This window comes from Haliotis rubra, unplaced genomic scaffold (assembly GCF_003918875.1).
Source record: "Haliotis rubra isolate DU_JTF1 unplaced genomic scaffold, ASM391887v1 Scf179, whole genome shotgun sequence".
Classification (NCBI taxonomy): domain Eukaryota; kingdom Metazoa; phylum Mollusca; class Gastropoda; order Lepetellida; family Haliotidae; genus Haliotis; species Haliotis rubra.
This window is the reverse complement of record NW_025765769.1, coordinates 908,548-1,378,747: the sequence shown is the minus strand read 5'-3', so window position 1 is coordinate 1,378,747 and position 470,200 is coordinate 908,548. Positions and strand designations below refer to the sequence as shown.

At 40.0% G+C, this 470,200-nt stretch overlaps 6 protein-coding genes and 1 long non-coding RNA gene across 20 annotated transcripts; 2 read left to right on the top strand and 5 right to left on the bottom strand.

The window, feature by feature from the left end:
* Positions 1 to 10,323: 10,323 nt before the first annotated feature.
* LOC124273276 (thioredoxin reductase-like selenoprotein T1b) lies at positions 10,324 to 18,123 on the bottom strand. The gene is made up of 5 exons (XM_046708508.1): positions 17,935 to 18,123; positions 16,908 to 17,145; positions 13,885 to 13,972; positions 13,419 to 13,564; positions 10,324 to 12,923 (listed from the first exon to the last, which is right to left on the bottom strand). The coding sequence occupies exons 1-4, from the start codon at positions 18,099 to 18,101 to the stop codon at positions 13,455 to 13,457; spliced, it is 603 nt and encodes a 200-aa protein (XP_046564464.1). The 5' UTR covers positions 18,102 to 18,123; the 3' UTR covers positions 10,324 to 12,923; positions 13,419 to 13,454.
* Positions 18,124 to 24,636: 6,513 nt separating this feature from the next.
* On the bottom strand, positions 24,637 to 27,859 carry LOC124273275 (transmembrane protein 126A-like). The gene is made up of 3 exons (XM_046708507.1): positions 27,758 to 27,859; positions 25,973 to 26,148; positions 24,637 to 25,205 (listed from the first exon to the last, which is right to left on the bottom strand). Exons 2-3 carry the CDS (start codon positions 26,134 to 26,136, stop codon positions 24,680 to 24,682), a joined length of 690 nt encoding a protein of 229 aa, XP_046564463.1. The 5' UTR covers positions 26,137 to 26,148; positions 27,758 to 27,859; the 3' UTR covers positions 24,637 to 24,679.
* Positions 27,860 to 28,271: 412 nt separating this feature from the next.
* LOC124273272 (disks large homolog 2-like) lies at positions 28,272 to 371,583 on the top strand. 13 transcript variants are annotated; one of them, XM_046708494.1, is made up of 29 exons: positions 28,272 to 28,531; positions 56,727 to 56,858; positions 128,303 to 128,448; positions 135,626 to 135,802; positions 219,879 to 219,911; positions 227,190 to 227,237; positions 236,660 to 236,784; positions 259,685 to 259,787; positions 261,731 to 261,797; positions 271,390 to 271,526; positions 273,470 to 273,605; positions 289,661 to 289,799; positions 292,337 to 292,354; positions 353,389 to 353,560; positions 356,458 to 356,560; positions 357,873 to 357,975; positions 358,740 to 358,916; positions 359,212 to 359,290; positions 359,544 to 359,655; positions 360,070 to 360,072; positions 360,593 to 360,613; positions 361,438 to 361,440; positions 363,598 to 363,630; positions 365,866 to 365,913; positions 366,597 to 366,698; positions 367,115 to 367,287; positions 367,976 to 368,085; positions 368,813 to 368,904; positions 370,058 to 371,583. In XM_046708494.1, exons 1-29 carry the CDS (start codon positions 28,513 to 28,515, stop codon positions 370,162 to 370,164), a joined length of 2,718 nt encoding a protein of 905 aa, XP_046564450.1. In that variant the 5' UTR covers positions 28,272 to 28,512; the 3' UTR covers positions 370,165 to 371,583. The 13 variants fall into 13 exon arrangements, with proteins under 13 accessions (XP_046564450.1, XP_046564449.1, XP_046564455.1 ...); XM_046708493.1 differs by having other exon boundaries at positions 367,973 to 368,085; XM_046708498.1 differs by lacking the exon at positions 28,272 to 28,531 and adding an exon at positions 55,721 to 55,744 and having other exon boundaries at positions 367,973 to 368,085.
* LOC124273274 lies at positions 273,764 to 290,871 on the bottom strand. Its single transcript, XR_006897601.1, has 3 exons — positions 290,861 to 290,871; positions 287,586 to 287,590; positions 273,764 to 274,253 (listed from the first exon to the last, which is right to left on the bottom strand). It is a non-coding gene; the product is annotated as an uncharacterized LOC124273274 (long non-coding RNA).
* A 45,142-nt stretch (positions 371,584 to 416,725) lies between the features above and the next one.
* LOC124273271 (kidney mitochondrial carrier protein 1-like) lies at positions 416,726 to 456,536 on the top strand. Of its 2 annotated transcripts, XM_046708492.1 has the most exons (11): positions 416,726 to 416,927; positions 426,317 to 426,453; positions 439,207 to 439,354; positions 442,042 to 442,131; positions 443,944 to 444,034; positions 444,192 to 444,284; positions 444,857 to 444,981; positions 445,670 to 445,730; positions 450,396 to 450,491; positions 451,868 to 451,948; positions 453,431 to 456,536. In XM_046708492.1, the coding sequence occupies exons 2-11, from the start codon at positions 426,396 to 426,398 to the stop codon at positions 453,467 to 453,469; spliced, it is 882 nt and encodes a 293-aa protein (XP_046564448.1). In that variant the 5' UTR covers positions 416,726 to 416,927; positions 426,317 to 426,395; the 3' UTR covers positions 453,470 to 456,536. The 2 variants fall into 2 exon arrangements, with proteins under 2 accessions (XP_046564448.1, XP_046564447.1); XM_046708491.1 differs by lacking the exon at positions 416,726 to 416,927 and having other exon boundaries at positions 442,042 to 442,137; positions 443,949 to 444,034.
* Positions 456,537 to 459,543: 3,007 nt separating this feature from the next.
* On the bottom strand, positions 459,544 to 464,235 carry LOC124273253 (ER membrane protein complex subunit 5-like). The gene is made up of 4 exons (XM_046708467.1): positions 464,108 to 464,235; positions 462,475 to 462,527; positions 462,190 to 462,293; positions 459,544 to 460,110 (listed from the first exon to the last, which is right to left on the bottom strand). Exons 1-4 carry the CDS (start codon positions 464,181 to 464,183, stop codon positions 460,029 to 460,031), a joined length of 315 nt encoding a protein of 104 aa, XP_046564423.1. The 5' UTR covers positions 464,184 to 464,235; the 3' UTR covers positions 459,544 to 460,028.
* Positions 464,236 to 466,919: 2,684 nt separating this feature from the next.
* On the bottom strand, positions 466,920 to 468,504 carry LOC124273269 (39S ribosomal protein L37, mitochondrial-like). Its single transcript, XM_046708490.1, has one exon. It carries the CDS (start codon positions 468,409 to 468,411, stop codon positions 467,116 to 467,118), a length of 1,296 nt encoding a protein of 431 aa, XP_046564446.1. The 5' UTR covers positions 468,412 to 468,504; the 3' UTR covers positions 466,920 to 467,115.
* Positions 468,505 to 470,200: the final 1,696 nt, after the last annotated feature.

Genomic DNA, 470,200 nt, shown 5'->3' with positions numbered 1-470,200 from the left:
ACATAACATTTTATGGCCACATAGATTATTGACTTTTGCTGAAAGAGCTATTTTGTCATTGCTTAAATATGTCATGAAATATTTGTTAGAATATATTTATCAGTTCAATTTTAGTAACTTCCCTATGAAAATACATTTTTTTTAAAGTTTGAAATACGCTTTTTCACGAAAATATAGCAGGAAATGCTGCCTAGAGTGATCATGCAAATTATTTTTGCAAATTATTGTGTGGGGCGGATGACCCCAAACCCCTAGCAGTGACACGTTCAGTTGTGCCTACATTTGATTTCTCTCCTGGGTACGCCCCTAACAGCATTCCGCTGTTACCCATCTGGCATATTTCTCGTGCTTCTGTATCATATCATGCATTCTTGGCTCTACAAGTGAAATTTGCAAATACTGCTTGAATATAGTTTTGGCATTCTACAAGTGAATCATTTTGATGTTCCTAAAATACTGCTTGAATATTGTTTTCACGATAATGCGATTGATAAACTGAATGTGTACAATGTTACTTTGCAACAGTTGTTTCTTTTTAATAATTGGAAAATGTTAACTTAAAGATCAACCTTTTTCGGTGTTCCTAAACACTTTGTCGAAAATCGGACAATTTAATCTTCTGAAAAAGAGGCAGTTCACCTAAATATGAATGCGTTTGAGAATTTGGTTCGTGATTTGCATAAAGCTGTGTTGTTAAGTTTCCTTGTAAACTAATACCTTCTAACATAATTTTGTATTCAAGCAATTCATAGATGGTAGGAGGGTAACGTTTCTTTTGGCGTCTAGCGTAGGAACAGTCATTTACCGGTTACGGTAATCCATTAATTAATTAATCTATTGGAAATGTGGCTTTACCGGCTACAGCCATGTAATGGAAATGTGGCCTTCCCGGCAATAGTCATTTTTGAAATGTGGCTTTCCCGGCCTGACACCGGTCGCTGGGACCTTACACATACCAGTAGTCTCATACTCCAGACTTTCGCCCCCAACCCTTCTGTAGTGCAATAGTCCAAAATGAAGCCAGTCTAGACCCCCTACTGGTTCTGAATCTCCGAGCTCACTGGGGCTAATTAACTATATACGGAGTTATATATTGCTATGAAAATTTCCTATTTTCAGAATTTTTTAAAATTGATAAAGTTGCAAATAGGTTAAGGCTAAATCGTTTCCGTGGACCTTCTTCAACTTCATATCTGTGCATGAAAAAATCAATGTACAGGAAGGTGTTGCTGCAAGAGGTTGAACCTGTTGTGTATTTCAGCATGTTGATTTGGACTTGAAACATATTCCCGTGATCTTGACAATGTTGACATTAACTAACATGTCAACTGGGAATACACTATGACTATTAAGAACAATAAATACGAATTGATATGAAGACAATGTTTTCATTAGGATGACATGACAGATGTCATATTATTATCCATCAGTTTTAAGGGTTTCACGGCATGTCAGTGCAATACTGACACTTATCAAAACATATCTCCTTCTGACATCAGCTGAATGGTTGTTTCTGCCAGAATGTCAATAAACGCAAATTTGTATGACAGTTCAACAGTATCTTCGACATATTTAGTATTGTTGATACTTTTGGAGCTGAAATTATCTTATATTTTGCTGATCTAAATACAAAGTACTTACCTTTGTTTCCTTGTAATGGTTTTTCATGGATACAATGCCAACCAACGGTATATATGATCTTTAAATGATATAGCTGAATCAGAAAAACATCATTTAGGAAAAATTACCTTTAATTTGTAAAGTTCAACTCATATTTTCTCATCAAATGCCCTTTCTATAAAAAATGAGCATATATGTAATATTATTGTCCACAATTTTAAATCATGGTCTGAGCATTCCAAAACTACTATTTTTATGAAAATATTTTAACCAAACCAGAGTTATTAAATTAAACCATCCAGTTATCGGTTAAAATATTGCCATAACTGACATGACATGTTGCACCTTAAAAGGGCCCCTGCACGGTAGTCCTGCACGGTAGCTGATGACAACCGGCTTCAAATCAAAGCTAAATCATTCCTGATTGTGAAAAATCACATCCCGTTTGGTCGCCAGAACTGCACCACATTTTCACCATTTTGGGGGTCTGGCTTCTAGACCATAAGGCTCCTTCACACTTATTTCGAATTGACAGGAATCAAGGAGAATCAGCCAGAAAAAGAAATGATTTCTAAAATTTGAACCGCATTCGGGAGAGAATGTCAAAATAAACAATTTTTTGAAGCTTTGTAAGAATGCTGTTGGAATACTCGGAACGCACTTCGAACCCGCCTCGAATGATTCTTACTCATTCCAAATGTACTAGATCACGAATGCTGCTCGAATGAATGAAAATACAGTAGGAATAATTAGAATGCCATTAGAATACACTAAGAATACTGCCTTACGAGTCCGGTTCAATTGCTGCACTAGAATTTCAGTTGGAAAGTACCTCGAATCCTGTACTTATTTACATAGAATGCATTCAGAACCCTCTTGGAATGACCCCAGAATATGGATCGAATGTTAAAGAATTAAAACAGAATGCAGCTCGAATATTTCAAATGTCCTTCAAGTGTACCTAGAATGTAACACGAATGTCCGAAATGCACCAAGAATGCTTCTGGAATGTTCCACGATGGGGTATAAAGACCTGTTGGATCTGGACTATTGACCATGTTGTTTAGCTCCAGATTGCTGTCCTCCAGCAAGACCTGATTGAAAGAGATGTGGAGGAGACCAGAAGAGGAAACAGGAGAAGAGCCAGGAGATTCCAGACCAGACCATGGCTGACAGAGGAAAGGAGGATGGTGTATGGACATTACACAAGACTGACAGAGGAAAGGAGGATGGTGTATGGACATTACACAAGACTGACAGAGGAAAGTTGAGGACAACTACCTTAGGATGGAGCCTTCCATGTATGACATTACACAAGAGCCTGCCATGTTTGATGACAGAGGAGTTGAGGATACCTTTGGATGGAGCCTGCCATGTTTACACAAGAGTTGAGGACAACTACAGAGGCCATGTTTGAAAGGAGTTGAGGACAACTGGTGGATGGACATTACACAAGACTGACGGAGTTCAAAGTTGAGGACAACTACCTTAGGATGGAGCCTTCCATGTTTGATGAGTTGGTACAGAGAGTGGGACCAAGAATACAGAAGCAGGATACATATATGAGAACAGGTGGAATGATCCTCATGCCGTAGGTGCTTTAGCTCGGGTAACACTGCTACAAAGAGTCGTACATCAGACCATATTACCCTTGAGAGAAGCATACAACTTGTATAGTTTCAGTATTAAAGTTAGTATTTTTTACGTCAGCTATCGTTTATACTGAAGCTAAGTCTAGTTTCAAAATAGGCATTTATAAAGTGTCCTTTGAAATACAATATCATCACACACTAATCTGCATAAATCCATGGTCTGTTCTAAAATGTAATTTTTAGAGTAAAATTGATATTTTATACTTATCCTGACTCATGCTCTTTTGCTTGTCTTCTTCTTCTTGCAAACATAGTGGAACACTTGTATCTCCTTATTTGAAGCTCCCTTCAAAATAAAATCACTAATTGGTACTCACCACGAGTTGCTCCCCTTTGTCTCCCCTGGCGGGAAAAGGTGTCGCCACCCTCTGGCCATGTGCTCCACTCTCTCCTGATTTAGCGAGCCCAACACTTGAATTTACAGGAAATCCAAAGTGTTATGTGGGGAGGATGGGAGGGCTAACCTCATGAGTCAGGATAAGTATAAAATATCAATTTTACTCTAAAAATTACATATTTTTCCTTATCCTGACTCATGCTCTTTGCTTTGTAGCATCCTACGGAACGGAGGTGGGTAACAGAATACTTTGGATTTATAATTAGTGATTTTGTATAGATATACTGTAATATCCCCTACGGGAACTTCATGAAGCCTTAGATTTAGGATGTTTCCTGTATAAAGAAAACCATAGGTTATATAAAGCCATTAAAGGGGAATTACATTATGAATATATTGAACAATACATATAAATTATATATATATATATATAGGTGACTCTGATAGAGGCACTGAAATTGACTATATCCAAGTATATGCTTAAGGTTGAATACTTAAGCTGAACATATATACATAGCCCTAAAACTCCTTAGAGTTATAAGCTAGATGAGTGTGTATAAAATACATATTAATCTTGTGAGGCTAATATTTTAACGCCTACGAGGGACTGTCAGTTGCTGAGCGAGGACCAGTGGTCCGAAATGGTGAATGCCAGAGACATCTTCTGTAGTGATGTCTCTTAGGTAGTGATTAGCAAATACCATGTTAGATTTCCAATAGCATCCTTCCATAATCGTGTTCAAGGAACAGTTACCGTGTAGGGCGAGGGTAGAGGCCAGTGCCCTGATCTCATGTGGATTTGATGCTGTTGGTGGGTCCAAGCCTGCTGCCTTGTAGGCACGGAGAATGACAGTCCTTATCCAAATAGATATTGTGGTCCGTGACACTTCTGTTTGATTCGTAGGCGATAATGGGATGAATAAACGTTTGAGAAATCTTCTCCTTGTTTGGATCGTCGTAAATAAACTTTGAGCTCTTACCGGACACAGTGATAGGTCTTGTGTATCTTGTGATCGAGAATAGAGGATAAGCGCCGAATGTGGAATGGAATAATCTGTCTGGTTGACCTGGCAGTTGATTTTTACAATGAAATCCCATCTTAATCCGAGGAGTGCTGTGTTATGATTGTCATCAAACTGTATCCTCTCAGTAATCCAGAGCGTGAATTTCAGACATTCTTGCTGCTGTGGCTAGCGATAGCAGAAACAATGTTTTCTGTGAGAGAAATTCAAAGTTTGTCGATTCCAAAGGTTCATAGACCTCACTCGTGAGGTGTTGTAACACTACATTCAGATCCCAAGCTGGGGCGTGGAACTTCCGCTTTTGGTCCTCCAATCGGAACGCTTTCATTAGTAAAAGTAGGCCAGTAACTCTGGAGATCTTGTCAATTTGACACCCGTTCTCATGGTGATTACAGAGCTAAAGCGGCAAAGATATGTTGATATCGTTGAACCTTTTAAATGTTTGTTTTAGGCGTAGGTAACACAAATAGTCTGCCACTTGAGGTTGTGAAGCCTCTCTTGCTGTAAACCCTTTCTTTGTTGCATAATTTTCGAAACTGTGCCACTTGTCGTCGTACAAGTTACGAGTTGAGTAACGTAAGGCAAGCGTGACTGCTTTTGCCGCCCTGGCAGAATATCCTCTCTTGTTTAAACACATTTGTATACAGTCCATACGTGTAGTTGGAACATTGCTGGGTTTCCGTGCACTTGTTTGGTGTGAGGATGAATTAACAGGTTTGGCGCGCTTAGGTAGCTCCAGTGTTGGTTGACCGATTTCTTGAATTAGTATGGGAAACCACGTTCTGGCCCGGCCAGTAGAGTAGCGACCAAAGTGAGTTGTAGGCTCTGTGTTTGTCTGATTTTCTGTAATACTTGAGGTATTATTGCTGGCGGCGGAAACGCGTACGCATTGAGGAGGCCTTCCCATGATAGACTTAGAGAAGCGTCCGTTGCCCAAGCTTGGGGGTCTGGGACTGGTGACACGAATGTCGGTAGCTGATTGTTGAATCGCGTGGCGAATAGGTCTATTAGCGGCGCTCCTAATTGCTTGATTATCTGTGCAAAATTTCCCTGTTGATCATCCACTCTGTCGGTGATGGTAGATGAGGCCCGAGAGAGCGTCTGCTAGTATATTTCTGGCTCGGGAATGTGCACTGCTCTGACATGTAGATTTAGATCTTGTATTAAATCCGAACAGTTGAAAGCTTAGGTTCAAAAGGTTCATCGATCGTTGAGCCTTGCTTGTTTATGTAGAACGCCACTGTCGAATTGTCTGTATGGATCATTAGGCGCATTTTGTAGAAATGTGCTCCAATGTAGAATGGCGTTGATTACAGCTTTCATTTCTAGACTGTTTATATGGAGTTTGCATTCTTGCTGATTCCATAACCCTGATATCGTGTGGTTGGTGAGATGAGCTCCCCAACCTTGGGTAACTGGCGATCTACATACAGATGGGTTTTGTATTCCTGCTCTGCTAAACAAATCCCTTCGCAGACATTCGATTTCTTGGTCCACCATAGTAGATGTGGTCTGAGATGTTTCTCGTAGACTGAATGGTTGTACATCGTTGAGATGTGCGTTGATGAGGACCTGTAGGGGACGTAACTGTAATCTGCCTGTGACAGTCATGTCTTGGGCTGATGTGAGAAGACCTAGTAGGCTCTGCCATTGACGCAGTGGTAACGGAGAGAGTAGAGCTGGTGGAATGGTCTGTTGTATCTTGAATAGCGGTCTTCTGGTACCATAATACGGTTCGCGATTTGTGATGAATCGAATACCTAGGAACTGTAGGTCTTGCGATGGTACTAGGTCCGACTTTGCGAAGTTTACTAACCAACCTAGTTGTGTTAGTAGCTTTATGATGTAATTTAACTGTAGTTTGAGACGCAGTGGATCTTGATCTACTTGTATCCCGTCGTCGGTAAAAGCGCTGCGTGGCCCTTGGCCGATGTAGAAATTTGATAATCGGTTTTCGTTATCTCGGTGAATAGCCAGGGGCTGATGATATTCGAATGGGAGTACTTTCCACTGGTAATGTAGCCCTTCTAGAGTAAATCGTAGGTATTTCCTGGAATGGGATGAATGGGGATGTGCAAGTAGGCATCCTGTAGATCTATGCTGCCCATATGTAGTCCATAGGACGAATCATCTGGCGTAACTGAGGTTAAATGTATCATCTTGAGAAACTTCCGGTGGTTTCTGCGTAGATAGTTCTTGTTGAAAAAGCTCATGTTGTAGATGAGTCTGTATTTCTCCGTGGAGTTTTCTTGGGAACTAGGAAAACTGGGGAGTAGAAACCTGGTTCGACGTTTGCTTGATCTATTACTTCTATGGCCTGCTTGGATAGGAGTGATGAAACAGCCTCTTTATCTTTGGTAGTTGTTGCGCTTTGTAAATGTCGAACTTGGGGGTTTGATTGTCAGCGGAGGCTTGGCCTGTAGAGGGATCTGAAATCCGTGTTGAATAATGTTGGAGGCGTAAGGATCTTGCAGTATTCCCCAGTTTTCCCAGTGTAGTTGGAGGCGTCCACCCACTTGAGCTGGTTGTACTGGAACGGCTGGGGTGGAAGACTCCAGTCGTTCGAACCTGTGTTCAGCGTCTATAATGCGAGAACCTCTGGGTGTCCTGCCTCTTCCTGATCCTCCTCTATGGTTGCCATATGGGCGACGAAAAGAATCTTTACCTCTAGAGCTGGCTATCTTCCTGTCTCTTGCTCTTTGTAGGCCCGTGAACTTAGATCTGCCTGAGTATCTTTGTGAAGTCTGACCGAATGGCGCTGGCTAGTGTGTCCATCGATCTAATCATAAGGACTTCCCTGGAATCTTAGAGACTTCCTTTGGCGACCTTGTCGATTTCTCCGTCAAAGATGGATGTTGTCGACCACGGGGCTGTATAAAGTGGGGCTGTAAAGTTCTCCCCAATTACAGAGGCGAGGAGGCCTTGACGACGAGCTAAGGTCAGTGCTGCTGAAACAGATGTAAGATGATCCGTTAAAACTGCTGATCTTTCTTTTGCATAAGTAAGGCAGAATAAATCATTCTATCATCTTCCGTCGTGGAATCCCGAATCTAGTAATAAGAGTCTCATTGATCGCCCTAGATCTATTTAACCTTAAAGAACATACGTCTGCGTCATGGTTTCTATATGAGCCAACTTGCGATCATCCATCTTGTAAATCTTGTTCTTTACATCGCTGATGATCTTATAGTTCTCATCCGATGTCCTGGGCCTTGTAGAAGGAGTCCATGTTATCGTGGAGAACTTCTTGGCTTGAAAGTTGGGCAGATGTGGTATCTGAACTTTCGTAGCTTTCTGGAAAGCTGCATCTAGATTCTGTGGCACTGCCGCTCAATCGGGTCGATCGGGGGTAGAGTGATTGCATCTGGATCATCTTCCTTCATCAAATACGTCTGAGCTGTATTGCCACTTTTAGATGGTGATGTGAGATCTAGGTTATTGACCATCCAATACCGTATCTGCATCAGAAAATATGATTCCTCCATCATCCTCAAAACCATCATCATTAATAAATTGTAGATGCTCTTTTCGGGACTGCGTGTAGCTGTCTGTATATCTGATGAGGTTTGTGGCGATCTAGTTGACTTGTAGCGCTCTATGTGGAGATCTGATGGGTGATCGACCTGGTGATGAAGCGGAGTGGAATCGTCTATGGGATGATCTTCTGGAGACTTGTGAGGTGAATGTTGATAGCCATGAAGCTCTTCGGCAGTCCTCGATGTTCTTCTAGATGATGAAGATCTGGAATCATATGTCCTTAGCGAATGCCTCGCCGAAAGCTTCATTTGGCGTCCGGTCGGAGGGATCGATGATATGACCTTCGCGAAGGCTTCCGTGATGTCTGATGGTCTGAGTCCATATCTAGAGATGAAATCGAAGATGGTGATGATCTCTCCGCCTTCGGCGAAGGCGCGAAAAGCTGTACATCTAGGTCCTTCGTCAAGGTGGTGCGGACTTCCTTCGCGAAAGGTGACATCGTCTTGGCTGCTCGTTGACGGGGTGCCTCTGGGGTGCTGTCTACGTTGGAGCCTTCATGCGCGCGCCGGACCCTGCTTGGCGCAGGTTGTGAGTGGTCCTCCATGATGTTCATAATCTGCCGCATCATGTCTTCTGGGATGATCTGTGGCGAAGTCGGCGGCGTCTTTTCTGCGATGGGGTTCACATCAATGGCGTCTGAGCGTCCGGTGTAGAGGCATCAGGCTGCATGGAGATCTCTGCAGAAGTCACAGTCGCTGACACCGGTCGCTTCTTCTGCCGTAAAGTGGGGATGATTATCGGCTGATCATCGTAGAGGCCCAACTCTGCTGCTGGAGCGATCTCGGCTGAAAGTTCTTTGCTGTCTTCGTAGATTTCCCTTTGGAAGTCTGGCGCTGCCCTGGAAGTGTCCTCAATCTCGCGTTGAGGCGGCGATGAGGCTCTCTTAGACTTAGTCTGCAATGGCCGGGATGTCTGGGAGGCGGTCGTTTCTTGAGTAACGGACTGCGTCCCACGTTCCTGCCGCAGGGGTCTCTAGCAGAACACCAGGCGGGGAGAGGGTCGATCGCTAAGCAGCTGACTGGAAGGAATATCTGGACTCTCTGCCATGTTTTGCCCTTGTTTTGCGTGATCTATCTGCATGCGTCTTAAAGGCATAAAGATGATATTTATTAAATGCAGAATGAGATAAATTAATGCCGTAACTGCGTGAATTAAACGCGACAGTAGAACAACTAGGGCATATTACATGTGGATCGGGGCAGAAAAGCGTAATCTACAAATCGTACCAGATTTTCATGAGCGTAAAAGCTAGCTGAACAATCACGAATACCGTGAATAAACAGTAGAAAATCGATAATTAATCAATACAAATAATAAAGGGATACTAGCTATACCTCTATAGTAACCTATGAGAGGTAAAAACTAAGAGATTATCAAAGGATATGTGTGTAAGGAGACACAAGGCGCTCTCACATCCTGCTCACTGGGCGAAGAAGGAGAGAGTGGAGCACATGGCCAGAGGGTGGCGACACCTTTTCCCGCCAGGGGAGACAAAGGGGAGCAACTCGTGGTGAGTACCAATTAGTGATTTTATTTTGAAGGGAGCTTCAAATAAAGAGATACAAGTGTTCCACTATGTTCGCAAGAAGAAGAAGACAAGCAAAAGAGCATGAGTCAGGATAAGGAAAAATTAAGTCACTTTGGACTTTGAAAAACGCATTACTCATTTCTGCACTAATCTCTCCTCAGTTGTCCTTTTTTTACGTTTCCTATCTCCCTACCACTGAGACTGTAGTTAGACCGAACTTAGTTAAACAGATATTTCACACTTTCACATATTAACTTCATAAATTGTAGATATAAATGTGAAAAAAACCCCATTTTTTTCTATTTCCGACAGTCTTTTAGTATTCAAGTCTCACATGGGATGCATGCTTAGTAGTGGTGATCTGATTAATTGAAATAATCGAAGATTGGTCGCAGTGACTAAACGACCAAGCAGTCGATCATGTTTTCTCATAATTGAACACAAACAATTCTGGAACACTTGTCTTCATCAACAATATTTTTCACTTTTGAGTGAATCAATTTTGAGATTTTAACCAATTCCCAACACTAATGCTTAGTTGGGCATAGTCCAAGGCACAGACTACACAGGGCAGGACAACCACAGTATATAAAACAGGTCATATTAAAACAGACAAGTTGATAACGCTGTAGTCACATGATTTTATTTACACATATTTCACGAAGAGGGGATAAATGAAATAGTACATCAGGATATCCAGGTTATACAACCCCAACAACAAAAGCATGGAATGATGATTTACAAATAAACAATGAATGTCCAGAGTCCTCAGACTTGGATAGAAAACACTCTCTACCCGAGAGGCTCTACTACCAGAGGCTTGTTGTTTAGTTGTGGTACTACTGAACATTCTGGTTCACTTTGCTGCAGTCTAACATCCATGACCTACTGCTGCATCCATGATCATCCAGGGTTTATATCCTCATTCTATTACAAAAATACATCAATAAACTCACCATCCTACAGTGTTAAGCATGGTTTGAATGTAATAACACTAAAAATGTCCCATTTAGTTTCACTGTTCTTTCAAGACTAAAAATGGAAATATGTCTGGAAATCAAATATATCTGGGAAAGCCTAACTTCACTGGGAGAATTATTATACTGAGGAATTACACCAATTCCTGCCACAGTCCGCAAATAGGTCAAAATTAAGATTATACCCTGGATTACCAATGTTGCTCCAACAATGAGGTCAATAGGTCAACCAATTGCCAATGAGATAAGCAAGAAATTAATTCAAGTACGTAAAGCACTTTTTTTCAGCGAGTGCATATTTCCTAATTACACACCTTTTAGCAACATTCCAGCTATGTCAAGACAGGGACATTGACTCCACACATTGCACCATGTGAGGAATCGAACCCAGACCTTCAGTATCGAGCAAGAGCTTTAACCTCCAGGCCTCACCACCAACCTCAAAGAGGTTTGAGCAAATGTTCATGAAGTAACGCCTGGCAATACTGCAGCTGTATCACAACTGTCCAACTGCAGCTGTATCACATCTGTGCTCGATAAACCAGAGAAGCAAGGGAGGCCAGGTGTGAGGTTAGTTTTACGTCACTGTTAGCAATATACCACAGTGGGAGACACCAGAAATGGGCTTTGCACACTGTACTCGCCAGCCGGAAATCAAACCTGGGTGTTTGGCGTGGTACGCTAACACTTTAACCACCAGGCTACCCCAACTCCTCAGGAGACCAGGAATCACCACAGCTGTGCATCTTCATGTCTGAACATATTGTCTAGCAATTTATGCACCTAATAGACAGACATCAGAATTAACAGTAATCTCACTGAAATTACCCATGAGTCCTAAGGCCATGATGAAAGCAGACAATGACAATAGTAAGTTTGTTCATAAAACAGGGATGGAATCAAGAACATTGAACCTGTGATAGACAGTTGTAAATCAACCTAGTATTCAACATCACAAACACATAACATGCATAAAAATGTATTTCTGTATATTGTACCAATATCTCTATAAATGTCAGTCCTCTTACAAACAGATCTACACAAAAATACAAACTTTGATTTCTTTGCACATCAGATGGAAAGAGCAGTTAAAGAATCTCAAGGTGACCATTTGGAAAGAAGAAATAGAAATAGACACCCAATATCAGTGTGTTCTGTCTTATAAACTATCCAGGTAATACACTTGTGTAATATAGGCAAAATCTGAATAGTATGTATACAACAATTACCCCACGCCAGCATGCTTTGTACTAAAACATTCAAATATGATCGTGAACTGAATACAATTTCTCAGCTTTTATCCTTCAAACATTTTTTAGGATTCTTAAATTAAGGTTGACATAATATGGACATATTCATAAAAACATTCCGTAATAGGATCAATTTAACTTAATTATTCATGTAAGCAAAAAGAGTTCTTTGAATACATTATTGCCCCAAATAGGTAAACTGACAGTGACTGTAAGTGACATGAAGGTGAATGAGTGAGTTTGATGACGTACTTCTCCTAACTCTGTCATATGACGAAATTGAAACAGGTCATTCATCACACTGTAGAAACCAAGCAAGGACAATGGCTAAAGTGATGGTAAACAAACAACCGTTGAAAGGATAAATGATGAATTTAACTCACGATCAGCAAATCGGCTCATCTGACACCATAATATTTATTGTCAAATTACTAGTATTTTTCAAAGAAAAAGATTAACAGATTAAAAATCAGCATGGAGTTAATCCTTCAACCTACCACTCACTCTGTTGTCTTGTACGTAAAATGATGCATGATTCGGTCAATTTACCACAGAAATAGAAGTACATTACAGCCGTACCAAACATGATAGCTATTAGTACAGTAACAGTGTTGACGAGATAGTGGTCTGCCATTTATACAAGCTAGCACTCAACAAACACGTCCATTACATCATAATAAGTTCTTTTTGTACAACAAGAATACTTGTATCATTGCATAATTCACTATAAATTATTACAGAAAACATTTACGTCTTTAACAAATTTTCTACTCTTGATTTCTAACCATGAGTGGATTTCTATCGAACTAATTGACTGGAACAAGCCTTGTAACAACAGGTGCGATTCTTGTCAGTTGAGAGACAGTAACTGCAGGAAATTGGATGGCTGCTGTATTCTGATAGGGGATCCAGTCCAAGCCAGCAGTGGTTGCTTAAACTTGAACCTTCATAAGCTCAGGACAGCAGCGCCCCAACTTGCCAACAGTCAAAGTGGGCTCACCTGAAACACAGACAAGGAGTGACTGCAGCTGTAATTCTCCTACAAATCCACCTTTGAATTCATACAACATATCACCATATTCCATCACTGGCTGAGAACAAGACAGTCATTAACTGCAGCCATAATCCAAGGGTATAAAAGCATGTCTACTACATCTTTATTCAGCTAATAAAATACCTAATGATACACCAAAATATACTAAATATCAATCCAAGGGTTTTTGTACCCCTGAAGATCCAGTTAGAATTTATCTTCAGCACCAATGCTTATTGTAAGAGGCGACTGATGGAATCGGATTGTCAGACTACATGTCATCATATACCAGTTGCATAGATCAATGCTCATGCTGTTGATCACTGTATTGTCTGGACCAGGCTCAATTATTTACCAATTGCCACCATATAGCAGGAACATTGCTCACTGTGACGTTAAACACCAAACACACAGACAGACAAAGGTTTTCTGAAGCAGACAATGGAGAAACTCTGCACTTACCTGGCAAATACCGGACGTGTGAGACAAGGCACAGGCTTACTGTACTTGTTGCTTATTGCTCAACCTCATGTGATTATCAATCATTTGAAACATCTCGGATGGGGAGGGTATACGTCCTGTCTCCAGTTTCGACCAGACAGGCACATCTGCACCAACAACGGAAAAAACATTATCAAGGTGTTACATTGAACAATGTGAGCGAGTGAGTGATTTTGTATTTATTAATTTTTTTTCCCACGACTGACCGACCGACCCACATTCAGAATTTGGTGGCTACATGAAACACATAAAAAAATTGATGCCCTTAAGACTAGTATATCACCATTAAAGTATACAGGTATACCATACATAATAAGGCATTATAATGATAAGCCATATATCTATCACAAACAGATAACATCTATACCAGCAGATAACATCCATTAGTATTGCAAGGGATTGAAATAAACATTAAATATGAACTCACCATTGAAAGAAACTTCAAAAGCCCCTGTAGAAATGAGTTGTCCTTCTAGAGCATTGCTGATGAAAAACACCATGAGGCAGGCATATATCTGCAACCGAACAGGAGCAACATTTACAGGTGCGGCAATACCCCCACCCCCAGGCACCCCAATCAAACTTGTCAAGGATGCACATTTACCATGTTGACTAGTCTGAACAGTGATAAAACATGTGGATAGGGCTTGCTAAAAACATAAGATAATCAGAAATACAGTCGATGGGAACAAATTAATGATTACCCATATGAAAATTGAGTCAGCAATAATACCATACATACACAATTGTGATGAAATATTTATTAAACATCAACTGATATTTAGTTTGCAATGAACAATCTCTATGATCTATAGCAATAGATCTACATGTGGACATCCCCAAAATGGCATGAAATTCTGCTGGCTGTTGGGATACTCTTAACACAGATTAAACTGACCTGGATTATTTGTAACAATAACAATGAACATATTTACAATAATGTAAATATTGAAGAAAAAAAATATTCATAGAATCATTGATTGATGAAAATAATCATTTCTACATTTCCATATTTCTATCAAGTCACACAAACACTAGATTGAAATGTGTGTGAACAATAAACCAGTGCTGTGTATTATAATACTCTGTTACAACTGTTTGCTAAGCAAACTGACAGAAAGTCAGACTAAGGCTGAATCACCATAGCAACTGACATAGCATGACCAGCAGCCATGTAAGTCTGTACAGAGAAATGAGCATGATACCATGTGGTCATGATCCATGTGTAAGTAGGACATTACCAGCTGATTACACATGAATGTAATACACTGAAGGCATAGCTTGCTGCCATGTACCAAAGTTCTAACCTACATCAGGGTTTTACGGGTCGCTTGATTCCGGCGTACTGGATGCAGACATTTGATGAAGTACCCCCAAACTAAAATCCTGTGTATCCTTATGGACGCAATATAATTCTTTCTGAATCAAAATGAAAATGGACTCCCAGAAAATTATGCCCTGAGTCCCCAGGACTCCCAGTTTTGAAGAGCTGTGTTAAACCCTGCTACATTATATATTTTCCATGTCCTTACTTATATATTCATGACTATGTCAAGACTGCCACAGCCTCGTGAATGATATGTTTTGTCACTGCAAACCATATTGGTATTGCCCAAAGTCAAACGATATTGAATATTCTCAAAAAAATAACCTGAGACTGAAACCTAGAACTTAAAATAATGAGGCTGAACACTAAACAAGAATAATGAGTAGCTGTAAGCATTTAGTATGACAAAAATTTAACAAGGAGTATGAAGGAAAACAGTTTCTATATTATTCATATGCAATGTTTCAGGTATACTGTTTGCCAACATGATCAGAAGAATGGATGGATTAATAAGTGGGGAGAAGTAAACCTGAAATGATGGGTACTGACAATAATTTTTAATCTGAATTTTCACAATTTACAGATTTTCTACTGGTCGGGTTGGGTCACTTAACTGTGAGACTGATGTTCAAAAGTGTATGAATGACATAATTTGATGTCCACACTTTTCCCAAGAGACTGTATTCCTGGAATGGCATACACACTAACGGACTACTTCCTCCTTCCTGGGGAAACCCTGGAATTGCCTAGCTTAACAAAGTACAGAACTTCAGTTTCTGATCATATGGCCACTTTTTTCTGTAACTTAGTGAGTTGCCCTACATTTAGACAAACGCTTAGTTGCTGAATATATATAATTTTGATAGTAACAAATAAACCCATTTAATTGAAAAGGAGCCCCGGTGAGGTGGGAGATTCCGGAAACTGAGGAAATCTAAACTTGCTTCATTTAGTGCGTTAGCATTGTAGGGAGGACTTTAGCATTGTAGGGAGGACTTTAGCATTGTAGGGAGGGGACTTTAGAACTGTAGGGAGCACTGTATTGTAGGAGGACTGTAGGGAGGACTTTAGCATTGTAGGGAGGACTTGTAGGGAGGTCTTTAGCATTGTAGGGAGGTCTTTAGCATTGTAGCACTGTAGGGAGGGCTTTTAGCACTGTAGGGAGGACTTTAGCATTGTAGGGAGGACTTTAGCACTGTAGGGAGGACTTTAGCATTGTAGGGAGGACTTTAGCATTGTAGGGAGGACTTTAGCACTGTAGGGAGGACTTTAGCATTGTAGGGAGGACTTTAGCATTGTAGGGAGGTCTTTAGCACTGTAGGGAGGACTTTAGCTTTGTAGGGAGGACTTTAGCATTGTAGGGAGGTCTTTAGGGGAGGTCTTTAGCATTGTAGGGAGGACTTTAGCATTGTAGGGAGGTCTTTAGCATTGTAGGGAGGACTTTAGCACTGTAGGGAGGTCTAAGCAGTAGTGACACTAACGTGGTTCAGGGACTGTGAAAGTGTGAGACAGACTACCCTACATTAGGACAAGTCAGATAGTTTGATAACATGCTCATTCAAGAACATCCTTGCTTCAATCCATCATACTGAATGAGATGAAGAAATGCACATTCAAACTATGGACATGATCAGTGTTTAGACTGGCAAGAAGTGATGATTTGGAGATTTTATGTGCGCTTTCCGACGTAAGGCATATTTGCAGGACTGGAAAATGACAGTCTGCAGCAATCTATTCCTAAGCATCTATTTGAAACATCATCATGACCATTATTTAATCATGACCTGTCAGCTAAATGATCAATCATGACTGATGAGTAATACTTGTTACCACCACAGGTTTCTGTCAATGAATTTGTAAAACATGACACCAACGTGTATATTGTTTCATACTTCAGGTAAGTGAGTGAGTTGGGTTTTATGCTGCTTTTAACAATATTCCAGCATGATCCCAAAATGGGCTTCACACAATGTCCCCTGTGGGGAACTGAACCCTGGCTTTTGGTGTGACAATCAAACGCTACCCCACAGCCCTCAAACAAGGTGAATGTTTAATCCTCAGATAAACATATTGTCAACCACAATCCCTCTTGCCATGACAGGATTTATTACCTACAATCTCACCTTATTTTCTGTTGCCCATCTGAAGGCGGCAGGAGTTTCAATGTTGAGGAGAGGGAAGGGATTGTACCCAGAGACAACAAGACCAATGAGAACAAGTTTAAAGACAGATAAGAACTGAGCAAGCATAGCCTTGACAGGTGGCGGAGGGTAATTGTCGCCAACAACCGTCAGGCTAGGGAAGCGGTCATGAAGTGCTTGAGCATACTGATCAAACACTTTCCGGTACCCTCAGGAATAACTGAAAAACAAAGTTTATACATTAATAACAAAGGAATATGTAGTATTAACATAAGCTATCAACTAATGAGAATATCATGGAAAGACTTCCGCCTATATCCCCCCCCACTAAATTTCATTTTTGCAAGGCCTAATCCTAAACTCTAAAGCTTATTTTATGGCTTCTAGTAAAATGTCGTACCAATATCATATACTGCAACAGTAAGAAAATATAAGAATGTATGGTTTGTAGACGTCTTTGTTGTTTCTTGAATATGACCGAACATGGACGACTTGATTATACATTTGCAAAAATTGACAAAAACATATTACTTCAATAAATCTTGAATAAGCACAAAAGGGGCATCCCCATACATTCTTGTATTTTATTTTTAGCAGTCTCGTGAAATCAGAATGTTTTCGCCTCTGTGCTCAACGATCCTGGGGACAAAGGATCGTGTTGAGACAACTTAGTTGACCAACCTAACTCTAACGACAATAAGTTATAAGAATACACGGAAACAACAAAATATGCATATTGCGTACGTAATTTTGATACAGATATAGGCCAAACTGTACGTTTTCTTAAACGACACAATGGTAACAAATCCTATAAACGCATCTTTCTTGAGACTTTCGTAGTTACGTTGGACATAACAAATGATATTTTGGGCATATCTACCATATTTAGGGTAAATTTATAAAATGATCAAAATCGTCTAAATAGTAATCTACTAATGCGCAAAACGTTATTCTTATCACGAAGTGAAGCCATATGACTTGCACGTTATTGTCTACAAAATGAACATACCAGAACATAAATTTTATGGTGGGACCCGCAAACTGTGCAAGTTTGGGGGCCTTGATGTCCTTGTGAGCATTTATGTTAACTTCTTGCGACTGCGTCAAATCTTTATACGTAAATAGCAGAAAACAAGCAGCTAACGCAGCAAACGACCACCCTGTGGTGATCGCCATTTTGTTCTGTTGCTGACTTCCGGTACAACTCGGGAAAATCCGTACAATCCCGTTGATGACGATATGGTTGCTCACGTCACGTGATCATGTCATCCCCGCGACAGTAAGCGGCAATTACAATTATTTAGGAGCAAATGTTTATTGTTTTACTGTACCTTCCATATTCACAAAACACACTGAAAACATATGGATTTCTTTTAGATCATGGATACCATTCCCATAATAGGAGTAAATACGTATCGACTTCAACTGTGTACAGGTTTCACTAGATTGTTTCAATTCTCAGTGAATACACACGTTATTCCTTCGGTCTGGAAAACATCAGAAATTGTACCAGTTCCTAAAAAGACACAACCTAAAGAACTCAACGACTACAGGCCAGTTGCTCTCACATCTATAGCAATGAAGTCGCTGGAACGCGCATCTTGTTGAGACATCTCCGTCAGGAAGTTGCCGACATACTGGACCCGCTTCAGTTCGCCTACAGGTCAAGGAGAGTTGTTGATGCCATACTGTCACTCCTTAATAATGTCTATAAATATCTAGAGACACCTAAGTCATACATCAGGATCCTCTTCGTTGACTTTTCATCTGCGTTCAACACTATCCAGCCACATATCAGCATACAGAAACTGTTAGACATGGGCGTTAACTCATACCTCATCAAGTGGATCGAAAATTGTGGACAGACAGCAGTACGTGAAAGTTGACGGGGCCGTATCGAGTAAACGGACCACCAACACTGGTGCAGCACAAGGCTCTGAGGCTGTGTAATATCTCCTGTTCTTTTCACCCTCTACACTAATGATTGTGCAAGCTCGAATTCAACCTGTTCAACTGTAAAGTTCGCAGATGATGCAGCAATTGTCGGCAAACTGATTCTGAAGAACTGTATAAAGAGGACATTAATCATTTTGCGACTTGGTGTGCAGAAAACCACTTACTCGTTATTGTCACAAAAACAAAGGAACTGATAATTGACTTTCGGAGTAAACCCACAGAAATGCTTCCAGTGATAATCAACGGTGAATGTGTTGAGACAGTGTCAGAGTATAAGTATCTGGGAACCTTCATTGACTCTAAGCTGAACTGGAACTCTAACACTAATTTCAACAACGTCTTCATCTCATGCGTAAACTGAGATCTTTGATGTTAACCCATCTGTGATGTCATCTTTTTATGTAGCATTTATTCAGAGGACACCATTGTTGGTACGGGTCTCTTCAGTTCACCTCAAATCTAAAATAGACAAAATGTTAAGACAAGTAAAATCGCTGGAGTCAGATTGGAATGTTTATCATCAATATATGAGCGGCAAATCGTGAATCAAGCTGTCAACATCACTCACTTAAATTCGGAATACAACCTCCTCCCTTCAGACCGCCGCTACAAAGTTCCAATTGTGAAAACTAAGAGAGCCCGTACATCCTTTATTCCAAGTACCATATCTCTCTTAAAAAATGTGAAGATACCTAAATCAAAGAATTTATGTAAATATGTTTGGTATCTCTCTAATGTGTCAGTAGCTCTGCTGATGTAACACAAATTCCTGAAAAGGCATTAAAGTATTATTCTATTCTATTCTTATAGATATGCATCGTATCATTTTAGCGATTCTCAAAACTGATTGGTCAGTTTTAGTGATATGACGTCATGCTTCAAGACAATACTATACAATAATAGTTTCTAGGACGAAGTCCGAGGTCAATATTGCTTTTCGCGGGTCCATAAAAACAGGTATTGACCGAATTCGCCAGCCCATAATTGTTTTATTATGTAATTACCGATAAATAGCTTCTAAAATCAAAAACATGTCCGTTTAGTCAAGAAAAGTGATTTTATTTTCACCACAAACCAATAACGTTATGTCAACAATACTGTGACATGTAAACAATAAAATGACGTCATAGCTTGACGTCATAGTAACTCAGGTCAATATGACTTTTGGTCGGACCTGGGTTGGAGTCACTCTCGTACCCAGAGCTCCATGCGGCCAGCCAGCATAGTACCTCACTCTCCTACCCAGAGTTCAATGCGGCAAGCCAGCATAGTACCTCTGCCACAGGCCAGAAAAATGTGACGATTCGTCACATCTTGCAATGTCCATCCAGTATAATGTACATATTTCTTAACTCTTTTATTTTTGACGAGTCTACACATCTAATTAAACATCTTTGATAGAAAGGTTTAGTTTCATTGGGAAAATACCCTAAAGCATGTAACACTATTTCTATTTGCGTAGCGATCCTTTGTTTACATAGGTTGTACGGCTTCACGTGCTGTCATCGAAGCCGACGGAGAGCAAACGATGCAGCCAGTTGGATATCTAAATATGTATTGTCATAAACCTTACTGTCGCAGTTGTGGAAGAATATATATGTAACAATGTAAAACATTATTAAGAGCGGGCCGAAAAGCTTGCGTAAGGCCAGTCTCTTCTTATTATGAATATGCGCGTTTGTTTACAAACAAGAGAAAAAGTGCGGGCAGGTGATATGCAAATTAGCCTGTGGCAGTGATGTTATGGTAAGTCATCGCTGCGCCGGAGTGAGGGTTGGATTCAACATGCTTTTCTGTCGACGGTCACGTGACCACCTCTAGACCAATCAGGTAGCCGGAAAAATATGCTTGCATAATAATATATCATACCATCCATTGTTAATGATGACACATCATGCCATTTACCTCTGTGGCTCACAGATGATCTAGTAATCTGTCTCACAGTCCCTGAACCATATTATTTTCCCTTCAGCCTAGACCTCCCTGCAATACTAAAGCCAAATATGAAGCAAGTCTAGATTTCTCCAGGTTCAGGAACTCTGAATCTCTGGGGTGGTATTCATAAAGCTTCTAAGAATTTTCTTAAGTGTTAAGAATTCTTAAATCCACTAAGAATTCTTAGTTTCCATAACAACGTTCTTAACTTGTAAGAAAAAAACTTAGACAAGTCATTTTGTTCTTACTTTACTTCTTAACTTTAAGAAACCTCATGAGGACACCTTAGTAGTTAAGAAAATTCTTAGTTATCCGATATGGCGGCTCATGGAAACGAAAGTATAGAAGCTTTATGAATACCGCCGCTGGTCTCCCTGGGGCTCCTTTTCAATTTAAATGGGTTTATTTGTTACAATCAAACTTTCAATCATTATCAAATCAGGATATGAACAAGTCTTCCCATTGGTGCAGACATCTCTAGATTCTGGCTTCTTCCTGTCTCAGAAATGTATTACCAAGAGAGAGTACCTTTCAAATGTGTTTATTCGGCTGTAATGTGAAGAGTCAGCATGAAAAATTGTTTATTCCAGTCGGCCGCCATTCCAGGTTGACCATGTTGACAGGTGACAATTGACCTTACCTTACAGGGAGAAATGTGAGACTTGACTTTAAGCCAAATACAGGTAAAACAGGTAACACTTCCTCTACAACTCCTTATCCCTAGGACCCGTGAAGATCCGGGGTAGAATAGGTCTTCAGCAACCCATGTGCTTGCCATAAAAAGGCGACTATCTTGTCGTAAGAGGCGACTAACGGGATTGGGTGGTCAGTTTCGCTGACTTGGTTGACACATGTCATCGGTTCCCAATTGCGCAGATCGATGCTCATGCTGTTGATCACTGGATTGTCTGGTCCAGACTCGATTATTTACAGACCGCCGCCATATAGCTGGAATATTGCTGAGTGCGGCGTAAAACTAAACTCACTCACTCACTCACCTTATCCCTAGTCAGTGAAGATACAACCTTACCATGGATTAAGAAGAAATAATAGTGTCTGCAACATGCAATTCTTTTTATAAAAATATCCCTATTAAACCATAAAGATACCCAAAGTGAAGTGGACACACACCAGGACTGAGGGCCAAAACCTAAATATATTTAAACATATATAAGTATTTCACTTATCAATTTTAAATCTGAACAAAATCATAATCATAATGTCTATATGAAAAAGAATAAAATGTGAAATATCAGGCTCCCTTTTATGACAGAAAAGACAGAAGACAATTTATGAAATTGTTTGCTCTCCTGTTTGCTGCCTGAAATCTCCCAAACAGTTTGCCTAAGTCTGCAGGATTCTTGGTTATCCAGTGTATTACATCCTTGTTTCGGCCTGTCTCAAACTTGTCTTTCATATCCAAAATCATTGAGAAAGCAGTCTACTCCTGTCTCAACAGAACATCATCATCATCTCCTTGATTCATTCCAGTTGCTCAAACTACAGTTAGAGAAGCACTGCTTAATAAACTCAAAAACTTCAAACCAAGATGACGAGGGTAAGATTTCAGCTTGGTTTTGTCAATTTTATGCAGGTAAGACGTGGGTACCACCCTAAAATACCCTGACTAGATTACAGCATCATTATGGATGATGACCTTGTCCTCAGTGGGTTTCCTCTACCTGACAGGTCGGTCATCGATACCATAGGAAGGACGCTTCCAACTGCGTATGTCTCCGTGGATGTAGGATGTTCTTGGTCCCTGTTTGTGTTCCACAGGGCATGTTGGATACATTGTCCTGATCATGATAAACACCATGTTTATGCAGTGACAGCTTCTGGAATCGTTTCACCCATCAGAGTTGAATGAGTGACTTGACGCATCGTCGTACACTTGGACATAAAGTCATGGATGACTACAAACAAGCTCAAGCTTGTGGGCACAAGACAACAACTAAGCCAGGTGGATGCTGTCACCCTGAAAAGTTGCAGATGGATATCCCATCCATCAGATGTTGTGAGGAATCCTGATCACATTGATTCTTCTTTGGCGCTCAATGCCCATGTTAACCAAGTGAGCAAAACATGTTGTCTTCCATCTCAGGTCGATCAGCAACATTCGCCAGCCAGTCTGCAGCAACTCAGCCCTTGTTCCCTCCTTCTAGTAACATCCAGGTTTAATATTGGAACAGTGTTCTTTCTGGCATATTTGATTGATAAACTGCAGAAAGCTGCCCGCATTATCAGTAGAACTTCTAAAGGACTCCTGTCCTTAAAGAACTCCACAGGCTTCCAGTCAAGGCAAGAATCGATTTCAAAATTCTCTCCTGACGCATACAAATGCCTCCATGGATTGGCCCCTTCCTACTGACCTGCTTCAATCCATATGTACCTGCCTGAGTCTAAACGCTCCAAACTCTCAGAATCTTCTTGTGATAACTCCAACTGAAAATTCCTCACCGCAGAGTCTCTGCACAGCAACTGCTTGATATTAAACAAGAGAAAGCTCTCAAAGACTCTGACAGTTTTATAAAGCAAAACTGAAAACCCACCTTTTCTCAGTATACTTCATAACTTCACCCATCTTCATCTTTGTAGCGCTTTGAGCATACCCAAGGGCGTGGAAAAGGCGCATTATAAATGTGCATTATTATTATTATTATTATTATCCTTGTCATCCCGAAACTGTTTTGAAGTGATGTTGTCATCTACCTTGCCAACAAGCCATCACTCAAACCTCTCTTGCTCAAAGCCTTAAAAGTACTAATAAACTCAAAAACATCCAACCAAGATGACTTTGTAAAACCTGTTTATTTTGTCAATTTTATGCAGGTAAGACGTGGGTAATGAATAAAATACCACATTCTCATTACATATACGAATTATATGCCCTTGCTATGGTATCTCTTTCTCTCGGTCAGATACCATAGGAAGGACACTTGTTTGGTATAATTTGTATGTATTGAGACCTTGTGTAGTATTCTCTATTTCCTACCACAAAACAGTAAGTATCAGTGACTATTCACAGATAAGCTTGACTGAATTGTCTCCCTTGGACAAGTAAACCCAGTGTTTGCCCTTAACCCTGAAAAGCTGCACACCCTATGAACCATAAAAAGTTGTGGGTCCTGATCAGAATGTGTAGGCCCATATTTTAATATGGAAATAATACTCTTATTTATTGGAGATGAAAAAGTTGTCGGCCATGAGGACCTGCAGAAAACAAAAGCTGTGGGCCTGGGTGGTTTTCGGTCGGCTTCGGGCCTAAGGACTGACATTAATTTTGAACGCTGACTAAACCATTCAAAGGCTAATCCTAAAACACCAACAAAATTCCTCTATGCAAGAGTCAACTGCAGTCAACTGCTACATTAAAGGCTGACTGACTGACTGAGTTTAGTTTTACGCTGCTTTTAGCAATATTCCAGCAATATCACGGCGGGGGACACCAGAAATGGGCTTAACACATTGTGCCCATGTGGGGAATCGAACCCAGGTCTTCGGCATGACGAGCCAACCCTTTAACCACTAGGCTACCCCACCGTCCCCTACATTAAAGGAGAAAGCTCTTTTATAAACTATATCATCAGTCGTTTTAATACCTGCAACTCCTAGCGCTGAGTTGTGTCCCTCAATCACACCAGGATCCAGTGATTGCGTTTTGGATTCTCAGATTTGACCACATCATACTCCTGAAAAGTCAGCAGATAGGGCAAAGTGGTGTTTTTGAAGTGATGTTGCCACCTACCTTTCCAACAACCCTTTATTCAAACTTATCTTACACCCAGCCTTAAAAGTATTAGTAAACATACAACCAAGATGACTTTGTAAAACCTGTTTATTGCAATCACTCTCACACTCATCTAATCATACTTATCCTCATCATCACGTAAATTACCCGACGTCTTCACGAGAACATTTTGAAACTTTGTTATTTCTCTCTCCGCTAAAAGCATCCCAAATGCAAACTGTCCAGCCACAAGTAGAAACAGCCCGCCCACCATTGGTGACGTCCTCCTCACCAGGTTCAGTATCAAAGTGGGCTCCGTGATCTTCGGGACGGGGACCGTGTAGTATTTCCTCGCCAGGATGATACAGGAAACAGGGGCGAGAAGCAAGGGATAAAGTCCGCCTAACATAGAGTTAACTGCCCCTGATCTTGTCTCCATGCAAACAGTGCAGTCGTAATTGCCGACAAGAATATTGTTTTGAATATAAAACTGATGGAAAAACGCTGTCATCATGGCTGGAAGGCAGACGGCAGGGATATAACTGGCCATTCTACCGAAGTTCCGCAACTGGAACTTCTGTCTGTAGTGGGCGTTGATGATCCATCCTCCTGCTGCTGCGGTGGCGCTGGCTAAAGCGGTGCCGTGTCGCAGTGGCCATCTGGAATCACAACAAGTATGTCCAACACTAAACAAAGAATAACGGCGATGGAAATACACACTATCTGCAAGTCAATTTGTTTTATGTATCCTATATGATAATAAAATTTCAGGATTTATTGGCAGAGGGGCACAGAATGTCCTTGTACTTCATTATTTAGGATAGTCAACATTATCTCAGGTTAATTCTAACCTTACACAAGAAAGTTTGCTAAAACATTGCCTCTGTTCTGCCAGCAGTGAATGGATACCTGATGGGATATGTCATATGACTGTTAATCTCCTAGCACCTTACTGGCAGCTTGGGCTAACCAGGGTAATAATGTGTTTGCGCCTTGAGCATGCATGAGTGCATGGATGCAGGCACTCTATAAATAGCTATTATTAGTAGTAGTGACTACTGCTTAGATTGATATCAAACAGTAATTTTAAGTAATGCATAACCCAAAATGAAGTTAACATAATTATCTCAATATCGTTTTACCGTTAACTCTTCATGCAACATGTTTATCATCAATCAACCATCTATTCAACCTGTACCATGTCTTTCACCATACAGTTTTTTTGCCAATACATATGGCTATTGCTTGGGATAATTTCTATCCAGGAATATCACTAGAACACATTTCACATTTTACTTCTAGAATTATGAACAAAACCAAATGATATCATACAGGCAAACACATTAACCAAGCCACACCAACATAAGAGACATTGCAATGTATTCAGACGTATCTAACGTCTATACCAAAGGGAAATAACTCTTACACTTCTAGTGGCTTGTCCCATTTTCTGATGATCTTCATGTGATGCATGAGGACTTCATCTTTGGTCATCCGGACCGCCCCTTCAGGAACGTCATCGATATGCTTCAGTCTGTAGATGCTTCTTTCTTTGGGTTTCCCCTCCTCTGTCAGAGGTAATGGCTCCATAATGTCTTATGTCTGAAAAACATTTGATTTTTTGTTTAAGTTTTATAAACCTCACATGACAACTACAGGTGTGTGTTCATGTTTCACCATAGAATATTGTTCACAATTAGTTTGTTCAAACTCGTCATCCATTCATTGTAATCAAGAAACATGTGGGTTTTTTTAACTTTCTGAATATGAAACAACAAATAACACTGTCTTTATTTCTTTTACTCTAATAATTTGAAACCTCTCTGTTTCAAGAACTGACAAACCCTCCATACTGGTAAACCCTGAGCGAATGTTGATGGCACAGTGAAAAATAGGTGTGTTCATCAAATTAAAAGTCAGATACAGCCAGGGCTAGAGATAAGGGCCGTACATGCGTAATGTACGCCTCAAAATCAATTAAGTACGATAAATAATATAAGATTTCAAGCGTATCGTGTACGCACATAAATACCTTTGTACATCTAACATTTAATTTCCGTGCGTATCGTGCAAATGGAAATCTATTTCGGCTAAAAATACTTGTCAAGTTTCTTTTGCGAAACATGATTTGACACATGAGGAAACCCCGACAGTAGGAATCCCTTGCGTTGCCATGCAACGATATGCGTCACTATTTTTCGATTGGCTAAGAACTACACTGTTCCTATTTATATCAAGTCAGACCTGACATTTCGCGCATCCCACGGTCGCTCAGTTATTTCTCACGCGTCTTCAAATAAAAACACATGGTTGGAAATAGCAGGGAGACTATATGTTGTAGAGTATCCCTGGAAATAGTGATCGATGAATCGTCCAGACAAACCACATCACCAACTCGCTCACACAAAAACATATGTCAGTACTCCATCAAAATTCTCAGTACACCTCCACTTGCAATATGATGTGTAAGTACACTCGCACCCCCAAAAGTTATCTGGAGCCCTGTACAGCTGACTGCCAGAACGGGTGGTCTTTGAAACTGTTTTACTTGCATATTTGTAGATGTAGGGTTACACAAACAAAACCATAGCTAAAATAATTCTTACAATAACTATATCTCCAGTCTTTAATGATGGATACATTGGACCATAGTGAGTGAGTTACATTTTTAAGTCACTTCGACAGTATTTCAGCCTTATTATGACTAAAGAGGTGAGTGAGTTATGATTGTATGTTCCCCAACCCTCAACCGAACTCTAAACCTACCCTAACTTAACCATAAATTTTGGGCTTTTAGTCATTTTGTGAGTTCTCTAGTAATTGTTGTGTTAAGTTTTGTTAATAATTTTAGTATATTTATAAATATTATTTGGGATGGGGGAACGGGAGGAACTCTTACCGGACCGAATTCTTTTCGGCATTAGGTAAGAGATCCTTACGTACCCCAAACGTAATTTTTAACTATCAACTATAGACTAAACAATAGTGTTTGGTCATCACAAAAATAGGCGGGGGTATGTGGGGTGTGTGTGTACGTAAGGAGCTCTTTCCCAGAAATGTACCCTACGGTCCCTAGCCCAGTGCTGGTAAAGATATTTTGCATGCTGATAAAGACCGAATCGAACCGACCATTAGACCCAACGTTATAAATAACTAAAATGAGCTCATGATCATATCCTCAAGAATCTCGGTTATATCAAATGTGTTTTACCACAGTTCTTTCATTTCAAGGTTGTTGAAGACTTGACATTGAATTTTCCCATCTTCACGTGTTGTTAGCGGAAGGAAGTATCGGTTCTCATGAACATAAACACATGCGCATTGACAACTAGGTCATAGTGACCCAGAATTAATTTGCAGTAATTATTTTCTGTGCTGCCAACAGAATTTATTTCAACCACACGGCTTTATCATAATTAGCTTCATCTTCAAATAAAAAGAAAGAGCTTTGACACCAAACAAACACAAACGAAAAATATTGAAGATGTAAACATGAAATTGCGGGAAAACGTTGTATGCTTGCAATCTCAGTATGATGTTTGGAAACAACACTAATTGAAACACATTTCCAAATGTATACTGTTCTTCTAAGACTTTTTACCCCACACAATATCAGAAAGACTGGTGTTGTACCATAATTCCTTTCTATATGCGAGATATGTTTCTGGAAATGATTTACAAATGTTGATAAATATACGAAAATAATCACTCCCTGATATTTTAGTCACGTGATAACTCGTTTGCAGCAGCCGCCATATTACGGCCTATTTCCTAGTTTGGACCTTGTCATTGTAATTTACAAGTTGACAGTACTTTGAAACACCGTTTATTCGTACAGGGAGGTTCATGTGCATTGAGCAAGCCTGTTAATCATACGGATCAATTAAGCTTAGTGTCTGCAAGACCCAGCTAACGGTCAGAGACAGTGTGAAAACACTGCCTGTCACAGGTCACGCCGAACGAAACATGCCGGTGCGAAAACAAGGTAGGTAATTTGTTTTGATAACAATATGATGTAATTGTTTTCCTTGTAAAGGAGAAAATTGAACACGCAAACAGACCCATGCGCACGTGAAAGGTTTTGATTGTAAACAGTGCTATTTTCCGATGGTTTGATAATTTTCTTTTGGTTCGAAATTAGCTGGACTTCTGACAACCACCTGCACGACATCAGTGGCATACTTCACGCCTTCGTCGTTGACCGACACGCAACTGGCTATAAAGACAATGTTTTGAGTGCATTGTTTGGACAACATAAACTAATAGACAACTAGGTCAATACAAATGATTGAACTGTAAATACACCATGTAAACACTGAATATTTCCTTTGATGTTGCATTGTTTTTTATCTTGCTCTGAAGAATTGGTCAATGATTTTTCCTTTTCCTGATTATTATAGTGGAGTGTTTGCATTAAATGTATGCAGTGGGTGATATATGTATTCTTACATTTTGGTTTTAAATACTGACCAAGTCAGGGAGCAGGAAAACCATGAGCGATGTCATTAGGGTATCAAAGGAAACAATGGGTGAAGAAAGAAAATTTGATGATGATTATTTTGTGAGCACTTTCTGACATGATGGCTATTTTGGGCACAAGTTTACCTTATTGGTAGTCAGGTCTTGCAACTAGTTTTAGGGTAATTGTGAGTAAATCATTACCAAAAGTGCCTTAAGTCACCCAGCTGTTGACTTCTGACACTGACACAAAAATGTGTGTTCTGTACGCCCAAAGGTACAAAATGAATGTGAAAATAAACCTATATTGTGTCTAAGAGATGCACTATTGGGCCTATTATTCTTGGTAAGATTGGAAATTCAAGGATGATCACCATGAAGATCAATGACTCAGTCATTGTTGGTTTGTGTCATTGTTGGTTTGTTATTATTGTTTCCAAAGGTGGGGATGGATGCATTACCAGTGACAGAGTGAATCAATCATTTTGAAGAATCATAGTATTGGAGATGATTTCTACACTCACACACTTGTTTTAGGGAATAATGGGACTGATTAGCCGTGTTCCTAATAAGCTATGGTTGTGTTTGATTACACCACAGCGGTAACACTATTGTTCTCGATTACATCAGAATGTTAGCTCTATAGTACTTGACCACATCACTTGTGAACACTTCACAGAATGGACATATGAAGTACATACAAATAGTCCAATCTCTCCGGCAGTCTGTACTCTTAAACCTTTGACCCAACCTGACATTTGGGAATTAATTAAGTAATCACTAGGTGGGACTTAATTTTATTAGTCCAAAATGATTCATTAATTAGGGACTTGTGTACAGATATGAGGTACATTTCACCTTGAACTGTGGGATGCATTTATTTGATGCAAGTGACAAATAATAACAAAGTACTTGTTAAAACACATGCTGCAAATATTTATGGTAAAATGGTTTCTGAACCATTGCATTGATCAGTGACATGTTTTCTGGCATAAACATGTATTTGATTGCAATAATTTACAACTATATAATTTCAGCCATTGCACCTAATGACAAATGTTGCCAAGAATATATTTTGCCTATATTAGTTTCACTGTTTGACTATGGATAGTATTCATACACGACATGCCAGAAAAAAAAACTAGACTGACCAGGCTTCCACAAATGTAGTTTCATTCATCCAACAGGCTGTTGTACTTTCATGATATTGTTGATGACACAGACTTATATTCCATGCACCCTGCCATGACTATACTTGTTAATGCCATTGCAAAGGCATGTATGATAGTTTTATAATCTCAGAAATATTCATGGATTTTCAGCAACATTTAACCAAACAACAGAAGTTCTGGTGTATGGGTCCATTTTTAATTGGAATTGGTTGAAATCTCACAGTTGATGATTGGTTCATTACCATTAGCAATCATCGAAAAAAACTTGGTTAGCATCATTTTTCAGATTTTACTATTCAGGTTGTTAATGCAGATAAGTACAACATGGTTGTCTGTTGTTTTTTGTTTTATTTAGAAAATGTGCCAATCGCATTTGCAAATTTCACATTGAATGTAAAATGATGCACCTTGCTACATCTGATATATCATGAATGTAAACTTCCTGGAGTCTTCAAGAAATATTGAGTTATGACTTTTCAGTAAGAGAAGTGAATTTTCTTAGAATTAAACATGTTTTCAGGCCCTGACAACTTCTAAGATATGTTCCATCATCAAGTGTTTCAAACACTAAAACAGTAGTTCCAAAATTGTTTGTGTTTGATTATGAGAAAATGTGATTGATTGCTTGGTTGTTTGGTCACTGCGACCAATCTTCGATTATTTAAATTAATTGGAACACCACTATTGATGACCAAGTTGTTTATTTGACATCATGCCTCAGTGATTGGTACATTGCTCATAATATCGACCATTAGTCTACCTGATCCAGACTTGAGTAGATCCAACTAGAATGCTGCTGAGTCAGCATAAAACAACAAATTAACCTAAGAATATGAAACAGTGAAGTTTCTATTGTTGTTACCATGGTGACTGACAGTATATGTTACAGTTGAGATCAGGATTATGAAAGGAGGGTCATTTGGGGATTATCATGTGGCAGACATGAATGGCAGTGAGGAGAATGATGTGGACTCTGATTCTGTCATAAATATTATTTCATGGCAACAGGTTGACTGAAATTGTTGTGAATGTTTCACTGATACTGATTATGTCATTGATACTTAGATACAGTCATCCCTCACCATAACGCGGGTCTTGGGGTCCATGGATGACCCCCCAAGTTATTAGACACTTGCCTTATAGTAACTATTACATAACGCAGAACAAAGGCAAAGTAAAATCGTATTTTCCATGGACATAACAAAACTGCTATTTCGTGTATTGTGCCCAGTCAAAACTATATCGTATTGTTGGAGGTGAAAAAAAACAACCTTGGCAAATGAAAATAGATGTATGTACAGGAAACTTGCAATCAAACATCCCAATACATGATAGTTCAATTGTTGTTCCTGTTATGCTACCTGTTATTCAACTAAGCTGGAAATAGCAATCAGCAGTGCACAGATGTTTTGGTCCAATGTACCGGTGATTCAGTTAAAAACGATCCGAAAATATAACATCAAAGAATTTCTATTCCATTATCAGAATAATTTATATCTCAAACAGTTATTTTAACAGACATATTATATATTGCTATCGTATAAGTGTAATGCATGTTTTCTACGAACATATTTAACATAATTATTAACATAGGCTAATCACTTTGGGTTACCTGGCTGGATACATTTTACGTAGGAGACAGTTTGACAAGTCACCGCTGACTTCCCGCGGTATGTGCCACTTTGATTGTAAAAACAAAATGTTGGCAATTAATTGTCAAATATGACTTCAATGAGTCAATAACGCAGGTCTTGGGGTCAATGGATGATGAGGCTGTAATCTGTTCGTGATTGCTGAGAAAAATGTGAAATTGGTGCTATCGCAGTAGGCGCGAAAAACGGACCCTCACGAATGTGGTAAGCGGATGTTGTATGGAATGAGGTAATGCCATTTCACTCACAGTTTCTCTGTTGTTACTGTAAACAGTTTTAATGAATGAAAATGGGATTGAATTTAATCAAATAAAATGTGTTTTCTGACATCATACGTTCTCGGATGGCACTGTTTACCCGCGCAATAACGCGTTGTGTTGCATCACAGCAAACATTGTAAGTACTCGGCTGATGGCATGTCTTTATGATGAAGTTGTCTTTTATATAAGTTATTACAATGTTTCGCTGTTCGTCTGATTATTATTGAGAAAACCCTGCATGTTTTAAGCATCTGAAAAACATGGATATGTACGATAAACACTGTTAATTGCAATCCTCACTGAATTTCACTAGTTTACAACGTGATTAACCAGAGATCAACAGCGGATTTGTTGATGTGCTATTTTTGATGACCTAAAGATGTGTGATCGCTGGGCAACTTTCTTTATGGGAGACACGGATTACCCCGCGTTTATCCGAATCCGCGGTATCGCGAAGAGCATTATTGCGAGGGATGACTGTACTTGGACTGTCGGTTTGTCAGACTGTTATGCTTTTAATATAACAGGAACTGACAGAGTTACCTCCCATAACTGTGGGAGTAGCATAGCCCTGGCTGTAAGCTTGCCAGAACAGTAGGGTGGTAGTGGACGTGGCACAGGAATATGTGTCCAGTTTGAACAAATGTTGTGTTTGAAAAGTCCTCAAAAAGACATTTTTACTTTTAATGTCGTATTTCAGTGATTTAAATTCATTTCTTACGTTAATACTAAAATAATAGTTGTGTATTGTGATACCAAGGGTATTACCAGTTTTTATAGTACTAATAGTACATTTTGTATCACAAGATCTTAAATACTTGTTTACAATTACTTATCTTTTGAAATATATGTTCCATTGCACAATGTTATGAATATTTTGCTGTGATAATGTACTTGTACTCACAGGATGGTACAAAAGCTAGGTTTTACTACCTGATGATAACATACTGATATCATATTTAGTTGTCAGCTTGTCACTTATTCATTATTTATGCTTCAGTATCTCTGCCCTGTATTACCTGTTGTTGCATGTGACATATTTATAAATGAGTGCCAAACTTGTGTTTTGATTCAGAGATGAAAAATAACATATATCATTTGATGGCTCCCTGAAAACATTTTTTGGGTATGCGTATCTGTCTGCAAGGTTATGTTGACACAAACTGGACAGAAGTGGCACCAAGAATTGTGTTGAGCTTCCATATAGTTCAAATGACCTCATTTAGTAGTATTCCAATCTATAGTGCCCCTTGGATTCACACTGAGAGATTGACCTTCAGGAGGTGCTGTGGCCTTGCTGAATTTCAATCTGATCTGAGAAATTTCAATCAAACCTGTTAATAGACTTGGTGCTGATGAAATTGCCAGATCTATTGGCCATTCAGATTAACACACAGGAATAATTGTACCACTGTCAGCATCAGATGGCAGTCACAGTCATTAGATTCACTCTCCATACAATGGAGGTAATAAGATGGTAGGACACTGTGAGGGGAACAAGTGATGTAGTTACAGAGATATATCTAGGATTCCATACACAGTTCCCATTTCAGACAAATTGGGCTTTTTCAAAAGGTGTGATTTTATGATTTCTATTTTGTGAAATTCCCGAGATATTTTAAATGTGTTCTACATGGTATTTTGACATTGTATTCACCACTATAATTTAAAGCTGTGCATCAGAACTGTTATAAACATGAAACAGTAGTTCATTTTGTGTGTGTGTGTGTGTGTGTGTGTGTGCGTGCGTGCGTGCGCGCACCGCGCCTGATCAGGTCCACATAAATGCCTGAGCAGGGATGCATCTAAACCTAAAGTGAGTGAGTTTATGCATGTCACTGTGTCCCATTTACATAGATGAATGCTCATGATATCAATCACTGCATTGTCTGGTCCAGATCCGATTATTTACAGACCGCAGCCATATACCTGGAATATTGTTGAGTGCGCTGTGAAACTAAACTCACTCACTCACTGTATCCCAATTGTGTAGATAGATGCTCATGATGTCATTGTCAATCACTGGATTGTCAAATCCAGATTTGATTACTTAAATGCCACCATCATATATCTGGGATGTGGCTGAGCCAGGAGTTAAACAACAAAGATAGGTTTAATACAAAGAGGCATGAAGCCTGTACTGTATGTGCATTTTCCACTTTGAGCTTTCCCAACAACTTAAAGCCCTAATACTTAACATTTAGAGAGGCATTCACCAAGCCCAATTGGAACATGTTTGCCACTTCCTCTGTGTACAGCTGAACTAGTCTCTCCTAAGTATCTAATCCTCTTCCAGCTCTAAATTCATGTCCAACTTTTGTATTACCCAAGTGGACATGGAATTACCCATTAACTTGCTAATTGCCTCATTTGGCCAGATGATATCTTTGTTGCTCAACTTCAGTTCCCTTGTGTTGAGTGGATTGTAATAGTCTGCAGTTCTGTGAATCCTTTTCTCATTGACATTCGTCAAGAATCATCTGCACATGTGGTGTAGTAGAGTTCGATCCTGAGCTGTCTAGTGTGGTAGATAGGGCATCAGTTAAAACAAAGACCAGTTGTCACTGTGAGGTGTTAGATTGTGCTGTGCAGAGAGTTCAGCATTATGGGGTTGAACAAGAACTTGTTGGCACCATAAGATCTGGTGAGTGAGTGAGTTGGGTTTTACGCCGCTTTTCGCAATATTCCAGCAATATCACGGCAGGGAACACCAGAAATGGGCTTCACACATTGTACCCATGTGGGGAATCAAACCTGGGTCTTCGGTGTGACGAGCAGACACATTATCCACTAGGCTACCCTTCTGCCCCTATAACAGCCTGTGTAAAGTGTTGAATATTATAAACAGGGCTGTTTGACACCATAAGAGCTGGATTGTACTGTGTAAAGTGTTGAATATTAAGGGTTAAACAAGGGGGGTTAAACAAGGGCTGTTTGACACCATAAGAGCTGTGCTGGATTGCTGTTTGACACCATAAGAGCTGGATTGTGCTGTGTAAAGTGTTGAATATTAAGGGGTTAAACAAGGGCTGTTTGACACCATAAGAGCTGGATTGTACTGTGTAAAGTGTTGAATATTAAGGGTTAAAACAAGGGCTGTTTGACACCATAATAGCTGGATTGTGCTGTGTAAAGTGTTAAATATTAAGGGGTTAAACAAGGGCTGTTTGACACCATAAGAGCTGGATTGTGCTGTGTAAAGTGTTAAATATTAAGGGGTTAAACAAGGGCTGTTTGACACCATAAGAGCTGGATTGTACTGTGTAAAGTGTTAAATATTAAGGGGTTAAACAAGGGCTGTTTGACACCATAAGAGCTGGATTGTACTGTGTAAAGTGTTAAATATTAAGGGGTTAAACAAGGGCTGTTTGACACCATAAGAGCTGGATTGTACTGTGTAAAGTGTTGAATATTAAGAGGTTAAACAAGGGCTGTTTGACACCATAAGAGCTGGATTGTACTGTGTAAAGTGTTGAATATTAAGGGGTTAAAACAAGGGCTGTTTGACACCATAAGTGCTGGATTGTGCTGTATAGAGAGTTGAGCATTAGGGGGTTAAGATAGGGACTGGTTGGCTCTGTAAGGCACTGGATTGTGCTGTGCAGTGCTGCACCAGAATCACATCATCATGGGTTCAAATCCTGGTGTGCCCTGATTCTGACAATCTTTGGTTGCACCAATGTGATAAACATCAAACAAGGCTTTATTGCTTCATCACATGGTAGTCAGACTTTCAGGAACATTGCTGCTGGTGCCACTGTAAGGGACCATGAAGAGATTGTACAAGCTGCTTCTTGGAATCTTAACCAGGAGCTATATATGCTAATTTGGAACAAGGGTGTTGTGTTTGGAATCAGTAATGATATTCATCAGTCATAATTGGTTTGTTCAACCAATCAATCATCAATCACAACTGGTGGCTTACACTTTTTGTTTTGCGTGCCGAATTATCTTTTGTCATGATTTGATATATGAAGAATCTCAGAATACTTCCTGTTTTTTGTAAAATACTTGATTGGTTTTCCATTGACGATGAGTGTGATTGGTGTAAATATGTATTTATCTTGTCTGTGGCTGGACATTTAAAAATATATTTGACATGCAATTTCTCCACCATTATTGAATCTTAAAATCTACCACTGAAGCATCACTTGCTTCCACCCTCAGTTCCATCCTATGTATCTGGGAGATAAGCATCACTTGTTGCCACCCTCAGTTCCTTCCTATGTATCTGTAAGATAAGCATCACTTGTTGCCACCCTCAGTTCCTTCCTATGTATCTGTGAGATAAGCATCACTTGTTGCCACCCTCAGTTCCTTCCTATGTATCTGTGAGATAAGCATCGCTTGTTGCCACCCTCAGTTCCATCCTATGTATCTGGGAGATAAGCATCACTTGTTGCCACTCTCAGTTCCATCCTATGTATCTGGGAGATAAGCATCACGCTTGTTGCCTGGGAGATAAGCTCAGTTCCATCCTATGTATCTGTAAGGAGATAAGCATCACTTGATTGCATCACTTGTTGCCACCCTCAGTTCCATCCTATGTATCTGTGAGATAAGCATCACTTGCTGCCACCCTCAGTTCCATCCTATGTATCTGTGAGATAAGCATCACTTGTTGCCACCCTCAGTTCCATCCTATGTATCTGGGAGATAAGCATCACTTGTTGCCACCCTCAGTTCCATCCTATGTATCTGAGAGATAAGCATCACTTGTTGCCACCCTCAGTTCCATCCTATGTATCTGGGAGATAAGCATCACTTGTTGCCACCCTCAGTTCCATCCTATGTATCTGGGAGATAAGCATCACTTGTTGCCACTCTCAGTTCCATCCTATGTATCTGGGAGATAAGCATCACTTGTTGCCACCCTCAGTTCCATCCTATGTATCTGGGAGATAAGCATCACTTGTTGCCACCCTCAGTTCCATCCTATGTATCTGTGAGATAAGCATCACTTGTTGCCACAGTTCCTCAGTTCCATCCTATGTATCTGTGAGATAAGCATCACTTGTTGCCACTCTCAGTTCCATCCTATGTATCTGGAGATAAGCATCACTTGTTGCCACCCTCAGTTCCATCCTATGTATCTGTGAGATAAGCATCACTTGTTGCCACCCTCAGTTCCATCCTATGTATCTGTGAGATAAGCATCACTTGTTGCCACCCTCAGTTCCATCCTATATGTATCTGGGAGATAAGCATCACTTGTTGCCACCCTCAGTTCCATCCTATGTATCTGGGAGATAAGCATCACTTGTTGCCACCCTCAGTTCCATCCTATGTATCTGGGAGATAAGCATCACTTGTTGCCACCCTCAGTTCCATCCTATGTATCTGTGAGATAAGCATCACTTGTTGCCACCCTCAGTTCCATCCTATGTATCTGTGAGATAAGCATCACTTGTTGCCACCCTCAGTTCCTTCCTATCCTATGTATCTGTGAGATAAGCATCACTTGTTGCCACCCTCAGTTCCATCCTATGTATCTGTGAGATAAGCATCACTTGTTGCCACCCTAAGTTCCATCCTATGTATCTGTGAGATAAGCATCACTTGTTGACACCCTAAGTTCCATCCTATGTATCTGTGAGATAAGCATCACTTGTTTGACACCCTAAGTTCCATCCTATGTATCCTACTTGTTGCCACCCTCAGTTCCATCCTATGTATCTGTGAGATAAGCATCACTTGTTGCCACCCTAAGTTCCATCCTATGTATCTGGGAGATAAGCATCACTTGTTGCCACCCTCAGTTCCATCCTATGTATCTGGGAGATAAGCATCACTTGTTGCCACTCTCAGTTCCATCCTATGTATCTGGGAGATAAGCATCACTTGTTGCACCCTCAAGTTCCATCCTATGTATATGCCACCCTCTGGGAGATAAGCATCACTTGTTGCCACCCTCAGTTCCCCTATGTATCTGGGAGATAAGCATCAGTTCCATCCTATGTATCTGGGAGATAAGCATCACTTGTTGCCACCCTCAGTTCCATCCTATGTATCTGGGAGATAAGCATCACTTGTTGCCACCCTCAGTTCCATCCTATGTATCTGGGAGATAAGCATCACTTGTTGCCACCCTAAGTTCCATCCTATGTATCTGGGAGATAAGCATCACTTGTTGACACCCTCAGTTCCTTCCTATGTATCTGGGAGATAAGCATCACTTGTTGCCACCCTAAGTTCCATCCTATGTATCTGTGAGATAAGCATCACTTGTTGCCACCCTCAGTTCCATCCTATGTATCTGGGAGATAAGCATCACTTGTTGCCACCCTAAGTTCCATCCTATGTATCTGTGAGATAAGCATCACTTGTTGCCACCCTCAGTTCCATCCTATGTATCTGTGAGATAAGCATCACTTGTCGCCACCCTCAGTTCCATCCTATGTATCTGGTAGAAAAGCATCACTTGTTGTCACCCCCAGTTCCATCCTATGTATCAGGGAAATAAGCATCACTTGTTGTCACCACAGTTCCATCCTTTTTATTAGTGTTGGGAATTGGTTTAAATCGCACAATTGATGATTGGTTCATTACAACGGATCAATCATCGAAAATAATTGGTTACCGTCATTTATCAAATGCTCATGGTTATGTTTGTTTATGCTCTTAAAATATAGAAAAAACATGCAGTGCAAATTGCACAAAACCTTGTGGAAAGGTCGCGTCAGGTAACCTTTCCAATTGACCAATCAGAACACAGCTTACCAAATCGCGAAAGTGGACATTCGCACATACCTTTTGAACTTTTACCTCGAAAAAGTTTGTACCCGAACGATTCCAAATGCTATTTCAAATGCTATCGGTTCCTAGTGATGCAAGCCACAGCAGTGAGTAAACATTCGCTGAAAATAGCGTTTTGTCAGTATTAAAGCATCTCAACTTGCGGAAATATTAGCTAATTATAACCATGTCAACAGGAACCCCAATGCAAATACTGCAGGTCAAATATCTGTGTTTTATGCGGATTTTCATTTGTTGGGAGATCAGTGTTGGCGACCGGGGACAAGAAAATCCATTTTAAAAGTCCCGCCGAACCCTAAATAGTAGCCGCTGGCTGATTGGTTAAATCCATTCGGCCGTCTCGCCTTTGATTGGACGGTCATAGGTCGCTCAAAGGTTACCTGACACGACCTTCCACAAGGTTTTGTTAGACTCAGTATAGCAGTGTAACGAATAATACTGAGTCTAAGTTTACTTGGACAGTCATTTGGACCAGTGGATGTTATTGAAATGCAAATTTTAGAAGAAGAAACTTATATAAAGATTCCCTGGGTAGAACTAACCTACCAATCCAACTTTTGGAAAGATTGAAATAGGAAACAGCTTTTTGAAGTCCTAAGGAGCTTGTTGTCACACAGAGCCTTTGACTTTGCTTTTACTGCTTTGCTTGACTGCCTAATGCAGTGTATCTGCAAGCTGTCACTGCAGGATCTCTTACATACACTGAAAGCAGGTAAATAATAAATTCATAAAATTAAAGAATGACAACTTTGTTAACTTATTTGAAACCATTGTCTTGATGCTTGTGCCTTTTTTTTCAGCCATGTTGACAAGTAGACCAACTATGGAATTTAGCTAGTGTATTGATTGGAATTATGAATCAGTTTAAACTTGTCAGCTATACAAAAACTGCATGTACAAACCTCTATATGTAGCAGTGTTGGGGATCCTTGTTACAAGTTAAAGATTTCAGGATGTCTTGATTCAGATACTAAAGACAAGTGGTGTAATACAGCGATTCAAGCCACATGATACATTCCAAGGTATATTGATGTAAAACATGTTGAAAAAGAAAATGCTCAAGAACCAGTTTTTGCAGATTGTCTAGAATTTCCTGGTTCATACTGCTCCTGAACCTGCATTTGTCTCCCTTATAACCCTGTATGTTTCTCACCTACCTTGAACGGTTCAAATGTTTTTATTCCTAACCTTGTCTTGGGGAGCAGTTCAAAAGCTGGATTGCCAAGTTCTTGTTTGAGAGCAACTCCAATGCTGGATTGCCAAGTTCTTGTTTGAGAGCAACTCCAATGCTGGATTGCCAAGTTCTTGTTTGAGAGCAACTATACAGTTCGAATGCCAAGTTCTTGTTCGAGAGCAGTTCAAAAGTTGGAATGGCAAGTTCTTGTTCAAGAGCAACTCAAAAGCCGGATTGCTAAGTTCTTGTTGGAGAGCAACTCCAAAGTTGGATTGCTAAGTTCTTGTTTGAGAGCAACTCAACAGTTAGAATGCCAAGTTGTTGTTGAGAGCAACTCAAAAGCTGCCAAAGAGCAACTCAAAAGCTGTTATTGGAGAGCAACTCAAAAGTTGGAATGCCAAGTTCTTGTTCGAGAGCAACTCAAAAGTTGGAATGCCAAGTTCTTGTTCGAGTGCAGTCCAAAAGTCATCATCAGTGTAACTAGGACACATCTTGATTGTTAGTATTAAAAGAAGTTTGCATGAAAAATGAAAGTGGGAAAAAAATGTCATGCTCAATAATCTCTGAATCTCCACCAAGTGTATGATTTTTTTAAAGTAGAACATGCTCTTTAAAGACATCAGCATTTATGCTATTAAAGGATTTCTGGCATGTTGGAGGATAGGCCCAAAACTCAAAAAAGTAATTTTCTTATTGAACTGCTCCCTTGATGTTTCATCATGATAATTCTAATCTAACTGAAGCTTTGTTAGGATAGTGAGCCATTCACTCATTAACTCACACCTATAATAATCATTGCAAATAATCAGCTTGTCTCTGAGGGAGCACCTGTGACTGTCCCAAGTTAGGTCCGACAAATCCAGTATTTGTCAATCACAATCGGCTTAGCGCCAAAACAGCCACCTATCAGACAGTCATATCCTGGCAAGCAAGCAATCATGCCAGGGCTGTTTTAAGAGACGTGCTGTGAATCGTAAGATCTGCAGGACTGTGAGGAACAGTTCACGAACAAACACAAATTAAGCACAGACATGAAGAGCTTTGTTGCAAGACGTCGAACAACATCACACTTCAGCCATCATCGATAGTTAATGTGTCGAAGGCCAATTGATGGTTTGTGGACATTTGTTCTCAAGGGAGTATATAAACGTAAGTAGCAGGTTTGTAAGTGACTTAGAATGGTGGAGTGAAGACTATTCCACTCTGGGGATTATGTACTCAGTCAACTTCCATGTTGGTTCTAGCGTTCTGGTACCCAGAGCTCCTTACAATGTTCCTTTGGAGAAAAATCTGACATTTTGTCGCAGTATTGCAGCAGTTTGTAAATAATCTAATCTGGGCCAGACAATCCAGTGATTGACATCATGAGCATCGATCTACACAACTGGGATACAATGACATGCATCGACCAAGTCATTGAGCCCAACCACCTGATCCCATTAATCACATGTTACGACAACCATGGGTTGCTGAAGACCAATTCCGTCCTGGATCTTTACAGATCGTCAAGTATTTATATGTCTCCTTGCCATCAATGTCATGGACCACTGACATTGTCAATGCGTCCTCAGTAGTAGGTCGCTACAAACTACAAGTTACAACATGTGGTATAAATGATGAACAGCATATTTCCGGACTGGCAAATTGATGCTCAGTCCTTCTGGCACAAACATCACACAATGAAAAAACATAAAGAAATCAACAATGTTCAGTCAATCAATCAAATCAGTCAATTGTGGATAGGCCATACATAATTGATTAAACTATCAGTTACTCAAAACCTGTTCCTACAGGTTTCACCAACTCAATGATTGATTAATTTCAAACTGATCTCTACAAGTTGTCACTGAACACCAAAGTTAGTTGTGCCTGAATGCATCAGTGAGGCGTGATCGAAGAGCGACAATAGACATGATAGGCACATGAAATATACATCTGAAAGTAACAAATACAGAAGGCTAACCTGTGATTGGGCTGTGCTATGTGAGTCAGTGAAGTGAAATGTGTGCCGACAGCTGCTGTGGGAGGTGTTATCAGATGTATCTCACTGGCATGTAGACATGGTATACAGCTATTTATCACATGGCATCAGTGTGATTGTGATGGTAACACAGAATAAATCTTTGAAACAAGCGAATGTGACGAAGGATGAAAACAGCTGGAGTGTTTTGGCAAAATTACGAATTATAAGTGTCTTGTTAAAATAAATGCAAATAAATTGCCTCTAAGGCTCTTGAAGTCCTTGTAAAAACAATGAAATATTTTTCTTAAAGGTAAAAATGGTTAAAATAATTTCTTTGAGATGGAACACATTTCAACCAGCCACTGGTTCTTTGGGTGGAACTTGAGACAAGACCACTTTGAATACTCCATGTTAGAATTGCTCTCCAGCTACTTGTGTAGTTGTAAGAACAACAATGTTATTCAGATAGTCAGACTTGGTGATCACTTGATTGTCTGGATCATCTCACCGGGAGGGCATGGATTGTTTCTCACAATATCAATCACTGGATTGTCTGGTCATGATTCCGTAGTTTACAGGCTGGAATATTGCTGAGTGAGGCATTAAACAACAAACATACAATATAAAATATAACTATACTTCAACAAACTTAAGATGCTTGTAACTGTACATCATTAGTTTTTATCCCCCGCAACGCGTTTTGCGGGGGGTATTAAAATGGACTCCGTCCGTCCGTCCGTCCGTCCGTGCACATTTGTCTTTTCCGGAGCAGAACTCTAAAACCGTTCAATATTTCTTCACCAAACTTGGCACATACATGGATCTGGTGGTGTACTGGTGCCTTTTGGTAGTTTTGGAATTCTGAATTAAATGTTTTTGGCGTTTCCATGGCAACAAGTTTGACTTTGACTGAAATTAGTGGTAGTGCTCTTTTCCGGAGCAGAACTCTGAAACCGTTCAATATTTCTTCACCAAACTTGGTACATGGATAGATCTGGTGGTGTACTGGTGCCTTTTGGTAGTTTTGGAATTCTGAATAAAATATTTTTGGCGTTTCCGTGGCAACAAGTTCGACTTAGACTGAAATTGGTGGTAGTGCTCTTTTCTGGAGCAGAACTCTAAAACCTTTCAATATTTCTTCACCAAACTTGGCACATAGATAGATCTGGTGGTGTACTGGTGCCTTTTGGTAGTTTTGGAATTCTGAATAAAATATTTTTGGCATTTCCATGGCAACAAGTTTGACTGAAATTAGTGATAGTGCTGCTTTCTGGAGCAGAACTTTGAAAACCTTTCAATACTCTCCTTCCACTTTTCTATATACACACCTAAATATTTCTATATACACACCTAAATATTTGACATAATCCTAACTCGTAGACATAATCATGAAGAGTATTTTGCCATTGAGGGGGATATTGATGACTTTGTCTTCTTGTTTGTGCCTAGTTGGTTGGTTGGTTTGTTGTTTAACACACACTCAGCAAAATTCCAGCTATATGGCGGCGGACCAGACAATCAAGTGATCAACAGCATGAGCATTGATCTATACAACTGGAATACAATCACATGAGTCAACCAAGTCGGCAAGCCGACTTGACCACCCGATCCCAGTAGCTGCCTCTTCCAACAAGCATGGGTTACTGAAGACCAATTCTAACCCTGATCTTCACAGGTGTTAATGTACCTAGAATGAAAATTGTTGTGAAAGGTTGTCCTATCGAAAAAGAAGATCCTTCATATTTCTTATTTCTAGCTGATCTGCTAGCATTTGAAAGCCCAGAAACTCCACAGACTCCTTGTCTGATTATGAAGACGTGTATGATACACTTACCTCATAATAGGGAACAGAATGACATACATCAGTAACATGATTTCTCTTGAAAATGTGTATTTTTTATAGAAACATGCAACATCATTTAAATCAATCTTTGTGACATCGAAAACCGAAGAAAAAATTAGCTTTTTTGCTAGCTGAATGGAAAAATATACGGTTCAAGGACAGTGAGACAGGCTATTGAGTATCGTATTCTACAAATTGTGGTACTTAATTTGTGCCTTTTTGGAGCAAAATTCTCGAAAACCCATAAGTCACTGTTGACAGGCAATTAACCAGTTTTCTTCAAATCCAACCGAGCATCATGTTTTGTGATAGTCAGGCAGAGCTGGCCCAAGTAGCTACCATGCGTTAATTAACTTTCAAAATGTAGAAATATTACCCTTTGAATAGTCAATAGAAGCACGAGCCAAACTGTGGGCCTATCCAGTACCGGATGTAAGATGCCATACATCAGTGATTTGTAACCAGCCTGCATCTTTGCCCTGAAAATTTGAACCAACATGAAACAAAATTAGTCTGGCATGCCCAGTACTGTGTGAGACATTTGTAGTGATGATACCACTCTGCTGTAGTCGGTGGTCATGGACAGGATTAATCAATAGTCGCCTGGAACAACTGGCATCTAGAATGTTAAAGTAAATACAGTGTTCCTCTTTCAACTGCTGCCTCACACTTGGCAACACAGCCTGATTAGTAAATGGGTGGCCCAGTGGAATGTGTGTCAGCTTGTAACAGAATCAGGTTTAAATCCAACATGGATGCAGCATATATGAAGTCTGCTTGCTTCAACTGTTGCCTCACACTTTGCTAAACAGCCAGATTAGTAAATGACATTATGATGGCCCTCACAGGGCTTGATTTAGTGCTTTGTTACTTACACTGGTGCAACCCAACATTACAAAGTGCAACCTAGTTATGATTCTAACTTGCACCAGGCGCAAGTCAATTTTTGAGTGGGTAAACTTCTGAATAAAGCATCTAAATAATTCAATAGCATATTTCTGATTTTACATATTGCAATAAAAACAGTGCAACTGGAATTTGACTGGTGCAACTAGGTTTTTATCTTAGGTTGCACCTGGTGCAAGTAGGTTAACATCTCTTAAATCGAACCCTGCCTCATAGAAAGTGTGTAAGCTTGCCACTCACTCCATTTTTATCCCTCATGGATGCAACTTATATGCCTGCATCAACTGTTGCCTCCCGCAGAACCAGTTTGATTCCCACATGGGAATGTATGTACCATAAGTCAGACTTCTACCATTCCTGCCCTACAATGGACTTCATGGCCTGATGATTAAATGGGCTTAAAGCTTTCTGCCTTGTGTCAGCTCTATATCCAAGGTTATCATCAAGTCATGCAGTTGATATGCAGTGATGCACTGGCATTCAAACCAGTAATCAGCAGATCCAGTTATGTCAAGGGGCAGAACTCTGCAGAACGAAAAGTACCTCACTCAGTGAGTGAGAGAGTTTAGTTTTACGCCGGACTCAGCAATATTCCAGCTATATGTTGGCGGTCTGTAAACAATTGAGTCTGGACCAGACAATCCATTGATCAACCATATGAGCACTGATTTACGCAGTTGGGATATGATGACACGTGTCAACCAAGTCAGATAGCTTAAACACCTGATCCCGTTAGTCGCCTCTTACGACAGGCATTGGTTACTGAAGATCTAACCTGGAGGGGAATTGGGGTAGCCTAGTGGTTAAAGCATTGGCTCGTCACGCAGAAGACCGGGGTTCGAATCCCCACATGGGTACAATGTGTGAAGCCCATTTCTGGTGTCCCCCGCCTTGATGTTGCTAGGATATTGCTAAAAGCGGCGTAAAACCAAACTCAGTCAGTATGCCTAACCTGGATCTTCATGGGTATCCTCACCTTAGAGTACTGTGCTCCCAGGATACTTCCATTCAAACATCAACTGCACTCGATCTGACACTCATCATCCCATTAGCTCATCAACCAACAACCTCAACCTTAATCTCCAACAAACTAACTGATCACACATCGCAAATAAATCCATTCAGGAAACAACATGCTCGTAAACTCATATATTCAAACATCAAAGACCTTGCTTCCCTACGATGAGTAACAATAATTACATTAAGCCATGTCCTGGCTGCAGAAGTAGGCTTGACTAACAATACCACACACAGTTCCATACAATCCTATCCATTGAACTACAAACCCAGCCACTGTGATGAGCAGCCAATCAATATCCGCCTGTTGGTAAGTGTTGGTGAATTACCTGTTTCCATACAACACTCGGGCTCGGCGGACAGCAGAAGATGTGTATGTGCATGCACTAATGTGATACTTATCAGTTACTCATTTGCTTCTTCAATGAGTGAGTGAGTTGGGTTCTATGCCGCTTTTAGCAATTTTCCATTGAAATCACAGTGGGGACATCAGAACACATTGTAACTATACAAAGACCAGCGGACTACCCGGCATCCTTTGAATGTGGAAAAACCTGGATCGTGTAGATGTTTTATGTTGGTTTTACAGACCTCAAGGACAGAAAGGTATTGTTTCCTTAAAGGATCTAAGGTCTGCATCTTGTCAGAATTCCTCCTGACGAATCATGATATAACTAGGGTTGTGCTTGTAGTGGCATTGAATCCTCACTCACTCACTCACTCACTCACTTACTCACTCACTCAATTATGGTGAATTATATTGGTATTTGTAGGGTATTTGATATCCTGTGTGACACATCCTGGGTGTTTAAAGGCTGTTAACATGGAAGTCAAAGCCATTGGAATATATCAAATATCTTAATATTTTGTTTACTTTTGAACTGGTCCCTTTCATATCCCCAGTCTTTTTATACAACTGAAAAAAAAAACATTTGAAATTACAGAATTTATCTGAATCATTAATTTGTCAATACAAGTACTTTTGTCTTTTCTATAAGAAGTCTAAAGGACAAGTGATGAAATAAATTTCCAGCATGTGACATTAAATTACGTTGAAACTTTTGAACCAGTCCCGTTTACATCACTTTATTTGTAATACTTTTGCTTTTCATGTCATGTACACTTGAGTTGTTTATCTATGGGTGTGAGGCCTAGGTCTACAATATAGAGAGGTATGTAAGTGGTAAGAAAATAGAAGAGATTAAACAGGTCAAGAGACTTATGAGATGGTTCAGGCACAGAATTTAGTATCTTCCTCGTGGGTAGGCCAGGGCACTTGCTTCATGTCACTATGGCTTACTACCTCAACTGTCCCCTGAAATCTTGTCCACAATTTTTGCATTTTGTCATAGGTAAGCTGACTCCTTCATCCATGTTTTAGATTGATGGTGCAGAGTGATATGACTCACGGGCTCTGCTACAGTTGGGAGTATTTCCAGTCATTGTGAACATGTTGCTTTATGGTCTTACCAGATGATCTGTTGTCGTCATTGTTGACAGAATACTCCATGATGACATGACATCATATCTATGTGTAAACCTTTCTGTATTGCACTTTGTTAGCATTAAAAGTATTTGCCTGGTAGTTTCGCTGCCCAAACAGTACAGATATCACAAGTAACTTATTTTCTTCGAACATTATATCGATTTTTATTTACATTTTCAGAGAGTTCTATTTCCTAAATATAGACACACCATTGCTTATGACCCTTGTAATATGATGTTACTGGTGCCAATTGATAATCAAATGGTGTCATTAAACCTTATCAGACCCATTGATGTGGGATTGTAGGTATCGATGTGTGGTTCTTGTGTCGTGATGTGCAGCCAACTTGTCAACCTGCATGGTGTCTGGCTGTCAGGTGACTCATGTACGGCTCAGTGACACACTCTGACAACTTCATGTTTTAAAAACGTACACATTGTGCAAAAACTCTCAAACGTTTTTATTTCTTCATATAGTGTAACCGAATTGTTTGACATTAAATTTGAATCGATTGCCTTTCCAAACATATCTTCTTTTTGCAAATCCAAAACGTATATGCACTAAAGCTGTTTACCTTGCCATTGATGAACGTGCAGTTTTTCTCAGTTTACTCCTTTTCTATATAGATCATACAAACCTCACATCCACCCTCACTTTGATGTCGTAAACTAACCAAATACAGAAAACTAACTGAAACCTACTGGCATTTGAAAACTTGCCATTTTTGACACATTGCTTAATGACCATTCACAGCATTATTTAGTGTGTGCTTTAAAATCTAAATATTGAATATTTACTTGGAGAATTGAATTAAAAATATCCACATCAGTGATCACTGTATTTTGTTTTTAATGCTGGTGTCTCGGTGAAATCACGCTAAATACATCAGGTGTGAAAACAGCATTTTTTGAAATTTTAAGAAAGCAAAGTTCACATTTTATGCTGTTTATTATTTTTTCATATTGTGTGAGCCTACTTGTTGCATACACTTGGTTGTTAGTTTTTGGACCTGCATGTGAAGAGTATTGTAGCAAGACTAAGGGAAATAAAACGAGATGTAGATAGATAGATAGATAGAGATCTATCAGTGATTTGGTACATTCGACACAATTTATTATAGCATCTGTCAAGTGTGATGGCATCGCTGACTTCAAACTTCCGCACAACATTAACGGTACTTTTCCTCATTTCTGACTATTTCCCTTGATTACAATGAAAACTAAAAAAAGTAACTCCACGCAGATTGTCAGAATTGTTCTGACAATTTACATGTCACATTTATGCAAATATGATAATTAAATCAACGAAAGTCTCCTTGATATTATCCAACATACTTATGTCGGTGAACACAACACTTGTGAAATTCGTTTACTGATAGTGATGTCATACATGTAATATATATTCCATTTAGGTGAGGTTTATGAATGAAAATACACATGATCAGTTGTTCCTGCTTTTTCAGTTTCAATTATAATTCATCTTTCGTAATTTTACATATTTTTCACCCGATGGGTTTCAGAAGGGATACTGTTTGCTTTGGGACTAGACCAGTCTAAATCAACTGGCACCAGTGATGTCATAATCTAAGGGGGTTAACTCTGACCTGTTTAGCTCGGAAAACAAAGGTCTCATGATGATATAACATTTTAACAGTTATATTGTGTGTTCTGCTTTCAATGTGAGAAAAATGAGTGTGTTTATCCAAAAATCTATATTAACAAATTCTAAAATTCTTTCCATTTCACATGTGAAAAATGTGAATTCTTCACGTACACTTCTCCTTTAGGAGACGTGATTCTATATTTAGCTGGCCAAAGTTTGCATTTATGTCTTCAGGATGAACTATGACAAGTTTCTCAAAATATTTCAAAATTTCCCGGAAGTAAATGATTGATGAGACGAAAAACTTGGAAAACAAGTATTGATTTCTGTGAAAAAACTTCCTTGTGAAATTGAGGATGGACAAAAACAGATCTTGTTAGTTCTGCAAATATTTTATTTCTTGTGTAGAAGTGATTGAATTACAAGGATCATTTCTGAAATCATAGATGCATCAGGTGATCTGAAGAAAATATGCTTCATGCAATAATGATTTAAGAGAAACAGGTTGAATATATTTTGCGTGACAACTGTTGGATAGCATGGGTCTTCACTGAACTGTACTGTTGTGCGCTTGGCTCAAACAAGTGACAAGAAGAATTGAACTTTTTTGGAACCATTTGTGATCATTGCTAAGAAATTGTTTCTTGGCAAGAGAAAGTTTTAAGTAAAAAAAACATGGCAAGAAATCAATAGTGCTTACTCTCAATGTCTGGTAAGTTAACGTTGCCGTCGACAGGTCACGTTTTTATGTGGATTCTGTTTGTAGAGAATAACTGTCTGAGCCTTCACTCAACAACCGTGATACTATGGAATCAATTTCTTTGTTAGATTTGCATATAAAAAATATATCACAGTTTGGACCAAAGTTACGTTAATTGAATAACATTTTTCAAAACAGTTGCATCTTTGGAGAAATGTTTTTCGATGTTAGGAAGACAAGCTTTGTAGTGGGAGACATGGCTGTGGTTAATGTTATTTTGAGGCACATCTGTGGGGTTTTGAGTGAATTTCTGCAGAAAACCAGAGATCTGTCAGCAATCGTTTTCACATTTGAAACACCTGAAAGAAATGATTGTGCTAGAATTGTGCTTGAAGCCTTGGTTTGAAGTCTTGGCCGCATCAGTTTCAAAGGGTGTGTCATGGGCAGAAAGACAATTTACGAGATGTGACACAAGCTTGAAATATGGAACGCCCAGACTCAACTAAGTTGACCAGGTCTATGGATATGGATGGGCATGGTGGGCATGGTGGGCGAGCTGTCTAAGGCGTCAGTCTAGCGATCCAGTGAACTTGAGGTGCCGGGATCGAGCCCACCTGTGACCGGGTGAAAAAACCTTGGAGTCAACATTGAGTGCAGACTCTTTCAGTGTTGTCACAACCCCTAGTGTACAGTACACAACCCTGTGCACTTAAAAGATGAGATGGAGGCCACATGAATATGTGCAAACACCTAGTTGCGGGTACAGCAATGTGCAGTAAACTTGGACAAAGTACTGTGACTATGTGTCCCAATTCACCAAGCTGTGAATGGGTACCTTGTAAGGATGGGAAAGCCACATTAAATTGGTGCGCCTAATGGCTGCAAGAGTTGTATGATCCCCAGGGAGTTGAGATTGATAATACAATGTGCCGTTTGAGATTGACATGATCAAGGGGAAAACAAAAAGCACCTCTGAGCAGCTGAGCTGGATATTGGAGCTATACAAATATTAGCATAATAATATTACAATTTCTTTGTTGTACTGTAATTTTTATCCCCCACCACCAAGGGATACAGTATTAAGCTCCATCCATCCATCCGTCCGTACGAATTGGAATATCTTAAGAACCGTTGCCAAGATTCTTTTCATATTTGGTACCTAGCTTCATCACAATATGAGAAAGATCCCAGTCAGGTTTGGTGACCTTGACCTTTATTTCAAGGTCACAAGGGGACTTTAACAATTTACCCTTGTCAGCGAGATATCTCAAGAACCAATGACTGGATTTTCTTCATATACGACACCAAGCTTCATCTAGGGGAGGCACAGATCCCAGTCGATTTTGGTGACCATCACATAACTTTCAAGGCCACGGCGACACTTTGAAGATTTCAGCATGTTAACCTGCATGTGAAGATTAACAAGAACGGTTCACTGGATTTTCTTCATACACTTTCATGACTTCTCTTGAATGTTTTTTGATAAGCAATTTCTTTATTACTATTTTTGCATATTTCATACACCATGACATTCATGTTTTTGTTGACATTTAACTTCATCTCAAACTACGAACTTCACTTTCATTAGTTTTTAAGTTTGATAATTTGTGGTGGGGATCATGCCACCTTAGTGACAATGCTTGTCAGGTACTCATACCATTATCAAGCAAGACTGAATACCTAATGTATAAGGCACAGGGCTGTTGGGTAGCCTAGTGGTTCAAGTGTTGCATCATAGACCTTAGATTGCAATCCTCGGATGGTTCTTCGGGATACCATTAAAGCAACTTATGTTGAACATGAAAGTTGAACATGAACTTCTATTTCTAAAAGGGGCTATGGTTAAAGCTTTCGCCTGTCACGCCGAAGACCCGTTCAATTCCCCCTATGGAAACAATGTGAAGCCCGTTTTTGGTGTCGCTCACCATATTGCTGGAATATCGCTAAAAGCGACATAAAACCATAGTCAGTCAGTACATGGAACAAAATTGTGTAGTTTAGGTAGAATATATACAGTGTTCACTTGTGATGCTGAAGACTTGTTGTGTTTGATTTCCCACATGGGTACAGTGTGGGATCCCCACCTCAGGTTTCCCCTGCTGTCATATTACTGGAATGTTGCTGAAAGTGTTTTCAACCATTCTCATTCACTCACTCACTCACTCACAGATGACAGTAGAAGGATAATACTGCAGCAACAGCCTTGTAATGCAGGAGGAAGAATCCAGTTGAACAGACTATATTGGTCAGGTGGAATGACTGGAAAAACTTGATGAGTTCAAAGTAGGCAGATAAGAAGAAAATGAATTTTGATGATATGAATGTCAGAGGGGTATACAAAGTGTTGTCACAAGTAGGACATTAATCATCAGTGAGACCCCATGGTTTGGTCCAGGGCAAGGGTCAGGCCAGTGCCTGTCAGTGGGGTGAACTTTGATAACTTCGAACCCAGATATCTCTATCTCAGCCCCCATGGGTACAAAAAGACTATCATCTAGTCTCTGAAATGAACATATTTTACAGAATAAAAAACAGTTCCTAAATTATGATCATAAAATATTATGAAAAAGGAGCACAGAGACTTTCTTCATTTTCAGAAACTGAAACTGGAAATCTAGAATTGCCACATATTCTAGACTTGCCACATATTCTAGACTTGCATGGGATTTCTTGGATAGATTTGTTTCAGGGTCTGTATGACAGACAAGGGTACGATGTGTGACGCCCATTACTGGTGTCCCATGCCATGATATTGCTGGAATTCCTTGAATGCTGGAATATCAATATTGCTAAAAATGGCATAAACCAAACTCACTCACTCACTCTACCTCAGATTGGTCAATTCATACCATCGGAGGATATAGTGTTTAGGGTCAAGGTATGTGACTTAGTGTCTGAAATTGTATAACTTTGATTAAAGCAAAATATGAAAAATACATTTAAACTGAAAAGGAGTAATATTTCACAAGTACTTGAAAAAGGCAGTTTTAGTTGTCTCATTTGTTTTATGGCCTCCTGATCTTACCAGAACATTTTACTTGAATAAGGCTTCAACAAAAGCTTAATCCTGCAGATTACTGTAAAAAAAAAATTAAAAATATTGTTTGTTTCCTGAAAATTGAAATTGAAGTTTATTATGGCTTTTGCTTGGTGACCTGAATGTATCTGAAAATTCTCCCCTCTTGACAGAAGACTTGAGGTAAAAGTTAAAGCATGCTAATTGATGGGAAGTGCAGAACTGCTGAGTGGGCAGTTTAGTACTGAGCCATTGAAGGCATGAAGTTCTGTTCCAGCTTTGATGGAGGATGTGGGGTCAGGGTGAAGTAGAGTGACAGTGAAGCGCTGTGTGAAGTAGCTGCAACTCAGACACTAGTTAGACATGTTTTTATCAGTTTGGTAAGGATACGGATTATGTCACTGATGTTGTCTAAGCCAAAGGCTTTGGTGTTTCTATGGTGACAAGCTTTCCAGCTCATCTCAGAGGGATGTGACACAAAATATTCCTGGTTCTACTAAAGAAGATTCACATTCCTCCCAGAACTCCTTGTGTCCACGGGTTTGATTCCCCACATGGGTACAATGGGTCAAGCTCATTTCTGGTGTCCCCCTGCCGTGATATTGTTGGAATATTGCTAAAAGCAGCACAAAACTAAACTCATTCACCCTTGTGTCCAACTAGTTTACCTGTCACTGTCAAGAGAATATTCCGTTTGGCAGAGCATGTTTCCCTTTCAATGGAATCATCTATCGGCCTTCTGTATCATCCATGGTCCAATGCAATGCATGGTTGGAAAGGTATAGATATTGTCCTTTAAGGAGCTATCTTCATAAACCCTTGGTTGTCTCAGGGCAACTAACAGATCAGACAGTCAGATGTACTGACTTATGTCATGTATGTCTTCATATACCGGATGCATAGACCTATGCTAATAATGAGTGAGTGAGTGAGTTTAGTTTTATGCTGCACTCAGCAATATTACAGCTGTAATGTGGTGGTCTGTAAATAATTGAGTATGGACCAGACAATCCAGTGATCAACATCATGAGCATTGATCTAAGCATTTGGGATACGATGACATGTGTCAAACAGGTCAGTGAGCCCCCGATCCCGATTAGTCGCTTCTTACGACAAGCATTGGGTTACTGAAGATCAATTCTAACCCGGATCTTCACAGGTGGTAATAATGACAATCATTGGATTGTCTGGTGCATATTAACATGATTAATAACAGACTTCGCTGACATGGCATGAATATTGCCGAGTGTGTGTCAATATTTTTCAAAGCAATGAAAGGGCATTCAGTACATGCATTGAATACAACAGCAAGTGGAAAATGTGTGAAATGGTCTGTAAAGTTCCTGCCTGGCACCAGGTGGCAGTTTCATGTGTCATGTGTATGGAACTAGTTCCTGATTACTGACCAATCACCTGTTAGATCGACCATGTTGCAGCAGCATCTGTGTCCAGCTGCGTTCACATATGAATGAACACCAGTGATTAAACCAGGTGTTCGTGAAATGGGAAGCATGCCCTGCCCCACTAGTGGGGTAATTTCGGTACAACACCAGATTATGACCTGTGTGCTTGATAAAACCTTGTTAAATAGGGGCAAGTAGAAACTGACTGTGTCTATATTCTGCCTGTTATCTCCAAAGTTCTGATAACTTCTAATGAAATATATATACAGCTGAAGAGACTTCAACACAACATGATGTGAGATAAAAGTCAGAGATTCAGTGTTCAACAAGTGTAGACTTGTGGAAGGCTCTTGAGAAAATTATTATTAAAGGAAAAATAGTGCTATTTTTTTAAAGAAAATTGACTAGCATATTTTTAAGTTATGAGTTTGTGATGTTCTTATTCTTGAGTCGATCTAGACTTGCTAATTCCCAAATAACACAAACTGGATTGCTGCGGCAGAACTCGAGAATGGCTGCAACTGTGTAGAAAATTTGAAAAAGGAAACTACCATTGCACCATTAATTTTTTAATTACAAATACACAATTTTTTAATTTACAAATAGTCTTGAAATTGTTTTAAAACATAATAGCATAATGACACTAGTACATAGAAATAGTGTACAACATTTAAGTAAAGGAAGTCTAGGGGTATGTTGGGTTTTATGTTGTCCATTTTTTATATGTGGGGACCACTAAATCTTTAAAAATTTACATTAGGGCAAATATTGATAAGGACACCTTACTTTCATAAATATTTCAAAAATTACTGCATACATTTAAGATGTTTTATATACTGAAGGAATGAGGGCTCATATACCTGATCTCTAATCTACTGCTGTTACAAGAGAAAGGATGTACAACATCCCCCTAGTACAGCTTACACATGAAGCCATCTTGTAAGTTGTTGTTGCACATGAGCAGAGCTCAGTTAGAAGTGCTGAAACAGCAATTTATGCATTTGTTTATAATGCATGTTTACTGATTTTGTAACAAGAACAAGTGAGTAAAATATATAAAAAACCTGATGAAAAATACAAAGACCCAGTTTGAATGATGCTTCGTGATAAAAAACTGACTGGTTCACTGCGTGGGTGTTATAGTATGTGAACATGGGTTTTGCCTTTAGTACAGCCTTGGTCATGGGTGTTATATGTTGTGAACATGGATTTTGCCTTTAGTATAGCCTGGAACATGGGTGTTATATGTTGTGAACATGGATTTTGCCTTTAGTATAGCCTGGAACATGGGTGTTATATTTTGTGAACATGGATTTTGCCTTTAGTATAGCCTGGAACATGGGTGTTATATTTTGTGAAAATGGGTTTTGCCTTTAGTACAGCCTGGAGCAAGGCTATACTGACAAGTGGAAGAGAACATATTTCCTCAGTGGCTGTAGCGACTGAGTCGTTGTTGAGGAAGGTTATGAGTGCCAGGAGGTGCCATGCTTCAAGAACCACACTCTTTTATCAGTAAGCAGATAAGAGAGTTCTTCCTTCTTTGATGCTGTGGCCTGACCTTGATACCACAAATCCAGCTTCCTGTTCATATACCATAATATGCTCCACAAGTGTTTTCACCATCGAGCTTATCGATATTCACTTAGTGTTGGAGGTTATGCTGATGCCTATACAGAAACAATCCATATTCCTTGGAGTTACTTGGACTGCCTCAGCTCGTGCCCTTCTGTTCTGTTGCTTGTAGTTAAGGATACCTGGGTGACTCGATGCCTGCACTGGGCCCATGATTGGTAAATTAGATCCTTAATGCCATGAAAGTTTAATTTTGGAATTTTATTGCATTTGACCTGACTTGGAAATTAAGACCGATTCATGTTTCGTTTGTGGATCGATAGCCAATAGTGGCTAGAGCTTGTCTGTGGAGGAAAAGTAGCTTGAACTTGTCTGTGGATGGATAGTGGATGAATAGTGGTTATTACTGATCCCATAATAGTTGGACCATCTGTTTTAAAAGTGGCTAGAACTACTCGTGGATAGTGGCAAGAATTAGGGTAAGATTGATAGTGTTTAGAATTAGTTCCTGGATAGATAGTGTTTAAATCAGTCAGTTTTTTAGATAGTGGCTAGAGCTCATCCATGGTGGCTAGAACTAGTCCATGGATAGTGGCTAGCATGAGGGTTAAGTAGATGGCGGCTAGAACCGGTCTGTGGATGGATGATTGTTAGAACCATCAGGGTTTTTTCATAATAACTAGAACAATCACATGGATAGTGGCTAGGACTAGTCTAAGAACAGATAGTGGCAAGTGCTTGTCAACTGGATTGGTTGTCCATGGATGAATGTAAGACTGAATGCAGTGTCTTGTAGTTGCGATTTATGAAATTGTCTCATGTTTTTCTGATGTACAAGATTTGATAATGTTTTCAATGTAGGATCATTATTGATAAAACTATGGATGATTATCATTGGCACTTGGTTTTACAAAACGTACCTGGATGACGTCAGTGATTCTTGACTGGAGAACAGATGCACCATTGAGATCGAAACATCAAAAAATGAAATTGGCAGACACCAGAAGTAATTTTGTGAAAAAGGAGCTTGTTGGCAGCAATTGTAGGGATGAAGCTAGACCCTGGAGGACTTCCCTAATGTTGTAATGGTGGACTGTTGCTGATGCCGCCTTAGATGTGACAATGAAATTGTTTGCCAATTTGGTGGATGTGTCTGGTGATGTTGCTAGGATGAGCTGATCACTGTGAATGTTGTTTCAGATGCCCACAGGGCGCTGGAGTTGCTGGAGGACTACCACAGTCGGCTGAACAAACCGCAGGATAAGCAGTTAAAAAATGCCATCGAGCGTGTGATACAGATCTTCAAGAGCAGGTTATTCCATGCCTTGCTAGGTAAGTCTATTACTATCCCCCGACGATGGCTGCCTGCCTTTGTTGTTACAGCCAACTAATGGCTTGACTTGTTACCCCAGCTTGGTAATATTTTATTGTTGCTCTTCTACGGGACATCAACGAGTATGTATATGTCCTTACTGTAGCCTGTAATATGTGATTTTGATGCATGATCATGATATTCTGATTTTAATGGTACCATGTGACAGAATCCATCCCCTGTTGATGCTGGTCTGGCTGGATGAAGACTACTAGTGAGACAGTGTTCCCTGATTGTAATGTGTTACTGGTGAACATCTATCAGTCCTTGCTTTCTGTACATACAAGGGGCAGTGAGTAGCCTAGTGGTTAAAGCGTTTGCTTGTCATGCTGAAGACCCGGGTTTCGATTTCCCACATTGGTACAATGTTTGAAGCCCATTTATGGTGTCCCCCGCCGTGATATTGCTGGAATATTGCTAAAAGCGGCGTAAAACTATACTCACTCACTCACTCACTTTTACTATTGTCAAGCGAGTGTAATGACAGAATAAAAACTAGTTGAAGCCCAGTAGAATATAGAAGTTGTCACGCAATCAGTATCTTTCCTTTATTGTTACTTACCAGCTTTTAAATTGGCAATCAAACAGATTCATTCGTGGTTTTCTTTAGAATTATGTGGATGAAGATGTGGATTGTTTTTTCGATGGTCCGTTGTTTCCTTTACAGCTGAGAATTTTATGACTGGAATGCTGCAACCTTAGAAACATTGTTTTGTTTTGTGAAGGAATTTATGTTGTTTCTGCATTTTTAATTTGTCTTGGGTCATATTTTACTTACAGTTATGTGATGAAGTAGTAGAAATCTTCATGTTGGATATAGAAAATATGGGCAATAAGTAGGTATTAACCTATTTGACATCACTCTTAGTTGATATAGGATCGTATTGTCCCATCAATTTTGGTAGAAACAAGTAACTTTATTTCACAGCCTATTGGGGCGGTGGGGTGGTCTAGTGGTTTAAGCGTTGGCTCGTCAAACCGAAGACCCGGGTTCGAATCCCCAAATGGGTACAATGAGTGAAACCCATTTCTGGTGTCCCCAGCCGTGATATTGCTGGAATATTGCTAAAAGCGGCGTAAAACCAAACTCAGTCAGTCAGTCAGTCACAACCTATTGGGATTCAGTGTTGAATTTGTTCAGGGTTTTCTGGATGTAAGAGACTTGATGGAATGGGTTGTCAGGCTTGGTAAGTACGTCAGTAGTCTGTGTATTAACTTACCTCATCATGTTTACTTCTCAAATTATCAGTCACTGGAGCTCCAGATATTTTCACACTGTCTTTAGAAAGCTGGAATATTGCTTAGTTTTCAACAATACTAGTGGTGGTCCGATTAATTGAAATAATCGAAGATTGGTCGCAGTGACTAAACGACCAAGCAATCAATCATGTTTTCTCATAATCGAACACAAACAATTCTGGAACACTTGTTTTCATTAACAATATTTTTCACAAGGTTGGTTTTGTCTGTTACATTTCATGACCACTACAAGCTCATTCCAAGTCATGATTGAATTTATCTTCAAGACTCCTAGAAATTAATGTTCCTAACCTACTAGTCATCCTTTAAAGATGTGAAATTTGCCAATGCCTTTAGTGAATTGGCAAAAACACCAAAGAACTACAGGTTTTTTTCTTTATTTTTTTGTCCATTAACAAAAATAATCAGGAAAATTTCACAAATGACGCTAACCAATTATTTCGATGATTGATCGGTTGTAATGAACCAATCATCAATTATGAGATTTTGACCAATTCCAAGCACTAAACAATACAAGCACCAAACTATGTTCTTAGCAGGATTTTCAGGAGATTGTTAGCATGTTGACAAATATCGACTGATCTAACTATTCTGTTATCAATGTGTCTTGACTCCATTTCTGATGACTGCTCTGGAGTATCAAGATGGGCTTATACAAATACACAAATTAAATCACCATTACTGAATGGATTGGAGTTGCTTGTGTAGAAATAGGCATAATCAAGGTACAAAAAAACCCAATAGTGTAACAACACTCTTGTGTAAGTACTTTTCAGTTTATAGCCACACTTGATGTGCCTAGTGGCTGCAAGAGTTGTATGATCCCCAGGGAGTTGAGATACAATGTGCCGTTTGAGATTGACATCCAATGATTGAGGGAAAAATCAAGTTTTGAATCGCCACACACTGCTGCAGTGAATGATGCTATACCCAGATTTTTGTTTATTACTTGACTTCGGATGGCACAGGTACAAGTTAGAAGACATATCATTTGACAACATTTCAATAAGAATTAAGTCTAGTCTGCTCATTGGTGTATATATACAAAGTAGACCGGATGTAAGTTAACTAACCAAAGAATACTATCAATATTCACTGTGAATGATAACACCAAGTACTGGTGTATATATACCCAGTAGACCGGATGTAAGTTAACTAACCAAAGAATACTATCAATACCCACTGTGAATGAAAACCCCAAGTACTGGTGTATATATACCCAGTAGGCTGGATGTAAATTAACTAACCAAAGAATACTATCAATACCCACTGTGAATGAAAACACCAAGTACTGGTGTATATATACCCAGTAGGCTGGATGTAAGTTAACTAACCAAAGAATACTATCAATACCCACTGTGAATGAAAACACCAAGTACTGGTGTATATATACCCAGTAGGCTGGATGTAAATTAACTAACCAAAGAATACTATCAATACCCACTGTGAATGAAAACACCAAGTACTGTGTATATATACCAAGTAGACCGGATGTAAGTTAACTAACCAAAGAATATTATCAATACCCACTGTGAATGAAATCACCAAGTAAACAGTCTATATGTCAGAGAATCATCTAGTGCCCTACAGCTGTATATAAGTATGATGTTGACACCGCAACACGGGGTAATGGTGTCAACAGCCTCTGTGATGGTGAACCAGCTCAGCTAGACTGTGTGCAGGTCTGGAGGAGATCCGTGCTGAGACTCTCAGATACGGTATTGACTATATATGAAGTCATTACACTGTCTTCCAGCTTCTGCCAGCTACTTCCAGTCCACAAGTCAAGCCCCTCACATCCCCCCACGGCCTGGTGCAGCAGTCACCTAGGCACAGATTGATCAATACAGTGTTATATGTCTCCCAATCACAGAATAGTGCCTCCACTTTATCCATTCTTTCGTTTGGTTGGGTTATGCTCTGTTCCAATACCACTCCTGAACCCATTTCCACTCTGAATTGTTAACTCCTGGACTCCATGGTGCTGAGTGTTTGCTTCACAACTCACATTTTCTTGGTAGATCTGAAGCTGATATTCTTCCATCAATCCTGTAGAGTTTGTGTCAGAAGGGTCCCTCACTTAGTGTTCCACTAACATACAAGGTTGGAATCCTTCACTCCATCCTGCATCCTTCCTCATCCTTCATCCCCTTCTCAAATGTTTTCCATCATTCATGCCATTCTCAAATGTTTTCCCCATCCTGTATCCCCTTCTCAAATGTTTTCCCCATCATTCATGCCATTCTCAAATGTTTTCCTCATCCTTCATCCCCTTCTCAAATGTTTTCCCCATCATTCATGCCATTCTCAAATGTTTTCCCCATCCTTTATCCCCTTCTCAAATGTTTTCCCCATCCTTTATCCCCTTTTTGAAATGTTTTCCCCATCCTTCATCACCATCAAAAACTTTTCCCCTTTCTTTCGTCCCCTTCTGAAACATTTTTCTTACACACCCGTGGGTGAGAAACCCATGTGAGAAAACTGGTATCACACATATGTGTGAGATCGATTTCTAATCCTGTGATTGGCTACACCATGGTGATGACCTAGGGTCAGGTTATGACGGACTACTTTCCTGATTAAAATTCATTGATAAGTTACTCGTGCTTCAATCGAACAGAAACCTGTTACTCTTGCCAAAAATACCCCTTTACACCTACCTGTTATTTTTGTGATTGCAACATAAATAGGTATCTATACAATGAGTCACAAGTAGAATAAATATAACACGAATCTATTTATTTTCTAATTCTTTTTATTAACTTTTGATTTCTAGTCATGAATTCAAAATGGCTCGAACAATCAGTGATACCTGTGTAAACAATTATGTGAAAATCACCGTTAGAGATAAAGCCCAGGATTCCCTTCGAATATTCAAAATGTACAACATTGGTACTTTTACTGGAGAGATGCGACAAGTGTCATGTGTCGTCTTGCAAAAATACCTGACACGATAACGCCAGTGCCCGTCCATTGTGAGATCGATTTGCCTCTTGTTTCTTTGATGCATTGATGAAGATGACATTTTTCATTGATAAACATGATGAAGACCCACTTCCAGCTCCGAGCTACTATGTGATTTCAATGTTATCAAATTCACTCATGACAATCAGAACCAAAACACACTCGTTGAAACAATGTACAACATGGAACGTTTTGCAAGGCTTCATGAGTGCAAATGGCGGCACACGTCTTTTCTATTCAATCGAACATGTACAGGAACGGTTGATCTACACAAAAGTCATTGCTCAAGACATTCCTCCGACGCATGATAATGAAAAGTTTATGTCTTGATAACATACAGGATGTAATCAACTCACATTTCATACTGAAAACTCTGTAAATTCCATTACATTCCAAGTGACAGTTTCTGGCTCGGGAAAGCGAGAAGGCTGTGGCGAAGAAGAGTAGTCCCCCATTGATAGTGAACGTAACCTCAGCAATGTCACAGTCAAGCACACTGGGTGCACCTAATTGCACACACTCAAACGTTTTGGCTCCAGTCGATGGAAGAACAATGAACGTAAACTGGTACACAAGTACAGGTCTCCAATGTGCAGAGATATCCAAAACAATCTTCCGATGACGACAACCACCAAGCGATAACGATGGCGCCACGGCTCAAATATTTACGCTTGCAAGAATTAAAATCATCCACATTTGCATGGTAACATCATCGCGTTTTAGAGGGTTTAATTAATTTCTGTGATCTTATCTAGTTATCATTATCACTATTGCCTTGATGTTGTAAGAGGTGGCAGAAACTTTTTTGTGGAGGGTCACCATGGGGATGAGTAGTGTTTAGGAAACCAAGTGACGTCACTCATTCATAAACGTTGTGTTGTGTATTATTGCGCACCTACGATGAGAAAAATGAAATTTGAATCTATTCGACCATAAAATGGTGCGATTTTTATGTGTGTAAGAAACAGATTACTGTATTTCGTGTCTGTCAAATACCATTTATCTCAACTCGTTGTTTCAAAGCGTATTTTTAACTTTTATTTCGTTAAATACGTTTTGAAACAACTCGTAAGATAAATGGTATCTGACAGACACTCGTTTAGTAATCTCTATTCCCCTTCTTCTGTGAAGTCTATTTGTGGTGTTGATATTGCTGAATTATTGCAGATAAACCCACAGCTAACCTCTTCAGAAACCAAAACATACGACAGATTACTGGCAACTGATTATTTTGCCAATCCTTTTCATTTTGAAAATATTTCATTCAAATTTGCAGCTGTTATTGTTACAGTACAGTTTGGCGTCTGCCATCTCCTGTTCAAAGCCTATTGTGCAGCAGCATGGAAATGCCATAATGTTCTTGTGCCCCTTTGTTTTGAACACAACAAAAATGGCTCTCAGAAAACAACCAAGCATTTCAAAATTATAGAAAGTTGCGCAGACCTTTCCTATAGGAGTTTATGTAATATAGATGAATCGTTTTTATACCTTCTAAACTTAGCTGTGTTTTTCTTTGTTCTGCATTGGAAGTGTCTATGAAATATTTATCCTGTCATTGTGATGTTTGCTGGCTTGGATATCAATGCCATCGCAAGCCTTTGTCAGTGCCACAAATGTCAACTGACACGACACAGATTCCTGCTGGAGTTATCAGTCAGCCCAAGGAGATGCCATGAAGCTAACCAGATGCCCTCTTTTCCCAAATAATCAATGGTGGATGTCAATGATACATTGCGGTTGGAATATGCTGTGTTTGGTTGTATTGACTTGTCCATCATGTGCAGTCATGCCGTATTCATGATGTAACAGGGTATGAATGACACGGTCATCTGACATTCTGCAGTTTGCTGTGCAGAGTTGTATTACTTTAATAAATGATATTTTTTTCTGTGAAGTTTGCTAGTAACGACCTGAAACAACCTAATATCGCCTGTCAAGAAGGCTCCTTCCACCTTTCTTCCATTGTCAGTGGAGACATTTTGTTTGATTTTTTGGAGTTTGACCGTTAAATGCATCCGGGGAGAAGCGTGCCTTGGTGCACTTATATGGTCATCACTGGGCTATGGTGTAGTGGTGAGAGCATCCGCCCAGGGAGCGGAAGGTCGCAGGTTCGATCCCCGGCTGCGTCATACCAAAAGATACTTGTTCCCTGTCTGGCGCTTGGCATCCATGGGTAAAACAAGGACTGGTCGGCTCGGAGTCAGTCTAATGTGTCTGAGTGGGGTATTCATGCTTAACTGCGGCATGGTATTTCAGTGAGCTGGCATTTTAAACCAGTTTAAGCCTGGGCTAGTACAAGCAGACACACATACACACACGTCATCAAATGAGCAAAATATTCTTTAGTACGACGTTAAAGCCCATTTCACCTCACCTATAGTCATCACTGTGTTAGGGTATGGGCGGTACCATCACCTAAGCACTAAGATCGCTTTGTACAACAGCACCGTGGAAACCCCATGAATGACATTGTTTACACATGCGATCAATGTGTTATCAAATTTGAAAACTGCCATCTTGATGTAATATTTCACAGATGGACTTTTACCGTAATTTGCTTTTGTATTTGTTTTCATGAATTTAGGGTTTTCTCAAGAGCATAAAAACACTGATAACTATGACAACAGACAAAATATTTCTTTTTCCCGTATCGCTCATGAACCACCAGCCTGCAGTTTCAGAGAGGTTGAACTGTGCTGAAATCAAAAGAGTGGGAAGAATTATCCAATCGTGATATTAATGGTCATAATTCAGTCATCTCCCACTGTTCCACTAAATCACTGAAATAGCAAGTAGTCAACATGGCCGAGTTGACGTCTGCTGCTATCGTATGATGATATGTCATAGTGTGCTCCCAATACACAATGGTGACTGAGATATATATCTCATTCAGACCAAGGTGATCCATTATGCAATTAACAAATCGTGGATCTAAGTCAACTGGCGTGTATCCTGGACACAGGCGGATCTGTGTATGGCACAATATTGATGGTCACTCGAGAGTGATTTATGTGTGAGGTAGATGTCAATGGTCACTTAGGAACGATTACTTGATGTTAGGGGATAAGTTGTATCGATTGTCTTTTGTATAACAATTTGTTATGAAAGTACTGGAACAAAACAACCATATCTCAAATTTTACCCATGTAAAAAAGTTGTTTTTGGATAAAGTGTAATGTACAGAAAGATTGTCCAGCTTGTAAAAGCAGGGATGGAAATAACCCATTGCCCGACGCCCGAGTCCAGTGTTTTTTTCTGTTGGACAAGCAAATTTGTATATCACACTGTACCGGTGTCCAGTTGTCTTTCCAATATTAATTATGTTGTTTATTTAAGAACTCAACAAGAAAACGGACGGTATAGTGGAAAAATTATCAGGGCAAGTGATTTTACATGTGCCACTGTACCGGAGTACACTAGCAATTTTAAAGTTATTACCACCCCTGAAGCGAGAAAATTTGACCAAATGGATGAGAATTCCGACTTTGTGATTTGGTTGATTGCACGTCATTGTTCCCCGACAGTTGTTTACTGTTCGATCATATGAATGTCTGGCCAATGCTTGATTTTATGTACAGGGCTTGGTCATAGGGCCAGAATATTGCTGAGTGTGGCATTACGCCAAACACCAAAATCTATATGAGTGGTCATTCTTGTAGGCATGTTGTGTGAGCCTAATATCAATGGTCACTTGGAAGCCAGTGTCATGTCGTCTCTGCGGAGATGCTGGGTTTCGAACTCTTCGAAGCTTCTGTCAGCAGGAACCCTCCAGAGATCAAGGAGTTCCATTTCTGCCCCGGGCTGTTCCAGGATGGAGGCTGTTATAATCACAGAGGTTCCTAGAGTTGGACTTCTGTCTGCTCTGTGTTAGATTAATCACGCTCAATACAAGCCGACAGGGGCCTTGGGGGTGGAGGTTATTTTGAGGAGGGCAAGGTTTTGTGCAGGCAGAGAACTCCTCAGAAAACAGGTGATATGGATATTTAATTCATATTTTATTTGTTTCCTAGAGTCCATCCTCAGCATGATGGGAGACAGTGTGGAAGAAGTCCGACTTGATCAAACGTTTCAAAAAATTGAGCTAATTGAAACTGGGTTAATATATGACACCAAAAGGTCAAAGGTCAAGGAGTACTTGGAGTGATGTGATTTTTCGGTTTATGTTGGTGTTAGTGGTGTTTTTTGTATGTTCAATAATCTGGAAAGTTGTGAGTTTATGGTAGAGGTTGAATTCAACAAGGAAGTGTCACTCATCGCTGAGTTTCAGATGTTTTTAAAGGTGGACTTTATTGTGAAAATTACAACAATTATATAATTGAGTAGTTTATTGGGGTATGTATAGTTGCTCAAAGTGTGATAATTGACAGAAATATTTTCATGTTTGCCAAATTACAAATGTCCCTTAAAAATACCCCATTACAGAATAAATTAGAGGTGAGTTAAATGGGTTTTAATGTTCGCTTTTGTGACGACGTGAGCACTGTGTATGTTTGTTTGTTTTATGATGCTAACCCACAGAGATAAACATTAGCAGAAGCCCGCTAGCCCACTAGTTTTGTTCATCTTGAGAGCATCCTGAGTGCTGGTTCATTTTTCAAGGTTCAAATCATGTTTGGATGGTGTTGCCCTATGTTGTCACTATTGAGACTGGTAGACATTCTTGGTTTACCATGCTGCAGTTTAACCTTGACACCCATCTCATAGTCACAACACTGGTTCCACCCTCATCGATCCTTGTTTCATCCCATAAGTATGGATACCCCTGACGGTCCGGGTTAGAATATTGATCTTCAGTAACCCATGCTTGTCGTAAGAGGCGACTAACGGGATCGGGTGGTCAGGCTCACTGAATTGGTTGACACATGTCATCTGCTTCCAATTGCACAGATCGATGCTCATGCTGTTGATCACTGGATTGTGTGGTCCAGACTTGATTATTTACAGACCGCCGCCATATAGCTGGGATATTGCTGAGTGCGGCGTAGAACTACGCGCACTCACTCACCATAAATGTGGAATGGAAGGGAACAACAAGTACCCTGAGAATCAAACTTTAACCATCTGCTTTCTGGGCCAACACTCTGTCTACTAGACCAACCATTGAGTATCACCTTTGCATTCTGAACTGTCTTTCGCCTTCTTTGTGCACAAGAAACATTGTTTATTTTACTGTCATAGACCCGTCTTATAACCTGTGTCCCCATATCAGAACTTGAACCATGAGTCTGTGATAGAATTTGTCTTCAGAAACCTCACCTAGTTACCAGAGCCGACCTGATGGATCAAGTGGTCAGCATGCTGACTTGGTCAGTTGCACCCAAATAGCATGGCATATTGTTCATAATATGTATCACTGGATTATCTGGTCCAGACTGGACTGTTTATAGGATATCATCTTTTGCGTGGAAAATGTCAACAACTATCTAAAAAGACATGATAGTTTAACATTAAGCATGAAAGGAATGGTTTACAGTGATAAATGTTTAAAACCTACATGAAACTTTATATTGTATATATTTTAATTTTATTAATAGGATCCGAAGTTTCAAATACCATCAAGGATTTCAAGAACCTCGTGATTTCAGATGCTGAAATATATAAATGCATTTGTATGTCCAAATTGTAAATTAACATTTTCTCCTGAGTTTTTTCTCAGGAGAAAATGTTAATTTACAATTTGGACATACAAATGTTTCTGCTGGCATCTAACACATCTAACTTTGCTTGGAATATCATGAAGAGAATTTTTTCCATATTTTTGATAAATCTTCACAAGGATAAAAGTTATTACATGTGATAGGAACAAGAGCATCAGTCATCTTCTTACAACTGCTGCCTGTAATCACAACAGTAATTCAAGATAGGATTGCTTTTCTCGTGCTGTAATTTTAAACTTATAACATTCTTTGTTTTCATAATGCTGAGCTACAGAAAAAGCATTGCGAATGGCACAGTTTTGACATTTGTCAGATACTGTAATTTGGGATGGCGTGGCTCTGCCTTGCTCCCAGTCCTGGCACTGGACGGAGGGCTCACGATGGAGGGCTCTGTGTTAGGGACTGGTAATGTCAGGTCATGTTGCTGTCATGTCATGGTGCTGCCAGGTCATGTTGCCGCTATGTCATGTTGCTGCCAGGTCATGGTGCTGCCAGGTCATGTGGCTGTCATGTCATGTTGCTGCCAGGTCATGTTGCTGAGGCCATGATAGATAAATGATTAGGTTTGTATTGTGACCACCTCCGTACTAAACGCACAGCATCCTGTTGTCTATGTTCCTAAGTGCCTTCAGAGGATGAGAATAGCTCGTGCATTTCCTTTTTCCTTTGTTTGTTTACATCTCATTTCAAGAACTATTAAACATTCATGTTACGTGTGAATCACGTCAGTCAACCAACCATTCATGTGCTTACACTGCTTGAATAGTTTCTTCAAAAAAAAATAATGTCACAAATTTAAGAATATCTAGCCTCATATACTAAGGATAACGCTTTTTGCTGCCAATTTTTTTTCTTTTGCCTATTGTTTAATGAAGCAGTTTGAGGAATGCCAGCTGTATTACAGCGGCCCTGTGAGTCTGGACCAGGCAAACCAGTGGTTGATGTCATGAGCATAGATCCACTCAATAAAGATACAGTGAAATACAGTCATGACATATAACTTATGTTATCGCATGGAAATATTTGTCAATGTACTATATTATTATACCCCGAAACTTTGTCCGGAGCATATCTCTTGAAGTTTACATGCTAGGTTCACCAAACTTCACACACATGTTAATCATTACCCATTGATGTGACTTTTGCTATTTTAAAGTTTTTTCAGAATTGAGTTTCTTTGCTGTTTCCATGGAAACACGACTTAGTGCCAAATGTGTTTGATGGTTACCTGGCCACAGCATATCATCGAAACTATACATGCTAGGTTCACCAACCTTAATACACAAGTTAATCATGACCCACAGATATGCCATGTGCTAAAAAATAACAATCTTAATCTACGTCCGCTTCATGGTGTGCAACATGAGACAGTCAAGTTCAATTGTATGTCAGGTTTCCACGGAAAACACAAAAAATAATGTTTCCATAAATTATTACTGTAATCAGTACATCGCAAAACTATTATCTAACATGTATATAAAGTTTAGTAGAGTCAAGGAGAAAGTCTTGTGAGCTGCTGATCCTTGTCACATTATATATTATCAATATCAGTCATTTCCATGTCCCAAAGTGGGAAGCGGGGGTATGTGAGCTGTGCTCACTTCTACACTTGTTGAACAATCAAAACAGATATTGAACTTTGTTGACAGTACAACATTAGCCCTACATTTAATATGGGAGACAATGTACTACATCACTACATTGCTGACTTAATCCCTTGTTGCACCATAGATTTGTTGATTACATTGTAGTAATGAGGGTCCATTGTGATGGTGATTACGAACTGTTATATCATGATGGCTGGGATGTATTCATCAGCGGTCAGCCATGTAACAGTCACTGTTGGTTCCAAGTCTGCCTCATCCTTGATGTCCTGTAGTCATCCACCATGGCAGCAGCAGCAGCAGCAGGTGCCCTTTCACCGTGTTAGATCACCTGTTTGCAGGTAAATCAAACTCGCCTGTAATCATGGCAGATCTGGCTGGTACATGTTGATAAAATGTAGGGCTTTCTGTTCAGTATGCATGTGAGATGGTGTATGACTGCTGTTTGTTTTGTATAATCTATGATTTGGGATACTGAACTGTGTACACAGTGGTAGTTGATTGAAGGTTGTGATTTCATAGGGTCAATTGTGAATTGAGATTAAGCAACAAACAGACAAAATTGTGTCGTTGTATAAGTGCATGGCCTCACAGAACTGGTATCATGGTATAAATTACTGTGATGAATCGTTAACTCTCTACATCCTCACTTTCCCTTTGGGATTTGTAGCTAAAACTTGGTGCTGTTGTACAAAGCGGTTTTAGTGCTAAGATGATCGTAACTCCTATACCTTAACATAGACTTACGACAGTCGTGGTGCTAAGGTTATCGTAACTCCCATACCTTGACATGGACTTACGACAGTCGTGGTGCTAAGGTTATCGTAACTCCTATGCCTTAACATAGACTTACGACAGTCGTGGTGCTAAGGTTATCGTAACTCCCATACCTTGACATGGACTTACGACAGTCGTGGTGCTAAGGTTATCGTAACTCCCATCCCTTGACATGGACTTACGACAGTCGTGGTGCTAAGGTTATCGTAACTCCCATACCTTGACATGGACTTACGACAGTCGTGGTGCTAAGGTTATCGTAACTCCCGTACCTCGACATGGACTTACCCCAGTCATAGTGCAATGGTTGCTTTGTACTACTGGTCCCCAGTAGCGTATGCTGGTTATTACAAGACCAAATGTTTTGTGTGGTCATTCTGAGTATTGGACTGTGTTGTTGAACCCTGACCCCAACGATTGATGCTCACTTATCACTGGATTGTCTGGTCTACCATTAACAGACTGCTGTGATAACTTGAGCATTGAGTGTGTTGTGAAACAACTAACCTGCACTACGTTCACGCCAGTTCATTTTGGGTGAGCGGGTAAGATGGGTTTTACGCTGCTAGTATCAATATTCCAGCAATGTCACTAGGCTACCCCACCCTCCCCTTTTGGGGTGAAAAAATGTTCCTGCGTGTGTAACTGTGAGTAGCGACAGGATCAATATTGTTAAATAAAACTCTTGCGAATGTTTTTAAAAACTTGTGGCTGAAAGGCACATTGATCCATTGCAACTAAGCACAGCGATTTTGTCGGCCATCATTAAGCCGCAAAGTATTGAGCTGAAGTAAGTTCATTTGAGATATTCAAGTTTCTGCCTCAAGGCATTATACTCTCTGTGATCTGATTTAAACCGGACATGATTTACATGCTTAACTAGTTATGACACTGAATGAGGAAAGCTTGTGATATCTATAATGATTACTGTCCATCACAGCTCCTGGGAGGGGGAGGGGAGTAGGATCCTGTTCTTCTGTTACTGGAGCAGGCTGCAAGTCAGTTGGCCTACAGATACTAATGGCTTCACTGCGGGAAGCAGACGGCGATGGTGACTGGACAAACTGTTGTGGTCACAACGGAGGGATTTGTGGGACTAGCTGGTCCTGGTGGATTTGATGTAATATGAAAATTTGGTATTAATGACTATGTTCACATTTCAGTTGCAGAAAGATATCCCAGAATATTATGTCCGGTATGCATAAGGCTTGAGAATGGATGCAATTGTTTTGCACTGGCAATGTTTGTTTGATACCAGAATCTGCTACTTGTCCAATTGTCCAAATAATGTAGAAAAGGTATCTTTTGGAATAGTCAGTCAGAAAGTAGGTTAAGTTTTTTAATCATCTGTAAAATATGCTACAGAAAAATATTCTGAGTGACTTTTCAGCCTTAAGATTCTAACATATGAATTCATTTGAGGTTTGGTTGCAGACTTGCAAAGGCGCCACAGCTTGCAGTGTAGAGTTGCATGACTTAGCTGTGCCAGGATCTGCTGATTGGATTTAACCACTTAATTATGATCCTTGGTCAGTAAGTGTGATCACAGACTTCATTAGATTGTAGGCAAACACAAACAGTATTCCACCCAAATCACTCACTTACCTCAAATATAGTTAAGGACCCTCAATTTCACAAATTTATAATTTGTAAAAGTTAAAATATCTGTCATGTTTTAAGGCTTTTTTCTCCCCAAAACATGTAGTTTTCAAAACACAATGATTTGTGGAAGCAAAAAATACATGTTCATGGACATCTGACTTGATTATAGTGTGATGCTTATTCCCCCTAAACATTTTGTTTTCAACCAAACTGTAATTTACAAATGATTGTTATCACATGGAAGATAATGACAGTGTTCAAAATCCTGTTTGTCAATTGGCAGTTTCGTGTTTGCTAATGCATAGGATAAGATATTTCCAGCCTTTATTGGTTTCAGTTTCCAATGCAACACTGTCTGGGCTGTGTGTCTCCGTTCTAGGCCAGCAGGTGCTTGTTTGGTGAAGCTATTATAGAATTAGGAAGGTTTGTGGAATCAGGAAGCAAATTAATATTGATCGATGCTCATGATGTTGTGATTATATTGCAGCAAACGGAATTGTTGTGGATGATGTTTTTCATGAGTTGGCCTTCTTGGCCACACAAGCTGTGGACAGAGGCTGAAGATGATTGACAGGTTGTTGTTGTCATTTCAGTGACAGACCATGTGATATTTGGCCAGGGGAGGAGACAGTAGGTTTGGTTGGACTTCATAGGGTGGGTTTGGTCCGGGGAAACATATTTTTAAGATGTTGCTGTTTTCATGTGTGACTGACCTTATCCTATTTGGAAGGGAGTGTACGACATTTGAAGGGGTTACATCTTCAAGATGTTACCATTCTCATGTAAGTGACTAGGCTCCATTCCACACAGCAATCTTCGCTAAGATGAACATAACTTCCATACTTTAAATAGGCTTATGACAGTGTATGAAATAAGGCCCGTCCGACAGCCCGAGATGGGCTAGATTTCTGCCGGACAGTCTAATTTTACAGCTAGCCAGCTCCATGGACGGGTGAAACAAATATTCAAATAACGTGTCCACTGGCACTGTCTATTTATTATTTAAGAAGGACTGGTTAAATCTCTTCTGGGCTGGTAAGTTTTTGAAGTTACCAGCCCAGATGTCTGGCTGGGCTTTTGGCTTATTTCATACACTGCTTATGATAGCCACAGCGCTAAGAAGTAGGTTTAACAAGTTGTAGCTGTTACCTTGCTTGCTGTGTTCAAGTTGAACTGTGATTTGGCCTGCGCTCACTCACTCACTCACTCACTCACTCACTCACTGACCAAACAACTTGAAATGATGGAACTTGTTGTTGCCCTGCCTGGTGCTCTATGAGGATGAAACAAGAACTGGATCAGCGAATCAGCGTGGTATCCATGTTAAACTCCAGCATGGTATCTCAGTGGACTATCACTGTACAACCAGACTGGTACATGCAACAACACGCACATATGCATGCAAGTTGCAATATAACTGCAGTAATCATTGACGGGATGTTAAACACCGTATAGCCTCGCCTCACTCATGATTCTTCAGGTTGGAAAGCTCTGAGACTGATGACTGAATCATGCCGGATTGCTGTGCCTGTCCTAGAACTCATATTACTGTTTTCACACAATAATATTGACATCAAACAACAAGTCAATGAATAATACATGGACTGCATGTCAATACTCATGCATTTGCTTTTGAAAGGTTAATGGCAACATGCTCAGTTCCTTCTTTGATTATTTCCCTTGAGAGTTGAGCTTCTGTCGTGATGGTGTTACAGGTGTAGGGATCTGTCTACATGAATACATGGTCCCACCAAGTACATGGCTGTCACAGACTAGGGGATGTTGGCATGGCTTGTTCTGGAGATGTGTCCATCCCTGTTACAGGTGTAGGGATCTGTCTACATGAATACATGGCCCCAACAAGTACATGGCTGTCACAGACTAGGGGATGTTGGCATAGCTTGTTCTGGAGATGTGTCCATCCCTGTTACAGGTCTAGGGATCTGTCTACATGAATACATGGCCCCACCAAGTACATGGCTGTCACAGACTAGGGGATGTTGGCATGGCTTGTTCTGGAGATGTGTCCATCCCTGTTACAGGTGTAGGGATCTGTCTACATGAATACATGGCCCCACCAAGTACATGGCTGTCACAGACTAGGGGAAGTTGGCATAGCTTGTTCTGGAGATGTGTCCATCCCTGTTACAGGTCTAGGGATCTGTCTACATGAATACATGACCCCACCAAGTACATGGCTGTCACAGACTAGGGGATGTTGGCATAGCTTGTTCTGGAGATGTGTCCATCCCTGTTACAGGTTTAGGGATCTGTCTACATGAATACATGGTCCCACCAAGTACATGGCTGTCACAGACTAGGGGATGTTGGCATAGCTTGTTCTGGAGATGTGTCCATCCCTGTTACAGGTCTAGGGATCTGTCTACATGAATACATGGTCCCACCAAAGTACATGGCTGTCACAGACTAGGGGATGTTGGCATAGCTTGTTCTGGAGATGTGTCCATCCCTGTTACAGGTCTAGGGATCTGTCTACATGAATACATGGTCCCACCAAGTACATGGCTGTCACAGACTAGGGGATGTTGGCATAGCTTGTTCTGGAGATGTGTCCATCCCTGTTACAGGTCTAGGGATCTGTCTACATGAATACATGGTCCCACCAAGTACATGGCTGTCACAGACTAGGGGATGTTGGCATAGCTTGTTCTGGAGATGTGTCCATCCCTGTTACAGGTCTAGGGATCTGTCTACATGAATACATGGTCCGCACCAAGTACATGGCTGTCTGCAGACTAGGGGATGTTGGCATAGCTTGTTCTGGAGATGTGTCCATCCCTGTTACAGGTCTAGGGATCTGTCTACATGAATACATGGTCCCACCAAGTACATGGCTGTCACAGACTAGGGATGTTGGCATAGCTTGTTCTGGAGATGTGTCCATCCCTGTTACAGGTCTAGGGATCTGTCTACATGAATACATGGCCCCACAAGTACATGGCTGTCACAGACTAGGGATGTTGGCATAGGTTGTTCTGGAGATGTGTCCATCCCTGTTACAGGTGTAGGGATCTGTCTACATGAATACATGGTCCCAACAAGTACATGGCTGTCACAGACTAGGGGATGTTGGCATAGCTTGTTCTGGAGATGTGTCCATCCCTGTTACAGGTTTAGGGATCTGTCTACATGAATACATGGTCCCACCAAGTACATGGCTGTCAGCAGACTAGGGGATCTGTCTACATGAAGGATACATGATGTTGGCATGGCTTGTTCTGGAGATGTGTCCATCCCTGTTACAGGTCTAGGGATCTGTCTACATGAATACATGGTCCCACCAAGTACATGGCTGTCACAGACTAGGGGATGTTGGCATAGCTTGTTCTGGAGATGTGTCCATCCCTGTTACAGGTCTAGGGATCTGTCTACATGAATACATGGTCCCACCAAGTACATGGCTGTCACAGACTAGGGGATGTTGGCATAGCTTGTTCTGGAGATGTGTCCATCCCTGTTACAGGTCTAGGGATCTGTCTACATGAATACATGGTCCCACCAAGTACATGGCTGTCACAGACTAGGGGATGTTGGCATGGCTTGTTCTGGAGATGTGTCCATCCCTGTTACAGGTCTAGGGATCTGTCTACATGAATACATGGCCCCACCAAGTACATGGCTGTCACAGACTAGGGGATGTTGGCATAGGTTGTTCTGGAGATGTGTCCATCCCTGTTACAGGTCTAGGGATCTGTCTACATGAATACATGGTCCCAACAAGTACATGGCTGTCACAGACTAGGGGATGTTGGCATGGCTTGTTCTGGAGATGTGTCCATCCCTGTTACAGGTCTAGGGATCTGTCTACATGAATACATGGTCCCACCAAGTACATGGCTGTCACAGACTAGGGGATGTTGGCATAGCTTGTTCTGGAGATGTGTCCATCCCTGTTACAGGTCTAGGGATCTGTCTACATGAATACATGGTCCCACCAAGTACATGGCTGTCAGCAGACTAGGGGATGTTGGCATAGCTTGTTCTGAGATGTGTCCATCCCTGTTACAGGTCTAGGGATCTGTCTACATGAATACATGGTCCCACCAAGTACATGGCTGTCACAGACTAGGGATGTTGGCATAGCTTGTTCTGGAGATGTGTCCATCCCTGTTACAGGTCTAGGGATCTGTCTACATGAATACATGGTCCCAACAAGTAATGGCTGTCACAGACTAGGGATGTTGGCATAGCTTGTTCTGGAGATGTGTCCATCCCTGTTACAGGTCTAGGGATCTGTCTACATGAATACATGGTCCCACCAAGTACATGGCTGTCACAGACTAGGGGATGTTGGCATAGCTTGTCTGGAGATGTGTCCATCCCTGTTACAGGTGTAGGGATCTGTCTACATGAATACATGGCCCCAACAAGTACATGGCTGTCACAGACTAGGGGATGTTGGCATAGTTTGTTCTGGAGATGTGTCCATCCCTGTTACAGGTCTAGGGATCTGTCTACATGAATACATGGCCCCACCAAGTACATGGCTGTCACAGACTAGGGAAAGTTGGCATGGCTTGTTCTGGAGATGATCCTTCCCTGTTACAGGTGTAGGGATCTGTCTACATGAATACATGGCCCCACCAAGTACATGGCTGTCACAGACTAGGGGAAGTTGGCATAGCTTGTTCTGGAGATGTGTCCATCCCTGTTACAGGTCTAGGGATCTGTCTACATGAATACATGACCCCACCAAGTACATGGCTGTCACAGACTAGGGGATGTTGGCATAGCTTGTTCTGGAGATGTGTCCATCCCTGTTACAGGTTTAGGGATCTGTCTACATGGGAATACATGGTCCCACCAAGTACATGGCTGTCACAGACTAGGGATGTTGGCATAGCTTGTTGTGGAGATATGTCCATCCCTGTTACGGGTCTAGGGATCTGTCTACATGAATACATGGTCCCACCAAGTACATGGCTGTCACAGACTAGGGGGATGTTGGCATGGCTTGTTCTGGAGATGTGTCCATCCCTGTTACAGGTCTAGGGATCTGTCTACATGAATACATGGTCCCACCAAGTACATGGCTGTCACAGACTAGGGATGTTGGCATGGCTTGTTCTGAGATGTGTCCATCCCTGTTACAGGTCTAGGGATCTGCCTACATGAATACATGGTCCCACCAAGTACATGGCTGTCACAGACTAGGGGATGTTGGCATAGCTTGTTCTGGAGATGTGTCCATCCCTGTTATTACAGGTCTAGGGATCTGTCTACATGAATACATGGCCGCACCAAGTACATGGCTGTCACAGACTGGGGATGTTGGCATAGCTTGTTCTGAGATGTGTCCATCCCTGTTACAGGTCTAGGGATCTGTCTACATGAATACATGGTCCCGACCAAGTACATGGCTGTCAGCAGACTAGGGATGTTGGCATAGCTTGTTCTGGAGATGTGTCCATCCCTGTTACAGGTCTAGGGATCTGTCTACATGAATACATGGCCCCACCAAGTACATGGCTGTCACAGACTAGGGATGTTGGCATAGGTTGTTCTGGAGATGTCCATCCCTGTTACAGGTCTAGGGATCTGTCTACATGAATACATGGTCCCAACAAGTACATGGCTGTCACAGACTAGGGATGTTGGCATAGCTTGTTCTGGAGATGTGTCCATCCCTGTTACAGGTGTAGGGATCTGTCTACATGAATACATGGTCCCAACAAGTACATGGCTGTCACAGACTAGGGATGTTGGCATGGCTTGTTCTGAGATGTGTCCATCCCTGTTACAGGTTTAGGGATCTGTCTACATGAATACATGGTCCCAACAAGTACATGGCTGTCACAGACTAGGGATGTTGGCATGGCTTGTTCTGGAGATGTGTCCATCCCTGTTACAGGTCTAGGGATCTGTCTACATGAATACATGGTCCCACCAAGTACATGGCTGTCACAGACTAGGGGATGTTGGCATAGCTTGTTCTGGAGAGATGTGTCCATCCCTGTTACAGGTCTAGGGATCTGTCTACATGAATACATGGTCCCACCAAGTACATGGCTGTCACAGACTAGGGGATGTTGGCATAGCTTGTTCTGAGATGTGTCCATCCCTGTTACAGGGGTCTAGGGATCTGTCTACATGAATACATGGTCCCACCAAGTACATGGCTGTCTGAACAGACTAGGATGTTGGCATGGCTTGTTCTGGAAGATGTGTCCATCCCTGTTACAGGTCTAGGGATCTGTCTACATGAATACATGGCCCCACCATAAGTACATGGCTGTCACAGACTAGGGGATGTTGGCATAGGTTGTTCTGGAGATGTGTCCATCCCTGTTACAGGTCTAGGGATCTGTCTACATGAATACATGGTCCCAACAAGTACATGGCTGTCACAGACTAGGGATGTTGGCATGGCTTGTTCTGGAGATGTGTCCATCCCTGTTACAGGTCTAGGGATCTGTCTACATGAATACATGGTCCCACCAAGTACATGGCTGTCACAGACTAGGGATGTTGGCATAGCTTGTTCTGAGATGTGTCCATCCCTGTTACAGGTCTAGGGATCTGTCTACATGAATACATGGTCCCACCAAGTACATGGCTGTCACAGACTAGGATGTTGGCATAGCTTGTTCTGGAGATGTGTCCATCCCTGTTTACAGGTCTAGGGATCTGTCTACATGAATACATGGTCCCACCAAGTACATGGCTGTCACAGACTAGGGATGTTGGCATAGCTTGTTCTGGAGATGTGTCCATCCCTGTTACAGGTCTAGGGATCTGTCTACATGAATACATGGTCCCAACAAGTGCACGTGGCTGTCACAGACTAAGGGGATGTTGGCATAGCTTGTTCTGGAGATGTGTCCATCCCTGTTACAGGTCTAGGGATCTGTCTACATGAATACATGGTCCCACCAAGTACATGGCTGTCACAGACTAGGGGATGTTGGCATAGCTTGTCTGGAGATGTGTCCATCCCTGTTACAGGTCTAGGGATCTGTCTACATGAATACATGGTCCCACCAAGTACATGGCTGTCACAGACTAGGGGATGTTGGCATAGCTTGTTCTGGAGATGTGTCCATCCCTGTTACAGGTCTAGGGATCTGTCTACATGAATACATGGTCCCACCAAGTACATGGCTGTCACAGACTAGGGATGTTGGCATAGCTTGTTCTGGAGATGTGTCCATCCCTGTTACAGGAAGTGTCAATGCTCGGCATTTAAGGTATCAGATCACTGCAGTTGAGGGTGTTTACATCCTGATATTGAAAATATTTAACCCTCACATTTGGAGTATTAGACCCAGAAATTTCATTATATAAAAACTGTGACTTTTGTGAGTGTCAAACCCTGTCATAGGCAAGTATTAGAGTAAAGCCCTTGTCAATTTGGGGGGTATCAAATCCTGATATTAGTGAGTATCAAACCTTGACATTAGGGTGTATCAAACCCAGACATTAAGGAATATCAAACCCTGACATTAAACCCTGACATTAGAGGTGTATCAAACCTGGACATTAGGGAGTATCAAACCCTTGACATTAGGGGGTATCAAACCTTGACGTAAGGGAGTATCAAACCTTGACATAAGGGAGTATCAAACCCTGTGAGGAGCATCAAACCCTGACGAAGGGGAGCATCAAAGGGAGTATCAAACCTTGACATAAGGGAGTATCAAACCTTGACGTAAGGGAGTATCAAACCTTGACATAAGGGAGTATCAAACACTGACATAAGGGAGCATCAAACCTTGACATAAGGAGTATCAAACCTTTGACGTAGGGAGCATCAAACCCTGACGAAGGGAGTATCAAACCTTGACATAGGAGTATCAAACCCTGACGAAGGGAGTATCAAACCTTGGCGTAAGGGAGTATCAAACACTGACGTAGGGGAGCATCAAACCCTGACGTAAGGGAGTATCAAACCCTGACGTAAGGGAGCATCAAAACCCTGACGTAAGGAGGTATCAAACCTTGACATAGGGAGTATCAAACCCTGACGTAAGGGAGCATCAAACCCTGACGTAAGAATTATCAGAAACCTTTGACATAAAGGGAGTATCAAACCCTGACGTAAGGGGAGTATCAAACCCTGACATAAGGGAGTATCAACCTTGACGTAAGGGAGTATCAAATACTGGTAAAGGGAATTATAAACTTTGACATAAGGGAGTATCAAACCTTGACGTAAGGGAGTATCAGGACGGCGTAAGGGAGTATCAAACCTTGACATAAGGGAGCATCAAACACTGACGTAAGGGTATCAAACCCTGACATAAGGGTATCAAACCCTGACGAAGGGAGCATCAAACCTGACATAAGGGAGTATCAAACCTTGACATAAGGAGTATCACTTGACACTGAAGGGAAGGGCATCAAACCCTGACGTAAGGGAGTATCAAACCTTGACATAAGAGGAGCATCAAACCCTGACGTAAGGGAGTATCAAACCTTGACATAAGGGAGTATCAAACCCTGACATAAGGAGTATCAAACACTGACGTAAAGGGAGTATCAAACTCTGACATAAGGGAGTATCAAACCTTGACATATGGGAGTATCAAACACTGGACGTAGGGAGTATCAAACCTGACGTAAGGGAGTATCAAACCCTGACGTAAGGGAGTATCAAACCTTGACGTAAGGGGTATCAAACCTTGACGTGAAAGGAGTATCAAACCCTGACGTAAGGGAGTATCAAACCTGGACATAAGGGAGTATCAAACACCCGACATAAGGGGAGTATCAAACCCTGACGTAAGGGTATCAAACCTTGACATAAGGGAGTATCAAACCCTGACGTAAGGGAGTATCAAACCTTGACATAAGGGAGTATCAAACCTTGACATAAAGGAGTATCAAACCCTGACGTAGAGGAGTATCAAACCCTGACGTAAGGGAGTATCAAACCTGACGAAGGGAGTATCAAACCCCTGACGTAAGGGAGTATCAAACCCTGGCGTGAGGTATCAAACGACATAAGGGAGTATCAAACCCTGACGTAAGGGAGTATCAAACCTTGACATAAGGGAGTATCAAACCCTCAAACCTGACGTAAGGAGCATCAAACCTTGACATAAGGGAGTATCAAACCTGACATAAGGGAGTATCAAACCCTGACATAAGGAGCATCAAACCTGACATAAGGGAGTATCAAACCTTGACTGGAGCATCAAACCTGGCGTGACGGGAGCATCAAACCTTGACATATGGGAGTATCAAACCTTGATCGAAGGGAGCATCAAACCTTGACATAAGGGAGTATCAAACCTTGACATAAGGGAGCATCAAATACTGGCGTAAGGGAGTATCAAACCTTGACATAAAGGGTATCAAAGTATAAGGGAGTATCAAACCTTGACGTGGGAGTATCAAACTGACATAAGGGAGCATCAAACACTGGCGTAAGGGAGTATCAAACCACTGGCGGAGTATCAAACCTTGACATAAGGGAGTATCAAACCTTGACATATAGGGGGTGTCAAACCCTGACGTAAGGGAGTATCAAACCTTGACATAAGGGAGCATCAAACCTTGACATAAGGGAGCATCAAACCCTGACGTAAGGGAGTATCAAACCTGACATAAGGAGTATCAAACCTTGACATAAGGGAGTATCAAACCCTGGCGAAGGGAGTATCAAACCCTGGCGTGGGGAGTATCAAACCCTGGCAGTGGAGTATCAAACCTTGGGAAGTATCAAACCCTGGCGTGGGGGTATCAAACCTTGACATAAGGGAGTATCAAACCCTGACGTAAGGGAGTATCAAACCTTGACATAAGGGAGTATCAAACCTGACATAAGGGAGTATCAAAGCCCGACGTGAAGGAGCATCAAACCTTGACATAAGGGTATCAAACCTTGACGTAAGTGGGAGTATCAAACCCTGACATAAGGGAGCATCAAACCTTGACATAAGGGGGTATCAAACCTTGACGTGGGGGCATCAAACCCTGACGTAAGGGAGCATCAAAACCTTGACATAAGGGAGTATCAAACCTTGACGTGAAGGGGCATCAAACCTTTGACAAGGGAGTATCAAACCTTGATCGACGAGGGAGCATCAAATACTGGCGGGAGTATCAAACCTTGACATAAGGGAGTATCAAACCCTGACATAAGGGAGTATCAAACCCTGGACGAAGGGAGTATCAAACCTTGACATAAGGGAGCATCAAACACTGGCGTAAGGGGATTATCAAACCCATAAGGGAGTATCAAACCTTTGACATAAGGGAGTATCAAACCTGACATAAGGGAGTATCAAACACTGACATTAGGGAGTATCAATCCTTGATGTGAGGAAGACACCATGCCCCTGAGTGTGTCATATCTCTACATGTTCAGATGTGGACAGGAATCATTTATATATCAGGTCACTTTAAGATGACAGTTTTAAAACAAGTCTTCGAAGTTGCTGCAATCAGGGACTCCTTTGCTTTGAGGAAGCTTGTGTGCTGAGTTAAAGAGGAACACTGAATGACGGATATTGAGTTGAACCTGTCAATTTGTCCATTTTCATTTATCAAAACAAACATTTTTAAAATCTAAATGGACTACTAACTCATGTGTCACTGCTACAAGAAACCACGAGCAGTTTGTCACTGACATCTAGATTAATGTGCAAGAACACTTTTGAAATATTTTAAAAAGAGAAAGAAAACAGTTTGATAAACACTTGTGCCATTTGCTCCTGTGTTGGAAAGTTGAATGGGATGTAACCGCGGGGAATTGTAGTCCAACCTGACATATCCTGCCCATATTGTGCTAAGGCAAGAGTCTGAGGGCTTAGTGTTTTACAAAGCAGGTCACTCTAGCGACAGCCTGCAGATATAATTCCTCTGTCTCATCCCATGGCCCACCAAGTACATGGCTGTCACAGACTAGGGAAGTTGGCATAGCTTGTTCTGGAGATGTGTCCATCCCTGTTACAGGTCTAGGGATCTGTCTACATGAATACATGACCCACCAAGTACATGGCTGTCACAGACTAGGGATGTTGGCATAGCTTGTTCTGGAGATGTGTCCATCCCTGTTACAGGTTTAGGGATCTGTCTACATGAATACATGGTCCCCACCAAGTACATGGCTGTCACAGACTAGGGGGATGTTGGCATAGCTTGTTGTGGAGATGTGTCCATCCCTGTTACTGGTCTAGGGATCTGTCTACATGAATACATGGTCCATGCTGGCATGGCTTGTTCAAGTACATAGGATCTGCTGTCAACAGACTAGGGGATGTTGGCATGGCTTGTTCTGGAGATGTGTCCATCCCTGTTACAGGTCTAGGGATCTGTCTACATGAATACATGGTCCCACCAAGTACATGGCTGTCACAGACTAGGGATGTTGGCATGGCTTGTTCTGGAGATGTGTCCATCCCTGTACAGGTCTAGGGATCTGCCTACATGAATACATGGTCCCACCAAGTACATGGCTGTCACAGACCCCAGGGGGATGTTAGCATAGCTTGTTCTGGAGATGTGTCCATCCCTGTTACAGGTCTAGGGATCTGTCTACATGAATACATGGGCACTGTCACCAGTACATGGCTGTCACAGACTAGGGATGTTGGCATAGCTTGTTCTGGAGATGTGTCCATCCCTGTTACAGGTCTAGGGATCTGTCTACATGAATACATGGTCCCACCAAGTACATGGCTGTCACAGACTAGGGATGTTGGCATAGCTTGTTCTGGAGATGTGTCCATCCCTGTTACAGGTCTAGGGATCTGTCTACATGAATACATGGCCCCACCAAGTACATGGCTGTCACAGACTAGGGGATGTTGGCATAGGTTGTTCTGGAGATGTGTCCATCCCTGTTACAGGTCTAGGGATCTGTCTACATGAATACATGGTCCCAACAAGTACATGGCTGTCACAGACTAGGGGATGTTGGCATAGCTTGTTCTGGAGATGTGTCCATCCCTGTTACAGGTGTAGGGATCTGTCTACATGAATACATGGTCCCAACAAGTACATGGCTGTCACAGACTAGGGGATGTTGGCATGGCTTGTTCTGGAGATGTGTCCATCCCTGTTACAGGTTTAGGGATCTGTCTACATGAATACATGGTCCCACCAAGTACATGGCTGTCACAGACTAGGGGATGTTGGCATGGCTTGTTCTGGAGATGTGTCCATCCCTGTTACAGGTCTAGGGATCTGTCTACATGAATACATGGTCCCACCAAGTACATGGCTGTCACAGACTAGGGGATGTTGGCATAGCTTGTTCTGGAGATGTGTCCATCCCTGTTACAGGTCTAGGGATCTGTCTACATGAATACATGGTCCCACCAAGTACATGGCTGTCACAGACTAGGGATGTTGGCATAGCTTGTTCTGAGATGTGTCCATCCCTGTTACAGGTCTAGGGATCTGTCTACATGAATACATGGTCCCACCAAGTACATGGCTGTCACAGACTAGGGATGTTGGCATGGCTTGTTCTGGAGATGTGTCCATCCCTGTTACAGGTCTAGGGATCTGTCTACATGAATACATGGCCCCACCAAGTACATGGCTGTCACAGACTAGGGGATGTTGGCATAGGTTGTTCTGAGATGTGTCCATCCCTGTTACAGGTCTAGGGATCTGTCTACATGAATACATGGTCCCAACAAGTACATGGCTGTCACAGACTAGGGGATGTTGGCATGGCTTGTTCTGGAGATGTGTCCATCCCTGTTACAGGTCTAGGGATCTGTCTACATGAATACATGGTCCCCACCAAGTACATGGCTGTCACAGACTAGGGATGTTGGCATAGCTTGTTCTGGAGATGTGTCCATCCCTGTTACAGGTCTAGGGATCTGTCTACATGAATACATGGTCCCACCAAGTACATGGCTGTCACAGACTAGGGATGTTGGCATAGCTTGTTCTGGAGATGTGTCCATCCCTGTTACAGGTCTAGGGATCTGTCTACATGAATACATGGTCCCACCAAGTACATGGCTGTCACAGACTAGGGATGTTGGCATAGCTTGTTCTGGAGATGTGTCCATCCCTGTTACAGGTCTAGGGATCTGTCTACATGAATACATGGTCCCAACAAGTACGTGGCTGTCACAGACTAGGGGATGTTGGCATAGCTTGTTCTGGAGATGTGTCCATCCCTGTTACAGGTCTAGGGATCTGTCTACATGAATACATGGTCCGACCAAGTACATGGCTGTCACAGACTAGGGGATGTTGGCATAGCTTGTCTGGAGATGTGTCCATCCCTGTTACAGGTCTAGGGATCTGTCTACATGAATACATGGTCCCACAAGTACATGGCTGTCACAGACTAGGGATGTTGGCATAGCTTGTTCTGGAGATGTGTCCATCCCTGTTACAGGTCTAGGGATCTGTCTACATGAATACATGGTCCCACCAAGTACATGTCTGTCACAGACTAGGGGATGTTGGCATAGCTTGTTCTGGAGATGTGTCCATCCCTGTTACAGGAAGTGTCAATGCTCGGCATTTAAGGTATCAGATCACTGCAGTTGAGGGTGTTTACATCCTGATATTGAAAATATTTAACCCTCACATTTGGAGTATTAGACCCAGAAATTTCATTATATAAAAACTGTGACTTTTGTGAGTGTCAAACCCTGTCATAGGCAAGTATTAGAGTAAAGCCCTTGTCAATTTGGGGGTATCAAATCCTGATATTAGTGAGTATCAAACCTTGACATTAGGGTGTATCAAACCCAGACATTAAGGAATATCAAACCCTGACATTAAACCCTGACATTCGAGTGTATCAAACCTGGACATAAGGGAGTATCAAACCTGGACATAAGGGAGTATCAAACCTTGACGTAAGGGAGTATCAAACCTTGACGTAAGGGAGTATCAAACCCTGACGTAAGGGAGCATCAAACCCTGACGTAAGGGAGTATCAAACCTGGACATAAGGGAGTATCAAACCTTGACATAAGGGAGTATCAAACCTTGACGTAAGGGAGTATCAAACCTTGACATAAGGGAGTATCAAACACTGACGTAAGGGAGCATCAAACCTTGACATAAGGGAGTATCAAACCTTGACGTAAGGGAGCATCAAACCCTGACGTAAGGGAGTATCAAACCCTGACATAAGGGAGTATCAAACCCTGACGAAGGGAGTATCAAACCTTGACGAAGGGAGTATCAAACACTGACGAAGGGAGCATCAAACCCTGACGTAAGGGGTATCAAACCCTGGACGAAGGGAGCATCAAACCCTGACGTAAGGGAGTATCAAACCTTGACATAAGGGAGTATCAAACCCTGACGTAAGGGAGCATCAAACCCTGACGTAAGGGAGTATCAAACCTTGACATAAGGGAGTATCAAACCCTGACGTCAGGGAGTATCAAACCCTGACATAAGGGAGTATCAAACCTTGACGTAAGGGAGTATCAAATACTGGCGTAAGGGAGTATCAAACCTTGACATAAGGGAGTATCAAACCTTGACATAAGGGAGTATCAAACCCTGACGTAAGGGAGTATCAAACCTTGACATAAGGGAGCATCAAACACTGACGTAAGGGAGTATCAAACCTTGACATAAGGGAGTATCAAACCCTGACGTAAGGGAGCATCAAACCTTGACGTAAGGGAGTATCAAACCTTGACATAAGGGAGTATCAAACACTGACGTAAGGGAGTATCAAACCCTGACGTAAGGGAGCATCAAACCTTGACATAATAAGGGAGCATCAAACCCTGACGAAGGGAGCATCAAACCTTGACATAAGGGAGTATCAAACCTTGACATAAGGGAGTATCAAACACTGACGTAAGGGAGTATCAAACTCTGACGTAAGGGAGTATCAAACCTTGACATAAGGGAGTATCAAACACTGACGTAAGGGAGTATCAAACCCTGACGAAGGGAGTATCAAACCCTGACGTAAGGGAGTATCAAACCTGACATTAAGGGAGTATCAAACCTGACATAAGGGAGTATCAAACCCTGACGTAAGGGAGTATCAAACCTGGACATAAGGGAGTATCAAACACTGACGTAAGGGAGTATCAAACCCTGACGTAAGGGAGTATCAAACCTTGACATAAGGGAGCATCAAACCCTGACGTAAGGGAGTATCAAACCTTGACATAAGGGAGTATCAAACCTTGACATAAGGGAGTATCAAACCTTGACGTAAGGGAGTATCAAACCCTGACGTAAGGGAGTATCAAACCCTGACGTAAGGGAGTATCAAACCTTGACGTAAGTGTGTATCAAACCCTGACGTAAGGGAGTATCAAACCTTGACATAAGGGAGTATCAAACCTTGACGTAAGGGAGTATCAAACCTTGACATAAGGGAGTATCAAACCTTGACATAAGGGAGTATCAAACCCTGACGTAAGGGAGCATCAAACCTTGACATAAGGGAGTATCAAACCTTGACATAAGGGAGTATCAAACCCTGACATAAGGGAGCATCAAACCTTGACATAAGGGAGTATCAAACCTTGACGTAAGGGAGCATCAAACCCTGACGTAAGGGAGCATCAAACCTTGACATAAGGGAGTATCAAACCTTGACGTAAGGGAGCATCAAACCTTGACATAAGGGAGTATCAAACCTTGACGTAAGGGAGCATCAAATACTGGCGTAAGGGAGTATCAAACCTTGACATAAGGGAGTATCAAACCTTGACATAAGGGAGTATCAAACCCTGACGTAAGGGAGTATCAAACCTTGACATAAGGGAGCATCAAACACTGACGTAAGGGAGTATCAAACCCTGACGTAAGGGAGTATCAAACCTTGACATAAGGGAGTATCAAACCTTGACATAAGGGAGTATCAAACCCTGACGTAAGGGAGTATCAAACCTTGACATAAGGGAGCATCAAACCTTGACATAAGGGAGCATCAAACCCTGACGTAAGGGAGTATCAAACCTTGACATAAGGGAGTATCAAACCTTGACATAAGGGAGTATCAAACCTTGACGTAAGGGAGTATCAAACCCTGACGTAAGGGAGTATCAAACCCTGACGTAAGGGAGTATCAAACCCTGACGTAAGTGTGTATCAAACCCTGACGTAAGGGAGTATCAAACCTTGACATAAGGGAGTATCAAACCCTGACGTAAGGGAGTATCAAACCTTGACATAAGGGAGTATCAAACCTTGACATAAGGGAGTATCAAACCCTGACGTAAGGGAGCATCAAACCTTGACATAAGGGAGTATCAAACCTTGACATAAGGGAGTATCAAACCCTGACATAAGGGAGCATCAAACCTTGACATAAGGGGTATCAAACCTTGACGTAAGGGAGCATCAAACCCTGACGTAAGGGAGCATCAAACCTTGACATAAGGGGAGTATCAAACCTTGACGTGGGGAGCATCAAACCTTGACATAAGGGAGTATCAAACCTTGACGTAAGGGAGCATCAAATACTGGCGTAAGGGAGTATCAAACCTTGACATAAGGGAGTATCAAACCTTGACATAAGGGAGTATCAAACCCTGACGTAAGGGAGTATCAAACCTTGACATAAGGGAGCATCAAACACTGACGTAAGGGAGTATCAAACCCTGACGTAAGGGAGTATCAAACCTTGACGTAAGGGAGTATCAAACCTTGACATAAGGGAGTATCAAACACTGACATTAGGGAGTATCAATCCTTGATGTGAGGAAGACACCATGCCCCTGAGTGTGTCATATTCTACACATGTTCAGATGTGGACAGGAATCATTTATATATCAGGTCACTTTAAGATGACAGTTTTAAAAACAAGTCTTCGGAAGTTGCTGCAATCAGGGACTCCTTTGCTTTGAGGAAGCTTGTGTGCTGAGTTAAAGAGGAACTGAATGACGGATATTGAGTTGAACCTGTCAATTTGTCCATTTTCATTTATCAAAACAAACATTTTAAAAATCTAAATGGACTACTAACTCATGTGTCACTGCTACAAGAAACCACGAGCAGTTTGTCACTGACATCTAGATTAATGTGCAAGAACACTTCCTTTGAAATATTTTAAAGAGAAAGGAAAACAGTTTGATAAACACTTGTGCCATTTGCTCCTGTGTTGGAAAGTTGAATGATGTAACCGTGGGGAATTGTGTCCAACCTGACATATCCTGCTCATATTGTGCTAAGGCAAGAGTCTGAGGGCTTAGTGTTTACAAAGCAGGTCACTTAGCGACAGCCTGCAGATATAATTCCTCTCTGTCTCATCCAGTCAGGACTATCTGTTAACCCTTGGTCCGGCAACTGGAGATTCATTGATGCTCCTTAACCCTTGGTGGTGTGACAGATGTCACAAAGTGGTGCTCCTTAACCCTTGGTGGTGTGACAGATGTCACAAAGTGGTGCTCCTTAACCCTTGGTGGTGTGACAGATGTCACAAAGTGGTGCCCCTTTACCCTTGGTGGTGTGACAGATGTCACAAAGTGGTGCTCCTTAACCCTTGGTGGTGTGACAGATGTCACAAAGTGGTGCTCCTTAACCCTTGGTGGTGTGACAGATGTCACAAAGTGGTGCTCCTTTACCCTTGGTGGTGTGACAGATGTCACAAAGTGGTGCTCCTTAACCCTTGGTGGTGTGACAGATGTCACAAAGTGGATCTGTTCCTTCTGGACAGAGGTCTTTGGTATTGAAGTGGATGACCACTGATTGCGAGATTATAGAACACACAGAGAAACACACAGGGAGCGAGTGAGTTTAGGTTTACGCAGCACTCAGCAATATTCCAGCTATATGGCGGTGGTCTGTAAATAATGGAGTCTGGACCAGACAATCCAGTTATACGATTGGGATACGATGACACGTGTCAACCAACCCAATTCTGTTATTCGCTTATTACCTGGCTTTTCACGTGTCTCAGTCCATGAACACACAGGTGATAAGACATGCACACAGAAACACAATGACAGACTGAAGGCACAGACTGATAGATACATGGACACACAGACATACAAAGACATACGCGGATCCAGAGGGGGGCAACTCATGCATGCACGCATGCACGCACGCACGCACGCACGCACGCACGCACGCACGCACGCACGCACGCACACACACACACACACACCTTGTCCTGAAAGGTTATTATATTACTATTTAAACTCTCATTAAAACAGGTGGAAATGAACTGAACACCGCCCCTTTCTCGAAAAGCTCTATCCGCTCCTGAAAGACAGACGTTTAAACTGATGGACACCGACAGATATGGACAGACATGTAGATGTGAAAACACTGACACACAGACAGATACAAAGAGAGACAGACATATGGATGCCTGTCTGTACAGTATGGGTCAAGGCCAACATGTAATGGTAGATACAGTACAACCAGAAATTATTGAGAATTTAGGATTGTAATTTTTTATATTTTTTTCACTCATTACTCACGTATTAAATGTGAATATTAGCAGAACATAACTCCAGATTCAAAGACAGGTGAATAGTTAGTATTTTGTCAAGTCACCATGGGCAGCAATGCAGGCTTCAATGCGGCGGGGCATACTACTGATCAAAGAAGTTAGAAAGTCGTGGGTCAATATCGGACCACCTCTTCTTTCATTTCAGCAATATTTGTCAGATTTTTCTTATTGACACTTTCCTTCATAAGTCCCCAAACATTTTCTATTGGATTTAGGTCATGGCTATAGCTTGGCCAATCTAATAACGTCTTGTTTTGGGTCCGAAACCAGGCCTGTGAATGCTTTGAACGATGTTTTGGGTCGTTGTCCTACTGGAAAATCCAAAAATTTCCATAGAACACGAGAGCAGATGGAAGTAAATGTCCCTCAAGAATATCTGTGTACCACTCACTGTTCATATTCCCTTCAAATACACAGAGGGGCGTTGCCCCTAACACAGATATGCCACCCCACACGTTAAATTTCGGACTGTACTTTGGGCGCTGATACAAAGGTTTTTCAGTTTGGTCCAGAATTTCAGTGTATTAGGAAACAGCCACACAGGACTTTCATCTGAGAAAATCACATTGTCCCAGTTAAAATTTCTATGCCATAAGCACCAGTTCAACCTTCACTCCTTTTGTTCAGGTTTCATGATCGGAGATGGAATTCCTCAACTTTTCTGCCAACCCATTGCATGCAGCTCAATTCTAATTGTCTCCTTGCAGACAGCCACAGTTCCTCTATCAATCATATCCAGCCTTAAGTTTTCTAAACTCCTTCGTTAGTTTTTCGAAACAAGAATACCAAGCTGCCTCCTGTCACCAACAGTCAATTTTCTGGGCCTACCTGCGCCTCCCTGGTGCTCAATGCCATATCCATTTGCAATATTTTTCAAACAAGATAAACAGTGGACAAAGGGATGCCTGTTCTACTTGAAATCACTTTAGCTGATCTGATGTCCTTGTTATAATACTCTAACATCAACTTCCTCTTCTCTAAATCATCCATACTGAGGATCACTGAAAATGTCATCTGCTAGCAAGTAAACAAAGGGGGATAACTCTTCACAAACTAATGAAAAAGGATTAACAGAGTTGTCTCTCTTGAATGAAACCAAGCACTTGATAGCCGGTCAAGGTTGTTTATACTAGAAATCCAATTAAACATATTCCTAAAATTCTCAATAATTTCTGGTCATACTATACGAGCAGTGCTGCACAGTGAGCCAAACCACAAATCATGACCTCGATACCATCACAAGAGGTCAACTGTACCCTGGACGTAATTGGGCTTTAGGTCTGTCAGATTGTCATGTTGAGTTTCCCAGTAGTACAGACATTATGGACCACAAAGGGTTCCGAAACTCCATCCTTGACATGTTTTGAAGTACATGTCAACAAACTTTGTGTCTACTTATCAGATTAGATCTTGACATAGCTTGTCTTTGATGGTATTAGTGTCATTTTGTACCATTATCACATATTCTACCTGAATGTATCATTGGGGTTTAAGATTGTGTTCAGTTATTGCATAGGCATATGGGGATGCAAGGTTTCTGGTTTTCTGCTAGCCATTGCAACACTATGCAACAGTTTACCATTGATACCGCAGCCTCTTGTCTGTATCCCTGAGTGTGAATTAAGAAAGGACTAATAACTCCGGTCTAGAATGTTTGGCAAGACTGCCCCGCCTCTACATTTAAGCATGATTCTGGACACCATTTGGATCTTATTCAGGGGTGGAAATAACTTTAAAATTGCTAGTGTACTCCGGTAAAATCACTTGCCCTGATAATTTTTCCACTATACCGACTGTTTTCTTGTTGATTTTTTAAAATAAACAACATAATTAACATTGGAATATCAACTGGACACCGGTACAGTGTGATATACAAATTTGCTTGCCCGACAGAAAAAAAACACTGGACTCGGGCATCGGGCAATGGGTTATTTCCACCGCTGTTATTGTATGTTATGTAGGGATATGTATAACTGTAATTCTGGGGCTTGTTAGTCTACCCACCAACAACTGAGGCACTGTATGCTGACTCCAAGCTTATCATTCCTTGTTTCCTCCTCGTAATGCAGAACACTAGCCAGGGTAACAACAAGTACCATCCACTGACTGAATTGGGAAGAAAATATTAAAGTTTGTAACATCACGTATAATGCACAGCCTTCTACACAGCTGTGTTAGGGTGGGGGTGGGGTGTTTGAGAGTGAGTGAGTGAGTGTTTGGTTTTATACTGCTTTTAGCATTATTCCAGCATGATCACAGCGGTGGACACCAGAAATGGGGATGTGGGGAATCGAACCCGGGTCTTCGGCGTGACAAGCGAATGTTTTAACCACGGGGCTACCCCACTGCCCAAGGAGGGGGGAGAGTTTGCGCCATACTCCAGATAATACTACACTAGCCCAGGATGAGTTTGGTCCCCTGCAGTTACTAGCGCTGATCACTAACAAGCTGCACAAGCATGATGGCCAGATCAATGCTATTGGCAACTCGAGCTGAAGCAGGTCGTAATTCTCTATCAACCGAGTCTCCCTCAAGCACTGCAGCCCAAACAGCATCGCAATACGTATGGCGGAGATAATTGCATGTACACTTCAACAACAACAACACACAAGTAATCCAAGTGTTGTCCCTCTAATCACCTTCTTCCGATAATTTATATGTCGAAATAATACAGCTATTTACCATTGACGCAGTTAACATCTAAATCAACCGATAATCAATTCTCTGTAAAATGCCAGTAATGTTCCATGGCTGATTGTCTGCCGATATTGGGAATAAATATTGCTTGTTTTGAAGATGGCGAGAGTGTACATTTCCTTCAATGTTGCCATCATGCATTAGGCTGTAAATAATGGGGTGTAATGTACACAGTGTTCAGATGTGACTGTTTCAATATTGGATCCCTCCAACAGCTGTCCAGGGAGACTGGGCTGCTGGATGCATGAATATTGGTTGGGACAAGCTTTGAAGAAATGTGTAATGAGAAGTAGGGTGAGAATGTACTTACAGTCCATCAGTCCTTCAGGATAATACTCCCCATGGGATTCAGAGGGCAGAATAGTGCATTTGTGAGGGTTTCAAGGGCACATGGTCCCGTGCTAGTAGTAAGAGCTGACTGATAGCAGAATAGTGCATTTGTGAGGGTTTCAAGGGCACATGGTCCCGTGCTAGTAGTAAGAGCTGACTGATAGCAGAATGGTGCATTTGTGAGGGTTTCAAGGGCACATGGTCCCGTGCTTGTTGTAAGAGCTGACTGATAGCAGAATAGTGCATTTGTGAGGGTTTCAAGGGCACATGGTCCCGTGCTTGTAGTAAGAGCTGACTGATAGCAGAATAGTGCATTTGTGAGGGTTTCAAGGGCACATGGTCCCGTGCTAGTAGTAAGAGCTGACTGAAGTAGAATGGTGCATTTGTGAGGGTTTCAAGGGCACATGGTCCCGTGCTAGTAGTAAGAGCTGACTGAAGTAGAATGGTGCATTTGTGAGGGTTTCAAGGGCACATGGTCCCGTGCTTGTTGTAAGAGCTGACTGATAGCAGAATAGTGCATTTGTGAGGGTTTCAAGGGCACAGCATCCCATACTTGTTGTAAGAGCTGTCTGTTAGTAGAATGGTGTATTTGTGAAGGCTTCAAGGGCAAAGCACCTCATGCTTGTTGTAAGAGCTGACTGACAGTAGAATGGTGTATTTGTGACGGTTCAAAGGCAACATGGTCCCATGCTTGTTGTAAGAGCTGACTGAAGTAGAATGGTGTATATGTGACGGTTTCAAGGGAACATGGTCCCGTGCTAGTAGTAAGAGCTGACTGATTGCAGAATGGTGCATTTGTGAGGGTTTCAAGGGCACATGGTCCTGTGCTTGTTGTAAGAGCTGAATGATAGCAGAATGGTGCATTTGTGAGGGTTTCAAGGGCACAGCATCCCATACTTGTTGTAAGAGCTGTCTGTTAGTAGAATAGTGTATTTGTGAAGGCTTCAAGGGCAAAGCACCTCATGCTTGTTGTAAGAGCTATCTGACAGTAGAATGATGTATTTGTGAAGGCTTCAAGGCACATGCACCCCATGCTTGTTGTAAGAGCTGACTGATAGTAGAATGGTGTATTGTGAGGGATTCAAACCTTTGGCCTGTTGTAGAGCTGAGATGACTGAAGTGAGAGATGTGTGTGTACACTGTCTGTTCATCATGCTCTGATGCTGTTGCTGGTTGCTCATAGTGTTGACCTCTGGCTTTAGCTGGCCAAGGATGCTGGGACGTAGCTAAATATTGATGACATCAGCATAAAACAGACTCATTTCATTAGAGACAAACATGAGGAATGTCAGCAGTGTTGTGGTTCTACGCCAAGTTAAGAATGTAATAATGATATACAGTGAAGCCTCATTAGAGACAAACATAATAATGTCAGACGGTTGCGTTTCTCAGTCTTAATAATGTAAATGAAGCCTACCGTTAATCCGATTGCGTTTCTCAATAGTCCGGACTACTGAATCAAGACCCAAGTTGCTTCCCTTAGAATTACAAAACGACACGAATCTGGATAAAACAAATAAGCATTTAATGTAAAGCCTAATTCATCACATCAATAATTTTACCGGTGACATCCAGCATGCTGATCCGACGCGTGTCTGATCACGTCCTTCCTCAGTACAGGTGAGGTAATGTCTAACAAAGCGATCTATTGTAGTATGCCTTGAATGTCCGAATTATTCCTGCATCCATCGGCTGAATATGAGGCGTGGTATTTGGTCACATTTCATAAAGTTAGCGAAGGACACTTGTGACTTGCAGCATTGTCGTAAAGCAAAATCACTTTTAGTCCACGTGATCGGATCTGTCTGTCAAAGTACATTAACCAATCAGAAAACAGCTAACTTGTCATCCACGCGTAAATGTACAGTATCTTCAGTCGGGAGCTTTACATGTCTAATTAAAACAACAACCCAGTTGGCCAGTTAATTAAGTAAATATCGCCGGGAGGTGTTGTTACGGTTCGTGAACACGACTTACAGCGTCCGGACTGTGAAGCAATTTACTGTTTATTTTACTGATTTGTGACAGCTACTTACCGTCCGGTTCCAAAAACCGAATTTCCGGATTATCGAGGCAAATTATATAGGCATAGATTGGTAACAAGCTGAAATCGCCCGGGAGGCGAGACATCCGGATCATCGGAGTCCGGACTAACGGGGCTTCACTGTATCAATATTTGATAGGGATAAATCAGACATGTCATATCAATTTCAAGACACAGAATGATGCCATATATGAATTCTACAAGATCAAGCATCTTATAAAAACCAATGGAATACAAACATTTTTTTATTGCAAATTTTGGCGCTTTTGACAAATGGAATATATTTGTATCCCCCTGTTCTCTTAAAATTCAGGGAGACAAAAAATATTTATATTTGTTTATCTTTCTCCAAACAACCTTTTGTCTCCTCGTTCCACAATGAGGTAAAATGTAGGGTTTTATTTGCAGTTTATAAAAACAGGTGGTTATTGTATAATATCATCTTGTGGTGATTAATGCTTACAATAACCTATATTCTGACAAGATAATTCCTGTCAAGTACCTATGTTCACTATGTTGCCATGTTAAAAATTATTATTCATTCAGTACTAGTCTAGAAGTTCTGTTTTTTCCCTTTTTAGTGTTACTTTTGTCAACTAACTAATAAGAGCCCTAAAAGGCTTTATCTTCATTCGGGAGAAGACATTATATAATTACTGACTACAAGAGGGTACATACCTACTAGGACTGAGCGTTATATAAGTATTACTGGTATAGAAGCGCTAATAAGCTTTTCAAAAGATGACTGATGCCACTTTAGCAATATTGCAATAGTAGGACAACGCAGAAATTTTTCTAAGAACCGGTATATTGGGTAAATAACTTTTTGTGATTATCTTCATGGTTTAAATTATAATTTTCACATACTTTCATTCACAACAAATGGGCAAAACGGCATACTGTAATACTATTATAAATCTTATAAACAATAAAATCAAATCCATGACTTTGCTACCTAATTTTGAGATTGCTGTTATCAGAACCATAACATATGTGTTTAGTGACTTATGATGTAGAAAATAGGATTGATGTACACAATTAGTGTCACTCACTGTCAAACACTAAAGTTCCTAATATATTGCAATGCGTATCGCAATAAGGTATCTGAATCGCAATATATTGCAATACAATTTATTTGCCAATGCACAGCCCTACTGGCAACGACCACCAACGTGGTATAGCAGCGACATATAGGCTGACTGGCTTACACAAGACCCGTGAAGATCCGGGGTAGAATAGGTCTTCAGCAACCCTAATACCTACCTATGATGGGTGAAAAAGGAAGCATTGGGGTGCCAAGGTCGGAGAGGGTGCTGCTGTAGTGACACAGTGCGGGGCACATGAGTCAGATGCAGACATTGTATGATACACTCTACCTGACAACTGGCTTCTACTAACCTACAGGCAAATGCCAAAGATGAATTTACACCAATAATGTTAATGTCGCAGTCCCCGGGCTGTAAGAATTGTGAAATGTCAGTACACCTAACTTGCCATAACAGACTAAAGGACAGAAAATGGCAGCTACTTATAAAGTTTGAACTGATTGGTTGACTGATGTGACCAAGGCACCACGATTGGCTGAGTTTGAATCCCCTGTTCACTCTTATTGTACCTTAAGAGTCCTTGGGCAGTGGAGTAGTCTAGTGGTTAAAGCAGTTGCCCATCATGCCTAAGCTCAAGGTTTGATTCTCCACATAGGTACAATTTGTGAAGCCCATCTCTAGTGTTCCCTGCTGCAATATTGCTTGAATATTGCCAAAAGCGATATGTGAAACAATACTCTCACTCACTCACCTTTAGCACTCTTGGGTTTCTATGAAGTAGCATAAGATCCCTAAAAGGCTTTATCTACATTAGGAAGAAGACATTATATAATTACTGACTACAAGAGGGAAAGAAGAGACGTTATATAATTACTTACTACAAGAGGGAAAGAAGAGACGTTATATAATTACTTACAAGAGGGAAAGAAGAGACGTTATATAATTACTTACTACAAGAGGGAAAGACTGGCTGACTGAGTTTGGTTTTACGCCACTTTTAGCAATATTCCAGCAATATCACGGCGGGGGACACCAGAAATGGGTTTCAAACATTGTACCCATGTGGGGATTCGAACCTGGGTCTTCGGCGTGACGAGCCAACGCTTTAACCACTAGACTACCCCATCGCCCCACAAGAGGGAAAGAAGAGACATTATATAATTACTGACTACAAGAGGGAAGGAGGAGCACCACACACAAAACATACCCAACATACCTACTAGGACTGCATGGTATTACTGGTATATTGCAATAAGCTTTTCAAAAGATACGTATTGCTATATTTTTTCTGAGAACCGGTATATTGGGTCCATAACCTTTTTGTGATTATCTTTATGGTTTAAATTACAATTTACACATACTTTCATTCACAGCAAATTTTTTCCTTCGTTATTCAATGACAAAACGGCATACTGTAATACTATAAATCGTATAAAAAATAAAATAAAATCCATGACTATGCAACCTAATTTTGAGATTGCTGTTATCAGAACCATAACATGTATGTTTACGGACTTATAATGTAGAAAATAGAATCGACATGTACAATTAGTGTCACTCACTGTCAAACACTAAAGTTCCTAATATATTGCAATGCATATTGCAATAAGGTATCTGAATCGCAATATATTGCAATACAATTTATTTGCCAATGCACAGCCCTACTGGCAACGACCACCAACGTGGTATAGCAGCGACATATAGGCTGACTGGCTTACACAAGACCCGTGAAGATCCGGGGTAGAATAGGTCTTCAGCAACCCTAATACCTACCTATGATGGGTGAAAAAGGAAGCATTGGGGTGCCAAGGTCGGAGAGGGTGCTGCTGTAGTGACACAGTGCGGGGGACATGAGTCAGATGCAGACATTGTATGATACACTCTACCTGACAACTGGCTTTTACTAACCTACAGGCAAATGCCAAAGATGAATTTACACCAACAATGTTAATGTCGCAGTCCCCGGGCTGTAAGAATTGTGAAATGTCAGTACACCTAACTTGCCATAACAGACTAAAGGACAGAAAATGGCAGCTACTTATAAAGTTTGAACTGATTGGTTGGCTGATGTGACCAAGGCACCACGATTGGCTGAGTTTGAATCCCCTGTTCACTCTTATTGTATCTTAAGAGTCCTTGGGCAGTGGAGTAGTCCAGTGGTTAAAGCAGTTGCCCATCATGCCTAAGCTCAAGGTTTGATTCTCCACATAGGTACAATTTGTGAAGCCCATCTCTAGTGTTCCCTGCTGCAATATTGCTTGAATATTGCCAAAAGCGATGTGAAACAATACTCACTCACTCACCTTTAGCACTCTTGGGTTTCTATGAAGTAGCAAACACTGCTTTCCTTCAGGACGTAACGTGTATATAACAGAAATAAGGTAAGACCCAACTCACCAACAACTTTCTATTTCTTTACAGATCCAGTTGTCAAAGTTTGCCTCCAAGTAAACAGCTTTCTTTTTCTTTATGGTGCAACCAATACTTGTTGTATGAGACGAATAATGGGATTGAGTGGTCAGGCTTGGTGACTTGGTTGACACATATCATCGTATCGCAATTTTGTAGATTGATGCTCATATAAATCACTGGATTGTCTGATCCAGACTTGTGTTTTTACATGGGTACCTCGTAAGGATGCGAAAGCCACATTAACCCTTTCAACACCGCAGGCCGCTTAAGCGGCCACAACGTTATGAGTCCCCAGACACCGGAGGCCGCTTAAGCGGCCAGGCAGTAGTCACGTCAAAATGAGACATAATTTTAGGAACTTACCTGACTTATGATTCATATATTAAATCCATCACATTTCACAATGTCTGTAAACACTTATTGAATTTCAATTGATCATATATTATCGGCAGAATTAAAATTATAAACTATTTTTCGAAAATGTAATTGAAAACAACGATTCTCGGACACATGCTTCCACAATAACATTGTCAAAGAGCAAAGTAACGATGGTTCGAGGAAATGATTAAATAAATAGAATAAACTAATGAATAAAATCAACAACAGCATTCATAAAAGTTGTCAAACGTACATATAAAATTACTTTTCCATCTTTTGTGCGATCATGTAATGCAAGTCAAGTCACTGACAAGTGACATCTCGGCTCTCGCCGCCTCAATCTTCATACTTTTCGGACACGATGTTTAATCGCGAAAATATATGCATGAAGCATTTTTGTCACAGAGTCATAACCTAGCACGATCGTCCAATAAGTCCCATAATTTACGTATATGTAGCATTTTCTTGCTTAATATGTTCAGAATAGCATTATTTTACCCAAAACTTTCGTTTAAATCTAAAAGTTTAGTTTCACGAGGGGCGGTATCCATTGCCGTAATATGATTGGCTGCCTTAGGTCCGTGTCTGATTTTGACCAATCCACGACCCTTATAGCAGACTGTAGCGAAAAGCGTCATTAGAAACCAATTTTATCCAATAAAATGCGCTTCTTACAACTGTGAAAATACTCGGCAAGGGTTCAGTGATGTTGTTGATGTTAAGAGCTTTCGAGCGATACCCGGCATCAAGCGATTAAGCCTCCATGTTATTCATCTGAAGCGAAGCGGAGGTATTTTCGTTGTTATGTCATGTTACCGGCGAAAAGCCACAGATATCGGGAAATAGGCGACCATACATATTATTTAAGAAATCTTTTTATAATAATTTTCTGGATTTACGTAAAAGTGAAAATATAAAAGAAAAGGCACGGGCATGTTATGACATGTCACAAATGGAAAAATCGCCTTAGTTTTTGCTTCTTTAAAGTGGGTTTATCTGGGCGTTTAAAATGTAAGCTTGCATTTTCATTCAAAATAATTTTATTTAAGTTGTAGTTGTATTATTTGAACAATATTATAAAAATAAACTTCATATTTATCAACAGTAGGATTAGATCTTTTAAATGGTGTATGGGATGTAGTAGCAATAACGTTTTGCAAGCTTATAATTTCCTTCATAAACATAGGCTTCATCTATGACCTCAGAGTCTCTGGGAACTCGGTGTCATGGCAGTAAATGCCTCTGGTTGACTGGTGTTGAAAGAGTTAACTCAGTCCGCCTAGTGGCTGCAAGAGATGTATGCTCCCCAGGGAGTTGAGATTGATAATACATTGTGCCGTTTGAGACTGACATCCAATGATTGAGGGAAAAACAAAGCGCCTTTGCGCAGGTAATCTGGATATTGGCACTATATAAATATGTATAAATAAATGAATAAAAAAATATAGCTAAATTTAACTGAGAGCAGTGTTAAACAAGAAAACAAACATGTATAAGCGAAGTTGTCTCAACTGCCACTGTTTGTTGTGCATCAATATCAGCAGACGTGAAATCTGTCATTATGGGTTTGATTCCCAGTTTGTCTGGATTGTTTCTAGATTTATTACTTATTTTGTCAAGACTTATATCTTTTGAATTTTGTGGAGTCTGATCATATTTTTGTCAGTTTGCATTCTACTCTTGAAGTATTTTGTGACACTTGTTTCTGTGTGATGTGTCCAGTCAGCAAGGACGTTTGTGCCTGGACTTGGTACATTTAGATGCCTTCACATGGAGTTTGCTGGATGAGTTACACTGAGCCTAACTTCTGATTAGTGACAAAACTTACAGACTATGTTTTGTTTGTGGGATGAATGAAGGACTGACCATCTGAGGGAGACGAATGCAAGGCACCACCGTGTGTGTGAAGTTACATTGATGGAGACGGAAATGGGACAGGAATACAACACGAATTTCTTCCTGTCGGGGAGAGTTCCTTTCACAGCTGCCTGTTCGCACCAGTGTCACTCTGTGATCAAAATCAATATTGGTGGTTCCAGAGTTTCGGAGGATTCTCACTTAGTGAACCGTAGTAAAATCTTCACTTTACCTGTAATTGCCACAAGAGAGTTACCTCCCTTGGACCACACTTGTAGCAGCATGGCGATGTGTGAGGTGGCATTTGGGTAGATATATTCAGCATCTCCAGGTCCAGCATAACTTCAAAATTTCAAACAGAGCGGACTTCTTTGCTAATTTGGTCCACCCAAACTAGTCTAAAGTTCACTTTGAAAAAAATAGTTTCTGTAAAATGGTTACATTTTAGAAGAAAGTAAACATGTCAGCTGGTCACAGACTAAAGTACTTGAAGCCATGTTAACACTGGGAAACACTCCAAGCATGGGTTTCTGGTTGGTTACATTTTTTAATAGGTAAACAGACATTTCTGTGTTGTTGTTTTATGTTTGTTTGTTTTTTAAATTATAAACCACTGCCATTATATTCTTTGAAATCTTTAGTCGTTAACTACCAAACCTGGAAAGAGCGTCCATTGATGTTTATTCAGTATACTATGATATTTTTCAGCATATGAATCGATGCTAATCAGTGTTCCATGGATGCCCGGTTCCCAATTGCGCAGATCGATGCTCCTGCTGTTGGTCACTGGATTGTCTGGTCCAGACTCGATTATTTACAGACCGCCGCCATATAGCTGGGATATTGCTGAGTGCGGCGTAAAACTAAACTCACTCACTCACTCCATGGATGCCACACATATAAATACTGCTAGTGGCATTAAGACACAGATAAGCAAATCGGTTACCTTGTACAAGGTACATCTGACACTCAGCTAGGGCTGGCTAAAATGATCAGTAATCAGAAATATCATCAATAGGAAATTTATCAATGATTAACGATATGAAAATTGGGCTTATTAATATCGTACATAAACTTTTGTGATAGAATGTAGTTTTAATTTATTCACACAATACACAAGGTTAGAACTTTATTCATTGACTACTTGTAAGATATGTTCAGGGCGCTCATTTGTTAGGGTGTCCTCCCAGTTGTGAGACACATTAATTAATGGTTCAGTGCACACAGGTGGTGCTTCCCCATCCCTACGATGAAAGTGGGAACAGCCCTGTTGCTGAAGAGTACCCGCAGGAGGCATAGTTCATTAATGAGTTAATTAACACAGAAGACATTGTTCGTTGAAGAGCATTTATTGTTTTCAATAGATACTGAAATTACTGAAAATGATTATTGTGAACTGGTGATATATTCTACTTGTTGAAGGCCTGCCATAATGGTGATCGGAAAGAGCAGTCAAAGGTTAATAAATACATTTGGATTAATTATAGTTACAACAGTTATTGCTAGATATTTCAAACACGTAAATCTGAGTAGGTAAATTAATTTCTCTTTCAAATGATCACGAAGTTACCTACACAAAATGTTTATCTTTTAAAGCCATTTATGTGAGTAGGTTCATTACTTTATCTTAATCCATGACTAAACATGTCACCTCTCACCAGTGAATTGGAATATATTCACTTTCAGATTTAACAATTGTCGATCTCTATTATCCATGACGATAGCCAGCCCTACACTCAGACTACTGTTTCACGGCTGAAAGGTGATGGGATTTGCATTTTAAGATAAATGTGTGTACGGATGTTAGACTGCATAAACAGGATTCATTTAGTCAAACTTTTTGTTAATTCAATTCAGGTACAGCTTATGTTTCCATAGCAACATGGATCATAAGAATTTAAAAGAGACAGGAATAACTTTGTTCAGCCTGGCTGCGAGTTTCCTCTTCAAGGAGCCTCAAGTCTGTTGTGTTCCGACTCTGATTCTACCCAATCAAGGCCACACAAACTAAACAAGAGACCCCAAGTCTCAAAATATTCCAGACTCATTTAATGTTATCGCTGATTAACTGCCATGATATTGTCTTCATAGGAATGAACTTTGATTGAATTCAGATTGAATTCTGTTGTATAATCTGTCTTAAGCCAGACAGTTAAGGTTCTATTTTCCTGTCATTCTTCGAGGATTGCTACAGGGTTTTCACACGACTGATGAATATAATGTTGTTTTGGCGTGTGTTGAGGTCCTAATTGTCTGGTTTGCTATTCTCATCAAAATAAGGTCTTAATATGAAGATGTTTGAAGGAAGTTTCAAGAGTGATGATGAATTATTCAGTTTGAATGTATAAGATCATGGTTGACGGCTCAGTTTAACAGTTGAGAATGAGATTTGATTTTTGGTTTACTTTGAATGTTCCAACTGAAAATGATGCCAGAAGGACATGGTTTCTTTCAGACCACGTGTAAGGGATTCTCCAGCAGATTGTCACCCTATGTTAGTTGGTTGGTTGTTTAACGCCACACTCAGCAATATTCCAGCTATATTGGGGCAGTCTGTAAATAATCGAGTCTGAACCAGACAGTCCAGTGATTAACAGCATGAGCATCAATCTATGCAATTGGGATGTGTCACATGATGAAACGTGTCAATCAAGTCAGCAGACCTGACCATCCAATCCCATTAGTCGCTTCTTACGACAAGCATAGGTTGCTGAACACCAATTCTAACCCGGATTACTTCAGGGGTTTCCCTCCACGTTGTTTGAATACCATGCTTAGGATTGTGCTGTTAGTCCCAGTGGATCATGCCATATTATTTCGTGTTGCTCATTTAATTCTGCGCTGAGCAATATTTTAGCTATGTGACAGCAACCTGGAAGTATCTGAGTTTGGTCCAGACAAACCAGTGATTAATATAATGAGTAATGATAACAAGCAATCAAGCAAAGTTTCCTTGTCTGACTACCCTATTTGATAAACTGCTGCACCATATCGAGGGTGGGGAAACAAGTTCTTTGTAATTACGAATACTTCACCATCCCAGATGGGTTAAGATTTCTCCCTCCCTTCATGTATAACCTCCATATCTCTACCTCTCTAATCATTGAGAAATTCAAACTCATCATCTTGATTTACGAGACGTATTTAAGGAGACGTCTTTTGCAGCTGCTATTCATGTTGCACACACACAATACAGGGATGGAGACAAGACATCCTTCATCGGAACTTGATCAAATGGAAATGTTATGAATGTAGATTGGGTGATATTCATTGATTTCGCACCTCGATTTGCATGTCTGATTAGTTCAGTAATGCCATCATTATATTGTCGTTAGGAAGCCATGTCGTTATGCAAGAAAATGAAATGCTGTTTAGAACAGTGTAGTTTCGTCTTCAAGTGCTGGGTGTAAGGTTTGTGAGCAGTGATTTGGCCACCGCCGCTTTCACTACCTAGGTAGCTATAGAGCCCATCTGTAGGTATGTGTGGGAAAGACGCACAAAATACAACAACAAATCTTGAACCTCCGTCTCTTGTTCACTCAGCAATAACGCTCTGGCAGCAATTTGTTAAAAATCAAACTTTGACAATCTAGTGATTGATATCATGAGCATAGTTAAACAGAATTTTGATATCCTACATCTGTGAAGTCACCTCTGAAGATCCGGGGAAGATATTGTCAATAGTCAATATCTTGTCAGCAACTGTTTACCTCACAACTAATGACTACACATCCCTGAGACGTTTCACATATTCCTCCAGTGTCGAGTAGTGAATATATTGCTTCACCACAATAATTATTGAATCTACCGAATCTACCATCACACATGCTTGTGATGATTTCAACATTTATCAGTTTCAAGGAAAATATGCTTTGATATTACATCCAAATTCTAAGATATTATTACATAATGCAGTATATTATGCTAACAGTTACATACACGTACCTCGACTAAAACCTGTGAAGGTCCGGGTAAGAATACTAATCTTCAGTAACCCATGCTTATCGTAAGAGGCGACTAACGGGATCGGGTGGTCAGGCTCGCTGGCTTGGTTGAAACATGTCATCGGTTCCTAATTGTGCAGATCGATGCTCATGCTGTTGATCACTGGATTGTGTGGTCCAGACTCGATTATTTACAGACCGCCACCATATAGCTGGAATATTACTGAGTGCGGCGTAAAACTAAACTCACTCTGTGAAGTCAATGAGGCTTCCCACCCTTGTTTTTGTCTCTATTAAGGTTGTTAATGGTTGCTGAAGACCAACTCCAGCTTGGAACTCCAAGGTGTCTTCAATATTAAGCTGACCGCCTCCGTGGTGTAGTGGTTAGAGCATCGGCCCGGAGAGTGGAAGCTCGCGGGTTCGATCCCCGACCGCAACATACCAAAAGACGTTAAAATATGGTACTTGTTGGTCCCTGTCTGGCGCTCGGCATTAATGGGTACGACAAGGACTGGTCGGCTCGGAGTCAGTATAACGTGTCTGAGTGGGGTATTCATGCTTCACTGCGGCATGGTATCTTAGTGGGCTAGCACTATAAAACCAGCTTCAGTCTGGCCTAGTACAAGCAGCTGCACATACACATATGCACGTCGTCATGTGAGTGAAATATTCTCAAGCACGACGTTAAACCCAATTTCACCTCACCTCAATATTAAGCTGAAATACTGTTCAAAGTGGAATAAAACTCGAACTGCTAACTCTCATTTTATTGGTTTACCATGTACACAGTAAGCTGTGAGTGGAGAGGTCTCTACAACGTTTTGCTGTTTAATTCTTCAGCCTACAGGCAGCTATATTTAAACTGAATCCAGTCAGGTAGAATTCAGTCTCACATCTGCGTGCACCAACTTAATGAACTATACTACACAAAAAAGTTCAGGATCACTCAATTCTTTCATGTTGGTGTAGTCCTTAACTTATTTTGAGTAGCATGGATGATTTTGCCCTAGTATCACCATCATATTTCTCATTCAGTAGGATGTCGTCTGTTAATTCCATGCACAGTTTAAGGTGATAACTATCAGCTAAGGCTACGGACAGAATACACTGATTACTCTCCACACTCAAACCTCTTATCCCCATTGATTGGAATCGATACGGCGTGGTTCGTATTCATTCAAAGAAATTATTCCGGTCATCATGACACAGTCAGAGTTAAGTACATAAGTGGATAAGAAATAATTTTATCTGCTATCTGCTCAGCTCAAGCAGTAGGTGCATTTCCGGGACGAACAATTGTCGTGTATTGTTAGCAAGAGCCAATAAGCAAGCACCGTTGTTGGGTAACAAATTCCAGCCTTTACCCATTTGGAGGTTTGGGAATTGACTGTCCTTGGAAATGCAGTTTTTCTTGTGTGGTTGTAGATGTGCAGGTAGATGAAGTGACAAGTGGTTGTGTTGAGTCACCTGTATTGAGTTCGAAGAAGTGCCATTTTCTTGGTCGTCTGATTTCTGGGCAGGTGCGTTTTCCAGTTTTCCAGTATTTCGTGTACAGTGGGGCAATGTTTGTCTGTGGTACCTGATGGAAAATACCTGATACATTTTCTAAAAGGTAAGTACGTTAAAAATGTATTTATTCCTGAAATTTGTAATCCATGAAAGTAAGATTTCTGTAAACAATGCGAATGCATTTTTTATTTATTCTAACAATTTTTGCTTAGCTTGGAGTGTTTTTTTGAGTAAAGAGGTCCAAATAATATTTCTTCGTCATGTTTTAATTCTGAATTGCCCCCAAAGTCCTCATTCTGAATTAAGTCAGATAAAGAGTGGCCTGTTTCCTAGGCCCCAGTGAGTCTTGTGTGTTACAGTTGCCTTGGAATAACTGGAATTGTTCCAATAATGGTTACCTTTTCCTATCCCTGGTGTAAATCAGCATGGCGTCAACCGTTCTGTGTGTTATGTGAATTCCTTTACCTCAGTTCATAGACACAAGATATTTTTGTGTCTGTGATATGAATAAGGCTCACTAGAAATATGTGTTCGGTATTTGTGAAATCTATTGTCATACTGTTTACATACTGCAGGACTCCCAGATAATTTTTCAACATCAGGAGTACGTACTCCATATTTTTTCACTACAGGAGTACATTTAGAGTACTGAGTGGAATTTAATGGAGTATCAATATCTTGTGTTTCGTTTCATATATGCACCACAACATTGATAGTCTTGTGTAAACAGGTCAATAAACAATAAACCAATATTTTTTTCAGATGAATACGTCTGTAAATGATTCTAAGACCATACACCATTGCTGTGGTGCATACCTGCTACGTTTTCTAAATTATTTGCTACCATATCGTGCATATTTTGTATCCGTACATACGCCGATACGGCCCTTATCTGGAGCCCTGCATACTGTGTACCTTGAAAAACCAGATCATTTGGGAATGAAATTGAAAATGAAATTTTCTCTGACCCAGATGGGAATACATGTGAATGAGAAAAGTGTATACATTTTTTTTAAGCTTCAGAAATACTTGATTTGTTACAAATCAAGGTTGCTTGAAGAAAATTCACTGGAACCATTTCATATATTTGGAAGTTGAAGAGCTGTTATTCAATCATAAAGTTATTGAGTTGAATTATGTGTTGGGCATAAGGCCATAGTGTGTGTAGGCTCAGGGAATTGGTTTAGTGGTGAATTGTCAAACCTCGGTCCAGTGATATTGTCCTTAAGGGACAGCCATTTTCTTTATAAGAGTTATGTCCCTTGGATGCCAGGCTGGTTGGATCAGATCTAATCATGATGTTTGCTTTGTCATTATTTATTTATTTTTTTTAGTTGCACCAAAGTGGTGAACATATGACTTGGGCACTTTGGGCTTCTAGGAAGCTGGGGTTCTGTGGTTTTAAATCCAACTCACACATTCAGTCAAGCTTGTAAACCTTGATGCTGAATGTGACATTTTTGGATCTGTGTTTAGAAAACCATGTGTGGATTCAAGACAGGGTACTGAGTAGGTACTCAGTGACCTCTGTCTATGTAACAGATCTTGGGTTCAAAGTGGTGAGCGTATGACTTAGGCACTTTGGGTTTCTAGCAAGCTGGGGCCGTGGTGTTAGGTACAACTACACATTCAGTCAAGCTTGTAAGCCTTGATGCTGAATATGACACTTTGGGATCTGAGTTTAGAAAACCATGTGGAGATTTAGTACAGGGTACAGAGTAGGTCTCAACATCCTCAGCATGTCTGAAGATGCAAGGGATCTTGGGGCCGGGTCAACTTACTTGATTGTTTCACCATGCACTAATGGTGATTGTTGTTCCTAATATCAATCACCAGGTTTGGAGGTCTAGGCTGCTGCCATCTGATCCTCAAATATTACTGAGTACTGCATTAAACCACAAACAAAACAACTTTAACATCAGGGCAATACTATTGGTGTGCAGTACATGGTTCAGATAGCTTTAGCTGGGTGCAGGATGTGGGAGTCTGAATGTTAAGTCTTATGCTTGGAAAAGAACTGAAAGTCTTTTACAGGATGATGAATGTTAAGTCTTATGCTTGGAAAAGAAACAAAGATTTGATTAAAATTCCATGATGCAAGTTTGGGCCAGTGGACACGTAGTTTACTGCACTGTCTGATATCAGCTGAGACTAGTGGCTAAAGTTTCATTTAATGATGGGTATTCCAGTGATTAAAGTGTTTGCACATCATTCTGATTGGTCAGGTACAATTTCCTCACATGGATACAAGGCATAAAGTGAATTTTTAATGTTCCCCATGATGAGATGATGCTGGAATAATACTCACTCACTCACTCACTCACTCACTCACTCACTCACTCACTCACTCACTCACTCACTCACTCACTCACTCACTCACTCACTCTCACTCACTCACTCACTCACTCACTTCACTCACTCACTCACTCAGCTCTGTAAGAGCGTCGACTCCATCGACCACCTGTTCTCAACTGCCGTGGGGACTCTATCAGTATGATCAGCCTGAGGGTATTATGTAATCAGTCTCATCAGAAAAACTTCAGTATCGTCAGTTGCCGAACAGATGATCTTGTCTGATTGGTATTGATTCCTGAATTAAGTCATTTTTTCCCTTTCTTTTTCTAAGCCTCCTTTAGCTCCAAGGCTTAGTCAAATGGGAAGCTGTTCAAGGCAGAAAGTATCTGTGGACTCACATTGCTTGTTATCTCACATCCAACACAGTTGGTGGGGAATACAGAAATGGGATCTGTCCGTCTGTCCGTCATGTTTTGTTTATGGAGCAAATCTTGAAAATATGATTCCTTGTCCATATTGGGATGATATAGATGGGAGATATAGATGTAGATGGGAGATTTAGATGTCTTGTTATATTCTGTGTTTAATTAAGACGCTGCGTTCAGTAATTTCATGTTTTCATCTGTTTCTTTTTCTATATTTGATGTTGGGGTCGAGGATGACCAAGGCATTTGAACATCTATAAATTACGGTGCTGTTTGCTTCACATTTGCCTGTTCACTGCTCTTACTACCAATCACTAGTTTACCTGGCTTTTTCCTGTTATTCCCAGGCAGAGGTGATACAGAGGTCATTACTGTTATATTGCACACACATCGTTATTGTTTCATTGTATTATCAACTGCTGACTTGTCACTGTATTTGTTACCCAATATTTGTGATATGTGTCATATTTTCATCAAAGCAGATTTGTTGCAGCCCTATTGCTGGCACACATTCTTCATGTGCAAAACAAGCAGAGGTGATGCTCAGAGTAGCTTGCCTGGTCCCAAGTGTGCTGGACTCAAACTAGACACCAGAACTGTCCCATGTGGATTCTGTAACCATTTCCCTTTGAAAGGGTTGGCACACATCTTAAACCAACACAATCACCATTATCACAATCACCATCATCATCTAGAAACAACACAACGATCATTATCCAACTATCATCGTTATTCAACCACCACCACCACCATCATCATCATCTAAAAACAGCCATCATAATCACAATCATCATCATCATCATTTAAAAAACCCATCATCATCATCATCTTGGTGCCATTGTACAAAGCGATCTTAGCGTTAAGCTGACCGTAACTCCCATACCTTAACATAGACTTAAGGTAGTCTTAACGCTAAGGTTGTTTTGTACCCAGGGTTTGCTTGCTCCAGAGTTATTGACTGCAGCGTGACGTAACGTCCTCACTCCATGCCATACAGATGCTGTTTTCAGTTTCTTCTGAAGTATTTGCACGGAAACCTTGAGTCTTGATTTTATATCTTCGATCCAAGTATCAAGAATATTGCCTCCCTGCTGCCTCGAAGCCCTGTAAACAAGCTTTTTGGTCTCTAGACCTTTGCACAGTGTCATAAAGTTTCACCATATTAGTTCCTGAAGAAAACGTTTTCTGTTTTCAAGAACATGCAATTGAACGAGAGAACATTGATTTCCCGTAGTCAACATCATCTCATGCCGTTTTTCTTTAATTTGGTGCGGACTTCAAACTGACACACAGCAAGGCACATATGTGAAGGGATCTTCGGAATTACTCTTTATAATATTGATTGAGAGAGTCCTGAAATGAAGACAGAGAGTTTGAGATGCAGCAGAACAGAGGTAGTTGCTGATTTGCATGTTGATGTTGAGCCCCACATGGGTACAATGTGTGAAGCCCATTTCTGGTGTCCTCCGCCATGATATTGCTGGAATCTTGCTAAAAGCGGCATAAACTTAAACTCATTCACTCACTCACTTAATGTTGAGGGGTTCTTTACAAAGGTTTATCTGTACCAGACTGATACAGGAATCGATCCTTCTTCAGGTTCTGTCCGGCAGTCCTGTATCATGTAAGCCACCTCAGTCAATGATTGCAGACACAGGTGCGCTTAATGGTGAAATTATTGGTGCAATTAGTGCCCGGCATGCCAGTCTCAACCAAAGCAGTTTTCACGGGGAAATTTCTTGTATTCTTTAGGACCTTTGACGAAGCCTGGTGGTCCTAGTGTTCAATTGGTTGCTGAAGACTTCGTTTTTTTATTTGCCATATTGGAAAATGTGCGTATCGTCAGTGACATAGTCTCAGCAGCTTGAGATTTTTGCTGCTGTTAGTACCCATGAAGATCTGGTTTAGAATTGGTCTTAAGCAATCCATGCTTGTCGTAAAAGGTGACTAACGGGATCGGGTGGTCAAGCTCGCTGACTTGGTTGACACATGTCATCGTATCTCAATTGCGTAGATCGATGCTCATGTTATTGATCACTGGATTTTCTGGTTCAGGTCGCCTCCATATAGCTGGAATATTACTGAGTGGGGCGTAAAAATAGAATCACTCACTCGTGTGTGATACTTTGCATAGCAATAGATCTTACCTACTGTCGTCAGTGGTACTTATGGCATCTGCTGTTTTCCTCATCTTTGACACAGTAAATCCTCCACAGGAAGGATTAGTGAGTGAGCATGGCTTCATGCTACTTTACAATTTCCACCAATATCGGGGCAGCGGGCAGCAGAAACTGGTTTTACTCATTGTACCCATATTGGGAATCGAACCCTGATCTTCAGCGTGACAAACGCTTTAGCCACTAGGCTACACCACACCCCTAGCGATGACAAGGGGTAGCCGGTGGTTCCAGTACACCCTGTTCAAACCCATGACCATATTCAGAGTTAGCAAAGGCTGTCACTGTGCTGCTTATAACAGGTGACTGAATGGATCAGGTGGTGAAACTCCCTGATTTGGTTGATTGTGAGTGAGTATGATTTTATACCGCTTACAGCAAGATCACAGTGGGGGACATCAGAAATGGGTTGATTGTGTCTTATCATACCCGGCAAATATGGGCTGTTGTTCATAATATCAATCACGGGATTGTCTGGTCCAGATTCGATATTTACAGACCGCCACCATATAGCTGGAATATTGCTGAGTGCGGTGTTAAACTAAGCTCACTCACTCACTCACTCATACCTGGCAAATATGGGCTGTTGTTCATAATATCAATCACTGGATTGTCTGGTCCAGACTCAATATTTACAGACCACCACCATATAGCTGGAATATTGCTGAATGGGGTGTTAAACTAAGCTCACTCACTCACTCACTCATACCTGGCAAATATGGACTGTTGTTCATAATATCAATCACTGAATTGTCTGGTCCAGTTCCGACTGTGTATAGGCTGTCATCACCGTACAGTTAAATAACAAACAACCCCCAAAGTGATTGCTCACTGCCTCCTCGGTCATAGTGTTGGTGAGATATTACTCATATCGCCTAAGAACCCAGTCACTACCTGCAGAGACAGATCATATATTGTGTATCACACCACCCGGCCAAAGTCAGAAATACAACACCAATACTTCTCCATGTTTGTAGATTTCCAGTGTGGCATTTCCTCACTATTAAACATTAACAATGATAGATTGTGGGAAGCAGTGTTAATTTTCCCGTGCTACATTTATTCTCTGTTGATGATAAAATAAGTAGGGGCATAGACAAAGCTTTGACAGTTTCTTCTAGGCAGATATTGATTGAAATTTGATCTCATCGCTGGAGTTGTCTTGCTTGCAACACTCTTGTGTCTCTTTACCCGCAACTGGGTTAATATGGCTGACAAAGAAATTCACAAAAAATGGTTGCATGGATATCTGGCTTCAGAATTATAGATACTATTCTTGATTTTATGAAAAAACGTCCTTTTTTCCATCATGGCTGGAAAGTAAGTCTATTTCTCAAAATCAAATCTGATCTTCTTGTGATAGAATTGCAACTTTGAATATGGATTAGTAACAGTGTTAACATTAAGGTTGGAGAATATTGGTAGAATAGATCATTTGATAGATGTTGCCTAGAAACTGAAAGTTAAAATACACAATCATTTCAGAGATGGGAAGTAAGCAGGTATGAAGTATGCTGAAAAGTGAAGAATTTCCTGAAAAAATATCAGTGATTAGATGATGGTAATTTGCGTGAATATCCTTCGATGAATCATTAAGCATCATCCGTGGAAAATTTCCCCAGCCATCCATCATGCAGAAACTGTAAAGCCCGGGACAAAGATGAAGACCGTTCCCTGCAGGTAACGAGGTTCTATTGTTCCGTAAGGCCATCGTGTAGTCAACATCTGCCATAGTTGCTCCAGTGCTAAACTGTCGTCCGCGTTCTCTGCAGTGGGGTTTGGATCAAAGCTATAGTTTTGCAGTCATGAGCTTCCATGTGTTTCTGACAACGTGAATTACAGTCCTCCCAGCTGATTGATTACGCTGAGGTAGCAAAACTGGTTGTCGTTTTTGGAAATCGGACTGTCGCCATGAGAAATGTATGAAGATAGTTGGGAGATGATCGTGGAGATAAACCAAAGCAAAAATCAATACATACTAACAACAGTACCGAGGATGGAGCCCACATGGTGGGGTGCTGAGGCTGGCAACAACGTCCACTCCATGTGACAAGGGGCACTCCGACGACAGGGACCCTCGGCCACTTGGCTGCTGGCAGCTCTCCGATGTTTCATATCGACGCTCTTAGTGCAGGTATAAGTTTAACCGGAAGGTAATCTGATTAGTGGAGTCATGTGGGACTCACTTCTCCTGAAGGTAAAATATATTCCAGACTGTGTCACAAGCATTGGTATTGTCAACAGGGTTGGATACAGTACCTGGTCGTCACAACCATAGGTATTGTCATTGAGGTCAGATAATTACTACCTGGCTGTTACAAGCATAGGTATTGTCCTTGAGGTCAGATTATTTCTACCTGGCTGTTACAAGCATAGGTATTGTCATTGAGGTCAGATATACTACCTGGACTGTCTCAAGCATAGGTATTGTCCTTGAGGTCAGATAATTACTACCTGGCTGTTACAAGCATAGGTTTTGTCCTCGAGGTCAGATTATTTCTACCTGGCTGTTACAAGCATAGGTTTTGTCCTCGAGGTCAGATATACTACCTGGCTGTTTGAAGCATAGGTATTGTTATTGAGGTCGGATATACTACCTGACTGTCTCAAGCATAGGTATTGTTAATGAGGTCAGATATACTACCTGGCTGTAAGAAGCATAGGTATTGTTAATTAGGTCGGATATACTACCTGGCTGTAAGAAGCATAGGTATTGTTATTGAGGTTGGATATTACTACCTGGGCTGTAAGAAGCATAGGTATTGTTATTGCAATTGGGGTGAAATGTATATACTACCTCTTGGCTGGGTATAAAGACCATAGGTAATTTGGGTTATTCAGAGGTCACATATCCAGTGATCACAAGATATACATCATGAAGCATAGGTATTGTTATTGAGGTTGGATATACTACCTGGCTGTAAGAAGCATAGGTATTGTTATTGAGTCGGATGTAAGAAGCATCAGGTATTGTTATTGAGTTATTGCAGGTATGAAGCATAGGATATGGGATATACCTGGCTGTGTATGAAGCATAGGTATTGTTATTGAGGTCGGATATACTACCTGGCTGTATGAAGCATAGGTATTGTTATTGAAAGATATACTACCTGGCTGTAAGAAGCATAGGTATTGTTATTGAGGTCAGATATACTACCTGGCTGTATGAAGCATAGGTATTGTTATTGAGGTCGGATATACTACCTGGCTGTATGAAGCATAGGTATTGTTATTGAGGTTGGATATACTACCTGGCTGTAAGAAGCATAGGTATTGTTATTGAGGTCGAATATACTACCTGGCTGTATGAAGCATAGGTATTGTTATTGAGGTCGGATATACTACCTGGCTGTAAGAAGCATAGGTATTGTTATTGAGGTCGGATATACTACCTGGCTGTATGAAGCATAGGTATTGTTATTGAGGTCGGATATACTACCTGGCTGTATGAAGCATAGGTATTGTTATTGAGGTCGGATATACTACCTGGCTGTATGAAGCATAGGTTATTGTTATTGAGGTCGGATATACTACCTGGCTGTATGAAGCATAGGTATTGTTATTGAGGTCAGATATACTACCTGGCTGTATGAAGCATAGGTATTGTTATTGAGGTCGGATATACTACCTGGCTGTATGAAGCATAGGTATTGTTATTGAGGTCGGATATACTACCTGGCTGTATGAAGCATAGGTATTGTTATTGAGGTCGGATATACTACCTGGCTGTATGAAGCATAGGTATTGTTATTGAGGTCGGATATACTACCTGGCTGTATGAAGCATAGGTATTGTTATTGAGGTCGGATATACTACCTGGCTGTAAGAAGCATAGGTATTGTTATTGAGGTCGGATATACTACCTGGCTGTAAGAAGCATAGGTATTGTTATTGAGGTCGGATATACTACCTGGCTGTAAGAAGCATAGGTATTGTTATTGAGGTCAGATATACTACCCTGTATGAAGCTGTATTGAAGCATATAGGTATTGTTATTGAGGGACAGATATACTACCTGGCTGTATGAAGCATAGGTATTGTTATTGAGGTCGGATATACTACCTGGCTGTATGAAGCATAGGTATTGTTATTGATGTCGGATATACTACCTGACTGTAAGAAGCATAGGTATTGTTATTGAGGACAGATATACTACCTGGCTGTATGAAGCATAGGTATTGTTATTGAGGTCGGATATACTACCTGGCTGTAAGAAGCATAGGTATTGTTATTGAGGTCGGATATACTACCTGGCTGTATGAAGCATAGGTATTGTTATTGAGGTCGGATATACTACCAACTGTACATGAAGCATAGGCTGTTATTGATGGAAGATATAGTTTGATTATTGTACTCAAAGGAAAATTAAGAAGCATTGATTGAAGGCATATTGAGGTCGGATATACTACCTGGCTGTATCAAGCATAGGTATTGTTATTGAGGTCGGATATACTACCTGGCTGTAAGAAGCATAGGTATTGTCATTGAGGTCAGATATACTACCTGGCTGTATGAAGCATAGGTATTGTTATTGAGGTCAGATATACTACCTGGCTGTAAGAAGCATAGGTATTGTTATTGAGGTCTGATATGTGGCATGGGTGTCACACATAGGTATTGTCATGTCTTGTTCTGTTAATAACTTTTTATTATTTAATAAACAATTGTGGGATTTATGTACTCATTTCATCAGGTTTAGGAACATATAATTCTCTTTTCATTGTAAATATGATATATTCTATTTTGATACACACATCATTTTAAAACAGGATTTGCAGAATATTAAAGATATCTATAATGAATTGAAAGTTATTGATAACTGCATATTTTTCACCTTATTTTGTCAGCTGAAACTTTTGCTGTGCTAGCAGGAAATCCATTTGAACTGTTGCAGATTTCACTGTAATCGATATCGTTCACGGGGGAATTGGCAATTGAAATGCATCAGTCGTTGGATCAGCTTCAACACCCGAGACCTTCAATTTAGGTGTGCTTAATTGATGGGACATTGCATAATCTCGTATTAATTACAGTTTCTAAGGCTAAACGTTCTTATAATGATGTGTGATGTTGCTGAAACTGTCAGTGATAATGGGAGTTGGATGGCTTTGGCATGAAGTGAAGTGAGACTAACAGAGATTTCAACACAGCAACAAAGTTGGTTACAAAGGGAATTGGATGGCTGTGGCTTAAGGTTTCAAATGTATTGCTAAAAGGTATATATCTTATCTAATGTGAGACTACCTGAAATTTCAACACAATAACAAAACTAGCTTCAAACAAAATTTCCGCCGAGAGACCGGAAGGTCGCGGGTTCGATCCCCGACCACGTCATACCAAAAGACGTTAAAATATGGTATTTGTTGGTCCCTGCCTGGCGCTCTGCATTAATGGATACAAGGACTGGTTGGCTCGGAGTCAGTATAATGTGTCAGAGTGGGGTATTCATGCTTCACTGCGGCATGGTATCTCAGTGGGCTAGCACTCTAAAACCAGCTTAAGTCTGGACTAGTACAAGCAGCCGCACATACCCATACACACGCATGCACGTCGTCATATGAGCGAAATATTCTCAAGCACGACGTTAAACCCAATTTCACCTCACCTCACCTCACCTCAAACAAAATCTGTTTCAAAGGGAATTGGATGGCTGTGGCTTAAGGTTTCAAATGTGTTGCTAAAAGGTAAAAATCTAATCTAAAGTGAGACTACCTGAAATTTCAACACAATAACCAAATTTGCTTCAAAGGGAATTGGATTGGTGTGGCTTAAAGTTTAAAACGTATTGCTAAAAGGTAAAAATCTTATCTAATGTTAGACTACCAACACAATAATACAGGTGGTTAAAATGGGGGTTCGATGGTTGTGGCTTGAGGTTTGAAATGTATTGCTAAGAGGTATATATCTAACCTAAAGTGAGACTACCTGAAATTTCAACTCAATAACAAAATTTGTTTCAAAGGGAATTTGATGGGTGTGGCTTGAGGTTTCAAATATATTGCTAAGAGGAATGTATCTGATCTAGAATGAGAACTACCTGAAATTTCAACACAATAGCAAAATTGGTTACAAAGGGAATTTGATGGGTGTGGTTTTAGGATTCTAATGTATTACTAAGAGGTATATGACTTATCTAAAGTGCTACTACCTGAAATTCCAACACAATAACAAATTGGTTACAATGGGAACTGAATTCCTATGGCTTGAGGTTTCAAATAGCATCTTGAAAGTACAACAAACTGCAGGTAACCTCTCCTCTCACACGCCACTTTCATCAAGATTTTAATTTGAAGTATGAGTGAGTGAGTGGAGGGAGGCAGGGGAACAGACAAATGTCAGTCAAATGTCATATCATAATATTTCATCAGCATGATGTCCAAAACATTTAATTAACATGGTATCAAAAACATTTGAATAGCGTGGTATCCATCATAATTAATTAACATGGTATCCACAGCATTTACATAACATGGTATCCTTAATATTTTATTAACGTGGTATCCTTAATATTTAATAAACATGGTATCCAAAACATTTAATTAATGTGGTATCCATAATATTAATTAACATGGTATCCATAATATTTAATCAAAATGGTGTGCCCATGTGCCATATTTTTCAAAGTTGCAATTAAGAAAAAATAAAATACTTATCAGGCAATGTTTTCTAATGCTGTGAACATTTCCCTTTGAAGAATGTTTTTCAACCAGTGAAAGTGCAGCAAGCAGTAATGTTATGATGTTGCAGGAAAACTGCAGGTGGTAGGCCGAGACAGCAATGGGATCATCTGGCCGGAGAGAACAAAATGTCGAGGGCTGCTGTGCACTAAATATGTTTATAGGCTTGTTTTACTTATCCTTAGGGTTAAATGGCTGTTAGATCACAGTCTTACGATGTTTGTAAGTGAAAGGACAATGTAATGCTCCGTTTCATTGTAGTCTCATGCTTCAACTGGTGGTAGACGTGTTTAGTAGGTCATAGTCTGGGTTTGAGCTGCTTGCCTGGAGTCCTGGTTGGTAGGATTATTTCCATCTTGTAAGTTCCACTTAATAGGCCATTTTCCAGTGGGCAGTTAACCGACAGTGATGCCATTGGATAAATCTTGGTGAGAAGACTCAGGACTCCAGATAATACCTGGCACCATTGTGTTTCCATTTTGTTATCACATGTCATTTTGGAATTGGTAAAGCATGGCAAAAGGGTGTCTGGTAATAATGCACCAAGTTCCATTGACAAAGTGAATGTTCATACTGTTACAATATGGCTACCCCTCAGTTCATGTGCACTCCTATTTCATTCTCAGCCTCCTGGGGAGTATATCAATTACTATTGATTGTTGTGTTCATATGTGTACTTTTATGAGGTAATCTTACAAGACAAAGTGGACGAAACCCGAGCTTCAGATTACTGGCCTAAATTGCCCGCTGCTAAAACCGATTGAAAGTGTTATTAGGAAGTGTTCAAGTTTGGGTTAGCAAACTAAAAGGTTTCTGGCACAGATAGGGTAATTTTTCAGTTAATATTGCTGTGTTTGTCTCCTTATAGAGCTTTGATGGACAGTTATGTTGATACAGGTCTTATCACCATGGTGAACCATCTTCTCTATGTAGGGTTCAGCAGCTAGGGGACACCACTCTGCATGTGGATTGATCACCGTGAACTCAGTTGTGGTTCTCTCCACAGCAAGGGTTGTGCAAGTGAGGTCTGGGTGTCTTTCTAGTGGTTCTCTACACAGCAAGGGTTGTGCAAGTGAGGTCTGGGTGTCTTTCTAGTGGTTCTCTCCACAGCAAGGGTTGTGCATGTGAGGTCTGAGTGTCTTTCTAGTGGTCCTCTCCACAGCAAGGGTTGTGCAAGTGAGGTCTGAGTGTCTTTCTAGTGGTTCTCTCCACAGCAAGGGTTGTGCAAGTGAGGTCTGGGTGTCTGTCTAGTGGTTCTCTCCACAGCAAGGGTTGTGCAAGTGAGGTCTGGGTGTCTTTCTAGTGGTTCTCTCCACAGCAAGGGTTGTGCAAGTGGGGCTGAGTGTCTTTCTAGTGGTCCTCTCCACAGCAAGGGTTGTGCAAGTGAGGTCTGGGTGTCTTTCTAGTGGTCCTCTCCACAGCAAGGGTTGTGCAAGTGAGGTCTGAGTGTCTTTCTAGTGGTCCTCTCCACAGCAAGGGTTGTGCAAGTGAGGTCTGGGTGTCTGTCTAGTGGTCCTCTCCACAGCAAGGGTTGTGCAAGTGAGGTCTGGAGTGTCTGTCTAGTGGTTCTCTCCACAGCAAGGGTTGTGCAAGTGAGGTCTGAGTGTCTTTCTAGTGGTTCTCTCCACAGCAAGGGTTGTGCAAGTGAGGTCTGGGTGTCTTTCTAGTGGTTCTCTCCACAGCAGGGGTTGTGCAAGTGAGGTCTGGGTGTCTTTCTAGTGGTCCTCTCCACAGCAAGGGTTGTGCAAGTGAGGTCTGAGTGTCTTTCTAGTGGTCCTCTCCACAGCAAGGGTTGTGCAAGTGAGGTCTGAGTGTCTTTCTAGTGGTCCTCTCCACAGCAAGGGTTGTGCAAGTGAGGTCTGGGTGTCTGTCTAGTGGTTCTCTCCACAGCAAGGGTTGTGCAAGTGAGGTCTGGGCGTCTTTCTAGTGGTTCTCTCCACAGCAAGGGTTGTACAAGTGGGGCTGAGTGTCTTTCTAGTGGTTCTCTCCACAGCAAGGGTTGTGCAAGCAAGGTCTGGGTGTCTTTCTAGTGGTTCTCTCCTCAGCAAGGGTTGTGCAAGTGGGGCTGAGTGTCTGTCTAGTGGTCCTCTCCACAGCAAGGGTTGTGCAAGTGGGGCTGAGTGTCTTTCTAATGGTTCTCTCCACAGCAAGGGTTGTGCAAGTGAGGTCTGAGTGTCTTTCTAGTGGTCCTCTCCACAGCAAGGGTTGTGCAAGTGAGGTCTGGGTGTCTGTCTAGTGGTCCTCTCCACAGCAAGGGTTGTGCAAGTGAGGTCTGGGTGTCTTTCTAGTGGTTCTCTCCACAGCAAGGGTTGTGCAAGTGAGGTCTGGGTGTCTGTCTAGTGGTCCTCTCCACAGCAAGGGTTGTGCAAGTGAGGTCTGGGTGTCTTTCTAGTGGTCCTCTCCACAGCAAGGGTTGTGCAGGTGAGGTCTGGGTGTCTGTCTAGTGGTTCTCTCCACAGCAAGGGTTGTGCAAGTGAGAAGTGAGGTCTGAGTGTCTTTCTAGTGGTCCTCTCCACAGCAAGGGTTGTGCAGGTGAGGTCTGAGTGTCTTTCTAGTGGTCCTCTCCACAGCAAGGGTTGTGCAAGTGAGGTCTGAGTGTCTTTCTAGTGGTTCTCTCCACAGCAAGGGTTGTGCAAGTGAGGTCTGGGTGTCTTTCTAGTGGTTCTCTCCACAGCAAGGGTTGTGCAAGTGAGGTCTGGGTGTCTGTCTAGTGGTCCTCTCCACAGCAAGGGTTGTGCAAGTGAGGTCTGGGTGTCTTTCTAGTGGTTCTCTTCACAGCAAGGGTTGTGCAAGTGAGGTCTGAGTGTCTTTCTAGTGGTCCTCTCCACAGCAAGGGTTGTGCAAGTGAGGTCTGAGTGTCTTTCTAGTGGTTCTCTCCACAGCAAGGGTTGTGCAAGTGAGGTCTGGGTGTCTGTCTAGTGGTCCTCTCCACAGCAAGGGTTGTGCAAGTGAGGTCTGGGTGTCTTTCTAGTGGTTCTCTTCACAGCAAGGGTTGTGCAAGTGAGGTCTGAGTGTCTTTCTAGTGGTCCTCTCCACAGCAAGGGTTGTGCAAGTGAGGTCTGGGTGTCTTTCTAGTGGTCCTCTCCACAGCAAGGGTTGTGCAAGTGAGGTCTGGGTGTCTTTCTAGTGGTTCTCTCCACAGCAAGGGTTGTGCAGGTGAGGTCTGAGTGTCCTTCTAGTTGTCCTCAAGGGATGTAGGTCTGAATTTAAGGTGCTCATTCTTCAGATCCATGGGTTCAATTCCTTATGTTGTAACAGTTTTGTATAGTGGAAACTTTCTGCTGTCAAGCCTAATTTTAATTCTGAAGGTAATTTTTTTGCTGGATTACACAAACTCTTCACGGAATTGAAACAGAAAAACAATTTATGTTTTTGTAAATGAATTTCTTTAAGCTTTCTGTTTTGAACTTGCTGTACTGAAACTGGGCTGTGTTGACATTGAGATAAGACCTGCATCGCATGAAGTGGCAGTTTATATGTCTGGTGCAAGATGGAGCACCAGGTACAGATTCAATCTTTACAATGTGAAGTTCAGTGTTTGTCCCATGGAGTCTCCATTGATTCCTTTCCTGTTGAAACTCTCCACAGTACAGCAACTTCTTCATACACTGGTATGTGACTGAGTTTGCAGAATGTCCCATGCTTGTCTCACAGTGTGGATTGAGCAGAACAAACAAATACATATTATCCCATGCTTGTCTGCAGGCGGTGGGGTACCCCAGTGGTTAAAGCATCCGCTCGTCATGCTGAAGACCCGGGTTCGATTCCCCACATGGGTACAATGTGTGAAGCCCATTTCTGGTGTCCCCTGTCGTAATATTGCTGGAATATTGCTAAAAGTGGCGTATAACTAAATTCACTCACTCACCCATGCTTGTCTGCCAGTGTGGATTCCGAGACAGAACAGATTCCTCATATCTTATGGTGTCTATGGTAGCCAAGTGGTAAAAGTGGTCCCAGTTTACTGAAGGTCTAGGTATTAATTATCTCGCTCACTCACTCGCTCTCTGATACTGACATGCTCTCTCTTTGACCCTTGTTAGCTGACTCTTTAACCCTTGCTCCTTGGCACTCACTCACTCTTTGACCCTTGTTAGCTGACTCTTTAACCCTTGCTCCTTGGCACTCACTCACTCTTTGACCCTTGTTAGCTGACTCTTTAACCCTTGCTCCTTGGCACTCACTGACTCTTTGACCATTGTTAGCTGACTCTTTAACCCTTGCTCCTTGGCACTCACTCACTCTTTGACCCTTGTTAGCTGACTCTTTAACCCTTGCTCCTTGGCACTCACTCACTCTTTGACCCTTGTTAGCTGACTCTTTAACCCTTGCTCCTTGGCACTCACTCACTCTTTGACCCTTGTTAGCTGACTCTTTAACCCTTGCTCCTTGGCACTCACTCACTCTTTGACCCTTGTTAGCTGACTCTTTAACCCTTGCTCCTTGGCACTCACTCACTCTTTGACCATTGTTAGCTGACTCTTTAACCCTTGCTCTTTGGTACTCACTCACTCTTTGACCCTTGTTAGCTGACTCTTTAACCCTTGCTCCTTGGCACTCACTCACTCTTTGACCCTTGTTAGCTGACTCTATAACCCTTGCTCCTTGGCACTCACTCACTCTTTGACCATTGTTAGCTGACTCTTTAACGCTTGCTCCTTGGCACTCACTCACTCTTTGACCCTTGTTAGCTGACTCTTTAACCCTTGCTCCTTGGCACTTGCTCTGGCACTCACTCACTCTTTGACCATTGTTAGCTGACTCTTTAACCCTTGCTCTGTGGCACTTGCTCAGTCACTCACTCACTCTTTGACCATTGTTAGCTGACTCTTTAACCCTTGCTCTGTGGCACTTGCTCAGTCACTCACTCACTCTTTGACCATTGTTAGCTGACTCTTTAACCCTTGCTCCTTGGCACTCACTCACTCTTTGACCCTTGTTAGCTGACTCTTTAACCCTTGCTCTGTGACACTTGCTCAGTCACTCACTCACTCTTTGACGCACATTAGCTGACTCTTGAAACCTTTGCTCTTTGACATTTGCTCACTCACTCACTCACTCACTCACTCACTCTTTGACTCTCAGTCTTTACAATTTTATTTATGTGTTGCCCATATTTAGAGGGCTGGTGGGATAAATGAGATATTTCCCTGGTGTGTTCCATATCAGATTAGGATGATGTATTGATAGTCCAGTTCTATCTATTCATATTTCCTGAGGGACAAACTAAAGCATAGCCGGACCTCCACAAGCTGTATCAGCAATTACTAAATAATACAACGATTAGGAATTCCTCAAAGGAACTCCCAGAGGATTTAATGTCTTTGTTCACACTTCGACCAGCAGTAGCTGATACTGCCTAAAAGAATGGCATCCAATAGTCTCCCTTCAAAACCCTCCACACTGCACTGAAACAGCCAAACTGTGCAAACAACATTCTGCTTCGGGGAAATCCAGTGATGCCGATGAGTTCAGGGAAATGGACGTCTGGGTGTTTCTCGCAGGACACTGACAGTTGAGGAACAGTTTGATTGGATACATTATCATACATACACATCTGTAGTTAGTCCATTTTCTGTAACTGTTTCTTGAAACAACTGCTACACAGGAAACCACAGACACTGGAAGGAAACAGTGGCAAATCTTGTTTTGTCGAGTTTTTGTTTGTGTTCCAATTTACTGTATTCATATATTTATTCCTGGCATTGACTTTCGTTTGTGTTTGGGATAAGATTATGATGAAGGCCAGAAATCCATTGCTTGAGTTATTCCCCTATACCAGGCCTAAATAAATGTGAGCTTCTCAGGTAGTTGTTTGTTTGTGTTTGTGACTAACTGAAATTGATAAGGTACTGGGAAATATTGTCAGGCATTTGTGGTTTTTATAATTTGATTCATCAGACTCCAATGGTTATGTAGTACAGACACCATTGTTTATGTTATATAGACACCATTGTTTATGTCATACACACCATTGTTTATGTGGGGCGGCGGGGTAGCCTAGTGGTTCAAGCGTTGGCTCTTCACGCCAAAGACCCGGGTTCGATTCCCCACATGGGCACAATGTGTGAAGCCCATTTCTGGTGTCCCCCGCCGTGATATTGCTGGAATGTTGCTAAAAGCGGCGTAAAACTAAACTCAGTCAGTCGGCATTGTTTATGTCATACGGACACCATTGTTTATGTCATGCAGACACTATTGTTTATGTCATACAGACACCATTGTGTGTCATACAGACACCATTGTTTGTGTCATACAGACACCATTGTGTGTCATACAGACACCATTGTTTGTGTCATACAGACATTGTTTGTGTCATACAGACACCATTGTTTATGTAGGACATCCTTGCTAATGTCAGTATTATATAGTCACCTTCACATGATCTAGAAACAGACACCATTCACATATTTCCCTATAATTGTAATCTATAACAAAGTTGCACTGATGACGTGACAGCAGGATACAGGGATATGAGACTACTATGAGCAGCATATAGGTTCAAAGAACGTTGTGGCACTTCACCCATTAGACTTGATTGTAATCAATATGACATATCATTTAATTAGAATTAATTCCCTTTTTGTTTTAAATATGATAGAATATCTTTGAACATTTGCCTTAATTTTGGATTTAAAGCTTTAGCTCTTATCTGTAGCTTGATTAACAGTTTGTGTCAGAACACTCCCATATGCGATGGTGCAAATTGCATCGTCATTATGATATCCTACCAGCAGAAATCCGACCTGTGGAGTGAGTGAGTGAGTGAGTTGGGTTTTACGTCGCTTTTAGCAATATTCCAGCAATATCACGACGGGGGACACCAGAAATGGGCTTCACAGATTGTGCCCATGTGGGGAATCGAACCCGGGTCTTCCGTGTGACGAGCCACTGCTTTAACCATTGGGCTACCCCACCGCCCCTCCTACCTGTTGAGACATTAGAGCAGGTGAAGTGATGGGCGTTGTCCCTGTTGTTATGGATACTGCAGGTTTACTGCCACTTTCAAAATTATCCCTGTTGTTGATTGGCAAATCTCTGAGCCAATTGGCTTCCAAGTGCCCTTCCACAACAGTACCAAACATGCCTTGACCTCAGGTTTGAATCCATGCTGTTCATCGCATAAACGCTGTGCACATGTGCAAATTTCATTTTATGGCAGTTAGCTAATGGGTTTTGGTATTTTACTTGCGTCTAAATGGTCACTTGTTTTCTGCCAAGACATAGCTGTACAGCTGTCTTGTGTGTTGTTATAGTTGATGGTGGTGAAGTAGCCTGGTGGTTAAGGCATTCACTCATCACTTGGAAGGATCATGTTATACACAACTGGGTACCTGCATTCAAAACACAGCATGGAAGTCATGGGATCACTGTTCTAAGCCAAGTATTAAGAGGTAAAGATTTGGGGAGCCGCCAGATTCAAATACTATCTGAGCAAACCACTTAGTCAGAACCCCCGGTAATTTTAAACACAGGTGAAAAGCTCATGATTGTTGTCCTAACGTGATATGTCTGGATCAGTTGTAAAGATGGCAGAAAAACATATCCTGATGTTTGCTCCTGGATGCAATGGAATTGGTCACTGCAGTGATGTTTGCTCCTGGGAAGAAGGTCACTGCAGTGAAGGAAGGGGCGAGTGAATGAGTGAGTGAGTGGTACCTGGTTTGTTGGCCGCACTGAGCAGTATTACAGCTATATGGCATCCATCTGTAAATAATCGTATTTAGACCAGGCAATCCAGTGATCAACAGCATGAGAAGATTCTTGTATCAGTATCTGGACTTGACTCTGCATGAGCTCCATACTACTTTCATGATCTATTGCATTACAAGTCTTACAAGGGACGGTGGGGTAGCCTAGTGGTTAAAGCGTCCACTCGACACGCTGAAGACCCGGGTTCGATTCCCCACATGGGTGCAATGTGAAACAAGGAAACAAGCTATCATAAGACTTTTGAAAGTACCGTATTTACACAATTCAGCAGTGTTCCAATAGGCATTCCTTGAGCAACTTCTGTACCAGTTACAATATTCTTTGAAACACCTAATATAAAAGAAACACACGATTTACTTCAGGAGGTCACTCAGTAGTTAGCACTGTCTGTAAGGTCCACTATGACCTACATAATGGGTAGTGGGGTAGCCTAATGGTTAAGCGTCTGCTCGTCACACTGAAGACCTGGGTTCGATTCCCCACATGAGTACAATGCGTGAAGCCCATTTCTGGTGTCCCCTGCTGTGATATTGCTGGAATATTGCTAAAAGCGGCATAAAACCATACTCACTCACTCACAAGTCTTACACATAAGATACACAAAAGATAATTTACAGAGAAATTGACATCAGTTCTCTCCCCTGTCACAATATAGTGCACAGCAGTGAAGACAAACTAAACTAAAAACACTGGTCTGAGGTATGAATAATTGTATTAACTGCACAGGATCTGCTAGTAAAATAGGTTCAATAGTTTCTCTGATTTCAATTGGTCTGTCACATTATTGGAATTCCAGGTTAGAATAGATACCCTGCAAACTCTGCTGGTGGCAAACTAGGTATTCAGAAAACTCTACAATCTATCATGGCTGGAAGTGTGTCCATTACTGGGTTATAAAATCTAGATTATCTTGCCTCACACATAAATGTCGTTTTCTGATTGGCTGAGCGCTCTTCTGTTATTTTCAATGTACCCCACTTACAAGTGAGTAACATTTTCTATGTACCCCGCTGGGAATGCCGAACTCATTTGGTACTTCGTAGTAGTAATTCATTATCTCGAATAACATTGAATCACGTATGATATACGGAAATTACCGATGTTTTGCGAATGCAAATCGATGGAAGGGAGGTTACTCTAAATTTGTTTTTCTTGTCTTGTCGTCTGGTACTCCATACTATGATCCGATACCCGTGCTTCAAACAGTTCAAAATTACCATTGAGGTGTTCGGTAAGATAAATACGTTGTTCACTGGTCCCTCGGGGGCCCATGGGATGATGTTTGTTTGTGTACCCTCGATGTTTGTTTACCCATGTCCCCCCTAGAGACCAGTGAACAACTTATAATATACACAAACATGCACACCTAAGCCACATATTTTTGTGTTGTGATTAGACTGACCAGTTGTGAATCTTATTGTATGTTTCAATAAAAGCAACCTGTTCCCTGCTATCATGTTCATCTGTCAGTTATTTAGAATTACAAGATTTATGTATAAACACCCGTTAATTTGTTGCCAGTTTGTTGTATATTATTTATGAACAGTTGGACTGGAAGTGTGGTTTCTATGGATACTCGTTAATTCCATGACGGCTTCTGTAAATAGTACATTGATAGTGTTAGAGAATTGATTGGTTTGATTTGATTAGCAACAGAAGGTTTAATACCAGTTGTGTCGAATTCTGCTTGTGTGATTTGTTAAATTTGTGTTTACAAAAATTGCTTGTACATTAGGAGATGAAAAAATATGTTTTGCACATTGTGTTGGAACAAAAGAAAGTGTACAGTGGAAGGGTGAGATATGTGTTGGGGTAGGAAACAAGCTATCATAAGTCTTTTGAAAGTACCGTATTTACTCAATTCAGCACAGTGTTCCAATAGGCATTCCTTGACCAACTTCAGTACCAGTTACAATATTCTTTGAAACACGTCCTAATATAAAAGAAACACACGATTTACTTCAGGAGGTCACTCAGTAGTTAGCACTGTCGACAGCGGAAGGTCACGGGTTCGATCCCCGACGCGTCATACCAAAAGGCGTTAAAATATGGTACTTGTTGGTCCCTGCCTGGCGCTTGGCATTATTGGGTACAACAAGGACTGGTCGGCTCGGAATCAGTATAATGTGTCGGAGTGGGGTATTCATGCTTCACTGCGGCATGGTATCTCAGTGGGCTAGCACTATAAAACCAGCTTCAGTCTGGGCTAGTACAAGCAGCTGCACATACACATACACATGCATGCACGTCGTCATAAGAGCGAAATATTCTCAGCACGACGTTAAACCCAATTTCACCTCACCCCACCCCACCTCACCTCACCTCACCTCACCTCACCTCACCTCACCCCACCCACCTCACCTCACCTCACCCAGTTAGCGCTGTCTGTAAGGTCCACTATAGCCTACAGACACCATTTTAATGCTGGATGAATATATTTCTTATTAGAAATGGGTAGTGGGGTAGCCTAATGGTTAAGCGTCCGCTCGTCATGCTGAAGACCTGGGTTCGATTCCCCACATGAGTACAATGCGTGAAGCCCATTTCTGGTGTCCCCTGCTGTGATGTTGCTCAACTATTACTAGTAGCGACTGAAACCAAACTCACTTACTCACTCTCATTTGAAGGCAAGCCTGCTAGTGGAGGTAACTTCGGTTACTGAAAAAACATTGCCATCGCCAGTTTTGATGGACACGAAGATATCCTTTCCTTGAAAGATAGTTGAAGATTTTTTCTTGCTTGTCATTTCCAGTTCTGAATTTCAATGTTCAATCATAATCCATGGGACTCCCTGTGATGTTGTTGATATTGACAACCAACATTCAAGCTTGTTTGTAACTCAGTTAGGTTTGATATGTTAGACCAAGAGGGTAGCTAATCGCATTGGCAGATGGAAATTGAGGGCGAGGAATATGAATTTTGCGAGAACCAAGTGAATGGATCCGGGCCTTGGTGAATTTTCATCCGCATGCCAGCCCTGGCGATACAGAGGAGTGGGGTTCACTTCATGTTTCTGAAATCCAGGAGTTTTATGACTACACTCTGCTTGATGACTCATTTGTTTTGGCATTGATGGTATGAAACAGAATTATGGCTGAATCGGTTGTTGACCTTTCAGAAATCAAGGTGCTCTATGAGTTTTTTATATCTACAAGGCCACCCATGTGTGCCACCAGCAATTGTGGAACACAGAGTTATTGTTCAACCCACTGATTTCAGTTGTTATTTCCAGGAATCCAGGAGTTATATGAGTTTTTGATGTCCATCCATGTGTTCTCAGTTATGTTGTAAGAAAGAGAGAATGACGTCGGTTTTTGTTTTCAGAAATCCAGGAGTTCTACGAGTACACACTTCTTGATAATGCCAAGCCACCCATGTGTTCACCAGTTATGTTGTAAGACAGATAATGACGTCTGTTGTTGTTTTCAGAAACCCAGGAGTTCTTGAGTAAATCCAGGAGTTTTATGAGATATTGACGTTTTGATGTCCATCCATGTGTTCTCAGTTATGTTGTAAGAAAGAGAGAATGACGTCGGTTTTTGTTTTCAGAAATCCAGTTCTACGAGTACACCCTTCTTGATAACGCCAAGCCACCCATGTGTTCACCAGTTATGTTGTAAGACAGATAATGACGTCTGTTGTTGTTTTCAGAAATCCAGGAGTTCTATGAGTACACCCTTCTTGATGACTCCAAGTCCACCCATGAGAAGACCCTGGAGACGCTTCAACTGGCCAGCAAGTGGGAGCGTGAGCCACCAGCAGCCAACAACCAGACCAGCAGGATGGAAGTTAGCCACGTAAGATGGGTTTAATATATACTGGACTGTGGTTTAAATGTCCCTGGTCACCTGGCCTAAAAAAAATGTTGCGGCTCCGATTACCCGACCAACTCCTGAATTCTAGTGCCTACCCAATTTTTTAAGCAGTTTGAATAAAATTAGCTTTCAGATACCATTGTTTTTGCAGGCACCGACGGACATCGGTCATTCTGATAGAGAAGGTAGACATGATGGCCTCAAGCTCGATTGAATAAACAATTACACATTGATAATGTGTTATTAGTTTGTACTTTATTTCTAAACAAAATGTTAAAAAAAAAAATCCTACCTACCAACCCTAAATTTTAAAGAGGTGTAATCGGAACCACAACATGTTTTATAATTGGCCACAATGGCTGTCACTGATGCCACCCCAGGCTATTGATTGTATTGACTGGCATGATATGATTTTTAAAAAGCCATTGGTCAGATGCTTTGGCCATTGTTCACAGTATCTTAAAATACACATGTAGTATCTAATTAATTATTTCCCCATGTTGTTGAATGGTGTCATGAAAAACTCTGTCATCATGTAATATTGCATTGCTGTAGTTGGGTTTTTCATTACCACAATATCATTGCAGCATTATGAATGCCTTTGATAGCTATCTGTTCCACGGTTGCATGACTGCCAAGTGGTTCAATAGCTATGTAGAGTTACATCCCTTAACCCTGCCAAGATCTGTGCCTTGTGGGTTCGGATCAGATATATATAAGATCATTTAGATGACTATATGTATGGCATTGGGGAACGCCAGTGAGTGAGTTAAGTTTTATGCCACACTCAGCAATATTCCAGCTATGTGGTGGCAGTCTGTAAATATTCGAGTCTGGGCCAGACAATCCACTGATCAACAGCATGACCATCGATCTACACAATTGGGTTATGATGACATGCATGTGTCAACCAAGTCAGCGAGCCTGACCACCCGATCCCGTTAGTCGCCTCTTACGACAAGCATGGGTTACTGAAGATCAATTCTAACCCTGATCTTCTAACCCTGTGGGGCAACAGCCAGTGATCCACTGTGACACATTTATTTGATTAGAGTTGTGTCCCTTAGCAGTGACAGGATCAGCATCAGCCCACATGGTTGAGCCATGGTTGGCACTGAGGGGAGGCGTGTGTGGCCTGTTGAATTCACTGCAGTTGTCTGTACAGAGTGGTTTACCCTATTTTTACTAAATTTATGTGATGATTTTTTAAAAAGAAATTCCCTTCTTGAATTTCACTGATCTTATTTCTGAAGTTATTAGCCAAGAAAATCAATAGGAACAGACACTACAAAAAATTCAAATTTATATCTAAGTCTTCCTAAAAGTACCCTTGCTTTCTTTAATTCAATTATTTGGCTTCTGGAATATTTTTCTTCACTTGTGTGAATATTCCTTTGTATTGGTTTTCTAAAGCTATATTTCTGTTTTGGTTTTCTTTGAAACTAAATATATTCTGAAATGCTTTGACAGCTTGATTTGAGATGTGCTGCTTGAATTTCTTGAGACCTCACTTGTACAGATAACTTCACTTCAGACCTTTTCTTTTCACTCTGATTCGCTTCACATTACCAAGACTTGGCTGGAAAAAAAATGGTGTTCTTTAAAGAAACTCTGCTCTTTCACAAAGTCAGCATTACAAAAAATATCCTTTTTTCTTAAAGACATGTTTCTGAAGGAGACACGTTCATTGTGATGGTTCCATTGCCGATGTGTTGGGCTTGGCAGTTCTCAGTGAGGTGCCCATGACCTAGAGCAAGCAAAGAGTTGTCTCCCTTGAACTAAAAGGTTCCATATCTGTGAACTGTAGACCCCTTGGTTGGCTTGTTTAAACTCGCGGCATGGATTGGCAGCTGTAGATGTTAGTTCTGCTCTTGTGGTAGTGGGTAATACCTCACATATTGCTGGATGATTAATTGGCTTTGCAATGCAAATATGAAAAGAGACAATTAGTGGGTATTTTTCTGACTCTCTAATCTGTTACAAGGGTTCTTGTATGTTTCCACGTCACTTTTAGCAATATTCCACAGCAGGGGCTCATGAAAGGGGTGTCACATTGTACACTTGCAGACCTGGGACCCCGGTGGATACCACAGTCTATTGTGTGAGAGAAATTGGGGAAGAGGTTATTATTTTATCTTATTACCTACGAGGGCGAGGATACCGTGGTTCCTATTTTTCATATGATGCCCTAGGGCAAAATATCATTTTGTCATGGTGACGTGACATCATGAACAATGCTATGATGTCGCGTTTCTTCTGTGACGTTGCGTTCTACATGCGGCGATCCATCGTAGCCAGCCTATGTTTGAAAGTAGATTTTGGTTTATTTTCCTCAATTTGACGACTTCGGTAATAAACAGAATATTATATTCGTGCCCACATCATACTATGTTTACGACACTTGTATCTAAATATCGGTATATCCCTCACTCTCAGTCGGGAAATACCAACAAGTAGGCACTCGTGTCGTAAACAGATTATGACATCGGCACGAATATAATATCCTGTATGTACATATTGTTGAGAATTTAAAGATTGTAATTTTTATAAAAGATTTCACTCATTACTCACGTATTAATGTGAATATTAGCAGAACATAACTCCAGATTCAATGACAGGTGAACAGTTAGTATTTTGTCAAGTCACCATGGGCACCAATGCAGGCTTCAATGCGGCAGGGCATACTACTGATCAAAGAAGTTAGAAAGTCAAGGTCCATGCTGTCCCAATATCGGACCACCTCTTCTTTCATTTCAGCAATATTTGTCAGATTTTTTTTATTGACACTGCCCCTAACACAGATATGCCACCTCTCACGTTAAATTACGGACTGTACTTTGGGCGCTGATACAAAGGTTTTTCAGTTTGTTTGGTCCAGAATTTCAATGTATTAGGAAACAACCTCACAGGACTTTCATCTGAGAAAATCACATTGTCCCAGTTAAAATTTCTATGCTGTAAGCACCAATTCAACCTTCGCTCCTTTTGTTCAGGTTTCATGATCGGAGATGGAATTCCTCAACTTTTCTGCCAACCCATTGCATGCAGCTCAGTTCTAATTGTCTCCTTACAGACAACCACAGTTCCTCTATCAATCATATCCAGCCTTAAGTTTTCTAAACTCCTTCGTTAGTTTTTCGAAACAAGAATACCAAGCCGCCTCCTGTCACCAACAGTCAATTTTCTGGGCCTACCTGCACCTCCCTGGTGCTCAATGCCATAAACAGTGGACAAAGGGATGCCTGTTCTACTTGAAATCAATTTAGCTGATCTGATGTCCTCATTATAATACTCTAAAATCAACTTCCTCTTCTCTAAATCATCCATACTGAAGATCACTGAAAATGTCGTCTGCTAGCAAGTAAACAAAGGGGGATAACTCATCACAAACTAGTGAAAAAGGATTAACAGAGTTGTCTCTCTTGAATGAAACCAAGCACTTGAAAGCTGGTCAAGGTTGTTTATACTAGAAATCCAATTAAACATATTCCTAAAATTCTCAATAATTTCTGGTCATGCTATATATCGTAGTAAAGGTATATGTGTGTTTATTGACTGAACACATACATTTTTTTCACCCTAGTTGCATTGCTACATTTGTCAGCAACATATCCATGTTCATGGGTTTGAAGGGTGGCCTAATGGTTAAGAGTTTGCTCGTCACGCCAAAGGCCCGGGTTTGATTCCCCACATGGGTACAATGTGTGAAGCCCATTTCTGGTGTCCCCAGCTGTGACATTACTGGAATATTGGTAAAAGCCGCGTACAACCAAATATGATAAACTTCACTTTGGTTTTCCTCCCATATAAGACTGTGATTTGATTGGAACACTGTTCCAAGCTCAAAAACCCAAGTAACTATAATTTTGTACATAATTGCCACAATCAGCTTGAAGTCAACACACAGTCTTCTTTGACACTTCTAATGATGACATACATTAATACTTAATGTCAGTTGAATCTATAATCAGATTCATAAGGTTCGTTAGACAAGATATTAATATCTTGAAAACTACTCATATTTCACCTGGAGGCTTCTGCTGGATGCTTCATTAATGATCAGTCCCAGTGTTTCTCTGCAGACAGGACCTGGTGCCTTGGTTAACAGCCCCTGCCTGTATGTGGGGATGAGTGAGTGAGTGAGGGTGGAGGTGACTGGGGATTGTACAAGCTGGTCGAGGGACCCTTCCTGTTAAGAGGGGGGTGGAGGTGACTGGGGGTTGCACAAGCTGGGCTGGTTGAGGAACCCTACCTGTAAAGGGGGGGGGGGGTGGAGGTGACTGGGGGTTGTATAAGCTGGTCTAGGGACCCTTCCTGTATGTGGAGTGAGGGTAGAGGTGACTTGGGGTTGTACAAGCTGGTCAAAGGACCATTTCTGCAGGGGCGGATGAGGGTGGAGGTGAATGAGGGTTGTACAAACTGGTCGAGGGACCCTTCCTGTATGTGGAGGTGAGGGTGGAGGTGACTGGGGGTTGTATGAGCTGGTGAGGGTACCCTTCCTGTATGTGGAGGTGAGGGTGGAGGTGACTGGGGGTTGTATGAGCTGGTCGAGGTACCCTTCCTGTATATGGGGATGAGGGTGGAGGTTACTGGGAGTTGTACAAGCTGGTCAAGGGATACTTCCTGTATGTGGGGGATGAGGGTGGAGGTTACTGGGAGTTGTACAAGCTGGTCAAGGGATACTTCCTGTATGTGGGGGATGAGGGTGGAAGTGACTGAGGGTTGTACAAGCTGGTCAAGGGAACCTTCCTGTAGGTGGGGGTCAGGGTGGAGGTGACTGAGGGTTGTATTAGCTGGTCGAGGGACGCTTCCTGTAGGGGGGATGAGGGTGGTGGAGGTTACTGGGAGTTGACTGGGGGTACAAGCTGGTCAAGGGATACTTCCTGTATGTGGGGATGAGGGTGGAGGTTACTGGGAGTTGTACAAGCTGGTGAAGGGATACTTCCTGTATGTGGGGGATGAGGGTGGAAGTGACTGGGGGTTGTACAAGCTGGTCAAGGGAACCTTCCTGTATGTGGGGGTGAGGGTGGAGGTGACTGAGGGGGTTGTATTAGCTGGTCGGGGCCTTCCTTCCTGTAGGGGGATGAGGGTGGAGGTTACTGGGAGTTGTACAAGCTGGTCAAGGGAACCTTCCTGTATGTGGGGGATGAGGGTGGAGGTTACTGGGGGTTGTACAAGCTGGTGAAGGGAATACTTCCTGTATGTGGGGATGAGAGGGTGGAGGTGACTGGGGGTTGTACAAGCTGGTCAAGGGAACCTTCCTGTATGTGAGGGGATGAGGGTGGAGGTGACTGAGGGGTTGTACAAGCTGGTGAGGGAGGAACCTTCCTGTATGGGGATGAGGGTGGAGGTTACTGGGGGTTGTACAAGCTGGTCGAGAGGGGGGATGAGAGGTGGAGAGTGACTGGGGGTTGTACAAGCTGGTGAAGGATACTTCTGTATGTGGGGGATGAGGGTGGAAGTGACTGGGGGTTGTACAAGCTGGTCAAGGGAACCTTCCTGTATGTGGGGATGAGGGTGGAGGTGACTGAGGGTTGTATTAGCTGGTCGAGGGGGACGCTTCCTGTAGGGGGGGGGGGATGAGGGTGGAGGTTACTGGGAGTTGTACAAGCTGGTCGAGGGAACCTTCCTGTATGTGGGGGATGAGGGTGGAGGTGACTGGGGTTGTACAAGCTGGTCAAAGGGAACCTTCCTGTATATGGGGATGAGGGTGGAAGTGACTGGGGTTGTACAAGCTGGTCAAGGGAACCTTCCTGTATGTGGGGGATGAGGGTGGAGGTGACTGGGGGTTGTATTAGCTGGTCGAGGGAACCCTTCCTGTATGTGTGGGGATGAGGGTGGAGGTGACTGGGGGTTGTACAAGCTGGTCGAGGGAACCTTCCTGTATGTGGGGATGAGGGTGGAGGTGACTGGGGGTTGTACAAGCTGGTCGAGGGAACCTTCCTGTATGTGGGGGATGAGGGTGGAGGTGACTGGGGGTTGTACAAGCTGGTCGAGGGACCCTTCCTGTGTGGGGGATGAGGGTGGAGGTGACTGGGGGTTGTACAAGCTGGTCGAGGGAACCTTCCTGTTTGTGGAGGGGTGAGGTGGAGGTGACTGGGGGTTGTACAAGCTGGTCGAGGGACCCTTCTTGTATGAGGGGATGAAGGTGGAGGTTACTGGGAGTTGTACAAGCTGGTCGAGGGATACTTCCTGTATGTGGGTATAATTAGTACACGCAATGTCCAGGGACTACAAGGGGATGAAACTATGAAGTAAAGGTTGGATTTGTCTGAGTTGCCATTTCTCTTCCCATGTTGTTCACTTGATGAATGCTGTCAGAATCTGAGTCCAGTGATCTCCAAGGAGCAGGCTGTGGGGACAGGTATTGACAGATCTGTTGCTGGAGATCACTTTGTGGGGACAGGTATTGACAGATCTGTTGCTGGAGATCACTTTGAGTATTCTTTGAAGTTTAATTTTGGGCTGCCTGTTGGTGTGTGGCGAAAAACTCTCCACGGTGCTAAGTAGTTCATCAAGACGATGTCAGCGAATGCCACCATTAGGGATCCTTAGAATCTGTCTGACTTTAATGCTTTTGAGGCACCATAACAAAAGTGATGTACGCATTATTATTTTTTGCATAAAAAAATGAAGGGAAAAAAAATAATTTAAAAACCAGATTTACCCTGATACACAAAAGGGAGACAACTCACTTGGTCAACATTGATTGGATCATATGCAAGAATGGGGTTTCGTGAACTTAAATGAAAAACTGACTGACTGAAAATTGTCCTGACAGACGTAGTTAAAAACGGATAAACTTGGAGGGCAGCTTGTCAGTATGCAGTGAATATTTTCTTTAGGTATAATACTCCCAGAGAAATAAGTTCAGAGATGTAATTGGCTCCAAACACTGCAGACTGAAACGTGCAGACTCATTATTAGCTCCCTGTGGTAGCCTTTATTCCTGTGGTTCCACAGATACATACAGAAACAAAAAATTAAACACTAAGTTATAGCTATTCCTAGTGGTGTGCCTAACTGATTACTGAATTATCTCCCCTGACATGTAATTGTTACTTTTCAGCTCCTGGACATTTTTTCACATGCACAACAGAAAATGAATTATGAACATGTTTTGACAAAAAATCTGTAATTTGATGCTTTTCTTTCGCAGAAGATGAATTCCCCAGTAGAAGAAGACTTGCCTCCACCACCACCGCCCCTTGAAATGTCGAACACCCGAGCTACATCGGAATCTGTCCCACCTCCTGTAGAGAAACCTGCCCCTATCCACAGCAAAGCTACTACACACACCACCGTCACGTACGATGAGCGTGACCTCCCGCCACCGGTAAGACAGGGCCGACTCTTGTGGCCAGTCTTTTTCCCTCTCGCTTCAGATTTGAACCTACTGTTTTCAGAATGGATTCAAGGGGTAGCACAGTTTGCCTGCGTCTCAAAGTGAACAAAGTCATGCGACTATAGCCAGGCTGGCGTGTTAGATTTCTGAAACAAAAGCAATTTATGTATCCCCAGACATTTCTCAGCCATAGAAATTTTGGTTTTGTGAAACACTTGTCAGGAGGAGAAACCATATTTTCACTACTCCGGTCCTCACAGTTTGTAGCTGGTCCTGCTGGTATGGAAGAAACACATTAGCATGTGTATGTTTTCTGTCCCTTTATTGGGTTCCAGTTTGTAGCGAAATTAATACACCAAGAATTGTTTCTGATTGGTGAACATCCTCAAATGCTACTGCTTTTGTTTGATTTTCACTTGTCCTCAGCACAATTTGGAGTCTCAGACCAGCAGACCAACATGAATTTCTAAGGCTGATTTTATTATCCCATGATTATCATGCATTCTGGGCTCAGTATCACAAAGCATTTTGTGGTTGTTTGAAAAGGTGTTACAACAATTATATGATCACTTTGTGAAATCAGGCCCTTTGTGCTGGTGCATGGGGACCCATGTATGTGAGGGTTATTTGAGTTAGGGTGATATTAATATGTAATGCTTCAGTTTGTTGTTTCATTCATACACAGTGCACATTAACTTTATGGCATAACACTTACATGGGAACACCACAAGCACTGGTTGAAAAATACCATTGCCCGACGCCCGGGTCAAGTGGAATTCTCTGGTCGGTCAAATAAATATCCACATTTGACCTTATTGTGGAACGGTACTGCCAAACTACGGAATGTTTTTGAAATATATATTTTGATGATGAAATAAAAGTGCAATTGTCTGTTATTTATAATTCATAAAGATTTTTTTGAAAAATAAATCAAATTGTTAATTGTGGTCAAGTGAAATTAATATTTTGTCAAGTGGATTTGGAAAGTTTACTGGATCTGTGTCCAGTGAAGTTTTGAAAAAAAATTTCAACCCCTACCACAAGACACATTCATTTATAGAATTTCTCAAGGTACTTTCACCAAACGATGATTTTCAGATAGGTCCAGGCTCTTGCATGAGAGTGAACTATATGACACAAGACTTTCATGGGAATACCCCGAGATACATACGTTTATAGGACTTCTCAGGGAGGTTTTCACCAATGATGATTTTCAGAAAGGACCAGGCTCTAATGAGTCAACTGTATGACACTACACTTACATGGGAACACCACGAGACACATTTGGGTATGGGAGTTCTCAAGGAGGTTTTCATCAAACGATGATTTTCAAATAGGAGTGAACAATATGACAAAGAATTTCAATTTAATCGCTCTGTCACTGACTGACACGTCGAATGATATTAAGACACCAATCTTCTCAAAAAGGTTTTTGCCCAAAAGAGGATTTTCAGATTAAACCAGTTCTGAGCATGAATTTCAACTTGATCACGCACTCACAATAAAATAAAATGATAAGCGATTGGCTTGGGTCACTAAAAAAATGAAATAATTACGCTTGGTGGAGCTGTAGGTGATGAACAGCGTGGCCTTGATTTCTGTTGAATACGATCTGTAATATTCTCTTACTTCATACATCCTACACATTGAAATGTCAACGCATCAGAAATGTATTCTGGAAGGTCTGAAGAAACCTGCAGGTAATGTTGGAGAGCTCAAGGGAGACTTGTCATCAGGACTGCAGACTTCCCTGAATTAACCAAAGATGGCCAGTAACCTGTCTCGTGGGATACCTGGTTGGATTGAAACACTGCTGACAGAACCGACAACCATGCTCACTCACAGGCATCTGTCTACAGACAAATGTCCTTTGGATGTTAAAAGATTCTAGCAAATTTAATATGACATTGTTCTATGTCAATTCTTCTTTGAAACTGAAAGTACATTGATGACCTTAAGGATGACGATCAGACTGACTTGCATGCACGTCCATGCTTGTTGTTGTAGTTCACGTCAATTAATCAGGGTTAGAATTGGTCTTCAGTAACCTGTGCTTGTCGTAAGGGGCAACTAACGGGATCGGGTAGTCAGACTCGCTGGCTTGGTTCACACATGTCATCGGTTCCTAATTACGCAGATCGATGCTCATGCTGTTGATCACTGGATTGTGTGGTCCAGACTTGATTATTTACAGACCGCCACCATATAGCTGGAATATTACTGAGTGCGGTGTAAAAGTACACTCACTCACTCACCATAATTGTGGAATGGAAGGGAACAACAAGTACCAGATCTGGGCTGAGAATCAAACTTTAACCATCTGCTTTCTGGGCCACCACTCTGCCACCATATAGCTTTGGATTAAACAACAAACAAACCAACCAGCATGCTGTGTGACTCAGTGCAGCATGTGATTCTGTGAATCATATACATTGACACTGGCAACATGTGAGCCAACATTTTTCACTTTGTTGGTAATATGACACCAGGCCTCGATTTCTCGAAACAAACTTAAGTTTTTACTCAAATTTCAAACTGAGTTGGACAATTTGAAACAGCTGAATTTTTAACTCAACTGCATTTTTTAAATAAAAAAGCCCAAACAACTTAAGTAATCTATCCACCAAACTCAAATGTCTACTATGTTTGAGTTTAATATCGATTTTAGTTCATTATCGGAAATGCATTTTTTCAAATTTGAGTAAAAACTCTAACTTAAGTCGAAACTCAGACTTAAGTTTGTTTCGAGAAATCAGGGCCTGAAGATTGTTGGTATTTGAGTTTTTAGTTTAAATAGATTCAGGTATTTACACTGAAATGCTTTGACATCATGTTGACTTTGTTCCTGTTTAATGCCCCAGATGTCATGGTTGTAATTATGTTTCTTCTTAATATATTCCTTATTCTTAATATATTCCTTATTCTTAATATATTCCTTATTCTTAATATATTCCTTATTCTTTAATGATAAACATGTGAGATCTGCATCATATCCATATCCAGATGACTCGTTTCATCCCAAGTGACTATGATTTTAATTCTGTCCGCATTGAGCATTTACTGTGAATGGAAATAGTGTGGTACAAATGGACTATGATAATAATAATAATGTGAGGCTTTCCACCAACATGAACCTGTCAAGCAGTGATATAAATGGTTTCTTTTGATAGTGTTGAGGTGTATATACTCATATCTTCTGAATTTAAAACTGCCATATTGTCCTATGGATATACTGACAGTTTAGAATTTCTGACTCGGACTAGTGAAAGGTAATAGTACTAATTGATGTGTATTGCAACATTTAAATTTGTTGCGTTTATTGCCGTCTTTCTGTTCTATCCCGCGCCATTTATTTGACGTTGCTAGAGCCTCGTGTGTCAGGCTGGTTGTTGGGACGGTTTATCTACAAGATCTACACGATCGAGGTGGCAGTCCACCAGATATTGATAGACAACGAACAAGGAGGTTTCACATAAATCCCGATCCCCAATATCTGCTGTAATCCAGTGTCTGCTCCTCTCATCCCTGCTTCTGCTGCTATAGACTTCATGCGATTGTAGGAGTCTCCTCCACAGGACATGGCCCAAAGTCTGACTCTCAATCAATGCTGTAAATAATGGATGACCATGCCACCTTGCCTAGTGCTGCAGGGATTAAGTGAGATCTAGACTGGGTGTTCAGATTCCGGCACTGCTGGCGCGCCGGCCACGGGCACCCCAGGGATTGATTACTTCCCCTACATCGACATCTAGATCCAGAAGGCAGATGACAACGCCTTACAGATCTCGGGAGGCAGTGCCAGCGTCATATCGGGTTTAGGGACAGAGATCTCAGCATAGGGGACTGTCGTAGCAATCTGTAGCTGTGGTACTGATGAGGCATGAAGCACTATTCACCGTAAGAAACAAAGATGATGATATGAGTGTGAAATTGTTCAGATTAGAATGAAATATGAGTGTAAAAACAAGTCATATACTCTAAGATTATACAGTTTGTGATATAGATCAGAGGAAAGAGGGGTAGTCTAGTGGTTAAAGTGTTTGCTCGACACACCGAAGACCTGGGTTCGATTCCCCACATGGGTACAATGTGTGAAGCCCATTTCTGGTGTCCCCTGTCGTGATATTGCTGGGATATTGCTAAAAGCGGCGTAAAACTAAACACTCCCTCACTCAGAGGAAAGACTTGGTTGTAATATTGATTGTTCACCCTATCACTTCACTCACACATCGTATGAATCCAATGTGTGGCCATATTGAATCTGAACTTTGTTGAGGACAGGGTGGCTCGGTCATCTGTCATTATTCTCAAAACACAAAGTTGCACCTCTTGGGCACACCAGAAACCTCTGATTAGGTCCTCGAATCCCGGTTCACCTCTGTGTTTCTCCAGTTTGTCAGGACGATACCCATACTCACTGGTTTGTGTAGACATCTGAGACGTGCATCAGTAGGGGCTTTTTCCCCATACACACCATAGCTTAAATGGAATATCATTCAAAACATTGTTAAATCAAACTCACTGTGGCTGTAGGTGCTTGTTTCAACTGAATAGGGAGATACACCTCTCAAACATAGTTTCGTCCGAGCAGACCAATCCTTGTTTCAGTCCTTATTGGGGGCGGTGGGGTAGCCTTGTGGTTAAAGTGTTTGCTCGTCACACCGAAGACTCGGGTTTGGTTTCCCACATGGGTACAATGTAGGGACAAGAACCCTGGTATTAGGCACGATGAGCGAACACTTAACCACTAGGCCACCCTTCTTTTGGTATGATTCTACAGGGAATCAAACCACAGTCCTTCCCCTCTGACAGACGCACTATCCACTAGAACAATCTGCCTCAGATTGAGGTATAACACAGGTCCTTGTCAGGGGAATGAACGTGTCAAGATTTTATTCAATAGCACTGGCCTCCAGCCTACATGTAAAAATGATACAATAAAATTGAGTTGCAAATTTAAGATAATATATTTGAACTGCATTTTCATATTAGCTTACTTTGTTTTTTTCCTACAGTAGTATCAAGGAAACTTGTCGGCATCTACTCCCAAATGGGCCTCGATGCAACCTGAGTGTTGGTAGAATCTATGTCAGGCCCATCTGTGTGCTGTAACATGCTGTATGCGGTGTAACAAATCTAGAGATTGCAAAATAAAAACGCCTGGAGTAAAACCATTACTGATCATAAATCTCATGTTTCAAGCTCATTAAACCAATCTCATGTGCTGTCAGTGCTTCGTTGGTATGGCAACAGAAATCTGAGCAAAGTAATTGTTTTTGAAGTTTAAAGGATATTCATAGCCTTGTATACTTGAGCAAGGTATGTCTTTTATGATTTAATAGCATGAAAGGTGAAACACAATCAGAGACTTTGATCTGTTTATATGTCGGGTGATGCGGTTACATCTAGGCCTTAGAGGCTTCTGATGATGGGTTCAAATCCCAGAGTTTGTTGGCAAAATACCAAACTTGATGGATCGCCAGCTCATTGTACATGTGTCTTGTGAAACATCCCTAGATTCAACCACTATAGAGCAACTCTCATGTACACACGATGGGAGGTGGGGCAGCCTAGAGGTTGAAGCGTTCACTTGTCACAAGGAACACCCAGGTTTGATTCACCAAATATACGGTTCCCCCAGGATGCAAAAAGGGCAGGACGACAAAAATTCAAAAGAGGCACGACTAGCCATAGTGCACGGAGTTTAAAGATCCTCATCGATTATCATAGGGATAAACAGAGATGATTTATATCAGTCATAGTGTTTATTCTCCTTGTTGTTCTATTCCTGAAAATGATTTAAAACATTGTGACAAGCAACAGTGTGGGGGCATTTCTGATAATGGCTTCTGTAGTTAAAACCAAATCAGTTTTTAGACATCCTTATCTTTTTCTCAGAATGCTGTTCGCCTTATTAACTGTGATGTATTTCAGCCTTTTACATCCTTGCTCTGTGGCTGTAAATTTAAACACAATGCAATGAAATATTACTGCCTGTTGTGTAAACAGCAAATCACTCATTCACTTTCACCTCCCACGATGAACTAACAGTTATGAGAATCAGTTTATGATTGGATCGTTCTACTTCACTTGCTGGCTGCCTTGATTGCAGAATCGGCTCAAACCTGTTGTATGTTGTGGGTATTGAGAAGCTTCAAATCAGCTCTTAATCGTTGTCTACAATCTTATTCCTTGATGGACCTCACTGACTCACCGGGTAGAATATTGATCTTCAATAACCCATGCTTGTCGTAAGAGGTGACTAATGGGATCGGGTGGTCAGGCTCGCTGCCTTGGTTGACACATGTCATCGGTTCCCAATTGTGTAGATCAATTGCGCTGTTGAGTACTTGATTGTCTATCCAGACTCAATTTTTTAAAGACCGCTGCCATATATCTGGAATATTGCTGAGTAAGGTGTTAAACTCACCTCATTCACTCACTCACTCACTCACTCAACTGCTCACTCGCTCAAACATTCACTCAACCAACTACCCACTCACCCACAGACTTGCAGCACACACACACACACACACACATGCACACACACACACACACACACACACACACACACACAATCTTGTTTTATTGCTGAATATTGTCACTGACTTTGGACATGTGTCTCTCAGTGAAAGTGGCAGCATATAGAGAATCTCATCCGAGTGTCTTTTGATATCAAATATATCATCAGAAGTTGATAAAGTCACAAATATCGAGGCTTGCTGAGGATATTTTTACTTTTATCAGCGAGTGGTTGATATATTTGATATCAGAAGACATGAGGGCAAGATTCTATTTGTCATCAAAAATCACTCTTCATTAGTTTTCATTGAACAAAGTACATCTCTGACCACCGTTCTGCCCTTAGACTTGCAGTGCAGCGATGTCATAACATTGTGACATCATCATGCTTATGACGCCATAGCATTGTCAGGGTATTGTACAAAATCTACTGTCAAAACGATATATCCTAGGAGATATCGTTTGATCTCACACAAGCGAGATCTCCTGTGGAACACAGTTTTGGATGATAAAATTCTGTTGGTCTTTGATTTTGTGATATATCATATCATTTTATGATTATGATATAACCTAAATACTTTAGTTCTAGTTAGACCCATATCAACTCTAGTTAGATGTTAGAGTAAATTTGAGGCTTGTAAGTGAAGGAGTGAGTTAATTGAGATCATTACTGTCATGAACAGACTTAAATTTTCAACTTCTGTTACACCAAAAGCACAGACATTGCACTGATTAGTCAAGGATCTTAATCTTGAATACATTTGATCAAGGGATCCTGGTGTGACAAAGGGAAGCAATCATGTGAAAATTAAGGGCCTCAGACTATGAAAACAGTGGCAACCATGTGTTCAGCATAGACCTGGTTTCAGCTTCCAAGTACGAACAGATATAGCTCCTTGTATTAATAACAGCTAGACATGAATCTTACATTTATGGGCCTCAGGTGTATTGCTTGCACGATGTATAGTTAACATTTGAAATAGTGGCAGAAGCAGTTGTATAAATATAAGTTTAGCATCAGGATTCAGTTTCTGGATGCAATCATTTCTTTCATTTTCTTCCCATGAAATTGGTTTTGTTTTGAAAGCAAATTGAGGTATAAAATTAGTTTTGTAAAATGTTTTATGTCATTCATCAGACAGCCTGTGAAACAAGATACACTTGCAACCAGAACACTCCAGTTGGGCTGCAAAAGATAACTGTTATTGGATTTTCCTAATTATGTTTAAGTTTAATGTTTTCAACTAAGTTTCACTTGTTATTGCCATAGTGCAGCCACAAGAAATGCATTTGGTTGAATCGACCAATATCTGGTTTTTCGTAGTGAGGTTTGTTAGTCACAGGGAAAAGTGTATCAAGGGAGGTAACTCTAACATTCTTACTGCTCTACTTCAAGCACATTCAAGTCATGTCTTTTTCAATTCTCGCTTCTTATTTGGCTGATATTTCCTTGTCTATTGTTCCATTTTAACTTGTTGACATGCATGTCGAAATATATTACTTCATGTAGACAGGAATACTGTTCTTATATGATGGACTATGCATGAGAAATAGAGACCAGGGCTTCAGTATTGCTAAGATAGTCATTGCTGATGTCAGATCAGAAGTCTGTCAGAGATGAAATCTTTCAATACCACTTTATTTTGATTCTCCAAAGCAAAACATACCATGTCAAAAACGCTTTGTGTATGAATGTCTGCCTGGCACTGGAATTCATCTTTAACCATGCAATTATTATTTATACTGTATAATTCATTGTAAGCATGGAGTACTGGCACTTTGTTGCAGGGTGGGTTGTTATTGATAATATCCTATCACTGAACTTTGTGGTCTTGAGTGAGTTTAGTTTTACACCGCTTTTAGCAATATCTCAGCAATATCACGGTTGGGGACACCAGAAATGGGCTTCACACATTGTACCCATGTGGGAAATAAACCCGGGTCTTCGGTGTGATGAGCAGACACTTTAACCACTGGGCTACCCCACCACCCCTTTGTGATCTGGACGAATAATATATGCAGCGTGTCGAGGTATGTTGGCAACAAAAGATGTTACATTTGCTATAGAATAATGCTTAGTCTCAATATATATAGTTATGATTGTAACAAATAAACCCATTTAAATTAAAAGGGAGCCACAGTGACATTGGAGATTCTTGAACCTGAGGAAATCTATACTTGCTTCATTTAGACTACAATTGTTACCATGGGGACTCCCAGTATGAATATTGTCATAAGGAACATATGCTTGCCAAATGAGGCGACTAAAAGGGTCAGGTGGTCGGACTCATAGACTTACCATATCCCAGCTGTGTACATCAATGCTCATGCTATCAATCTCTGGATTTGGGGGTCCTGACTCGATTATTTACAAGTGGGTGTCACAGAATGTTGCTTGTGCAGCATTAAACAATGGCTGATCAGACTGGACTGTTCCTTGCATGATGGCGTCATTACCACAGAGGGAATAATGGTTCATATCAACCCAGTGTAATGTCTACTTCATAGCAATGCCACAGGCTGGAAATTGAGAACAGAGAATGTGTTCCTCGGCAACTATTTAATAAAGGAAGTCGTTATTATAACAGCTGTAACTAATATTCTTCGAGATGACAATAATTGCACAATATCAGATATTTGTTTTTTTATGTCAAAGATAGATTTGAATGCTTATTATTACTGTGTAGCTCTGTTATGACTCATCCTTGGTATGGATTTGAAGTACTCAAGTTTAACTTACCATTACATAGTCATCTTCTTTATAGTCTGTTTGTTACGAGGGAGGAGTGCAGAGAAAGGGACAGCCAGGTGTTCGAGAACGGATGGAAACGGCACAGCACAGGTTAATGAATAAATAACTTTGTCTGTGAACGTGCTTCTCGAAGACCTGGCTGTCCCTTTCTCTGCACTCCTCCCTCGTAACAAACAGTGAACTGTGTCAATATTTTAATGATAGATTGTTAAACAACTTTTCTTTTTAGGACAAAAATTCTGCAAAAACCTTAGAGTGGGTATGATGTTTTGATTATGATCAGCGTTTCATTGAGTATGTTATGTTTATTAGTTTTCGAGTTAGATTGCAATTCATCGGTCCGCTTTGGAGCCAAACGGACTGTACCTGGTAGGGATGCTGTTCAAAAATGATTCCTTGAGTTTGGGGACAAAATCTTCCACCCTCTTTTTATTGTGCAAATGTTCACATCCTCAAAGAGGTTCATCTCCTTGGTCCGCAGGGATTGAACTGATTCAGGTTAGAATGTGGTCTTCAGCAACTCATGCCTGTCGTGAGAAGCAACTCATTGATTGTCTACAGACCTATGTCATAAGGCATGAAACAACAAACTTACTTATGAAATGAGTCTTATGTTAAATTGTTATAAAGAAATACTTTTTTGCAATAGGTTGTGAATTGTTGAAGTTGTTGTGGATCAGATGTTAAAGTATGGCAAGTGAACTTCTTTTCAACTACAAATATGTGAAGCTTGGTGCTGTTATTTATTGACTTTAACTGAACATTTCTCAAATTTATTACATCAGACGAAATATATTCATGGTGTGTACCCGTTGCCCCCCAACTTGAAAATATGTTCCTGGTGAGAATAGTTCTCAACCACTTACTTTTTGTACAACACTAACAGAACGGGGATTGGGTGGTCAGGCTCAGTTTGGGCTGATTGTCTGCCCATACTCTGACTCTTTGGTTTGCCTCACTCACTCTTCCTGTGTATACAATCCTGTGTATTGTAGGGTTTTAATTTGATGTGTTGTATTATGGGAAAGCCTTTCCTCCTTCTCCTCCCTCCCTCCCTCCCTCACTCATTCAACACCTGTGTCAACAAACCCGATCACTGGATTGTCTGGTCCAGATTATTTACAGACCACCACCATATAGCTGGAATATTGCTGAGTGCAGCGTAAAATTAAACTCACTCACTCAACAAACCCACAAGCCAATCCACACACTCACTCTTGAGCTGGTATACAAAGCTTACAGTTTCACAATATTGCCACTCAACCCCCACCCCACCTTGTTATCAACCTTACCCCCTGACTCTCGACTCCATTAACATCCCCACCCACTATCCTGCACATACATACCTCCACCCTCCCTCAGTTACACACACACACACAGATATTATCACTGGAAGTTTACTCACTAGCAAGCTGTTCGTTTCAAGGAAGTTATTTCAGTATCAATCTGTCGTCATGAATTAGTAATGAGCACACAAATAGTAGGTCGATTACTTGGTAGTGTATCACAGAGTGTTCTGATCCCTTCTCACCTAGCAAACACTCACAGCAGCCAGCAGGGGCCCATTGATCGCAGGCAGCATCACAAGCAATCACAAGTCCTAATTTGTTCAGGATTTCTCATTCTGTGAACATGGGAATAGTATATTCTATAGTTTTGTAGTAATGAGTTAGTGATTTTCTGCCACTTTAATCAGTGTTTCAGTTAAATGTGTGAGAATATTTTAAGTGGACATAAATTTAACTGTTGGTTTAGAAGTAGATAGACATCTGGGGTGTAACGATACGATACATATCCCGCTACTATCTGTGTGATAAAGTCCGTATCCTGTCACAGTATTTATATTTCGTAAATTGATGTTTTTTTCTGTTTACAGGTAAGTCACCAGCATGTATCATTTGTTTTTAAGTGTATGAAAATAAATATGAGGTGTTATTATGCACTTGGAGGGATGCTATTTATTGCCATGCAAGAAATACTAGGCAATCTGCAGAAGCTGGTGGTTGAACAGTTTCTGTCAGTATTCACTATATTTTTACACTTATAGTATAGTGAATCACTCACTCACTCCTCAAGGGGCAGTGGGATAGCCTAGTGGTTAAAGCTTTTGTTCGTCACGCTGAAGACCCAGGTTCGATTCCCAACAGGGGTATAACGTGTGAAGCCCATTTTCTAGTGTCCCCCGCCGTGATATTGCTGGAATATTGCTAAAAATGGCGTAAAACTAAACTCACTCACTCACTTACTCATAGCTCACTCACTCAGTGTGTTACATTTTTTAGATGTACTGGCAACATTCTGAAGGCAGTGAACAATGTTTGCATCTCATTTTTATATAAACAACTTCCAATGCTGTCTGTGGGAAAGCTTGAAATTAACCTTTATAACCTTTAATGTCACAGAATAATACATCAGCATAAAGCTCAAATGTAAAAATTTAATTAGCATTGATAATATGTCCCTTCTAAGCTTTATTTAAACAAACATCCAACAAACATAGTTTTAAGTTAAATTATTCGATAACGAAGTTTTTCTGCCAATTCTTTGCTCATATTTTAGGAAAAATAAATTACTTGTTGCTGTAGTGTGAGATGATGCATTGTGGGTATGTGTTGATCTTCACCCTCCTTGGCACAGACGTTGGAAATACATAACCCCTATTTCGAAGGTATCAACTTTCCACATTGAACAACTTACTAGACATTCAAATATGGCAATTAATCAGACGGAAAAAAATGTAGATTTCTGTGCATTACAGCGATTGTGTAAATTGTTGAACTTGCGATATGGATGAATTACTTGATATATAAATCTGTCGGGTAATCAGAATGAAAAAACATAAATTTTGATGCAATCCGGCGATAACCGTTAGTGGGACCAGTGTGAATGATGGAGTTTCGTGCTTCGTTTGGGAGCGCTGGGATACTGGAGACAAATTTGATCAATCCTGTCACTTTCTGTCTGGTGGTTGCCGAATCTGAGTCTGCGTCTGCTTGATTTCCCTCCATCGCGACATCAGGATGCAGTTGTCTTCGGGAGTGTGGAATTACATGAATTATCAACATCGCATAATCAGGTCCTATTTTTAACTTTCTTCACAAAACATTTTTTGGGAAATGGTGGATCATGGCCAAAAAATGAAGATTACTTTTGACATTTGATTCCAGGGATATTAATCATGATCAACCAGAATAAAGTTACTTTGATGAACTTCATGGACGCCCAGTATTGTGAAATTTGGGATGGCGCCAATGGGGATATGTGGGCGGAAACAATCCCTGGCGACTCAGAAGAAGACCTTGAATGGTGGTCAGTTGGTCACAATGGTATTTGATTATGGCTTCTTGTTGGTCATTCCATGCAGCGCTCAGTACAGCATAGGATGGCGGTCTATAAATAATCTGATCTGGACCAGGCAATCCAGAGATTGTCATCGATACAATCGGGATGCAATGATATACACCAGCTAAGTCATCACCTGATCCATTTAGTCAACTATCACGAAAAGCAAAGTTTGCTATATTCTTACCTGTAATCACCACAGGTGACTGATTAAGGATAGCACTTTTGTTTGGTGAAGACACAAAGTGTATTCGGCCAATATTTAACCCAAAATAGGATAATCTCTAAATATTTGTTGTTTATGCATATTTTTCTTCCTGTTATATGACAGTGACTTTGAAATAATCGTACCTGTCGGGAATATTTGAAAAAATGTAGTAGCTGAAGCATACTGTTTGAGTTCTGAGTGAATGATGTATAAATTATTGCAGCAAAGCCACAGTGTAAATAATCAAGTCTGGATCAGACAAACCCGTGACTGACATCTTGAGCAACAATCCTCTGCTTCGGGTACCATAGCACACACATAATCATTCTGACTGTTATCATGAATAGCTAAAATTATTACGATCCCAGGTGTTTGCAGATTTTTATCTGTAAGTGAAACACTGGATAAAATGTTTAGCTTGTGAGTTTCTGCGTGTGTGCATGAGCTGGGATGTTCTGAAAATATTGTGTCATGTGTCCCAGCCAAGCATTGCAGGTCTTGATTGAAATGATCACTGCAAAAATATTTAATATCATACACAAACAGCCTCCAAACCCCTAAACCGTCACCCTGTCCATACTCACTAAATAAAATTCACTCACTTACTCACTGTCTCTTACTCACTCACTCACTCACTCACTCACTCACTCACTCACTCACTCACTCACTCACTCACTCACTCACTCACTCACTCACTCACTCACTCACTCACTCAGGCTTTCCTCCCTAACATGCCACAGTACAAATGAAGTACTGGTCAGATTGGTGTTAACCTAGCTTAATCACACTCTCCGATTTCTTGGAGCCTGACTGCTGTTGGTAACACATCTTTCAGTATATACGTCAATGACATCACTGATGTCAGAAGGGTCTCTATTTGACAGATGGGTGATCTCTGATATCCCTGCTTTGCAGAGTGTCCCTCATCAATTTAGTCAGGAGAGATACAGAATTTATTCCACACATTGACTTGAGACCTGGTCTCGCTGGCTTAGTATGGTATAAGATATTTACACCATGGGAATTTCGGCTTTTGTTAATCATCTACATATATGGGCATATTTATGACAGTTTCAAAGAAATATCATTCTCTTCCCACAGAGGTTACTTGTCATATCTTTATGACATCTGTTCATATGCCATATCTCGTAGAAATCCCTATGCAAAAGATATTGCTAAGACGAATTATCTCCTTCTTTCTATCCAATCGATTACATCGACTTAGATTCAATTGACTAACACAAGCAAATGTGAGGCCACAAATATCCCCATACACTGATCTTACACACAAGCTGAATAGCTTGTCCGTTGTCAACGAAAACATGGAGTCTGCAAAAGAAAACTTCAATTTCAGATAACCAATTTTGAAACAATTAACCCTTGGTATGTTGCTCAAGCAGTCTCACAGATGTGTGCTGTTAGAACAGAGGTTCTAGGACAGGAGTAAGTTGTGGGAAGAGAGAAGAAAAATATCAAAAGAATAAATTATTTAGAACTGTATTATACACTGGTGGCTGAATATTCCATTCTGCAAACTCAGATAACCAATTTTGAAAGAGAACTGAATTGATTTCTTCAAGCAGTTGATGATCAAAAGGATTCTATTTCCATGATTAGATGAAATTTCTTCATGTGAAAAATGATTAGATAAAGCTCTGAAACATCTGAAACATCTTTCTTATTTTTGTTGTTGTAATAAGTACTTGAACATATATAAGATAAATGCAAAATTGTAAGTAAAAAAAGTTCTTGAAACATGTAATAAGTACTTGGAAGTATGTTTTATTAATCCTTTGAACTGTAGGTCCTATGTACTGAGGTCTAACAGTTTCGACAATTGATATACAGAATTTTATTGCTAAAATGTTTAGTGAGCATTAAACGTGTAAGCTCAAATATGAGGGTTTAGTTTGGAGGGTCTTTGGTTCAGTAATTTATGCCATGGCCACAGAATATAATGAGGAGAGTCTGTGGTCTTGCAGTCTGACCTGGTTCTTATTCAGTTATCAACAACCACAGTAATATTGTTGGAATACTGTTTGTTGCAACGTTTAACAGCATTCACTTGTATTGTAATGAAATGAAGTGTTCCTTCAGATATAGAGATATACAATAGCATGAGTCATCCTGATCTAGAGGGATTTGTTTCTGTCTCAAATCTAATTATTTTATAAAACCTCCAGCCTGCAAATAAGGGGAGTAAGTTATGAATAAATAGATTACTAGCAAGGAAATCGATGAATAAGTAGGTGAAAACACACAGTGTAGATTTACCAGTCTTAATATGGAGACTGTGATCTGTTGCTTAAATTATTCATATTCAATTATGAACCAGTTGATACACTTGTGGATATATACTAGTTATACATGTGTTAATGAATAAATAGATTTGTGATGTTCTATGAATTGAAGATAACATTTTATATAAACAATAAGTGAAAAAATATTTAAATTTAATTATTGTCTTGAAATGGGAATGCTCTTTTTCTTCTGTATAATGTCATGCAGAGATATACAAAGTTTTGCCATGTGATACAATGTTATATGTATTATAGAACTTGGTGATGGTGGATACAGTCTAGCTTGTACTGAGTAATACAACATTGTATTGCCATATCATGGTGTTGATATATCACCCCATGTTTTCAGAAAGTAGATTCACTAGTAAATGTGAATATTTATTGAATTATTGAGTCCAATGATTGTCATTCTTTCTATATCAACATGCAGTTTTTTCAAACAAAGCAATATAACTGCTGTCATTTTCAAATTCATTAAACGAGCATAATCAATTGGCACCTATATGCATAGTCTCACAGGCATTCATGTTACAGTATTTTCCCACAACTGACTTTGTATTGCAGTTGGGAATAAGAATACCCATTAGTTCCGCTTCAGATTTCTGTGTTGTCCTCACTGCGATGTGGACTCGAAGTCTCTTGTGGGGTCCTGGTACTGATGCTGTTCCCGGGTCAATCCTCCAGGGACCTGTATTAAACACAATATTTCATTTGTATGGTAATGTCTTGAAAATAGACATTGATGCATTAGAATGGATTTTGGAAGGGATTCCTTGACTTTCATTGCCGATTTTCATGAATATTATTCAGTGGTGTGATGGGTGGGAATGAATTTTGATGGTTTAATGTTTGGATTAAGCAGCTGGAAACATGACTTAATTTCATATCATTGGGTGTTGTGACCAAGATGGCAGATATCGTCAGTTGTTTGTAAAGTCATTTACATTGACTGTGCCACAGTCAGCTGGAACTATAGTACTGTCGGAAATAGAAAAAAACTGTTTTTAGGCTGTTACTCTGTATCCCTAAAATTTACACAATTGCAAATAGCATATGTCAAAATAACCCACATCGGCCTAACTGGGCGTTCAGTGGGATGCGTAAAAGGATATCCAGAAAAGCATGTTTACTCATAAAATCGGGCAAAACTTAGAAAAAATACGAACAGCTGCTGAAAACAATAGATAGACTATAGATGGCAATTAGGTCGCTGAGCCAGGTATGACAACGGACCGTCAACTCATTTGGCATGAAATGCACGTGCTGCCCACAGACACAAGGGGTCATCTCAAATATCTTTTATGCTTTTTCATGTGTATTGAATATGTCTCTACTGATTATCTAATCTTAGCTAATATCTCTATCCCCAAGCCCGACCCCAACTACCGTCAGAAACACCCGTCTTGGTTTTGCTTTTGAGACAATCCCTCTTACCTGTTTCTTTTTATAGTGATACTGAGACTGCACGGCAGCGACATCCTTCATAGTTTCAGTATTAAAGTTATTATTGTTTATGTCAGCTATCGTTTATAATGAAGCTAAGTTTAATTTCAAAATGGACATTAAAAAATTGTCCTTTGTAATATAATATCATCGCACACTAATTTGCGTAAAGCCATTGCCTGTTCCAAATAAGTCGCTTTGGACTTAGAAAAAACGCATTTCTCATTTCTGCACTAATCCCTCCTCAGTAAAGTCCTTTTACTGTTTCCTATCTCCCTACCACTGAGACTGTAGTTAGACTGAACTTAGTTAAACAGATATTTCACACTTACACATATTAACTACATAAATCATAGATATCAATGCGAAAAAAGGTGTTTTTTTATTTCCGACAGTACTTTAGTAACCTGACCTTAGGCCGGACAAGCAGCCACATGTGCATTCATGGCTATCACGATTTTTGTGACACACACACACTCATGGGTGTTGGTATATAGATGCAGTATTTCATTTCACAGCCAAGTTGTTAGTCTAATGAAAGCCCATCGTGATCTATGTACAGTCATCCCTCACAAATATCATGTCCAAAGTTATTTTGTTCACCTCCATAGATATGATATAGTTTTGACAGGGCACAGTACGTGAAATAGGAGTTGTGCTGTGTCCATGGAAAATACTATTTTACTTGGCCTTCATTCCATGTTATGTATAAGTTACTATAACACAGGAGGTCATCCATGGACCCCAAGACCCGCGTTATGGCGAGGAATGACTGTAATATGTTTGAACATTTGACCTCTGTTTACCTCACTTTGGAATGTCCTATATGTGAGAGTGAAAGAAAGTATTGATTTTTTAGTTTTGTTTAAAAAATTCATTTTAAAATTTAAATTTATTGATGTACATGGTATTCTTATCGTCAAAAATGGAAAGCGTTTGTGTAATAAATTCAAATTGGAATTGTTCTGTGGTCGGGCACAGTAGATGTTTTACACGTCTGAGATCAGCAGCTTGGCTTGCATGCATCTATCTTGTTTCCAGAGATAGTTTTTTGATAATTTAAATATATCAATCCTGACGTGTGGCCATAACCTGCGGCGTGAGGTTCTGTTGTAAAATTAGGTGGAAATAAGTTTTCTGGAAAACACAACAGTGGGAGCAATAAAGTTGACTCGATTACAGTTTAATGGTAGCGTTACAGCTCCTATTACACAGATCGAACTCCATGTGAGTTTTATGGCGAGTGTCATCGTCTTGTCTGTTTAAAGCAATTTCTATTCTGTCCTGGGAAAACTATCTATTGGCATCTCAAGTATTGCAGACAATCTTCGTATGAGATGTGAATGGAAGAAACTTGCGATCTGCCTGTTCTCCACTTCAGGAAGACATCGCAATTTCTTTCGTTATGTAATTATACGACCCAGTGACCATTATCGTCTATTTTCTCAAGTAAAGATGCAATCCTATTCTAAGATTTGCAGTAACATTCCCCTTTCAAAGCTAATTACGGACTGAATGGGGGTATTAGGAGTCGAGTTGAGATCATAATGGGTGAAGACTGTTAGAGAAGATAGGTGATACAACAGTGTCATCTGCTGGCTGACAACTTGCGTCTGCTCAACTGTGCCACAGTGAAGCTTGATAGAGTTGCAGGATTGTTTCTGTTGATTGTAGCCCTGGATAGTTGAACTCTGTTGGGAACCCACTTAGTATCAGTGAAATAGAGTTTCGGTGACAATTGACCTGCCGTTGACTTTTGCCATTCAATGAAAGACAGAAGAATCAGCCATACGGGGAAAATACTTTGTTATGGAAGTGTAACCTTGTGTGAGCAGCTACTGTAATGATGTCTACTCTGAAGCTAGGCAAGGCACCAACAATAGATCCGCTAGATCTTAACAAGTACATTGATGCAATCGCTGAACGGAATGTGTGGAGAGAGGTTGTGAGGTTTTATGCATGGTGATTGGGTTTTTGTCGACCAAGATTGGTGTGATATTCAAGATCATTTGTAAGGTTTTTGTGAGGCTAGCTTCTCACGTGGAGGGTTACGACGAAGTGTGGAGGGCTACACAGAAAGAGCAGTGATCTGTCTGACAGTGATTAGTCTTGGAGGGGAAATAATGGGAGCTGGCGGAAAGTGCAGTCTGTCCATGGCAGAGGTCTCCATTGCATGTGGCAGATTATCCTAGTCAGTTTGGTTTAGCCAACACATAGCTCACGCTGTCACACCTTATCAAACACACAGTATTGATTGGAGCTGGATGGCCATTTTGGATGTTTGGTCCGTGATCACCCTTGTCGCCACTCGTGACAGACGACCAACTCTCCAGGATAAAATATTTCCGGGAACGAAAGAACAAGGGACGTTGGGCAATTTTCAGAACATGGATGTTCGTATGGCAGTTGTGTGTTTCCATGGCAACAACCAGTAACACCATCACCGCACTCGAGAGAAATTTAATTTAGAGGAAAAGCGAGATAATGCCTTCTGTCTCATTCGCAGTAGTTTGATGTAATTCGCTAATTCGGCATTCAACTTCTCTCACTTGAATGGACATTGCCAATAGAATGGATATTTACAACCATTAGACTGGGATCTTAACGAAACGCCACCTTTCCAGACAGGACTGCCTCCTGTATCTGCAACGCAGTGTGTATTCCTGTCCAATGAACATCTTATTTTGAGGATAGATAGATATATATATATATATTGATGCTAGAGTCCCCAAGACCCATGTGATATTAAACCAACACGTAAAGAATACATGGACTGATCAGTCTGACTTCAGAAGCATATCTTCTTATTTCCTTGATGATTCACTACTGATATAATCCTGCACCTCATACAAGTCCAACACATAGGAAAATGATATAAGAAATAAGGCTATTTTCCCACCATCAGATATCACTGTGAAGAAGTTAGGTGTTTCGGCCTACAGACTGGATTCTTGGATTATTTTAGTCATTTGATTGATTCAACATGGCCTTCTGTGGCTCATAGTGAAAAGGTATGGCTTTCACACCGAAATTTTTAATCTTCTCTAGATGCGCGAAATAGACTTGTGTGGGTTGTATTACAGTGACTGGAGAATGTTGTTGGCGTATGGTTGATAATAACTTAAAGTAACCAGGAAATGAGCATGCATGCTGGTTAAAGTTGACTGTCTTTGTTGAGTGATTCTAGTTAATCTTGCTTCGTCGGCCAGCTCAGATTGGGAAGGAAATATGGTGTGTGGATGTTCAAGATTTTATCGGTAGTTTCAATGATCCATAACCCGGGAGACAAAAGGCAACTTTGATCTCTGAGTGAACACTCTTGGGGTAGTGGAACTCGATAGTGAAGAGATTTTTTTATTGTATTCCAATTTTTTTTTAAAGTGGCAATTTATTTTATCGAAAATGCTCGTCGATTCCCATTCTTTTCAAGCTGATTGAATATTTCCTAAATTGACCACACCTAATCTGTGAGGAGTGTTTAGTGTTAATGGATAGAGCTCGACATGTTTATGATTTTAAACTTTAACATGTGGAACTTCCTTCTTCACCGCTTCATGTAACAGCCAAGTCCCTAAAACTACTTCAGTTGATGGTTTGGGAGGTAAAATTGGATGACATTGTGTCGATTTAAGGCTGTATGTGGTATGACAAGTGGAACTGAGTACATGCAGATTCATCAACCTCGTCTGTGCTTGAATACCTCGATAACCTTCAGGGGACCAGTCTTCCCTTCAGATGATGCACGGTCTGAAAGCTGATCCTTGACTGGGAGATTCTGAAAGTGCTGATGTCCCTACTAATGACTTGTTTTGGGCTAAAAAAATCTATTGGTTTCTATGAAGCCCTGTTGACATTGAATTAAGCGTGTGATCATCAACAGACATTTGGAGTGCTGATGTGTTTTCTGTCAAAATACTTTGAGCTTGACATTCAAATAAAATCTATCATCCCGTAAGCTTTTGAAGAAGGTGGGTGACAGGGTTTGAGAAACTTCCAGCAGGGGAACTATCTTAGGGTGTCATTGGAAGTGGCACTGAAAACACTTACATGCCTGATGTTGAAGTCTAAAGTGCTTTTGCTGTCCATTGCGATGGATAATGACCAACATTGCCCTCTCCAATAAATTCTCATTCAGTTGATCTCACCCATCAATAACAGTTGACTTTTAATGGAGAAAGTTGTAATTAAAGCCTGTGCTTTGTGCACATACTACTGGCCACATTAATGAGGCTATTAGATTCAGAAATAGTACCAGACTCTATTTGTAATCTGAGATAGAGTGATGGCATGGAAATCTCAGTCTCCTGAGTCTGTATAACAGCCGTGCCTCTCCCAGTGTCAGTCTTGATCCTGACGAGGCCATTTAACATTGTGTCATTCATCGCTATTACTTAATTGAGCACTACAGGCTGTACAGTATCCAGTCACACCACCGGAGTCCGTTCCGGAGGAATCTTGTGGTAGCTCCAATAAGGAGATCGCGGGGAAACTTTCTCTCCTCACTCAGATCTGGTTGTTACAAGCACAGGCCGACCATCACTCCCATAGAGGAGGCCTCATCTTGATTGAAAAGCAGGGTGGTACAAACGCACCTGGATCTCGTCATGTGGCAAGCATTTCACTGCAGGGATTAATCCACACAATAGCTGTGTTCTCATCTGATAATACAAGGATGTTGTGTTTGTTGACATCGTGCACTGGAGAGAATTATTGTCACGTATTCCATCTTTCCTGTAACTGAGGGCATATAAGTTCTAAAACCCCAACAAAATCATCCCTGCTTGTGATCTACCAAACGATATTGACATTCAGGGACTGAGGGCAGGAAGTGATTCTTGCTGTGGTGTTACGATGATGAATTAAGCAGATATACAGGCAAGCAGCAGCCTGTGGAATCAAGTAGTGCATCGACAAACATATCGCTGCAGAGACCCAGTATCAGTCCGGAGTTAGGATTCCAATCTGCCTCTCGCGCCAATTTTGTAACCTTGTTTAATTATCCGGAAGCGGATCTCCATCGTATAGTGACTACAGGACCAGGGAGACACTGAGCGGTGATTGGAACATTGGGTTTCAGTGGGCTGTGGGTTCAGAGATGATCACCTGTCATGTGTAGTGGCTGGCAGTGACCTTGCCGTTTTGTTTATTCTATTTGGTGTCCGTGTTCTGGAAGACGTTCTAGTGGTGTTACATCACTACACAGCAATCAACACCACCTGCCGAACACGGTAGACTGAGGCACCAGCAGCAGGAAGAAAAATACTCTCAGAAAAACCCAGTATTTTGGTAATTGGATCCTAACTGTTGATTCTTGTAAAGGAGTTTCTTATCTGTGCAATCCCCACCCAAGCAATAAATTGGATAACAAAAATATAGCCCAAGCGTTGGGTCAGAATATTGGGTTATTTTTAGAAGAATTGTAATTCCCACAGAGGTCTCACCTTTCGGTTGCCTCTGCCGGATGTGAACAAAGACTGTGATATCCAGCCTGGGTGATGGAGTCACTGTGACATTTCTTGATGGCCTCTTCCACGAGACAAAGAGTCTGTGTTTTGAGATTAGTATTGACTCGAGGTGAGAGGAGCATCATCAGCTAACAGCATACAGAGCTTCGTGGGTTTCATGCATGTTTGTTTGCCTGTTATCATATGAAGGATTAATTCAACAAAGAGCGACAGTCACAGGTTTTGTTCGGATGAGCTGAAAATACTTTGACTTGGATTAATATGGCCTTTGGTGCTACCTTGCTAATTGAATCGGTGATCACCTACCTGAACAATACAGAGCTGCTCGTTGTCCACGGCGAGTGCAGTTGGACAGTTTAGCGCTCTCAAGGCTTATGGGGAAAAATCAATCATTTGAGGGATTCACATTTCGTGTGCTACTGTTGATTGGTCACTGGTGATGTGATTTGACTCGTCAAGGATTTGTTTTTGCATGGAGGGATGACAGCTTTAAAATAGTATTTGATTAATAATTACAAGAACTGTAATTTTGTCAGTTGAAGTGAGGATTTTAAATATTTCTGCTGCAGAGTTGATAGTTGTCCCTCATCATGTGAAATAACGTGGTGGAAGGTTGAATAATGTAAATCATAGAAATAATCTTCTTATGGATAATCCCCATATGGTTGAGTTGGAGGTGGTTCATTGACTGAGCTGTTAGGAGTTTTCATTTCATGGCCGTGAGACAGGAAATATTGCTGTTGTGTCACTCAGGTGATGAACGGCGACTTCCGTGGCCGTGATATTGCTTCGTGTCTTGAAACTCTGTAGAGCATAAACATTAGGTAGCGGAAGGCTGATGCACTTGGACTTACTTCATTACGACACTGTTCGTGTCCAGAGGTTGAAACCGCTTCTGAGTAATTGCTTGCTGTTCTTCTAGTTCATATAGTCATAAATATGCCACTGTAGAATAGCCTTGGATATCTTTGCTGCCACAATTTTGTGTTTGGAAGCAGTTGAATCGCCTTTTGGTATTGTTGTTGCATTGGAGTGTCACAGTCTGGAGCCTTCGGTGTGTTCTGTGTACTGACCGGGACGTGAACGTTGATCATGGTGATTGTAAATGTCAACCTACAAATTCGTAAGGCTGGGATATTTTCATAAGTGAACTGTGGATTATTATATATTATTCAATGTGTCAAGTTTCAGAATATGATCAACAAATGAAATGTGACAAGAATTCAGAAAAGGTTGTGTTTGGAGAATATTATTGTGGTTTGATACCCTGAAGGAGAGATCGCAAGCTGCAAGCTTTCTGAACTTATGATGATGCTTATTAGATGCTTACAATGAGCTTAAAGTATTACTCAGAGGTACCGAGTGAGAAATAACCATTACCGCGAGTCAGTCAATAGACTTTGTGTCTACCAGAAGCCCTCAGGCCATCACAGTTATGATCACCATAAAAACCAGATTTATTTTCCAAGGTGTCTGTGCTAATTTGAAGTGTCCTTGAGCAGTGTTCTTCATTCTGAAGGCTACAAGGGCATTTTCCAGGAAGGGTATTATCTGGAATATTGCTTCAGACACTGTATAACCAGAGTGTGAAACAGAGGTGCAAATGTTGAAGGGTCTGAGCATTTAATTACTTGTCATTGTGAATGTACGTTTGAGGTGATCATTTTGGAAAAAAACCCACAAACTTTGAAACAATCCGGGCAAATAACAGAAGTGAAATCCACAGATCCAGTATTGATGACATCACATCAGATTGGCCACTCAAGGCAAACTGTGGTTAGAGCAGCAACAACACACTAGAAGCAGTGTAGTTTTTGTCCAGACACTTTAATTAGGCAATAAAAGCTGATCCCAGTCATCAAAGTTAGAGACTATCAATTGTTGAGAAGAAAAGGCAGTTGGTTTGTGCTTGTGAAGAGCAGACGTCAAGATCTTTCATCTCAAGGTCAAGGTCGTCAAGTACAGATGTATTCCACATGGACTCTCTGGACTGATTTTGCCATCAGATATTTTTCTGAGGAATAAAATGAATTCGTTCTCTTGAAGGATTGGAACGTCAATTTTTCTGTGAACATTTGTTGGTGAGACAGTGGACTGGATAGGTTCACAAAGTATTGATTGAAAAAGCACTGAAGAACATTTGTGGATGTGCAACAAAAAAACACAAGAATTATGTGCAGATGCCTACAATCTGAGCCATATTGGAAATATCAGTCCGAGGTATCTTGTAGATGAGTGTTTATAAAAGATAACATTGGTTTTTGAGAGAGTAGACAATCTCTTTTAACCTGATCAAAGTTGAGTTACTGTTCGCACGAACCAGTCTAAATTTACAGAAAATTTCCTTTGATGAGGAAAAAAGATTAGAAAAGAAACATCACGGAAGTGAACTTTTTGCTTGAATGTTTTGATTCCTGTGGGGCAATTATCGAAGTTGATATGACTCCAGTGTAAAAACACAGGATTGTTGACTTCCAGAGCCAAGCTATTTTGTAAGAGATTACATGAGGTTTGCCGAGATCTTCCTCACGGCTGATGCAGAGAGGTGCCAATGTGAATTTGGAATTACAAGGGACTCCAATTTTCTGTAATTTGCAATTTCAAGAACAGCATTTCGAGGGCAGTCAAGAATTATCAGCAATGTCAAGTTGTAGGATGAATTCTTGTTCCTGAAAAGAAAATTGTTGTCTATAAAATACATTAGACATTTTATTCTGTTTTTGGTGTATTTATTTAGAAACATCTGTCATATCACGCTGAGAACAGCCATTTTTTTAAAATCTTGAAACCTTCAAAAAGACTTTCACTTCAAACTAATGCAGTTAAAACTGCTCAAACCATTCTGAAACAAAACTGATTTTGAGTTTAAACAAGCCTGAGTTTAAACCAACCTTGTCTGGCTTTTTTTCAAAGGTGAACTGTCTGGAAAAGAAAGATAACAAATCCAGCTCAAAATCGTGTATATATATTATGTGTCTTTGGACACAGCATTTGCAAATATGAAGTGAGTATATACCACTGGATTTTGTTGTCCACATTCTTACCCTGATGATGGCAATAATATGATAATATCGTGAACGAGAAGTTGTGAGTCACAGCATTGTGAACGAACGAGAATCTGTGAGAGTTGCACCATCGTGAACGAGAATCTGTGAGAGTCACACCATCGTGAACCCAAATCTGTGAGAGTCACACCATCGGGAACCAGAGTCGGTGAGATTCGCACCATCGTGAAAGAGACCATGTTGTTCATCATATTCTGTGAAACAACTAAAGAACCTCAGTTCTTTCAGTAATGAATATCAAATCCACACACAGCTTTCACATTCTTTGAAGTGTTTTTAGGAAAATAGTTCCATGATAAAGTCGGGGGGCTTGCAGAAAGATAACAGTGGAACAGCAACTTTGGCAAGAGAAATCCACGTTTCTTTATACTGCACAAGTTTCAAGGAGTGGAAAGTGGGAGTTTCTTCTGCGATTTCCTGTAACAGGAAGTGCCTGAATGGCAGTCCTCTCCTCAGTGGATGCATAAACGATCAACAGCGATATTCATGAAATATCGGAATTCTGTATTTTGAATTTGCTCCCCGAGCTTTCTCAACTCATCAACTTAATGTGCAGCAGAAAAGGATTATTGGTGAAATTTTCATTGTCACGAAGGTTGAAAAGGTTTAGTTCTGGATAAGTCCTCTCTGCATTTATTACACTGTCAGGCATACGAGATAGACTGTCATTATTCCTGCCGGAATTCTTTGAGTGTGAATGCCGCGTTTTAGAGTATCACCATTGTTACATTGGATCTACATGTGTTACATCATGTCAGCCTATTGGAGGGGCTGAGTTGAGCTTTATATCACAGGAAGTGTTAAACTCGCCAGCAATTCTTGCTCATGCTATTTTCCTTCCAGCTAGTGAACAAATGATTCAAAGAAGTGATAAGACAGAACATTTCTTGTGTTGTTGAAGATGGATATGTGTCTGTAAACAAGGAGAACATGATCCCTGACAAATGGCTGGTTTTTGACGACAGCTGATACAGGTGAACTGGCTCTCACTGTGTGAGCTCCTGCGTGTGAAATAGCCGATTTCAGGAAGTGGCAGGCAGGCGTAATCTGCCACCATTGTGCCTACAGTATTGAACAAAATACTTCAAATTACTTCGGAATTCTTCTGTTTGTGATGTGGTTACTCTGATCTGTGGAACAAGATACTTCCAAATACATCAAAAGAAGTTGAAGTACTGAAAATAGTTCAAGATACTTCAAAATATTTCTGAATCTGGAATAGGGACAAACGTTGTTGGTATTTTGAAGTGGTTTCTTGATGTGTGAAACTAGAGAACTGATGAACCAGCTTTGACATCCCTAAACTTGGCCATGAGCAAGTTAACTTAGTTGAGCTTCAAGCTGCTTCTTTGTCGGCATGAATTTTGTATGTTGTGTAAATGATTTTTGTTTAACTCGCTACATAAAAAGTTTGCCAATTACTAAAAGTTAAGCTCTATTTGTGGAGACTGGTGTTGGTTCTTGACAGTAAAACTTCACTACTGATACATCAATATTGAATAACCATCACAAAAACCAATTTACACAATTACAAATTGTAACTGTGGAGTTTTTTAATACACCTCCAACATAAATACCATTGGCGACAAGTCCATAGTTATTTCCCTGACCGTTGACAAGGAATTCAAGGATACATGCGGATTTGATAACGAAGGAAAACTTGTAATCATATTTTCCTGTGACTACTAAACGAGTCTGTGTCAAGCAAGGTCGGAGGTCAAGGACGTCAATGATATGGTGTTAAAACAGTCGGAGGGCTCCAGTTTTCTACGGACCATGCTATCATGGTGGCAGTTTCGACATCGACATCGTGGAAGATCTGTCAGCTTCAAGAAATATGTTGACCTGATTACCTACGATGAGGAGTGCCTTGTAGCCATGCTCGTAAGTGTTGCTTTCAGTGCAGAAATAACTGTCATTAATATTTGATTTTGTAATATTACCAGTAAGAGTAGAATGATTATGTGTAATAACTTTCTCATTTTTCACATCAATTTCAGCGATTCTCAATGCTGATTGGTCAGTTGAAGCTGTGATACATCACAGTGTTAGAAAAAAAGAATGGTTTGGCATCTCCCATTTTTCATTACTTCACAAATTGATAACATAACGTCATTGGAACAAAAGGCTGCCTTCATTGAAGTTGATTTGTAGTGTTGAATTTTCATGTGATTGTCTTCAATTCCTTGGAATGTCAACAAGTGATATGTGATGTAATAACCTGTCTGAAACTGAGAGATACGAGTTATATCTCCCAAAGACTGGAGAATATTATGCCTTTCATTCACTTAGAGCATCACAGCATGTTTGGTATTTTCCAATTGATACCAGGGTCTGTTACACCTGTATAAATGATATGTGGAAATTTGTGAAAATACAGTCTAAAAATAGTTGTGTCCAATTTGAGATGTTAAGAAATGTTTGTCAACATCATTCTCCCCCACCCCAAAATTCATATTGTACAACAAATGTAAACAATGGTTATAATATTCAAAGGAACCATTTCTTTTAGTTTGTTATATATAACATAGTTTGTGACATAAAGTGGCAAGAAGATTTATTTTCCAAGGTGTCTGTGCTCACAAAACATAACCAAGTTCATCACATCATCCTATTTGAAACTGTGAGCTTTGTATCTTCATCTTAATGAACCCTTGACCTTAATGATTAATTTCAAATACTTATTATCATACAGATACATATAGTCTCAACATTTATATGGGGGGGACACAGGTGGCCTAGATGGTTGGTGTACAGGGTTGCCTCCCTTGGGCACAACAGAAACATATGATCATGGGTGTGAATAAATGTTCATTGTGTTTCTAGGTTGTAGACACCGTACCCATGTTCACGGATCACAGAAACCCAAAATGTCTAAGACCTGCTTGAATTTACGCTTTCCTCCATCTTCTAGTTCACATGCTGAGCTGTAGGTGGAAAACCGCTTAAACGGGATTTAAACCCACTCACTATTAATGGCTTGTTTCTTACACAGTACAGATGGATGGATTGTTTATTCTTAAATGTAGTTATTTTACATAACTTGCCAAGATGCCTTCGGATTAGTTCAAGTGAGTGAGTGTATTTTTAAGGAGGGACATACAATATATTTTTATGCCACTTTTAACAATATTCCAGCCATATCATGGCGGAGGTCACCAGAAATGGGCTTCACATATTGGACTCATGTAGGGAATTGAACCCGGTCTTTCAGCATGATGAGCGAACACTCTAACCACAGAGCTACCCCCGCCCCCGGATTAGTTCGATATGCCCAATGGTGTCTGCCCCTGTTATTTCTAACCTTCAGCATCTATTTCTGTTCAAGTGGTATGCATGGCTGTGCACTCACAGTTTACAGCGGACAACTGTTCAAGTGGTGGCAGGCTTTCAGTCCTTAGTCGTGGGGGCTGACAGATATGGTGCTATGATTGCTGGCGATGATGTTTGAGCTGATGTCAGTAACGACTCGTATCCAGTCATGCTTGCGTCGTCCCAGACGTTTCTACCGTTATGGGTGCTGGTTAAGTGCAGGCTGCCATAGGTACCGGCAGATTATCGGTACAGACATGCCAAGTGCTTGACTAAGCTGCTTATCAGGGTAATGTGTCGGAAGTGCTACATTACCAGCGTCTAGGTCCAAGATGGACGTCCACAAACTCCACTTGGTCATTCAGTCGTATTAGTGGTTAAATATTTTATTCCTTAATGGAATCTTTGTTTTGTTTATTAAGGGTTTCATTTTTCTCTTGTTCAAACTGTTCCAACCAGACCAAGATGGCCGACACCAAGATTTGGTACCTAGTTTTCATATAGTACTCTAAGTAGAATATTCATAATCCATACTTTACATGGAGATACGGTATTGTTAAAGCTTTCTCTAGTCTTGCAGTAGGTCTGGGTTTGAATCCCAAATCAGTGCAATGGCTAAAGCCCCTTCATGGTATCATCAGCAGTGATCTTTTTCGATTATTGCAAAAAGCATTGTAAAATAATGCTCATCAGCCTCATTATCACAATGGCATTATGCCGTCAGACCAAATTTTGTAGGCTGTCTGTGTTGAACTCCACATGTCAGTGCTATCTTCACTCATGAATTGTCATTGAGTTCCATTGTGCTAGTTATAGTTGTTTTAATCCAAATACAATTTGTGAAATGGTGCAAAGGAATCATATAAAGGGGAGATAATCCATTATTTCTTGTGTCAAGTTGCTTTTAATCCAAGACGAAACTTGAATTTATTGTAAATAAGGCTGTTTCCGGATCATTTAAGAATGAAAAATAATAAAATATGTGCAAGAAATGGTTGTTGTATGTATGTCGTCTCTAATAAACCAATAAAAACATCAAATACCATAGGAACCAATCATATGCGAGCAAAAATGATAATACCTCAGTTATGAGGGTTTCGTCATGAAGATTAAACAATGCATGTACCAGTTGCCCGGTGTTTCATCGGTTTCATTACATCGTGAGTAACATGCTCCAGACACCCAATTTCAGGATCCAATATTCTTGTATAATAATCAATAAACAGAAGACGCAATATCCAGACTTCCGAAATAGATTTAGATAGCCTCATTCTTGAATGTAATCAATACAAATGAAGATTTTAACAACAGAAGGGAGCGTATTAAGATTGATTACATTTATCACGCTGTTCGTATCCATCATGAATTTAGAGCATGTCTCAACTGAAATGTCTATGCATTGATGTAGGGTCCAATTCATATATATCTTTAATCTTTCATTTCAGCTGTCACTGTCCAATAAGGGATGGTTTTCATATCGTGTACATCGTTTCTCACACACTGTGATAAAAGTAGGAGATTTGACCATGTGTACCATGTTTACTGTAATTTTGAGCAGTTTAATTCCATAAAGCAATCACTTCTTACAGCCATGAGTTCGGCCAGGAAATACTGAGGAACTGTTAGTGCCCCCAAGGGAGCTGAGAATGTGATTTGTATGCACTGTGATATGTTGACCTGAGTAATTATCCGACACTTGCCTCTTTATGGTCTGGTCAGGTAAAAATCCCATTAAGCCACAATATATTAAGCTGTCGATTTAAATGAAAATAATATTTTATATTTCATTTCAATTAATCAAACTTTGCGAGAGATGTATGTGCATTAATTGTCAACTGATGTGATTCTAATGAAGCATGGATATTTGATCTATATACAGTGACAGAAAGGTATGTATAGAAATATATATATTCTGAAGTTTCAGGGGTTTCAATTGATTTGATTGGTTTCTTTGCTGATCACATGACCTGTCTATTTTTTCTTCAAACTTGAAATGTGATGTTTGCAAAGTATGATCTTTGGATTTTCACAAGCTTCATCATTTACACGATTTTAATTTGCACAGTTGCAAGCGTTCATACTCCAGTAATCGAGCACAATGTGAAATTCAGTTTTTTAATATATTATCATCGCTGTTATTACATGGAGCAATAGAATATTGGTGATGAAAGGGATGGATCCATGATAAATTAATATTTGATCGATTATTTTGTTTATTATGAGGTTACATTGGGGTTTTTTAACCCATGTCAGGAAATTGCATTATTTGAACTACTGAAACCGGCTCAAGAATAATAAGAATAATCAGAGGGACACATGATTTCACCACAGTTATATGAATATTCTTGAATACCATTTTGAATAAAATTAATAAAACTACATTTCAAACATAAGTCCAGATATGCAAAGAACATTTTTAATTACAAGATAGTGTCACAACACTATTAACTTGCACAATCCAATACAGATATGTTGACACTCTATTTCCGTTGACTGATCACCACGAGAATATGAACGATGGTTGGTGGTTCAGCTTATGTATGGAAAATACCATTTTTTGACTGATTTTAACGTCAAGATAGGACCTCAGCTTAACTATGAGATCAGCTTATCTATGGTAAGGTAAGATTTTTGTCCTCAGAAAACCTAAATGCAGGTGTGAAAAAATAAATAAAATCACCAATCAAAGTAATATTCCTTCTAAATACTAAAAGTATTTTACTTTTGGCAGTTTATGAAGTGTACATGGGGCAAAAAAAATAGTCTAACAAAACTTCTTGTAAGTTTACATTTTTTGCCAATATAAACATAACCATTTATATTTTGAGTGGGGAAAATTATTTTTTAATTTTTTTCTTGAAAAAAATATGGCAGGTGGATCCGTAAAACAAGAAATAAAATTGGTCTGGCCTAATATACGGTTAGATTTGAGCAGCCAAGCATTTCGCTGTGGACTCGCAATGTAAATTATTTCTATTAGACAGTCTACATTTACTTGAGAGGCCAGAGCACAGAGGTGTCACACACAGTTTTCACTGTCATTTACAGATTTGGTTCTATAAAACAATGTTCCGTGAATAACTTGCATCTGGTTACAATTTGTATGCACTCAGCACACAAAGATTTGTGTCCAGTGTCCATAATTTCGGATTAGATTAAGTTGGGTGATAGAGAAAAAGCCAACCATTGAAATTAATCAGTGATCAAGAAAAGTACCATAGTCAACACAAATAATGCCCAGCAGGTATTTATTCAAGTCTGATGCTAAAAGGGTCAATTATTGGGAGCTTGTCTAGGCAGTGCACAATCCATTCAGTATCCAGTTTATTCTAATTATCGTTAATCAAATGGTTATGCTTACCTCCACAATTACATCATATCAACTAAAATTACATCAAACAAACTTGAAAAACTACAAATGCCTTACTTGTTTTCTTTATGTTGAGGGGTGGTGGGGTAGCCTAGTGGTTAAAGCGTTTGCTCGTCACGCCGAAGACCTGGGTTCGATTGCTCACATGGGTACAATGTGTGAAGCCCATTTCTGGTGTCCCCTGCCATGATATTGCTGGAATAATGCTAAAAGCGGTGTATAACTAAAGACACTCACTCACTCACTCACTCACTCACTCACTCACTCACTCACTCACTCACTCACTCACTCACACTCACTCACTACTCACTCACTCACTCACTCACTCACTCACTCACTCTAAGTGTTGATTTTTTGTGTGTTGTGATACTCTTGTGTAACTGGTTTGTATTCCAGGGATATATGTATACCAGCTCAGACGCTTATTTCCAGCCCTGAATCTGTAGCAGACATCGGCTAAAATTTCCAAATAGAGGTGTACAAATTTCCGCTTTCATATTAATTTAGTTATCCCAAATGTGAGAGTTCGGTCGTAGTGACTTGCATTTCTCAGTTAACAAGGCCATTAAAGAGGCTTTCATGCTGAGATAGTGTGGTCTGGTGCCAATCAAAGATCAATAACGTGCAGTGGCGAGGTATGGCACAGAGACACCTCATCTGCCCAGCTCTGTTTATGGTGCCTTACTTTTAGCATGTCTGCTCTAATGGGAGATGTAATGGATGAGGTAGGAGACCCAGCAGGATGTTGTCCTCATGAAGTCTTCTTTTGGAATATAGAATGTAATTACGATTTGTTACGTCTTCTTTTTTTAAAAGAAAGAAATGTTTTCAGTGACAATATTTTTAGAAGAGTTCTTATTGGTGAAATTAAATGTGAAATTAGCAAGTTTCCATTGCTCCAATACTGCTGTTTGGAAGTGTTTGCAGTGGAATTACTTGATTACTTTTAGCGGGCTTATCTCAGCTGAAAGACATTTAAAGAGAATCAAACCTCAGACGGGATGCAGAGGTCACAGACCTCAACAGCCCATCTTCTGAAAGTAGCTGCCTTCCAGTAATTCCAGGTCAAAATAAGTCCCTGTAGTGCTGGGCCCCATTCCACAAAACGTTCGTAATGCTATGACATTCCTAAGCCTATGATATACTATAGAGTTACGATGTTATTATAGAGTAACGTTATGAACTCTTTGTGAATCGGGACCCTGGTCTCCCCATGGTGATTGATCACAGGTAGAATTGGTCCACAACAACCTGTGCTGGTCTCCCCATGGCGATCACAGGTAGAATTGGTCCACAACAACCTGTGCTGGTCTTCCCATGGCGATCACAGGTAGAATTGGTCCACAACAACCTGTGCTGGTCTCCCCATGGCGATCACAGGTAGAATTGGTCCACAACAACCTGTGCTGGTCTCCCCATGGAGATCACAGGTAGAATTGGTCCACAACAACCTGTGCTGGTCTCCCCATGGCGATCACAGGTATGGAATTGGTCCACAACAATCTGCTGGTCTCCCCATGGGTAGGTAGAATTGGTCCACAACAACCTGTGCTGGTCTCCCATGGTGATCACAGGTAGAATTGGTCCACAAGATCACAGGTAGAATTGGTCCACAACAACCTGTGCTGGTCTCCCCATGGAGATCACAGGTAGAATTGGATCCACAACAACCTGTGCTGGTCTCCCAGATCACAGGTAGAATTGTCCACAACAACCTGTGCTGGTCTCCCCATGGCGATCACAGGTAGAATTGGTCCACAACAACCTGTGCTGGTCTCCCCATGGCGATCACAGGTAGAATTGGTCCACAACAACCTGTGCTGGTCTCCCCATGGAGATCACAGGTAGAATTGGTCCACAACAACCTGTGCTGGTCTCCCCATGGAGATCACAGGTAGAATTGGTCCACAACAACCTGTGCTGGTCTCCCCATGGAGATCACAGGTAGAATTGGTCCACAACAACCTGTGCTGGTCTCCCCATGGAGATCACAGTTAGAATTGGTCCACAACAACCTGTGCTGGTCTCCCCATGGAGATCCAGTTAGAATTGGTCCACAACAACCTGTGCTGGTCTCCCAAGGGGATTCAGGTTAGATATGATCACTCACTCTCTTACTTTTATAACATGTCAATCACTATGTGGCCATAACTAGTTGTGTTGTCTAGACAGTTGACCCTTAGCATAAATCTAGAACAAGCGCCTTACTGCAAAGTACTCCTGTGGGCATTCCTAGGTACAAGAGTATGCCAAAATGGTTTTACAAGCTGACTTAAATGAAATTGGTTTGCCAGAGTGTGATCTAGCTAATTTGTTGCTTCCTGGGAGAACAGGTCTTCCTGGACCAGACGTGATTGTTTATAGTACCTAATTTTGGCTGGAATCACTCTCACTCACTCACTCACTCACTCACTCACTCACTCACTCACTCACTCACTCACTCACCCATCCGTGAAGATCCAGGTTAGAATTGATCTTCAGCAACCCATGCTTGTCATAAGAGGCAACTAACGGGATCGGGTGGTCAGGCTCACTGACTTGGTTGACACATGTCATTGTATCCCAATTGCATAGATCGATGGTCATGCTGTTGATCACTGGATTAATTATTTACATATAGCTGGAATATTGCTGAATGTGGCGTAAAACTAAACTCACTCACTCACTCACTTTGTAAGTAACAAGGAATTTTAGTAAGAACATTTCCTTTTAACTGTCAACAGTATACCTATGTAAGTTGTATTTTCAACCTGGCTGCGCGGTTCTGTGGAATCTCTGAAGCAATTAATGCAAAAAGTGTCACAGAAACTGTTAATATTACTTCCATTGCCATCACGCGCTTGACACCTGTGATAACCAAACAAGTGATAGGAGCAGGATGCTGCAGATCCTTGTCCATGATAATCCCTACAGTCAATCATGTCTCCCGTCTCCATTTCTGAACCTGTGATTGAAATCTCGCCTGTCTTTGTGACGGCTGGTATCATGTTTGTTCATATTGTTGCGTGACTTTTATTGAGGTTCTTGATGGAGAATTCATCAGTTTCCACATTTGTGTGGAGTTCATCTGGTTTTTCTAGCAAGCTGGAGGGTTGGTTTCAACATGGATGGGAACTAAACGTGTGTTATTTACTTTCTTTGTTTGAGGGCATGCTGCAAATTAATTAAAAAATGATTATCTGGACGTTATATCATAGGATGTTCAATACTGAAGTAACGACAGTCCTCACCCCAGTCAATAATCAGATACTGTCATTAGTGAGTGTTACAGTATAAGACCTAGTGTGTCTCACAGTCCCTGAACCACATTATTTTCCCTACTGCAAAGCCCTATCTGCAGTGCTAAAGTCCTAAATAAAGCAAGTCTAGATTTCCTCAGGTTCTGAATCTCTGGTCTCCTTGGGGCTCCTTTTCAATGTAAATGTACTTGGTTGTTACTATCAAAATTATGTATATTCAGAGACTAAGCATTAGTTTATATAGGACCTATAGGCAGCCTTAGTGCTTAGATTGTTTTGTCCAACGAGGATCATCATAGGATGTTGTCATAACTTAAATTTGGAAATATAACATCCTTTCTAGCGGAAACTATGGTACTCTGCTGTGATACTGTTGACATGATATATAACTCACTCACTCACTCAGCTCACTTGCTCTTTCACTCACTCAGCTCACTTGCTCTTTCACTCACTCACTCAGCTCACTTGCTCTTTCACTCACTCAGCTCACTTGCTCTTTCACTCACTCAGCTCACTTGCTCTTTCACTCACTCACTCAGCTCAATTGCTCTTTCACTCACTCAGCTCACTTGCTCTTTCACTCACTCACTCTGCTCGCTTGCTCTTTCACTCTCACTCTGCTCGCTTGCTCTTTCACTCACTCACTCAGCTCACTTGCTTTCACTCACTCATTCACTTGCTCTTTCACTCACTCAGCTCACTTGTTCTTTCACTCACTCACTCAGCTCACTTGATCTTTCACTCTCACTCAGCTCACTTGTTCTTTCACTCACTCAGCTCACTTGCTCTTTCACTCACTCAGCTCACTTGCTCTTTCACTCTTTCAGCTCACTCAGCTCACTTGCTCTTTCACTCACTCACTCACTCACTCACTCTCATTCACTCAGCTCAGCTCAGCTGACACACTCCAGATCAGGTAAAACCTTCAGTCACCCATGCTTGTCATAACAGGTGGCTAATGGGATCAGTTGGTCAGGGTTGGTGACCTGATTGATGCATGCCACTTGCTTATGATGTTAATCACTGGATTGTGTTGTCCAGACATGATTCTTTCGAGGCATATAACTGGAAAGTTGCTGAGTGCAGGATTAAACAACAAACACCACTGACTAGTCCAGGCTCTCATTACAGGCTATTGGACAACATTCGCTCTATAAATGTAACGGAGACCAAGGATGTCACTGTTTCACTGAAAACCTTCACACGTCATTTCCAGCAATAAAGAATGGTCCCTCGTGTTGCCCTATTTGAGACAAAGCCATAAACATTTCTGGTGTAGAATATGAGCAGATAGGTTTCTCTGGGGGTATCGCGTTCAGCCTTGGCAGTTCCAGCAGATCACCCTCACGGGAGGCCTGGATATTTTGATTGTTAATTGTTTCTGGAGAGCCTTGGTTGTGATCTTATCATTCAAATATGTCTTGGTAAAGATTCAGGCCTGTGTTATTCTGTGTTTCCATTAAATCGAGAGGATACGGCTCCTCAATCTCGCTGTCAGTGTAACAATGAAATGAGATGGATTAACAGCTCTGTAGGCCTGAAATGCCCAAAATTGATGAGTATGTTGTGGGCGCATCTTCAGATTGTATTAGGCTTGTCTGAGTGCTGACAAAGATCTCAGCTTTTATATTGATTACATATACATATTTGTGTTTCTTTCAAGAGTCAAATCTTTAAAACTTGTACTTTGTAATTTTTTTGGGTCTGGAAACATGTTTGTGGTTTCATCTGATGCAACCAATGGGTTTATGGCTGAAATATTTTATGTTTCGTTTTTTGGGAATGGAGTTACAATGTTAAGATTGTATGTGTTATGATTACCGTAATTGCTCTTTTAAGTGCCGAGGTGCACCAAGCATACACTGACAAACGTCTCAGTGAACCTGTAAGTTGTCTCTGAAAGAGACACATTTGATAAAAATTACCCAAAATGAAATAACGGTTTGTATTTTCTAGTGTTTATTTCAGATCTGTGAACAGAAATCAGTGGAAAAATGTCAATAGTAGCTTTAGTATAAGTAGTAGTATTATTAGTAGTGTTAGTGGTAGTAGTAGAGTGGTAGTAGTAGTATTATTAGTAGTGGTAGTGGTAGTATTAGTTTTTCACTGCGCCTTCCATCACTGAAAACTGATTGACTGACTGAGTTTGGTTTTACGCCGCTTTTAGCAATATTCCAGCAACATCACGGCGGGGGACACCAGAAATGGGCTTCACACATTGTACCCATGTGGGGATTCGAACCCAGGTCTTCGGCGTGACGAGCCAACACTTTAACCACTAGGCTACCCCCCGCCCCGAAAACTGATTGAGCATCTGTATGGTTCTGATCCGTGTTTTGGGTGGCGGTGGTTAAAGCATTTGCTCTTCCTACCAAACACCCATTTTCAATTTTCCACACGTGTACAATGGGTAAGGCCCATTTTTGGTGTCCCCCTTTGTGATGGAATATTGCTAAAAGTGGTGTAAAACTAAACTCGCTCATTCACTTGATAAGTGTCCATGTTTGTCAAGGTCTACAGAGTCGGTTTGGATGAAAGCTTAGGATGAATACGGTAGATGGTTATCGTTGAAATAAGAAGTACGTGTAAATCATAGGCTTTCATACTGAGTGAACAAACTTCTTGAAACTATTTCATCGTTTATTTGTGACATGATTAAATATATGCAGCATGCCCAAACAGCCATACAGGTATTTGTCAATGGCTGCCCATATTCGGCCCTCAGTCTATGGGGTTACTGTTGATCTCGTGGGAAGACAAATTTGATGGGATGTGTACAATGAAACCTTGTTTATCTGGACCACTCTGCAAGAGGATAGAATGTCTGTACAGAGAGTGGAATGTCTGACACGTTACAGAAATGTAATTTTGTTATTTGATATATTTTTATCTACTGGATTTGCATTAACCTGTGAAAGTTTGGTTTGGTTGGTTGTTTTACGCCAGACTCAGCAATATTCCAACAATATGGCGGCGGTCTGTAAATAATCGAGTCTGGACCAGACAGTCCAGTGATCAACAGCATGAGCATCAATCTGTGCAATTGTGATACGATGACATGTCAACCAAGTCAGCGAGTCTGACCACCGATCCCGTTAGTCACCTCTTACAAGAATGGGTTGCTGAAAACCAATTCTAACCCAGATCTTCCCTGGTCTGACCTGTGAAGAAAAATATGTGTTACAAAAAACCTTGATACTAAAAGTAGCTGGATGGAGATGATCCAGCTGTTCTAACTTCCGTCTTCTCCGGACGTATATTGATCTTTTTCAACTGGGCCACCTGGCTTAACAGTTTAACCCAGGCAGGGATCAATTAAACTACTTTTATATGAGATGAATAAGGAATTGATATTAACTGTGTATCCCAAATTTTGTTGTTAAAATTGTCTTTGGACAAAATTACAAAGTTTCACCATCAAATGTCGATACCAGGTTGTCTTGCCAACAACAACTGACAGCAGTAGTGGAGCCTGAAACATGTAACCTGTTTGGTGTAACCTTTGTAGGTGTCACCCGAAGAAAGTATGTCCTTGTTATTGATTCTTCACTTGATCTTTGCAAGTCAACTCTGAAAACACTTTGGGAGATAAAAGATTCTACAAGAAACAGCTCTTGGATAGTAAAAAGATAACATGTGGTGGATCTCTGTACAGTGTAGAACAAGTGATGAACGTTTCCATATTGATCCCACCTTTCTAACTCAAGTCCACTGTTTGGCAATTTTCTTCCCATGAGAATATATTGTATTGTATGTTGAAGCCTGCTGCAGTAAACTGGGTCATGGGCCTTGGTGTTGATCCTGCTGGACATGCAGTCCAGATCCAGAATGTTATCACCCGTGAAGATCCTGTTAAGATCCTGCTGGACATGCAGTCCAGATCCAGAATGTTATCACCCGTGAGGATCCTGTTAAGATCCTGCTGGACATGCAGTCCAGATCCAGAATGTTATCACCCGTGAAGATCCTGTTAAGATCCTGCTGGACATGCAGTGCAGATCCAGAATGTTATCACCCGTGAGGATCCTGTTAAGATCCTGCTGGACATACAGTCCAGATCCAGAATGTTATCACCCGTGAAGATCCTGTTAAGATCCTGCTGGACCGCAGTCCAGATCCAGAATGTTATCACCCGTGAGGATCCTGTTAAGATCCTGCTGGACATGCAGTCCAGATCCAGATCCTGTTATCACCGCGCAGTCCAGATCCAGAATGTTATCACCCGTGAAGATCCTGTTAAGATCCTGCTGGACAGCAGTCCAGATCCAGAATGTTATCACCCGTGAAGATCCTGTTAAGATCCTGCTGGACATGCAGTCCAGATCCAGAATGTTATCACCCGTGAAGATCCTGTTAAGATCCTGCTGGACATGCAGTCCAGATCCAGAATGTTATCACCCGTGAGGATCCTGTTAAGATCCTGCTGGACATGCAGTCCAGATCCAGAATGTTATCACCCGTGAGGATCCTGTTAAGATCCTGCTGGACATGCAGTCCAGATCCAGAATGTTATCACCCGTGAAGATCCTGTTAAGATCCTGCTGGACATGCAGTCCAGATCCAGAATGTTATCACCCGTGAAGATCCTGTTAAGATCCTGCTGGACATGCAGTCCAGATCCAGAATGTTATCACCCGTGAAGATCCTGTTAAGATCCTGCTGGACATGCAGTCCAGATCCAGAATGTTATCACCCGTGAAGATCCTGTTAAGATCCTGCTGGACATGCAGTCCAGATCCAGAATGTTATCACACCGTGAAGATCCTGTTAAGATCCTGCTGGACATGCAGTCCAGATCCAGAATGTTATCACCCGTGAAGATCCTGTTAAGATCCTGCTGGACATGCAGTCCAGATCCAGAATGTTATCACCCGTGAAGGATCCTGTTAAGATCCTGCTGGACACGCAGTCCAGATCCAGAATGTTATCACCCGTGAAGGATCCTGTTAAGATCCTGCTGGACATGCAGTCCAGATCCAGAATGTTATCACCCGTGAAGATCCTGTTAAGATCCTGCTGGACATGCAGTCCAGATCCAGAATGTTATCACCCGTGAGGATCCTGTTAAGATCCTGCTGGACATGCAGTCCAGATCAGAATGTTATCACCCGTGAGGATCCTGTTAAGATCCTGCTGGACATGCAGTCCAGATCCAGAATGTTATCACCCGTGAAGATCCTGTTAAGATCCTGCTGGACATGCAGTCCAGATCCAGAATGTTATCACCCGTGAGGATCCTGTTAAGATCCTGCTGGACATGCAGTCCAGATCCAGAATGTTATCACCCGTGAGAAGATCCTGTTAAGATCCTGCTGGACATGCAGTCCAGATCCAGAATGTTATCACCCGTGAGGATCCTGTTAAGATCCTGCTGGACACGCAGTCCAGATCCAGAATGTTATCACCCGTGAGGATCCTGTTAAGATCCTGCTGGACATGCAGTGCAGATCCAGAATGTTATCACCCGTAGAGATCCTGTTAAGATCCTGCCGCATTCCAGCTAAATGGCTGTGGTCTGTAATTAATCAAGTCTGGATCAGACAATCCAGTGATCAACCGCATGAGCATCAAAGTACACAGTTGGGATACAATGACATGTGTCAAGTAAGTCGTCGAGGCAGACCACCTGACCCCATTAGTTGCCTCTTATGACAAGCATGGGTTACTGAAGACCAATTCTTTCCCAGATTTCATGTTAATTTTAGCCTGAGATGTAATTTACTGAGAACATGTATTGACACTCTCTAATCAAGTTACAAAAAAGTGTCAATAAAACTGAAAAGGATCCACATACACACATTGTTTGTTCAGCCAAGAGAAGGCATATAATTTCAATTTGCTTTGTATTTGCCTCCAATTTGATATAAATATGTCGTTGTAGACTCGGCTGTTAAATCTATTTTATGACTGAACAACGGTGAGATGTTGTCAGTCCATTCTGCCAACCTCGAGGGAGTCTGGTCGTTAATGAGAAAATTACACAATCATATATCTGATAGCAGCTCCTGAGCACACCGTCACTTTGTCATTGTCGGTCAGATGAGAAGAATCACCATTGGGTTCACTAGTCTCAAATGATTAGGCTCAGGGGGTTTTACTGTTTAATTTTTCTGAGATGTTTTCAGAGTTTTATGACAGAAGTAACTGCCAGTTTCTTTGTCAGTGAAAATTGAAATACGGCTCTCTGATGTAGAACTATCGTTAGCCTTGGTTTATTGTGTCGTTGAACCCTTGAAATGGAGTGCTCCAGGGACCTGACAGTTCCCCTTCCAGAGAAAAGTGAATCAAGATGCTTCCCATGGTGTTTGATGTTTGACTGGGCAAGATATGCTGCAAGTGTAGGGTATCAATGAATATGGAAGTGGCTTCAGGTTCCACATTCTTTCCATGCAAACTGGGAGTGGTGGGGTAGCCTAGTGGTTGTCACGCTGAAGACCTGGGTTCGATCCCTCACATGGGTACAGTGTGTTAAGCCCATTACTGGTGTCCCCCCTGATATTGCCGGTATGATGGTAAAAAAAGCGGCTTAAAACTAAAATCACTCACTCACTCACTCACTCACTCACTTTGAGATACAGCTTCAGGAGCCCATCTTCTTTATTGGTACAAGTTCTTGTATGAGAAAGACTTCCAAATTGTATTTTCTATAAGTCCTGCTGGTTTCTGAAAGCCATTTATAAAAAAATTCGTGTCTAAGGGACTAATTTATCATGTTGACAGAAAATCACAATTCACCCTTCTTTCAAGACTTTCCATGTCTTCTTCAATTTTGTTGCTATTATATTCAGCAAGAGATCAGGCGGTGAGGCTCACTGACTTTGTTAACGAAGCCATTGTATTCAGTTTGCACAGACTGATGACCAGAATGTCAGTCATTGGTTTGTCAAGTCCATACTCCTTTATATACAGACTGCCATTGTATAGATTGAGTGTGGTGTTAAGCAAGACGCAAACAAACCGGGTTAACAATGAACTAATGCCAAAGTCTTCTGAAAGTAATTTCAAGAAGCAAGTTGTTGAAAGAAGGACTCGCAAATATGTTTGACAAGTACCCCACAAAGCTGAGAAGATTTTGGTGTTAAGTTTTATTACTGCAGTGAAAAGACTACATGGCCATGAGACCAGATGTAGATCAGTGCAAGGATCCGCCGTGGTGAGGCCTGCATACAGAAGACATTACAACAAACACCGTGAAGGAGATGTGTGGTCTTCCTGAAGATGGATCTGAGAGCTGATGGTTGTGGCAGCCAGCAGACGTGTTATTCTGGTGAGACACCTGCCCTGATGTTTATGTGACACTTCACCACCAGGTGGCGTTGTCTAGCGATGGTATGGATGACAGGACCTCACCAGGTCGTGTTGGTCCGGCTATTGTCAGATAAACTACGGGACCATTGGAGCCTGATCTGTATTCTACAATCTGTCCAGTTTCAGAGCTCTGCAGATCATTACATCGATGACACAAAAGGTCAAGGCAATTGTTCAGCAATAAATGGTTGAACCTATTGTTTTTCTAATACGTTTTTCAGATTGCATTGTGTGGAAATTTATGGATAAGGTGAATAGACGGAAGTGTTTTTGTTATGATTGGTGGTCTGACTCCAGTGAAGCCTTAAATTCAGCCCAGGTCATGTACAGTCAATAATTTTGTCTTTTTGCTTGAGTTCCTTTTTTCGCAATAAGGGCCATTTATCACAACTGGCTTTCTTTTTTTTAATGCAGCCTGCAAGATTTCTTGTCCGCAATATCACTATCAGTGAAGAAAGGTTTTAATAGATCAATGTCACTTGCATATTGATATCCAGAATGAGGACGTTGTAATGCAAGTTCTTCAAGTTTTGACATGGAAAGTTGGGCTGGGTTAGTTGTGGATGCAGGCTCTCATTACCCACATCGGTTACAAAGTTTGAACCTGGTTTGGCGTCTGTAGAACCACACAATTGACCAAATGTTAAACCAGTTTTGTATTGAGAGCACTACTTCTCTAATTTAAAAAAACCACGTGCACACAAACAGACAAATGATTTCAACTTTGATGAACTTCTGTGTCAGAAAAATCAATGAAAGTTAGCCCTTTAATTCCAGTATGAAATCAAAACTTCTTGAATGTTAATTAAACTAATAATTCAAAGTTATGATCGCATGCCACAAGTGCATGTTCGGTTCAGAGAGGGTTACTACAGACACACAGATGATGGCAGCATCACGATTCACAGATGGGATTGAATCATTACAAACAGGATCAGAAGTTAATCAGTTTCTGCAGCAAATAGGTTTTACTTAATTCCAGTTGGATATGGGCATGCACTGGAACAGACATTTGATCTGGAGGGTTACATGGTTAACATAAGCTGTGTTTGTGAGGAACGTACTATTCAAGTGGTGTTAATGTTCAGACCAGATGTTGTGTATGTGAGTGCTGTGTATAAATGAAGGGGTCTTAAGGTCCTTCAAGGTCTTGAGGTATGTTGCTTTGGCATTTTGTGAGCAATGGTGGAGCCTAGTGGATACTTGCTGTGCCTAGGGTTGTATGAAGCCCATTTTTGTGACCGCCTCCGTGGTGTAGTGGTTAGAGCGTCCGCCCGGAGAGCGGAAGGTCGCGGGTTCGATCCCCGACCGTGTCATACCAAAAGACGTTAAAATATGGTACTTGTTGGTCCCTGCCTGGCGCTCGGCATTAATGGGTACAACAAGGACTGGTCGGCTCGGAGTCAGTATAATGTGTCTGAGTGGGGTATTCATGCTTCACTGCGGCATGGTATCTCAGTGGGCTAGCACTACAAAACCAGCTTCAGTCTGGGCTAGTACAAGCAGCCGCACATACACATACACACACATGCACGTCATCATATGAGCGAAATATTCTCAAGCACAACATTAAACCCAATTTCACCTCACCTCACCTCACCTCACCTCACCTCACCCATTTTGTTGTCCCCTACTGTGGTATTGCTGGTGTAATCCTAAAACAGCCCTATAACTAACATGGTCACCCAGCTGTCTTGGGAGGATTCAGACTGACACAGGCAAACCATGGTTGACTACCTGGGAGATTATGGCTTAGGACTGGTCCCCAGCAAACTATTCTGGAAAGGGTGTTCAGGTTTGGTGACTTGTGTGTCCTCGTACCCGAACTGCTTGGATCATTTCACACTATATGATCACTTGAATAGTGATGGATTTGGTGTTGAACAAGCAACAAACAAAATAAACCTTTTTGGTAGACACACAGAGTTGTTTCGTGAAGGTTCAGATTGAAACAGGCACACCATCTTTTAACTGAGATCTTTTAATGTTAACCCATCTGTGATGTCATATTTTTATGCAGCATTTATTCAGAGTATTTTAACATTTTCCTTCCATTGTTGGTACGGGTGTCTCTCAGTTCATCTCAAATCTAAAATAGACAAAATAGTAAAATCGCTGGAGTCAGATTGGAATGTTTATCGTCAATACATGAGCGGCAAATCGTGAATCAAGCTGTCAAAATCATATCTGACTGTACTCACTACTTAAATTCGGAATACAACCTCCTCCCTTCAGGCCGCCGCTACGAAGTTCCAATTGTGAAAACTAAGGGAGCCCGTACATCCTTTATTCCAAGTACCATATCTCTCTTAAACAAATGTGAAGATACCTAAATCAAAGAGTTTATGTAAATATGTTTGGTATCTCTCTAATGTGTCAGTAGCTCTGCTGATGTAACACAAATTCCTGAAAAGGCATTAAAGTATTATTCTATTCTATTCTATTGCTGAAAGACCCACAAGTGTATCGTGTACCTGGTGCTGATGCTATTGTGTACTGGTCATGAAAATAAACCTAAGTACCTTGTCTCTGGATCTTGCCTCAACACTGAATTGGATGTTAGTTTGGTATTCCAGTCAGGAAACCAAGGCAACCAGTTTACAGTCATTTGGCTGTGTTCTAAGTTTGACATTACTTAATGTGCCCCGATTGCCTTCGTTGATGTTAGGTCAATTTGAAAACATCCTGCACTAGTTTGTGGTTGCACTCGGCACTTTTACAACCCTTCAACAAGGTCGAGGAAAAAATGAAATTAAGAATGTGAAAAAGTGTTTGTCAGTATTGATGTGTGAGACCAAATGACTGAAAGCTTTAGTAGGATCAGACCTGCAGTGTTGGAGTTGCTTTAACCATGGAGAGGAAGCTGATGAGGTAGTGTTGGCTGATGGCAGAGTGGGCTGTATCCAATGGCTAGATAGCATCCAATGACTTGGTTGTTCCTGAGTTTAGTATGTCGCACTCAGCAATATTCCAGCTATATGGCAGTGATCAGTAAATAATCAAGTCCAGACAATCCAATCATCAACAGCATGAGCATCCACAATTGGGAACCAATGACATATGTCATCGAGTCAGTGAGCATAGCCTGACCACTCGATCCTGTTACGACAAGCATGGGTTACTGAAGCTAGGGTTTCAGTCCTGCCCCACACTGTGATGCTCTATAGGCAGTGACTGTTATCCCAAATACATTTTCCTAGCAGTAGATGGGTACCTGGTAGGATGTGATGAACCTTCACAGTGCAGTGTATACTCCCCCCAGAGAGATAAGAATGACCAAGCACCTGCTCATGGATCCGTTGACCATTGGTTCCTACACAGCACTTGGAGCAAGAAGAAAAGTCCAGAACATATGGACTACCATCATTATTATCCTTTTGGCATGTCTGCGTTAAAAGGTAAAGAAAAACAAGTCGTAACGACCTGCGTGGTGTGCTGGTGATGGAGGGACATTGTGGACACACCAGTGGTGGAAAAGCCAGTGACCGTCAGCCTTAAAATATAAAGGTTGTAAAAAATAAAAGGTTAAAAGTCTTGTGAGATGTGTCAGGTGAAACTCTGTCCTCCAGTCAGTGTTTATCCCTGAAGTAATAGCAGTTCTAGGACCCAAAGAAATCTCACTGGAGATACAAGATCTTGCTGCTTACATGTAAAGGGTAAGAGTCAAGAGCATGTGTCTTGGCCAGCCCATCAGTTTTATTTATCAAGTATCAGTCATCTTCAGTACAGGAGGACAGAGGAAATATTATCAAGAGGTTTCATCCCAGAATTATTAAAAAATAGGTTAAAATGTCAATGATAAGTCTCAACGTGTTTGAGTTTTTGCTGGTGATTATTTATTTGTTTGTAGTTGAAGGTTTTGCCAATTATCACAAACTGAAATATAGTCATATACAGTGGAAGCCTCCTAAGTAAAGACCACTTAACTAAACAGACCGGATAAGTAAACACTTTTCTTTGGTCCCTGCAAATTTCTTCATTAATTATCACTATTAGAGTCCGGTTAACTAAACTCGGATAAGTAAACAATACTGCTTAACTAAACGTCTTCTCGTGGTCCCTGGAAGTAAATTACTTAAAGATCACATATACCCTAGGGGGTACAAATACATAAATCACTAACTGGCATCGTTATAAATGAAACCCCATCATTAAAACTACTCATTTCGACCTTTAATTGACTTAAATCGACCTTTTTGACAACAGTGCACAATTCTCACCCGCGAACGAAATTTCAACCAATCAGAGCGGCGCGTCTCTGTGACGTCATATGAGGAATAGATATGAGGGCCGATGCAGAATTCATCTACATTTTAGGGGGTAAATTATCTTGTTTACAGGCTTGTATAAACCTGAAATCGTGACAATTGTTGTGGAAAATGAAAGCTATATGTTCTCACAATCTACTTGCATTTAATTTTGTCTCCTGCTTTGCCTAGTTTCCGAGTTACAACTTGTTTTCATAGACGATTCTGTCAAAATCGATTGGTGTCGTTAGGCCCTATTGGTATAATGACTGATCCAAATTTATCCCATTTCTGTGTTTTTTTACCTCGATATTTAATCATGTCATGTAAAAATCTGTTTGTATTCTCAAAACAGTGTCTGCCCATAAGTTTTCACATGCAATACAGCAATTAATACTCCCTTGTTGTAACCCGTGTTAGGTGGTATAAACCTACACATGTTATTTGTCATCATTCACTTGATGGTATGTTAAGAATTTTATAACAGGTATAATTAGTGGTAACACACTTAGATTACCCAACAAAGGTTCCCTTTTGGCATTTCTTGTGTCTGGAGTAAATATTCAACATTATAAACATCGATCAAAGGATTAACCGATAACACGCTGATTGATTAATTACTTTTATCTTACACAGCGGAATTGTCAAAAGGTAGTGTTTATGTATGTAGATTTACTAATCTATACTGAATACACTCTGTCGTGGTGGGTGTCTGCGTAAAACAACGTCCTTCTTTCAAAGGATTAACCGGCAATACATTGATTGATTGCCCATTATTGGCTAACTAAATTACTGTTTTTAAAGAAAGGCGGACATTATGCAATTAGTTGCCAGGTGGGCTATCTTCGGTGACCAATGAGACTATACACCAATACCTGAAAAGATTTATCACTTTTTCTTATATTAAACTGTTAAAAGACACATCATTTGGAACAGTTTTGTGGATATTGATGGATACATTCCTCGAACAAGGTAATGGCCTGATATTGTTCCTATAACTTTAATCTGTTTTAATTTTAATATTTGCATTTTGTAACCAAAATTGGTAGATATGTCAAACATAACCTATGTATGAAACAGAACCTTAAGTGGTGCCTTTTGCTATTTGCCGATTTTGTGCATTTTTATTTTCTTGGTTTCCATGGAAACATTTTGGACTTAGTCTCAAAAAGTAAGGATTGCTTCGTTTCGAGACACAACTCAAAAACCGTATAATATTTTTCAACAAAACTTGGTAGATATATCAAACAGATCCTAAAGTTGTGCCTTTGCTATTTGCAGATTTTTGGCATTTTTATTTTCCCGGTTTCCATGGAAGCGATTAGGACTTAATCCCAAAGTGAGGGTGGACTTAGTTTCGGGCACAACTCAAAACCTCTCTATATCTTTCAACAAAACTTGGCAGATATGTGAGGCAGATATTGAAGTGATGCCTTTGCTATTTGCAGATATTTGTGATTTATAATTTTCGGTTTCCATGGAAATGATTAGAACTTAGTCTCAAAAAGGAAGGGATGGGTTTGTTTCGAACTAGCGTGAAAACTTCTTAATATCTTTCAGCAAAACTTTTATTCATTTGTCGTAGCATTCAACAGAATCATTGTTTTAGCCCGTGAAGTGTAATGAGACAGACAACATACACTAGGGTGTGTAATGCGAATTATGATTCACATTGGCAAACTATAAAATGTCTAGATATTACAGTTCTGTTATAAATTCACTATAAGTAACAGCAGATCGTCTGCTTTTATTTAGTTTCAAAATGCATACAAGTATGATAATAAACTAATTAGGATTATAACACCAAATATACAGGCGCACATTGACTAGTATCTACATACTGGTGAGTGGACATTAACCATGTGAATGTAGCAAGAAATTTATCGCGCAGTATTGTGACTTGACCCCCACCTGGCTTCCGTGGAAGAAATCAATTACGTTATAAGTTGTGTCATGCAAAATCCGTTTGGTTATGATTCCAATACATATTTAACTACTGAGTAGAAAGTAGTTTTGATTTTCTAACTTGATGAAAACAAACTATAATCTCATTAATTCTAACAGACTTTACGATTTTCAAAATGGTACTGTCGGGAACATCCGCCAGTGTGAGGATAAATGCTATTTAGGTTTGTTTTCATCGAGTTACAAAATTAAAACTACTTTCTACTGGTAGTAAAATATGTATTTTATTGATAACCAATAGGATTTTGCATGACATAGCTTATAACATAACAATTTCTCTCCTGGCAGCGAGATGGGTGTCAATATAATACTACTTACAATATTATTGTTACCGACCACAACCTCACTTCGAGGAAGAAATCGTTATGTTACAAGTTGTGTCATGGAAAATCTTTATGGTCATCAATCATATACATATTTTACTACAACTAGTAAGTAGTTTTGATTCTTTAACTTCCGTGAAGCAATCTGAACACAAGTAAGATATCGTTTCAGGCTTCCACAACGCCTAAGCAGGACTCACAAACATAACCCATTTAGTACGAACTGCGGGGTCCTGTGGAAATCTGTGCATGGTGACACCATCGCCCGACCCTAGGAGCAATTGGCGACAAAGCAGCGATCGGCATAATGTCGCCGTTGATGTCGAGAAATCATCAAAATGATGAGCGTGCTACACACTTTCTATACAACTAACTGAAAATCGTTCCTCATATGACGTCACTGCAGTGCTCTGGCGACAGAGTTACGTAACCTGTCTGTGGTTTCGTTGGCGGGCGAGAGGGAAGCAGGCGACTTTTTGGCCACTTTTAATAGCTCAGTATTAATTAACCACAAGTTTTTAAAGAATAAATTTGGTGTTCCGCATAAGACTAACCACAAATCTTTCATATGTAATGGTTAAAAGAGTAACAAGAAACAAAGTTTATTGGTTCTTTAACAAAAGAGACCGGATAACTAAATTAGCGATCACCACATAATCTGATATGAGGGGCACGTGTCAGTCTCCAGCTAAACAAACATCCTACTTACAGCTCGATGGCATCATGCAGTTGACAATACACTGACAACTGTACTCACAAATGTTGTCTGTTATTCTGCTGTATACATATACATTCATATGGTTGTCGTTTGCAGGTTCGGATAAGTAAAATACCTGATAAGTAAACAATTTTGGCGAGTCCCTTGAAATTTTACTTATCAGGTTTCCACTGTATGTTCAAGTGATCCTAGTTCTTCTACATCTCTCTAAAATCTGTGTTAAGGTATGTAGTTACAAGCATATTAGTGCTCAGATCACTCCGTTGAACAGCTTACTGGTTCTGCAACAGCAGCAAGTTTTTGTTGATGTGATTTGTTACAATCATCTTAGCTCTTTGATCACTTCAACTGCCATAAGCCTTTGTGATGGAGGGGGCAGTGGGGTAGCCTAATGGTTAAAGCATCCTCTCATCACGAGCGACGACCCAGGTTCTATTCCCAACATGAGCACAACGTGTGAAGCCCATTTCTGGTGCCCCCTGCCAAGATATTGCTGGAATATTGCTAAAAGCGGCATAAAATCTTACTCACTCTCTCACTCACTTTGTGATGGAATGGAGACTTCTTTGCCAAGAATATTACTATAGTCTATCGGTACATCGGTCTGGACCAGGAAGTCCAGTGATTGACATGATGAGCATCGACCTACGCAGTTTTGACACAAGAACATGTATCAACCAAGTCAACCAGCCTCACCACCAATCCGTTTGTGGCCTCTTAGGAGAGGCATGAGTCCCAAGTATCCAGATCACCTCATGGTGTTGTTTTCAAGAATACTGTAATATACCCATATGCAATGATTTAAGGTCTGTTTTAGTGATGATGTCAGGTTTCAACAGATTTTATCTTAATATAGTGATATATGCCCGGCAAAATTCAGTGTTCTCAATGTTTCAAATTTAAATGAAGAAAAACGTCATGACCTCAAGCGTCCTTTGAAATCAAAACCTGTGGATCCTGATCTTATAATAGATGCTTCTATTGATGCGTCCATTGAAATAATTACAAAAATTGACCTTCCAATCCAACACTTGAAACCACATTCAGTTTGCTTGAAAGTAACTTTCTTGATTGTCTGTCACAAGGGATTAATATGATTGGTCCAATTTAGAGCCAACGGCACGTGAAACATTGTTAGAGATCACCGCATTCATGTGAAGTTGTTTCCAGGCAATCAGTTTTATTGTTCTTTAGAATTGATACAAATTCTTTTTTTATTTTTTTTAAAATTTGAATCAATTCCAGAACACAAAACAACTGTTCTGCAACACTATGAGATTATGAGCAGTTGTTAAAAGTGTTGGTGTCGGACTTGGCCACTGAGAGCAAACCACACCAGAGTTGAATGAAATGGACCTTGGTCACAATCCCCCTGACTATAAGAGAAATCAATAAATCATCTGAATATTTCCTGATGGTGAAGATATGCTGACAATATTTTCATGATGGTGTTACATGGATTTGGAAGATGGTCAGGCTGTCAGACCAGTGATAGATGTTTGTTGGGGCACGTATTTGCTGTAATTAGATTCAGGATGGGGAACATTTGCTGAACGTTTCAGAATGTTGGATTGCCCACGACAAATACTCTTTACATAATTGCCCAATACTGTGGACAGAGCATGTCTAGTTAAGGAGTATAGAATGGGCTTTGAATATTATTTGGCTCAAGGGCTTGCAATGGTAGATGAAAGACTGAATTCTGCATGTACATTGTAGAAGGCTGAGACTTCAGTAAATTGATTTTCTTTGGTAGACTACATGACAGAATACACCCCAAGCTACATGCTAGAATGAGCTGATATGTGTGGATTGGGTGTTAGACAAGTCTTCACAGTGTCAGTAGCCAAGATAGGTGACATGACTGACTGTTGTTATATAGATACTCAACCTAATGGTCATCTGCTGATGTGGTAGGGTCGCCTGGGTAGCCTTGCGGTTAAAGCATTCACTTGTCATGCCAAAGACACAGGTTCGATTCCCCACATGAGTACATTGTGGAAAGCCCATTTCTGGTGTACTCCCACCGTGATATTGCTGGAATATTGGATTGCACAATGGATGGAGGATTACTGTAAATTTTGCTAAAGGTGACATATTCACTCGCTCACAACTTATTTGGTGATTTGGATGGTGATAATGTCTAGACGGTGTCAATACCCTGGATGGGTGATATGTCTGATTGTCGTCGTATCGACTCTTGGAACTTGTGGCTTTGTGTTTATCAGTTGTATTTGGTTATCTTCATATCTTCAGTAACAAGATAGGTGACCTAAATGACTCCTGATTGCCTAACTGTAGCAATCAGCGTGTTTCCTGGTCACTCCTGATTGCCCAACTGTAGCAATCAGTGTGTCTTTCCTGGTCACTCCTGATTGCCCAACTGTAGCAATCAGTGTGTCTTTCCTGGTCACTCCTGATTGCCTAACTGTAGCAATCAGTGTATTTCCTGGTCACTCCTGATTGCCTAACTGTAGCAATCAGTGTGTTTCCTGGTCACTCCTGATTGCCTAACTGTAGCAATCAGTGTGTTTCCTGGTCACTCCTAATTGCCTAACTGTAGCAATCAGTGTGTTTCCTGGTCACTCTTGAATGCCTAACTGTAGCAATCAGTGTGCTTCCTGGTCACTCCTGATTGCCTAACTGTAGCAATCAGTGTGTTTCCTGGTCACTCCTAATTGCCTAACTGTAGCAATCAGTGTGTTTCCTGGTCACTCCTAATTGCCTAACTGTAGCAATCAGTGTGCTTCCTGGTCACTCCTGATTGCCTAACTGTAGCAATCAGTGTGTTTCCTGGTCACTCCTAATTGCCTAACTGTAGCAATCAGTGTGTTTCCTGGTCACTCCTAATTGCCTAACTGTAGCAATCAGTGTGCTTCCTGGTCACTCCTGATTGCCTAACTGTAGCAATCAGTGTGTTTCCTGGTCACTCCTAAATACCTAACTGTAGCAATCAGTGTGTTTCCTGGTCACTCTTGAATGCCTAACTGTAGCAATCAGTGTGCTTCCTGGTCACTCCTGATTGCCTAACTGTAGCAATCAGTGTATTTCCTGGTCCTAACTGAATGTTTCCTAACTGTAGCAATCGGTGTGTTTCCTGGTCACTCCTAATTGCCTAACCAGAAAGCAATCGGTGTGTTTCCTGGTCACCCTAATTGCCTAACTTGTAGCAATCAGTGTGTTTCCAGGTCACCTTTGAATGCCTAACTGGCCTAACTTGCACCCAATCAGTGTGTTTCCCGGTCACTCTTGAATGCCTAACGGTCCCAAAATTTGTGTTTCCTGGTCACTCCTGATTGCCTAACTGTAGCAATCAGTGTGTTTCCTGATCACCCTGACTGCCTAACTGTAGCAATCAGGCTTCATCACCCACGTCAACGTCAGTGTTTCCTGGTCACTCCTGATTGCCTAACTGCTTAGGAATCAGTGTGTTTCCTTGTCGCTCTAATTGCTAGCTTTCAGCGGCAATCGGGTGTGATGACCAAAGTGCTCTGATTTTACTAACAGCTAACCAATCAATTGTGTTTTCCTGGTCACTCTGATTGCTAACTGTAATCGGTGAACTTATAGTCCTCCACAAAATACCTAACTGTGGCAATCGGTGTTTTTCCTGGTCACTCTTAGTTGCCTAACTGTAGCCAATCGGTGTGCTTCCTGGTCACTCCTGATTGCTGGCATAACAATCAATTAACATTTCCTGGTCACACTCCTGATTGCCCTAACTGTAGCAATCAGTGTGCTTCCTGGTCACTCCTGATTGCCTAACTGTGCAGCAATCAGTGTGTTTCCTTGGTCACTCCCTGATTGCTCAACTCGTAGCAATCAGTGTGTTTCCTGGTCACTCCTGATTGCTAACTGTAGCAATCAGTGTGTTTCCTGGTCACTCCTAATTGCCTAACTGTAGCAATCAGTGTGTTTCCTGGTCACTCCTGATTGCCTAACTGTAGCAATCAGTGTGTTTCCTGGTCACCCTAATTGCCTAACTGTAGTAATCAATCTTGAATGCCTAACTGTAGCAATCAGTGTGCTTCCTGGTCACTGCCCTAACAATCATTGCCTAATTGCCTAACTGTAGCAAATCAGTGCAATCAGTGTTTCCTGGTCACTCCTAAAGTGTGTTTCTGGTCACTCCTACTAATTGCCTAACTGTAGCAATCAGTGTGTTTCCTGGTCACTCCTGATTGCCTAACTGTAGCAATCAGTGTGTTTCCTGGTCACTCCTGATTGCCCTGTAGCAATAGTGTGTTTCCTGGTCACTCCTGATTGCCTAACTGTAGCAATCAGTGTGTTTCCTGGTCACTCCTGATTGTCAATCAGTGTGTTTCCTGGTCACTCCTGATTGCCTAACCTAACCCTGATTGCCTAACTGTAGCAATCAGTGTGTTTCCTGGTCACTCCTAATTGCCTAACTGTAGCAATCAGTGTGTTTCCTGGTCACTCTTGAATGCCTAACTGTAGCAATCAGTGTGTTTCCTGGTCACTCCTGATTGCCTAACTGTAGCAATCAGTGTGTTTCCTGGTCACTCCTAATTGCCTAACTGTAGCAATCAGTGTGTTTCCTGGTCACTCTTGAATGCCTAACTGTAGCAATCAGTGTGTTTCCTGGTCACTCCTGATTGCCTAACTGTAGCAATCAGTGTGTTTCCTGGTCACCCTGATTGCCTAACTGTAGCAATCAGTGTGTTTCCTGGTCACTCCTGATTGCCTAACTGTAGCAATCAGTGTGTTTCCTGGTCACTCCTGATTGCCTAACTGTAGCAATCAGTGTGTTTCCTGGTCACTCCTGATTGCCTAACTGTAGCAATCAGTGTGTTTCCTGGTCACTCCTGATTGCCTAACTGTAGCAATCAGTGGGTTTCCTGGTCACTCCTGATTGCCTAACTGTAGCAATCAGTGTGTTTCCTGGTCACTCCTGATTGCCTAACTGTAGCAATCAGTGTGCTTCCTGGTCACTCCTGATTGCCTAACTGTAGCAATCAGTGTGTTTCCTGGTCACTCCTGATTGCCTAACTGTAGCAATCAGTGTGTTTCCTGGTCACTCCTGATTGCCTAACTGTAGGAATCAGTGTGTTTTCTGTCATAATTGCTTAACTGTAGCAATGTGTTTCATGGTCTCTCATAATTGCCTAACCGTAGCCATCACTATGTTTCCTCGGCCCAGTTACACCCAACAGTGAAACAAATCAATTTTGCCAACTGTGAATGTCTAAAACATTCACTCACAAATGCATGCCTACTACAAGAACACAAGTTGTCTGGCATGGTAACATAAGTGGCTGAGGAATTCATTCAAGTACAGGATGATAATTCCATGCTTTGATTGCATCAGTTATGGCTGGTATATGATTTTAATGATGATCTTCTCAACACGCTCGACAATGTCTTGTTCGTTGAACTGCCTCAGCCTCCAAAGAGGGTGATGCTGGAATTAGCTGATGCTGCACAAATAGATAACTGCTGGTGTTCCAGACAGGCTTGTGGTCTATTTCGGTCTATAGTACTGCCTGACTGTGTGATAACATACGTAACACCTGCATTGTTTGTCTTGTATTCCCTTCCTTGAAGCAATAGTACCTAAAGATTAAAACAGAAGATATCCTTGGCTGTTTGCCTGTCAGTACTGATGAAAGGATACCCAGTGTTGCCCAGAAATGTCCTAATTAATCTATTTCATCGTTGCTTTGTTGCTTTCAGTTTCAAATCAAGGATGGATCTTGAAATGTGTGATTGATTACTTCCTCGCATATCAGTTCAGTTTAAGGGAGATTTGGACCTCTTGCAGATAACTTAAAAGGTCATAAGATCTATATCTGTTGTGGGAGTATTGTTAGCCAAGTTGCTCAGGCACTGTAGTCCATGTGCAGAAGTTCATCCATTAGGGATGCCTTTAACCTCTTATTGTGTTTAAATCCCATTTGACACTGATTACTATGTTTGGTTTGGTTACCTCATAGCTGTGATTGCTGCTTCTTAAACTTGCATGACTTCAGGTTTATCCCCAACACATGGTGTTGTAAATAAATAAAGGATCGTAAACTGCTCTCATTCACTCACTCATTCCACTTGTCACAGTAACCGCTGTGAATAGATCTAAAATTGATGATGCTGCATTAAGCAAAACTCACTCACTCTCCTCAATAAGTAACAAATAGTTGAATCAGACACTTGTTCAACCTATACCGCGGTAACGCAAAGGCGTTATTGCAAGGGATGCCTGTAGTTGTATCAGTAACTTGTTCAACCAATACCACGGTATCGCAAAGGCGTTATTGCAAGGGATGCCTGCAGTTGTATCAGTAACTTGTTCAACCAATACCGCAGTATCGCAAAGGCGTTATTGCAAGGGATGCCTGTAGTTGTATCAGTAACTTGTTCGACCAATACCACGGTATCGCAAAGGTGTTATTGCAGGGATGCCTGTAGTTGTATCAGTAACTTGTTCAACCAATGCAAACGCAAAGGATGCCTGCAGTTGTATCAGTAACTTGTTGTACCAATACTTGTTCAACCATCGCCGCAAATCGTGTTATTGCAAGGGATGCCTGTAGTTGTATCAGTAACTTGTTCAACCAATACCACGGTATCGCAAAGGCATTATTGCAAGGGATGCCTGTAGTTGTATCAGTAACTTGTTCAACCAATACCACGGTATCGCAAGGGCGTTATTGCAAGGGATGCCTGTAGTTGTATCAGTAACTTGTTCAACCAATACCATGGTATCGCAAGGGCGTTATTGCAAGGGATGCCTGTAGTTGTTTCAGACACTTGTTCAACCAATAATGCATATTGCAGAGGGCGTTATTGTGAGGTGTAGGTGTTTCAGAAGCTTGTCTTTCATCTGTCCATAATAAAGCCAGCTAATGTTACATATTTGTAGAAATGTTACAAAAGTAAATAGAAAGTTCTTCAGATTGTTATTTTATTTCATGATTGATACTGAAGTAAAAGGCTGTTGATGTTGATCTTTGTTCTCAATCATGACCAATGAGTAATCATTGAAATACATCAATCTTCATCAACTTTCGTACATAAGAAGCCACTGTTTTGAATGCAATTCTATATTAATATTGTTGAGAGAAAATATATTGTTTTAAATAACAACCGTGATTTCCACGTGCTAAATATTTGTTCAGCACGAACAAACCCTTTTAGCACGTACGAACACTTGCAGCACGCACATGAGAAGTCTGACAAGGGTGTTCCTAGAATCAGCCAAGTATTGATAAGAACATATTTAATCTTGTCTTTACATTCCAATCTAAGAGGTTTTATATCTGAAAGTGAAGTGCTATCTGCTCAGCAATTTTCAAACATGGTCAGAAATGGATTAATATTTTCTTATCAAACACCAACCCTCAGGTCCAATTTAGCCAATCGTTTGTGGAATGAGCAGAAAGAGTTATGTCCCTTGGTCAGAAGCTGTGTACAATCTACTTCAGACAGCCATCGATTCTTGCACCAATTATGCTTGATTCCTAATTGTAGGAGAGTATGGCATTTAGAGAGTATGTGCACTTTGGTAACAGGCGCTACCAGAAGGTCATGTAGGCTTAGAAAGCTGAGGTGCAGACATGCTATTTTCACAGAAACATATTTTCAGCTAAATATAATGAACTGTAAAACAAAGTTTGAAGTAGACATGGAACTTCTACACTGTGTTGTTTTGGGAAGGTTTAGATACACTCAAAGTTATTATGGGGGGTCATGCTGATGATGAGAGATAACACTTCACATTGGCAACTTTCAAAGACTGCAGTTCAGCTGCAGCTGGAATGAACCATTTATTCCCATATTAACTGCTGCCTGTCAGGGTTTGTAGGGGCAGCTCTTCCAGCACCTGCTTTACATGGTTGCCCATATTTCCAGTTTCAAATTAGCATCCAATCAAGCACAAAACAACATGCTCTTGAAATGGTGATGGCACCCTGCTTGTATAGTATGAGAAGCCTTGACCAGATGCTGTCTGCTACACTGTGCAGGTAACACTTGTTGGCATGTGTTCATGTTTGACACCCCGTATACTAGTGTCGGGAATTGGTTAAAATCTCATAATTGATGATTGCTTCATTACAACCGATCAATCATCGAAAATAATTGGTTAGTAATGCACACAAAAAATAAGGAACAAACATGTAGTTATTTGGGGTTTTTTTGGCAAAATTTCACATCTTTAAAGGATGCCAAGTATGTTACGAACATAAATTTCTTGGAGTCTTTAAGATAAATTCAATCATGACTTGGAACGAGCTTGTAGTGCTTAATAAATGTAACAGACAAAACCAGCCTTGTGAAATATTTTGTTAATGAAAACAAGTGTTCCAGAATTGTTTGTGTTCGATTATGAGAAAACATGATCGATTGCTTGGTAGTTTAGTCACTGCGACCAATCTTCGATTATTTCAATTAATCGGACCACCACTACTGTATACCCAGCTGATCCTTCAGTCATGACACACAGTAGATATTTAGGAGTTTGGGTGATCAGGCATAACACAAAAAGCAACTTAAACTATGTACTCAGACATGCTATCAGCGATTTATATTTTTTTAAGGTTATTAATATTTTATGAATTATTCTCAAACCAATTCTCCAGATATACCTAATTGCCTTAATGTCAATTCGTGTCATTTGTTAAGTTGAATTGATAAAATATTGGAGCAGCAACCACATTAGTGTGGTCAACATGTTTTTCGTTTTGTCTGCGGCTTTGGATGGCGTTGTTGGTCAGCTGGAAGGAATCAGTTTGAAGTTTTAGCCATGCTTAGTAGATGGTGATAACAAGGCGACATGAGTAGACAACTGTCTTTCTTCTCTTTGGGGTTGCAAACAAAAACAGTTTTCAGAAGAAATAGGTATAACTCATTTAATGTAATAGGTATCACAGATTGTAAAAGAAGAAAAACATTGTCATTGACAAGACATTGGCATCCACTGTCAAAGATTACAGCTTCTTGGACCTGAACAGAGACATTTATTTGTGAAGAAAACCTGTTGATAATGCCTATATTCCAATTAAGGTATATTGCTTAGAGATCACAATTCATTAATCTAGACATTTTTTAGCCGATTCAATTTACCTTGAAACATTGGTGTGTGGATAAATGAGGTGTTACAGTGTTCCATATGTTTTCACAGACGTCAATCTGAACCTCAGCCATCTTGGTTCTCCTTTTGTTCAGTTTTTAGAATTCCTTTTTTTTCCAAATTGTTAATGATTATTGGATCAGTGTATTTAATGTACTACAGTTGAAATATTTTATTATCTTGTTCTGCTTGCCTTTTTGATACTTAATCACTTTTGGTCTTCAAATAAACATATTGTTTCATTTTCTTTGACAACTGAAATGAGGAATCCTTCGGAATCAGATATCTAGAAAAACTTTATTTATTATGAAGTCTTTTTTCAGACATGATCTTTAACTTGATGGTTCACATTTACAGTAAATCATTGAAATGTTTTATAGCCATTGCCTGGGTAATATTTTTCTCCCGATAATTTAATTGTTCAAATTGACACTTTGTGACATTGAATAACCTCCCAAGTGGACATGGTTCCAATCAATATTTTATACAAGTGGAAGCAGTTATAAAATTCAAGTCATTCCAGAAATGATTTATTTGTTTGAGAATTTACACACTGGAAGCCTTTAGCCTTTTTTCATTGATGTTCATTTTGAATAAACTGTCTTTTTCAATATGGCCTGTGTTCAATCAGACCAGCATTCAGTCGTTGAAACCATTTGGTTCATGGGTCTTTTTCAGAAATTAAGCCATTTTTACAAAAAGCAATATTGTTTATTGACGAGAATCCATTTTAATAATACCTCCAATATAATTCTGCCGTTGCTAGGCAACCCTATTTTTGCCTTCAAGAAATGATGGTAATTTTGGTGTAGAATAAACTCTTCATGCATTTTCTAAGGCTGAAAATGCGCTGTCTTGTACTCAACAGTATTTTAATCAATTAGCAGATACTTGTTTGAACAGAAGAGTTTAAGAAGCCTTAGCAGTTGTCTTTGTGAGAATTGATTAAATGAAGACATTTAACTGCTTAGTTGTCTTGTTGTCTGCTGAAGAAATGCTACAGTTTGAACCAGTGGTTGTGTCCATGTGAAACCTTAATGCAAAAAGTAGCAGCGGGGCGTCTTCAATGGCCAGCTGCCGAGAAAATGCCCCCTTGTATGGAAAAAATCTTTTAGTGTCAAGACAGTTTTGACAAGTGTGCATGCCATGAGAACAACTAATTGGGTCTTCTGGGTGTTGGGACGCAGATGAAGATGGATGACTATCCTACATGTCTGACATCTACACGGCTAGAGATCTCTTGGTTTGGCATTGTTCATTTTGGGACGTTATTTGGTATATGAACAGTTTCCTCTTGGGAGTGATCGCTTTTGTGAGGTTGCATGTGGCTTGTTTATGTTCTTTTAGGGGAATTTCTGAGTGGCATGTTTACTTTGTCTTCCATTGTCCAAACAAACACACTGGAAGTCGGTGCTGGATTATTTAGTTGAAACACAATCAGGTTGATTGTTTTTCTTGTGGCATTGATCTTATCAATGATAATTTTGTTGTTAATGTTTTTAATATTTTCTCTGGCCCCATTCCTCACAGAGATCTTGGCACAAAGTTGACATTGTCATACATCATTTACTTGTAGTTAGAATAGTGTTTACAGTAAGACATTATTGCTAGTCCACAGTAGTAACTGCTAAACTTTTACTGACACTTGGAATGATCATACATCTTGCTAAAATCATCATAACTGCCATAACTTACTACTTACTACGTTCATAAGCTGTAGGCCATTTCTGTAAACTTGGCGCAGTCCTGAAATGCTTTCCTGTCATTATATTTCTTGGTTTGCCTTGCCAGCTCCATACCCTTGTTCTGGATTTTGACCAAACTTGTAAACGTCTACGACCTGCACCATGTCTGGCTGTCTTCCCGTATCATGCTTACACACTGGGATGTAACTGGTAGTATCATGATGACACACTGGGATGTAACTGGTAGTATCATGACACACTGGTAGTAATGGTGCTGACACACTGGGATATAACTGGTAGTATCATGCTGACACACTGGGATGTAACTGGTAGTATCATGCTGACACACTGGGATGTAACTGGTAGTATCATGCTGACACACTGGGATGTAACTGGTAGTATCATGCTGACACACTGGGATGTAACTGGTAGTATCATGCTGACACACTGGGATGTAACTGGTAGTATCATGCTGACACACTGGGATGTAACTGGTAGTATCATGCTGACACACTGGGATGTAACTGGTAGTATCATGCTGACACACTGGGATGTAACTGGTAGTATCATGCTGACACACTGGGATGTAACTGGTAGTATCATGCTGACACACTGGGATGTAACTGGTAGTATCATGCTGACACACTGGGATGTAACTGGTAGTATCATGCTGACACACTGGGATGTAACTGGTAGTATCATGCTGACACACTGGGATGTAACTGGTAGTATCATGCTGACACACTGGGATGTAACTGGTAGTATCATGCTGACACACTGGGATGTAACTGGTAGTATCATGCTGACACACTGGGATGTAACTGGTAGTATCATGCTGACACACTGGGATGTAACTGGTAGTATCATCATGCTGACACACTGGGATGTAACTGGTAGTATCATGCTGACACACTGGGATGTAACTGGTAGTATCATGCTGACACACTGGGATGTAACTGGTAGTATCATGCTGACACACTGGGATGTAACTGGTAGTATCATGCTGACACACTGGGATGTAACTGGTAGTATCATGCTGACACACTGGGATGTAACTGGTAGACAGTTCAACAGTGTTAAACTGAACTTGTTTGTGCTCGAAAATTCCTTTTGCCCATGCAAGTCTCGGGTGAAGAGCTCCAGAAATACTTCATGTCATGGAGTTTCATTTGATGTTTCTAAAGAAAAATCAATTATCCACTAGTTTCAGGTTTTTGACAACCAAATCTGACAAGCAAGTGATACGTTCAGTTATGGTCTTAGAAAGGGTGACATTCTTTCAATCGATATTTAAAATTATTGAAACTTTAGGCCAGACCAGTTCATTTTTTGTTTTACAGATGAAAAATATGCATATGCAGCTATTGCTTTATTTGAAATCTTTTATTAAGATTAAGTTGAGATGAGCTTTTGACAAAAATAGAAGATGGGGAAGATTATGACCAAGATTATTCCTGTGAAGTTCTTCGTGGTTGGAGCTTGTTTTGTCTCTGCTCAAGCGGCCATTGTCAAGGTTATCGTACTGTGAACATGGTATGATCAGCTCTCCACAAGCGTATGGTAAGCATTATGTACTGTGAACACAGGATGAGGCGGCATCTGGTCAAGCGGCCATGGTCAAGTATGTTGAACTATGACCATAGTATGATCGGCTCTCCACTAACATGTGGCAGACAGCATTTGGTTAAGCGGCCATAGTAAGCTTATCGTTCTGTGAACACAGGATGATCAGCTCTCCACAAGTGTGTGGCAGACGGCATCTGGTCAAGCGGCCATGATCAAGTTAATTGAACTATGAACATGGTATGATCGGTTCTCCACAAACATGTGGCAGACTGCATCAGGTCAAGCGGCCATTGTCCACCCTATCGTACTATGAACTCAGAATGATTGCCTCTCCACAAAGTATAGCAGACAGCATCTGGTCAAGACGCCATAGTGAGGCTTCTCATACCATACAAGCAGGGTGATCGGCTCTCCACAGACGTGTGGCACACAGCACTGGTCAAGCGGCCATGTTCAGCCAGCATGATTAGTGCTGGTGGAACATGACGTGACTATAACTAGCCTGCCGTATGTTGTTTATCCAGGCATACTTGATGGGTCTGACTTAGCATGAATTACCCTACTCCACGTTGTTGACAAAAGTATTCATGTGTGGTAATGTTGTCCGTCAGAGTTCTCCTACATGACAATTAACAGATGTAGACCCACCAGATGTTCAGTGGGGACCAACTCAAAACCATAATGGGTTTTAATGGCTTTTTGATGGTCGAATTTCAGTGTTTCCTTGTGTAAATGTAGCTTTTATTTCATGTGTAATGTGATTGAACATGTTGAAATCACATTGAATGTTGTAATAACAGCTTCTCATTGGTCAGATTTTGCTGTGTCTTTATCCAAATTTCAACACATTTCATGCATGGGAAGGCCCATGGAGCCAGACTACAGTAAATGAATCTCACGCTCTGAACAAACAATATCTTCTTCATCCCAGGAGGATTCACCTCTTCTGAAGCTGCCACTTTACAGTAATGGCCGTTTGAACTGGTGTGTGGAATCGGATTATTTTTGTGATCTTCTCTGTCAGATCGAGGTCACAATCATGGGTTAAGTGTATGTTGCTTGCAATTCATTAACTAGCTTTACAATACAGAGTTTCATAGCTTGTGAAGATGTATGACCACTGGAAGAATACAAGGGCTATGCAGGTGGAACCATATGATAGGACAAGTTACCTCCCTTGCTGGGTAGCAGTTGTTTCCCTTTAGTCAAGGAGGCATATTTGCAATATACAATATAGTTATAGGAAACAGAATTTAGCATGAATAATGCAGGTATCAGAACTTTACGTGGTGATTATGACATAGTATTTGTTTCCAAGGTTAATGGTTGGTAATTTTACCAAAATGAAAATAACTTTGAGGCAGATTTCTGGCATTGGAGGTTAAAGTTTATTTTTATTCAAATTATTTTAAAAGTGCATGTTATTAACTGTATGAATCACATTTTATTGTTGGCCATGTTTTGCGTAAATATAGGCATTTGTTGTGCAAAATCACAATAATATCAGAAGTTAAACCACTATTTCATGACTGTTTAATACAAATGGCATATTTCATAAGATTCGAAGCTAAATCTTTGACATGTAAAATAAAATGGCCGATTTGACTAGATGTTTATGACAAGGCATCCTTATCACTGTCATGAATAATTCATTCTTATTACATAATTGGGCTTGAAATGGCGATGCAACTAATGTCAAAAAGCCATTTCATCACAGTTTCAGTAAATGATGTACTTAAATATCCCAATATTCACAGTCATGAGATGAATCTGTCGTTTGTTTGAGTCCAGTACTCTTAAGGTTGATCTGTGTATTAAGGGCTATTGATGTTTTGAATTGTCCCCTAACACACGTAAGTTAGCTTCTGGGGTAAGAAGTAAAGCGATATATACCACAGCCGACCGGCGCCGCAGAATAGATTAAACTAAGGGTATTAGGCTTTGTCACGCTACTAACATGATGGAATAACAATGTTAGGAAGCAGATACTAGCAGGAAGACATCCAGCTACAGGATGTGACAGAGCAGATACTGGTGGTAAGACAACTTGCTACAGGATGTGTCAGAGGATGGTGGTCGATTGTGTTATGTTGTCTGCTTCCAAGTATATGTAATGGAGAACTGTCCAGGAAATTGCTGGGTTTAGGGGATTTTTTTATCAGTGAATAAACTTGGCAGAATTTCTGCAAATGAAAGACTCATCAGCATTCAGGACAATATGACCATGGACTGAAACCTTTAATGGGCAAACAAATTAATTGAATAAATATGGACAGGAAAACATCTTTATTAGATTTCATACAAATTATCTTTAACAAGGGTTTGAGATAATATCAAGGTATTTTTAAAATTGAGCATTTTTTAACAGGCTGAACAAAATTTGACCATACTTCAGGCTTTCGGGAACAGCTGGCATCATTGGTATTGGTAGGGATTCATAAGCACATGCATGTTTAGTAAAAGTCAAACAGTCAGCTCTGCTTTTTGTACAGATTTTGTTTGATGATGGAAATGTTGTTTGTCATTAATAAATATTTCCAGATGGCTAGATTCTTGTGATTGTTATGAGGTTATTAATTCAATATGATCTTCCTGATCTCGAAAAGAAATTATTTTCCATTACACTTAATTGGCTCACTGTTTCAATCAGTGATCATGTGATCATGCATGGTAGACATGCCTGTAGACGTCATTTGAATGTAAACTGATTGTGTGAGCAAGTCACAGTATATTATTGGACTTAAGACTTGACGATGAGCAAATAGGCTGCAGAATCAAGATATATACTTCTTATACAAATGTTTCCATGTTGGAATCAATGAATAAAAGTTATGTTTTTTGGTTTTAATTGAAAATATTCATGAAAATGAGCATTCTAAAATGTCTCTGTCACTGACAACCCAAAAATGTTTGTACCAGAATAATAAAAAGGTTAATGGAATCGTTTCTGTGAGAATTGATGAAACAGTGCTGTGTTGCTAGTGACTGTAGCTCCTGCCACAGCTGGTTTTGCCTAATCATATCAGATTTTGTAAATTTTATTATTTTATAAATTACTCCCCTACCAAAATGAATCAATTTGGGAAAAATCCATAAACCATTCAAACACATATTGTCTTTCACCATGAATTTCACATTTACAAATTCTGGTCCACCATCTAGTCTTGGCTTTTGGGATCCTGTCAGAACATGGCTGTCTCATGGTGTCCCTAGAATAGATTCACATTGCTATGAGTGAGTTTAGTTTTATGCCGCACTCAGCAATATTCCAGCTATATGGCGGCGGTCTGTAAATAATCGAGTCTGGACCAGACAATCCAGTGATCAACAGCCTGAGCATCACATTGATATGATAATACATTCACAATGCTATAATGATAAATTCATAAATTCACATTGCTGTAATGATAAATTCACAACTGTCTGCAAAACTAGTTTTATGTGTGTTTGTAATTTTCTAATCTTTACATTCTGCTATATTTCGGAAATTGAGTCTGTGTTAAAGTGCTTGTTAACTGGTTAGCCTGTAGATATTACATGGTAATTCACTCCGACATTTCACTGTTGTTTCAGTACTACAATATTTCAACACTTCCATCCCACCATATGCACAGTCATGTTCATTGAAATGCACGATCTCGTTATAGTTGCAAATATTAAACGCTGTGAAATGTAGGAGGAATACTGGCCAATTATCGTCGCGCTAATTCCACTGAAAAAGTCAAATCCCCATTCTGATATCCTTTGATTTAAATATCCAGTGACAAAAAAGCTTGAAAGGACCTATTGATCCAGCTTCCTGAATCAAATTAAAGTCTTTTGTTAGTACCAGAAGTTCAAACCCGATCTTCAGAACCTAGCACAGACTTTCCCTCAAAATTTCAGCTTTGATACAGTGAGTTCATAATCATCTGAAAGATCATTTGAAGCAGTGTGTTCATCAAAGATGGCCCATACAGTTCCAGATACAAGTTGGTCGCGCACATCAAATTCATAATTTTCTCGTCACGCAAGCAGCCATAGTAGTGAGGAAATCAAGTTAACAGGGGCTAGGTCTGAAGTTTGATTACACCCTCATCCTTGTTTCTGTGCAGTGAGACTAATGTCCGTACTACATAATGCTATTACAGTCGCTGGCTGGTTATTAACTGTGGGTTTTGAGGGACTTTCGCGTTGATCAGTTGAGAAATCATCATCTCAGGCCAAAGGTTATTTCCAATAGTGTGAGTAATATTTGCATAGTGATGACATTGTTCAGATTGGATGACTCTGTGACCTTGATTTTTGTGTTTTTAATAGTTGGTGTTTATTTTATTACATGGTGATTTGTAAGGGAGGTTCAGCATCAGCTTTCAGTGTATCATCCTTGACGGTTTTGGTGGTCATGTACTGTTCATAACAGTCACCGGGACGGTGGAGTAGCCTAGTGGTTAAAGCGTTCGCTTCTCACGCCGATGATCCGGGTTCGCTTCCCCACATGGTTACAATGTGTGAGGCCCATTTCTGGGGTCCCATGCTGTGATATTGCTGGAATATTGCTAAAAGCAGGGTAAAACCAAACTCAGTCACTCAAAACAGCCACCATGTCAAGTTATGGTTTATGTGGTCTGTGTTAGAACTGGACAAACAACCCATGTTCCTCAAGAGAGGTGAGAAACAGGATCTGATGGTCAGACTCTCTGATTTGGTTGATGGTTGAGTCCAATGCTGCACTGATCAATGATCATAATGTCAATCAATGGGTTGTCTGGTTCAGACTTGATGTGTTTACAGACTGCCCTCATAGCTGGAACATTGCAGACCTCTCTGCAACATTGTACAACACTTTACAACATACAACAGCCGTAGAACAACGCTATCATGTAAATACTATTAAAATACAATACATTGCTCAACAGTATAGTCTGTTCAAACAGTGAGGCATGTACAACATTGTTACAGCACTGTACAACACTGTATGTTACTGTACAACACCATACAATACTGTGTGGGAACTGGCTGCAGGAATCTTTACAGCACTGTACAACACTGTATGTCACTGTACAACACCATACAATACTGTGTGGGAACTGGCTGCAGGAATCTTTACAGCACTGTACAACACTGTATGTCACTGTACAACACCATACAATACTGTGTGGGAACTGGCTGCAGGAATTTTTACAGCACTGTACAACCCTGTATGTCACTGTACAACACCATACAATACTGTGGGAACTGGCTACAGGAATCTTTACAGCACTGTACAACACTGTATGTCACTGTACAATACTATGTCACTGTATGTCACTGTACAACACCATACAACACTGTGGGGAACTGGCTACAGGAATCTTTACAGCACTGTACAACACCTGTATGTGGGAACTGGCTGCAGGAATCTTTACAGCACTGTACAACACTGTATGTCACTGCCACTGTACAACACTGTCACGCTGTACAAAGGAACTGGCCTACAGGAATCTTTACAGCACTGTACAACACTGTATGTGGGAACTGGCTGAACTGGCTACAGGAATCTTTACAGCACTGCGCACTGTACACTACACTGCGGGAAGTGGCTGCATCTTTACATGTCACGTTACACTGTACAACACTGTACTGTACAGGAACTGCTACAACACCCTTTACAGCACTGTACAACTGTATGTCACTGTACAACACACTGTACAACACTGTTATGTGTGGGAACTGCTGCACTGTACACTGTACAACCGCATGCAACAACAGTGTGTGGGAAACAGGAATCTACAGTACTCCTTACAGTGGAACTGGCATCTCCTTACTCATACTCATCTCCTGTACACCTGCCTCTGTATGTATTGATTGTGCTTCCACTGACCATCGTCATGTTGGAAGAACTATTCTCACCACAGTAAGTGGCTCACATGGTGGTGTACTATACTCCACCTTTAAATGTCACATCTCTCCTCTCCATCTTTGACCTGCCAGTATAGTATTTCCCTACAAAACACAGATATAGGTTGTGAAATCAACCCATAGTCTAAGTGCAGAAATGTCTATAATAATTAATGTATTTTTATCTCAACACAATCTGTTGTGTATGGCTGTTGATAAGCCGAATTAGAGGACCAGAAATAGCATTCTGTTGAAAGAGATCAGCTCATGTAAAGGTTACACTTTCATCAAACTTCTTTTCTGACATTATATCGTTATGTGAATGAATCATAGAAAAGGGCTTTGTCTGTAAAAGTGAAATTTTCTATTAATAGGTATAGTCCATTTGGCTCAAAAGCGGACCGATGAATTGCAATCTAACTCGAAAACTAATAAACATAAAATACTCAATGAAACGCTGATCATAATCGAAACATCACACCAACTCTGTGATTTATTTGCAGAATTTTTGTCCCCAAAATAAAAAAGTTGTTTAACAAACTATCATTAAAATATTGACACAGTTCACTGTTTGTTACGAGGGAGGAGTGCAGAGAAAGCGACAGCCAGGTGTTCACAGACAAAGTTTTTTATTCATTAACCTGTGCTGCGCCGTCTCCATCCGTTCTCGAACACCTGGCTGTCCCTTTCTCTGCACTCTTCCCTCGTAACAAATAGTGAACTGTGTCAATATTTTAATGATAGTTTGTTAAACAACTTTTTTATTTTGGGGACAAAAATTCTGCAAAAACCTCACAGAGTTGGTATGATGTTTTGATTATGATCCGCGTTTATTAAGTATTTTATGTTTATTAGTTTTCGAGTTAGATTACAATTCATCGGTCCGATTTTGAGCCAAACGGACTATAAGTGGATCGAGAGTCTGGCCGAGACAGTAAGGTTGGTGGTGTGTTGAGTTAGGTATCCATGCATCTCAGCACTAAAAACAGAGTCCGAACTTGTACATGCAACATGCATGTTGCATTGTAAGTGCAATAATTTTGTACATTAAACCCCACCAATATATATGCAGTAATCTTGAAATCAACATTAAACCGCACTTTAGATCACCAATGTATGTGTAGCAATCTTGAACACCAAGTTAAACCCCACTTCCCATTTCACCTCACCTCACCTGAGACTGAAATACCTGGGTGGTGGGGTAGCCTAGTGGTTCAAGCATTTGCTCATCATGCTGGAGACCTGGGTTCGATTCCCCACATGGGTACAATGTGTCAAGCCCATTTCTGGTGTCCCCGGCTGTAATACTGCTGGAATATTGCTAAAAGTGGCACAAAACCATACTCACTCACTCACTCTCTCACTTACTGAAATACCGAGCTGGCATTTAAACCCATTAATGTCCTTTAATGAAGGTTGATACAGTTTTTCTGAAAGAAGATAAATATGTCTGGCATCTTAAGTGTCCTCTCTGGGACTGTCACCTGTCTGTTGCTGCAGACATTCACTGGCATGGAATCTTCAACCAAACCGTGCGTTTTCGTCTTGCTTGACAAGCGTGTGGGTAACTTGAAGTAAGTTCTTGGTGTTTATTGATCTTCACTGTTTTGTTTTGGAGGTTTCAACAACCAATGAAATCTTCATATGATAAAGTCTGGTAGTCTCATTTTGGTTTGGACACCTACTTTGTTTTATACTTCTGTGTCTGGGATTTTGTGTTATTCAGTCTGGGAATCAGCTAACATAGAATTCTTTGTTACACTTCCAAAAACAATTTTATAGCTTTAATGTTCTTTTTTTCTTTTTTTTTATGTAGAGACATGTATATGATTTGGTCTTCAGCAACCCATGTTTGTTATAAGAGGTGATTAAGGGGAAACAAGTGGTCAAGCTCGCTGATTTGGTTGACACGTCATCATATCCCAACTGTGTAGATCGATGCTCATGATGCCAGTCACTAGATTGTCTGGTCTATCTACATGCTGCCATCATAGAGCTGGAATATAGCTGAAAACAGAATGAGTGAGTGAGTTAAGTTTCATGCCACTTTTAGCAGTATTCCAGAAAGGGACTTTACACATTGTAACCCACATGGGGAATTTAATCCAGTTCCTCGGCATGAGGAGCGAAAGTTTTAACCACTAGGCTTCCCCACCCCCCTAAAACAGAATGAAACAACTGACAAACAGACTTTGCTGCTGTTTAAATGTTATCTATACTTTGTTCAAAGTTACACTTTTGTGAGTCTGCCAATTCTAAACATTTCAGGTACAGTGGTATGAATTGTACTACATCTTTGTCCTACATGTTCAATGGAATCACTTTGTCATATTTCTTGAGATAAAAGAAGACATACACAAACTCATAAATATTGTTTACTCTCAGTACTTTGAAGACCACTCAGATGCCATGATTCTTGACGCTATAAAGTAACCAAAAAACCCTGAATTCCTCAAGAGAAACATCTCTTTGTCATATTGGTCATCAACTCATATGTTCAAGGGAATAAGATGTTATTCTCATGTTATGACCCAAATAAATTGAACATCCCACTCTCTTGCTTTCATGAATATATTTGACCTTTGAACAAAGGAAAATGAATTTCTGCAATCCTTTGATCCTTGGACTATTCTAGCTCCATTACTGAATATCATATTCCGGTTCCAAATGCATCACATCAGCAGCATCCACAACCTAATAAACTAATGCCCCCATTGTTTCCAGGATGGGCATCGATGGACGTCATTACTTGATACAGTACCCATCAGGGAGGGTTTTTTATCCGTTGGACATTTTGGTGTCGTAATGAGCTCCAGTGATAGGCCATTTCTGCCATGCAATAAAACTCGATTATCATGCGCCACAAGTGTTAAAATCTCTAGGAGCTTCTCTCATCACTTTCTACAGCCCCGGGGAATTTGGAAAGTTTTTGGCCGAAATGTTGAATAACCTGCTTCGTCATTTAAGCATGATGCATTAAATTGTTGTTGTTGTTGCATGCGATGCAATTTGTGTCGCTTTCTTTTTAGCTTAAAATTGTGCCGGATGTAATGAATTTGAACCATTCTTCTTATTAAATTGTATTCTGTCGATATCTTGTGTGTGGAAAGTCATAATGTTTGTTTGATGTAACACCCCACTGATCAATATTCCAGCTGTGTGTTTGTGGTATGTAAATTTTCAAATCTGGACCAGACAGTCCAGTGATTGACGTTACAAGTACTGACACCATGCACTTGTGATACAATGATATACAGGGAACAAATTCAGCGGCCCTGACAGATCCTCAAACGACAAGTATGGGTTGGTGAAGACCAACTGAATCAAATGTTCCCAAATCCTTAACAAACTAACTCTAAGGGCCTGTTGTAATATGCTAATAGTGGGATACATGATAAACTGTTTCATGGCCATGAATTCGGGGAGGGAATCTTGAACATTTCTTGACTTATGTGCCAGAAAGTCATCTTCAACCATGCTGCACAAAATGTAGAGCATCAACAGAATATGACTTTACTTACTTTGTTATTTGAGCAAGACATATTTAACAGATCCAGTATCAATACACCATGAAATGGAACATCGACACATTTTTCTATAGGATCTGGAAGTCCTACAGGAAGTAACGATACATATCTGAATATCCCTACACAGTGTTGAGTGATATATGTGAAAAGTCAGAAGGACAGAAGTACTACAAGCGAGACTTGCCCGCAGGCAGTGTGTATCTCCCGATCAGCACCGTCATGGCTGTAGCAAGTGTTGCAGCCTGGGTTGAGACCGAGCAAGAGCCAGGTGGATCTTACAGCTCAGTTCAGCGCTGCTCAGGGGGTTGTTCTCCAATTTAGAAACGTGATGGTGCTTTAATGTAAAAAACAGCAGTCGAGAATTAGATTATTTATGGTCAGTTTGCCAATTGATCTATTTAAGGGAGGCATTTCTTGGTCTATTGTGATATATTTAACCCATGTTGCACTGGTTTGATAGCAGGGTGAGAAATGGATTTTTGAAATTGTAGTTTTGTGTTCGTGTTAAGTTCAACGTTGTTGAACCTTGGCGTACTTATACGTTTTCTGCGCGGGTTTATTGTATTTTCTGTCGCGTAGTATGTGTTTATCTCACCTCTGTTTCTATTTGTTGGATTTATTTCACTTTCTGTATGTGGTTTTTGTAACAATTTACCAGAAGGATCAATAACCCGTGACAGTTATTCTTCTTCATATGGACTTTCATGTGAGAGAAATAAGAGTCGAAGTTCTGCCCATGCTTTGATGTTTTAGCTACATTGAACAGAACGTGCACATTATCGGTTGTCTATGTGAGGCAGATGCACATTATCGGTTGTCTATGTGAGGCAGATGCACATTATCGGTTGTCTATGTATGTCTTGACTGTGATAGCCCCAAAGTTGAAGGTTCGATTCCTGACACTGGCATAATGTGTGAGCCTATCATTTGGTGACCTTGGTCATATATATAATTTTGCTCCAGGGACCTTAAAATCGTACTCACTTTTGACATTTTCCATTGTTCTGAAACCTGTGATTATGGTTCAGATTCCCTTTTGCTTGAATCACTTGTTTGGTTTTCAAGCACCACACCCTCCTTATTGAAAAACCTTCATCACTTTAGACTTTCCTGACATGTATGGCTGACAGTGGAGATACGGCTCACATGGATGGGGAACCAAACTCTCTCACTCTTGTCATGTCATGGTGACTGTGTTAAGGCATGTCAATGTCAAGAAGAGCACAGGTGCAGAGTTGTCACGATCAGCTGATTTTCAGCACTGTACCCAGGTTAATGCAAATGTCTACCGCCTGGATCACTTAGCTTACCTTCCACTCCAGGTTGTTTGGTAGCCCGGTGGTTAAAGAGTTTGCCTTTTATGCTAAAGACCTTGGTTTGATTCCCCACATAGTTACTCCAGATTTCTACCACCTGAATCACTTAGCTTACCTTCCACTCCAGTATGGTGGGGTAGCCCAGTGGTTAAGAGTTTGCCTTTTATGCCAAAGACCCTGGTTCGATTCCCCACAAACTACCACCTGAGTCACTTGGTTCACCTTCCACTCTGGGGTGGTGGAGTAGCTCAGTGGTTAAAGTGTTTGCTTGTCATGCAAGACCTGGGTTCAGTTCCCTACATGGGTATATTGTATAAAGCCAGAATCTGTGCCCACCTGCTATGATATTACTGACAGTGGTGACAAACCACATTCAGTATTTCATCTCTTGAATGATATGATTGAAATACTGTGAAGAGCTAAAAGTTTGGTCTGAATTAGTCAAGATATCGAGGGGTCATCTGGCCAAAACTCCCTTGAATAACTGCCGCAACTGTAACGCTTTCACTTGTCAGTTGAAGATGATGATGAATTCCACAAATATAACATTTTAGAACCGTGATAAATCACTTCTTCGGTTAAAATTTCATTTTTCATTTGTTCAGATTGTCTTGAATCTCAAGTTTCTGTGAGAGCAAGCTGATCATTGTGCTGAAATCTATAAAACTGACATTGAGCCCTGTGAAATTTCCAAAAACTTTGTAAAAAAATGTAATGATTCATTTAATAAGGGGTAATAATTCTTAAAATACCTCCCATTTCAAGAGATGGCTTTGATAAGTGAGATAATACAAAATGTATTGATCTTTCAACAATCCACGTTCCTCGCAAAGCAAATTTGCTAAAGTCTCAAATCATTCCTTGAGAACCTAAGCTTTCTAGAGGCCAGATTTTTGGCACAGTGTTTTATCATGAGCTGAAAAATACCCCCTGAATTTGATTAATTAGCATTGGGAAGACTCAGAAGGAAGTGTCTTACAGAAGACATCAAAGCTAGGCAGTGTGACTCAAAGGACGGAAAGGGTGACACGTTTCCTTCATCAACTATATTGAAAGACGAGAAAGTTGTCTATAGTGCCCTTGAGTAGAGAGTGGAGACATCTGAGCTGTTGTTCCGACGGCCATCTTTTTGAGCCCTCTTCCAAAGTAAACACAGTGATAGGGTCAGAGAAGGTCAAGGTCATAGGTTTCAAGATGGCCCCCAGCATGAATTGCTTTCATATCCCATTAGATTTGGTAAAAAAACATTGACAGAATTTTTTGTGTAGATATGCTGGAGCTTTGATGTTTTGAGATTTTATGTTTAAGAGGAATTTTTTATGTATCTGATTTTGGTTTAATGATCTGAATGGGAAAGAAGGCAAGTGTGACTGAAGTATGTGGTTTTTGATAAGCTGGTTAGTTTTCTAGACAGCAATCAGTCAGATGCAGTGGCCATACTTGTTTCAGTGGCTAGAGGTCAGACAGTGACCTCCAGTGGATCTGTGCCTCTACACTACAGTCAGTAGCTCACATGATAGACCCTCATTTGAGCTCCAGTGATAGGCCATTTCTGCCACATTTCAGGTCAAAACAGGCATAAACAATTACAGTGGACTCGATCAATTTGAGCTATAGGGTTCGTGGGGAAGAGAATTATATGGATGTCAAATTCTTTATTGTGAGGAACACTACATTTCGTAGTATGTCTTAACTCCTCCTGCTGATGAAGGACTAAGTACATACTTGGAAACATTGTGTTCCTCGCAGTAAAGGTATGAAATACGACATTGAAACCAGTTTATTTGTCACAAAGTAGCAAACACACAAACTTTCTGAGTCCCAATTTCTTACTCCATAAGTTTTGTTTTGAACAATCAATGTATTGTCTCTGTGTCACCCGACCCGTGAAGATCCGGAGGTAGAATAGGTCTTCAGCAACCCAGTCAGAACAGGCATTTAGTCAACTGTAGCTTGACATCTGGTACTGACCAGTCAACTACAGAAATGAATAGTTCTAGCCTTAGTGGGTCTGACCCCGTTAAGATCCAGGGTAGAATAGGTCTTCAGCAACCCATGCTTGCCACAAAAGGCGACTATGCTTGTCGTAAGAGGCGACTAACAGGATCGGGTGGTCAGGCTCGCTGACTTGGTTGACACATGTCATCGGTTCCCAATTGAGCAGATCGATGTTCATGCTGTTGATGACTGGATTGTCTGGTCCAGACTCGATTATTTACAGGCCGTCGCCATGAAGCTGGAATATTGCTGAGTGTAGCGTAAAACTAAACTCAGACGCCGCCACGCACGCTGGAATATTGCTGAGTGTGGCGTAACACTACACTCACTCACTCACTCACTCACTCACTCACTCACTCACTCACTCACTCACTCACTCACTCACTCACTCACTCACTCACTCACTCACTCACTCACTCACTCACTCACTCACTCACTCACTCACTCACTCACTCACTCACTCACTCACTCACTTTGTCACCCAAAGATGCAAAACAACTGAAAACAAAGATCTGCACCCAACTGCTGGTTTTCATGTAATGTGAGATGACAGGCATGTTCTTGCCCCATTATATTTCCACCGTAAAACCTTCCAGCATGTTCCATACTTACATGAATGAATCGATGCTGTTCTATAACATTCCAGATTACTTTGGACTCATATAGCATCTGAATGCAGTAATGTCCACACCACTACTTGTGTTAGATAATACTTTGCTGACTATTGTTCATTTCTGTATTGCTGAAAAAATGTTAGTAACCTCATCTGAAGCTTTACAGAAACGATGTAAAATAATCAGAACATTATTTAGCAACAAATAACACTGCCATATAACAATAGCTTGTCTCAAAACGTGTTCATTTCATGTTCAAATACTAAACATGTCTTGGAATCTTTTAAAATCAGCCATTTTAACACATTTGAACCGAAATCTGGAATGTTATTCTAAGTTGCTTCAGGATTTGTTTAGAATTGTGCAGATCATGTAGTCAAATATTGTCTCATATGACACAGGGCCAACATTTTGGTGCATCCAAATGATTCCCCATTGAAAGTGTGTCAGATATTTTTAACCTCCTTTATTTCCAAGCATGGCCTACTTGACAACAAGCCTGATCAGGTTCTATTCACAGGTTCATGAATTATCGGAACTGAGAAATAGACTTCTTGAAAATAACCATTCTGCTTTCCTAATTATTGAATTGTTCCTTTTGAAAAAAAACTCCCATTTTCCTGTTTTGAGATGGAAGGTGAGGGTGTCTGTTCACGGAAACTGCCGTGAAGAGGGAAGGTAGCTGTCACCACCAGCGGGACAAGTACTCTTCGCAAAATTCCCCGTCGTTTAATTTGCTTGTACATTGCCGCAACGCAGATGGGGCCGGTTGATGCAGTCGCACTTGTTTAGAAAGGCTGTGCTGGGGTACTTTTATCTAGTCATTATCGCAAACCAGTTAAAGCACTTGAAAGACTGTCCTTGAAACTGATAGCAAAGCATATCGAACAATTCTACTAATATTCTGTGTGATTTTATGTTTGTACACTCCTGAAGAGTGAGATTTTCTTTTTCACTTGGGTTTCCATCGTCTGATTTGGAAGGGACTATTCTTAGATCAGCTACAATAAATAAGTGAACTGCAGACGAAGACAAAACAGTAATACTAGGGAATGTGCACAGTAGCATGTCACTGTGAGTACTATCCTACAGCTTTCCACACAACTGTCTTTGATGATGGTGAAAATATGAACACCTGTCTTTGCTGAAAAAAACGTTGCATTATTTTCAGTACAGTTTAAAGTTATCATATGGAGAATTGTAAGCAGGCTTTTTTGTAAGTGGCTATAAGAAATATTTGGGTAATGTGTTAACCCCTAGTAAGGACCCCAGAATTAAGGCCACTACTTATTCTCAGAATATCCGCAATAGATCTGCCCTCATGATCTTTTATTTCTTGATAGGTTAACCCACAGGAATGAACCCTCAGAATTGAGGTCTCTACTAATTTCTCAGAATGTTCACAGTGTATTTGCACCTAAGATCTGAATTTCTGTATATCATAAATAATTGAAAGTATTTGTAGTTTAGGATTTCCTGTGGGAAATAGTGTACAGTAATGATCTGTGAGGAACTCTGATATGTTGATAGGCCATAGGAAATAGGTTCAGGGTACTGAAGACGAGACACCATTTCTTGGAATGAAGATGTAAAGAGTGATGCACTGCTCCGAAGATGACCAAGAACACCTAATTCTTTCATATATCCCGGGGGCGGTGGGGTAGCCTAGTGGTTAAAGTGTTGGCTCGTCACGCCGAAGACCCGGGTTCGATTCCCCACATGGGCACAATGTGTTAAGCCCATTTCTGGTGTCCCCCGCCATTATATTGCTGGAATATTGCTAAAAGCGGCATAAAACTAAACTCAGTCAGTCAGTCATATATCCAGTCAATCTATAATGGTGTTATTGTTTTTTTTGCATTAAATTTTATACTTATATTTATGTAAAATGATCATTCTAAGCCTGAGTACAATATGAAAGAATCTGCTGTTCTTGAACTTGTTTTAAAAGGTATGTCCTCGTATTTGATAGATTAATGTAGATTCAGTTTTATTCAACATTCTAATAAATTTACATGTATATTTTTATGCCAAAATGAAGCATTTATTTAAATAAGATTTTCTATTATAAAGAATGCTGGTCTATATTTGTGGTGTAACATATGGTTTGGTAGCAGCTGTCCCATAAGTGTAGTACATGTCAGAGGGGGTGGTGGGGTAGCCTAGTGGTTAAAGCGTTTGCTCATTACACTGAAGGCCCGGGTTCGATTCCCCACATGGGTACAATGTGTGAAGCCCATGTCTGGTGTCCCTTGCCGTGATATTGCTGGAATATTGCTAAAAGCAGCGTAAAACTAAACTGTCTCACTTACTGTAATTGTCCCAGAGAAAAGGAACCATCCTTGGAAGTGTGCTGTGTGAGATATTTGTGGAGGCTTATGACCATGATGTCAAGCTGAAGACTTGGGTTCGATTCCCCACATGGGTACAATGTGTGAAACCCATTTCTGGTGTCCCCTGCTGTGATATTGCTAGAATGTTGCTAAAGGCATCATAAACTCAACTCACTCACTCTTATTCAGCTAGGATCCACAAAACCCTGAGTCCCGATGGATGGGAAGGCTGCAGCATCATGGTGGCATTGCTTTGTGGGGCCCTCCCTGCGTCTTGCTGGAGGGCATTTTGAATCAATAACTTTTCAGGGTTCTCTCAAGTTGTCTTATGTTTGAAGTAGTAGGATATGAATGTTTTCACTCCATTGATTATATGAGTAATACTTAACCATGATTGAATTGTTACATATGGTCGAGGTTTGCCTGTAACCATTTTGGTTAAATGATCACAAATAATGGCATTCAACAAGTACATGTTTATTTTGCCTCATGTTCTGGAATGATGCTCATTTGACATGACCACCATGCAAGAGATTTGGTGCACAGGCCTTGAATCAAGATTATTTAATTGTGTATATATAGAATATAAAAAGTTGTAGACTATTGTGAAAGAGTGATTGTCCTTATGCAGTCAAGAACATACAAGCCATTTCTTGCCCACATTTAGAAAATTGAGTGAGTTTGGGAAAAGCAAGCAATTGGGTAATAGATTAAGGAATGAACCGGGACTTAGAGGTGTTTCTGATATCAACGTGTGTGTATGTGTGTGTATGTCTCTCTCCTCTCTCCTTTCTCTCTCCTCTCTCTCTACCTCTCTCGTCCGTGAGAAACCCTCTCCTACAATGTGTGAACCTCTCTCTCTAAAAGCGGTGTAAAACCTCTCTCTCCTCAACCTCTACCTCTAACATCTACCTGAGCCTCTCCTGGCCTCACATCTCAACATGATGAGCCCTCCTGGCCTCACATCTCAACATCATACAGGCAATAATACTCACAACATTTAAAACACTTGATTAAGTTTTGAGACGCAGTAGCCTAATGCCTTCTGGTTTTCAAAGGACCTGTGAAACACCTATTGGTCTAGTTGTCAACTGCACCGTTTAACATGTATTATACCCACACCTGAAAGTCGAGTCTCGTAAAGTCTGGGTACATGTGCGAGGATCTGACTTGAAAGCGTCGGTGATGACGCTGAGTGGCATATCATGGAAAGGTCTATTATCGGCCTTCAGAGGCAAATCATATTCTTCAAAGCAAAACCTTTGTGTTATCAGTTCTGTTGTTTGAAATAAATAATTTGATGGATGAGATATGTTACAGCTTCATCATTCTATTTTAGGGAGTTTTACATTGCTGTATCTCTGGAGATTTTCTGCGACTTGGTTAAAGTCTTTGTTTGAATGGTGATGCAACTTCTTTGTACAGCATTCACTGCCACGATTGCAACTACCCTGATCTCTCGAAAAGTTGATAGCAGATGTAATTAAAATAGACATATAGGACTAAATATATCTGGCCTTGTGTCTCCGAGGACTGTACAACCCCACCATGTGTAGTGGACTAAATTAACAGTGACCTCAAGGTCATCCAGAACTGAACAGAGGTCGCCAGCTCAATGAAAGTGTAAACGCAGCAGGTCACTAGCAATTGGATTGGACTTCATGGGAATACCAGCATCTTTGATTATTTGACATAATAATCACTCAATGTTTAACGTAGTGTGATTTAAAAGGTGCATATCTAAGGTTAACCTTAAGAAAGCAAATCAAATGGAATGGTTGGAGGCAAGATTTTGAAAGCTGTATGACAAACTCTTTTTTTTCTTTTTTGGAAGGTAGGTTTACCTCAAAATGAATCAATTTTGTGTTTACATCATGAGTAACACATAAATTATTAATCAACACAAAAACATCAACTGCATTACCTCAGCAGTTGCACAAGCGTTTGGGAAAACATTATAAAAATGGAATAAGTGGTTAGGAAAACATGATGTTTGTAATGGAATAAGTGGTTACTGGGAAAACATGATGTTTGTAATGGAATAAGCAAACTTGAAAATTGGGTTCACTACATTACTACAGTGGTTGAACAAATGTTCAGGAAAACATGGAAGTGGAATAAGTGGTTATGAAAACATAGTCTTTGCAATGGAATAAGTGGTTTGGAAAATATGATGGCAGAGACTATGATGCAACACATGAATGATAAATGATTCTCTCCCACTGATCCGTCCTGGTGTGTACATGTCTGTGTGTCCCTCGTGAAAGTTTGATGATCTGGAACGGGTCCAATTCTGTCTAGAGAGAATCAGGCGACAATAATGTCTCAAATGTATATACCCAGTCTTTCAACATCACGAAACCGAGAAAATTGTCTCTTTATCGGAAGATCTACAGGAGCCCTCTCGTCACAGGCTCATCAACACTTCTGCATCGCCACCTATGTCACAAACAAGTGTCGCAGTCAATCGTAATCATTTGATCACCCAAACTGAGATCCCAATGTTGCGCCGATGCTTTATAATTTAATATAAAGCACATCTAGACCTGTTGTCATTTTAAATAATACATCAACCTAGTCTCCCGAGAAGATGGAACACTTGTCGTCAGTAACCTAATATATTACTTGTATCACAACCAGCTCGATGTTAAAGCATTACTGTTTCCCCAAAACACAAACATTACACGCTTCAGACTCCAAAATGCTTTCACTGATCGAAACCTTCACACCTGTATCTCTGCCAGGGAGCGGTGCCGGAGACCGGTGCCAGAGATGACCTGTTAAAACTTTTGGATTCAACAATACTGAGAAACTTTCCTTGCAGCTGTATATTTTGATTAGATAATTGTTCTCCTTGAATGAGGTTTTGCATTAGTCAGCATTTAGAAAATGTCGGATGTTAGAAGCATTGACAAACGTGGTATTCTGTCGCTGACGTTGATGTGCTTTCACGGAGAATGGGAATCGGGAGTGGAACACTTGGTCTCGGATATAGTAAGGTTCATCCGCTCTTGCTCGATCCTGTACGTGCCAGCACTTCCTTTTCCTCGTTTAATCTCCATGCACCTTAAAATTATGTTATCACTATTTATCCTAGATTCTGATTGCACTCAAACGCTATCTTCATTTCAACATTTAAGTTTTTAAAAATTTGTCATTGAACTTTTTGTCTCCAAAACTGTAAATATATGTTATCAAAATATTTGAAGGCAACAGCACAGAATATGAGCCTTTTAAAAACTATTTTTTCACTAAATCCTCCGGTGTATTGCTTTTTTAAATTTAGAGTATTTGATTAATGTCATTGGGTTATCTTTCAAAGCTAAGAAGCTGATGTCATCTCCTAGCGTTTTAATGTCATCATTCTTATCTTACATTAGACATTGATTACGATTAATTGCTCTCAGTGCCATATTTGCAAAAGGAACTGTCTCTGTTTGACTTGTGTTTCCATTTGGACAAAAAGGAAATTAATTTTTGTAGCTGAACAAGTCTTTTCCCTATGATTGGATATTGATCATATAATAGGTATTTAATTTACTGTCTCATCCAGGCCAGTGTTTGACTGAAGTAAATCATATTTCAAATAAGTTAATTTTCTCTGCTGGGAATAGTCATTGCTGAAAAGTGCGAGATCTGTCTGGGGAAAAATGGCTGTCTTTGATGTCCAAAATAGCTCAGCCGTTTCAATTATAGGAATTTGCAGCTTTTATATTCAGCTATCATTTGATGCTTGGTAGATGGTCTAAGTCTAGCACAGGAGACAGACTGGCTGTATCCACCTTCCAGGCATTCAGTGGTAATATAAGTGTGGACCCTGTAACTTGTCGCCTGCCAGATAGTATGTGGTATATCTCCAAGATGTTTTTTCAATGAAATTGCATCACAATGGTTTGTGATGTCATCGGTTACCATGTCATCACAATGAAATGACATCAGAAGTCTGTCTGAAATGGTTAGCTGTCTTTTTGCAATAAGACATTGGCTATGATATTTCACAATTAGAGCAGTTTGGAATAAAGAGGGCTATACCAATATATCATATCAAATATCAACTCATCATTAAAAGTTGAAAAATCTTCAGCAGTCTTCAAATTTTTAAACTTTTACTGATTTTACTTGTTATTCTAGATATCAAAAGACATTCAGGTAAGAATCATTGGTCAAGTCCTGTGGGTTGGAATCTCTGTTAAATCCGAGAATGTGTTTTGGTTGGTCAGCAGAAACCCATGAAGGTTTTACCAAATAGGTACAGATTATGAGACCTGCGTCATTTCATACTTTTAAAACAATTCAGCATAATATGCCATGATAAAATGGGAATAATGTTCAAAGCATAATTAAACCCAACTCACTCTGCGGGGTTGTTGTTTTTTCAAGGAACATTTATTCATTGATCTTAGTTGACACAGGAGCGGTGAGGTAGCCTAATGTTAAAGCGTTTTTCGGTTCGAATCCCCACAAGCCCATTTCTGGTGTCACCTACCTTGATGTTGCTGGAGTATTGCTAAAAGCGGCGAAACCAAACTAGTCAGTCAGTCAGTTGACACACATGTGTTTTTCACTCAGATAACTCTTTTCAATCGGCACCTACAAAAGTGTAGTGTTTTCTGTTCCTAGACAGATGATTTAATAGAACAAGTTATAGCGAGTACTTATGGTTGTCATAACAACTGAGTACATGCATCCCTTAAGCATGCACTAGTTCCTGGATATGTGCGCTATATAAATATCCAATAATAATAATAACTGGCTGAAGCAAGTACAGGGGATGACTGTGTCAGATTGGACTCATTGTTCATTCTATCAACCATTAGGAGGTCTGAATAGATTCTACAGGTAAAAAAGTCGGAATACTTGCATGAGGCACACGCCATGGTTACTCAAGGATATACTTAATTCTGGATGTACAATACAATACGATGAACTTAGTGTCCTGATTCAGGAAACATGCAAATGAAGTCACATGACCATGTTTGCATTAACTGCTTTCAGTATCTTCTAGACATCGATGTGATTACTTCTTGCTGCCAAACCTAGTTCACAGAAATTCTTGAGAATACTTTAACTAAATCACATCAGTGTTGTATTCCTGCAAATTGCATTGTCATCATAATGTTATAAAGTTCACCTCAAATTCCCTTTACCTGTGACTATAGATAATAAGTTTTGGTAAGAAGAGTATTTGCTTCCCTTGCCTTGAGTGTGTGAACTCTGTTTCCCGATGTGCGACTGTGTATGTGAAAAAACATGGATGCCAAATATTTGGCACTATATCCTGTATGTGATTGTTCAGTCCTGTTTTGTATTCATACACAGTTTCTCAAGTTGAATTAAATTTGCATATGTATTATGCTAAAGGTTAGTAATCTCTATTCATTCCCTGAAGGGGGCACATTTTAGCCTAGCACCTGAAGTGCTGATGTCACATTACAGAATTATGTCCCTTTGGTATGCTAGGATCTGCCATCTTTTGTTCCCATCCTAGTATCACAAGTGTGATCCTTGGTTATGTAGCACCATACCAGTCATGGATCTTGACATTGGTGGTTTCCAAACCTGTAGTTGTCCTCACAAACATACAAACACACATTGAAAAGAATATACTACTCATCATTTGATGAGCTGTTTCATACTGTTACAAACTTAAAACTGCAGTTTGAGGGAATGTTATGTTAATGACTTACGCTAGTTAGTTCGATATGATGTATTAATGTGCAACTGCAGTCATGAGGAAATGACATTAAGACAAAATATGTTGATTTGGTGCGATTTTAGGGTATATGCAAAACATAACTGCTATCGTGTATGTCATATGCTATTTACATTACAACTTAAGATATATATAGTATGTGACAGACACATGTGTCGTAATCTCCATGTAATGCTGGTGAAAATGAGTCTGTTTCAAGGTAATATTGAATGCTATTTGTATAACAACTTCTCCCAGCCATCAGTCATGGTTAGTCCCTGTCTGGACAGTAAGGATATCCTTATCAAAACTTGGGCAGTATACTATTCAAAGACCCATGAAGGTCCAGGTTGATTGGTCTTGCATGTCATAAAAGGAGGCTTGCTGATTTAGTTGAAGTATGTCATCGTATCCCAGTTGTGTAGATCGATGCCCATGATGTCAGTCACTGGATTGTCTGGCCCAGATATGATTAGTTACAGGTCGCTGTCATACAGCTGGATTATTGCGGAGTGTTTTGTTAAACAACAAACAAACGATTCATGGAGGCAGTAAATCTCAACTCGCTTATACACACAAACACCCACACAAAACACCCACTCAACATAACTGATCACATTTGTTCGTGGTAGCCTTATTCCTGGTCAGGATGGTTTCAGCGAGGTATTATTTTATCACAAAATAGATGACAACTCATTGAAAGCATTACATCAGTTTCAAAGATGCAGCCTTATTTTCAGTTGTTTGATTTGAAATGTGTGTGTTCAACTTCAGTGTTTGCAATCTATTTATATCTGTTCATTATTGTTTCAGCCTGAGGGATCGGAAGCAGCAGATTCGGAATTTGTAAGTACAAATATATTTTTCCATAAATTTTGTCTTTTAATGTTCAGAATACGCAAGAGTGTAGATATGTCTTCAGTTCCTCAGGTTGTGAAGTGAGGACTGGTTTCTCAGTGATCGTGAAGGGAATGATCTACGTAGAAGCAGTTTCCTGTGCTGGGAATTCGGGAAAGGATGAATAATCTGGTTAGAACCGGCCACATCTGCCTATGGTGAGAGGAAAGTGGATCAGGTGTTCAGGCTTGATGACCTCGTTGATTCTCTATCACATACCTGGACATCATGTGTTAGGATATTCAGAATATCAATCATCAGATTGTCTGGTTCAGATTTGATTATTTACAGATTGCCAAAGTACATCTGAAATGTTGAGGGGTTTTCAGGAACTCGTCTTTGGTACTTGTTGGTCCCTTTTGGTGCAACAAGGACTGGTTGGCTTGGAGTCTGTATAATATGTCTGAGTTGGGTATTCATGCTTAACTGTGGCATGGTATTTCAGTGGGCTAGCACTATTAAACCAGCTTAAGTCTGGGCTAGTGCAAGCAGTCACACATTCTTAAGTGCGACATTAAACCCCATTTCACCTCACCTCGCTATCTCACTCTTCCACTCAACCACTCACTCACTCACTGATGAAACTATTGTAAGTCTTTGTCTGTTATAATGTACGCCCTTATACATTGTTCATTTACAAATATAGGTAATTTGCCATCATATAGTTTTACTCAACTGGAATAATTCCATCACTGTTATCTCTTGTTTTCACCTGTGGAACTTTTGTTCTTGAAGTACATGTGAATACGTGTTTTTCACAACATACCAGTTGACCTCTGATCAAAATATGGAATAAAAATTACAAAATACAATAGATGCACTTAAAGTACATTAATTGTTTAACATTTCTTACAACATTAATCAAGAAGACTCCCTATTGCCAGAACCATCACTGGAAACAAAAAAAACAACCAATTCCAACTGGTTTCTTTATGGGAACAGCTCCTCCAGCGTTTTGCCCTTTTGGGAGAAAATTGCTGAAATCACATGACCACCGTTTGAAAGAAGAAAAAATTGACAAAAAGCGATATGCCCAATGTGTTCTTTCAAAACAAGATCAATCATCTTGGAGGTTTAAGTTGTTTTTTCTGCAGGATCCCCGAGTTGGCAGCGCTGGGCAGGTAGTGGTTGGTGGCTATTCTCAGCCCTTGTTCATTACTGCCCCCTACTGGTCTGTGACCTTGCTGCCAATTGTGCCGGAAACTCACAGTTGGGGGGAAAATGTGAAATTTTAATAGAAGTGATCTGTTTGGGTACGAAGTTTTTGACATGTTTAATGCCTTGAACAAAATATAAATGGAGCATGAAAATATTGATGTTTTCATAAAGATTGCGGTGGCTCTTAAATAAAAAGGTACATGAAATGTCAATGATCTTGTCTTGTTGGAACCTAGCTTGAGGTGTCGTTTGAAATAATGAAATTGCTGCTTTTCAGAAAATTGTTTGAATTTTGAATCATTAGTACCTATGGAGACACCAGGTGAAGGAAGTCCTCAGCAACCCACGCTTGTAAGAGAATCCAACGGGATCTGGTTGTCAACTTCGTAACTTCATTCGTGTCGTCATATCTCTGTTAGGTTGATCGATGAGTGATCAACCCAGTATTGCAGAGAATGACTTTAAGCAACATATACACATACACTAGTTGACATTGTAGATGATAAAGAATAAGGACTATTTTTATGTTTGGACATAGATTCTAATGTCATTGTCAAGCAAGTGTCACTACTTGCTTGACAGCGGCATTAGAATCTGTTGAAACGTTGCCTATACAGAATAAAGAAGTTGTATATCCATAAAAATTGCCTTCATTCTTCATCTCCTAAATTTAACTCTGCCTTCTTGTTCTCAAGTAATTCTCAGATTGTTTCACATTTTCTAGGTCTGTGTGCCCTGATGTCTGGAATCATCAAAAATGAAAGTTCATTTATAAAAAGTTGAATTTCATTGATAGGGGTGACGGAAAAAACACATCAAGTTAATATTCTGAGAGTTCAAGTCATTTGACAAATAATGCTGTTTGATAATTAAATTTTTTTTATTTTTCCTTTAAAAATGAACTTCAGAAATCAAAGGAAAATCATAAAAGAAAGGATTTCATGGGTGAGATTGCTTTCATTGAACAGTGAAGGCTTCATTCTTGTTTGAACCACTGCAAAGCCAGGTTGATAAGAAAATCTGAAATATTGATATCACCTCAACAGCATAAAACTCATGAAGCCAACGATGAACTTGCAGTATAAATAAGCTTTATGTGTCTATCATACTGGTTGTTAGTTGTAAGATGGCAGTTTCCCGTTATCCGACACATCTAATGTCCTGGACTGAATCACAGATAGCATAGTGGAGACATTAAGGCCCTGATAAATTCTTGTAAGCTTCTTGAATGGAATTAGAAAGCACTAAAAATGGAAATATCTGTATATTGTGACAGTTATCTATTTCACAAGGTTTAACATCCAGCACTTCCTTTAATATCACTTGCTTCCAGTTAATGTGTCAATATTGATACTAGACTTTAACTGTTTCCAGCTCGAACAATTTGCGAGATCAAATCCCTGCCAAACTTTCAACAGATATCACAGTTTGTCAGAAGAGAAGCAAATATTGATATTGAAGGCCGATTGTTTGAGCCGATAGGCTCCTGTTTCTGTCTGTTTGCTCCCGAAGCTGTTGGCCCATTAGACCAGGGTGTTCACACACATGCAGTGATAGGCCAGGAATTAATCTGGGGTAATATAACAGATATTTTCCGTAAGTGACAGAAGTGGCATTCTTCTGAAATTAGAATGCTGCCTCAATGCCTGATTGGAATCTGCCACCCTTTCCAAATGTGACTACTCGATGTAGACTACCAAATTTGAATTACTTGGTTATAAAGAAATTTGAATGGCTAGACTGCAGTCGATCTGTGTAAGTTTACATAAATGAAATAGTGATTGGTTGGTGTGTACTTACTATGGGCTATTTGGCTGCCATATTTCCTAGCCGTCATGACCATATTTGGGTTTCTTTCTTCAGTCACCTTCAACAAATTTGGATTTCATGGCTTCCATTCAATTGACTTGTCACCAAATTAAGATCCCTTCGTTATCACTATATTGGATTGCATTGATATATAAAATATAGAATCCTTGGATATCACCAAATATGGATCCTTGGGTATCACCAAATATGGAATTCTTGGGTATCACTAAAAATCGAATGGTAGATATCACCAACTATGGAATTCTTGTATATCGACTGTCAATATTTGCTGTCATCAAGTTTGGAATTCACCAAAATGATATGGCCAACTGCCGAATTGCAGTTTTCAATTTTCACAAAATTTGCATTTCTTTGCTATTTCCAAATTAGAATTGCTCATATATGCTTCCACATGATTTAGCTTGGGCAGAATGGCTGCACATTGCAGTTAGTATATACGAAGACTAGGGTGTGTGAAATTAAGTACTCTGGCTGCACACTGGTATTTGGTGTCTGGTGCCAAACAATATGAATCTCAGAGCATTCTGATTTGATATCAGAGCCTGAGTTCCACTGAGCACCTGGTGTCTCATGCACGGCTGGCTGGTATAGTATTTTATAATACTGAAGCCACTTGAGATTGAATTTTCCGTTCCTGTGACCCGTGAAGATCCGGGGTAGAATAGGTCTTCAGCAACCCATGCTTGCCACAAAAGGCGACTATGCTTGTCGTAAGAGGCGACTAACGGGATCGGGTGGTCAGGCTTGCTGACTTGGTTGACACATGTCATCGGTTCCAAATTGCACAGATCGATGCTCATGCTGTTGATCACTGGATTGTCTGGTTCAGATTTGATTATTTACAGACCGCCGCCATATAGCTGGAATATTGCTGAGTGTGGCGTAAAACTAAACTCACTCACTCACTGAAGACCTACATAATATAAGCTTCCTTCCCACATGGAACCTGTGAAGATCCAGGTTAGAATTGGTCTTCAGCAACCCATGCTTGTCGTAAGAGGCGACTAGCGGGATCAGATGGTTAGGCTCACTGACTTGGTTGATACAGATCATCGTATCCCAACTGCATAGATCGATGCTCATTATGTTGATCACTGGATTGTCTCGTCCAGACTTGATTATTTACAGACCACTGCCACATACCTGAAATATTGGTGAGTGCAGCCTTAAGCACCAAACAAATAAATAGAGTCACACTCTCTCACCTTCAATCACACTCTCTCACCCTCAATCACATACTCTCCCACTCCCCTCTTGTACCTGTATCAAGTCCCAGTCTAAGGCTGGAGTTCTAATTACGAGTACCATAAGTAAAGCCATGCATCTTGTGTAACACACTTCTCCAGTTCCCAGTGGGTCCCGATGACCAGTCTAACACCAGACCCTGCATGGGTACAATCTCCACAACTACTGCCCTGTGTTATTCTCATTGACTGATGAAGCCTCTCCACGCAATATTCCCTTACAAAGGCGCATAGAATTTGGCACGAATGTTGAACAGTGATGAATTTGCCATGCCATCAATTCTTGATGTTTGATATGAATAGATTTACTGAAAGTCTCGTTTGACTCAAAGAAGGGAGGGCAAGGTTATTTCCCCCGCTGCTGATAATGTGTCTCTGGGGATTAGTGTACAGCAGAGGTGGTCCTATATGTAGAAAATTAATGACCTCTGGTCTCAAGTGGTTGTAGCATGGCCCTCCCTGTGTTGCTGTGTCAGCAGGGATGGAGATTGTTGGTGATAGTGTATTGTTCCATTGTGTGGATCTTATGATGGATCCCGTGGTCAAAGGTGATCATCCAGTCCCTTCTGTGTCTCTTGTTTGTTTAACAGTGGGTCTCTCGTGGGTCTCTTGTTTGTTTAACGGTGGGTCTCTTGTGAGCCACTTATCCCCCGCCGCACGTTTAGCGAAGCGGGGGATATAGTATTAGGCTCCGTCCGTCTGTCCGTACGTACGAATTGCAACATCTTAAGAACCGTTGACGAGATTCTTTTCATATTTGGTACCTAGGTTCATCACAGTATAAGAAAGGCCCAAGTCAGGTTTTGTGACCTTGACCTTCATTTCAAGGTCACGAGGGGACTTTAACGTTTTACCTGCATGTTAAGCTATCTGAAGAACCGTTCTCTGGATTTTCTTCATATTCAATACCAAGCTTTATCTAGGGAAGGTGCAGGGCCCAGTTAATTTTGGTGACCTTCACATAATTGTCAAGGTCATGGCGACCCTTTGAAGATTTCAGCATGTAAACCTGCATGTTAAGCTATCTCAAGAACTGTTCTCTGGATTTTCTTCATATTTGAAACCAAGCTTTATCTAGGGAAGGCGCAGGGCCCAGTCATTCAAGGTCAGACCGCCTCCGTGGTGTAGTGGTTAGAGCGTCCGCCCAGAGAGCGGAAGGTCACGGGTTCGATCCTTGTTCACATCATACCAAAAGACGTTAAAATATGGTACTTGTAGGTCTCTGTCTGGCGTTCGGCATTAATGGGTACAACAAGGACTGGTCGGCTCGGAGTCAGTATAATGTGTCTGAGTGGGGTATTCATGCTTAACTGCGGCATCGTATCTCAGTGAGCTAGCACTATCAAACCAGCTTCAGTCTGGGCTAGTACAAGAAGCCGCACATACACATACACACGCATGCACATCGTCATATGAGAGAAATATTAACAAGTACGACGTAAAACCCAATTTCACCTCACCTCACCTCAAATTGTCAAGGTCAAAGTCAGTCTTGAAAATATGTGCGTGTTTGAACACCTAAAGAGCAAGATATCAAGAGAGGTTGACTGGTCATGTTTTTGTTGACATTTAACTTAAACTTTCATTACTTTATAAGTTTGATTTAATAATTTGCAGCGGGGAATTATGTCACCTTAGTGACAATGCTTGTTTCTTAAACAATGGGTCTCTTGTGAGCCACTTGTTTGTTCAACAATGGGTCACTTGCGAGCCACTTTATTCAACAACGAGCCACTTGGGGTTTTTTAAACAATGGGTCTCTTGTGAGCCACTTGTTTATTCAACAATGGGTCTCTTGTGAGCTACTTGTTTATTCAACAATGGGTCTCTTGTGAGCCACTTGTAAATTCAACAATGGGTCTCTTGTGAGCTACTTGTTTATTCAACAATGGGTCTCTTGTGAGCCACTTGTTTATTCAACAATGGGTCTCTTGTGAGCCACATATTTAACAATGGGTCTCTTGTGAGCCACTTATTTAACAATGGGTCTCTTGTGATTTGCTTGTTTGTTTAGCAGTTGGCTAGTGTTTGTCCGATTTGCATGTGAACCACGCATTTGAATGTGTCCTTAAGATACATTGGATTCTTATGTTTATGATTGTCTAGTTATTTGGGTCTTTCTGTGCCTTGTGTACCCAGGGTTTCATGTTTATGAGTGTAGAACAACAAACATAGGTTTAAATCAACCAACTGAATACCAGGATATTTAACAGGAAGTGCAACCAAAAGTACAAGAATAATCCATATTTCTGTGTGGCTTGCTACATGCTCTGTAGGGTCAGAGTTGTGTCCCCTTGTTGAAAATATTGACTGCTGTTTGTTCCGATTATGTACCTTGGTGATGATGTCAAAACTCGGTATGGTTGAGAATAGGTCCCAACATATACTTGTCATAACAGACAACCAAATGAATCCGATGGTGAGACTGGGTGCATTGACTGATAGCTTTATCATCATACAATGATATCAAGCACTGAATTGTCTGGTCAAGGCATAACTATTTACACACACTGTTGCCATTTTTGCTTTAATACTGCTGAATGCTGCATTAAACAAAATGCTCAGGGGAGCTAATCCATAATTTTGTTTACTTGCATGTTTGTATGATGGTGGCATCTGTTATGGTTAACCTGATTCTGGGTAGTTATTGGTGGTAATTCTGGAATTCCTAACATCTCAGGTTTATTTATCAGGCAATGTGATCTAGCTGTATGAGAGTTACATCTGAATAACAATCATTTACAATGATTTTATCACCTGCACCATCCTGTATAGATCCTGGTTAGAATTAGACTTCAGCAACCGATGGTTAGAATTAGACTTCAGCAACCGATGCTTGTCGTAAGAGACGACTGACAGAGTTGGTTGGTCAGACTCACTGACTTTTCTCATCTTATACCAATTGCCTGAACGATGCTCATACTGTAGATCACTGGATTGTCTGGTCCAGACATGTATCAACATTTGCATTATGAATTACATTTTGATGTTTCAGACCAATGGCGAGGGTGACTGGGAGTCAGAGGAGATTGCTCTGGAGAGGGTAAGTTGCGGCTTGTGTTGTACCTCAGCTCTAGATACTCAGGCACAAGTGACACAGCTCTGTTTCATGTCAACACTACCCAAATACACGTTCTTACATATAGTGTCTTCATTGCTGCCCAGTGTTTGGGGGCTCACTGGGCAGAGTTGTGTCCCTTTGTCATGCCAGGATGTGCTGTTGTGTGTTCCAATCCTACAGTCAACCTAGCACAGTTCCCAGAACTAAAGCTTTTTGAAGACAGATTAATACTTATTTTGAATTTTTTCAAAGGCCAGACTTTTTCTGTTACTAGAACAAATACCAGAACATTCCGGTAAACATGTGTGCCTTGAATCACCTGGGGTTGACAGATGACACCAGGAACACCTGGGGTAGGATTTGTGTTCTGCAACCCAGGTTTCCGGAAGTAAATGACTAATGGGATCAGGGGATCAGGGCTTGCGATATAGGTAATGCTGCTGAAACTCTCACTGATGTGGGTGATATGTCATTGTATCCCCATTTGCTTAGATCAGTGCTCATGATGTCCGATTGTCTGGTCCAGACTTGTTCATTTATATATGTTACAGGGAATGTGTGAAACCAGGGATTTCACGTAATCCCTGAAAGAGTCAGTGATTTCATGAAATCCCTGTGACCCCCAGGGATTTCATATATTCCCTAAAATTTCCAGGGATTTCATGAAATTACTGAAATATTTGCTCAGTGATTTCATGACCAAATTTCACACCAAATTTATAATGCGAGTACAGAGTATTTCCTGATAAAATTCATTTGTTGGGACAAGATAGAGTGTTATCATACAAGCTATTACACTTCAGTAGCACTTTAAAACATTTACAACGTATTGATTAACACTGAGACTAAACAGTAAAGCCGTGAGAAAATTAACTTGGTATCCCAACTCATGGTAGTAATTAGCCAAAAGTGTCATCGGTAAATTGTCAAAGTTTTCAACTCCAAAGAACTAAGGGATGAAATGAGACTCAACAGTAAAGTTTTAAGCTACAAACATTAATTTCACGCATTCACTGATATCCTAACAGGGAATGTGTGTAATGGAACACCAATAAAATCAGTAATTTCTTGAAATCCCTGGAAATTTTAGGGAATACATGAAATCCCTGGGGGTCACAGTGATTTCGCGAAATCACTGAATCTTTCAGGGATTACATGAAATCCCTGGTTTCACACATTCCCGGTAACATATACGTCTGTGACTTAGCTGGAATATTGCTATTTTCGGCATTAAACAAACAAGAGCAAAAGAAGCCATTGTTAGTCTTGGGCTGACTATTATTGTCTTGCTGGGTTGTTGGAGTTGACATCATTCCAGACAACCGACCCGTGAAGGTCCCGGGTTAGAATTGGTCTTCAGTAACCCATGCTTGTTGTAAAAGGCGACTATGCTTGTCGTAAGAGGCGACTAACGGGATCGAGTGGTCAGGCTTGCTGACTTGGTTGACACATGTCATTTGTTCCCATTGCGCAGATCGATGCTCATGCTGTTGATCACTGGATTGCCTGGTCCAGACTTGATTATTTACAGACCGCCGCCATATAGCCGGATTATTGCTGAGTGCGGCGTAAAACTAAACTCACTCACTCACTCCAGACACCCACACAGTAATAGGACTAGCAGTGTTTTCTATGAAAAAGTTTGATTGCTTCTTTTAAGTGAAAATGACCCAGACCCTTTTTGTATTGACCTGACATGTTCTGGTACTAGAGCAAACACTGAGGACCTGGATGGTAAATGCCAATGACCTGTGTCACCTCAGGTCACCTCAGGTCACCTCAGGTCATGCTGCAACTTGACATCCTCATAAACAGTGCTACATAAGCCATGCTACATAAACAAAGGCAATGCATCTACAAGTAGAGTTTCCTCATAGCAACACATCTGTCACATACAGCCAATAACTCTATAGAGGAGGGCAGACTGTTCAAGATTGGTTTAGTCAAGCTGGTTTTAGTGGGACATTGCTTTCGAATGAATTTCACATTTGTCGCTTGTTGATGAACATATTGATATTTATGGGAGTTGGATTGGGAGAATGGAGCTGTATAGATCTGAAGTTGGTGGAGGTAGAGCAGGAAATGGGAAATGGAAAAAAGATAATCTCAAATTAATCTTGAAATTCAAGAATGCATAAATGGTTTAGAAGTGATTTTTTGTGCATCGGGAGGAATCATTTTCTTCAGAGAGCTCAGAGGTTGATTACATCACTTGGGGACATCCAAATTCCAGACACAAGTTTGTAAAGAGGTGATTTGGGCCAGGAGACAGTTAAAGTAACTTGCAATCTGTTGGTCTACTAGTCAATACTTTTGAAACCTGACCTTGTCTGGAAACCGTGATGCTATCAGAGCCCACAAGGTGGCGACAGTGTAACACAACTAATAGAGTTTCAACAACTAGACATATCAGTTTATATGTTTGGAACATATTACTTGACCTCTATTTGCAATACTTGAATAACTTCATGACTCAGCCCTGTGATGTGTCTCATCTTGTGTCTGATGTTAAATGACATAGTGTCCATTGGTGCCGGTCCCAGACAGGATGACATATAAGACCCCAGCATCACCTCCATTGGTGCTGGTCCCATACAGGATCACAAATAAGACCAGAGCATCACCTCCATTGATGCCAGTCCCAGACAGGATGACATATCAGACCCCAGCATCACCTCCATTGGTGCTGGTCCCTGACAGGATCGACATATCAGACCCCAGCATCACCTCCATTGGTGCCAGTCCCAGACAGGATCACATATAAGACCCCAGCATCACCTCCATTGGTGCCAGTTCCAGACAGGATCACATATCCCAGACAGGTTGCCAGTCCCAGACAGGATCACATAAGATCCCAGCATCACCTCCATTGGTGATCACATATAAGTCCCAGCATCACCTCCATTGGTGCCAGACAGGATCACATATAAGATCCCAGCATCACCTGCATTGGTGCAAGTCCCAGACAGGATCACATATAAGATACCAGCATCACCTCCATTGGTGCCAGTCCCAGACAGGATCACATATAAGATCCCAGCATCACCTCCATTGTGCCAGTGATCCATATATCACCTGCACAAGTCCCAGCAGGATCACATATAAGATCCCAGCATAACAAAGTCCCAAACCACATTGTGCCAGGATCACATATAAGATCCCAGCATCACCTCCATTGGTGCCATATATTACTGAGTGCCGTATTAAATAACAAACAAACCCAGGCAGGTTCGATCCTGTCCTTCTGTCAAGCCATCATAAAACTGAGAAAGTCCCCTCAGTTGCAACAGTTGCATAGAACCTGTCAGAACCATCTGAATGTCCTCAAGACATATCTCCACATAGAACCTGCCACTGTCTGAACCATCTGAATGTCCTCAAGACACATCTCCACATAGAACCTGCCACTGCCTGAACCATCTGAATGTCCTCAAGACATATCTCCACATAGAACCTACCACTGTCAGAACCATCTGAATGTCCTCAAGACATATCTCCACATAGAACCTGTCACTGTCAGAACCATCTGAATGTCCTCACTGTGAGACACATCTCACATAGAACCTGCCACTGACCACACATCTGTCAGAACCATCCATCTACTCTCCACATAGAACCTGCCACTGACCACCATCTCCATCTACTTACCATATGCGCTTCAACCATGTCATGGTGCATGGTGATAACAGGCTATAAATGGGCTATTACATTACTAAGCATTAAATAACATGGAAATACTGCTTCAGTAACAGGACTGTTTGTAATAGGACCGTCATTCTCGGTTTTATATTGAGAGTGTGCATGTCAGTGTTGACACGTTTATGCTTAGTCGGCATAAAACTGTGATGTTGAAGCCCTTCCCGGGTACCGTTTAATTACCAGTTTCCAGTAAACCTCTCTCTGTGATTGATTAACTGTTCCCAGCATTAGTTAAAGGTTAGTTCCAAATGGATTAAATCTGCTTCCTTCAGTGGGTTTCATGCAGGATAAAAGCCTTAATGGAATTCTGAAGATTTTCAGATTCTGTACAAACTATTTGTATTGATTGTGGCACATTTATATTTCAATTGTGTCAACATGTTATTTTTTTTAACACACTCCTAAGTGGGTTTTGATGATAGTCGATTTTTTTATGTGTGAATTATGCAGTTTGATGTGAAAAAGAAGATTAATGATAGAAGGATCTGAATCATGATTTTGTAATTTTTACAGTGATTATTAAGCAGATAATGTTATTTTGGACCTAATTGTGGAATTACATAGATGATTAATTTGGATATAGCTATTTAAACATGTTTCCTCTTTTTAAAAATAATCAGGTTGGAATCTTCTTTAACGGAAGAATGATTTTAGATCATAAATGAAAAGAATTTCTCACTATTCCATTAAAGTGATTATAACGATTTATTCCACATCCTACCTATGCCATTCTGCATTAATAACACAGAGACAGGTCAAATCGGAGTCAGCATCTTGTCTCTCAGTGAGATATCCATGTTATACCCCAGCTTAAACTCTCAGTAGGGTTAGCAATATAAATAGCATTAGTCCACATGAGTATAATTAGCAACATCGAAACTATATTTAGTATATAGCTATGTTAGTGCCACAATGTTGACTGCAGCGTTAAACCGCATATCACCCCATTTCACCCATTTTCACCTGATGTGACGGTGCACATGCTCAATGTGCCTTGTATGTTCAATCTTTACCAAACATTTACTTCACATGTTACAGAATCCTTCTCGTTTAAGGCAACTAAATGGATAGTTGCACATTTCTTTCAAAACAGTTAACCAAGGGGCAGGTAATTATATATAATTATATTTTCTTGTAAATCCAAAAGAAAAACATTCTGGACATTAGAATGATGTGAAGAAGGGTAGTGAGACAGGCATAGATGAATGTCTAACAGTTACATTAGTGAGGTCGAATCATATTTTGATAGGATCATCAGTAAAGTGACATCTACTTATACAGTGTTAATGGGAGAATTTGTTTTTCGATATATGTGGAATTTGAATTTGTTTTCGATATATGTGGAAGGAAGGTCTAGCTTCATGTTAAATGGTCCATTTCATGTGATGACTACTCTGGTAATTACTAAACCACCATACTCAGTAGTACAGTAACTCACTTTTTGACAGGGTGTAAATTAAAACAAAGTCAAATTATAAAATTAAATTTTGTGAATTTTTGTTGGGAAACCTGCTTGTGTTTGAATAATTTTACAATTACAGTGCCACTGCTACCCCGAATAATTCTAAAAGCCAATTATTGCACTTATGAAAAATGTATTTTCATCCTTTTAAAGTTTAATTCCGAACAAATACGAAAGCATGTAATACTGTTTTCCTTGTTGAATGTTAGCATCCGATTTCTCATCATCCCAAAGTGAAACAAATGTCAAACTTTTGAAAGGTTGTAGAATTTCATGAATTTAGATGATGTCAAGATTCAGTTATATTCCTTATGTATAAACCAATGACAATGATGGCGCCAGTGGCCTGTCAGGTGATATCACATGAAGATGATTATTGAGTTTATACCTGTCAAGCCTGCCGCAGACATCACTCACAGGCTCTTCCTAACTAGACATATTTGAAGACATTTGTCTGGCGAGAAACAATGTGTCAGGGAAACGAGCTATAAACTATTTGCAGAAAGAAAAATATGTCATTAGCTGTCATGGAAAGGCATTTTTTTTCAAATGTAAATATTGTGTGCTTAATGATATTTTTGCAGATCTGTCAGTCTTATTTTCATAAAATATTGTTAGTTCTGAAGGGGGTAGTATTTCATATTACATGTATGATTGATGTGGAATAGTTTTGTTCAGTAAAATCAAATCAGTCATGAAGGGGAGGTAACTTTACTGCAAATTGAAAACTGATGCCATTGTTTTGTAAGAGCTGATCACGTGACTCAACTACATTTGGACTAGATTTGGGTTAGACTTTCTCCGCAGCAACTCATGCATGTCTTACGAGGTGACTAGTGAGAGTTGGAAGTCAGACTCGATGGCTGCACATCATCATGTCCCAACTGCGTAGTTTGATGCTCATGATGTCAATCACTGGATTGTCTGATCCAGGCTTAATTATTTAGACACCCGTCATACAGATGAAATATTGCTGATTTAGGCAATACACAACACATGCCAACATCTAATATTGGTATGACTGTGTCTGGATTCAGCTTCCTAGTGTAGGACGATACTCATTATGTCAATCACTGGATTGTCTGATCCAGACTCAATATGGTGAAAACAATAACTGAAACACTGTTCAAAACCACATTGAACAAAACTTTTGCACTTTCCCTTTTACATAAAATAAAATTTATATTTAAAAAAATGGAACATCTTTCCTGATTGCGTAAGCATTCTACACAGACCGGATGGCACAGCCCCAGTTCCATGACCAAATCACGAAAATTCATAATCAAAGACGACAGAATTGATGAGTGAGATATCAGGTTCCCAAGTTTCATCCTTGGTAATTACAAGAGCCGAAGAAACACATGAGCATGTGATATTTTAAACACATCCCTGCTTCAAATCTGAATCTTCGTTTACACAATAACAGAGTGGTAACCCCCACACGGCAGCTTGGACCGACACATCCTTGCACCCAGGCTCGTATCATATCTGATATCTGTCAGCTTAATGGGGGGATGAAATACTAAATCTAATTTTGCAGTGGAGGATCAAGAACGTGATTTCTGAGAGCAAGATCATATTCCTCAGACGCCAGATTTTTTGGAGGACAAGAAAAATACGAGTGATGTTAAGTTTTGACAGCGAATCCATAAGGTTACTGGAGAATATTTATTATTTTTGTGTGAATGTTCCTTTATGGATGCACATGAATAGTTACGATTTCTTGTAAATGATTATTGGTCATTTCCTGGAAAAAAGTTATATTCAATGTATATTTTTGTTCTGACGGTTCAATAATACTGTTGATATACAGATGTATGGAAAAATCTCACTGCACAAAATGTTATAAGTAGCATTTTCGAGGAAATTATTGTTGTTCTGTGCATTTTTCTTGAGATAAATATGGGTATTGAGGCAGCTAGTTTATAATTTGAAGATAAAGTTGTGATAGGGCCAGTTGTTGGATTCCATTCCCTCAGTCTGATCGTTCAGCCTGGAGTTGGTGTTGCTGGGTATGCTATTGTGGTCCAGGGCCTCCTTTCACAAAGCACTAAGGTGATCGTAAGTCACTAAGATAACCTTAGCTCAATGTTACAGAATGGGAGTTAAGGTTAACCTTAGTAAAGGTTGCATCTTGGAATTGGCCCCTGGTGCCGCTTGTGTCGGTGAAGACGTGGTCAGTTCTCATAAATTAATTCCATTTGGGAAGTATTCTTGGTGTCTTGTAATAATGACATCAGCAGTACTCTCACTCACTAGCTCACTGCCAACCCACCCTCCATCCACTCTCTAACACCCTCACTCTCCCACTCACTCACCTGTAAACTCTGCTTCTCGGAACATTTTGAATAATGACGTGTGTTCAGTTCTCATAAAATAATTCAATTTGTGAAGTATTCTTGGTGACACCTTTGTCATGTGAAAATGACATCAGCAGTTCACTCACTCATTAACTCACCTGCCTATCCACTTGCCTACCCACCCACCTCACTCACTCACTCACTCACTCACCCCTTTGCAGAGGGAAACATGGGCACTCTCTCTCCCTGTAAACTCATTGCCTATCATAACATTGTGAAAAATGCAGACAAGAAATAAATTTGTTTTGTATGGTTCCATTAAGAATACAGGACATGTGACCCAAATGATTAAGGCACAAAACTTTGATCACTGGTTTGTCTGGTCCAGACTATTTTCAGGTCACAGTCTTTTGCATGAATAACTTCCAGTGTGGAGTTAAACAAATCAAAACAGACTTTAATTGCTAAAGACTTGCGAGAACCTGCAGTCTATTCTGGTGGACTAAGTGAACAGTAAACGAGACACCATGATTCCTGGTTGATATTCTAGTGTTCTCTTTAAAGACCTTTGCAGCTGAAATAGACCAGAGATTGGATATCAGACATAATAGTCTTTTTGCTTCATTGGCCATCAGCAAGCCAAACTTATTATTCTTCTTCAAAGGAATGCTTTTGAATAGAAATGTGAACAGTATTAAGTCTGAAGTTAGATGATGATTACTATCTCCTGAGGACAAGACAGTTGTTGTGGACAAAAGCTGGAAGTAAATGTCAGTGTTGGACAAGACCAGGAGAAAGTTATTAAAGATTGTCTGAAATTTCATATTCATGTTCAGCATTGTTAGGAATGCTGGGCCTCCTCCCTTACAGATATGACAGTGATAAACTGCTCCCAGGTTGGGGGGGCATGAAGCCTTGTTATGTAAGGTGTGGTGATATGCTGTGCAGAGTTGTTCAGGCAAGCTCTGTCAAAAGGTTTGGGCACAGACTGCTAAGCTCTTTTCTCCCACATCAACATGACATGATTTTAAAAAAGAGTTTCAAAGTTATGCTGAAGCAAACCATCAATGTATGCTGAAAGTTTGCTTGAATCCTTCCTGGCTGCTTGCTTGCTTGCTTGCTTGCTTGCTTGCTTGCTCACTCACTCACTCACTCACTCACTCATTCACTCACTCACTCACTCACTTTTTACACGTACCAATCTACACCCTGTGATGAATAATTGGTCCTTGAGTTACCCTGGAACTCAGTGAATATATCTATTTATCATCCCATTCTGTGTTCCACAGGAGATCTCGCTTGTGTGAGATTATATGTCTCCTAAGAGATATCATTTTGACAGTAGATTTTGTACAATGCCCTGACAATGCTATGACGTCATCACCTCTATGATGTCACAATGCTATGACATCGCTGCACTGCAAATCTAATGGTAGTACAGTGTTGAGAGATGTACATTTTTCATTGAAAACTAATGAAGAATGTTTTTTTTATGATAAATAGAATGTCACCATCGTGTCTACTGATATCAGTTATATCAACTCTCGTTGATAAAGGTAAAAATATCCTCGGCAAGCCTTGGATATTTGTAATTTTGTCAACGAGTGTTGATATAATTAATATCAGTAGACACGAGGGTGAGATTCTCTGTATGTAGGAGAGGTTTCAGACCACCATGTACCTTTGAGAGGCATTTGAAGTTGCTTGATAACGGTGTTAGAACCTACACCGAAACGTCACTCTCACAGCAATAAAGAAGTTGTTCATCCATATATTTAATATTGTTATCCATGCTCACCATGTACTTTGACGGGCGATAGACATCTGAACAGAGACATCAACACACAGGCGTCTATGGTCAGAGCCTATTGCTGAACACTGCCTTAAACAACATGCAGACCAACAAACAAATGCTTGTGTTTCATGATTATTGTCTGTTCCAGGGAACAACAGGCCTTGGGTTCAGCATCGCTGGCGGCAGTGACAACCCCCACATCGGCGAGGACCCCAGCATCTTCATCACCAAGATCATCCCCGGAGGTGCAGCAGCAGCAGACAAGAGGCTCAAGTAAGTTACCATGGTTACTTCTAGGTTTCAGGATCCAGAGGTTTGACAATTGTGATGTTCGTACTTCCTACTTCAACAAAGACAGCAGAGGCCTACGGCGCCTCATGCCTATCATAGTTGGTGAGATAGGAATCAGATTGTCACAACAGCTGGATCATGCAGAGACACTGGAATACATTCCATACATGTGTTCTTGCCCCAGCTGCATGGATTAAAGTTCGTCATATTGATCAGGGGATTGTCTGGACCACGCGTTTGATTAGTTACATACCACCATCATATACCTGGAATATTGGGTGAGTGAGTGAGTTTAGTTTTACGTCCCATACCAGCAATATTCCAGCTGGAATATTGACCATGAGTCCAGTGATCAACAGCATGAGCATCGACTCCTGCTTAATCTTGCCCCCGCTGACATGTGTCAACCAAGTCATTAAAACTGACCACCTCGATCCCGTTATATTGCCTCAGACAAGATAGTCTGCCTTTTATGGCAAGCACATGGGTTGCTGAAGACCTATTCTACCCTGGATCTTCGGGTCCCTGGAATATTGATGAGTACAGTGTTAAACGGAAACAAGCAACCCGTCAACAAGCAAGACCAACTCTGTGAGCACTAGTATAGATAATTCCTGAAAATAATCCACCAGAGAAGATCAACTCTCTGATCTTTAACATCTTGACAGCATGGTATTGATGCTTTTCCAGTACTGTTTTGCCTCATGTCCAATCAGTTTGTGGACTGCTGCATTGTAGTTGTAATATTTGCCGATTGGTGTAAAACCCATATAATTCCCGAGTTCCATGTCAACCAGGCTTGAGTTGAAGAAGGTCTGTGTTCTTGACCATACACCATTAGCCTCCGCTCAGTCCCAGCAGCAGGGCCTGACACTGTAGTGGGGCTCGCTGATTTAAGTGTCTGGCGTTGGAATCGGCCGGTGACAGTGAAGGACTTGAAGTGGCCTGATAACATGGCCATTACTTGTCATGAAGGTCGTGGGGTTCTAGGTGCAACCTTGAGGTGGATTAATGACTGGGAGATGAGGGAAGTGGTTTTCAAGCACCCATAATACTTGACCTGGCGTTTGTCTTGCCTGGTTCCTGCTTACTTAAGTCTGTCCTGGTCGTTTGTTTTCATCCAATGGGCAGATTGACACAGTCCTGGACCAGTCACCTGACTGTACACACTGTTGCAGTGAAGGATGATAAATACATAGCTACATGATTGTTGTAGGATAAAGAGAGAGATGGGTTGAGGTTTGGTTAGTTTGCAGGGGTTTGTTGTGGGGATAAAAGGTTGATATGAAGTAACGTGTCTGATTGTGTTGGGGTTTATTGTAGGGGATAAAAGATTGATATGAAGTAACGTGTCCGATTGTGTTGGGGTTTATTGTAGGGATAAAAGGTTGATATGAAATAACGTGTCTGATTGTGTTGGGGTTTATTGTGGGGGATAAAAGGTTGATATGAAGTAAACGGTCCGATTGTGTTGGGGTTTATTGTAGGGGATAGAAAGGTTGATGAAGTAAAATTGTGTTGGGGTTTATTGTGATATGAAGCAAACGTCCCGATTGGGTTTATTGTAGGGGATAAAAGGTTGATATATGATATAACATGTCTGATTGTGTTGGGGTTTATTGTGGGGATAAAAGGTTGATATGAAGTAACGTGTCTGATTGTGTTGGGGTTTATTGTAGGGGATAAAAGGTTGATATGAAGTAACATGTCTGATTGTGTTGGGGTTTATTGTGGGGATAAAAGGTTGATATGAAGTGTGATTGTGGGGTTTATTGTAGGGGATAAAAGGTTGATATGAAGTAACATGTCTGATTGTGTTGGGGTTTATTGTGGGGATAAAAGGTTGATATGAAATAACATGTCTGATTGTGTTGGGGTTTATTGTAGGGGATAAAAGGTTGATATGAAGTAACATGTCCGATTGTGTTGGGGTTTATTGTAGGGGATAAAAGGTTGATATGAAGTAACGATGTCCGATTGTGTTGGGGGTTTATTGTAGGGATAAAAGGTTGATATGTCCTGATTGTGTTGGGGTTTATTGTAGGGGATAAAAGGTTGATATGAAGTAACGTGTCTGATTGTGTTGGGGTTTATTGTAGGGGATAAAAGGTTGATATGAAATAACGTGTCCGATTGTGTTGGGGTTTATTGTAGGGATAAAAGGTTGATATGAAGATAAAACGTTGTCCGATTGTGTTGGGGTTTATTGTAGGGATAAAAGGTTGATATGAAGTAACGGGTCCGATTGTGTTGGGGTTTATTGTAGGGGATAAAAGGTTGATATGAAGTAACATGTCTGATTGTGTTGGGGTTTATTGTAGGGGATAAAAGGTTGATATGAAGTAACATGTCTGATTGTGTTGGGGTTTGTTGTGGGGATAAAAGGTGGATATAAAATCTTAAGTCTGATTGTGTTGGTTGTGATTATTTGGTCATGTGTTTCACCTGTCTGGAGTGATTGTTTTTCAAAGATACTTTTTGATTAAGTATATGTTTAGAGTAACTTCAGGGATAGGACTCTGTTGTACTGCATGTTCATGATGCATGTTTCTAGTGTAAAAGTTCTGGTGCATTCAGGAATGGTTATGGATGGGTCTGCTTCTGGTTTCGCATGTAATGCAAGCATCTTTCTTTTTTGTAAGATCTATAGCCATCAAACCAGCATGTTCGGGTCAAACCTCCCTTGTAAAGTCGATTCCAGTCACGTATTCTTGAGTGATCAAAACAGTCCCATGTCGGAGAAATCATTGTTACAGTCATCATGAAATATATTTGAAAGCTGAGCAAGACTGTTATTAAATCAACATGGTGGGATTTGGTGAAGGAAAGGACTATGGTTTCACTGGTATACTGTAATACACTTTTCAACTGACACATATTCAGTATTTTTCTGCCTTCAGTATATTTTGAAAAAAATAATAAGTATAATCATAATTAGTATATTTTTGAAAATTATAGGAAATAATTCACAAATTAAAAAAATGCATAAGAAATGTTTCATTCACAGTGTTATCTCCCCTGTATCCATGACTACAAAATGGTGGCAACTGACCATGCTGTGAAATATTTACTTTATGTGGAAAGTAGAATCTGCATGTGCAGACAATGTCCATCACTGTCAAACACTTCACACCAGTATATCGCAATGTGGATCGAAAATACCGATACATGTATTGCTAAACAAATGTACTACAAATGTTTGAAACGGGGTCATATCCATAATCCAGATTGTTAGGGTCCCTGGATTCAAATGCTGCTGGAGCACACCTCGAGGGACGACACCATTAATTTCAGACACTTATAATCTGGAGGCTAAGTCCTGTAGGAGGCCCAGAAAAAGATACATTCATTGCAAAACAAATGCACTACAAATGTTTTGAAATTAGGCATGAACCTAACAAGGTCATATCCCTAATCTAGATTATTAGGGTCCCTGGATTCAAATGCTGCTGGAGCTTACCCCTAGGGACACAAGGGACTCCATTAATTTCAGACACTTATGAATTATTAAGTAAATTTAAATGTCTGAGAGTGTATTGGCCCGAGATTGTAAAACCTGCACACCATAGGATACCAATGTCACATTGTGAAAAACTGATGAGGTATTTGTAAAGTTCAATTTGTGACATGGAAGAAAGTCCAGATGTGTTCTTGATAAGTAGTATAGGTGTGTCACAGAAATGAAAGATGGTACAACTACATGCATATGGATGGGAAGATGTACAAACAGATCTGAATGACAAGTAGAGCAAAGGGTAGAGGGGAGTCTGGGACATTGTAATTGGAGGAAGTGGAACTCGCACTAATCAGTCAATACTGCTCCAAAGGTTGAACCTGGAGATTTCACCACAGTAGATGTCCAGTGCACTGGGGGCAGTGATAATTCTGGACGGGCTGCACTGTCAAATTAATTTTGTACCCTACATTAACTAACATGAGTGACTCTGTTATACCAGAAATGGTGTTCACCCTCAGCCTCGATTACCTGCTTCTGAAATTCTGATTTTGTTTCCTGCTGGCATTTATCATATGCAGACCTTCATAGCTTGCCACTTCAGTTGGTGTTTTGTCCAACATAACACTTGAAATGTTGAGTCTGCAATATATTTATCACTTGTAAATTATGTTCTTTAGTCCCCTTGTCATATGCCTACCGGTAGTTCCTGCTTGAACTGGTCAGACTTTTATCTGTCATGATGGATGGAAGGTAACTGGTGGATGCACTTACTCATCGTGCTAGAATCCTGTGTTTGGGCCTAGTGCTTGCTTAAATCAGTCTGACTTTTTTTCGGTCATGATGGGTTACTAGTGGATGCATTTACTCATGCCCGAATCCTATGTTTGGGCCTGGGTCCTTCTTAAAATAATCTGACTTTTGTCTCTTATGATAGGTGGTAGGACTTGGTTGGTGCATTCATGCCAGAATCTTGAGTTCGAGCCCAGTACCCCATATGTTGCTTCAGTGATGGTAAAATTTCAAAGCCAAAATGTTGTTAACACCATCTTAGTCATGTCCAAATAATTAGGTAGAAAGAAAGGTGAAGGTCACTAAGTCCATGACAACACAGTGCTGACATGAAAGATTTCTGGGAGAAGTGAGTCCTACACCTATCAGGTTAGGCTGTGCTAAGTGACAGATGCCATTTTCTATGATCTGACCAGGAGTCCAGGGAGACGGATGAATCCTTTGTTGTCGCCAGCCGCGACCTGTTTGTGTGGCTTGACTTGTCACAACTGACCTTTATGAACATCATATAATCAGCCAGCATTGTTTTACAAACACATTACTGTCAGCTGGTGTAATAGTAAATGGGTAGCAGGTTCCCTCTGGTAAGGTTTATTGGTCAACATCATGATCGTGTCAACTTCAAAGAACATGGAGGGAAGCAAGGTTGGTACTTGTCACCTCGTGATAAGATTTCAGTGAAAAGGTCCATTGTGCTAAATTAGGTGTTGGCTTCTTGTGCATGCCTGCAGAAGGGATTGGAGTGACTATGATGGCTTCCTGAGATGGTTTTCCCTGAAATGATGTTTGTTACAGTTTTTGTATCTCTACACTATAATGAAACTTAACTGTTAGACTTACCGCACCAAGGAAAATGTACTGCTATGCCTCCAGGGCCCCGTTCCTCAAAGCGATCGTAGCGCTACAACAGTCGTAAGTCTATGTTAAAGTATGGGAGTTACGACTGTCCTGCCACGATCGCTTTGAGGAACGGGCCCTGTACATTAACATGGATAGAGTAAGTGATTCACAACTCCAAGAAATGTTAGCTATGATTATTTAACTGTCTTAACTAACAAGAAACCAACTGGATCACCATATGGAAGAACAGAAGTGATATCAACCAAGCAAATACTGTTTATGGCAATAGACAAGCCAATTTGATAGATAAGCCAAGATCCTAAAGTCTGCACTTGATCCTAACAGTCTGTATTACAATGGTATGTCCAGTAATAGGCCAGACCACCATCCTACATACACTCTCTCGTCATAATCAGTCATCAGAAATAGAATATCAACAAATCTCTATTGAAATTGAATTTTATCCTTTTGCCTACTCTAACTCGTAATAAAACATGTTCATCGTATGAATTTATGATTAAAACCTGCAATTAAAATAGCATAATACAAGTATATATATCTCTTTGTAAAATAATAGTTTCAGGTACTATTTCTTGCCTCAGAATTCGTCGTTATCGGATCCATTTTAACTTAATTACAGGTGATTGGGAGACGTGTGCACAGTTAATTGCTATTCCTGGCTCAGTTTATGAGACAAATACACATGGTGATATTAAGTCCTGCATATAATAATACAACGCCTAGCACAAAAATAACTCCCAACTGTAAAGGTAAATCATCATGTCTAGTGAGGTTTACTTGTGGATTTCACATCTTCATTGACAATGTTGTTTTCTCGTGTTTGTTCACATGAATGCCATGTTTTTTTCCACCGGAAAAAAGTTTGACTTATATATTTTTAAAAGAAAGTAGGGGGACTTCGTTTTTGTTTTATGATTGAAACAGTTGGGAGATATATCCGAGTCAATCAATGTTGATTTGCTAATAATGAATGTTTTGAGAGTGCATCACCACTTGCACTTCCTCATGACCATAGTTGTTTGTGCAGTAATCGCTCTTGAAAGATGATTGGTGTATGACGTGAAATTCGCATGTGCACGATTTTCATTTTCATCAACTGTGTGATGCAAGATGATTGTCAAAATTAATGGTCTACAATATAAGTTGTTCACTGGTCCCTCAGGGGGCATGGGTTGATGTACCCTCGATGTTTGTTTATGTTCCCTGAGCCCGAAGCACGAGGGGAATATAAACAAACATCGATGGTACATCAACCCATGGGCCCCGAGGGACCAGTGAACAGCGTAATTATCTTACCGAACACCTTAATATTAAGTTTGAACTGTTTGAAGCACAGGTACAAATCTTTTTGTAGCCATTGCTAGATTTTGCTGACAAGAAAAACAGATTTAGAGTTATCTCCCTTCCATCGATTTGCATTCTCAAAACATCGGTAATTTCCGTATATCATACGTGTTTCAATGTTATTCGACATAAAGAATTACTACCACGAAGTTCCAAATGAGTTGGCATTGACAGCGGGGTACATTGAAATGTTACTCGCTTGTAAGCGGAGTACATTGAGAATAATAGAAGAGCGGTCAGCCAATCAGAAAGCGACATGTATGTGTGAGGTAAGATAATGATTTATCAACCTTCTTGAAAACCATCAAAATCAAGAATGACATTCTATGCACGTGTATGGGGCTACTGCGTTGTGCACGTGCATCCCATGCATTGTGTTTAGGGGTGGTGATAAAGACAAATGGTTGTGCGTTCATAAGATGTTTGTTTTTGAAAGGTTTGTTAATGCTTATACTTCCTATCCAAATTCTGGTTCTCCTACTTTTTTTAAGAGTATATATTCTGACCCTTTTATCCGGAATACTATTTCTGGTCCTCACAAGTTGGCTTATCTACAGTAATTTGCCTTACCTGGTCATGTTTGAAGAGTGTGTGTTTAAAGGATATATCTTTTAGTTCTTAGCCAGTGAATGGTCAGGCATTACAAAGTGTAGATAGGGTGTGTTTGTGTTGGTCTGGACAATTGGAAAATATATCTGATTTAATTCCGAAATTGTGTGGAATTTTTCTGAATTATTCAATTATGTAAAGTAAATTCTTCCATTACACGACACTGTTCTTAAAAAAGCATGTCTTCCTAAAAAACATTTCTGGACTCTTCATTTCTAAAATTAACTTTGTATGACTTAAAAGTACATTCAGAGGTAAACTTTTTACTTTTAACTCCTATCCCATGTTTCCCATTTAGAAATTTTGTTATACTGAAGCATACCTCCTATAGTCATCATGATACGCAGTAACACTGTCATAAAAACTTCTGCACTTGGTTTCTTCAGGTTTTCCAAAAATATTCTCTCCCCGAATGTTTTTACACATATTCATATCAATATTCCTACTGAAAGTAAGTGAAAGTGTGTATTTTTAAACTACCAATATTTCCAAAATATTCCTGATGGAACCTTAATTTACAGTTAATTTAGTGCAATCATGTAGGCACTTCCCAGTTGCTGGTCCGTCCAACCTTTAAGATGAGCAAACTTTGTACCATCCGGACATGGAAATGTATTCTTGTACAAGCTCAAGATACAAGCTGTAATGACGGATGGCTCTTCATGTTGACAACGTCCGGGACCCCTCTGTCTGAAATAATTGATGAGACGGATATCCAGAGCAGGGATAGGAGGAGTTATGGTTCTTGTTGATGGCGAGGAATGACGGAGATCGGAACTGTCGTGACGGACGCAAGTCTCATGGGAGAGATGTCACACTATGATGAACCTCCATCTTCCCCAGTAATCTAACATCACTTGATTGACTCGTAAAAGTCGCCTGTGCTTTGGAATAGGTGTCATGTACGGTCCTCCTGGTGGTCACAAAGTGAACTAAAATGACCAATGATTCTCCCGCAGATGTGACACGGCAATCCCTCTAGCTCAATTAATTGAATCTGATGAATGTTGAGGTTCTTTATTGAGAAGCGGACATCTACAGCGGCAGTGACATCGTATGCTGATCATTAACTCGGGAGGATGTGCCCGGCACGCATCCAACTTCCTACCAGCTAGTTAGCTTTAATGTCCCTCTTTGTGTAAAGCCGTCGGCCATTACCTGATTAAAGAAAATTCAAGACAGGTACTTAGTTTCTGGATGTTTGACCTATGTGCCAAGTCAACAGCTTTGTGTCCTGCCTACGTTTTATGGGGGCACAGATGGTGTAGTAGTCAGAACGCAGAAAATGCTCACCTCAAGGTCGGCATGATTCACAGATCCTGGGTTCAAATTTCATCAAATTGTCATCCTTGATCTTAGATCATTGCTGGCACATTGGTTTAAGTGAAGAAAATGTTAAACTGCATGGTTGGCAGGATCCACAGGTCCTGGGTTCAAATCTCAGATCAGTCAAGGTTGTCATCCTCGACCCTGGATCATTGCTGGCACTGTGGTTTCAGTACAGACACGATTCCACCGTCAGGTTGGCAGGATCCACAGGTCCTGGGTTCAAATCTCAAATCAGTCCAAACTATCAGACTGTACCTGGTGGTGTACTTGTTTGATGCGCTCCAACTCACTTGGCTTTACTTGGCTTCCAGGATTTGTTATTCTTGGGTTCAAATCCCCAACTGTCCCAGTCCACAAAGTGTTAGCGAAGTTATGACCTGTCGTAACTCTATAGTTTATCATAGGCTTACGAATGTTGTAGTGCTACGAATGCTTTCTGGATCGGGACCCTGATTATGATCATCAGTCTATCCTCACCTGTACATGTGGGTACCTGTTTCACTAATATTGTATCAGTGGACACAATTAAACCCGTCCCAGATATCTAAGGTGTCCTGTCTCCATTGTATTATAGGGGGCGGCGGGGTAGCCTAGTGGTTAAAGCGTTGGCTCGTCAGACGAAGACCCGGGTTCGATTCCCCACATGGGCACAATGTGTTAAGCCCATTTCTGGTGTCCCCCGCCATGATATTGCTGGAATATTGCTAAAAGCAGCGTAAAACTAAACTCAGTCAGTCAGTCCATTGTATTATAACCGTTGCAGACTGCCTCCATGGTGTAGGTATCTATCTGCATCACACCAAAACATGTGAAAGATAGTACTTGTTGTTAACTAGGAGCAGTCGGGTAGCCTAGTGGTTAAAGCGTTCGCTCATCACGCCGAAGACCCGTGTTCGATTCCCCACATAGGTACAATGTGTGAAGTCCATTTCTGGAGTCCCCCACCGTGATTTTGCTGGAATATTGCTAAAAGCGGCGTAAAACTAAACTCACTCACTCACTGTTGTTACGATGCCTGGCATCTGGCACAGAAGGGACACAACCATCACCTGAGAGTCTGTATGTGTCTGTCGACTACTGCGTGTTTTCTCACTGGGCTTCCACTAAAACACCGACATAAATTCAGACAAGCACACAAGTACTCACACGCACACACATGCAGGTCGTTAAGTGAGTGACATAATCTCGAAGACTACATTAAAACCCATTTCACCACACATGTATTTTATTGGTTAACTAGTTCTGTGGTTTTAATGAGGAGATAAACAGACCTGTTTGTGAATTATATGGCGAATTAGATGCCTGAATGTTTCATTTGTAAACACATCAATGTCCAATGCTCAATAACACTCGCAAATCTTCAATCACATGTTTATGGACACTGTTAAATACAAAAGTTATTGGAAGCTTTTTAGCACCCTCTCTCTCTCTCTGATATAATACTGAGTGGTCTCATGCTGTGATAACTAAACTCAAAATATTGCAAAATAACATCTAAAGTTGTTGTGATAAATATTGATCAGTCTTAATTCTTAATTAATGGGATTACCATTTCACCAAGCTAAATGGTTAGAGACAAACAGAAGACAGGCATCAAGAAAAGTAGGAAAGTATTCTTAAGCAGTGAAAAGTCTGAAAGATTTCCAGGATTTAATCCCTTTTAACACGTTTTTCAACCAGTCCAGATAGCATCACACAATTTTCCATTATTGTTGATGACATCAACAAGCTGAACAGTGGTATACACCAAAATGTCACTACTTAGCCTGATGTGATGGCTGAAAACATGGGGGAATAAACTGCAAGGACTGCTTGGACACTTTGCTAATTGGCAAAAGCTGTTTTCATTTGTGTTAAATGTTATGTCCTTTGGTCTTTCTGTTAAATGTTTTGGGGCATTTTTCTTTTTTGTGAGTGTCAGTTGCCATATTTATAAAAGAATTACTACAAGTATATTTCCTTATGCCCTTTATCATTTATTAGATTGTTTACAAAGGCTTTTGCTTTCAGTCAAAAAAAGTACAAATGCATGTGAATATTATTCAGCTACTAGATTAGTACTTTTATTAATGAATGAAAAAAACTGACAAGATTTAAAATGCCATGATTTGGAAAGATAATTGTTGAATATTTCAGTACATATTTTCTTACAAAAAACATTGATAATTTTTCATGTTTTTTGGTTTTTTCATTTCACCTAATTCTACAACAGACGGACTAAATGCATTTTGTCAAAGTCTTTTTTTATTTCAAGTTTGTTTTGTCAGTGGGTCTAGTAAACCAGTTGAAATATCTAAGGCCTCAGCAAAAAGGGAAAGAACTCACAATTAGAATCCCACTTTTCTTTCCAGTCGTATTCATTCGTAAACATGATCATTGACTGTTTTCCCAAACCATTGATGAATTTTAACATTTTCCCCAATTCCTGACACAACTGGTAAAATATATGCAGCTAACGATGGGAATTCTTTTGTATGTGGATCCCATGTTGACACACGAATATGTAGAAGCCTATATACACACATCAGTATCCGTAGACGTGCAACATTATACGTCTCCCTTTGGCCTTGTACCAGCGCTATCGTCCATTCCATTGAAAACTTACCAATATCTTTTCCATAAAGATTAAACGGATGCCACACAGCAATCTGAGAGTTTATCTGGACCATATGCCCCGAGAGATTCTGCCCGATAGCAGCTATTTGCAGTTATAAGAGCATTCACCACCACTATATTGAACCAATGAGTGTTAAGACACTAAGCAGGAAAATCCCATAGCCCTCTCAATTCGTTAAATGCTTTTTCTCAATAGCTTCCTATCTTAAGTCAGCAAACAGGAATGGCTTGATTAATTTATAAACCATTATCTAAACACAAAACATTATCCATTTATTGTCCTTCATAGGCAGTGTGGCGTCGCTAGAGAATTATAACCTGATTATAGTAAAGGTGAGAGTATCCCCGACATCTCCCAGCTTCCATCATGGATGTATAAATCATTGATAAGGCTGATGTGCTTCTCTGTTTAGGTAATCCTATTTTGCACCCTGTCACAGTCAAGGTGTCAAAATCCATATTTTCTTTGAAAGTCGCGGGAGAGATGTTTTTTAACACCATCGCTTCTATCAGTGACCCAAACACATATTGTCCAGGTCGGAACGGACAACTTTTGTTGGTTTGTTGACTTGTGTAGTTGGGGTAAAGTATCCAGTGGAAACTGTCCGCGGTTAATTGTTGGTGATGTTGCTTGGGAGGCATCAGTGACATCGTCCTCCCAGAGAAGCTGGGCAAGAAGGAGCACTTTGTGTTGAAGTAGCCACATGAATTATTCCCGTCCCACGAGATTTCCAGCGCCTTTGACGACCCCAGCTGACATGTGCGAAGTGCCAGTCCATGATTTTCCTGCGTGTAATTGATTTAAATTTACCACTACGTCCAGGCCTCGTGGAAACACACGTTCTTCTCCATGCAACTCGGCCCAGCCTCCTTCGAAGAAGTTTCTTAATTGTCCAGGGAATTATGGGAACTTGCGCGACTCGGAATGCCTATCAAATCGTATTTGGCTTTCTTGATGGGCAACTGCAATGATGTGCTGTAGATGGGCGGTTGATAGGCTTGATAAATTAAGACCATGTACCCAGGCCTGTATGAGGTTCGCATCTACAGGTAATATACAAAACTCTCTGCACATAGCACCTGTAGCTCAACTCTTTACTGCACACCAGTTTACCTTGTTTTACCTTGTTTCACTTGTTGTAAAAGTTTTGTTTTAAGTAATTTAACTTTAAAACCAAGTTATATGTGATGTCCGATAATACAGGTGATGTCAAAGTTTGTTTATAGATGTCTGAGTGTTTCATGCAAGACATTTTGTAATTGAAGTTTTCTAATTTATTTGTTATCAAATTGTTTCATTTTCACTTGGGCCAATTGTTACCTTACTATCAGTCTGGAATAACTAGCACTGATGTCAGAATTTGTAAAAGCTGACAAATTAATATCTTTATGTGATTTCTTTGTTTTGTAACATGTCTATTTGCCAGTGATTTTATGTCCTAGTTTGCAGCTGCATCTGTTGTTTGATGTTGAATCAGTCACATATTTAAATTATTTCTTAAAAATATCACAGGTTATATTATTTATAACCCAATATGAAGTCTACCTTAATGAACAGACTTGTTAACATGTGAGCCTGCAATTTCAACAGTGAAGAATATATTACTGAAAATGTTAATGGACTTCCTGATTTGTTTGTTATAAATATTTCAAATTTGTCTTCCTAATAAATGTCAGATGAAAGAAATTTCATTTCAACCGATATTTTAGTAGATGTTATTCACAGACATGAAGCTATTTACAATGCTAATGACCTTTAGATGAAAATGTCTGTCTGTTATTCAAGTGCTATTGGATCACTAATTCTTCTATAAATGGAAGTATATGGGGCAGTGGGGTAGCTTAATGGTCAAAGCGTCCGCTCATCACGCCGAAGACCCAGGTTCGATTCCCCACATGGGTACAATATGTGAAGCCCATTTCTGGTGTCCCCGCCATGATATTGCTGAAATATTGCTAAAAGCGGCGTAAAACTAACCTCCCTCACTCACTCAACATATGGAAGTGACGCAGTAGCCTAGTAGTTAAAACATTAGCTAGTCACGCCATAGGTCTGAGTTTGTTTCTGCACTTAGAAGTACCTGGTTGAAGCCATGATATTGGTTAATATTGCTAGATACAGCATAACTGAACTTAGTCTCAAACTTCAATCACACTTCGTATTTGTGACAGTCCGTGTTTGCTCGGGGTTGTGAAGAGAAGGTTAGATCACACTATTGATTACCATCCAGGAGCTTGACATCTACTCATGAATTTAATTCTCCTCCGATCTAATGAATTATTTCAGATTAATTGGAGTTTAATTGTCTTTCACTGCCATTGATCTCTATGGAGCAACATGACAGACAATACCTGTATCTGATATCGAAACTCGCCTGGTGTGCTGTGATTGCTAAAACATAAGGATATATTTGTAATCGGTGACATTTTCAGTATTTTTCTTCACGTTATCGATTGTTTTGTATCAAAGAAATTCAAACCTGTTAGTGTGGATGAAAGGGATCTGAGGGTTTTTCTACATAGTGTCGGTGGCTTTGATGGAGATATCAGTGATACATGGCTGTTTCTGAAAGGAAGATAATGTGAAAATAATTACGTATGTGAGAGGGAGTGTGTGCCAACTCTGTAGCATAGCTCTGCCTTTTGTTGGGTATATTCTTGTATGTTCTTTGTTTGTGAGCATTTATTGATATGGGGAAGATATATTGCATCTATTTTTTGTCATGAATCTTAATTAATGGTGTGGAGACATTGAATATATGGTATGTTTGTGAACAGTAATCCTTCATGAAGAGATATATTGGATTTATTCTTTGTTTATGAAGGTTTATTAACATGGGGAAGATATAGATATTACATGGTGTGGAGACATTGGATATATGGTATGTTTGTGAACAGTAATCCTTCATGAAGAGATATATTGGATTTATTCTTTGTTTATGAAGGTTTATTAACATGGGGAAGATATAGATATTACATGGTGTGGAGACATTGGATATATGGTATGTTTGTGAACAGTAATCCTTCATGAAGAGATACATTGGATTTATTCTTTGTTTATGAAGGTTTATTAACATGGAGAAGATATAGATATTACATGGTGTGGAGACATTGGATATATGGTATGTTTGTGAACAGTAATCCTTCATGAAGAGATACATTGGATTTATTCTTTGTTTATGAAGGTTTATTAACATGGAGAAGATATAGATATTACATGGTGTGGAGACATTGGATATATGGTATGTTTGTGAACAGTAATCCTTCATGAAGAGATACATTGGATTTATTCTTTGTTTATGAAGGTTTATTAACATGGGGAAGATATAGATATTACATGGTGTGGAGACATTGGATATATGGTATGTTTGTGAACAGTAATCCTTCATGAGGAGATACATTGGATTTGTTCTTTGTTTATGAAGGTTTATTAACATGGAGAAGATATAGATATTACATGGTGTGGAGACATTGAATATATGGTATGTTTGTGAACAGTAATCCTTCATGAAGAGATACATTGGATTTGTTCTTTGTTTATGAAGGTTTATTAACATGGGGAAGATATAGATATTACATGGTGTGGAGACATTGGATATATGGTATGTTTGTGAACAGTAATCCTTCATGAAGAGATACATTGGATTTATTCTTTGTTTATGAAGGTTTATTAACATGGAGAAGATATAGATATTACATGGTGTGGAGACATTGGATATATGGTATGTTTGTGAACAGTAATCCTTCATGAAGAGATACATTGGATTTATTCTTTGTTTATGAAGGTTTATTAACATGGAGAAGATATAGATATTACATGGTGTGGAGACATTGGATATATGGTATGTTTGTGAACAGTAATCCTTCATGAGGAGATACATTGGATTTATTCTTTGTTTATGAAGGTTTATTAACATGGAGAAGATATAGATATTACATGGTGTGGAGACATTGGATATATGGTATGTTTGTGAACAGTAATCCTTCATGAAGAGATACATTGGATTTATTCTTTGTTTATGAAGGTTTATTAACATGGAGAAGATATAGATATTACATGGTGTGGAGACATTGAATATATGGTATGTTTGTGAACAGTAATCCTTCATGAAGAGATACATTGGATTTATTCTTTGTTTATGAAGGTTTATTAACATGGAGAAGATATAGATATTACATGGTGTGGAGACATTGGATATATGGTATGTTTGTGAACAGTAATCCTTCATGAAGAGATACATTGGATTTATTCTTTGTTTATGAAGGTTTATTAACATGGAGAAGATATAGATATTACATGGTGTGGAGACATTGGATATATGGTATGTTTGTGAACAGTAATCCTTCATGAAGAGATACATTGGATTTATTCTTTGTTTATGAAGGTTTATTAACATGGAGAAGATATAGATATTACATGGTGTGGAGACATTGGATATATTGTATGTTTGTGAACAGTAATCCTTCATGAGGAGATATGTTGGATTTATTCTTTGTTTATGAAGGTTTATTAACATGGAGAAGATATAGATATTACATGGTGTGGAGACATTGGATATATGGTATGTTTGTGAACAGTAATCCTTCATGAAGAGATACATTGGATTTATTCTTTGTTTATGAAGGTTTATTAACATGGGGAAGATATAGATATTACATGGTGTGGAGACATTGGATATATGGTATGTTTGTGAACAGTAATCCTTCATGAAGAGATACATTGGATTTATTCTTTGTTTATGAAGGTTTATTAACATGGGGAAGATATAGATATTACATGGTGTGGAGACATTGGATATATGGTATGTTTGTGAACAGTAATCCTTCATGAGGAGATACATTGGATTTGTTCTTTGTTTATGAAGGTTTATTAACATGGAGAAGATATAGATATTACATGGTGTGGAGACATTGAATATATGGTATGTTTGTGAACAGTAATCCTTCATGAAGAGATACATTGGATTTGTTCTTTGTTTATGAAGGTTTATTAACATGGGGAAGATATAGATATTACATGGTGTGGAGACATTGGATATATGGTATGTTTGTGAACAGTAATCCTTCATGAGGAGATACATTGGATTTATTCTTTGTTTATGAAGGTTTATTAACATGGAGAAGATATAGATATTACATGGTGTGGAGACATTGGATATATGGTATGTTTGTGAACAGTAATCCTTCATGAAGAGATATATTGGATTTATTCTTTGTTTATGAAGGTTTATTAACATGGGGAAGATATAGATATTACATGGTGTGGAGACATTGGATATATGGTATGTTTGTGAACAGTAATCCTTCATGAGGAGATACATTGGATTTATTCTTTGTTTATGAAGGTTTATTAACATGGAGAAGATATAGATATTACATGGTGTGGAGACATTGGATATATTGTATGTTTGTGAACAGTAATCCTTCATGAAGAGATACATTGGATTTATTCTTTGTTTATGAAGGTTTATTAACATGGAGAAGATATAGATATTACATGGTGTGGAGACATTGGATATATTGTATGTTTGTGAACAGTAATCCTTCATGAGGAGATACATTGGATTTATTCTTTGTTTATGAAGGTTTATTAACATGGGGAAGATATAGATATTACATGGTGTGGAGACATTGGATATATGGTATGTTTGTGAACAGTAATCCTTCATGAGGAGATACATTGGATTTATTCTTTGTTTATGAAGGTTTATTAACATGGGGAAGATATAGATATTACATGGTGTGGAGACATTGGATATATGGTATGTTTGTGAACAGTAATCCTTCATGAAGAGATACATTGGATTTATTCTTTGTTTATGAAGGTTTATTAACATGGAGAAGATATAGATATTACATGGTGTGGAGACATTGGATATATGGTATGTTTGTGAACAGTAATCCTTCATGAGGAGATACATTGGATTTATTCTTTGTTTATGAAGGTTTATTAACATGGAGAAGATATAGATATTACATGGTGTGGAGACATTGGATATATGGTATGTTTGTGAACAGTAATCCTTCATGAAGAGATACATTGGATTTATTCTTTGTTTATGAAGGTTTATTAACATGGAGAAGATATAGATATTACATGGTGTGGAGACATTGAATATATGGTATGTTTGTGAACAGTAATCCTTCATGAAGAGATACATTGGATTTATTCTTTGTTTATGAAGGTTTATTAACATGGGGAAGATATAGATATTACATGGTGTGGAGACATTGGATATATGGTATGTTTGTGAACAGTAATCCTTCATGAAGAGATACATTGGATTTATTCTTTGTTTATGAAGGTTTATTAACATGGGGAAGATATAGATATTACATGGTGTGGAGACATTGGATATATGGTATGTTTGTGAACAGTAATCCTTCATGAAGAGATACATTGGATTTATTCTTTGTTTATGAAGGTTTATTAACATGGAGAAGATATAGATATTACATGGTGTGGAGACATTGGATATATTGTATGTTTGTGAACAGTAATCCTTCATGAGGAGATATGTTGGATTTATTCTTTGTTTATGAAGGTTTATTAACATGGAGAAGATATAGATATTACATGGTGTGGAGACATTGGATATATGGTATGTTTGTGAACAGTAATCCTTCATGAAGAGATACATTGGATTTATTCTTTGTTTATGAAGGTTTATTAACATGGGGAAGATATAGATATTACATGGTGTGGAGACATTGAATATATGGTATGTTTGTGAACAGTAATCCTTCATGAGGAGATACATTGGATTTATTCTTTGTTTATGAAGGTTTATTAACATGGGGAAGATATAGATATTACATGGTGTGGAGACATTGAATATATGGTATGTTTGTGAACAGTAATCTTTCATGAGGAGATATCTTAGATTTATTCTTTGTTTATGAAGGTTTATTAACATGGAGAAGATATAGATATTACATGGTGTGGAGACATTGAATATATGGTATGTTTGTGAACAGTAATCCTTCATGAGGAGATACATTGGATTTATTCTTTGTTTATGAAGGTTTATTAACATGGAGAAGATATAGATATTACATGGTGTGGAGACATTGAATATATGGTATGTTTGTGAACAGTAATCCTTTCATGAAGAGATACATTGGATTTATTCTTTGTTTATGAAGGTTTATTAACATGGGGAAGATATAGATATTACATGGTGTGGAGACATTGGATATATGGTATGTTTGTGAACAGTAATCCTTCATGAGGAGATATGTTGGATTTATTCTTTGTTTATGAAGGTTTATTAACATGGGGAAGATATAGATATTACATGGTGTGGAGACATTGAATATATGGTATGTTTGTGAACAGTAATCCTTCATGAGGAGATATGTTGGATTTATTCTTTGTTTATGAAGGTTTATTAACATGGGGAAGATATAGATATTACATGGTGTGGAGACATTGGATATATGGTATGTTTGTGAACAGTAATCCTTCATGAGGAGATACATTGGATTTATTCTTTGTTTATGAAGGTTTATTAACATGGGGAAGATATAGATATTACATGGTGTGGAGACATTGGATATATGGTATGTTTGTGAACAGTAATCCTTCATGAGGAGATATGTTGGATTTATTCTTTGTTTATGAAGGTTTATTAACATGGGGAAGATATAGATATTACATGGTGTGGACACTTTGGATATATTGTATGTTTGTGAACAGTAATCCTTCATGAGGAGATATCTTGGATTTATTCTTTGTTTATGAAGGTTTATTAACATGGAGAAGATATAGATATTACATGGTGTGGAGACATTGGATATATGGTATGTTTGTGAACAGTAATCCTTCATGAGGAGATATATTGGATTTATTCTTTGTAAACATTTCTTTGTGATTGGGAGATATATTGGATATATTCTTTATTTGGCAACCTTAATTAGTGGTAGGGAGGTTGGGACATCTACTTTTTCTACAAACTGAACTGAGAAATATATATATATATATATATTACATACAGCACTTTGCATTGTTCTTTGTTTCAACAATGCCAAAGCATGTCAGTCTGTGCATTTCTCCATTTTGACACCTGAGTACATACATATGTTTAGTTGACAGTGACATCTGTGATCTTTGAAGAGTTTCAACAGATGCTGCCAATGTGTCCAGAACTGTTTCCCAAAATCTTTCAAAACTTTTTTTTTTTTAAAAATGGTAAAATATCTAACAAACACCATGCACCTTTTGAATGCACTTTTTTTTTCGTTAATCTTATCTTAGTAACTTCACTGAGAGAATTTTTTCATTTTTAAGATTCACTTGGAGTAACCATTCATGAAGAAAATTTTGAAGTTCAAGCTCAGCGTTTTGACCTAATTTATCCCGGCAATAGCTTAATAGTGGTGTAAATATGTTGTATACTGACTCATCTTGGATGATATAGACATCTATTACTGCATGGACGTGAATAATTCATCAGTGTGGCTGTTGCATAACTGTAGTGGATGCATGCAATAAGTTGAATTGGTAATACTCCACAGCACTATATGTGTGCATGTCTGTGTTAGGAGCTTGATTTACTATCTCAGCCTACTTTCAAGGAAAGAGGTTGGTTACAAAATACAATATGATTCTGGATTTTGGGATGGAGAAAAACGTAATTGCCATCCATTTATATTCATGGAACATGTGTTATTTGTCAAGATTATGTGCTAATGCTATCTCTTAATGAACAGTAATGCCTTCAGCTCTATATGGAAAAATGTTAATTTCACAAGTAACGATGGTAGGTGTCAACCCAAGCTTTTAGGAGTATCAAATTATCATAACAGGCTGGTTATAAACAAGATTGATTGGTAGAAATTATTGAAAAAGTCGGAACTTTGGCGAATAGGGAATTCATTTGTTTTCTTGAGCACTTCCCCACCAATACAAATATCATGGAATTTGCGTCACTTTGTGATTATTGATGTTCAAACAAGTGTGGGCTTTCTAAAGAAGTAGGAAAGCTGTTGAAAATGGTTGGTGATTTTGGCACTGTTTCCATGAATGTCAGCATCATTGGATATTAGTTTTGTCAGATTTTCATGACTTTGTTGAAACTAAAGATTGAATGGAACAAATATAGTTGTAACTACAGTGCTTAATGCACTGTAGCAGTGACTCAGATGGTATCAAATCTGCACTGAGTGTTTAGAAGCAAACGAGGCTTAATTAGTATTGTGAGTATGGAAATAAATGTGTGATATGAACTCAAGGTTTTACAACATGAATACAGTGTTGGTTTAGAAGGAAATGAATGTAGGATATAAGTGCAACTTGGGTGAGTGAGTGAGTATGGTTTTATGCCGCTTTTAGCAATATTCTTGCAGTAGCATGACAGGGGACACTAGGCTTGGGCTTCACACATTGTGAATCAAATGCTGGGAATCAAACCCGGGTCTTCAGCATGACGAGCAGATGCTTTAACCTTTAGGCTACCCCACCACCCCGCAACTTGGGTGATGAAAATATGTGTTGTTTTTAATTTATTTTGAAATCAAATGTGTTGTATGAACAAAATGTGGAGTGATATGAATGATGAAGTTAGTAAGGACATGTGGTTAACTTTTTGTTCATTGTTTTATTCAGACAAAGAATCTTATTATATCCTTGATGTACGTGCTTACATTCACACTTGTGAGTATGGTTTTATGCAACTTTTAGCAATATTCCAGCAATATCATGGCAGGAGAAACCCGAAATGGGTTTCACAGATTGTGGACGTGGGGAATCAAACCCAGGTCTTTGCCGTGACAAGCAAAATCTTGAACTACAAGGCTACCCCATTGTAAGAACTCTATTTGATAGTGGTCTTAGTGTAAACTGAATAAGCTTTCCAATCTGAGTAGGGACATAAAACAGCCTCCAGCTGTTACGAAAACATTTCTTAAACATTTAAGGACGGTGGGGTAGCCCATGGGTTAAAGTATTCGCTCTTCACACCGAAGAAAGGGTTCGATTCCCCACATGGGTACAATGTGTGAAGCCCCTTTCTGGTGTCCCCCACTGTGATTTTGCTGGAACATTGTAGAAAGAGGCATAAAACTAAACTCACTCACTTACATATTTATATTTTTGTCAATATCTATATTTAATAGATTCTCTGCGTTTTAACTCAGAATACAAAGTTTAAAATTTTAACAGTAGTTTCAACAAAATTGCTAAATGTGTAAACTTGTAACTGGGTCTCCTGTCCATCACTTGATTGTCTGGTTTGTTTTCACGCTGCAGTTGTATGGCGGGAGTACTGCTGCACCACACCAGGCAACGAACACATACAGTGAACAACATTTACACTGAACATGCTTATCACCAACTCACAAATATAACAAATTGGGTTTTTGTTGTTTGTCCAATCCACTTGATGTATGTTTTAGTCAAAATGCATAAAACAAACTAGAGTAAAAATGAACTAAAATTAGTTGTCTCTTTGAGTTCACTATAACCAAGGCTCCAGATAAGGGCCGTATTGGCGTATGTACAGATAAAAAATATGCATGATACGATAGGAAATAATTTAGAAAACGTAGCAGATTTGCTCAACAGCAATGGTGTATGGTCTTAAAATCATTTACAGATGTCTTTATCTGAAAAAGTATTGTATTATTGTTTATTGACCTGTTTACACAAGAGTAGCAATGTTGTGGTGCATATATGAAACGAAACACAAGATTATTGATACTCTATTAATTTCCATTCAGTACTCTAAATGTACTCTTAAGGTTTTCCAGTACTCCTATGTTGAAAAAAAAAGGAATACATACTCCTGATGTTGAAACATTATCTGGAACATTATCGAAATGCATAAAACATACTACAGTAATATTAAAATTAGTTGTGTTGTTGAGTTCATGATTACTGAAGTTTACTACCACTAGGGCAGATCAGGCAGGCTCTGTTTGGCAACACCTGGTGTCATGTCTGATTTTAAGATACCCATGCACCTCAATTTTGCCTTTTTCCCCAATGAAATAATTCTCATTGGAACAAAGATATTATTCTCTTGCATTCACTGCTGAAGCAATACTTCATCTGGTGTTTGAATCATTTACAAGAGTCCTGATGTTGATTTTACACTCTTTGAATATAAGCTTCAAAGCTAAGGGGTCCTTGTCATGGCCATGATATGAAAAGTAGGATTAAGATCCCAGGGCCAACATGCACAAAGCCTAGATATTAGTCTAACTTGCACCAGGTGCAACTCGATTTTTGAGTGGGTAAACTCTGAATAAAACATCTAAATAATTCAATAGTATATGTCTTACATTACATATTGCAATAAAAGCAGTGCAACTGGAATTTAGCTGGTGCAACTAAATTTTTATCTTAGGTTGCTCCTAGTGCAAGTAGGTTAACATCTCTTAAATCGAGCCCTGCATACTTTAACCTTGAATTCAGGTTGTTTTAGTGCAAAGATTGCTTTGTCAAGTAGGCCCTGTACTATTGGAGCTATCCACAAGTCCACAATCTCATGATTTCTGTTTCTCTTCTCCTTTGCTTCACACACATCATCTCCCAAGCTGCCTCCAAACTTCTTGATATAGATTTTCTTGGTGATGGGTTATCTTTATGCTGGCAAAGTATCAACCATTTAAGTTGTATTTGCCTGCAGGGATGTTTTGGAGGAAACTAGTTATGTAACAAATCTGTTCCAGAATACTTCAAATATATGTTACAAAGCTTGAAAAATATAACCTTTCCAAATATCCTGATAAAATATGTCCTCCACCACAAATCATTAGATGTTGATTGTACAACACGATAGACTTTATGGCTTTCCAATTCACGAACAAGAGACATGGTTATAAATTTAGATGTTTGTATGCCAGCCATGTTCACCGAGTTTTGTTTTGTTTCAGGATCAACGACATCATTGTGAAAGTGAGCGATGTTGACGTCTCCAACTGCACCCACGCTGAAGCCGTGGACGCCCTGAAGCAAGCCGGATCTCGAGTCGTGCTGGTGAGTGGGAACTGAAGCAGGTGTTTCACGTATTCCCGTCTAAGACATTTGGATATAAAATTAACACGTCCAGATAATTCATGTCAATTAAAATTTGTTCATCTGGAAAAATCTGTGAACAGGTATTTTGTCCATATCTGCCCAGAGACTGTGATTTGATCCAAAGTCTGATGCAAATGTCTGGAGCAAAGTCACAGATTGGTAGTTTAACAATCATTCCATTAAGATAAAACTTTTGTTCTGGTTTGGTTGAGGAAACTAATATACTGAGGGAAAAAGTAAGGGATCACATGAAAGGACAAGTGTTCCTTTATTTTTTATATCGCATAGCTTGTGAAGAACCCTGGAAAAGAAATATGGGAATACTTGTGCTTGCATGTGATCCCTTACTTTTTTGCCTTAGTATATTTCACTTAACTGAAAAAGAGGAAGACCTTCCATTGCTTAATTGTGCATTACTGCTTTGAGTAAATTTTTAAAATGACCTCTATCAGGTGGTCAGACTTCCTGACTTAGTTTACGTTTATCATCAAACCCCAACTGCGTACATCGATGCTTGCTATGTTGGTCACTTGACTGTCAGATCCACACTCGATACTTACAGATCGCCGCCATATGGCTGGAATATGGCTTAAAGCAGCATTAAGCAACAAACCAACAAAAACGAAAGAATAACCTTTGAATTTTAGAAACTAGGAACTTAATTTTTAGGAAAATAGGAACCAATTTATCTGCCAAGTGAACTTACTTTTGAATCTGCAACAGCCATTTTGTAAATAGCTGTCTGAATGAAATCATCTGGACTAACGTATTTCTGTGTTATTAAATCATAGGTACATAGTGATGTTTCAAGCCTAATAAGGTTTCACTAACTTGCACGCAGGAAGTTTCAAGTTCTGGAAGCTTTGCACATATTTCGTCTCTTGCACGCAGGAAATATTGAGTTCTATAGGCTTTGCACATATATTTGGCTTTCTGTAGCCAACCGGAAACCACCCGGCATTTAAAAGAACGTGTATGGTTTCCAATCTTCTCCCATTGATCGCCTTCATCATTGGTGGCGTGGTTCCAGTTCCTCGACTATTGATAGATCATGAAAGCTGATATCAATTAATTTCTAGTTGATTAAGTACATATTAGCAAGATTGGAAATGATAATATAATTTGAGTACAACATGTATAAAGCATTAAAGTCTGATGGTCATGGCTTGACAGATGTACCGAACTGTTTCGTGTTGCAGATTATAGTGAAGTATTATTGGAAAAAGATTCTATTTCATTTTTGTTGGGAACACAAGTGCCTCAGATGCTGAAACAACGTAACCAGTACTACGTTAGGCATGCCACCATCTTGGTCACTTTGTTCAGGATGTGCATCATGCTCCAACCCGTGCAGATCTGGGTTAGAATTGATCTTCAGTAACCCATGCTTGTCGTAAGAGGCGACTAACGGGATCGGGCGCTCAGGCTCGCTGACTTGGCTGACACATGTCATCATATCCCAAATGTGTAGATCGATGCTCATGATGTTGATCACTGGGTTGATAGGCTGTTTTGAGGCTATGAGGCCAAGTTCCAGCCCCACATGCAAAAATAATTATGATTTGAGGACCATATCTAACTTCAAACCAAAAAAAGTGCGAAACTAATTTTCAGCAAATATGCCGTAGATACTTGAGGGTCGTTCATTTTGTTTGAGTCAAAAGGAGTCAGTCATAAGAGCTTGTTTCACTGTTGTCATTTATGTGTGTTCAAAATTACATCCTCAAATGGAACATGTACATCATTGGTGTAAATCTCATTGGTGGTGAACGCCTGGGACCTGCATCACATCGGGCTTTCCGCACACAATAAGCTGCCAGTCTGTGATGTAAGTGGTACACTGTACAGAGCAGCATTCACCCATCTGACTCACCTCCATGTTTGTTTGTTTTTTTGTACAGCTTGTGAAGAGGCTGAAGGCGTCCATTGAAAACGTTGTGCATATCGAGCTAGTCAAGGGAAACAAAGGTACTGTTGGCATGCTACTAGTCTCTAACGACTAACCACTCTATTATGAATTTCTTAATTGATTGTTTTAATGACTGAAACAAATGTAAGATCGGCCATTTCTTTTCTCCTTTGCATGTTATTTGATTGAAACATAGGTAAGTATTAACATGGCTGTATCAGTATAGTCTGTAATTCCACAAGTTCAGTTTGCAAAACTTTGCCGAAAAAGATACACGTAAATTTACAACTTATCTTGTTCACACTGGCGCCATATAGCTGGAATATTGCTGAGTGCGCCGTAAAACTAAACTCACTCACTCACTCATCTTGCTCATCACACTTGCTAAGTGTGCTCAGTAACAGACGAAACACGTGGTTGTCATGTCACAGAATGGCTTTAGGCTCTTGTACTTTGATGGTCCCTAAGATGGCATTTAATGTATGTGAAAGTATGATCTTATTATTATGATTCTTTGGCACTTGGGATTGAAAAATATATAACACAAACACATTTCGGTTATGATCGTTATCTGACTGAAGATGTAAATTATTTATTTTATATTGACCCAGTGAAATTACATGCCATTGTATGACAGAAACAGTTTACAACTGTCAAACTTTGTACAGGTATTTAAGTGATTGCAACGTTTGCTATTTGCCAAATTCTAACACAGCTATCGAACATGGTTTAAAGTTTACTTTGCAGTATATTTGTAGTTTTCTTCAAGCATAGAAAGTGACTTTGTGTGACATATGATGGCCTACTTTCAAATCCGGCATCATCTCCTATATGAAGGTGTTTGCCATGTTTACCAATCCGCGGGGCGGTGGGGTAGCCTAGTGGTTAAAGCATTGGCTCGTCACGCCAAACACCTGGATTCGAATGCCCACATGGTTACAATGTGTGAAGCCCATGTCTGGTGTGACCTGTTGTGATGTTGCTGGAATATTGCTAAAGGCGGCATAAAACCAAACTCAGTCAGTTTACCAATTTGCATTTTCCTTTTACAACTAACTAACTAAAAACATTAAGATGTGTTTATGACAGAATGATAATGTTGTGAATACCAATAATAAGGTTGTCAGCATGTAGCTAAACTTAGATGTACTTGTAAACATGCTGATGGAAGATCGTAATACTGGCTTCTGGTCATTTGTGAATTACCAGCATAATGGCATACATCGGCACAATTCGTAATTGAGTTGGGTTTCCACCAAGATATGTAATCTGATTCATGTGTGTCATTAGAAGAAGACTCGGGGAAATGGTTGTTGTTTTAATAAATCTTTGTGACATAACAAATCCATGGCAGTCAGAACAGGCATTTAGTCACCTGTAGCTTGACGTCTCGTACTGACCAGTCAACTACAGAAATGAATAGTTCTAGCCTTAGTGGGTCTGACCTGTAAAGTCACGTTAAGATCCGGGGTAGAATAGGTCTTCAGCAACCCATGCTTGCCACAAGAGGCGACTTTTCTTGTCGTAAGAGGCAACTTACGGGATAGGGTGGTCAGGCTCGCTGACTTGGTTGACACATGTCATCGGTTCCTGATGTTCATGCTGTTGATCACTGGATTGTCTGGTCCAGATTCGATAATTTACAGACCACCGCCATATGGCTAAAATATTGCTGAGTCGGTGACCTTTCCACAGAGAGGGTCAATTGTAGCTTGACATCTGTACTGACTAGTTTATTCCAGAAAATTGAGAAAACAGTTGCCTTATTGTCTGACCTGTCCCAGAGCTTCGTCTGGTACTGACCAGTCTATTACAGACCACCGCCATATGGCTGAGCGCCTGGTACTGAAGTCTATGAGAAAACAGTTGGGGCCTTAGTGTGTCTGACCTGTAGAACCATACTACAGAGAAGTCAACTGTAGCTTGACGCCTGGTACTGACTAAACTGGGGCCTTAGTGTGTCTGACCTGTGAACCATTCCACAGAGAAGTCAACTGTCATCGCCTGCTACTCAGTCTATTCCAGAAAATTGACCTGTAAACCATTCCACAGAGGGGTCAACTGTAGCTTGACTGGTACTGGTACTGACTAGTCTATTCCAGAAGTCAACTGTAGCTTGACGTCTGGTACTGACTAGTCTATTCCAGAAAATTGAGAAAACAGTTGGGGCCTTAGTGTGTCTGACCTGTGAACCATTCTACAGAGAAGTCAACTGTAGCTTGACGTCTGGTACTGACTAGTCTATTCCAGAAAATTGAGAAAACAGTTGGGGCCTTAGTGTGTCTGACCTGTGAACCATTCTACAGAGAAGTCAACTGTAGCTTGACGTCTGGTACTGACTCGTCTATTCCTGTTGGGGCCTACTGACCAGTCAACTATTCCTGGGTAGTCTATTCCAGAAAATTGAGAAAACAGTTGGGGCCTTAGTGTGTCTGACCTGTGAACCATTCCACAGAGAAGTCAACTGTAGCTTGACGTCTGGTACTGACTAGTCTATTCCAGAAAATTGAGAAAACAGTTGGGGCCTTAGTGTGTCTGAGCTACTGACCATTCTACAGAGACAGTCAACTGACCTGTGAAGCAGTAGCTTGACGTCTGGTACTGACTAGTCTATTCCAGAAAATTGAGAAAACACAGTTGAAGGGCCTTAGAAGTCAACTGTAGCTTGACCTGGTGAACCATTCAGAAAATTGAGAAAACAGTCAACTGACCTACCATTCTACAGAGAAGTCAACTGTAGCTTGACGTCTGGTACTGACCAGTCAGCTGCATGTATCAGGGCATGGAGTCATCCACAGATGACATCCTTACCATGTAAACAATGAAATTGTTAGTATTGATTAAACATGTTTCAGTATTTGACACTGCTATCATTCACGTACAGTTAAGATGGGGGTTAGAATCAGTCTACGCAACAACATGCTTGTCCCAAGAGGCAACTAACTGGTCCGGCTTGCTGACTTTGTAGATGCATGTATTGTTTCCCAATCAATGTCTAGGTCAGTTGTTTTGGCCAGACTAAATTATGTATGACAACCCTCATTCAGAAGGAATATTGCTTTGTTTCGAATCAAACAAGAACAAAATTGTGTGCAGTTTAGTACCCAACAAGTGATTGAGACATTTGTTTCGCTGTGAAAATGGTGTTGACAGTGATAGGCGATGTGAAAGATGGAGATTACGTCCTTGAGAAATTATTTCCCCACTTTGGTGAAAAATACCATCTCTTGTCGTATATTATCCCAAAGAGAGGAAACAGCTTGTGAATGATAAACACATAAATGTGGCTGGCAGAGAACACGAGGATAATGACATCCACGATATGCTTCCTCCTGATAGTCATGAATTGATCAAACAGGAAACATTTCTGATTGATAATTAAGAAAAAAATTTGATTTCGTCCAAAGTAGAACTTGTTCATAATTGTCGATAGTGTGTCTTTCATCTTGGTAATGATGATTAATAAGCCGACTCTGCAGGACATCTAGATTCCATCTTGATGTGGTGAAATCCACTGTCAGAAGTTTTGTAATCTGTATGTGAGGACTCTGGCCATTGATAGGTGATTCTTGCGTGTGAATTGCTCCAGAGCGATTAGAGAAATCAATCGTTGAGAAATTGTATACATGTGCATGGGATTGATGTTGCTTTTATGTAGAAGTCAGAGATGTTTTAGACGCAAAGTGATTCTATTCGTGGTGTTTGATGGATAGATTTTCTGGGGGGTTTAATTGCTCAGAGAGTTTGCGCTGCCACTTTCGCTGTGTATCTGTGAAAAAAGCAGGTTCTTTTTTTTCCCCTAACTGGCTGAAAGTGCTGTTGTGTTATACCGAGTGTGGGAATAAGTCCCGAGATGGAGCTCTTTGTTACTAGCTAATTAGGATGGCTTCAACACCATCGGTGAGGGAATTCTGCTTCTGGTGCTGGTCATAGCTAGAGAATCCTGGCACTGCTATGGTGTTCTAGTCTCACAAACAGAATCCAGGCACTAACACAGGTGTTTGCTTGTCTAGGAGGCTAGGTGGCTGGGTTGATCTCTTGTCGTCGTTGATTGTTGGTCACAGTTTCAGTCTCATGATTGTTTGGTCCAGATTAGGTATTGTACATTATAGTTCAACTTTAAACTACAAATGTTAAAATGTTGTTAAGAAATGAATATGATCAAAATTTGTTTCATACAAGAATTTTCCCAGGAAACACTCAGTGCAAGATGAAGCCATCTTTAGCTCACATAATACGAAATAAGAAGCATGGGTTCGATTCCCCACAAGAATACAGTGTGTGAAGCCCTTTTCTGGTGTCCCCTGCCGTGAAATTGCTGGAATATTGCTAAAAGCGGCGTAAACCTAAACTCACTCACTTTTTGGGGTCAGATGCATGTTAAGATATTTAGTCACAACCTGTTGAGCTGGAACTATTTTTTATATCCAGAAAAAATTATGCAACCAAAGCTGGAATTTTCCTTTAATTCTAAGAAAATAATGTTTCCCCAAAGTTCAAAATTTGTTTTGATTCAAAGAAAGAAATGTGTCCTCGAAGCTGTTGTCGTTTCGTGTTTTGTGGCAACTGGAGAGACAGAGATAAGTCATTACGAGCTGGTCAGCTAAATATCCTGGTAATATTGGCTCCAAGGGCAATAAAAACATAGTTAAAAGAACGGAAATCACAGGATCGAAATGATAGGTGAAGAGAGACCTTCCTGACGGCATAACAAATGATTTATATTTTGAGAGTGATGTCGAAGCGTGATCAATACGTCTCAAGGTCATCCAGCACATGAGAACCATTAAAGTTAACTCATGTCCCCAGTCCACATTTAGAAAGTAGGAACTTACGCCTTGGTAGCTTTGATGGGTTCATTTTCCTAACTCCTCTTTGACAAATATTTTGATCCATACTCAATACAGGAGATGTATTTTTGAGAATTTTGAAATATCCTACGAATATCCTGCAGCACCATCTTCAAGAGTATTTGTCAAATGCAAGTCTCTCGGCCCCTAATGCTTTTCTGTCAAGGGGACGCTTAGGAAACGCTCTGAACCTTTAAGGCACCGATCTCGGTGGGCATTCTGCTCATGAAGTGTGCGACCATTACGATGTTTAGATGTCTGAGACAGTCATAGTGCTACACATTCAGGAAGGTTTTAATCCAGTTAGGTATAATTGATGTGTCGAGCTAGCGACTCCCCTCACCCCTGTTGGCGTAGATTTTGCGGAAAGTTGTTGAAATCCTCGTTACTTTCTTTGAACGATCCTGACGCAACTGTGGCTTTAAGTCAGAGTTTTCTACAACCACCGTCCACTTTGGCTTCACCGCCATAAAATCAATTCGTGAATCAATACTGATTAACCATAGATCTCCATGAGGGTCGAAGAATTGACAAATATATTTCAAAAGATGACTATCTCTGCTTGTCTGATCAACTTGTTATGATGTGAAAACATCCGAAGAGTTTGAATTATGGGTATTTTGTCTAGACGCACATATGCTCCACGTGGAAATTCCTTCTACCATCTTGAACAGATTTGCGTACATTATTTCGCAAGAATGGCCCGTCTGAAGACTCTAAGTGCTGCAAAGTGTCGTGAGAAGATCTGTTGACTCAAGCCTCTTCTTGAAATATTTAACTTAATAACCTTTTTCATTAGCACTTTTGTGGAGCGGACTTAGTGTAATTGGTGTAAGTTGTAGAAGAGGCGATGAAATTACACGTTGCATGTGACAATATTGATCATGAATCCCACAAGAGGTGGGGAAGTGAAGACGGTGTCACCTCCGACTGCAGCAGGGGCAGCACTGTTACATGTACTTGATCGACATCGTTTCCATCGGTGCTTTTAACATGTTTCTGCCTGCACTTGAGGCCTCCTAATGTGAACATGCACCCTCCCCCCAAGTATTTAAGACCACCTCATTCTTCTTATTACTCAAGGCAAGACTGAGTAACCGTAGAGATATGAAAGAATTAGGTCCTTCGTAACGTTTTGGGAGTGTTATATAGAAGCTGTTTTTTGTAAACGAACTTGATTAAATGAATACATTTTTTGGTTTTTTTCACACCGTTATACCCGTGTTGGTGATGCATATACAGAGGAGATCAGACAGTAGAAGCCTTCAAAAACATTGCTTATGTATACTTCCAGCTGGAGCTAAGAACATAAGCACAGCAGACGTTTAAACAAGAAAATAATATTTGTTCATCATTTTTACTTTGTTACCTGAGTAACTTAATAATTTGGGGGGAAACATTGAAACCTCGTATTGCTGCCTTTAAAATATACTTAAAGACAATTGGTTTCATGTTTAGAGAAACAAGGCTGTTTGTCGTGATTTGGGTCAGCAGGTAACTTAGTCTTAACTTGTTTCCTGTTTTGTGTCAACACTTTTAATCAAATTGTCCAATATATTGCTTTACAACACATATTAATGGGCGTAGAAACAATGATAATTTGTTTGATTGTCATTTACCTATGGAGATTTAGGGTAGAACCGTTTTTCAGCAACTCATGCTTGAGGCAACTAATAGGATCGTGTGTAGGCTCGGCTGATTCTCATGAGGTCAGACCTGTGAAGGTCCAGGTTAGAATTGACCTTCAGTAACCCATTCTTGTCGTAAGAGGCTTACTTACGGGATCGAGTGGTCAGGTTCGCTGATTTGGTTGACACATGTCATCAGTTCGCAATTGCGTAGATCGATGTTCTTGCTGTTGATCACTGGATTGCCTGGTCCAGACTCGATTATTTACAGACCACTGCCATATGGCTGGAATATTGCCGAGTGTGGCGTGAAACTAAACTCACTCACTCACTCATGATGTCAAACACTGGATTGTTTGGTTCAGACTCAGTTATTTACAGACTACTGCCACACTGTTGAGAGCCACGTTAAACAACAAACACACACTGGTTGGGTATCATGTGTTTGTACAACAATACAACCTCTCATGTTGAGAAAAATAAATTTTGTCATAAGTTTTTGGTTCTGGTAGGTTTTTTTCAGTTCCAATTTATAAGATAGTCATGTAAGGGGAATATGGATATGCAGTGATGATTTCTAGGATATATATATATGAAAAATATCTTATACTAACTTGTGTCAGATCCCACTATCACTTACTTGTTGCTTTCTTCGGACAAATCCAGAAATTGTTTTATTTTTTTTCATGGTGTCAACTCTCTGGGCAATCATGATCAGGCTACAGATCTTTTTTTTTCGAAAATATATGACATGAAAAAGGAAACAAAAAAATGGTGGGGTTTTTTTTCTTCAAAAATTGTTCCAGTAAAAGTGATTTCCGACAGAATATTAGTTCCACCTTCAGACATCAGTGCCAGTCTGGCTCAAGACATTGGTGGCAGTGGAGTGTGGAACAACTACAGACAATATCCATGGTACCACTCATAACCAGATAGTTGTAGGCATCTGTCTTAACCCCAGAATTATAGGTATTAATATTATAGCGCAGATATCCATGTAACTAGTGCATGTTCAAGGCGCTGGTATTTTTTTTTTTCCTTCAATCATTGGATGTCAATCTCAAAGGCACATTGTATTATCAATCTCAACTCCCCAGGGATCATACAATTCTTGCAGCCACTAGGCGAACCAAATTATTGCGGCTTTCTCATCCTTACGAGGTACCCATTCACAGCTGGGTGGACTGGAACACATAGTCACAGTACTTTGTCCAAGTTTACTGCACGTTGCTGTACCCGCAACTAGGTGTTTGCACGTATTCATGTGGCCACCATCTGGTCGTTCACCAACCGATTCGTGGGTTCTTTTAAGTGCACAGGGTTGTGTACTGTACACTAGGGGTTGTGACAACACTGAGAGAGTCTGCACACAAAGTTGATTCTAAGGTTTTTACACCCGGTCACAGGTGGGCTCGATCCCGACACCTCAAGCTCGCTGGATCGCTAGCCTGGCGCCTTAGACAGCTCGCCCACCATGTCCCCTTGAAAGCCTTGCATTATGAAAAGCAGTATATTGCACATTGCTTGGAATCAAACCATGATCTTAGGTGCAACAAGCCAACACTTTAACCACTAGGCCACCCCATTAAATATAATGGGCCTTGCATATAACTTCAGCTCAATTGTGCTGATCATGAAATTATCCATGGATGTCAAAAGATTCTCCTACTTAATGTTACGTTAAAAATAGAGTGAGTGAGTTTAGTTTTACGCCGCTGTTAGCAATATTCCAGCTATATCACAGCGGGGGACACCAGATGTTAAAAGTAGAAGACTTAAGATGGCTTTCAACACTATGGCTGCAAATCTTAGAACCCTGAGAACCCTTCCAACACTGCTCATGGTGAGGATAGTTATGTCCTGCCGATAGAAGTTAATGGCGGATTTGGTTGCCATTAGAACTGATACAGTGTAGTTGTTTCTTGAGAAATAAATCCTCACTCCCCTTTGTAGTGTAGAAATGACCGTGCATTTGAGTATTGTCAATATTTTCATTGATTTGTGCTGTTTGTTTTAATGCCTGAGGTGGTTTATGCCACATCATCTGATAATTGACTGAAGGAGATTGTTGAAAGTAGAACCAACTGTAAATACAGCAGAAGAGGTTTAATTATCACTTGCAGAATAATTTCTATTGCACAGTTGTTTTATTTCTAGCAATCTGGACCTCAGCACAATTATTTGCAAGGTGTTGTTTATACAGTAAGGTTATAATGAACCCAATGGGACCAGTACATTTAGTTCGTTGTAACTGTGGGGCGGTGGGGTAGCCTTGTGGTTTAAGCATTTGATCATCATGCCCAAGACCCATGTTTGACTCCCCACATGGTACAATGTGTGAAGCCCATTTCTGGTGTCCCCGGCCATGATATTGCTGGAATATTGCTAAAGGCGGTGTCAAACTGAACTCGCTCACTGATTATTGCTGTAATTTGTTTCATGCATTTTGACTACAATATACAGTTTGTGGACAGGACCACAGTTCATGATGTCCGTCAGTTTGTCCGTCAGAGTGTTCATTATAAACATAGTGTGCTGTATGTTCAACAATCATGATGTTGTTGTGTTTGGTCATAAAAACTTGAGATCAATATATTTGATTTGTTATTAGGTGAGCTGCAGAGCCTGGTGTTATTTCCTAAGAATTGTACCACCTGTTCTAAGGAATCATTTAGACACCAAAATCCAAACTTCAATGGCCTTTGGTCAAGGTCACTGTCACTTGAGTTGTTGACTCACCTGACAGAAAGTCAAGTGAGCTTTTGTCTTTGGACCTGTGAATATCCGGGCTAGAATTGGTCTTCAGTAACCTATGCTGGTCGTAAGAGGCGACTAACAGGATCGGGTGGTCAGGCTCGCTGACTTGGTTGACACATGTCATTGTATCCCAATTGCGTAGATCAATGCTCATGCTGTTGATCACTAGATTGTCTGGTCCAGACTGCCGCCATATAGCTGGAATAGTGCTGAGTATGGCGTTCACCACAACCAACCAACCAATCTAGGCACTTGGTGCAACATATAATACAGAACATTGGGGGCTAGTTTTAAAAATTCCTAATGGTACAAGTTGTAGTCCACATATAAACGTCACTGGCCCTTCATGATTTCCTCAGACTGGGGGACTGTCAGTTCAGTACCCTACACATCTAACTGTATGCTGTGTGTTTCAGGTCTGGGTTTCAGCATCGCTGGTGGCCAAGGCAACCAACACATTCCGGGAGACAATGGCATCTTCGTGACAAAGATCATTGAGGGTGGCGCTGCAGAACAGGATGGAAGACTGGAAACTGGCGACAGACTTATGGCTGTAAGTAGATGAACTGCTTCCCTTGGTTGTTGCAGGATCAGATTTGTCAAGATTTTCATCCTTCATTTGTGGCCATCATGTTGTTTTACCAAACATTGGAGTGTAGTGATATATCCAAATTCTAAAAGTTTTTACCCATCATTAACTCTTTCAACACAAAGTCAACCAGAGGCATTTACTGCCATGACACCGATTTCCCAGAGACTCTAAGGTCTTTATGAAGGAAATTATAAGCTTGTAAAACGTTATTGCTACTACATCTCATATACCATTTAAAAGATCTAATCCCACTGTTGATAAATATGAAGTTTATTTTTATAATGTTATTCAAATAATACAACTACAACTTAAATAGATTTCTTTTTGTAATGAAAATGCAAGCTTTCATTTATAATGTCCAGATAAACCACGAAAGAAGCCAAAACTATGGCGATTTTTTTCCATTTGTGACATGTCATAACATGCCCGTGCCTTTTTCGTTTAAATTTTCATTTTTACGTAATCAGAAAATTATTATAAAAAGATTTCTTAAATAATATATATGGTTGCCTATTTCCCGATATCAGTGGCTTTCCACTCGGTAAATGACACAACAAACGGAAAATATCTCTGTTTTCGAAGCTTCGTATGAATAACATGGGAGGCGAATCGTTTGATGTCGGGTATCGTTCGAAAGCTCTGAACATCAACAATATCACTGTACCCTTGCCGAGTGTATTTTCACAGTTGTAAGAAGCGATTTATTGGATAAAGATTGGTTTCTAATGATGCTTTTTCGCCACAGTCTGCTATAAGGGTCGTGATTGGTCAAAATCAGACACGTGACCTAAGGCAGCCAATCATTTTACGGCAATGGATACTGTCCTCGTAAACGAAAACTTGTAGATTTAGACGAAAAATTTGGGTAAAATAATGCTATTTTGAACATATTAAGCAAGAAATCGCTACCTATACGTAAATTATGGAACTTATTGGACGTATCGTGCTAGGTTATGACCTGTGACAAAAATTCTTCATTCATATATTTTCACATTAAACATCGTGTCCGAGCGTGAAGATTGAGGCGGCAAGAGCCTAGATGTCACTTGTCAGTGACTTAACTTACATTACATGATCGCACAAAAAGATGGAAATAGTAATTTTATATGTACGTTTGACATCTTTTATGAATGCTGTTGTTGATTTTATTCATTAGTTTATTCAATTTATTTAATGATTTCCTCGAAACATCGTTACTTTGCTCTTTGACAATGTTATTGTGGACCTGCTGCCAAAGCATGTGTCCGAGAATTGTGGGTTTTTTCTGTTTTCTTTTCAGTTTATAATTCTAATACTGTCGATAATATATGGTCATTTGAAATTGAACAAGTGTTTTCAGACATTGTGAAAAGTGATAGATTTGATAAAAGAATCATATGTTAGTTAGGTTCCTAAAATTATATATAATTTTGATGCGACTACTGCCTGGACGGTTTACCGGCCTACGGTGTCTGGGGACTCGTGATGTCTTGGCCTACAGTGTTGAATGGGTTAAGGATTTCCTCATTGTTTCCCTAAGGCTTAGAATTGGCCTCTGGGAAGCTATTTCTTGTCACATGTTAGTCTTCTGTATGACCACTTGAGGGCATTCATTGGTGCATGAGTGCAGCCTGTGCTGGTCAAAATAGGCATCCAAATGGATCAGGTCGTCAGATGACGTTCATGGTTGATGCCTGTCATCGTACCCCAGTTGTGTTGAACGATGCTGATGATGTCAATCACTGCATTGTCTGGTCCAGAAATCAGCAAACCGCCATACAGCTGGAATATTGCTGAGCATGTATTTAACTAAAACAAACAAATGAAATGAGTTATGATCTAATATAATTTTCCTAATGATGGCATTCTACCGCTATTGCTATACCTACTGGAACTTCAGCCCTCCTTTGTCTCTGTGTTGTCAGGTGAACGATGACAACTTGGAAGATGTGACACATGAGGAGGCCGTCGCAGCTCTGAAGTCAACGATGGAGGTGGTGCGCCTGACGGTGGCCAAACTCTCCCATCTCCCAGACACCCACGACCCTCCATCCCTCACAGGTTCAGAATAGTTTTCATTTGTCCATCGACGGTGCATGCAATGTCCACTCATGGTTGTCAAGCAACGTGAATGTCGTAGCGACCTAGTTGGGTCATTGTGACATAGTGTTTGTGTCAGTTGCCCTGTGTCCCGAGAGGGATTTAAGCTGATTGTTCAGTTGGAACCCTCCATTGTAGAAGACAAGCCAGAGCAGTGATTAATCTAGGTTTATTACTGTACAGAGTAGCAGTATAAGATCAAAGGTAAATTGTATCATGTCACATTTAAAATGGCACTTTCCCAATCTCTAAAGGTAGCCCTGCAAGGGATCATGCTAATTCCATATCTTTTTAAATGGAGCTTTCAGCATTTGACTGAGATATTGCAGACCAAGTCTGTTTCCACCTCTGAGTAATTTATCATTTTGAAATATGAATCAGTTCAAGGCATTGGTTAGCTGATCTCCTGACCTTCTAATGATGATAGTCTTCGACAGTTTTTATGGTTGAAAACATTGGACCTATTATAAATGATGCAGATAAATTATTGAATGTCCGCACTCACTGGAGGAATTATGACTAAGCAAACATTGATACAATTTGGTCAGTTAAGGTTCTGTTGATATATACTTGAACAGGTAGGTGAGTGCCTTAACTTTTGAGTTCTGTCTCTGAAGGATGAACAAAGAGGTGATGGGTAGCCTAGTGGTTAAGGCGTTGGCTTGTCATGCTGAAGGCCAGGGTTTGATTCCCACTTGTAAATCCCATTTCTGTTGTCACTGATGATATATTACTGGAAAATTGCGAAAAATGTTAAAAAAACACTTAGTCTTGGATAGAAATAAATTTATATTAAGTATGTTATCAATGGAGATAATTATATACATAATAAGTACTGGAAATAACAACTGAATTTAGGTATTTTCAAGAAAAGAGTATTAGGACACTTTGTATCAAATGCATGATGTGGAGTTTAGTACAAAAAGCATAAGTATTAGTACAATTAATGTAGAATCAATATAAGTAGAGTTTATTTGAGGGGGTGGGGGGTTATCTTTTCATTTGATGTTTGCTTTGGATACTACTGGTATTTAATCTGTGTATGGAACATTTACAAAGGGGTAGGCCTTTTTATTTGCAATGGAAACATGGTGCTTACTGTGTCAGTATGGAAGATATAGGTTGTTGATTGTAAAGATGTTCAGTAATGTTTGCCGTTTTGTAATTGTTGGCATTTTGCAACACTGCCAGGTGAACACAGTCTGATTTATTTATCTCTAACGACGGCATTCTCCATATATTGCCTCCATAATCTGAATTTCACTTTCGCCTTTTGTGAAATTTCTTCCTATGTGTATGTCTAATTAAGATATAAAATGCTTCTAAATATCATCAGACTTGTATTTTTATTCAAATATATTCTTCTATTGTTTTTCTTAATATCAATTATAAAAAAAGATATATGAATTTTTTGGCATTCTACATTGCTCAATTTTTTCAATATATTAAGTATTTTTTTATCATTGCTCTGATTTTTCCAATGTGACATGTTCACCATGAGAAGAGTAGCTTAGCAGTAGATTGTCTAGAACTACATGTTTATTTGTTTGTTTCCTGTCTACCTCTTTTGTGGTATTGATATAATTCACAGAAACATATTGTGATGTTGTTTAACTCTAAAATAAACAGAAAAATAGAATTTTTATCCATCCTTCGTAGCATTCCCTTTTGCTGTTTATCTATGCTTAAATCAAAATCATAGGCTTGTAAGTAACATGTTATTCATTACAGAATGTCAACTTTATCACGTTGAAGACATATCAAAATATTTGTTGATGGTGTTACAAAGCTATGTGATATAGTTGTTATACCACACCTATATTTTCCACCATTAGGCAGCCATATTGTATTTTGTACATTCCATAATAAATTGCATGTCTGTTTTGTTATTTTTTTCTCGGTGTTCAAAATGTTGTGTCTCAAATGTTTGTCAGTTCTTGATGTCCTTTCTGAAATCTGAGTCGCATCTAACGGGAAGGGAGATTTTTAATTTAAGTAGATTTTATGTTTAAATTTTGTATTTAAAATGTAAGAACCCTCAGAGTTGCTTTTGCTACTGTGTATGGCTTGACAAATAAGTAATTTTTCAAAAGATATTCAAACATTTTGACTGCAGTTTGAGACACATATTTTCAATGGGTAAGGCATATTGGTTGTGAATTGTTTTTCATGAAATATTTCAATTTGATATTATTAAGTCATAGTTGATTCTTGCCAAAGATGACATGAATGTTTACTCCCAATTAATATTATCCCCTAGTATAATGCTTAAATCATATGTTTGAAATGAATGAAATTCTAAATGTGTATCTATGGCAATGCCTCAGCCAGTAAGCCGATATATCCGTTTTTTCATTTTGTTAATTAAATCAAGCCAGCATATAACCTTAGTGTGTACTAGACCTATTGGTTCATCAACATCTATAATTTATGTACGTTTCTCACAACTTTTTGTACTTCTATTGTTTGTTAATAAATATGTGTTGATGAACAATTTTGTTGTTTATTTTTGTAATAGGTAAAGTCACTTTTCTATAACTGTAATTTTCTAATTTTCTTACAATTCTACTCTCACTCTCTCTATCACAGTATTAACAGAAAAGTGACTTTATGTTTCTGTACCAACTGTCTTAGCAACGATTAACCTAGACTTGTCCAACAATGTCAAATCTACAACCGGGTGTATGCTGGCTTGACTAATATCGTCTTTGCAAAATACTAAAAACAATTTGCCATTTCTTGTTTCAAATCATAGTTCTTTCTTTGTGCATGACATGTGGAATTATTGTCTTAAGCATGCTTGTTTTGTATCTTTGACATTGTCATTGTATGGTTGGAGAGGGATGTTGGTGGCGTTGATGCGACTGGTGGAGGGATCGGTTGTCGGAGGAGCCGTGTTGGATATTGAGGGAGATCTTGTACATGGAACATGGAGATCCCTGTGTTTGATATTGAAGGGGATTGTGTATTTATATATGGAGATCCCATTGTTTGAAATTGAGGGGGATCGTACATTTGAACATACAGATCCCTGTGTTTCTAAGGGGGACACAAGTAGCCCAGTGACTAAGGTGCATTGCTGTACAGTCTACTGATGAGTAGGTTCAAATCCCAGTTGACCTTGACCACGCTGATGGGTTTCACCAAAGTGTAAAGCGTCCATCACTTTCAGCTTTAGTTGAACTAGAATAGTATTAAATGCAGCTATAAAGCCAACTCACTCACTCACAGGTGTCCCAGCCATGTAAGTCACTGCAGAGTTGCCTCCCTTACACATGTCAGGATCCTCAGATTAGCAGGAAACACAGTGACCAAACTTAAATATTGATCAAAGCAGTATTAAACCCAACTCGCTCACACTCTGACTATAAACAATACAAAACACAAGGTTGAAGTCCTTAAAATCAAATATTGATATTGGAAATTTGTTTAATGAACATAGTTTTATATATGGAAGCTGGAACTGAGTGCATATGAAAAGGGATTTTAATTCTGGAGTGTGAAAACCATTTTGCACAAGTAGAAGATGACAAACACAAACAATGATACAGATGCTAGTTGGTGGACAGACATTTTGAATGATTAACAATAATTTCTCAATGCAACATCCACACAGCTTTAGGCACTTCACGGGACGGGGCTGCCTTTGCAGGAGAAATGAAGAGAATTCTACTTTGCTCAATTACTGTCCGTTTCCAATCAGCAAGTGATCTTTGGGCTACGGCTGTCAAAAGTGATATGTATGTCCAATAGACATAGACTTACAAATATTTAAGAGCTTAAGGTTGTTTTGTGGAACCGAGTCTAGAACTTTATTTTAATGTAATCAAGAAGCTTGGTGAGGTTAGCTAAAAAAAAAGAAGTAATCATTTGCACTTGTTACATTTCAACTTCAGCTCTGTGTCTGTCTCCAGGTATGTGTGTTGATGTTTGCATTTCATACACTTCCTAGTACTTCCATCAGACACATACATGAGTGGATGTTTTACATGGATGTAGTCCAGTTGTATGGTAACCAAGGCCCCTAATATGTATATACAGATATATCATACACAGACAGATGCATTATATACACATGCAGGGCCAATCAGGTATAGTATGACCAGAAATTATTGAGAAATTTAGGAATATGTTTAATTGGATTTCTAGTATAAACAACCTTGACCAGCTATCAAGTGCTTGGTTTCATTCAAGAGAGACAACTCCGTTAATCCTATTTCATTAGTTTGTGAAGAGTTATCCCCCTTTGTTTACTTGCTAGCAGACGACATTTTCAGTGATCCTCAGTATGGATGATTTAGAGAATAGGAAGTTGATTTTAGAGTATTATAACAAGGACATCAGATCAGCTGTTTATCGTGTTTTGACAAATATTGCAAATGGATATGGCATTGAGCACCAGAGAGGCGCAGGTAGGCCCAGAAAATTGACTGTCAGTGACAGGAGGTGGCTTGGTATTCTTGTTTCTAAAAACAAACGAAGGAGTCTAGAAAACTTAAGGCTGGATATGATTGATAGAGGAACTGCGGCTGTCTGTAAGGAGACAATTAGAACTGAGCTGCATGCAATGGGTTGGCAGAAAAGTCGAGGAATTCCATCACCGATCATGAAACCTGAACAAAAGGAGCGAAGATTGAACTGGTGCTTACAGCATAGAAATTTTAACTGGGATAATGTGATTTTCTCAGATGAAAGTTCTGTGTGGCTGTTTCCTAATACACTGAAATTCTGGACCAAACAAGCTGAAAAACCTTTGTATCAGCGCCCAAAGTACAGTCCGAAATTTAACGTGTGGGGTGGCATATCTGTGTTAGGGGCAACACCCCTCTGTGTATTTGAAGGGAATATGAACATTGAGCGGTACACAGATATTCTCGAGGGACATTTACTTCATCTGCTCACGTGTTCTATGAAAATTTTGGGATTTTCCAGCAGGACAACGACCCAAAACATTGTTCAAAGCATTCACAGGCCTGGTTTCGGACCCAAAATATGACATTATTAGATTGGCCAAGCTATAGCCCTGACCTAAATCCAATAGAAAATGTTTGGGGACTTAAGAAGGAAAGTGTCAATAAGAAAAAACTGACAAATATTGCTGAAATGAAAGAAGAGGTGGTCCGATATTGGGACATGGACCACGACTTTCTAACTTCTTTGATCAGTAGTATGCCCCGCCGCATTGAAGCCTGCATTGCTGCCCATGGTGACTTGACAAAATACTAACTGTTCACCTGTCTTTGAATCTGGAGTTATGTTCTGCTAATATTCACATTTAATACGTGAGTAATGAGAAAAAAAAATATAAAATTACAATCTTTAAATTCTCAATAATTTCTGGTTGTACAAAGGCCCATATAGAGGATATTATAAAAGTAAAGTTGTTTTAATCAGAAATGAGACATTATACATGGTCAGGGCTAGAGTATATGAAATTGATACAGTAACTCAGAATGCATAACAAAGTCAGATATTTTGCATGTGACTTCTTTGAGGAGTTTTCAACAAAGAAACAATAATTATTGTTCAGATGAAAATGTTTGCAGTATCAGTGTAATGATTCTCTACATTAAATTCATTCTTACCCTTTTCAAATGTTTAAACATTAGGAGGGATTCTGCTTAAAAAAAACACACACCAATTTCTGTAAGATTCTGTTCCTTTTGATAAAAATATGTTGAACTATTGAAGAACATGCTGCGACTATGGATGTAGCCAGCTTTTGATTGACGGCTGTCTCTATTCAAATATTTCAGTGTTTAAAAAAAATTCCAGTTAGATGTGAGGGTGCTTCATAATGTTGTTGAGGTCTCTCCATGATCATTAGGCATATTTCAGGCAGGTGTTTCCAAAGGCAAGACATGGGTTTGGGCCATGTGTCAAGTCTTTCTGAGAGACTAATGCAGAGTTGTCTCCCTTTGACTAGCAGTTCAGTTTTGTCATTTTTAAGAATGTTTATTTTGCAGTTTTTGATAATTCTATATTAATTATTGGTAATAAGCAAACTTTTAGGATAATTGTAAATGTATTTCAAACAATGGAAATTGTGAGAAAAAAGTGAAATTTAATCAAACGTAACTTTAGCATCCAATGTATATCAGCCCCAGTTAAGAAGTATAGAAATATCCACAACCAAATGGTCCCACGAGATGGCTCCAGGAAGTTTGAAACAGGGAGTATTTGTGCACTTTTCATGGCTGACTACCGACTGTCGAGGGTTTTAGTCATTCTTGAGCAACTCAAGTATTTGGAAACATAATTCAGTTATTTCGTCATTTCAAACAAAAATAGACAGAATTCTGCCAATTTAATGGGCCACAACAACATGACATCACTTAAGGTCTGTGAGTGATGAGTTAAATGTAATCATTTTGAAAGAGCATGTAAGAGTGGGAATAAAAGCATTTGGGATCAATGGATATGGAGCTGATCAGAGAATAAATGGAAAGCCTGTCCATTTGTGAGAGGTAACTTTGGACATTCATAAGTGCACAAGGAGATGATTTGAGCAGCGAAGTAGCCTTGTGGTTGAAGCGTTCACTCATCATGCCGCAGGTCTGGGTTCAATTCCACAAATGATTTTTGGAAATAAAATGTGAAAGGTGTAAAGACATATCTTGTGAGAGATTGAGAACAAGTTACTAGTGGTGGCCTTTCCATCAAACATGCGGCACTTGGCACCAGCTCCTCTCCAGTGTAACCACTAGGTACTTGGACCAGTTCAGCCCCAGAATAGGATCCTGGCCCCGATTTCTAGAAACAAACTTAGGTACAGTTTTTACTCAAATTTGAGAAAGCGCAGGAAAATGCATTTCCCAGAATGAACTGAAATCGATATTAAACTCAAACATAGTAGACAATTTGAGTTTGGTGGATAGATTACTTAAGTTGTTTGGACTTTTGTATTTTTAAAATGGAGCTGAGTTAAATAATCAGCTGTTTCAAATTGTCAAACTCAGTTTGAAATTTGAGTAAAAACTTCAGTTTGTTTCTATATATGAGGCCTGGTCATTGAGATCTATACAATGTGTACCCACCAAAGCATGTTCAACCCTAGTGGCACATCACACTGTAAATCTGGGTTTGATTCCCCACGTGAATAAATACTTACTGATATCTTTGCCATGAGCTACTGTAACTTCACTCACTCACTCACTCACTCACTCACTCACTCACTCACTCACTATTAAAGTAAATTAGGTAGATGTGTAATCTCAGTCTTTCATTCTGTAATCGTCTGTCCTATACTGATCAACCATCATCAGCTCACACAGCATGCCCTAGAGCGTCGTCCTGCCGTCTCCCTCGACTGTCCTCTCCCCCGGGGTAGCTCTCTTCATGTATGATGAGTTGTATGAGCATATGAGTTTGTATTTCTTCAGTTTTGTAATAAAAACACATCAACCTATTTTTGCATGCTTTTTTGTTCACATATTACACCATTACTTGTTCTGTTTGTCCACTTAGAGCCAGATTAATCTGATATGGAAGATACAGTCAGATTTATCTGATTTGGGGGAACTAGAGCTGGATTTATTTAATAGGGGAACTATAGCTGGATTTATCTAATAGGGGAACTATTGCTGGATTTATCTAATAGGGGGAACTATAGCTGGATTTATCTAATAGGGGGAACTATAGCTGGATTTATCTAATAGGGGGAACTATTGCTGGATTTATCTAATGGGAGGAACTATAGCTGGATTTATCTAATAGGGGGAACTATAGCTGGATTTATCTAATGGGAGGAACTATAGCTGGATTTATCTAATAGGAGGAACTATAGCTGGATTTATCTAATAGGGGGAACTATTGCTGGATTTATCTATTAGGGGGAACTATAGCTGGATTTATCTAATAGGGGGAACTATTGCTGGATTTATCTAATGGGAGGAACTATAGCTGGATTTATCTAATAGGGGAACTATAGCTGGATTTATCTAATAGGAGGAACTATAGCTGGATTTATCTAATGGGAGGAACTATAGCTGGATTTATGTAATGGGAGGAACTATAGCTGGATTTATGTAATGGGAGGAACTATAGCTGGATTTATCTAATGGGAGGAACTATAGCTGGATTTATCTAATGGGAGGAACTATAGCTGGATTTATCTATTTAGCTATAGCTGGATTTATCTAATAGGGGAACTGGATTTATCTAATAGGAGGAACTATAGCTGGATTTATCTAATAGGAGGAACTATAGCTGGATTTATGTAATGGGAGGAACTATAGCTGGATTTATGTAATGGGAGGAACTATAGCTGGATTTATGTAATGGGAAGAACTTTAGCTGGAGGAACTATAGCTGGATTTATCTAATGGGAGGAACTATAGCTGGATTTATCTAATAGGGGGAACTATAGCTGGATTTATCTAATAGGGGGAACTACAGCTGGATTTATCTAATAGGAGGAACTATAGCTGGATTTATCTAATGGGGGGAACTATAGCTGGATTTATCTAATAGGGGAACTATAGCTGGATTTATCTAATGGGAGGAACTATAGCTGGATTTATCTAATAGGAGGAACTATAGCTGGATTTATGTAATGGGAGGAACTATAGCTGGATTTATGTAATGGGAGGAACTATAGCTGGATTTATCTATTAGGGGGAACTATAGCTGGATTTATCTAATAGGGGGAACTATAGCTGGATTTATCTAATAGGAGGAACTATAGCTGGATTATCTAATAGGAGGAACTATAATAATAGGGGAACTATTGCTGGATTTATCTAATATGGGAGGAACTATAGCTGGATTTATGTAATGGGAGGGAACTATTGGAACTATAGCTGGATTTATCTAATTAGGGGAACTATAGCTGGATTTATCTAATATGGGGGAACTATTGCTGGATTTATCTAATAGGGGGAACTATAGCTGGATTTATCTAATGGGGGGAACTATTGCTGGATTTATTTATCTAATGGGAGGAAATATAACTGGATTTATCTAATGCTGGAGGGGAACTATAGCTGGATTTATCTAATAGGGGAACTATTGCTGGATTTATCTAGGGGAACTATGGGATTTAACTATAGCTGGATTTATCTAATAAGGGGAACTATAGCTGGATTTATCTAATAGGGGAACTATAGCTGGATTTGGATTTATCTAATGGGAGGAACTATTGCTGGATTTATCTGGAATTGGGGGGAACTATAGCTGGATTTAATCGGATGGGGAATGGGAGGAACTATAGCTGGATTTATCTAATGGATGAACTATAGGGATTTATCTAATTGAAAAATACAAACAAACTGGGATGAATTGAAAATATTTAGGAAGTTGAACATAGACTTTAAATTTATTGGGAAACCCTTGTTTGTGACAACAAAATATATATTTAGCCAGAATTTATTATACAAAGTTTGCTCATACAATTGGAAATTGAAATTCTTTGATTATAGTGCACGTTGAGAGAAGTAGAAAGATTGATATGAAAAAAGAAAGGACAAATATTTTTCTGTTGTGTACGGTAATGTAATATGTTTGCGAGGCAGAAAATTATGATTTTATGACATTAGCTGAAGTGACGGAGAAGACTTGTTCACCATCTGTGTGATGACTCTACAGACTGTATCACGATAACGCCCCGGACTGACGGCCATCAGATCAAGCTGGGCTGGTTTAGAAGCTGCAGCGAAATGGGGCAATAAAGATAGGCCATGAAAGTTTTTCTTTGAAAGTTTTTCTTAAATCTTCAGCATATCCATTTTGCAGTGAATATTGAAAAGAGGAACTCAAATTAACATTCTTAGAATTTGGGTATGTTCAACATTTGAAATGATGTCTGTGACGAGATAATGCTGATGTTGTTGATGTACAAATACGGAGTTTCATTTTGACACTAACTAACTGAACAGCTTCCTTATATTCAGACAGAACCACTGTTAACATAAATGTCTAGATATTGAAGAAGGAGCATTTCTGTGGTGTATTTCTCTTGATTCAAATGTAGAAAGATTTATACAGCAGTTACCCTTGTACATAATTCACGGAATCACAAATACCTTGAATAGCGCACACTACATTTGAAACTATTCCTTTGAATATTTATGACATGAAAATATTCCTTGAGTGTTTGATGCACAATCCAATACCTCTCACTGAGCAAACTATATTTCTCTTACTTTAAACATCCCTGAATTGATCCACAAGACACTTCCACTGGCTCGTTGTCAGCTGGTAATTAAACCACAGCCCAGCGATAAACACTTTTATTACCTACTGGCTACACTATCTATAGCACCTCTCACATTGCCTCCACACATGACAATGACAGGCTGCTCTTCCCAAACTGGTTTTGTTGAAAATTTGACCTTGACCTACCAGAGTTCATGCATGCACTCACCATGACCTTTAACCTTTGATATTTACCATATTTACTCGAAAAAATAGACTAGAAATTATTTATTTATTTTTTTAACATTAATGCCTCTGTGTTGTGTTTTGATATATGTTGCATAATGTTTTACCTATGTCAAGGTATGTCAGTTGCTGGTTTCACATAATGGATTTGGACAGTTTCTTGTTCCTGTCTGTCTTATAATGAGGTATGGTTGTCACTTTGTATAGCAAGTGTTAAGCAGGTTGGTTCATACTTAACCCTTTAACTGCTCAGTGAATACATATATCAATGGGATTGTATCCTTTGGACCTTCGGAAATTTTACCAGAGAGAAATATTTTTCTACCTTGGCAAGTTAATTGGTTTGGGTTAAAAAAATGTCAGTAACTAAGAACTTCCCTCTCTGTTCTTTTTTTCGTGTAAACTTTTTTCTTTCTTTTTTTATCTACTCTTTCACCATTTTTATGACCAGTGTTCAGGGAACAGCTCTGCAGATCCTCCCCAACTTAATTGTCTCCATGGTTAGAGGGCTGTGGAGGGACAAAATATCCTGTACATCCTGTGAACATTAGCAGGAAGAATGGATGCAGATACTTCCTAGATACTACCACTGGTGTCAGAGTGATTAAATCTAATGACAGTGTACCATGTACATACAGTCTATCTGATATCTCTAATGAGATACACAATATGCAGGCAGGCCTTGCCAGAATGTCTCCACTCAGTCACCTAGGTTACATTCAAGCTTGGAAATACCTTCCCGTAGTAAGTGTTGGGCTTCGCACAGGTATTTTATTTGATGTTGGTACAGTGATCACCTTCTCTGTCTCACAGTCCCTGAACCTCATTATTTTCCCTACTGCCTAGCCCTCTCTGCAATGCTAAAGCCCTAAATGAAGCAAGTCTAGATTTCCTCAGGTTCAGGTTCTAAATATCCCATCTCACTTGGGCTCCTTTTCAATTTGAATGGAATTATTTCTTACTTTGAAAATGATTTATATTCAGAGACTAAGTGTTAGTCAAAATGATCACCCAGAGACCCCATTTCAATGACATCGGGTCCAACTGTTTATTAGTGAGAGTCACTGTGTACTAATTATCATATGAGCATGTATGTCATGATTTCACTAAACTAGAGTCAGAATTCATATATATCCCAAGTGAGGGTTATGCTTGAATTCCTGTCTGTATTTAATAGAAACAGTGACACACATGCAAGTGTCATTATTTCTTTATCACCATTTCTTCATCCCATTGAGGTCACCTTTAGGATTGTCGAATGAAATTCTTCAGCTTTGACATTTCTAGTGTGATGTCATTACGACATCCACAATAATATTTGAATCCCGTATGATCCTGGTGACCTAAACAATACCTTGATGTACATAAAGTGATATTTCTGTAAACTCTGTTATTTCAAACCATCTATGTGATAAACACTCATATAGACCAGGGTTAATCATTGAGCAAGTCACGGCCAGACTGTAGTAGTCAGTGGTCATGGTGAGGGCTGTGATAACCTGCCTGCTATGAAACCATCTATGTGATAAACACTGATATAGACCAGGGTTAATCATTGAGCAAGTCACGGCCAGACTGTAGTAGTCAGTGGTCATGGTGAGGGCTGTGATAACCTGCCTGCTATGAAACCATGGTGATCTATGTGATAAACACTATGTGATAAACACTGATATAGACCAGGGTTAATATAGACCAGGGTTCAGTGGTCATCATTGAGCAAGTCACGGCCAGACTGTAGTAGTCAGTGGTCATGGTGAGGGCTGTGATAACCTGCCTGCTATGAAACCATCTATGTGATAAACACTGATATAGACCAGGGTTAATCATTGAGCAAGTCACGGCCAGACTGTAGTAGTCAGTGGTCATGGTGAGGGCTGTGATAACCTGCCTGCTATGAAACCATCTATGTGATAAACAGGGTTAATCATTATAGACCAGGGTTTATCATTGAGCAAGTCACGCCAGACTGTAGTAGTCAGTGGTCATGGTGAGTGGCATGGTGAGGGCTGTGATAACCTGTCTACTATGAAACCATCTATGTGATAAACACTCATATAGACCAGGGTTTATCATTGAGCAAGTCACTGCCAGACTGTAGTAGTCAGTGGTCATGGTGAGGGCTGTGATAACCTGCCTGCTATGAAACCATCTATGTGATAAACACTCATATAGACCAGGGTTTATCATTTAGCAAGTCACTGCCAGACTGTAGTAGTCAGTGGTCATGGTGAGGGCTGTGATAACCTGTCTACTATGAAACCTGTCACTATCATTATCTGTGTGGTGTACACCTGTCTCGCATCCCTCTATCTATCCTCTCTGTTGTAGCATAGGATGGCGGACACTTCCCACTCAACATATAAAGGGTTAAGTTTAGTATAAGATACAAAGAACAACTATAACGCTCAACTTTTTTAAGAGATATTCCTGTCATCAAGAGATGCACAATCTGTTTATTCATAACCACCACCCTGCTCCTCATCTTAATGCTAATGTGATCGTAATTCCCATGTATTAACAGAGACTTGACTGTAGTAATGCTAAGATTGCTTTAGAATGGAACCTGGGAAGCTGTTCTGTTCCCCAAGAAATGATTCTATTTCCCTATCAAACACTGAGTAGTATATAATAAGCCCTACCTGTCTAGACATTGCGTGGGTATTGATAAACACTTTCTCCGAAAGAGATACAATCCTTATTACTCACTGTCGTCATTAAAGCTATTGTCAGTGATTATTGATTGACATGTGGTGTATACGTTCAATACTACACCAGTCAGCAAGTGTATATCACTATGGTAAATGTTGAGAAACCTTTAATATCACCATATCATTCCTACTGGTTATGAAAGAAGCATTTACTTAACATTACAGTGTTGTTGAGTGCACATTGGTTGATGAGCTCTGAGTGAGGTTGGTTGTGGGATGTGCTGGGTGGAATGGATATTAAGGAATGAATTTTGTACAGGACTTGTATGTTAATGTGTCCATTGGTTTGGAAAATGGCTGTAATATAAAGCAGGCTATTATTTTTTTATTTTTTTATTTTATTTTTTTTATTTTTTATTTTTTTTTTTTTTTTTTTTATTTAATTTTTTTAATTTTTTTTTTATTTATTTTATTTGTTTATTTGAAACAATTGATGTAAAAGTTCTGAAATAAAGTACTATTTTTGAACAGCATGTTTTCAGTCAAGCAGTAACATTTGGGTAGGTATATCTGAAAAGAACCAAATTTGTCCAGCTGTAGAAATAATCAGATGGTTTTGGTTCAGAGAATATTTGATTGTACTCAAGAATAATTAACTTTACCCAGTTTAAATGTATGCAATTAGCTGTAGAAGAGACAAAAGCAACAGTGAAGCCCATTTCTGGTGTCCCCCGCTGTGATATTGCTGGAACATTGCTAAAAGCGGAGTAAAACTAAACTCACTCACTCACAAAAGCAACAAAAGGCCTCACTCACTCACTGTCATATGACAGCAGTGTACACCTACTGACATCATCTAAGATGTACTACGGTACCCATAACGAGACAAACATACCTGTGTCAACAGGTAGACCACACCTGTCAAGCTGGAAATCCCTATCTGTGTGTGTGTTGTTGTCAGTGTGAACTACCCTGATATAACAGGTGCTTAATGCTGCTGTAGCCTTATGGAGAGACACTGCTGTCCTTATAATGAGGGACAGGTGCTTGTTTACATACCAGGTCCAAGTCCCTGAATGAGACACTCAGTACTTGGAGGACTTTGTACCACAATTGTTTGTGATGCATGATGAATTCCTGAAGAATGCATAAGGAAGTTCTATATTTGTGACACAATTTAATTTGAAAGGATGTTTCAAAGCATACAATTTAATAAGAAAAGAATGTTAAATTCATGAAAAAACAGAGCTGCTTAAGTGGAAGTTTACTCTCAAACTATCATGAGTGTACAAGTACCTCACTCAATACCTGTGTACAGTAATATATTAAGATACTAAGTATGTCACCAAGCACTTGTATACTAACTCCAGTCAACAGAAAATGTAAAAAACTTATTTCATTCAAAACTGAATAAACGTAATGATCTGTTCTGAATGTTCATTTCTATATGGCAAAACTGCATGCCTCCATTCATATACGGTCATGTTCATGGTATGGTTGATGAGTCATGAAGTTTTGACACTGAACTTTTACTGTTAGTAAATCCTCACCTTGATATGGCAGCCAATTTGAAAAAGCTAGCTATGATCATTACTTATATTTCCAGTTTTATGGTATTAATTTTGACTTTGTTTGATGCTTATATTCTCTCAATGTTCATATTTGCTCTGTGGGTGGCAGACTTCAGCATCTATGTTTTTCTTTATGATGTTTGGGAAAACTGTTGATGAGAGCTGCAGTGTCGCGGTTGTCATAGTTATAAGTTATTACCTTGGTAGTGGATACAGTTTGCTAAATTGCATAATATTCCACGCACTGTACCTTCTCATATTGGGTAAAGTGAAACTTGACTTCTGTGTGATTTTTTTATTTTATTTATTTTTTGCTATTTAGATAATATTTCAAGGTTACATCAGAATAAATTGTGTTCATGTCGCATCACTGCACTGAGTGAGTGAGTGAGTGAGTGAGTTTAGTTTTACACTGCTTTTAGCAATATTCCAGCAATATCACAGCAGGGGACACCAGAAAGCATCAAAATTTTGTAAATTTTTACCCCTTATTGATAAATTTAATCATTCTATACAACTCTTCTTTATTGCATCAAGTGGAACTTGTGTTTTATGTTACACTTTAGTTGCAGTTTTAGTTATTTGTATCTATTCCCAGTTTGTATTTCTGTTGGAGGCTGTACTCTGTGCCCAATAGAATCATGTCATGCACCTCTCATATATCCAGGGGGGGTGCGGTAGCCTAGTGGTTAAAGTGTTCGCTCGTCACGCCGAATCCCGGGGTTCGATTCCCCACATGGGTACAATGTGTGAAGCCCATTTCTGGTGTCCCCCGCCATGATACTGCTGGAATATTGCTAAAAGCGACATAAAACTCACTCACTCACTCACTCACTGCGACAAACATAACCCTATGACACGCAATGTGTCATTTCCTGTGTTCACCCGTCACAAGCAATTGTATTGGATTTAAATGCTGCATACATCTGGTGTTTACCCTTGTCCTTGACAAATGGTTAGTCTCTGAAAATATGTGATTTTGATGGAAACAAGCAACTGCATTTGAATTGGAATGGAGCCCCAGTGAGATAGGGGTTTCAGGAAATCTAGATGCATTTAGTTTCTCAAAGTTATTTGTTCCTGTCAAATCATATATTTTCAGAGACTAAGGGTCAGTCTACATTTAGTGCTGCAGCATCACTCACTCACTCACTCACTCACTCACTCACTCACTCACTCACTCACTCACTCACTCACTCACTCACTTATATATCAAAGGATGAATCAAGGTCAGCCATGACAGCTGATGCGTTGAAGAGAAACAAGAGAAAAAGATCATATATTCACAATTTCATAGTGACATAGCTCCTGGTGACAGCATTTTTTGTCCAATGTTAATCTGAAGTGAGTATTTAAGACACCAATGTCTGAATTGAAGATCGTTGTTCATTAATGTTCTTCTGTTATTTCTCTACAGGTCATTCCACCGAACCGGTATCAATAACGAGCGGCAACACATCGCCATTCCCCGTGACGCCGCCAAAAGTCCCCAACACAGCCGCCTCCAGTACGGACCGGATAGACGGGGAAAGGACAGAAGCTGAGGAACCTCCCAGGTAAGGGAGACAACTCCACTTGTGTATAATCTCCATCCATCAGACACTCTGCTCACCACTTCAAACCTTGGGGCTGTGGTTTAATAGGAATCCAGGGATTTGGAAACAGTACGTTTGCCTGGGAGGTTTTGGGTTTGGTCTCAGTAGAATTTGGTTCAATAGAATTGGTTGGGGTGTTTTGGTTTTGTGATCAGTAGACGTTTCTTTGGTGTTTGAGATCTGGGTTCAATAGAATTTGCTGTTGGATTGACTTTGGTTCAACAGAATTGGTTGGGTTATTTGAAGTTTGTGATCAATAGACTTGTCTGTGGTGTTTGAGATCTGGGTTCAATAGAATTGACTGTGGGGTTGATTGGGACTCGGTTACATCGACCAGGGTTTTCATTTGGGTTTACAATGATTGAATGTGGGGTTTAGGATTAAAAAATTGAGTTGTGAGATTTATGGTGTCAGTTCCGTAGAATTGGTCATGAGGTCGGCCGTTTAACGTTCAGAATAATAGGCTGTGGGCTCTGCGATGATTAGAGAATTTGTGACAAGTTAGAGATATGTGATCTGAAGATTGTCAGTTGTGTTTCTTGGATTTTCAATGTTTTCAATTGATCTCTGAATACATCACAATCAGAGTGTTCATCTGCTGTTGCTGTCTGTGACAAATGTTAAGATAGGGAGGGTGTGCGTTCTCTACAGACACATGCAGGATTTGAACAGGTGATTTGTCAAACATTCATTTTGTTTCTACTGTATGGTTTGGTGGCCACCTCAAACTAAAGTACCATACTAAATCAAATACTTCATGACAATTCTTGACCTGAAAATATCTTTTAATATGTGCACCAAATATATTGTTCCTTATGGGAATTAATAAAGTCACGAGACCTCAGTGATGGATTGTGACATTTGATTAGGAATCTATTAACATTTAACTCCAAGACAAGCATTTAATAATTCTACATCAAAGATAATTTTTGTCTGTATTAAGTCTCAAGTCAGAAGTACTCTTTGAAGTCAAAAAGAATTTAAAAAGTGTTTTAATAGAAAACTTTGATTGCTGTTGCAACTTTCTCTGAAGTTACATTATCAAAATATTTATGCTAACGATATTCAGAAAAATTGCCAAGACTCATATTCCATGTGACTTATTGTATCCGAAGTGGCAAAAAAAATGGAAAACTCACGGACTGATGACAGCTTGATAAATATGATAAATGTTAATGAGTCTTTCTGTCGGTACAATATTCCTAAGAGCTGGATAAGTTATTTGGAAACCTGTAAGGTTAGCCGGTTGGCCTTGCAGATAAGGCGTTCACGTATTGAAACAAAAATGGCATTTGATTCCCTTCTTGGGTAAGATGTTCGCCATTCATGCCTTGCCATTTTGTGCGATGTTACTGAAAGAGGTGTAAATAACTCACTCACTCTGTAGACAGATGTCTGTTGGCATGGGGTGTGGAGACTGATGTATGGAGATTATTAATATATTCAGTGAGCTTTTTCTCCGATCTGTTTCCTTCAGGCTGTTATTGCATTCTGTCCTTTGAAAATGTGTTCCATTCTTCAAAATGTCTTTATCTTCACATCTAAATATGCATACTTGGAGGCATTCTACATCTAGACTCTTTATCTCTCCCAGATCATCTACAGTCAAAAAGACCTGTTGATTCGGATGTTTATCAATACTTTATTGTTTGTATTTGCTGAAACAATAATATTTGTAATACATTATTATCTGAAAACCTGTGTCAGAGAAACTTCAGAGAACTTTGTGTTGTTATCTTTAACACTAGCTAGAAGTGTTCCAGTTGGAACTGGATTTGTGTGGATTGTGGTAGATTTAGCATACAAGTTTCCAATAGGTGTCGAGAGATGTTTGACAGTAGTTGTTGTAACAGATATATTTCAGTTTTCTGGTTAATTGTCAAAAACATCAATTTATGGAAGCAGTAAGTGCAAAAACTGTTCTGAGTTTATAAACACTGACTGGGATGGCCTAGTGGTTAAAGTGTTCACCCATGTTTAAGTCCTGGTTCAATTCTGAACATGGATACAATTACGTATTGTTATAATGCTTGAAGTAGTGTAAAACCTACCTCACTCACTCACTCACTCACTCTGTCAATCTGTCTGTGAGTCGTCAACTACTGTCACACTCTCAACTTCAACTCTATTAGAATGTGGGGCAGTGGTTTATCCCGCCGAAGTCCTGGGTTCAATTCCCCGCATGGGTACAACGTGTGAAGCCCATTTCTGGTGTCCCCCGCCGTGATATTGCTGGAATATTGCTAAAAGCGGCATTAAACCATACTCACTCACGCACTCCAGTAGAATGTATCTTGACACTCTGCGCTCCCTCGTTGTTGACTGACCTGTAAGCTGAAGGTATTCTCTGCTAGGTTCTTTCTGTCTGTATGTGTGTACAGTTATCAGCTGTTCTCACACGTGTGTCCAATCAATTGTATTCTATCTGTGATCTGTGTCTCTGCAATGTGTGACTCTTCGTGCAATACTTGTAATCTTGGTTGGCGTTTGTTTTCTAGCAGAGTGCCGATTCCAGGGTGAGTCTAAGTGTTCTTCTAACCAGTGCATTACCTCCCTTGATGTGTGATCATTGACCACAGATGCCCCATATGTGACCTTGGATCACAGATGCCCCACATGTGACCTTGGATCACAGATGCCCCATGTTTGACGTTAGATCACAGATGTCTTCATGTTTGATGTTAGATCACATATGTTCTCATGTTTGACTTTATATCACCAATCCTGACTTGATGTTTGAGTGTTGGTCAAAGACATAGTGTTACAATAATTTGGAGACATTTTATTATCATCTTAGACCACAGAATTATCTAATATGTTTGACATAAATTGCAGAATTATCTAATATGTTTGACATAAATTGCAGAATTATCTAATATGTTTGACATAAATTGCAGAATTATCTAATATGTTTGACATAAATTGCAGAATTATCTAATGTGTTAGACTTAGATTGTAGATAAAATCTAACATGTTATATGTAGATCACAGAATTATCTGAAAGTTTAATCCCAAATATAACATATGTTACATAAAACCAGTTGGGAAATTCAGAATATTTTAACCTCTCAAAATCTATAGTTCGTCATTTTGAAACTGATATGTTGATGTGTTTTTTAAAGAATTATATAAAATAATGTGTAGTCTGATAGATATGGTTGGCTGCAGATACTTGTGTTGGGAATTGAAACCTGCATGTTCTACTTTACACTATTTTGATTAAGCAGACGAAAAGATACTAGAGTATAGATTGTTTCTCCAAATCCATTAGGACGATCTGAAGCTAGGCACAGGAATTTTGCCCAGATTGCTGGCTGTAAGAGGCAACTAACTGGATTTGGTGGTGATACTTGGTGACGCTGTTGATGATGTGATCGTTCACTGACAGTGTGGATCTTTCACGATATCGATCACCAGATTGTGTGGTCCAAAGTGTATTATTTAGTGGCTGACGTCATACAGCTGGAATATTGCTGAATGTTGCCTTAAACAACAAACCATCTTTGAATGCAGCCAGTGTGCAAAATAGTTTCCAAATTTTGCTAGGCAGTCCGGCTTGCTATGCCTGAAAGTTACTAGCCCACAAAATAATTCACTAGCCCGAAATTTGAACGTAGAAAACAAAAGATTACAAAAATACATGGTGATGAGAATAAGATATTGTCGATATGATACGGTTTTCATCATTAAGCTACTAATATGATGAGCATTTTCATCAGGCCATAATCTTGAAAGATTTAAAAGTGTGTTATAACTTATATTTACAAAATGACCCCATGAAAATTCACGAGCCAGTCGGGAAAGTGACTGTGGAGAATAACTGGCCTGACTGGATTTTTACTAGCCACAGGCTAGCGAGCTAGTGGCTTTTTCACACACTGAATGCAGCCTCTACGTCTCAGGTAGTTAGTTTGAAGAGACATGCCCGTGCATGATTGTGCTGAAAGTCTATAATATCTACTGCATGTTAGGACTACAAAATAGTCAAATTTGGGATGGATCTTAATATTTCTGTAGACTTTATTTCATTCTAAACGTATAGTTTCAAATTGAAATATGATACTTCTGAAAATTAAAACTCAACAGGATTGTTCTACTAACCCAAAGTTTGCACTCCTAAATGTTTGGTTCATAAAAATTTGTTGATTGTTACTTACCACTAACTCACCTAGTTCACTGCGGGAATTTGAAACTGGTTTCTGGAGGTAGCTCTAAGCTTCTCTATCTATTTCCTATGTATGTGTCCCGTGAAGATCCGGGGTAGAATAGGTCTTTAGCAACCCATGCTTGCCACAAAAGGCAACTATGCTTGTCGTAAGAGGCGACTAATGGGATCGGGTGGTCAGGCTCGCTGACTTGGTGAACACATGTCATCGGTTCCCAAATGTGCAGATCGATGCTCATGCTGTTGATCACTGGATTGTCTGGTCCAGACTCGATTATTTACAGATCGCCGCCATGTAACTGGAATATTGCTGAGTGTGGCGTAAAACTCACTCACTCACTCACTCTTCTGTATGTGTCCAATGTTGAAGTTATGAATAATTATTATCAAGAACAAAAGCTGCTACAAACCGAAGGGTTGGTTATACATGTAAAAGTAATTTTCTGAGATCATTTGATGTGAACCTGAGTTTAGTTCCCAGCAACTTGTGGTTGTCACAACAGGCAAGTTTAATCACAGGCCTCGATTTAAGAGATGTTAACCTACTTGCACCAGGTGCAACCTAAGATAAAAACCTCCATTTGCACTGCTTTTATTGCAATTTGTAATGAAAGAAATATGCCATTGAATTATTTCGATGTTTTATTCAGATGTTTACCCACTCAAAAATTGACTTGCGCCAGGTGCAAGTTAGACTCATAACTAGGTTGCACTTTGTAATGTTGGGTTGCACCAGTGCAAGTAACAAAGCACTAAATCAGGGGAATCAGGTGGTCAAACTGTGACATTTGGTTGACTCGGAGTTATCTCATGGATTAATGGTCATGATGTCAATCACTGGATTGTCAGCTCCAGAGTCCATTATATACAGATGACTGTCATACAGCTGGAATATTGCTGAGTGTGGTGTAATAACAAACAAACCACAGCAATGCCATAGATCATGTTACAAGGCAACATTTAGTGTTCGATTTACGTGATTGTGACCTTTATGGGTGAAAGTTACAGATGTTTTACAAAGATCTAATAATAACTACATCAACAAACCACCAGAAACAGCGATAGATCAGATGAGAGAAATGATTGCTGTAACTGACTGAATGAAACTTGATCAAATGAAAGACAGAAAACACCCCACCATAGCTTTCAGGAAAATGTTTACACTTTGTTCCAAAATCTATTTGAATGTTGCATAACCATATGCAGGTTGAAGATTTCTTCACCTCCCAAAAATAACCAGTACCAGTAAATTAAACTTTCTGATTCCTGACACTGTGTACCAAATAACCCTGTTAACATGAACAGTAACTACAGACTCTGAGCATGTCAGGGGTCCCTGATGTGTAGGCCCAGGAGTTTGATGCATGACCTGTCCGAGATGAGGCTTTGTTCCCAGACCCCCTCCTTCTGCACCTGCATCCATGTTTGTTGTGAACTTGTAGATGTTGTAGGTAGTCGTTGTCATGTCAGTTTCGTTCACTACAACAGGTTCCCCACAACAGGTGCCAACAACAGGAGCCCACGATGGGGTCCACAACAGGTGCCTACAATGGGTGCCCACAACTGGTGCCCACAACGGGGTCCACAAAAGAGGGCGTTCCCAAAACAGGGTGCCCACAGCTGAGGGCCCAGTAATCTATGATAGCCAAACTGGATAGATTGCTCTCTGTATCAGTCACTAGTTTGTCTGATCCAGACTCCACCAGTTACTCTGTGACAACTGTAACATTTCTGAATGCAGTGTTGTATAACAACCATGGATCGAGTACGGGTACAGCAGTGAAGTGTCATCAGCTGGCCATTTCAGCTGGTTCCCTGCTTATTTGTGACGTCATTTCGACTTTACTACGTCACAATATGATTTGAATGACGTCACCACCGCTGACGGCGCAACAATACAGTGGTGTGTGCGATATTTGTACGTGTCAATACGCAGTGAATAGTCTTGCAATTTCCGGGAATCAAATACCATTCGATCATGTTTTTCAAACAATCAGATTAAAGAACACGGTGACTTTTGGTATACAATGTTGTATAACAACCATGGATCGACAGATCTAAGGTGTAAGATTCAAGATGTGAAGGATGTGGTTGTTGTCTGTAAATTGTTTGCTGTACACCAACAAGATACATTATGCTTATTCAGCCTCTATATACCAGTCACCATGTGTTTTGCATCCTTTCCAGTTGAGATAGTTCCTACATTTATTTGATGTCGGTGTCCACGACTTGACTGTCGAAAGTGAACCCTTTCTCAGAATAGATCTTTTTGTTTCAAAATTTTAGAGGGGTGGTGGGTAGCTTAGTGGTTAAAGCGTTGCGCTCGTCATGCCGAAGACCCAAGTTCGATTCCTCACATGGGTACAATGTGTGAAGCCAAATGTGGTGTCCCCCGCCGTGATATTGCTGGAATATTGCTAAAAGCGGCGTAAAACCCAACTTACTCACTCAAAATTTAAGTGAATTAACAAAAAGGTTGATAGTCTCTGGTTTTAATCTTAATAACTCATACACTGATGGTTTGTTGACTGTTTATAAAGGAGAGCTTCCTGAATAAAGGGAGGTAACTCCGTGGAGCCTGGCTGCCTGTAGACCAATATTGGCCTGTATGGGCAAGAATTCATGGAATTAGTTGTGACATTTTCTCTTTGTTGTGGTAATTCTTCTCATCTCGGAACAAATTGGCTGAGGTATGAAAGAAAGATCACTAGATAGTTGTGATTCCTGAGCAGAAATATACCCTCACTGGGATCACATGAAGTCAACTGTGGCTCATCTACTGACTGCTCCTACAACCGTGACATTCCGTCAAGTAAACAGAGACTGTGGTTTTACTTTTGTTGCCTTATTGTTTGTTTACACCAATACTAGAGAAGCATCTGGTATGTTGCTATTAACACAGTAATTTTACCAAAGTAAATCACTAATTAGGAGAACCAGTGTTACAAGGTTGGGTCTAAGGAAATCTGGGGAAGGTCACAAAAAACTATGACAGTCACTAGAGGAGAGTCTTAAACAATTGTGCTCATATTTGGGGAGGATCAAGATAAACTGAACATTTTATTGGAAAGTATAAAGTGCATTGGTATTTTGTACGAAAAAATGGAAAGTGAGATGATGAGGTCATATGAACACATGACACATTAGGGGAGCATCATTAGAATGTCAAAAAGCTCTTGCTCACCTTTCCCTGTAATAACCTCTAGTTTTCAAAACTTTTATGCAGTGATTAAGGTAAGGAACATATTGATTCGTAGCTGAATAATTTCAACATTCCAGAGTAAGTGATTGATATGTTACAGTTTTGTCGGAGAGGCGAGATTGGTGGTTACTGCAATCTCAGTTGGAGCAGTTGTATGGGGGATCAGTGTTGAACTGATTGCATGAATACATGAATAATAAACACTCCAATTTCTGTGTAACTAATTTAATTTGCATTTGTTCACAGTGCTTTGCATGCAAGTATCTTTTTAAGTGCAGTAATCGTGAACACAGCGTAAACCCTGCATCATGACACCGCGCTAGTTAGTCTAGAACAATACTAGGTTTGACTTGCTGCTTTAATGTTTGATATTTGATTCAAATAAGGGATTTTGTTTCATTTTAAGCAAGTAATGTACAGGAGAATATTTGTTTGAAGTTTGAGTAAGTATGGTTTTATGCCGCTTTTAGCAATATTCCAGCAACATTATGGCGTTGTACACCAGAAATGGGCTTCACACATTGTACCCATGTGAGGAATGAAATCCGTGTCTTTAGTGTGATGAGCGATCGCCTTAACAACAAGGCTAGCACACCGCCCCTCAGTTATAGAAAATCAAGCTGAAACTGAATCATCTTCACGATTATAATATTGTTGAAAGTTTAATTTAAATGTCCTTGATTCAAATACTAGAGCCCTTTAATTTCATAAATTGCTGTTACAAGTTAATGATCATATTATTAAGTAACAAGAACCAAGGGCAACAAAGGTTGTAGATTTTTGGAAATTGTCGAACATTTTGGGACCAACCCTTTGATATTGTGGTAATATCGGTGATTATGAAAAAGTTTCTTCTTGAAATACCTGAATTGACTTCAATCTTTTTTGCTGTATTGAGATATAAACCTAAACATTGCTGAGTATACTGTGAGAATTTAAATATGAAATCAGTGGCAACATTCAGTGCAATAAGGCAACAAAAGTCGCCAACCATTATAGTCATTATCAGCCAATCAGGAAGCAGCTGTACATAAGTGGGTATGGCCTAATTTTTGGGGTTTATGGGAACATTAACGCAGCAAAAAAAATTTCTTGGTTAGCCAGCTGTCATGGTATGACTAACAAATGTAACAAAATTATTTAGGTTCTACAAGAAAATTATGGTTTAAAGCAATGTCGTAAAACATCGTTGTAGATTATCAAGTATGGCTGTTCATTTTAGGGAAACAATGTATGTCTTGAAACTGAAAAAGCAAAAGATATTCAACCTTGAGTAAAATAATGGAGAGATTGAGTAAAACAATGGAGAGATTTATAAACTGGGTTAGGTAGTTAGGTAAATACATTATCCCACTTGGTGAGGGGTGTGAAGGTCACTGTCATTGTCACCACACAGGCTTCAACAAAAGTATTTCAGAATGTACAAGTTGAGACAACATTTCACACATAAATGTCTCAATGAAACAGGGTAAATGTGGCCAAAGTATACAAGCACCTGCTCCCCATTCACACCATAGTCTCAAGTGGTTATTTCGAAGACAGCTAGTCATTTCACCTTCCCAACACTATCATAAATATTTCTAATTCAATTCCCAAGCTTATCTGAAAAACAACAGCCACTATACAATGGCCTCCAAACTGATCGTCACACCCCAGTAAGCACCAAACAGTTCACCGACTGACCCCAACCTGGGTTTCATGTAGGTCATAACTGTCAAAAACAATCAAAACCAATAGGTTTTGAGATGCCCCCTGTGTCCATTTAGCTATTGTGCCCAGCAAGGAGAAGGACTGCCTCGGTGATCCAGTATTGATTATATTTCACGACAGTAAGGCTAGCATAGGTAACTAAACGGAGCCTCGATAAACGGCCAATCAGATTGGAGAACCAAGCCGGCTCAGACCATGCTGAATGCATCCTATTCGTGTGAGATAATATAGCCTTGGTAGGATGGGAATTATTGGGACAAATTACATGTAAAGGTGTTGTGAGTTGTCCTGACATGGATCTTACTGTCACTTGCAATGGAAAGAAGCAATGGTAGTACCACAATGTTGAGGTCAGGCGACAAGAAGGATCCCTATTTTTATGACCCCCGCGTCTCGAGGTAAGTGCTGCGTTTGTAAGCCAGATAGAGGCCTTTGAGTTTACAAGGTAACTTATTACAATTGTTAAATAAGAGGTTCGGGAGACATCACAAGCATCCTATTTCAGGGTCCATTTCGGGCTGATTGGAAAGCTATGCATATTGACACAAGCTGTGGGGTTACAACAATGTCACAACTGGCAAGATTATTGTAGGGAGCCTTGTTTCCCGTGACTCCTCATTATAACACCAATTAGCCCCACCTCATTATAAGATGCACAGCTTATAGCCAGTCTTTCAGACTGGTTGAGTAGGATGATGTTTTATGATCTTTCATAGCAAATGACCTCGTTATAAGGCTCCAGGGATTGTGTTTCTTTATTAGACTTTTCTTGGGAGATTGTGCCCAGATTTACAGTGTAGATTATTATATGCCTTTGAAAGCTGTCAGGCTTCATCTCTGGAAAATAGAGATTGGATTGTGAAATGAAAGATCCAATCCATCATTAATCATTGGCTGTATTTTTAATTGATGTGGCAATTCAGTGACTCATGTTTTGCATTTAATCAAGGAATTGTGTTACACCGACCTGACCTTCACCTTGTTACTGTCTGTACCTCTAACGATTCCATATTTTGGGTGTAAGATCGATCAGCCCCTTCCCACAGCTACATGTTTTCTTGAAAAACTGTCTAAGGTCAGGGTGATATTTGTTACATTACACAGCCAAATGGCAGCTCCAGCAGGCCACTATGCCTCTAACCCAGTACCTGCTGGTTTATAATGAACATAATATGTTGCCATTTCCATACCTTTCATTGTATGAGATCAGATGTAAATATGTCTACTAGCGTGATGGTTTATCATTCATGGGATTGGGTATATGTCATAACTGCTGCACAATATTGAATATCTGTCAGGCTGTGTGTTTACTAGGCTGAGGGATCTTTTCTTGATGCCCAAGGACAGACTTGTTATTTTGGTGTTTGTGAGAAATATATGATATGTGACATTTTCCTCTGTTTATAGTGAGTGAATGAGTTTAATTTTATGCGGCACTCGGCAATATTCCAGCTATTTGGCGGCGGTCTGTAAATAATCGGATATGGACCAGACAATCCAGTGATCAACAGCATGAGCATCGATCTACACAACTGGGATACGATGACATGTGTCAACCAAGTCAGCGAGCCTGACCACCTGATCCCACTCACCTCTTACGACAAGCATGGGTTACTGAAGATCAATTCTAACCCAGATCTGCACGTGAAGGTCCGGGTTAGAATATTGATAATATAGCTGGAATATTGCTGAGTGCGGCGTAAAACTAAACTCACTCGCTCACTCTAACCCAGATCTTCACACATTCATATAGAGGATGATTTGTCATTACAAGACATGCTGTACAGGCGCTGTAAAAGTGTCAGAGTTACCTGCCCTGACCCGAATTTAAGACAATAAGTCCAACTGTTAGACTTTCAGTTAGTTTTGACACATGCCACTCAAAAGAAGTGGAGGAACAGAAGATGTTTATATATTGCTGTAGTTTAACTATCATGGGTGTTTTTAACTTAGTTTCAGTCAAAGTTGTATGAACCTAGCCAACTCACAACTCTCGAAATGGGAAAGCGATGGCCGCAAGGTGTCCAAGATGTCAGAAAACTCTCAGGCTTGTCTCTTTGGCAAGTCAAGAACTTTTCGGTTTCTGAAAATGAAAATATTGTCTGGCCCTCTTTTGACTATGTATTAAATGACAATTCGTCTTCAAATATGTCGTAGGGCGGTGGGGTAGCCTAGTGGTTAAAACGTTCAATTGTCACGCCGATTTCTGGAGTCCCCTGACATAATGTTGCTGGAATATTGCTAAAATCCGCGTAAAACTCAACTCACTCACACGCTATTTTTGATGGTATGTGACATGGGTTTCATACATGTTGGGATTGATTAGGCAATGCACAGATCCACAAGTCATCTATAGGAGTTGTCTAGCTTAGTGGTGAAAGTGTTCACTCAATGCACTGCAGGCCTGTGTTCTATTTCCCCATAGGTATAAGTTGTACCTTTGTTGTGATAATGCTGAAATAGTGCTATTTCACTGAGCATATGTCACGATAGATTCACATAAAACCGACAAACAGCGTGATATCCCAACATTTTTATTTGTCAACAAGACATCCATCAAAAGGATGTCTCATTCTGTTTAACTGTCTACACCTCGCGTACATCAAACAAGCTTTAACATTATCAACCATGCATTCATAATTCATAGCGTGAAATTTGTATTGACGACAGATAGCTTACACAAACATCACACTTCTGTAGATAGAGTACATCAACATCATACATGCATAAAACAGACAGCTTACTCAGCAGCTGGAACAATTTTGAAAACATTAAAAATTACAGAAAATACAAAAAAATCCCAAAACCACAAAAACTCCAGACACATTATTCATCTCTGAGTGGAACACTATTTATGAACACCGTCAGTCAGTAATCTTTGAGGTGCTGAAGACGGTAGTGTGTGTGGCTGGGGGGTTGGTCGCTGTAGTGGGTTGGCGGGTAGGCTGCTGTGGCCGATGTGTTTATCGGAGCTGTGGAGGCGGCATCTCCAGCAGCGATAACACAGACACACTGATGTAAATAGTCCTGTAATATAAACGCTGTATACAAACACAAGTAGAGTACTCTTTGAAGGTTCCCTCTGCCAACAGCAGCACATCATGACTTGATTAACTCTTATCTTTTTCTGCACTTTATTTGAGGTGTTGCTGATGAGGTCCCCGCCACAGCCATCATTAACATCATCGTCATTGTTATTAACGTCATCATGTTGATTATGATTCCTTTCATCAACTTTATTAGCTACTAATAAAGATCCTATCATTATTTGGGGCGGTGGGGTAGCCCAGTTATTAAAGCGTTCACTCATCAGCGCCGAAGGCCCAGGTTCAATTCCCCACATGGGTACAATGTGTGAAGCCCATTTCTGGTGTCGCCCGCCGTGATATTGCTGGAATATTGCTAAAAGAGGCGTAAAAATCCAACTCACTCACTCACCTATCATTATTGGTGTAAGTGCTGGACAGTGGGGTAGTCTAGTCTGTATCATTGTCCCTGACACATATTAATTATCCTTCTGCCCAGCTGTTTCTATAGTACTAATGCCCTTTACAATTTAAAAGAATTATTTGTTTCTGTCAAAATTATATTTATTCAGAGACTAAGCATTAGTCTCTGAAAGTGGTCCTCTTTACACCACCACTCCCTCAGTAGGAGAGTCTAGTCAAAGTCTGCCTAAAGGTTGCAGTGCCTAGTTAAAGGTGGCAGTGCCTAGTTAAAGGTGGCAGTGCCTAGTTAAAGGTGGCAGTGCCTAGTTAAAGGTGGGAGATTCTAGTTAAAGGTGGGAGTGTCTAATTAAAGGTGGCAGTGCCTAGTTAAAGGTGGGGATTCTAGTTAAAGGTGGGAGATTCTAGTTAAAGGTGGGAGATTCTAGTTAAAGTTGGGAGATTCCAGTTAAAGGTGGGAGTGTCTAATTAAAGGTGGTAGTGACTAGTTACAGGTGGGAGATTCTAGTTTAAGGTAGGGGCTTCTAGTGGGAGTGCCTAGTTAAAGGTTGCAACATGTAGCTAAAGGTGGTAGGGCCTAGTTAAAGTGGTAGGGCCTAGTTAAAGGCGGTAGGGCCTAGTTAAAGGTGGGAGTGCCTAGTTAAAGGTTGCAACATGTTGCTAAAGGTGGTAGGGCCTAGTTAAAGTGGTAGGGCCTAGTTAAAGGCGGTAGGGCCTAGTTAAAGGCGGTAGGGCCTAGTTAAAGGTGGTAGTGCCTAGTTAAAGTGGTAGGGCCTAGTTAAAGGCAGTAGGACTTAGTTAAAGGTGGGAGTGCCTAGTTAAAGGTTGCAACATGTAGCTAAAGGTGGTAGGGCCTAGTTAAAGTGGTAGGGCCTAGTTAAAGGTGGTAGGGCCTAGTTAAAGGCGGTAGGGCCTAGTTAAAGGTGGTAGGGCCTAGTTAAAGGTGGGAGTGCCTAGTTAAAGGTTGCAACATGTAGCTAAAGTTGGTAGGGCCTAGTTAAAGGTGGTAGGGCCTAGTTAAAGGTGGCAGCAGAATGCCATGATCTCCCTCAATCACAGCCAGGAGATGACTTGCCTCTTGGTATTATCAGCGTATTTACATTACACAGGCAGGAGAAGGTTGTGAGCCCCTGTCATAGCAACCACAGGCAGTCCTGGCAACCAAGATATTTGTGGGAATAAATAAGGAAGCTGGTGATTTGTGGCTTCGTATTCCCAGGTTTAGCAAACTCTGATATTGTGACCAAAATATTTCGCTAGAAATAATGAAGACTTTGATGAAAAAGTGTTTCTGCATTTCATTTTCAGAATTTGATTTTCTCTTAGAAATGTTATGTATGGAATATATTTCAATGTAATTATACATTTTGCTGTAGGTTTAGTGTTAGAATCAGGTTATGGGGTAGCCTAGTAGGTACAGCATCAGCTCATGTCATAGGTTTGATTCCGCAGACAGGTGTGTGAAGCCCATCTCTGATGTGCAGTGCCGTGATATTGCTTGAATATTGGGAAGAGGGACATCAGTTGTAAATTTTTGTGTTGGTTCTGGCACCAGAATATTGATGGGAAGGAATCATGAACAGATTCCAGCTTATTGACTCTTTGCTTCATTTCTCCCATTCCACGGAATCGCATCTCGGTTCTTGTTATGCCATGACCTTGAAATCACCTGTGGAATAGCAAGCATTTTTTTCCATATTTTGTCTCCCTTTAGTCTTGCTCAAAAGATTGAGTAGATTCCAAAAACTGGAAGCAATTATGTTGGACTCTCCTCAGGGAGTTGAAAACCTGACAGTGACACTGTTCTTGTACTGCATGAAACAGGAAACATCAATACTAGCTGTCATTTCTGCTTTGTGTGGATCCTGCTGCGAGTTAACAAGTAATTGTGTACAATCCAACATAGAAAATGATGTGATAATGTGTTATTACTCTCCCTATTACCTGATATTATCCATTGGAGCGATAACGGGTGCACAGTTTGTTGGGAATAAATGGATTTATAACCATGCCAATCTCACTGCTTTACTAAATACCTTGATTGTGGTTGTTCTTGATGAACTTTACTTGGAGAATGTTTCATTATGGTAAATATGATTGGTGCATAAATCTAAGGTTTTGAGAAGGGAAAGGGATTATGTCTGAATTTGCTCTTTAGTACAACATTTTAGTCTAGAATAGTGCGAACAAAACAACAACCACCTCACCATTCAGTAGACTACCTAACATACATCCTTCACAGCACCCCTGAAGGTCCGGGTTAGAATTGATCTTCAGTAACCCATGCTTGTCGTAAGAGGCAACTAATGGGATCGGGTGGTCAGGCTCGCTGACTTGGTTGACACATGTCATCGGTTCCCAATTGCACAGATCAATGCTTATGCTGTTGATCACTGGATTGTCTTGTCCAGACTTCGTTTATTTAAAGACCGCCGCCATATAGCTGGAATATTGCTGAGTGCAGCGTAAAACTACTCACTCGCTCATCCTTCACAGAACTTCCTCTGAGTATCAAACTTTGTGCTCAATACTATAGTCCGTTATAGGCTCAAACTCGGACCGATGAATTGCAATCTAACTCGAAAACTACTAAGCATATTATACTCGATGAAACACTGATCATAATCAAAACATCAGACCAACTCTGTGACTTTTTTGCAGAATTTATGTCCTAAAAATATAAAAGTTGTTTAACAAACTGTCATTAAGATTTTGGACACAGTTCACTATTTGTTACGAGGGAGGGATGCAAAGAGAGGAATAGCCAGGTGTGCGAGAAAGGATGGAGACAGCACAGGTAAATGATTAACTTTGTCGGCACTTGTGCACGTGCACCACATACACCTGGCTGTTCCTCTCTTTGCAGCCCTCCCTCGTAACAAATAGTGAACTGTGTCAAAATTTTAATGATAGTTTGTTAAACAACTTTTTTAATTTTAGGACATAAATGGGGGGGCGCAGTAGTCTGTCTCACAGTCCCTGAACCACATTATTTTCCCTACTGCCAAGCCCTCCCTGCAGTGCTAAGGCTCTAAGTGAAGCATGTCTAGATTTCCTCAGGTTCAAGTTATGAATCTCTGTTCTCCCTGGGGCTCTTTTTCAATTTAAATGGGCTTGTTTGTTACTATCAAAATTATATATATTCAGACACTAAGCGTTAGTTTAAGGGCGCGGGTTCAGTTCCCCACATAGTTTCAATGTGTTAAGACCATTTCTAGTGTCCCTCACCATGATATTGTTTTAGTAGTACTAAAAGCGGTGTGAAACCCAACTCACTCACTCACTCAGTGATTCTGAATCTCCCTTCATATTGGGGCTCCTTTTCAATTTAAGGCTTGATTTGTTATCCATCAAAATTACATATCTAAGCATTTGCTTTTAATGTACTTGCTTGCTAGACAAGAAGAAAATTTCCTACACCTAGATTTGGATATAATATCATAAAATCTGCTAGTGCTTATTGTAACAAGACTTAGTTCAATGATATGTTTGACAGACAGTCTGTTCCCTCCTGACCGATTCCTCTCTACAAGGACAACAACAAGTATTCCGCCACACGACACTGGGACTGTGTAATCCCCACATGCTGTACAACCCGACTGGGACGTCCCAGTTTTATTGCCAGAAATTCATTGATGAAATCAATGGGTAGCTGTTGGAGGTTTGTTCCGTGTTCTCTGGCGGTGAATGAATCACTGTGTGAGGCAGGTCTGTCTCGCCAAGTCGGGGGCTGAATCAGGTCATGAATAATCCAGTTGTTGCCAAGAAACTTGAATAATTAAACGTCGTGACACTTTTGATTTAATTTCAAAGTTGACATAACTTGAACTAAAGTTTTTTCAATGTAGCTTGATCTGTAATGAATTTAGAATAAAAGAAAATCAGGTGAAAAGTTAAGACTTTGTATCAGTCGTAAAATTCTGATGTGAAGATGATTCTAGTTCAGCTGGAAAACATGAGTCAGAATCGGAAGATGATACTCATGTTTGTTTATGAACTTATAGTCTGATTATTTACTTGTTTGTTTGTTGGCGGCTCTAGCATCATACTCAGCAATATTCCAGCTATATGGCGGTGGTCTGTAAATTATTGAGTCTGGACCAGACAATCCAGTGATTGACATCATGAGCATCAACCTATGCCGTTACGATACGATGACATGTGTCAACCATGTCAGTGAGTCTGATCCGACTTGCCGTCTGTCATGACAAACATAAGTAGCGAAGGACCATGAAATGTCAGCCGTATCAGGTGACTGTCTGGTCATAAGACACAACAAGAACCCCAGTTTCCGTTTCTAAAATTCAAAACAAAATGTATGTATAAGGAAGAGTAATCAGTGCAGTAAAAGGGTTTAACATATTCCTGGGAACCAATTCCACTTAACAATAAGTCTATCCCTGTTCCCTGTCTACTCAATGACATCCTGATTGCATAATAACATGTCCTAAAGTCTGAGTTTGGCTGATGATGTTTCCTTCTTTTTGTCAACATTGTGTACAATTGATTATTTCAAATCCTGAACCAGCAGTATTAATTATGAGCCAGGAGATTTTGATTTAATTGACTGTTTTGTTTTTACCCTAGAAGCTGGGCACTTTGTGACACTGTTTAGCACCAGAAATATGGGATAGAACCAGTGAGGTCACTCTACAATATTATGGGATAGAACCAGTGAAGTCACGCTACAATATTATAGCAGTGTTTTTGACTGTATTCATAACAGTAGACTATAACCAGTGAATGAAATAAGCAAAAAAAAACAGCCAAAATGTCTTCAACATGTTCAAATAACCAGACCAGACAATCCAAAGAAAATTACTCAGATGTATGGAACATGTTTTCTAACAGAAATTACCGTTCACATTACATGATTTTGTTTGGTTTTAAATCTCCCCTTATTTAACTCTAACAATATTTGGTTGTATTAAAGCAGGGGGAATTAATCGAGTCCAAACAATTCAGTGATCACATGCAGCTTCGATCTCCAGGCAAGATGCGATGACAGGCATCAAGCAAGCCAGCAAGCCAGCCAACCCAATCCTCTTCCTCCATGCTTGTCGTAAGAGGCGACTAACGGGATCGGGTGGTCAGGCTTGCTGGCTTGGTTGATGTATGTCATCGTATCCTAAGTGTGTAGATTGGTGCTCATGATGTCGTCACTGGATTGTCTGATCCAGACACCGTTATTTACAGACTACTGAGTGCGGTGATAAACAGCAAACGAACAATTCAGTCACGTCTTACCACATCACATAAATAAAGTTGGGATGCAACTCAGAAACTAAAGATATGTTTCCTCAGAAATGTATGAAGGGCGTAATCCAAACAGAGTAATGTACCCAAACTGTCAACTGTTGGCACTGCTAGTCACTTAATGAATCAAATCAACAATAGGTGTAATCAGTTCACAGATTTCACGTAGGTCAGACCGCTGTATGTTCACACATAGCTCTAGGTATTGGATTTGGAGAATATATTCTGAAAAATATTCTGATCAACTGTTGATAGGGATGTTTATGTCTTCTATAATATGCAAAACTGGGTCCTGATCCACATAACATTTGTAGCGCTACAACATTCGTAAGCCTTTACAGAGCTCCAGATAAGATTTAGCTCATGTGGGTACTGTACCCACTGTCTTTTCTTTTGGAGTGGGTATTATGAATGTTGAGTGGGTATTTCATTTTCCGTTACCCACTGCTTTCAAATATGTGGGTATTTCAGTGATTTTACTCACCTAAGTATATATCATTGAGTAAGTTTACTAAGCAGGTATGTACTGCCTTATGTCATACCGAAGCAAAACCAACTTAAATATAATGGAAATGATTTCATAAAAAATCACTCATCCTATACTGACAGTACAACACTAGTCCTATACTAACAGTACAACTTGATACCAATCGATGTCTTTTTCATTTTGCAAGTGATATTTATAGATATATTCCGTACGCATCTGTTTTAAACTTTGTGCGAATCTAACATTTTAAATGCGTAATTGGTACGCAACAATTATTCAATGCGTAATTGGAAATTTTCTGTGCGTATTTTACCCAAATACGCAGCTTATCTGGGTGGGCCTCTGCCTTCAAACTACTATAGAGCTACGACACGCTTTGTGGATCGGGACCCAGATTCTCATTAAGTGTCAGGTGTATGTTGATTGGTTGGTTTGTTGTTTATGCCGCACTCAGCAATATTCCATCTATATGTAACTAATCAAGTCTAGACCAGACAATCAAGTGATCATCAGTATGCTGAAACAGAATGACATATATCTGATTGTCCACAAAGTTACATTCTATGTTTACATGAATTAGGCCACTTTGTAAGAGCAGTATACAAATAGGAGCATGCAAAACTAGAAAACAAGCGTAACAAAAACAGTACACTCAGTGTTTGCTGTTGAACATTCCTGTGTTATGATTTTAATCAGGTACGTCTGTATTTGTGGCCACATCCCCTACGGCATCAGCATCACCATTGACTGCAATGGCTGCATGTTCATCAGCAATAGACTAGCTAGTGTTTGTGTAGGGTATTTAGTTGTGCAGTTTCACACCAAGTCTGTTGTTTATGAATGTTGTGTCGGTAGAAATGTCGTAAAATGTTGTTTGTGTTATCTGTTTTATGTGATGTTATTCTGAAATTTTAATTCGATTTTAATTGAAAATGCTTCAGAGTTGTTTTATTCAAACAGGATTTGTACTTGTAATGTGAAGTCTCTTGATGAGGTAGAAGATAAATCTGATATGATCTTTGTATTTGACATTGTACAAAATATTAATATCACTTGTCGTAACATGATACATTTCAATGATATCCAAATGAGTTGTCTCCCTTAGACTGTGCATATTATGAATCTCGGTCATCTGTTGGAGCAAGTGAGATGTGTTTATCAACTGATTTAAAGCACTGTTCCAGTAACCCTTGAATAATATTAATTTAAAAAGTACCTACAGTTTTCATTACAATTTTGGTTTAATTAAATGAACAGTTTATTCAGATATTTCAGTTGATTATAGTGTATATTAATGAATTAACAGAATTAAGTTATCAGATATCTGCATGAATATTAGGTCGATCTTTAATGTAAATGGTAGACACATGTACCATATTTGGGATTCTGCTTCATATTTCAGCTACTGAAACCACCTTTGATATAGCTTGTATTTATTCATTAGGGCATGGATCTGACATACTGCAATAAGCATTACAGAGTTGTGTCCCTTAGTTGTGAAAGGAACTGCTGGTATTAAGTTAAGTTATCTGAATTACCTAATTGTGAATCCATATGTCGTTATCAACCCCATGCTCAGGATTGTACACAAGTGGTTACGCCTATAACCAGCAGCACTTCAGACTTTCCTCTGTTATTACTGACCAAGGCTGTGATTACCCCAAAATAACTCATTCACTGTAAACCTGCTTCAGCCAAGCTCTTTGAGTCAGGTGGTAACTGCACAGCCAGCAAGTTTGTTTGTTTGTGCTGTGATAGCATATTCGGATTCGTCTGGGCTTTTTGTGATGAGCTGTCTGTGGAAATCCACAAGGCCTCGGTGATTACAATATTTAGTGTGATATACGAGGAGGTATCCTATAAGACATGGGAATTACTGAGGCAGCGTTCTATGGGACTATTGCATTTGTTACATGGGTTACAGTGGATATGGATGTTGCTTAATACTTAGCTGTATCATGGTAATCGGGTGTAGCACAGGTCTGAATACAGCTTCAGATAGTATCATCATCACCCTGTGGTGTTCAGGTCTGAATACAGCTTCAGATAGTATCATCATCACCCTATGGTGTTCAGGTCTGAATACAGCTTCAGATAGTATCATCATCACCCTATGGTGTTCAGGTCTGAATACAGCTTCAGATATTATCATCATCACCTTATGGTGTTCAGGTCTGAATACAGCTTCAGATATTATCATCATCACCCTATGGTGTTCAGGTCTGAATACAGCTTCAGATATTATCATCATCACCCTATGGTGTTCAGGTCTGAATACAGCTTCAGATATTATCATCATCACCCTATGGTGTTCAGGTCTGAATACAGCTTCAGATATTATCATCATCACCCTATCAGGTCTGAATACAGCTTCAGATATTATCATCATCACCTTATGGTGTTCAGGTCTGAATACAGCTTCAGATATTATCATCATCACCCTATGGTGTTCAGGTCTGAATACAGCTTCAGATATTATCATCATCACCTTATAGTGTTCAGGTCTGAATACAGCTGCAGATATTATCATCATCACCTTATGGTGTTTCTTCAGATATTATCAGGTATAGTGTTCAGGTCTGAATACAGCTGCAGATATTATCATCATCACCTTATAGTGTTCAGGTCCGAATACAGCTTTAGATATTATCATCATCACCTTATGGTGTTCATGTCTGAATACAGCTGCAGAAATTACAGTCATCATCATCATCCCATGCTGTTTGTATCTGAATACAGCTTCTGAATACAGGTACACATCTATGCCTTGATGTGATAAACATGAATTTTGTAAACAACCCATCAGATATTCATGACTTGATTATTCTGTGAAGCAGTGACAGCCATGATGAAGATGTTTACGTGGAAACCATTTTCCCATATTTTCTGCACAAGCTCCTTGACCTAAACCAACATCCAGCTTCCCTCAAGAAGTCTTCATCCTCCTGACTGAAATTGAAATCAGAAATCAATAGCTTATAAATAGAAACCATCCCAACACCTCTGCTATTGCCATGTAAAAGGACTATTGATTTTTGGAAAAGGTTTCGTGTTCATGGTAAGATTTCCATCGGAATTTTGGTCTGTGCTGCAATATTGCAGTGTGTAGATGCATATGTGTTGATGGAGGAGGACTGTATTGATTGTTGTTGTTGAAGGTCGGGGATGTTGTAGATGATGGTGATGTACTATGCTGTCATCTGACGGTGCTGCAGACCAATCTCACATTCCTCAAAGCCTACAGGAAAATGTCATCCATTGCGTCACAGAATTTTCAATCCCGTTATTGATTATCCCAAAGAAAATGAACAGGCGAGTTGCACCCAAAAAGGGATCAGCTATTGCCATCGATCTTGTTTTTTTTTACTAAATTATTCCTGATTTTATTATCAATCTTTGTAGATATTCCCTTTGTCTCTGATCAAATTTGAGCCTGGGTTTGATTAGACTAAAAAACAATAGAATCAGTGTCCCTTGGTAATAGCATTCTGTCAGTGTAATTTGATAGCAGAGACACAAATCTTGTTTTCTGGTTCAAATCTTTGATGTGATTTTCTACAGTAGATCAAATCTACGATGTCTACATCATATTGGCCAAATAGTGGCGAGAAATTGAAGTAATTTTCCACAAATTGAGACCGTGCTAAGAAGCAGATAGCAAGAGTAATTCTCAGAGGGATGTTGATGATAAAGGAAGACAGTCAGTCAGTTGTAACTCAATAAAAGGAGGTAGTCACACAGATGCACCAGGCTGGCAGTTGATGCCATGTCTGGCTTATTTGTGTGGAGTCGGAATTAAGGTGATTCTGTTACCACAGACAACTGGCATCCTTAAAACTGCCTCTCTAAGGGGTCTTTTCTTTTGCATAAATTCAGTTTGAGTTTTGATTTTGTTGAGACAAAGCTAACAGCCAGAATTTGAAATGGATCACCAGGTCACATGAGCTTCTGCATCTCAGTTTAGAGTTATGCCCCTTTGATGTTCCAGGAACCTATGATTGTGGGTATGGATGCTATGTTTGTATTGATCATGTTTCAAGTTTGTCAGCACCATACCGATGCTCGTGAGTTTCACCGAAGTGGTAGACACCTGCATCATTTGTGGTTTTCTTCTCACATCAAGCTGGCCTGCCATAATATAACTGTTCAAAGTTACTAACAAAGATCCTATCATTAGTTGGGGCACGGACTAGCCTAGTGGTTAAAGCATTTACTCATCACACCGAAGGCCAGGGTTCGATTCCCCTCATGGGTACAATGTGTAAAGCACATTTCTGGTGTCCCCTGCTGTCATATTGCTAAAAGTGGCGTAAAACTAAACTTACTCACTCACTGGTATAAACCTAGCCAACTCACAACTCTTGAAATGGGGAAGCAATGGCCATAAGGTGTCCAAGATGTCTGAAAACTCTCAGGCTTGTCTCTTTGGCAAGTCAAGAACTTTTCAGTTTCTGAAAATGAAAATATAGTCTGGCCCTCTTTTGACTATATATTAAATGACAATTATTCTTCAAATATGTTGTAGGGCGATGGGGTAGCCTAGTGGTTAAAATGTTCGCTCGTCACGCCGAAGAACTGGGGATTTCGACATGGGTATAATGTGCATGGGTACAATTTCTGGTGTCCCCCGCCGTCATATTGCTGGAATATTGCTAATAGCGGTATAAAACTGTACTCACTCACTCAAATGTGTTGTCATATTCTGTATATTTCTGTAACAAGTTGCATGGCGTTGACTCCATCAGAACTCTCTGACTCACAGGGTATCTCACCCTTCCATCTCCGGCCATTTATTGACCCTGCCAGCAGGTGATGAGGTCATTCCTAGGCAGATCAGGATCAAAAGGAACTGGACGAGCCAGAGTACTATATTTCATTACCACCACCAGGGGAGGGGGTAACTTGATATCGGGGATATTTGGGAGGTGGTGTAGGGGTAGTGGGCCAGAGCTGTAGTAGAGAGAATCTCAGTGTATGTCTTGGGTATTTAAGGCTAGAACAGAGAGTCTAGAACACAGATCTGGGGGTTGGGCCAAGAGCTGGAACAGGGCGAGCCTCAGACACTTGATATCATTGTATGTGTAATGGGAGTAGGTATGAGTGAGTGAGGTTTTACACCGCTTTTAGCAATATTACAGCAAAATCACAGAAAGGGACACCAGAAATGGGCTTCACACATTGTACCCATGTGGGGAATCGAACCTAGGACTTTAGCATGACGAGTGAATGCTTTAACCACTAGACTACCCTATGTCTTTTTTTTATGATTTTGATGAGACACTCTTCTGTATCATTACAATTTTTAAAATAATAGTAGGATATGATTTTGCTGTATCTGTATGGATGTTGTGATGCCCACAGAAGGGATGTCTTATGACTAACCATTCATGTAACAGAAGCTTCAATCTGTCAGTGAAGCTGACTCCACATGTATCCCCGTACACTCCCTTGCTGCCCTGTATACCCCACAGGAGATGCATGCGTCATCCTGCATCAAAGAGAATTACTCTTCATGTTTCTGATATCAACCTACCCTCCCCCTCAATAACAGACTTCACCCTGCCTAAGTGACTGATATAGCCCCACCTTCCCCCACCCCACAATAACACTGGGAGGGGTGTGATATCACCCTACCCTCCCCCTCAATAACAAACATCACCCTGCCTGTGTGATATACCACCCTCCCCCACCCCACAATAACACGCGGAGGGGTGTGATATCACCCTGCCCGTGTGACTGATATAGCTCCACCCCACAATAACACTGGGAGGTGTGTGATATCACCCTGCCTGTGTGACTGATATAGCTCCACCCCACAATAACACTGGGAGGGGTGTGATATCACCCTGCCCGTGTGACTGATATAGCTCCACCCCACAATAACACTGGGAGGGTGTGATATCACCCTGCCTGTGTGACTGATATAGACTGGGAGGGGTGTGTGATATCACCCTGCCCGTGTGACTGATATAGCTCCACCCGGCATTAACACTGGGAGGGGTGTGATATCACCCTGCCCGTGTGACTGATATAGCTCCACCCCACAATAACACTGGGAGGGGTGTGTGATATCACCCTGCCTGTGTGACTGATATAGCTCCACCCCACAATAACACTGGGAGGGGTGTGTGATATCACCCTGCCTGTGTGACTGATATAGCTCCACCTAACAATAACACTGGGAGGGGTGTGATATCACCCTGCCCTCCCCCTCAATAACAAACATCACCCTGCCTGTGTGATATACCACCCTCCCCCACCCCACAATAACACGCGGAGGGGTGTGATATCACCCTGCCCGTGTGACTGATATAGCTCCACCCCACAATAACACTGGGAGGGGTGTGTGATATCACCCTGCCTGTGTGACTGATATAGCTCCACCCCACAATAACACTGGGAGGGGTGTGATATCACCCAGCCCGTGTGACTGATATAGCTCCACCCCACAATAACACTGGGAGGGGTGTGATATCACCCTGCCTGTGTGACTGATATAGCTCCACCCCGCATTAACACTGGGAGGGGTGTGATATCACCCTGCCCGTGTGACTGATATAGCTCCACCCGGCATTAACACTGGGAGGGGTGTGATATCACCCTGCCCGTGTGACTGATATAGCTCCACCCCACAATAACACTGGGAGGGGGTGTGATATCACCCTGCCTGTGTGACTGATATAGCTCCACCCCACAATAACACTGGGAGGGGTGTGTGATATCACCCTGCCTGTGTGACTGATATAGCTCCACCTAACAATAACACTGGGAGGGGTGTGATATCACCCTGCCCGTGTGACTGATATAACCCCACCCCACAATAACACTGGGAGGGGTGTGATATCACCCTGCCCGTGTGACTGATATAGCTCCACCCCGCATTAACACTGGGAGGGGTGTGATATCACCCTGCCCGTGTGACTGATATAACCCCACCCCACAATAACACTGGGAGGGGTGTGTGATATCACCCTGCCTGTGTGACTGATATCGTCCTTCACTCCCCCCTCAGTAACGTTAAGAGGGTGGAAGGAGGTTGTGAAGTCACCCTGCTCTTGTAGCCAGTGGAGCTTCAGCCCTTCATTTGGACAACTTGCTATTATTTATATTTTCTGAAAAATGTTATTTACACAAATACTTATTGACTCATTGTCTATCCTTAGATTAACACTAAAATATACAAAAATTAATGCCATGTTGTTTTTCATTTACACCTTCTTCATCAAATTTGAACATTCTTCACAGTGTTTCACTCGTGTCACAAACATTTTGTGAAAATAAAAACATGCTGATATTTGTCAGAATTAATTCGTGTCACCTACAGGGACTGTTGACAGACAACCTTGTAGCGCGAAACTGAAACACAATATGTTCAGCTTCATTTAACATGACTCTGGAACGAAGGTATTATTAGCAGAGGTGAGGTGATATTTCCCTGCCACTGATGAGCCCTGCTCTCTGTGCTGTGATCAGTGGTGTGGAACATATGTCATGTCTCCTGTCTCAGCCAAGAAGAATGTTATTCTTTTGTGAGTGAATATTGTGTTATGCTGAGTCAGCACTTTATTGCCACTATCAGAGTTCTCTTCACGATGTAATATTTGTCAGAACAGATTTATGGGTGTAAAGGTCAACTCAGGATGAGTTGGTTTGATAAACTATTCTTTAAATCGCAGTTGGTTGGAGATGATTATAATGTATATCTTTCTCACAAGGAAATAAAATATATATAGTTGAGACGAAAACCTGTATATTTTTGCATACTTTACTCAGGACTCAGAAAATATTTCTCTGGAAATTATATGCTACAGTGTTCACATGGTAACGTCTGATAGTAGCGTCCTCAGTACTGTTCATCACACAGGTAGTTAGCGCTATCTATCGTGAACTGTTATGGACAATTACCACTTCATGTATTCCACACAAAAATCTGTGTTTTCTGTAAGGTTTCTTAAGACATAATCCTCACAAATACACACATCCTGCTGATCCATCTGGCCAGCCCGGTCATTACCGGCAGTGATCCCCCATGCTCAGCCAACCTGAACACCCCCTCCCCTCTTACCTCCCCTTCCTAACCACCCACCTCTGTGTTAGCCGACAGAAATAGCCAGTCAGATACACAGAGGGAGAGAAGCACTCCACACACACGGTTCCTCTTCCTTCTCTAGTCAGCCAGCATAGTCTGCCCCTGAAACATTCTCCTCATTAGGAGGCAGGATAGTACATGAGGCACCTCTAGCCCCCAACAGCACAGTGTGGCCTGAACGGTGTGTCACATTGTCAGGATTACCCACAAGAAGTACCCAGTGTCTGATCAGAAAGAGTCCACCAGGTGTTTCACAGGTCAGAAGCAACAGTGAGGACCTTCCCTTCAGCGGGAATGTAGGTCATTACAACCGGCATTACAACCGTCCAAGTGGTGTAGCGGCCTCCCACATCATCAAGCAGAGTGTACAACTACACGTTATGCCCTGCACCCGACCGGCCGCCACAAACTAGCAACTATTGACTCACAGATTCCAAAAGACACGGATATAGTTTTTCAAAGCTTGAGCTACAGTTGGTGACCTAGTTCCCTGGTGGAGTACTATCTCACACTGGAGTGTGTGTGCTGGAGGTGAAGCCCTTCTTACATAACTCCTCAACCAAGATCAGGATTTACACATATAGAGGTCACTCTTACCTATTTGGTTTGGGTCTTGTCCAGCAAGTTTGTTCATGGACCGGCTATTAAAATCCAGTGACCTTTCTGCCACATCTCGACCTTTCATGCCCCTCTGTTGATATGCTTGGGATGTCATAGCAGCAGGAGAGGAGTGTTTTCTATCCATTTTTCAGGACGGATTACGAGAACAATTAACAAGAGGATTTGGTAGAGAGATCAGGAATGTTGGTAGCTTGAAGGTGGATGTGTGTTGGTTGCGGAATACTTGATAATTCACAACAATGACGATTCCGATGAGGAAAGTTACACGGTAGGTCTCATTGAGGTTCCCTCTTGTAGGATTTTGATCAAGATCTGAATGAATACATGTTAAAAACAGTTAATGAATATCCACTATTCACCATGGCTATTTGTTACTGTAGCTGAGTGTTTGTTGTCAGAAGAAGTGTTTCTGGTAAATATTATTTCAACTATCATGAAATGGCCATGTTTATGTGGAAATATGCCAGGCAGAAATTTCACATATTCCCCACTCTTTTAAATAATTTTGAGGACAGGTTATTAATTTCAAATTTTATAGACCTTGATGTATCATTACTTGTTTATTTCGAATCAATATTTTTCACGGTACAATTCACCATGCTCCATTTCATGATTCAACTAGGTCGAACACATGTTACACAGTAGATATTCAACACAAATGTTGGAATCGTCTCCTATTCTTCCATACGAACATGATCAATCAAATATGCATGGTGTGGCTATTCGTTATAATTTGGAATACAAATTTAGCAAATTACAGCCATATTCAAGTTAATTTGTACCTGAGTGTGGGCTAATATTGAATGTGTACAAATGTCTCTGATGATATTTCTGTTTGTTTCTTAGTTGTTGACTTGGTAAAAATAGGCCTGTCACGCTCAACATGATTGTAGCGTCGTGTGGTTGTTTCACCTTAGCGCTGTTGGCATTAGACTTGCCAGTTTAATCTCTCGGCAGGTCGGTTTTCTTCTTCAGTTTGATTTCCTCATTGGCTTCAACACTGACCGATTGTTTACACACCCCCATAACGTTCTAACTCGTTGTCCCCTCCCCCCCACACACATCATCAATGTAAGGTTGAAAATGCGATGAAAATTGACTGCTATTCGCTAAGTAGACTTGAATTGATTTTGATGGTGTTTGAGCAACGTGGAAATGCGTTCAACCTGGAATCACCAGGATCTGTTTTAGCTGACAGTAACCTTTAGTATTTAAGCATGTGTGCAAATCAAATTCCAGGCCAAATTCCAACACTTTATCGGTGACCTTCTGTGCGGCTAGTCCCTAATGATAGCATGGTATCATGGTGTTACTAAACCATATATCAGCCCCTATCCCTTCTTGATTCAATGATTCCCTGTAAGAGGCTTAAACAGTGCATCTAGTTTCCCTGAACACCCATGCCAGAATTACAGCCTTGCCCCCAGGGGTGGGGGGACTTTGTGGGGAGGCAATTCTAAGTAAGAGGGTTTATGGGGATTAAAAAGTTATCAGGCAGGCTGGCCTTTGTGTTTCAGGGACAATGGAATCAGTCAGATTTGGGTTGTGTAATTTGTGGTAATACTTTTACATGTTGTATCAATATTTAGCAGTGATGCTTGTTAATGGAAGACAGAGTTGTATCAATATTTAGCAGTGATGCTTGTTAATGGAAGACAGGGTTTAGAAACTAGATTGTTATGACTCCATTACAGCTGGGACACAAATTGAAACTTGGTTGTTGTTAGAGGTATTCGTTAAGGAGAAATATGTGATTGTAAAGGATGTATAATTCCCATGTTGTTACCAGTGGATGTTTGGGTAGCTTGGTGGTTAAAGCGTTCGTTCATCCTGCTGAAGACCCAGGTTCGATTCCACGTATGGGTTCAGTGTGTGAAATCTTTGTGTATGTCTTCTCCATAATGATGCTTGAATATCAGACCGGCCCAAAATATCACTTTCATCATTTTCCAGAAAGAGGCAAACATTTTATCACTAAAATTATCATATTTTGCAGTTTTTTTCAATAATCTGGGAAGGAGATGCCAATCTCTTTGTTTTCTATAAAACTAGACTTGCCAAAGAATTGTAGACTTGCTAGAGATTTTCAAATAATCTCTTTCTTGGTCTGTATGCGATACTACATACTTACAGACCACGGTATTCCCTAACTGACACACAGTATCACACTGATTATTGTCTGATCCTGTACCTAAACAGCACAGTAGTAATTTGTGACCAATTTCATTTGCTCAGTGCGATAGTTGTTAATATTGAATGCATGTTCGCATGTAGGCTTTATTACCTGTGCTGTTGATTTCATGTTCATTGCGCTGTCGTTCATAATGGATGTTACACGGAGGAAAACCTACCAGTTAGATTAAACCCGAGGGAAAGCGCCGGTCCTGTAAATGTTTAATGTTCCTAAACTCACTGGGTACAGGCTTCACTGTGTTTCAATCACCTATCACACACTGGTTAATGCAGTTGGACAGAACCGAAGCAGGTTCAATAGGTTCCATGAGGGGAAATTAGATTCCTAAACCTTTCAGACAGAGCTTTAAGACCATTTTTCAGTCTGGAATGTTTAATCCGATTGTAGAGGAGAAAAGCTTCAGACAAACATAAATAATTTAAAACAATGACCAACAAACTAATGAAAACATCCTTGAAAGGTGGCCATTTTAAGTTAATGAATCTGGTGGTTCTAGATCAAAGACGTGTTTTTAAGACTGTGTACACAATGAAGTATAAAAACAATGGGCAACTGATTCTGCCTGCAGCATGGACAGGGGTCGTAAAAGAAAGGCCCTCTTGTCCCAAAGCAATTAGGGTTCTTGGCCCAGAGCATGGCGATGGCCCCAGGGTCTGTATCAGTGTGGTAATCTATAGGTATTGGGTCCGGGTCTGAAACAAAGGAGGGGGATCAGGGGGTCATGAAGGTGTGGTTTACTCAGCAGGCTACAGCTGACTACAGATACCTGCAAGAAGAATATTTGACACTTCATGCTTATTGACCAGAGTTGTAGTCTGTCCTGTACTTCATTTTCAACATCTAAGTATGGGTTTCGTGAATTTTCTGAGTTTCTCTGATGGAAGTCGACTAATTGTTAACGATGAAATGTTTCAGTATTTCAGAAATGACAGTATTTCAGAAATTGAAGTTTACTGCTCTGTACATGATTGCCTGGTCTCTTCTCTCGCATAGCAACTTGTGATGCCGAAGACCCGGGTTCGAATCCCCACATGGGTACAATGTGTGAAGCCCATTTCTGGTGTTCTTCCGCCGTGATGTAGCTAGAATATTGCTAAAAGCGGCGTAAAACCAAACTCAGTCAGACATAGCAACTTGTACCTATGACAATGAATCGAATGATGTCTTTACATCCTTGGTAACATAGACTTACTATCGTCTTCCATTACGTCATGGCCCTGCATCTCATTAAAGAGGTGTGTGTCATTATTCGGAGTGTATTTAATATAGGATATGTTTTGAAATTGTTAAACTAAATATATGGATATAATTTGGTTCCTGGTTCATGTTTTGAGATGGCTGTCTTTTCTTGTTACTATGGTTACAGTTTGGTTGATGGATTGTTGATCAGTGCGTCAGTCACAGCATTGTCTGCCATATGTTCACAGACTGCTGATACAGCAGGAATATTGCCGAGCTCTGCATTAAACAAGAAGATATACTACATTTATGGTATCAAACTAACATCTAGACTCTGAACATATTTTACAGAAAGAACAGTTCCTAAATATAGAGACCCAGGTTCGAATCCCCACATGAATTCCACCAACCACCAGAAATGGCGTGAGAAGCGGGCGCCACAGCTTCGTATGGTTGTGGGGCGGTGGGGTAGCCTAGTGGTTAAAGCGTTGGCCCGTCACGCCGAAGACCCGGGTTCGAATCCCCATATGGGTACAATGTGTGAAGCCCATTTCTGGTGTCCCCCTCCGTGATGTTGCTGGAATATTGCTAAAAGCGGCGTAAAACCAAACTCAGTCAGTCAGTCAGTCAGTCCTAAATATAGTCATAAGATGTCATGAGAAGGAGTGCAGAGAATTCTGTTTCAGAAACTATGGTGATCTAGACTTGCCACACATTCTAGACTTACATGGGCTGCATTGGATATATCTGTTTCCGGGTCTGTATGAGAGACTGTTGGGGTATTTGTTTTGTATTATCCAGAACACATGGTATTATTCTGGCATTGCCCATTACCTGTGATCAATTAATGATCCATCGTCATACAATACTCGGGGCGGTGGGGTAGCCTAGTGGTTAAAGCGTTGGCTCGTCACGCCGAAAACCCGGGTTCGAATCCCCACATGGGTACAATGTGTGAAGCCCATTTCTGGTGTCCCCCGCCGTGATGTTGCTGGAATATTGCTAAAAGTGGCGTAAAACCAAACTCAGTCAGTCATACAATACTCTTGTTTGTCTGTGTGAAGTTTTAGAGATAGGATCATCTTAGTGCTAAGATCTAACACTTTCAGCAATCACATTGAAGTAAGCCACAATTTTCTTAGTCCCAAGATCACATTGAAGAATGGAGAACTCACAAGACATGTTGTTATAAATTGTTCCGACATGGATTCCATTTGGTTCCAGTTGAGACATTAAACTGTTGAAACATTTGTGGCTCTTCCTCAACATCAGCTGTTTTAGACAGCCGGGGAGGGTTCCACACCAGGGGTTTAATCAGTTTTAACGAGGTGCCAACAGCATCTGTCATCTGAACAAACTACCAGCTTGATCCAGGTGTAAGACATGACAACATGCCATACTACCAGGCTCCCCTACTACACCATACTTCAGGTGCGACAAACATAACCCTGTGACACGCAATGTGTCATTTCCTGTGTTCACCCGTCACAAGCAATTGTATTGGATTTAAATGCTGCATACATCTGGTATTTACCCTTGTCCTTGACAAGTGGTTAGTCTCTGAAAATATGTGATTTTGATGGAAACAAGCAACTCCATTTGAATTGAAATGGAGCCCCAGTGAGATAGGGGTTTCAGAAAATCTAGACTTGCCTTATTTGGTTTATCAAAGTTACTTGTTTCTATCAAAATCATATATGTTCAGAGACTAAGGGTCAGTCTACATTTAGTGTTGCAGCAGCATCTCACTATCTCACTCACTCACTCACTCACTCACTCACTCACTCCATGGACATCAAACCTTTCCAATTTTCCTCACAAGAGAACCAATCAGAGATTCTGTCGATGAAAATCGATTAAAAAAACACACCACAAATTCTAAAACTGACTGTTTGATGAAGTTTATGTCCTTCTTGAAGCAGTTCATTAAATTTCTTCCTTTTAAGTCCCCCATTGGTATTTGACATCAGGCTTCTCTCATCTTGCAATCTCTGGGAGTGGGGATGAATGTTCTTAGAAGGGGCCATGCTGAGATGCCCACTGGCCCTAACTCAGCATGTTTAAAGATTTAATGATGATAGATTTTCTGTGTTGCAGACACATCTGAGGGTGTAAATTCAAACCGTTCAAACACCATCCAATCTGACCAAATTTAAATTAGAGAATTTTATTGGGGTACCTTGTACTCATAGTTTGTCAGTGTTTATGCTGTCCCCGGGATTGGCCAGGGAGAAATAAGATCATGTTCTAGGGATTGTTGCTATGGCAGTGGAAGCTTCCATGACAGATCTACAACTGTCATGTTGTGTCGTGGCGGGCATGGGGGGACAGTCATGTATGACATAGGAACTCAATATGCAGAGTGGTTGGTTGGTTGGTTTTTGTGTAATGGTTAGGGCTGCGTAATATAACCGGTTTACCGGTATTTACCGGTTCAGACATGAACACGATACGTATTGCGAAACGCTGATCGAAAACCGGTATTTTGACTTGCATTCGGAAAACTTTGTAACACTCGGAAATGTTCGGATATGTCCTTGTTTCATTTGTGCCAAATATTATTCACATTTTTATTTTATCATGATTAAAATTTGTTATTAAAGCTTAATCAAGCCTAGTGATTTTGTTGTGTTTTTGCTCTATAAATCAAGAAGTAACTCGATTATATGTAGTTTTTTGTTAAAAAATACTTCATGTAATATATTGCAATACATATCGCAATACATGCTTTCGCATCGCAATATATCGCAATATGAAAATTCTCTGCAATACCCACCCCTAGTAATGGTGCATTCAGCAATATTCCCGCTATGTGGCTGCGGTCTGTAGAGTAAAAAGCTTGGGCCTGACCCATGAAGTGATGTTAACACATCAACCGTTGTGGCTGGATGAACAAGACTCAGGATGTATTTCCTGTCATGGAAATATAATGGGCATTCTATTCCTTGCATCTCTGCCCTGGTCCTTCTTTAACCATCGCCATCAAAATATTTCCAAGTTCAAACTTTGAGTCAGAAGGAACTTGTATTGTTGGAACTGGCCTCACTAATGATGAGTTGTACCAGTAGGGTAGTCTGTCGTACAGACCCTGAAGCAAATATATCCAAGAAAGCCTACGCAAGTCTAGAAAATGTGGCAAGTCTAGATTTCCTCAGCTTCAGGAAAATGAAGAAAGTCTCAGGGCTCCTTTTCATTTTTTTTTTCATTTTTTTTTTACTATGAACTTTTTTCAGTAAGATATGTTTATTTCAGAGACTAGTTGTTTGTCTACCAGTAGGGCTACTGTTTTTTACATGTCTTTGGTCAGATGAGGGGAACAGGTGGCCCAGTCACCTGAGGTGCCAGAAATTACTCTACAGAGTTACCTCCCCTATGCATGCTAGACAACTGCATGTCTGTTATCGTTTACTTCACATCAAGCTGAAAGTCATTGTTTAAATGAAATGCTGTTTAGAGCGTCCTTAAACCAAATTCACTCACTTACTCTTCTGGTCGGAACCAAATACTTTGTTACTTCCTCAGGAGAGTGAGTAACTGCCAAATACATCCCCTAATAACCTTGGGACCTATACTTGCCGTGCTCAGAGGAAACTGACAAATGTCACAAAGGTACGTTTGACCACCGTGAGAGTGGGGACCAGGAGAGTCTGACACAGTGGGACAGTGGACTCGCTGAGGTATATCTCTTCCTCCCCTCCCCATCTGCATATTGCACCATATGACCTCATTGGAATGTAAGGTGACCTTTGACCTTCATACCTGCTGAGTGGCAGTTTGTGCATCAGTACAGAGGAAGTCTGTAGCTGTAACAACCCTTGCGTGGCATACAGTACAGTGAGCGTGGCATACAGTACAGTGAGCGCTGATGTGTGACAAGCCTGATATACAGTGATGGCATTCTGTTCATGGAGGACATCATGATGAGATTATGAATGATGGTGTTATCCTAACATCTGATCTTGTAACATTACATGTATTACAGAGGGTGTTTTCTTAACGGTGGATATTTTGACATGTTGAGATTAATTATGATGTTTTTATCCTAACAACTGATCTTGCATCATTTTGACTTATGTTGAGGATGTTTTCCAAACAACTATTTATTGCATCAGAATTAACAGGATCAGAGAGTGTCTTCTTTACACGTTATCAAAATAACATTTGTACAAAAGTTCCTAACAAATGGGGTGGTGTGGGGTAGCCTAGTGGTGAAAGCGTTCGCTCGTCACGCCAAAGACCCGGGTTCGATTCCTTACATGGGTACAATGTGTGAAGCCCATTTCTGACATCCACCGCTGTGATATTGCTAGAATATTGCTAAAAGTGGTGAAAACCTAACTCACTCAATCACTCACTCACTCCTAACAAATATTGTGATGTCTAATAATAATAAAATAATAAATGTAAATTTATGATGCACCTTTTCCATGTACAAGGCACATGCTCAAAGCACGTACAGTGGATGGATAAACTACATATATACAATGAGGAAATTGTTGCTAGTCATAATACAATGAAAATAGATGAGGCTTGAGAAGGTATTTGAAGAAATTAAAGTCAACTGCTGATTTACATTAGTGCTAGAAGTAAGGGATCATCCAGGACAATAGGGGCTGTGGGTAGCCTAGTGGTTAAAGCGTTTTTACGCCGAAGACCCGGGTTCAAATCCCCACATGGGTACAATGTGTGAAGCCCATTTCAGGTGTCCCCGGCCGTGATGTTGCTGGAATATTGCTAAAAGCGGCGTAAAACCAAACTCAGTCAGTCAGTCAGTCAGTCCAGGACAATACCTATTACAATATTTGAATCTATACATGTTTATTTAATTAACATTGGTGTTTCAGAAGGACTTTCTTGTTCCTTGAATGTCCATATCCTTTTGAGAACTTATGTGCAAATAAGATATATATGATAAGGATGTTTTCCTCCAAACTAATCTTACGTCATAACAGAGAGGACTGTACTGAAACAGCAGGGGGCAGTGTTTCATCACAGGGTCAGGTTGGTACCAGGTGGGACACAGCTTGGGGGCGACCTGTTATCTCACAGTTACTGATCCACATCCACAATACTTTGTGATAGTCTTGTATCAGAGTAATTGGTGTCAGTCTACACGGTCAGTTTATCAGTATCACCACCGATAAGGTCCTCAGTTGACTAGGTGGGGTAGCCTAGTGGTTAAAGCGTTCAGTGTCACGCCAAACACCTTGGTTCGATTTTCAACATCGGTGAACTGTGTGAAGCCCATTTCGGTGTCTGTGTTACACAGTCAGTTTATCAGTATCACCACCGATAAGGTCCTACACAGTCAGTTTATGACTAGGGGTGGTGGGGTAGCTGAAGTGGTTAAAGCGTTCGTCGTCACGCCAAACACCTTGGTTCGATTTTCAACATCGGTGAACTGTGTGAAGCCCATTTCGGTGTCCCCCGCTGTGTTATTGCTGCAATATTGCTAAAAGCAGCGTATAACCAAACTCACTCACTCACTCAGTTGACTACCATTAGACCTGGAAATAAATTTATCACTGTTAAAAAATATATAAATAAATATAAATCCAATTTTACCTTGCTGAGACAATCTAGACTTGCTAAATCATTCTAAACTTGTGTTTGATTCATTTTGAAATATATTCTCCAGTACCTGGGAGACTGACTTGGTTGTAACGTGCCAGAACATTTATCATCCTCAAAGGCTGGGAAGATTGTTCCTGAAAAACTTATTTACTCTTAAATTTTAAATATAATTTTTTTTTTTCAATGGCTGTTTTTAGAGAAATATGTCGCTGAAAAAATATTCAATTGTTTGATTCTTCCTTTGTGAGAAAAAATTGAGTTCTCATGGTTTTGTTTTTTTGTAAGTTCTGGAATAGAAATCCCAGGAGACCTGTAGTGATGAAGCTTGATCAAGCATATGTGTATATACAGATAAATACATGTGGCAGAGCATGTTGAATGTCCCTGTTTTATTGATGTATGGTGACATGCTGTTACAATGTCCAAGATGATGATGAAGGATTTAAACCCAGTCTTCAGGCTTGACGTGTTAGAGCACAACCATTCACCTACCTGTCCCACCACTGATGCTGACAGTATACAGCTGCAGGACTAGTTTCCTCATGACATCAGGGACAGACAGTTTGGGACTGTTATGGTCAGTTAGTGAGGGAGGAGGTCATTGACCTCTTGGCTGTCGGTGACGTCCGCCTACAATATATATAGGAATGACTGATTAGCATTTGAACACATGATTAGCTTGGGAATGTGTCACAGTGTATGTGGTAACTGGCATGAGACTGTGTGTCACTCTTTATCAGGATCCTAGATAGGTCCATGAGAGTATTGTCCTGAATAGTACAAGTGTTGTCAAGGTGTGCCCTTATCATTCTGCTTTTTTGTTGGGGATATATTCAGGGACATAATGGGTTGCTGCTCAAGTCAGTAATCTGTCTGGTTTGTTATATACAGTAGATGTTCAACAGACCACCAATAGATATGCCTGTGTCGTTGTGGATGAGTGTAGTGTGGCATGTTATACGTGGTCTGGTGTGTGATACATGGTCTGGTGTGTGCTATGTGGTCTTGCGTGTGATATGTCGTCTGGTGTGTAATACGTGGTCCCATGTGTGATACGTGGTCTGGTGTGTGATACGTGGTCTGGTGTGTGATACATGGTCTGGTGTGTGCTATGTGCTCTTGCGTGTGATACGTGGTCTGGTGTGTGCTATGTGGTCTTGCGTGTGATATGTCGTCTGGTGTGTGATACGTGGTCCCATGTGTGATACGTGGTCTGGTGTGTGATACGTGGTCTGGTGTGTGATACGTGGTCTGGTGTGTGATACATGGTCTGGTGTGTGCTATGTGCTCTTGCGTGTGATACGTGGTCTGGTGTGTAATACGTGGTCTGGGGTGTTATACGTGATCTGGTGTGTGATACATGGTCTGGTGTGTGATACATGGTCTGGTGTGTGATACATGGTCTGGTGTGATACATTGTTTGGTGTGTGATATATGGTCTGGTGTGTGTGATACATAGTCGTCTGTTGTATGATGTATCGTGTGGGACATGGTCTGGTGTGTGTGATACATAGTCGTCTGTTGTATGATGTATCGTGTGAGACATGGTCTGGTGTGTGTGATACATAGTCGTCTGTTGTATGATGTATCGTGTGGGACATGGTCTGGTGTGTGTGATACATAGTCGTCTGTTGTATGATGTATCGTGTGGGACATGGTCTGGTGTGTGTGATACATAGTTGTATGATGTATCATGTGGGACATGGTCTGGTGTGTGTGATACATAGTTGTATGATGTATCGTGTGGGACATGGTCTGGTGTGTGTGATACATAGTTGTATGATGTATCATGTGGGACATGGTCTCTTATGTGATATTCAGTCTGGTGTGCGATACAATACATGGTCTGTGTGTGATGCATGATTGGATGTGTGATACACAGTCTGGTATGTGATATATGGTCTGTCGTGAGATACTCAAGTGTGCAGTTTGCTTGTAAACCATACTGACAAAACATTGGCCTCTTCAATTGTCTATCAACATGGAGCTGATGAAGTATTCAGTCTTTGACATTGTCATCTATAGATTGGGAATCCCAACTGAAAACCCTCCACAATAACTCTCATGATTTTCAATTCAGTATATTTCAGTGAGGTTGTGTTTAAGGTGGGGCTAATTCTGTATCATTCTCCCAAAGTGTATTTATTCAAGACTTCAGGTATATGGAACAACCGAAGAATATTTTGTGTTATTCCATGCCTGTGGACCATGGTGCTGATGACTGAAGAATATTATTTGGCCGTCACCATATTCATAGATCAATAGCAGCAGATTGAAGCTTGCATTCCTTTGACCGTCTTGTCGCTGTTTGCAGAACATATTGTTCCTTGGAGCATGAATAATTAACCATTTGTCAACACAGAGAGGTGATAGCTCTTCATGATCGGATTCATACTGATAATTGTCTGTGCCAAATAATATGGAAGTTTGATTACCAATTCCACTATCTATTTGTTCGGTTGTTGACGTCCTTGACAACAGACCCCAGAACCATGTTTGAGTTGAAGACCAAAATAGTTTGGAGCCAATGGTTGATCAATGGAACAGTGCCATGGTTCCTGATACTGCGGAAATTGGAATGGTATTTCTTAGCAGGGCATTTCTTAGCTAAGTTTAAGATTTATTATGATGCAAATTCTACATTCTACCTGAATATTTTATGAGGGTGACAAAAAGGTGCAAATGTTGGTGTAGCAGTTTGAGATGATTACCAGGGCATGACACCCCACAGACCCCGACCCGACCCGACCCCACCACCACCACCCCTCTTCCCCATCCATTTATGCTGATGTAGGATGAGTCTCCATGGTTCTGATGTTTGATGTGGATCTCGAATCATTTCAGGTCAAATTGATGGATGGTGATCATTCAGTCACGTTCATGATGAGAGCCAAATCAATGTTCCACTCCCCTGAGATTTTCCCAACTGATTACTGATATCACTAGGATATAACTATCTCCACCGTTACCATTAGTAACCTTTGAGTGGGTCTGATACTGACCTTGACTTTGGTGACATTTCACCGAGAGATTTATGGACACTGAGTATGAGTAAACAGGCACAGATTTCAGTATCATTATTACTAGTTGTAGGGTAAGTAGGATAATCAAGTATAAACAGCTTGAATCGATTGCTGTGACAGCTAGTTCATCAGATATTACGGGATTATATTTATCATCTTTAGTGATAATATTGATAATGTAACTTAAAATATACATGAATATACATTTAAAATCATTAATAACTAAAAACTGGTATGTTTATTCCTTATACCCGGGTTTAGTAACAGAAACAAGGAACCATAAAATATTCTTTTCACAAGGCCGGTGTGTGGCTTACCTGTACATTTTTTTCCAGCTAATTTTGTGTGTCATATTGACATCGATTTTGCTGCAGTGTGTTTCAAAATGGCTTCAACTCTCTTTTTTTACTTGCAATATGATTTGTTAATAAACGAAAATGTCAGGTCCGAGAAACATGGAAGTGTGATACGTGTCATTACTAGAAAAATTTGCAGCACTCAGGAGTAATTTAATCATGGGAGGATATAAAAGTGTCATGTTGGATAAAAGTGGAAAGTGATTCACTGCCGTTATCTTCCTATTGTGTCATTCACTCAAATAGGCAGTGACTGATACCCTGTATTTGTGTTATCAGTTTTGTTGCCAAGCAACAAGGAATAGATAATATGAAAGGAAATGAGATAAAAAATATTAATTTTGTAAAATGGAAAATCCCTGCATACCTCTTTTAACAAGAGCTAACTCGTACAAGCAAATATGATGGCATGTTAAGCAGTTATCAATGAATGTTAAAAAAAGGTGTGCATTTTGTTCTGTTATTGAAATAACATTTCATTAGACGGAAAAGTTGGTAAACAGACATATAACATGCGGTTTCTATTCCCAAATCAAGAATTCGCAAATGGAACTATATTACATTATAAACAAAACAAATACAACCACATTCAAGTATTTCAACAGTTTATTGAAGAGATTCAAAGGCATGATTATTTTCATTCCCTACGCTATTCTGGTGTTGTATCCCCCACCCCCTCAGTGATTTTGCTTGACCAGAGATGCCAACCCATACCATTTTATCGTATTCATTACGAAAAAACAACACAAAATACGCAACTACGATAGCAGTGAAAATATACGAATTTTTCAGAAAATACATTAAATTAAATTATCAAATAGCATACATACACAACAAATTTCAACCACATTTCATTCAGTATCAAGCTATGTGTGGATACTTACTACTGATTTAGGTGAGTACAATGTTAATAACAAGCTCTTAGAATATCTATGCGTTTTTTATTCAATATGAAATTTCTTTGGAAAAGTTAAAACTAATTTTTGCATCAGTTTTTTGGTCAAAATACTAATTGGGCTAAATTAGGGTTGGCATCTCTGGTTGACTAGAATATTCTCATAAAGTGGCATAAAACCTCACTCACTCACTCACTCACTCACTCACTCACTCACTCATTCAGTATTATCTCAGCACGTAAGCTCCATCATGCCACCTGCCATAGAGCTGTAGTTGACACGTCAATGGTGTGTAATGAGTAATCGTGAGTAATTCTCTAATACCAGACCATACATAACGTGTGTACATGGCAATATTTACTTCACAGCCCGATCAGTAATCTACGGTCATGTCTGTGAGCCATGATAAGAATTGCAATCAACAGACATAGCCGGAAGTATTGATTACAAGCTTGGGCCATGTCCTGGCTTCAGGCCAGCATTGATTGGTCAGAACGGGTAAGTTAGATCGTGATCGGTTCAAATCAACCAGTTTCATCTCCAGATTGGTCTTTAGCTAAAGGGGTTTAGTGCTGGAGAGTTTCACGACTCATGCAATGGGGGGCATGTGTTAGGCTCATACATTTTAGATTTTGTCAGTACTGATTTTATTACTTTAAGAATATATGATTTGGCTGTCACTGTTTGATGATTACGCTCGTTACCGGCTGTAATAAATACAGACATACAGTATTACACAAATAATTTAACTTGGACAAGTTAACATGGAACCAAACCGTTTGCTCAAGGGTTGAAAAAAAAATAGAACATTGTGAACATTCAAGCAAGCATTGAAGAACTCATCTGTTTGGTTGGTGGGATAAGAATTATATACAATACAAGTTTTATTCAGGTGCTGACTTTTAAACAATGATAAACCTTTTCATACAGGGTTGTGTGGGCAGACCTACGTTCAGATCCCTATATTCAGTTGTGGGTATTTGGTAATTATATACCCTGGCACTCTGTGTTGATATTATTGTATATTTGTAGTGGCATCCAAATAATTTACACCCACGCCCATGAAGATCCGGGTAGGAATTGATCTTCAGGAACCCATGCTTGTCGTAAAAGGCGACTAACGGAATGGGGTGGTCAGACTCGCTGACTTGGTTGACACATGTCATCATATCCCAGTTGCGTAGATTGATGCTCATGATGTTGATCACTGGATTGTCTGCTCCAGACTGGATTATTTACAGACAATTGCCATATTGCTGGAATATTGCTGAGTGTGGCTTAAAACTAAACTCTCTCACACACTCAAATAGTAGACTTCAGAACAATATTCATAAAATTTGACGGTTGAAAACTCGTCTTGTATGTTTTTTATTATCACTGCAGAGTTTCAACAAGAGAAATAGTTAGAAGAATTGTATAAGTGTTCATGACTTAAATAAAGAAGACTGACAGCTAGCATGAAATGAGACAATTTCAGTCAATCAAACACATTGTTGGAGAAAACAAGTAAATATTTGTTTTAGGAAACCTTTCCAAGTGTCTGGCAGAAGAGAAGTATGGAAAAATGCTGCTGGCTTCATGTCGTTTCCATGGCAACCACAGCTTTTTTCATGTGGCCACAGTTAAAGGGACGCAGTGTCAGTTATATTGGCTATTACGTGTCGTGTCGAGGAATACATGCCCACAGTCACATGGGTGGGTTTAGGTGGGTTACTTAGGGACTTAGACACATGGATTGTGCTTGTCGGACCTGTTTAAAACTGAGCAGAAAATAGCATGATGGGAGGCTTTTAGGTGACAGAAGATTGAAGCTTTGTGTTAAATATGTATAGCAGTGAGAGTAGAGGAGGTACTTCCATATATTTAGGAGGTTAATGATCTGTTTGTGATTTATATTTGAAGGGTAGCAGTTGAATATATTGTATCTGATAAATAATCTTAACCAAAGAATCCACTGATTGACATTGTCCGTGTGTCTGTCTGTCTGTCAAATGTCATATATTTAGAAGTTTGATGATTTGTTTGAGATTTATATTTGAAGGGCAGTGGTTGAATATATTGTGGCTGATAAATAATCTCGATCAAAGAATTCACAGATTGACATTCTGAGCATCTCTAATGTCACTGCTACAGAAGCTGTCCAGCTGGGCTATATACGGGTACACCCAGTATCTTGGTTATTAACGGAAAGCAAACAGAATGGAAAAAATGAAAACAGTGATGTTGGGTGATAAACAGAACATCACTCTGTGTCCATGATACCAGATATATCAACTCTCTAAACCTGGGAGTGGTATAATTATCATCTCATGGTGATACGTTTGATATCTAATCCCCTAGGGTGAGTATCTATATATATACACCAAGTTGTTATCTCCAGTAAGCCAATCCCAGTTAAATCAGTCATAAGCTGTGCGATATTGCTTCGTTTCCTGTGCTGTTGCTGAGTTAGGTATCTAAAGATGGATGGATGGAGATGATTCAGATGGAGAGAAGGAAGGAAAGAGGTATAGCGGGATGGAGGAGTAAAAGCATTCGATGACTTCATCCTGATAAGTGCAGCGGAAACAAAAATAAATTTTGTGATGAGATGGTGTTAACAGTCATCAACCTTTTAAATGAAAATGTTGCTTTTTATGCTCACCATCACTAACCTCAGGCATGTTATCTTAAGAACAATTTCTGCTGAAGAAAATCTCAAAATTTGTTATTTCATGTCAGGCAATGTTATTTTTACAGTTTATCAAGTCCTGAGACAGTGTTAGTCAGTGATAACAGTAAAAACATTTAAGTCTACTTCATCACACCTCTCTCTCCTCATCTCATGTCACAGTTGGGTTTAGGAGAAGTGGCTGTGCATAGTTGTGTCCCTTAGTTACAGCAGGATCCTATGATTGTGGGTTTGAATCCCAGTTCTTGCAGATTATGTTCCTAGGTTTGCGAGCACCACACCAGTACACGTTGGTTTCAGCAGATCTCTCAGACCTCCATCACTTCACACAATGGCATAACTTGAATACTGATAAAAGTGGTGTTAAACCCACCCACTCACTCCTATATGTCTTAGTTTAATTTGCCAGACTGAATTACATTCTATTAGACTTGAGATTTGGGCTAGATGCTGTGCTGTGTTCCAAATTAAGTGTCTTTGAGGTGGTCTATAGTAAGGGATCTTGGGTTATGATAAGGATTCCCTGACGTCCATGTTTGGAGCACTGAAGTTGCAGACTGTGATAATGCCGGTGCCAAAATAATTGGAGTCTGCTTGCCAGGGCCCCAATCCACAAAGCAGGCTCAACACCTCGACTGTTTGGGTTTATGTTAAAATATTGGAGTAATGATGGTCACTTGATTTGGTGGCCTCGACTTGTCTCTTGGCAACATTGTTGGTGTTAGCTCACCTTATCATATGGAAAGAACCTTCATTAGGTTCTAGGACTAAAATCACAGACTGATTTTGTTTGCTATTTTTGCAGTCAGCAATATTCCAGTTTTATCTCAGCTGACATTTAAATCTGATCTGAGCAAAATACACCAGTGGTTGATAGCATGAACACACAGCTCCACACAGCTGCACACAGCAGTCTCACACAGCTCACACACAGTCTCCACACAAAGCACAGCTCACACAGCTCCACACAGCTCCACACAGCTACTCACAGTCTCCATAGCTCCACACAGTCTCGCAGATAGCTCCACACAGCTCCACAGTCTCCACACAGTCTCGCACAGCTCCACACAGTCTCACACAGCTCCACACAGTCTCACACAGCTCACACACACAGTCTCACAGCTCCACAGCTCCACACAGTCTCACACAGCTCCCACAGTCTCACACATAGCTCCACACAGTCTCACACATCTCCACAAGTCTCCACAGTCTCAGCATATCTCCACAGTCACACAGCTCACACAGTCTCACACAGCTCACAGTCTCACACAGCTCCCACAGTCTCACACATCTCCACACAGCTCCACACAGTCTCAGCACAGCTCCACACACCACCACTACCCACGACCCATTGTCATGAGTTAAACAAGAAAAAGGGACTGGAGCCCATTTTGACTAATTTTAAGCTTCTGAAAATATTTCATTTTGGATGAAAATAGCAACACCATTTGCACTACAGAAACTTTGGTGAGATGGGAGATCCCATACCACTTTCATTTAAGGCGATAGGACAGTAAAGGCTGGATGGATTGGAAAGTAATATGGTTCAGGGACTGTGAGACAGGCTTGGTTCCATTGAGACCTGGGATTGCCAGTTGGTGCTGTATTAAGGACTTATATCACAGACTGTCTGTATGTAGATCCTGTGATGAGTTATTTATGATATGAAGTCGTCTGGTAGTGCTCAAGTCTGGCACTCTCAGCCTCACTGGTGATTAGTACAATCACGACCAGCTCTTTGTTGATAGTTGCACAAGGCTGTTTATCAGTATAAACAAGGCTGTTTATCGTATAACCTAGGCTGAGATATACAGTCCGACAATAGGAGAGCACATCTCAGTAGACACACTGATAATTATATCTGTATACTTACTGAAACACATATCACACACTCAGAACCTGTTGATATGATGATTATTCACCACCCCACCAGTGTTTAAATGAATAAGTGTTCCCAGGTCCTGAATAATGCCAATGGTGGCTGCTGTAGTGGTTTAATTTACTAACCACCGAAATATTTAAATATTAGTGTCATGAATAATTTTTGAATTGCTTTTAACCTGTAGCATTTTGGTGATGGCTGGGAAAAAAAATAATTTCTGAAAATATGCAGTGATGACTAACTGCATTCAAATTGAAAAGTAAAATCTGGACATATTTTATTTAGGGCTAAAGCTGGGGCTGGATGGATGAGGAATAGATGTAGTAAAGACAGACTTGGATAATAGGAAGGACCTGGTTTTGACCCTGGGTCGGTCAGAATGAAAGTTGGATTATGTGGTTTGAAGCAAGTTGTGAACATCTACAGCCGGCACCAAACATCATTCATCTGACATGCTGTGATATCAGTGGAATATGGTTCAAAATGACATGGAAATTCACTCTTTTCTGAATTTACCATTGGTCTGTTTCGTGGTCTGATGGTCTAATTTGTGGACTCTTGGTATGCTTTAATCTTGATCTTCCAGCCTGCACAGCTTTGTGGATTGTCGGTCTGCTTCGTCAAGTGAGATAGGAAATATTTTTGGATATTTTGCAGATAAGGAGCACACAGGGCCCATATAAAGTTTCTATCAAGTGCTTGTTTAGTTACTGATAGACAGAAGGTTGTAACACATGTTGTGAGATAGCTTGATCTGATATGTCCCTGGCTGAGATTGGGCGGGGTTTGCCAGGCACTGACTGAATATTGTGATTTCTTCAGTGCTATTAGTCTGAGATCAGAGACAGATATCTGGAACTGTAAATTATCAGAGACAAGCAATCATTTCATTTTAAATAAAAACTGCAATGACTTCCTTCAGGCGACATTGAATTAATTATTAGATTTTATTCCAAGGTGTAAAAAAGTGTATCAGGATATCATTTATTTTATGTTATTTTGTACATAAATCAACTGTGGACCCTGATGGACTTTTTGATGGGACTGTGCTAGTCAGAATGTAACAGTGTGGAGTGGTAGGTCAGGCCTGGTGACTTGATGCCCAGGTAGTGTGGAACTTGGATGATTACATGCAGACAATTGTGACATCATACATTACCATGATATCATAATCAAATGACATCACAAATGCCTCTACCACTGAAGCAGGTGAGCTGTACATTTTGAAACTCAGGACCAAAGGGTTTTAAACTTATATCGACCTTAACTGACTCGTGTTGATGTGGACACTCATGAGATTCTCAATTTCTTATGATCTTATGATTCAAAGCGACCTTGAACACAACTAGTGTTTCATGTCCATGATCAGAAAGAACCAAACAAACACCATATAATACTCCTGATGGTGTCACAATGTCCCTCTCACTGTACACGGTACCCTTGTTGTGTAGCTGTCATAGAGTACATGTTGATATGGTTAGACTTGACATTAGCGTCATGTGCTCTGAGACATGTGTAATACGCCCGTGTGATATGGGATAGGTTCATAAGGGGTTATATATCTTGGGAATGTTCCTGTGTAAACACCAGGTATACTCATGGTATATTATCACCATATACACTGGGGTATAACCTCTGTATATACCAGGATCTCTGACAAGGTGTACTCAAGGTGTTTAAGGAAATGGAGGGTAATGTCTGCAGGTGAGACCTCTGAAAGTCTTCAATATACAGCCAAGCAGGGACCACCTGATTCCTGCTAGTATGGTTTGTCTGTGGTGCCATGCTGTTGTTATAGAGATAAGAGAGATAAAATATTTATTGTGCAAACATTCCATACAGAAACAGTGACAATGTTCTATAAACTACATAAACAAGATATATAATGAATCATATATATATGATGAGTAACAAAACATATATGATACAAATGTGTATAATAATGATAATGGCCTAGCACAATCAGATCTTCTATATTTGTTTAAAGTTGTATATGTGGTACATTATTTGGATCATTATTTCTAAAAAGGTTAAATTTTCCAGTGGTAGTATTGCCGAGAAAGTTATTAATTTTAGAGGAAAGGGAGTTAAATAAGGATTTTCTTGCATCTGAAAATTTAGTACAACACATGAAAAGTGTTCTTCATCCTCAAGGACAGAGCATTTATCACAGAGACGGTCCTCCAAAGGTGTAGGTGGTCTTGTTCTTCTACCCAGTTCAATTTTTCGCCTGTGATCATTATGAAAGCAGTATCCATGCCGTGACAGATTAACATCAGCAATGTGAACAAATCAGGTGGTCCTGAACTTTGTTTCAGTAGCATATTTCTCAGTGTCCTCATTGTTCTGTGGTATGGCTGACAGTGTTGTGGACAACTGACAGTAAAATATTTGTACCATCGAGATTGTTATTACACAGGATATCTATGAGATGAGTATTTTGAAATATTTGGCCAGTAGACGTATGATTCCTGTAATTTTGTGTAGTTAAGAGTGTGATAGTTCTGAGATCAATTTTGGGGATAAGCTTGGATTGCAGCAACTTTAATGGTGTTGGGTCTGTTATTGTAACCGTTCTTCTGGTCCCATGCATGGGCTAACAGATCCCGGTTGTATCTCTGATGCCAGGGCACTGCCCTTTGTGGTAAGTTATGTGTCCGAGCTCCTCCTCTACAACCCTTGGGAACTCCTCTTGCCTCAGGGACTCCTGCAATCTTCTCCCTTCCTGGGATCACAGCCTCCTGACCCCATGTGAACAGTGTTGGATCAGCTAATCACCCCCATCGGTGTCTGGTTACCCCAACTCCCAGCCTATCAGGGCAACATTCCTCACATGGTGGAGGCAGGTGTACAGACAGTCACAGCAGGCTGGTGGGAGGCAGGTGCCCTGGCTGGGACAGCCAGATGTGCCCATGGGCCATCACTACCCAACTGTTCAACTGTACCTGTGAAGTGGGAGGTTCAGATGTACCCTGTCTGGGGTTTGGAGTTTCAGATGTATCCTGTCTGGGGTTGGGAAGTTCAGATGTACCCAGCATGGAGTTGGGGGGTTCAGATGTACCCTGCATGGGGTTGGGAGGTTCAGATGTACCCAGTCTGGGGTATGGAGGTTCAGATGTACCCTGTCTGGGGTTGGGAAGTTCAGATGTACCCTGCATGGGGTTGGGAGGTTCAGATGTACCCTGTCTGGGGTTGGGAGGTTCAGTTGTACCCTGCATGGGGTTGGGAGGTTCAGATGTACCCAGTCTGGGGTTGGGAGGTTCAGATGTACCCTGTCTGGGGTTGGGAGGTTCAGATGTACCCTGCATGGGGTTGGGAGGTTCAGATGTACCCTGTCTGGGGTTGGGAGGTTCAGATGTACCCAGTCTGGGGTACGGAGGTTCAGATGTACCCTGTCTGGGGTTGGAAAGTTCAGATGTACCCAGCATGGGGTTGGGAGGTTCAGATGTACCCAGTCTGGGGTTGGGAGGTTCAGATGTACCCTGCATGGGGTTGGGAGGTTCAGATGTACCCTGCATGGGGTTGGGAGGTTCAGATGTACCCTGCTTGGGGTTGGGAGTTTCAGATGTATTCCGCCTGGGGCTGTTGAAATAAATGTGCCTGGGTTGGGAAGTTCAGATGTACCCTAAATGGAGAGGGAAGAGATATAACTGTTCCAGAGCAAGGGGTTCATACTTCTGATGTGGAACACAAACTTCATGCTTGGTCAAGGTCATGTGTAGCTGAAGGTCATGAGCCATTGATATCAAGGGACACTCACTACATGACCATTTCTTCAAAATGTAGGTTTACATTCTGCAGATCAGTGTGTTAGAGGTAAATTCAAGTCCAGCAATAATCTGATTATATAGGTATTGTCAGTCTGATGTGCAACTCCTTTGTGTCAGTAGCTGAAAGAGGCTCAGATTTGGAGGTTAAAGAAGTTGTAAAAAGTGTCCCCCAGCGTGCCTTTAGCACATTATGTCAAGTGTGAGTGGCGTTTGTCATCTGAAGGTGCCTGTGTACACCACGAGGCAGCTTGGTTACCCAGTATTTGGCTGTGTTGGGACAGTGTGGGCGGGCAGCCAAAACAAACCTCACCTTCAACCGGTCACTTTGTCTAGGGGCCATCTCAACACTGCTGTATAGGGTTTTATCTCTGATGTTTCTTAAAAGACAGTTACAGGACTCGGCCAATAGTAAGCTATGTCTTGTTATGGGCGAATGTTGCTGAAACGTTGCTGATAGGTGGAGTCCAACTGCATGATTTGCTGTGTAGAATGGGATGTTACCGAATTGCTGGTGACTGAAAGTGGGATGTTGCTGTGTAGAATGGGATATTATCGAATTGCTGGTGACTGAAAGTGGGATGTTGCTGTGTAGAATGGGATATTATCGAATTGCTGGTGACTGAAAGTGGGATGTTGCTGTGTAGAATGGGATATTAGAATTGCTGGTGACTGAAAGTGGGATGTTGCTGTGTAGAATGGGATATTATCGAATTGCTGGTGACTGAAAGTGGGATGTTGCTGTGTAGAATGGGATATTATCAATTGCTGGTGACTGAAAGTGGGATGTTGCTGTGTAGAATGGGATATTATCGAATTGCTGGTGACTGAAAGTGGGATGTTGCTGTGTAGAATGGGATATTATCGAATTGCTGGTGACTGAAAGTGGGATGTTGCTGTGTAGAATGGGATATTATCGAATTGCTGGTGACTGAAAGTGGGATGTTGCTGTGTAGAATGGGATATTATCGAATTGCTGGTGACTGAAAGTGGGATGTAGCTTACAAGCCTGTCAGTCTAACACAATCAACCCAGTCACTCCTAACCTCATATTATTACAACAGCTTACACGCCAGTCTCATCAGGCAATCAAATAGGATTTATGGCTACAAAGCTCCACAATAGGATCTGACTTCTCCAGCTAATCCACAACAACAGTGCAATGATGAATGACTCGCTTGTAACCCCTTGATGGAAATAGCATGTAGTTATTATCAGATATCACTATTCACGTCTCAGACAACGAGTCAATCACCAAGACCCAAGTCAGACCGACCTTACCGATGACAATGTCTTCGAGTCTGATGCTGGCTTTGTCATATTGTGTCAGAAGCCCAGACGTTTAATTAGATGAGACGTGTTGTAAGCCCCTGTTGCAGTCATCAGATTTGGAAAGCCGGTATTATATATTCACAGATGCGTTTGTGTTGATTTCCACACAAATTCTGAAGTTGTCCAAGGTTACAGTCATGCGTTTTTAATCAGTGCAGCGTAAATCGAAGCAAGGCGGAATATATCAAGTAAACCATGCAGAAATGCCTAATCAAGAATGATTACAAAAAATGGCAGCATTATTATGAAAGGTTATTAATTTCATCAACTCAAACAAAAATTGAAAACCTTATTGTGAATTTATTAGAGCATCTGCCAGGAAAGAAAATAGTCAGTTGTTCAATCCATGGCCTCCTCTCACAAAAAGGCGTTAAAAGATGGGACTTGTTGTTTCCTTGCCTGTGGAGACTGGACAGTAGAGTCTGCATACATGTTAAACAGCAGCATTGTTTATCAGTGGGCATTAAGTATATCACTGGAATTAGTCTGCATTAGTAGATACATACACAGATACAACCGCTATTTTAGTCGTTGTACATGTATGTAACTGTTAGCATAATATACTGCATTATGTAATAATATCTTAGAATTTGGATGTAATATCAAACCATATTTTCCTTGAAACTGATGCATGTTGAAATCATCACAAGCATGTGTGATGGTAGATTTGGTTCCATACAGTTTCCAAGATTATGGTAATATTATATGGAAGCGTTCCCTTTGATGCCAGACAGTATTGATATATTTATATATGTGTCATTATTAATATCTTGGTTATTATAAATTGATATTGCATGAGAGACTGACCAATCAAATTGAGAATGTTTGAGAGGTATCTCAATACTGTGTCTGGATTCTAGAAATGATTGGTCATCAGACTCCTGATCATTCACCACATGTGAACCTTTTTGTATTGTAATGGATAATTGTGTTTTGTGTAGCACCTACAGTTTCAGAAGTTACGATAATTATTGTGGTGAGGCAATATATTCACTACAGGACACTGGAGGAATATGTGAAACGTCTCAGGGATCTGTAGTCATTAGTTGTGAGGTAAACAGTTGCTGACAAGATATTGACTATTGACAATCACCTGCATCTGCATTGGCTCTTGACAATATCTTCCCCAGGACAACTGTGGTTATATTGACTATTGACAATATCTTCCCCAGGACAACTGTGGTTATATCGATTATTAACAATATCTTCCCCTGGACAACTGTGGTTATATTGATTATTGACAATATCTTCCCCAGGACAACTGTGGTTATATTGACTATTGACAATATCTTCCCCAGGACAACTGTGGTTATATTGATTATTGACAATATCTTCCCCAGGACAACTGTGGTTATATTGATTATTGACAATATCTTCCCAGGACAACTGTGGTTATATTGATTATTGACAATATCTTCCCAGGACAACTGTGGTTATATTGACTATTGACAATATCTTCCCAGGACAACTGTGGTTATATTGATTATTGACAATATCTTTCCCAGGACAACTGTGGTTATATTGACTATTGACTATCTTCCCCAGGACAACTGTGGTTATATTGACTATTGACTATCTTCCCCAGGACAACTGTGGTTATATTGACTATTGACTATCTTCCCCAGGACAACTGTGGTTATTTTGATTATTAACGTGATCTCTGTATTGAAATGGCAATGTAGTTGCTTAGACGTTCTGGTTCTGGATGTGGGATAGTAACGTTTCAATGTATTCACAAACATTGTTCACATGATTTCCTTTTATAAACCACTTTACTGCAAATTGAAGGTTTTTTACACCTGATAGAACCTGTTGATTTGTTTGGGCCCCTTATAGAACCTGTTGATCTGTTTAGGCCCATTGTAGAACATGTAAATTGGTTTGGACCCTTGTAGAACCTGGTAATTGGTTTGTACTGGTAAAAGTGAGAACTGGGTTCATGGAACCTTCAGACAGAAACCAAAATTGTCCTTTCCTTGTCTCAGTCAGCTGTTCATTACCAGTGAGCAGTCAGTTATGAATGGTGCTTGTCCTTCTGCCTGAGTATTGGTGAGACAATCACGAACCCTGTTTTATGAGATATTTAAGCAGTCTTGAGTCCCTCAGCAGGCCCTTGGGGACATGTACATTGAGTTCCTTGTCTGGTGGAGCTTGAAGAGTTCTCTAGAAAAAGAAACCAATTTAATCTCCAGTTCCTTTGATTGGTCAGTCTGTCCTGAGGGATAGTTCACCTTTTGCTTGCAGACCTTATATACGTCAGAAAAAAAGGTTAATTTAGGTTTACGGTATTAAGTTGGTTATAACTGTTAAGATCAGGAGAAGTACTCCCTGAGGGGCTTGATAGATTAGCCAATATATTTTTATCCTTCTTAACTGAATCTAAGCTGACTGCAGCTTGAACGTTATTACATTGTAGCCTACTTCTGTCTCCTTGAGCTTCAGCCATCAGATGAAGTTGTGATCTCTTCTTGACACCGACGTGAAGCTGGCAAACACGTTATTGGTCTGTAGCTGACAGGCTCTTGTGTCACCCAACTTGGAGATGGATAGATTGAGAATTACACTAACAGTTCCTCGCTTGCTGGCATTGTGTTTTGTTATCAATTTCAAGAGACAGATCGTGTCTGTAAATCTTGAAATTATTTTAATTAAATCTGCTATTATTTCCTAGTTTAACAGAAGGGTTGGAGCTGAAAAATATATAAGAATGCTTGCCTGAACTTGTCAATCTTGAAAATCAGCACATTCATAAATTAATCATTGAGTTAAACCATTAAAGAACCACACAGCAATCATAAAGACAAGGCTCTAGAAAGTCGCTTTTACCGAATGGGACCACCGATTGTCTTTGCGTTGAGATCCCTGTGTGGACTGTGATCGTGTTTCCTTAAACTGTATCTTTATAATTGATTTGTATCAAAATGTCAGCTTCATTCCATCCATAGAAATTCTGTTGTTAATTAAATGATGAGGTTTGGGGCATGGGGCATCATTGGTGTATAAAGTTGAAACGCTCTTTTATGTATTGTATGCAGCAGTTATCTCCCTTGATGACCACCTCAGAGTGGATGTTATGTTCCAGTTTAATTTTCTTCACCAGAAAGAATAAGATCATTCTCATCTCTTATAATGCTGACTATCTTCTAAGTTTGAAACCACAAGCAAATGGGTTCCATTTCTTTGAAGTTTTATCAAGAACCATTCTGAAGCCAAGAAAAACGTATAAAAATAGGTTGGGTCGGAGTTGTGAATGAGAGTTTGAAAAAGTAGCAATCAGAGCCGAGTTTGTTTTATCTTCTGATCTTGTCTGGTGTTAATACTGGGATCAACTTCAGCGAGCTTAGCCCGGAAAGTCAGGCCTCCTGGTCAGACTCCACGGAGAGGAGCAATAACCTGGAATCACTGAGCTGACAATGATTGATGGCGTGCTGATCTGGAAGGACTGCTGGCTGTTAGGATAATTGGGAGTTCAAATTAAAGATGCCATGTATGTAATGTGAGGGGTAACTAATTTAGAATAGAGAAATATGTCAGTTAATGTTAACCTGAAAGAACAATGTCTTAAAACTCTGGAACATTTAATCAGGATTATTCTCTTCGAATGAAATCTTCAGGATTATGGAATCATTAATTCAGACTTGAAGACATTTCTTGTTCTTGATCGTCACGATATGGCTGAAATATTGCCGATGTGACGTTAAATATTCACTCACTCAGTCACTCTTGTTCTTGAAATACTAGTGTTGGGACTAGTCACCAAGTTTACATGCACCTTGTGGACCAGCACCAGATGCTTGACTAAACCGACATCTCCTGTCTTTCTTTGTGTGGACTGTGATCCTGTTTCCTTAAACTGTATCTTTATAATTGATTTGTTTCAAAATGTCAGCTTCATTCCATCCATAAAAGTAACCAAGGAAAGGACAATTTTGGTTCCTGTCTGAAGGTTCCATGAACCCAGTTCCCACTTTTACCAGTACAAACCAATAACAGGTTCTACAAGGGTCCAAACCAATTTACATGTTCTACAACGGGCCTAAACAGATCAACAGGTTCTATAAGGGGCCCAAACAAATCAACAGGTTCTATCAGGTGTAAAAAACCTGCAATTTGCAGTCAAGTGGTTTCTAGAAGGAAATCATGTGAACAATGTTTGTGAATACATTGAAACTTTACTATCCCACATCCAGAACCAGAACCTCTAAGCATCTACATTGCCATTTCAATACAGAGATCACGTTAATAATCAAAATAACCACAGTTGTCCTGGGGAAGATAGTCAATAGTCAATATAACCACAGTTGTCCTGGGGAAGATAATCAATAGTCAATATAACCACAGTTGTCCTGGGGAAGATATTGTCAATAATCAATATAACCACAGTTGTCCTGGAGAAGATATTGTCAATAATCAATATAACCACAGTTGTCCTGGGGAAGATATTGTCAATAGTCAATATAACCACAGTTGTCCTGGGGAAGATATTGTCAATAATCAATATAACCACAGTTGTCCTGGGGAAGATATTGTCAATAATCAATATAACCACAGTTGTCCTGGGGAAGATATTGTTAATAATCAATATAACCACAGTTGTCCTGGAGAAGATATTGTCAATAGCTTTCAATAGGCATCCATTTTCAGTGCAAGAAATTATGACACTTTAGTGTTCCATGATGCTACAAGGTCCCTATTTAGAGTGTTTTGACCCAGTTTAAAGGAAAACAATTGAATTTCATTCTGGTTCAGATCAGTACTAAGATTGGCAGCTATTAGGTTTGAATTCTGGCTGATTGGTGTGTCTGTACCACACAGTTATTGACCCAATCCTCTCCATGCACTCAATACTTTTACAATGAAAGAAACTTTGTTTATGAAAAACAAAGAAACATTTTAGTCTCTTAAATCGCTGTGATGAGAATGAAATGGGGGTGCTACTTGATGAAGTGTTTGCTCTTGGGTCTGCAAGAGTAACTAGAAATCTATCATCATCTGTACTGTTGCACCACAAATATCCTTCTTCCACACTGGCTTCACACGTCTTTGTTGAGGAACAGTTCTTGTGTGTGCTTTACCATTATTTTTGTTCACAAAAGAAAATAAACAAGATGCTAGGTTAGTGCAACAAGTAGAGAATTCTTCGTCCTGTTTACAAATACTTTAAGTAATGATGTTATTTGGGGCAGACACCTGCTGTTACAATACCACAGGTAATGAGAGCTGATTTGTGGGTAGTTGTCTACCTTGACAGGCGCTTCTTGGCCGAGTGTCAATTTGTGGTCTTAAAGTATTTATACTGTAGCCTATTTATCTACTTGACTTTAACCCCATGAAGAGCTGGTGAGAATGTGAGTGTAATTGTAAAATATTTTTGGACCTAGGAACTTCCGCTTTTTCCATCACATGTCATTCCAGAAAGCGGAGGATCCCAAGGCCCTTACTTATCTTTCCTCCTGTTTTGTTTTTTTAATTGTAACATATCAGAAGAGGTGTTATTAGGACCTCGTTATTGCCCTGCACTAGCTGGATCCTTGGACCCATTATTTATTGTGAAAGATTATTCTCGGACAGGCGGTTTTGGTAATAAGGTCACTGAAACGGAGACAGATTTGCTTCTGGTGTTTTACACTGGTTAATGTCTTGAGGGATGAACTGCTTTTCTATAAAAATCTTATTTTGTGGAGTGGTTGTGTACATTTGAGAAATAATATCCTGGCTCTCACATATCTCTGCCACTTTGTTCAAGAGGCCTGAATGTTCAGGTTAGGTAAGAGCCTACCTACAGATGGGGAGCATCTTATTTCCCTGTGATCTCACAGGGCTTTGAGGACAGAAAGTACAGGAAAAATCACTCAGATATCTTTGATAGAGTCCCCAGCGTCTGACATATGCATGGTTGAATCTAGATTATCTTGAAAATATGTGAAATTTGATTCTGCCTAATTAGTGGAGGACCATGAGATTGTCAGTTTGGACAGTGTTATTGACATTGGGGAATATTTGAAATGACATTTTGGTTACCTCCAGAGTGTGTGAGATGGGATGGAGGAGCAGAGATGTGTATCAGGATGCTCCTCAGAGTTGCCTGTCTGCATTGCATGCACATCCACTGGCTCCAGGTTCTGGTTTTATCATGGGATAATCTGGGCTTTCCTAAAAACCTCACTGGATGATGTATCAGAAAAACTCTGTGGTTGTAACCTGTACAACTGATGTGTGTTGTCCTCTGACACTAGTAGAGTGTGTCCATAACCTAATGGGTAGTGTGGTTGCCTGAGAGCAGAAGGTACGTGGTTCTGGCCCAGGTCACGTGAGACCAAAAGATGGTACTTGTTGTTACCCAGCCTGATGTTAAGGGGATGAAGTGAGTTTAGTTTTACGCCACAATCAGCAATATTCCAGCTATATGAAGGTGGTCTGTAAATAATTGAGTCTGGACCAGACAATCCAGTGATCAACAGCACGAACATCGATCTGTGCAATTATGAACCGATGACATGAGTCAACCAAGTCAGCAAGCCTGACCACCCGATCCCGTTAGTCGCCTCTTTCGACAAGCATAGTCATGGCAAGCATGGGTTGCTGAAGACCTATTCTACCCCGGATCTTCACAGGTCTAAGGGGATGAAGTAAGAACCGGCCAGCTTGGTATCTGTGTAAAGTGCCCATGTAAATACTGTAGCATGGTATGTCCCTGAGCGTGCACATTAAAACTTGCATTAGAGCACACACATGCATGTGCATGCATCCATATCACTAAATAACTGCAATAGTCTTGAATGATACACCTTGTATGGGGTATCCAAGTGGTCTCATCTATATGGCAAGTTATGCCCCCTGTTGCCAGATTCAAATCTGTCCCAGTTTCTGGTTTCACGAGTTGTAAATTTCTAATATTTGCATTACTGTTGGCTTTCCTTCTCAGCTTTTGAACACACCGTGACATATGGCTTGAATAAAGTTCAAATCTCTGTAACTCCTTCGTTCATCTTTCTGTCCTGGGGCGGTGGGGTAGCCTAGTGGTTAAAGCGTTCGCTCGTCACGCCGATGACCCGGGTTCGATTCCCCACATGGGTACAATGTGTGAAGCCCCCATTTCCAGTGTCCCCCGCCTGATATTGCTGGAATATTGCTAAAAGCGGCGTAAAACCATACTCACTCACTCACTCACTTTCTGTCCTTTTCATGTATTTTATTTGTGATTAACCCTTATCGGTTTCCAAAATGAAGCATCCCATTATTTTTATCATGGAAGACCTCAAGGAGCCTGACACACATCTTAAGTTTGAACACTTAATCATCCTTTGCTTCGTAGCCTCAATCGTTTATTATTACATCCATTCAGCTGTTAAATTTATTTCCTATATATATTCATCAGTCATTCAACATGGTGGCCATGCCTCCATTCATTCCCATGCCTCCCTTCATTCACCACCCTACAGCTGACATATCAGCCACTCAGCACAAATACAGCCTGCCTAGTGTATACACAGATTTATCTACCAGTATCGTATGTACTATAGGCCTACTACTCAGCCCAGAATAGCACAGAGTCATAACTCTCTCCAGATGGAGCATGGTGTACAGCCTCAAGTAGGATTCACAGAATGATGGTTGTGTTGCTGTGCCTGCTTTACATCAGATTGGTGTAGGGTGCTTTGTTGTAGGAAGATTGACATAGGGTAGGATTTTCCAGAATCCCATGCTTAACTTACTTAATAATCTCAAGCTTTCATTTTAGCAGTGACAGGCTTACTAAATACAATAATTCCAAGCTTTTCGCATACCAGAATCCCAAGCTTACCATACATCAGAGTTCCAGTCTTACCATATAACAGGTACCAAGCTTACCATAAATCAGGGTCCCAGTCTTACCATATAACAGGTACCAAGCTTACCATATAACAGGGTCCCAGTCTTACCATATAACAGGTACCAAGCTTACCATATGACAGGTACCAAGCTTACCATATAACAGGTACCAAGCTTACCATACATCAGGGTCCCAGTCTTACCATATAACAGGTACCAAGCTTACCATACATCAGAGTGCCAGTCTTACCATATAACAGGTACCAAGCTTACCATACATCAGGGTCCCAGTCTTACCATATAACAGGTACCAAGCTTACCATACATCAGGGTCCCAGTCTTACCATATAACAGGTACCAAGCTTACCATACATCAGAGTCCCAGTCTTACCATATAACAGGTACCAAGCTTACCATACATCAGAGTTCCAGTCTTACCATATAACAGGTACCAAGCTTACCATACATCAGGGTCCCAGTCTTACCATATAACAGGTACCAAGCTTACCATACATCAGGGTTCCAGTCTTACCATATAACAGGTACCAAGCTTACCATACATCAGGGTCCCAGTCTTACCATATAACAGGTACCAAGCTTACCATATAACAGGTACCAAGCTTACCATACATCAGAGTCCCGGTCTTACCATATAACAGGTACCAAGCTTACCATATAACAGGTACCGAGCTTACCATACATCAGAGTCACAGTCTTATCATATAACAGGTACCAAGCTTACCATACATCAGAGTCCCGGTCTTACCATATAACAGGTACCAAGCTTACCATATAACAGGTACCAAGCTTACCATACATCAGGGTCCCAGTCTTACCATATAACAGGTACCAAGCTTACCATATAACAGGTACCAAGCTTACCATACATCAGGGTCCCAGTCTTACCATATAACAGGTACCAAGCTTACCATACATCAGGGTCCCAGTCTTACCATATAACAGGTACCAAGCTTACCATACATCAGGGTCCCAGTCTTACCATATAACAGGTACCAAGCTTACCATACATCAGGGTCCCAGTCTTACCATATAACAGGTACCAAGCTTACCATACATCAGAGTCCCAGTCTTACCATATAACAGGTACCAAGCTTACCATACATCAGAGTTCCAGTCTTACCATATAACAGGTACCAAGCTTACCATACATCAGGGTCCCAGTCTTACCATATAACAGGTACCAAGCTTACCATACATCAGGGTTCCAGTCTTACCATATAACAGGTACCAAGCTTACCATACATCAGGGTCCCAGTCTTACCATATAACAGGTACCAAGCTTACCATATAACAGGTACCAAGCTTACCATACATCAGAGTCCCGGTCTTACCATATAACAGGTACCAAGCCTACCATATAACAGGTACCGAAAGCTTACCATACATCAGAGTCCCAGTCTTATCATATAACAGGTACCAAGCTTACCATACATCAGAGTCCCAGTCTTACCATATAACAGGTACCAAGCTTACCATATAACAGGTACCAAGCTTACCATACATCAGAGTCCCAGTCTTACCATATAACAGGTACCAAGCTTACCATATAACAGGTACCAAGCTTACCATACATCAGGGTCCCAGTCTTACCATATAACAGGTACCAAGCTTACCATACATCAGGGTCCCAGTCTTACCATATAACAGGTACCAAGCTTACCATACATCAGGGTCCCAGTCTTACCATATAACAGGTACCAAGCTTACCATACATCAGGGTCCCAGTCTTACCATATAACAGGTACCAAGCTTACCATACATCAGGGTCCCAGTCTTACCATATAACAGGTACCAAGCTTACCATACATCAGAGTTCCAGTCTTACCATATAACAGGTACCAAGCTTACCATACATCAGAGTTCCAGTCTTACCATATAACAGGTACCAAGCTTACCATACATCAGAGTTCCAGTCTTACCATATAACAGGTACCAAGCTTACCATATAACAGGTACCAAGCTTACCATACATCAGAGTTCCAGTCTTACCATATAACAGGTACCAAGCTTACCATACATCAGAGTTCCAGTCTTACCATATAACAGGTACCAAGCTTACCATACATCAGAGTTCCAGTCTTACCATATAACAGGTACCAAGCTTACCATACATCAGGGTTCCAGTCTTACCATATAACAGGTACCAAGCTTACCATACATCAGGGTCCCAGTCTTACCATATAACAGGTACCAAGCTTACCATATAACAGGTACCCTTACCATACACCAACATCAGAGTCCCAGTCTGACCATATAACAGGTACCAAGCTTACCATACATCAGGGTCCCAGTCTTACCATATAACAGGTACCAAGCTTACCATACATCAGAGTCCCAGTCTTACCATATAACAGGTACCAAGTTTACCATACATCAGGGTCCCAGTCTTACCATATAACAGGTACCAAGCTTACCATACATCAGAGTCCCAGTCTTACCATATAACAGGTACCAAGCTTACCATATAACAGGTACCAAGCTTACCATACATCAGAGTCCCAGTCTTACATATATCAGGTACCAAGCTTTACCATACATCAGGGTCCCAGTCAGGGTCCCAGTCTTACCATATAACAGGTAACAGGTACCAAGCTTACCATACATCAGGGTCCCAGTCTTACCATATAACAGGTACCAAGCTTACCATACATCAGGGTCCCAGTCTTACCATATAACAGGTACCAAGCTTACCATACATCAGAGTTCCAGTCTTACCATATAACAGGTACCAAGCTTACCATACATCAGAGTTCCAGTCTTACCATATAACAGGTACCAAGCTTACCATACATCAGAGTTCCAGTCTTACCATATAACAGGTACCAAGCTTACCATACATCAGGGTCCCAGTCTTACCATATAACAGGTACCAAGCTTACCATACATCAGAGTCACAGTCTTACTGTATAACAGGTACCAAGCTTACCATGTAACAGCAACCCAATCTTACTTGATACCAGAATCTCAAGCCTACTTAATGATGGAATCCCAAGCCTTAACAGAAGCACAAGCTTACTTAATGCAATGTTTCCAAGCTTTTTGCATACCATAATTTCTAGCTTTTCACATACCAGAATCCTTAGTCTATCTTGTACCAGAATCTCAAGCCTACCTAATGATGGAATCCCAAGCCTTAACAGAAGCACAAGCTTACTTAATGCAATGTTTCCAAGCTTTTTGCATACCATAATTTCTAGCTTTTCACATACCAGAATCCTTAGTCTACCTTGTACTAGAATCCCAAGCCTATCTAATGACAGAATGTGCCGTAATCCCAAGCTTCATAGGACCATGAATGCATTTGTAGGAAGGAAGAAATGACATAACCAGTTTGAGGAGAGAGAATGTCTTATCAGCACACAATGTTATATCACAGCAGCTTAATCTATGATAGATCACGGCAGAATAACGCTGGTCCACGATACAGAAATATGCCAGGTAAGGTCAACCTGACAACACTGCGCCAGGTGGGAATAGCTGTATGACAATCACATTCCATGCTAACGAGGCAGACAGGTGTATTCTGACATGGTGATATATTTCTAGTACCCAGCTGTGTGGGGCAACACAGGCCAGTTGAGGATGGGCTGTATTCACACTGGGATATTAGCTGAGAGGCTGTATTCACATGGGGATATTAGGCAAGGGGCTGTATTCACACAGGGATATTAGCTGAGAGGCTGTATTCACACAGGGATATTACCCGAGGGGCTGTATTCACACAGGAATAGTAGCGGAGGGGCTGTATTCACACAGGGGTATTAGCCGAGGGGCTGTATTCATACAGATATTAGCTGAGGGGCTGTATTCACACGTTGATATTAGCTGAGGGGCTGTATTAACACAGGGATATTAGCTGAGGGGCTGTATTCACACAGAAATATTAGCTGAGGGGGCTGTATTCACACAGGGATATTAGCTGAGGGGCTGTATTCACACAGGGATATTAGCTGAGGGGCTGTATTCACACAGGATATTAGCTGAGGGGCTGTATTCACACAGGATATTAGCTGAGGGGCTGTATTCACACAGGGATATTAGCTGAGGGGCTGTATTCACACAGGGATATTAGCTGAGGGGCTGTATTCACACAGGGATATTAGCTGAGGGGCTGTATTCACACAGGGATATTAGCCGAGGGGTCTGTAGTGTTGTACTGTAACATGGACTAAGCGCAGGAGTGTCCGAGTGCCTTTAATTTAACATAGCAGTGACAGTTGTAGCAACATGGTGAGGAAACAGGAGTAAGGTGTTGTCGACTCATGATCCGTGTCAGTGTCAGGTGTTTCACCATCCAGAGAGATTCCTTTAAGAATGTAGGTCCCTGGCAACATTGGCAATGTTCTACCTCTATGATGGTCATCTTTAATTGTTCACATCTTGGCCAGACAATCCAGTGATTGATATCATGAGCATCAATCAATTAATGATTAAGATATGGTGTCGTGCAATCAACAAGTCACTGAGTCTGGCAATACGTTGTTACCAGACCAGCATTGATTCAGGGCTAGATTCGCAGAAAACTCACCAAAACTTGAATATCGATCATTGACGTTTGATTTGATAAATTACAAAGAAACTTGTTGAAGCAGAAAGTCTCTTTAATCTTTCAAGAACATGAGAGACTTGGTAGTTGACCTAATCTGCGATCTCCTGAATTATTTATGATGTGAAGGATTTTCTTCTGGTGGAGCATGGCACTGCATCAGTTTATACTTCTCTTTTCTGTGCAGATGTCGGAAGGAAAGGTTGGGAGGTTATTGTGTGGAAGTTCTGGTGCATTGTCTGTCATTGAAAGAGTGATTGTGGTGTTTCATTTGTTTTATGTCGAGACTAACATTGTATGTGATGTAATTGTTGTTGCCATGGAGACGAGACATTGTGTTACCTTGACATGAAAATGAGACAGTGTTGGGATGGATATGAAGTATTTTGATGAAACATTGTGTTTCCACAGAGATCAGTTATGTTGCCATGGAGACCAGTTATTGTGTTGCCATGGAGATGAGACATTCTCTTATCCCTGTCAGCTTTGGTTTTGTCCACCATTGTATGTGGGGCTTAGAACTGTGTATGAACAAATGAAGGTATTTGAGAAATATGAGATAGTTTGGCTAAGGTGCTTGTATTGAAAATGGAAGACATAGAGAACTGATGGATTCAGGATCACGCCTGAGCTGAAGCAGTTGTGTAGTCTGGCTGTATTTGTGTAGGTCTGTACTCGCGTGGCACAGCAGGCGGTCAGACAGCAGTGATGTAGTGACGTCAATATGTGGACACAGGTAGAATATGTGCCTATGACACCATCTTACAGGTTACACAATAACAAATGTTTTCGCATAGACTTCCATAGTAAATATATTACACAATATCATTCAATCACAACTGTGACATGCTCCATCTGAATTGACATTTACTTACAATACTCGCTCAGGGAATAACTGATTTTTATTTAGTATAGTAGAACCTATAGTAGCCAATCTAGCTTATATAAAAGGACCGAAAAGAAAGGATTTTATGTTTGCTTCATTTATTTATTTCTGGTGATATTTCCAAATACTGAAGAGTGGTTTGATGCCAGACAACTCATCTTACCTTTACACAGTTACCTCCCTTGTTCTGGCTGGCAAAGATTTGGTCAAGATCAACATTTTGACGATATCATCATTATCTTAGCAGCAATACTGCTTGATTCAGTACAATTTTATTGGGTGTTGGGGAAAGCAATGATAGGAAATGTTTCTTTCATTTTCATGGAGAGACAGGGAGCAGATCTTCATGATTTCCAGTGTTTTGCTGTTCTTCAACAGAATTTTGAAATGATACATATGTAACAGAATGTTGTATGATGATTCTCCTGTTTTCAGGGAACCCCGGAAGATTGTATTAAAGAAAGGTTCCACTGGTCTCGGGTTCAACATCGTCGGTGGGGAGGATGGAGAAGGCATCTTCTTGTCGTTCATACTGGCTGGTGGTCCGGCTGATCTCAGTGGAGAACTTCGAAGAGGAGACCAGATACTGTCTGTGGGTGGAAAAGATGTAAGTACTAGATACTACTGGTAGTACAACATCCTTTATCTCTATGATGGGGGTAGCCTAGCAGGTAAGGTGTTGGATCATCTTGTGAAAGACCTGGGTTCTTTTTCCTTCATGGTTAAATTGTGTAAAGACATTTCTGGTGTCCCCACTTAGATGCTACAAAATATCTCCTTTGAATTTCTGGCATGGTAGACTAGCAGTAACAGTAATGGCTCATTCCTCACACTGTTACAATGTGTAAAGCAACTTAGTCGTGTCCTCGATGTGATACAAATACATTATCTTTTTGAATTTCTGGTAAGGTAGCAAAGCACATACATTCACATCCCCACCATGATAAGAAAATACATATTTCCTTTATGTTTGTGGTGGGGTGGCCTAACAGTTGAGGCGTTAGCTCATTGCTCAAAAGTCCTGGGTTCAATTCCCCACATGGTTCAATCTTTCTGTTTCTGGAGGCCCAGTCTGGTCCAGTGATCCAAGAGTCCCTAATCTGCTTTTCAGATTGTCATCCCATGACCATGATACAACACTGTCATCAAATCCTTCTTTCAAATATTGTGTTTTAATGGGCTGGATGGAAACAGAATCTTTTTCTACCAATTCATTGCTTGTTTTAATGCATCTTTAATGCAATTTAGAGTATTACTCACCTGCAATCAAGTCAACAGGTTCACCTTCCTATTGTATGATTGTCAAACACTGAGTACACCTGTACTGATGTGACAACACCCACATGGTCTCGGTACCACCCAGCACTTCCCCCCACCCTTCCCCCTACCCTTCAACTCAGTAGTGGTGATCTGATTAATTGAAATAATCGAAGATTGGTCGCAGTGACTAAATGACCAAGCAATCGATCATGTTTTCTCACAATCTAACACAAACAATTCAGGAACACTTGTTTTCATCAACAATATTTTTCACAATGTTGGTTTTGTCTGTTACATTTCATAAGCACTCCAAGCGTTCCAGGTCATGATTGAATTTATCTTAAAGACACCAAGAAATTTGTTCTTAACATACTAGTCATCCTTTAAAGATGTGAAATTTTGAACACAAAAAAGCAAAATAACTACATGTTTTTTTCCTTATTTTTGTGCATTAACAAATTTCATAAATGACGCTAACCAATATTTTCGATGGTTGATCGGTGGTAATGAACCAATCATCAGTTGTGAGATTTTAACCAATTCCCAACAACTCAGTTACTAGATTTATGTGCAATTATAGTGTATACATGTGTAACTGTAGTGAACATAAGTGTAGTCATAATATATACAAGTGTAAATATAGTTATATGAGTGTAGCTTTTGGGTATATAAGTGTAACTATAGTGTATATAGTGAATGAAATGTTTGAATAAGCTCAAATTTTCTTCTTTGTTATAAACATGCTAAAATCTTGTAAATGTTATTATAAGATCTAACAACACAAAAAGTGTTTGGTATTTGCAAAACAGGAACTGCAGTAATGAAAAGAAGGTAGAACTATTTATCTGCATGTTTCCCTACAGAAAAATTTGCGATCAACATTCACTTAAAGATCATTTCATGTTTTACAGTGAGGCTTCACAAACCAAATAAGATACATGTTTATTATGTTTTTACTGAGCCAAACTAATAAGAACTACTGACCAAAAACCCTGATGAATGACTGTGCCCCTCCCCCTCTCCTTCCGCCCTAGTCCTAGCCCCACCCCCACTCCCTCCTCCCCCTCCCCTACCTGATTGTGACCTATTGAGTCACGGTAATCCCATTGCTCTCTGTTAGCATTGTCCCGAACTGACCCTATTGTCTTTGATCAATTATAGTAGCGTAGATCACTTCACACTGCTGTTTAATCCCTGCCCAGACAAAGCAGGGATAATCCACTGAGTCAGCTGGAGTAGGGTTAATCCCTGAGTAGACTTAATCCAGTTATGTGACCAGGTGTCCCCAGGCTTAGCCATTGAGGCTTTGGCCATTGCTCCTTCTCCAGGCATCTCACTGCTTCTATATAGCACGAGATCAATCCTGGCAACACCACTTCATTAGTCTTACAGTTTCATCAGAGTTTCATAAAACTGATTCTTGATTTACCAAATATCTGTGAAAGGTTTGAAACTGGTGTAGACGCTGTTGTAACAATTCCTGGATTTACTGTTAAAATTAGTCTGGGATTTTTCACATCTTGTTTGTGTGGATCCGATAGTATTGTGATTCCTGCCCCAGTAGTGGAGTTTGAAAGTTTGTCAGCAGCCCAGCAGTATGAAGTGGTTCCAGTTGACTTGTGGACTTCGTCCCGTTGCCTATCAGGATCTGACCCGTACATGCAGTGTAATGTTTATGATTACTGCTTTAGTCAGTTTTTTATATGATTGTATCAGGGTTTATAGAAATATATGAGCTTTGTGTACAGGTACGAATTAGCCATGTTGATGATTCTTATCATATTTGAATCGCAAGGGGATTCTTAAACAGAAACATTCTAATGTAATCACTTGCCTTACAAGGGGTAGATGCCGTTGTTCATATCCAAGTAAGTCAAAATGTTATGAAAATGACTAGACCCTCAGACTTATCCATGCTTACTAGAATTGGGTGGTCAGACTCACTGACTTTGTTGACACATGTCAACTTACCCCAGTTTTGATCACTGGATTGTCTGGTCCAGACTCACAGACCACCGCCATATAGCTGGAATATTGCTGAGTGTGGCGTAAAACAAGAAAACCAGCTAAAACAAAACTATCCCTGTGTACTGGTTAAATGTATGCCTCACAAATATTTCCTCATGCTGTCAAAATCCTGCCTGGTTCAAGCTAGATATATCCCTGAGTATTATTGACAATGTATGAACATGCCACATGTTTCTGAACTAGAAGAGAAAGTTAATTGTGTCGTTGATGTTGCAGATGAAGCATGTGGAGTTGTTGCATGCGACACATGAAGATGCAGCAGCTGCACTCAAAGGCGCTGGCGATACTGTGGACATAGTTGCTCAATATAAACCAGAAGGTACGTCAGCTTGTCCACAACACTTGATACTGTGGAAATAGTTGCTCAATATAAACCAGAAGGTACGTCAGCTTGTCAACAACACTTGACCTGGGTGGCTGGGTAGAGATAGGTTTCCTGTTTCCTACGCATGTCACAGAAGAGGATCTTGCTGCCATTTTACAAAACAACCTGAAGATGTTAACACCCATATCATAGACTGCTGACAGTCACAGCTCCACAACAGCACAAAGATCAGGGTGGGTGGGGTTAAGGAGCTGGCCATATCCAAAACTTTGACTTGTGTAAAGATACAGGTTCATATTACGTTGCGTGTTGCATGAGGCTACTACAGGGATGGGTAGCCTGATTCGCTCACTTGGTAAAAGTATGTCACAGTATCCTTTGCTCAGTTACATGGGTGGCAAACTCACAAATTGCTCCTACCACTTTCAGATATATATTTTATCTCTCCACAAATCTGATACAGAGATGCCATATTAGTAGTTTCAGTGGCCTCGATAAATGTCACCAACCTTAGAAGTTTAGCCTCTGACAAGCAGGCAATTGTATATCATTTGCCCTGCTCTCTCACCCTCTTAATGTGAATGTTTAAATAATTTTTCAAATCTCCTCAGTTCCCGTTCTTTGATCATGCAGTAAAGACCATGCTTAATGTGGGAGTTATTTTTTAGCAGTAGTGTATCAGCTTTCACTTAGGTAATGGCACAGTCATTGATATCTCTTCAAAGAAGGCTATAAATTATGCATATCTCTTGCAGTTAATTACAGATATTAGGATCTTGGCAGGGATAAATTGGAACCTTCCGTCTCTAACTGAATTAGATCAAAGGCAACAATAAAAGAAATTATGACATGTATCCACGTAAGGAAGGAAGGAGTGAGTCTGATATTGAATCTCTGGTCGTTCCTTCTTTGCCCAGTTACATAATGGTATTTGTCAGTGTAGGACCAACTGACGAAAGAGTGTGGTTCCACTATAAAAAGACATGTAAGGAAGAAGTGTATTATCATAAGCGGCGAATCTCAAGTCCTGGTTCCTGGTAGAGCTTTGTAATAGATAGATTGTCAGTGTAGGTCTCTGACGGGCATTTAGAAGTGATACACATAAGGAAGAGAGTTTTATGGATGTCCACGTCTTTATTGTAAGGAACACAACATTTTGGAGTATATCCTTACTCCTTCATCAGGTGAAATGGATGAAGGAGTAAGGATATACTCTGAAACGTTGTGTTCTTCATAACAATGAAGCTGACATCATAACAGTCTCTTCCTTAGCTTTGCATGTGTCTGATAGAGAGCGTTATTTCAGAATACAACCGATTTGAAGCGAAGATTCAAGACCTGCGAGAACAGATGATGAACACGAGCACTGGCAGCCTGAGGACCACACAGAAGAAGACATTATATGTCAGGTGGGTTGTAGGTGGCACATATGGTGGTCTGGTGCAACAGGTCTAGGTTCTAACCCAGTTTGTTTTAAAAACATCAACAGATAGGTTGCAGATTGCATGGGGTGACTTTGTACCATGACCCTAGGGTCACAGCTAGTTTATTTTGAAGACATGTAAGTTGAGTGAGTGAGTTTTTTACGTCTCTTTTAGCAATATTCCAGCTATATCATGACGGGGGACACCAGAATGGGCTTTACACATTGTATCCATGTGGGGAAACAAACCTGGGTCTTTAGCGTGACAAGCGAACACTTTAACCACTAGGCTACCCCACATGTAAGGCCAACTGTAGGAGGCACAGTTCTGGGTTCAGTCCTTGTTTGTTGTATGTAGCCCTTTGTAGGGTCATAGTCAAATAATGACTAGAATATTTTTGTGACAGAAGACCATGTTGATGCTTAATGCTTTTCGTTGGTTTTCCTTGGACTATGGTGGAAAACCAAGATGAAACTCAGATGTAGATATGAAACAGTTGGGTAGCCCAGTGGTAAAAGCGTTCACTCACTCATCAAACATGTTATGTAAATTCAGGTAAATTTGATTTAAAATTACGAAAGGAACATTCTAAATTAATGGCCAGTTTGTGTCGTTGTAGTAATCAAGGGGAGATAACTTGCAACGTCTCATTGATGCTTTGAAAGATATTTAAGAACCAGCCACATGGTAGGTGTGTTTAGTGTATATGATTGTCACTGTGTTAGTAATTCTGTTTTTGTTGTTTTCAGAGCATTATTTGACTATGACCCTACAAAGGACAGCGGCTTACCGAGCAAGGGTCTGGCATTCCGTTACGGCGACATTCTCCATGTCACCAACGCCAGCGACGATGAATGGTGGCAGGCAAGGCGGATCACCCCTGAGGGGGATGAAGAAGGGATGGGCATCATTCCCAGCAAACGCAGGTACGTGGCTGTGTACTCTCCTCAGGGAGCTGAGGTAATAATGCTTGTAACATTCCAGAATATGCTTGATAAATATAGGTTGTCTGTATGTCAAAAACTGAATAGCATGTTATATTTACTTGATTATTCCAACCATTCTTTTAAGTGGATATATAAACTTTGAACTAAAATTCAAACTGAAGTTCAAAATTCTATTAAGAAAGTTTGAGATAATGAAATTCCAAGTATGTTGGGGTATTTCGAATTCATGTAATGTCGATAGAGAGTGATCCTATATTCCTTGTGACTATTTCAGAGTTGAAAGGAAAGAAAAGGCCAGGTTAAAAAATGTGAAGTTTACAGGCAAGAGTTCCAGCAACAATGATCGGATCAATGTAAGTATTTTCAATGCGTATACATCTCTGATAGGAAAATATTCACACCATGAACTAGTTGGCTGCATCAGCACACATTACTCAAGTAGGGCACCTGCTATAATCGGTGATACATCATAAATCCTTCACTTCCTTTTGTGTTCAGATTTTAAAGAACTTTCTAAATATATTTCCCTTCATAAAAATATGACATTGGAGGCTTTGTAACTAAAATTCTAATTTATTTATTAAATATTTATATATATTTTTTCAGCAATCAGCAGCAGCCAATGACAGGAAAAAGAAGAATTTCTCCTTCTCTAGAAAGTTTCCTTTCATGAAGAGCAAAGACCACAGTGGTTCGGAGGACATCAGCGCTGACGAACGTATGTACATTTTACCGAGGTCGCAGTAAAACCTGTTCTGATTGGCTGCTGACTCAGTTGTTCCGCTTATTGTAGCAAAATGAAACTAGTCCAGCTGTCCAGCAATCTAACAATAACAACACTGTCTGAAAATATATTGTTTTATAAATATGCAGCAATATTATATACATATATTATATCTACCGTGATATTTAGATTTTTCTTGTAGTAATGACGAGACTGTCAGGTATGAAATGTAACATGTTATATTTGGTATTTTACTTTCTCAGTGTGATAAATGATTAATATATTAATTCAGGATTATACTTTTATCAGTGAAACTGGTGTTTATAGAAGGGCACTAACTGTTTGAAGTGTTCATGCTTTCCTGAATGTTATTCAATGTTGTTTGATTTGTCTTTTAATGCTTCCCAGAAGGTAATGTTTCCATCAGCTTTTGTAGCTTGCTACAGTTCTCTACATGTTGTTCAGCAAACATAAGAAAAGACAAATAATTAGAATGATTTTATTACCAAGGGACAGAAATGCGGGACAAATGTCATACAATCAAAGTTACTGGATTTGATTATTACAGCTGTACAGTTAAGGGGAGATAATCAACGTAGTCAGATTGAAGTGAGCAAATGATTACAATCGCCACTGATAATATTCACCATGTGAATATGCCAGACCAAAATTAGTTGACTTATTTCAACACTTAATATTTATTAATTCGTTAAATAATAATATAAAAATTTTTATGAAATAGGCTAGTTGGTAATTTGCTTGTCATTTGCTTGTGAGTACATTTGCCACATGGGTGCAGCACCCTTGCTGTGATGTGGCTGGCATATTGCTGACAGTGGCAGAACTATTCCCACCCACTAAACCGAGTAATTCTTGAATGCCAGTTACTGAAAGTGATTACTAATAGTGCTTCTTGTGTTTTGATCTCCAGAGGGTATGACAGCAGTGGAAGGTTACTATCATTTGTCTTTATTGCTCAGAGCTTCTGTCGTAGATGTAGTCCATGTTGTCCTAGAATATACCTGCTTTGTATATTGTGTCATAGGGGCATTACGAGGCATTTCGCACTCTCATCAGCAGAAATTAATGCAGGGTGCGGTGAAAACAGAATGAAGCAACTTCAGACTCAATCTTTTAAATCAATTTTAAAAATTTGACCATGTTATAAAAACTTTGACAATTTGTTTGGTTTGTTTTATACTTTTTACTTCTTTATTTTTACAAAATATTTGAAGTAAGGGAAACTGTAATTGTACAGAGAGGCTTGATTTCACAAACTTTGTCAACTTTATCCTGATATATATGTTGAATTTCACATCAGACTGAAAGGCTATTCCTAAACAACAGTCAATGAAGTGTAAGCGTGGTGATCGCGATGCCCCTATCATGTTGCAGGAACTAAGAAAATCAAGTACCAGTACTAATTAACCTCTAAAAGCTATTAGATATTTTTGCATTTATTTTATTGATCCAACTAAAATTTGCATGAAATATAATGTAGTGAAGCAACTTGAGAAGAATGACAGCATTAATTGTTTTTTTAATAGTTAGATGTTAGATGTAGTTTGTGGTGAACAGTAGCTAGATATTTAAAAGAGGAAATAATAATTGACTTCTTTTTGAGTTTATGGTAAATATATTAAATGATATATATTAACTTGTAATACATGCTACTGATACTATGATAATACTGTGTAATAATACTGTACAATGTTGTGCTACCCCCGTCTGTCTGTACTAACAATTCCCATTTACTTGTTGCTCTCTGCTTCACAGAAGGTAACTTGTGTTTAATACCTCATTTATGAGGGTTTGCTTCTGTAGATGTAGCCATTTTGTTTTAGATAGTCGTGGTGCTGGTATATATTTAGTTTCAGATTTGAGGATATGACTTTGGAGATTTTTTAAACTAAATCCAAAACTCAATTCATTTCAGTTATAATATCTTCAACATCAGATTTGATAAACGCCAAAGTAATGTTGTTAAGAGCAGATGTTCATATCCTCAAAAGATTCCTGTGTATGCTTTTGCTGTGAAATCAAAAATAAGCTTCTTATTGAAGCAGCTCTAGCGCATTATTAATGGTTCAGGGAGGTTTGTCCAGCAAAGTGTTGTGGAAATGTTAACAGTGTGATCAAATAATTAATTTTTATTTGACATGTCTGTTTATTAAGGAGATGTGTTGCAATGGGACTTTTCATGTTGCCTTGTGTCCGGTACTGAATATTTAATTTAAATATGTTTAATTGTTTGAAGGGTGACAGTTTGCTTTGAATGTCAAAAAGAATTGACTTTTTTTGCCAATATGTTAATCTTTACTTTTCATGTTGTGCCATCCTAGTTAATCATCAATGCCACCCCGACTGAAGGATGGTGACATACATGGTGGTTGATACAGTGTCATATAGCATTAGTTGTGAGGAATATAGTATCAAATGTCACATATATATGTTATATGTCTTGTCTGCTTCTCTCCTATAAAATCATAAAAACAATAGTAATAACAATTATAATAAAAGTGAAAGTTACAAATTTATTATTCAGGAATAGTTCATTACATTAGGATAATAATGACTGGGTTTTTGAGAGAATCAGGGCAGAAAATGCTCTTCATGTTAAAAACATCCAGGTGTGTTTCCATCATGTTTTAAAGCATTAAAAGCCTTGTTTGCTGCCCCTGCCATGATACATTTGAAATATTAATGAGCATCATAAGGGGTTGACCATTAAATATTCTGGTTATATCTGTTTTTAGACCAATATGTTTTCTGAAACTGCTAGTGGTTTATGTGTTCGCTTATCTGGCTCAAGACATGGGTTTTATTCTCAAGATGGGAAAACTTTAGTGAAACTGTTCAAAGATTTCCAGGAATCTTTCAAATTATTAGACAACACCAGAATATGAAATGGTTGTTCCCTAAGTAAAGGGTTGATCTCATCAGTTCACTTATCACACATGTGTTCCCTGATGCAGTGTGTTCTAGGTTGAAGTGGTACTTACACCGTAGATAGAGATCCTACGGCTTCCATTGCCTCCTATCATATTCCCCTGCAGACTGTCTCAAACATTGCATTTGTTATTTCAAAGTAAGCTTTCCATTTAGACTAACCACCATAACAACACATACATTTAAAAATAATGCCCATTATGTAGGTTGTATTTTGCCCATTGTGTAGGTTGTATTTTGCCCATTATGTAGGTTGTATTTTGCCCATTATGTAGGTTGTATTTTGCCCATTATGTAGGTTGTATTTTGCCCATTATGTAGGTTGTATTTTGCCCATTGTGTAGGTTGTATTTTGACCATTATGTAGGTTGTATTTTGCCCATTATGTAGGTTGTATTTTGCCCATTATGTAGGTTGTATTTTGCCCATTATGTAGGTTGTATTTTGTAGGTTGTATTTTGACCATTATGTAGGTTGTATTTTGCCCATTGTGTAGGTTGTATTTTGACCATTATGTAGGTTTATTTTGACCATTATGTAGGTTGTATTTTGCCCATTGTGTAGGTTGTATTTTGCCCCCATTATGTAGGTTGTATTTTGCCCATTGTGTAGGTTGTATTTTGCCCATTATGTAGGTTGGCCCATTATGTAGGTTGTATTTTGCCCATTATGTAGGTTGTATTTTGCCCATTATGTAGGTTGTATTTTGCCCATTGTGTAGGTTGTATTTTGCCCATTGTGTAGGTTGTATTTTGACCATTATGTAGGTTGTATTTTGCCCATTATGTAGGTTGTATTTTGAATATATGTAGATTTTATTCTGGAAAAAATCTGTCTGGCATCTTTTATTCTTGATTTATTAGCATTAAATTCATTTTAAGAGATTATTTGTACACTTACTTTGAAATATCACAAAGAGTTTTGAGACAGTCCCTTCCACCTATCATGTATGTTGTGTACTTCATGGCATGTTCGTTTTCCCCACAGGAAGCGTAGCAAGTGACAATGACACTAGTTATCGTAAGTAAAGCTTCAGCGACCTTCAACCAAGGGGGATAACTCTAACCCACTACCTTCATGTTGGAGATACTGCATCTCCTTGAATCTAATGTGGCATGCAGACTTGCATGGCTGCGCTAACCAGATTGTTCTATGATAATACACATTCTTGCTACAGCCTGCTTCACATCTCTTCTTCTTGAAAACCTGGAGTTGATGCAGTGAACTCTTCCACACTGTTTCAGCTCCATCTTTACAATACTGTTGGGAATCAGTGTGGATTTTCTGATAACTGTCAACTTTGTTATTCGCGCTGATCCCTAACAACTTTTGAGTAATATGTTATTTTTCAACTCACTTCCAAATGTTCATCTTTTTTTACCTTGTGTAATTTAAGATGGATTTACATTGTCTGCCTTTGCTAAACTTCCATCATTCCGAGTCAATCCTTGATAGAGCCATTGTCTGTCCACCTCTTTATAACTCCATCAATTCACTCCCTATATAGACCTGTGAAGGTCTGTGTTAGAATTGATCTTCAGTAACCCATGCTTGTCATAAGAGGCGACTAACGGGATCGGGTGGTCAGGCTCGCTGGCTTGATTGACACATGTCATCAGTTCCCAATTGCGCATATCGATGCTCATGCTGTTGATCACTGGATTGTCTGGTCCAGACTCGATTATTTACATACCGCTGCATATAGCTGGAATATTGCTGAGTGTGGCGTAAAACTAAACTCACTCATTCACTCCCTATATAACACATCAGTCAATCCACCCCTAGATGACCCTTCAGTCCACCGTGAACTAACACTCATTAGTCAATCCACCCCTATATTACCCATCAGTCTATCCAACCCCCATATAATATCCATCAGTCAATCCACCCCTTTATAACCACCATCAATCCACCCCAAAATAACACCCATCAGTCAATCCACCCCTAAAAGACAAATCAGTCAATCCACCCCCAGTCAGTCCACCCGTATAAAACCTCCATTAGTCAGGGAAGACCTCCATCCACCTGTTATCACGCTGGGGAAGACCTCCATCCACCTGTTATCATTCTGGGGAAGACCTCCATTAATCTGTTATCACGCTGAGGGAGACCTCCATACATCTGTTATCATGCTGGGGAAGACCTCCATTAATCTGTTATCATGCTGGGGAAGACCTCCATCCACCTGTTATCATGCTGGGGAAGACCTCCATTAATCTGTTATCACGCTAGGGGAGACCTCCATACATCTGTTATCATGCTGGGGAAGACCTCCATCCACCTGTTATCACGCTGAGGGAGACCTCCATACATCTGTTATCATGCTAGAGAAGACCTCCATCCACCTGTTATCATGCTGGGGAAGACCTCCATTAATCTGTTATCATGCTGGGGGAGACCTCCATCCACCTGTTATCATGCTGGGGAAGACCTCCATACATCTGTTATCATGCTGGGGGAGACCTCCATACATCTGTTATCACGCCATGTAGCAAGGATGTGTATTGTACAATGACCTGCTGAAGCTTTGCCTTGCAACACAGTAGCTAGTCTCACCACCATTCTATGAGAATTGTACGTGACAACCACTCCTTAATCCTTACCACTAACTCTTTAACACAGCATATCTGCATGTCTTTAAACTCCATTCTCTTCCTATTCTTACTAATATATTGATGAGACAAGCTTTTGTTTCTTTCATTACATCATCTAACTTACCTATAACCTGTTCAAGATGTCATCAAATATGTTGGAAATAGTTTTTCAGTTTTCTTCTTTCAAGTTTCGAATCACCCTTCTATATTTCCAGTCTGCTGTAAGATGTGAAAACATCACCATGATGACCTCCTCTTGTTACATGTAACCCAGCTTCAGAATGTAACCATTTTCCATCTGCTAAAGAAATATATTTATGTTGCAATTCCTGCCATAAGTTTTACTTTTATCACTATTCTCATCTCATTGTATTCCTCATCATCGGGTGGCCCAGCAGCCCATTCCACAGCAAGATACTCAGGTTTGCCAGGATCTCTGGGTTCAAATCCCAATTTCACCCTATGGTACCAAGTCAGGCCGTTTCTTCGTTAACGTCAGTGTGGTCAGGAACAGACACCACATGACTGAAATAGAGTTATAGGTGTCTGGACCAGCCAGTGGTATGATTACATGTAGTCAGGTGGCCACGTACCAAGGTACAATCTGTCCCTCCTGTCCAAGCCAGTGCTGCTACTAATGATGATGATGATGATGTTGCAGGTGGAGACGAACCTATTCTGTCCTATGAAGCAGTGCTTCAGCAGGAGTGTAAGTAGAAACACCCAAACCATTCATTACAATCTGGAGGCTTGCAAATGATATTTTGTATTCTATTACCCTGATCTGCCCTGTCTTAGAATGGAAACTCATTCTAGCTATTGTGATGTATTGTTAAGGACATACAAATTTACTGTATGTGTTAGTTGGTTTGTAAGAAACTTAGAAAGTACCTGGTATTCTTAATGTTCACCAACTTCTAAAATGCCAATTAAACAGTTGGTTGTTTCTTTTTTTCTTTTTTTGGGGGTATTTTGTTTGTTTTGGGTTTTGGGGAGTGTTGTTGTTTTTGGGGGTGTTGTTTTTCTTTCTTTCTTTTCCTTTTGCAAATCTCAACAGTAAAAAATATAAAACAAATATATAAAACTAAAATCTCTTAGCAGAATATATACATGCTGCACTCGGTGCAAAAATGCTAATTTGTCAATCTCAGCATGTACAGGGTGGGCAGGATGTGGTAGCGGTATAACGTTCATGTCATTTCAGTGTTACTGTAATCTTTAGTTACCAATCTAACAAAAATGCTAATTCGTTAAATCTCAGCATGTACACTGACAGGGATACAAAGGTAACGATGGACACAGCATGGTTTTAGTAGAGGTGTCATCGTCCCTAAGATCTATAGTTACCACCAACAGGGGGAGGTAATCATGTGTGTGATATGATTGTTTCAGTGCGGTACACGCGGCCTGTGATTATCCTGGGGCCTCTCAAGGACAGGATAAATGATGACCTCATCTCAGAATTCCCAGACAAATTCGGCAGCTGTGTGCCTCGTGAGTCTCAAAAACTGTTGAATATCAAAAATATAATCCAGAAGTGATAGCACCAAGAAAACTTCACCTTATTTTATTATAAATTACACAGAACATTTTATTCAGAATTTAAAAATTTCAATATTACTATCTCCATGTTCTATTTGGGGATGTCCTCATTGAAAATGAAATACAGCATTGAATCTTCCAATGCATATTAACCTCACCAGGGATTGTGTTAACCTGAAGGATCAAGCTGTTGTCACACCATAAGTCTAGGTTTTATTCCGCAATGGGAACATTTTATAAAGCCAACTGGTGGCTACTATTGTATATGCTAAAAAACGACTATGAAAGCAAGGACTCATGGGAAATGTCCTGTATTGTGTGGAGTCAGTATGATGTGCTGTGGACTGACGTGCCTCTTGTTCCTTCAGACACAACGCGGGAGCGACGAGACTACGAGCAGGATGCCCGAGATTACCATTTTGTGGCGTCACGGGAACAGATGGAGAAAGACATTCAGAACCATCTATTTATAGAAGCTGGTGTTTATAACGACAACTTGTATGGAACAAGTGTGGCCTCAGTGAAAGAAGTTGCGGAAAATGTAAGTGTAGATCTTAGATGGAGGTCACAATGGCCAGACTGTTGTTTATTACAGCTAACAGTAAACATGTCAACTCCCTGTCACATCTAATGGTCATCTAATTCTGTGTTTGTTTGCCCAGCCACAGTGTTTACCATCTGTAACATCCTCTCTTATCATCCTGATGGAAAATATTTGTTTATTTCTCCCCTGACTGCAAATATGTTTACCTCCCTTTGACAGTAAATGTTTTGTTATTTATTCACTAATAATACATATGCCCCAGGGACATTAGATGTTTAATCCTCTGTTTTGTAACAATGTTACCCACTATAAGTTAATACATTGTTCCATTAACCACTGAAAGTAAATACATTGTTTCCTTACCCACTTACAGTAAATATATTTATCTCAGTGACACTTTGTGTATCACGCCTGTACATATGTGTGGCAGTAAATATATTTATCTCAGTGACACTTTGTGTATCACGCCTGTACATGTGTGTGACAGTAAATATGTTTATCTCAGTGACACTTTGTGTATCACGCCTGTACATGTGTGTGACAGTAAATATATTTATTTCAGTGACACTTTGTGTATCATGCCTGTACATATGTGTGACAGTAAATATGTTTATCTCAGTAACACTTTGTGTATCACGCCTGTACATATGTGTGACAGTAAATATGTTTGTATGTTTCCAAGCAGAAGAAGCACTGCATCTTGGACGTGAGCGGCAACGCCATTAAGCGACTGCAGGTCGCAGGTCTCTACCCCATCGCCATCTTCATCAAACCCAAGTCCATCGACTCCATCATGTAAGGCCAAGAAAATAGGCTGACACTGTATACAAAATCTAGCGGTGTTGTCCTCATGGGTTCATTTTTAATCCAAACAACAGATACAGTTCATTATGTATTCAAAATGATTTCAAATTGGCAGTGTTCACGAATAGCGTCTGACCCTCTGACAAATCCGGCAGATCCGCCAATGGTCCAATAGAAGTCTACAACCCGCCTGTCTGACTGTATATTTCACAATGACTTTGACTGAAGTTGTTATATGGGAAATGTGACACCTGTTTGCTGTTTATAAATCTTATGTTTGTTTATAATTTCAGTGCCAATTATAAGAAATGCTAAATCTGAAATGTGTGTTTAATTTTATTCTATGGGTCTTGTGAATTTTCAATGGGTCAGACAGACATCTGAAACTTACAGGACCCAATGTCCTGTTCCTTTGAAACGCGATTCGTGAACACTGAATTGGCCGCACAAAAAGTTTCCAAATCAGATTCCAGGTCCGTGGTAATGTTCATGTGAAATTCAATGATAAAACTGGTCATGTCATCCCCGATCGATGCTCATGATGTCAATCACTGGACTGACTCAAGTATATAAAGATCAACCAAGGCTACCAAGATACATATATGTCAGTCACAGGATGGTCTGGCACAGACTTGATTACAGGCTGTTGTCATTATCAGAGTATGGTATGTACAAAGTATGAACATCATGTGAACGTGACATCTGATTGTGTCGACAGGGAGATGAACAAGAGAATCACAGATGAGCAGGCACGGAAGACCTACGAGCGGGCCTTGAAACTGGAGCAGGAGTTTGGGGAGTATTTCACAGGTAAGTGGAACAGAATCTGTTTGGGAGTATTGAAAGGAACAGCCGCAGTGTCTTTGGTTGTAACAATGCTACCAGTGAACTGACTGACTGAGTTTTGTTTTACGTCACTTTTAGCAATTTTCCAGCAATATCACGGCGGAGGACACCAGAAATGGGCTTAACACATCGTGCCCATGTGGGGAATCGAACCCGGGTCTTCAGCGTGACGAGCCAACGCTTTAACCACTAGGCTACCCCACCACCCCTCTACCAGTGAAGGTCCGGGTTAGAATTGGTCTTCATCCCATGCTTGTCGAAGAGGCTTAATAACAGGATCGTGGTCAGACTCGCTGACCTAGTTGACACATGTCATCGTATCCCAAATGCGTATATCGATGCACATGCTATCAATCATTGGATTGTGTGGTCCAGACTCACTGTAACAGTAGGTCTCTGGAGCTGGATGAGACTTGTGGCAATAGATGCTGTGGGATTGCTTCATCCCCATCATGCAGAGTCGACAGAAGTTACAAATATTTGTGCCTTGTTATTTTAACTCACTTCAGACAAGAGAACAAGATATTTATCATCTATAAAGTGGTCCAAGTTTTATAATTGTTCAGCAGTACTAACCAATGTCTTAGTGAAGTTCAGCCACTACTTCAGTAGCAGAGAGTTTAGTGATGTTATTTGATTGTGACATCATGCTGACAAATGATGTCACAATGGTCTGAAAAGGATGTTGATACTATTTTATATTCCCCGGGTCACAATGGTCTGAAAAGGATGTTGATACTATTTTATATTCCCCGGGAAGCCAATTTTGTGTGATATGTTCAAATGTCCCATCGGGTAACAGATTTTTTAGATGTAAATCCAATGGGTAAGAATTGAGAAACAGACAGTACCTTAAAACAACTTTCTTTGAAGGTATGTTTTAGGTAGGAAAACAGCAAGTGACCAATAGCAATGGGAGACTTCATATTTTTCGTTTTTGCTTACTAAGGGTTATCTGCCAATAACTATATGAGTAGAGAAAAAATCTAATGGTATGGTATAATATATTTCAAGAACCCCAAATTTGAAATGTTTGTCTGTGAAGGCGTGTGCCCTTTCCAAACTGTTGGTTCTGATTTGAATATGTTGATTGCTAATTCTGTGATGTCTGTTTCAGCTGTTGTCCAGGGTGACACTGCAGATGAGATCTATGCAAAAGTGAAAGAGGTTATTCGAGACCAGTCAGGACCAACAATCTGGGTTCCAGCCAAAGACAAACTCTGAACTCTTACGTCTTAGAGGAAATAAACTCATAACTTCCGGTCATGTGATAGTCATGTGACAGTCATGTGACTCATAGATGATGCTCAGGCTGTACATTATCTCTTTGTCGGAGACTTTGTGATACTGTAGGAATGATGGGATACTGTTGCTACGACGACCGGACCTGTTGCTATGGTGATCTCAAGATTCTCCTCTGCAGATCTGATCGTGGCTTTCAACATTCACCATACGACCTTGACCTTGACTCAAGCTCTTCCGGATGCTGCTCACCCGTGTATGGTTGGAATCGGAAGATCAGCCGTACACTTTTGCTACTACTTTCAGTTCCCGAGTACTCAAGGCCTTTCCAGGTGTACACTTACAATAACTTGATGGTTGACAGGCCACGTCAGAAAGGTCAAGTGCTGGTAAAGAAGTAAAACTACATGCAGGCTCAAGAGGTGACCTGCAGACACCATGTTTGTGTACAAGTGTATTACTACTTATTTAAGACTTGATTTAGTTGCTATTGACTGTCGGAGCAAGGTATAGCAAGTATAAGCTACGAGCCCATCACATGATTACACGGCTGTGAAAGTATGGAGCACCGTCTCGCCAAATTATTTATTGATGAGCTGTTTCATCAAACTGCAGCCTGCACAAACAATACGATAAAATTCCATCTTTCATTGCGAGATCATTTAGAAAATCAAAACAAGCTGTCATAAAATGCTGGTGTATCATGCATAGTATTTTTAAAGTTTAAACAAGGTATTGTATTGTTTTGATGTACAAACCCTGAAACTGGGCCTATACTGCTGTGATTAAGGGATGTATGTAAAAATTGTCAATAACCGTTGCCATGGTAAGATGTTACTTTTGTGTATCCATGGCAACCACAAGTATTTCCATTTTTGTGATGCTCTGCAACTATGGTAGGTTTTAATCAAATGAGTGAGTGAATGGTTATGACAGAACTGTGTAACTTATTCTGCAAGTTGGCTTTTAGTTTCTGAATAGAATAATGCCTTTTCCTGTTGCCATGGTAATCAGTGATTGTCGTATGACTGCAGTTTATCATAACTAGTTGTTGAGCTTCATGCAGTCGTTACTTTTAGTAGACTTATGACCGTTCACTATCATGGCACATTTTTCAGAAGCATTGTTTACTTTACATTAAGTTTTACCAGCTCCTTACACAGTCTAGCTTTCCACCATTGTCGGCAGCCCTCTGGTGGCATTGTTTTAGCTTTGTTATTTAAACACTAGTTTAGCGAGCTGTTTTTGACTGTATCATTTTGATATATATATATTGCAATTTAAAGAACAGCGTATGTAGGCCTGTATAGATGTATCATGACCTTCACCTTGACCTGACCCTCTTGAAAATCACTGTCAGTGATTGGCGGAAATAAACCACTATTTATTCTGGTTTGACTACCTCTAGTTTTCTGTGTTATTTCCTGCATGCTGCTGATAGTTGTTGTGGTGGCAAGGCACATGGTTGCTAAGCAACAACTCCAAGGATTTGCTAGTACGTACGCCAAGAGCTTAGAGGATGTAAAATGATCCATTATTTAAGAAACCATGTCTGTGAGGACAGAGGAAATTGTTGATGTGTTTGTCGGCTAATTAGTGCTTTAAGTTATGTACATTTGTACAAAACAATTCCAGCAACAAAGTACCTATTGTTATGTAAAGTAATGGTTTGTTAAATTGTGCTATGTCAAGTTTCAACCGGTTGAAATTGTCCAGCCAGGTATGTGTCCAGATTTATAAGCCATTGTGTGTGCAAGGGATCTTAGTTATAAGAAGTTTCCCATAGTGGAACCAGACAACATCCCTCACTGTGTTACGTTCAGTGTGATTAATCGTATGAGGATACTAAACCATACATGAAAGTTCAATGGCAATAGAACAGCTATGGTAGAAGGTATCGGAATAATTGGTCCACTCTGTCATTACATAGCATCTCAGAGTCCTACAAACTTTGTTCCATGTATAAGAAGCAAGTGTATGTACAGGATATCAGCCGAGGTCGACAGCCTACAGTGTCATGTATGTCCTCAGTTTTTAGTGGTATGTATGTAAGTTTTCAAGAGGGTCGTCTCCCTTACCTGTAGTCAGCTTGTACATGTAGCTTTTTTCGTTACTTGTCTATATATGTCTACCGTACATCTCTCTTTGTCACTGGGAGGATTTTGCAGGAAAAGTAATTTCTGTCTTGCCCTTGTCTTGTTTGTTCTGGGAGTTTTTTGTCACAAAGGACTTCTGGCTTGGTTTTGGTTTTGCACCTGAAAGTTTTTCTTTCGGTTCTAGAACCAGTCATTATCACCAACCAAGATTACTTTTTCAGCAGATCTCCCAAAGGCATGTTATCATATCATTGATATCAAAGACCACACATCGATATTTGTTGTGTCATACAGTCACCACTCATAGTTCACCTCCGCCTATACACAGTGTAGCTCTCCATTGTGACACAAGGGTTGGACAATACGCAGGTTATATCATGACTTTGTATCCTCACTACACGTATGATGCATATATATATGAGGAGAGTTGATGCTATATGTCCATGGCACTTCTTGGTTTGGCATTATTAAAGATGGCACTGGAATTAAATTTGTACATAAAAAATACGAAAATCATATTTGTTGATCTTTATAGATCTCATCAAGGCAATAAGTTTTTTGTACATTACGAAAGGTACAATGATGCAGGATAGTAATGTCCTTGCAACTTTCACAATTGCTGCTACTCGAATAGTAAGGATAGTCATAAACGTCGACACAGAATTGCCCAACCCTTGTCCAATTATCAAGAATTACTGAAGTGATACAGGGAAAACCTATATGTTATCTATAGAGATGTGAGTGAGGCTATTTATATCATAAATAGCAAATTTATTTATGTGAAATTGTATTTTAATTGATGACAATAATAATAATCATGGCAAAAACATGCGAAATATCGAAACTTGTAAATATTTGAAATTATCGCTTGGGAATATATCCATGCTAAAATGACATTGCTTAAAAGGAGGAAAATGATCACTCACATTTGTTCTATAGATACTTCAGATTAGGGAGTTTACAAATGTTTATTTTAGATGAGAAAAATATTTGCTACTAATTACTTTTTCTGATTTTGGAAATATATTACAACATAATTTAGTTGTTCTCATAAAAAATATCAGTGCTTTAAGTAAATCACAAGATTTTACCGCTGTAAAAACTGGATAAGTTTATCAGTAGCGTTAGTGTGTCTTGTTAGGCAGAAGAAACTAAAATGTGCAATTATGGCATTGTTCTTCACATTTGGGGCGAGTTATTGTACAGAAATAGAGCCCTGATTTGTCGAAGGAAGCTAGCATGTTGAACACTGTAAGTCTTTAGGTAAGTAGTACAGCTCCGTCCTCTATAGGATTGAGGTATGTCGTGTGGAAGATGTTAGCTGTACAAATCTGTTAACAAGGAGTGTAGGCATTCAAGAAAATAAACTGCCGATACTACACATTTCACAACTTGTTGTGTTTTATCAATTTGTTGTGTAGAGGACCAGCTGTTCAGGATTCATGTGGGTGTGAGATGTTTGGTACAGACAATATTTCGTGCTCACTGCTCACTGCTTTGAAAGGGGTTCATGCAACATATCAAGATACATTATAAATGTATTTATGGATGATTGTTGATAATAAGCCTTAATGCGATCTTGATAACGTTAAATCATCAAGAACAATGATGGTGCCTCTTTCTATATCTACTAGGGCGTAAAGTCATCCCATAGATGACATCCTTACCTTGTCAGCTTGCTTACGGGGTTAACTTCTTTGGTCATGTGGATAAGTGTCCGACTTTAGATCAGAATGTCCGTGGTTTGAATCCCATCGCAGGACTCAGAAATTTCATGGCGGCTACATATTGTTTTAGCTTTTCTAGTTATTTTGTACTTTCACAGCTGGGGAAGGTGTATGTTTTTCATAGTTGTGTAACTTTGGGGTACACAGACCTATGGGTTGAGTGTCTGTATGGGGTCTCTTCATTCACTTCATGCCCTTGTGGGAGGTGGGGTAGTTAGTGGTTAAGGCGTTCGCTCGTCACGCCGAGGACCCGGGTTTGGTGTCCCCTGCCGTGATATTGTTGGAATATTGCTAAAAGCAGCGTAAAACCTAAACTCACTCACTCACTCACTCTCATGCCCTTGTAAACATGCAGTATTGGAGTGAGTATGGTTTTATGACGCTTTTATAAATATTTCAGCAACATCACATGAGGGGCTACCAGAAATGGGCTTCACACATTGTATATATATGGGGAATCAAACCCGGGGTCTTCAGCATGAGGGAACGCTTTAACCACTAGGCTACCCATCTCCCTGCAGGATAGGAAACCACTGAATTATATCACAGTTTTTTAAGGCTGAATATATAAGGTTATATACCTGTAACAGAAGAAAACATCTGAAGTAAATGTTTCTGTTCCATCTTTTCACCACTTGACCCTACTTTCAATATACACTTTGGATAATATTGGTTTTAAGCACTTCTTAATTATCCCCTGCGGGGGATATAGTATTAGGTTCCGTCCGTCTGTACGTACGTACAAATTGGAAAATCTTAAGAACCGTTGACTGGATTCTTTTCATATTTGGTACCTAGGTTCCCCACAGTAAAAGAAAGTTCCCAGTCGGGTTTGGTGACCTTGACCTTCATTTCAATGTCACAAGGGGACTTTAACGTCATTGCGACACTTTAAAGATTTCAGCATTTTAACCTGCATGTAAAGATGGTCAGCGAGATATCTCTAGAACCATTCCTGGATTTTCTTCATATTTGACACCAAGCTTCATCTGATGAAGGTGCAAGGCCCAGTCAATTTGGTGACCTTCACTTAATTTTCAATGTCACGGCGACACTTTGAAGATTTCAGCATCTTAAACTGCATGTTGAGATTGTCAGCGAGATGTCTCAAGAACAGTTCACTGGATTCTCTTCATAGACTTTGAAGACTTCCCTTGAATGTTTTTCAATAAGCAATTTTTTTATTACTAAATTTGCATATTTCAAACACTAAGACATTCATGTCAAGGTCAAAGTGAGTCTTGAAAATATTTCTGCTTTTGAACAACTACAGAGCAAGATATCAAGAGATGTTGACTGGTCATGTTTTGTTTACATTTAACTTCATTTTAAATTACGACCTTCACTTTCATTACTTTTTAAGTTTAATTTGATAATTTGCGGCGGGGGATTATGTCACCTTAGTGACAATGCTTGTTATTTTTGTGATACAAACCCATGTTTTTCCAAGTAATTCATTACAGTATCATTCAAAGATGAAGGATTTTATTTCATTTAACTGATGTCCAGGTGAACAGGTGAGGTGTCCGGGCTGCTGGAGTTATGTCCCTTACCCAAGGCAACCTGAAATTATCGTCAGACTAGGAGTTTTTGTCTTTGAGTTGAGCACACACAAATAAATGAGTGTTAATACATGTAGACTGGTCTGATGTATGGCAGATGACTCTGAAGGGACATTTACGCCTATGATTTACGCCTTGCTTCCTCTTGTCCATTGCGGGGCGGTGGGGTAGCCTAATGGTTAAAGCGTTGGCTCGTCACGCCGAAGACCCGGGTTCGAATCCCCACATGGGTACAATGTGTGAAGCCCATTTCTGGTGTTCCCCGCCGTGATGTTGCTGGAATATTGTTAAAAGCGGCGTAAAACCAAACTCAGTCAGTCAGTCTTGTCCATTGCCATTACCAGTCAATGCCAGTTAGAGCTAGTGTCCTCCCTGGTCAGTCAACTTAGTGTTTACCTTATCATCTGATTACTTTTGTTCCCTCTTTTCACCCCTTGACCATACTTTCAATATAAACGTTGGATAATATTGGTTTTAAGCACTTATTAATTATTTTTGGGATACAAACCATTACGTTTTTCCAAGGAGGTCAAATATGAATTAAAAAGTTTCATTCAAAGATGAAGGATTTTATTTCATATAACTGACTTGCTACGGGCTGGTGGTTTATGTATGACGTCACTTCAAGACTACCATATTCTGTTGCATCTACTGAAATGACACCAAACTGCCACTAGTCGGACAAATCCTGGATAGAGACACACACATCTATTCTCGAAACGTTCGTAAGCCCTGCGAACTTCTTAAGCCAATTCTTAACAAATTGGCTACGGTCAAAGTTAAGAATTCTTAGGGCTACGAACGTTTCGAGAATAAGGGTCCAGCGTCAGGACCATACCGAGAGAGCACAACATCCGGTAAGTTACCGTCAGGCGCGCCTAGCTTATACCTTGCAATGGTAAAGATACCATCTAAGGTTCAGGGCCCCGATTCACAAATCCTTCGTAACGTTACGACCTGTCGTAACTTTATAGTTCACGATAGGCTTATAAATGTCGTAGCGCTACGAACGCTTTATGGATCGGGACCCAGAAGACAAAACTTGGACACCACCTACTGTTCACATATTTTCCAGGTTTCAAGTGTAGAGTCGTGATGGTTGCTAAAGAGCCCCACAGCGTGCTCAGGCGTCTAGGAGGAGGTTGAAGCGCCCTTTGCGTTTCTAACGCCGTCAGTTTGCGGGTCATCGTCATTGTTAGTGGCAGTTTGAATGGTGTTTGCTCGCGTTCGAGATCATGCACTGCCCTTTGTGCAAATGCACACACTGCAGCAGGATAATGTCCGCCCACATGTTGCACGTGTCGAAACAGACTTTTCGATGCAGAACATGTTGGTTGTGCTGCCAATGCCGCGGCTACGTGTCCAGGCCGGGTGCCGTCGTACAAAGCGATCTTACCGCTAAGGCGACCGTAACTCCAATACCTCACATAGACTAAAGGTAATAAGCTCTATAGTTGTGTTGTACAAAAACACCCAGGCCTCTCCCCTACAAGTCCGGGGTGAGATGGAGCGACTATTGTAAACGACATGACCCAATGCTAGCTCTGTTGGGATCATCTTTGGTTGACATTTGAAACAACTAGGCACACTCAATACGACAAATGATTGAAAACCGCCAGGAAACCGTTCCGCCACGCGATCGGAGCGCTAGAGTGACCGTAACTCCCAAGTCCGGCGTAGCGAAACGGGGTTCAGGCTATTTGGTGACTCATGGAATGACCGATATACTCCTACATAACAATGTACGACAAGGTTAAAACATAGGACGTGCGACACATTAGCTAGGTGTGCCTGAATGAATGTTTTACAGGGTAATCGAGTGTTGCGGTACTCATGTACACGCATATATAGGAAATATCAAATTAACATTTCTACAAATTTTCTCAAAAATATTATTTAATTTCACAGTTGAAATATTGGTACTGCAATTGGCTGTGTTCTGAGTGGAGTCGCTTGGCCGGGTGGAACTGTTTAACGTGGGTTCGAATCCGAGAATCTCACATATTTGGTTCTTCGTTCTCTCCGTCATATATTTCCGTGCCTGCGGGTTTCACAGGCAAACATGTTTTACAGCCCGAGTTTCGCCCCCTAGCCTAACCAGGATTCGCTGATCAGAATTAATCTATCGTGTAGACTTGTCGACACCACCACCTTCTTCACACAAATGTACATGTTCAGGTTTACAATACATGGTCCACAACACCACAACATGCACCAACATCTCTCTCTCACTCTTTCTCTCTCTCTGTCTCTCTCTCGCTCTCAATTGTGCAGATCGATGCTCATGCTGTTGATCACTGGACTATAATATCTGGTCCAAACTCGATTATTTACAGACCGCCGCCATATAACTGGAATATTGCTGAGTGCGGCGTAAAACTAAACTCACTCATGAGACGACCATGTTCATATTTAGGCATAACATTTACACCACGTTTTAATCAAGCATAGTTGGGTTTTTTTCCCAGATGTGAGGTTTGTTGAATCCTCTCGATGTCCCCTGCATGAACCAGTACGAAAGCGGCGTAAAACTATACTCACCCAATAACGTCCGCTATTCAGCTGTTCTTATTGAGACTATACTTACCTGTACGTTAACAAACAACTCCTTCATACTGGGAACGGTATTTCAATCACACATTCCTGGCAAATGTCCCCTGATGACAATACAAGCAGCAAAGCAATTATGCTTCTTGACAAGCATGAGTTGGTTGGCACGTTGATACAAGGGCACCTTGCCCGATCCGGGCTACACTGCACGCGTCCATAAGAACGCCTATATTGCACAAGAAGTGGAATCGGGTCAAACCGGACATTGGCCTATCAGGATACCTGTCAAAATCAGATATGTTAATTTATCAGTGTAACATTCAGGGTGTGCTCTATAGTGTAGTGGATAGAGTGTCTGTCCGGGCAAGCAAGGTCGGTGGTCGGTTGACCAATTAGACATTAGTACTCGCTATCCTGTACGGTTTAATAGCTAAAATACAACAATATTTTACAGTTCTTTAAAATGTTTTACGGAAATGGCGAGATGAGGTGAAACTGGGTTTAACATGTTGCACGTGTCGAGGCTGTCCTCTCAAGGCCGGGTATGTCTCCATACCTCTCCCCCAGATCTAGGCCCCGTTCCTCAAAGCGATCGTAGCGCTAAGATGATCGTAACTCCCATACTTTAACATAGACTTACGACAGTCGTAGCGCTACGATCGCTTTCAGGAACGGGGCCCAGGGATGTGACTTTTGTATACGACAAAACATCAGTGGATTTATTCAGAGACCATATGATAAATTTATTACATGGTCTCCGACTTATTTTACGACTTGTTTGCCAACTCCGTTACCGCACCTCAATGTAATAAGATACTCCTCTCAGACACAGAGTGCTGCGTAGATCGATGCTCATGTTGTTGATCACTGGATTGCCTGGTCCAGACCACCGCCATATATAGCTGGAATATTGTTATGTGCTGTGTGCGGCGTGCAACAACAAACCAACCAATCAACATGACCAGGGGACCGAACCACGAACTTCTGCTCTCCGGACAGACGCCCTATATGTCCACTAGACCACGGAGACGGACAGGGGATCGAACCTTCCGCTCTTCGGACTGGCACTCTATCTATCCACCTCCGCACAAGGACGATATATATTTTGACAGCACGCAATGATACATGTGACTGATCTGATCAAACAGAGTGAGTGAGTATAGTTTTACGCCGCTTTTAGCAAAATTGCAGCAATATCACGGCGGGGGACTCCAGAAATGGGCTTCACACATTGTACCCATGTGTGAAATCGAACCCAGGTTTTCAGCGTGACGAGCGAACGCTTTACCCACTAGACTACCCCACCGTCCTCATACGGAATGTGGTTTCCGTTTTCCAATGTTTACGTTCATTAATGAGCCAGAACAGCTACATAATTCTCGTCATCAAAGGAGTTAAGAAATTAGGAATGTTGTTACACACATAAACACCTGAAATTTGGGGAATATCTTTTGGCAAATCTCGGAAATGAAATGCGTGTGTCAGCAATTCCCTAATCTTTTTACGGAGCGTTGGGCCTGCTGTTATGTTTTCACAAAAAATAATCTCCACACTTGCAGCCAAACGTTCAAATTTAAAGAATGCGGAATACAAAATGTATCTAAGGTTAATTTAACCATATGTAGGTGTGGGTTATTTTGACACACAGAAGTCATGTTTTGCTAATGAAAACTGTTTGTCTTTAAGGTCTAAATATATCTTTTGAATTTAGATTGTAAGATAAAACAAATGCGTACAGACATTCAATATTTTCCGACCTGTCCTATTTCCGTTTTCCTGTTTATTTTCAACTGTACCAAATTTGGGTCATGTTATGTAGTAAAACAGGAAACTGAAGCTCAATGACAACATACCATAACGCGCTGCTGACGTATGACCTTGCACGTGTTAGCCATGCGCACGTGCCAGAAAGAATACCCACAACCATCAGACAGCACGTGCAGCTCGTCCTGCTGTGTATGCCCCTAGACTCACGCCAAGTCTCTGAATATAAATAATTTTGATGGAAACGATTAATATATACTGGAGACCCAGTGAGATTGGAGAATCAGAGTCTGGACATAGTAAAATCTGGACTTGCTTCATTTAGGGCTTGCAGAAAGGGCTGGGTGGAGGGGGAAATGGTGTGGTTTCGAGACTGTGAGACAGACGATGTGTACCCCGTGCTTCACTCGTGTGTAGAACCAAAACAGACACAAGTAGGCTAAACTCGATTAAGCGGGAGAAACCTTTCAGCGGAAGAATTGGTCCGGGACGGAAAGGTCGAACTTGGACATGTAAGTTGGTTGGTTTGGTTGGTTGGTTGGTTGTTTAACGCCGCACTCAGTAGTATCCCAGCTATATGGCGACGGTCTATAAATAATCTTGACCAGACAATCCAGTGACCAACAGCATGAGCATCGATCTACGCAATTGGGATACGAGTTTGAGTTTGAGTTTGAGTTCGGCTTTACGTTCCATCGGCATTACGTTCCATCGGCATTATTCCACCATTTCTGGTGTCCCCCGCCGTGATATTGCTGGTATATTGCTAACAGCGGCGTAAAACTATACTCACTCACTCCGTTTGATCAGATCAGTCACATGTATCATTGCGTGCTGTCAAAATATTTATCATCCAAAATTGTGTTCCACAGTAGATATCGCTTGTGTGAGATCAAACGATATCTCCTAGGAGATATCGTTTTGACAGTAGATTTTGTACAATGCCCTGACAATGCTATGACGTCATGTACTTGATGACGTCACAATGCTATGACATCGCTGCACTGCAAGTCTAATGGCAGTACCATGTTCAGAGATGTACATTTTTCTTTGAAATTAATGAAGAGTGATTTTTGATGATAAATAGAATCTCACCCTCGTGTCTTCTGATATCAAATATATCAACACTCGTTGATAAAGTAAAAATATCCTCGGCAAGCCTCGGATATTTGTAACTTTATCAACTCGTGATGATATAACTGATATCAGAAGACACTTGGGTGAGATTCTCTATATATTGATCAGATCAGTCACATGTATCATTGCGTGCTGTCAAAATATATATTGATCAGATCAGTCACATGTATCATTGCGTGCTGTCAAAATACAGATCGTCTTTGTGCGGATGTGGATAAGATAGAGTGTCAGTCCGAAGATCGGAAGGTTCGATCCCCTGGCCTCCTCCGTGGTCTAGTGGATAGGGCGTCTGTCCGGAGAGCAGAAAGTTCGTGGTTCGGTCCCCTGGTCATGTTGATTGGTTGGTTTGTTTTTGAACGCCGCACACAGCACATAACAATATTCCAGCTATATATGGCGGTGGTCTGGACCAGGCAATCCAGTGATCAACAACATCCATGAGCATCGATCTACGCAGCATACTGTGTCTGAGAGGAGTACCCTTATTACTTTTGTACCCATCAAAAGTTTAGACTCACTTAAAGCACTCACTATGTTATGTATATGTATGTGGTTACATCGAAGATGAATTTCTCCACCAACTTGCGGGAACCAACTGAAAACCTGAAGGAATTGCACGAGGATCATGCATCAAATTGCGAAAGGCATGAGCAAATATCATGCATGTGAACAGCTGCGTTTTGGTGTATTTTTTTTTAAGAATTCGCCAATTTTCACAGTTTTTTTGTCATTTACTGAACTCATGACAATAATCTTTTCAATGTTACGAATATGTTTTACAATACATCAGTTCATAACTAAACTACCTTTAAACAGTAGGTATGGAATATTTTGCAAAACTAGTTTAGAACAGTTGACTGAAGTAAGTGGCTACATTTACACTAGTGAGTCTAAACTTTTGATGGGTAGTATAGAGACGAGATCAAGTCTGCATTCATGAAACATTGTAAGTACAAAGTCCAAATGAGATTTATTTTAAAAACATATAGCCTATATCTATTACATTATCATTTTAGAATAGAAAATGTCATAGGACCAAATTCAAAATCAAGCAATTCGTTATTCACATTACATAGTTACAATTTATGATGCAGCTCAACTTCCCTCGGGTAGTTAATAATGAAATGCCCGCTCACGCGGGAAAACAGAGCTTAAAGATTTATCGCATCATAATGTGAATCCCTTGCAGTTGAAAATCCACGCAGTCAAGCAGAATATGCTTGATGGTGAACACTTCATCGCAAGAGACAAACATGGGAGGTCCATCCCCATCCGTTTTCAGCAATTAGTCATGAGTAAAGCGACTGTGGCCAATACGACATCGTCGTAAAACTACCTCATCACGTCTTGACTGACGTCCCAAGTAGACTAGGTATAACCAATTGTTGGTTTTAATTCATGAAGTTTATTTCTTCCTACCTGTGTGTCTCACCTTTTGTGCATGAGGTGCCGAGTATAACTTTTTATAGTGGGTTTGAAATCAATGTACGGGATCAGCGGTGGAGATAAGGGCTTGTCAGGAGCTGTTTTAGCTGCCACGTTTTTTCGGCACACATTGGTTACTGAAGATCAATTCTAACCCGGATGTTCGCGCGTCATGGACATTTAAGTGTTATATGATGGATCCGGGGCGGTGGGGCAGCCTAGTGGTTAAATTCCCTACGTGGGTACTATGTGTGAAGCCCATTTCTGGTGTCCCCCGCCGTGATGTTGCTGGAATATTGCTAAAAGCGGCGTAAAACCAAACTCAGTCAGTCAGTCAGTCAGTGGTTAAAGCGCTCGCTCGTCACGCCGAAGACCCGTGTTCGATTCCCCACATGGGTACAATGTGTGAAGCCCATTTCTAGTGTCCCCCGCCGTGGTATTCCTGGAATATTGCCAAAAGCGGCGTAAAATCTAAACTCACTCACTCACTCACTCACTCTAACGAAGCAAAGAACTCTACACACACATAACGGGTCACTGAACACAAGTGATAATTCAGTTATCCACAGTAAGAAGTATATTTTCCATTTGAACAGAAACGTATGTGCACTTACACGGCCCAGTATACAATACATCGTTACACTGTTTACAAATACTTGTTATACACCAAGCGCTACTGGAATGCAGGGAGTGTTTCTGCACCGTACAATATAACGTATATATGTAGAGCTCTGCGTTTGTCTCTCATACGTTTATGAAACCCCGGCTGCCTTTATCTCGGGGTATCACTTCCTCTGCACTGTTGAATCAATATTAATGAGGGCGTTTGTGAGAATGAGTAGGCCTACACACGTGAGTTTGTTTACCCAAGTTATCAAGTTATTATATCTATGTCAGGCTAGGGCAACACAAAACAAATTCAAAAGGTGAGTGTTTTCGAACAGTTGAGTAAGTCAATATGATTCACGCCACAATACCCCAACGTGGGACCCCAGAACTAGGGTTAACTATGGGGACTTGAACACTAGACTAGCAAAGGCTTTAATCATTCAGCCACCCTAGAGATCCTTCAGAGAATCGAACTCAGATTCTCAAAAAGAGTGAGTGAGTGTTCTTTTCCGCCGCTTTTAGCAATATTCCAGCAATATCACGGCGGGGGCACCAGAAATGGGCTTCACACATTGTACCCATGTAGGGAATTTAACCCGGGTCGGCGGTGTGACTTCTCCATATGACTGGGTTTACAGGGTCTGGACTGACTGACTGATGGTTTAAATAAAGAAAAGTGTACATAACCCAGACAAAATGGTGGTGTTTAAACTACTTGAATCGAATATATTTTTTCTTCGTTGTTCCCAATACGTTGAATACAAGCATATAGAGGATTATATGTACATAACAGCTTGAATCGAATACTTACTTCGGATCGTAGTCTACCAGTGAAGATCCAGCGTGGAATTGATCTTCAGCAAGTTTGAGGTGAAGGGCATCGGGTGGTCAGGTCTGCTGACTCGGCTAATGAAGGTCACTGTATCCTGATTGCCCTGGTGATCGATGACGTTCAACACCATAGTGCCAGTGACCATCGAAGAAAAACATGTAAAGTAGACATGAAATGTGTATAGATAACAACTTCTTTGTTGTTTAAAACAATTTTTCAGGGCCCCTCGGCAGGTCAAAATTGCCAAAGCAAATTGAGTTATAAGTGTGGGTATGGTTTTATGCTGCTTTTAGCAATATTCCAGCAGTATCATATTACAAAGGCAAGACAGACTGACTGACTGAGTTTAGTTTAACGCCGCTTTTAGCAATATTCCAGCAATATCACGGCGGGGGACACCAGAAAACAAAGGCAAGAAGACATAATACCCCGGAGCGAGAGATGAGTTTTAGAAATATTCACAGCAAGGGACACCAGAAATGGGCTTCACACAATGTACCCTTGTGGTGTATCCAATGCTATAACCACTAGACTACCCCTCCGCCCCGAGACCGCCTCCGTGGTGTAGTGGTTAGAGCGGAAGGTCGCGGGTTCGATCCCCGACCGCGTCATACCAAAAGACGTTAAAATATGGTACTTGTCGGTCCCTGCCCGGCGCTCGGCATTAATGGGTACAACAAGGACTGGTCGGCTCGGAGTCAGTATAATGTGTTTGAGTTGGGTATTCATGCTTCACTGCGGCATGGTATCTCAGTGGGCTAGCACTATAAAACCAGCTTCAGTCTGGGCTAGTACAATTAGCCACACACACATACACACGCATGCACGTCGTCATATGAGCGAAATATTCTCAAGCACGACGTGAAACCCAATTTCACCTCACCTCACCTCACCTCACCTCACCTCACCTCACCTCATTTCATTTGACTTGATTTAAGACACAAACACATGCTAATATGTTTACACAAGTCAAAGTAGGATTAATGTACACAGATAGAAATATAGGGAAGGCGGTAACGGGTAACAATATGATATAGAAGTTGTTATCAATATAAGTTTCAAGTTCTTCAACCTTTACATGTCTGTCAAAGACTCAAAGACATAATTCAAGTGATTAAAACCTGATGCTTTAAACAGTTTGTTAAGCTACGCGGATATTAGACTTAGGCTTAGTCTCTGAATATATATAATTTTGATAGTAACAAACAAGCCCATTTATATTGAAAAGGAGCCCTAGGGAGACCAGAGATTCAGAACCTGAGGAAATCTAGACTGACTTTATTTAGGGCTTTAGCACTGCAGAGAGGGCTTGGCAGTAGGGAAAATAATGTGGTTCAGGGACTGTGAGACAGACTACGCGGATATATACAGCGCTCACAGTTAACATCCCACTAAGGACACAAAATAAAGAAAAACATATTTCAGTCAATTTGTAAGTTCCGGGTTAGAATTGATAACCGGGTAGCCCATGCTTGTCGTATGAGCCGACTAACGGGATCGGATGGTCAGACTCGCTGTCTTGGTTGACACTTGTCATCGTACCCTAATTACGTAGATCGATGCTCATGCTGTTGATCACTGGATTGTCTGGTCCTGACTCGATGATTCATAGACCTCCGCCATATAGCTGGAATTTTGCTGAGTGCGGCGTAAAACTAAACTCACTTTTAAGTTCTTCATCTTCGTTAGTCGATTTCATTATGACCCATGCATGTGTATGATCATGTATAGCTACATTTCGGGAGTGACGTCACCATATTTCCTATCTCTATGGCGTCGCACTCTATGACGTAGCAAAGAATTTCTATCGCTCGTGAGACATATTCAAGGAATTCAAAACTTTGCTTGCAAAACAAATGTATTTATGTAAATGAACTGGAACTTGGTGATTACCCATATTACACAGAGACAGCGTCTAAGTTTGACAAAAAATAGACTTGTCCGAAAATGCCAGAGACTCGTGGAACTTTAGTCATCTTATAGACAGACACTTAGGGAACGACTGCAAGATAACCATATTACTCTCGAAAATACATATATTACACGGAAACATGGTCTATGTCCGACAATGAAAAAACTTCCCCGAAAATGTTCAGAGACTCATGGAGCTTCCGTCCTCTTATACAGATACTCTAAGGAAGGATTGCAAAATATGCTTTAAAAAGGCTTAATTTAATGGATTTAAAAACATACACTTCAAAGAGTAATATCCTCTAAGATGCCTTTCAAACGAAATCTCAAGAGAGCGGAAGATATTCTTGAACAGGTCGAATATTACGGCTAGTGTGCATCGTTGGAAATCGATTATCAGTTTTTTTCCAGCTTATACGAGGACAAAGTTTTATTGAAATTTTCAAACTTTCAGAAAGTTCCTTCTTCAACACTCACATACCTTGGAACACTTGGAACACTTGAGACAGTGGGTCAATTAAGAAGCCAGACTGTTGGTTTGAACGAGCACGAATAAGCAAAACCCGAGTTTCAAATCGAACACGCCATGGTTGGCGTGCAGGCTTCTCTTCTGGCTCATTGGATTTTCAACCAGGTTCTCTAATCGAAGTCTGCGTGGTAAATTTGTCCACAACCCACTTACATCCCCGGGCAAAAATTCGTCATGCGAAAAAAGTATCCATGCTTTTACAACTAAACCTAATCAGCGGATGATGCTGACAAATGTGCTGGTTATTGGTGCAAGATGTAATTTCATCCTCCGTCAGGGAAACCTCGAGGGTTCTCGACATCACTCGGGGACTCGTCGCGGCGACTTTATGCTGTGTTAATGCATATTGTACACTAGTTTACTGGGAACGGTATTTTCGCCGTAAGTTCTGCTCCACTACCTAGAGCATCCGCATCTTCCTGAGCAAATTGGTCAGCTGAGCGCAATACTGATAGAAGTGCCGGGATGCTTTCACGTAAAAAAAATGGTTAAATTAGCTAGATTTTAAAAACTCTTCTGATTTCAGTATACATGTAATTTCAAACTTACATTCATACCAGTGTACATCAAGAATTGGTTTAAACCTACCAGCTGAACTAGGCAGATGGAATAACATTCCCCGAATTGAAGGACCATGTAACCTATGTCAGAATAACTGCGTTATTGATGAATACATGCACTTTTGTGTTGCAAGTACTACTTTCGCCATACTTTTATGTCCATCCAAACATGTTAAGACTTGGTAGTTCATTTAAAAGTAAGAACAACTCTGTACTAGGACAGTTTAGTAAACTCTGCTCTCTCCTCGTGCTAAGCTGCAAGTCCTCCAGATAAGCAAATACTCTCACCTACCCTTGACGTAATGTTTTTTAGTTAGTATGTACATAAATATAGCCAGTTATCCTACCACCAATGTTTTTTTAATAATATTGTATACTCTACATCAAAAGTTTAGACTCACTAGTGTAAATGTAGCCATTTATTTAAGTCAACTGTTCTAAAATAAGTTTTGCAAAACTGTCCATATTTGTTAAAGGTACTTTTTACACATGAACTGATGCATTGTAAAACACATTTGTAACGTTGAAAAGATTATTGTCATGAGTTCAATAAATGATGAAACTCAGTGAAAATTGACGAATTCGTAACAAAACTTTACACCAAAACGCAGCTGTTCACATGCATGATATTTGCAGATGCTTTACAGCAATTTGATGCATGATCCTCGTGCAATTCATCTGCATAAGGTTTTCAGTTGGTTCCCCCAAGTTAGTGGAGAAATTCATCTTCGATGTAACCATACATATATACATAACACATAGTGAGTGCTTTAAGTGAGTCTAAACTTTTGCTGGGTAGTATACATTGAACTTTATATGCCACGGATAGTGGCCTGAAAGTGCTAAATGTTCTGTTGTGGAGGACTTTACCGACGTGAGTCAAAGAGGGACATCTGCTCCACGTTATGTCCAACGTCACTAAACGGCAGTCAACAGATGTCATCGTGTCCCATTTGCGTAGATCGATGGTCAAGCTGTTGATCACTGGATTGTCAGCTCCAGACTCGATAATTTACAGACCACCATCATATAAGTGGAATATTGCAGAGTGCGGCGTAAAACCCACTTAAACTTATCTTCATACCAATGTACATCAAGAATTAGTTTGAAACCTACTGGAGGACTTTGTCGACGGGAATCAACGAGGGACATCTGCTCAACATTATGTCCAACGTCAAAAACGGCAGCGCTCGTCTTGAAGGCCATGCATTCAGCATGTCAGCGTTAACGAGAGAAACCAGTTCAATGTCAAGTAAGGGTTCCTCCTGTTCAACTTTTGTGGATGGCACTTGTTAAAGTTCGCTGAAAGACACCCGTTCAACGTTAATAAACGTCACCAGTACAGCTTCATTGAGTGGCACCTTTTCAAACGTCAGTAAATACACTTGTTAAACGTCACTAAAGGGTATCCGTTCAATGTCAGTGAATGGCACCTCCTCGACGCCATTAAAGGGCAAAACCGTCCAGAATCAAGTAAGAGCACATGTCGAGGAAAGAAGCTATGGAGGATACCAAGAAAGGGCACCTGTTCAACGTCACAGGACACCTGTCAATGTAGGGCAGCTTTTTAACACCAAAAGTTCAACGTCAGTGAGGGATACCTGTCCAACACCAACAAAGGGGGCACCTGTTTAACATTAAGGACCGCATTCGTTGAACACACATGACACCTGTTCAACGTCAAAAGAAGTTGCTTATTCAAAGCACCTTAGCACGTCCAAGGGAAGTACCGGTACAGGTAGACTAGCATCTAGTCTCTGAAATTAACATATTTTACAGAAAAAACGGTTCCTAAATTATAATAAAAAGGTCTCTTCATTTTTAACTCTGGAAATCTAGACATGCTATTGACTTGCATGGGCTTTCTTGGATATATGTGTTTCAGGATCTGTATGACAGAATACGGTACCGGCTCTGGGGAAGGCAGCATGCAGTATATAAGGGGAAGGCAGCAGTACGTCTGGAGAAGGCAACGCTACGTCAGGGGTAGATAGCAGTACGTCAGTTGGCGGTTACAGTACGTCAGGGGAAGGGCATGAACTTCAAGAAAGTGAGGATACTGTATCACATCGATACTCCGCTGTATCGATTAGTTCTACGTTCTATTGATATTAAACTGAATAGAATGCAGCCACCATACACCGGATCTCCTACCACGTCTGTCTCACTATATTTGTCTATATGAGCCATATTCTGATCCGCTAATGTACACAACGTCGCTGTATGGGCGTGTACAGCCTCGTCACAACTCTGAGCTCTGTGTGGGGCACCTGCTGCACTCTGGCCGTAACCTGGATCTATCTGAATAGGGCCCCAGCTGTTTCGAGTTGATTCAGAGAAGCAATTGTTGGAATATATCCTTTCACAGCTGTACCTGAAGGAAAAATTCTTCCTGTAACACAAGAGGAATTCATTTTAAAATTCCTACACTTCTCTAGATCTGCGTATAGCTATCATCACGGGAATATAACAAATACTACAAAAATAGCTAAATGGAACTGAACACAATAGAACTTGGCGACTTTGTATGTCTAACATGTGTATGCCTGGCCAACAGAGGCTCACTAAACATAGCATTACTAATATTACTAGTTGTAGCTTTGCAGTATATACTAAGGGGGGATCACTCTCATCTGACTTCCTGTTCAAGGCCATGCGCTCATAGCACCTGCCACTGTTAGCATGACAGCTCCTAATAAAGCTTTCTAACACGAAGCTCAACCTTGTAACTTCCTTACAGTATGAATATATTCCACTTTCCTGAAACTACTCAGATGTGTCGTACAGGCGTAACACACCTTCCAGGAAGTGATTTAGTTTTACGCAGCATTTAGCAATATGTATCATATCAGTGTGAGTGAGTGAGTATGATTTTATGTCGTTAGCAATATCACAGCGGGGGACACCAGAAATGGGCTTCACACATTGTACCCATGTGGGGAATCGAACCCGGGTCTTCGGCGTGACAAGCGAACACTTTAACCACTAGGCTACCCCACTCCCTTCCTTCAATGAAGACTAACTTCTGGTATGTGTGGCCTTCCTCATAGCTGTAGGAGTCAGTAGATGCATGTGTGACGTGTAGTTATTGAAGACGATATAACGCGGTGAGCGAGTAGTCCAAGCATCCACGTGGAAGGCCCGGGTTCGATTCCAAGCAAGGATACACATGCGAAGCTTTTTTTCCCTGCAGAGATTTTGCCGGAATATTTATTTCTAAAGGTAGTGTGAAACATAACTCAGTTGCCCACTCGAAAAAGATGAATACTCGGACTCTTTCATACGCATACCCGTATCCCATTCGTCATCACTCGTCCCCTTCCGTAAACTACCATTCGGCGTGACCTGGAGTGGTCACGAATGACTCGGACGCTGTAATGCTTTCCGATGCGCACCATCGACACCCAGAACCTACGAGGCCCAGCCAGACATTGTAATGTATTAACTGAGACTGATCCAGCTGAATATTTCTGAAAACTATACAAAACCAATTCCCGAGTTCAAATCGACCTGAATCATTGAGCAAGTCTGTAGTCGACATTGCGTCTCCTCTATCCAGGTATAATCATTATGAAGGTGACAGTACAAGCAGGGAATTTCATCCATCAGCTCAATGTCCCAAATGCCAGCTTCACATGTTCAACTTGAGACGTTAGTATATTCAAATTGAGCCTCGAACTGGAACCGATGTGTGGACTGGGAACATACTTGAATACAACCTTCATTCCTCACAACTCAGACAGGCTGTACCACTTAATAATAGGCTGTGGCTAATTTGGCCGTTCTCTGTCTGTTTAAGGCAGTTTAAATCGGAATTGATATTTTCCTAGAAATAAATACCTCTTCACTCTCAGTACCACGACAGTGCCAAGCCTATTACCGTGGACGATATTCTAATATGGACGCAAATACAAAAATGTACAGCTTCTGAATTGTTGGAAATAACTACTTTGCACTGAATTTCTTTCGCTCATGGGAGACATCTGTTTGGACGCTAATTTAAGTGTCGTGTCATTTTACATCTGGCTCAATATGAAGCCAGCGAATATTTCTAAATACAACAGAGAACGATGCAATGTTGAATATAGCGAATCTCCTGGTAACTGTACAAAGATGTTTGACCGAAATGTTGTTTAACGGTGGTGTAAGCCATATTCCAATGATTGGAACTGGTGACTGAAAGTTTTAACATACAGCCACACCATGAAGTCACATTGAAACATTACCAGCCAGCTGTCCCGTCCAGTTTAGTCGCCTGAGCCTCTTATGACAAGCAATATGACTGGGGACATATTCTAGACATGGGTTCTGTGCTGAAGCATCTGGGGTAGCCTAGATGTTGGAACATTCGCTCGTCACGCCGAAGGCCCGGGTTCGATTCCCCAGTTGGGTACAATTTGTGAAGCCCATTTCTGGTGTCCCCCGCCAGTATATTTGCGGACCATTGCTAAAAGCGGTGTAAATCAATAAACGACCAGGACAAACAAGAATCTACTAGTAACTGCGTGGGGGAGTTCAGTTTGTGGTAGAATTACTTTTCAGTATCGCATTGTTCTGTGAAAGGATAAAAAAAAGACAGGATGCATGTTTTGCACCCACAAAATGTTATCTATCTGAACAGGCGTCCTTGTGTTGGTATTGTGGTGTTGTGAACGATGTATTGTTTTCTTGGAAGGAGTAATTATAAGGTGTTGTTTTCCAGCGTTTGCGGGAAGAACTTGAAGTATCTAAATCACACACCCACGCACAAACACACTTATAATCTAAACGCACGCACACACAAATACACGCATACACACTCAAGCACTAGACCACAAGCGCAACCACACCCTCACAAAAAAACATGAAAACAGACACACACACACACAAACACACACACACACACACACACACACACACACACACACACACACACACACACACACACACACACTCAAAACTACATTGACACGCGCGCTTGCAACACATACATGCTGACACGCTACTAGAAAACAACAGAATAGAGTAAACTGGAAAAGACACTACTGCAAACCCTGAAGACACACTCAGTGGGCACAGTCCAAGCATAATGATCTCATACACGTGCACGCACGCACACAGACACGTGTATGGATATACAAACACATAGCCACACACGTATATATACGTATACGAGTGAGTGAGTGAGTTTAGTTTTATGCCGCTTTTAGCAATATTCCAGCAATATCACGGCGGGGGACACCAGAAATGGGCTTCACACATTGTACCCAGTATAGGATAGAGCAAGTAAATACCTACATATATAGGTAATATAACTGGTGGTGATACTTCAGTTGTACATGAATCTCAGCAGTATTATCGTTATTTAGAGAGAACACGTCTTATATGAATTTGACCCGTGAAGATCCGGGGTACAATAGGTCTTCAGCAACCCCTTGCTTGCCACAAAAGGCGACTATGCTTGTCGTAAGAGGCGACTAACGGGATCGGGTGGTCAGGCTCGCTGACTTGGTTGACACATGCCATCGGTTCCCAATTGTGCAGATCGATGTTCATGATGTTGATCACTGGATTGTCTGGTCCAGACTCGATTATTTACAGACCGCCGCCATATAGCTGAAATATTACTGAGTGCGGCGTAAAACTAAACTCACTCACTCCTATATGAATTTTGAAATTTGATTTGCACATTCATAATTGAGTTTAACATGGTGACCTTATCTATTCTGCGTCATGGATTTTGAGTGCTCGGAGAATTGCGGTATTATTACAGAATCGACATTCTAGCAAACTGTGTTCACATTATGTAACTTAAATACTGTTGAAAGAGAAATGACCGCCTCCGTGGTGTAGTGGTGAGAGAAGGAAGGTCGCGGGTTCGATCCCCGACCGCGTCATACCAAAAGACGTTAAAATATGGTACTTGTTGGTCCCTGCCTGGCGCTCGTCATTAATGGGTACAACAAGAACTGGTCGGCTCGGAGTCAGTATGTGTCTGAGTGGGGTATTCATGCTTCACTGTGGCATGGTATCTCAGTGGGCTAGCACTATAAAACCAGCTTCAGTCTGGGCTAGTACAAGCTGCCGCACATACACATACACACGCATGCACGTCGTCACATGAGCGAAATATTCTCAAGCACGACGTAAAACCCAATTTCACCTCACCTCACCTCAAAGAGAAATAAAACCCAACCCACTCACTACTTAATGAAATATGCTCACGGCATCAAGTGTTAATTCGTGTTAATTTGTCCTTCACGCGTTGTGTAGATCTCCATGCAAAACAGGCCCCACTGATAAGATAGAACCAGCTTCTATGTTTCTGACATGCAGAGATTCCCAAGGTCATCAAACGAACTTGACCGCATAAGAAAATGTCCATGTGACCACGTGACTCAATTACGGGATCACGAGGTCAAAGCAAAATTTCCTTCACGCGATATTTACACAAATACTTATTCATAATCACGAATATTCCAACAGCCTTCACATTCCTACAGCCTTGAACGCGTATACTATATTGATGTGATGACGGCCATATGAATGGGTGCAGTCATGCTTAGATCCGAGTGAGTCAGAATGGTTTCCACCACTTTTAACAATAGCCCAGCAATATATCGACGGGGGGACACCAGAAAATGGGTTTCCACATTGTCGGGAATCGATCATTAATCTGTCTCACTGTCTTTGAATCATATTATTTATTATCCTGTTTTCCAGTGCTTTCTTTGATACAAAAGCCCCAAATGAACCGAATCTAGATTTTCAATAGGTTCTGAATCCCCAATATCTCTGGGCTCATTTTCAATTTAAATGGTTTATTTTCTGGCTGTCAGGACGATTCGCTCATCTAATCGAATTTGGGGGACGCGTTGGATGGATGGAGGGATGGATGGATGGAGGGAGGGAGGGATGGATGGATCACAAACGACAGATTTTTACCTGTACACGTGTTCTATCTCTGCCCCCCCGAAATAAAAAAATAAATACGTGTTTTTAATTCCAAACAAAATGGAAGTGACAAACACAGAATCACTGTCCTACTTTCATGGCACCATATATGCAGGTGCTAGCGACCAAGCATATGGAGGCACACAGCAGTAGGCTGTTTAAAAAGCATTACTTCACCCTTTTGCAATGCTAAAGCTCTAAATGAAACAAGTCCTCAGGTTCTCAATCTCCCATCTCAGTGGGACTCTTTTTCAACTTAAAAGGACTTGTTTGTTTTTATCAAAAACTTTAGAAGAGACTAAGCGCTACTCTAATGCAGCACGTGCATACCGCGTGATGAATAAGAACCTGTATATTATAGAGCATATAGGTTCTTGAGGTAATTATCTCGTGCATGACGTCATGCATACCAGCGTACTGTACATTCCTGAGACTGATTTAGGGAAAATATTCTTTCACATGGACTGACCGATATACTCTATACTCCTACATAACAATGTACGATAAGGTTAAAACATAGGACGTGCGACACATTTGCTAGGTGTGTCTAAATGAATGTATTACAGGGTAATCGAGTGTTGCGGTATTCATGTACACGCATATAATAGGAAATATCAAATTAACATATCTGCAAATTTTCTCAAAAATATTATTTTATTTCAAAGTTGCAATATTGGCACTGCAAGTAGCTGTGTTCTGAGTGGAGTCGCTTGGCCGGGTGGAACTGTTGAACGTGGGTTCGAATCCGAGAATCTCACATATTTGGTTCTTCGTTCTCTCCGTCATATATAGCCGTGCCTGCGGATTTCACAGGCAAACATGTTTTACCACCCGCCGAGTTTCGCCCCCTAGCCTAACCAGGATTCGCTGATCGTGCTTGGGTACGAAACTCAGAATACATCTATCCTAGACTTGTTGACTCCACCATTTTCGTCACATAGATTTATATGTTCAGGTTTAGAAAAACAATACATCGTTCACACCACAACATCTCACTCCTACGTTGATAAGATTTTATGAATATATACCACAAGATAAAACACCCACCCACTCATTCACTCCTACGTTGATAAGATTTTATGAATGGAACAGCCTCAACCGGCGTTCCTCTGTAGATAATATACCTATGTTAGTGCGGTTCCGTACAATCGCACTCATTTCATGTCAAATTATACTCCATAAACATTGAGCTAAAAGTTACATTAAAGATATTTGACTGTGGTCAAAATGGCGGTTAATTTGTGACGGTAAGTCAGTACCATATTCTAACCCCCCGGTCCATTTAGTTTGGAATTCCACAAGTGCATGGGCGCTCAACACATGTTATAGTTGAGATAACACTTTCTAAAGTACAGATTCTAGTACTTCTCTGTGTTGATGAGTCCTATCGGGGATTCGAGCCCACACTCTCAGAGTTAGGTACCCCTCTTACAAGAGTCACACACAGTACGTGATCCAGACTACCAGTTGTTACACTTCCACTTTCGGTGGACCCGTGACGATCCGGGGTAGAATAGGTCTTCAGCAACCCATGCTTGCCACAAAAGGCGACTATTTGTCGTAAAAAACGGGATCGGGTGGTCAGGCTCGTTGACTTGGTTGACACATGTCATCGGTTCCCAATTGCATAGACCGATGCTCATGCTGTTTATCACTGGATTGTCTGGTCCAGACTCGATTATTTACAGACCGCCGCCAGATAGCTGGAATATTGCTGAGTGCGGCGTAAAACTAAACTCACTCACTCAATCCCCATTTTTGTGAAAGCTGCGGTGGCTGACTTTGTGTGCTGGCGATTAGGTGCCCATTACTCTGAGGGCGTAGCTTACAATTCCCGATGGGACTCAACCCTAAAAGTGCTAGAATCTGTATTTTACTGAGAGTGTAATCCCCAATTTAACATATGCTGCATTTGACCACATTATAAAAGGCACTGTATGTTTAATTGTAGGGTTAATGCGACTCGTTCTTCACTGGAATAAGTTTTTGTCTGACAGTGAAATAATTACATCTGTTATGTCATCTTCTTTAGCTGTTGTTTCAATGACCTGTGAAGATCCGGGTTAGAATTGGTCTTCAGCAACCAGTGCTTGTTGTAAGAGGCGACTAACGGGATCGGGTGGTCAGTACAGGCTCGCTGACTTGGTTGACACATGTCATCGTATCCCAGTTGCCTAGATCGGTGCTCATGATGCTGATCACTGGATTGTCTGGTCAAAACTCGATTATTTACAGGCCGCCGCCAGAATATTGCTGGAAACACAACAAATGTTTCAGCAAATAAACTATAATGTTTCAACGGCACGACCGAGCGTTGCACCTGTAAGAAGCATGGGCTCGAGAAACCAATAACGGTTCCACTATAAAAAAATCAAACCTGGTCCACAATACGAAAACCAACATATTCATGATCACCACTGAGGTTCCAGATAAGGTTTTGGAAACTGGTCCATAAAAAGTAGATGTGTTTGTATAACCTTCTGCATTGTCATCTTCATCACGATCGGATACAGCGGTAATCTAATCGGAAATGCACGAGTTTGTCACGTGATCGCTGATGTAATTATGACATAGCAGTAAGCTAAATCACGCTGAAACTCTTAGACTGAAGTGAGGCTATATACAATGCATACGTGGAAATACAAGAATTCATGAAGAACTGAGTTTGGGGCTTTTTGGTTTTTGTTGGAGTATGGTTTTACGCGGCTTTTAGCAGTATTCCGGCAACATCACGGCAGGGGACACCAGAAATGGGATTCACACATTGAACCTATGTGGGGAATCGAACCCGGGTCCTCGGTGTGACGAGCCAACGCTTTAACCACTCGGATACCCCACCGCCCCAACGGGATCGGGTGGTCAGGCTCGCTGACTTGGTTAGAACATGTCATGGTATCACAATTGCGTTGATCGATGCTCATGATGTTGGTCACCGGACTATCTGACCCAGACTCGATTATTTACAGACCGCCGCCACACAGCTGGAATGTTACTTAGTGCGGCATTAACCAACAAACAACGAACAGATGTTTCTTGCTTGTTCAGGGGTTTTCGCCATTGTTACATGCAACATTTGATCATAATTTAAATAATAAAGCCCGATACAGTCTAAATGCATGACACGTATGAATACTCTCGACATCCCGTGCTCCGTATTGCCCGATTCACTGTACGGCAGATGATAAAGCGATTCCTTTTTACATACTCCCCGTCTTATTTAACTTTGATATTTAGTTTTTTCCCTTTTCATAAGAGGATTTACTGACCTACTGAGAGGTCATATTTGTGTTTTAAAAGTAGAAACTTAAACACTTGTAAATATGTGCATTTTAACGATTCCTGTATCGTATTTGAATATCTTTGTCTGTGAAAAAAGGGACACCTCCAAAGGGCCCCATGGATTGGCACTCGGCCAGTAGATGGCGTTCGAAGCTTACTTCCGCAATCATACGTCAGTCGGTGAGACGATACACGCGTGAGAAGCGGTCGAATTTGATTTCGTTGCAAAAGCTTAGGATTTCGTTAATGAACAGAGTTAGTTATTCACATCGGTAAGTAACTTTACTTTTTGAATTCTCTTAAATGTGGTTGTATTTTAGACATTGTAATTCACGTACTTGCAAGACACTGCGAGACAACATTCAGCACGTATGAAGTCGAAGAAGCCGGTAAAACCGGCATAGTCTAGCGAAAACATGAGTGACACTGAGAAGTGTATCGCTGAGGCAAATCGTGAACGCTAAACTTGTGTCCAGTGCAGATTGTTTTGCTTTAAGTGGGTAACTTATTAGTGTTGACATTCTGCCATTGACGGGTTAAACTTGAACAACCTTCACCAAAGACTTCGACAGACAATTCACGTGTTGTAGAGAGGAAACATGGGGCCTTTTTAGGGCTCAGCTTATTTACAGAAACGGCAAAAATATGTTACATATGTTTGATGAGGAAATGGAAGAACATTATCAATTCCGTTATTAATAAACAATGTCCATTAATCATATTGGGTTAACCGTACTGTCATGAAATATTATTGATATAAAGTAATGAGTTACCAAGAGCAATGCAAAATCAACAAAATGTATTGATTGGTCTCAGAAATGCCAAGTATCTCGCAATGACATCATGTACTATAATAGCTCATTGTGTTTATTCACTGAACATATTTCCTCATGCTCAGAATCGAAAATTAAATCAATAAGAGCTCAGGATCACAAAGTATGCAAATGATCCGAGATGATATTTATAGAACTAATTCTAATATATACATGTACCAATGTTAAATAAGTGATATCTTGATTAAGTAACAGCTAGTACTAGTATGTGTTAGGAATTCCTGGCCACTAAGTGTTCAGTGTCTGTATTGGTAGACGTTGCTACTGTGTACTGTGGGGATATTCTCATCAAGACCACGTGAAGCTCATCAGTGATGTAGCTCATCCCTCCCGCTGATGATGAAATGTTTAGAGGTGAGGCTAAAACTAGGTCACAGACAAGTTACCCTTTCAGTTGGCCCTTGAGTTCACACAGTGGTAGTGGTCAGCAGGAATACTGACAGGTGCCCAAGGACTTCAGATTTGTTGCCAGTTATCACTGATTGCATTAATAACCTCCAAAGTGTTTGTTTCCTGCGGATGAAGGTTAAATTTGGTCTTCATTCAGTGCTTGTTCTAAGAGTTATCTAGGGGTCAGGATCAGCTGTCAGCCTTGCTGATATGGCTGGTGGATGCCACTGTATCCCAGCTGTGTATATTGATGCTGGGGCGGTGGGTTAGCCTAATGGTTAAAGCGTTGGCTCGTCATGCCGAAGACCCGGGTTCGAATCCCCACATGGGTACATTTCTGGTGTCCCCCGCCGTGATGTTGCTGGAATATTGCTAAAAGCGGTGTAAAACCAAACTCAGTCATTTAGTCAGTATATTGATGCTCATGATATCAATCACTGGATTGTCTGGTCCAGATTTGATTCTTTAGTGATCACCATTATATTGGTGGAATATTGCTTAGTGTGCTTAGTCAGTGTTAAACAACATCCCAACTCTTTGAACGTCATTTAGAAGTGGTAAACATAAAGGTGAGCATTTATTAATGTCACTTCTTTTCAAGGAGCATAACATTTCAGTGTATAGTTTCATGGTGAAGAAGTAAGAATATACTCCCAAAACATTGTTCCTCGTAAAGAAGTTGATATCCATCAATTCTCACGTTTTAAAATGCTATCTAACCATGCTTCTGTAGCCATAAAACAATGTTAAAATGGAATATGAAATTCTGTTAGCATATATGATATTGCCAGTTGTGTGACTGTTCTGATTTTGCTGTTGTATTGCTGACTTTAGTACTAAAAGAATACTAATTTCTACATCCTTTTTATATATTTTTACTCTAGTACATTTGGCAGAGATTAATTAAGTACAGTGTATGATATATCCCGGTGTCAGGGTTTTTCGACGATGTAAGACAAAACCGTAATTTTTATCTGTAATATCATTTAAAGTTTTTATTTTATTTACCTCGAGTGATAAAGGATATATTCATCTATTTCACACAAAAATATCAAGTGTTTCCTACAAAAATAGCGTTGATGACAACGTATCGGCGAAACAGTGGCCGCTCGTAACATCCTGGTATTTTGTATGGGTTTTCGACGATGAGCCATACTTTTTGCTCCGCACTGCGAGGGAGTGTTGGGATCACGTGGCTTCCTATTTATATATTGCCTGTCACCAGCAGACGACTGATCTTATATAACTTTACTTCCCTATTTCCATTGTCAATAAAACTACTCAGGACAGCGACTGGGCACCCGCCCTACCAGTGAAACTGTTTGTGCACTCCCGATCGCACACATACTCACCCGATATAGCGGGAGCAATGCAATCGTCGAAATCACCAGAACGTTGAATTCAGCTCGTGTTGGGATATGAAATAGCTATTTTTCGAAAACTTGTAACCAAAAGTAGGAGTGAGCAGTACATTTACACCAATGTGCATTAAGAACGTACCGTAGCTCTCATATTCCACTATGGCCTGGGAGTACTGGACCTTTGTCACTAATATTAATTAGTGAGTGAGTTAAGATTTTTAGTCATGTCGACAGTATTTCAGCCATATCGTGACGATATTAATTAGCATGCCACCAGATGATGGTGATGTTGACAAGCTGTTGCTATCAGAGATTGTCTGCCAATTTATTGGTTATATGGTGGCTTTAATCTTCCCCTGTGAATTACCAGGAGTCCATTTAAATGATAGTTCAGGTAGTCGTCATGGAAACCGATGATGACAGTGTTCACGATTGGTGTTTCAAAGTAACAGGACATTGCATCCTGTAAGTTTCAGAGGTCTGTCTGACCCACTGAAAATTCACAGGACCCATAGAATAAAAATTAAACACACAATTCAGATTTAACACTTCTTATAAGTGGCATTGAAATTATTAACAAACGTAAAATTTGTAAACAGCAAACAAGTATGATGTGTCACATACGACAACTTCAGTCAAAGTCATTGTGAAATATACAGTCGGACACTGGGGCCGGCAGGTGGTAGACTTCCACCGGACCACCGGCGAATCTGCGGGATTTGTCAGAGGGTCAGACGCTATTCGTGAACACTGTGATGATCAGCTATTTTTATTAAGCGAGTTTGGATTTGCACCTTTGTGAGCAGTATGCCAGCGATGTCAATGCTGGGAACACTAAAATTGTACTTCACTAATTGTAGCTACGTAGAGAATTGAACCCATACTTTCTGTGTGAAGAGCGAACACTGTAATAACAGGGCTAATCTACCAGCCCCCAGGTCTTCAGGTGGATAGCCTTGTGGTTAAGGTGTTTGTACATCATGCTGAACTCCTGTGTTTGATTTCCCATATGGGTGCAGTGTCTGAATATCATTCCTGGTGTCACTTTAACATTGTGGGAACTTTGCTAAAAGTGTCAAAAAAACTGCACTCAGTGACTTACTCTTCAATCTAACAAACATAAGTACAAGTTGAAGTGTCTCCCCTTAATCGAACAACCCCCAAACTGACCAATGAACATACATAATGATATTGATTCAAAGTAACAACTGGAATACTGATAGAAGTATTTTTGTACAAACTAACATTGCATGAAATTGGAGGTGAGCAACACAATATGTACTTATATGTCAAATACAAGACCTGGGTACAATTCATGAAGCTGGGATTCCCTGTTGTAACGTTGCAGGAATATAGCTAAACATGGCGTAAAACTTTTAAGTATTCTGACCCACTATGTCATCTATTTAGACACAAAGGTATTGTCAGTATTATTAAGAATGTTGAGTCCAAATTGTATAGATCGAAGTTCATGATGTTAATCACTAGATTGTCTTATCCAGACTCAGTTATGTACAAACCCCTTTCATACAGCGTTATTCCGTTAATATTACTTAGTCATACAGCGTTAATATTACTAAGTCATACAGCATTAATATTTCGAAGTCATACAGCATTAATATTACTAAGTCATACAGCAGTAATATTGCTAAGTCATTCAGTGGTAATATTGTTAAGTCATACAGCAGTAACATTGCTAAGTCATACAGCAGTAATATTACTAAGTCATACAGCAGTAATGTTACTAAGTCGTACAGCAGTAATATTACTAAGTCATACAGCAGTAATATTACTAAGTCATACAGCAGTAATATTACTTAGTCATACAGCAGTAATATTACTTAGTCATACAGCAGTAATATTACTTAGTCATACAGCGGTAATATTACTAAGTCATACAGCAGTAATATTGCTTAGTCATACAGCAGTAATATTACTAAATCATACAGCAGTAATATTACTAAGTCATACAGCAGTAATATAATATTACTTAGTCATACAGCAGTAATATTACTTAGTCATACAGCGGTAATATTACTTAGTCGTACAGCGGTAATATTACTTTAGTCATACAGCAATATTATTTAGTCATACAGCAGTAATATTACTAAGTCATATAATATTACTAAGTCATACAGCGGTAATATTACTAAGTCATACAGCAGTAATATTGCTAAGTGCGGCGTTAAACAACATATAACAAACAATATTTCTTTGAGTGGCATTTTAGAAGTAGGGAAGCATGACAACGGTACAACTTACATGAACCTGTATCGAAACGTCGCACTCACGAATAAAAAGTTGTTATCCATAAAGTTTGTTCTATATCAAAGAATATTTGTTTGTCTTACATTTAGGTGACATATTTATCACGTGTGTGATATGTTTGTGTGTCTGTTTCCCAGCTCTATCAAGGGACACATCAATGACGAGGCAGTCTGGTTGCTGATAAAGCAACATGACACAACATTACTGATGGAGATAGGCTAGATAGTTTGTGCTGAATCATATACAGTACCGGCAATGTGACTGACAGTCAAGTAGCAACGTAGATATTCACTCACTCACTTCAGGCCATGCTGTATACATCCACTCACTGTTTGGCCCAACTGTTTACATTCACTGTATATAGGTACTCTATGTCTAACTTTATATATACATTTTCTATTTGCCTAACTTGTATATGTACTCTTCCTATTTGCCTAACTTGTAATACATTCACTCATGTAGACGTATTTGGACTTTATACATAAACTTCCTTTTTGTGTAACATTTCTGTACACATTCACTTACTTTAGGCCTAACTTTATGCATACATTTCCTATTTGCCTAACTTTATGCATACATTTCCTATTTGCCTAACTTTATGCATACATTTCCTAATTGCCTAACTTTGTACATACACTTCCTATTTGCTTACCTTTGTACATACACTTCCTAAATGCCTAACTTGTATACTTTCACTCACTCACTTAACTTTACACATACACTTCCTTTTTACCTAACCTGTATATATTTACTCATTTTGGCTTAACTTAATGCATACACTTCCTTTTTTGGTAACTGTATACATTCACTCCCTATTTGCCTAACTGTATGTACACACTTCCTTTTTCCTTAACTTGTATACATACACTTCCTGTTGTATACTTTCATTCACTTCAGGCTTAACTTAACTTTATACATATACTTCCTGTTTGCCTAACTATATACAGTCACTCACTCCATGTATTTGCCTAACTGTATACATTCTCTCGCTGTGTGCTAAACTTTACACATAGACTTATTGTTTGCTTAACTGTGCACATTCAAACACTTACCTGTTTGTGCACTTATACACTTACTGATTCAAATTCGAAATGCAGTGAATATGAGAGGTCTTATTACCATGATAACATATTTTGTCTCGTGAGATGGACATGCATTTTTAGCCCTGGTCTATGCAGTCCAGATGGCCGTGTCTGTCTCCCTGATGGTTGGCTGCGACTGGTACGACTTCCGGGACATTAGTGTCTGGTATATACCGGTAATTTCCTTTGTCAATCAACTCTGTCTGGTTGGTCAACTGGGATAACAATGTGAACCGATTTAGGCATGAATTTCTAATTAAAGACACTGTTTTCATGCTAGTTGATGACACTGTACGTATTAAAATAGACCAGGTTTGTCATTGGTACTACAGTCACGGAAATTGTAATGAATGAGACCTAATGGGGTTCTAGTCCAAGGAAATTTGATGGTACATAGAAGATTTAACTAAGTCTGAACATGCTATATCAGGTTGTTGAATGAAAGTACAATTTAGTGAAATCCTGATGGATTACATTAGAGTTTGTTTTTGTTGTTGCAAAATGTTTTGCTCAACGACTCAAGAAGTAATTTGGACATGAAGTATTGAGCTTTGTGGAGGAGACCCGTGAAGATCCGGGTGTAGAATAGGTCTTCAGCAACCCATGCTTGCCACAAAAGGCGACTATGCTTGTCGTAAGAGGCAACTAACGGGATCGGGTGGCCAGGCTCACTGACTTGGTTGACACGTCATCGGTTCCCAATTGCACAGATCAATGTTCATACTGTTGATCACTGGATTGTCTGGTCCAGACCGCCGCCATATAGCTGGAATATTGCTGAGTGCCGCGTAAACCTAAACTCACTCACTCACTTTGTGGAGGACATTTAAAAACCTTTTTATGTTTTTTCCTTGGCTCTCCTAGGTGGATTAATATTGAAACACAAAATGTTGTTTTCATTAAGGGTTCTTTTTCAAGCCATCAAAAGATATATTTCAAAACTTTTAATTATTTTTTTGTGTGTAAGGAACTAAACAACAATGCCAGCTTTTAAGTGTCAAATTTTAAATTTAAATCAATTTTATGTTTTTTAGAATTGAAAGTTAATTTACGGCCATTTTATGTACTCCACAGTTTCAATAAGAGGTACTGAGGTATTTTTCAAAGTGTTAGAAAAGCTTTAAATTCAGCTTCAAAACAATGTCTGATTTGTACTAATTTCTGTACTATAGTGTGTAGACATCATGTGATGAATACTTTCTGATCCATCCAACCTTTCCGACAAGAGTCAAAGCCTAATACACAGGTCAGACGATAGGACATTCTGATAACTCAGCTGGACCTCTGTTCTGTTGGCTTACAATGACATGAATAACTGACTCGTTTTTCTGTCAGATTAAGAATGAGAAATGCTTTGATCCTTTCTTAAAGTGAGTTTGGATATTTGAAACATGCATGCAGTCAATCACAAGTAAAGAATAGATGATATCGAGACTGGATGACATTTGTTTCGATTACTTTTCACGAACATAAATGAAATGTGATGGTCGAGACGAGACACTAACTGTCGGTGTAATTCCTGAATGAATAATATATCTCACTGATCAGAGAAACTGCCCAAGTCGTGCTGATTATTGTAGAAGGTGAGGATCGCTATTCTCAGACCAATCTTAGAGGTGCGCTTCCAGGCATTTAAGTTGTTAATGCTGCCCAATTTGTCCTAATTGTCAAGAATAGGGAGTTGGGCTAGTCTTGTAAGTGAGTTTGGTTTTACTCCGCCCTCAGCAATATTCCAGCAATATCACGGCGGGGGAGACCAGAAATGGATTCACACATTGTACCCATGTGGGGAATCGAACCCTGATCTTCGGAGTGACGAGCCAACTCTTTAACCATTAACCACACTAAACCCCCATTTTACCTCATCTTCCCGGAATAAGTCCTATTTCTTTTACCTGTTACACCAATCAGCAAGTTTGAGGTATTCTCTTGACAGTGAAGCCAGTGAAGTTGGCAAAACCTGCAGTGTTTTTTTATCCCACGTCGCAGGGGATATAGTATTAGGCTCTGTCCGTCCGTCCCTACATACGAATTGGAATATCTTAAGAACCATTGACTGGATTCTTTTCATATTTGGTACCTAGGTTCATCACAGTAAAAGAAAGGTCCCAGTTAAGGTTTGGTGACCTTGACCTTCATTTCAAGGTCAAAAGGGAACTTTAACGTTTTACCCTTGTCAGCGAGATATCTCAAGAACCGTTCACTGGATTTTCTTCATATTCGACATCAAGCTTCATCCAGGGAAGGGGCAGGGCCCAGTCGATTTTGGTGACTTTCACCTAATTTTCAAGGTCATGGCAACACTTTGAAGATTTCAGCATCTTAAACTGCATGTAAAGATTGTCAGCGAGATATCTCAAGAACCATTGTCTGGACTTTCTTCATATTTGACACCAAGCTTCATCTGGGGAAGGTGCAAGGCCCAGTCAATTGTGGTGACCTTCACTTAATTTTCAAGGTCACGGCGACACTTTGAAGATTTCAGCATCTTAAACTGCATGTTAAGATTGTCAGCGAGATATCTCAAGAACAGTTCACTGGATTTTCTTCATAGACTTTCAAGACTTTCCTTGAATGTTTTTCAATAAGCAATTTCCTTATTACTATTTGTGCATATTTCATACACTAAGACATACATGTCATGGTCAAAGTGAGTCTTGAAAATATTTGTGCGTTTGAACAACTACAGAGCAAGATATCAAGAGAGGTTGACTGGTCATGTTTTTTGTTTACATTTAACTTCATCTTAAATTACGACCTTCACTTTCATTACTTTATAAGTTTGATTTCATAATTTGCGGCGGGGGATGATGTCACCTTAGTGACAATGCTTGTTGTTGATTGAGAGAAATTTCTTTAACTTGAGACACTTTTTGCAAACCAATTGATATTATTCAGCTTGCAATGTAATTATTCCTTATTCGATTAAATAAAGTTTGGTATTGATGCACGTATTCCTTGAAGTATGTTATGTAAAACTGTGTTCTAAAGTCAGGCTCTATTGTTAATGAAAGGAAACCGTTTTTGATACAGGTTACATTGCTAGTATATTCTTATATGATTCTCTTTTGAGACATGCACAGAAGAAAGTACCGTTGTGTTAATGTTTGGTCTTTGTAGGGACGTGTGTAAGATCAGGTATAGTTGGTCACTTGGTACTTATTGTAGCAGGGCACTGAATACTATTCGTACGGTAGTTTTTCTTTCACAGTTCAGCTTGTCACTTGTAGACGTTTGAATTTGTTTAATTTTGCAAGTAGCCTGTGGAACTAACTAGTGGTGGTCCGAGTAATTGAAATAATCGAAGATTGGTCGCAGTGACCAAGCGACCAAGCAATCGATCTCATTTTCTCATAATCGAACACAAACGATTTTGGAACTACTGTTTTAGTCTTTGAAACATTTGACAATGGAACATATCATAGAAGTTGTCATGGCCCGGAAACGTCTTTAATTCTTAGTAAACTTGCTTCACTTACTGAAGTCCTGACTGAATATTTCTTAAAGACTCCATAAAGTTTATGTTAATGATATATTAGTCATCACCTTAAAGTTGCATCATTTTACATTGGATGTGACATTTGCAAACGCATTATGCAAGTTTCTCACTAAAAACAAAACAAAAGAAAAATACCAAAGAAAAAAACAAACAAAAAACCCAAACAAAAAAACCCAAAACAACAACAGACAACCATGTTATACTTATCGGTCAACTTGAATAAGAAAATCTGAAAAATGACGCTAATCAATTGTTTTCGATGATCGGTCGTTGGTAGTGAACCAATCATCAGTTGTGAGGTTTCATCCAATTCCCAACACTAGAACTAACCTGACCACACATACACACAGGGATGTCAATGAAACACTGACCATTGAAGCATATTTACACCAAACTCACTAACTATCTCTGTCAAAACTTGCTGCAGGAACATATATAAGATTGGGTCGATAAGCTGAGTGATTATGGTAGTGGAAACAACCACCAATAGAGTAGTGGTGACTTTTGCCCTTCGTAAGTTGCCCTGTGTTACCAATTTAGCCTGAGTCTGTTGTTTCCAAGGAGAGTTCCTTCCAGGTGACCAGTTTAACAGATGCTTAATCAATATGTCTTTAGCTTCATGTAGGTAAACTCTACTTATTTCTGGCAGCGATGAAGGTTGGGGGCTTTAAGTGATTTACCATTAGTACTCAAACTTCTTCAGATATAATTATTTATCAATATCTTGATCACTGATTGCAGGGAAATATTGGTAGTTATGGTAACATGTTTGATGTAAACAGAGAAGCTGCCATGGATTGTATGGTTGAAATGTTGATTGTGAATTGAAGTTTTTATTATAACTTAATTATAACTTGTCCCCATTCAGTTGTTTATGTATGTTATGAAGAACATGACAAATCTTGGACTTGAGGACATGCACCTTGTAGGAATGACAAGGTCAAAAGGTCATGCTTGCTGACTTGGTTTACACGTTATGGGGTAGTCTAGTGGTTAAAGCGTCTGCTCGTCATGCTGAAGACCCAGGTTTGATTCCCCACATGGGTACAATGTGTGAAGCCCATTTCTGGTGTCCCCTGCGGTGATGTTGCTGGAATATTGCTAAAAGCAGCGTAAAACCATAAAACGCAAATTTATGACAAAGAAGCAAAAAGGTTTGAAATTATGTGTTTAACAATTTTAATTAAATTCGTAGCTTTGAGGCTTGAATTACAAAAAAAGTATGGAGATCATCTATGACAATATAAGGGACATTTTTTATTGAAAAATGCTGCTTTTTATGTGTTGAAAATGGAGTTTGCAGAGTTGTAAGCTTGAGGTTTGTTATGTGTGCATAATTCAGAGAGGTCCATATCAAGTATGATAAGTAGGACAAAGAGGTCTGTCATTAGCTTATCTTAATAGTGTGGACAGTATTCGCTGCAGTGCATGATATGTGGCAACATCAGGGCTGTTTCTAAATGTGTGTACAAGTAGGATGCTGTGCTTTATCACAGAGAATCACAGAGGACTATTACAACGATTCTATTAAAATTAATTCACAATTGCTCGACAACTGAGAAATGTTTTCTAACCTGCCAATTAGTATCAATGTAAACTTGCATCTCATAAGTGATGGCCATTAAGTGATTACAGACATATGTAAGGCTACAGGGCAATTAACTTTTAGATGCTGATTCAGACAAGGGATGACTCGTATAGGTCGCTATGACACCACTGCATTTTCCAAACTGATGTGGAGGCATCAGATGACAGTTTAGTGGTTGGTGTGATCCAACATTGATAACTGCCTGGTCAACTTCTGGAGGCAGTGGGATAGCACAGTGGTAAGGTGTTCACTCACTTGTCTGCCCAGCATCCTGGGTTTAATTCCTTGATTGAATTTAGGAGGCCAATAGATAGCCTATTGGTAAGGTGTTCACTTGTCTGGCCAGATTCCTGGGTTTAATACCTTGAATTTAGGAGGCCAAGAGATAGTCTATCAGTAAGGTGTTCACTTGTCTGGCCAGAGTCCTGGGTTTAATGCTCTGTATTTGGAAGCATGTTATAGTCCTAGTTTAGTTCTCTTCAGTTTGTGAAGTCCAACTTCTCTCTCAAGACACAAGGAGACATGTTGATGCATCCCAGTCCAATCTTGAAAGGTTCCTGTGATATATCGACAATATTGCTGGCTTTGACGTATCATCCAATTTGCTTCTCCACTTTCACAGAACAAGCCGTAATGATCTTGGATCTCCTCAACACAGACAGGTTAGGTCACAGGGGAGATTCGTGCTGAGGGCATGATTTGTCATGGAAGACCTGAGAGTAGGGTACAACTAGAGAAGAAAACTGATGGTACAAACAAACCCTCCTAATGATGTTTGTTTTAAAGATGTCAGATCTATTCTGAAGCCACGATTGGGAGCGTGGCTCGTCACATGCGTGAGATTGATACATCATCCCAAAGTTTCTTGTTTGCACATTGGCAATACTTGTTGGAAATGAGCCAAGAAGTGAATGAATTTGGCGGAAGATTCTATCAGAGTTGGGACGATCATATCAGTCCCCCTGGTGACTGCCTTAGGTAATTTCTCAATGGCATCTATAGGTCGGTTGTGATTACAATCGGACAGTTTGACATTTCCCATGTATATGTGGAATGGTGTTTTGGTCCACAGTGGCTGGGATTGACCTCAATTCTGATTTCTGAATCTGTGGAAGCAATCTATCTTGTTTGAGGAAACTGCTTATTGATTTTAGATAAATTTTGAAATCAAACTTTATTTAGTAGAAAAGTCGAAATGTTCATAATGAATGGAGGCTGAGGTATTGATAAAATGTTTTTGAAGATTCTTTCTACCCCAATCTGTATTGTAGATTCAAGGGAGAGAACTGTGCAGTATCCCATGCTAGTCATAATGGCTGGCAAAAGGGGATCAGGGGGTCAGGCATTGTGACTTGAGTCTGCAACCCTCGTGCAACAGATTGCTGTTTATGGTCCAGTCACTTGATTGTCTGGTTCAGACTTCACTCGGTTCCTCGTGTAGCTAGACCTGGCTGGGGTAGTGTGTCATCTGACCCTGACGGGTGATGCTTGTCCTTGGCTACTGTGACATGAAGACCATCCAGCTGTATGCTGGTTCTCTGTCCTCTGGTTCTAGTCTATCTGACAGCCCCTGAACCACATAACATTATATCCCCTTCCGCCCAGCCTGCTCTGCAATGCAAAAGCCCTAAATGAAGAAAGTCTACATTTTCCTCACATCCAAGCGCCTTCTTACTGGAGATCCACTGTAATTTAAATGGAATTATTTGTTTCTGTCAAACTTATATATATTCCGAGACTAGTCTACTGTAGTTCCTGTGGTATGATGAGGGTCATTCTTGGGTTTATCGAGGTAGATGGGGGTGGTCCTGAGGCTTACCGATCTTGTTGTATCTGTGGTGAACAGACTGTTCTTATTGTATACTGGACAAAATAGTTAGGGATATATGTAAATTTTGAAATTATGAATAATATTCTATTTATTCATTGACACACTGATAAAATAGCAATCATAAAAATACCAATATCCCTAACTTATTTTGTCCAGTATATTTCGAAGAAGATTGTATCATTACCTTCAGTTGCTTCTATTGTATATTAACCCTACGGTAGTCTGTCTCACTGTCCAAGACTGGCATTATTTTCCCTACTGTCTAGCCCTTCCTGCAATGCTAAATCCCTACATGAAGCAAATCTAGATTTCCTCAGTTTTAGAATAGTGGTGGTCCGATTAATGGAAATTATCAAAGATTGGTCACGGTGACTAAATGACCAAGCAATCGATCATGTTTTCTCATAATCGAACACAAACAATTTTGGAACACAAGGTTGGTTTTGTCTGTTACATTTCATGAGGACTACAAGCTCTTTCCACGTCATGAGTGAATTTATCTTAAAGACTCCAGGAAATTTATGTTCCTAACATACTAGTCATCCTTTAAAGATGTAAAATTTGCAAATGCATTTTGTGCAATTTGCAAAAAACCCACCAAAGAACTACATGTTTTTATCTTTATTTTTTTGTCCATTAGCAAAAATAATCAGGAAAATTTCATAAATGACACTAACCAATTATTTTCCATGATTGATCATGCGGTTGTAATGAACCAATCATCAAATATGAGGTTTTAACCAATTCCCAGCACTAATTCAGAATCTTCCATCTCACTTGGGCTCCTGTTCAATTTAACTGGGATTATTTGTTACTATCAAATTTATATATATTTGGAGACTAAGATAGTCTAGGATTAATTAGGATCACCAGCAACTGATACAGGTTGCAAGAGTCGACTTGAAGGGTCATGTGGTCAGGCTGTTGACCCAGTTGATGTCGTGATGTTGCATCCCAATGGTGGTGATTGTTTACTCACATAAACCCCCCCCTCCCCATTGTATTGTTTGGCCCAGCTCTGATTATCTACAGGTCATGGTCAAACAGTTGGTATGTTGAGTGGGGTTGAACTAGGAATATACCATCTATTAGGGATGCCACAATACATTGATGCATCGATAATTTCTCTAAGACGATACAATTATCGATACATTAATAGCTGTATCAATATTTAGTTTTGAAAGTATCGGTTTAAATGTATCGTTTACATTTTGCAATTGTATCATGTTTTTTTATGTTATTAGAGTTATACATGATTATTTTTCATGCACAAAGATGGGCTATTAGAACTTTTTAATCAGTGAGAATGAAAAATGTAAATCTTTTCATGGACAATTATAAAATATAAAATATTAATGTTCAAAATGTAACTAAATTTACGCAATAATGCCGCAAAAATAGGTATCGTGATACGTATCAAATCGTGAAACTTATGTATCGTGACATCCCTACCACCTATTGTATATTGAAGTGGGCAGTGTTGCATATTGACATAGAGTTTGTAAGCCTGTAGGTGTGGGTGTGTCCGGACGTCCCACTCACTGGCACAGGGTTAGGAACAAGGAGGCACAGACCCCCTCAGAGATCATTATCAACAGGTGTGACTTGTAGTCGTTACAACACGGAACCTTGGCAGCTGTCCCGCTGTGGGTTTTGTATAGACATTGCAAAAACTTATTAAAACCATATTGCAGGGTTGAGTAATAGGAGGTTAAAGATCAACTCGAGATGCTGGTCAATGCAATGTTGCTTTATGTGTATTCTACATTCTCTAAATCTCAAGTAAAATCATCTTTGGCTTTGTGGTGTTATCAATGTTGGGGCTGCACAGTTTTCATGTGCTGAATTTCCAGAAACAAACAAACAACACACACACACACAGACACACACACACACACACACACACACACACACACACACGTGTGTTTCACGAAGCTACTACAACTGTCGTAAGTCTATGTTACAGTATAGGAGGTACGACAGTCAAAGCGCTACAATAGCTTTGTGAAACTGAGCACAGGACCTTCCTGATACAGCCCTCATCAGAAAGGGATAATGTTTAATATGTGTACATTTGATTCAATAATATTCAGTTATAATTTGCAGCAAAACTGAAGCCAAAATTTGGTGAATCTATCGTTATTGCATTGTTACTTTTCTTCAGAACAATGTTGTAGTTTGGGGTTGACAGACTAGTGTGAAGTTTGTAGGGTACACCAACCAAGGAGGATGGTCAAGCACCTGGCTGATTGTGATTGGTTGATTGTGGTGCAGTTGGTTCCTTGTCCGGCAATTGGTTCCTTGTCCGGCAATTGGTTTGTTGATTGGTTGTTCGTGGCAGGATTGGTTGTTCATGTTGTGTTTCGTTGCTCAATCTCTTCTCTAAAAGGGGTGGTGGGGTAGTCTAGTGGTTAAAGCGTTGGCTCGTCACGCCGAAGACCCAGGTTCGAATCCCCACATGGGTACAATGAGTGAAGCCCATTTCTGGTGTCCCACGCCGTGATATGGCTGGAATATTGCTAAAAGCGGCGTAAAACCAAACTCAGTCAGTCAGTCAGTCTTCTCTAAAACTGGTGGAATGTACTTTTCTTATTAAAGCTAAATGAATTGCTAATGGTGCTTTGAAATAGCTCCACCATCGGAAGTAGCAGATGTCCAGCAGTTTAATTGTTTGCTGGATAGATTCCACACATGGGTCCGATGAGTGAAGTCTGGTAATGTCTCCGATAATATTTCTGTTATACTGCTCAGTGATGTAAGGCAATACGTTGTCAGTTGTGCAACGTCGACCATGTTGCAGCATGTTTGTCATGCTGTAGCACAGCTGTATTGGATATGTGTAATTACCTACCTGATACTTCAGTGATCTGTGTTTATTGAAGGTGTTCATTTCAGTATTGGCATTGTATCAAGGACGTCATTCAGTAGTTTCACATTAATCTTCAACTTGCTGTGCACATGCGTAGAGCGTGTAAAAGATCCACTAGTTTAGATCCGGTGGTATGTTTACGACAGTGTATATCCCCTTCTCACAACTAAACAAACACATCTCTGAAGCATTTGCAACATCAATTATTGAAAACCATGGAAGTATGTACACAGCTATGAACTGTTGTCACACGTCACATTTTCATAACAGCTTTTCTTTAGAGTGTGTTTACACTGTCGACCAAACTGGAACCAGGCTAGTGGATATGTTACGTATTTTACCTGTGAAACCCCGAATTGGTATTCTGTGATGGTATTTATACATGTAAACACTAGTGGTGGTCCGATTAATTGAAATAATCGAAGATTGGTTGCGATGACTAAATGACCAAGCAATCGATAATGTTTTCTCATAATCGAACACAAACAATTTTGGCACACTTGCATTAACAACATTTTTCATAAGGTTGGTTTTGTCAGTACTACAAGTACTACAAGCTCGTTCCATGTCATGATTGAAATTATCTTAAAGATTCCAGGAAATTTATGGTCCTATCATGCTAGTCCTTCTTTAAAGATGTGAAATTTGTAAATGCAATTTGCTAAAAAAACACCGAAAGAAGTACATGTTTTTTCTATATTTTTTGTGCATTAACAAACATAAACAGGAGAATTTGATAAATCACGCTAACCAAGTTTTTTCGATGATTGATCGGTTGTAATGAACAAATCGTCAATTGTTAGATTTTAACCAATTCCCAACACTAGTAAACACAACTATTTATCATCTTTATAGGTTACACAATACCAAATTGACTTCTATAGTAACGTTATATTTGTTAGAAATTGACTAGCATATCAACAACTAGTACACGTACATGTGTGTAGTCGGGCCTTACAGAAGCAATAAAAAATATAAAATATGACCATCTCAGCCAGCTTCATTTCCGACTACAGGAAGCTACACAGACCGACCGAGTTCCACCAAAATGTCGACTGCTTGGAAATACCTGAGGTCACATTCACCGTAAGTCGTTATGTATAAAAAGACAGCACTAATTATTAAAAAAGTAATGGATGGATGTATATTTAAAAATCACAATCACTATCCCTGGTTGGGGAATCCGACCCCTGCTGCCATACGTCAATGTCTTTTATCTACTTCACTGAAATTTAAACAATAAAAAGACTATGATTCACTGTGGCTGCATAATACGAAGTACCCTACAATGTAGCATAACACATATTATATTTGGGATTACATTTTATCAATAAAGTACAGATTCTAGAGCTTATTGGGGTTGAGTTCTATTCAGGATTCGAACCCACACCGTCAGAGTCAGGCACCTAATCACCAGCACGCAAAGTCAGCCATCTAACCCACCCAGCCACCGCAGCTCCCACTACGGAAGTCGGACAACTTGTAGTCTAGATCACAGACTTTGTGTCCCGATGTGATAAGTGTACAATTAGCAAATTACCAGACAGAAGAGAATACTTAACCCTGTTAATTGGACAAGCACTAATATTGTTGCCATGTTTACTGAATGCTCTGAAGGATATTCATATGATATGATGGCTAAACTTTAATTAGCATAAATTGAAAAACAAGCAAAAATATTGGTGCCGTGTTTACTGAATGCTCTGAAGGAGATTCATATGATATGATGGCTAAACTTTAATTAGCCTAAATTGAAATATCAGCTGAATGTTATTCTGTGATAGATGATGGGTTTACTTCATAAACTGTATACAGACAGCTTTAGACTTGTTGAATGGTGTATTGGGAGAGGGGTTCCTGTTACCTGAGACTAGTATATGTATAAAACCTATTAATAAAACTGATAGTTTATGTCTATATTTTTCTTTGATCTGTGGATCATTTCTTGTAGATCTGTAATTACCAATAAAAATGTATGCTATATAAATGTTACAACATGATAGAAGTGCAAGAACTCATAACAATTTGTGTGACCTTCCATGCATAGTTGTCTGGAAAGTAGCCTCAGAGTATTGATATTGTATTGTCATTATAGTTGTCTGGAAAGTAGCCTCAGAGTATTGATATTGTATTGTCATTATAGTTGTCTGGAAAGTAGCCTCAGAGTATTGATATGTGTATATTGTCATTATTGAGTTGTATTGAAAGTAGCCTCAGAGTATTGATATTGTATTGTCATTATAGTTGTCTGGAAAGTAGCCTCAGAGTATTGATATTGTATTGTCATTATAGTTGTCTGGAAAGTAGCCTCAGAGTATTGATATTGTATTGTCATTATAGTTGTCTGGAAAGTAGCCTCAGAGTATTGATATTGTATTGTCATTATAGTTGTCTGGAAAGTAGCCTCAGAGTATTGATATTGTATTGTCATTATAGTTGTCTGGAAGTAGCCTCAGAGTATTGATATTGTATTGTCATTATAGTTGTCTGGAAAGTAGCCTCAGAGTATTGATATTGTATTGTCATTATAGTTGTCTGGAAAGTAGCCTCAGAGTATTGATATTGTATTGTCATTATAGTTGTCTGGAAAGTAGCCTCAGAGTATTGATATTGTATTGTCATTATAGTTGTCTGGAAAGTAGCCTCAGAGTATTGATATTGTATTGTCATTATAGTTGTCTAGAAAGTAGCCTCAGAGTATTGATATTGTATTGTCATTATAGCTGTCTGGAAAGGAGTCTCGCACAGAATTCACATTGTGCTGTATACAACATATTCTCATTATGTTCACTGAGCAGAACGCTCTTTATTCACTATCTTTTTGTGTGAGTCCATATTGCAATACAAAGCAGCCCATGTGGAGAGATGTCTCTGGAACTGGAATAGTAGGCAAGAAACATGAATATTAATATGAAGAAAATATAGCTTGATTTTGTGTCCAACTTACTTGTTGTTTGAAAAAGAGAAAAATGTACTTTTCTTAGACTAACATCGAGTCTCTGAAATGAACATATTTTACAGGAAAAAAAACTACCCGTGAAGGTCTGGGTTAGAATATTGATCTTCAGTAACCCATGCTTGTTGTAAGAGGCGACTAATGGGATCGGGTGGTCAGGCTTGCTGACTTGGTTGACACGTCATGGGTTCCCAATTGCGCAGATTGATGCTCATGCTGTTGATCACTGGATTGTCTGGTCCAGACTTGATTATTTAACAGACTGACGCCATATAGCTGGAATATTGCTGAGTGCAGCGTAAAACTAAATTCACTCACTCACTCACTCACACAAAAAATATTGTCTGTCAAAAATAACCATGCAGTATAATGAAAAGGAGCCTTCTTCATGATCAGTGAAACTGTGGAACTCTTGACCAAACATTCTATACTTTTATGGGCTTTCTTGGATATATTTGTTTCAGGGTCTGTATGACAGACTATTCTGTTCTCTAAAAATGGGCTTTTCCATGATGTTAATTGTAGCAATTGTGAAATATGGCGTGTGTTTGTTTTTCATTTTGTTTGTTGATAACAAGATGTGGTTATTTTACGAGTTGACTTCATGTTTATGATGTGTAAGGTCAGACAGTTCTCTTGACTCTTGCACAGCAATAACTTTAATGGAATATGTTTCATGAAAACTTGTATCTATGTTGTTGATTGGTGCCAATATAATATTTCATTATACCACTTTTATCAGCTACCATGATCTCCCTTATAAGCAGGTGCTCTGAGGCACCTATGTAACTGTTATCAGGTTTACCTACCATGCTGTTAAATGTAATACAACAGCGTTGATCAAAATCCACCTCTACCAAGAACAGCGTTATATTGAGGTGAAGTGTTGTGCTGTATTCCAGACACCTAGCTTTGACAGGCTGGCTTTACAATCAATAGCACACATTAATACCTCAGTGGCTGGCCAGCTAGGAGAGGCATTCTCCAGCTCTCACAGAAATCCTTGCCGCTTCCACGGTTGAAGCAACTGAGTGACTCATTGTTATCTATCAGAAGAGGAGCCTTCAGTGCCAAAACCAGTTGAACATTCCATGCAACGAGTTCATCGCATCCATTTGGCTTCAGTAGGTCAGAACTCTTTGTCACTAACACAGGTAAAAATTGGTTGATTCTTTACGATTACGGGTAATATCAGCGTCCGATTTTCGGTGTTAATGGTTTGATTTGTGACAGTTATGTCATGAATTGGAACCCTATGTTATGATTCCAAGCTGTACACTGCGTTGGAATCGAACGTTTTTAAGCTGGTGTGTTTTACAAGATAAATTGGCGTTGATGAATCTTTGATTAGACTTGTCATTGTGTGAGAGATATGCATGTATTTGGCGGCGTGAAAAGGTGCATGTATACATGCAGAAATTATAAAGCTTGTAATCACATTAGTTGATTTAGAACAGGAAATTGGGTTCAGTTGGGTAAATATTTCAGTGTTTCCTTCAGAGTTTAGTGTTGACAAACGGCTGTTCCTTGACTTGTTGTTTGTTAGCTGATTGGTTTTGATCGTGTTGGATTTCATGACATTCAGAAATTGTTTTTTGGGTCAGTGCAGAATTGATTCAATAAGATTTTCCAGATTTTACTGTTGATTTTTTCAACAGGTTGATAAATGGCTTCCGTTGATAACAACATTTCCTAGGCTTGACTGAGTTGGAGCGGTATAACGATGGACCGTTGATAACATGTTTTTGCACTCAGTAGTGATAAGGTTATTTTTTCACGCATGGCACAAAGAATTAATATGTGTGGTTTGAATGTAACACTACCAGTTTATCCAGATATCTAGCCAAAGACATGTGTATCAGCATATATTTCGTATGTAGAAGCATATAGCAAAATATTAAATGTATTGTGACAATGTGTCTGGATATTGATCATATCATTTATTGTGTCGTATCATAACGTGTATCGGGATATGTATCATAACTAGACCAGTATGTTGAGATATATGTCGTATTGTCACAAGTGATCGGGACATGTCATAACATTGGACATTGAGATATGTCGTATTGGAAACAATGTATTGGGATTTATATGGGATCTAGACCAGTACGTAGAGAAATCTATTTGTATTAGAGACAGTGATAGGTATCGTATCTTGACCAGCATATCAAGATATGTATCATATCAGAGTGAGTGAGTGAGAGAGTATGGTTTTACGTCATTATTGGCAATATTCCCACAGTATCACGGCGGGAACACCAGAAATGGGCTTCACACATTTTACCCATTTAGGGAATTGAACCCAGGTCTTCAGCATGATGAGCAAATGCTTAACCACTGGGCCACCTCACCGTCCTGTATCATATCAGAAACACTGAAACAGTGATGCATGACATATCTTGACTGATGTGTAGAGAAGTGCATTGTATCATAGCTTTGTGTATCAGTTACATCATCTTCTCTCTCTCTCCCCCCCCCCCTCCCTATTTAACGTATTCCTGTTTCGTATATTGGGCAGGGTTTGTGAAGCAGTATATAAACATGTGAACAGGTGCACATGTCATATTGATTAGCCATATCTCTATTGGTTACAATCACTTTTGAATGATGTGATTTATGCAAATGATGTTGTTAGCATTAATAGGTAATTTATTTTAATTATAGTTTTGCAAAATGCAGAATATTATTTTCTATACTTATCAAAAACAGGTATGGGAGAATAAATTATTTTTGAATAATTTATCAAATTAGGTGCTCAGTCTTATGATCCAAATCCAAAATAACTTTTTGTGTTAATTATATATGCATAGAAATATGACTGAGCATGGAAGCTCTGGGAGGGGCAAACATTTATGGTTGTTTTAATCTTTAAAATTATCAAAATTGTAGATGGCATGTCAAATATAACTGACGTATCTATTCTGTTAAGAAGTATACGCTAAGGTCAGTGTGTCAGTGGAGGATTGTCTGAAGGCAAAAAAGGAAATCACTCACGTGGCTCACATCCGTAACATGTGTCAAGATTTCCTGGAATGTACAATACAGCATAGACTTGAGATCCCACCTATCTGCCTTTTACCACAAATATTACTAAGAGGACTCGGAGTAGAATAACATAATTATCACAACTAACTATTTTAAGGCAATAGAGCAATTTTTATGTTATGTCAGTTTAGCTTCATTGGCTACAAGGGGGCGGTTGGGTAGCCTAATGGTTAAAGCATTGGCTTGTCACGCTGAAGACCCAGGTTCGAATCCCCACATGGGTACAATGTGTGAAGCCCATTTCTGGTGTCCCCCGCCGTGATGTTGCTGGAATATTGCTAAAAGCGGCATAAAACCAAACTCATTCAGTCAGTCATTGGCTACAAAATATCGCAGACACATACAATGCATGAACAGGTGTAGTATTAATGACGAGGTCATGGTTTCCAGGGCAGCGCATGACAGTAGGGCATCACCCCATGAATCAGGTCGGCTCATGCTGAGTAATATATGGTCTTAGTATTCAAAATTCATTGATTTCCTAATTTAGAATTGATATGAAAGTGTTCTTGGTTTAGTTTTCCAAATTCATAGAAACCCTACAGGCAAATTGATTTATTACCATGGAAACATGATACCCCTTGGCATTGATGGAGAGTGCCTGCAGTTATTATAAATATGATGCAATAATAGGTTGTTTTTATGTGAAATATAATATCATAGGGTATTAATGGTATTATCAGGTTATCAATATCTTGTCACATTCTATATTTTTGAGAGAAAAACCAAAATTACCATTTTCATGGCATTCCATTGATACAATGCTAATATTGTATAGAAATATGTTGACCATGTGATATGACTTGAGTGTGGAAATAGCTAGTCGGTGTGGCTGATCTAGAATCCTACTACGGAATCGGTACAAGGTTATGTTGCCATCTGTAGGTATTTAGTAATGCCAGACATGGGTAATGCATCACATGTGTGAGAAGTTAGGCAACAATGACCCACTTGCTACTCTGACTCTAGTTTCCATTCACAATGCACCTGTGTACACTCTGACATAGTGATCAGCACATGCACTGTCACCATGAATGCAAAATTCCATTTAGCATGTGGTCAGATGATGCTGATGAAACACACATTATATTAGGTATTACACTTTCCCAGTAAAGTACAGATTCTAGTACTTTTGTTAGGTCGAGACCCATCCAGGATTCGAACCCACACTCTCAGAGTCAGCCACCTAATTACAGGGGCTCCTTTCACGAAGCAACCTTTACTAAGGTTAACCTTAACTCCCATTCTTTAACATTGCACTAAGGTTACCTTAGTGACTTACAATCACCTTAGTGCTTTGTGAAAGGAGGCCCAGCACACAAAGTCAGCCATCTAACACACTCAGCCACCACGTCCTGAAGTAACTCAGGTATTTCAGGTGTCAGTATGACCTGTCTCCTACAGTTGGCTTGTTTAAGCTAGAAACTATTGACAACAGTCAACAGATACTGAAGGTAACGACACACTTCATGCATGTGGTGAGCTCATGAATAATTCCTGTAGTAAACAGACTTTATCTTGTGGATCTATGTCAAGTTATATCATACAGAATATTCCTTTTGGGACTATGCACTTCACATATCATATTTTATATATCAGCTGCCATTTGCTGTGCTGAGAAGTCTCCCTTGGGTTTGAATCTCAAAATTCCCCAATAATGTTTCATGGCTTGTCAGCAGCATGCCCGTGTTTGTGGGTTTCACCACCGTTCATCAGTTTGGACTTTCCTATTGTTCATCGCTCGCTGACACTCACTCACTCACTCACTCACTCACTCACTCACTCACTCAACTCACTCACTCTCAAATTGATCTCAAATTGATCTCAACAAAATATCCAACTGTTACCTTTGTGTTGTCGTAATAAAGTTCAAATTGAAGTCACAAGGAATTATTCTGGTTTATTTCAAAAGCAATCAGACATCATCTTTCAAAATGTCCTGAAGATATTTTTCAATTTTTGCTAAGAAGGATTTTTATGCAATTATTGGATGAAATTTGATATCACATCACTATAGAAAACAGAGCGCACTCAGCTTCATCTATGTTTGACCTAACGTCACTTTCAAGCCCCATCTACCTACTGTGACAGGTGATCCCTTTATTCTCATGGCACGTGTCCAGAATGCTGTAGATGTTTTCAATAACTTGTTAAGTTACCTAGTCAGTAGAAACATACCAATATTTCTGCTCTGCAGAAACCTTTTCACAAGATCTGCGCATCCCACCTACACAATATGTAGAACGTGGAATATGTGTCTCTAGTTGAGTGGACAGTGAAGGATGATATGTAACCTTCAGAACCTGTCTGATAATGAGAAATATGGTATGATTCATGCGAGCCTTTCGTGAACTGAGTAGTGCCCCCTGGAGGCAAGGTGACCCAGTGCTCTGCTTGAGGAGAGTACTGTGGGCTGTATGTGGAGCATGACGGGAATATTGAAAAAGCTGTCAGTCTGAAGCATTAGCCACGAGGCGTTATTATAGTGGAGTATTCCTGCCCTCCTTCAGCCACTAGTCAGAGGACAGCGCCAAAAGTATGTATTCTGGAATATTATTCTTATCCAATTTCAACCTCATCATTTTAAGGTTACAGTGTTGTAGCCCTGTGGTTAAGTGTTGGCTCGTTACAACAAAGACTTGTGTTTGATTCCCCACGTGGTATTGATGCTTTCAGAAAGCTGATACCACTGTGTTTACAGAAGTCTTTGTTGCATGATGCCAGTCATATCAGAAATCTTGACAAGGTAACAGTCGTTTCGGAAATCTTTTCTCCCATACCTGTTGTATTAGAAATATATTTTGCGTGATTCGGATGATATAATTTTTTTATAGAAAAAACAGGTTAGCTGTCATATTAGAAATCTTTATACCATGATACAGGTTGTCTGAAGTTTGGCAAGATTGGCGGATTGATTAGTCGAGTGGTTAAAGCGTTTGCTTATTGTACCAAAGAACTGAGTTTGATTTTCCACATCCATTGTGTGATATCAGATATTATCCTATACCTATCAATAATATGGACCATTTTGCACATACAATACTGACTGTCAGCATATGTCCATATTGACGACCAAGGCCGAAAATGCATATCAGTCATATCAGCCCTAGGGCCGGAAAATCCATCCTTATTTTTAGCTACTAAACTGGTAGTAATGAATACACGCACACGCTTGAAACTTCAATAGACAGAGCCTAGTTTATTTTAGAGTTATGTCACTTGATGTGGTATATGATAAAAGGTTATGAGTTGAGTTGAGTTGAGTTGGGCTTTACGTCACATCGGCATTATTCCAGCCATATAGTGACGAGAACAAGTCTGCATTAATATACATTGTAAGTACAAAGTGGTTTCGTTTCAAAGACATATATTCATTACGTTGTCATTTTAGAACAGAGAATGTCATAGCACTAGATTGAAAAGCAGATACATTCGTTATTGACATTACACAGTTACATTTTATGATATAGATCGACTTCCCTCAGGTAGTTTAGTATCAGATGAGCGCTCACGCTGGAGAACAGATCTTTCAGATTGGTTGCGTGATAATGCGAGTCCCTTGCAGATGTAAAATCCACACAGTCAAGCAGAATATGCTTGACGGTGAGAGCCTCATCGCAGGAGAGACATATGGGGGGTCCATCCCCATCTGTTTTTAGCAGATAGTCATGTGTAAATCGACTATGGCCAATACGACATGAGGCCCCTTGGGCTGATATGGTAGTCTCGGGCTGATGTGACTGGCAAAAGGAAAACTGTCATGTCATAACCTCTTAATATCGAACCTTGAATATTATTCCATTCCTTATATGGCAACATGTCAGCTATGTATGTTGAATTGTGCCTTCACAAGGGATCTAATATAAAGTAATACTGTACTTCAATATTTGGTGGAAAGGATGATTAACTACATCATTGTGCAGTCAGTGCATGGCTACCCTAGTGAAAACTTTTAGGTTCCTGATAGTGTTTCCAAGGAGATGTACAATCAAAATAAATTCAGGAGACCCATGTCATTTGGTATTTCATCCAAGTGAAAGTGATTTCAAACCCAATGGGTAATCATTTCTGAAGCCTGCTCTTTTATGTTGTGGGTAAAATGTGACTTCCGTACACTGGAATTCTCAAACGGGCTTCCAAGTCAGAAAATAAAACACTCCTACTTTCAATAACGATTTATCTCCGTGGAGAGCACTTGTCATTCTGAGTCTTTTGATTTTATTACCATCATTTCAGACATGCAAACTCAAACTTGTTACGCCATTATCTGTAATCGTAGGTTTAGATTCACTGCATGGTCTGCTGAGGAACGTTGTACTGCACTGAATTAATGACGACGAACAATCTGGGACTACGTGAAGGGGCATTCTGGGACTACGTGAAGAGGCATTCCGACTTGGTGTTTACAATTTTGACGTTCCGCGTGTTGTTACATATCGTTCCAAAAAATGCATTGCTGTTTGATTCATCAAAACTGATTCAATTGTTGCGTGCACGTTAAATTTAACAGGGATGTCTTTTTGTATGAATTGCTTCTAAGTTCCAACTTCACATTTCTGTGTGCAATTGTTTGGTTTTCATTTCATAGAAGGAAATCCACTCAGATCACTGTGTTACACTGACATATTGTCTGTCACATCAGTTATTTACTGTGCGTAGCATGGTTAAAACCCAATTTTTTAAAACTGTTATGAAGAGATGGTGAGCTTATTTGTCACAGTTGTAGCTAATAAATTACAAATGTGCAAAAATGTTTATCACTCATAATCTGGTCGTCAGTTGCACATCCATCTTTTGAACCCTTTTTAATAACTTTGTTTTCTATTAAACAGTATTCTTTCATGCTGAAAAAAATTGTTGAAAACATTTGGAAAGAGATTATTGATAAACTTGGGTTTCATTTACTTTTGACTATTTTTGGAATCCATGTTTATAACTCTTTCTACATCAGTCACGTATATATCACCTTTGATCTTCCCTTCCATTCTTGGACATGATGGCGGCGTGCATCTCGGATGTCTAAAGATGCTTAGCTTTTTTCATGTAGTTGAAAGAATTGGACCTTTAGATAGAAGAGTTCTAATCCGGTGCTATATTTGTAGCCTTTTGAACTTTATTAATGTGACTAGTCTTGTTGTAAGAAAACCATGATTGACAATGCTTGGATTAGACTCTGTGAATGTGTCATTTGGGCAGTAGGTCTGTGTTCATCTCGTCCTTTGTAACATTGGATTTGGTGTGCTAGGTTGATAATATGGGTCAGGCAAAGGTTGAAGTGTTTTAGTAGGGCATTAAGTCTGCAATGACTTGCTGTCTGAAGGCAGATAAAAATTCCTTAGATACCCCTCTGTCCCGGCATCTAATTGGCAGGTGAGACTGAGGTCTATACAGTGTGTTTGTTGAAATAGTCCAAGGTTAAATAGGAGACGTTTTTATCTGGAATGGTCAGCGATACCTTTCACTTATCTTAAATGTGTGTGTATAGTTAGACTTATAGTTAGTGCTAAGGGAGATTGTATTTAATTTGTTGCTTGTTGTGGTGTTTGGGAAAACATTGTAACTGGCTGCGTTGAATTTTTTTTTGTTGATTCATGGTATTACTTGATATTTCTGAGTTATGTTTGAAAGTTCAAGGTCATCTTGAAGGTAAAGTCTCAAGTTTAAATTGGTGTCTGTTTGTTGTTTAAGGGTGGAATCATCAATATTCTAGTTATACGACAGTGGATTGTAAATAATCAAGTCTGAATCACTAATCCGGTGATTGATATCGTAGTGATCCACAGCATCAGGGTCATTGACCGCCAAGTTACTGAGTCTTAGGGTTGGTGGGTATCCCAGTAGTTGAAGCGTTCGCTCGTCACGCCGAAGATCTGGGTTCAATTCCCCACATAGGTACAATGTGTGAAGCCCATTTCTGGTGTCCCCTGTCGTGATATTGCTGGAATATTGCTAAAAGCGGCGTAAAACCCAACATACTCACTCACTACTGAGTCTGGCCATGTGATCAGTTGGTTGTCTCTTAAGACCACCATAACTGCGTCTGGACCAGTTTTATTCATTAACTCCTGAGATGGACCCTTCACGGACAGACAGGCATCATTATGAGATTTATCACTGAATAACTTGGTGACGTTTGGTTGGGTGATAGAAGAAATACTCATCCTGGAGGACCGCCTGGTAGGATGAATCAGGCAGATTATATTGTGCTTGTGACTGTGTTCAGTTGTAGAGTTTTGATTACCTCCCCTTTGATCTGTTCACAAGTCAAGTGTCTACTTGTTGTAGAAGGAAATAATGTTTTTACTTGAAGTTCCGACTTCCCCGAACCAATCCAGTGTTCCTTCCTCTGGTTCAGTTGTGATGGCTGTCATTCAGTATTTGAAGAGGAATATACATATTGGGGACAGAGTTAATGGACATCCGCTTTGATGTGATGATGTAGTGAGCATACACTTACATACAGTTGTGGTGGCCTAGTGGTTAGAGCGTTTCTCGTCACACCGAACACCTGGGTTCATTTAACCACTTGCGTACAGTCAGTGAACCCCATTTCTGGTGTCCCCCGCCATGATATGGCTAGAATATTGCTGAAAGTGGCTTAAAACCATACCATAAAAACTCACTCACTCATTCATTCACCCACTCATTCACACGCTCACTCAGCATCTGAAACCTTTCTTCTGTATATGCCTGCTGTGAAGAGTTGCTTCCCTTGAGCACACCTGGATCCTCCGGTCATTGGTTGGACTCATTGTTCAACCCCATTACGGTTCTAGATGTTGTTGTCACAACAGGTCCAATATACAGTCAAATCCCGATGAGTCGAATGCCGGTGTCTCGAACATTATGCATAACTCGAAGTATCTGTCAGTCCCGACCATTCCCTGTTATAGTTGTCATCATTTGAATACCGGTTTCACGAATTCGTCTCATAAATACACACGATGACTTGAGAAGAAAATTTGGTCCCATGAGATTCAAACAACAGCAATCTTGTATACATAAGCCGAAATCAGTCAATGAGAAGTTGATTGGTGTAGCAAACTGATCCAATTAACAAACCAGCGCGGCTCACACCTTTCCGCCTTTGACGGGTGAGTTCAAAAGGCAGATTAGTGATTTTACGGAAATCACTGTCTGTGCTAATCAGACTGGAACTGATAAGGTGCCCCTATTAGTGATAGGGAAATCATTAGATAAACAAATGCTTAGGCGGAGGAATTTGGACTGGATCATCTTTTTTTCTACCCTCATAGATATACCTATGTCTCGAATACATTGATAAGTCGAATTTATTACTTGGTCCCCAGAGATTGACTCATCGGGATTTGACTGTAATATGTATCTGTCATGTTTCTAGTGCATTTGGGGAGCTATACATAATTTCATAGTCTTAATTTGATTAACTTATGGCTATATCCCTTAACTTGAACTTTGTAGAGGTGATCCACGTTGAACCATGTGATGTTTTACTAATAATTGTTGTACTTGGTTTCAGACAGGACTGACCAACCACCTCCCAGTATTAGGACACAGCAGGCTGACAGACTTCTTCATTCAGTGGTGGAGGCCGAGGAATGAATGACTGGCGACCGTTTATCTATGGAGGTCTAGCTTCTATGACCGCAGAATGTGGTAAGCAGCTTACTTCATGGCTTTGCGTTTATCTTCAATTATCCAGGGAATTATAATGATATATAACCAATCTGTTTAGATCCTTTACCCTGTTGTCAACTTTTGCTTAGTTTGATTCAAAATTACAGATGCCAAATATAGATGTCCAATCAAACAATAGATGTGAGAATTAAGACTGTTGTATTTATTTGTTCATAAGGAAGATACAGACTTTACTTCCCAACTTGTGGATTATGCTGTAATTACACACTAAGATTAATGCATATATATTGATATAAGATGGAATAAATGGTACCTGAAAAGAAAGAAAAAGAGTGCAAAAAATGATGGTTCCATTACTAATTTTCATTTCTGTTCCAATAATCAGGAATCTGGTCTCCATGGAGATCATAGGGAAGAATATAGGTCTCTGGCAACCAATTCTTGTCGTTTAATGAGAGTAAATGAGATCATGTGGTTATTAGGCTTGGATATTTGGTTGATTACGGTTGAGTTTTATCAATATATTCTCTGTGTGTAGACTTCCCTCAATTTGAATATAGCTGAATATAGACAACAGTGAAACCAACAGATGATATTAATGTTCAGTAGATGATTCCCTCAGCTACAGACGTCACACAGCTAGTCACGAGCTAGTGGTTGTATTGACAATAAACAACTAAAGTGTTGTCTAGGGGTTTAATATAATGGCATAAAGGCAAGGAGAATGATGAATTACATTTGGGGAAGGGGATGTAGGATAGGGGGGAACAATATATAGGGGATGGTATATAGAGAGGGGAGAGAAGGGATTTGGGGTGTGGTAGGTGGGGGTGGTTTTCTGGAGGGGTAGTGGGTGGGTAGGAGAGAGGTGATACTTAGTGTGGTAGGTGGGGTGGTTTTCTTGAGAGGTAGTGGGTGGGTAGGAGAGAGGTGATACTTGGTGTGGTAGGTGGGGTGGTTTTCTTGAGAGGGCTGAGTTAGAAGATGCTTAGCATCAGTTCATCAATGGGATCAAAATTATTTCTGAAGAGTTTGAAACCTTGCGCAGCCCATGTTTAACTCTGGAAACTGGATAATCTATCATGTGTTCATGTCAAACTATTTACAGACCACCTAATGCATTATGCATGAGTAGAATTTACATATTTAGTTTGAATTTACATTAAGTTGCCTTTAAGTCTGAAAGCCTGGATTGATTTGCCTTTAAAGTCAGCCATTGAGTGGGTGGATGTTACTCTAAAACCTGCTTGCTGTACATATTGGGAAAATTCCAGGACACAAACAAGCTTTCAAATGCATTATTCAGCACTAAGGCCACATTATTTTAACATGACCTGATATTTTGTCCTTTATGTGACATTGACAAAAGAGGACTTCCCTGTGCAGTGAACATGCATTTCCCCACGTAGCCCAGCAACAATATTAATGACATCCAGCGTTGTATACAGGCCCAGCGACCATTGTGGCAGACATATTGACCAGTCCGCCATTGGTTTCACCGGGTATTGGAAACATTGCCGCTTTACTCTTTAGTTGATTGATTATAACTCTAGAAGCAAAGACAACTTTAGGGATTGATTGTTTTGTTAGTCGGGAACAATTTGGTTTGATTTGTTAAATTAGTTGTTTGACTAAAATGGTGTTGGATTACACAAGAACAGAATTGATTAATGTAGGTCTTTAGGGACAGAATTCATTGGCTGTATTATGGAAGAGGAAACGTTGAGGTATATTAAGGCAAAAGAAAATTTGGGATGTATTTAGGGAGAGGAGGAAAATTGGGATGTATTGGGGAGAGGAGGAAAAGTGGGATGTATTGGGGAGAGGAGGAAAAGTGGGATGTATTACGGAGAGGAAAAGTTGGGGTGTATTAGGGGAAATAAAGTGGAACATATTAAAGGAGAGGAAAAGTTGGGGTGTATAAGGGAGAGGAAAAGTTGGGGTGTATTAGGGAGAGGAAAAGTTGGGGTGTATTAGGGAGATGAAAAGTGGGGGTGTATCAGGGAGATGAAAAGTTGGGGTGTATTAGGGAGATGAAAAGTGGGGTGTATTAGGAGAGAGAAAAGTTGGGGTGTATTAGGGAGAGATGAAAGGGAGATGGGGTGTATTAGGGAGATGAAAAGTTGGGGTGTATTAGGGAGATGAAAAGTTAGGGTGTATTAGGGAGATGAAAAGGGTGTATTAGGGAGATGAAAAGTTGGGGTGTATTGGGGTGTATTAGGGAGAGAAAAAAGTGGGGTGTATTAGGGAGAGGAAAAGTGAGGGGTGTATTAGGAGATGAAAAGTTGGGGTGTATCAGGGAGATGAAAAGTTGGGGTGTATTAGGGAGATGAAAAGTGGGGGTGTATTAGGAAAAGTTGGGGTGTATGAAAAAAGTAGGGTGTATTAGGGAGATGAAAAAGGGTGTATTAGGAGGGGTGTATTCTGGAGGGTGTAAAGGGAAAAGTGGGGTGTATTAGGGAGATGAAAAGTTGGAGGTACTGTATACTACATAATGAATGTGCTTATAATAAACTTACCAATATAACTGACTGTCACTTTCTGTATATTTTAGTCTTATAAAAACTACAATTGTAACAAACTGAAAGTAGTTGGTAATAACTGTAGTGTAGTGTATTTAGGAAAAGGAAAAGTTGGTTTTATTGGATGTGAGAGAATGAGTTTAGTTTTACACCGATTTTAGCAATATCATGGCTCTGTTGGATAAGACAAAGTTAAAGAAATAACGAGATTGAGAATCAGCTTTCCAACAGGAGTGTGATACCGTGTCAACATTATAACAAAAACAATGTCAAATGTTGTTTTCTATTTTGAAATGAAAGAAGATAACAGTGATGGGGGAGGAATAGTTTGGTTCTGGCATCACTTCATCAGTCTCTATAAAATTCCTTCTGGCAACCACGTTTACTTGGCTTTCATGAACAGTACCTGTAACGTAATGCAATTTCCTTCAGAAAAGCCAAGTGGTAATTTCATTTTGCTGCCATTACAACACCAGAGTACCTGCATTAGCGGCCTCTGGCATGGTACCGGTAAGTGTAGAGTGTCAAGGTCACTGTTACAGCCACATTGTGTAGATAGCATCACCCAGTAGTGAGGTGACCTTGACCTTGTTCAAGCACTGTCTGGAACACTTGTGCATCTCCAGTACCTGTTAGGTGAGACACTGACATTCTGTGTGGGATGGGGAGATTGTCATATGTTGCCTGGAGATAGATGGAAACCATTAGCCAGATGCCAGTGTATATAGCAGTACCAATGTATTACTTTATTTCGAATTTTGAACCTGTATAAATAGAGATTTATGCCTATTGATGTGAAATTAATTCATTTTATTCATAAAATATAACAAAAAGGATCCCAGAGACTATTCATTTTTTCAGAAACTGTGGTAATCTAGACTTGCCACATATTGTAGACTTGCCACATATTGTAGACTTGCCACATAATCTAGACTTGCCACATATTGTAGACTTGCCACATATGGTAGACTTGCCACATAATCTAGACTTGCCACATATTGTAGACTAGCCACATATTGTAGACTTGCCACATATGGTAGACTTGCCACATAATCTAGACTTGCCACATATTGTAGACTTGCCACATATTCTAGACTTGCCACATATTGTAGACTTGCCACATATTGTAGACTTGCCACATAATCTAGACTTGCCACATATGGTAGACTTGCCACATAATCTAGACTTGCCACATAATCTAGACTTGCCACATAATCTAGACTTGCCACATATTGTAGACTAAGCCACATATTGTAGACTTGCCACATATTGTAGACTTGCCACATAATCTAGACCTGCCACATATTGTAGACTTGCCACATATTGTAGACTTGCCACATAATCTAGACTTGCCACATATTATAGACTTGCAAAGGCTGCATTGGGTATATCTGTTTGAGGATCTGTATCCCACACTACTGGAACTATAGAACAGGCTAGCTATTCTCGAAACGTTCGTAGCCCTACGAACTTCTTAAGCCCATTCTTAACACATTGGCTACAACCAAAGTTAAGAATTCTTAGGGCTACGAATGGAACGTTTCGAGAAAAAGAGCCCAGGTGTTTGTCTGTATTTGTACATGCATCCGAGCAAAAAGTGCAAAAAGTTTGAAAACAACATTAAACTGATTTTCGCCATTTCATCTTACCTGTATCGGTACCAAATTTGAAGCAAATCTTTTGGACATATTGGTCATTGTTCTGAAACCATGAACTTGTCTGAAACCATGATGTACAATTTCTTAATAATAATGAATATTTCATATAAAAGTAAACTCATATTCACTGGGTATTTGTTATTTGAGTGCAGGTTATGTAGACAAGTTTTCAGACATGCCATAAAACTCGCATTCATGTGTTTCAAGTTACACAGATGTGGGTAAACTTTTATGTGTTTAAACTTACCATAGTGTAGCGTGTGTAACGATGTTTGTATGTGCACTGTGGACATGGCCTTGAGGATTCTTTCAAACATGTATGTACAAAGGCTGAACATTCAAGTGCATGTTGTGTTTTCAGAAACTAAACTTCTCAAAAGAGATTATTTATGGCTCACAAACCGGTATGCGTTTATAATTGCCCCTCTACCATGGAGCTCTGCTTGGTAGCAGCTAGCCTTGTTCCAAGGCTGTACTGAAGGTTGAGCCCATGGATGTAGAGTAATTCTATCCTTTAAAGAGGATAAGCAATCTCAAGATGCCAGTCTGTATGTAGGATATTTATATTTTTTAGAAATTATCATTTAAACTATTAATTATTACCTTAGGCTTAGAGACTTGTGCAAGTCGAGGTAGCAGCCAGGACAGGTAGTCTCTCGTACAGACCCTGAAGCAAATATATCCAAGAAATCCCACACAAGTCTAGAAAATGTCGCAAGATTTCCTCAGTTTCAGGAAAATGAAGAAAGTCTCAGGGCTTGTTTTCATTATATATATATTTTTTTACTATGAACGTTATTTTCAGTAAAATGTGTTCATTTCAAGGACTAGTTGTTAGTCTACCAGTACAGGCTGCTGTTTGGTTATATAGTGGTAGAACACTGTCAGACCATTCCACAGCAGTCCTGGATACCCTTGTTGGACACTGAACACTGAGTTCAGGGAAACCAGTGCTTGTTTTATTCTCGTAGCGCAAAGTGGGGCGGTGGGGTAGCGTAGTGGTGAAAGCGTTTACTCTTGACGCCGAAGACCTGGGTTCAGTTCCCCACATGGGTACAATATAAGCCCATTTCTGGTGTCCCCTGCCGTGATGTTGCTTGAATATTGCTAAAAGCGGCGTAAAACTAATCTCACTCACTCACTTAGTGCCAAGCACGGGGCAGGGTAACATGTACCAACTTTAGACATTCTTTAAAACAACTTTTTGTTGTTGACATTTTTTGTTTTGTGATTGTAATGGCTGTGTTAACTGTAACAGCTGTTAAGGCTATACTTCTGTTGTAATTATAATGGCTGTGTTAACTGTAACAACTGTAACAGCTGTTAAGGCTATACTTCTGTTGTAATTGTAATGGCTGTGTTAACTGTAACAGCTGTTAAGGCTATACTTCTGTTGTAATTGTAATGGCTGTGTTAACTGTAACAGCTGTTAAGGCTATACTTCTGTTGTAATTGTAATGGCTGTGTTAACTGTAACAGCTGTTAAGGCTATACTTCTGTTGTAATTGTAATGGCTGTGTTAACTGTAACAGCTGTTAAGGCTATACTTCTGTTGTAATTGTAATGGCTGTGTTAACTGTAACAGCTGTTATGGCTATACTTCTGTTGTAATTGTAATGGCTGTGTTAACTGTAACAGCTGTTAAGGCTATACTTCTGTTGTAATTGTAATGGCTGTGTTAACTGTAACAGCTGTTAAGGCTATACTTCTGTTGTAATTGTAATGGCTGTGTTAACTGTAACAGCTGTTAAGGCTATACTTCTGTTGTAATTGTAATGGCTGTGTTAACTGTAACAGCTGTTAAGGCTATACTTCTGTTGTAATTGTAATGGCTGTGTTAACTGTAACAGCTGTTATGGCTATACTTCTGTTGTAATTGTAATGGCTGTGTTAACTGTAACAGCTGTTATGGCTATACTTCTGTTGTAATTGTAATGGCTGTGTTAACTGTAACAGCTGTTATGGCTATACTTCTGTTGTAACAGCTGTTATGGCTATACTTCTGTTGTAATTGTAATGGCTGTGTTAACTGTAACAGCTGTTATGGCTATACTTCTGTTGTAATTGTAATGGCTGTGTTAACTGTAACAGCTGTTATGGCTATACTTCTGTTGTAATTGTAATGGCTGTGTTAACTGTAACAGCTGTTATGGCTATACTTCTGTTGTAATTGTAATGGCTGTGTTAACTGTAACAGCTGTTATGGCTATACTTCTGTTGTAATTGTAATGGCTGTGTTAACTGTAACAGCTGTTATGGCTATACTTCTGTTGTAATTGTAATGGCTGTGTTAACTGTAACAGCTGTTATGGCTATACTTCTGTTGTAATTGTAATGGCTGTGTTAACTGTAACAGCTGTTATGGCTATACTTCTGTTGTAATTGTAATGGCTGTGTTAACTGTAACAGCTGTTATGGCTATACTTCTGTTGTAATTGTAATGGCTGTGTTAACTGTAACAGCTGTTATGGCTATACTTCTGTTGTAATTGTAATGGCTGTGTTAACTGTAACAGCTGTTATGGCTATACTTCTGTTGTAATTGTAATGGCTGTGTTAACTGTAACAGCTGTTATGGCTATACTTCTGTTGTAATTGTAATGGCTGTGTTAACTGTAACAGCTGTTAAGGCTATACTTCTGTTGTAATTGTAATGGCTGTGTTAACTGTAACAGCTGTTATGGCTATACTTCTGTTGTAATTGTAATGGCTGTGTTAACTGTAACAGCTGTTATGGCTATACTTCTGTTGTAATTGTAATGGCTGTGTTAACTGTAACAGCTGTTAAGGCACTTCTGTTGTAATTGTAATGGCTGTGTTAACTGTAACAGCTGTTATGGCTATACTTCTGTTGTAATTGTAATGGCTGTGTTAACTGTAACAGCTGTTATGGCTATACTTCTGTTGTAATTGTAATGGCTGTGTTAACTGTAACAGCTGTTAAGGCTATACTTCTGTTGTAATTGTAATGGCTGTGTTAACTGTAACAGCTGTTAATGGCTATACTTCTGTTGTAATTGTAATGGCTGTGTTAACTGTAACAGCTGTTATGGCTATACTTCTGTTGTAATTGTAATGGCTGTGTTAACTGTAACAGCTGTTATGGCTATACTTCTGTTGTAATTGTAATGGCTGTGTTAACTGTAACAGCTGTTATGGCTATACTTCTGTTGTAATTGTAATGGCTGTGTTAACTGTAACAGCTGTTAAGGCTATACTTCTGTTGTAATTGTAATGGCTGTGTTAACTGTAACAGCTGTTAAGGCTATACTTCTGTTGTAATTGTAATGGCTGTGTTAACTGTAACAGCTGTTATGGCTATACTTCTGTTGTAATTGTAATGGCTGCGTTAACTGTAACAGCTGTTAAGGCTATACTTCTGTTGTAATTGTAATGGCTGTGTTAACTGTAACAGCTGTTATGGCTATACTTCTGTTGTAATTGTAATGGCTGTGTTAACTGTAACAGCTGTTATGGCTATACTTCTGTTGTAATTGTAATGGCTGTGTTAACTGTAACAGCTGTTATGGCTATACTTCTGTTGTAATTGTAATGGCTGTGTTAACTGTAACAGCTGTTATGGCTATACTTCTGTTGTAATTGTAATGGCTGTGTTAACTGTAACAGCTGTTATGGCTATACTTCTGTTGTAATTGTAATGGCTGTGTTAACTGTAACAGCTGTTATGGCTATACTTCTGTTGTAATTGTAATGGCTGTGTTAACTGTAACAGCTGTTATGGCTATACTTCTGTTGTAATTGTAATGGCTGTGTTAACTGTAACAGCTGTTGTTGGCTATACTTCTGTTGTAATTGTAATGGCTGTGTTTAACTGTAACAGCTGTTATGGCTATACTTCTGTTGTAATTGTAATGGCTGTGTTAACTGTAACAGCTGTTAAGGCTATACTTCTGTTGTAATTGTAATGGCTGTGCTTAACTGTAACAGCTGTTATGGCTATACTTCTGTTGTAATTGTAATGGCTGTGTTAACTGTAACAGCTGTTATGGCTATACTTCTGTTGTAATTGTAATGGCTGTGTTAACTGTAACAGCTGTTAAGGCTATACTTCTGTTGTAATTGTAATGGCTGTGTTAACTGTAACAGCTGTTATGGCTATACTTCTGTTGTAATTGTAATGGCTGTGTTAACTGTAACAGCTGTTATGGCTATACTTCTGTTGTAATTGTAATGGCTGTGTGTTAACTGTAACAGCTGTTATGGCTATACTTCTGTTGTAATTGTAATGGCTGTGTTAACTGTAACAGCTGTTATGGCTATACTTCTGTTGTAATTGTAATGGCTGTGTTAACTGTAAAGCTGTTATGGCTATACTTCTGTTGTAATTGTAATGGCTGTGTTAACTGTAACAGCTGTTATGGCTATATACTTCTGTTGTAATTGTAATGGCTGTGTTAACTGTAACAGCTGTTATGGCTATACTTCTGTTGTAATTGTAATGGCTGTGTTAACTGTAATGGCTGTTATGGCTATACTTCTGTTGTAATTGTAATGGCTGTGTTAACTGTAACAGCTGTTATGGCTATACTTCTGTTGTAATTGTAATGGCTGTGTTAACTGTAACAGCTGTTATGGCTATACTTCTGTTGTAATTGTAATGGCTGTGTTAACTGTAACAGCTGTTATGGCTATACTTCTGTTGTAATTGTAATGGCTGTGTTAACTGTAACAGCTGTTATGGCTATACTTCTGTTGTAATTGTAATGGCTGTGTTAACTGTAACAGCTGTTATGGCTATACTTCTGTTGTAATTATAATGGCTGTGTTAACTGTAACAGCTGTTAAGGCTATACTTCTGTTATAATTGTAATGTAATGGCTGTGTTAACTGTAACAGCTGTTAAGGCTATACTTCTGTTATAATTGTAATGGCTGTGTTAACTGTAACAGCTGTTATGGCTATACTTCTGTTGTAATTGTAATGGCTGTGTTAACTGTAACAGCTGTTATGGCTATACTTCTGTTGTAATTGTAATGGCTGTGTTAACTGTAACAGCTGTTAAGGCTATACTTCTGTTGTAATTGTAATGGCTGCGTTAACTGTAACAGCTGTTATGGCTATACTTCTGTTGTAATTGTAATGGCTGTGTTAACTGTAACAGCTGTTAAGGCTATACTTCTGTTGTAATTGTAATTATAATGGCTGTGTTAACTGTAACAGCTGTTATGGCTATACTTCTGTTGTAATTGTAATGGCTGTGTTAACTGTAACATCTGTTATGGCTATACTTCTGTTGTAATTGTAATGGCTGTGTTAACTGTAACAGCTGTTATGGCTATACTTCTGTTGTAATTATAATGGCTGTGTTAACTGTAACAGCTGTTATGGCTATACTTCTGTTGTAATTGTAATGGCTGCGTTAACTGTAACATCTGTTATGGCTATACTTCTGTTGTAATTGTAATGGCTGTGTTAACTGTAACAGCTGTTATGGCTATACTTCTGTTGTAATTGTAATGGCTGTGTTAACTGTAACAGCTGTTATGGCTATACTTCTGTTGTAATTGTAATGGCTGCGTTAACTGTAACAGCTGTTATGGCTATACTTCTGTTGTAATTGTAATGGCTGTGTTAACTGTAACAGCTGTTAAGGCTATACTTCTGTTATAATTGTAATGGCTGTGTTAACTGTAACAGCTGTTAAGGCTATACTTCTGTTGTAATTGTAATGGCTGTGTTAACTGTAACAGCTGTTAAGGCTATACTTCTGTTGTAATTGTAATGGCTGTGTTAACTGTAACAGCTGTTAAGGCTATACTTCTGTTGTAATTGTAATGGCTGTGTTAACTGTAACAGCTGTTATGGCTATACTTCTGTTGTAATTGTAATGGCTGTGTTAACTGTAACAGCTGTTAAGGCTATACTTCTGTTGTAATTGTAATGGCTGTGTTAACTGTAACAGCTGTTAAGGCTATACTTCTGTTGTAATTGTAATGGCTGTGTTAACTGTAACAGCTGTTAAGGCTATACTTCTGTTGTAATTGTAATGGCTGTGTTAACTGTAACAGCTGTTAAGGCTATACTTCTGTTGTAATTGTAATGGCTAGGGTACTGGTGACTACGCCATGAACATCTCTCGGTGGATTCAGCATCAAGCCATCAGGCTGAGTGTCCACATCATGAAACCAGTTTCATGGAGATGTCATTACAGCAGATGAGAAGCTCTCATCAAATGGCGGCAGTTCTTTGGATAGAAATTATTTTATGCGAGAGTTCAGACAAGCATCTCATTTAGCAAGCGATGAACGTAATCCTCGGACACAGATATTCAATTGGATGTGTTGACCATTCATGTGATGTGACTGACCTGCGTCTAAGTTACCTATTAACTGCCATATGTAATCAGATCTTTATAGACGAGGACTAGAACAGCGAATCATTTGCAATGTTGGTTGGAATATCTGAACACAATGGCATGTTATTCTTAGCCAGAAGACAGATAACATGTCAATTATTGATTTTTGCAGCAGAACAAATTACTCCACTTGGGATTCTGATTGGGATTGTGACGGGATAGACTTGGGATTGGCTTTCTCGTGGAGGGTAATGGGAAGAGATAAACTGGGATAGATCAAGACATAAATAGGATGACTTTCTGTGAAAATTTGATTACATGGTACAGACTGATTGTGGATGGTGATATACTATCAGCCATCAGCGTTGTACCATACCTGGTTAGCTGCGGCAGTTTAGCGGCAGATGGTAGCACCTAATTAGCGATTGTATCATTACAGTTCAGATTACAGGTCTTTTGCGTCACCGAAAGTACCTGTTTTGTTTGGTCGCTTGATGAGATTAATTTGTTAGTGACATCTAACATATTTCATTCCCTTAGCAAGATGGCTTCTTGCCATGTTTGACGTCATGTTGCTGTACCATGGTGAAACTGACATTTTTAAACAGTAGTACTTACATTTGTCAGACCGCCTCCGTGGTGTAGTGGTTAGAGCGTCCGCCCGGAGAGCGGAAGGTTGCGGGTTCGATCCCCGACCGCATCATACCAAAAGACGTTAAAATATGGTACTTGTTGGTCCCTGCCTGGGCGCTCGGCATTAATGGGTACAACAAGGACTGGTCGGCTCGGAGTCAGTATAATGTGTCTGAGTGGGGTATTCATGCTTCACTGCGGCATGGTATCTCAGTGGGCTAGCACTATAAAACCAGCTTCAGTCTGGGCTAGTACAAACAGCCGCACACACACTTACACACGCATGCACGTCGTCATATGAGCGAAATATTCTCAAGCACGACGTTAAACCCAATTTCACCTCACCTCACCATGGTGAAACCTAAACAGTATTACTTACATTTGTCAATGTACCCATGACATTTGTCAATGTACAAATGTTTGTGTAGATATATTTCCAATCATTAGGTCACATGAATTATTGAAAACTCATCCTGGCACTATTGACAGCTATAAAGCAACAATAGATGCTCGTACTATAAAAACGTGATTGTCAGGTCCAGACTCGATTATTAACAGGAATGTGTCAAATAGCAGCAATATTGTTGATACATTAAAAGAGTGCATGAAAACTAATAACACTAGTTTACAGGGAACAAGTATTCATCATAACACAAATGTTCACAGTTTTAGGGTCTGATGGTTTAAACATTGCTGGACCCAACCCAGCATCTCAAAATATTGTCAGTAATGGGAAATAACCTGCTGCGCATTTTGGAATGTGTTTTTTGAAACGTGTGAAATTAAGAGAGGTTTTATAGAGACATGTGTATTTTCTGAGTAATTCTACTGACATGATATTTGTGACATGCTGCTCGTCTAGCTCACCTGCAGGATTATAAGCTGTGGCCTGTTACATTAACTGTCAGTGGCAGAGCAGATGTTAACATCTGGATCTGTCTAACGCTGTCTGTCCAGACACGCGTATCATACCGGCGACACCTGTTAGTGATGCATTATTGTTATGTCATTATAAAAAGTGCATACTGTTGTTCTGTGGGTTCGGGGAAGTGGGGTAGCCTAGTGGTTAAAGTGTGGGTTCGGGGAAGTGGGGTAGCCTAGTGGTTAAAGTGTGGGTTCAGGGAGGTGGGGATAGCCTAGTGGTTAAAGTGTGGGTTCAGGGATGTGGGGTAGCCTAGTGGTTAAAGTGTTTGTTCATCATCCCAGACATGGAGTTTATTCCCCAGATGGGTACAATGTGTGAAACCCATTTCTGGTGTCTCCCACCATGATATTGTTGGAAAATTGTGGTCTAAACTAAACTCACTCACTCACTACACCTCCCGAACTATGGCACCCATAAAGATCCAGGTTATAATTGGTCTTCAGCAACCCATGCTTGTAGTAAAAGGCGACTAACGGGATCAGGTGGTTAGGCTCACTGACTTGATTAACGCACGTCATTGTATCTCAGTTGCGTAGATCGATGCTCATGCTGTTGAACACTGGTTTGTCTGGTCCAGACTTGATTATTTACAGACAGCCACCATATAGCTGGAATATTGCTGAATGCAGCATTAAACAACAAACCAACCAACCAACCTGAACTATGTTGATCGCTTGGTACTATTTACACTACAACTGTTCTTGATGATATGTTTCAGGGACTTTCCCCATTGACACCACGAAGACGAGGCTTCAGATCCAGGGCCAGCGTATCGATGCACGGCACACAGAACTCAAGTACCGGGGCATGCTCCATGCCATTTTCCGTATCTTCAGAGAGGAAGGCATCCATGCACTGTATTCTGGGTAAGAATTTGTCGTAATTCTACCACCACACAAGCTGCATAATTACATTAGATATTTGCAATAATTAATCATAACCCAATTAATTCTTATATACAAATACTGCCAGCTAGATGGCCATTTGTTTGAAATATGTAGAATAAATCATCGTAACCCAATTAATTTTGAGTTCAAGTTACGCTTGAAATTTAAAAGAAAAATTGGTATATCAACATGCTGCAAAGCAGTAAAGACTTTTCAAGGTTGTATGTTTACAGATCGGTATTTACTGTGAATAATTAAATAAGTTCAGCCTCTCATATGTAACTGTTGTGAGCCTATCATATATGTAACACACTTTGATCAGACTCCGTGGTGTAGTGGTTAGAGCGTCCGCCCGGAGAGCGGAAGGTTGCGGGTTCGATCCCCGAATGCGTCATACCAAAACACGTTAAAATATGGTACTTGTTGGTCCCTGCCTGGCGCTCGACATTAATGGGTACAACAAGGACTGGTCAGCTCGGAGTCAGTATAATGTGTCTGAGTGGGGTATTCATGCTTCACTGTGGCGTGGTATCTCAGTGGGCTAGCACTATAAAACCAGCTTCAGTCTGGGCTAGTACAAGCAGCTGCACATACACATACACACGCATGCACGTCGTCATATGAGCGAAATATTCTCAAGCACCTCACCTCAATCATCTCATGGACAGATGCAAATGAAATGTCACCTGAAACGGCATTGTATGCAGAATGTTTGATATGTTTTACTCACTGATTTTATTATAATGAGACTGGATTAAATATGTATTGAATTTATTAAATATGCACAAAAAAGTATCAGTAGACAATGAATGACACAAGCTGAGTTAATACTCAATGGCGCTTAAAGGTATCTGTAGCACTTCACTATGAAGGGATAAAAAATGACCCCAGAACCACAAGATTGTACCCATGGTTCCAGTCCTCCATGACTTTAACCCCTGATTGGCTATCGATACAGGTAACAGAGATCAATAATCATAAACTGAATATTGATTGATTATCGATAAATAGCGGAAAAGTAACTTTGAGCAAAATACCCCAAATATCTGAAAAAAAATCAACATATTTCAACTTAATGGTGATTGGTGACATACAGGTAAGGATTACTAGCATGAATTCTTGAACATAAGTTATAAACAGTCCATAAATAAATCCCTAACTTTGTGTCTTGTCCGAGTAAATTAATACTTTATTTCATCACAATAGTTCATAAAAGATGTTAGTGATGACACAATATTCATATTGATAATCATTAATATCTTTTCCCATCAACGATATTTCCAATTATCAATCATTTTACCCAGCCCTCACCCTAATCCCCATTTTGACCCTTTCCGGGCCCCAGTTCCACCACACAACCAACAATGATGTCTGATCTTGTCAAATGTTGGATAGAGTACACCTATAGCGATTAGTGTTGGGAATTGGTTGAAATCTCACAATCGATTATTGCTTCATTACCAACAAACAATCATCGAAAAAAATTGGTTAGCGTCATTTTTCAGATTTTCCTATCCAGGTTGTTACTGCAGAAAAGTATAACATGATGCAACTTGTTACTTGAAAGTGATGACTAATATATCATGAACATAAACTTCCTGGAGTCTTAGAGAAATATTTAGTCCTGACTTTTCAGTTAGTGAAGTGAGTTTTCTAAGAAATAAACATGTTTCCAGGCCCTGACAACTTCTAAGATATGTTCCATTGTCAAGTATTTCAAAGGCTAAAACAGTAGTTCCAAAATCATTTATGTTCGATTATATGAAAATTGGATCGATTGCTTGGTCGTTCGGTCACTGCGACCAATCTTCGATTATTTCAATTAATCGGAACACCACTAATAGCGATCCCTGATAATGGTAGACACTTTCACAAGCATTATGTTAATGAGTTGCAGAGTTGATCATCAATGTTGAACCATGGTACAGTTTCATATGATATTGCTATAGTAATTCTACAAACATCGGCAACCATGCATGGCAAGTAGGTAAACAAGTCTGTTGTTCAAAGGGACATCTGATATTGTTGTATGAATTGTTCAATTAAATTGTTAGTGTTTATTGTTTTTGCATGCATACACTGTTTGATGTTTTCATCTAGCTCCAGCTGTGGATGTTAATAAACATTCTGTAATGCTCAGATAAAGTATATGTGTGATTTTATAGTGAAAAAACAATTTACAATATACTGTGTAATGTAAACCATTTTCTGCAACAGTATATGGGCCTTCGGAAACCTTTTTGCAAATGTGACACCCCTATAGACTTGGCACACGATTATAATTCCTTTGTTGGGCGGTGGGGTAGCCTAGTGGTTAAAGCATTTGCTTGACCCGGGCTCAATTCCCCACATGGGTGCAATGTGGGAAGCTATTAAACATAATGCTTTTAAAAATGGTCAAATGTAGTATATGTTTCTAATTGGGATTACACTTTCTCATAAAAGTATAATTTCTAGTAATTTTGCCAGGTTGAGTCCCACCCCTCTGCACAGTGACTAACCCACTGAGCTATCCAGCTTCCACAATATGTAAGCAAGCAAGAATATGGCCAATTTGACACTTGATTATTAGAAATCAATATTCCTACAGCTGTTTACATGTTCATATTCATTTTAATATACACTTATAACATATATCAATTTCTTTTACAATTTTTCAATTTCAGCATTGCCCCAGCCATTCTCCGCCAAGCTACGTATGGCACCATCAAGATTGGAGTGTACCACACGCTCAAGAGGATCGCGAGTCCCAGATCCTAGAAGTAAGTTAGTTGTCACTTCCTTCATTAGCGTAATGAGAGGCCTCTTTTATCGATTGGAAGGCTATTTTAGGACAGGTTCCACGTCTGTTGGGTCAGAAATATTTCACCTGCACATGTCTTCATTTGAAACTAACTTGAGAATTGAATTAGATGCTAAATTATCTTTTTGTAAAAAAAAAGCCAAAATTTTTGTGTTGTTAATTGGATTACAGGATGGTTGTGTCTTCAGTATCAATATGTCAAGATAATTATCACATGTTGATTTAGATATTTTAGACTATATTTGTACTTTTCATTTAAGAGAGTAAATATTCTTGACCAGACTTTAATTTTTAATCCGACTGAAAAGGGACTTTCACGTCCAGAACAATAAACATTCTTCAAAATCAGGAGAGGTTATCAAAATCTACTTGTCTGCAAATCTAAAGGCTCATTTCATTTTGTTTATTGTATTTTGTCAGACTTTACTGTGAATTTGGAAACTATTTTAGATAACTGGTATGAAACGTGTGACATCCAATTCTAGGTATGTGAGTATCTTCTCCGTGGTTTTGCTTGTTTGACACTTTTTGAAACAAATTTGATGGTTTCTGACACACTCTATGTATCTTGTCTTAAATCTTTGTAGATAACTGGATTGTCTGGTTCAGACAAAGTTATTTACATTCTGCCATGCAGTATTAAACAATAAGAAAACATCAACGCTGCTTGACTTATCAAAAAATTTCAACATTTTTATTTCAAGAATATCAATGCACTTTGAGGTGTAATGTCTCTACCGCCAAACCATCATAACTGATATATGGTGTTCAGAGTTACTTGCCCTTGTTTTGGGATACACATGATATCTAACAGAGGGTTGGCTAATACGTTCTCAGTTTCACACAGAGAGTTGTGTGATAGTGGAAGCTTTTGTTGTGGGCATGCCATGGTGTCACAGAGGCATATCCATGAACACATAACCGAAGACTGAAGAGTCTGTAAAATAAACGATTCCTTGACCTTTGGAAAATGGTAATGCTTGAGAATGTGAAAAACGCTCTCAACTTCAATGGCATTTTCATCCGGTGTTATAAATAGTTCGCCATATCGTGGTTATGTGAGAGGAATGATTCATGTTGTGAAGGTGATGGGGAGCTACTGCCAGGAATCATTACTGTTTGAATAGGTTATGGCAGTGTTTAGAACAGGTCTGAAACTGAAGGAGCACACACTTCCATCAAATATTTAGCTGAAATGTCTGGTTCCAAGGACTGGAATATCTGACTTACAGATTCTGAAATAATATCCTAAGGGACCGTTCATAATTTATGGCTGGGGGCTGATGATGGTTTTTATGGAGAAGCATGTACAATGTGAAAAAAAAAATTCAAGATCTCAAGAAATGTGAGGTATATCTGCTTGTTCGTGTACTGGACCATTTGTATTAAGTGTTTGTGTCTTAGCAACCATTTTTATACTAGAAGTAGAACTACTCGAGTAAATGAGTAAATATAACTTATCAAGTTGCTGGAGACATCAGACTTTGTTTTATACATAGTTCATGAAAGTCTTTGAACGGCATTTAGAAGTGATACATATAAAGAATTTATGGATGTCAACTTTCTTTTTGTGAAAAACACAATGTTTCAGAGTATATTCTTCATTCTCACCATTATCTTCCTTTAGAAATGTGTTTTTGGTTTCAAACCAGAAATACCTTTAGCTTGTTCATAGTTGTGGCTATGTCTGGGGACCTAGACTGCCTGTTGTTTGCTTTCAACAGATGAGGTGGATGAGACAGGATTTTGAAATATTGGCTATATTTTCAGATGAGACACTGACGATCAACGTGCTGTGCGGTATCACAGCGGGCATCGTGTCCAGTGCAATCGCCAACCCCACAGATGTACTCAAGGTAGACAAACGTCTTTAGTTTTCAGCCCGCCTGACTCGTAGATTGTTCATAGCAGCTTTAAATCAAACACTGAGTGTCTGCCAAATGTTTAGAGTAAACTCATAAGCTAGCTGTATGTTCTGACGTTGTAAAAATTGGCAGCAAATGATGTTTGTAGGTCCGGCTGCAGGCTCAGGGGACGAGCAGGGACAACATGCTCTACGCATTCCTCAACATCTACCGCACCGAGGGGCTTCCAGGACTCTGGAGGGTGAGTGCAGTTGCCATGGCAACAACAACATTGACTGGGCAGGAGATTGTGAGGTACAAATACATACATACACTCAAAAGACGAGTGTCAAACTTGTGGCGTCCCACAGGGCTAGAGGCATGGTTCAAATGTGCCTCTGTTCACCGTGCAGGGAATGGGTACCTGGTATGTGAGGTGTATATAGGCAGCAGTACTTGTATGCTCCCCAGGGAGTTGGGAATTATAACTGGAATCCACCAATCAGGCAACAGACCATATGTGAGGAGAGATATGTGTGGAAAAGACTGATTTATAATATTAAATATTGTTTGGTTCAGTTGTTCAATAATGCCACACTCAGCAATATTCTAGCTATATGGAGGCGGTCTGTAAATAATCAGTTCTGGACCTGACAATCCAGTGATCAACAATATGAGCATCTATCTCAAATATTGTAATAAGGGTTGAAAGTAATGCTGCATATTGCCATACTAGCATCGTCAGTTGGATGATAGTATACGATTATAGACTCCATATGAGTTGTATATAAACTGTATTATGTACTTATAATATTAGACGTTGATATATTGCAGGGCGTGTTCCCCACAGCCCAGAGAGCGGCCACCGTGGCTGGGGTTGAGCTCCCAGCCTATGATATATGCAAGAAACAGATTATACATTCTGGGTATCTAGGAGACACCAAGACCACACATTTCTTGTAAGTCTTATAGTGACTTTTGAAGTCAGTTTTGTCATAAATTGCTATACAGAGTACTCTACCTTTACTGATCCTGGATCTGCTGAATTTTCCATATGAAATTTCTGATAACGGGGTGAGTGAGTATGGTTTTACGCTGCTTTTAGCAATATTCCAGCAACATCACAGCGGGGGACATCAGAAATGGGCTTCACACATTGTACCCATGTGGTGAATCGAACCAGGGTCTAGTGTGTGATAGGCGAAAAGCTTTAACCACTATGTTCCTCCACTGCCCTCTGATAATGGAATACTCAGTGAGACTTTCATATAAGTTTTGACCCGTGAAGATCCGGGGTAGAATAGGTCTTCAGCAACCCATGCTTGTCACAGAAGGCGACTATGCTTGTTGTAAGAGGCGACTAATGGGATCAGGTGGTCAGGCTTGCTGACTTGGTTGACACATGTCATCGGTTCCCAATTGCGCAGATCGCTGTTCATGATGTTGGTCACTGGATTGTCTGGTCCAGACTCGATTATTTACAGACCGCCGCCATATAGCTGGAATATTGCTGAGTGCGGCATAAAACTAAACTCACTCACTCACTCATATAAGTTTTTATCCAAATAAAGAAGAAACAGGACCAAATTGTCTGCCATTGAACAATTTCCACCCTGATACACCATTTTTTAAGATTTTATTTTTCAGAGCCAGTTTTCTAGCGGGTCTAGCTGGCGCTATTGCCTCCAACCCAATTGACGTGGTTAAGGTGAGATGTCCGTTCTAATCCCTCTATGTCAAATCATTGCTGGTCGGCATCAGGGCTTGAAATTAGTAACACTATCCAGTACTGTGTGAGATATTTATATCCACATGTAAGTTGGTATTGTAAGTTGTTGCATTTCAAAATATGGCCCTTGACTGTGTGTACACATCAGTCTCCTTAATATCAGATCCTGTACGCTGTTACGATACCTCTGTCTGGTGATCACATGACCCCTTCGTGGCACGTCATGGCAGGGTCCAAAAGCAGGGTCAGGCCTGCAAAATATTGAATATCAGTATTAAAGAATGCCAACTGTCGTATCTCATTTATGTTACGAAAACAAGGTTTATGCAAAAAGTTTTGAATGTATCACAAGGCATCTACACTTAAAATGGAATGGAGTACATCTGTTGTCTTGCTGGAGTTTTCATTTTGGTTTTTGTGTTTTGTGTAAAAATTGGAATTTGTGAATTAATATGGTAATGAATGAAGCCAGTTGTTTTGGAAGATGACATCTCATTTGCCCAAAAAACAATGCAACCTTTATTTATCCACAACTTTTTGTACATGTTGTTAAATCTTCGCGCAGAGAGGTGTTGTATCAGTGGAAAGTCTGATTTTAATGAAACTGATATACACATCAAATGTATGGCGACCTATATTCATGAACATGACATTCAACATTTCTTAAAATTTCTATGAATTTACCTCGACTAATAGCAGGGAGGTTATAAGGTTCAGACTTTTCAGGAAAGTGTTTATTGGTAAATCTGTCAGTCAGAAATTATATATGATTATTTATTTTAAAAATATGTTTCAGTTTATTCTGTAATTTCTCAGTACTTCTCAAACTTTATTTTGCAAAATGATAAAACTGTATATCCATAACTTTCAATTAATTATCTTTTCTTGTCTCTTGCACTGATCTATAACAAAACGTGTTGATATTTAACAGTATTGCCCCAGCAGTGATAAATCTTCTAATCCATATGTTTTCAGTGTATTGAGAACAGTTAAAGTCTGATTCTATATTTTCTTAGTCTACTAGCCCAAACCTGGCTCTTGGCACAGATGACAGTATATTGTAAAGATGGACCATTATCACCAGAGCTGACTAGCATTTTATGAGACTAGTCGAACTAGTGGCAAAAGTCGCAGGGTGCATTTATATGAGGAAAAACAAGTTTTGCAAAGCTGACTGCAAGCTCGACACGATGTTCACAAAATTAATATTTGTCTTGGGTTTCATTCAGACGAGCAGCCGACCTAGCTCATTTCCATATTTAGATGCCACAAGGTTATATTTTCATATGATAATGGTGATAGTAATATGTTTTTATGAAAAATGGTAATTTTATCTTGAAACCAATTTCTGATGCATTCTGCTTGGCAGACAGATTTGTATCACAGAAAATAATAAAAAGCTATTTTGCCTGGATGAAATTCAAATTATTCCACCGAGAATAATTTTGACGATTACTTCTTAATGGCACTTGTAACCATGGTAACCAACTAATTAAATTTCAGCATCTCAAAAGTCTAATATTGCTGATATGCTGCTGCTAACAGTTCAATTAAATCTGATTTTATTGACATTTTCATCCCTTTGCTGCTTATTCCTGTGTGCTCAGTCGGGCAAAACCCTCTTAGCTGGCGTCACGGCTTAGTCCTATAACCAACATACGTTCATATCACATGATTTCCTTCTTAAACTCCAAACATTTCATAAATCCTAATTCCTTTAGCTTTTGAAAGTTTAGATTTTTTTATGATTCCAAGTAGGATTTATGTTATATTTTGGTATTTTATGTGATGATAATGTATTTGTAATTCATTGCTATTCGTAAATCATTGAAATGTCTTTTTATCCCAGTTGTTATTCTACCCACATGAGTTGAGAAGAAAAGACGTTAACGCAGGTGTTAAAGATTCTCGCTTGTATTGGCCATTGGCTAGTACTGTGTGTATCACTAGCTGGTTGGTTGTTGTTTTCAAGGTTATTACCCCAGGTTAAAGGAGAGACTCACTCCCTCGCTCCCTCGCTCCGTCAATCTCTCGGCAACCGCCTGCTTCTCTCGGTGTGTACTGGGAGGGAGGTGGACTAGGGCACGTGCTGCGGGAGCCCTGTCCCCAAGTCTCCAGTACTACTCGGCTTCAAACAGTAGTGGGTTTTAGCTAAGTCCTCTCACTTCGTTGTGACTAGATTGTTATACAGGAAAATCATGTGACTTCATCATCATGCTCCGAACAAAAGATGGCACCTCCACAGGAGAAACAGGAATCGTAGTCCTTATCACTCCGCTTAAAATATATTCCTGTTGTTTTAAAGCTGATGGCACAGTTTAATTCATAATTGTATGGTTACGTTCTTGGTGGCTTAAGGCACACTTAGAAACTATACCTTGAGTGTTTATGATGTGAAGCCAAGGATAAGTTGTACAAATAAGTGGGACAAATATTATGGGGAAACGATTAACACATGCACTTTATTTAAGATTAACAGAACTGCACAAACTTAACTACCATTACCTCTTTTGTTTTAGTCGCTTACTTACAAATATGCATGAATAAATTTGATAATATAGTAGTATAACAACATTGCACAAATTGCCCAATATAGCTTTTTCAGTTTGTAAACTTTCATCTCTTTACACATCTTTAGCTCGGACTGTATGCTGGCATTGCTGGAACTCGACGTGACCCACCTTGCTTATTGTAACTTGGACATGTGTCACTGTTAGGACGTCATGTAACATACGACACCCTCGGGATAGCTCTCCAGCACATGCTAATTAGACGTCACTTGGTCATGCTAATTAGACGTCACTTGGTCATGTTAATTAGACGTCACTTGGTCATGCTAATTAGACGTCACTTGGTCATGCTAATTAGACGTCACTTGGTCCTGCTAATTACAAGAAAACCTATGGGGTAACAAAACCCAGTGGACTGATCTCAAGGCAGTGACGATATATCAAATACCCACAGAAGACTATCAATACCACTGTGGATGATATGAGCAAATACTCACTGGCTCAGAGAGGAAAACTTGCTTGTTATCAGACCTTGAGTCTCCCAGGTCAAAGTTGGGTGAGATCATAGGAGACCCTATGATCTTAGACACTGCAGTTTAACTGTACAGATTGCGACCTATGGGACCCAGAAACCCATGTCTGTAGCCTAAACCCTGGATTTTACCAGTTACGGTTCTTGGTTTGGCAGCATCCTAACCGTGCTCATGGATTTCTCCAAGATGATATACTTCTCAGACCTGATTGTCTCAGGCTTTCCTCACACAGCGGACTTGCAGTGATAGCCAATAAAATTGTCTCAAAACAACTTACTTACATGAGGGGGAAAAGTTTTTTTTTTGTGGGGACACCTAGAATTCCTTTCTGTGGCAAACTTAAATTTCAAGGGGCACATCTAAACATCTTTCTTGTGGGCACACTTACAGGGTCCATCTAAACATCTTTCTGTATCACACTTTATATTTTCTTCCTATTTTTCACTTGTAACACTTGTAAAACATTAAATGCAGGTTAGACTATGCATACATGTATTTCCTTCAAAGTTTTGAATGCAGGGATGGTTTAATATAATGACCTTGTCAGTGCTTCATTTTGACCCAAGAGATGATAATTACGAGTCCTCATCATCCATGATGGCCCAAGAGGGATAAGTTAACAGATAAGATGGTGAGACTCGGTGACCCAGTCCCAGGTACAAGTCATCCTACAGAGGCAGCAGAATAGTTCCTAATATCCACCTGGCCTTTCAAAATAAAACAGATCTTAGGATAAGTCATGTTGACTTTTCTTAGTTCCTAAGTAATTCTAAGGCTAGTAATTCCTGTTGATGTTTACACATATAATCTTGAATAGTAATTCCTATTGATGTTTACAAAGATAATCTGTAATAGAAAGGGACTCTTCACTATGAAGATATTAAGTTTAACAGCATTGGAGTCTTCCAGACCTGGTTTTTCAATGTGCAGTTGCCATCTTAGACCATCTTGTCCACCACAAAAATTGAGCAGTGTCTGTTTAGCTATATATTATGTGACTTTTCATCAAGTAATTCTTTAAATGCTTCTGTTTTAAAGGTTCATTCATAGTTGGCGTCCCAGCCAAAATAACCACACGTCTCAACAAGTGATTTGAGCCCCTATATATCACAGTTAGCATACACATGTAACTGTAAGGCTCAACAGATCAGTGGTAGGAGCAACACTTCTTGTTTAACACATATCAACCAAAGTTGATGAAATATGCAATGTTATTGCATGGATGTAACAGAGCAAGCATTGGTTACTTGAAGATTAAACAGTTACATACTGACACAAGTTGTCTGTGAACCAGAATGGACCTTTAAAACAGATAATTGTGTGATATTTTGAATAGATCAGCAATAAAATCATGATTTGTTCACGTACGTGAGTGCAAATATATTGGTAGTTAGTATAAATGTTTCAAAATGTCAGGTTTTAAATTTGGCTAAACATGAAATCCAAATTATGCGTTTTAATAGCGAAGTGTTCGGCCCTGGTGGAAAGAGCTTTCAAATATCCATCCCTTCAATACACCTGCTACCCTTGTCTGTACGCACATTCTCTTGTTTGTATGTCCGTCCATGCCCAGATCATCAACAGCGAGCTTCTTGTTTCAGACACGTCTGATGAACCAGAAGCGGTTGAAAACAGCAGTTATCGGTGATGGAATCACGCCTGCAATCTACACATCAACTTCCCACTGCTTTGTCCAGGTACTGTCGATGTTTGGGGGTTAGAATTGGTCTTCAGCAACCAATGCATGTTGTAAGAGGTGACTAAGAGGATTGGGTGGTCAGGCTTGCAGACTTTCTTCGTATCCCAGTAACCCGTGAAGGTCCGGGTTAGAATGAACCTGCAGTAACCCATGCTTGTCGTAAGAAGCGACTAACAGGATCGGGTGGTCAGGCTCACTGACTTGGTTGACACATGTCATCGGTTCCCAATTGCGCAGATCGATGCTCATGCTGTTGATCACTGGATTGTCTGGTCCAAAATCGATTATTTACAAACCGCTGCCATATAGCTGGAATATTGCTGAGTGCGGCGTAAAACTAAACTCACTCACTCGTATCCCAATTGTGTGGAACGATGCTCATGATGTCATGTCAATCACTGGATTGTCCAATCCAAACTTTGCTAAATGTGAGAGGGAGCACGATCATGTGGTACTGGGTCAATGCTAGCACTCTGAGATATCATCTGCAGAGAATAAGGGGCAGTGAGGTAGCCTAATTGTTATATCATCTGCAGAGAATAAGGGGCAGTGGGGTAGCCTAATTGTTAAAGCGCTCGCTCGTTAAGGTGAAGACCTGGGTTCGATTCCCCACATAGGTACAATGCGTGAAGCCCTAGTATCCAACGCTACCATCGCTGGTATCCAACGCTGTGATATTGCTGGAATATTGCTAAACCAGCGTAAAACCATACTCGCATTCACATGAATATCCAGCTCAGACACAGTATACTAAGAGCCGACCAGTTACTGTTTAAGGCCCCCCTTAATGCCGAGTGAGAGGCAGAGAACCATGAAGCACCAACATATTTTTGTATGACTCCTAGAATCAAAACAATTATCCGACACACTCTATGCAGATATCGTACACACTAGACATTCTAGGCAGTTGCAGTTTTATAACTGACATTAAGTTCCTGCTAAAAAATGACTCAGTATTTTTCCTGTGTCAAATTCAGAAACTATGCTACAAAATATGTCAGGGAAACCTAGTAGGGTTATGTCCCTTAGCTGTAACAGGATCTGCCGACTTACTCCATTATGATCTTTGGTCTAGCAGCATCTTTGTTCATCTTCATCACTGTAGACTTTCTTCCCACATTGAGGGGCAGTGGGGTAGCCAAGCGATTAAAGTGTTCACTCGTCACGCCAGGGTTCGATTCCCAACATGGGTACAATATGTGAAACCCATTTCTGGTGTTCTCCAGCCATGATATTATTGGAATATTGTTAAAAGCTGTAAAACCCAACTCACTCACTCACTCTGCTCACACTAAGCTGATATGCATGGCTTTACTGAAATTGTTTTAGCGTCATTAAACACAAAACTAATGAATATGTCACCATGTGTTTCAGACGGTGAAGACAGAAGGCTTCATGGCCTTGTACAAGGGCTTCGTCCCCACCTGGGTCCGACTCGGGCCGTGGAACATCATTGTATCCTTATGTTAGTCTGCACCAGCAGTAGTGTAACAAAGTCTGCTACTTCACGATCTGTTAGAAAACCCCACGATCTGTTAGTGCTCAGAGACAGAAAGTAGGGGATTTTGATTTTTGTTTATGGCAAAATATTTTCAATGCTTCGTTAGCCTACTGCTTTCAGCCCACATGTTTTTTCTTCTTTTGTTTTGTTTTGAGAATTATTAACCCACAGGAACCATTGTTTATGATTTAAAGACAACTACCTCTTTTAATTCAGGATAATCCCATCCACATCTTCAAATGCATAAATCAAGAAGTTGGATTTGAAAGAAATGAGGTTTTCCCCACTCACACATGTGCATGAGGTATGGGTAGTATACTATTAGTTGCACAACAGATTATGGATAGTTGGCAGTAAGGAGGACTTAATGGTAGTTATGTAATAGACATAGTATTCAGTGAACTAGTAGCAGTGAACGCGTTTTGCGGGGGATATTAAAATGGACTCCGTCTGTGCGTGCGTCCGTCCGTGCACATTTGTCTTTTCCGGCGCAGAACTCTAAAACCGTTCACTATTTCTTCACCGAACTTGGCACATAGATAGATCTGGTGGTGTACGGGTGCCTTTTGGTAGCTTTGGAATTCTGAATAAAATATTTTTGGCATTTTCATGGCAACAAGTTTGACATAGACTGAAATTGGTGGTTGTCCTCTTTTCCGGAGCAGAACTCTAAAACCGTTCAATGTTTCTTCACCAAACTTGGCACATACATAGATCTGGTGGTGTACTGGTGCCTTTTGGTAGTTTTGGATTTCTGAATAAAATATTTTTGGCATTTCCATGGCAACAAGTTCGACATAGACTGAAATTGGTGATAGTGCTATTTTCTGGAGCAGAACTTTAAAAACCTTTCAATACACTCCTTCCACTTTTCTATATACACACCTAAATATTTGACATAATCATAACTTCGAAGACATAATCATGAAGAGTATTTTGCCATTGCGGGGGATATTGATGCCTTTGTCTTCTTGTTTTAAGAGTCTTTTCTCCAAATCAATCTTTTACAGAATTTTAGGAGTGATTTCCTTCTGGTTTTTTTCCCCAAACATTCAACCAATCCTTTTCCCCCATACTTTGGAATCCAAGGAACTTCAGCCATCCAAGAATTCTATTAACCTCATAGAGCCCCCTAGCGTAAGGTAACGTGTCTTGACAAAAATATTAAAGTAACAAAAAGAAGATATTTGAAAAAATACTTAATAATGGAGTGCAAGTTCTTGCAGTCATGAGAGCATGATCTGTGATGGAACATTTTTGAGTCACCCTGAAAACGTGTTTGAAGTGACCGGTAAGCTTGTTCTGGCTGTGAAAAGGGCAGGTAGAAAATTCTCTTGTGCTACATAAAGGTTGTGTGTTTAGGTTGTGCATTCAATAAGTATGGATCGCTGTCTAAGTGATGATTTGCTGTATGTAAGATCCTTAACTTAGTGTAGTTCTTTATGACCTACGAGCATCTGAAGAAGTCGTACTGAAGACAGTCACAGCCAACACATCAAATACTCTGTCAGCACGGGCTTGCTGCTTCAAACACCCGGAGTTCAGAGGTCACGCCACCAGGGGGAGATAACTGTGGACTCTACTGCCAGAACACTTTGCTCAAGCCAACTGGAATCTGTGATACGGATGAATCTCCTTGAATCCTCTTCCTTCAGTTCACATTTTGACAACTTCTGCAACCGGTGATGGTTGGACAGATCAGATTCCTGGAATAATGATATTCTACATTAGATCAAAATTGTACTCTGACTATAATCTGTTTTGTACCTGATTAGAAAGATTAATCTTTACGATGTTTAACTAGAGGACAGACAAAATATGTCTATATTGAATTAATAATTTGAAACCAATATTTAATTAGAATATTGTCCATTTGGGTTATGAGAGGTTTATGGTCTGGTCTAAGGGAGATAACTCTGCACAGACGCACTTGCCCTAGTAGCCATTTAACTAGTTAGGATGTGGTGTGCAATGGGAGCCACAATTTTCTTGCTGTTACACATGATGGAGGCGGTCAGTCTTCATCAAGAAGAGTTGTACCCAAGATGTCTTCATGGATTGTTCTGTGAGTCATTGCACTTTGCTGACTAACACTTAACAAAATCTTGTTCACTAAGAGCTGCACTAGTTTTTGAGAATACTGTTATGATGTAAATGTACATACCTTTTCCACCTTTATACGAAAATAGCATTTTAATGTGTTAGAAGGTATATTAATCAAGAATCGTTACAAAGAATTTCAGATGGCAGGCAACCTGAAACGGACGTCTTTCCTGGTTTTATTTTCATCTTTACTTCGTCAAGGACGGCAGTTTTGTTGTCCAGGCATAGTGTGTGTGACAGATTCAAGGCATATACAGATCATCATCATCATAGTCATCAGATTTTATCTCTAGATTTTTATGTTGGAAATTAATAAGACATTGTCAAATTCATTCTTTGAAGTTATTTGGTTTCATAGTGAAAGTAGTCTGCTGGTTAGCCATATTAATATTTACAGAAGAGAAAGAAAAATGGTATTTCTTGTAAATAATACCATCAGATAGGAAACAGTAAGATGTGATAATTTTGAAGTATTTTACGGTTATATATGCCACATTCAGAGCTGCCCAAATTATTATTTTTGCAGAAACATTGCAATACTGCCATTGATAAAGTGAAGTATATTTTGATATCATTGACAAGTGATTTGACTTTGTTGCAGGGTTAGTCATAAGTACAGCCAATTAATATTCAATTAATAAAAAATCATGATTTAGCTTGTGATTTGAAGATCTACAGATCTTGTGTTTGGTTGAGAACAGCAATGCTAAACACAAGTTTTTAATTATATTTGTCAAACCCATACACAATCATGCTAGTGGTTACTATGTATCTAGGGCGAATTTTTGTATATTTTACGGACCCCATTTGTCCCAGATATGCCAACTGTTGGTGTATTGTTTGTTTTTTTAAAAACATTGAAATCAGAGGGAACAGATACGCCAGAATCTTGGATGTGTATTCTGTAAATATCTTCGAAGAAGTGTGTACAGATGTGATGTTAAGTTTTGAAATTGATTTCTTCGTTGTACAGGTCATTGTTTGCTGAAAATACAGAAAGTATATATTTTTAAGATTTGATCGTTTCTGTCTCAAAGACTTATCCCACTTTCATTGTAGTAAGGAGTGTCCCATGAACTGGTGTGATCTAAGTTTTGGCAATATGTTCATAATAACTCCTCAACATCAGATGATTATGTATTATCATTTTTATCACGAAGATAATTTTTCGTTCTTCAGACAACAAGTACTATCGGTACATTAAGTTATTTTGATTAAACAGTTGCTTGTTTTCTGTGCTAAATAGATTACATTTGATGTAAAAGTTGAGATCGTTCCAAATCACTGAATATTCTCATTTTATCAAAATGTCATTTATTTGGTTTGTTGATGAGTATGATATTTTTCGGTCCCGGTTAGTGTTGTTTTTGTTTGTGTCTCAACTCCATGAGGAACATATCTCACATTAGTTTTGAAACAAGGCCCAATTCCTAGTCTCTTTGTTGTGCTTCCTTGGATTTAAAAAAAAAAACTTTTTTATTTTTTTTCAAAATTAACTTAGCTTTTCATGGATTTTGTTCAACGATTTTCTTCTATATTTTTATCTCCTAAATTGAAATCTTGGCCCCAACTACTGTAAAGCAACTTATCTAAACTTCGAAGGGATGGCCAAACCTTTGTGACTGCTCCATGAGGTAGATAGATACCACGTCATGTATGATTAACGTTCTGTGATGTTTTAGTCTGAAGAGGTTTATTTTTCTACAAGGCCAACTGTTTTTGTTTTTGTTCATGGATTTGCCTTGTTAGTGTGCTGAAATACTGAAAGTGGGGACAGATCCATTTGTTTCCTAAATATGTCTTGACATGAAACTTAGTGTACTTGGAGTGAATACTGTTCTTGCAATTAGACTGGCTTGTCCATTGGACAACAAAACAAATTGGTATGGCCTCTTTTTTGCATGCAAGGGTGTATATTTTGTTTTTTAAAATTCCTGAATTATTCTTTTACATTTGCAAATTTCCACTAAATTATGTGAGTTCTGCTGAAGTTGTAATTGACTGTAGAAAAATGTCTTCCTACGGTCAGTGCTTAGAAATTGTTAGTCTTGATATAGTCAGAAATTTCATAAGGGTCCAATCGGCTAAAACAATTGCACATTTTGATAACGCCTTGACATAAATATTTTGTATGAAAATGAATGGTAAAATATTAGGCTTGGTCCAATTGTTTCATATTTCTAATTGGTTTAGGTGTCCTTATTTCATACACTCCAGATTAGCATCATAAGTGCCAATCAGCAAGGACAAGTTTCTTGTTTTCACGTTATTTTGCAATCAATCTTTGTCTCTCCAGAATTGCTATCTTCTATTACAGGCCTTTGTTTGAGGGCTCTTTTCCGACTTGTGTTACACTGTACGATGGTCGTGTATCTTGTAGGAACGCAGCTGGGATGAGTGAGTGTCTCCCAACAGGGACAATAAACCAGAATACATCCACACAGTCTTCTGTCATCTAGCAAGCTGTAAATACTGAGAATTGTTGGTGTTCGATATGCGGGGATGTTGCAGCACCCAGTCAGATGCTGCAGTAGTCCAGCTACAGTATGCAGTAAATAGTATGTCCTAGGTTCAATATGCTTTTCGACTCTGCGATGGTGGTCTTTAAGAAGTCAGGAATATACAATCCAGTGATTACACCGATCTGAATGGATATGAACAAAACAACAACAAGCCTGTCCACATAATCCTCTAAATCGCCTCTTACAACAAGCATGGGTTACCTCAGACCAGTTAGAGAACCTGTTCACTGAAGGCAACAGTCATTGGACAATGATTGCTCATACCTTTGATGCCATTCATATATTTTGAGGCTGACAGAAACAAAAGAAAATCATATGGGTGACCAATCAATGTGAACTGGATTCGAACACGACCACGTTTCTGGCACATCTAAGGTGCAACTTGGCACAGTGGAGTGCAGCACATCAAGTTGTCTTGAAACTCAATCATCCACATTCACAGCAGTGCAACACAAAGGCATCTCGAGCTGAGAGCTATTAATTTATTCATGTTTTACCTGATGAGGAAAGGGTAATATACAGTACACAGAACATAAATACAACACGAATCTCTAGCCTATGTAGCAATGGCGTTTTACATGCACATACATCGCCCCACTCCGGGAGCAGGATCTTGTTCACACATACATCGCCCCACTCCGGGAGCAGTATCTTGTTCACACATACATCGCCCCACTTCGGGAGCAGGATCTTGTTCACACATACATACCTTCACAACAAACGTGAGTTATTTCACTGGAATAATATTAAAGGTTCACATTTTATCGTCAGTACTTCACAGATCTGAATTCAAGTGTAGTTATTTCTTACAAACAAATCAAGTGTTCTGGTTGAAGCACAATGTAAACAAGCAAATGCTTCGACCAATTAACTCACTGATTAGCAAACATCAATGTATCATGATTTTTATTGTGCCTGAAATTTGGATATTCAATGTCAGACTTTGTGTGAACCCTGCCAGTGCCTGACTTGGTTGACAGCTATGTGTTATGCTATATGTTGTGCCACAAATGTAGATATCGGCTCCAGACATTTAGAGGCAGGGTTTGTACCAGGCTGACAAGTAGGGCTCAGTGTTAGGCGACAGTTTACTGAAATAATGATCTTAATTAACTGTCACCTACATAACAGGACGAGCCTAATGTATACAAAATCTGTGAAATACTGACGACTAATTTTTCTATCTAATTACATGGTGGAATACATTCTAATTACATGCTACTGACGTATGTGAGTTGGGTTTTATGCCATTTTGGATTCCAGCATTACCATGGCGATAGACATCAGCAATAGTCTTCACCATGTTGCGCAAAAACAAACTTTGAGGGAATAAGCCATTGAAATTGCTTTAAAAAGGTACCAATAATAGAATGACATTGTAATTATACCTGATAATAGATAAGCCATGGATTGTATAAAGATATGAAGATTAAATGCACAGCCAAGTTTTTAATAGGTGAGGGACAACAACCCTGTCATCTGAGAGTTTCAAGGTCTTGGATTTAGCCCTCTATGAAAAGGTAACACTCTGACGACTCATGCAAATGACTATCAGTAGAAGGGTACCTGGAAGGATATGTCAATAACCATGCTAAAATGATTGCAAAGTAGTTTACATCTGAAAAGGATATTACTGGTCATAAATGCCTTTTGTTTAAACATATCTCTTAAAAATAGAGCTAAATTGGCTGTTGACAAAATCAAAAGGAAACTGCTCAAATACTTGTTTACAAGTCACACACTAACATTTTCTTGACCAACATTCGGTTACCATAGTTACCATACAAACACAAGTATACACAAAAGAGTGAGACGTGATACTTTTAGATGACTACCATAATATATTCATATACCGGTGTCATATTCACGATGATAGTACATGAAGTATTAATGAGCATGTTCCACAAAAATATCCACGAAATGAGTTTACAAAGAGGATCTACAGACCTGGCAGTTATATAATAAACAATTATCAACAATCAATATTACCAATATACTAACAAAGTTTGTCTAGTAAATAACTCCTTTTCCTAAAACATATGTAAAGTGGATTACAATCCACACTTCAAACTCTCACATTCATAGAGTTTGGCATTGAACCCTCACAACGTGATCGTTCTTAATGACATCTCTCTTCTACGATGGATTGCAGATTTCAAAATCAGTACATTAAAGGTCACATGCAACGTAAAACACAACTTTGCAGATTCTGATACCTAAACAAATCATAAAAAATGCAAATTCAACTTATAAAGTTGAAAAATAATGCGTTGTAAAAAAAACGCGCTTGGGGGAATTCAAGTGGTTTCAACAGCTATGCTGCGCTTCTAACGCATGCGCACTGATCAGGTAGAGGACTGGTGTTTGGTGTCAGTTTCTTCTGGATCGAAGATATAGCTTTCGGCAACAGTAGTCTCTTATTCAGCGTCTTCTTCCAGCAGCCATCACTAAAATGATCTGAGCATAATCGCGAATGCTTGTTGTATTGCCACCACGAGCGCTTCTCTCGAACAAACTGCATCCATTTTTCTCGGAGCACTGGATCGGACGGAAACCAGTGCAAACTCCGAATGTCAGTTTCAAGTCCTGCTTTGTACTTGGACGGACAACAGTTTCCAGACGCGCAGTAGTTCACCATCTCAGTATTTGTTGATTTGATCGAACGCAAATGCAGAAAAAATGAGCATGTATTTACAAAACCCAACATCTCTATATACACACAGCTGAGCGTATCGGCAAATGAACCAGCCAATTAAAAGTCTTCGTTACACTTGAGTGCACGCCCACCCGCTCTGACTGGGTTTGGTATCCCGGCTGCTTCGTTTCGAGGGAGGTAAACCCAAGTACAACATATTGCACTTTTGATTTGCGACTGTACGCTTATAAATTTGTATATTTGTTTTTTCATAATCAGCAATGCATATTATATGTCATGAATAAGTGATAATTGTGTTTTACTTATGTTTGATTTTTTGGTTGCATGTGACCTTTAAATGCATCATCAAGCTGCACGAGTGAGTGAGTTTAATTCCATGTTGTCATACCATGTCTTCTTAATGCAGTGGAATGCCCTTTGGTATATAACAATAACAGACATGCAATCAGGAATAAAATCGAACAAAATTTGGATTTAAACTCATGAACAGCAAATCCTGGCAGTAAGGGGACACAACTCAACAAAGAAAGTTGGCCTGCCATTTATGACCATGCTACCATTGTCCCTTACTCTAGTGTAAGTTTCCTCAAGTATTTCATCGTTCAAGTCCATGTTCAAACATTAACACATATATATATGTAAGATGACGACCGTATGGTGAAGCACCAGTTTGGAAATGTTCTTCCATTGTCGGACATCACACACGCACACACGCATCAAGCTCCTGACATCACACATCCGTCATCCACTTCTTCATTCTTCTTCCTGGAACAGAGCTTTTCCTCGATGGTTGAATACGTAGAAGGCTTGTCTGTTCGACAACATCTCCCATGTTCTGGAAAACAGTGTGGACAAATGATCAATTAAAAGCTTACATATTTAGAACAAAAACAGGAAAATATCTAAATCAGAATATAGTGTACATAATGAGACTTCAGATTTGCAGATGTCATTGTGACAACTCAACAACAGTAGTATAGATGATGGTGGTACGACCGTGCAAAGGAAAAATAATGATAAAATAAGAAGGGAAAAAAAAAGAGAAGAGGTGCATTCGTGCAATTGAGTATATAGAGACACTTTTTTGTCTTCCTTGTTCTCAATAGTCGACCTAACACCAAGATAGGTATACGGAAAACAAAAAGGAGTCCAGCACAGAAAAAAACAACAACAGTATGTTGATGGGTGTTTGGACCACTCCCCTTGATCGTGTTGTTTCTATGCCTCCTCCAAACTGGGGCTTCCCCCAAGGAAAACCACCAGCAAAGGTACACTCCAATTAGAGATATACAGGTACAGAGGTATAGAACACAACAATGCCAGGAACCAAGCTATTGCGCGAAGCCTATGCTGAGATCCCATTGGGTTGTTTGCCCCTTCAGGAGGCGAAGAGGAAGTACCACATATCACAAGCCAGGCATACGCGAATCCGGGGCAGCTACTACACATACAGAGACAATTTCCGACATTGCATTATTTTTCCTTTGCATGCTCGTACTACCAACGTCTCTGCTACTACAACTCTCATGAAGCTTAAAATCCACCCTGTTTTATCTCATATACAAGTGTTTGCCACTAACATTGCAATGTCCTCTGCCCCTAAAGAAGAATGAAATATAACATATTTACTACTTTTTATCTTTTGGTCACATAGAAGATAACCTTCTGTGTGATGTAGTTTTTAGTCATGGTCACTTCTTTTATCTCTGAGGTGAGGTGAAATGGGGTTTAACGTCGCACTAAAGATTATTTCGCTCATATGGCGACGTGCATGCGAGTGTATGTGTGTCAGACACATTATACTGACTCTGAGCCGACCAGTCCTTGTTGTGCCCATTAATGCCGACGCCATGAAGGGACCAACAACTACCACATATTAAGTACGATGTTTTGGTATGACACAGCCGGGGATCGAACCCGCAACCTTCCGCTCCTAACTTTGAAGATATTTCAGGAACATAGTAATGGAATGTATAGATGCAGATGCACATATCCACTGTCAGTATCAGTGTGTATTAGGGCTGGGACAGGCCCAAATTTTCTACCCAGGAACCCCACCCCCTGATGGACAGACGCTGCTGAATACAAAGTCCTCCGTTCCGTGTTGCATAAATTATGAACGGTCCCTTACCATGAAAGAAAACATTCAATTAAAACACTTCTTTATCAAACCTTCCCATTTTGAAATTGCAAAATACCAATCTTACATCTTTAATGCTACTAAATAATAAATTGTGGTTTCTGTATTACTAATAGCAAGCATGGAAATATATTTTATCTGGAAAACGTCCATGTATTGTCAAATTTTAGTAGCACAGGTTCATTGTTGAGCAAGTATGTCGCAATACTTGGTGTGCAGAACAAATATCTGTGCACTTTAGACTGACTGACTGACTGAGTTTGGTTTTACGCCGCTTTTAGCAATATTCCAGCAACATCACGGCGGGGGACACCAGAAATGGGCTTCACACATTGTACCCATGTGGGGATTCGAACCCGGGTCTTCGGCGTGATGAGCCAACGCTTTAACCATTAGGCTACCCCAACGCCCCTGTGCACTTTAGAACAAACGTTGCATTTTCTAAAAGGATGTCAGTTCATATGTTGCAGGATGGCCATGCTAGATGTTCTTTGTGTGTGTCATTGAAAGTATTCACAATCATCATTGACTCGAAATTTGTCACCCCAACCCACAGTAAACAAAACAAATGCTAGACTCCCCCCAATGTCACTTCTATCCTTCTTCTGATAGAGGCAGATAAACTAGCGAACAAAAGAGTGGTGCTGACTAACCAGAGCTATCATCAGGTTCTGGCACATCTAAGGGACATAATTAGCATATTGTGGCACTTCGACCATATGACCAAATGTGTGCCTTCCAAATCACTTGAAGGTACGCAAATAGTGAACTCACTTATTCTCCAGTTCAGCACTAGCCTTGATTTCCCTGAAACTACCAGAAACGTTGACAACACCGTAGCCAGTGGCCAGAAGACCAATTATAGACTGCACTAGGATCTGTAACAAAAACAACAGGTTTGTTTGTTATTTAACAACTTATAATTTTCTTATGGTTACTCCATGGTTAAGTGATCGTTAAAGAGGATGACACGTCCAGATGTTCATACTACCCAACAGCACCGTGTACATTCAAGGTAAACAGTTATCACTGAAGCCAATGCCAGTCCCAGATACTTACATCAATAGGCAGACGTGTAAATTCCTTCTCTGTAAGCCGCAAGTAGGTTCTGTCTGTAAGTAAAATGACACAGAATTAGAATCAGAGTTGAACATAGAGAATTTTCTGGGTTTCATCTTCTTTTTATTGTTTGGTACAAGTTTCAGGGCTTGTTCTGGCCCCATTATCAGGGGCCAGTTCTATCTCATGATGTTCCAGAACAAGCCCTGAAATGTTGTTAAAAGTTTTGTTAAATATTTTTCAACAAACTCCTCCCTGAGGTCCAGACACTTCAGCCAACAATACAATGGTGCAGACGGCTTCCTCCTGGTTGTGAAGACTGTCCTCTACAGTAGAATTTATTCATCATTACTGACATACTGCCTGCCAGACAGTTCCATCCTCAACATGCCCAAGTTTGGGAAGAGTTGGAAATCTGACGGAATGACACTGGGTGAATACTGACATCCAATGAGCTCAAAGCCAGTCTTGAACTTCAGCCATGGTGACAACACACTTGTACACAGAAGTACTGTTCTGGTTCTGGTGCTATGGGGGTTTGTCTGTATTACAGTATAGCAGTAAACCAAAGACTCATCCATGGTTACAAATCCCTTGGTTAACTGAAGTGGGTCTGTCTCCTTCAAAACAATCTAACTTCAAACAAAAGATGATGAACCTGGAGCGTTTCTGTTCAAGAGTCAGAAGGATTAGAGCATAACTTACTGAATATTTCATGTCCAATTCCCATGCTTACAGGCTACATTTGAATAAAGTACAAAACTAGGCAGCATATTTATGCAGGCATCAAAATGGTATTCTTTGTTAATGTGAAGATAAAAAAATGGCTACTATCCTACTGTGATATCAACATGTTTCTCAAACTAAATGGGCTAAACTTTAAGGGATGATGATCCTTCCTGTGGGACAGTCGAGTTCGATAGATAATATACCTCAGAAATGTTGCAAGACCTTCAACTACCACTACTAAGGAAAATGTTGAAAAAATACATGATATGATTTATGGGTTATCAGGAACAGGTTAGATAGTCAATATAGTAGACAAGTCTCATGAAAGAGTGAAGAGCATTCTGTAAAAAGTACTGCACTTAATTTAATGTAAAATGAAACTGCAAAAGATGTATCATTCTTTGTAGTTGGGCTCAGAACATTTCAGGCACCCATTGTATCAAAGACTGCAGGATTGAATCAAGTTGCTAACGGTTTAAAGATTCCAGACAAGGACTGCTAGTCAAATCAGGCTTATCTGGTGACAGCGACGCTGACTAAAAAATGACCAGATGACACCAATTCCATCACTCTCAGTCTCAGAAGCTTTCTCCTTACTATTGACAACCGAATGATGGAGTCATGAAATGGCGAGGTTACATGTATGTACTGAATTCACTTGGAAACCCTCTTAGTGCTGCAGCTTTCATGTCACAGCTAACAGCCAAATATCGCAATGTAAACGGACCCTGATAAACTGCATTGTAGCATTACAGAAACACAAATTCCCCGGTCTACTGAAGAAATTCTATCTTTGCGAAAACGCGTTGTCACGCGTGGGAGGACAACATGGAGTAAACAGACATAAAATTAAGCTGTGTAGTTAAAAAAACGTTCTTCCGTCAAAACGACGCAAATATCTTACGCTGTGCCGCAGAATACGCCGCGTGAGCAAGAGCAATAAGCCCAACAGCGACACACAATTTGTGATAGAACCCCATGTTTCTTGGCCGTAAAGTGACTCGCCGGAAGTCGTCCGCATATTGCTTTCTGGTATTTATTTACGACATTAATTTATATACGATTTATAGTATAATCTCGATGTAGAGATACAAAATGCCGCTGATAATAAGCCCCAATTCTTATCGATTGATATTTTACTAATAACAGGCGTACACAAAATATTTCACTAGACTGAAAATACACCAAGGTGAAAACAGCACCGTACAAAACAGTACAGTAGAAATGGCGTTACATGTGGGTTTTCCCTTTGCACTCTTATTCATTTTCATTCATTTTACGGATCTTAAACCAAATTCTCTTTATGCATTATGAAATTTTAAGATAATTCAAACTACCTTACACTTTGCATGCATGTGTTTGAGTGTGTGTGGATGTCTGTGTGTCTTCAACTTAGCAAGATTGTCTGTAAATAAAGGAGTCTAGAACAGACATTCTACTTATGGTCGTCCAGCTTGATCATCTGATCCTCGGGAATAAGTGAGGTGAGGTGAGGTGAAATTGGGTTTAACGTCGTGCTTGAGAATATTTCGCTCATATGACGACGTGCATGCGTGTGTATGTGTATGTGCGGCTGCTTGTACTAGCCCAGACTTAAGCTGGTTTTATAGTGCTAGCTCACTGAGATACCATGCCGCAGTGAAGCATGAATACCCCACTCAGACACAATATACTGACTCGAGCCGACCAGTCCTTGTTGTACCCATTAATGCCGAGAGCCAGGCAGGGACCAACAAGTACCATATTTTAACGTCTTTTGGTATGACGCAGTCGGGGATCGAACCCGCGACCTTCCGTGCTCTCTGTGCGGACGCTCTAACCACTACACCACGGAAGCGGTCAGGGAATAAGTGATATCTTACAACCAATATAGGTTGTTTGGGACCTATTCTTACTCAGATCCCTAAAAGTACATATTGTTATAGGACTCATGAAATAGAAATACAGAAGTTTGGAAAGATTCTATTATGTTTTATTTCAGTTCACAGAATGATATTTTGAAAAGCAATGTCATGACCACCTTCCAGTATTCTGGGTAATACATTTCCGTAAGACCCGTGAAGATCTGAGTTAGAACTTGACATCAACAACACATGCTTGTCATAAGAGGCGACTAATGGGATTGGGTGGTCAGGCTCGCTGACATATGTTGCATAGATCGATGCTCATGTTGTCTGGACTGGACGGTATGGTCCAGACTTGATTATTTACAGACTGCCACCATGTAGCTGGAATATTGCTGATTGTGGTGTTAAACAACAAACAAACATCTACATGATGATAAATAATATGGACCATTTGCCATCACAACACTGTTTTGGGAGTGACAGTTTCCCCTTCTCTATCAATAAGTATCAGTTATGCAACTGGACTGATATTTATATTATCGTACTCAGGCAGTTGTTACAAGTAGTAAATATGTCCTATGTACATATTACAAAGGCAAGAAGACATAATACCCTAGAGCAAGAGATGAGTTTTAGAAATATTCACAGCAAAACACACCAGAAATGGGCTTCACACATTGAACCCATGTGGTGAATTGAACCCAGGTCTTTGGTGCAAGAAGCAACCCCTTTACCATCAGGCTAGACCACCGCCCCTAATATCCTGGACAATATGTGATGTGTTAGTAAGAATAACACAATGGGGTTCAGTTGATCTATGAAGTTTTATATTTTCACCATTGATAACTTTGTGATCTCTCCTATTGGTATCAATGCTAGCGATCTGTAGTTGTGATTTTCCAGCATGTTTTACAAAGGACACAGAGTCCGGTATTAACGTTTATTTCGAGTTCTCCTGAGATAAAGGATGGTTAAGTCCATCATCTATATTTTCAGCAATAAGATGATGGTAAGTAAATAATAGAGTCTGGACCAGAAAACCCAGTGATTCCTAAAATGAGCAACGTTCAACGAAATCAATGTATGGTGAGACACATTCAACAAACACATGAAGATCTGGGTTAGAACTGACTCAAGGGATCGGTCGGTCAGGCTCGCTGACTTGGTAGACACATGTCACCGTATCCATTTTCATAGATCGATGCTCATGTTGTTGATCACTGGATTGTCTGGTTCAGACTTGACTCTTCACAGACCGCCGCCGCCATGTGATATAGCTGGAATATTGCGGAGTGCAGCGTTAAGCAACAAACCAACAGTCAACCAAGTCACTGAGTCTGAACACCAGATACTGGTCTTGTGGGTCCAGGATCTATATCTTAAGCAATATTTCAGCAATATGGTGGTAATATGGTGGTAAGTAAATAATCGAGTCTGGACTAGACAGCCCAGTGATTAATAAAATTAGCAATATTGAAGGCCATCAATGTATGGTGAGACACATTCAACCAGCCGGCAAAGATCCGGGATAGAATTGATCTTCAGGCGTAAGAGGCGACTCAAGGGATCGGGTGGTCAGGCTTGTGGACTTGGTTGACTAATGTCATCGTATCCCAATTGTGTAGATCAATGCTCTTGCTGTTGATCACTGGATTGTCTGGTTCAGACTCAATTATTTACAGAACGCTGCCATATAGCATGAATATTGCTGAGTGCAGCATTAAACAAAAACGCCAACCAATATTCAACCAAGTCACGGAGCCTGAACACCAGATACTGTCAGCCGTAATGACCAGCACAGGGAACAGAGCCAGGATCCACCAGGCTCAGAAACATCAAGCCAAGTTCCATACAAAGACACTATACATGTTCAAATTTAGCAACATAGGTTTATATATTATCAGTTGTAACACAATAAATTCACAGAACATTATAAAGCATAATTCTTCATGACCTGAATAAATGTCTATGTGTACACATACTTAACAACTGTCAGTAATTCCCACTATTGAAACATATGTCAGTTTCATTAAACAACATGCCATAATATCTGCCCACACTCAAGCTAGGACTGTGCTGCACTGACGTCTGACTCAATTTCATTTGAATGAATGTCTGGCAAACCATTGAGAAAGACCGCTAGAAATCTTCTGAAAACATCAGCCTCATAGTCTATGTACTTTGTATTTTCATACTCCTTGCCTAACCATGGTTGTGAAAGCTCTTTCTTAAACAAGTGATGGTCCCCACTAAACCAGGCCATGTTCTTTATACCATCTCTGGACTTAAAGTCTGCTGTGTTCAGCTGGAAGAATATGAAGTTGACAGTCGTAGGGTCCATGTTAACACACTGAACACTGACAGGCTCTGGCAGCTGTTTCACATCTATCCCATACAGTTTCCTTGCTTGCGATAAAGCTGTGGCTAGACAGAACAGAAGGCAGCGAGCTTGGCGCTGGTCTGTGTTCCAGTAATTCTTGTTCAGCATGAAGAGAGTTTGTGGGATGCCATGACTATGAGGTTTGTTTAGATGTGTGACTGTGTCCAAACTGTAACAGTTTGTTGGTGACAGATCAATCAAGGGAGATATTGGACTGATGTCTGCTAGTGGCTCCACTGCTGTTGCATCAACCTCATCCTCGCTGGCAAATGGATTCAAACCTTTCTGACCAGATATAAGATATTCATACAGTCCTTGAACCGACACCATGTTGTCATCATGGAAGTAGTGTGTTCCAACGTATGGCTTGTACAGAAGGCGCCGATCTGTGGCAATACATGGATATGTTCCTGCAAGAGACTGGCAAAGTCGAATCATATTCTGGAGTAAAATTGTGGATGATTTTTCATTCTTAATGCCATACGCTGCCTGGAAATGCCAACCTACTTTACGTGTGTCTATTCTCTTTGGCAGCTTGTCTTTTGTTGGATCCCAGACCTGTGATTGCATGATATACCGCTGTACAAGGTTGTCTTGATTTGGAATTTCAACTGCACCTACAAGATTTTCAACATTCGATGGAAATCCCTTTATTGGTTGAGCTTTGGCTAAGATACTAGCCTGTTGAACTCCTTTCAGAAGACGAGTTTTGGGAGTGACAAGGTGAGTTGGTTCGTCGTGGTAGTTTGACTGTTCTTCCATTGGCATTGGGCGCCAAAAGCGGGGATCGTCTGCCACCGGTGGCGTCCAAGTCACCTTTGACAACTCTTGTCCCTTCACAGGGTCAACTATCTCAATCCCTTGGTTCAATCTTTCTCGTGATATGTTGACAGGATATTCGGTAAAGGAGCCATACTTTTTCCATGCTTTCTTCCACATGCGCACCAGATTCCGTCTGCATAGTTCATTTGTTAGTCTCATGGTGAAGTTACAGTTCTAAGAAACAAACGAAAGCGTTAATTGAAGATCACTGAAATCTGACGGACATGTGTTGAAGAGCTCCTTACAGCGACATTACCAGTGTTCGGCGAAAAGCCGGATGAGAAAAACGCTGTAGGTGAGCTTTCACGCAAAAGTCCTTATCCTCACACCGTACATATCCTTTCTGGTTATTACAAATATTTACCAAACCGGCACGAATAAGTGGAGTGAGTTAATTGGGTTTAACGCCACGTTGACCAGCTTTTTAGTTAAACATATCTCGATGTGCCATCTCAATGTGGGATGAATGTCAGATGGGAGAAACAACAAGTATAAGTTATATATCGTGAAGCCTTCAAGAGAGCAAGTGTCTTTTTAGTCTCCAGTTCATTTACGCTCAAAGGCTTGACGTTGTTTTCATAGCGTAATGCTTACGTGAGAAATTGTGGCATTGTCATGTGTACTGTTATCAAAGACTACATCAGCTGATCGTACAAGCTGACCTAGCAGACGTGTATAATAAACTGGGTTAGTTTCATCAGACTTGGTTTCATCGGACCATATATGGTCTTCTGGTGAACAGGGAGACCCATTCACAAGAACAACTGATTTAACCTATCGAAAATAATGATGGATACAAAGTGATAAAACGTACATTCAGTGTGCCAAATAGCCACTGACCAGCTAGCCCGTGGCTAGTAAACATCCAGTCGGGCCAGGAAATTTCCACAGTCACTGGCCCGACTGGCTAGTGAATTTTCATGTGGTCATTTTGTATATAATATCACTCTGTCCGACTTATTAAGTTATAATACAATTTTAAATCATGCAAGATTATGGCCTGATATAAATGTCATCATATTAACAGCCTATTGATGAAACCCGGGTCATGCCGACAATATCTGCTTCTCATCTATTTTTGTAATCTTATACTCAGTTTTACATTCAGATTTCGGTTAGTAAATTATTTTGTGGGCTAGTAGCTTCAAGCAAAGCTAGCCCCTCTAGCCCTCTGGAAACTATTTCGCACACTGGACCGTACATTAATTATTCAGTAGAATCTCTCTGTAAAACTTACTTACACAAACATATTTCTCCATATGGTGAGAAGGGCACACATGGGTCGACTTTCTTCGCCCCGAGAACATAAGGACAACACAATTATGTGAGGCAGGCGGGGATGAAAATGCAATTACTGACTTATATATGTTGAAAGTCAAGTGACTCTATCGTAACTGTTTAAAGAAAAGTAGAGTTCGTTCTGTACAGCACCGGAATCCTGGTCGCATTGCTGGGGGTAGGTAAATGTTTAACCTGCGTTATTGCGATCCATTCCGCGGCAGATACAACAATGCATGTACAAGGACATGCAATCAACAAGTTCATACAATGTGACCACCCGATCCCCTTTCAGTATTCACCTAGGACAGAGGCGGTGGGATAGCCTAGTGGTTAAAGCGTTCGCTCGTCACGCCGAAGACCCGGGTTCGATTCCCCACATGGGTACAATGTGTGAAGCCCAGTTCTGGTGTCCCCCTCCGTGATATTGCTGGAATATTGCTAAAAAGCGGCGTAAAACCATACTCACTCACTCACTCACCTGGGACAAGCGTGGAGTTCTGGGTCCTATTCTTACCACAAATAGCTTAGAGGTTATTTGATTTGGGTCAGTTAAATAAAGATTCTACCATGACATTTTAGTATGTTCGTTTTTGATTGGCTGTTACTAAGAAAAATAGAAGTGAAAAATTTCAATAACCACTTCTGAGAGCCGGTTCACTGCGCGTAG

Excerpts from the sequence above, each read along its gene's own strand:
- LOC124273275 (XM_046708507.1), bottom strand. The coding sequence starts at position 26,136 with ATGGAGCCATTACCTCTGACAGAGGAGGGGAAACCCAAAGAAAGAAGC. Across the intron at positions 25,206-25,972 it reads TGGGACAAGCCACTAGAAGT|ATGGCCACTGCGACACGGCA; the intron begins GTAAGAGTTATT and ends TTGTGATTCCAG.
- LOC124273272 (XM_046708493.1), top strand. Across the intron at positions 135,803-219,878 it reads AGCGTGACCTCCCGCCACCG|CCTGAGGGATCGGAAGCAGC; the intron begins GTAAGACAGGGC and ends TTATTGTTTCAG. Across the intron at positions 273,606-289,660 it reads CGACCCTCCATCCCTCACAG|GTCATTCCACCGAACCGGTA; the intron begins GTTCAGAATAGT and ends ATTTCTCTACAG.
- LOC124273271 (XM_046708492.1), top strand. The coding sequence starts at position 426,396 with ATGAATGACTGGCGACCGTTTATCTATGGAGGTCTAGCTTCTATGACC. Across the intron at positions 426,454-439,206 it reads TTCTATGACCGCAGAATGTG|GGACTTTCCCCATTGACACC; the intron begins GTAAGCAGCTTA and ends GATATGTTTCAG. Across the intron at positions 451,949-453,430 it reads TCGGGCCGTGGAACATCATT|TTCTTTATGACCTACGAGCA; the intron begins GTATCCTTATGT and ends AACTTAGTGTAG.
- LOC124273253 (XM_046708467.1), bottom strand. The coding sequence starts at position 464,183 with ATGGGGTTCTATCACAAATTGTGTGTCGCTGTTGGGCTTATTGCTCTT. Across the intron at positions 462,528-464,107 it reads GGCGTATTCTGCGGCACAGC|ACAGAACCTACTTGCGGCTT; the intron begins GTAAGATATTTG and ends TTTTACTTACAG. Across the intron at positions 462,294-462,474 it reads TTACACGTCTGCCTATTGAT|ATCCTAGTGCAGTCTATAAT; the intron begins GTAAGTATCTGG and ends TTTTTGTTACAG.
- LOC124273269 (XM_046708490.1), bottom strand. The coding sequence starts at position 468,411 with ATGAGACTAACAAATGAACTATGCAGACGGAATCTGGTGCGCATGTGG.